Here is a 487,587-nt window from a genome sequence, read left to right on the forward strand (position 1 = left end):
TTATTAATGTTTATATACAAGACTTTTTTTTCCTTTTAAAGTGATTTATTTATTTATTTTATTTTTGGCTGCGTTGGGTCTTCGTTTCTGCATGCGGGCTTTCTCTAGTAGCGAGCGGGGGCTACTCTTCATTGTGGTGCGCGGGCTTCTTACTGTGGTGGCTTCTCTTGTTACGGAGCATGGGCTCTAGGCATGCAGGCTTCAGTAGTTGTGGCGCGCGGGCTCAGTAGTTGTGGCACACGGCCTTAGTTGCTCCGCGGCATGTGGGATCTTCCCGGACCAGGGCTCAAACCCCTGTCCCCTGCATTGGCAGGCGGATTCTTAACCACTGTGCCACCAGGGAAGCCCCTATACAAGACTTTTTATAGGCATATGCTTTCATATTCTTGGGTAAATACTTCAGACTTTAGTTGCTGCTATATATTATCTGTTTTTACATATTGTTGGAGTTGATTTGCCAATATTTTATTTAGAATTTTCAGGTCAATGTTTACAAGGCCAAGGGAAGTCACAATGACTATCAAAGAGGGAAGCACTTAGTTCCTTGCTGGGAGGTTGAGGCAAAACTAACCCTTTGGCTCTTCACCTTGTGTTGAAGTCATCGCAGCAGCAGTTCCTTGATCCTAAACAATGGTAAATGGAACCAGAACACATATAAGCCAGATGGAATCATCTACCACCACAGCAAGAAAGGCATGAGAAAGAATAATGGAGCATGGCAATGAGGAATAACACAGAAATTCAGAGGCCACAGTACTCCATCCTCATATCTACGTACATTTTCCCTACACTCCTTCCAGTCTTTGTTGTTTGGTCCTCTATGTACCCATATTCTTAGGCAACCAGTCCTTAAGTTGATATTCTGATAGCAGCACAGGCAGTCAGAGACTCTCCAAAGGGACACTGTACATTTGGGGGGATCAGTGGTATAATTTAAAATGTCCTTAAGAGGCAGACTGTTTTCAGTTGTAGCAGTGTAACCACTAAACCACTGTACCCAAAGGTGAATCCAGAAAGGAGCAGTCACCCTGGATCCATGGAGTTACAGCTATTGACACCTGGATCAAACGTCCTCTTCCTTAAGTGTGAAATGTTTCTGGAGTGTTATTGCTTTAAAGACTGTCAAGTTTCCAAAAAGTAAAAATTATTTATTCTGTAGCAAATAATTCCATTTGCAAGTTAAGATTTATAATTAATTTACTGGAACTTCTCTTTCCTGCATACTTTTTAAATACTCGACTGAATCTCAGGCATGTACTGAGGCAACCAATAGATTTTTAAGAAAGCAATCAAGGTTCCAAAATGCCTCATCACAAAATTAGGACTTACATAAAGATAATTGAAGTAAAAGACAAAGAACACATTGTTCTCTCGACTCATTTCAGTTCTCCCCTGACAGTGAATTTTCATTAGCTGCTTGGACGATTAAGATAAATTGATATTTTAAAGTCTGTGATTATTTGTGACAAGAGTACAATATTTGTAGGCTTTTGTTTGTGTATTTATACTGATTATCTATGAGCAACTGTGAATAAAATACCTTCTGTTTTAAAGTTGCTCATTTAGTATAGTACTTGCCAAACATCACTTAAATGAATATTTATTATATGTGGAACACAAGTGCTTTAATGACTTGCCTTTAAAATATTTAATTGAGGGGAGGAAATGAAAAATGGAGGGACTATGATGTTAGAGCACAATATAGTTTCTATGACTTTGGGGGGAAGGATCTGTTAGAGTAAGTTTTCTGAACCCTTAAAGCGTACATCTTCAAGAGCTGCCTTTTTTCTTTTAAACAATTAAATATTGACAGTATTCTTTTTAAAATAAATTTATTTATTTTTATTTTTGGCTGCATTGGGTCTTCGTTCCTGTGCACGGGCTTTCTCTGGTTGCAGCAAGTGGGGGCTGCTCTTTGTTGCCCTGTGCGGGCTTCTCATTGCGGTGGCTTCTCTTGTTGCGGAGCATGGGCTCGCTCTAGGTGCATGGGCTTCAGTAGTTGTGGCAGGTGGGCTCAGTAGTTGTGGCCCACGGGCCTAGTTGCTCTGCGGCATGTGGGATCTTCCTGGACTAGGGCTCGAACCCGTGTCCCCTGCATTGGCAGGTGGATTTTTAAACACTGTGCCACCAGGGGAACCCGATAATATTCTTTTTAAATATAATGCTTGAGGAGAGGGACAAGATAGTGGTAGGGGATTAAGAGGTACAAACTACTATGTATAAAATAAAAAAGCTAGAGGGATATATTGTACAGCACAGGGAATAGAGCCAGTATTTTATAATAACTTTAAATGGAGTCTAATCTATAAAAGTACTGAAGCACAAAGTAGTACACTTGACACTAATATAATATTATAAATCAACTGTACTTCAATCAAAAAATGTAATGCTTGATTTCCTGCCATCTTAGCAGAGCATACAGAATATAATCTACGCTTCCTATAGGTGATAACCACTCACATCAATTCAACAAGGGGTGTTCCCCTTGAGGTTTATTAAAGTTTATAGACACCAAAGAGGTCAGAGGACTGTATGGCAATTAGGGGCCATACAGTCAATGGCAAGTCTGCCTCTTCTCTCCTCCCATTTTCCTCCCTCCCATATCCATTTGCTTCCAACCTACTCATTTCATCTCAGGAAGACTGAGGGTTCATAAGGGGCACCAGATGACCTTGGTAATTCCCTCACTAGTTTCACTTTACATTCTTATACATTTTGGTTTTGAAGAGGGGCCCAAGGGGGACTCTCAATGCTTTCACGCGGGAGTCAAGTGCTTGTATTCACAGGCCTTTTTCTCTCAGTTTTGTTCCCATAGTTCTCCCAGTTCATTAAAGGTAGCAAAAGTGGGTAGCTGGAGATAGGGCACATTACTGGACTAAGGTCTGTGTACTTCACAAACTTTCAGTTCTAAGATGAATAAATTCTGGGAACCTAATGTACAGTATGGTGACATGGTGACTATAGTTAATAATACTATATTAGATACTTGAAATTTGATGAGTACGTAGATCTTAAGTGCTCTCACCACACACACACAAATGGTAACTCTGTGGGGTGATGGGTATGCTAACTAACTTGACTGTGGTAATCATTTCACAGTGTATACCAATATTAAATCATCATGTTGTACACCTTAAAAATATACAACTCTCATTTCTCAATTATACCTCAGTAAAGATGGCGGGGGGGGGGGGATGTTCTGTGTACTTCAGAGTGCAGGGAAAGCATGGTTGGCCCACTCAAAACTTGTGTTTTTTTTTATTCTTTTCTGTTTGTCTCCTGTCTTAGAAGCAGATCCTGAGACAAAGATTCAAATAAGAGTACAGTTGGCCCTCTGTATCCATGGGTTCTGCATCCCCAGATTCAGCCAACCTCGCATGGAAAATACTTCAAAAAAAATTCCAGAGTTCCCAAAAGCAAAACTTGAATCTGCTGCAGGTTGACAACTAGTTACATAGCATTTACATTGAATTAGGTATTATAAGTAGTATAAAGATGATTTAAAGTACACAGGAGGGTGTGTGTAGGTTATATGCAAATACTATGTCATTTTATATAAGGGACTTGAGCATCTGTGGATTTTGATATCTGTAGGGGTCCTGGAATCAATGCCCCATACTGAGAGAGGGCTGTCGTTTGTTTGGCAGGCGAAGGCAGGGCCATGGTGGCTTGAGACAAGGAAGCGAAGGCAGTCAAAAGAGTGTGTGTATATCGAGCGAGCTCCCACCACCCTTACCCTCCGCAGCCATCGAATACTGACTTTATAAAAACTTTATACTGTCTTTATAAAATGCTCAACTGTGGGAACAGTGAGTACAGATAAGCAGGAATTCTGTCTTATGTTGTAGTGGGAAGCTTTTTTTGGAGTATCTTTCTATAACAGAAGTTTTCAATGGCTCTTGCATTACTACACCCCTGGGAGGAAATGATGGTTAATATTTATGCTAACTTGCAGAAGAGAAAATTACTCCTGGATATATTACCGACCCTTTTGAGATGAGCCCCAACAAGGGTCCTGCTGCCCAGCGTCGCTCACTCCAATAGAACAAGATCAAGTTCAGTTCAGAAGCAAAGGAAAGTTTTATTCTTGGATCAAAGAACCGAGAGGCAGGAGCTTGCGTTCTGGAACACAGGCACTTCCCACGGGCCATGGGTGGGGCTTCTTTATAGGCTTCCCGTAGTGGGGCGGAGGGGAGAGGCCTGGCCTCTGGGGCGCAGGCGCGTTGCTCACAGCACTTCAGACTGAGGTGCCGGGTGCAGCCATCTTGAATTGAGGTTCCGCAAGCAGCTCTTCAGCACAGTGTCCACGGAGTTGAGGGGGTCGATGTGGTAGTTCTGCACTGTGAGCTGTAGTCTGACGTGTTAGGCATAAGGCTTCTGCATATGGCTCCCTAGAGGTACGTGAAACCAGACTAAGCACAAAAGAAGAGGTTAAACCTTCTCACCTAGATTCCATCTTATTTTTTCCGGGGAAAAATAAATGGTTTCTGCTTGTGACAGATATTCAGATATTTTTGTTTCCTAGCCTCCAATTCCAAATAAGTTTGTGAAAGTTGGCAAGTAGGTAAATATGTATATTCTTTTATAATTTTAATTCCTATGTGCAACTTTATTTCCAGGGCTAGGGAATTAGGGTCTGAGGTGATTCCCAAGCATGAAAAGCACTTGTTGATGTGCAGTATTTACGCTATACAGTAACTCAAATGGCGCTTGCAGTTCCTTTGTGAATTCGTCAGAAAACCATGCGGTATCAGCTAATGTCTGGCCTTGGAAACCTCAAAGTTCATTTGGGGATGGTGAGTCTTAGAGCAAATCCCTGGTCTCTCCTGATCACTAGCACCTCCCCCTCCCACCGAGGAATGATCTCAGCTGTAGATGTCTTACCTTAAAAGCGGCACTTAATTGTACAATAAAAACAAATGATTTAGAGAGTGCCAGTGGGCCGGGACCTCTTGGTGTGGAAGAGCAGAGCTGGGTGTGCACTGCTGTGTCACATACTCTCGGGAGTAGCCGGGTTTGTAAAGAATAAGGAGGGTAGCACGATAATTGGGACAAATCATCTGTTCTGAAAACCTTTTGTTTTCAGGACTCCTTACACTCTTAAATATTATTGAAGAACCCGGAGACCTTTCGTTTATGTGGGTTACATCTGTTTATATTTACCATTTGAGAAATTAAATAGGAAAAACCTAAGTATTGGGAAGCTTACAAGCTCATAGTGGAGGATATGTTTCCAATATTTTAATTTATTTTAAAGATTAGAGTTTGTAGTGACTGGAATGTGAAGTAATAATGTCCACCAATACCCAAATCTGAATAACCATACTTTGTCGGTGTTTTTTCAAGATAATGTGGAATCCCTTGAAAAAAGTGTGTAGTTCACTTTGCAACTTAAATACTCACACAAGCTGTTTTTCTCAATCCAACCATTGTACTTTGGTATATAACAGAAGTGCCTTATGAATAGTTTCCATTTTATAACATGGAATATTAAAAAGAAGCATACTCCAGACTTCAGAACTAACAATTTTTTAGTGCTTTTTCAAGGACATTCTTAAGTGAAAATGGCTTTTTTTTTTCTTTTCTAAACTGTGAGCGCATGGCAATGAATTATACAACTGCTAGAATAGTTTGGTGCCACTGCCTTGATTGGTGTTAAGGTGACAGAAGTTTTACCCACATTGCTTTTGCACCATCAGTGCAAATGTCAATACATTGAAAAAGGCAAATATCATCTTAGGATTATTATGAAAGTAGTTTTGACCTTGTAGATTCCCTTGAAAGGATTTGGGAATCTCCAACAGCTGGCAGACTATACTCTGAGGACCACTGATTTAAGAAATGCTATCTTGTGAAAAAAGACATATTGAATACCTGTCACTGCCAGGCACTTCTGTGTGCATGGGACATGTTGGTGGACAAAACAAGGAGCTCTGCCTTCATGGAGGTTATATTCTAGCAGGAGTGGTGACCGACAATAAGACAATAAATATAATTAACAGGTATATTAGGAGACGCATCAGGAGGTGATAAGCGCTGTGGAAAAATAAAAAGTAGAGCGAGGTAAGGGTGACTGGGAGTGCTGGTAAGTGACAAGGAGCAGGTTAAAATTTTAGGCGTCATGGAAAAGATATGTGAGCAGAGGCTTATAGGAGGTGAGGGAGTTAGCCATGTGGCTACCTGGTGGTGGAGCGTTTCAGTCAAGGGAACAGCTGTATAATGACGAAGTGGGAGTATGCCTGGCATGGTGCAAAAAGCACAAGGATGCTGTGAGGAGGGAGTGGAGGGATTGAATGTTAAAGGTCTAAGATATGTGGTCAGAAAGGTCTAAGATATGTGGTCAGAAAAGGAAAGGAGGATGCAGATTTTGTAGAAATGGAAGCTACTGGAGGTTTTTTTGTTTTGTTTTTTTTTTTGTGGTATGCGGGCCTCTCACTGTTGTGGCCTCTTCCATTGCGGAGCACAGGCTCCAGACGCGCAGGCTCAGCGGCCATGGCTCACGGGCCCAACCGCTCCACGGCATGTGGGATCTTCCCGGACCGGGGCACGAACCCGCGTCCCCTGCATCGGCAGGTAGACTCCCAACCACTGCGCCACCAGGGAAGCCCTACTGGAGGGTTTTTAGCAGAAGAGTGACCTAATCTCTCTTATGCTTTCCCTGATGGTCCAGTGGCTAAGAGTCCGCTCTCCCAATGCAGGGGGCCTGGGTTCAATACCTGGTCAGGGAACTGGATCCCACATGCCACAACTAAGAGTTCACAGGCTGCAACTAAAGATCCTGCATGCCGCAACTAAGACCCAGTGCAGCCAAATAAATAAATAAATATTAAATAAAAGGTTACTTTTGTTGCCATGTTGAGGATAGACTGTACAGGACAAGGTAAGAAAACAGAGATTAATTAAGAGACATATGTAGTAATCCAGATGAGATAATAGTGGGTCGGGCCAGAGTTGTAGATGTGGAACTGGTGAGGGAGAATCAGTAGAACTTCCTAATGGTTTTGATGTGAGTAGGCAAACAGTTCTTTTTTTTTTTTTTTTTTTTTTTTTTTTTTTTGCGATATGCGGGCCTCTCACTGTTGTGGCCTCTCCTGTTGTGGAGCACAGGCTCCGGACGCGCAGGCTCAGCGGCCATGGCTCACGGGCCCAGCCGCTCCACGGCATGTGGGATCCTCCCGGACCGGGGCACGAACCCGTGTCTCCTGCATCAGCAGGCAGATTCTCAACCACTGCGCCACCAGGGAAGCCCGGCAAACAGTTCTTAAACATAACAAAAAGCATGACCTATGAAAGAAAAAAAATTAATATATTGGACTTCGTCAAAATTAAAAATATTTGCTCTTTGAAAGATACCGTTAAGAGAATGAAAATAAAGTCATAGCATGGAAAAAATTACTTGTAAATCACATACCCCACAAAAGATTTCTATCCAGAATATATTTTTAAAAATCTTTAAACTCAACAGGAAGAAAACAATCCAACTTGAAAATGAGAAAGGGATTTGAACAAATACTTTGACAAAGGATGGCAAATAAGCATGTGAAAAGATGCTTAACATCTTTAGCCATTAGGCAAACGCAGACTAAAGCCACAAAGAGAGGATGGAAGGAAGAAAAATTCCAGTAGCAAGTAGAAAGAGAGTAGGTCTGGGTGAGCACAGGCCAGTGGTGTGCTGCTTACACATAAGCAAATTTTCTGGCTTTTCCTGGTGAAGGACTTCCTGTGTTTCAATTAGAAATAATGAAAAAGGAAGTAGGCATAACCCAAAGAACTTAACCCTTTCCAATATTTTGAAATACAAATACACACACATACACATATATACAATTTTACATTTTGTATTTGAGTGTGTGTGTATACACATACATACATAACATAAAGCTTCCACTACAAAGGGCAGAACATTGGGACAATAAAAAATATTAATGTAAAGAACAGGTTTATGACATGTACCTTTGCTTTTGCTACAACGTAGTTGGGGAGAACAGAGATAAATGATTGATTTTTCCAGAATGTATTTAAACAACAGAATGTTTTGATTTCCTCTGGAAGAAAAACCTGCCCTGTGTTCTACCTGTTCTTTGAAAAATGCCTAAGGCAGGGCAACTAGTTCTTGGGTAACTGATCAGCAGTGCAGTCTTTCTCAAGATCACAGGTTGCCGTTTACTTTTTAAGCTGCAGTTTTGTGCTCTTATTTTTTTCCTCTCCATCTGATTCATTCTGAGTCATGGGGAGCATACTCTCATTGTGATGGGGTGCACTGCAGGGAGAGCTGCCTTGCTTGTTCTGTACCATTAAATGTTTGCTTGAGTCTTCCTATCAGAAATAGTATGGAGGGTCACAACACAGGGGAAAAAAATGGGAGTGTGAGTATTCTGCCTGGGAAGACTCAGATTAGTAGAAATGGGATTAATGAAGAGAGTTTTCTGTTGTTTTCCAAGGAAGAAAATAATGAACTAATGTGCTTGATGGCAGCTAAATCCCTCTGTGTGTCATGATTTTCAAGCAACCAAATAGCCCTTAACAATGGCATTCTCTCCTGATGAAAGATTCCATTCAAGCATGCCAGGCTCCCAGGCAGGGGGAATGGGTTGAGGGAGGGATCACCTTAGTGGCAGAACAGCATTACCAAATGTCAGATCTCCTAAGTCATTAGCCTTGCCCATATACATTTACTTATAATCCGTCAGTGGGGAATTGAAGGATGTCATCCCAGTCACACTGAAAAGACATGATTTTCCAGGATATGGGAGGCTTCTGTTCATTAAGCTGAAGCTGAGCATAGCTTGAAGAATTTAATCTGAACAAAACAAAATGGCCCTGAACTCAGTGGGAGTTACTTCCAAGGATATAGGACAAGGGCAGTAAATCTTAAGGATGTTAAATCTGGAATAGAATGGAAGTGTGGTACATTTCTCTCCTTTCCTCCTTTCTGTGCTTAATACCATTATGTCAAATGTTAAGTATGATACATTTAGAAGATGGAGACAGTGAATCAAAAATCACTCTTTGACCTCTCTTTTGCCTCTAAACATTAAAATACAGTTGATTTGCTATAACAGTAATAATTCCATTCACAATAGACAAGAACAATAACACCAGTAAAATGATAGAAAAATGCAGTTTGTTGCATTAGTGGCAAGCAATTGGAACAAAATGTATTAGTTTAGAAACCATTCTGTGTGTAATTATGTGTGTGCTGTGTATTAAGAAAAAATACACAAAATGGTAGGATGTGAGAGATAAAATATCTTTTCATTGGCATGATCCTTTTACTTGAGAATAATCCATTCTATAATCGTAAGCTATAAAAAAGCATATTTGCCCCCGAAACTGTGTAGCTTGCAGTAAGATCCATTTTCAGCACTTCTGAATTCAGCTCACATAGCCTTCTTGTAGGCTGTAAGGAGGTTCAAGCTGTTCTAAAACAGTCATCACAATCCATTACACTTTGTTCCCTGTAGCTTTTGTTCCCAGTTGCATGTGATACTGTTGATCGTGAAAGAAAATTTAAAATATATGCTGACTTTACATATGGAAGGATTATAGTTTTGCTTGTTCAAAGCATTCTTGAACATACCTTCTAGAATCTAGTATGAAAATCCAGGGCAAAGGTAACATTTCAAAAGAGGATATATCAAATTAATATTCCCTTTTTGTTAAAAGAATTATCTTAGGAGAAATGTACTTTTTGAGACTGTGAGTTTGTTTAAATGTGGGAAACAGAAGCCAGCAATTTAAGCCTTAAAGGTTTACTGCAAATACCTGTATCACTGAAGCAAAAGCATTTTGCCTCAGTACACATTGAAGAAAATTTATCTTTAATTGGAGATTGTATTGGTTTTTAATTAATAATAAAAGGCAACATATGTAATATTTTAGACTATGTTTGGAATATGTGTTCTCTTTTTGGATGTTGCAGATTATAGAGAAAGATCTTTGAGAGGTAACACATATTTGAAGAGAAGACACGTATTTTTATACTAGTTTATCCCCTCAAACGCTACGGAAAACTGAATATTTTCTCCCAGGAACCTACTCCTGCTCCTTATGATGATTATTGCTTCATGTCTTCCAGTCATTCAGTCTTCTTTGAGATATTTCATGCTTTCTTTCTCTGTATAATCAGTTGCCAAGTCCTACCAAGCCTTTTCTTTCTTTCTTTCTTTTTTTTTTTTTTTTTTTTTTGGTGTGGTACGCGGGCCTCTCACTGTTGTGGCCTCTCCCGTTGCGGAGCACAGGCTCCGGACGCGCAGGCTCAGCGGCCATGGCTCACGGGCCCAGCCGCTCCGCGGCACATGGGATCCTCCCGGACCAGGACACGAACCCGTGTCCCCTGCATCGGCAGGTGGACTCTCAACCGCTGCGCCACCAGGGAAGCCCTCTTTCTTTTTTTAAAAAATTGAAGTATAGTTGATTTACAATGTTGTGTTAGTTTCAGGTGTACAGCAAAGTGATTCAGTTTTATACACACACACACTCACACACACTCTTTTTCAGATTCTTTTCCATTATAGTTTATTACAAGATATTGAATATAGTTCCAAAGTCTTCTCTTTTAAAACTACTCTCCTCCATAGAATCACAGATTTTTATGTCCTAGAAGGAAGCTCCTATAGTCCAGTTTTTTCAAAACTTCTAGAGTAACAGAACCCTTTCTCTGAATGATACCTAGAAGCTCCCAAATTGCTACTATTACTACTACTACTACTATTACTGCTGCTGCTGTTGCTGAGTCTGATTTGGTTGAAACAAGGGTAGACAGGAGGGTCACAGACTTCTATCTGTTTGGTCCATTTTTGTTGGCTTGTTGTCACCTTCAAAGATGCTTTATTTAATCCCAAGGGATCCTGGGAGTGGAGGAAACCAAGGTCCAGAGATAAGTGTCTTGTCCAAGATCATTAAGACAGTGCAGAGCTGGTACTAGAAGTCAAGTTAAAGTTTAGTGCCCTTCAGGTCCATCACCTGTACCATCACTATCACCACCTGAGACCTGGCTTATTGCAATACATTCTTAGCTGTCTCTGATCTCCCCTCTCCTATATCCTCATTTACAGAACATACGGTATTTTGTGTTCTTTGTGTCTCTCCTCTGTACAACAGGCTTCTATGGCTCTCCATTTCCTATAAAATCAAGCCCCAGTCTTTACGGGTTCATTTCAGGTTCTTCATAATCCAAACGTTTTCTTACATTGTTCCCCAATCCAAAGCCACTGTACCAGCCTGTTTGCTTTTTTCACTGATCCTTGAATCACCTCCAAGTCTTTCCTTATATTTTCCCCTCTACCTGGAATGCTGACTTTCCATTGAACCTGTCCTTCAAAACTCAGATCAAGATCCTTGAAGCCTATTCTAACTATGCAGGTTCCCTTTTGTCTTTTTGAGGACCATATGCATTCTGTACCACTTTTTGGCTTTTAGATTTCACATGGGTAAGAATATGTATTGTCTTATCGGTAAAAACATAAGTTCTGCTAGGACATGGACCATGGCTTATTTTGTATGCAGTAGTGACGTGGTGCTGTGTGAAAACCAACTGTGTTTTGTGAGTGAGTTATATTGGACTGAGGTGATGAAAAATTCTCCCTGCTCTTGGTCACCACACAAGAATCCACTGCAGCATTTTCCATGTAGCAGATGATGGGTATTCCATCCATTTCATCTATTTTCCTTTCCCACCATAAAAAATTCGATCTAAGAAGATTTTCTTTTCTTTAATAAAATTTTTCTTCTTAATAATTAGTTTTTATTTTAATAACTATATTTTATCCTACTTTATTTTGTCTTCTTCCTTTCTTTCTTCCCTCTTTCCTTCCTTCCTTCCTCCCTTCCTTGGTCCCTTCTTTTCTCCCTTCCTTCCTCCCTTCCTTCCTTCCTTTCTTCTTCCCTTTCTTCCTCCCTTCCTTCCTCTCTTCCTTCCTCCCTTTCTTGCTTCCTTCCTTCATTTCTTCCTTCCTTCCTTCCTTCCTTCCTCCCTCCCTCCCTCCTTTCCTTCCTTCCTTCCTTCCTTCCTTCCTTCCTTCCTTCCTTCCTTCCTTCCTTCCTTCCTTCCTTCCTTTCTTTCCTTTCTATTCTTTCTCTCTTTTATTTTGAGCCGTGTGGATTAAAGGCTCTTGGTGCTCCAGCCAGGCATCAGAGCTGTGTCTCTGAGGTGGGAGAACCAACCTCAGGACACTGGTCCACAAGAGACCTCCCAGCTGCATGCAATATCAAACAGCGAAAATCTCCCAGAGACCTCCATCTCAACACCAAGACCCAGCTTCACTCAAGGACCAGCAACATACAGTGCTGGACACCCTATGCCCAACAAATAGCAAGATAGGACTACAGCCCCATCCATTAGCAGGCTGCATAAAATTATAATAAGACTACCAACATCCCAAAACACACCACTAGACGTGGACTTGCCCACCAGAAAGACAAGATCCAGCCTCATCCACCAGAACATAGGCAGGAAACCTACTCAACCCCAACCAGGAAACCTACTCAACCCACTGAACCGACCTTAGCCACTGGGGACAGTCACCAAAAACAACGGGAACTACAAACCTACAGCCTACAAAAAGGAGACCCCAAACACAGTAAGTTAAGCAAAATGAGAAGACAGAAAAAAACACAGCAGATGAAGGAGCAAGATAAAAACACACCAGACCTAACAAATGAAGAGGAAATAGGCAGTCTACCTGAAAAAGAATTCAGAATAATGATAGTAAAGATGATCCAAAATCTTGGAAATAGAATAGACAAATTGCAAGGAACATTTAACAAGGACCTAGAAGAAATAAAGAGGAAGCAAACAACGATGAGCAACACAATAAATGAAATTGAAAATACTCTAGATGGGATCAATAGCAGAATAACTGAGGCAGAAGAACGGATAAGTGACCTGGAAGATAAAATAGTGGAAATAACTACTGCAGAGCAGAATAAAGCAAAAAGAATGAAAAGAACTGAGGACAGTCTCAGAGACCTCTGGGACAACATTAAACGCACCAACATTTGAATTATAAGAAGATTTTCTATTTGATCTTTTCTGTAACTATGCCATCAGCCTAATCATTAAAAAATTCTAATTGAATGTAAACATATGTCGATAATAATACTAATGTAAATGTTTTATTATAAATACCTATTTCTATAACTTTTCAATAAATGTCTTTATACTTGTGTAGTACAATAAATGTAACTCCTTTTCAAAAATTAATGAGTCACACCAAAAGCCATATTTGCTCCTAGAGGAGAGTCTGTCCACGCTTCTCTAATATCCAGATGGCAAACTCAGGCAGGACTCCACGTTTTATCTACCTGTACATCTACAATTAAAATTCAGAAGGCAGGGTTATTTGAAATGAAAAATGGAGTCAGAATTCTGATTGGTTATTGGTTTAACAATGAGGAATAACTTTGCTAATTTGGTTATAGGATGAGTATTTTTTTTTTTTTTTTTTTTTTTTTTTTTTGCGGTATGCGGGCCTCTCACTGTTGTGGCCTCTCCCGTTGCGGAGCACAGGCTCCGGACGCGCAGGCCCAGCGGCCATGGCTCACGGGCTCAGTTGCTCCGCGGCATGTGGGATCTTCCCGGACCAGGGCACGAACCCGTGTCTCCTGCATCGGCAGGCGGATTCTCAACCACTGCGCCACCAGGGAAGCCCAGGATGAGTATTTTTGATACACCTTTGTTAATACCTTTTTTTTTTTTTTTTTTTGCGGTACATGGGCCTCTCACTGTTGTGGCCTTTCCTGTTGCGGAGCACAGGCTCCGGACACGCAGGCTCCGCGGCCATGGCTCACGGGCCTAGCCGCTCCACGGCATATGGGATCTTCCCAGACCGGGGCACGAACCCATGTCCCCTGCATCGGCAAGCAGATTCTCAACCACTGCGCCACCAGGGAAGCCCATGCCTTTTAAAAAAATATGCAAGCTGAAGATTTAACCCAATTTGTTGAAAACATGTTAACGATATTGAATATAATTAACAATATCTTAGTTTTCTCAACTTGTTCTGGGTATATTAGGCTAAGACGATGCCACTAAATGAAAGATTAAGAGGTATAGTTAATAATTATTTGATCAGTCTTGGAAAATATTTTTATCTTTATTTCTTTTGCGGTACGTGGACCTCTCTCTCACTGTTGTGGCCTCTCCCATTGCAGAGCACAGGCTCAGCGGCCATGGCTCACGGGCTTAGCCGCTCTGTGGCATGTGGGATCCTCCCAGACCGGGGCACGAACCTGCGTCCCCTGCATCAGCAGGCAGACTCTCAACCACTGCGCCACCAGGGAAGCCCCTGGAAAAGATTTTTGATATATTTCCTAGAAATTGAGAAACTGATGTCACTAATGATGGGTAACAAATCTCTTCACAATTCAGGATGATTTTCATTTTTTTGCATTCAACAAAATTGAGGAATGTCTAATTGAGTTGTCAGCTGGAGGATCACAGAAATAAATATTTGAAGATGTGTCACTGTGTGGTTTTGGAATATAAAGTGGAAGAAACTCAAAGAGATGAGTGATATTTCTATAGCAAATTTTGCTCCAATTCCATCTATTTATATATGTTAACAAATATTCTCAGAGCTCACAAAAAACACTTTAGAAATGATGCTGAACCCAGTCTCATTGTAGCTATAAGTAATATTCATCCACCAAAATATGAAATGAAATAAAAAATCCTCATCTACCCCATTAATGAATTTCCAAATTCTTTCTTTTATGTTTAAAATTTATATTTATATTGCTTTTGTTAAACTATATATTAATAATAATTTTAATAATGACTCAATCTAGAAGGAAAAAATTTATGTGGAAAGGTGAAATGGCATCAGTGAGAGATTTTCAAGAATAAAAATATTTTACGTGAAGATATTCTGTGGGGAAACTAGAATGGAAACACAAGTTCAAGGAGAAAAAAGAATGATATAAAATTTCTAAGTGTTGAAGATCAGCTTGTTCACATAAATATATATATTTCAATGGATGGTATTGGGTATTAATAGCTTTGGTATTTATATATTATTTTGATATATTAATTATTCCATTATTTTAAAATGTCAATTTTATAGCATACCAAAAATCAAATCCTTTGCAACCATGTAAATTTAAAATGAAATAATTTAAATGTAAATTAATACTGTGTGAGTGGGTACATAGTTTTTCATAATTATTTTAGAGGGATACATATGTAAATCTTAGACACTCCTCTGGCCAAGAGGCACTGAATGTCATAGCCTCTGCCTGTCTCTCTAGTCTTATCAGATGCTTCCCTTTTATTTGCTCTCTACTTCCAAGGCACATTGGTCCTTTTTTAGTTCTCTGAATTCTTCTAGTTGCTTCCTGCCTAAGGATTTTTCCTCCTTCCTTATCTGCTCAATGGCACCACTCTGCCCCAAAAGCTAACTTAACCACCCTTAGCCAGATGATGTCCACTCATCCTTCTGAACAAAACTTCAGTGTTAGGTCTTAGGGGAGCCTTCTCTAAGCCATTTACCAAAGGTAGGTTTCTCTAGACTCCTCCCTAACCCTGTAACACCTTGATCTTTTCCTGCATATCTCTTAGCTCAATTAGGACTTAAAAAGTTGATCATATATATATTTTTTACTGTGAGTTCCATAAGGGCAGGTACCAAGTCTGTCTTGCTCACTGCTGTATCCCAAGAGAATCCAGCACAGAGATGGTGTTAAAGATGGTGAAAAGAAATGATTCATGGCCTTTATTAAAGATAGTAAGGCAAACTTTATTCAGTTCCACTGTGATAAGTATAGGGACCACTTTGATAGAATTTTGCAGTGGAGAGAAAGATTGGGTTCAACTCCAAACACAGCATGGGCAAGTGGGAATTTAGGATGGAGGTCAGTGGGTGAAAAATTACTAAGGAAAATATCAGGAGTAAGATAGAATTCTGGCTAAATCTGTATAACAGAAGTCTTATTGAAAATAGGCCAGGGTGATCAGATATCACCTGGCAGTTGGTAGAGGATAAGGAACCTGATCAGATATCTTGGCTAAAATGACTTAGAGTTCTTGTTAAAACTGGATTTTATAAAGAGTACACAGATGGGCCTAGGAGAAGGGTTCAGGAGGCTGACTAAAGTTTGGTCAAGCAAAGACTCTTTGTCAGTGAGTGCATAGAAGTGACTCAATATTTGTTGAATGGATCAATGAACAATACAGCTTATTCCTTTTCTTTTAATTAAAAAATTTTATTGAAGTATAGCTGATTTACAATGTTGTATTAGTTTCAGCAAAGTGAATCTGTTATACAAATACATATATCCACTCTTTTAGATTCTTTTCCCATATAGGCCATTACAGAGTATTGAGTAGAGTTCCCTGTGCTATACAGTAGGTCCTTATTAGTTATCTATTTTATATATAGTAGTGTGTATGAGTACAGATTACTCTTAATATCCGTATGTGGTCACAGATACTTGTAGAGTATTATTATTCATTTAAGGAAGAAGGACTTTATTCATGAAAGATCTCAAGAAAACTTTATAAATAGTTACATGGATCCAATAAGATTATGTACAAAAAAAAAGACTTTGAAGGAGTTAAAATAATTATTCAGATGTTGGTCATTTCATGTAAACTCTCTGAATCACTTTGAATTCTCTGAGAAGCAGTCACCAAGATTGGTTCAGATTGTGGGAGATTTTTTGAGGAAAATGTATGTGAAAGATAAAGGAGAGAGAGTGGGAGTAGGTGGGGAGAGCTTCAGACTGTGATGTTGTTAAGACACTTTTGAAGGAGAGGAATTTGACAGGAAGAGTTTCAGACTGCAGTACAGTTCTAAGAATGTGTCAGCCAGATCAATAAAGAGTTCTTTAGCCTAAGTCATCTGTCAGAGGAGTTTCGCATCCTACAAGATGGACCTGCACTAGTACCCCTTCCATGCAGAGCCAAGACTTGGGGAAGTCTAGGGGAAGGAAAGCATGGCCTTGGTGTAGACATGGTGATGGATCTCAAGATCCATTCTGCTCCTGCCAGCAGGAGAGCTGAGTGGTGCATTCACATGGCATTCACACCCAGAAATCTAGAAGTGTATCATCTGTCCAACCATTTTCTAATTTATCTATACACAGTGCTTGGGGCAGAGCTTATATTTTCTGATTTTTACTTTGCAATTAATGAGGTATATTTTCCTCCATGAATTTGACTGAGTTCATTCAATAATGCCACCAAGCTTCCTGGCCTAACTTCTGTTTGCCATCAGCTTATTGAATATTCCAGACAATATGGATCTCACTTCTTCATGACCATCACCAGTCCATTTACCACTTGGAACTGACAGGTTGGTACTTAGTTATTCCAGTGCTGGGTTAAAGGACAATAAAAAAACAAATGAAGAATAAGGATAGGACTTTAGCAAACAGTCCTCGTTGTTGTTAAAGTTCTCTGGCATAACCACTTCCAAAATATTGTAACAAATAGGAATTCAAAGGGACAGAAATTCAGAAATATTTAATCATAAAAGCACCTCCAATTCCAATGGCTGATCACCATTACCTGTCAGTGAGTTCTACTTTAGAGAAGTGCAAAGACCCGGGGATGATATCTTAGCACTTGTAATGGCTGTAGAAGACCAGTTCCTGTCTTCTCCTTGGGGTTTCATCTGTCCTCAGCAGTTTTAACTGAACCATTATTTCCATTTGCCTCTACAGGAATTTTGTTAATGGCTCTGCTACTATCCCTGTAAAGTCACCCTTGGAGGAACAGTTTCTAGTATGGTCACCATGGTGATGCCACATGGATCAGTTTGCACTCTCTCTCTTAGATGACCCAGACTTCACAGACCTTGATTTTAGGCTAGCCCTGTACTCTCTTTAGGAGATTTGTAATTATGAGTCAGTCCCATAGAACACTAATATTATACAGAGGTTTAATATTAAAATAGTATTGAGGGGTAAAAAACTTTCAAATTTGCTCCCTCTCTTATTATCTGTCATTCCCTCCCCAGGGTAGCCTGGTTTTGTGAGGCTGTATAATTGCATGATGGTTTTGCTGGGTGTTCCTTTATTTTCTTCTTCTATCCTGATTCTTTACACTAGACTACTTGGAGGCCTTTTTGAAGTAGAGTATAGATTAGGAAATGCAAAGAATATACATTTTTTTTCATGTATAGTGACCACCTGTTTTCATTATCAAAGTAATAAAAGAGTCTCTGGTCAAGATAGGATCAGAAACCTCTCTAGATCTCTCTTTGTCTCATGGATTGCCATGGTGATAGGAGGGAGGTAGAACTGGGAAAGGACTGAAACTTATTGTAATATTTGAAGCTCATAAAATCCATGTGAACATTTATTTCTGACTTGGACATTGACTGATCCCTATTATAATAGTGAAGGATACCATCTGTTTAAAAAATTCTCTTAGCATCCTCCCAGGACTTTAGAGATTGTGGCTTTTGGAGAATAGGTTCTTGAATTTATAAAACTGTTTAGTTTTACCCATACAACATTTGGCATGAAGAAGGAAAACTATAATATCCTGTGGTTGTTTGAAGGTACCTAGCATATCCTCCCTGGTGGAGATGTGTAATACATATGAATTAAAGCAAACAGTCTAACTTTATTCAAACCCAGTGTATTTCAAACCTTTTTGAATATAAAACCTTATTTTTATTTACTCATTTAGATATTTATTATTAATATCTAACAAAAAGTGTGTCCTGTTGAATACAGTATGGAAAAGCCATGGTAATGGTTACTAGTAATGAAATGTAGAGCAGTGAGAATTGGATATCAGAACCCAATAAATGGCCTTTCGAGTTCTTGCATATGTACCCAATCCTAGTTGTGCATCAGGATCATCTGGTGGGGTTTGTAAAAAATGTCCATTTCAGATCTCATCCCTAATCTAAGAAATCTGAATCCAGAGGATATGGCCTTGGGATCTGTACTTTAAAAATGCTTCCTGGTGATTCTTATAAGCCAGCCCAGTACTGTTCTATGGACCAGCATTTACAAACCATTAAATTACAGACTTTGGGCTCAGTTGTTCCAATAAAGATTTTGTTGGCTCTGTGAAAATCAAGTTAAATAATCCATGTAGGTAGTGTCATATAATATATACCTAAACTGAATATAGCCCACCTGTAGATTAGAGCCAAAATTCTGGTGTCCAAAGTAGGCAAAACCCAGTAATTTTTCTTCTTCCAGAATTCTGCTTTAACAAAGTTAATATTTCTGCATGTGTTACCTTTTATTTTGAACTAAAATGTTATTTAAGGAACTGAATGAAGGGTAGATGAAGACAGGATAGCATACAGAATAATTTTATAAATCCTTAGTTCAGTATGGAAGGATTTCATCTAGGGAAGTACAGACTAAACTGCCCTTTTAGTATTTTGGTAGAAACAACACTTATTGTACATGGAGTGACATTTCAGTGCAGAGAAAGCTGGCAACCTTTATTGGGGAATCTACTCCTGAGCATCTTCCTCAGACACCTGCACCATTCTTATAGCTTAGCTTGACTGTTTAGGTGATGAGTGGTGATGGTTCTGATAAGGTAACTGTCTGTAGATTCCTTAAACTCAGCTAAGAAATTATGGTTCCTATGGTCAGAAACAACTGTGTCTAATAATGGTGATGTTGTCCATAATTACTCAGAGCAGTGATGGTTACAGTAAAGTAGGTAGGATTGGGACTTTAAGAAAACCTCTAAACATCTAGATTGTTTCTGCAAAATAAACTCATTTCATCATTGAGATTTCTTAGTCTAGCTCAGTGGAGGAGAATGCACATTTCATAGGCTATTCAAAATAATTTCACATGTGATTTTTTCCTGGTGACCTTTTACATGTGAGAATTAATTCCAAGGCAACAAGCCTAGATCTCATCTAACCCAAAGACTGTTAGATGAGAATTTTGCCTGTGAAGCAGAAATTGTCAGGCAGGAAAGGAATGTGATACTTTAAGGCAGTGCTTCTGAAACTTTAACGTACATATGAATCACCTGGGATCTTGTTAAAATGCAGATTCTGGTTGAGAAGGGCAGGGATGGGGCCTGAGATTTCTTGCTTTTCTTACAAGCTTCTGAGTGATGCTGATGTGTAATGGACCACCCTGAGGTTCTAAGGTATTTGGAAACTTTCCTCTTGGGACATATCTGGAAACATAAGGAGAATAGTGTATTTATTATACTTTACCCAGAAGCATACTGGACATACTATTTGGAAGTGCAGCTGAATAGTTACACACTATTTACAAATAAGTTTTCTTTATGTTTCTTGCCTTTGCAACACTTACAGGTGCCAGCTGAACAAAGCTGGTGCAGTGTGAGTGGCTGCCAGTGGACAGTGACAAAAACAAGACTTACTGAAACAAACAAGGGTTTCTTATAAATAATTTGGAAACGATTTTGGAATCCATTTCTTGGTAATGGAAATAGTACCTTTCAGATGCTATTAAGTGATTGATTTATATGTGGGAAGGCCTCAGTTGGTAGCTCTGGAAATACTTAATGATGCTATGCCACTGTCTATGAAGTTGAGAGGATATCCTATAGAAAATGAAAATCCCAGAGGAAGGAAGCCCATGCTGTCTCTGCACAGTCACCATCATCTAATACAAGGTTTGTGCTGGAGAACTGTGGTGATACAACCAGTTACAACTGTAATGGGCCCTCGAGGATAGATTAGAGACAAAACAGGAATCCACAAAACAGCTCCAGTATATGTTTGGACAAGCATCCAACCAGTCAACCTTTCTGTGTTTTTTTCAGTCATAAGACTTCCTCTTTTTCTGTGATCCACTTGTCAAGTACATTTTGCCTTCACATGAGACAGGACATGTGATAGTCCAAAACTCAATCACATTCTTCCCAGCTGTAAACTGACTGCAGAGATTACTAAAAACACCATGGAATTGAACTTAAAATAGTAATTTTGCTTTTTTTGTTTGGTGCCACATTAGGAGACAGAAAGATTTTGAGGGCTGTCAGATTGGTAATACTTGGTATGAACTGGTGATAATAAATTGATAATAATTAATTTATCATGTGTAGAGACAGGGTAGATACAGGAATTGTATTTGTATTGAGTTATTTTACTGAGTTAGTTTTGTTGTTATTGATTATACAAAAGAAATTAGTGCTGTGTCATACACATTCCACATTGTTTTCAGTTTGCCTTTTTCTTTTGATTTTGTTTAGTGTCTTTATCCACACGTACATTTTGAAATTTGTGTTGCCTTCATACCACCAAATTCACCCATTTTAAGTGTAAAACTCAATAACTTTTAGTAAATTCAGAGTTATACAATCATCACCATAATCTGATTTTAGAATATTTCCATCACCTCCAAACAATCCTTGTGCCATTTGCAGTTATTACAATTTTTGATCTATCTGAAATTTATTTGGGTGGAAGAAGTGGGTTAGGAATCCAGCTTTATTTTTTTTCCAAATGGCTAGCCTGTTACCCCAACATTTCTGCCTCACGGAGTTGAAATGCCACCTTTTATCCTAAACTAAATTTTTGTATATACTTATGTTTAGGTCTGTATTCTAATCTGTTCCATTAGCTGATGTTTATTGATCTGAGATGATCATATTTTATAAGTTAGTGGCAAATTATGATGTTTTAATTGTGGAGGTGCTAGATTTCAATTAGTATCTTCTTTTTCAGATTTCCCCAAATATCTTGTATGTCTATGTTTAGGTCATTTGGTCAAATGCTTCCTCCATGCCTTCATAGCTGCAGGTGATGCAGCTTTTAAAGTTCCTTTTTGATGCCTCTGGTTGTAAGATGACTGCCTCTACTACAATATCACCTCTGAATCCCAGGTGGAAGTAAGAGAAAAGGCAAAAGATGTTAGCTGACTGGTCTCCCTTTACAGATCATTCTGGGAGCTCCACCCAGTGACCTGTGCTTTCATTTCATTGGCCAGAACTCTGTCGTATAAATACTCTGGTTTCAAGAAGGCTAGGAAATGTAGTTTATCAGCTGGGCACATTACCACCCCATTAAAAACCAGTATACTGTTGGTAAGGAAGGAGATTAGATATCAGTAGACACTGAGCAGTGTATGCCACTTTCCTGTTCTCAGACATTTTTGCAATGATGGGACCAGAAATGTCTTGTTTTCCTCTTGTTCAGTATATCAGTGTACATTCACACTCTTCAATTCACATCACCATACATTTTAGTAGGGACCAATTTATATGCAAATATGTGAGCTGAAGCATATGACTGCTCCCAATAAGAATTATAGTATCTATTGTCTTTTGGTGTGAGCGGTCATTGGGGAACACTAAACTTTTCTTTCTTTTTCACATTTTACCCAGAGATATTTGTGGCATGTGTCTGTTATTCTATTTAATGCACAGGAGTTGGAGATTGTCAATTTGATAGAAATGAGAATGGGGCAAAGGAAATGGGAAAAATAAGGGAAATTTATCAGGGATACACATCAGCATTTAAATGTTAAATGGCACTGGTTAGCAACTTGCTGCCCAATGCTTTGACCATAAGATAGGTTGAAAAAGATAGTGAATGTATAAATGATGTTAAAATAGAAATGAACTTCACTTTCCTAGAGAGAGTCTTCACAGAAACTTTTGGAGGTGAGGGGAAGCCAAAGCTGTTGGAGAGGATGCCGCGGTATTCTAGAAAAGGGGAAGCAGGGTGCCTTTTCAGGAAAGTTGAGCTAAAAATAGAGCCCTGGTATTCAACAGTGGCCTGGGCGCTTCAAATGCTGGGGTCCGTGCCATTGTTGTTTTTTTAGAAAAGACTTATTTTGAGTTAATTTTAGACTTACAGATGAGTTGCAAAAGAGTACAGAGAGTTCGCATATACTTTTTTTAAAAAAAATTATTTATTTATTTATTTATTTATTTTTGACTGCATTGGGTCTTCGTAACTGTGCGCGGGCTTTCTCTAGTTGTGGCGAGCGGGGGCTACTCTTCATTGCGGTGTGCGGGCTTCTCATTGTGGTGGCCTCTCTTGTGGAGCACAGGCTCTAGGTGCACGGGCTTCAGTAGTTGTGGCACGTGGGCTCAGTAGTTGTGGCTCGAGGCTCTAGAGCACATGCTCAGTAGTTGTGGTGCAAGGGCTTAGTTGCTCTGCGGCATGTGGAATCTTCCCGGACCAGGGATTGAACCCGTGTCCCCTCCACGGGGAGGAGGATTCTTAAACACTGCACCACCAGGGAAGCCAGAGAGTTCGCATATACTTTTCACTCTACCTCCCCTTATGTTAAAATATTTTTTAAATTAATTTTTATTGGAGTATAGTTGCTTTACAATATTGTGTTAGCTTCTACTGCACAGCAAAATGAATCAGCCATACATGTACATATATCCCCTCCATTTAGGACACTACAGTGCATTAAGTAGAGTTCCCTGTGCTATATAGTATGTTCACATCAGTTGTCTATTTTGTACATAGTATCAATAGTGTATATGTGTCAATCCCAATCTCCCAGTTCCTCCCACCCCACAACTTTCCCCTTGTTATCCACACATTTGTTCTCTACCTCTGTGTCTCTATTTCTGCTTGGCAAATAAGGTCATCTATACCATTTTTCTAGATTCCACATATGTGCATTAATATACGATATTTGTTTTTCTCTTTCTGACTTCTCTCTGTATGACACTCTCTAGGTCCATCCACGTCTCTACAAATGACCCAATTTCGTTCCTTTTTATGGCTGGTTTCCCCTGTCTTTGCTGGACCCCTAAGCGTGGATGGGTCCCGCTGAGTGTAGGAACTCCTCCCCTCCCCAGCCACCCCTCAAGGTCCTGGTCCCAGAGGTCCGGCCTTTACTTTTGCTCCGCCTTCCCTCCCTTCAACTCCCTCAGGACCGAAGCAGCTGGAGGGGACCTGCGTGGGTAGAGGATCAGGCCCGGGATCTCAGCAGGTTCCTGGGGGCCCAGGTAGGCAGGGGAAACCTGGCCATGCTCCCTTCTTATCTTTTGCCCTCCCAATGGTCCCCCAATTTTCCCCCTTTGGGCATGGGATCCCTTCCCCTCCCCTAGCTGGTCCTCAGGAACACCAGTCCCGTCCCGCTTCCACTTCTCCTCCCCCTTCACTCCCCCCATGCCCCATGTCCTACCCAGTTGCTGGGGGTTTCTCCCATCCCCTTAGGTGTCCGCGGTCCCCCGACGGTGCCTGGTAGGTGCCCTAGTTGTGAGGAGACGTGAATTCCGCATCCTCCTAGTACACCATCTTGACTCCACCGTCTCACTGATAGGGTTTTGATATGAGTCTTTAAGCAATTGATTTATTATGGTCTCTGTGCAGTCAAACCTCTCTGCTCATGATAATCTGTATTTGCAGCCACTTCCCTGTGCTAGCATCACCGCCTCAGCTCCACCTCAGATCATCAGGCATTAGACTCTCATAAGGAGCGCGCAGCCTAGATCCCTCACATGTGCAGTTCACAGTAGTGTGCGCGATCCTATGAGAATCTAATGCTGCCACTGATCTGATAGGAGGCGGAGCTCAGGCAGTAAAGCAAGCTATGGGGAGTGGCTGTAAATACAGATGAAGCTGCGCTTGCTTGCCCACTGCTCACCTCCTGCTGTGTGTCATGGTTCCTAACAGGCCACAGACTGATACCGATCCATGTCCCAGAGGTTGGGGACCCCTGATGTAAAGGACCGATTCTGGAAATCTGAGTTAGTGACATTATATTTATGGTTTACTCCAGATTTGTTGTAATGCCCATTATAGCTGGCTGCTATAATGGGTAGCCCGTGTCTGAATCCAATTCTGGGAATATTCAAATCCTAACAATCTGATCAGAATTATACTCAACAAAATAGGATGGAATAAGACAGAAACATACTGGAATCTATCTGTGAAGACTCCAGGAAGTGAGGAGTCACTGAAGAAAAATTTGCTTAGTGTTTATCCAGCAGTGCTGAAGACCTGAAAGGTATCATACTCTGAATGTTTGTGACTGGGCCCTCCATGTTTGTGGTACCTCTAGTTTTCTCCATAACAGGAACAGTGGGTTAATATGAGGTGAGGGAGAGTGTGTTGATCTCTTCAGTTCAAATGAATGGCTTCATTTTCAAGCTCATTAAGCACACTTCCCCTCTGTCATGAGTCTTCTTTAGGTCAATAAAGGAAAAAACCTACACTGAAGTGTAACAGCACTATGGTTATTGATTCATTGTCTAGCAACTAAAGCTGATTTTACTTATTTGTGGGTGAGATTCAAATTGACTAACAGTGAAGAAAAACATCTATTAGTTTTCTCACCATCCAAAGCATGCTCCACAACAACAAAATAATTGCATTAGGCTTATTCTTGCTCTTCTCTTAGGGATTTAACAGGCTAAATAATTGATCAATTTGTATTCTAATTCATGATTTAGAATAGCAGTGGAGCTTCTGACTATGGAAAGGAAGATACTGATTTATGACTTGGGAAAAAAATGGTCAAAATGTGCATGTGCCATCAACATGTATAACAAATGAATCATTGAGATCCTGACTAGGAATTGGCATGTATTTAATTGCATGTGGAATAGAAGAAGTCTTTGAAGATGACTAGAAGGACAACAATGAGAAGGAAGAGGCTGAAGTGTCACCATTTAGGATTGATTCTACTGAATGATTCTAGATGAAGCACTTCACCTTTTTGTTATCTTGGTGTTTTCATCCAAAAACTGAATATTTAAAGATTGTCTCTGATTTTCTGAGTAAGGATTTCGTGACAGGACTGAATTTGAAATGATCCAAGGACTTAGTCCAAGGACAATGGGCTCAGATGGCTTGGAAATATACAAAACTTTTAACAGTGGAGGTATAATAGGGGACCTTTATTTTCTGTAGTTCCCAAAATTCTGCTGTGAATAGGTATTGATATTATAATTAGGAAAAATTAATGAATGTAATTTAGCCAATATAAATGGACTTAAGCCTCATTGGTTGTATTCCCAACTGAACTTAACTGGATCCCCAAATACCATAGTCACTCCAACACCACACAATGTGATGGAAAGCATGAAGGAGCAGAAGGTGAGATGGCGAATCATTCATCTTAATCAATTATAGTTAAAACATTCTACTTTTGCAAATTTTACAAATTTGCTGGAAGAACACGTGTAAGATTCCTTCCCTGGGAACATACCCTGAGAAGAAGTTTAGCATGCAGTGTGTTTATTAGCAAGTGCCCTTGGGGTCAATACCTATGGATGAAAATGGAATGAGGCAGGATTGGGCAGAAAGAGAAGTGGAGTTGCCTCTGCTGACTTCATGAAAACCTCTGGAGATAGAATGACCTTTCCAAGTTGCCCAGTTTTTCATTTTTTAGAGAGGTAAAATAATCATATGGTAGAAAATTCAAAATATTCAGAAAGAGTATCCAGAGGAAATTCATTCTCCTATCTTTGAACTTCAGGCCCCAGGAAACTTCTCCAGAGTTAACCTGTTACCAGTTCTGTATATGTACTTCCAGAGATATTCTAACCATATAAAATCACATACATATTTCTCTTTCTTTTTTCTCCCTTTTATACAAATGGCAGCATACTATACACAAGAGCAAGTGGGTCCACTACATTACAGAAAGAGGACAATATGGAGCCCAGAGGTGGATATGTGACATTCTTTGCTTTTTCTGGGCCCTAAAGACTCAGTCTCAGATGACTATCCCCCTGTCCTGATACCCTTCCTTTTTCCTTTCCTATCCTCTCCTTTTTCCTACGGGCCCAGCTTTATTTTGCTAGTGTGGTGAAGGCTGGGGAAGTCATGATTCCTGGCTGTGGTAGGCTGAACAATGGCCCCTAAAGATATGTAGAGCTTAATCCCTGGAACCTTATAGGGCAAAAAGGATTTTGCAGATGTGATTAAGTTAAGGATGTTTAGATGGCGGAGATTATCCTGGATTGTCTGGTGGCCCTAAATGTAATCACAAGTATTCTTATAAGAGGGAGGCAGGGAGAGATTTGAGTCCAGAAGAAGGCAATGTGAAGACTGAAGCAAGACACTACTCTGCTGGCTTTGAACATGAAGGAAGGGGCCATGAGCCAAGGAATGCAGCTCTTGAGGCTAGAAAAGGCAAGGACACGTGTCCTTCCTTAGATCCTCTAGAGGCAGAGCAGCCCTGCGACACCTTGATATAAGGCCAGTGAAATTGATTCCAGACTTCTGACCTCCAGAACTGTTAGCTCTAAGAGAATGAACATGTGTTGCTTTGAGTGCCAATTTGTGGTGATTTGTTACAGCCACAGGAAGTGAATCCACTGGTCATATCCTGAACAGGCAGCAGTCAGCTCTTGGAGCCAGCAGCTTCCTCAAATCCTTCATCACAACAGGAGCACCCAAAACACAAGCAAACTTTCTTCTTGTTAATAAGGATTAATTTTCATGGCTTAACAGCTTCACTAGAAAGATTTCCATCTTCCTAAGAAGGAATGAGACGGAGGGGCCTGAAAACTCCACCCTGCCCATAGGTGAGCTGGACGCCCATCATTCCATGCCTCTTCTATACATCAGTGTTGGTCCTGGTCCAGTTTCTGTGAGCCAGGTAAGGGTAATGTGCCATTACCATCTAGTCTGCTCTCCTTGGCAATATGGCAACACGGAGAGGCTGTCAGTTCTGGAATTACACTCTTCTTTAGCAGACCCTCTTAGGACAGACTTGCTGTCAAATAATTTTTGTGCTTCTCTGTTCTTATGAGACATAAATCTATCTTAGTATCCTTCCCCACTAAACTGGGACTGGTTCTCTGAATGCCTCTCAATACAGAGTTCTCAATGGCTACTGACAAATGAAGGACATTGCTCAAGAGGTTTTCAACCCCAGTCATAAGGGCATGCTGGGCCTGAGAACAGTCATGACAACTCCAGACTGACCATATTTCTCCCACCAGACAGAGGAGAAATGACCTGATTAGATTTATAAATGTTTCTTTCCTTTTAAAAAATATTCCTTCAAAACCTCTTATACGAATCATGAGTAGCATCCCTGGAAAAACTTCTCAATTATGAGGAAACTCAAACTGTGAGGACTCATTAAGTGTGTTAATTGTTCTGACCTCATCAGAGGAAGAGGTGTCATAGAAATTAAAGGATTTCTAGCTATTTTTATTTTAAAGTTGCAAACAGGTTCTTTAACATTTATTCTCTCTGTTGGTTGGTTTTTGCATAGTGGCTACCAAATATTATTGTGTCACTCTGTATTCAGCACCCTTCCTCTCAACTTTGGGTCACATCTGATCCAATTTTGTTTCCACCTAAGGTACCCAGTGTTCTGCCTATGCCTCTGGATGGTCTCAAGCTCAGCAGTGCATCTCCTCATTCAGTTGTCTCACTATCTCCATTGGTGTTCAAGGTAATGGACATTCATTACTTCATTACTTCTGCTAGATCCCTAGGAGCCCAGTGAACAAGTCCGTTGGATCTTTGGTTGCCCTTAGCCATGGTCCTCCTCTTGGTGGAGTTGAACTTGGCAAAAGTAGGTTTGGTTCATTAGTAGAGATGACCCAATTTATGAGCCAAGCCTTTAGTACATGGGCTAACTGAGAAGGGAAAGTTTTCATGTCTGAGTGAATTCAAGGGTAGCAGAGCTGGCTTAATTGAATCTCTTATCTGTCCTTACATTTTCTTGCAATTCTTTTGTTCATAAGTAGTTTAGACATAAGTGTCTTTTGCAATGAGCTATGAGATGGAAATTTGCAATGAGAGAGAGCATGCTTTATACATTTGGAACTGGTTCACTGCAAGTGGTACACTCCTAGAGGTCAACAAATGTGTTCATTTTGTTGGACAACTTTTCCCAGGGCCCACTATTTGCACCCTCATAGCCACTTTTCTAGAAAGCTGTTTAGAGTAAACCTGAAAACTGTAGTCATAAGATAATTAGACCTGTCTGCAGAAAGGAGAAGCTGACATCCCAGTTTTATTAAGAAAGATTTCTTGACAGGTTGACTGCTACTGTTGAGTGTTTAATGTATGAGTATTAGGAAAAAATCATTTAGGAGCTTAGGGAATTTCAGCATGGAATGCAGACCGGGACAAGAGAATCTAAATGTATTACAAATGTTTTAAACAATCTCACCCAAGTGGGTAAAGGGAGATGTGCAGACCTAAGTCACTCTGGAAATGAGAGGGGACGGTAAGACTAAGGGCAAAAGGAACTGTATATGAGTGCTTACTCTAGTTGATGAAGTTGTTTCTCATGAGGGTTCAGGTTAACAATTCTAATACTACTGTACCTGTATACTAGAATTGAATAATTATCTTCCTTGTAGAAGAATTCCAAATAATTTATGTAAGTACTTTGCTTAAAGAAGAGGGAGCATAACTCCCTACTCCTTAAGTGTGGGCTGTGCATAGTAACTTCCTTCCAAAGAGTACAGTATGGAAAGTGGTGGGAGAAAAGAGTAACTTAAGTGGAGAAACCTGACAAACAGTACTTCAGCCAGGTGATCAAGGTCAACGTCAGTCGTCATGAATCATGTTGACAGAATGTACCCTTGATATGATGTGATGAGAATGATACTTCACCTCTGTGATCTTTCTCCCCAAAAGTCTGTCCATGAGAAAAGTATCAGACAAATAAAGGGGCATCCTACAATATGCCTGATCAGTACACCTCAAAACTGTCAAGATCATCAAAGAGAAGAAAAGTCTGAGAAACTGTCATGGCCAAGAGGGCCTAAAGAGACAAGCCAGCTAAAGTAATATGGTATGCTGGATGGGATCCTGGAACAGAAAAAGGATATTAGGTAAAAAGTAAGGAAATCTGAATAAACTATGGATGTTAGTTAATAATGTATCAATATTTATTCATTAATTATAACAAATACATCATACTAATGTAGCGTTAGTAATAGGGGAAACTAGGTGGACAGGTATATGGGGACTCCTGGTACTATCTTAATTTTTCTGTAACTCTGAAACTGTTCTAAATATAAAGTTTATATAAAAAATTAGTTATCTAGCAAATTCTAATTTGAAATGTAATGTATTCAGTTAAATTAGAGTTAGGGAGTTTGGAAACAAGTAGTAGGGCTACTTTACTATCATGAACTATTAGTAAATAATTTAATACTGCTTCCACCCTGGAAATTGAATATTGTATGTATTTAAAATGGTATTTTGGGGGCCAGGTAAATGGATATTGTGTCAGCCCATTCTTTTGCAACTTATAGGTTTAGTCTAGTTTGAAACAGTCAAAATAGAATCCTATGAAGACTCATGTGTTTTTCCTGCTAGTCTGTGAAGCCCAAACAGAAGCCTTAGAAAGATTTCACTTGCACTAACTTTGTTTAGAACTAACACTTGGCTTCCATAGGTGTGCTTCTCATCAGCATCACCACATATACATTTCACAATTCTAATCAAAGGTGGTGAGGGTTATCAATTCTTATACTGCTGTCTCATAACTCCCACTGTAGAGACTTTCTCTACTTTAAAATAACAGAACATCATTAAACTGGTATTTTTTAATATGCTAAACACTATATATTTATAAGGTAATGTGTGTGGGGGCAAGAAACTTTCCTCTGCCCTTTTAGATTCTTCTGGCTGGTCTAAGAATTAAGTTGACATAGGACAGATGAACAAGAGAAAACCAAACGAAAGTTTAGGAACATGTATGTATGGAAGAGACCTGGGAGAACTGAGTAACTCACCAAAATGGCCAAAGCCCGCACCTTAAATACCGTCTTCAGCTAAAGACAAAAGAGGATGTTGGGGGTCGTCGTGGTTTGGGACTTCAGAGGGGAGGAAGGCAATTCACATGGAGATAGAAAAGCAAATGTTTGGTAAACAAATGTTTGCTGGGCCATACAGAGACAATGGGACACGAGTGGACTCTAATCTCTAGGCCCTGCCTAGAGTTTCATCTACCACACCTAGCCCAGGGATACTATGCAGATTTCACTGGTGTTAGCTCTGCTCTGGAAACAGGCCCCTCATCTAAATTCTCAGGAGCGAGGTAACAAGGAAAACTTCCTGAGTCTTCTGTTTGTTAAAAATAATAAGCCTAAATTAATCCTCATGCAAAGAGACACATTTTGGGATGGCAAATTTTGTTCCCCTACAGTAACCAGGTTATAGGGGAGCTTTGTGAGCGTCTGTCACTAAACTGATGCACTGAATCCACTCTAAAAATCTCAGCCTTTCTGGTCTTTCCTATATGTCTTGACTATAGCATCTCTCAACCAAGACAACGCTATTGTTCATAAATTGGTCCTTTGTGAAAAATATGATGACTATATTGTCAGCAACTGCCAGCCATAGTTCCCTGATCTGGAATTCAGGGCAGACAATCATCCCATGGGTAGGAAGATTCTAACTGGAAATGTTGAGTTCAGGGTATAGGGATCTATTTGGTGATAGAAAAGTAGGACTCTTAGGATGTCATATAAAATGGCAGAGAACACCAGCTCTTCACCGGCAAATGTGAAAATACTGGAGATGAGACAGCAGCCCATTCAGGCAATTTCTTAAGTGATAACCCATTATAAAATTGTGAATGTTCAGTTCAAATGGGAGTTGTCCAGTTGCACCTTTTACTAGTTTACCAAAGCTGATATTTATAATGGCTCAACAAAAAGTCATGACCAGTCAGACTGCCATAACATGGGCAGTGGGGCAAATAAAACTCATCCCTTACCTCCCATAGTGAGGAGGGAAATCAAGTAATAGAGACAATTTGGGCATGGCAAAATTTATCTTCAGGTAATGTAACATGCTTTGTCATGTAACCCAGCGCAGGAAGGAGAAAATATTCTCATCATAATAAGGCTGTGATATTTTTTAGTGTAAAATAACATCAAATTTATGCTATGAATTTATCATGTGAGTTGGAGGGTGAAAATTAATTCTTATGGTGACTAAGTGTGTTTAACGTTTAGAACCTTTAAGAGAGAATGCGCTACATAGACCCCAGAGTAGAGGAGCCCCTCCATTTCTCACTCTACCTCCCCCAGCCCAGAGCCAGCAGAACCCACCCTTCCCCTCTGCTGAGCAGCGGGCACAGTAGACACCCTCTGGCATGAAACATTTGGGGTTATGGAATCTGCAAGACTTGGAGGGAAAGGATGGAGACTGAGATGACTGTTTTCGTGGGACTTCATGGTAGAACCCAGGGGAGAAGCTGGGCAGTGACTGGAGCAGGGCTAGCAGACGAAGAAAGGGTTAAAGGACAGGGGCTGTGGGAAAATTAGGAAAGAGAGAGGGGGAGAGCTAGGAAAGAAGCAAACACTCAGGCACCCTCCCAACACCCGCCCTTTCCCTATCCCAGCCCCTTAGTGAGGTTTTTTTCCCTGATGCGGGAGTGAGGAGTTACAGGTGGGGGTCCTCAGTTCCCACTCTTCCACACCTCTGCTGTCAATAGGCAGCCACTGTAACATCCCTTTGTGGGTCACTAGATAGCAGGTGTTGTCTCCTCCTTTGGGCGCCAAGCCAGTGAGGGAAGGAGGAGGTCCCTGACATCACCCTCCCCGAGGATAACTCAAGGCAGATTCATGGAGCTGCTTCTAACAGAAATGCCACCCACAACGTTCATGCAGCCATACAGATAGGGCAGTGAAGCAGCCATCTTGACCTATGGTTTTGGTTCAGCTCTTTTGACACGGGAGACACTTTGTTGATACCATTCTGATGCAGCTGTCTGGAAGCATAGCGTCAAAGTCGCTGAGTCAAAGTGTAAAAATTTTACCTTTTATTACATAGTAATGTACACAGCAGGCACCTCACACCCTGACCTTTAGCTGCGGCCAAATTCGAAAATGGGGAATGGGTTGAGGTGGGGAGACAGTGTATTTCCTGAGATAAATGGTGAGCCTTTGATTCCATCCTTGTGCCATTATTGTCTCCTCATTGTCTCTTCCAGAGAAGCCATAGTACTAAAGCTGTCATGGAGTATGGCTGTGACAGCTTCCCTCAGAATGCTCCATGCAGTAGATTATGTGCATGATAAAAATAGGGAGCTACAGAGAGGCCGCATAACTGGTTATTTGGTGCAGAACTGAGTGGGCATCAGAGTTGCTAAGCTGTAGCCGGGAGGACAGTGAGAGTCGGGCACAGCTCAACCTCTGGGCCCAGCTTCAGGTATTACACCTCAGGTTTCCTCATAGTCAAATGCAGTATAAAAAGCATGACTTAACTTACAGGGATAATGGGTCTCATGTTGTGCCATTATGATTCTTCAATCAGGTGCTTTTTTTTTTTTTAAAACCAGATGTAGTTATGCTTCGCTTGGAAGTAACATATATCAATCCTACACAAGATAATTTGAGGACATCACAGTATGGTCCATGACAGAATTAATATAAGTAGTGACTCTTTCCAATTTTTGCTGGCCTTAGATTTTAGAGCATGTTGTTGCCACTGCCACCACCTAAATTTCACCACTGCCCCATTTCTTGTATCCCTAGTTTCACATCCACACTTTTAGTTTCTGTATCTGATTCCTTTCCCCTAGGTTAAACGCTCTAGGCGATGTGCCTCCCACCAAGACCCATTAGGAAGGGGATAATGTTTGGCTGCCAAAAGGACTTGACTACAATCCATGCTATTGGCTGCCCCATATTAAAGCACATTTTACTTCCCATGTTTACTTCTGATAAGAAGAAGGAAAGAAAGGAAATAACTCCCTCCTTACATAATGCAACTCTTTCTTCAGACACCTGAAAGCATACTTGTGCCTTCCCAAAGGTAGGCCAAATCTGCTCAGTTACCAGTACGTTTCCAAATCCAAATCCATCTAGCTCTGCTGCAGCTCTGCATCAGTGTTCTGCAGTTTATATCCTATAACGCCCAATTACCCACCATCAACATGTTGTATAAAATAGTGAGTTCCATTGCCTTTCCTCCCTTGTAAATGCAGTTCCTTGACCAGAAGCAACATTTTATGGGACAGCATAATGGTGAATAAGACCATGGATGGTTTCGCTGGCAAAGCATAGCAGGCAGGGATGGCAAATCCAGATCTGAAATAAGTGTCAGTTATAGTGATTTTAAATTGCTACTCCTTTCATGAAGGAGAGGATCCAATGTAATCCTTCTGTGATCAGATGAGCCATGAGCTCTTTGGGGATACTGGTATCATTTTTCATCTTTTTGCAATTCCACCCAAGGTTTAAATTCCCTTGAGAGAGAGGGTGTCTGATTTACCTAGACTGGATTCTATGCCCAACCACTGGTCAGGGGTGGAGCTTTAAGGGGAATTACGATTGACAGGAACAAAAAGTATGGTTAACAAATAAAAGGATGGGGATGCTGGGCAGACAAAAAGAACAAAACTACATTCTACCACTTTGAGGCTCAATTCCCTCCCCTCCACATCACACATGGATTTTCAGGCAGAATTTTAAATGTCTTATCCTAATATTAAAAAAATGCCTTGTGTACGATCGAGAACAAATTAGTTATTGTATTGAGCTTCAAGTTCAGGCTTTCTGGGTGAAGTTCATCCCTCTTCTAGTTCCGTTGTGATTCTGCCTTGACATTCTAAAGCCTCAAACTTGACTCTTTTTTTATCACTTAATTTGTGTAGGAGAGTCATCTATATTGATACATGTGGCTCTACTTCATTCCTTTTCACTACTATATGAATATGTTATGATTTACCCACTTTTCTGTTAAGGGACATTTGAATTTTTCTATTTTTGGCAATTATAAATAATATAGTGGTAAACATTCTTGTGTGTGTATCTTGGTTGACATGTGCAAGAGCTTCTCTAGGGAACATCCTAGGAGAGGAATAGCTGAGTCAGAGTATGGTGCATTTCTAACATTTTCTATTGTTCAGTTGCTTTCCACTTTATATTCCCATCAACTGTATGAGAATTTTATTTCCTGACCTCCTCAACAACACTCGTTGTTATCGGATATTAACAATTTGCTTATCTGATGGGTGTGATGGTATTACATTATAGTTCTTATTTTCCTCTTGCTGGTGTCAAACTTAGATGGCAGGTATTATTATTAATGCCATTTTATAGATGGGGAATCTAAGACTTAGAAAATAATTTGTCCAAGGCCTCGCAGTTAGTAGGGGACAGGAAGTTGGGAATGATCCTGGAGAATCTAACTCCAATATATAACATTTTAGCTAACACTTTACTCTTGGGCCAGAATGTGTTATTCTAATGCAGAAACAATGGAAGAAATTGCATTTTTCTCTTCATTCTGTACTCTTGCAGTAGTCTGCCCTCTGTTCAAACTTCTTTGCATTCGTCTTTTTTATCCTTTGTTTCCTTTCTTCCATCTTTTCTCTTCCTTCTCTCCCTTAGCCCCTTTCTCCCTCCCTCTCTTTTTCCTTCTATCCCTATATTTTAAATATATTTTAAAAATTACTTAATTAATTTAGTATTTCTTTTTGGCTATGTTGGGTCTTCACTGCTGCATGCAGGTTTTCTCTAGTTGCAGTGCGTGGGGGCTGCTTTTCCTTGCGGTGCGTGGGCTTCTCATCGCAGTGGCTTCTCTTTGTTGCAGAGCACGGGCCCTATTCACATGGGCTTCAGTAGTTGTGGCACGTGGGCTTAGTAGTTGTGGCTTCAGGGCTTTAGAGCACAGGCTCAGTAGTTGTGGCACACGGGCTTAGTTGCTCCGTGACATGTGGGGTCTTCCTGGATTAGGGCTCAAACCCGTGTCCCCTGCATTGGCAGGTAGATTCTTAACCACTGCACCACCAGGGCAGTCCTATCCTTATATTTTAAAAAGTGATCTTAGCTGGGTTATCCTGCACAGGTCTTCATAGATTTGAGAAAATGAAGTGAATAGGCATAATAAAATCTTGGGAGATTAACTGATTTTTCTTTACATTGTATGTGAAGAAATGACAAACCCACACATATCAAGGTTGAAGTGGAAAGAAACAAGGCTGAATCATTTGCGTGTGTATAATGTGGAAATGACTGTTAGCAAAAACTCTCTCTGGAGCAGCTGCCTCTGATACACATCACTTGTCTCCCGTAATTAGAACAAAATTTAAGCTTCCTTAGGAACTGAAATTATGCAGCAAATTTATAATTAACAATAAAATGTTGAATGGAGAGCTGCCCCACCATTAATTCCTACACTAATTTCTCTTTTTAATTTCTTTGGCAAGTTCTGTTCTTAGCTAAAAAAGAATTATCACCTAAGCAGGTAATGTGAGGAATATGACTGTAAAACAAAATACAAGCTCAGGATGTTCTAAACCTTGTAGTTGCAAGAACAATGAAGTAAATTGGACTCAGTCACCAAAGCACCAAGTTCAGCAGATTTGTAGGCCTCAGGGTTTGTTAGAAAGAAGATACAAGAAGTTGAATCAATATTTTTATACAGAACATTATAATTTTTCATATTGCTTTTTTTTCTTGCATAAAGAGGAAGTCTTTAAGTGCGCACATAGCCTCTCTGCATCCTGAGGATGTTTTTGCATATGAAGCTTTTTGATTTATGTGGTTGATACCATCATATTGCAGAAGATCCTTGACAGCAGGGCCAATGGCTTGTGCATTTGTGACTCTCACAGATATTAGCACCTTGTCTGGCACAAATGGGTGCACAATATATGATTACTGAATTAAGTTAAACTGAACTCAATAAAGTAACAAACATCCTGCTTTCTAATTCTGATCATGTCTATGAAGAACTGCCCCAGAGCACATGATGAACTGTTAAGATGACAGCAAATCTCTTCATCTCCATAGCCCCAAACTCTGGAATACAACTCTGTAAACAGAAAAATTAAAGTATCCTGGGTGGGATATTGGGAGTGAGATTGTGGTATAGGTTAGCAGATAACCAATAAGAGCAATTCCACTTCTTGAGGTGCACCTGAAAAAGTGAAAATAATCTACCTTGGGTAGGTAGATTCAATCTTGTATGATTTTTTTTTTCCTTACATTAAGACTTACAGGAAGTTTGAGGTGGGAGTGGAGGGTGAGTTGAAAAGAATATTTTAAAGTTAATTTGGAAGAAAAACATGCAGGAATTCACAAAATCTGAAAGAGTAGTAAGGAGTAAAAACTTCTCATACGAGGTATTAAAACATATTACAAACTATAGTTATTAAAACACAATGGCACTGGGGCAGGAACAAATCAACTTGTGTATCTGTTCACCTTTTGGTGGACATTTGGATCTTTCACAGTTTTTTGCTATTATGAAGTGTCTATGAACATTTTTGTAGAATTCTTTTAATTCACTCTGATAATCTCTGCCTTTTAATTAGAACATCCAAATTATTTATATTTAGTGTGACTATTGTTACGGCTGGATTTAAAACTACTATTTTGTCACCTATTTTTTTAATCTCCTCTGTTCTTTGTTCCCCTTTCCCCTCTTTCTAGGGGTTAATTGAGTATTTTATAATATTTCATTTGTTTCCACTATTGACTTATTAGCTATCCTTTTAGCTAATAAGTTTGTTTATTAGCTTGTTTGCTTTTAGAGGTTGTTTTCTAGTTTAGAATGTGCATCCTTTGCTAATAACCTTCTACCGGGGGGTGGTGGGGTTTGTTGCTCTTTCCCCAGTGACTTCCACAGAAAAATAGGGTTCAGGGGGGCTTTGTGCCTTTCCCACTCTACTGAGGGAAGCCCTCTCCTGTCTCTCACCCTGCCTAACCTTTCTCTTGAGCCCCTTTTGGAGTTCTCTGTAGAACTGCAGGTGAATATGAACTCCACTTGTGTCTGAAGCTCCCAGGTGTTCTATGATATCACACTAGTCCACACTGGCCTTTAGCAAGTTGTTAAGAATTTTAGCTGAATTCTTCTTGCCCACTTCTATGGTGTCCAGTGTCTCTGTCTCCCATACTCTGCCACAAGTAAGCCAATACTTCCACCTCCTTGGAGGCTCCTGTCTTTCTTTGGCTTTCAATCTGCTTCACTGGCCTTTGATCTCAGCTCTCTGATGGGTTAAAGAAAAGTTGTGAATTAGCAATTAATCCATCTTTTTTTGTACTTGGGATGGAAATGATACCTTTTCAGCTACATGCTAGGCAGAAACAAAATTCTCACAATAGAGGAGTTTTAATGCAGGAATTAGTAAGGGAAAAGCTGAGAAGCCAAACAGGGGTTGATGAGCAAATCAAAATTTGCAACATCAGGAAGCTGAGGCTGGGAGATGAAGGGAAGAGGTGCTGTTTAGGCCGGTAGCTAGAGTAAATAAGCAGAATCTGGAACCATTGAGGGGGCTTGTCTGGTGGGAGCTGGAGCCTTGAGGGAAACACAGACACTGCTTGAAATGCTACTTATGACATAGAAGGAGAACAAAGTACTCTGTCTTTTCTTTTCCTCTTGCCATTCAGTTTTCTGACAGTACCACCCATTGACCAAACCAGCTGTTTTTATCTGACATGGCAGCATGGAGAATGTAGCTTGCAGAGACCAAATACCTACCTTATTAGACAGAACAGAGTCAATGAAGGATGAAATATACCCTCCTCCATACTAAGCTTCCTCTATCTTATTAGCAAATGTAGTTATAACACAATTTTTGTCTAACTAAATAATGAGTGTTACACTATTATGAATATGTATGTACATGTCCACAACTGAGCCAAGTTATGTGTTATGATTACCTTCCCATTAAAATAAAAAAAATTGTAGTTAAATACACATAGCATAAAATTTACCATCTCAACTACTTCTAAGTGCACATTTCAGTACTGTTAAGTATATTCAAATTGTTGTGTAACCATTCTCTAGAACTGTTTCATACCTGAAAATTCCCCGTTTTCCCCTCCCCCCCAGCCCCTGGCATCCACCATTTTACTTTCTGTTTCTGTGAGTTTGACTACTCTAGATACCTCATGTGAGGGGAATTACACAGCATTTGTTTCAGTATAATGTCTTCAAGGTTCATCCATGTTGTAACATGTGTCAGAATTTCCTTCCTTTTTAAGACTGAGTAATATTGTATGTATATAACATATTTTGTTTCTCCACCCATTCCTCACTATTTATTTGGGTTACTTCCACTTTTAGCTATAGGGAATAATGCCACTATGAACATGGGTGTATAAATATCTCTTTGAGACCCTGCTTTCAATTCTTTTAAATATATATCCAGAAGTGAAATTGCAGGTTCATATGGTATTTCTATTTTTAGTTTTTTGAGGAACCATTATACTGTTTTCCATAATGGCTGCACTATTTTACATTCTCACAAACAGTGCATAAGCGTTCTAATTTCTCCACATCCTTGCCTTGTTACTTTCTGTTGTTGTTGTTTTTTATAAAGCAGCCATCCTAATGGATGTGAGGTGATATCTCATTGTGGTTTTGATTTTCATTTCCCTAATGATCAGTAATGTTGAGCATCTTTTTATAAGCTTGTTGGCTATTTTAACATCTTCTCTGGAGAAATTCAAGTCCTTTGCCCATTTTTTAATCAGGTTATTTGTTTTTTGTTGTTGAGTTGTAGAAGTTCTTTGTATATTCTCCATATTAATACCTTATCAGGTATATGATTTGCAAATATTTTCTCCCATTCTATAGGTTGCCTTTTCACTTTGTTGATTGTGTCCTTTGACATACAGAAGTTTTTGATTTTGATATAGTCCAATGATCTATTTTTATTTTTATTGCTTATGCTTTTGATATCATTCCCCCCAAATCCTTACCAAGTCCAATGTCATGAAACCTTTCCCCTATATTTCCTTCTAAGAATTTTGTAGATTTAGGTCTTACACTTAGGTCTTTGATCCATTTTGAGTTTATTTTTGCCATGTGGTTTAAGGGTCTAAATCCATTCTTTTGCATGTGGGTATCCAGTTTTTCCAGTACAATTTGTTGAAAAGACTGTCCTTTCTCCATTGAATGGTCTTGGTACACTTGTCAAAAATTATTTGCCCATATATGTGAGGGTTTATTTCTGAGATCTCTATTCTGTTCCACTGAGCTATATGTCTATCTCTCTTTTTTTTAATTAAAAATTTTTTTAAATTTATTTTTGTCTGCGTTGGGTCTTCATTGCTGCACACGGGCTTTCTCTAGTTGTGGCGAGTGGGGGCTACTCTTCATTGAGATGTGGGCTTCTCATTGCAGTGGCTTCTTTCTCTTGTTGCAGAGCACAGGCTCTAGGCACGTGGGCTTCAGTAGTTGCAGCATGCGGGCTCTGGAGCAGACGGGCTTCAGTAGTTGCAGTGCATGGGCTCAGTAGTTGCGGCACATGGGCTCAGTAGTTGTGGCTCGTGGACTCCAGAGCGCAGGCTCAGTAGTTGTTGTGCACAGGCTTAGTTGCCCCATGGCATGTGGGATCTTCTTGGACCAGAGATTGAATCCATGTCCCCTGCATTGGCAGGTGGATTCTTAACAACTGTGCCACCAGGGAAGTCCCTATATGTCTATCTTTATGCCAATACCATACTGTTTTGATTACTGTGGCTTTGTAATAAGTTTTGAAATCTAGAAGTGTGAGACTTAGATGCCTTGAGAGTCTATATAAATTTTAGGACAGATTTTTTTTTTTAATTTCTGCAAAAACCACCTTTGGAATTTTGATTTAGATTGCATTAAATCTGTAGATTGCTTTGGATAGTACTGACATTTTAACAACATTACTTTTTCCATAAGTCACCCCATCCCTGCACTCAGTTTTGATTGACCTTTCCCAAGCCAGAGAGATCTTCTGATCTCTGGTCTTTTGACCTTTTCCATGCCCTGTCTGAATGGGCTGGTGGAGTACTCTGGGCACTGGGCTTCTACCTACTTATAAAGATTTTCAACCAATCCTCTTGCTTTCAGCCCAACCTAAACTGTTGTACTCAGTGATATCTGGTTTATCCAATTCTTGAAAATTCCCAAGCTTCAGTAATTTATCAAGTTTTTGACACATAATTAGGTTACTTCTTATTGGGTTTTCCATTACAGATTCAAGCTTATTTTTTCTCTGGTCTATTAGGCTACTTTTCATTTATTGTTCTTCAGTTTCCAGATTGTGTTGACATCTCTCATATGCTGTAATTATTTCCTTATTTTTTTCCCTGTGGACTTACAGTTTTTTGTTGTTGTTGTTGTTGTTGTTGTTGTTGTTGTTTTGCAGTATGCGGGCCTCTCACTGTTGTGGCCTCTCCCGTTGCGGAGCACAGGCTCCGGACGCGCAGTCTCAGTGGCCATGGCTCACGGGCCCAGCCACTCTGCGGCATGTGGGATCTTCCCGGACAGGGGCATGAACCCATGTCCCCTGCATCGGCAGGCAGACTCTCAACCACTGTGCCACCAGGGAAGCCCAGACTTATAGTTTTAAATACCTTTTCCTTTCATTTCAGTGGGATTTCAGAGGAAACAAGGAAAAATCAATTATATTCTACCCACCATGTTTACTCATAAATTTATGTATTACATTTTAAATTATGAAAAAGCCTTAAAATAAGAAGTGGTTATATTGATAGAATTATAATTAGGCAAATTAGTTTGCTGACTAATTCAACTTAAAAATAAGATATTTTGGGGCTTCCCTGGTGGTGCAGTGGTTGAGAGTCTGCCTGCTGATGCAGGGGACATGGGTTCGTGCCCTAGTCTGAGAAGATCTCACATGCTGTGGAGCGGCTAGGCCTGTGAGCCATGGCTGCTGAGCCTGCGCGTCTGGAGCCTATGCTCCACAACAGGAGAGGCCACAACAGTGAGAGTCCCATGCACTGAAAAAAAAAAAAAAATGTGTTATTAATAGTAAGGTGATGAGGAAAAATGGAAATAGTGAGTTGCTTAAGTTATTAGATATTTAATTTTTCTCTTCATTTGACTAATTTTTTTAATAGAAAATAAAGAGGAAAAACATGCCTTAAGAGATTATAATATCTAATAGTCAAACAACTTGAAATACTAAGAAAATGCAGAATACAAATTTGTAGATACTGCTTGATCACAAATATGTAAGTCTAGAATTTCAGGATTAAAAGATGGTTCTTTATTTTCCCTCTGTACTCAAATAAAAATTGTTATTATAAATATTATTTACTTTTTCTTCGTTGTATTCAGAGTGCTTTGGTGTTTGCCATTAGTCAGTTTGAGTCCATAAAAGGGTAAGAAATAACATCTGGATGGGAGCAGAGCCAAAGGAGACCAGACTAGAGAGAAAGGTTACATGTCGTTGAAGATGCTGAACTCTGATAGTCAAGCAGCTTTTAAAGCAGTCCTTGATATTTTTTTTCTGGATGCTATAACTGGTCATGACTTTGGATTGCCTTCCTCTTATCAGAAGACCAGCATATTTGTGATTGTAAACATGTTAGACCATGTTGGGAATGGGTATCTTAGGAACTATATATGTGGAATGAGATATTTTCTCTCCCTTAGTTTTCTGTGTTCTCCAAATTTTGTATAAAGACTATCTTATAGCTGCCAGTTGAAGAGAAGTTCAAGAGATTTCCAACAGATGGGATCAACAGGATGCAGAGGACATAGGGTATACAGAAGAGGAAGGATCCTAGGTACCAGATGGGAAAGGGGTGTAGTGCTCTGAATAGGCCAATGTAGCTCTTTCCAAGGGAGACATCCCTGCCACTATTCCCTAACAAAAGAGCAGTGGTAGGTACACCTATGATCCCACCAACCTTGGGCATAGCTCATTAGAAGAAGAATTAATTAGCTTTGGCCCAGAACTAAACTGTGGTGGTTTAACAGACAATAGCAAATTCTTTAAAACTCCTTTCTTTGAAAGGTGAGGTCTGTGTCCCCTCTCCTTGAGTCTAAGCTGACCTTAATGACCAGTTAACCAACAGAGTATGGTAGAAATGACACTATGTGACTTATGAAGCTAGGTCAAAAGAGGCCATATATCTTTCACCTGGTTCACTGGAACAGTCACACTGGACTATTACACACCATCTAAGAATTTACATACCATGAAAGAATTTCATCACCCTGAGTCTGCCATTTTGCGATGAAGCCCAAACCACCCATATGGAGAGACGACACAGTGAGCCCCTGAAACCTCAGAACAAAGAGAGGTACCTGGCCAGCCACCAGCTGCTTCAGCACCGATGGTCTTCTAGTTCCAGCCTTTACCTTATTACAGCAGGGTGTCATGGGACACCCTGAGCCACAACTCCCCAGCTGAGTGCTTCTTAAATTCTTGACCCCCAGAAACAGGAAAGAAAAGAAAAGAACTGTGGTTGTTTTAAGTCACTAAAGTGTATTGTTAACTGATACAGCTATAGATAATTTACTTACAGTACCAAAATATTTTCCAGTTATTTATTGGTACATAACAAACTACTCCAAAATTTAGTGATACAAAGCATACACTTTATTATGCTCATAGATACTGTCAATCAAGAATTCAGGCAGGGCACAGTAAGTATGGTTTGTCACTGCTCCATGATATCTGATGCATCAGCTGGAAAGACTCAAAAGCCTCGTATCATGTGGAAGCAGTTTACTCACACGTGTGTGATGGTTGATGCTGTTTGTTGGCTGGAACCTCAGCTGCAGCACCTACCTGGCTCCTCCGTGTGGCCTGGGGCTTTCTCACAGCATGGTGGCTGGATTCCAAGAGCAACCTACTAGTTTCTTAAGGTCTGGTCCTGGAAACCTGCACAGTGTCACTTCTATTGTGTCACACAGCTTAGATTCAAGGGGAGAAGACACACGCCCTCATCTCTGGATGGGAGGAGTGTCTGAGAATTTTGGATACATTTAAATTTCATCACACAACCCATAGGCTAGGTAGTGGTCTATAACATGGTCTGGCTCAAAAAGATAAAGTGGGTTAATTATTTTCTCTTTTTCAAAAATTTAAATTAAGTAATGCATTGGAATAATCTAGTTAGAAGTGGGAGGTAGAGATGGATGAAAACCATGACATACAAGGCCATGGGTAAACCAAGGTTATGAAGAAGCAGAAACTATGAGAAAGCAGAACATCTGTTGAGTAGAGATACAATGAAGAGAGAAGGAGAAATGAAGTGAAAGAAAATTCATGTAGCCCTGGGGAGGGGCCATAGAAGAGAGGGGAGTCTCTGGAATGGCCCCCCTGTCTGGCAGTTCCTGTTCAGTTCCAGGTCATTTGTTGCTTCTGACATTGGACTTTTCTTTCTTACCCAGTTTTCTAGGTCACAGTTAATAATAATGTCCTACATGGCAATAAGCTGTGCTGAAATGAATGAGGCTGGGAAACAAGTTTCTTCTTTCCTCAGAGTTTTTACTGATGTTATGGTGAGAGGCACCATTAGAGAGAAATAACTGTGAAGTGGTGCTGCTGAGTAGTGAGAAAGAGCCACTCTTCTCCGTATGTCCACCTGAACTTGACCATTATAGGCTGAGAAGAGGAGTGGGAAGCGAACATGAGAAAATAACACCTTATTTCTGAAGATGGATTGTTTTAGAATGCATTTTGCTTTTGTTTTTTGCGGTACGCGGGCCTCTCACTGTTGTGGCCTCTCCCGCTGCGGAGCACAGGCTCCGGACGCGCAGGCTCAGAGGCCATGGCTCACGGGCCCAGCCGCTCTGCAGCATGTGGGATCTTCTCGGACTGGGGCACGAACCCGTGTCCCCTCCATCGGCAGGCGGACTCTCAACCACTGCGCCACCAGGGAAGCCCTTAGAATGCATTTTGAAATGGCAATGAATAACCAGTAGAGATCTGGTTTTATCCAACCACAGGGATTATTTTTGTAAATAAGGAATGGAAAAAAAACTTCAAAACACATTTGTTCAATAGGTTTTCCCTGAAATTTGAGAACATTTGCATTATCTGATATATATTGGTCACATGATTACTTAATTCAGTGGCATACACTTTTTAAAAAATTTATCTTATTCAAGTATAGTTGATTTACAATGTTGTGTTAATTTCTTCTGTACAGCAAAGTGATTCAGTTATACATTATATATACATTCCTTTTCATAATGCTTTATCACAGGGTATTGAATATAGTTCCCTGTGCTATGAAGTAGGACCTTGTTGTTTATCCATTCTATATATGATAGTTTGCACCTGCTAATCCCAAACTCCCAGAACATCCCTCCCCTCTCTCCATCCCCCTTGGCAGCCACAAGTCTGTTCTCTGTCTCTGAGTCTGTTTGTAGATAAATTCATTTGTGTAATATTTTAGATTCCACATATAAGTAATATTATATATTTGTTTTTCTTTTTCTGACTTGCTTCACTTAGTATGACAATCTCTACATCCATCCATGTTGCTGCAAATGGCATTATTTCATTTTTTTTTACGTCTGAGTAGTATTCCATTGTATATATATAACACATCTTTTTTATCCATTCATCTGTCGATGGATATTTAGGTTGTTTCCATATCTTGGTTATTGTGAATAGTGCCGCTATGAACATAGGGGTGCATGTATCTTTTTGCATTATAAGTCTTGTCTGGATATATGGGTGGCATACACTTTTCAAAGAAATATTTTGTTACCCAAGAAACTAGATGTTTTCCCAGTACTCTTAAATGGGGTGTTTGGAGTTCACCTACTTCTATATATTGAGCTTCTTATCTAAAGGGATAGTTAGGCACAATGATTATATTAAATAACTATAAGTATTAAATGTTAGTGTGTCATGGTGAAAATATGTAAAAAGCCCAGGACTTTTTCAAAGAATGACCTTTGTCAGCAGGTACAAACCTCCCCTGACCTGACTTCCCATTATGTCTTTCCTGTCATGGCAAGAGCAGCTCGAAACAGCAACTTTATTAGCAGAATTTTAAGTGAGTCTTTGGTCGAAGAGGTCTGTACGAAAAAGACATATATTAGTTTTATTCATATGAATAGTTAGGCAGTCACTAAGATAACACTATTGGAACAGCATTGGCTCCAACAATATCATCTTCTTATTAGAGAGAATAAAGAATTCTGAGTTGTGAATAATACTAATATATGTTGTACGATATGAAGTCAGGTTAGGGGAGGGTTGTACCTACTGACAAGGGTCATTCTTCGAAAAACTCCTGGGCTTTTTACACATTTTCACCATGACACACTAACATTTAATACTTATTGTAGTTATTTAACCTAATCATTGTGCCAAAGATATAATTGATCTTTCTCCTGTAGGGGGAACATAGAGTAACAATGCTCTAATTTTGTATGTCTCTGTTCTATAATGACAGGCTGTCATTTTCTATCATTTACCAGAGGTGATGAACAATGTGTGTAGGATGAATGTAGTTGCTTAGTAACCACCTTTTAAAACTTTCTTAAGTGTAATTGCCTCTCTGCCAGGGAAATATTGATCCAGCTAATTTGCCCTGAACCACTCTCTAAGCAGCTGAACATATTAAACACCCCAGTGCTTTTAATTTCAAATTATTTGCCTTTTTAAATCTAAGGTAAGCCACCTTTGTTATGACCATTATTTGTCTTTGAACAAAGACTTCCAAATGATTATTTGTACATTGCCATTTCCTCCGCTGTTTTTCTGTATATCTTTTCATACTGCTTTTTTTAACAGTCGAGGGTAGAGACTTGTGAAGAACCATGAGGGCTTCCCTGGTGGCGCAGTGGTTGAGAGTCCGCCTGCTGATGCAGGGGACGCGGGTTCGTGCCCCGGTCCGGGAGGATCCCACGTGCCACGAGCGGCTGGGCCCGTGAGCCATGGCCGCTGAGCCTGCGCGTCCGGAGCCTGTGCTCCGCGACGGGAGAGGCCACAACAGTGAGAGGCCCGCCTAGCACAAAAAAAAAAAAAAAAAAAAGAACCATGAAAATCTTCAGTTGCATTCTGAATAATTCTTAATGCTTTCAAACGCCACCAATCTCTGTGTATCAAAACGTGCACCATATGAATGCTTTCTTTGCTTCTGTCCCTGATCCCACTTCCTGTGGTTAATTGAACACCTGTATTGCTATTGAAGAAAATGTAGAGTCTAAGCGGACACCTAGAGCATAACTTCAGTTTTTATAGTTGTGTCTGCCCATGCACACTGACTTGAAAGGAGAAAATGGTCCAAAGCTAGAATTCTGTTAAATATGTATTGTTAGTATTGCAGGATAATATTTCAAATCATTAATTGCTGCACTATTTCAAGTCCACATTGTATAATTGCCCAGTTTTTCCCATGTGGCAGGAAAAACTCAATGTAGGAATAATTCACAGCTGAGGACAAAGCCGACTTATTCTTTGATTCTAAGTTTGGGGTGATTGTGAGATAGAAGAGACCAGAAATGGATTTGAGGAACTGAAAGAACATGTTTCTATTTCTGCCTGCTAATCCCCAGACTTAATAAATGACATCCAAGCTAGAGACTAGGAGAGATTTAGAGAGAGGACAAAGGAAATTAGAATCAGTATAGTGACCCCACACCCAAGTGTATGTCTCCACCCTCTCAAATCTTCCTTACGTTTCAAGATCCCAGAGAGGAAAGTCCCAGGTGAAATTTGGAACAACTGCAAGCCTCCAGAGAAATCCCTTGGTCTATGTTGTCTCAGCAAAATGGCAGAATGGTATAGATGGAAAAGAGTGGGACAGAGATACTCCCCTCTCCTCAAAAAACACACCACTTTTCTCATGTATCCTGAGATCCAGTTATTCCTGGAGCCCCAGCATGGGGACACAGAAGTTAGCTATGAGTGAGAGCTGATAAACCACATGCCAGGAGGTCACCTTACAGGGTTGAGAAGGTCTTCACCGAAAGAATGCTGTTTGTGCTTTCAGCCAGGGACAAGATAGATTGCAGAACTGACCCCAGAGGGCTGGCAGCACCAGAGAGCAAAGAGGGAGCTGGTGGTCAAGAGCTCTGAGCTCTGCCTGAGGAAGCACTAAACACCTTAAACCAAGAGGACAGACAAGTTACACCCCCAGGGGACACCAGCAGAGACAGGATCTCAGAGAGGTGACATTTAGCCTACCAGTGCCATAATGCTCCCACCTGGACTCAGATAGTATCCCAGAGAGAAGGATGGAGGAAGACAGAACATTTAGTTCACTAAGGTTTAACCTGGTAAGTGATTTGATTACAAGTTGGAATTGATCGAGTGAAAGATCACTGCTGGACCAAGAAAATCCAGGAACTACTTGTTTTAAGTTGCCTCTCCATATACAGACTGGCAAAACAGATTTAATTGTTGTACAAATAAAGTGAACATGTTTGCACCCTGTTAATTTGTACCTATGTGGCTCAGCCTGCTTTTGTGTTGAGATGGCATGGGTTGAGGGGATGAAGGTGAAGGGGCGGAGGAGTGTATTGAAGTTTCTATCCCATATGGGATAGTTTGCTGATATGATGGAGAGTAGACAAGCTGAAACAGGCAACCAGTTTTCTGTTTGGGAACAAATTATTTGATTCTACTGAATCTGATTTTTCTCATCTGTAGGAAATAGGAAATGTTCAACTTCATAAGGTTTTTGTGAGGTTATGAGATGAAATATACTACACTTTTGGCACATCGTGTCTGGAATATAGTCACGGTATCGTATTCTTGACCTCCAATGTGCCCCTTTGCCCCCACCCCACCCTTGCTCCCTCCCACCCCAAACCATGAAAGAAGGCTCCATGTAGGTAGAGCTTCTTCTTTATTCACATTCATATCCATAGTGTCTGGCACAAAGTAGGTGCCCAAAAAATAGCTGTTGAATGAATAAATTGGGAAGGAGCTCTGGAGAGATAGATGGGAGTATTAAAGCAGGTTCTACCCATAGGGTAAGTCCCAAATGAAAGGAAAAAGCTTAGACTTCAGTGAGGTAAATGGAAGAACAGCTGTTTGTGAATGAGTCTCAGGAGAGCAGATTTTGATCACAGGGAGGGAAACAGAAAACAATCATAGTCATAGGCACCCGTATGTTGACAATAGAAAGGGAATAGATAGCCATGGTCCACATTGGTGAAAAAATCCTGAGCTATAAAATCATAGCTTTATAGACCACTGTTGTTTTTTCCACAAGTATGTGCATGTTTACGGGGAAGTGCGTGTGTGTGTGTGTCTCTACTGTGTGTTTCTGAGTGTCTATAAAATACTTGGATTAGATTTTTCAATCTGACCTTCTTGTTTTGGATCTCTATATCTATCTACTTATCTTTCTATCCATCTATCATATGCAAAATGAGTTTTTCTGTATGAAAAATGTAAACAATAGAATTTAACTACATCACAAGGTCAGTACTAATGCTTTAAGAATTTTTTTTTTTACTTCTAATGCTTTAAATAGCTTTAAAAGCTTGTAAAGATGAAGAAAATTTTTAAAGATTTTCATTTGACATTTCAAGACCACTGTAGGTTTTTAGACTATAATTAGCCCTTAGACCTGGCTCATTTATAAAATGGGTAACAGAATTGACCTTGGAATAAGAGCAAAATCATAAAGGATAATGGGATTAGGACATAGTAAACCTTCTTTCTTTTCCTTTTGTAAAAATTAAAAAAAAATCCTTTAAAATCTGTAGTTTTCATTATTTTATTATAACTGCTAGGAATGATGGGTAATAGTTTTCTGAAGGAATAAAATTTTATATTTTTAATATTTAAAGAGATTTAATATCCTTGACAAAGTAAGTGATGCTCTTTAATTCTGTTTTTCTTGAAAATCCTCCTCATTTGATTTCCATATTCTTTGCCACTAATATTAAGGAATGCCCTCTGTACAAAGTGGTCTGCCCTCATGTTATGGCATTCTCATCAAGCTATGAGTAAAGGCTCTTTTATTTATGAGAAAAGGAAAAGGTTCTTATGTTTTTTTGAAAATAGCTATTTGAGTATGTCATCATTGAATAATGTAGAACAAACGTTTCATGCTTCCCATAAAGATCTTTCTCTGAGACCAGTAGCAGGAAAGAGTTGTTTAGGAGAAGCTAATAGAATCCAGCTGAGTGGGAAGGAGTTGGTCTAGTGATTCTCGAACTTTAGCGTTGTAAGAATCGCCTGAAGAATTTGTTAAACTGCAAATCTCTGGGCCTTGTACCCAGAGCTTTTGATTTAATGGATAGTGTAGTTGATTGAATGGTGGCCTCCAAAGAGATATATTCACATTCTATCCCATAGAATCTATGAATATTACCTTATTTAGTCACCCTGGATTATGGGGGTGGGCCCTAAATCTAATAATAAGTGTCTTTATAAGAGATAGCACAGAAGAGGAAAAGACACACATGGGAGACAGCCATGTGAAGGCAGAGATTGGAGATTTGTAGCCACAAGCCAAGGAATACCTGGAGCCACTAGAAGCTGGAAGAGGCAAAGAATGATTCTTCCCTAGAACTTGGAAGGACGTATAATCCTGCTGATGCCTCAATTTCCAACTTCTGGCCCCTAGAACTGTAAGAGAATACATTTTAAAATTTTATTTATTATTTTTTTTTTGCCGTACGCGGGCCTCTCACTGCTGTGGCCTCTCCCGTTGTGGAGCACAGGCTCTGGACGCACAGGCTCAGCAGCCATGGCTCACGGGCCCAGCCGCTCCGCGGCACTTGGGATCTTCCCGGACCAGGGCACGAACCCGTGTTCCCTGCATCGGCAGGCGGATTCTCAATCACTCTGCCACCAGGGAAGCTCGAGAATACATTTTTGTTGTTTTATTGTAAATTGTTACAGCAGCCCTAGGATACTAATACAGGTGCAGATCAAGAACCTGCATTTCCTACAGGCTGATGCTCTGGTAAGTGGACTATGATTTGAATAGCACTGATTTAGTAGATGCTGCAAGTGTAGGTGAAAAATAAATCCAATCCAGGTATTCCATGAAATAGTTGAACGCCATAAATTTATTTATTTATTTATTATTTATTTATTTTTATTAAAAAGTTAAAAAAAATTTTTGGCTTCCTTGGGTCTTCGTTGCTGCACACAGGCTTTCTGTAGTTGCGGCGAGCAGGGGCTACTCTTGATTGCGGTGCATGGGCTTCTCACTGCGGTGGCTTCTCTTGTTGCGGAGCATGGGCTCTAGGCGCGTGGGCTTCAGTATTTGCAGCATACGGGCTCAGTAGTTGCAGCGTGTGGGCTCTAGAGTGCAGGCTCAATAGTTGTGGCACATGGGCTTAGATGCTCCGTGGCATGTGGGATCTTCCCGGGCCAGGGCTCGAACCCGTGTCCCCTGCATTGGCAGGCGGATTCTTAAACACCACCCCACCAGGGAAGTCCGGAATTCTATAAATTTAGATCATCAAACTGTTTAGGATAGCTGAAGATGAGCAAGAATGAAACTAAGAAGTTAGCTTGAATTACTTTCTCTCCTTTTTGATAGTTCTTGCTGCCGTAAGTGTTCTATGCTCACAGGAGCCGGTTAACTCCCGGGTATCCTCTGGCCTCAGTTTAAACTTCATTTCCTGGATGGGACCTTCCAGATTAGGTTAGCCTTTGCTGTAACACTCCAATAACTCTCTGTACTTCTTTGTGGCATTCATTACCATAGTAATGATTGTCTAATATCTGACTTTCTGGAACATTGTAAATGTTAAAAGGACAGAAGCCACAAAATTCTTATGCATGGCTGTACCCAGTTCTTAACACAGAGTCTGATACACAGTAGGTATTCAAAAAATTTAACAATGAATGGAAGTGGAGCCCTGCCCTAACTAAGGTAGAATTAGTTTCAGAGATCACTACTCTGAGTAGAATGTTTGCTGTTTCCCTATTGACTGCAGATCTTTATTAAGCAGATTTAATAGATAAAATCAGATGTTAGAAGTCGACCAGCAAATGATTATTAAGTACTTCTTTCTGTGCAGAATGATTTACTGAATTAGACTCTGAATCAAAAGATATGTTTTATTAATATATTCAAGAACTGTCCACTCCAATGATTGGTGTGATTGTGTTTTCACCTTTGAGGCAAGTTGATTTTCTGTCAATTTGTGTTATACATATACAGAAAAAGATGACACTTTCTGGAAAGTATTCATTTTAATAACCACAAAATACTTATGTTTTTATTAGGCTTTTAAAGATGGGCTTTGAAACTGCAGCTTCTTTTTTTTATAATCAATAATATGAAATTAACTTCTTGAGTGGACCATTAATTTTCATATCTGAGAAAATGACCAATCTGTTACTATGACTACCTAACACTGGTAAGAATTTAATTGTGAAATCCCAGGCTATCACACAGATTGCTATTCAGTTTTGGTCAGGTCACTAGCTCCAGTTCTAGCTATGCAAGGTGACCCAGGAAATTTCAGCAGAAATTATTACCTAACAGTAGCTCATTATTCCTCTGTGGAATATCTTTTTTCTTAACATTTCAAAGTTTACTTTTTTTCAGCTTTATTGAGGTATAATTGATGAATGAAATTGGCATATATTTAAATTATACAATGTGATGATTTGATATATGTATACAATGTGAAAGGATGCTTCAGTGGGATATCTTAAAAGGTTTTTACCAACCAGATAATACTTTTATATATTAGCTACTAGTTGAAGTATATTCTGCTAGTAAGTGTAGTTTTGAATTAAAAACTTTGAGTCCAAGTTTTATTTATCTGAATCAAAAAGACCATATTCTTCTCATAAGGCCACATATAAAAATCAAATAACTGGTGTAGACAGTTCCACTTCAGGCTAGGTTGTGAAAGTGCCATATTGTGGTTTATAAGAAATGTAAATTTGGTCTTAGCCCATGGTTTCTGGCTCACGTATCCCAAAACTCTGGAATTTTCTGAGTGATAAGAGCAATTGGAGCATCTTTTGTCATAACGTATGTCTCTTGTCCTCAGTTTCTGAAATCACTTCAGAGCCATAAAGGTGAAATGGGGTCTTGTTAATCTAACAAGCCCCTTTCCACCAAAACTGTGTTTATGTTAACGAGGTGACTTTTGGACCAACACCTAAGATTGGGGGCTGGTTGCCAGGGCAGCCAACCATGGGATTAGAGGGCTGGAACTTTCAGTTGTCCCCCTGCCTCACCTCCTGGGAGGGGATAGAGGCTGGCGATTGGGTTCAATTACCAGTGACCAATGATGTAATCAATCATACCTATGTAATGCGGCCTCCATAAAAATTTTAAAGGATGGGTTTGGAGAACTTCCAGTGTGTCAAACACGTGGAGATGCGGGGAGATCGGTGCACTGGAAGAGGGTGTAGAAACTCCATGCCCTTTGCCCATACCTTGCTCTATGAAACCCTTCCATTTGGCTATTCCTGAGTTATATCATTTTATAATAGACTGGTAGTCCATTAAGTAAAATGTTTTTCTGAGGTCTGTGAACCACTTTAGCAAATTAACTGACCCCATGGAGGGGTCATTGGAACTTCCAATCAATAGCCAGTTAGGCAGAAGCCCAGGGAACAAACTTGACTTGCGATTGGCGTCTGAGATTCTGGGCAGTCATGTGGGAATAAGCCCTTAACCTGTGGAATTTGATGCTACCTCTGGGACACGGTGTCACAACTGAGTTGAATTGTAGGATACCAGCTAGTGTTGGAGAAATTTGGGGATGTGTGAATTAAAAACCCACACACACTGAGATTGGGTGCTCAGAACCTTTAGGAATGGCATGGGAAACTTTTTCTTGTATTACCTTTCCTTGTAGTGTTTTTTGTAATACTACAAAAAAATCTGGGCAACATAAAACTCATACTTATCTATGGGACTTTTGAAGTGTGTTGGATGTAAGGAAGCCTTTACATACTGATTACCAGTGCTCTAAATCCTTCATGTTTGTTCTTTTTCAAAATTACTTTGGCTATTCTATGTCTTTTGCATTTTCACATAATTTTAGAGTCAGCTTGTCAATTTTTATTAAAAGAAATCCTGCTAGAATTTTAAATGGAATTGCATTGAATTTATAGGTAAATTTTGGGAGATTTGATATCTTAACAATATTGTTTTCCAAACCATGAACACAGTATATCTCTTCATTTCTTTAGTTCTTTAATTTCTCTCAGCAGTATTTTATAGTTTTCCATTTATTGATCTTGCAGATATTTTGTTACATGTATTCCTAAGTACCTTATGGGTTTTTTTCCTATTGTAAATGGCTTTGGATACTTAAATTTCAATTTCCAGTTTAATTGCTGGCTAAGATAAATATAATTACTTTTTATATATTGACCTTGTATCCTGAGATCTTGCTTAATTAACAAATACTCCTACTAGCTTTTGTTGTAGATTCCTAAGAATTTTCTATGCACACAATCATGTCATCTGTGAGTAAAGACAATTTTACACTTTCTTTTCTAGTATGTGTGCCTTTTACTCTTCTTCTTGCTTTGTTGCACTGGCTGGGACCTCTAGTACAATGATGAGTAGGATCAGTGAAAAAGACTTGTCTTCTTTGAACTTTTAAGAGAAATGTATTTAATCTTTCACCATTACATGTGGTATTAGCCGTAATTGGAAAATGGTCTATTTTTGTAATGAAGTCATCTTGCTATTTAATAACTGTAAAGTAGCAAATTGTATAAGCTCCAAGATCCATTTAGTCTACTACACAATTTTTTCTATAGTCAATAATGTTTGTACACACGTCAAATGTACTGATTCCTTTTTCTTTTCAGAAGAAGTCTAATATTGGATGAATTGTCATGAATCTGAAATCGTCTATGTTTGTTTAAGGTGAAATAGCAATTTCTTGACTGAATACACATGACTAGCGATATGAGATTCACTTTTGTTGTGTCACTGAACTTCTTATTTATCACTTGAATGATACTCAGATTAAAGAGTTAGAATCCTGATATCTATCAGTCTGTGTCTCTTGCATCTTCATACAAGAGGGCACTTACTTTCTAGGAATTTATCTGTTGCCATCAGCAGAAAAACCAACAACTCTTTGGAATACCACTGGGCATCAGTTCTGAAGAGCCAGGTCTGAATCGTCTTTATTTACTTGTATTTCTCATTGAACTTGTGTGCATTTTGCACCACCTATATCATAAATAAGTTCCTGTTACTTGAGGCACTATTATCATTTTTCTGTTCATGACACCTGAAAGAACCTAATTAATACATCTAAAATTAGAATCAAGAATACATTATTAATTTCAGACTCCTTCCTCTGCTTGACCTGGAAAATAGCACACTTTACGTTCTCCTGCCCTCCTTCCTCTGCCCCAACCATCCCTGCAATACCCTGAACAACCAATGTGAATTTAACATGAGTCTATAGACCTATCTTGCTAGGGGGAGAACTGAAATATATTAATACATTAAAATATCCGTTTTAGTGGGGGAGCAGCTCGCGTTTAGAGAGAAACTATGTAAGCATGATGCCATTTGCCTAGGCTCTAGATGGATGGCCAAACAACTTTGGGAAACACATGGTTAGTGTGGAGAATTTTGTAATGACAAACATATACATACAGGTCAGGAAATAGCTGAATGTCCTTTGGTCTTATAAAAACCAAGGTTGTTATTTGGCAAGTTGTAAAATAAGGGAAATAAGTATTCTGCAAATAAAGAAACCAGGACATTTTTCAGGTAGGTTTAACTGGCTGGACATCACGAGGAAAAAGGTCTTGCTGTGGCAAGTTGTTGTCTTTGGGTGTTTTCAGGAAGAGTGCAGCCCCAGCAAGCACTGCTGGAGAAGAGGAACTGTGGTTGAAGCAACCTGTCCTCATCCTTTCTCTGCCCTTTTTTAGAGGACTGACCATCCCAACATGAAAGGCATCTTTCTCCATCTCTCTGCTTCTTGTGTTGCACAATGATATCACAGTCTCTGAGTAAATGCAGAAAGAGAACGCGTAATGATATCAGGGGTGGGATGGGGAACAAAACTGATTCTTGTGATCAGAACAAAATTTCCACTCTTTTTTTTCCAAAAATTGAGATATAATTGACATATAACATTGTATTAGTTTCAGATATACAACATAATGATTTGATATATGTATATACTGCAATATGAATTAGTTGACATCCATCACCACACACGGTTACATTTCTTTTTTGAGTGTGATGAGAACTTTTAAGATTTATTCTCTTAGCAACTTTTAATTATGTAGTAAAATGTTAATAACCATAGTCACCGTGCTGTATATTACATCCCCAGGACTTAACTTATCTTACAACTGGAAGTGTGTGTCTTTTCACCACCTTCGCCTACTTTGCCCACTCCCTATCTTGTGCTTTTGGCAACCACTAATCTGTTCTCTGTATCTATGAATTTCATCTTTCTTACTTTTTCTTTCTTTCTTTCTTTCTTTTTCTTTCTTTCTTTCTTTCTTCCTTCCTTCCTTCCTTCCTTCCTTCCTTCCTTCCTTCCTTCCTTCCTTCCTTCCTTCCTTCCTTCCTTCCTTTCTTCCTTTCTTTCTTTCCATGTATAAGTGAGATCATATGATATTTGTCTTTTTATGTCCATTTTTATTTTACTTAGCATAACGTCCTCAAGGTCCATTCAAGTTGTTGAAAATGGCAGGAGTTCCTTCTTTTCTATGGCTGAATAATATTCATATATACTCCACATTTTCTTTATCCATTCATTCGTTGATGGACACTTAAGTTGTTTCCATGTCTTGGCTATTGTAAATAATGCTGCAGTGTACATAGGCATACAGATATCTTTTCATTTCCCTCAGATAAATATCCAGAAGTGGAATTGCTGGATCAGAATGTTCACTCTTTCTGATGATGGCACAATGCAATGCTTGGCTCCAGGAACTATGGAAGAGGGGGCTTATACAAACACTGTTAATGTGAACTCAAACGTCATCTGTCAGCTGGTGTGATTCCAAAATATTTAGTATTTCAGTCCTTGATCTGGAAAGACTGAGACCTTTCTCAACTTTTTAGGGCCTGAGAGAGTATTGCCAGGGTGTGCTGGTGAATGTTTAACCACCTGGTCTCTGAACAAAGAAAAAACTCCAATTTATAGTGTTCACCCATTTCTGTGATGTAGATACTCCCACCATGGCTGATTTCAAGCTACCAATGTGATGTTACTGAACTTGAGGTTGGGTAGAGTTGCATGGTAGAATAACATTAAGTAGCATTTCCACCGCAGAGACAACAATCTTTTTTAAAAAATTTATTTTATTGAAGTATAATTGATTTACAGTGTTGTGTTAATTCTGCTGTACAGCAAAGTGATTCAGTTATACATATATGCATTCTTTTTCATATTCTTTTCCATTACGGTTTATCACAGGATATTGAATATAGTTCCCTGTGCTATACAGTAGGAACTTGTTTGTCCATTCTATATACAATATTGATAGTTTGCATCTGCTAATCCCAAACTCCCAATCCATCCCTCCCCTACCCCCCTGCCCTTGGCAACCACAAGTCTGTTCTCTGTGTTTGTGAGTCTGTTTCTCTTTCACAGGTAAGTTTATTTATGTCGTATTTTAGATTCCACATATAAGTGATATCATATGATATTTGTCTTTCTGACTTACTTCACTTAGTATGATAATTTCTGTCCATCCATGTTGCTGCAAATGACATTATTTCATTTTTTATGGCTGAGTATTATTTCATTTATATATGTACCACATCATCTTTATCCATTCATCTGTTGATGGACATTTAGGTTGTTTCTATGCCTTGGCTATTGTAAATAGTGCTTCAATGAACATTGGGATGCGTGTATCTTTTCAAATTATAGTTTTGCCCAGATATATGCCCAGGAGTGGGATTGCTGGTTCACATGGCAATTCTATTTTTAGTTTTTTGAGGAACCTCCATACTGTTTTCCATAGTGGCTGCACCAATTTACATTTCCACCAACAGTGTAGGAGAGTTTCCTTTTCTCCACACCCTCTCCAGCATTTGTTATTTGTAGACTTTTGGATGATGCCATTCTGACCAGTGTGAGGTGATACCTCATTGTAGTTTTGACTTGCATTTCTCTAATAATTAGCAGTGTTAAGCATCTTTTCCTGTGCCTGTTGGCCATCTGTATGTCTTCTTTGGAGAAATGTCTATTTAGGTCTTCTGCCCATTTTTTAATTGGGTTGTTTGCTTTTTTGTTATTCAGTTGTATGAGCTGTTTGTATAATTTGGCGATTAATCCTTTGTCAGTTGCTTTGTTAGCAAATATTTTCTCCCATTCTGTAGGTTATCTTTTCATTTTTTAAATTGTTTCCTTTGCTGTACAAAAGCTTGTAAGTTTGATTAGGTCCCATTTGTATTTTTTTCCTTCTATTTCTATTGCCTTGGGAGACTGACCTAAGAAAACATTGGTATGATTTATGTCAGAGAATGTTTTGCCTATGTTCTCTTCCAGGAGTTTTATGGTGTCATGTCTTATATTTAAATCTTTAAGCCATTTTGAAAACAGATATAATCTTAAGGGCATAGAGAACAGAAAACTGTAAAATTAGAAAGTTATGTGTTTTGAGTATTGATTGCCTTTACTTCTAATATTGGAAATGTAGAGGTAAATGTCTTATTATTTGCGAGTAATGTGATTATGTAGAACATTTAAGAGGTTTTGGGGCCATTTTCCCTCACTTGTGGCTTTTTCACTTGTCTCTTTTACCTTCAGCTGCTCTGGATCAGAAGGGTTTTTATGCATTGTCAGGGCTTCACATTTTGTGGTTTTGCTCAGCTATTTGGTTCTGACTCACCTGGTGACATTAATGCCTGAGATATTTTTAAAGACGCACATTCTGATAGTGAAATTATAGCTCATTTACCAAACAAGATTTTGTGCCCAAATATCATTCTGAGTAGATTGAATGTCACTTCTTCCTTTACTTTTCCAGAATCCTAAATTATGTTTTTCTGTTGATTTATTCTGCTGATTCAATTTGCTTACTAAAGAATCTTTAAAATGTTTCAAGCTTTCAACTTTCAATATATGGCAAATATAAATTCGGACATATTCAACTGTCTGCCCATTACATAAAGAAAGCAGTATATAATTAGTTCTAAGCAATGTAACTTTGATTTTACGATCATTTGAATTATTGTAGAATGATTTCAGTGTAATATTCTGTACATCCTATTTGCAGTTTCTTATTTTACAAACGACATGAGAAGCAATATAAAAAACACATTCTGTTTAATAATTCATGGTTATGATTTATCAGATAATGAGAGAAAATAAAGGACAAAAGGATCATTTTTCTAGAAAAATTGATTCTCATATTCTCTGTTTTGTTTAGAAATAATACAAAACTGAGTTTTTTAATGACCTCTATGGTTTTCCAAACCACTGCTTGTTCAGTGCCATTCATTTATTCATTTATTTACCAAATAGTACCTACTGTGTATCTGCTCTGATCTCCTGCAGAGAAAGCTGACACAGCCGAGGGTAAGATACCAGGCTGGATAGTTAGAATGAAGTTCCCCACACAGATGGAACTTGCCAGCCAAGGCAGATCAGTTGCATTGACTTTCCCTGGCTGGCAAACTGGGACCTTGAAAATAAGGATGAGGGTGTCTGGGTGTTTGTCCCTAGGGAATTTGGCTCTGTGTTCTCCTCTGAAGTCTCCATCCACACGTTGGAGTCCCGCCCAGCATGGCGGCAAGTGGTTTCCTTAAGGGCCCACCCACCTTCTCTGCTGGCTGCCAGGCTGATAACAGGGGTTCAGTCCCAGCACAACCCAGCTGAGGGTGTGCTGGGTCTGTTAAGGGGGTAAGAAATCACACTCTGAAGGATCAGCGAGAATTAGCTAGCATGTACCATCAGGGCCCAGGGAAGTCCCCCCTAGGAGTGATGAGGTTGGAGCCAATTCATAAAACACTTGAATATGAAACTCTTTAGGGACTGAATTTTTTCCTCTGCCATTCGTGAAGAGAGTATTTAAAAATAAAACCAAGAGAGTAATATGAACACATTTGTTCTCTGAAGTGAGCACTTTGACTACTGTATGTGAGGTGGGTAAGAGAGGGGGCAAGACTGGAGAGAGGGAGTCTCCATGTCAAACAGTACTGGGACCAGACCTAAAAAACGTAGCTGCTGGCTTCAGGAAGTACTTGCTCCTGGAAGAGAAGATGGTGAACTAACTGAAACAGTTTGCTCACCAAGATTCACTTAAAAATCTCTTCACTCTGCCACCGATAAAGAGCTGTTATGTTGTGAGTTGAGAGTCACGATGCTAAGGGTTGAGAACGGAATTGGAAGTGAGGACGAAGAGTCCCAGGGCTGGGTGGTGGCGACGTCAAAGGGAAGGCAGACTGGGAGTTAAGACACCATCTTTCTGCTCCAGAGGACTGGCCCACCATGCTTGTTTCCCACTACTACTCCACGGCCATGACTGTTGACAGCACTCTCCTGAAAAGTCTACTCTGGTTCCTGGTGTGAACTGCAAGGCACAGGCTTTGCTTGAAAGATTCCTATCACAATTCTGAGTTTTCCTTCTTAATTTACCCGAAACAATATTTTATTAAGACAGTTAAACCTAAAAAAGAACAGCCAAGCAAGCAAGTACTTGTTTTCTTGCAAGTTTTAATTAGAAAGAAATGCCAAACACATTTGGGTATGTTTCTTCTCAGTCCTTCACACTTCTTTAACAATTTTGTACTTGGATTACTTTAATAATGTTTCTTTTTAATTCAGTCTGAATTCTATCAAAAATCATATTTGTGTATTTTCAGTACCTGGTGGTAGTAACCTGTTGTCTCAGCCAGAGGAAATATGTTTTACTGGCTTAGGATGAAGAAATGAATTAAATTTCAATCTTTAGCAAGTTCAGTAAGTTAGAAAAGTCTGTGCAGTTCCCACTACACTCTTTATCTGAGTTTTTCTGCATTATTTCTCTCAATCAAGAAGAGAAAGAAGGGGAAAAAAATAACAGCTTGTGAAGATCACCATATTAAGAGTCTAAAAATTTTGTGGCTAGTTTCCTTAAGTAAAAAAAGTAATTTTCCCTTATATTCTTAAAGAAAATTTTTGTGGCTTTGTCTCCATCCCCTTCAGCAGTGTCTAATAGCACTTTCCTAAGGGTAGGTTAGAAAGGAACTGAGGGATCCCTGGAAAGTAATAGAGCACAGACAAGAAGTCTCCCACTTCCCCAGAGTTCCACTTACACACCTATAAAATAGTCAAATAGAAATATTAGAAACGGATAGTGGAAAATATAAAAGCATGGCCCAATTTGCCAGGAAGTTTGTCAGTTGTAGGACAGATGAGACTGAAGTGAAGGGTGGACTAATGTGAATCAAGGCTCTCCACTTGGGTCCTGGGAGGTCGAGGAACATAGTTCTCAGCAGAACTTCCTCTCCTTCCCTTATTTGGGAGGATTTGTGGTGTGGTGGCATGGGGTGACAAGGTGAGGGCCTGTGCCCCTGGGACATGCCACACTTAGTGGAGCCGGGAATGATTTTGTTCCTGGCTTACCCTAAACACAGACATCTGTCCCAGACAAAGAGTTTCATCTGGCTCCTCATGAGGACAAACATGCCAAACAAGGAATCGGGGCATTGCTGCAGCTAATTCCTGGCTGCTCAATAAACACAGAAGCTCAGTGCCAGCCTGAGGACTGTTCTTCCTACTGTGACTGCCTCTGCCTTTAGCTCTGGCTTAGTGACCCAGGCGGTTCAGTTTTTATACTCTGAATGGAAAATTACATTAAATCCCAACCTTTCACTTCCCTTTTTATCTGGGTCTGAAAGATCTGGACAAAGATCCAAGCAATCTTTGACAGAATCCATCTCACGTCCCAGAACTGAACAAGTACAGATACCTCTTTAAGGGTGAGCAAACAGGAAGAATCCATCAGACATATGAAAAGATACTGCTCTTTAAAAAGAGGGGGCTGTGCTATAGAACCAGGGCAAATGTCTTCTTATGACCTGCAGTTACTGTTCAAAATAGAGGGGAAAAGTTCAAGTTTTAAATTTGTGATCTTAACATGATAGAGAAGAGGTTGTTGAGTCTACAAAAATAAACAAGGTGGTCATGAAGAACAATCTGGAGTCAGAAAAAAGAGCATAGAAGAAACACAATTGATGGTAATATTTAAAGCCTAAATGAAGATCAGATTTGCAGGATTTATTCCGAGGAATGAAGAGAAGAAAACAATGTGGAAAAAATTTAAAAGATAAGTAATGAAGGACTGAGCCAGGAGATCTAATATGCATGTAATAGAAATCTCAGAAAAAGAGAACAGAGTAGATGTAGGAAATGAAATAATCAGGAAATAGATTTACAAACTTTCTGGAGCTGAACAAATATTAAACATTAATTGTTTTCAGATTAAGAGGTCAACAAGTTCTGGTAAAAGTAAATAAGATCAACACCTAGACATATCCTGGCAAATACTTTGACTTTCAAAGATTAAAAAAAATGTATACATAATCAAGTGTTTAAAAAAGTTATCCACCAGGAAGGAGAAACACCAGGGTTTCTCTACTATCAAAAGCCTGAAGATAAAGGAGTAATTGTTACAGACTTGTGAGGGAGAAAGATTGTGACACAAAAATTTTACTACATAGGCATTGAGAGAGGAATTTTAAAATAAAGTGTTACATTTTAAGAAGATGGAAAAGTCACATGTGCATAAATATTGTTAGCAAGTTCTAGTAAACATCTAGAGAACAGTTACTTTGCTTCTACTCATCTTGTAGAGCACAGAACAGATGGAAATCTTTTCCATTTATTTAAACAAGTTTAGCATGAGCCTAATGTCAAAATCTGGTGGATATAACAGAAGAAATGACAGAATAGCTTCATATAAATGCAGATTTTTAAATGTGAGGAAAAAATAAGTAAATTGATTCAACAGCATAATATGAAAATAATATGCCAAGATTAGGTGGGGTTTATTTCAGAATTGAAAGGATGGTTTAATATTAGGAAATCTACTGATGCAACATGCCATAAGAGGCCAAAGGAAAAAGGTATATGATCATCCAGATAGATGTAAAAAAGGCATTTAATATAATTCAACTCCAGTTTCTGGTTTTAAAATGTTTTTGATGAAAGGAGAAATGGAAAGAAGCTTTTTTCTTTTTTTTAAAATAAAAACTCCAAATCTGTCATGCTTGATTCTGAAACAATAATGGGATTGCAATTAATGAGAAGAACAAGACAAGAACTCCCGATATTACCACTGTTGTTTTGGGGAAGTTTTTTTTATAATTATATGAGAAAAAGAATTAAGAAGTATAAATACTTCTTAAAACAGACATAAAACTTTTTATTTGCAAATGACAAGACTGCTTACCTGGAAAACCCCAAAAAGTAAGGGAAAAACTACTTACAGTTGCCAGTTAAAAAATAAATATAAAAATAAGATTGTTTTGTTATATGCTGGCAAGAACCAATTAGAAATTACAAAGGGAAAATCTCATTGATGATAGAACAAAAACACCAAATAATTTGGAAAAATCTTAACAAGAATTGTGTAGGGCCAATATAACATTTACTAAATTTATTAGACAAGATGAAAAAGATCTGAATAAATAAAGAGACATCATGTTTAGTATTGGGAAGAATAAAAATTATGAAGATATACATTCTTCCCAAATTAATTATACCTTCTTGAAATTAGTTCCAATTAAAACCCAAATTTGATTATTTTTACACCCAAACAAAATTGTTCTAAAGTTCCCCTGGAAGAGTATTTTTCGGAAAAACAATATAATGGGGGGAGAAAACCCAGATATCAAAATATAATTTTAAAATAGAATAATTAAAACAGTAAGACACTGGAACGAGAAGGTATAGACAGATTCAAAGAAGAGAATTGGCAAACTAGAAAAATACCCTAGTAAATGGAAGAATATAGTATTTGATACAATATTTTAGAGAAATAAAGCTCACAGATTTCCAGTAACTGGCTATATAAAAAGAAAAAATGATCATGTTAGATTCCTACTTCATAACTTACCATGAAATAAATTCCAGATAGTTAAAATACTTAAAAATGAAAAATAAAGTCATTAAGGAGATTAGAAAGACATAGATGAATATACAATACCACTCTAGGCAAGACCTTTTAGTACCAAAGTCAGAAACCAGAGGAAAATATTAGACTTTAGCTACCTAAAAATTATCTGTTTATCAAAGTCATTATGTACAAAACATGAAAACAAAATATATCATAATCTGTGAAACAAAGATTATAAAATTGGTCTAGAGTAGGTTCCAATAATATTTGTTGAATACACGAATCAATAAGTGAAAATGTAAAGCACTCTTAGGAAACAATGAGAAAGACACTAAAGTCCCAGTGGAAACGAGGACATAGGGCATGAATAGCAATTTCACGAAAAACATAAGTGCTCAACATACATATAAAAAATTCAATTGCATTAGTATAAAATAAATCTAATTAAAATGTCACCATCTTTAAACTAAATTGGCCAATATTAGAAATAATCATAATACTTTAATCCCACAGATTCACATGTTCTCATACCTCAGATAATAATGTTAAGTGACATACTCTTTCTGGACATCAATTTGGGAATATCAAAAGTCTCAAAATATTTGTGTTTATATTCTTAGAAATAGCCATTTCACTTTTGGAATTTTATCCTAAGGAAAAAATCAGACAATCACAAAGGAATTATTTATGATGACATTTACTGCAGCACATTTTAAATTGGAAAAAAAATAAAATAAACAAATTAAATCTCTAATAAACATTTAAAAACGGTTTTAAAATTTTTATTTATTTTTTAACATCTTTATTGGAGTATAATTGCTTTACAGTGTTGTGTTAGTTTCTGCTGTATAACAAAGTAAATCAGCGATATGCATACATATAGTCCCATATCTCCTCCCTCTTGCGTCTCCCTCCTACCCTCCTTATCCCACCCCTCTAGGTGGTCGCAAAGCACCGAGCTGATCTCCCTGTGTTATGCAGCTGCTTCCCACTAGCTATCTATTTTACGTTTGGTAGTGTATATATGTCCATGCCACTCTCTCACTTTGTCACAGCTTACTCTTCCCCCTCTCCATATCCTCAAGTCCATTCTCCAGTAGGTCTGCATCTTTATTCTCGTCTTGCCCCTAGGTTCTTCATGACCTTTTTTTTTTTTTTTTTTAGATTCCATATATATGTGTTAGCATACAGTATTTGTTTTTCTCTTTCTGACTTACTTCACTCTGTATGACAGTCCCTAGATCCATCCACCTCACTCCAAATAACTCAGTTTCACTCCTTCTTATGGCTGAGTAATATTCCATTGTATATATGTGCCACATCTTCTTTATCCATTAATCTGTCGTTGGACACTTCAGTTGCTTCCATGTCCTGGCTACTGTAAATAGTGCTGCATAAAATGTTTTTGAAGAATATTTGATAAAGTGAGAAAACACTCACAATCTAGATTTGGGTAGGTTGGCAAGTTGACAATGCTCTGTATTGCTGATACTAATAACAATATCTAACTTCTGTTGAGTGTTTGCTATATGCCAAGCATCATGCTCAGTATTTTACATGGAACATCTGCCTATCCTTCAGTGGGGGTAAGTTCTAGGCTTATACCCATTTCACAAAGGAGGAAGCTGAAGTCTAGAAATTTGAGGTTAGAGGTCTGTCTCTTTTTGAGACTCTACTTAACCACTATACTATAAACTTCCATTAATTTCTTTAAACACATCTATAGGATACAGAGAAAGACTGATAAAACATCCTTTAAAATGTCACTAATGGCAGGAAGAGTTGGTAATTTTTATTCTTTCTTTTTTATACTTTTATTATTTCTCCCAATTAATATGCATTGGTATTATTTCTGAGGGAAAGCTGCAACAATTTTTTTTTTTTTTAATTATTTAGTTTTTATTTATTTATTTTTGGCTGCTTTGGGTCTCCGTTGCTGCGCGTGGGCTCTCTCCAGTTGCGGCGAGCGGGGGCCACTCTTGGTTGCGGTGCAGGGGCTTCTCAATGCGGTGGCTTCTCTTGTTGCGGAGCACGGGCCCCAGGCGCGCGGGCCCCAGTAGCTGCAGCACAGGGGCCCAGCAGCTCCGCAGCATGTGGGATCTTCCCAGACCAGGGCCTGAACCCGGACCAGGGCTCGAACCCGTGTCCCGTGCACTGGCAGGCGGACTCCCAACCACTGCGCCACCAGGGAAGCCCTGCAACAATTTTTAAAGCCCCCAAATTAACTGAGCTCGAGGCCTAAACCACCTCTTCCCCTTCCCCAGCACCCACCATTTACACAAGTTCTTATACCTACTTTATTTACATTTTCCTCAGTGAGAATTCATGTCCATAAAGGTGGTCTTGACATAATATAGGATAATAAATCATTAACGAGCTATTACACGTAAACATAAACCCTACACTGGCTATACCCTGTACTGGAGTGCTTGAATGAGTGGAGCCAGAGTGCTGGGTTCAAAACCTCACTTGAACATATCATTTATTTCACCTTGGGAAACCAACTAATCTGAGGAAATTAACAATTTCCTCAGGAAAATGAAGAGGAAAATGGTAACTTCCTCCTTTTTGCAGTGGAGATTAAATGACTTAATATTGGGTTGACCAAAACGTTTGTTCGGGTTTTTCTGTAACATTTTATGGAAAAACCCAAACGAATGTTTTGGCCAGCCCAATATATGTGAAGCATAGTGACTGGCCCATGGTAAGTACTACGCAGTTTTAACTATTATTTTTATTGGCATACTTATGAAATCTTGAAAGTACATAATATTATTTTAGAAAGGTTTTCAACAAACTGAATTCTTTCAGGTATATTTGGTTATATATATGGTTTATCTTGTTAACAGAGCTAACATGGTTAGCATTGTTGGAACATTCTATTCAATGGCATTTTCACAATGGTATTATTTACCAGTCACTTTGATCGTTGAAGAAGATGCAAGAAAAGGCAAATTATGATTAATAAGGAAATTAATAAAGACTGGGGCTCAACAAGAGTTTGGGTTCTGTTAAACTTGGAAAGATTGACTCCAGTCTTGGGGGGTTTTCTTGGGGAGGGCAAACAAAAATTTCACCATGAATTAATCATGCTCCACAGGTGTGAGCACAAGTTTAGAAACACCAAAAGGGCTCATGTGAATGGACTATCTGATTGGCTTTGCAGTAGCACTAATAAATGCTTGACTTTTGCTAATGTGGTAATTTTGGAATGATAAGTGGTACCTGCCGACAATGTCATTTTGCTTGATTGCACAGTAATTGCTTTTATGTCATTGGTCTCAAACTGTGCATAATGAGAGACTATTTTAACTCTAATAATAATACACTTTGTTTTTACATGGCTAAATAATATCCTACAGAAGCAACATCCTTATGTTATAGAATAATGGCTCAATATATCCATTCAAGGAATATCTGCCTTTTCTGACTGTTCATAGACAGGGTTGATGGACTTGGTTATTCTTATTTTACAATGTAAAACTGGGTTGAGGTATGCTTGCTGAGTATGTTGCAAACGTATGTCAATGATGAATTTAAAACATATTGTATAGAACTCAATAACAACATACTCATTCTGGTGTGCCAACAGTATTGGATCTTCACAAAACAATTAGTGACAATAATAAAAACCTTTGTGACATTTAAGATGCTAAATAATACTTGAAATTCAAGGCAACAAAAACAAGTAAACAATAGAATAAAGGCTATTTTGAGTAACTTTTGACTCAACATGTGAAAGTTTTACAGGGCTTGTTTATCCTAGAGATGTGACACATACAAGAAATTTAGTGCCCATTATTCCAAAATGTGGCTCTTTGTGCCAAAACAAATTATACGGATTACCAAGTAAATACTCCCCCTAATCATCCTATCACCCCTCCCCCCCAACCCTAATTAGAGTCTAGGGATGCCTAATGTTTTACACTGATGGGGGATTCCTCAATTTCTCTGTATCAAGTTACTCAACTCTAAAATAATATTCACCTCAACTTTTGTAACATTTACTATGTGCCAAACACTATTTGGATGCTTTATATTCATTAACTCATTTAATCCTCATAAGAACCCTACAAAATAGGTAAATTATTGTCCTCATTTTAAATATGAGGAAACGGAGGCAGAAAGTGGGTACATGACTTGTTGAGGTCAAAGGGCTAATAAGCAGCAGAGCCAGGGAGTCTGGCTCTCTAAAGATGGGGCTAAGGATACTCTCATCACAGAATTGTTCAGAGAATTAAATAAGATATCCTTTCAAAAGCTCCTAGGACCCCATAGGGTTTGTCCTAATGCTACCCATATTTCTGCTCTATGATTTTTCTGTACTTCTTGTGCAGTGCAGGGCCTGATCATTTATTTCCTTTTAGTTCTCTTGCCCTGTGTCCCACCACTGACCATGAGGGACTTTGATGTAAAGCACCAATTCTTGGGAGCCATTTCTCTCCAGACATGGTACCCAGTTATGTTTCTTCAGGTATCAAACATTGTAGTAGTCATCATAGTAATTACAAGGACAACGCAATAATAATAATGGTAAGCAACAGTGCCAAGAGAGGTTTGCCTCCCTGCTAAACCATTCCAAATAAACATGCATTATGAATACTCTTACTACACAAGCACAGCTTAAGATCCCACCCCACCAAACTCCCTTCTTTTCCAATTAAATTGCCCCCTCTAAGCCTTACGATGATATAGAAATGCTTTTAATGTAGGGATTCCAACTACTGATATTGGTGTTACTACTGCTGCTCCTAATGCTCATGGCACTTGACATTTTTCTGGAGGAGTTGCCAGGCATTCTTCCAAGTATTTTACATGTATTTCTTCATTTCACCCTTACAATAGTCCTATGAGGCAGGTACTATTATTTCCTGCTTATTACCCTCTTCTCTCTCTTCCCACCTCCTCTGGAATCACAGTGCTCTAAGCTGCAGAGTCAGAGCTCAGGCAAGGGCCTGCCAGACTCCAGGCATGGCTCTCAGGCACAGTTTCCCCCACAGCCATATCAAGTGTCCTTGGCACAGTGCCCGTGGGCATCTCCGGGGGGTGAGTATTCTCTGCTCCGTGACCAAAGCAGGTGTGAGGGCGGCCGCAGGAGTGGTTGGTGGACAAACAGTGGTGTAACTCCCAGTCTTGCTTCTGGTTGGAATTAGATAGTACAGGATACAAATCCTGACTCAGCGCCCTGGGCTGCAGAATTTCTCTTGTTTATGGCAAGGCACTCTCAATAGAGGCTTTGATTTTACAAGCTGTATTTATAATAATTTTTGCTTAGTGGCAAAGAAAGCTGAATTTCATATTTGGATAACTGACAATCTGTGACAACTGTTTGTTTCATTGCTGGTCTAAGAAAAGTTGAAACAAATGTGACTTGGCTTTTTTTTTCCTTCCTGAGAGTTTGGCTACCAGGGAGGAAAGGTAGCCAAAGTTAGCCATCTGAAGTAAAGGGCCAGGTTAAATGAGCTTGTAGAGTCCTTTCTGGCCTATGGCTCTAGGGATTAGTGACAACTTTTTTGGAGACTTTGCTAAATCACGAGAGAAAGTAATTCTCCTTTTCTATGTGTATTTCCCTGCCTTGGCCCCTATCATCACTGTTCTTACACTCCTACTTTTTTTAAGCAACAAGTCAGGTAGGCAGCACCACTGATCTATGTTCATTTAAATGTCAGTGTGTACTGTGTCCTCTGCTCATCGCACCTGAGCCTTCCTTAGGCGACACTTCTGCGGACCCTCTCCCTGGCCTTCTGCAGCAATGCTTGTCAAACTGGTGTTTGGGTCCTCAAGTTCTATACGGTTCTTTAAACTTGCTATTTTTATTTTTATGAAAACGTAAAACCTTTTTTAAACCAGATAAAAGTGAAAACCTCTTTTTTGCAAAGGTAATTCATGATTAAGAGACATTTTCATAAGACTTGAGGTTCATAAATCAGTGTTCCTCAAATCTGAATTCCTAGAACTATTTTTTAACACCTTTATTAGAGTATAATTGCTTTACAGTGGTGTGTTAGTTTCTGCTTTATAACAAAGTGAATCAGTTATACATATACATATGTTGCCATATCTCTTCCCTCTTGCGTCTCCCTCCCTCCCACCCTCCCCATCCCACCCCTCTAGGTGGTCACAAACCACCTAGCTGATCTCACTGTGCTATGTGGCTGCTTCCCACTAGCTATCTATTTTACGTTTGGTAGTGTACATATGTCCATGCCACTCTCTCACTTTGTCACAGCTTACCCTTCCCTCTCCCCATATCCTCAGGTCCATTCTCTGGTAGATCTGTGTCTTTATTCCCATCTTAACCCTAGGTTCTTCATGACCTTTTTTCTTTCCCCTCAGATTCTATATATATGTGTTGGCATACTGTATTTGTTTTTCTCTTTCTGACTTACTTCACTCGGTATGACAGACTCTAGGTCCATGTACCTCACTACAAATAACTCAATTTCGTTTCTTTTTATGCCAGAGTAATATCCCATTGTTTATATGTGCCACATCTTCTTTATCCATTCATATTATGATGGACACTTAGATTGCTTCCATGTCCTGGCTATTGTAAATAGAGCTGCAATGAACATTTTGGTACATGACTCTTTTTGAATTATGGTTTTCTCAGGGTATATGCCCAGTAGTGGGATTGCTGGGTCATATGGTAGTTCTATTTTTAGTTTTTTAAGGAACCTCCATACTGTTCTCCATAGTGGCTGCATCAATTTACATTCCCACCAACAGTGCAAGAGTGTTCCCTTTTCTCCACACCCTCTCCAGCATTTATTATTTCTAGATTTTTTGATGATGGCCATTCTGACCAGTGTGAGATGATATCTCATTGTAGTTTTGATTTGCATTTCTCTAATGATTAATGATGTTGAGCATTCTTTCATGTGCTTGTTGGCAATCTGTATATCTTCTTTGGAGAAATGTCTATTTACGTCTTCTGCCCATTTTTGGATTGGGTTGTTTGTTTTTTTTGTTATTGAGCTGCATGAGCTGCTGGTAAATTTTGGAGATTAATCCTTTGTCAGTTGCTTCATTTGCAAATATTTTCTCCCAGTCCAAGGGTTGTCTTTTCATCTTGTTTATGGTTTCCATTGCTGTGCAAAAGCTTTTAAGTTTCATTAGGTCCCATTTGTTTATTTTTGTTTTTATTTCCATTTCTCTAGGAGGTGGGTCAAAAAAGATCTTGCTGTGATTTATGTCATAGAGTGTTCTGCCTATGTTTTCCTCTAAGAGTTTGATAGTGTCTGGCCTTACATTTAGGTCTTTAATCCATTTTGTATGGTGTTAGGGAATGTTCTAATTTCATACTTTTACATGTACCTGTCCAGTTTGCCCCTCACCACTTATTGAAGAGGCTGTCTTTTCTCCACTGTATATTCTTGCCTCCTTTATCAAAGATAAGTTGACCATATGTGCGTGAGTTTACCTATGGGCTTTCTACTCTGTTCCATTGATCTATATTTCTGTTTTTGTGCCAGTACCATACTGTCTTGATTACTTTAGCTTTGTAGTATAGTCTGAAGTCAGGGAGCCTGATTCTTCCAGCTTCATTTTTCATTCTCAGGATTGCTTTGGCTATTTGGGGTCTTTTGTGTTTCCATACAAATTGTGAATTTTTTTGTTCTAGTTATGTGAAAAATGCCAGTGGTAGTTTGATAGGGGTTGCATTGATTTTGTAGATTGCTTTGGGTAGTAGAGTCATTTTCACAATGTTGATTCTTCCAATCCAAGAACATGGTATATCTCTCCATCTCTTTGTATCATCTTTAATTTCTTTCATCTGTGTCTTATAATTTTCTGTATACAGGTCTTTTGTCTCCTTAGGTAGGTTTATTCCTAGATATTTTATTCTTTTTGTTGCAATGGTAAATGGGAGTGTTTTCTTAATTTCACTCTCAGATTTTTCATCATTAATGTATAGAAGTGCAAGAGATTTCTGTGCATTAATTTTGTATCCTGCTACTTTACCAAATTCATTGATTACCTCTAGTAGTTTTCTAGTAGTTTTCTGGTAGCATCTTTAGGGTTCTCTATGTATAGTATCATGTTATCTGCAAACAATGACACCTTTACTTCTTCTTTTCTGATTTGGATTCCTTTTATTTCTTTTTCTTCTCTGATTGCTGTGGCTAAAACTTCCAAAACTATGTTGAATAACAGTGGTGAGAGTGGGCAACCTTGTCTTGTTCCTGATCTTAGTGGAAATGGTTTCAGTTTTTCACTATTGAGGACGATGTTGGCTGTGGGTTTGTCATATATGGCCTCTGTTATGTTGAGGAATGTTCCCTCTATGCCTACTTTCTGCAGGGTTTTTATCATAAATGGGTGTTGAATTTTGTCAAAAGCTTTCTCTGCATCGGTGAGATGATCATATGGTTTTTCTCTTTCAATTTGTTAATATGGTGTATCACGATTGATTTGCGTATATTGAAGAATCCTTGCATTCCTGGAATAAACCCCACTTCATCATGGTGTATGATCCTTTTAATGTGCTGTTGGATTCTGTTTGCTAGTATTTTGTTGAGGATTTTTGCATCTATATTAATCAGTGATATTGGCCTGTAGTTTTCCTTCTTTGTGACATCTTTGTCTGGTTTTGGTACCAGGGTGATGGTAGCTTCATAGAATGAGTTTGGGAGTGTTCCTCCCTCTGTTATCTTATGGAAGAGTTTGAGAAGGATAGGTGTTAGCTCTTCTCTAAATGTTTGATAGAATTTGCCTGTGAAGCCATCTGGTCCTGGGCTTTTGTTTGTTGGGAGATTTTTAATCACAGTTTCAATTTCAGTGCTTGTGATTGGTCTGTTCATATTTTCTATTTCTTCCTGGTTCAGTCTCGGAAGGTTGTGCATTTCTAAGAATTTGTCTGTTTCTTCCGAGTTGTCCATTTTATTGGCATATAGTTGCTTGTAGTAATCTCTCATGATCCTTTGTATTTCTGCAGTGTCAGTTGTTACTTCTCCTTTTTCATTTCTAATTCTATTGATTTGAGTCTTCTCCCTTTTTTTCTTGATGAGTCTGGGTAATGGTTTATCAGTTTTGTTTACCTTCTCAAAGAACCAGCTTTTAGTTTATTGATCTTTGCTATCGTTTCCTTCATTTCTTTTTTATTTATTTCTGATCTGATCTTTATGATTTCTTTCCTTCTGCTAACTTTGGGGTTTTTTTGTTCTTCTTTCTCTGATTGCTTTATGTGCAAGGTTAGGTTGTTTATTTGAGATGTTTCCTGTTTCTTAAGTAGGATTGTATTGCTATAAACTTCCCTCTTAAAACTTGTTTTGCTGTATCTCATAGGTTTTGGGTCATCGTGTCTCCATTGTCATTTGTTTCTAGGTGTTTTTTGATTTCCCCTTTGATTTCTTCAGTGATCACTTGGTTATTAAGTAGTGTATTGTTTAGCCTCCATGTACTCCAGCTTTCTTTTGATTTCCATTTGCATGGAATATCTTATTCCTTCCTCTCACTTTCAGTCTGTATGTGTCCCTAGGTCTGAAGTGGGTCTCTTGTAGACAGCATATATACGGGTCTTGTTTTTGTATCCATTCAGCCAGTGTGTGTCTTTTGGTGGGAGCATTTAATCCATTTACATTTAGGGTAATTCTCGATATGTATGTTCCTATTCCCATTTTCTTAAATGTTTTGGGTTTGTTATTGTAGGTGTTTTCCTTCTCTTGTGTTTCTTGCCTAGAGAAGTTCCTTTAGCGTTTGTTGTAAAGCTAGTTTGGTGGTGCTGAACTCTGTCAGCTTTTGCTTGTCTATAAAGGTTTTAATTTCTCCATCAAATCTGAATGAGATCCTTGCTGGGTAGAGTAATCTTGGTTGTAGGTTTTTCTCCTTCATCACTTTAAATATGTCCTGGCACTCCCTTCTGGCTTGCAGAGTTTCTGCTGAAAGATCAGCTGTTAACCTTATGGAGATTCCCTTGTGTGTTATTTGTTGTTTTTTCCTTGCTGCTTTTAATATGTTTTCTTTATATTTAATTTTTGATAGTTTGATTAATATGTGTCTTGGCATGTTTATCCTTGGATTTATCCTGTATGGGACACTCTGTGCTTCCAGGACTTGATTAACTATTTCCCTTACTAGGGAAGTTTTCAACTATAATCTCTTCAAATATTTTCTCAGTTCCTTTCTTTTTCTCTTCTTCTTCTGGGAGCCCTATAATTTGAATGTTGGTGTGTTTAATGTTGTCCCAGAGGTCTCTGAGACTGTCCTCAGTTCTTTTCATTCTTTTTTCTTTCTTCTGCTCTGCAGTAGTTATTTCCACTATTTTATCTTCCAGGTCACTTCCCCGTTCTTCTGCCTCAGTTATTCTGCTATTGATCCCATTAGAGTATTTTTAATTTCATTTATTGTGTTGTTCATCCTTGCTTGTTTCCTCTTTAGTTCTTCTAGGTCCTTGTTAAATGATTCTTGCATTTTCTCTATTCTATTTCCAAGATTTTGGATCATCTTTACTATCATTATTGTTAATTTTTCATCAGGTAGACTGCCTATTTCCTCTTCGTTTGTTAGGTCTGGTGTGTTTTTACCTTGCTCCTTCATCTGCTGTGTGTTTTTCTGTCTTCTCATTTTGCTTATTTTACTGTGTTTGGGGTCTCCTTTCCACAGGCTGCAGGTTCTTAGTTCCCATTGTTTTTGGTGTCTGTCCCCAGTGGCTAAGGTTGGTTCAGTGGGTTGTGTAGGCTTCCTGGTGGAGGGGACTAGTGCCTGTGTTCTGGTGGATGAGGCTGGATCTTGTCTTCTGATGGGCAGATCCACGTCTGGTGGTGTGTTTTGGGGTGTCTGTGGCCTTATTATGATTTTAGGCAGCCTCTACGCTAATGGATGGGGCTGTGTTCGTGTCTTGCTAGTTGTTTGGCATAGGGTGTCCATCACTGTAGGTTGCTGGTCGTTGAGTGAAGCTGGGTCTTGGTGTTGAGATGGAGATCTCTGGGAGATTTTTGCCATTTGGTATTACATGGAGCTGGGAAGTCTCTTGTGGACCAGTGTCCTGAAGTTGGCTCTTGCACCTCAGAGGCACAGCCCTGATGCCTGGCTGGAGCACCACGAGCCTTTCATCCACACGGCTCAGAATAAAAGGGAGAAAAAATAGAAAGAAAGAGAGAAAGAGAGAGAGAGAAAGGAAGGAAGAAATAAAGAAAGAAAGAAAGAAAGAAAGAAAGAAAGAAAGAAAGAAAGAAAGAAAGAAAGAAAGAAAGAAGATAAAATAAAATAAAGTAAGATAAAATAAAGTTATTCAAATAAAAAATAATTATTAAGAAAAAAAAATTTTTAAGTAAATAAAAAACAAAAAAATGGAAGGACAGAACCCTAGGACAAATGGTGAAAGCAAAGCTATACATACAAAATCTCACACAGAAGCATACACAACACCCTCACAAAAAGAGAAAAAGGGGAAAAAATAATCTATCTTGCTCCCCAAGTCCATCTCCTCAATTTGGGATGATTCGTTGTCTATTCAGGTATTCCACAGATTCAGGGTACATCAAGTTTTTTGTGGAGATTTAATCCGCTGCTTCTGAGGCTGCTGGGAGGGATTTCCCTTTCTCTTCTTTGTTCGCACAGCTCCCGGGGTTCAGCTTTGGATTTGGCCCCGCCTCTGCATGTAGGTTGCCTGAGGGTGTCTGTTCTTCACTCAGACAGGATGGGGTTAAAGGAGCTGCTGATTCGGGGGCTCTGGCTCACTCAGGCCGGGGGGAGGGAGGGGCATTGATGCAGGGCGAGCCTGCGGTGGCAGAGGCCGACGTGATGTTGCACCAGCCTGAGGCGCGCCGTGTATTCTCCCGGGGAAGTTGTCCCTGGATCTCAGGACCCTGGCGGTGGCGGGCTGCACAGGCTCCTGGGAGGGGAGGTGTGGAGAGTGACCTGTGCTCGCACACAGGCTTCTTGGTGGTGGCAGCAGCAGCCTTAGCGTCTCATGCCCGTCTCGGGGGTCCACACTGATAGCCGCGGCTCGCGCCTGTCTCTGGAGCTCCTTTAAGCGGTGCTCTTAATCTCCTCTCCTCGCGCACCAGGAAACAAAGAGGGAGGTCCAGACATTTTCCCTGGACTCCCTCCTGGCTAGCCGTGGCGCACTAACCCCTTCAGGCTGTGTTCATGCAGCCAACCCCAGACCTCTCCCTTGGATCCGACCCTGAAGCCCGAGCCTCAGCTCCCAGCCCCCGCCTGCCCTGGCGGGTGAGCAGACAAGTCTCTCGGGCTGGTGAGTGCTGGTCGGCACCGATCCTATGTGTGGGAATCTCTCTGCTTTGCCCTCCGCCCCACTGTTGCTGCGCTCTCCTCAGTGGCTCCAATGCTCCCCCTCTCTGCCACCCACAGTCTCCGCCCGCGAAGGGGCTTCAAGTTTGTGGAAACCTTTCCTCCTTCACGGCTCCCTCTCACTGGTGCAGGTCCCGTCCCTATTCTTTTGTCTGTTTTTTCTTTTTTCTTTTGCCCTACCCAGGTACATTGGGAGTTTCTTGCCTTTTGGGAGGTCTGAGGTCTTCTGCCAGCATTCGGTGGGTGTTCTGTAGGAGCAGTTCCACATGTAGATGTATTTCTGATGTATCTGTGCGGAGGAAGGTGATCTCTGCATCTTACTCTTCCGCCATCTTCTCCTCTCTCTCCTAGAACTCTTGCAGTCCACAACATATTCTCAGAGGACAGATGGAGCTTGGCATATTTGCATTTCGTGTCTGAGAACTGCTCTGAGGTCTACCCTTTGCAGAGGAGCTTCCCATTGCACCAACAACGTGCTCTGCTGTGTGGTCTCTATGCTCATTCCATCCCTTTCCTTGTATCCCCTTTCCTTTGCAACCCCCCCGTCCCTGCCTTCTCCACTTACGTCAATCATCTTCTGAATCCTTTTTTATTCCCTGTGTCCTTGTCTCTTCCTTCCTTCCTTTCTTCCTTCCTTTCTTTCCTTTCTTTCTTTCTTTCCTTTTTTTTTCCAGTATTTATTAATTTATTTGGCTGCACCAGGTCTTATTTGTGGCATACTGGTTCTTTAGTTGTGGCATGCGAGATCTGGTTCCCTGACCAGGGATTGAACCCGGTCCCCCTGCTTTGGGAGCATGGAGTCTTAACTGCTGGACCACCAGGGAAGTCTCTCCATGTCACTTTCTGAGCCTACCTTTCTCTACTGTTTGACATTTGCCCTCTGCCCCTGGCAATTCCGTTTCTGTTTCTGGCTTTAAGGTTATTATCTGGCAGGAAATGGAAGAGCAGAGAAAGTCAGACTGAGCTAGCAAGCAGTCTGAGTAGTACAACATATTTAAAGAAATATGATTTTCTTTGATAACACTATACTGAAGAGGGAGAGAATAGAGCTCTATAAGTTAGTGAATCTTAACAAGAAAAAAGAAGGATTTAAAATGAGTAGATCTTTGCTCAAAGATGAAAATTATTGCTGAAGATCTTCTTTCTACAGGGGGCCAGCACTTCTACAGCTATACTATTTATTTATATAGTAAATTGTTTTTAAAACATTTAAATATGTGGGTTATCTTATCATAAGCTTCTGCTTCTAAGATTTCTAAGGTTTTAACTCTTCAAAGTTTATTTCATTTCCTATACATCTTCCAGTTAAGATAGAGCTTCCAAGTCTGCTCTAGGAATCTTTAGGTCTGCACCCCACCACCTCCAGCAAACTCACAGCAAGTACTACACATTGGTCCCCTCTGAGAGGTATAGAGCAAGGAAGGCCCTGAGTCTTGTCTTTATTTGTATCATATAGTTGAGTGTTATTATTTCCTAGTTTATATAATATTTAGTTGTTTCCTCTTTATAAGCCATGAATACGTATGTGTTCTGAACCTGAAATTATTTTGAATCTTTGGTAGGTTGTAGGTGTTTAATGAATAGTTTTTGCCTTGAAATCTCCCCAAGGCTAGATCACAAACCTTAGAGATCATAAGACATGAATAGATGATGGCATCCCAAGCCTTCCTATTAAACATGATAGAATGAGCACATTAGTTCTTCTCAACTCCCTCCCCTATTAAAATGAGTCAAAGGATAAATAAAAGTGAAAAACCACAAAGACATTGAGAATGGAAGAAAGGATAGCAGCAGATGAGTGATAAAAACAAAATTTTGGAATATAGAAAGCAAATAGATAAATGTAAAAACAAGTTAGCCTGCCAGAGAGAGCTGAAACTTACATGCCTGTAGAGGAGAAATCAGTGAGGAGAAAGTAATTTTTGCATCACAGAACCCTAGAAAGGTTCAGGAATTTGAGACATTGGATATTCCTGAAGGTGAGATTACAGGGCAGAACCCCAAACAGAAAACTAGTTGAAAGCCTTTAGAAGAGTCAGCTAGATTTCCAGGTTCCTTCTTCCAGACCATTCAGCTAATCAGCAAGCACACTCAGCCAGTGCAACCCATAGCAGAAGACTGGATGTTCACTCTCTTAGAGGTATTGAGCCATATGAGGTCAGGTCTCAGGGATACCAGACACAGATGGGTACAGTGGTGTGGCACTGTGTTAAAAATAGGGTGAGGGGATTAAATGAAAATCCATAAGCTGAAGGATGAGATCCATCCCCAATCTCTTCTTCTTGGCTCTGAGAATGCTGATGCTCAGAGCCGTAGGAGAGGTAGGAGATTAGAGGAGTTCCATTTGGGGAAACTTGCCAGCTTAAAAACAAAACAAAAATTACCTACAGATACTGATATTTGAGAGTGCCTCCTAAGAAAAGCTAGGACCCACCTCAGTCAACAATATTGAAACCTTCCTGTTGACAGGTCTGGCTCATTCATATAAAGCTTCCAACTGGGATTTTAATTCTCACTATTAATCATAATGGACAGTGTAGGATCATCTAACATTTGAAGATACCCTCTAACATGAAATACAAAGCCAAAACTAACACACCAGGAAAAAACGCAGTGTAAATGTAGGAGGAACTATCCAAAACCTACAACTGATGATCACTCTAGAAAGATTAAAGGTAACGATTCATGAAATAATAACAAGATACTATTTTTTTAAAAAAAGAATGAGTATTGTCAGACAACAAGAAAAAAACTCTTGGAACTTAAAAAATATGGACAAAGATTTAAACTTCAAGAGGGGGATTAGAAGATAAAGATGGCATTTATTGAAAGACCAAAGGATACAAAAGACAGAAAATACAAAATAGTCAAGAGGAGATAAGAAAATTCAAGGATCTGTTCAGGAGGTAGATGTTCAATTAATAGAATTTCAGAACCAGAGAACAGAGAATAAGAAATGGATCCACTGACCAAGGTGAATTTCTTGGAACTGAAAAACATATTTCCAGATTGAAAGGGCCCACTAAGTATATGAAGATACTTTTCAGTTAGAAGAGAGATGTTAAATTCTCCCAGATATATAAAACAGATTGCATACAAAAGATTAAGATAGGTATCACATTTCTTAAAAGAAACTCTGGAGGCTTGAAATTAATGAATAATTTCTTCAAATTTAATACCCACACAAACTGTTATTTAAGCATAAGGAGAGAAAAAAAAAGCCATGTTCATACCTCCAGGGTCTACAGATTTTTATCTCCTATGCACCATTTCAGGCAAATACTGGAGGATAGTTGCCTACCAAAATGAGGGAGAGAAGTAGAGAAAATTTTCCTTGATAATACACCTAGGAATCCAGGGATAGCAGTGGCACACCTGGTCTAGAGAGCAACCTGCCCAGGCTGGAAAGGAACATTACAGGAAGAATACCTTCAGGAAAATTGGACTCGTAGATTATTGGACAGCTTTGATCATATGGAAAATTGAATTGGGAGACATTTTATGGAGCTATTTGAAGACAGTGAAAGTACTTGGAGATTTAAACCAAATGGGAAAAAAAAGGTAATTAATTCCAGGAAAGAAGTAAATTAGGAAGGAAATATTATCATAGTATATTCTTGACTCCTTGGTAAACAATATTAATCATAAAAATGGAAAAATTGAATATGGGTTTAACTAAAAAATACTTAGAGGGTGGTGGAGAGAAAATGTGTGTATATGACAATTGATATGAGTTAATTCCTTGACTTCTGTAGGTAGGCAACAAATTCTATTTAAGAGAAACAGACAAAAATGACATGATCAGTATTTTGTTTTTAAATTATTAATATGAAGGTAAATACCAGAGGAATTGGCTATGGTAATTGAAAGTTGTTGCCTTTTGGAAACAGGAAATAGTAGTGATGGGGATTGGGTAGGGGACTACTTGTTTTCCATTATGAGTTTGGTTCCATTTGATTTTTATTTGATATTTTTAAAATTAATTAATTAATTTTTGGCTGCACTGGGTCTTCATTGCTGCACACTGTCTTTCTGTAGTTGTGGCGAGCAGGAGCTACTCTTCGTTGCAGTGTGTGACCTTCTCATTGTGGTGGCTTCTCTTGTTGCGGAGCATGGGCTCTAGGTGCACAGTCTTCAGTAGTTGTGGCACATGGGCTCAGTAGTTGTGGCTTGTGCGCTGTAGAGCTTAGGCTCAGTAGTTGTGGTGCACAGGCTTAGTTGCTCCACGACATGTGGGATCTTCCCGGACCAGGGCTCAAACCCATGTCCCCTGCATTGGCAGGCATGTTCTTAACCACTGCGCTACCAGGGAAGTCCCCCATTTGATTTTTTAAATTATATACATATTTAATTGACAAAAGTAAACAATTAAAAAGAAAAAACTCTATAATAACCCTCAAATATATAATTGAAAATAAAAAAACACTACTCTGAAAATTAAGAGACAACATTTACATGAATGCTGAAATTACAGTAGCTTCACAAGTGTGTGTGCATGTGTGTGTCACACAGGCTGGGTTTCCCATGTTGGGCGACAACTGTCCCTGGTCACCTCCCATTTCTGCACATCTTCTATCAGTTTTTGTTCTGAACTATCTATTCCAGAATGTTTAAACAACCCGATTAAAAAATGAGCAGAAGAACTGAATAGACACTTTTCCAAAGAAAAAATGCAGTTGGCCAACAGGCACGTGAAAATATGCTCAACATCACTAATCATCAGGGAAATGAAAATCAGAACCACAGTGAGATATCATCTCACACCTTTCAGAATGGCTATCATCAAAAAGAATGCAAATACAAATGTTGGCAAAGATGGTGGCGAAAGGGGAACACTTGTACACTATTGGTGGGAATGTAAATTGGTGCAGCCACTGTGGAAAACAGTATGGAGGTTTATCAAAAAACTGAAAATAGAACTACCATATGATCCAGTATTTTCACTCTCGGATATATATCCGAAAAAACCAAAAATACTAATTTGAAAAGATACATGCACACCAATGTTCATAGCAGCATTATTTACAATTGCCAAGGTACTGAAGCAAACTAAGTGTTCATCAACAGCTGAATGGATAAAGAAGATGTGGTATTTATATACAATGGAACAGTACATATCCAAAGATTGTATAAAAATTAAAAAAAAATTTTTAAAGGATGTTTATGTGACAAACAGATTTAGAAACTAGAGAGACTACCTGTCTCCAGGACAGAAGGCATATTTGTTTCCTAACCAGTAGAATAAATATAATGTCTCCCTCCAGGGCAAAGGGTAAGCAGATTTGCTAGTTGCCCCATTTAAAAGATAGAGTTTTCCTAAGCTCAGGGTTGTTTGGCTGTGACGCAAACCTACTCTGTGTTCTGTATCACCCCGTGGGATTTCGGGAGCAAGGAAAATCAATTTAAATACGAAGTTCATGCTGCCTACTGTGCCATGGGTAACAACATTCTTTGTCCTTGACCCAGGAGTCTCATGTGTTCTGCCAGAATCTATGAGCCTGTGGCAGATTAACTTGTTAGCTTGCAGGTAGAGTAAAAGTCTCAGACCCTTACGTTTTTGATATAGAGAAGCAGACTGGGAGGAGATTTGCATGCACAAAATCAATGGGAGATGCTCTTGAGAGCAATACCATTGTGGGAACACAGGAAAGCGGGCTGGGCTGAGGGAAAAGTTAAGCTGTTGAACTGCAGTGTGGCCACAAGCTTCAGTCAATTCCACGGGCAGTTCTGAAGCCTGGATGACCTTTCAGTGTTATCCTCAGTTGGAGAGAGAGGCTTGGGCCTGGAAGCTGTTTGCATGGACAAATCTTTATATTTGGGTTGCTCCAAGGAAGGGGGCTTGGCCTTGGGTATAAGTCAGCACTAGTTACCTGAGGGCAAGTCCAGGAGATGGACTCGGCTAAGAGTTCTCAGCTGCCATAACTCCCATGAGCTAATGGAATGGATACAGGCAGGATAGCTTGGAGTTTCCTTTGCTTCATCTCTCTCCTTTCTAAGGAAGTTTCCAGACATCAGACTCTGCCTCCTTTTACCAAGGGATGTCTCCTGTGTGCATTTCCACTCCCTTCCCCATCTCCAACTTCACACAGATTCCTAAGTGACACACTGCCTTCCCCTCTGAGCCACCAGAGAAGGCTAGAGACCTCTTCAGCTTCTCTTTTCCTGACCTTGCCTGGGGCAGCTCCTTCACTGTACATTTGAGTAGAAAGATTCTTCCAGAACTTGAGTTTTGACTGAGCTAATTTTTTCTCATCTTCATCCTTCCATCCAGACTGCTAAAATTTCTCTGTTGCTTGTGAAGATCCTGAAGCCATTCTGGCTTTAAGCAGTATTTGCCAAACACATTCTCTGGTCTAGGGGTTGTGCCAGACGCTTAGGATCTAATAGATGGAGGTGCTCTTCTTGTTTGCTCAGTAACCATTCAACTCAGAGCTCAATTCAATCAGCAGACACTTACAGAATTCCTACGTTGTGCCTGGGTCTCTTTCAGACTCTGGGATAGTATAAGTTAGAATGCTCATAGTTGCAAGAAACAAAGACCCGACTCAGGTAGCTTTTAAAAAATGAGGCCTGAGGAATGGAGTCAAGATGGCAGTGTGGGAAGATGCTGAGTTAGCATTTCCTCACAACTAGGGTGCCTGCCAGCCACTGTTGGGGGGACCTTGATGCCCAAGGAGACAGGAGGAACCCCCAAGTGAACCAGTAGGACGTGGGGGGACTGAGGGGGAAGGAGAAGTGGAGGCCAGACAGGATTGGCACCTCTGAGGCCAGGGAGATCAGGAGAAGCAGGTGGGAGGGAATTTCTGGGAGGAATGGGAGAGGTGTGGAGGGCATTTGCCCCGCCCACTCAGGCCCAGGGAGCCTGCTGAGCTCCCAGGCCTGTCCCCTGCCCTCCAAAGCCCCTTCCAGGCCACGTGGGTCCTTGGGGGCATAGGAGGGTGGCCGTGGAGATCAGGAGAGCCATCTTGGAGGAGCCGGAGAGGAGCGGAGGCTTCCTGGGAACTTGAGCTTGAGTGCCCAGGAACCCAGCTGGGCTCCCAGGTGAGGTCCACTGCCCTCTGAGACCAGGGATGGGGGGCACACCTGGGCCCCTTCTGTTCCTTGAGCCTAAGCCCCACCCCCCACAGCCTCCAGGGCCTTTTCCAGCCCTGTGGGTCCTGAGCATAGGTCACACCCCACACACAAACCTTCCCCTTGCTCAGGTCCCACCCTCCACAGCCAAGGACTTCTCCTCCTTTTTATCTTTCTTTTTCTTTTCCCTCCTCCTCTTTTTTACTGTTGTGGTACTGATGTACCTTCTGGTTGTTGATTCATCTATATTTTTATTTCTGTATTCTTTCTAACATATCTGTTAGTTTCATAGTCTAATTTTATTTTTTACTTTGTTATCGTTCTCTCTTTTTTTTTTTTTTTGCCACCCCATGTGGCTTGCAGGATCTTGGTTCATGAGCTAGGGGTAGGGCTTAAGCTCCTGTAGTGGGAACTCTGTGTTGGAACCACTGGAATAACAGAAAACCTCAGACCCCAGGGAATATTCATTGGAGTGAGGTCTCACATAAGTCCTCAACTCAGCACCAAGACCCAACTCTACCCAACAGCCTACAAACTCCAGTGTTGGAAGCCTCAGTCCAAACAACCAGTAAGAGAGGAAAACAATCCCACTCATAAAAAAATAAAAATTAGATGGCAAAAAAATATGTCACAGATGAAGGAGCAAGGTAAAAACCTACAAGACCAAATAAATGAAGAAGAAATAGGCAACCTACCCGAATTCAGTAAGGATAGTAAAGATGTAAAGAATTCAGAGTAATGATAGCAAAGATGATCCAGAATATCAAAAATAGAATGGAAGAACGGATTGAGAAAATACAAGAAATGTTTAACAAAGATCTAGAAGAACTAAAGAACAAACAAACAGGGATGAACAACACAATAATTGAAATGAAAAATACAATACAAGGAATCAATAATAGAATGAGGCAGGAGAACCAATAAGTGAGCTAGAAGACAGAATGGTGGAAATACCTGCCGAGCAGCAGAACAAAGAATGAAAAGAATTGAATACAATCTCAGAGACTACTGAGAGAACACTAAATGCACCAACATTTGATTCATAAGGGTCCCAGAGAAGAAGAGAAAAAGAAAGTGTCTGAGAAAATATTTGAAGAGATTATAGTCAAAAACTTCCCTAAGATGGGAAAGGAAATTGTCACCCAAGCCCAGGAAGCACAGAGAGTCCCATACAGAATAAACCCTAGGAAAAAAACACCAAGACACATATTAATCACACTAACAAAAATTAAATTCAAAGAAAAAATATTAAAAGCAGCAAGGGAAAAACAAAAAATAACATACAAAGGAATCCACATAAGGTTAGCAGATGATTTTTCAGCAGAAACTCTGCAGGTCAGAAGGAAGTGGCAGGATATACTTAAAGTAATGAAAGAGAAAACCTACAACCAAGATTACTCTACCCAGCAAGGATCTCATTCAGATTCGATAGAAAACTCAAAAGCTTTACAGAGAAGCAAAAGCTAAGAGAATTCAGCACCACCAAACCAGCTTTAAAGCAAATGTTAAAGACGTTTCTCTAGGTGGGAAACACAAGAGAAGAAAACGACCCACAAAAACAAACCCAAAACAATTAAGAAAATAGTAATATGAACATACATATTGATAATAACCTCAAATATAAATGGATTAAATGCTCCAACCAAAAGACACAGACTAGCTGAATGGATACAAAAACAAGACCCGTATATATGCTGTCTACAAGAGACCTGCTTCAAACCTAGGGACACATACAGACTGAAAGCAAATGGATGGGAAAAGATATTCCATGCAAATGGAAATCGAAATAGAGCTGGAGTAGCAATACTCATACCAGATAAAATAGACTTTAAAACAAAGACTGTTACAAGAGGCAAAGAAGGACACTACATAATGATCACGGGATCAATCCAAGAAGAAGATAGAACACTTATAAATGTTTATGCACCCAACATAGGAGCATCTCAATACATAAGGCAAATGCTACCAACCATGAAAAGAGAAACTGAAAGTAACACAATGATAGTAGGGGACTTTAACACCCCACTTATACCAATGGACAGATCATGCAAACAAAAAACAAATAAGGAAACCCAAGCTTTAAATGACACAATAGACCAGATAGATTTAATTGATATTTATAGAACATTCCACCTGAACGTGGCAGAATACACTTTTTTCTCAAGTGCACACAGAACATTCTCCAGGGTAGATCACATCTTGGGTCACAAATCAAGCCTCAGAAAATTTAAGAAATTTGAAATCATATCAAGCATCTTTTCTGACCACAATGCTATGAGAGTAGAAATCAATTACAGGAAAAAAACTGTAAAAAACACAAATAAATGGAGTCTAAACAGTGTGCCACTAAATAACCGAGAGATCACTGGAGAAATCAAAGAAGAAATAAAAAAATACATAGAAATAAATGACAATGAAAACACAATGACCCAAAACCTATGGGATGCAGCAAAAGCAGTTCTGAGAGGGAAGTTTATAGCAATTCAATCTCACCTCAAGAAACAAGAAAAATCTCAAATAAACAATCTAACCCTACACTTAACACAACTAGAGAAAGAAGAACAAAGAAAACCCTAAGTCAATAGAAGGAAAGAAATCATAAAGATCAGAACAGAAATAAATGAAATAGAATCAAAGAAAACAACAGCAAAGATCAATAAAAGTAAAAGTTGGTTCTTTGAGAAGATAAATAAAATTGATAAACCCTTAGCCAGACTCATCAAGAAAAAAAGGGAGAGGACACAAATCAATAAAATTAGAAATGACTACGGGGAAATCACAACTGACACAGCAGAAGTACAAAGGACTATAAGAGACTACTACAAGCAACTATATGCCAATAAAATGGGCAACCACGAAAAAATGGACAAATTCTTAGAAAGGTACAATTTTCCAAGATTGAACCAGGAAGAATTAGAAAATATAAACAGACCTATCACAAGTAATGAAATTGAAACTGTAATTAAAAATCTGCCAAAAAACAGATGTCCAGGACCAGATGGCTTCACAAGGCAAATTCTATCAAACATTTAGAGAAGAGCTAATGAAATTAGACCACTACCTAACACCATATACAAAAGTAAACTCAAAATGGATTAAAGACTTAAATGTAAGACCAGACACTGTAAAACTCTTAGAGGAAAACTGGAAAAACAGTCTTTGACATAAACCACAGCAAGATCTTTTTGACCCACCTCCTAGAGTATCGGAAATAATAACAAAAATAAAGAAATAGGATTTAATTAAACTTATAAGCTTTTGAACAGCAAAGGAAACCATAAACAAGACAAAAAGACAACCCTCAGAATGGGAGAAAATATTTGCTAACGAAGCAACTGACAAAGGATTAATCGCCAAAATATACAAACAGCTCATGGAGGTCAATATCAAAAAGACAAACAACCTAATCCAAAAATGGGTGGAAGACCTAAATAGACATTACACCAAAGAAGACATACAGATGGCCAAGGGGCACAGGGAAAGATCCTCAACATCACTAATTATTAGAGAAATGCAAGTCAAAACTACAATGAGGTATCCCCTCACACAGGTCAGAATGGTCATCATCAAAAAATCTACAAACAATGAATGCTAGAGAGGGTGTGGAGAAAAGGGTACCCTTTTGCACTGTTGGTGGGAATGTAAATTGATACAGCCCCTATGGAAAACAGTATGGAGGTTCCTTAAAAAACTAAAAATAGAACTACGGTATGACCCAGCAATCCCACTACTGGGTATATACCCTGAGAAAACCATAATTCAAAAAGAGTCATGTACCCCAGTGTTCACTGCTGCACTATTTACAATATCCAGGACATGGAAACAACTTAAATGTCCATCAATATTTGAATGGATAAGGAAGATGTGGCACATATATACAATGGAATATTACTCAGCCATTAAAAGAAATGAAATTGGGTCATTTGTAGAGATGTGGATGGGCCTAGAGTCTGTCATACAGAGTGAAGTAATCCAGAAAGAGAAAAACAAATATCATATATTAACACTTATAAGTGGAATCTAGAGAAATGGTATAGATGAACCTATTTGTAGGACAGGAATAGAGATGTAGACGTAGAGAATGGACATGTGGACACAGAGGGGGAAAGGGAGGGTGGCACAAATTGGGTGATTAGGTTTCACATAAATACAGTACCATGTGTAAAATAGATAGCTAATGGGAACCTGCTGTAGAGCACAGGGCAGCTCAGCTCATTGCTCTGTGACAACCTGGATGGTTGGAAGGGAGGTCTAAGAGAGAGGAGATATAGGTATACATACAGCTGATTCACTTCATTTTACAGCAGAGTAACACAACATTATAAAGCAATTTTACTCCAATTTTTTTTAAAAAGGAATTTAACAGAGTGATAATTCTCACTAAGATGTACGGTTTTTCAAGTAACAAAGAGTTATTCATCATAGCCAGACCACAAATAGTACTTTAAGTGATGGATTTACTAAAACTGGTTCTCACATCATAGACTTCATCTCTGTGTCTGTGTCTGCCTAAGGGAGGATGATAGATGGGAGCCATGTTCTTCCAGGATCCAGTCCCAGAAGTGATGGCTCAAACTTGGGAGGGGGGGCTTCCCTGGTGGCACAGTGGTTGAGAATCTGCCTGCCGATGCAGGGGACACGGGTTCGTGCCCCGGTTCAAGAAGATCCCACATGCCGTGGAGCAGCTAGGCCCGTGAGCCATGGCCACTGAGCCTGCGTGTCCAGAGCCTGTGCTCCACAACAGGAGAGGCCATAACAGTGAGAGGCCTGCGTACTGCAAAAAAAAAAAAAAAAAAAAACTTGGGAGGGGGATAGGAAGTCAAGTCATTAAATTGTGCAGTGATATTGATCACTTGTTAGGGTTTGGGCTCCATTTTCCTACTCACATGTGCAAAGGACAACTTTGCTCTTGACATTCTGGGCAGAGGGCAGTCCATCCTCTCAAAGTTCTAATCAATTGGCACAAAGAGGGTGAGAAGTCACAGGACACCCAGGGCTGCTGGGGTATTTCATTGGTCTAAGCCTACCCACGGCCTCTCTTTTTCAGGACTGCAGCCTCTGGGATCCCTGATGCCAAGTAATCCACATCAGAAGTATCTCAAGGGCCCCCAGAGAGTGAGCTGGTACTCAACTTACCTTCCAAAGGCCTGTTTTGAGCAAACAAAATACCCTAGCCAAAAGAAATCATGTTTTTATAGGCAACAATTTAATCACCTGAATTAGAAGAAGAAAAAAAAAAACAGTTCATCTCTCCCTAACCTTCTGAAACTACACCAAACTATACAAAAACTATCAAAATCCATCCCTAAGATGTGAAGAGCACAGATTTGGTTTTGAGCTGTAATGTGCAATTCATACTTTCAACATCCATGTGTGTTTATGCAAACCTCTTTAATCATTCGCCCCAGATTTTATTCATGAGTGTGTGTAACACTATGCTAATTGATGACTTTTTTTCTTTGAATAAAAGAGGAATGCAAGTAGAAACCTGAGCTGTAAACAAAAATTTAAATCTCAAAACATAATTCTAAAGATGAAGTTGATAATTCTGCCTACCTTGGTGGCTTCAACTCTCACAATTCCCCTTAACATCCAGTCAACTGCACCAGTTGCCACAGGTCCAAAATCCTTGTTCTCCTTGGTGACTTCTCTGGGCTCTCCAGCAAGAATGTCTCTCTTCCTCTGTCTTATTTACTTCCAGAGTCTTTCTTCTGTGCTTTTCACATGGCAGATGTGAAGCAAATTTGTTGAAACAAATCTCAGTGTTAGGGCTTCCCTGGTGGTGCAGTGGTTAAGAATCCACCTGCCAATGCAGGGGACACGGGTTCGAGCCCTGGTCCAGGAAGATCCCACATGCCATGGAGCAACTAAGCCCATGTGCCACAACTACCGAGCCTGCACTCTAGAGCCCGTGCTCCACAACAAGAGGAGCCACCACAATGAGAACCCCGCGCACCACAATGAAGATCCAATGCAGCCAGAAATAAATAAATAAAACAAATTTAAAAAAAAATCTCAGTGTTAGAAGTTAGTCAAATCCACAGAAGCTAGAAAAAATTTTACAGACCTCATGATGGCACATTTGCATCATGAGAGCAGACAACTCAATATCTTAATCCCAAATCTAGAGTTTGAATAACAGACTTAGATGGTTAAACCTCTGCATTCTTTCCCAGTGCATTTCAAGACCCATCCTCATTGTGCCCTCTCCCCTTCCCATCACCATAATAGCACATGTTTCGTAATGAACAGGGAGTATAGTAACAGGAGAAAGAAGAGGAATAAGCCCAACTTTTTCCCATAGTAAAGAGAAGTGACTTCTCGGGGGCCTCCCTGATGATCTTGTGGATTCTTAATTAACACCAACAAATTGGCAATTGAAAGTCTCCATAGATCATTGTGTTTCTGATTTCTTGGCCCAAAGGCTACTACTCAGAAGCTTAAGCCTCTTATTCAATATCCAGGCTATAATACATATATCAGTTGGAGTTTTCAGCCTCTTGAGAGCTGGGTAAAATTGCCTCATCTCATGCAGTTTCTGGCCTTCAGGACTACAACACTTCTCCAAGGCAATTAGATCTGGAAATCCCTGTTGTGTTTTCTCCACTTCTCAGGAGTCTTTTCCTCACCTGACAGCTCAACATACTCAATCATCTTAGACAAATCAGTTCATCTGTGGTTTTTCATTTAAAAAGCCTATATATTTTTACCCAAAACATTCTTTTTTTTTTTTTTTTTTTTTTTTTTTGTGGAGCACAGGCTCTGGACGCGCAGGCTCAGCGGCCATGGCTTACAGGCCCAGCCGCTCCGCGGCACGTGGGATCTTCCTGGACCGAGACACGAACCTGTGTCCCCTGCATCGGCAGGTGGACTCTCAACCACTGCACCACCAGGGAAGCCCAAAAACATCCTTAATTTGTTTAATATCTGAGATTCCTAGGAAGTTCACATTGTGGATGGTACAAGAATGTATTCTGAAAACCTCTGTTAGCCATTCCTACTCTCCAAAGTTTTTACTCTCACCTTACCTCTAAGGGTTCATCTTTTGTACCTTCTCTTCTCAGAGACCAGGGCTTTATCCTTCCATCCTTCTCTTCTTTATCACCTCTTCTGTCATGAAAATGACAAATAAGTCCTCACCCCCTTTATGTGGGTCTGCCCTCTTTCCTCACTTTCTGTCACCAGCTGACACCTATATCTTTGGTCTCTAACTTTCTACCCCAAGTGCCTATCCAGGTATTTTTCCAAATATAATCCTCTCCCTAAGAAAAATGATCTTGCCAGACATATTAAGCAAGTACAAGTTTTTTCCTAACTTGTTTCAAGAGAAAAGAAAATAATTATACATCTGACTGTCTAACTCTACCTAAATCACATAAGGAGCCCACAATATGTCCCAGAATAAAAATAGATGTCAGCTGTCAACTAGAAATCAACATATTGAAGAGTAATAAAAACATTATTTGGATGGAATAAAGGAAAGAGGGACTACATTGCTGGGTGGATTGAAAATAGTCACCGTCTATAGAACTTTCCCCTGTAAGATCTCATCTACTCAGGACAGCTCACCACAATTCCACCTGAGCAGCCTCTTTTATAAATCTTCCCATCAAGCAGTTCAGTTAATAAGGCAGTGACTGACAACATAAACCATAGTAAGACCCAAACCGGGGATATAGGAAGATACATAATACCAGAAGAGAAATAGATCCCATGAAGTAAGGATTGGCATTTTAGTGCAAGGCCAAAATCAAGTCTGAAGAATAAAAGAGGTCAAATGTTATAAAAGGCAGGTAAACGAGTTTTAACTTGGGAATGGAGGCCAGAGTTTAAGAATCTGGAAAGCACATCAAGCAGTAAGAAACAGGTGATCGAATTTTGTTATGGCGGTCAGGGTTTATCAGACCCTAAGCTATTTTTAATGGACCAGCATGCTCAAGTCATTCTGCGTCTGTGGCTTATCAAAGGTCCCTCCTGGCCCCAGACAGATCTCTGCAACACAAAATGGGTGGTGCCATCTCACAGCCTAGACACAGTCCTAATAAAGATGAAAAGGGAGAAGGAAATTTATTCTACAATTCAATTCTGTCAGTCAGTGGCACATTTCTTTCCCAAGTCACAAAGACATTTACATAGTCTGACATTGCAAGGCAGATATCTCAAAAATAAACTTCTGGAATGAAAGAAAATGGATTTTAAATTGCTGAGGTAACATTTCTATTTCATGCCATCTGTTATAACTCAAGTTTCCCCAAATAGATTATTCACCAGAACGGATACAAAAAAAAACAAAAGGAGGTCAAAATTATGTCATAGGAAACAAAGAAATTAAAAAATGATGATAAATAATCATTATTTAAAATAATTTTTAAAGTACTGAATCAATTTTTTTAACTTTAAATGTAGTTAGAGATTATTGATTATGCTTCAGTGTTCTTGGATGCACCAAAATGATGATATATTAAACCTTTTCCTGAAATAAACCTAGAACATGAGTGCACATTCTATGTATTTTACAAATCTCCTAGCACTAGTACTGAAGTGGGAGCATTTGTCTTAAGAATGTTCTACTCTGCAGAGTCCCTTTGAAATCTGAGATGGTAGATAAAGGCAGCTGGTCAAGGATTAGGAGTCCTGGACATTTTACTGCAAGCACAGGTAAACCCAGTGTTTGGATCTGATCAATAACCAATGTTATTGGACTAACACCACATTAGTCCTCTATATTAATCTCACTTTGAATGGATGAGCAAGAAGCAACAAGTATATTCGAGGCCTTCTTAAAGTACTGAATTCCAGAGGCTGGGGAGATAAACTGAGAAGATACAGGGTCCTGCCCCATCTGTGAAGATTTTAGGGGTCCAGTGGTCTCGGAACTGCCAGTATATCCCCTCTAAAGTGAAGGACAAATTACTACCTCTTGCACTTCCCACCACTAAGGAGGAAGCACCATGCCTGGTAGGCCTAGGGTGACTAGCTGTCTCAGATTGTCCAGTTCTGGGGCATTTTCTGGGGTGCAGGACTCCTAATGCTAAAACTGAACAGTCCCAGGCAAACTTGGATGGTTAGTCAACCTAGTAGGCCTCTTATATATTATTTAATAGATAATTATTGGAGTATTGCTTCATAATACTGTTAGTTTCTGTTGTACAACAAAGTAAAACAGCCATATGCATACATATCCCCTCCCTCTTGAGCCTCCCTCCCATCCTCCCTATCCCACCCCTCTAGGCCATCACAAAGCAGCGAGCTGATCTCCCTGTGCTATGCTGCAGCTTCCCACTAGCTATTTTACATTCAGTAGTGTATACATGTAGATGCTACTCCCACTTCACCCCATCTTCCCCCTCGCACCCTGTGTTCTCAAGTCCATTCTTTATGTCTATATCTTTATTCCTGCCCTGCAACTAGGTTCATCAGTACCATTTTTTTTTTTTTTAGATTCCACATATATGCATTAGCATATGATATTTGTTTTTCTCTTTCTGACTTACTTCACTCTGTATGACAGACTCTAGGTCCATCCACATCTTTACAAATAACTCAATTTCTTTTCTTTTTATGGCTCAGTAATATTCCATTGTATATGTGTACCACATCTTCTTTAGCCATTCATCTGTTGATGGACACTTAGGTTGCTTCCATGTCCTAGCTATTGTAAACAGTGCTGCAGTGAACATTTTGGTACATGTCTCTTTTTGAATTATGGTTTCTCAGGGTATATGCCCAGGAGTGGGAGTGCTGGGTCGTATGGTAGTTCTATTTTTAGTTTTTTAAGGCACCTCCATACTGTTTTCCATAGTGGTTGTATCAATTTACATTTCCACCAACAGTGCTGGACGGTTCCCTTTTCACCACACCCTTTCCAGCATTTATTGTTTCTAGATTTTTTTATAATGGCCATTCTGAACAGTGTGAGGTGATATCTCATTGTAGTTCTGAACTGCATTTCTCTAATAATTAGTGATGTTGAGCATCTTTTCCTGCACCTCTTGGCCATCTGTATGTCTTCTTTGGTGAAATGTCTATTTAGATCTTCCACCCATTTTTGGATTCGGTTGTTTGTCTTGTTGATATTGAGCTCCATGAGCTGTTTTTATATTTTGGCAATTAATCCTTTGGTCTGTTGCTTCATTAGCAAATATTTTCTCCCATCTGAGGGTTGTCTTTTTGTTTTATTTATGGTTCCCTTTGCTGTGCAAAAGCTTTTAATTAAGTCCTATTTGTTTATTTTTGTTTTTATTTCCATTTCTCTAGGAGATGGATCAAAAAGATCTTGCTGTGGTATATGTCAAAGAGTGTTCTCCCTATGTTTTTCTCTAAGAGTTTTATAGTGTCTGGTCTTACATTTAAGTCTTTAATCCATTTGGAGTTCATTTTTGTGTATGGTGTTAGGCAGTGTTCTAATTTCACTTTTACATGTAGCTGTCCAGTTTTCCCAGCACCACTTATTGAAGAGGCTGTCTTTTTGCCATTGTATGTTCTTGCCTCCTTTGTCGTAAATTAGGTGACCGTATGTGTGTGACTTTTTCTCTGGGCATTCGATCCTATACCATTGATCTATATTTCTGTTTTTGTGCTAGTACCATACTGTCTTGATTACTATAGCTTTGTGGTATAGTTTGAAGTCAGGGAGCCTGATTCCTCCAGCTCCATTTTTCTTTCTCAAGATTGCTTTGGCTATTTAGGGTCTTTTGTGTTTCCATACGAATTGTAAAATTTTTTGTTTCAATTCTATGAAGAATACCATTGGTAGTTTGATAGGGATTACATTGAATCTGTAAATTGCTTTGGGTAGTATAGTCATTTTCACGTTTTTTCTTCCAACCCAGGAACATGGTATATTTCTCAATCTGTTTATGTCACCTTTGTTTTCTTTCATCAGTGTTTTATAGTTTTCTGAGTACAAGTCTTTCAACTCCTTAGGCAGGTTTATTCCTAGGTGTTTTATTCTTTTTGTTGCAATGGTAAATGGGAATGTTTCCTTAATTTCTCTTTCTGATTTTTCATTGTTGGTGTATAGGAATGCTGGAGATTTCTGTGCATTAAATTTGTATACTGCAACCTTACCAAATACTAGAATTGATTAATTCTAGTAGTTTTCTCATGGCTTCTTTAGGATTTTCTATGTATAGTATCATGTCATCTGCAAACAGTGACAGTTTCATTTCTTCTTTTACAATTTGTATTTCTTTTTCTTCTCTGATTGCCATGGCTAGGACTTCCAAAACTATGTTGAATAAGAGTGGTGAGAGTGGACATCCTTGTCTTGTTCCTGATCTTAGTGGAAATGCTTTCAGTTTTTCACCATTGAGTATGCTTGCTGTTGGTTTGTCATATATGGCCTTTATTATGTTGAGGTAGGGTCACTCTATGCCCATTTTCTGGAGAATTGTTATCATAAATGGGTGATGAATTTTGTCAAAAGCTTTTTCTGCATCTACTGAGATGTTCATATGGTTTTTATTCCTTAATTTGTTAATTTGATATATCACATTGACTGATTTGAGTATATTGAAGAATCCTTGCATCCCTGGGATAAATCCCACTGGATCATGGTGTATGATGCTTTTAATCTGCTGTTGGATTCTGTTTGCTAGTAGTTTGTTCAGGATTTTTGCATCTATGTTCATCAGTGATATTGGTCTATAATTTTCTTTTTTTGTGATATCTTTTTCTGGTTTTTGTATCAGGGTGATGGTGGCTTTGTAGAATGAATTTGGGAGTGTTTCTCCCTCTGGAATTTTTGGGAAGAGTTTGAGAGGGATTGGTGTTAGCGCTTCTCAAAAGGTTTGATAGAATTTGCCTGTGAAGCCACCTGGTCCTGGACATCTGTTTTTTGGAAGATTTTTGATTACAGTTTCAATTTCATTACTTGTGATAGGTCTGTTTATATTTTCTAATTCTTCCTGGTTCAATCTTGGAAAATTGTACCTTTCTAAGAATTTGTCCATTTATTTGTGGTTGCCCATTTTATTGGCATATAGTTGCTTGTAGTAGTCTCTTATAGTCCTTTGTACTTCTGCTGTGTCAGTTGTGATTTCCCCGTAGTCATTTCTAATTTTATTGATTTGTGTCCTCTCCCTTTTTTTCTTGATGAGTCTGGCTAAGGGTTTATCAATTTTATTTATCTTCTCAAAGAACCAACTTTTACTTTTATTGATCTTTGCTGTTGTTTTCTTTGATTCTATTTCATTTATTTCTGTTCTGATCTTTATGATTTCTTTCCTTCTATTGACTTTGGGTTTTCTTTGTTCTTCTTTCTCTAGTTGTGTTAAGTGTAGGGTTAGATTGTTTATTTGAGATTTTTCTTGTTTCTTGAGGTGAGATTGAATTGCTATAAACTTCCCTCTCAGAACTGCTTTTGCTGCATCCCATAGGTTTTGGGTCATTGTGTTTTCATTGTCATTTATTTCTATGTATTTTTTAATTTCTTCTTTGATTTCTTCAGTGATCTCTCGGTTATTTAGTGGCACACTGTTTAGACTCCATTTATTTGTGTTTTTTACAGTTTTTTTCCTGTAATTGATTTCTACTCTCATAGCATTGTGGTCAGAAAAGATGCTTGATATGATTTCAAATTTCTTAAATTTTCTGAGGCTTGATTTGTGACCCAAGTTGTGATCTACCCTGGAGAATGTTCTGTGTGCACTTGAGAAAAAAGTGTATTCTGCCACGTTCAGGTGGAATGTCCTATAAATATCAATTATATCTATCTGGTCTATTGTGTCATTTAAAGCTTGGGTTTCCTTATTTATTTTTTGTTTGCATGATCTGTCCATTGGTATAAGTGGGGTGTTAAAGTCCCCTACTATCATTGTGTTACTTTCAGTTTCTCTTTTCATGGTTGGTAGCATTTGCCTTATGTATTGAGATGCTCCTATGTTGGGTGCATCAACATTTATAAGTGTTCTATCTTCTTCTTGGATTGATCCCGTGATCATTATGTAGTGTCCTTCTTTGCCTCTTGTAACAGTCTTTATTTTAAAGTCTATTTTATCTGGTATGAGTATTGCTGCTCCAGCTCTATTTCGATTTCCATTTGCATGGAATATCTTTTCCCATCCATTTGCTTTCAGTCTGTACGTGTCCCTAGGTTTGAAGCAGGTCTCTTGTAGACAGCATATATACGGGTCTTGTTTTTGTATCCATTCAGCTAGTCTGTGTCTTTTGGTTGGAGCATTTAATCCATTTATATTTGAGGTTATTATCAATATGTATGTTCATATTACTATTTTCTTAATTGTTTTGGGTTTGTTTTTGTGGGTCGTTTTCTTCTCTTGTGTTTCCCACCTAGAGAAACGTCTTTAACATTTGTTTTAAAGCTGGTTTGGTGGTGCTGAATTCTCTTAGCTTTTGCTTCTCTGTAAAGCTTTTGAGTTTTCTATCGAATCTGAATGAGATCCTTGCTGGGTAGAGTAATCTTGGTTGTAGGTTTTCTCTTTCATTACTTTAAGTATATCCTGCCACTTCCTTCTGACCTGCAGAGTTTCTGCTGAAAAATCATCTGCTAACCTTATGTGGATTCCTTTGTATGTTATTTTTTGTTTTTCCCTTGCTGCTTTTAATATTTTTTCTTTGAATTTAATTTTTGTTAGTGTGATTAATATGTGTCTTGGTGTTTTTTTCCTAGGGTTTATTCTGTATGGGACTCTCTGTGCTTCCTGGGCTTGGGTGACAATTTCCTTTCCCATCTTAGGGAAGTTTTTGACTATAATCTCTTCAAATATTTTCTCAGACCCTTTCTTTTTCTCTTCTTCTCTGGGACCCTTATGAATCAAATGTTGGTGCATTTAGTGTTCTCTCAGTAGTCTCTGAGATTGTATTCAATTCTTTTCATTCTTTGTTCTGCTGCTCGGCAGGTATTTCCACCATTCTGTCTTCTAGCTCACTTATTGGTTCTCCTGCCTCATTCTGTTATTGATTCCTTGTATTGTATTTTTCATTTCAATTATTGTGTTGTTCATCCCTGTTTGTTTGTTCTTTAGTTCTTCTAGATCTTTGTTAAACATTTCTTGTATTTTCTCAATCCGTTCTTCCATTCTATTTTTGATATTCTGGATCATCTTTGCTATCATTACTCTGAATTCTTTACATCTTTACTATCCTTACTGAATTCAGGTAGGTTGCCTATTTCTTCTTCATTTATTTGGTCTTGTAGGTTTTTACCTTGCTCCTTCATCTGTGTCACATTTTTTTGTCATCTCATTTTAAAAATTTTTTGATTGATGGGTTTGTGTTCACATATTACTGTTTGTTTGGCCTGACACTTCCACCACTGGAGTTGGTAGGCTGCTGGGTAGAGCTGGTTCTTGGTGCTGAGATGAGGACCTGTGGGAGACCTCCCTCTGATGAATATTCCCTGGTGTCTGAGGTTCTCTGTTAGTCTAGTGGTTCAGACTTGGAGCTCCCACTGCAGGAGCTCAGGCCTGAGCCCCAGCTCGTGAACCAAGATCCAGCCAGTCATGCAGGGTGACAAAAAAAGAAAAAAAGAAAAAAAAGAAGCAGAACAATAACGAAGAGTAAAAAATGAAATTAGATTTGAAAACTAACAGATATGTTAGAAAGAATAAAAAAATAAAAATATAGATGAAACAACAACCAGAATGTAAAACAGAACCACAATAGTAAAAAAGAGGAGAAAAAAAAAAGCCGGAAAAGGCTTTGGCTCTGGGGGGCGGGGCTTAGGCAGGGGCTGGGTTTAGGTGGTGGGTGGGGCCTATGCTTAGGACCCACAGAGCTGGAAAAGGCCCTGGGGGGGTGGGGCTTAGGCTCAACACAGCAAGAGAGACCCAGGGACCCAACACAGCTTCCACCCAGGCTTTGGATGGTGGAGGACCAAATCCAGGACCCCAGCAGGCTCACTGGGCCTGAGTGGGTGAGTAGGCACGTTCCCCCCGATCCTCTGATCCTGGAGGGCCCCTCTCCATTGGCCTCTCTCCTTCTTCCCCACTCCCTCCCTCCTATGCCCCTAGGACCCCTGTAGCTGGATGGGGCCTCAGAGGGTGGGGGACCTGACCTGGGGGCCCAGCAGTCTTGGTTAGGGGAAATGCCTACTGTGCCTCCCTGATCCTCTGGTCCTGGAGGGTCCCTCCCCTACCATCCACCTCTCCTCTTCCCCCCTTCTCCCTCTCTCCCATGTCCCTAGGACCCACAAGGCTGGAGGGGGCCCTGGAAAACAGAGGACCCAGCCTGGGAGCTGAGCAGGCTTCCTCGAGCCTGATTGGGCAGGGGTAATGCTAGGCACACTCCCCTCGATCCTCCAAGCCCCCCTGGTCACTTGGGGGTTCCTCCTGTCTCCTTGAGTGTCGAGGTTCCCCACCAGTGTCCAGCTGGTGCCCTAGTTGTGGGGAGATGTGAACTCCACATCCTCCCACACCGCCATCTTGACTCCTCCCCCTCTGTTAAATTCTTGAGCTGACTAGACCCTGATAGTAAATGGAGAGGACATAGAGTTCACTTTTGCAAATGAAAATCAAATCCTATTTCTTACTGGAAAGCAAGGATGAGTGTAGATAATCCCAACACTTCAAATGATTATCAATGATAACTGGAGGTAAGCATGACCCTACTTCAAAATGTGTCCTTGGAGTGATGCTTCTAGCTCCAATTTAGGTTTTAGTCCTGTAATATGATATTACAACCATTAACCTTTCCAATTTAGGATTTGGCCATGAAACAAAGCAAAGTTGTCTTCTGTTTTCTCCTGTGCTTCCACCCAGGAGCCACTGGTAGTGATCACAGGGGAACAAAGGCCCTTGATAAGTAATAACTCTCAAATGGCAAGCTTTTGTCTGCTATTGCTCTTCTGGAGTCCTTGTCCTTATCCTCTGGGACAAATCATCTAGTAGGCAGTTTGATTAATGCATGAATTTAGAAATGCATACCCATGTTGCAAAATAAACTGGAAAAAGAAATAGCAACTCCTTTGGTTGGCTGTGGTGTTATATTGCTTTGGATAGAACTGCAAATGGAAACTCAGATGATACTTAGAACAATATAACCAGCATTTAGATCCACATACTGAGGCTGCAGGTGAAATTTAAGATAGAGTAAGAAAGAGAGGCATAGTGGTCTGCAGACAGGCAATGTAGCTTGTCTCTAGTTTCCCAGATGATGCTGTAAAGTGGTTTTCTAACTCACTCTATGGAGCTCAGAGTTCTCCATTTCAGAGCATCCTTGAAAAAAGGTGACTTTCATGCCTGCCTGCTCTATTTATTTTCTTAAAAATGCTGTGAAAGCTGTAGGGCTTTCTAACATAAAGTATTGCTACACCTTCTGTAGTGGATTGAATAGTGTCCCCCACAAATTCACATCCACCTGGCACATCAGAATGTGGCTTGATTTGGAATTAGTGTCTTTGCAGATGTAATTAGTTAAGATGAGGTCACCTAGGTTAGAGTGGGCCTGAAATCCAATGACTGATGTTCTTATAAGAAGAGACGGCATCATATACACAGATGCACAGAGAAGAAGGCCATGCGATGCAGAGATTGGAGTGATGCAGCTATAAGTCCAGGAATGCCGAGGGTTGCTGGCATCCACCAGCAGCTAGGAAAGAGGCATGGAACAGATTCTCCCTTAGAGCTTCCAGAAAGAAGCAATCCTGCTGACACCTTGATTTCAGATTTCTGGCCTCTAGAACTGTGAGAGAAGAAATTTCCACTGATTTTTTTTTTTTTTTTTTTTTTTTTTTTTTTTTTTTTTTTTTTTTTTCGGTACATGGGCCTCTCACTGTTGTGGCCTCTCCCATCACGGAGCACAGGCTCCGGACGCTCAGGTGCAGCGGCCATGGCTCATGGGCCCAGCCACTCCGCGGCATGCGTGATCTTCCTAGACTGGGTTCCGAACCCTGCATCGGCAGGCGGGTTCTCAACTGCTGTGCTGCCAGGGAAGCCTTCCACTGTTTTAAGCCACCCAGTTTGTGGTAATTTGTGAAGGAAGCCCTAGGAAACTAACACACACACTATCCTTCAACCACTTTTGGGTGATAGCTACTTTGTGTCCCACACTGTACTAAAATGATATGAAGAATACAAAAGTTGTAAAAGATGCCCGAATGGATAGCAGACACTTTTTGTGTTTGTTTGTTTTTGGCTGATCATGAGCCTGTTTTAACCAGCTCACCTGTGGTTGGAATAGGCAAATGTGACTCTGCAAGAGATACTGGGGTCATACTTGGCTTCAGAAAGGATCGTCCTATGTGTCAGGAGTCTGCTTTAGTTGCAGATAACCTAAAACTCATACCCAAATGAGATTTAGATGTCATTAGGTTTCTCCCCATCTCTCAGCTTTCTTACTGTTTTTCTGTTGGCCTCTCATTCTGCAGATGGCTTCTGCATGGAAGCTTCCTTCCAGGGAGCACCAGGGGACACAGATACAGGCAAAACCGGTTTATTTTTTTCACAGGCACATCTTACAGCAGTGGTTCTTAACTGGGGTTAATTTTGCACTCCCCAAGGGATTTTTGGCAATATCTGAAAAAGTTTTTTGTTGTCTGAACTGGGGCTTGTTACTGGAATCTATCAGGAATGCTGATATACATCCTAGAATGCATAGGGCAGACAATCATCTTGTCCAGAAAGTGAATAGGACTGATATTGAAAAATCTACCTTAGAGCATCTTTCCTGAAAGTGCTGGTGGAGAAGTTTCAGGGGGATTCTGATTGGCCCAGTTTGGGTCATGTGCCCAAGCTTGAACCAATTGAAATGGCCATCATTACAACCCATAGGGTCACATGGTTAACCCCATCTATGCCACATGAAAGAGGAGTAGTGCCCAAAGGGAAGAATGCTTGGGGGGAAATGCATGCTCATTAAGGAGACAAGTGGAGGAGCTCTGACTCTTTTGGCTGTGAAATATTACTTAAAAGAAACAAGGTGATCTTGATCAGGGCGCATCTCCAAAGCAGCACACCAGTGCTCGATTATTCCTTTAGCAAATGCTCACAGAAATTCTGGCCTGTGCCAGGCTCTGTGCCAGGTACAGTATGCAGCGGCCAAGGTGATGAGCTTCACTGCCAGGTTGTTACACTATGGTGACACTTACAGGTTAATGGAGGAGAGGGATATAAGCAAACACACATATAAAACTGAGACAAGTGCTAAGAAGGAAAAAGAGCCCTGGGAGAGAGTGTAATAGGAATGGCTTATCTTGGGTAAATGGGACACTTGTCATCTGGCATATGTGAGAGCAGAGGTGACATAACTATGGGTTTGTGCAGAAATGTCAGTGAGTGGTTGCTGGTGAGGACCAAGGTTGGCCTTAACTGAGATAGATCCTCTTTAGACCATCATGTATTTGGAAAGGCAGGTAGATGGTTAATTTTTGTTTCTTTAGTCTGATTCTGTGTAGCCTGGTAAGAAAAGAGATGAAGCAAAATAGCTAAATTGTTCTAATGTAATAGAGGCTTAAAGGAAGACAGACTATTAAACATGCCCCAAAAGTACCGCCATGAGCTTCTGATGAGGTCTCTGAGCCCTGTCCCTGCCCAGACAGCTTTGCCCTTGCTCCTTCTCATCTCCTGGTAGTTGCATTCCTAGGAAAGGGGGATTTAACTGTGCGGTGCTTTTGGCCTTGACCAGAGAATGCCCATGTTAGTTGGGCATGAGTCAGAAAGGGGGTATGACTTTTCTTTTATAACAGCTTTCTGAAATATACCATGCAATCCACCCATGTAAAGTATCCAATTCAGTAGCTTTTAGTGTATTCACAGATTATATGTAGCCATGACCACAGTTGATTTGAGAAAATTTTCATCACCTCGGGAAGACTACCCATTAGCACTCACACCCCATTCCCCTCTTTCTCCAGCCCTAGGCAACCTCTAATCTACTTTCCATTATCTATGGATTTGCCTGTTGTGGACTTTTCATACAGATGGAATCATACAATATGTGGCCTTCTGGTTTGGAGTCTTTCACTTAGCATGTTTTCAAAGTTGATTCATGTTGTAGCAGGTATCAGTACTTTATTCCTTTTAAAAAAAATAAATTTATTTATTTTATTTTTGGCTGTGTTGGGTCTTCGTTGCTGTGAGCGGGCTTTCTCTAGTTGCAGAGAGTGGGCTTCTCATTGCAGTGGCTTCTCTTGTTGTGGAGCACAGGCTCTAGGCACGTGGACTTCAGTAGTTGTGGCACGTGGACTCAGTAGTTGTGGCTCACAAGCTCTAGAGCGCAGGTTCAGTAGTTGTAGCACATGGGCTTTGTTGCTCTGCAGCATGTGGGATCTTCCCAGACCAGGGTTTGAACCCGTGTCCCCTGCATTGTCAGGTGGATTCTTAACCACTGTGCCACAAGGGAAGCCCACTTAATTCCTTTTTATAGTAGAATAATATTCCATGTATGGATGTTCCACATTTTATTTATCCATTTATCAGTTGGCAGACATTTGGGGTGCTTCCAGCAATAATTTGTATGAATTACTTTCATGTGCCAGATGAGCAAGGGAAAAGGTGAATCCCAATCTGCCCCTTGGTTTGGGTACCTGTGAGCCACTCACCCAACCAGTGACCTGGGGCTTGTTAGTGCATTTCAATCCCAGCAATTTCCCTTCCTCTCCTTCCATGGACCTCTGGATTTGGTTATGCCAACCACTCAGCCTTTCCACAATTCCATCAGTCCCTGTTTTGCCTGCTCCTCCAACTCTGTGGCTTTATCATTGCTGGTGGTTTTTGTTCCACCAGTCTGTGACAATCCTTCTTCAAGTGCTAGATAACTTCTCTAGCAGTACAGAAATTTTCAGTATCATCTCATATAATAAATGCCTATGAAGTTGCCTCATTTTGTACTTAGAACCCCCTTTGACATTCACTGTCATTCAACGTTAGTGGTTCCTATAGGCATCATGCTTTTTGATTGTAGGAAGGTAGATGTTACTATTCTCACTTGCAGAGATGCTGAGACTCAGAAGCTAGAGGCAGCAGCACTGGCTCCAGAATCAGGCTTGCTGACCAAGCCTCTATTCCTCTTTCCTAAGGGCCCACACTGATTTCCACAGTGCAGTGCTAACCATGGCAAGATGTGGCCAAATAGGTCTGCTAATGACAGCCTGTCCTCATGTGTCAAGGTCCTGAATTCTCTTCCTGCTACCTTGGTAAGACATTAAGTACTGCCCTTCTTTTGTGGAGGCAGCAGAGGCATCGGTGCTCGTGCTTGCCCTTTCTCTGGTACCACAGATGCTGTTATAATGTCACTTAGTCTAAACGGGGGAGGTGAATGGATCTGCACCATATCAGTGACTAGCTAATTGCACTTGCTGAGTGCATGGTCTTATTTCTGTTGCTGCACTGTGGGAGTGCGAGGACTAGAAAATGGTAAGTTTGTGGGAGAGAGACACCAGCAAGAGGGAGACAACAAGTGGGCTAAAGGCAGAGGAAGAGGGATTATTCTTGAAGGCATTTTGTTTTTTTAACATTACTGCTGAGTGGTAAAATTGTTTCTGTTTCCAATCTCTTTCCATTAAGACACTGTTGGAATACCAGGAGAGCATACATAACAATAAATACATGTATTGACCTTTAGTTTTAGCCTGTTTTTCCCTCTAAGCCCAAGCTACTGTTAAGTTTGTTCTAGGATTTTCTCAATGGTTTCTTGTCCATGAATAGTTGTGAGTTGTTCTTATGAGGGAAAGTTAAGTTGGGAATGACCAATGCCACCATCTTGGTGATGTCACTCTCCTAAATATGTAAACTAATTAATTTATCTCTTATCTCTTTCATTTATCCTTCTCAACTTCCCAAAATAACAGGTGGTAAAATTATACCTATTTCCATGGAACCCTCTTACATTGTTGGTGGGAATATAAATGGATACAACCACTATGGAGAACAATATGGAGGTTCCTTAAAAAACTAAAAATAGAACTACCATACGACCCAGCAATCCCACTACTGGGCATATACCCTGAGAAAACCATATTTCAAAAAGAGACATGTACCACAATGTTCACTGCAGCACTATTTACAATAGCCAGGACATGGAACCAACCTAAGTGTCAATTGACAGATGAATGGATAAAGAAGATGTGGCACATATATACAATGGAATATTACTCAGCCATAAAAAGAAATAAAACTGAGTTATTTGTACTGAGGTGGATGGACCTAGAGTCTGTCATACAGAGTGAAGTAAGTCAGAAAGAGAAAAATAAATGCCATATGCTAACACATATATATGGAATCTAAAAAAAAAATGGCTCTGATGAACCTAGGGGCAGGACAGGAATAAGACATAGATGTAGAGAATGGACTTGAGGACACAGGGTGGAGGGAAGGAGAAGCTGGGATGAAGTGAGAGAGAAGCACTGACATATATACACTATCAAATGTAAAATAGATAGCTAGTGGGAAGCAGCCGCATAGCACAGGAAGATCAGCTCGGTGCTTTGTGACCATGTAGAGGGATGGGATAAGAAGGGTGGGAGGGAGACACAAGAGGGAGGAGATATGGGGATATATGTATACATATAGCTGATTTACTTTGTTATATAGCAGAAACTAGCACAACATTGTAAAGCAATTAAAGATGTAAAAAAATAAAAGAGCACTAGGATTCTCCACAATACTCTAAGCATTTGATTGAGTCTTAATGAAAATGAATAAGGATTTATATCTAGATGAATAAAATATCTAAATATGAAATAAAAAATTAAAGTCAGTACCTTCCAAATACTTACTTGATTAAAAAAAATTATACCTATTTCCCCATCCCCCTCACAAATGACATAAAATCACAAAGAATTATACCACTTCCCCCTCCCCACCGAATGCCACAGAGCCTAGATGATCCTTCCGCAGACACAAGAATTGCCCCTGTTTGATCTAAGTGTGTCCTGCCCAGGAAACTCCAGAGCTGTAGGATTATGCCCTACTGTTCATTGCTGCATTCCTGATGATGACTATCATAGAGCAGGCACTCCATAAATATTAGTGGAATGAGTGAACCAATGTACATAGAAGGCTCAACAAATATTTGATTGATTCCAACTTATCTCATGTTTAAAGTAGTTTCATCTCCTTTTTTAAAAAACATAAATTTATTTATTTATTTTTAGCTTCTTTGGGTCTTTGTTGCTGCACTTGGGCTTCCTCTAGTTGCTAAGAGCAGTGGCTACTCTTCGTTGCAGTGCGCAGGTTTCTCATTGCAGTGGCTTCTCTTGTTGCAGAGCATGGGCTCTAGGTGCACGGGGTTCAGTAGTTGTGGCTCGTGGGCTGTAGAGCGCAGGCTCAGTAGTTGTGGCACATGGGCTTAGTTGTTCTGTGGCATGTGGGATCTTCCCAGACCAGGGCTCAAACCCATGTCCCCTGCATTGGCAGGTGGATTCTTAACCACTGCACCAACAGGGAAGTCCTCATCTCCTTTTTGAATAGAAAAAAGAACATATCCCTTGGCTATGAAAAATGTCAAAAAAAAAATAAAGATACACCTGGAGCAAGTGTGTGGGATATGATCAACTGGGACCTTATTTTTGTTTTTAATCTCACATCACTTCTTTAGACTTTATTCAATGGAGGGCCCTGGATGAAAACTCTGCAAGGCCCCATTATTTTTCTTCCCACCCTTAAGTAACAGTCAACCAAGTAGAAGAGAAGAAACAAACTGAAACAGGGGAACATTTTAAAGTTTTCCACAGAAAATATTTGCAGAATTATTTCAGAATAAAGCCAAAGTAACGTACCTTAGCTTAATAGGTTTTAGACTACATTTTGAGATTACATTGCCCAACAGGAAGATCAAGCCAGGTGGGCTGGAGTAACTCTGAATTGACCAAATTCTCTTTTTCTCATATGGCAGGAGAGTACATTTGATTTGGGATATAGTGGAAACCATGAAGGCAAGAGTCTAAGAATGGCCCTGATCCATTTTAGGTCAATCTGAACCAGGCCCTGATTCATTCCTGGTAAATGCAAACCAGGTTTTCTGTGAAGCAGTCTAGACCACAGGAATGGACCAGTGGGAGAGAAAGACATCAGATGCTTGGACCCAACCTAGTAATTTAGTCCAGTAGGGTTCCCCAAATGGTAGTGTCTTAAGGTACAGAGTGAAAGCGGGTTTGGTCTGTGTTGAAGTCCCCAGTATCTAATCCAGTGAGTAGGATATAAATCAAGAGTCTCCAGAAATTGACCATACTTGAAATCAGGTAGGTAACAGTATCATGCTTCTGGATAATTCATTGCATTTGGAGGAAAAGATCCAACCTATGCTGGATGGTATAAATTAGAGCAAGATAAATCTCAGGGTCCCAGGCAAATGAGCTCATAAAAGACTTAAGTCTAGGTGCTGGAGAGTGGGGAGATAATTAGAAAGACGTGGAAAGATTAGGGGTTAGGCAGACATGGGAGTAGTTTTGGGGTAGGGAGGCTGTAGTTCTGAAAACTTGTGAGTGCCTGAGTTCTCTACATGTACATTGTATGTAGATGGCAAGACTGGTTCCGGACCCCATCTTCTGATAGGAATGATCCCACTAAACTGTCTGGGGACTTCCTCGGCTCCAGGATTGCAGGTTGGATGTGTTGAAAAGTAGTTGGAGGACACCAGGACTGGTGAACCATCCTTGCCTTGTGTTTCAGGAACAGAGCTCTTAGAAATACCGTTGCTAACGTGAACATTTCCACACAAAAAAAGTGAGAGATTCTGGATTCTTCTCAAAAAGCTAGAGTATTTGAACAGGACTCTTGTAGGTTACATACCACCGAGATATACAGCACAGAAGAAATCTTCATACTGTTGTGATAAGTCATCTTTTGTTCTGATGAGGTGAGTCTTGGTGGGCTCCTGGATAGCTTTAGGATGGGTGCTGGTCACCAGAAAGACTAAGCCTTCATTAGAAGCTTGGAATGTTCAGCCCTATCCCCCATCCTCTAGGGAGGGGAGAGGGGTGGAAGATTTAGTTAATAATTATTGGTCATGCCTGTGTGATGGAGCCTCCATAAAACCCCCTAAACTACAGGGTTTGGAGAACTTTCAGGTTGATGAACACATGGAGGTATTGGGAAGATGGTGTGCCTGGAGAAGCCATGGAAGCTCTGTGCCCCTTCCCTGTACCTTGCCCTATACATCTCTTCCATCTGGCTCTTTCTGAGTTATATCTTTTGTAATAAACTAGTAATAGTAAGTAAAGTGTTTTCTGAGTTATATGACCCATTCTAGCAAATTGCTGAACCAGAGGGAACTTTCAATTTATAACCAGCCAGTCAGAAGTGTGGGAGGCCCAGACTTGCAATTGGCATCTGAAGTGGGGGGCAGTCTTATGGGACTGAGCTCTTAATCTGTGGTGTCTGCACTAACTCCAAGTGGTTAGTACTACATGAATTACATTATACAACACTCAGTTGATGTCTGCATAAAATTGGAGAATTGCTTGGTTTGAAAACCCCCTATGTTTGGTATCAGAAGTGTTGTAACTAGAGAAACAGGTTTTTCTTTAACCTCTCAATGAAACTATTTGCACTTTAATCCTTGTCTCAACATCTGCTTAAGATAAAGATTAAAATAGATTTTTAAAAAAATAGCAGACTCTTTTTTAAGAAGTCCAGGACAATACCTCACTCCTCCCTACCACACAAAATTGTTAATAAACAAAGATAGAGAATTCAGCCACAAGAAGGTAGCATGAGTATCTGACAGGTGTGCATAGCATTTTTGTCTGTCTGTATATAACCTCTCAAATGCTGAAGTTAGGTATAGAGCCATATCTAGAATGAAATATACCTAAAATGCTATTAAAAGAGGAACAAGAAGAGAAATAACATTAAAGGAGTATTTACCACAGAGCTGGCACCAAATAAGGCACTTTCTATGTATAATAATCTCACTTAAACCTCACAACCTGAGAAGTAGATATTGCCTTATTTTTTGGCTGAAGACGTTATTACACTGTGAGGCCAAAGAAGGTAGAGATTGTATCTTACTTGCCACTGTATCCAGGTCTTAGCAGACAGCCTGGCACATAGTTAAACTGGAAAAAAAATATTTGTTTAATGAATGAACAAGTGACATTTTAAGTGACTTATGCAGGTCACAGAGCCAGTTATTTGTAGAGCTGGGATTATACCATTATCATGCTACTCAAGGAACAGTAACCTACCATTTGTCCCAAACAACACTCCAACACTTTGATAAATGCAGTAAGCCCAAGCAAATTTCTTCTCCATGTCTCTAGAAGAAATAAAAGCTGGGGCTTTACACTCTTTTTCCTGTGTATTAAGTACAGTGGCATATTTATTGTCATTTCAATGACAAACAATTTTCTGTGACTTTTTGATTAAGTAAATGTTACATCTTGGTGAAAGATGGATGCTCTAAGGAAAAAAAAGCTGAGTTGGAGAAATAAGAGGAAGAACTCGATCATCACAGAGATTTCTGGTGCACAGCAGCCCTTGGTACCATTTTGTGTGTGAGGCACTGTAGGCTGCTCATTCCGAGTGTCTCTTCGTGACTCCTCATCTGCCACTCAGACTGTTGCAATTAATCAAAACTAAAAAGACTATCTCTTGAATGATGGAATTTGAGGTGCTCATGGTGAATGACAGGAGTTATAGATGCTCCAAGAGAAACCAGAGGTCAGAGAACAAGAGAGAAGAGGATTACCCTAGAGAGTGAATACTGCAGGAAAAGGACAAACACAATTCCCAAGTCCAACAGAACTAACACAAGTTTGTAACTGGAAGCCAGATGTACTTTGCTATAAACACGTTCCAGTTCACGAAGTAGTGGGCGTAAGAAGTAAATGGTGAGATCTGATATTCACTGCATAATGAGCTTACATTGACTCTTTGATGCCAGGGATATCAAATATGCCAGCAGAATCCATGATTTCCTGATTTGGCAATTTTCTCTCTCTCATATCCAGATGGGATCCCACCAACTCCAAAGCTTTGTTGAATGGAACTGTAAGTGAGAATATAAACTTGTGAGCCCAAGGCTTATCATGGAATACCCTTTTTTGGGGTTGGTTCATTCTTTTTGCTCAACATGAAATAACAGTACCAGTTACTGGTTGGATTACATGATGACTCAGATTGTCTGAGGGCAAAGCAGGTTGATGAGGGGAAACATACTTTCTGCAATAAGAGTTGGTCTTCCAGTGCTCCACCATCTGTGATTCAGATGCTCTCTGTTCCTGCTCTGTACAGTGTTTCTCTACCTTCTGCTTCTGTTTACTTCTTTGCATCTTCTGCTTTGTGATGGGAACCAAAACCATCCACAGAATTGATTGTCTTCATCAGAATAATTTTACTAGTCCAGGAGACTCTCCCCAGGAAGATAAAAGTTGCAAATAACTTCGTAGTTTGTTCCACTAATTTCCTGGAAGATCCATTAACTCTTCAATAGAATACATCAAAAACTAGTTTATTCCCAAGACTCTTTGAACCCTTCCCCTCAAAATCCTTACCTAGCCATGTGCACCAATCCTAAATTATTATGTCATAACCCTGCCCTTATCCTAATTAAGCCCCTCCCACTCATGAAAAGAACCAGACTTCAAAATTTCATTCAATATCCTGATTTTGCCATTTACTCTTTGAGATGCTACCAAGACTCTGTTGAGGTAGTATTCTCTCTCAGTAGGTAAACAATACACTTGGCTTTGTCTTATCAACAGGTTGTTTTGGTGATATTTTGGGAAGCCAGTATTTGACAGTGGCACTTATATACTGCATTCTCTGTGTCTTTCTCCTTCAACTTTCTTTACTCCATTCCAAACTCTATATTTTAAACTCCAAACTCTGTAAGTGCAAGAGTTTGATAAGTTTGATTAACTTCTGTCATCCCTGTTGGACAAAACTGAAGTACCAGGCCTCTTATGGGCTGATTGTCAGTTCAGGGATTTATTGTCAGGTCCCTCTCCTGGTCCAAAACATATAGTCAGGTGGTAGAGATACGTGGCACAAGACATAGCCATACAAGTTTAATGAATTAGCTATAACCACTTTCTTAAGAAAAAAAGTCTCTGGATAGCATTTCTTTAGAATGGGGCTGAGGGCATAGCAGATATCCTGAGAGTAGACTCAGGTAGAGCTATAAAGGAGAAGAACATTGTCTAGGAGATGAGAACAAGGATGTGGTACTAACATCATGGTTTAAAGACTAGACCCACTTTTATCTGTTAACAGCAGAAGACATAATCAGCAAAGAACAGAGGGTGTCAGATGTTTGGGGCTCCCCCGGCTTTTTGTTTCAGAGGCTCATGTATCGATCAAGCCTTTGCCACAGATTGCTGTGAGCATTCAATAAGATAATATGCAGGAGGTTATTCTTTAAACCTGTAATGTGTAAAATGGTACCAGGTGCCATTTTACATGTAAGAGATTTTTACATGTGCTCACAGCAACTCCCCGTGGGCACTGAGGCCAGACCTCTGTTCCACCAGCCTCATCACAGATGCACTCAAGCTGTCTTTGGGGCCCAGGAAAGAATGCCTCCATCTCCTTTGTCATACTCTGTAAATGGGTATCAAGGTGGTGTTGTCTGGGCCCTAGTAAGTCAGAATGTAGAGAAATTACTTTTACAGTTCCTATTCACAGCATTCCCCCATCCCCTCACAGGGCTGAGATAGCAAGTCCAGTACACCGTGTACACAGCGCACAGAACCACTCCTTCCCTCCAGCAGCAGAGGGCTTGCTCAGGAGCTCAGTCTCATCATGGGCACTCCTCCAGCAGAGTTCCCTCCTGAAGGCTTCCCAAACTTCAACAAATAGGGTGCCAGAGGGCAGCCCCTGAAGTTCAACAGATAATCCTTAGATAGACCTGAGTCACCCATGGACTCAAGGGTTCAAACTCTGCTTGTATTTCAGTGACTAGCACTGGTTGTCAGTATCATTGGGGTGGAGAGGGAGAGTTCCTCATTATTTGCAATATTATTTACATTTAAAAATATATATTAATTTTATGAACAGGGAAGATTTTTTTTTTAACACAAAGAACATAGACTACAAGAATAAGCCATTTGAGAAGGTTATAGTTTTTTCAAATAGGATGATTTATCATCCCCTGTGGTGGTGAAATGTGACCCTTCAGATGAACTGGATGACCTAACCTTAGGTTTCTATGAACCACTTGGGTTTCTTTTATTCTTTTCTTTCTTTGACTCATATCTAAGCCAGAGACAGTAAGACTCTTGTACAAATTATTGAATGCTGAAATTATTGCAACACTGACATCGGGGCTTCTTTGTGTTTCAGGTTGAAATGACTTCCATTTAGGTCCCATTTAACTGTGATTGATAGAAAAAAGCAATACTCACTTTAATCAAAGTTGTATGTAATTTAGGAAGAGAATTACAGGCCAGGGTAGCTTGACACAGATATAAATTATCCTCACTGAGCTTATCCAAATTTACTTCTGCTCCAAGGCTTGCAGCTGTATAATGGAAGTTTCTTTCAGAGTTATTTTAGTTCACTTCAATAAAAAAATTACCAAGTATAACAAAACATTCTTGGAAAGACAGAAGGAATTCTTGGCATTTCAGTTGACATTAAAAGAACTAATGAGGGGCTTCCCTGGTGGCGCAGTGGTTGAGAGTCCGTCTGCCGATGCAGTGGATATGGGTTCGTGCCCCGGTCCGGAAAGATCCCACATGCCGCGGAGCGGCTGGGCCCGTGAGCCATGGCCGCTGAGCCTGCGCGTCCGGAGCCTGTGCTCCGCAGCGGGAGAGGCCACAACAGTGAGAGGGCCCCCTAGAACAAAAAAAAAAAAAAAAAAAAAAAGAACTAATGAGCTTTGCTACTGATAAATTTTGCAATCATTGGCTTCAAAGAATGATAATAATTCATAAACACATACATCTTTTCCATTTTTGTTTTTCCTTTTTGTGTCAGAGTTTTCCTGACACTAAAAAGGAGTATAGTACTGAATATACTGAAGAGGCTGGCTCTACTTTTTACCTGCATATTCTGTGTATCTGGTGGCTCTGAATCCAAGTCACTTGAATAATATTGGAGACCAAATGTTCCTGATGAACATATATTGTATATAGCCAGATATTGCCAACAAATAGGGGGGAAAGGGCTGACGTGGGCCAGAGCAGTATATATAAGCTGCATTTCTGCCAGGCTGAGTGTGCCAATTGCTACAAAGGGCCAAAATCCTTTGGTAAGCAATCCTCACAGTTGAAGAATAGGGTACAACATCTTAATATGTTAACCATTAAAAAAAATTCCTCTTAGTGGTTCCTTTTAATCCCTATAGCTCCCCCCACATCCCCACACCTGTTTACAGTAGACCAGAAGCATCAATTTCTTCTGGGAAGGCGTGTCATAGGAGAGAAAAGAAAAAAGAGGAATCAATTCTCAGGTTTGAGGTTCAAAATTGACTCAAGTCAGTTTGAAGGAAAAGTTTTGATTTCAAAATCCTGAGTTTTGAATATCAAAACTAAGATCCTGAAAGACTCAGTGCAAAAAAGTCTTGCCATTAAAACAGTTAGAAAGATTGCATGTGGATGTCAGAGCTTGTTTTTCTTTTTTTGGGTAGTCAATTTATTTTTTATATCATATTGGTCAATTAATTGATCTATATTACACATTAAATTCCTCCCATATTAATTCCATTTTCTCACATCTGGTAATTATATCTCTAGAGAGAAGCAACTGAACTTTTTCTCATGGAAAATCTTCACAAATTGTCACGTCTAAACTTTTTTCTCTCTTTAGTGAACAGTTCCTTCAACATGTATCACACAGCCCAACTTCTGTTTGCTACATTATTTAGGTTCTTTTTCGTTGAATCATCACTATTTTCTTCACTTCCTTTGAAAACATGACAACCGGAACCAGATGCTACTATTAAGCATGCCATTTCCATATAGCTTAGGTCCCATTTATGTAAGAATTCAGTAAAAATAAAAAAAGATTTTTTTCTACATTGAATGTTCCCATCTTAATGTGACTGAGGGCTATTTGAACACTTCTAGCCCATTGCACCTGCTTTCCTACTATGTAGGATTCTCTATTAGCATACCTGGGACACAGATTAAAAAGACAGTATTGATAGAATTAATGGAAGACATTGTTCTTCAAATTTTTAAGGGCTATTTTTAAAATAAAACTTCAAAAAATTTTAATGAAATGCCCTGAGAAACTTATTTTAAAAATCACTAAATATTAAGTATTTTAAAAGCATATTAATAAACAAGTTGTAAAAATATAGCTAATAATAAAACAAACTTTTCTATTTATAACCCCAGTTTAATAAACAAACAGGCTGTTATCCTTAATTTTGAAGCATTTTTTATACCCATTTATCAATTAACCAAAATGATCTTCCTTTATTCAGATGATTAAGCTATGTGAAGAAATGGTATTACTCATAAATATTGTAATTCTTTGAGTGGCATTTCAGGATTGACATTAGAAATATTTAATTTCTTCAAAACACTGCCATTGCAGCTTTTCCAAATTGCTACTTCTTCATAGTATAATTCATTCACTCTGCTATTATAAATTTAGTTAAATCTGTTATCATATTTTAATTTATTTGCTATGCAATTAGAAGGATTTTAAATTGGCAGATTAATATTATTTACTTAGAATATTATTACTATAATTACTATTTGTAATGTAGAGCTTGTTTTTCCTGTTGGAGAGGAGCTATATATCCTACAGATTGGGGGAGCAGTTGGAGGACAAGACAGTTTGATACCATTGAGTCTTTCTGAGAAAGGATCTTGTGCTTTGACTCCCAAGTGGAGCTGAGCCCAGGGTAGAAGATCAGAGGCATGTGCATGTTCTAAACTACATATAGATTTGGGTTTCTGACAACAGGTTGGATCTGTGCTTTGCTTTCTAAACCAAGCCAGGACATGTATGAGGCATCTAGAGAAGCCCTAGCATCCAACATGATGTGGGAGCAATAGAGTAGAAATGGATGCATGAGGCATCTAGGCAGATGGTATGAGAAAGCCCATAGAGCCCCTTTTGACTATTGTGAATAATGCTGAAATGAACACAGGAGTGCAGGTATCTCTTCCACGTAATGAGTTTGTTTCCTTTGGATATCTACCCAGATCCAAAAGTGGAATTGCTGGATCACATGGTAGTTCTATTTTTAATTTTTTGAGGAACCATACTGTTTTCCATAGTGGCTTTACCAGTGTACCACCAAGAGTGAACAAGGGTTCCCTTTTCTCTACATCCTCACCAATACTTGTTATTTCTTGCCTCTTTGATAATAGCCATTCTAACAGGGGTGAGATATCTCATGGTGGTTTTGATATAAATTTCCCTCATGATTAGTGATGTTGAGCACCTATTAGCCATTTGCATGTCTTCTTTGGGAAAATGTCTATTGAGCTTCTTTGCCCACTTTTTAATTGGGGTACTTGGTTGTTGGTTTGTTTTGCTACTGAGTTATATAAATTCTTTATATATTTTGGATGTTAACTCCTTATTGGATATATGGTTTGCAAATATTTTCTCCCAATCTGTATGTTGTCTTTTAATTTTTTTGATTGTTTCTTTTGCTGTGCAAAAGGTTTTTAGTTTAATAGAGTCCCAATTTTTTTTTTTTTTGGGTTGCTTGTGCTTTTGGTGTTATATCCAAAAAATCATTGCCAAGACCAGTGTCAAGGAGCAGTTTTCCCTTTTTTTTTTTTAGGATTTTTACAGTTTCAGATCTTACATTTAAGTCCCAAATCCATTTTGAGTTAATTTTTTTGTAAGTGGTGTAAGATAAAGGCCTAGTTTCATTCTTTTGCATGTGTCTATCCAGTTTGTCCAACACCATTTACTGAGGAAACTGTCCTTTTCCCATTGTGTGTTCTTGGTGTCCTTGTCAATGATTAGTTGACCATATATGTGTGGGTTTCTTTCTGGGCTCTCAGTTCTGTTCCGTTGGTCTGTGTGTCTGTTTATATGCCAGTACTGTACTAGTTTTGATTACTATAGCTTTGTAATATAGTTTGAAATTGAGGCGTGTAAAGCCTCCAGATTTGTTTTTCTTCCTCAAGATTATTTTGGCTATTAGGGGGTCTTTTGTGGTTCCATATGAATTTTAGGATAGTTTTTTCTATTTCTGTGAAAAATGCCATTGGAATTTTTAATAGAGATTGCATTGTATCTGTAGATTGCTTTGGATAGTATGGACATTTCAACAATATTAATTCTTCCAATCCATGAACATGGGATACCTTTCCATTTATTTTATCTTCCTTAATTTCTTTCATCACTGTCTTATAGTTTTCAGTGTACAGGTCTTCACATTCTTGGCTAAAATTATTCCTAAGCATTTTATTCTTTTTGACATAACTGTATAGGATTGTTTTCCTAATTTCTCTTTCCAATAGTTGATTTTTAGTGTATAAAAATGCAACTGATTTTTGTATATCAATTTTGTATCCTCCAACTTTAGTGAATTCATTTATTTGTTCTGAAAGTTTTTTGGTGGAGTCTCTAGAGTTTTCTATATATAATGTCATCTATAGACAGAGACAATTGTATTTCTTCCTTCCTGATTTGGATGCTTTTTATTTCTTTTTCTTGCCTAATTTATCTGGCTAGGACTTCCAGTATTATGTTGAATATTGGACATCCACTATCAAGAAGGCCTACTCTTGCCACTCTCATTGTCTTTTCATTTTGCTGATGGTTTCCTTTGTTGTTAAAGCACATACCATTTATACCCAATTTTTTGAGAATTTTTATCATGAAAAGATGTTCAATTTTGTCAAATGATTTTTCTGTATATGTTGAGATAATCATATGATTTTTATCCTTTATTCTGTTAATGTGGTGTATCACATTGGTTTGCATATGTTGAGCCATCTAGCATCCCAGGAATAACTCCTTCTTGATCATGGCATATGATCCTTTTAATGTGCGTTTGAATTCAGTTTGCTAATATTTTGTTGAGGATTTTTTACATCTATGTTCTTCAGCAATTTTCTTTTTTTGTAGTCTTCTTGTGTAGCTTTGGTATCAGCGTAATGCTGGCCTCATAAAATGAGTTTGGAAGTGTTCCTTCCTCTTCAATTTTTTGAAAGAGTTACAGAAAGATTAGTATTAATTTTTCTTTAAATGTTTGGTAGAATTTACCAGGGAAGCCACTGGGTCCTGGGCTTTTCTTTATTGGGAGGTTTTTGATGCTTGATTCAGTATACTTACTTATTATTGGTCTGTTCAGATTTTCTTTTTCTTTATGATTCAGTCTTGCTAGGTTGAATGTTTCTAGAAATTTACCCATTTCTTCTAGGTTATCCAATTTGTTTATATATAATTGTTCATAGTAGTCTTTCATGAACATTTGTATTTCTGTAGTATCAGTTGTAATGTCTCCTCTTTCATTTCTAATTTTATTTATGTGAGTCTTCTCTTTTTTTCCTGGTTAGTCTAGCTAAAATTTTATCAATTTTATCTTTTCAAAAAACCAGCTTTCACTTGTATTGATCTTTTCTATTGTGTTTCTAGTCTCTATTTTATTTATTTTCATGCTGATTTTTATAATTTCCTTCCTTCTACTAACTTTTGGCTTAGTTTGTTCTTCTTTTTATAATTTCTTGAGGTGTAAAGTTAGATTGAGATCTTTTTTTTCCTTAGTGTAGGCTCTTATCACTATGAACTTTCCCCTTAGAACAGCTTTTGCTACATCCCCTAAGTTTTGGTATGCTGTGTTTCCATTTTCATTTGTCTCAGGATATTTTTATCTTTCTTTTGATCCATTTGGTTATTCAGGAGCATTTGTTTAATCTCCATTTGTTTAATATTTGTGAATTTTCCAGTTTTCCTCCTGTTTTGATTTATAGTTTTACAACACTGTTATCAGAAAATATGCTAAATATGATTTCAGTCTTCTTAAATTTGTTGAGAATTGTTTTGTGGCCTAGCATGTGAGCTATCCTGGAGAGTGTTCCATGAATGCTTGAGAAGAATGTGTATTCTGTTGCTTTCAGATGGAATACTCTGTATGTATTTGTTAAGTCTATCTGTTCTAATATGTATTTCAAGTCCAATATTTTGTTATTGATTTTCTGTCTGGATGAGTTATCCATTGTTGACAGTGGGGTATTGAATTCCCCTACTGTTACTGAATTGCTGTCTGTTTCTCCCTTCAGATCTAATATATTTAGGTGCTCCAACATTGGGTGCATAAATATTTACAATTATTATATCCTCTTAAAGAATTGACCCCTTTATCATTATATAATGAGACTCTTTGTCTCTTGTTACGGTTTTTGACATAAAGTCTATTTTGTCTGAAATAAGTATAACTACCTCTGTTCTCTTTTGGTTTCTATTTGCATGGCATATCTTTTTTCCATCCCTTAACTTTAAGCCTGTGTGTTTCCTTAATGCTGAAATAAGTCTCTTGTAGGCAGCATACAGTTGGGTCTTGTTTTTCTTACCCATCGAGTCACTCTATACCTTTTAATTGATGAATTTAATTTATTTACATTTAAAGTAAGTATTGATAGCAAAGGATTTATTAATGACATCTTATTGTTTTCTGGCTGTTTTGTAATTCCTTTGTTCCTTTGTTCCTTTCTCACAGTCTTCCTTTGTGAATTAATGATTTTCTGTAATAGTATGCTTTGACTACCTTATCTTTATCTTTAGTCTGTCTACTGTAGGTGTTTTCTTTGTGGTTACCATGAGGCTTACATAAAACATCCTATAGTTATAACAGTCTATTTTAATCTGATAACAACTTAACATCAATCTTATATAAAAATTCTACCCATTTACTCCACTCCATTTTATGTTTTTGTCACAATTTACATCTTTTTATATTGCGTCCATTCACCAATTATTATAGCTATAGTTATTTTTAATATATTCGTCCTTTAACCTTTATACTAGAGTTAAGTGGTAAATATACCACCATATTACAGTATTAGAATATTCTGAATTTAACTATATAGTTACCTTTACCAGTGTTTTTTATATTTTCATGTGTTTTCATATTACTTGTTACTGTTCTTTCATTTCACTTTGAAGAACTCCTTTCAGCATTTGTTGTAAGGCAGGTCTAGTTATGGTGAACTCCGTCAGCTTTTGTCTGGGAGAAGTCTTTATCTCGCCTTCATTTCCAAAGGAGAGCCTTGCTGGTTAAAGTATTCTTGGTTGGAGTTTTTTCTTTCAAAACTCTGAATATATCATCCCACTATCTCCTGGCCTGTAAGATTTCTGCAGAGAAATTGAAAGGTTCACTGACATCCCTTGCCCTGTCTGAGCCTTCCTACCCCCAGCCTGTCCCTTTACACTGGTCCTTTCTCTGGGGGTATGCTACTGGCCTTCTCTGCACTGCTCACACTCTAGAGTCAGCAGCCTTGAGCCCTCTGTCTTCAGGTACCCAGGCCAGGCCCCCTCCATAGGAGAACCAGGGAATGTGTGCCTAAGGTCAGGTGGGGAAGCAGGGGCACCTGCTTGGGAGAATACTATCTGGCCTTTGTGGCTTCCAGGAATAGGACTATCATGAATGTGGAAAGAGGATTAATTTGCAGTTAGGGAAAATATGTCATGTTACATTATATGGATGCAAAACTCTAAAACAGAAAGAAAAACTAGATCTGGTTCTGTAAGGGTAATGTTAATTATAAAAATTTATGAGAACTTATCATTTATGGCTAATTACCACATACACCAACATTTATGTATGTAGGTAATTTGTGTCCAATTAATTTTGTTGTAAGTTTTATTGGGTTGCACCATTACACAAATAATAATGATAATAAGTTAGTGTTTGCTGAGCTCCTTCTAAGTGCAGGTACTATGCTAATCACTTTATATAAATTATTTTATTTAGTCTCATACTTTGCTCTCAGTCTTTGGTTACTTACTGAGCATGGTCTATCTTTTATATTTTAAGAGAAACAAACTACTTTTTTTGAACGAAAGAAATATTTATTTTTTGTTTGTATTTTTATATTTTGTAAAATATTGGCTGGATCCTAAAGCTCTGGAAGTCCTGAGTACAGACTAGTTGTGTGTGTTTCGTATTTATCAGAACTTTTACTGTCAAAATTCTATCTGTCATACCAACAAAAATAGATTTTTATGGAAATTTCCCCAAATTCTTCTTAGCCTCTAGGAGAAAGCAGTGGAAAAAAAGCTTGATGAGAGCTGGTTCATAAGCATTCTCTCTTCCCTTCTTTGTCCCCCCCATCCTTCCCCTCTCCTCTACTCCCCTCCCTTCTACTCCCTTCTATTCTCCTCCACTTCCCCTCTCCTCTCCTCTCCTCTCCTCTCCTCTCCTCTCCATCCACTCCTTTATCCTCTCCTCCCCTCCACTCTGTCTCTCTCCCCTCTCCCTGCTAAGTCTGGCAACACCCATTAAAATAGTCTCAGTTGCAATGTGGAGACATTTGGGAAGGGGACCATCTGTAAATGCAAACAGAAATATTTCATGCTTCCTCACATTATTCTGGAAAAGGACAAAAGTTTCCAAATTTATGTTTTACAATATCCTAGAAGGACACATATTTCTCTGTAGACATCCAGCTGTGGTGCACTGGGAATTTAAGATTGAATTCAGTTGAGGCTCACCGGTTCTCTTAACAAAAGGAATTGTACAAAAGGTCTCTATGACATGCTATTTCCTTCATGGGTCAGCAGTTGGTTCTGCAGTGTGTGTGACGGCTTGAACACCACACAGAATTCTCTGGAAAGTTTGTAATCCAGGAGACTGCATTTCCGAATGCAGTTTCTGTTCACTGACCTTTATGAAAAAGAAAGGCACTACAAATTTGGTATGAAAGTTGGAAATTCATGGGTGTGAGCACTCTTCTAATGACACATTTGAAGCTTGAGGGTGCTTTCAGGAAAAATTTTAAATGTGAATAGATCTACATTCAAGAGAAAGACACATTTGAGAATAGTATGTTAAATAATTTATGGACTGTTTATATTGATTTGACAATCAATTTCTTTTGGTGAGGAGTCAACAGTAAGCAAACCCTTTTTGTCATGTCCTGAGAGAGAGAATCCTCATTTTAGGAATAACTGGCTAACTCCCCTCTGCAGCATTTCTTCCATCTCTAATCATCTGAAGGGCAGTGGTATAGTGGAAAATGTACAGGGTAAGAAAGCTGGATCATAGTTTATGTTCTGTCACAAATCTCCTATGTGGTCATAAGTCAATCAACTGCTCTGAGGCTCAATCTTCTCATCTGTAAAATAGAATAGTTGAATCATATGTTTTTTAACAGTCCCTTCCAGCTCTAAAATGCTATGGTTCAAAGTGGTCATGATTGAAAGTGCCCGACAACTGCATGTAATGTAGTTGCATGGGCAAATCTTTGTTCCAAAACCAATGCTGCCTTTTCCACAGATGCTGCTCTGCTCCCTTGTTTGAGGACCAGATCATTGCTGGCCCATTATGTTAATGTCATATCGAGGCTGAGGCTACATTCAACCTGATTTGTTGTTGAACGAAAGCAAGTTCAAAGCTGTGTCCCCAAACAATCAAATTCTCTTTGCAATACTCTGCAAAAACTGCTTAGATAAATCAAATTTATGTTTTGAAGAATATTGGGTTCTTTTGCATAACCTTTGATTTTGCACATATACTCCCATAATGTGTCAGTGGACTTCATATTGGATAGAAGAATTTAATTCTATCATCTTTTCTAAGTTTGAATGTGGCTTTCCAGGTTTGTTTTTTTTTTTTTACGTTTTCCAAGGTAAATTGAAGTAAATCTTCGAGTGCTAACTTTCCTTTTTCCTTTAACACAGCATTGTTACTTATCACCTCCTTTCCCCAGGGCAGTGCTTATATCAGTCCCTCACCAGGTGACTTCTTGAAAGAATCCCTAGCTCCAGAGCTCCAGGCCTCTGAGAAATCAGGCTCCATCTGGGCATTCTTGGTACTGCCCCGCCTCACTTATATAAGCCTTCATCAATTCCGTTCTTCCATACAACTCAAATCTCTTCACTTCTCTCCATCTCCACTTCTCCCACCCTAATCCTATAGCCTTCATCATCTCTTGCCTAGACCACCGCCTCCTGGCTGGTCTCTCTGCTGCCAAGCTTACCCCCTCTGATCCATTCTCTACGCAGTAGCCATATTGGTCATGTGTATTGAGCTGTGTCATCCACTTCTCTTCTATCTTTGGTGGCTTCCTATTGCATAGAAATAAAATCCCAACTTCCAAGACAATGGCTATGGGAAACACTGTGGTGTCCTGCCCAGATCCCCCTTTAAAAAAGGATCTGTTGCTCTGGCTACTGAGAATGCTGTTGGTGGATACCTTCAGCTATCAGTCCCTTCAGTGGAAGGGAGCTGCCTTGCCTAAGGTCCTGCCCTTCCCAGGGTGGCCCACATCCAATAACAGGTTAATGCAGTGGCATAAATGCTTGGCCATCTTGGCCTGAAAGACAGTTATAGCTCCACATGAGATTGGCTGTAGCTGTCATTTGGGCCTGAACCTCAGCTCACTTCTTGCTCTGCCCATCTTTCTTACTTCCTTCCCCTTTTCCACATGTGTTGATCTAGAGGGAACTCTTTAATAAATATCCTGCAAACTAAACTCCATCTCAGAACCCAACTTGCGACAGTGGCCTATAATGCCCTGTTTTATCTGGTCCTTGCCTACTTCTCCAACTTCATCTTCTGCCACTGGTGCCCTGGCACACCACACTCCAGTCTACTTTCAGTTATTGGGTTGTTTGTTCCTACCTGAGGATCTCTGCACCTGATATTTCCTCTTCATCAAAGCTCTTCTTCCAACACTAATTTTTGTTTATCTGTTCTCAACCTAAATGTCACTTCCTCAGAGAAGCCTCCCCTAGGCCTACCTCCACCATTATCATTAACCTAACAATATAAATTAGGTATTTCTTTTTATTCTTCCTCATCATATTCTGTTCTTTTCCTCCATAAAACTGTTCACAGTTTGTGATTATATATTTACTTGTCTGTTCACCAGTTTATACCCACTGTATCCTTGACATTTATGCCAGTGCTTGGCCCTTAGTAAATGTTCAACAAATAATGGCTGAATGAATGAATGGCCTGGAGAATGTTTAAGGGAAGGCCTGACAATCTCTAGCCCATGGCCACTTATCCTTGAGATCACTATTCAGGGAGCTAGACTGGGTAGGGCTACCATGGGGCAGGACCAAAACCACCACAGCTAGTTGCTCAGCTGAATGTTTTTTTGTGTGTGTGTGTGTGTGATATGCGGGCCTCTCACTGTTGTGGCCTCTCCCGTTGCGAAGCACAGGCTCTGGACGCGCAGGCTCAGCGGCCATGGCTCACGGGCCCAGCCGCTCTGCGGCATGTGGGATCTTCCCGGACCAGGGCACGAACCCGTGTCCCCTGCATCGGCAGGCAGATTCTCAACCACTGCGCCACCAGGGAAGCCCTAGCTGAATGTTTTGATATGGTTAAATACATTGTGCATCTAGTGCGGAACCATCCAGGTTCCAGGCCAACTGCTGCCATGCTTGCCTCCTCTTACTTTCCTGCCTCATTCACTTCCTTTCTTCTACAGAAGTCTGCTCCAGTTTCCTGTCTATGATCCCTTTACGCTTCACGTTCTCATCTTGCCTACCTAGGTTTGCTCATACCCCTGTATCCACCTTCAGTAGAGCCACCTCATTCCCCTATACCTTCAGAGCCTTTGGGAGACTCTCTCACCTTAGGAGGAGAATTAGAATTAGATAAAATCTTAAAACTTCATTTTGTGTTTGTTCTTTGGATTATGAGTTTAAAACAACAAAAAGTGAACTTTTTCACTTCCAGATTGGTAAAAATTTTACCCGTTATTTTCATCAAAAATTGATAATATTTAGTGTCTGGTATTGATTAGATGTGGGAGAAATATGTTCTCTTATATGGTGGAATAGGAGGGAAACACCTCTGAAAGTTGACTCAGGAATTCTGTTTCTTGGAATCTACCCTCCAGAAATACTCAACCATGTGCACAGTAATTGATGTATAAATCATTGCAGCATAATTTTAAATACTGTAAGACTAGAAACAACTATCGATAAGGAAAGGGTAATAATCATGGTTATAATTAAGTATATAATTATTAATACTATAGTTGCCATAGAGCTGTTAAAAACCATCAGGAAGATGTGTTTTTTTTTTTCTTTTTCCTTTTTTTTTGCGGTATGCGGGCCTCTCACTGTTGTGGCCTCTCCCGTTGCGGAGCACAGGCTCCGGACGCGCAGGCTCAGCGGCCATGGCTCACCGGCCCAGTCACTCTGCGGCACGCGGGATCCTCCCGGACTGGGGCATGAACCCGTGTCCCCTGCATTGGCAGGTGGACTCTCAACCACAACCACTGTGCCACCAGGGAAGCCCTATCAGGAGATCTTAATTGACAGACAAATATATCTAAGATATATTAATGATTGCAAAAGCAAGTTATGAAAGAATGAATAAAGTATTATCTTGCTTATATTAAGGAATAGATGACATTTATATACATAGGGGCATATGAAGTATCTGAAAGGTTGTTGTTAGTGTTTATCTCTGGAGAGTGCATGGGGAGGGCCAGTCTTTGGTGGGGAAGTATAGGAATTTTCACATTCACAGTCTCTCTATACATTTCTGGATCATTTAGTTTTTTTACATTGACTATCCCTACATGAAATACCTTTGTAACTTTATAACAGAAATGAAAAATTATTAGTGTGAATCCACAAATGTTTTGGTTAGATTAAAATTATAGATTTCTATTAAACACTGAGCTCTATGTATGGTGCATGTGGCATTTGAATTATGCTACATTACTGGGATATTATTGCAATGTGACCTTAGGGTATTGCAATAATACCCTAAGGAACAGAAACTCATTTTTAAAAATGTATAGAATTAACCCCTTAATTGTACATTAAATTGTAGGAAAAAATGTAGAAGAATCTTAGGAAACTCATACAATCCAGCCTCTAGGGATCAGGGAAGTTCCAAAGCTTCTCTTTCCAGAGCCCCAGGGTCTCTTACATCTGCTTCTCTTCGCATATCTGTACAATTCCCCTCTGCAGACTGACCTCCTCTGCTTTTTGTTTTTTTGTTTGTTGGTTTTGAATCATCCTCGGGTCTATGATTTTACAGGCCCATCACCATTTTGGGCAGAGGCAATTCTGGGAAACACTTTGAATAAAGATTTTGATTCTGTCTGTTTACTCTAATATTTGATTTTTGATTTTTGAAATTAATTTCTATTAGTATTTTAAAATTTATCCACATATAGTGACTGTTTTTGGTTCAGCTCCTGCTACTGAAGTACAGCCAAGCTTTACATAGAAAGGCCTATCTTGTCAGAAGTTTGTGGACAGTTATATAAGGGGTGGGACCAGGCAAAGTGAAAAGGTGCATTACAGTGGCAAAGCCTGAGCTCATATGGCTAAAGACAGACTTCATACGTTATAAGCAGAGAGGAGCTTGCTGATATTGAGATTCTGAGCTAGTGTCTAATGATTATTCACTCTTCATTTTGCTTTACCTTTACTAATTTCCAAGGACATAAGTTGGCTTACACATCTATTGATCCTAATTGGAACATAGTCTTTAAGGCTATCACACTAGGACAGGGGTTTATGACAGGAATTAATTGGTAGTTTAGCAGTGTGTCAAATGTTTGTTACCCTAGCAATTATACTCCTCAGTACAGGCAGTCCTTGCCTTGCACAGTAATGTGGGAGAGAAACATGACCATGTAACCTGAGACCATGGAAAACGATCTTAATAATCAATGAGGAAATGATCATTCTTCTATGATCTTTCAAAAACTTTGTCAAAATGTTAAGTCTCTTCCTGTCACATTTGTATAGGGAAATAAAAAAGAGTAAAACTAATATGTATTTAGTACACTGTAAATTATTACATTAGAAACATTGAGAATTAAAGCATTTTGTTTCTTTGTAAAAAAAGTTATCAAAGGTAGTTTGAAGAATAATTGCCTTCTTCTGTCATATTACATACGATATGGAATGACATCTTTTCTATGCCTTAGTGATTGTCACACTCCTTCCTAAGTTTGGATTAGCTCCCAACATTTCATTTTTGTTATTTCAATGTTGTGAAGTATCTCTGAGAGTTCATTTAAAGTAAAGCTCTTTGCTGGTGTCACTTCCTCTGGGACATCTTCATCCTTTTCATCATAATCATTTTTCTTCATGTATGTTGATGAGTTCACCTTTGCCAGGTTCTTCCGGTTGCATATCTAGTGTCTCAGATGATGACAGTGTCAATATTCCCATGATCAGCTACTTCTTCTATAACTCCATTTATGTTTGATTCAAATTTCAGCTCTAGCGTTATTTTTTGCTTATTTTTTGCACTTTCTTCTTCATTGGCCAATTCCCTTTTTCAATTATCCATTTTTATAAAATGCCATGTGGGTTTATCACTGGGAAACAAGTAGGCAACACAGCGATAGGCTTTGCTATGAGTGAACTGAATAACAGATGTGTAGACTTCTTTCAAAGTCCATGATTGATCTCTGATCATGATGTCCATCTTATTTTTTACATACTGATTTGTGAACTGAAGGGTTAGTAGTGAAGTCTATAATTTCTGCAATTGCTCACAGTTAATGTATAGCGTTAACTGAAATTCAAGTTGTCTTATTGGGGGACTGATGTTATTTAACTAAACTGTGGCAACGGAAATGTGTGCATATTGGTACTGTGCAAGCTGGGAACTGCAAAAGCAAGTTATGTATGTGCTTGACAGAAATGCATACATGTATTGATCAAAAGACATGCATAAGAATGTTTGTAGAGGAGAAGAGTGGCCAAGATGGGGGAGTAGGAAGACCCTGAGCTCACCTCCTCCCACGGGCACACCAAAATTACTACTATATACAGAGCAGCTATTAATGAGAAAGACTGGATGACTAGCAGGAAAGATCTTTTGCAACTAAAGATATAAAGGAGGAAACACAACAAGATGGGTAGGAGGGGTGGAGACGCAGTAGAGTCAAGATCCATACCTTGGGTAGGTGACCCAAAACAGGAGGATAATTACAATTGCAGAGGTTTTCCCCAAGGAGCGAGGGCTCTGAGACCCACATGGGGTTCTCCAGCCTGAGGGTCCTGCACCAGGAAGGTGAGGCCTCAGAACATTGGCTTTGAAGGCCAGTGGAGCTTAGTTTGGGGAGAGCCAGAGAGCTGTAAGAAATAGAACCTCCACTTTTAAAGGGTGCACACAAAATCTCAGCTGCTTCAAGACCCAGGACAGAAGCAGTAATTTGAAAGGAGCCTGGGTCAGACCCACCTGCTGATTTTGGAGAGCCTCCCAGAGAGGCAGGAGGCAAGTGGAGCTTACCCTGGGAACAGAGACACTGGTGGTAGCCATTTGGGGGAGCTTGTTCTACCATAAGGACATTGGTACTGGCAAGCACCATTTTGGAATCCTTCCTCTAGCTTATTAGCGCCAGGACCTGGCCCTGTCCACTAGAGGACCCAAGACCCAACCCCACCCACCAGTAGGCAGGCATCAGCCCTGGACCCCATAGGTCCTGGGCTGACACACCAACTCTGGGACCCCGAGGTCCTGTAACCAGAGACCCTGGGACCTGGCTCTGCCTACCGTCAGGTGACATCAGCCTGAAGACCACCGCAGCCCTACAGCCTGTCATATCAGGACACCACCCACCCACCAACAGACCAGCACCAGCCCCAGAACCCCCTGGGCCTTGACCCCACCCACCAACAAGCCTACACCAGCTCTGGAATACCTTGGGCACCGCATCTAGCCCTCCCAGGATCTGTACCATCCAGCAGCAGGCCAATACAAGTTTGGGGACATACCAGACCCTACAGCCAGCCATGTAAGGAACTGGCCCTACCCACCAGCAGGCCGCCACTAGATCTGCAATATCTTTGTATGGTGACATAACTCGACTGGGTGGCTTAAACAAAAGACATTTATTCCTCACAGTTCTGGAAACTGTGAAGTTCAAGATCAAGGTGCCTGCCAGTTCAGTTCCCAATGACGGTCCTCTTCCTGCCATATAGACAGCTGCCTTCTTGCTGTATTCTCACATGGTAGAGAGAGGGCTCGGTTTCCTCCTATTTTTATACCAGCAATTCCATCATGAGGACCCCATTCTCATGACCTCACCCAACCCAAGTTACCTCCCCAAGTCCCCATCTCCAAATACTGTCATATTAGAGGCAGAGCTTCAACATATGGATCTGGCGGGGACACAATTCAGTCCATTCTGGACATTATCTGTTAACTTCCAATGGGGGAAAAATGAAGATTTCATATTTTCTCAACCTCACAACATAGTCACCCTTCCTATCCCCCATCTTCCCATATAATTGTACAATGATTTTAGTAGGTCAGATGAAACAAGAACCCAGAAGTATCACACTATTTTAAATGCAGTTGACTCCCAAATCTATCCCTCCCAAGCCTGACCTCTGTCCTGCCCTAGAAATCACACACAGCCTGTACCATGTCTGTTCAGGTCTCTGTGCCTTCACTCAGTTGGCCCTCCTACCTGGAAGGTCTTTCCTCCTCTCCTTCACCTGCCTTCCTTTGTCTGTTAGTTCAAGTCTGAATTCAGCCCTGTCTCTTCCAGCAAACCTTCCCTTGCCCCTACCTTACGTCCCGCTAAGGTCTCTTCACTGGGAACTGAACTTTAGTCCTATAATTATCATTCCGTGTTGAAATTATATGTTCAAGAATGTCTCTACCTCAAGACTGTAAGCTCCCTAAACAGAGAAACCTTGCTTTTTCACCTGTCTGATTCCTAGTACCAGTACTATGCTTAGAACATAATAGGCATTCTATAAATGTGTATTTAACAAGCACCATTGAAGTAATATTTGGCACTTTCATTCACCTGTGCCTTCAGGTTTTGTTTTTCTTAGTATCTGATACCTTTGCTTTGACGGTACTAAAATTGTTTCCTACCAGTTAATGGTCCCCTTGGTTCACAACAAAATTTGCAGGCCATGCACAATTTGCAGAGACTCTAATATCTCGAAGACAAGAGCCTCAGTCACACTTGATTTACTTCTTAATGGGTATGTTTCTTACTTCAAAGTGTGACTGACCTCCTGCCTATTAGAGTCGCCTTGTACCAAATCATTAAAAGAGAGTTATAGGAAAGGGCAAATAATCCTTGTAGTAGTTACAGCACTATTTCATGATGAGAAAACAAGAACAGAAGGTTTAATGACTAAATGGATTTAAATTGCAAGAGATTCTTAATCTTTTGTTACTTTATAATTGAAGTGTATAACCCTTAGGTCACAAGAGGGTTTTTTTTTGTTTTTGTTTTTTTTTGCGGTACGCGGGCCTGTCACTGTTGTGGCCTCTCCTGTTGCGGAGCACAAGCTCCGGACGCGCAGGCTTAGCGGCCATGGCTCACGGGCCCAGCCGCTCCGCGGCACGTGGGATCCTCCCGGACCGGGACACGAACCCGTGTCCCCTGCATCGGCAGGCGGACTCTCAACCACTGCGCCACCAGGGAAGCCCCACAAGAGTATTTTTTTAATGTAATTTTGTGTTTGTTTTATTAGTTCTGTAAGACCTGCAACTGTTTTTTCTTTTTTTGTGGCTGGTTGTAATCTTTCTCTTTCTCCCTCCCTCTTTCCCTCCCTCCTTCCCTCCCTCCCTTCCTCTCTCCCTTCCTTCCCTCATAGACTTTTATTTTTTAGGGCAGTTTTAGGTTCACAGCAAAACTGAGGGGAAGATGCAGAGGTTATCCATGTACATACCGCTTGCCCTGCACGTGCATAGCCTCCCTCATTATCAGCATCCCCCACCAGAGTGATATATTTGTTACAACTGATGAACCTACATGCATTTTTCCATTGTTCATTTAAAAGGAGAGGAATGTGATCTCCCCCTTTCCTTTCCTCTACCCACAAAGTAGAATTTAGATGTGATGGCCAGAGCAGGAGCAGCCACATTAGATCATGAGATAGAAGCTGTGTGCTGAGAATGGCCAAGCCATGAGACAGAAAGAACTGGGGTCTCCAGCACCATGGAGTAGCAATATTAGCCTAGGTTGCCTACCTCAGTCAGTTATGTGACTGAGAAAAAGAAATGTCTAACTTGTTTAAGCTATTGTTTTTTGCCCTTTTCTATAGCTGGATTTCAACCTGTATCCTAACTGGTACATAAATTCCCACCATTCACAATTTATTTCTAGGGACTAAAGCATAATATCATCTAGATTTCCCTCTTAAAACTCAACTCTTCTGGGAGAGGAGACATTAAAGTATTCTGGTCAGTAACTTCTTAATATGAGTTAGGTTATTGAATTGCTTTTATTCATTCTCTATTTTCAGGTTTCTGGATTAAAGGAAGATTCTCTTATTAAGGCTGGCACTGTGTTATTCAAATTAAGAAATCTGACTTGGAATAGAGACCTGGTTGCCTCTGCACAGGGCTGAGTCTGGAAGTGTCCATTAGTACAGCTCCAGAATTATCTACATGAGCAAGATCACATTCTAATGTGAAAACTAACAAAGAATAAACCCCTCAGGAACAGGATTTAGCTGACAATTCATGGAGGAGTAGATGAAGAAGTCTAGAGTTTGTGATACTGCTTGAGAGATAAATATAAATTAAATACTTCTCAATTGGCAACTGGCTTTTAAGTGGGTACAACTGTTGATGGATATTATTTTAACATGACTTTTCTCCTGAATGGCAAAAATATTTTGTTCCCAGTAGAGTGGCTATGGAACTTAAAATAATGCTTCCAGGAGGACAGATCCTTTCTGGCTTTTCTGCATTCATTCCTCCTCCCCCTCCCCCTTCCTTTTCTTCAGGATGTAATATTCTATCATCTTTCAGCTCATTCATTTTCTTGTTCCTCTACCCCTACTATTTTCCATTTTTGATTTTTACATCCTGTCTGCTCAACACTACAAAAGATTTATAATCTACAAACTTCCAAATCACAAAGCAGTGTTTCTCAAAGTGAATTACTCCATCTGTAACTGCTATGCTAAATTCTGAAATGTGGGCAACAAGGAGATAGATGGTTGACCTTGAATAAAACACTTCACCTCTCTTGACTTCAGTTTTATTGTCCTAAAATATGGAAATGGGTGTTCTCTAAATAGTTTTTTTCCCCAAGACCACATCCATGGCCTCCTTTTTTTTGTTAAAGACTCATTTGGAGGTGCCAGTATTCATTTTGATATGTGTTAAATGACTCCTCTATCCCCCTCTTTATCCCCCTCACCCTTCTCTACTTGCTTTAGCAAGAGAACTTTTTATTGCTGCCAAAGGGGTCTGTGAAGATGGGAGAATTAACTTTTTGGGGCAGAAGTGTATCAATGTTTTTATTCATTTTTTAAAAAGGTGCAGGACATGAATTGTTACAAAAAAGAAAACAAAAAGAAAAAAAACAAGAGAACTAATTCATATAGTTGGCTAAGAACTTGAAAACTGCTTACCTACTTTAATGTTTTTTGCCCATCCACTTTTGTGGCTTTTTGAGTGTGGTATAGCTTAATTCATGTTGTCTTTTGACAACATGCAAATATCCTGGGAAGTTAGTATTCAATAATCAAGTTGTTACTAATGTCTTCATTGATATATGTGTGTCAGCAGGCCAACTAAATTGCTCCCTGTTGCTTGGATAAAGAGATGTTTGTTACTGAAATTCCCATGCTGGCCAAGATGGGGTATGTAGACAATGGCCTGTCCCACTGGATACAACTAAAACTCTGGACAGCATAGAAAAGGTAGTTACTTGAGGACTCTGAAAAGTAAACAGTACAAGAAACAGGGACTGAAGTCAAAACTTGATTAACAAACTGTAGCAAGAAAGAGTTTCATGGTTTTGGGGTCTTTTGGGGTTTTTCTTTCTCTCTCTTTTGACTCCTGGCTTTGAACTGGGGGCAGGCTGACATGAGCAACTGGGCAGCAAGTGTCGACAGGAAACCTGGGAGAAATCATCTCTTTCTATCCAGAGGATCAGGAAAAGGGACCCCTGCTTTCCAGAAAGTATGGAGGAGATTTCTTTTTTTCCCATTTTTTACATTTTTTCTCTTCTATTCCTGACTCAGGGCCTGCCTTAGTCATGGCACTGCACTGCCACCACTGCGATGAAGTCACCTTTACCCCAGGAGAAGACTGAGTTCTGGGAAAAAGGAATTGGAAAAGGGGGCCCCTGTGGTCCAAAGAGTGTGAGGAAATCCCCTTATTTTTCTTTCTTGTTTCCCTATTTCCTTTATTCTGAAGGCAGCACCAGTTATGTGGAACTGTAAAAAAGCACAGGAGGCTAGCACTCCATCTTTCTGGCCAGAGGAACTGGGAAAAACAAGTCACTATGAACCAAAGTGTGGTTGAAACACCAGAGAGAAAAGACTGGAGATGAGGATCCCTTAATTAGATGCACAAACTAATATTAGGTCCAGGCTTACCTCAAAGTTGGGCACATGTAGACCACACCCAAAGAAACAGAGCAAAGACTTCCAGAAATAAACTGCCATGTGAAATATTGACCAGATCTAACATCTGGGTCTTTACCAGCCAGATCCAAACAGCCTACTGAAAGCTTTAAAAATGAACCGATATTGGAACCACAGAAGGCAAGATAGACTTTATGGTTCAAAACAAACCAGGTTGATTGTCTGCTAAAAAAATTACATTCTCCAGAGGATTTTTTCTTGCAGTCTCACTGAGATATAATTGACATACAGCACTATATAAGTTTAAGCTGTAAGGCATAATGATTTGACTTACATACATATGAAATGATTTTCACAATAAGTTTAGTGAACATCCATCATCTCATATAGATACAATATGAAAGAAATAGAAAAAAATTTTCTTTGTGATTAGAACTGTTAGGATTTACTCTCAACACCTTTCATATATAACATACAGCAGTGATAATTATATTTATCGTGTTGTACATTATATCCCTGGCACTTATGTATCTAACTGGGAATTTGTACCTTTTGACTGCCTTCATCCAATTCCCCCTCCCCTGCCCCCGCACCCCACCTCTGGTACCCATAGATGTGATCTCTTTCTCTATGGATTTGTTTGTTTTTTGAAGTATAATTGACCTACAATACTAGGTTAGTTTCTGGTGCATAGTATCATGAGTCAATATTTCTATACATTTCCAAATGTTTACCACCGTAAGGCTGGTTATCATCTGTCACCATAAAAAGATATTACATAATTATTGACTATATTCCCTAGACTGTATGTTTCATACCCATGACTCGTCTATTTTGCAGCTGGAAGTTTGTACCTCTTAATCTCCCTCACCTATTTCTCTCATCCCCTTACTCTTCTCCCCTCTGGCAATCACCTGTTTGTTCTCTGTATCTATGAGTCTGTTTCTGTTTTGTTGTTTTTGATCATTAATTTGATTTAAGTATAAGTTAAATCATACAGTATTTGCCTTTCTGTGACTGACTTATTTCACTTAGCATAATATGCTCTAAGTCCATCCATGCTATCACAAATGGCAAGATTTCATTCTTTTTTATGACTGAGTAATATTCCTCTGTGTGTGTGTGTGTGTGTGTGTGTGTGTGTGTGCGCGCCACATCTTCTCCATCCATTTATCTATTGGTGAGCACTTAGGCTGCTTCCATGTATTGGCTATTGTAGATGATTCTGCAATGAACATAGGGGTTCATATATCTTTTCTAATTAGTGTTTTTATTTTCTTTGTATAAATACCCAGGAGTGGAATTGCTGGGTCATATGGTAGTTCCATTTTCATTTTTTTGAAGAACCTCCATACTGTTTTCCATAGTGACTGTTCCAATTTACATTCCCACCAACAGTGTAGGAGGGTTCCCTTTTCTCCACATCTTCACCAGCATTTGTTATTTGTTGTCTTTTTGATAATTGCCATTCTGACTGGTATAAGGGTGGTATCTTATTGTGGTTTTGATTTTCTTTTCCCTGATGATTAGTGATGTTGAGGATCTTTTCATATGCCTGTTGGCCAGCTGTATGTCTTCTTTGGAAAAGTGTTTATTCAGATTTTATGCCCATTTTTTAATTGCCCCCAGAAGATTTTTAGTAGGACCCAATGTCTCACAACATAATATTCAAAATGCTCACTCTAGGATCAAAAATTACCCAATATACAAAGAATAAAAAGTACTATTAATATGCAAACAAAACTAAAAACAGCCCAGAAAACCCCAGGAAACAATGATCAACAGAATCAACATTAAGATGACTCAAATGTTGGAATTATCAGAAGAATTAAAGGAGATATAATAACAATGCTCCATGAAGTGATGGTGGGAACTCTTAAAATGAGTGGGAAGATAGTTCTCAGTAGAGAAGTAGAAATTATAAAAAAGAAACAAACATAAATTTTAGAACTAGAAAATATTATATCTGAATACCTGAACAAGGCTATCAATAAACTTGACATAATTGATATTTATAGAATATTTCAGGCAACAACCACAAAATACACATATTTAATAATATACAGTATTCACTAACATAGTTCATATCTTGGACCATAGAACAAACCTTAAAAAAATTAAAGAATTGAAATCTACAAAATATGTTCTCTAGCCATAATGAAATTATATAAGAAATCAATAACTGAAGGCTATCTGGAAAATCATCAGATATTTGGAAATTAAACAACAGACTTCTAAATAATGAATAGGTCAAAAAAGATGTCACAGAGAAAATTAGATTATATTTTGAGTAAAGTGAAAAGGAAAACAGAACATATCACAATACATGAGAGGCAAGTATGGCAGTACTTAGGGTGAAATTTATAGCATTAAACCTTTGCGTTAGAAAAAGGAAAGACCTTATAATAAGTCAAGCTTCCACATTAAGAAACTAGAAAAAAAAAAAGAAATCCAAAGCAAGCAGCAAAATGGAAATTAACAGGAGAAATTTTAAAAATGCAGACAATAATATCAATGAAACTAAAAGCTAATTCTTTGTAAAGATTTTTTTAAATTAATAAACCTCCACATCAATTGAGAGAGAGAATACATATTACCAAATCAGGAATGAAAGAGGAGGTATCACTATAGATCTACAGATATTATAATAAAAGAATAAGGTGTGAGGTAGAGGTTAATGTTTTCGGGTTTTTGCTTATGGATAACCTATTATTCCAGCACTTTTGTTAGACCATCCTTGGGCTTACCTGGTGGTGCAGTGGTTAAGAATCCGCCTCCCACTGCAGGGGACACAGGTTCGAGCCCTGGTCTGGGAAGATCCCACATGCCGTGGAGCAACTAAGCCGGTGCACCACAACTACTGAGCCTGTGCTCTAGAGCCCGTGAGCTACAACTCCTGAAGCCCATGCGCATAGAGCCCATGCTCCACAACAAGAGAAGCCACCGCAATGAGAAGCCCATGCACCACAATGAAGAGTAGCCCCTGCTCACCGCAACTAGAGAGAGCCTGCGTGCAGCAACGAAGACCCAACACAGCCAAAAATAAATATAAATAAATAAATAAATTTATATTAAAAAAAGAAAGACTATACTTTTTCCGTTGAATTGCTTTGCATCTTTGTCAAAAATTAATTGACTATATTTATGTGTGTTAATTTCTGAACTCACTAGTTTCTAGTTGAAATCAGGTTTTATGAGTCTTTCAATTTTGTTCTCCTTTTTTGAAAAATTTTAAGCTATTAATGTTCCTTTTCATTACCAGGAATAACAATGAAATATTACATAGTAATAAAAACAAGTGAACCATTGATACACTTGACAAAATCGATGAATTTCAAATTTACTATCCTAAGTGAAACAGGATAGACTCAAAAGGTTACATATTTTATATAACATTTTGGAAAAGCAAAACTGTAGCAACAGAGATCAGATCAGTAACTGCCAGGGAAACGGTTTGACTATAAACGGACAGCATGCAGTTTGGGGGTTAGTGGGACTGTTCTGTGTCTTAATTGTGGTCATAGATACATGACTCTATATCCATTCATGAGAACAGAAAGAACTGAATCATAAAATGAGTGAAATTTACTGTATTTCAAATAAAAATTAAATTTTTTAATATTTTTTATTACTAATCTTTTATCTTTGCATATCTTGCTCAAGACTGAAAGATCCAAGTATGAGAATCTGATTGGCTGAGTCTGGTTGGTGACCACGCCTTAACTTCCAGGGGTTGGAAGAGGTGGTCTTGGGTTGCTGTTGGCTTCTTTTGGACTCCCACAAAGTTTCATACAATTGGGAACTCTCTCCAAATAGGAAGAATTTGGAGGTGCCAGTGGGAATAAAGATAAATGCGCATTGGGACACCTTAATCAATACAGAGCATGCGAATCAGGAGTTGTGTCCTGATGCAACTTAGTCCCTCTGGGAATGGTGCTGAGGAAGAGAGAAGGCCCCAATTTTGTCTTTGGACTGAACATTCACTCCAGATTCCTCTTTATCTCACTTTGGCTTTCTCTTTCTGCAGTCTCATTTCAGAACCCACAACCTATAGTCTGCTTTCTCCATCCCTGCCCTTGGAAAATCCCACCCCTTTCCACACTAGGGAGGCCATCATAGTCCTAAGACTCTCCTCATATCTTAAAAAGTCTGGTGCCTTAGACTCTGAATGCTAAAAGATTTCTTCTCCCCCAGCTTTGCTGGATACAAGGGTGGGAGGGGAAGGTGAGGACATGTGATTCAGCTGTAGAGTACAAAGCAGATAGTGAGTGTCCTAGTCCTACCAGTGGCAGCTACAGCTCATTTTCTCCTGAGTTACCCAAGGGCAAATTGTACCTGACTACAGTAAATATAAACATCCTTTCTCAAAAGAAAGGTATAACCTCTTATTAACTTTTCTTTTAACCTTTTTCTTATAAAATAATCACCCCGGGCATGATTGAGCTAAGTAACATTTGTCTCCTCCTTGATCTTGCTTTTTTTAAAAGGGGCTCCAAATTATGTTCTTTATGTTTTCCAAGTTTTTATCAAGAGTGAGAGGTATTATTCCACCCCATAAAATAACAGCTATAACTGAGCTCTGGGGCACCTTTGATGTGTTTACATGCATTATGAATATCTAAGAGGGACTATAACAGGCTGCATTTCTTAAATTTATTCCATTACAGAACTTACGCTTATCCCTCTAGTGTTTCATGGTACATACTTCAAAAATAAGCATAATTGAACTGAATTGAATGAGGGGATGGTATGAAGAGAACACATCTGAGAAATAGGCAATCAGCAATGAGTTTAATAAATTACCAACACTCACATATGTTATGGTTTTCAAAAAACCCCACATGGAGGGGAAGAATTAGAAAGTTATTTCCCATTTTGATAAATTATAAAATGATAAATATTACTAATTTTACTAACATTAATAAATATTACTAAATATTAAATCACTAAATATTACTTCAGTAATATGACTAATTTAACAAACCTGAGAATTTTTTACATTCAAAAGAATACTCCCTCTTTTGAAATAGTCCCTTTCAATGGCTAAATACTTAGTCTGATGATACTACAATTGGTCAAGATATATTTGGAATTTACGATTGGACTATCCTTCATACACATATTGCTTCGAGAATCCTTAGAGATGGCAAAATGCCTTTTGAGGGTGGATTTTATTTTTTAAAACTGCCAAACATCACTCAGAGTCAAGCCAGATATAAATGGATGAATAAACTGAGAAACATTTTACTCTTAAATGTGAGTTGGGTCTATAAGATTGAATTTCCTGATGGCCTTGAGAGACATTCCAAAGAAGGAATTCAAAAATATATTTGAACAATGGCAATATCCCTGGAATAATAATGTTTCTTCCATGGTGTCTGCCTTCATTTAGATACATAAGCTTTGCTGTTGAAGTCTCTATGTTACAGCCACATGTTCAAAATTGAATGAATAATTCTAATTATCTTAAAAATTAGGGAAAATGGTAAAGAGGTGAAATTTAATTCCCCTATGCCAACACTCAGCACCCAGCCTCTCTCTCTATCCCTTTTTATTCTTGGTTATAGATTTGTATACAAAAATGCCATAGGATATTAAAACGATCTTGATTATTATAAGCTGGGTTTGAGCTAGTTCTGTTCAGATAGTCTAGATGGTAGGGAGAAAGGGGTAAGTATTCCTGTATATGAGGGTAGAAAAAATGTTTGCCTCTAAGATCTATTTTAGACTCAGAAGTTAATACACCAAATTGACCTGGCCTGATGCCTGATGTTTACTGTTTTCCCATTGGGTGCAAACACATCTGTGAGTTTTTGGTGATGAGCCAGCTGACTGTACTCATTCTAGTTGATTAAAATGCTCTCAGTAGAGATTCTATTCAGAATTGATCACTCTGTGTTTGCCTGCTAGGAAATGGGAACTGTCAGTGCTTCTTAAGCGGAATGAAAAAATTATTCCATTTTAGCAAGGCTCTCTCATCCAAGGCTTCCAAATTTTTCAAGGTTGGAGAGCCTTTCTGAACTGTATCCCGTGCCAAGGAACCCTAACCTGTGCTTCATGGGGTTGTTTTAGCTAAACAAGGAAGTAACAAGGGAGATTCCAATTAAATACACTGTCTCAATCTGGGGATTTACCTGATCTTCTAGAGATGCTTCACACAGAGAAAAAAAAATTATATATATCTCCATCAAGGAGAGGGCAGTGATTTGTTATCACTGAAAAAAGACACTCATTCTGGTTATGGATATGGATTTGCCTTCCCCGATCACCATATTTCTGTCAACAGACTATATATAGAAAGCCTTATACACCATTATGGTAACCCACATAAAACTTCTTTTCACCAAGGAACTCATTTTATAGCAAAGGAAGTAAGGTCATGGAAAAAGCTAATTGTTATCTCCCCTGCTTCACCCACAAGCAAGGAAATCTTTTCAAGTGATTGATGAGCAGTAGTAAAAATAATAAGAAATCATACTCATGTAACCCAAAGAACTCATAAGTCTTTATTATAACCTAAGGGGTTCAGTAAGTACAGCCAGTGAAAATGGAATAAAGATTGATAAAACCAACTTGCTTTTAGTGAAACTGAAGGACAGAAAATTGAAATAACCCTGACTAACATAATTCATCTGACATTGTTGAATTTGAATCTCTTCACTTCCTCTGATTTCCAGGACACTGTTCTCCCACATTTTTTTTTTTCTTTCCCATTGGATCTCATATCAATACCAACCAGAGGCCATCTAGCACAAAAGAGACTGATCAGTGAGATAGAGAGGAAGGCTTGTCCAGTGGAAGTCAGCCAGCTATGCTGTCCAGTCACTCCAGTGTTTGCACACTCAGGCCAATGAATTTAGAAGCCATGAGAGATGGCTTCTATCCGTGAGCCCAGCAGCATGGGATCACCAAAGATGCTCTGGCAATTGCCACTGCTGAATGGCTGACCTGTAAACAGCAGAGACAGATGCTGAGTCCTTGATATGGTACCACACACATGCAGGTTTATTACATCAGACCCCTGCCACCGTGGAGGGAACAACAATTCATTCTTCCTAGAGTCAGTGCACATTCTGGATGTGAGTTTGCCTCCCTTGTCCCATAATTCCTCAGCCAGTCCAGTCACATGGAGTGTCTGATTTCTCATGGAAGCCTATTAACAGTGCTATGAACCAGGGACCCATGTAAGGGTGAAAGAGGTCCAACAATGGACTTATAGTCACAGTATCCTCTGGTCCTACCTTATATTATCCAAAAGTTTTCTGCATAATAGCGATTACATGGTACTGTGTTTTCAGTAGGTAGAATACATGGGTTTGGGAAATGAGGTTAAAGTAGAAGTGGACCCTCTCACCATTACTCTCAGTGGCCCACTTGGGAAGTTTGTGATTCCCATACCTGCAACTTTAGGCTCTGTGAGATCAGAAATCCTGACTCTCAGGAGAGGAACACATTTCCTAAGAGACACAGAAAGTGTTTCACTAAATCTAGAGTTACAGGAGATTCACTGGGACACCTCTTGGTACTTCTATGTCCGCAAATGGGTGATTGCAGCAACCATAGCCTGGAGTGGGCACAAGGGCTTAGACCTCTCATGGATGAAAGTGTGTGTAATCCCCATGAGTAAGCAACCTAGACCAGCAGAAGTGCTGGTCAAGAATGAGTTGAGTCTAGAAGGGTGGGAAGGAAGGAGATGACATATCACTTGCAGCCTTAGGACTAACTACAGCAGTGTGGATTGTATCTTGTCTTACTACCTCTCCTGTCGTTAAAAGTCCTTCTTTTGAGAAATTATGACCAGCTACCACTTTGAAGAATCAGTAATAGGACAGAGGGAACTTAACATAGGGTACAAGGGAACTGAGTGATGAAAGAGATGTGCTATTCCAGACACTGGCAGTGCCTCAGACTCACCATCCCCATGGGCTACAGCTGGCTGCCAATCCCAGTCTGCACCTCTGTGCCTAATGACTTTTTCTGAAACACCAAAAACCAGTTTGCCCTCGTGCACACCAGGCCTTAAATGCAGAGGAATTCACACTCCCAGGAGAAGCCCTCACTCAAGACTGACAATAATTGGTGCAGAGAACCCCAGCTCCCTCACCCCTCAAGGGGATAATTCTGAGGTGGGTGCTTTACACCATTTCCCAGCTACCTACAGTGGTAACACACCCCTCTTTGGCTGCCTTCCCTTCCCTGCCTCACTTCCCTACTGCCCTACAAAACTAAGGTGCCATCTAATCAGTCACTTACGGTAAAACAAGAGATTGGTCAAGGAGCCGGTGGGAAGCATTATCTCACACCCTAGACTCTGAGTCCAGAATCAGTATTCTTGAACATAGCCTTGCCTCCCTGTTCACTCTCCACCATTAATTGAAAACTGTCAATGTATAGTCTGCATAACTTGTAAATTACTCATGGATACCCTTGCAAATAGAGAGAAGTACTGAAAATATCTAGATAGTACCTTAAAACCCCCTTTTTAAAAAACCACCAGTGACTTTCTGAATTCAGGCTATAACCAGTGTAACCATTACACAGAACAAGAGTCATTTGATGGAGCATAATCATAAAGCAATTTTATTTGCCTGATCAAAACCACTTGGTGAACTGGTTCCTTCTCTCTCGGACACCATTTCTGGTAGACCTAGAGTTTTTTCTAGTTATACGTAGATACTAAGAGTCTTCCAATTAGCCTTGGTCACACATACACATACATATACAAAAACCAGTTTCATTTCAGGAATTAAAAAATCCACTCGTGTAATAATTAAAACTCGAAACTCAACGTGAAGTTAAAGCTCCCTTTCTCCCATAGTTTGGGCCTGCAGTTAGAAAGGCAGCTGAGATTACCTGCCCCCAGTTTCTGCACTAGAGTTTTTCAAGGAAGGCGGGGGCAGGGAAGGATGTCTTTAGTGGAACTGTCATGACCTGAAATGGCACCCCCTGGGTTTGGTGGGTGTCGAAGCTGACTCTCAATGGGCCAGGTAGATCTTCAAAACTGTCTCTTTCTCTTGCAGTGCATTTGTGGATTCTTTGGAGACACCTCATAGCTGGTAAGTTTTCATCTGAAGTTCTATAAATGTGAGGGAACTGATTTCTCTCCAAACTAGCAAACCCCTACCTCTCACCCCCAGACATCTGTATCTGCTGGTATTCTTCCTGTTTTCTTCTACTGAGGTAAACTTGCCTCTGGCAGGAACTCCTCTTGGGTACATACTCTTCAGGCAGCTTCCAGCTGGACCACATCTGTTCCCAGAACACATTCTTGCATCTGTTGCCCTGACAAACTCTGGAGGGCAGACCCCTTTCAACTTGGCCACTCATCCTCACCCTTCAGGTGAGGAGATTCCAGTCACTGCCTCTGGCCTTGGAGGTTTCTCTGGTATAGATTTCCACTGGCCTCCTAGGCTCAGGGGATGTGTATCAGGTTCCCTATGGTTCTCCTTGAAGCATCTCTCATTATGCTTGAAGTGAGGGGGTGGGCCCTTACCCTCTCCCATTTTACGGTGGGGTGTTCACAGCATACCCACACTTCTCTCCAAGGAAATCCTCTCCCTGACCTCTTCACCCTTAACTCTTTGATACTCTTGAAGTGCACATTGGGATAAGAGTTTCAAAACACTTCCTTTTATAGGTGACTTGGTGGTTCCCTTTGGCAAACGAGGACCAATTTCTGTCTACTCTTTTGTCCCCCTACCTTTTCATCCCTCACACCAAAACTGTGACAGAGTCTTTCATTAACATCAGTTTTTATTTATTCATGCATATATTATTTTACCATTTATTTATTAAACACCTGCTCTTTGCACCATGGTGACTGCTAGTGACACAAGGATAAAGAAGACAGGTTTTCTAATAACAAATGCTGGAGAGGGTGTGGAGAAAAGGAAACCCTCCTACACTGTTGCTGGGAATGTAAATTGGTGCAGCCACTATGAAAAACAGTATGGAGGTTCCTCAGAAAACTGAAAATAGAATTACCATATGATCCAGCAATCCTACTCCTGGGCATATAGCTGGACAAAACTATAATTCAAAAAGATACATGCACCCCTATGTTTACAGCAGCACTATTCACAATAGCCAAAACATGGAAACAACCTAAATGTCCACCAACAGATGAATGGATAAAGAAGATGTGGCACACATATACAATGGAATACTACTCAGCCATCAAAAAGAATGAAATAACACCATTTGCAGCAACATGGATGCAACTCCAGATTATCACACTAAGTGAAGTAAGTCAGAAAGAGAAAAACAAATACCATGTGATATCAATTATATGTGAATCTAAAATATGGCACAAATGAACCTATCTACAAAACAGAAACAGACTCATAGACATAGAGAACAGACTTGTGGTTGCCATTGGGGGGGTAGGGAGAGGGAGGGATTGGGAGTTTGGGGTTGGTAGATGCAAACTATTACATTTAGAATGAATAAACAACAAGGTCCTAATGTACAGCACAGGGAACTATATTCAATATCCTGTGATAAACCATCATGGGAAAGAATATTAAAAAAGAATGTCTCTATGTGTATAACTGAGTCACTTTGCTGTACAGCAGAGATTGCCACAACATTGTAAATCTACTTGACTTCAATTTAAAAAAAAGAAGAAGACAGGGTTTCTGCCTTAAGTCCAGATATGAACAAATTATGCCTTGGAGACAGACTAATAAAGGACCTCTTTTCTAATTTTCTGCTATTTGGCTGGGTAGAGGCTGTCCTTAGAGGAGACCTGCTCTCTTTACCTGCCACCTGCAGAGAACAGCCCTTTTTGGAACTTCTGTCCTTTGTTCTATGTTCCTTCTAAGGAAATCCCAAATACAATCTGAAGGGAATCAATTGCCTCCACACTTACCCTGTTTAACATCTCATGGGGTGTTAAGTAGTTAGAACTAATAATCCCTGTCTACTTAATGCAGTAATTTTTGCCTCTCTTCATCTTTGGGGGGGGAGCATGGAAATGGTACTTTTAAAATGCTCCCCAAGTGATTCTAAAATGGAGCTAGGGCTGAAGCTTATCAATGAAACATACACACACACAACATCCTTAAAATCATACTGCTATTCAAAGATTTAGCTTCTATGATCATTGGGAGAAATGTCAATTAAATAAATCCACAGAGATGACATAATATACACTTCAGACAACATTACTTCATTGTTACCTGGTGGGGTCCATTGTCCCCATCCTCATTCTTTATCTATCTTATGTCAGTCCAAAGATAGAAATACCTGATTTTGCAAACATCGTTCTCTCCAGTAGAGGGAAAAAGAAATATAAGACCAGTTCTATTCACAAAGAAATGAGAAATTGCACTAAAAATCAATACTCTTTTAAAGACTTGAAGCATCATTACTGCTTCCTCAGACAAAATTAGCAGTAATGCTTGTACATCTCAATTGTATTGCACAGTGAATTTGCTGAAAAGACTATATAGTGAAAAATGATATTCAAGCTTAAGAGTGGCTTCATGCGATTATAAAATCTTCCTGTCAGTATGACCCACCCCCCCAACTTCTAATTCTTCCTGATGCTATTTTTATATGACCTTGAAAGTCAATCAAATATCAACAAACACAGAATCATGAGTATATTCTATAATAACCATGTTAATTAAGTCAAGTGCCAGACACTGTCTATTGCTCTGCTCTTTTATGACTTTTTACAACCTGTTTCTAATATTTATAGCTTTGTTGTTTATTGTATTCATGTTTATAGGTACCTCATTTATCCATTCCCAAACATTTCCAGAGTGTTCATATTAGATACAAGGATGAAAGGACAGGGCCCTTCCCTCCCTTGCGCTCTGACACCACTTTGCACTCACCTCGATCACAGCCGCACCCACTGGGCTGTCCTAGTGGATTGATTTGACTCCTAGGGACTCTGTCTTGTGCCTCTTTGAAGGCCCTCCCTTAATATTTGTGGGCTGGGGCAAGAATACAAATGGAAGCCCATACACCATACATCTACATATAAATATTTTAAAGTTATATATTAAGCTAGCACACCTCTAAATAAAATATGCTGTCTCTTCTTACCTTGTAAATATACCTTCATAACTGTAAAACTGAAAAATACACGTAAAGCCATGGTTTCTATATGACTGAAAGATAGCAGATATCAAAGATGACTTGGTTTAATTATTTTTAGCACATGTCTAGGTGGTTTAATTATTTTTTTATGTCAGTGGGCTGGTGCTATTTGGATGAGTAATAAAGACATACATAATTCATAAATTATTATGTATAGTCCATTAAAATTTTTCTTGCCTTCATTTTAGCAAATTCACTGATTTCCTTGTTGTAATCAAGATTTTTAGATTATTTGTATTCTCTTGAAAGAAATGGTGTAAAAGAATAAAAACTGAAGGTAAATGTATAAAATGAAAGCATAATTAGAATGTTTTTAGAAAATGTAAATTAAGATAAATACGAAATAGAAACAAGTTACTGTATATGTTTCAAAAATATTATTTTATTTAAAATTACAAAATATAATTAATAAATATCAAAATTTTAAGTAAAATTATTTTTAAAACCTGAAATTTAATCTGTTTTGAAATTTTAGTTACATAACATTAAATTATTTTAAATGAACCATTTGCATTTTTAGTTTTCAAGAGCCATCTAGTTAACAATGTAAAGAATTAGTATACATTTCCATACATATTACATTTAGTTCTATATAAGTGCAAACTTGAGGTAATATAAGTTGTTTAATACTATGAGATGCTTCTTGAGTACTATATGCAACTGTTGTAATTATTGTGCTAATTAGCGAGACAGGAGAGTGAAGCCATTGGCCTAGTTCTTTTGTTGTCAGGCTCTCAGTAAAGTCCCCATCTTGTTTTCATCCCCCTTCTCATTCTTAACCTTCATACCTGCTGAATCCATGGCTGGAGCCTCTCTGGGCATCCTCTTCCATCAAAGCCCCTTCCAGAATATTCTTGGGTAAGGCTTTCTCCACCACGTTCTACCGATCAACACACTTCCTCCACTTTCTATCTTTCAGAAATTTGTTGAAATCTCTAATCCATTCATGGCTCCCATCTTAGTCCCTTTACTGCTATGCATTTGTTCTTTTTAAAAATTCTTTTGCTCTCATTTTAATGGAGTTTTGGCATGGGGAAGGAGGCTAATAAATATGTGTATTCAGTAGTCATCATGAAGTTTCTGTTTGTTTTGCAATAGTAAAAGCAATTTTTATAAACTAATTAAAAGAAAAAAGATGATTGGAAGATGATTTACAAATCTTTGGCTATGAAATTAGAACACTCCCTAACACCATACACAAAAATAAACTCAAAATGGGTTAAAGACCTAAAGGTAAGGCCAGACACCATCAAACTCTTAGAGGAAAACATAGGCAGAACACTCTATGACATAAATCACAGCAAGATCCTTTTTGATCCATCTCCTAGAGAAATGGAAATAAAAACAAAAATAAACAAATGGGACCTAATGAAACTTAAAAGCTTTTGCACAGCAAAGGAAACCATAACAAGATGGAAAGACAACCCTCAGAATGGGAGAAAATATTTGCTAATGAAGCAAATGACAAAGGATTAATCTCCAAAATATATAAACACCTCATGCAGCTCAATATTAAAAAAACAAACAACCCAATCCAAAAATGGGCAGAAGTCCTAAATAGACATTTCTCCAAAGAAGACATACAGATGGCCAAGAAGCACATGAAAAGCTGCTCAACATCACTAATTATTAGAGAAATGCAAATCGAAACTACAATGAGGTATCACCTCACACCAGTTAGAATGGGCTTCATCAGAAAATCTACAAACAACAAATGCTGGAGAGGGTGTGGAGAGAAGGGAACCCTCTTGCACTGTTGGTGGGAATGTAAACTGATACAGCCACTATGGAGAACAGTATGGAGGTTCCTTAAAAAACTAAAAATAGAATTACCATATGATCCAGCAATCCCACTACTGGGCATATACCCAGAGATAACCAGAGTTCCAAAAGACACATGCACCCCAATGTTCATTGCAGCACTATTTACAATAGCCAGGTCATGGAAGCAACCTAACTGCCCATTGACAGATGAATGGATAAAGAAGATGTGGTACATATATACTATGGAATATTACTCAGCCATAAAAAGGAATGGAATGGGGTTGAGACGTGGATGGATCTAGAGACTGTCATACAGAGTGAAGTAAGTCAGGAAGAGAAAAACAAATATCGTATATTAATGCATATATGTGGAACCTTGAAAAATTGTACAGATGAACCGGTTTACAGGGCAGAAATTGAGACACAAACGTAGAGAACAAACATATGGACACCAAGGGGGGAAAGCTGCGGGGGGTGGTGGTGGTGGTGTGATGAATTGGGCGATTGGTATTGACATGTATATGCTCATGTGTATAAAACTTATTGATAAGAAGAACCTGTTGTATAAAAAAAAATAAAATAAAATTTAAAAATTAAAAAAAAATCTTTGGCTTCCCAATGAAACCCATAATTATGATAATATATTCACTGGTGCAGCCCAGTAAGATCTATAAAAACTCTCCATTTTAATATTTAAGATGACAGTATTAGAGGGACATGTGCACAGGGCTGTCTTTATGTACAGATCATGAATCTGCAGACACATTCACTTGTTCCTGCTTATGATTAGGGACACACTCACCATGAGAGCAAGAGTTAAGAAGAAGGGCACCATCAGTGACAATAATAGGTGCTCACTGCCCACCTGAAGATCAAACCAATCAGCTCAGTCTCAGAGACACTAGACTCTCACAAACTGAACACATTAATTATAGTGCTTGGTCAGAGGATTATGGAGTAAGAAAGTAGAGCAGATTGATTCCTCTCCTCCTGCGAGGAATTTAAAAAAAAATTTTGTTGTGGTAAATACATATAACAAAATTTCTATCTTAACCATTTTTTTTTTAAAGTGATCTTCAATCCTTTTTTTTAAAAAATTGTTTATTTATTTATTTTTGCTGTGTTGGGTCTTCGTTTCTTTGCGAGGGCTTTCTCTAGTTGTGGCATGCGGGGGCCACTCTTCATCGCGGTGCGCGGGCCTCTCACTATCGCGGCCTCTCTTGTTACGGAGCACAAGCTCCAGATGCGCAGGCTCAGTAATTGTGGCTCACGGGCTTAGTTGCTCCGCGGCATGTGGGATCTTCCCAGACCAGGGCTCGAACCCTTGTCCCCTGCATTAGCAGGCAGATTCTCAACCACTGCGCCACCAGGGAAGCCCGATATCTTAACCATTTTTAAGTGTACAGTTCAGTGGTGTTAAGTACATTCATATTGTTATGCAGCCATTACTACCATCCATATCTAGAACTGTTTTCATCTTTCAAAAACTGAAATTCTATACCCATTAAACAATAACTCCCCATTTCTCCACTCCTCAGCCCCTGGCAAGCACCATTCAACTTTCTGTCTTTATGATGTTTACTCTAAGTACCATATATAAATGGAATCATATAGTGTTTGTCCTTTTGGGATTGGCTTCTTTTACTTAGCATAATGTCCTCAAGTTTTATCCATGTTGTAGTATATGTCAGAATTTCCTTCCCTTTTAAGGCTGAATAATATTCCATTGTATATATATATATATATACCACATTTTGTTTATCCTTTCATCCACTGATAGGCACTTGGGTTGCTTCAATGTTTTAGCTATTGTGAATATTGCTGCTTTGAACATGGTGTAGAAATATCCAAGAGATCTTGCTTTCAGTTCTTTTGAGTACATACCCAGAAGTAGAATTGCTGGATCATAGAGTAATTCTGTTTTTAACTTTTCGAGGAACCACTATACTGTTTTCCTTGGCAGCTGTACCATTTTACATTCTGAACAACAGTGCACAAGTGTTCTAATTTCTCCACATCCTTACCAATATGTAATTTTCTGTTTTGTTTTGTTTGATAGTAGCTATCCTAATGGATGTGAGTTGGTCCTCCTGGTATAATTTTACACATTTATTCTAGACTGAGTCTTTGAATTCTATCAATTAGTCTGTCGTTGCTAGAGATACAGGAAGAGCAAGTACTAGAGCTTCGTCAAATGCTGGAAGGTTATCTTCAATTTTCCAGAGAAATAAGAAAAATCAATTACCTAGCATAGCTGTACTTGACTGTCAAAAATACTCACACATAAAGGCAAAAGATTAACATTCCCATATTAAATCTTTCCAGATCATCAGCTTCATGGAGCATTTAAAAAATAAAATAAAAAGCTAAAATTGTCACTGTGTTGAGATTCTGAACACAATGTACAGCTAAGGAAGAAAAGACCCTGTTATAATTGCACTCTATATGGCTTCCAGAGGCCAAGTATCTTCTACATTATTGATTACCCACCTTCAATACAAGTTGTGAAGGAAAGTATAGCAAAGAAGGAAACTTTTCTGGTCTATAAGTAACCAAACTAACTGCTGGGAGTTTTCTACAATCCAGTTCTAAGTGCCTTCTAGGTTAGTTATGACTGAGACTTATGCTTAGCCTTTGTTTTGAATAGCTCATTAAATCTAATACATTCACCTAAGATGAGAGAGAAACAAGTAAACTAAGGTTTTGTGTGAGGAATCACACTTTCAGCAGTCAAAAAGTGAAGATGGCCATTCTGTTTTGCTCCCATACTACATTATATGGTGGGAAAAAACACAACAGTCCAAAGACCCAGGTTTAGACCCTGGGCTTTGGTTAGTACTAATTACCTGACTTTCTGCAAGTATCTGAAACTCTTTAGGAAATATATGTATATATTCTGCAATTAAAATGATTATGGAGGATCAAATGAATAAGGCATATATACTATGATTAATTTATAAAAATTTATTCTTTTTGATGAACCTCTTAGTACTCAAATGACCAAAAGGTCATGTTTCTGCAAATAAACCCATTCTTTGATGCTCTTTTCCTTAAATGATAGAATATTCTTTCATTCAGAAATTACTAATGGAGCTCTAGCTATGTGTGGGGAATTATTCTAGGTGCTTGAGATACATAGTAAAGAAAGATTTCTACCCCGTTGGGACATACAGTCTAGCAGGGGGAGATGGACAATAAGCAACAGATATAATAAGTAAATGAAGTACCTAGCGTGTTATAAGTGCCAGGGAGAACATTTTTTAAAGTCAGGGTAAGAAGGGTCAGGAGGAAGGGATTGGAGACAGGGTGGTTAAAAGTTTATATCAGGTGGCAGAGTAGGCATTATTGAAATGAGAGTTGATTACGGTCTTGAAGGAGGTGATTGAGTTAGCCCTGGGATTCTCTGGAGGAGGAACATCTGTGAAGAGAGAACTGCTGGTACAAAGGCAGGAACTTTTATGTTTTACAGCTGAGGAAGGTGAGACCCAGGGAGTTAAGTACACTTGGCCAGGGTCACACAGCTAATAAGCATCAGAACCGGGATACAAAGACAGTTTGTCTGGCTTCAGCATGGGTGTTCTAACCTCTTCACCATGCTGCCTTGTGGGCTTATGATAAATATTAGTTGAATGAATGAATGATGTATACTAACTAGAAATGACCTCTACTGGAGGTTTAGAAAATGTGGGAGGATAGGGGAGGGGAGTAATCAATAATGAGGCCAGGTAATCTTTTAAATTTTTAATCTGATTACCATGGAAAAGGGGCCTCATGAGAGTTGTTGTTTCACATTTGTATGCCTAGAGGCAAATTCTTTCAATATTTAGGATTTGTCTCTGATTATATAAACTATATTACCCCCTTTATCTTTGAAAAAGCTTTGGAAGACAAAAAAATCCCTATTTTAAAGACATAATGTGAATATCGTAAACCATTCTATACGCATTCTAATTATCTCTTTCCCTAATCAAAAACATGTACCACACCCCTTCATGGAAGATAAAGGCTACTATTCTTTTTGTCTGTGCTTTGCTTCTTGTTCCCTATGCTAATTTCCCATTCATAGTTAAATATATTTCTCACTTTTTTCTCTTTCATGTTTCTTTTATGCTTTCTGTGTCTTACTTTTCTTCAAATAATTAAGCTTCATGAAGGTCTGGATTTCCTACCTCAGCAAACTCTGCAGTTAAAGTGCTTGATCTACCTCTGGCAGCACTGACTTAAAGGGAAAGAGAAGTAATGGGGTAACACCATTACTGCTCCCTGAAATGTTGCCTTATTACTATACGTCTTATTTCCCTTCACCCTCCTACTCCCCATGAGAGTGCCTAGGATACACACAGACCTGAAATGACAGGGAGGATGAAGGGGGCAACAGGCTGTTTCGAGGGGTAATGAAACTGAAAATAGTGAAACCAAGGGGAATTTGCTGTTTATAACCAAAACATGAAAACAACATAGAAAACATATAAAAAGTGATGTTTAACTTCAAGTCCATGTTGTGAATGATTCTTCAGCCTTCTTTAAATAATCAGCCGGACTCTTGCACCTCTTTATTGTCTAGAAATTTATATACTAAGGTTGAATATTTACATTTCCAGGGCTTGGTGTAAAACTAGTTAGTGAGTTACTTCCCTTGGGACTTACAGTAAGTGCTGAATTGACTCTTCAGGAAATAAACCCAAAGGTTTAAAAAAGGTCATAGAAAAATAGACTCCCTTGTCCGTAAAAATCATATTAGATTATCACATTGATGAGATTTTATAGAGCACACATTTTTTTGAAAGCTGAGAATAGGCAAATGAGGCACATAATAAAACAGCTATGATCTCTATCTTGAAGGAGTTTGCAACCTGATGTGGATACAGCTTCAATCCCTCCACTCTGCAGTATTTTGGGCATACAATCTATATTTTTTGAATGAATGAGTGAGTGAACATACCACTACTAGGTAGAGAAAAGGGTATGTCAGTGTCAAGGTCAGATAATATTTTTTATTTTCTAAGTGGAAACATGTAAATATGTCTCCACCAGAGACAATGTCCCCCACCCCTTTTCTGTGCCTGGATACACAGGAAGAGTCTGTTGTGGTTAAACTGGGGCCATGTGACTAATTCTTGCAAAGGGAGTGTGAACAAAAGTAATGTGTGGCTTCCAGTCCCAAGTAGGTAAGAGTAGGGAGTCCACTCTATGCTCTTCTCTTCTCCTGCCAAGACAACCTTGGGAGCCACATGTTCCAGATGGCGTAGCCAGGGGATAGAGAAGACACAGGCTGGAGAGGGACCGATGCCACATCAGTCCATGACATGAGCAAGAAATAGGTGTTTGTTGGAGTAGGCCACTGAGGTTATTTGTTTGTGGGTTTTGCATCATATAGCATTAATTATTCAGATTAATACACATTCCAAGTGCATATGAAGGGAAGAGATGGGTGAGAACTGCATTTAGAGAGTATAAGCAATCCACCAGAAAAGGCTTTCTGAGAAGGTGATACAGAAATGTGTTTTCCAGGAGGGTCAGCCTATGGATTGAAAGAGGGAAGAAGGGTGATTGGTACATACACATTTTGAATGAGATACATGATAAATACTTTGTCCAGTTGATTTGGTTTACATTTAGCCTTAGATGAGTATTATAAAAGACTACTGGAACAGCTCTGCAAAACAGGAAGTTGTTCTCAGTCTTTAAAACTGGAGGCACTGAATCTGCACTCAAGTGCTTGTTGAGAGAATGAACATGTTTAATTTGAATGAATGATACGTGGTATCTAGTATATAGTATGAGCTCTCAAAATATTTGGGGATGGTCAATAGACTGACTTTAGTTCATATGAAATCAAGAACATTTATGAAAGATGCCAAACAGAATCTCTAGAAAGATTAATTCTCTCTTATTTGCACTATTTCTTTAAGAGAGAATTTTTTGGGGGAAGATGGAACTACAATATTATTAAAGAGATTGAGAACGATGGACAAAAAATAAGTTATGGCTGAAAATTTAATATTAATATCCAAAAAAGAAGATCAATTTACAAATTCACTCTTTGCATTGTATTATAACTATTATTATTAATTTTAAGAAGTTTTGCATTCATTGAAACAATAATGATCATGAGTTAACAATAAAGTTTTAAAATTTCTACATAGGGACTTCCCTGGCAGTCCAGTGGTTAGGACTCCACACCTTCATGGCCGAGGGCCTGGTTCAATCCCTGGTTGGGAAACTAAGATTCCCTCAAGCCACATGGTGGGGCCAATATAAATCAATCAATTAATTAATTAATTAAAATTTAAAAAAAATTTAATAAAATTTCTACATATATGTTTTAATTTTCCACACCCTAAATTTCATGGCAAAAACCCAACTTCAGTCAATAATTTTATTTGCTAATATTTTAAATTGAAACATAGAGTCTGATTTAACAAATGATTTTCTTTCAGAGTAAACCACAATTTTTAATTTTCTAAAAGACATAGTTTTATTATTTTCAAGCACAAGATACTCAAACTAGACCAAATAAGTGATTCATTTTAAGTTTTACTAGGTACAAGTCCTTGAAGACATTGACATTTTAAATACTTTAGATAAGCTATCATTAATACATCTATGTAGATTTAAATGAGCTTTGTAGGAGTGTGTTCTCAAACTACTATCCTAGTCTACTTCAGGTACGGACAATTCAATACCTATTGGTAGATTCTACCAAAATTATTTGGCAACACCCTTAGAAAATCTTTCAAAAGACTTCACATGGAATCAATAGGGCACTAATCAGATTGTCACCTACACACATCTCCATTTTCAAATTAATCTGACCAACCTGAACCTACATAAAACCTCTCCCCCAGAAAAGTTTAAGTTAATATGAGATTGTTCCCAGTGAAGAATAAGAACCTTAAAAGAAAGATTGGGTGATTGCATAGACACTGAAGAAAAAGGATAAACATGTTGCATTTGTGGCTCAGAAGAGATCCTTGGGATAGAGGGAGCCAGCAAGAAGAAAGACCCTTAGGGTAGGATTCAGAAAAGTAAACTTTTATGACATCTGGTCTATACTGGCATCTGTTACTGGGTTGCCCCAGGCCTATTTCACATGGTTTTAGTCAACCGTAGCATTGTAGCAAAGTACTATAAACATTCCATCCTACAAACTTATGTGCATGTTTAACTTGAATGGCCTGTGTTTTTTAAAATAAGGTGTTTTGAACAAAGACAAATTATAGCTTAGTTCAGAGTGTCCAAGTTTATGACTTCTTTCTTGCTGGAGACATGGATAAGAATGAAGAATTCCAGAAAAATTGCATGAGATCCATGCCCAAGCCCACCACCTCCTCTCAGTGGCAAATCTCAACCTAGGTATGAGCAAATGCCTTCCATAAACTCTCATGGCTGGTTGCAGATCTTCCAGATGAGTGGAGAAAATATATATGGCAAAAAATTCTTTTTCTATGTGTCGAAAAAGTTTAAAAATCAGTCTTCTATATGCTATTTGGGCCTGGCACACATGGTATAGTACTCTGTCTGGATTTCTTAAAATTTCAAATCCAGGCAATATAAATAATGAGATTTTATTATGTTAATTGGGTAGTGATATTAATATGTTAAGTTTCCCAACTACAGATCCCAATCAATACTTCGCTTTTGTGTCTAGGTAAATTTTGAATTGTGTCATCCAGATTCACTGTTTTTTTTTTTTTTTTTTGTGGTACCCGGGCCTCTCACTGCCGTGGCCTCTCCCCTTGCAGAGCACAGGCTCCAGACGCACAGGCTCAGCAGCCATGGCCCACGGGCCCAGCCGCTCCACGGCACGTGGGATCCTCCCGGACCAGAGCATGAACCTGTGTCCCCTGCATCGGCAGGCGGACTCTCAACCACTGAGCCACCAGGGAAGCCCCAGATTCACTTTTGCACCCTATATAGTGTAAGTATATTTTGCTTAGTGGGACGCCAACTTGAAAAACTCAGATTTTATATAATATAAAAAGTAATAAATTATTATATACATAGGTGAATTTAGCTTATAAAAGGAAGCACAGCTCTTGTTGAGGAGGTGTGATACCACTCCCACTATTCCAACATTCTCTCATTGTTCCTGAAATCACTTTAAAATGTCCCCAAGAGAGTGGAGAGACAGACCTCTAAGCATGGATGGGGAGTCACTGTCATTCGGGGTCAAATGAGAAGCATGGTTATTCCATTTGATGACAATGTCAGATAATGGCTTCAGCCAAGGATAAATCTCTGAAGAAAAAATGAAAGTATCTTGAAAGAATCTAACTTGCTTTACTGACATTTCCCTTAATAAGCTACTCTTCAGGACTATATCAGTCCAATATCACCATCATCACCAATGACATCATCATCATCATGGCTCTCATTCAGTGTTTACTTTGTGCCAGACACTATAGAAACACTCCTCCTAACCCTATACCTGTCTATCTACCTGTCTGTTTATCTATCTACCTATCTATCTCATCTATAGCATAACTCTAAAACTATACAACATGCTTCTCAAAACCCTACGAAGCAAGTACTATCATTACTGCCATTTTATAGATGAAAAAAAAGGGTTTCTAAGAAACTTGCCCAAATCACACAACAGAAAGCAACAGAGGCAGGAATCCAGGCCATAATATCCCTAGAGCTCCTGCTTTTAACCACCTGCTGACTCGTGTGAACTGATAGGATGCCCACTGACATTCCATTACTTCCAACAGCTGCACCTCAGTACAGCACAAAGCATGCAGCACCTCACCCTAAGGTGGTGCTGCTAAAAAGCCAAATCAAGAAAACAACAGCACTCCTACAGTTCTGCTGGTTGGTGATTTTCAAATACAGATACAGGGGGCTTGCTGGAACATAAATATTCAGGAAATATCACAGGAGTACACCTGATAAAACACTATTTGTGTGCATTTTGATGGTTTGGAATGTCAATTTGATGTCTGCCTAAAATTGAAAGAAATGGTGAACTCGTGAATTCATCAGCTGAACTTGGATATAAATGACCTCATCTAATATGTAAAAATCCTGGTTGCATGTCTATAGGCACATTTTATTTCCAATTCATGTAGGAATTTATTTAAAACTTATAGGATGCCTGAGACATTTCCTGTGTCTAGTATTGAGGATGATAATGTTGTGCACTGAATGTGAATCTCTTAAGCATTCTCAGGCTCCATTATAGCAGGACAGACTCTTCGTAGAGGGATTAGCATCCTGAGACCTCTCCCTCTAGTTCTAAGAACTGGCAATAGAAAGGACATTCTGGCTTCCAGGAGGAAAGCCTGTTTTAATTATGCTTTATATGCAGAGCCTTGGGATGCACGCATCACAAACACTGTAAAATAGAGATTTTAGATCGGTGAGGCTCTAGGAAAAGCCTCAGAGCACATTTGTCTCTACACAGTGACTCAATAAACTCAGAAGAGCAGTGAGGCTCAGGCAGCATCAATCTCTCTATCCCTTACAGCCCTGTATTAAACTGTCTTGTGTAATAGACAAAGAGAGGAGGGGAGAAGCTTATATCATGCTTTCCTGTTCCAAAAGAAAAGGGTTTTACGTCAGTAACTGTAATCCCAAGTCGTTCACTTTAAATCAACACTGCAGAAGAGCTAGGATACAAATGTACTTACTGAAACAGTGCAGGAATAATAGTGCAATGGCTCATTTGAAGAGCACATTTGAAAGGCAGGTATAGTTTAACTGAGAATTGTATACAAAGAGAAAAATAGAATTGATATATTTGTTTAATATTGACTTGTTTAAAAAGTGGATCAATGTCAAGTTGCTCTTTCACTGTTGTGGCCTCTCCCGTTGCGGAGCACAGGCTCCGGACTCGCAGGCTCAGCGGCCATGGCTCACGGGCCCAGCCGCTCGGTGGCATGTGGGATCTTCCCGGACCGGGGCACGAACCCGTGTCCCCTGCATCGGCAGGCGGATTCTCAACCACTGCGCCACCAGGAAAGACCCCAAGTTGCTCTTTACTTCCTCTCTCTAATACCATTTTTTTCCTTTAAATAGATGTTTTCAGGTTTTCTCTCTCTCTCTTGAAGGAGTGGGGATAATCACAAAATAAGAAATATGAAGACCATTTACTGAGTACAGTAAAAGACCTATACAGTCACCATACCTGTGGGTTCTGCATCTGTGGATTCAACCAACAGCGAATAGAAAATGTTCTGAAAAAAAAAAAAAAAAATTCCAAAAAGTCCCAAAGAGCAAAGCTTCAATTGCCACTTGCTGGCAGCTATTTACATGGGATTTATTAGGTATCATAAGTAATCTAGAGTTGATTTTAAAGTAAATGGGAGAAAAAAAAAAAGTAAATGGGAGGATGTGTGTAGGTTATATGCAAATACTATGCCGTTTTATATAAGGGACTTGATCATCCATGAATCTTGGTATCCGTGGGAAGTCCTGGAACCAGTCCTCTGTGGATACAGAGGGACAACTGTAGTTGTTTCTTGCCTGAGAGCTGTCAAGAGAAAAAATGGATTTAAACTCTTCATTAGTTGCTGTTAATTCATAATTTTCTCTGTAATTAAATTGGAATGAACTGTGCAGAGAGGATGCAGCCTGCATAACAATAACAGGCTTTCAGACAGATTTCAATCTCAGTGGTTACATTCTCTCTTCCTAGGGTCTTCCAAAGAGCTCACACAACAAAAACATCATGACCAATTGGACAATACCATGCTTTTCTTTTTAACTTAAAATTCACTTCCAGATTATGTTCCATGGGCATTTCTTAATATTTGAGATAAAGTCCAGAAAGTTATCGAAGGAAAAAAATCTGTTAATATAGTATATCAGGAACTTAAGAAAAAATTATATGAACAATCGATACCCAGAAAGTATTTGACAAAAATCCCACGTCTCCAATTAATTTGAAATGGTACCTCTCTTCTAAAACAGCAGCTATCTCACACTCAGTGGGAAAGCACTAGAAGCATTTCCATAAATTTCATCCTAAAATCTAGGATGCTTGCCAGAAGTCATCATTGGTTAACATAAGCATAGCAGTTCTGGACAAAGCAATGAAAATGGAACAGCAATGATAGGAATGGGCATTGAAATGTAGAAGAATATTATTTATAGTCTAAAGATATTTTGCATAAATAAAAAATAGAAATTATTTATCAAACCCAAGAAAATCTACCAAAAAATTATTGGACGCTCTGGCAAATGTATTCTGTTCCTGTCACAGAACAGCCTCCACATTGCCCTCAGCAGACTGAAGGGGAGCCTCACTCAGAAAACAGAGCCATTGGAAGTGAACACTCTCATCAGCACGTCCACCAACATACACATCACCTCCATCCCTGTTAGGATGGGTGGTGTGGGGTTCTGGCTTTTACCCATGGCCAGCCCCTTCACTTGTGCCCTGGTTCTTATCCTTCTCACCTAGTTAAGGACAACACTCTTGCACTTACCCCCTCTCTCAAACATTATCAGATTTGCCCTCTACACTGGATCATTCCCACTAGCATCCAAACACTCTTCAATATCTTTCATCTTAAAAAGCTATACCTTAGCCTGGCATCACCCTCCAGCTACTGCCCTATTGCTTAGCTCCCTTTCCCCCTTTTTCCTGCAAAACTGCTTTTAAAAGTTCTCCTTACCTTTCACACTTCTTTTTAAAAATATATAAAAATTTATTTATTTATTTATTTTTGGCTGCGTTGGGTCTTCATTGCTGTGCGCAGGCTTTCTCTAGTTGTGGCGAACGGGGGCTACTCTTCGTTGCAGTGCGCGGGCTTCAGTAGTTGTGACGCACGGGCTTAGTTACTCCATGGCATGTGGGATGTTCCCGGACCAGGGCTCGAACCCGTGTCCCCTGCATTGGCAGGTGGATTCTCAATCACTGCACCACCAAGGGAGTCCTCACCTTTCATGCTTCTTGACTTCCCATTCTTTCTCGAACTCATGCCTATCCAGGTTTTGCCTCTTCTGCTTCACCAAAAGAGCTCTTGCCGAGGTCATCACTAATGACCCCCACATTGCTGTGAGGCAAGAGTCAGTTCTCAGTTTTATTCTTACTCTGTCAACAGCATCTGACTCAGCTGAGTCAGCATCTGACTCCCTCCTCTTGACATTATTTCTTCACTTTGCTATGTGACACTATTTCTCTTGGTTCTTCTCCTACCTCATTACCTGTACATTGTAGCTCTTCTTTGCTGGATATTCCTCACCTGCCTATTTTTTAATTATTGTAGTGTCTCGGGGCTCAGTTCTATAACCTCTTTTCTACCTACACTCCCTACCTAGGCAATGTCAAATAGTCCCATGGATTCAACATGCTGATTGAAGTTCCACAAGGCTGATTGCTCTCAAACTTACTATATTCCATCAATTCTAAGACAATTTTTTTCCACATTTTATTGTATCTGAAATTGGGCTGTGTCTTACAGTTGATGCCATTGTATAATTTTTGTCTTCTAGGCAGGGGCCATGAAGTAATTGCTCTTGCCAGAGAGCTTGGTCATATTTATTTATATTATCAATAATCCAGTTGCTCATAAGTCTAAAGATAAAGAAGAGATACGGGCTTCCCTGGTGGCACAGTGGTTGAGAGTCCACCTGCCGATGCAGGGGGCACGGGTTCGTGCCCTGGTCCGGGAAGATCCCACATGCCGCGGAGCGGCTGGGCCCGTGAGCCATGGCCACTGGCCCTGCGCGTCTGGAGCCTGTGCTCCACAACGGGAGAGGCCACAACAGTGAGACGCCCACGTACCACACACAAAAAAGAAGAGACACATCTAATCTGATGCAGATCACAAAATCATGGGCTTTGAGCCAGATGCCATGCTTGGATAAGATTTTGAGAGGTCTTTATAGGTGATGAGTATGTTTTGCATATAGGAAAGACTGTGAACAGTGGTGTCTGGAGAGCAGACTGTGGTAGATTAGTTGATTAATAGCCTCTAATGGCTTCCCTGTATCCATGCCCTGTGCCTTATTACTGTATAGTTCCCTGCCTGCCTCTGAGCTTGGCCTCATGACTTGCTTTGGTCAACAGAATGTTAGAAAATATGATCCAAGCAGAGGGTTGAAAAGCACTTGTGCTTCCTGCTTTCCTTCTTGCATGATTGGCTTGTTCATTCTTGTTCTCTACCCAAGCCATAGGAACATCCCTGCATTAGTCTGAAGTAGGGATATATAGGAGCCAGCAGAGGAGAGCTAAAATGCCTAGTTGTCCCAGCCATCTCAGCCAGCATAGCTACCCTAGCTGAGGTTGTTTTAAATCAGCCAACAGCCATGTGAGAGAAACAAGCCAAGATGAGAAGCATGTCTGGCTGAGCCCCTCCTAAATTGTCCACCCACCTAGAACTAAATAAATGCAAAATGGCTGGGTTCAAATATTTTAAGGGAAACCACATGAACAATGGAATAGACATACTGCTTTTAGTTGCAGAGGCAGAATTAGGATTAGTGGATATAGGTTACAGAAAAGTAGATTTAAGTTCCAGCTGAGGGAAAATCATCTAATTGGTTAAAGGAGAGGGGATCGATGGGAACGTCATTTCTTAAAGGGCCTACTATATGCCAGTCATGATGCTAGGTGCTTTACCTCACTTATCAAATTATCAAATATAAATCTTGCAGCAAGCCTATGAGGTTATTACCATGCCCATTTTACAGATGAAGAAATTAAAAATCAGAGAGGTAGTAATTTACTAGTATATCAGTCAGGGTTCCACCAGAAGTAGAGAGAATGCGGTACAATATAGAGATAGAGGTACAGAGAGAGAAAGAAGAGAGAGAGAGAGAGAGAGAGAGAGAGAGAGTAGGGGACATGGGTTCGAGCCCTGGTCCAGGAATATCCCACATGCTGCGGAGCAGCTGGGTCCGTGCGCCACAGCTGCTGAGCCTGCAAGCCACAACTACTGAGCCCACGTCCCACAACTACGGAAGCCCATGTGCCTAGAACCCGTGCTCCGCAACAAGAGAAGCCACCGCAATGAGAAGCCCGCACACCACAACGAAGAGTAGCCCCCACTTGCTGCAACTAGGGAAAGCCTGCATGAGCAATGAAGACCCAACGCAGCCAAAAATAAATAAAATAAATTTATTTTTAAAAAAATAAGAAAGAGAGAGAGATCTAGGAAAGAATTGGTTTATGTGATTGTGATGACTCACTAGGCAAATCTGAAATCAATAGGGCAGGCTATTAAAGTTTTGAGGAAGGGCAGGCTAGAACTCTCGGGCTTGAACTGAAGTTGCAGTCCACAGGTGGAATTTCTTCTTCAGGGAAGCCTTAGTGCCACTCTAGGTTTTTAAGATGTTTGAATCAGGCCCACCCAAATTATCTAGGATAATCTTCCTTTCTTAAAGTAAACTCATTGTAGACTTTAATCACATCTACAAAATACCTTAGCAACACCTAGATTAGTGTTTAACTGACTAAGGAGGGACTGTCGTCTAGCCAAGATGACACACAGAAGTGACCGTCACACTCAACTGTGATACCATCTTTAAGTGGCAGAACAGACTTTTTAACCGAGGTCAACCTAACTACAAAGCCAGTGCCCTCTTCAGGACATCATCTCATCCAATACTCTAATAAGGGCCTGCATCTTAAAATGGGGTCCTCACGATTACTAACAATATGCAAATATAATCTGCTTAAACATGTGTCAGAGATGGGGAAAGATGTTCTTGCTCTGGGTGCAGGTTAGACTAGAGAGATTTTCAGCACTGAAATTCAACAGTCCTTTGGTTCAATAATACTAAGATTTGTTATACAGCAGAAACTAACACAACATTGTAAAGCAATTATACTCCAATAAAGATGTTAAAAAAAACCACTAAGATTTGCTTAGCAGGGACCCTTAGGGAGCCCACATTAGAAGACAGAGATAGATTTGTAAAGGGCAATATGTGAAATAGGTGCTTAATAAGGCCGTTTAAACACAGTTTTTTGTTAGGTTTGGAAAAGTTATCTTTGTGATATTATTTAAAATACAAATCTGAAGAATCTCAGAAAAAAAGGGCTTATTAAGTAAATGAAAACTTAAGTCTGTCCTGTTTGTTTCTATAGTTATCACTCTTTTGAATTGATTCCAAATTAGTGAAGTTTTACAATAGATAAAATTTATAGAAATAACTCAATATTTTATTTACTGAAGTCAGTTGTGATATGCTTAATAACGACCTAACAAAGATATTAAGCTCCTAATTCCTGGAACCTGTGAATGTTACCTTGTACGGCAAAGGGACTTGGTAGTAAGCTAAGGATCTTGAGATGGGAGAGTCCCCTGGATTACCCAGGTGGGGTCAATGAAATCACGACAGTCCTTATAAGAGGGCCCCAGGAGAAGTCAGAGCCAGAGTAGAAGGTGGTATGAAGATGGTAGCAGGGTTGGAGAGGTGTGCTTTGAAGATAGAGGAAGCGGTCACAAGGAATACAGGTGGCCTTTAGAAGCCGAAAAATCCAAGATTGTCCCTTCATTACCTTCAGGAATCAGACCTTAACATCTGCCCTGTGAAACCCAGTTTGGACTTCTGACCTCCAGAACTGTAAGGGAGTAATTTACGTTGTTTTAAGTCACTAAGTTCGTGGTAATTTGTTGCAGCATTGATGGGAAACTAACATATCAGTAGAGAAAGTGTTTGCTAGTTAGTTATTCTAGGCTTGATGATAGTTATAAGACAGTCCTCTAAAGGCAGATACTTTGGGTTGGTTGATACAACTTTCATCCATAAACTATTTCTCTCTAGCTGGATATGGCCTTTGTTGGGAGACAGTTCTCCATGGGGCTCTTGCATTTCTTCACATCTTGTGTCAGGGTTTGTTCTGGACTGTCATTCCAAGGATGTTTGTGTGGTGAAGAGCCTTGGCAGGCAGAGATAGTGTCTTGCTCTGAGGCAGAGGGTAGGATAATAAAGTAGTTTTCATCTGGGGTATAGGTTGGGCATATTGGCCAGCAACCCTCTTAAAAGACAGGGGCTTACTAAACTCAGCTCTTCTCATTTGTGACACAAACCCACTGTGTTCTCAGTGTCAACCTGGACCTGCCTCTATGTTGCCCTTGTGGGACTTAGGGTCGGGGCAAGGGGAGTCATTGCAAACATGAAGCTCACGCTGCCTGCTGTGCTGTAAGTGATAAAGTCCTTCGTCTCTGGTCTGGGAACCCCGTACCTTCTACCAGCATCCATGAAATTGTGGCAGGCCAATTTGTTAGCTTGCAAGTAAGGTAAAATCTGAGTCTTCCCAGTTCTTGATGGCTTCCAGCTGAGGGTAACCATGTACCATAGCTTTGGCTTGTGAGATATAAACACAAGTCTGCTGAGGATGCATCTAAAGATACTTTCTTGATTATTCCATCAATCTCCCCCTTCCTTCTACCTGTAACTCAGACATGACACCTGGAGGTGGACTATCTTGCAACCGTGAGGCCAAAAGCCAAAACATTAAAGAGGATAGAGCAGAAAGTTAGAGTCTAGATGATTGATGACATCTTTGAGCAGGAAAACCAACCCTGGATCATCTACCTCCAGATTTCTTAGGTGAGAAAATGAAACTCCTATTTGTTTACTATAATGTTGACATTCTGTTACTTGCAGCTGTATTCATTTTCTTTCTCAAAATAAAAATAATTAAGTGATGCAAGTAATATATTTTTGAAAAATTCAAACAATATTGAAAAGCATAAAACCAAAGTAATCACTACTGCAACCCATCACCAGTGACTACAACCAATTCTGTATTGGTAAGGCTGCTTTATTAGCACACTCAGAATGGGTTGGTTGTAGGGCTAATGTGCTTGTGTTAGAATTTTAGCTCCATCACTTATTAGCTGTGACCTCAGGCAAGTTAGTAATAGTTCATGCATCAGATTTCTGATCTGTAAAATGAGTATAACAAGCACCTACATTTTGAGGATTATATTAGATAAAATACATAAAATAGAAGAATTCTCTACACAGTCAGCATGCACAAAATGTGGTATTTTCATCCTTCCAGACTTATCTGTGAGCTCACGTGCATGTATATGTGCACATATGTGAGTGCACACACACATATTTATACCAAGATGGAACTTTACCATACATGCTGTATTGTCATAACACTATTTTGGGGACATATTTCATATTTCCATGCCAAAAAATGTAAATCAAGATGTGACTTTTAGTGATTGTCTGATATTTCAATATATACATGTATTTTAATTTGTTTTACCATTCCCTATTGATGAGCAGTTAGATTTTCTTAAAGCATCCCCCTATTCTAAATAATGCTGTGTTGAACATCTTCATATAGCATTCTGCACATTTTTTAGTATTTCCTTGGAATATAAGTTCTCAGGAGCTTGCTGATTTGGAGAGACAGCTGAGCTGTCAAGTGTTAGAGTCAATTAAAGCAACAATAAGCCAAAATTAAAGCTACAATCAAGGCTTTACTCTCTGCAATAGTAGAGCTGGAGAGAACGCCAACTCTCCATCTTTAATTTTCCCCGTGGAGCTGCACCCTGGTAGAAGGTCAGGTGGATCAGTGCAGACTTGGGGATTGTCTTGCTGTTCAGGGAGCGCTGAACAAAAGACACCGGCAGTTTTATAGACTCTGGGATTGTGGGGAGCAGGAGAGGGAAGGGGCAGGAGTGGAAGAGTACTGGGTCCCGAGCCAGAGTGGGGACGGTGTCCTCCAGCTTTCCCCTTCTCCCCCAATAAGGAGGCCTCTGCAGGGGCACCTGAAGACCTCACCCCAGGCCTTAGAAACCCAGGAATGAAGGAATTGGGCTTGGAATGGAAATATGTGAAGAGTGTGAGCAGAAAGCAGGATCTGGGTCCTTGAGTGCATCCGCCTTCAGACTGTGATGCGTGGCTGTGCCCCAAGTCTGGTGTGAGGAGGGCAGCCTCCTGGTGAGGCCTGCCAGGTAAAGCTTTTGTAATTGCCAGTGGTCAGGCCTGAAAAACCACACTGAGGGTTTTATCCAGGAGCCCAGCTCCTCATAAATGCTGGGTCAAAAAAGTACCCACCTTTTAAAGGCTTTTACACATAATATTATTCAGAAATGTGACAACTTTGTATGGCTACCATAGCATCAGCAACCTTGGGAATTGGTAGTTGAACATGGTTTCTCATTGCTTCCATTTCTATTTACTGGTTACCAGGGAAATGGAACTGCTTTCCATCACTTTAAGTGGGGCAATTATTGCATAGCCCACCTCTTTTCTTTTGATTTGAAATGCCAGCTTTATCAGATAATTTGCTTATTCTGGTATTAGTTCCTTATCATTTTAATTACTATACCTTTAGACTTTAATATATGATAGGACAAGACATTTCCCATTATCCTTTTTTGCAAGTTTTTCTTGCCTCTTCTCATGCATTTATCTTTCCAGATGAACTTTAAAATTGTTTAATCAAGCCTCTCTTCCCCCTAAAATTCCCCTGGGATTTCAACTGTGTTTGCATTTTATTACTAGAGGAATTTGTGAAGAAGCAAATGACATCTTTAGAATACTAAAGATCCCCTATCCAGATCATTGTCTAATTAGTATAGGCTAGTTTTCAGTGAGATAGGGGTGTAAATAACTTGCTTAGTTGAGGAAGAACAAGAAGACTCTTAACATAGTTTTTCCATTTTGCCCAAGCAAGACAAGCCCTTTTATACCAGGACCATAAAAACCATATAAAATATGACATATATATACACTTAAGTTACATAGGTAGTCCTCACTTTACGTTGTTTTCATACTACCATGGTTTAGTTAACAGCATCAGTCCCTAAGAATACAGTTCAAATTTTAGTTACTGTAGTATACTAAGTATGATAATTGCATAAAGCACAAATTTTACTGCTGGTTCTTCAGTCTACAAATAACTATGTGCATAACAGATCCATACATTGGTCAGTGACCAATTCTGTCTCAGTGTTTGTCAGTGCTTTGTCACTGCATATCTGTTATTCAGTTTAACCACAGGTAGCAAAGTGTAGTTGTGTTAAACTGATTTCCCAGTGATAAACCTGTGTGATGTTTTACAAAAATGGATAATCGAAAGAGGATATTAGGTAATAAAGATGAATCTGCAGCAAAAAACAAGAAGTGATAATGCTGAAAGTGAAATTCAAATTGAATGTAAGTAGTTCATAGAAGCAGTAGTGACTGTGGGAATGTTGACATTGCTCCTCTTCAAGAGGCTCTAGATCTGTAGCCGGAGGAACAAATAAAAATTGACATGAATTTAAAAAGTGGTAGTGACAAAAAGGATGAACGTGTCTCAGGAAGTGACAGGGGCCAAAAACTTCACATTAAAGGAACGCTTGGAGACATCTAACTGCATTGAAAATGCAAAGGATAAAACGTTGGAAGCTGATCCACACTTTAAAAGGAGTATGATGATTTGCCAAGGCAATGGAAAGATGCTTGCTCCTATCATATGTTATACAAGAAGGCAATTACTCTCGAGAAAGAGTGTTTTTGAGATATATAGAGAAATGAAATAAAGCAGTTTCATCCTCAGTGTTTCTAATGTTCCAGATTATAGTGTACTAAATTCTATTTCTTTATACATTTATTACCAACAGCAAGAGTTTTTAATGCTTGGACAATGGTAAATTTAAAAACTCCAGCTTTTCCCTTCTGTGTTGGGTCTCTATACAGAAGGGAAAACTGGGTTTTCCCTACTGTGAGTTTCCTCCCTGTGTCTCTTTAACTAGTCATACAAACATTACCCTTCTGGTCACCAAATGTGTGGAGGTTTTGGCCCCATACCAAGCAATTCTCTGGGACACTGGCTGGGTGTCCTACAATTCAACTTTCTGACACTATCTACTTGGAGATAGTGTCATATCCCACGGGTAAAGTGTTCAGTCCCACAAGACTGCTTCCCCCCACCTCCCCAGCTCCACACACACACACACACATACACACATACACACTTCAGAGGGCCATCACAAGCCCATGTTATCACCTGTGCTCCTGACCAACTGGCTATAGATTCCAGTGACCTCCTCCTTGGGTTCAATTAATTTGCTAAAACAGCTCACAGAACTGAGGGAAACATTTACGTTTACCGGTTTATTAAAGGATATGATAAAGGATATAGCTGAACAGCCAAAAGAAGAGATACAAAGGGCGAGGCCTGGAAGCGTCCCGAGCACAGGAGCTTCTGTCCCTGTGGAGTTGGGGTGTATCCCCCTCCCAGTATGGATGTGTTCATTAACCTAGAAGCTCTCCAAACCATACTACTCAGATATTACAGTGGCTTCCTCAGGCAGGCATGATCAATTATTAATTCTCTTCTAGCTTCTCTCTCCTTTCTGGAGGATGGAGACAGGGCTTCTAATCATGGTTTGGTCTTTCTGGTGACCAACCCCCATCCAGGAGCCCACCCAGAGTCACTGCAATAGAACAAAAGATGCTCCTGGTGTTCTTATCACTTAGGAAGTTAAAAGGATTTCAGGAGTTCTGTGCCAGGAACCGGGGACAGAGACCAATATATATGTTCTATTATATCTCAGACAATTTGTAAAGCTTACAGAGCAACTGTAATATTTTTTCCATTGATAAGATCATTTTGTGTGGTTTCAGCTCATACAGTCACTTTCTGTGATGATGCACTATCACACAAAGTGAGCACAGCTTGTACTAAGGAAAAAAAGAAGGCAGGGTGAGCAAGAATGATAAGCTAAGTGCAAATCCCATAGCTCAGAGCAGGTAGCAGGAAAAGAAAAAAATTCACCTCGGTAAGAAAGTGTCCATGAGACCACCACTGGCCTAGAGGATAAATGTGCTACAACTGAGTTATGCGGGTACACTGACACTCAAAGAGATCCTTCCCAAAACAAAATCACTATGTCAAATAGATAGCTGCACCCCCATGTTCACTGCAGCATTATTTACAATAGCCAAGACATAGAAACAACCTAAGTGTTCATCAGTAGATGAATGGGTAAAGAAAATGTGGTGTGTGCATGTATATGTATATATGTGTAAACACAATGGAATACTATTCAGCCATAAAAAAGAAGAAAATCTTGCCATTTGTGACAATATGGGTGGACCTTGAGGGCATTATGCTAAATGAAATGTCAGACACAGAAAGACAAATACTGTATGATCTCACTTATATGTGAAATAAAGCAACAACAACAACAAAAAACCCAAAACCTCCTGAACTAACTCCTAAGTAGAGAAAACAGAATGTGCTGACCAGAGGTGAGGGTTAGGGGTTAGGGTAATTGGATGAAGGTGGTCAAAAGGTACAAACTTCCAATTATAAGATAAATAACTACTAAGGATATAATGTAGAACATGATGACTAAACCTTAACATTACTGGATGGTATATTTGAAAGTTGCAATGAGAGTGAATCCTAAGAGTTCTCATCACAAGGAAAACATTTTTTATTTTGGTAATCATTTCACAATATTTGTAAGTCAAGTCATTATACTGTACACCTTAAACTTATACTCTTTTATCAATGACATCTCAATAAAGCTGCAAGAAAATAAGGAAGTTTCTTCCCCATAGTCATTTTATTTCAATATAATGTGTATCTCTGAAGCTTTTGCTTATAAGAGTAGAAGGAATTTCTGGCCGTGGTTGCCTGAGTGTGCCTCCTTGCTCCCTTTCCTTCTGGAGATGAGATTGTCTAGGTCAAGAATGTCTACTGTCTTAGTTTCTGCATCAGGGAGGGTGAGAGTTCTTACTCCAGTTCTTTGTGTGATGTCATCCTGGCCACTTAATCTTCCAGTGCAGTGACACAGTGAAACTCTTTCTGCCTAATGGGTTCGGGCACATCTTTCCTGGGCTTATAGCCAGAATTGAATCGATGTCCTGGTTTAGTAGGAGAAGGAAAGCACAAAGACTTTTCAAGCCAAGGAAGAAACGAGAAAAAAAAAGAAATACAGTTTCTGTCAATGGCTCGAAGTGAGGATTTTTCCTTAAAATCCCAATGATGCTCTACAATGCTGTGAAAGTGATTTATAAGGTCAGCAAGGACTGGCTGTGCTTAACAGGGTCATTGGATTTTAATGCCTCACTTGGGACCACTGCTATTTTTGGCCCAGTAAAGGAGTCTGCAGTGGTACATGTGAGCAAATTAAAAAACGTAAATCATGTCTATAATGTGATTAGTTTAGGGGGAGAGAGTCCTGAGAAGAAAGCCAGACAGACAGTGAGATGTGAGATGTAATCTTAGACAGAATGGGTAACGTTCTCCGGGGAGAAAGGTACACAACAGGCAGAGCCAGACGTATTTATAGATGTTCTGCCTACAGCTCTGAGGTGTAATTTGAGAAACTCAAAGACTTGTCTCATTGGATATGTGTCCTTGGTAAGTTCATGTACTTCCTGCCTTTATCTGGGCCTCTTAAGAGTCTTTCTGGATCTGCCTTGGATAAGCAGTGTGACCTTGAACTAGTTCCTTATCTTTTCCAGCCTTTGCTTCCTCACCTGTAAAGTGAGAGGATTGAAGGAGGTCTCTAAAATGTTCAACTGCTTTGTGGCTCTCTACGGTTCTTCATGAGAAATGCTTTTAATTGAAGGAGCATCTGGTATCAATAAATTATTTTTAAAAATTGAATTAAAAACCCAACTTTGTTCCAGAAAGGATTTAAGGTGACTTGCCATCACTTTATTTATTTGGCTTGCTGCACCATGGCTACCACCTACCACTAAACTGAGGCACGGTCTGGGACTTCAGAGGTTTTCAAGAGTGTTTTATATTGTTTCATAGATTGATTGGCAGCACAGATTAGCACATGATTAAGATTTTTCTATAGAAATAAACTATATTAAAGGTAAAACATCATTCATATAATAGGTAGAAATGATATCAGATAATTTAAAACAAAATGTGAAGAAATAAAAACACAAATAAAATAACTACCTTTGTACTCATTGTAAGAACTGTCAATCACTGCCTCTCTACCCTTTATTTTCATCTCAGATGTAGGTAAAGAAAAAAAAAAAAGAAAAATCTTTGACTCACTATAAATCTTTTCTTAGAAGCAAAGTCAGTTGGTTATATTATAGCTCCTGTCTGGCTCAAACTCTTATAGGGTTTAAGAAAATTTGACCTTAAAACTCATGCAGGACTTCCATCTTCTCATAGAAAAATGACAGGACTTCTAAGTTTTCACACTCTTCCAAAAAGCATGTATATCAATAAGGAAAATAAGTAAAATCTATAGTTCAAGCCTACAACATAACTAGGAGAGAGGAAATAGTACCACTCTCTTCCTTTTTTTATGTAGTAGAGAATTGAAAACAGCAAGGCCACCTTGTGAGCTATGCCACAGTGGAGAGTCGGGCGGACACTAACAGTGGAGGAATGATGGTAAAATCTCCCCCCATAAAAAGATGCCCCCAGGGGCTTCCATGGTGGTGCAGTGATTGAGAATCCGCCTGCTGATGCAGGGGACACAGGTTCGTGCCCCGGTCCGGGAAGATTCCACATGCCACGGAGTGGCTGGGCCCGTCAGCCATGGCCACTGAGCCTGTGCGTCCGGAGCCTGTGCTCCGCAATGGGAGAGGCCACAAGAGTGAGAGGCCCGCGTACCACACACACACACACACACACACACACAAAATGATGCCCCCGCCCGCCCCATGAGTGGAGAAATACTGAGAATACTACACCTATGGCGTCATCTTTCATGTGATGATTTTTCATCATATGCCCCCTCAAGGCACGAAATGAAAGGTACTCAGCCTCAGCTGCGTGTCATCCTTGCCATAAACATCTGACCTCAGCTGAATTCCAGAAAAGAGAAGAGTCCAGAATGTGCGATATTCTGTAGGACAGCTGACCTGGACTCTAGAGAGGATTCAATATCATGAAGAACCAAGTGGGAAGTGGAGATTTGGTTTCAAATTGGGGGCAATAATGAGACATAATAACCAAATACTATGCGTGAATCTTGACTGGACCCTGGATGCCTGCTCGGCTACAAGGTTGCTGCCAGCCACGGTGGGTCCTCAAAGTGCAGCAACAATCGAGGAGAGGGGGTAGGGAACTGAAAGCACCAAGGTATGGGATCAGAAGGGCACAAACAACTGATGGTTGCAAGGCAAATTTAATAGGAAAGCATAGCGATATATATACCCCTAAAGCAGGGACTTTGCATAGACATTGTAAAGCAGGGACTTTGCATAGTCATTGTAAAGCAGGAACTTTGCATAGACATTGTAAAGCAGGGACTTTGCATAGACATTGTAAAGCAGGGACTTTGCATAGATATTGTAAAGCAGGGACTTTGCATAGACATTTTTCTATAGAACTGGGCTTTCGTCTTGGCTAGTCGCCATTATATCTGCATCAGCGGGTTTATTGCTTGTTCCACAAAGGCACCAACTTCCCCTCCAGTGTTGCTTTTCCTAGCTTTAGGGAGCAACCAGGGACTCGCAGTAACTGAGCAGGTCTCTGGAGCGATCTGGCCAAAGGCCATCTCCTTTTTTACGTTCATACCATAAAGTCCAGGATGCATACCAAGGAGAGTACAATCAGGCCCTGAGGCTTATGAGGGTCTTAATGGCGCATTCCTCAGAGGGCAATGCTCACCACACAAGGTGAGGGAAATTTTAGTACAACAGTGATGTTATTGAATAAATGCTGTTTTTTTTAGGAGTGGCAATGGTGATGTGGTTGTGTAGGAGAACGCGCTTGTTCATGAGAGATGCAGATTGGAGAAGTTAGAGGTGAACTGCCGTGAAGTCTGGAATCTGTTTTCAGATGATTTGGCCAAAGGGCAGCAAGTCTACACAGTGAGAGACGGCATGGATGTGACAAGATCCTAACAACTGTTGAGTCTAGTGTGGGATATACAGTTGTATCAACCTTTCTGAGGGTTTAAATTTTTTTAGAAGAAAATTTCAGGCATCTTTCCTTAAGCCTTTGAGACCTTTAGCTGCCTACTGCAAATGTTCTGGTAACATTTCCCAGGTACCCATCCCTACATAGACTTTTTTTTTTTTTTTTTCCTACATAGACTTTTACTCTCTCCATGGCAAGCACAGAGGAGAAAGACAAAGGGAAGCTTATAACACCTGCAAATTTCTAGTTTGCATCATGCAACTGATGCCTGTCTGGTGCTTCTTTGGTGTGGTGTTTCTTAAATTGTGGCCTATGAACCACTTGTGAGCCTGAATAATACTGGCCCTGCCCCAGACCTGCTGGAACTCTGGAAGTGGGACCCGAGAATCAGAATCATAGCAAGCTGCCTGTGATTCTTTTGCACACTCAAATTGAGAAGCCTTGCTCTAGCATTTACTCCACACTTATCTCCACCAAACTCATCCCCAACAGGAATTTAGTATGAACATTAATTAGTGCTGAAAATTATTTTTAGCAGGTTACATTAGAATTTTTTTTTTTTTTTTTAGACTTTTTAAAATAAGACATTCAGAGGACAATATGACGGCATATCCAAGGAGGAAACACTGCCTGATGAGGGAGCTGTTCCACCCACTGCTATTCTACCAGATTTGTACCTTGGCCTCTGACTCAAATGCATTTAATTCCTAAAGGAATCACAGCTTCCTTTTCTCCCCTTCTCTACCCACTCTTTTTCCCCCACATGATTATTCAGAACATTGATTGTCATGTTTAAATAGAACAACAGCTTTCAGAGTGATTTCTTCACAAGAGGTTAAGATTTTATATTAACTAGGATGAGGACATATTAACATAATACCACCCACTGCAATGAGAAAAACTAGTGCCTAGAGGAAATAAGGGGAAATCCAGCTCTGATGGGGGTTGAGGAATGGACAGGCAGAAAGCATATATGGGAAGTGTGGAACTATGTGTGAGTCTGGTGGGGACCCTTGTCAGCTGGGGCCATGAGAGGGCCCAGAGTTTTGAGAGCACTAAGAGAGGAGGGGATGCCCAGGGTGGGCTAGAGGGCCATGGGAAAATAGTTTTGCATACCGAATTTTGTCAGTTAATTTTTAAAATGTCTCTTCTAGTTCAGGAATTGTTCCTGGAAGAAAGGAAACTTTTTAATACTCTATTTACAAGTAATTGGGTCCATATGGACAAACTCTTGGTTGTAGCTACTAAACTATCACCCTTAGTCATTTGCACTGGAGTTCCTCATAATGCAATGCCTCTTGAGCCTCCTGGAAGCAAGTACCACTCCCCAGTCCAGTTAGGGACACTTGGGATTGAAATCTGAATGAAGAGATCATCAATAATGTAATACCATTTCTGTTATCTCTGCTGCTTATTTGTGACAAGTAAAGAACCACTTTACTGGAGGAAGGAGAGGATGGAGTGACAGCTAGTAGACATGGGTTTTTTTTGGGGGGGGGGCATTAATGAAAATGTTCTACAGCTGATTGTGGTGATGGCCGTACAACTCTGTGAATATACTAAAAACCAGCCAGTTGTACCCTTTAAATGGGTGAATTGTATGGTATGTGAATTATATCTCAGTAAGGCTGTAATACTGCATATATTTTTTTAAATCACTGGAAACATATCTAGAGGCACAAATAACAGAGGAGGGTGAGGCCTCTTTGTGAATTATAATCTGACTCTGTGGCCAGGCATCAATAGCAAAGCATCAGAAAAGCTAAGGGCAAATTGCAGGAAATGTTGTTATCCAAGTTGGGAGGAGAATAATTATGAAACTTTTCAAGATGCATAGATAAAAATGATAAAAATAAAAGACCTGTTTCTTTTGCATCACCTACCCATTACTTCCATGTTTTTTAAATTGGTTAAGTAACCAGAGGGAACATAAAGAGGAGGTGAGAGTGTGGGCTACATTTCCGTAAAAATTTCATGTTATTATTTTTAAATATGTACCATATCTCAAGAGCTGACACTGAGATGATGTGGGTGGATTGAGATGAGTGGGATCATTCGTGTACTGCTATTATAATAATTGAATTTTCAGAAACAGAAATTCATAGACAAGCAGCCATGACTACTAGCCTGTATCCCTGCTGCCATTTAATATTTCAGGGACCTCAAAGCCCTCTGCTTTGGTTTGTTTGTGCTTGAAGGTCCTGGGGACAGTAATGTCTTTTCTTTTCACAGTGTCACCCAAAACACCTTAGGGCTTGGGGACTGGGGAAGGGGTAGAAAAACAACGAAAGGTGACTATCAAGTAGAGATACTTGCAGCCTTGTAAGCCTCAGAAAGTAGAATCAACAAACCCAGCCTGTCTGACTCCTCTTGGGGAAAAGCAGGGGCCAGCTGGGGTTTGAGGTCTGGGCATCTCGGTCAAGACATCCCGTTTCCTGGGGCCGCAGGGGCAGAACTGAGAGAACTCTGGGGTACCTTGGGGAGAAACCAAAGCAAAAGTTGGTTAGACCAGGGCTTCCCTGGTGGCACAGTGGTTGAGAGTCCACCTGCTGATGCAGGGGACACGGGTTCGTGCCCCGGTCCGGGAAGATCCCACATGCCGCAAAGCGGCTGGGCCCGTGAGCCATGGCTGCTGAGCCTGTGCGTCCGGAGCCTGTGCTCTGCAACGAGAGAGGCCACAACAGTGAGAGGCCCGCGTACCGCAAAAAAAAAAAAAAAAAAAAAAAAGTTGGGCAGACTGTTCAAGTGAGTCACCAGTCAGAAGAGGCCAGATCATGAGGGAGAATTAAAAGCACATATTCAGGAGAGAAACACCATGAGACAAGAGGATTTGAAGCAGAGGGTGGAGTTGGGATTAAGCAGAGGTGGCTTCAATGGACTTTATAGAGAGCTGCAGGCGCTTTCAGGTTGGATGAAGAGAAATAAAGATGGGAAAGGAAGTGTTAATGGCCCAAACTTCCTATTCCTTCTCAGCTCTTCCTAGGACCAAATCAAAGAATCATGGAATCTAGTGGTTCCACCAGCCAGGCAATCAGCAAAACCTCCAAGGATAATGATGTTTAAGGACCCCTGGGATGGTAGCCAGATCATTGCTAAACCACCCTCACTACCAAAAAGTTCTTCCTTCCTTCAAAGGCACAGTAGCTGTCAGTGAAACCTGTTTCTGACCTTGGCCACCAACTGGCTGGGCTATATCAACACACAGCGGGCAAATGGCAGGAAGACAAGCTCTATAAGTGTCAGTCTCCTCATTTCTAAAGTGGGCAAAAAACCAGGGCTGCCTCATAGGGTTACTGTGAGGATTAAGTAAGATGAGATGCATAAAGCATGCAGATTAGTCCTGGCACATGGTTTACGTAGCTTTCAGCATCAGAATCCGTATTTGTGTTAGTATTTGTGTTGCTTTTAGTCATACTGAGGCCCCTATCCTGAGGTTTGTGCTAATCAAAAAAGGCTCCTATCTGGCAGTTAATGGTGTCCCTAGATTTCTCGATAACATTGGCGACCAAGAAAATGTGGTTATTGGCCTGTCGAGTGTTCATTGTGTGATCAGCCCTCTGGTGTGGTGTCCTGAAGGCTAGTTCCCTGGAAGCTGAAAGGTGAGGGTGTAAAGAAGAGAACGAGAAGCATTTAGGATGTAACAGTAGCAACAGCTAACATTCATGGAGCAGTGGCTGTAGACCAGATGAACAGGACTGAAATGTGAACTGTGGTGAACAAGGCTGCCAGAATGAAAGGTAAGGGAGCAGCACACGGACCATTGGGGATAACACCTTAGAATCCCATTTTACACATTAGGAAACAAGCTCAGAAAATGAAGTGACTTTCTCAGGTCACCCAACCAGTAAGTTTGGAAGTGGAAGTTGACTATATAACTTCCAACTCCTCTTCTGAAGATAAGAGAAACCACAGGAGCACGAAGCAGGCGTTCTGTTCTCACAGTGACACAGAGCACACCTTGTCAGAGGGCTGAGGAGGATGACCCAAATCCCAAAAGGTTAGCGACCTACCAGCAAGTTCCTTCACTTCCCTTATAATCCTCTATAGACCTACAGGTTTGCCCATTCCGATTGCTAAACCCTTCTGGAAGCCATTTATGTTTTCAGTTTCTACTGGCCTCTATAGTAACAGCGTCCTTAAGTTTCCCATAAGCCCGTAGGTTTTTAAATAGTCCCAAGGCTTCTCTGAGGTGACTTGTGGCTGATATAAGCTCAGAAGAGAAGACCAAGTAGGTGCCATTTCCAACCTCTCTTTCAGAGTTGTTCCACGTTTTTCTGTTTTACACTTTAGGGTTCCACATAAGAAGATACCTTTTAGGAGGAAAAAAGGTATGTTGCTAAAAATATAAATGTTTGAAAACCAAAGCCTTAAATCATTGTTGGTAATACCTGTTTTTTTTTTGTGTGTTTTTTTTTTTTGTCTCAAAACAAATTGCTCAAATATGCCCTATCCTTGTTTCTTGCATTCTAAGATTTCACGAATAATTATCTGTTTCTGTTCTACATACCCTTCATGGGTTTTTTGGGATTTGTAGAATAATTCCTATGTTAGGCATATGTTGATTTTCTCTGACCAATATGCTTTCCTTTGGAGAACCTCCCTGTAATAATTCCATGTACTTTTAGGGGAGCTCATTACCCAGCCTTGGCTGATCAAGCATCCCATCCCACGGGCAAACTGATTCGTCCAAAAATGGACATGTGGCTGAAGCAGAAAAAATTTGAGCCCTTTCCCAGATCAATAGTCACAGCATTAGCTTATGAATGAAACCATGCAGGCATGAGCAAAGCAGAGAATGGAGGAAAAATCAGAGTCTGGATGACATTGTTTGAGTCCCTGGATCCAGCTGGACTTCAAAACATTTCCATATCTGGACTTTTCCGTTTAAATGAGCCAAGACTTCATCTCTTCCTGGATGCCTTCCAAGATTAATCCCATTGATCTTGACTGCTTTATCTGTAGTCTCCTTGGCATTTAAAGCTTTGTGCAGTACTCATTTGTCATGTTGGTGATGCAAATATGAAAACGTGTCCTTCACTTATTCCAAACATCAACCTCAACTGTTTCATCAACGGGGAAGCAAGCTCCTCATGGATGTGGCTGTTGCCTGCACATCTGTAGCTTCTTGATGAATCTTAATGATTGAGTATTTGACTTCCCCAAAGGACACTACTGTTTTTTTTCAGGGAAAATGGAATATTTTGCCTTTTTATAATAGGAAAAGTGAGTGCCAGCTTCTGAAAACTCTGCACAGTGGCCAGCCTCATGGACACGTGTTGTGACTGTGTCCTCAGCTTTGATCTTTATATCTTGCCTTCACATATGTGACATTTCCATGATCTATTTTTGTCCACTCTCTCCTTTTCCCTGCTATCAGTGGAAGATGCTATGTGAGGGACAAAATATTTCTTGTTACATAATATGGCTTCTTATACAATGGGGGCAGTTGATCATGTTGTTTTGAAATTGTTCTGCTTTTTCACATGTGGGAACATCTCTGATGATATCATTCACTGTCACAACTCTTCAGTGGCAGAAAATGGGTGCAGAAAATAAGGCTTAATCCTTTAACCTGGCTTTGGGGTTATGATCTGACCTCAATCTGCCTTCCCAGCTTCCATCTCTTAACTGCTTCTTCAGTGGTATTGGGAGTCAGGGTCACTTTCCTAGGGAGGGGCCAGACCAGCACCTCAGGCCTGATGCTATAGTTTGACAAAGAGCTCCTTTACGCACGCCGCCCCACAGAGAGTCACTGGTACACATTCCAGCCAGACTCTCACTGTTGCTCCTCCAATATTGTCCAGTTTCCATGCCTTCCATCATTCTTGTTGTTATGTTTGGAGCTTCCCCTGAATTGTTACCCATCCAAATCCCTCCCTTTCTTACAATACCATCTCTTCCTTGAAGCATCTCTTGAACTTCTTCATCATCATCATCATCATCAACATGCCATTTACCAGGTGTGTGTATATATACTCACTTAAATTCTCACAATAACACCACAAGGTACATGCTATTATGATCCCCATTTCACAAATGAGAAAATCAAGGCAGAGCAAGGTTAAATAATTTTCCCCAGGCTATACAGTCTGTGGGTGGCAGAGAAAGGACTTGAATTTAAGCTGTTTGGCTCCAGAGTCTGTGTTCTGATTTCCCATCATGTATTACTTGAACTTCTCATGGTTCCTCTCACACTCTCTTTTATGTCTTCATTATTTGTATGTAGATATACAAACCTCATAGTCTGTAAGTTGCTTGAGGGCAGGGTGTAGTGAAGTGTGCATACAATTTGAAAGACAGAATAGGCTTGAACAAATTACTAAAATTTTCTAAGACTCAGTTTCATTTGTAAAAATGTAACTCACTGTGTACCTGTGAGGAGGAATAAATAAAGTAGGAGGAAAGTTCTCAGTTTGGTCTCTGGTACACAGTAGGTACTCAGTAAGCATTAGCTCCCTTCCCCTTTATGTTTATATCATGGGAAACCTTAGCAGAGTTCTTTCCACCTTATTATAGTACTTTAATGGAGTAAATTGGCAAAATTAAAAGGAAGCTTGGAATATTTCCCCTTGTATTCATTTATTTAGTAAATATTTATTGAGCATCTACTGTGTTTAAGACGCTCTATAAGATGCTATAGATCTGAGAGTGACCAAGACAGTCTCAGCCCCCATAGAGTTTTCATTAGAGGAATTCTTAAAAGTCCTTCTCCAATTTTGTCTCCAAGTTAATGAGAGGTCTCCCATCTCATGTGATTTATGGAAATTAGCTGTAATAGTTCAAAGCATATGTATTAAGAACAGTAATCTTTTTGCTTTCCTTATGTGTTGCTGATAAGGAGATTCTGTTAAGACTCGACTGCTGTTCCTGGGAACATGGGAACAGGGAATCTGCCTTGATCAAGGCTGGTAAAGAAACCTAAGGAAAACAATTAGAAATTGGAAAAATATGAGTAAACACATGATGGGACATATAATATATATAATTGTTATATAAGACATATGTAACACATATAATATATTGAAAGACCTTTTACAACCTTTTACAATACAATAAAGAAAACTGATAACCTAATAGAAAAATGTACCAAAAAATTCAAGTGGCTAATACATACATGAAAATAAATCAAACATCACCCATAATTAAAGAAATGCAAGCTCACAAAACAAAACAAATAAGAAACCTAACATGTGCCACAAAAAAAGCTATTCTTTTCATTTGCTTCATTCCATGATGGTTCAGGGAAGCTTCTAGATTTTTTTCTAGATTCTGGCAGGGTCACAAGCTGTGTGAATTGTTCCCACAGAAATGATGAAGGGAAAACTCCTTTCTTGCTCACATTCCTTACAGAATAACTGAATGGCTTCATTTACCATCCCTCCCCCTTTTTTAAAAACACACTGAGGTCTGAACTGAACTGTCCCCTTAGGGTGAAGTCAAAGGCACCAAACATTTCTGAGGGTGAACCCTTCCTTGTCTGTCTCAGTAGGGAAACCAGTGGAACTCAAATGGGCTGCATCCTCTATTGCTGGTGTAGAACATGAATTTGTGCTGAGCTGGCCTGTTGGCTCAGAGACTATTCAAGGGGAGACAGAAGCCTGTGAGGGTAAAAAGTTTAACCTATCTACAGAGCCAAATGGATTCTAGGAATAACACACATAACTGTGAATTGGAGACCATTCCTTTTCTCAACTAGTCTGATGATTCAGAATTCCAGAATTCCAAACTTTGGCATCACCCTGGACTCTTCTCTATCACACTCCATCTCCACACTATAGGAAATCTTGCTGGCTCTACCATCAAAACATGTCCAGAATCCAACGCCCCCTCACCCCCTCCACAGTTCTTACACAGGTCCAAATTATTGTAGGAGCCACTTGAGTTATTGTAGGAGCCTCCTGTGAGACTTCCAGCTCCCGTCTTTGTCCCCGTGCAGGCTGAGGGGGATCAGAATATGCCACCCCAAAACAGGCCACTTTGGCACAAGGATTAATGTTAAGCTGCAGGCATGTAGATTCAACAGATGCAGAAAGAAGCCTTCCTGGAGTTTCCATTGCCTCACTAAAAACAGAAACTCCTGAGATGTGAGGATTGTCCTAAACCCCCTCTTCTGGGGAAGTTTTATGGCCATGAAGAAGACGGGAAGTTGGCACCCAGATGGACCTGCACAAACAAACCTTGCTACGATAGCCCTCATCTTCCATTCATTTCCACCATACACAGGTTTCCCCCACTGTTGCAAAGTAGAGCGTTCCTATGAAGAAATGGTATAAAGGAAAGAAGCATCTTAGGATACATCTTGCTAATGGACACACAAAATAAATCAAGATGAAGCACAGATGCTCACAGACACGCTCAAAACTGGCAGCTTGATACTGAGTGTAGGTCCAGGGAAAGGAGCTTGGTGGTACCACTCTCACTGCCTGGGGTGCCCACTGCCTCCGTAACAGCTCCTATAAAACAAACACTGAACACTATTTACACTTTCACCTTTTTTTTGCAAAGGTGAAAATCCTCTTCGGACATCTTTTGGTCAATGAAAACAGGTACGAATGCAGGTCTTTCATAAAATCAAAGTGGTGTACAGAGAACTTTTGAAAAGTGGGATACCTGTATTACCTTCCCACAGTTTGCAGCTCCTGGAAGAGTAAACACCCTTTGTCTTGTCATGTCTCCATAATTTATTCCTCTTTGTTAAGCATGGTATATAAGCTCTCAGGACTATTCACTTCTTTGAGTCCTCTTTTCTAGGAACCACCTCCCGCCTCAGTGTCATGTAAAAATTAACATCAAATAAAATTTGCATGCTTTTCTCCTGTTAATGTCTTTTGTCAGTATAATTTGCAGGGCCCAAGCCACTGAACCAAAAGAGGGTACAGGAAAAAATTTTTTTCCTCCCCTACATAGGCCATTGTGATCCTTTTAAAAATTAATTCAGATCATGCCACTCCTCTTATCAAAACTTTGCAATAACTCCCCATCTCAGAGTGGAAGCCAACATCCTTCGGGTGGTCCCCACGCCACAGAGGATCTGGCTTCCATGACCTACCTGACCTCACTGTTACAACCCCTTGCTCACCCCTTTAGCCACACTGGACTCTGTGTTGTTCTCCAAACAGGCCTTTCCATGGAAGCTGCCCTCTGCTTGGAATGTTCTTCCCCCAGAGAGCTCCATGGTGCACTACCTCAGCTCCTTCAAGTGTCTTTCCTCAGATGTCACCCACCCAGTGATGCCCACCCTGTCCATCCTACTAAAATTGCATCCCTCTCCCTGGCACTCCCAACACCCTTCCCTGCTTTTTCTATTAGGACTGATCACCTTCTAATACAATATCAAATTTATATATTTGGCTTATGTCTGTCTTCTCCCATTAGACTATAAACTCTACCAAAGCAGAGATTTTAGTTTGGTTTGGTTTTCACTGCTGTATCTTCAGTACCTAGAACAGCGCCTGTTATATAATAGGAGTTCAATACATACTTGCTGAATGAATAGTTGTTTCCTCAGAAGGGACTCAGTTGTGGTATGTAAAGTGAGCCAGCCTCAGGCCCTCTCTCTGCAAGCTCTTTTCAGGGTACAGAGAAGTTCATAATCACTGGGAGAAGCCCAGCTGTGGGCTCAATCACACCTTCATGTTGGCTTCTCAGAGTGGATGTTCACCCACTGTAATTATTCAGGGAAAAGATGGCTGAATTACGATATTGATTGTAATGTGCAGCAATTTCCTTAGAACTTAGTTAATGTGAGTGTCCAACAGGATGGATCTTATAAAATGTCAGTCTTCATTCTTATGGGAGTTTATAGAAGAACAGCTTTCAGGTAGAAAGAAAAATGACCTCCAAAATTCTCTTAAGAAATTCTCGAGCAGTTTGAAGATGGCTTCCTCCAAGCAGGACGGGCCAGCTACAGCATCTAGGAAAAGTGAATTTCGTAGCCAGAAGCCGAAGCCGGAGAACCAAGATGAATCAGAACTCCTCACTGTTCCTGACGGTTGGAAGGAGCCAGCTTTTTCCAAAGAGGACAATCCCAGAGGACTCTTGGAGGAGAGTAGTTTTGCAACTTTGTTTCCAAAATATAGAGAGGCTTACTTGAAAGAGTTCTGGCCATTGGTACAGAAAGCCTTGAGTGAACATCATGTTAATGCAACCCTGGACCTGATCGAGGGCAGCATGACTGTCTGTACAACAAAGAAGACATTTGATCCATATATCATCATTAGGGCCAGAGACCTAATAAAACTGTTAGCAAGGAGTGTTTCATTTGAACAGGCAGTACGAATTCTTCAGGATGATGTTGCATGTGACATCATTAAAATAGGTTCTTTAGTAAGAAATAAAGAAAGATTTGTAAAAAGAAGACAACGGCTAATTGGTCCCAAAGGATCTACATTTGAAGGCATTGGAACTCTTAACAAACTGTTACATTATGGTACAGGGAAACACGGTTTTAGCCATTGGACCTTTTAGTGGCTTAAAAGAGGTTCGAAAAGTAGTGCTAGACACTATGAAGAATATTCATCCAATTTATAACATTAAAACCTTAATGATTTAACGAGAGTTGGCAAAAGATTCTGAGTTAAGATCACAGAGTTGGGAAAAATTTTTGCCACAGTTCAAGCACAAAAATGTGAATAAACGCAAGGAACCAAAGAAGAAAACTGTTAAGAAGGAGTATACACCATTCCCACCACCACAGCCAGAAAATCAGATTGATAAAGAATTGGCTACTGGTGAATACTTTCTGAAGGCAAGTCAAAAGAAGAGACAGAAAATGGAAGCAATAAAGGCTAAACAAGCAGAAGCTCTTAGTAGGAGACAAGAGGAAAGAAACAAAGCGTTTATTCCACCTAAAGAAAAACCAGTTGTGAAACCTAAGGAAGCTTCTACTGAAACTAAAATTGTTGTGGCTGCCATCAAGGAAACGGTTAAGAAAGCAAAGAGTAAGAAACTTGGAGCTCTTACAGCTGAAGAAGTTAAGCTTAAAATGGAAGCAGATGAAAAGACAAAGAAGAAAAAAAAAGTAACATACAAAAAACAAAAACAAAAAACCCTGAGCTAGAATTTATTAAGCTATCTCCTTTTGTAAAGGATTTTGAGATACTAGGGCATTAGTTGCCTTATCCGTGAGAAGTAATACCCTGATCACTTTTTTCTGAGTTTGTTTTGTTCTTTATATAAAAACAGCAATTCTTTATAAATTATTGTATTCTCCATGTTTTTTGAAAAAATTTATACTAGAAGGTAGTATATATGTGTTTATATGCGTTGCACCTAATCTATTCCAGGCAGGTTTTGTCTAGGCATGGTTTTAGGGGTAGTTCTTAAGGTTGTTTATATAAAGATTTTTGCAATGTGGCTACTGTAATTATCCATCAAATCCAATGTCTGAGGCCATTGGTTAGTCTTTAAATATAATCTTGTCCCAGCATTTGGTTTTGAGGAAAATAGATTTTTCAGTGCTCTAATGGCAACAAGTAAACATTTAGGTTTATCCCTTTTTGTAATCTCATTTTACATTTTGTTCCAAGATTAATCCATAATCCAAAAGTGCAAGGCCTTTTAAATTAATTCCCTTAATTACTATTCCAATATGAGTCTGAGGAAGTAGTAAACCAGAAAGACATCAAATTTGCAAGAGAACAGGGAAAACCAGATATTTAGAGTTGAAGCAGCATGCAACAGGTTATATAGAAATGTTTTTACTGATGAGGGCCAGGACCCACCTAAATCTAGCTCACTGATTTTACATATTTAGACGCTAAGGCATACAGGGGATAGGTTACTCACTGAAAGTCACAGCTGTGGCAGCCTGAAAACAAAGCTTCTTCATAAAAAGTGGAAAGTAAAGATGAGTTTATCTTATAATGTTAGGATATTGAACCATTTCTTCTTTTGAGTAAGGGTTTGCTGCAAATTAGAAATACACCCAATTTTTAAAAATTTTTAAAAGCCATGTATGAATGAGGCTTTTTCCCCCCTGGGTTGTATTAGTTCAGAAGAACTAAATGAGGGTATTTGTGCTTGACCAAACTAATAATTATAACACTCAGTATTAGGATTGGTGGAGTAACAATGAGGAAAAGAGATGTGTATCTGTTACGTGGAAATATTGGCCAGTCTGGAAACACAGCAGAGTAGTAACCTGTGAAACAAACATAAAATATCCTCTTAAATGTTATTCCTCATAATTCAGTAACATAGCTCAGATCTTATACAATTTAAGGTTTATATACATATGTGTCACTTTGTCTCGTTGTGGGTTAGCTATAAAATCAGAAGAAAGAAAAAAATTAAAAGAATGGATACTGGTGAAGCTTTTGTTTTCTTTTCTTTTTTTTTTTTTGTGGTACGCGGGCCTCTCATTGTTGTGGCCTCTCCCGTTTCGGAGCACAGGCTCCGGACGCGCAGGCTCAGCGGCCATGGCTCACGGGCCCAGCCGCTCCGCGGCATGTGGGATCTTCCCGGACCGGGGCACGAACCCGTGTCGCCTGCATCGGCAGGCGGACTCTCAACCACTGCGCCACCAAGTAAGCCCTGTTTTGTTTTCTTTTTAAAAGCCATGTCTCTTAATTATAACCATTGACTGTTGCAATCAACTTGTTTATATAACCTTTATATTTAAACTTTTTATATACCACTACTATAAATGGAAAATCATTTTACATAACGTAACTGGCAGATAAAATAAATGCAATTAAAATAAAACAGAATTAAAAAGAAAAAAAAAGAAATTCTCCACCTCCTCCCACTTTTGATCTTAACCCTTTAATGTTCAGTCAACTTTTGAGAAAAAAATAGGAAATTAAATCAAAATGAGAGACTTGTTTTAGTTATTTTGATGACATTAAAACTGTTTGGACTCAACACCAAAACTGGGTTAAAACTGAGAAACTTCATTTTCAGTATATTTTCTTTGGCATCATATAGATTTTTACGTGACCAGAGGGAGAAAAGAGTCTGGGTAGTATTTCTCAAGTCTGCAAGAGTCCAGGATAGGAGTTGGAAATGTCTCTTTTTGCTCAATTAGTAGCCAGATTATGAAACTAAACTTAGGAAGAAGAGGGCAGTTCTAAAGAGAATTGCCCAATTTAGTCTAGATTGCTAACCTCATGAAGCATATTTTACCGATGCTATCATTAAAACCTTTTATTATGCCTGACTTTAAAGCAAAGTAGAAACACATTCCCAGCCTAAAGAGCAGAGCTGCCTGTTTTCAAAGAATCAGCTCTTGAAGGCAGTTAACAAGGAACCATCCTTTCACACCCACCAAGATGGCAGCCTGTGTGGGTGGATGATACATTGTTAGTTGATAGCTTGTGCTTAGATAAAATAACTGTTTCTTAAGAGGAAAAAGAAAACAGAAAGATACTGGCAAAGAAATCCAGGGGTTCTATCTATATACACCAAAACTTGTACTTCCCACAGCTGCCTTGACACGGCATGGCTAGAATTTGAGGAACTAGATCCCCTCCCACTCCAAAGAAAATAGAGAAAAAAGGAAGTAGCCATTCTGACATTACCTGGTAAGATCTCTAAGATTCTGAGGCTCTGGCAGCTTCTACATGTTTTACCTTGTGTTTTAAACTATGTTAGTAATAATAAGAGAAATAACAGCCATAATCTATATATTACTTGCTAAGGGCTAGGCACCAAGATAACCATCTAACAATCTCATTTAGCTCTCAAAATAACTAATAGATAGTGCTCCCATTCTAGAGATGAGAGAACTAAGGTTTAGAGAAGTTAAACTATTTGCCTGAGGTTATATAGAACTTGGCTTAAGCTCAGATCTATTTAACTCTGAAAGCCATGCTTTTAAACATCATGCTATAATGCCTAACACATTGCTTCTCAACCTTTCCAGATCCAACCCCTCCATAGCAAACATTTCACATGTTCCTTTATTATTCTAAAATCAAATTCATAGATATTACTATTGACTACCTTATAATTTTGAAAAACTCTCAATATTCTGAGTATAATAAAAAGGCGAGAGAAAAGGAAAGTATTTTATAATAACATGTATTCATATATCTAAATAAGCAAGCATGACTGCATAAAAAAAATACAGTAATGTCAGGTGCTTGCAGCTATGCGGAGAATCATTATGAATGCAAATATCATTAGCAGTGTTGCCAGGGGTAACATGAATTTCTAAAATAGAAAACAATTTTTGATAAGGCTCAGCAAAACAAAGTGCAACCTCCCCTCCATTTATACAATAATTACGTTCTTGGAAAATTTAATAAAAATGAAAGTCCACACCCCCTGTATTTTTTTCTGTTTATATGTAAAGCATATTTTAGTCATCTAGGCTCAGATGATGATAAACATGAATGCTAGCTAGGTAGGACTTCTGAATGTCTAGAGATGCAGAACTCTTGCCTACTAAATGCCAGTAGGACCTCCTAAATATTTTAATAGACAAAAACCAAAAACAAAACTCCACAAAACATACAACCAGAAATTTTCAAAACACTCCCTAAGTGGTGGTACCACCTTCTTTATGAACTATTGGCAAAGTTCAGACCAGTTTGAAGAGTTCAGACTACTTAACAAAGACAAAAAATTTCTGCCATCCAGGGCCCTCTAAAGATACACCATAGGGTTTCTTGAATCACTCTTCAGCTCTGAATATTCCATCTTTCCTCCCATCCATAAAGATGAGGCAGACCAAGTAGGCACACCCACATTCGCCTAAGACTGAGGATGGACACCCATTGAACACTCCCCCACCCCAGACACACACATACACAATTGCCCTTTATCAGCTTAGATGGTTCTAGCTCCTTGATTACCTAACTAAAGGTATATTCACCCCAAAGCAAGCTACCAGGTAATTACATAGACTCCAGAGTCACTGATTGTCTCAGTGTTTACATTTACTCCAGACCATCTGATTGGTGTAGAGGTTCACTTTTTTAAAAGCCTAAATGAAGTAATGAGTAAATGAAAGATTTACCTATAAACTGAATGTAGTTAGAGCCTGGTCAAAACACGACTTCCACTCCTATTCTTCTTTGCTCTTGGACACCCTAGAAGACAGTTATTGCTCTCCAAGCATTCCATGTGTTTCACGATCATTTTTCAGCTGCTCTTTTAGTTAAAGTGTGGGCAGTGTGACTAATTTTGCCTAAGGTTGGAAGCAGAAGTGATGTATGTTTCTTTTAGCAGAGTCCTTAACAATGGGTATGAATTCTTCATCCTCTCTTGCTCTGCCGCAGCAGATAAGGAAGCTAAATTTTCTAGGCGGTTCAGCTACAAGTTGGGGGAGCCTCCATCCCTGAGTGACTCTGTGGAGCAGAGTCCTGACCATACTGCACATACAGCAGGAACAAAATGTGAAGCTGAACAAAACTAGAGCCCTAGAAATTTGGGACTTTTTATTTAACTGCCTCTCCTAATCTAGCTTAGCCTGCCTGATACATGTACTTTGTTAATAATTAGAATGAGTAAGAAGGAGATAGTATCCTGGACCTTCTCTTCCCTACTGCACCTTGGTGCCCACTGTACCTTGCCTATCCTCAGTATAGTCTATGTTTTGAGGCACAATCTATGGAGAAACATTACAATTGCCAGTTAAGTCTGATTCTTAGAAATAATATTAACGAAATATGTTTTATATTTATGGACTAATTCTTTTCTTAGTTTTATAAAGCCTTTTCATTTATATCATTTATTTTTGGCTTGTGATGAAGGAGGCATGTAGAATACAATTTTTAAGAGGTAAGCTATTATTAGTGTATAATAGACTGTCTTGAGAAATTCCCCAATAAGATTTTATGACAGGTTAAAGTAATTTACCTTGTGGCAAAATTATTCAAATCTTTTTTACTCAAAATCTTTTCAAGGATTTTAATAATCACTTTTACAGACAAACTAGAGAATATACCCTAAAATTATGTATATAATTATTACTATATTAAATCTTATTTTTATTTCCTTTAGGAGGTTGTTTCTTTTCTGATATGTAAAACAGCATGACCCAATGGAAAGAACGTGAGCTTTGGAGTCTGTATTACATAGATTTTAGGAAGTAAAGGCATTAATTTCCTTATATACCCAAGAAGTCCATGGGTTCTCTGGGTTCAGGGCTGTCCAGATTTAGACACTTAAAAGATTATCATTAAGACCAGTCTCTCTCCATCTCTCTTCTCTGCTTTTCACTGTGTTGGCCCCATTCTTAGCAGGCTCTCTCCTTTTGGTAGCAAGAGGTGGCCAGCCATTATAGGTGCATGCCTTCAAAATCCCAGTGTAGCAGGAAAGAGAGAAAAGCCCCTCTCTTCTGTGTTCTCCAGAAAAAAGCCATGTACTTCTCTCTGATAGGCTTTGGTTATGTCACATGACACTTCTGGCCCCTGTGCCCCAGAGGACACAATGACCTGATCAACCATGCCTGGGTCCCACACCAATTCCAGGTTGGCAGACTCAACCTGGCCAAACCACAAGAATGGGGAAGAACGCTGGGCAAGGAAAACCAACCTGCTTCCACTACAGATTCAGACACATTTGAATTTGAAAGCTCTCAGTATCTTACTATTTCCCTGACCTTGTATAAATTATGTATCCCTTCTGAACCTGAGGTTTTTCATCTGTAAAATAGTGTAAATGGTAAATAATGTCAGCCATCCAGGGTTCTTGTGATGATGTAATGTGTAAAACAACATAAAGCACCTTATTCAATGTGGACTGCAGAAGGTACTCGATAAATGGCAGCCTGAACCCAGTCCACTTGGTATTGAATAACTACATGAAACTGCACAGTTACAATGGCCATTGTAGAAAACCTTTGCGGCATGGCTTGCTTTCTTCCCCACTCCATTCGTAGAGAGAATCTCCTTGCCTGGTTCAGTTAGTGAAGGTGATGAGCGTCATTAGCATTAGTAAAATGCACACCTGCGTTAGCTGCATCAAAACAGCTGTGTTTATTATCATAATTCACCAACATTTTCATAGTAATTTCTCACTCATTATTGAGAGGTGGAGAGTTACAGTTCATTGGATTATAAATATACACCCTATAATTTCATCATGAGAAAATGAACTTGACATTAGCCCTGTGCAGCACTCATTGCCTTTCTTTCCTTGGCTCCACTGAAGGCTCTATGAGCCTCTGACTTTACCTTCAGTATTTTTGTTTTTTCTACTGAGTATGTCCTCTGAGACCTAACCAGAACTTGCCATTCCACTGGTCCTGATACTTTACGAATACGAATGAGTTAATAATGTTTGTAAAGTATTGATAGTTTCCATCACTGAGTTTTTAGAAATAGGACTTTAACTGGCATTTCCTCTTTAATCTTCATAGTGTAGACTAGTGTTTCTTTCAGAACTTCATATTTAGCCAGTACAAAAACCGTTTAACATCCAACAACAGCTCCTCACTTTAGGAATTTATTTCCATATTATCCTGCTGGGATGGATAAGAGGATAAGGGGAAGGCTAACTTCTACCTCCCTCAGATTCTCTTGCAGCTAAGCTTCTGGATGTGATTTAGGTGCCAATCAGATGCACTCATGCAAGATTTGGGAAGTTGCAATGATGGGGAAGCCATACTGATTTTGCTGCTTCTGCTGAAAAGCACAGTTTGTAGAGCTTGTAATCCCAGTATCCAGTCACAAATTTTGTGGGTTTTGGGAGGTGGGGCAAGAGGCATCCATATTGCTCATATGTATGGTCATGATGTGGCAGCCACGTGCTTTTAGATCGCCAGCTGTTTGTGGCAGTGGCAGCATTGTTCTGGAGCTTGTGGCTTTCTGATTGTAGAGGAGTTAGCAGATCTCTGAGTGACCCAATTCTATCATGTGAATTTAGGATTGTCCCTGAAAACTCATCCAAGAGGCTCACTCTTCAGCTGTCCCAACGATTCTGAAGCCGTTGAATAGATTCTATTAATTCCCTCTGGCTTAAACTGGTGACAGTGGATACATTCTCTGCAACTTAACTCTCAGTTACATTAAAAATTTGTCTTCAGCTCTTTAGTTCCTTCGTGTATCAAATTGTAACTAGAGACAGTAATTGCTATATCTCTCTACTAAAGAGTATGAAAAATTTCTCAAATAATTCTGATCACAGAGCCAATGGTTCCCTTCTAATTTCAAAAGGTCTGATCTCTGTAGACTTCTTAATAATAATATGAATGTAAAGGCATTTTTTAAAGGAAAACGTAATAGAAAAATTAGTATGTTTTTGAAAAGTTTTTGTGGAATGGTATGAATTAAAACAGTGATGTGTGTAAGATATTGTTAAGATACTTGTATTTTTATTTATTTATTTATTTTTATTTTTTTTATTTTTTATTTTTATTTTTTTTTGCGGTACGCGGGCTTCTCACTGTTGTGGCCTCTCCCATTGCAGAGCACAGGCTCCGGAGGCGCAGGCTCAATGGCCATGGCTCACAGGCCCAGCCGCTCCGCGGCATGTGGGATCTTCCCGGACCGGGGCACGAACCCGCGTCCCCTGCTGCATCGGCAGGTGGACTCTCAACCACTGCGCCACCAGGGAAGCCCAAGATACTTGTATTTTTAAATCCAAATTCCACAACACGTAAATCATAGAGAATGAATCTTCCATTTTTCAGGCCAATAGTTGACTTTCAAATAATGTGTCAATGATAATAGGATACACAGTAAAATCGGCTATTTTAATGATTTAATTAAGTGTGCCAAAGGTCAGAGGAGGAATTTCAGGGAAGGGTGTTAAAGAAGGATGTTGATATGTCTCTTTTTGTAAGAACTCTTGAGTGTTAATTCAAAGAAGAAATCCCATTTATACATCAACCCTAAGAGGTTTAAAAACTGATAATTAGGGCTTCCCTGGTGGCGCAGTGGTTGAGAGTCTGCCTGCCGATGCAGGGGACACGGGTTCTTGCCCCGGTCCGGGAAGATCCCACATGCCGCGGAGCGGCTGGGTCCGTGAGCCATGGCCGCTGAGCCTGCGCGTCTGGAGCCTGTGCTCCGCAACCCGAGAGGCCACAACAGTGAGAGGCCCGCGTACTGCAAAAAAAAAAAAAAAAAAAAATCAACTGATAACTGGTGCCCTAAAGACTGGATTAACCTTCACAAATAAACTGGAGAGACAAAACTACTGCCATTCTTTGTGCAGTGCTGTGTAAATAGAAAACTCAATGTGAAATAGGAAAAGGTTGAGGATTCTGGAGGCTCTTATGGATTTCCAATCTGTAGCAGGGATCCTTTAGACATCAGGAGATGCCACTTAATTATACTCTCACCTACTCCTGGGAGATTTGTCCCAATTTCCTTGAGGAAAAGGGGACTAATAAAAAGAGAGAAAAGCAACTAGCATTAGGGAATCTAATCAATAGCTGGATCACTGTTTCAACTGTGGAACAAGAGGAAGACAGAGAAGCAGAAATGAGGTTCTGGAAGTCAAGAAGAAAGTTTCCAGGAGGCAGCATCAAGTTATCCTCTATTTCAGAGAGGCCATTGAATGTAACAATTTGCTGACCATTGGGTGATCTGAGAAGAATTTTGATAGACATGTGAGGGCGGAAGCTATATTACAATGGGTTGAGAAGTAAATGGAGTGTGAGAAATGGAAAAAAGAAGAATATGCCCTACTTTCAAGATAATGATAATAAAATAAAGAATGATGGGGCTGTAGCTGAAGCACTGTGTTGAGTAAATCTGTGTATGTTCCTTCAGGGAAAAAAGTCAGTATGGAAAGAGATCGTAGACATACAAGGGCCATGAGGAAAAAATTACTCCTGCAACAGTATTATTCACATCTTTACTGAACCTTCAATGTCAAGTTTTGCTGTTACCTGCCTCACATTCCTACCACTGTAATGTATCTGGGCCTTATTATATAGGTTGGGCTAATTGAGTAAGAAAACCCAAGAACCTGTGAGAGAAAAATTAAAGAGGGAGGATAGAAGAAAAGAAGAAGGCCATACAAATGGGGGAAATGAAGAGAATATTGGTAAAGAGGGGAGAGTAAGGAAGAAAATTTAAAATACAGTATAGTAGGAGGGGAAGAGAAAGGGATTTGAAGAAATGTTGCCATAGATAATAAATTGGATGTCCTTGCAAATTCTTTGCATACAAGTAAATAGTGGAATTACACTACGTTTTTAGTGATAGATGGTAGAATATAAGGATGCATGAGCCATTTCATTGAACCAAGTCTCTGATAGTGTTCCAGTTTTACAAGGCAACGTAACAACCTACAACTTGGTGGCGTAAAACAATCAAGAGCCTACGAAGGTTTTGTGGGAATCGTATTGCCCAAAAACTATGAACTCAGAATAAAAATCCTTTGACTATTACAGTTTTAAAACAACCTTTGGGTCTCTAAGCTTGCACTAGCTGCAAGTGAGCTGTATGGCTTTCTAGAAGGGCACAGCCCTTGGTGCCTATTTCATATGTGGCCATGGGGGATGATACATAAGGAAGAACTTCCTAAAGGGAAGATCCTAGGGCCATGAAGAATAGTGGGCAGGGAGTTCCTTCTAGAATGTAGAATCTGGGTCATATCAAGGGAATCCCCCTACCCAAGTCACACGATACCTCACAAATGTCTGTAGGATTTCATCATTGCTGTGGACGAGAGACCATTACATGTTTTCCATTCTTCACTTTTCTGGATGGGAATTACAGTTATTCTGTTCCTGCTTAATCACTATATCTTGGGGATGGAAGCATGGAGTGGCAGAAAATCTGTCTTTTTGGTTCAAAAAGATCATTAGATGGCACATACAGATCGGATGGTGAGGGCAGTTTGTCACTTGGAGACCCTGGACTTAGCACTAGGATCAGTGACTGTGAATGGCACTTTGTCTCCCTTGTGGAGGAACTGAATGTGTTCTCCTTGTGGGAGAACCCGAAGGGTGGAGTGTGGCTGTGAACCAAGCCCATTTTCTCTCTTCCTCCTCCTAGGCTTTGGGCTAGACTGTATTTCCCAGCATGCCTTGCATTTAGGTGTGACCAAGTGACAGCTTTCCAGTGGAGTGTGAGTGGAAGTACTAGGTGTCTCTTCTGGGCCAAAATGGGTTAAGAAAGCAGGTGTGCTTTTTCCACTCTCTTTTCACATTGCCTGCTGAATGAAGGAGATTCTGAGATCCTAGAAGAGGCCAAGCCACAGGATAAAAGGAACCTGTGTCTCTAAATGACCATATTGAAGGCAACCACTAACCAGTAACACTAACATTGGACTAGAAAGTGAGCAAGAAATAAAATTTTATCGTGTCAGGCCACTAAAATTTGAGGATTTATTTGTTCAGCAGTTAACATTAATCTAATTAATACAATGAGTGTGGTGGATACATGAAGAAATCATTAGTCTACTCCAGTGATTGGCTTGGTTTTTCACCTGATGGTCTGAGGCCATTGATTAGGTATCTGGCCAAAAAGGGCATAAGACAGCAGTATTTTTTAATAAGATTAATATGAATATTAATTAGGATTCTTTGTCTGCAAGCTTTATTTACCCCAATGAACAACAATGCAACTTATGTTAAATTGTTAAATTTTTAAATTCATATATTTACCATGAATACTCAATGACTTGATTTGTTCTATTTTATGAAACATGAATATGTGACTTTTATGAGTTTAAAGTAACATTTCCAAGCACAGAAAGAAGAAAATATTTGATCATAACAAATGAATGTTCATTCTAGAAACAAATTGCATTTTGTTATTAGTAGCATCATGTTTCTATTCAATTACCACGATACAGATTGATTTTGATCAATCCTGTTAGTTGCCTTCATGGCAACTCTCATGCCCCATCTTTGGCCTATTTCACATTTATCTCACTATCCCTAGCACCTATTTGGGAAACTGAACTTAATTTGAAAAATATGAAATTACAAATGATGCAGGGCAGGTCTAAAGATACTTTAGTTATTTATTTGTCCTAGTAATAAAAGTTTTGTTGTGTTCCTGGAAAACCATCTCATAATTGAAAGGACATTTTTGCTGATGAGTCATTTGAAACTTAGAGGAGTTTCATTTCATCCCATTAATCCCTTGGAAGTTTTTAGTTTCATAACTTAATATTCAGAAGTTCATGGCTACTGAATCACAATGAAAGCTTTTAACTGGCCTTTCATTGTATTAAGATCTTGTAAGTGAATGAAAGTTATTTGATCTTGCTCTCAAAAATAAACATCATTAAAATCACTGAAATTATTAAAACCACATTGTGTCTCCTTAAACCTTTCTTGGATCATTTCTAGTTCTCATTCTTCAAGGCAGGCATTAACAATCCCATTGAGCAGAACCCAGAGCCAAGATTAAAATGATTTACTCCATACCATTTTGTAGCTGTGGCCAGGCTAGGCTGAGAGACTGCAGCTCATTAAGACAGCTCTCCTCTGTCTCCCACTCTCTCCCTGGTACCTAATACCTAACAGCTGCTTTAATTCACCAGTGTCATTTAGTGCACTGAAAGATGATTTGCTGTTCTCAGCATTCCTGGTGCATCAACAGACGCCCTCTTGGCCTTAAAATATCAAAGTACCTTCCCAAGTATCTGACCTGTCGTGAGTGACAGGTACTAGAACAGAACAGTAAATATTTCAGCATCACAAGGCCCAGCCTCTGACCCACACTGCTCTATATTTTGTTTCACCCATGCTGTCTCACATATTACAACAAATTGAGTTAGCATTGCAGAGTGTTTTCACCATATCACCTGCTAGAACTATCACATAACAATTCCTCTCTCTCTCTTTTACACCAGCTAAAATATAATCCTCTGAGGAGAAACTTCATCTTCTCTCAGAAGGCTAAGTCCTGAAGTAATTGGTCATTGCAGGACTGTTGTTACTGACTGAATGCTTGTGTCCCTCCCAAGTTCATATGCTGAAGCCCTGACCCCTAATTTGATTGCATTGTAGGTGGGACCTTTGAGTGTTAATTGGGTTTGGATGAGGTCATGGGAGTAGAGCGCTATGATGCTTGGGTGCTGTTACAAGGGTATGAAAGGACCAGAGCTCGCTCTCTCTGCTGTGTGAGGACATAACGAGATTCTGTCCAATGACCTCTATAAACGCTGTTCCTGGCTTTCAGGCTACTATATTTCCCCCCAAACATTACTTTGCTGCCAAAATAAAGTAATTGAGTGAGCCGCCATGGCAGGAGATACTTTGTAAGAACTTAAGTAGAAGTCAGGTCCCTCTTTTCTGAAGGACAGTTTTGGAGGGTGAAATTCAAAAGCTTTTGAAATGTTCGGATCTATGGTGTTTGATCCAAGAAATCTGGACTATGGCCAGGAAATACAAAACTTTAAAAGCAATCCCATATGACTCCGATTCAACCATCCCCAAACAGCAAAATAGGAGCCCATGTGTGTTTGTGTGTGTGAGGGGAGGGTGGTATTTCTTCCTGTACCACTCCTTTCCGTCCTTCCCGAGGTAAGCAGCGTTACCAGTTCGGTAAAAATACGTACATATTTTATACCACGCTCATTCAAATGTGTGTGTGTGTGTGTGTGTGTGTGTTTGTGTGTGTTTGGAGTGGTTTCCTAGTATTTTTTGAAAATAGAATATTATAAATTACTCTGTAACTTTTTAACTTAATATTTTCTCAGGGGCTTACCTTCAGCTTATATATATACACACATGTATAAAAATTTCTCAATCTTGGCATTATTGATATTTTGGGCCAGATAATTCTTTATTTCTGGGTGGCTGTCCTGTGCATTGTAAGATGTTTAGTGATATCTGTGGCCTCTACCCATTAGATGCCAGTAGCGCTTAGCCCCCAGTTGTGACAATCAAAAATATCTCCAGATACTGCCCAATGTCCCCTGGGGAGCAAAATCACTCCCAGTTGAGAACCATTGACATAGAATAATTTATTCAACCATTTCTCTGTTGATGGAGATTCAGGTTATTTTCTTTTCTTTCCCCTCCCACTCTGCAATAAAAATGTTCATACATGTATCTTTATACAACATTGCTTCTGTTTCTATAGGGTAGATTGGCGCAAACGAGATTGCTAGGGAAGTAGATTAGCGTTGTGGAATTACTCTCCTAAGAGCTCGTATGAATCTACATTCCCACCACAGTGTGGGAAGGTGTCCCTCCACTCTCTCCAGCACCAGACAGTAACTATCCTCTTTTTTTTTTCTTTCCTATTTGCTAGTCAGGTGCATAAAAACATGGTGTCCCAATGTTGCTTTGATTTTTAATTTTTCTGACCATTTGTGAGCATGTTGTCACTTATTTATTGGGCATTTACTTTTCATGTTCCATGAAACCTCTCATGTCTTTTGACTATTTTTATGGGTTATCTGTGTTTTTTATTTTCACCGATTTGTAGATGCTCCTTGTTAGGGATATTAACCCTTTTCTGTAACTATTGCAAATGGTTTGATTGGTGGGGGGGGTGTTTTGCAGTCAATCCTTTATCTTTTGGATTTGTTTTTTAATGCTATAATTTTTTTTCCACTTTTATAAGTTCAAGCTTGTGGGAAAGCCTTTCCTTTTTTTTTTTTTTTTTGCGGTACGCAGGCCTCTCACTGTTGTGGCCTCTCCTGTTGCGGAGCACAGGCTCCGGACTCGCAGGCTCAGCGGCCGTGGCTCACGGGCCTAGCTGCTCGGCTGCATGTGGGATCTTCCCAGACCGGGGCACGAACCCGTGTCCCCTGCATCGGCAGGCAGACTCTCAACCACTGCGCCACCAGGGAAGCCCAAGCCTTTCCTTTTTAATATAAGGAAAGTAAAAGGTGGAAGTGACTTGCTCAAGTTTGCACCTTCAGTTAAAGGTAGAGAAGAGACAGGACACAGCTCCTCGCCCAGGGCTTTCCCCTAACCCATCACCGCCTTCAGGCAGCTGTTCTTCCTTCATCCCTCCACACTCCATCTGTGCATGTTTACCATTAGTAGAATCAATTTGAAAATGCAGGAAAGCAAAGTACACTAAAATAGCATAACACAGAAACAGCCCACGTGTCTTGAGCACATAATTTTTCTACATTGCTTTTTTTTTTTTAATGTAGTCCAAACACCTAAGTAGTACTTGGGGAAAGATTTCTATCCCCCTGGCACATAGACAGGGTACCAGAGATAGAGCAGATGGCTGTGGGGCATTCCTGGCTGGGAATAACGCCAGGAAACATTCAGCAAGGAAGTGCATAGATAGTCTGATCAAGACAGCCAGGAGACTAATATGTTCAGATGGCATAATGCCTTTTCACAAACTGCTGGGCTGTTTATCCATGGCAGAAGGAAGCAGGGCTTTTAGAAGCTCTGCCTAACACCTTAAGCATCATATCACATTGGAAATCCCTTCCCTGTAAGAGAATGGTTGTATTAGGAAAACATTCCCTGAAATATCACATCCGGTGAACTTCTGAGTTTTTGAAAAAAAAAAAAATCCAAGTCTTTATTCTCCGTATTGAGACACTGGGCCTATTAATTTCTACATGCATGATTTGCAACATTGTTTAATACCTACTTGCCACTGGATACCCAGAGAAATGAAGTATGGTGACCAAGAGTTTGCATGTTTAATAACACATTGAGAAAAATGGAAGTCAAATGGCCTATATGTGCCGTATCACTCCATTAGGCTTCTGTGTGGCTTTGGGGAAGCCAGTCAAAGCATTAATGCTTGTTCATGCCTGACCATTCCAAATGTGTTGATGCAAAATGAATAACGAACACTGGGAAACTTTAGCTTAGATGAAAAGTGCTTCTCAGAAGTTTGTCTGCATGACTAAGGCAGTAATTTTCAACCAGGATGGTTGGAGGTGGGTGGAGAAGAAATTTTAATACTACACATCTCACTCAGGATTCTGATATATCCTTTTGTAAGGTATCCCATCCATTTCCACCCAAAGTGAAAATTAGGTAGGCCAAATACAATTGGAAATGATAATGTACCTCAGGTGAGTTGGGCATGAAAAAGCCGAGAACTATTGATCTAAAAATTCAAAACTATTTCTTCAAGTGCTATTAAAAGGAAGCTGTAGGTGGTACTGTGCTAGGTGCAATGAAGTGTACAAAATAAGATTTTTTTCCATTTACATTTTTTCAACCTCCAGCCAATGAACAGTACTATTCACCATAAAATAATTATTGAGGATATATTAGGTAGGAGATTGCATGCTGAAAATTCTAAGATATGATCCCTGCCTTCTGGGAGTCTTACAGTCTAGTTGAGGGACTTAGGCAAGTACACAAAGAGTAAAGAGACAAAACAAGCTCTGCCACTGTGCCCTTCCACTGGAAATACATAGAAATACTGGCTCAAATATAACAAAGAAAATATTTTAAAGACAGCTGAATCCAAAAACGATAGAAATCTCTGGTGGAAAAGTGAAGAAAAACCTCAAAGCTATAGCAGTGAACAGTTGCCTTGGAGACCTGGAGTTGGATGTGGACAATTGCCCTGACAGCTGGGTCTGTGGTTGAGGATAGGGCTTTAACAAATACATGGGCACCAAAGAGTTGACTTGAGCCTGCTCAAGGTATGAAACTGGACCCAAGGCCATTTGCAGAAAGCTGGGCCTCTGGATAGTGTCCCCTCAATGATAAGGAGTAGTTCATATTCCTATCAATGCAGATGAAAGATCAAGAAGTATGCCTTTTTCTAGGGCGTTTAGAGGGAAAAAGCATCCTGTGAGACATCAAAACATCAGTTCTGTACCTCTAAAAAACAAATAAAACCTAGTTCTAGATAGGCAGAACTCTGTAGGCCTCAGCAGAATCAAACCTTACTATATCTGTGTCAGCAAGTATTCTTGAACTTTGTTCAGGGATCCAGTTAAGTTACTTAGAACAGTTTGATCCTTTTGCATCTTGTTTTAAGATGTGTTAGGTGGGATTGGTCCAGTGCTCACCTAGGGTTAATTATTCTTTGTTACTGAGGCAAGCTCCCCTATATGCTCTACCCAGTGTCCCACTACTCATGAGGCTTTCCATTCTGGCCGGTGGAAAGAGGCATTGTTTCATATCCTGTGTGAGCTTCAGGTACTGTTACCTCTAATCCTCTCAGGTGGTTCTTTCCGCCCCCCCCCCAGCCTCCAGGTGGTTCTTTCCCCCACCACAAACCCTCCCCTTGTTTTCTCATATGCATGTGATGATCAGTACTCATCTAAATCCTTGAGGGGATTCCTGGGCAGATTTCTATAGTTCTGTCTCTGTGGGGCATTCTCCTCTCTGGTACTCTGTCCTGCAAAATGTAGCTGCTTTGGTCTTCTTGAACTCTAAGCAATGTCTCCTCAATTCAGGAAGTCTGCTGGGTATCACCTGCATTTTCTCTCCCTTTATCACAGCTTAGAAACTCTCCAGGCTACAAGTTAGAAGCAGTCATAGGGCTCATCACATTTGTTTTTATTTTCCCCCAGATATCTGTCCTTTGTTGCCTAATGTTCAGTATCTTCAAAACTGTTTTTTTCATATACTTGGTCTGGGTGTTTTGTTGTGGTCATTGTTTCAGATGGGAAGGTAAATCCAATCCCTGTTGTAAATGCATCTTGATTGGAAGTGGAAGTTCACAGTATTTTTTTAAGGATGGTAAGTTGTTTATTAAACAATAACATCTGGACTATTGGTTAATTGAGAATGTAGAGATAATCCAAAACTAGTTTGACAATGTCTTTATTTATAAAATCGTGTAGGTAGAGTAACCATATCATGTCACTGGGGACATTTTATGGCACAGATGTTGTTCACATTGTAAAGCAAGATTTGTTTAACTCTAACATCTAATGATCACAGCCCACAGATTCATGTTCTAGCTCAACTTTTAAGTATAGATGCACATTTGTCAGACAGTAATTTGGAGGATGTGGGTATTTGCAAAGTTTCTAGGTAATTCTGGTGCTCGACCTGGTTGAATGAATCAGTACAGTGAAAATCATGGTTTCTCAACCTCAGCACTACTGACATTTTGGGGTGGACAATTTTTGTTTCTGCCAGGGAGAGAACTGTGCACTGTAGGGTTTATAGCAGCTTCCTGGCCTCTACCCACTAGATGCCACGCCCTACCCCCCTGTCATGACAAGGAAAAATGTTTCCACAAATTGCCAAATGTCCCTTGAGGGGGCAATATTGCTTTCAGCTGAAAAAACACTGGTGCAAATTAAATCTAGACCTTAACCTGCTGGAGAACATAAACTGTATTCTATTTATTTCTATATTCCCAGTACTCAGGAGAATGCACTCAATAAGTGGCAATGGAGCGAACAAGGGAATAAATGAATAGCATGAATGAATGAATTTCATCAGTCCCTGTCTTAAAGAACAGATATTCTCAGATCTCACTGTTCTTAATAACTACCCTGATCTCATTAAAATGCAGATTCTCCAACTCCACTCCCAGAGAATCATTCAATATATGTGAGGTGGGGCACAGGAATTTTTATTTTAACAAGCATCACGGTATTTCTCATCCAGAATCTGAGAAAGCTCTAAGTCTGACTACAATGTTAAAAAGCATTTATTAGAGGAAAAAACCCCACTATTTCCCTTACACCAATTACAAAGTCTCTAGCCATTTCTATCTACCCTACTCAATAAGCATATGTAGTTTCAAGGGCAGGTAAACAAATATTTGGCTCCTTCACAGGTCCAGGAAGAATTTACTTTAAAAATATTCAGCTTAACCTGCAACTCTCCATTATAATGCCTTTTACCACGTAAAAGATGTTTGCTTTGGGATAAAAATTAGAATGTCAGCTTAGAATTCAATCTGGCACCTTTTAACAAGAGGTCTGGGTAGAACCATCAACCAGGGTCTGTAATCAGAGCAGTTCTTGAAGTGGGTTCAGTCTGCATCAGTCACTTCTTTTCAGAACTTGATTGAACAGAGCCGTTCAGTTCCAGAGTCAGATTTTCATCCAGGCAACCTCAAACCCGGTTTCTATGGTGATTATTTCATAGGGTTGTAGGGACAGGAAAATCACTTCAAAGGTAAAGATTTTAATGATTACCTATTTCTTTTAAAAATTTCAGTAAATTCTGTGTAACCAAAAAATACTTTATTTCTTAACATAGGCTACTGTCAAGGGACCCTATATAGGAAAGAATGTCTATATATTTTGGTTTGGTTTAATAATTTTCCAGCAGGACAGATTGCTTTGCTCAGAGGCTTGGTTTCCTTTATTCCTGTAAAATTCCTTTTAAAAAATTTCTACCTTATTTGTCTAAGGAGTAGGAATTGTTTGCTCACACACCCAAGAACTTTTGGAGAAGAAAGGAGTTTTGGAGCACTTCACAGACTCAATGGTCACAGAGCATTCTAGAATTAATGGCTCAAGGATTCAAAGAGGTAGTTGCCATCTACAAATTATTACCTTAACAATGAAAGGGATCCATTTGTTCTAAGGATGACATATGCATTAAGAAAGGATGCATTTTTTAGTTGTTTGGTCATTTATTGTGTTTATATGTATAATCTATTGAATATAGAAATGACTCATCTTGAAATAACTTCTTACTAAGTAGGTACATATCTATAGAAGAAGACCAGCTTTTACCTAATCAAATTAAGGATGCATTCTCGATATATATATGGCTCAGAGCCATCACTTTGCACAGTTCTGGGAGGCACCCTGTGTGTGCTTGGCAGCCCTCTTCTGATTGACTCTCTTAGGGCAATTTCGTTTAGAAATATGCCTCCTTCTGGAGTGAAGACAGCCACTGGTCCTTTTGCTGGCTCCAGTATGGGGCCTTTCCATGAGTGATATTCAAAATACTTAACAATAGGCATGGTAACATAAATTAATATATGAATCCAATATTTAAAATTGTTTTTCTATTCTCTAAATCAAATAAGTGATGTAGCATACAACTGCTCACCAAGCCAAATAAATTGTGAAAATTATTCATCAAATCATTCTAATATTTTGGAAATGATTTGTTGAATTTTAAAAATTGCAGGTGTGGTCTTTTGACCTGTCTGTTTCTGGCCAAATGGTGCTCCTGTCTGAGACACCATTTGATGAACGGATTGCATCAAATTCTTCCAATAACTTCCCCATTAAATTGTCCATCTTTTGGTCCCTGCCTCCTGGGGCTCTGTTGCAGTCACTGGGTACTTTGCCTGTTCATCACAGCTAGGTGTACACTTGATGCCAGTGCTTTCCACACAATCTGGACTCAGAGAAACTCCATCGCCAACTCTGCTAATAATGGCACCCACTTCCCATGTCACCAACCCCTTTGTCTGGGCTGACACCCCAATAATGCTGGCTGGCTCTGGAGCAGCAGGCAAGCCCTGCCTTCTCCCCAACTGCCACTGTCACCTTGATCTCTCCCGTGCCTGCCAAGAGGTACTCCCAGGCCCAGTTACCTGACTGCAGTTGGACAGTATCATCAGGCGAATTGCAGTTTCAGTAGGTATGAAATTGCACTTGTCTTTCAAGATACTGAATCCTCTCCAAACATCTACTGATCAAATAGCAACTGTATTCCCAAATTGCCTACCTCATAAAAGACAGCCTGAGGTGTTAATATATTCAAGATCTCTATTATTACCTAGGTCACACTGCAACAGGAGGCCCATTTGTTAATGGTCAAAGTGTCATTCTTCAACAATCAGCTTGAATTAATGAGTTGACATTTGAAATTATATTATTAATTATATCTACTGCTTAATTCAGCTACTGTAGTGTTCCTTTTGGTAAGTATAAGAGGACTTCAATATTTTAGCAACTTACCCAGAGCCTTTCCCAACTACTAGGTTTTCAGCCTCCCAAAAGCTGACTTGCTTCCCTGAATTTCCTGATATATTATATTATATGGCCTGTATCCTCATAGCCCAGTCTGAGTAAGATAAAAGGTAGTTTAGTTTATTCGTCAGTTCATAACATCCAAAGCAAATCTAGTGAAACGGAAGTCTCTAAATATATTTCCTTTTTTTTTTTTTTTTTTTTCCAGTACGCGGGTCTCTCACTGCTGTGGCCTCTCTTGTAGAGGAGCACGGCATATGGGATCTTCCTGGACCGGGGCACAAACCCGTGTCCCCTGCATTGGCAGGCAGACTCTCAACCACTGCGCCACCAGGGAAGCCCTGCTTCTGTGGTTGAAAGTAACCTCCTAAAATCTTTCCTTTGAGATGAGATGGAATATAAATACATATTATTAAGTAATATAATTAACTTTAAATATTCAAAGAACAGGTATTTTATTATTATTGACTAACTATTACATGGAAGAAAATAATGTGACTTCTCTAGGGGTAGGGACTATATCTTATTATTTATTCCTCTTCTTGCACTGTATACAAGACCTGGTATAGTAATTGTGCAAACCAGATATTTGAATGAATGAATGAATGAATGAAAGTTTCTTTCTTAGGCTGGAAGTAGCAGGATTGAGGGTTGGGAGAAAGTGCTCCAAAGTGGAAATAGCATGGGTTTTGGAGCCAGGCAGATCTTGGCCAGAATCCCAGATCTAGCACTTACCTGTCATGTGGCTTTGAACTTGCCACTTAACTTTTATAGGCCTCAGTTTAAAAATCTGCACAATGAGGGTTATGTGATGATAATAATATTTATATTGCAGAGTTGTCATATAAATGATAAGTAAGGCACAGAAAGGTCCAGGTATGTAGTAAGTGATAACAATGAGGAAACTTTATCACATTACTGGTCACTCACATAATTCACTGAAAATATGAATCCTAAAGAGCAGTTGAAACTCTCTCAGGATACACAGGGAAAATATTCTCAATATATCCTGAACTGATGGCACAAAGGTAAGATAGGAATTAAAGTCTTTTATGTTTTGCATAATTCTTGAATAGCTTGTGAAATATCTCTGAGAAGATTAAAGCTCTCTTCAAGGCAGCTCAGACTACATCTATCACCTTCCCTTTGTATTAATGAAGAACTCTGTAACAGCTCAGAAGAATCACACAATCGAGTCAATATGCAGCTTTGCTTTGTAAATGCTCAGATAAGTACATGAGAAACTTCAATTAGGTTTCCTCTTTTCCGGGCAGCACAAGATACTATACAAAGCTTCATTTCTCAAGGGTTCTCATTTTAGTGTTTCTATAGTGATATTGGCTATTTTTTTTAACATCTTTATTGGAGTATAACTGTTTTAAAATAGTGTGTTAGTTTCTCCTTTACAACAAAGTGTATCAGGTATACATAAACATATGTTCCCATATCTCTTCCCTCTTGTGTCACCCTCTCTCCCACCCTCCCTATCCCACCCCTCTAGGTGGTCACAAAGCACAGAGCTGATCTCCCTGTGCTATGCGGCAGCTTCCCACTAGCTATCTAATTTACATTTGGTAGTGTATATATGTCCCTGCCACTCTCTCACTTCGTCACAGCTTACCCTTCCCCCTCCCCATATCCTCAAGTCCATGCTCTAGGTCTGTGTTTTATTCCCATCCTACCACTAATCTCTTCATGACATTTTTTTTCTTAGAGTCCATATATATATGTTAGCATACGGTATTTGTTTTTCTCCTTCTGACTTACTTCACTCTGTATGACAGACTCCAGGTCTATCCACCTCATTACAAATAACTCAGTTTCATTTCTTTTTATGGCTGAGTAATATTCCATTGTATATATGTGCCACATCTTCTTTATCCATTCATCTGTTGATGGACACTTAGGTTGCTTCCATGTCCTGGCTATTGTAAATAGAGCTGCAGTGAACATTTTGGTACATGACTCTTTTTGAATTGTGGTTTTCTCAGAGTATATGCCCAGTAGTAGGATTGCTGGGTCGTATGGTAGTTCTATTTTTAGTTTTTTAAGGAACCCCCATACTGTTCTCCATAGTGGCTGTATCAATTTACATTCCCACCAGCAGTGCAAGAGTGTTCCCTTTTCTCCACACCCTCTCCAGCATTTATTGTTTCTAGAGTTTTTGATGATGGCCGATATTGGCTATTTTTTTAAGCAACTGCTTTACACAGGGCTAGGCATTCAGGTCAGCAGAAGATATGGCCACACCCTGGAGAAAGAAATGGGATGGCTCTGGCCCTAAGTCTATTACCCAAGCTTGGTCAGCACGGGCTCCTGTCCTTCTTTTGCTGCCTGATTAGCCCTCAACAATGATGACAGGTTGATGCCTATGACATGACTCAGTTCCTGAACTCTTGCTGTCCCAATGCTGGAGACACAGCTCATGTCTCCTCCCTGGGAAGGCTGACCCTCCAGGAGCATGTCAGATGACCAAACTGGAAAACCAGAGGTCACTTCATTTGCATGCAGTTTATTACCTCTAGTTGGTCAAGTTTCAGGGCATGGAATAGAAAACATTGAAATCGGAAGGGATCTTAACTGGTCCAACACCTTCCTTGTATTGATAAGAAACTAAGGGGTAACTATTTATGGGGGATCATGTCAGTGATTAGAACTATAGCCAGTGCCTCTGCTAGGTCATGTGGATGTATGCCCATTCTTCTGCAGACTTTTATAACTTAAAGGAAACAGAAAAAGAGAAAACGGGTGTCAGTGTTCAACTCTTTGCTACCAAAATTCAAGCTACATGTTCTCGTTAGAGTTAGTAATAGTAATAGCATTTTTTATACAAAGGATAGTGTATTAAAATAAGTATGCATATACTTATGTTTATTTATTTATAGCAAGATGTATACATCTACGTGCTTCTAAAAAAAGGATTAACTCTTTTAACTTTAACTTTTAACAGTAAAACACATACAACATAACAGTTAAAAAATAAAGGTGAAATAAGTGAGACTAGTATCATATCGACTAAGAAACACAGGAGATAATTGATTCAGGAAACTAGAATCACATAATAACTATGACTATTAAATTTAACTCTGAGATTCTTAGCAGCCAGTGCCAAAAAGGAAAAACAGCGGTTTAAAAGTTTAATTGTTACCTCTTTCAATGCATCATTGCAGCTCTTCCAGTAAAACAAACTGTTTCCTGGCACTGAATTGTAAGAGGAATTTATTGCATGGGTTTTTCTTCAAAGGAAACTGAATAATACAACAGAAAATACCTTTGATATCATCAAGTAGAAGATACAGAAATGGTACCAAATTAAAATATTCACTTGAATAGAAGTACAATATTAAGTCCTGTAAAGACTTTTTTGAATTACATTTGTAGGCTGGTATAAGGGAGTTGGCACAAAGAAAGAAGCCCTGGGGAGAAAGAATGATGTGATTGGGAGGTAACATTTTAAATCCTGGACGTGTCTTTCGAAGTAAATGGGCTAAATGTGAACATGTGCGCACACCAAGTGTGGAAGCCAAATTTCCCTCAGCCTCTGGAAAGCTGATGGTGTAGGAGTGGTGTGGTGAGAAAAGCTGAGCCCTCATTCACACCTCTGTAACCTTGTAATGCCAGCGACCTTGAAGGTTGCAGGGATTCTGAACGCTACTCTTTTGGTCCTGTTTCCAAACTGAGAAACTAGGGATACAGCACAGTTAAAAATCATTGCTTCAGGAAGCAGGTAAGTTGTGACAGCATAGCTTTCCAAAATAAGCAACTTTCTACTCGTCTTAAGGAGCATGGTCAAGAACTGCCACCGTCAAGCCTGGGGAACTGGAGTATGGCGTGCTATTGGGCAGAGTGACCTGTGAGCGGAGCCAGCGGGGAGGAGCAGAGGGGAGATAGCATGTCTACTAAACAGCTCCTTTAACTTTGTGCCAGGATTCACAGGCCCATTCCTCTGGGGCTTGGGTGAGAAGACAAATAGAGTCCTATATTCTGTATATCCCCAAATGCAAAGTTATAGATAAAGTAACCAAAGATGGATAAAATATACTCCATCTTCATAAATATACCTTCAGACTATCAGACCAGGTTCTGGAAAGTCAGGTTCAATTTTAGAACCTCAAGTTCTGTGAGTTTTGCCCAAGTCCCTAGTCAGACCCCCTTCTCTTCCTACCTCCAGCTTTATCCTTCCTTGCAAAGGGTTCATTCACATGTGTGTGGACATCCTAGTCTGCATGTTCAAGCTCCTTTTATGCCTCCTTAGCCAGCTAAACAAACTGTAGCTTCCTGGGTCACCCCTCAGTCCAAATGGTGCACAGAGCACTGGTAGAATTCACCCTGGGGAAGAAAAGAAGGACCCAGATAAGAGGATTGTGGAAACCCTGAAAGCAAGCTCAAGATATCTAGGCAGTTGATCTGGCTGTCTGGTGGGGATCTTGTCCTACCTCATTGTTCTATACAAGGTCTTCCTAAAGCTGCACCATTAGTCGAAGGAAACAACACTCACAGATAGAGGGTCTAGGGTCCTCCCCTATGGGAATTCCTCTCAAACCTATTGTAGAAGACTTCCCCTGCTCTGCCTTTGCAGCCAGGGCAGCTCCTCTGGCTACCTCTACCATCTCCCTCAGCCCAGGTTTCCACAGGCTCCAGCGTCCCACCTTGTGACCCTGGAGTGATGAGCCATGCCTTGTGTGGAGTGCAGCCCACCTACTCACAGCTGCACCTGGTTCTGGCCATGGTGCTGCTCATGTGGTTGGTTACTCTGGATGTAATGACCATCTTGGCTACAAGGCAGTCCCTTGGGTCTGCCTCATTCAGGTGCCTCTTCTTAATAACACCTGAAAGATTTCTTTCTCTTGGGACTTTATGACAACAAATAAGTCCGTTGAGAGGATGGGGTTTCAAAGAGACCTGGGTTAGAAGCCCAGATCTGCCACTTACTAGCTTTGTAAACTTTGGCAAGTTACTCAAACTCCCTAAGCTTCAATTTCCTCATCTGAAAAATGAAGAAGATATACTCACCCTGTAGGCTTAGTATAAGAATTAGATGAACCAGTGTTTGTAAAATACTTAGCCAAGTACGTGGCATGTGGTAAGCATTTCATAAAAGTCAAAGTTCTTACTACAAAAGTACTTCTAGGGCACCATTTCCTCCAAAATCTATACAGTTTCCTTCTAAGTCTGGCTTCTCCGTTTATCATTCAGGGCCTTTGGAAGTTGTCTCCATCCCTATCTCTTGTCTGTCCCTGATGTGACTTTCCTGTTTCTGCCAAGTAAATTTCCATACATCCTCAAAAGTGACTCACACTTTCCGGCCTCATGGCTCTGATACTGTCATTACAGCTACAGTATGTTCAGCCTCTGAACAGCTTTTGGCATTGGACCGCCTCTCTCCAATTCCAGGTTTCAATTTGTGTCAAAACCTAGCTTAGTATTAACCTCTTCCAAAGAACCAGTGCCACTCTCCTTTACCACACGTGGAGGATTGTGTTTCCAACAATAGCTGTGGTTGACCTCTCTGATCCAACATCCTTTCTTGCAGAAGGGTTTTCCTACCCTTGAAACTGGGCAGACTCTGACTGCTTTGAACAATAAGATGAAGTCAGATATAGTTTCCAGTATTTCTGCCTTAGGAAGACTGGAAGTGTCCATATTTAGCCATAGAATGCTCACCTTGTTAGAAACCAGATCACCTTGAGATGGCCATGTGATAAGGAAGCCCAAGCTAGCTACGTGGAAATCCCATTTGGAGAGACAGAGATGCGTGTCGAACCCCAGCTGTTACCCATCTTGGAGGTAAGCAGTTTTCATGATGGTCCCCAGTCATGCCCAGCTCCTGGTATTCATACTCTTGTGTAGTCTTTTTGAACTAGGATTGGTCTGCATAACCTTCTGAGAATAAGACATAAGAGACTGCAGCTCTTATCTTTCTCTCCCATCACTTGCTCTAGAGAAATTCAGCTGTCATGGAACTTAGGTAAGTTGACATAAGGCACTCACAGGTAGCAAGTAGTGAAACCCAAGTTCAAGTTCAGGCTACAGGATTTCAAAGCCCAGGTGATTAGCCACTATACCTTCTACTTCTCCTAGAATTTATGAGAGCTCAAAATATACTTATTGCTGGGACTTCCCTGGTGGTCCAGTGGGTAAGACTCCATGCTCCCAATGCAGGGGGCCTGGGTTCGACCCCTGGTTGGGGAACTAGATCCCACTTTCATGCCACAACTAAGAGTCTGCATGCCACAGCCTAAGATCCCACATGCTGCAACTAAGACCCGGTGCAGCCAAAATAAATACTTAAATAAATATTTTTAAAAATATACTTATTGCTTACTAACAATCCCCAAACGCCACACCACTCCTGTACATGAGCCAATGCATGTTTCATTATCTAAGTGAAACTGCATTAGATTTATTACACCGCAAATCTTCATTTAGTGTAAGCCAAAAAACACAGACTATAGTCACTTTAATTATTTATTTTTATTGTTTCCAGTGCTTTGTCCAAACATTTTGTTTCATTTCTTTATATATACATGCAGGCTATTCTTTCTTCTATAGTATAAAATTTTTTTTAAAGTAGAAAAAAAGTTTCATTTAATAACACCAGCCAGTTCTCTCTTTTGGCACTGATTTCTTTCCTCTTCTCTCATATTTCTATACTGATATGTATTGAGAGGCTTAACTGCAATCTTAAGCCAAACAACACATACGTTCATCCACTGTGCCCCAGGGTGCTACTTTTGGTCTAATGTATTAACACTCTTTTATGCTGCTAATGCCAAGGTTTTGTTGCTCTCAACTTCATTGTTTAAATCTATTTTATGTTGCTTTTACGTATGAGTGTTAATAGCAAGGTAACTTGCTGTTGACTTCTTAATAGCCTCCTGTTTACAAGGCACTGGCCATGCTCTGTGGGACCTAAAAGAAGCTGCATTGAGGAGGCTTCCTGCCCTCAAAAAGCTTCAAGCTAGTGATGTTGATAAATCTGGCAGGCTTTCTTGGTGGGACAGCAGGAGGGGTGAGAAGGGATTCATTCTTTCATATCCCAAATATTTTTGGAGCACCTACAAAGTTGCACGCACTGTTCTAGGCATTTGGAACTCATCTGTGAAAAAAACAAATAAGTGTATAGAGCTTACGCTCTAGTGGGGAGTGACAGATACTAACTAATAAACCTAATATATGAGAGTTATATTAGAAGGTGATGCACGTTACCTGAAAAAAACAGCAGGGTGAGGGAGAATCATATGTCTTCTTTTGATTGCTTCTCTATTCCAGGTGTGTTATAGGTGCTCCTAATCATCAAAATAACCCAATCCTGTAACTGGAAAAATAAGAAAATTTGGGCTCAGAGAAATTAAGCAACTTTGATCTTTATAATTTGAAGGCCGCATGCCTCTATAGCCATGTTATCTCAGTTTAGAAAAGCTAAAATAAAGATACAAACAAAGTTCATTAGAAGGAAATGAGAAAACAGTGAATTCTGAAGGGACTTTGTGGAATTCTAAAGGGGCTTTGTGGAAGGCTTCAGGGAGGAGGTGGCATTTGTTTTGGGTCTTAAAAAATAAGCAGAGAGGCTTTGGAAGCCCAGGTGCAAGCTGGCCACTGAGGCCGAGGGAGACGTTTCTGAAGGGAAAGCCACGCCAACAAAGTACCAATGTATGGTGGATTAGAAATTTAAAAGAGAAAGCCAGGAGAGAGAGGAACCTCAAGATGGCAGAGGAGTAAGACATGGAGATCATCTTTCTCCCCCAAATACATCAAAACTACATCTACATGTGGAACAATTCCTACAGAACACCTACTGAATGCTGGCAGAAGACCTCAGACTTCCCAAAAGACAAGAAACTCCCCACGTACCTGGGTAGGAGAAAAGAGAAAAGAAAAAACAGAGACAAAAGAATAGAGACGGGACCTGCACCTCGGGGAGGGAGCTGTGAAGGAGGAAACGTTTCCACACACTAGGAAGCCCCTTCACTGGTAGAGAGGGTGTGAGCTGCGGCTATCAGCGGGGACACCAGAAACAGGCATGAGACACTAAGCCTGATGCTGCAGCCACCAAGAAGTCTGTATGCAAGCATAGGTCACTATCCACACCTCCCCTCCCAGGAGCCTGTGCAGCCCACCACTGCTAGGGTCCCGAGATCCAGGGACAACCTCTCCGGGAGAATGCACAGCACGCCGCAGGCTGTTGCAACATCACGCCGGCCTCTGCCACCGCGGGCTCGCCCCGCATTCCGTACCCCTCCCTCCCCCGAGCCTGAGTGAGCCAGAGCCCCCGAATCAGCTGCCCCTTTAACCCTGTCCTGTCTGAGCAAAGAACAGATGCCCTCAGGCGACTACACGCAAAGGCAGGTCCAAATCCAAAGCTGAACCCCGGGAGCTGTGAGAAAAAAGAAGAGAAAGGGAGATCTCTCCCAACGGCCTCAGGAGCAGCAGATTAAATCTCCACAATCAACTTGATGTACCCTGCATCTGTGGAATACCTGAAGAGACAACGAATCATCCCAAAATTGAGGCGGTAGACTTTGGGAGCAACTGTAGACTTGGGGTTTTCTGTATGCGACTGACTAGTTTCTGATTTTATGTTTACCTTCGTATAGTTTCTAGCACTTGTTATCATTGGTGGATTTGTTTATTGGCTTGGTTGCTCTCTTCTTTTTTTTTATTACTTTTAAAATTCTTTTATTTTAATAATTTTTTTTAATTTTAATAACTTTATTTTATTTTATCTCTTCTTTCTTTTTTTTCTCACTATTCTTCTGAGCCATGTGGCTGACAGGGTCTTGGTGCTCTGGTTGGGTGTCAGGCCTGAGGCTCTGAGGTGGGAGAGCCGAGTTCAGGACACTGGTCTACCAGATACCTTCTGGCCCCAGAGGTATCTTACCCACTGGGGGCAGACACCAAAAACAATGGGAACTATGAACTTGCAACCTGTGAAAAGGAGACCCCAAATATAGTAAGTTAAGCAAAATGAGAAGACAGAGAAATACACAGCAGATGAAGAAGCAAAGTAAAAACCCACCAGACCAAACAAATGAAGAGGAAATAGGCAGTCCTTGAAAAAGAATTCAGAGTAATGAAAGCAAAGATGATCCAAGATCTTGGAAATTGAATGGATAAAATACAAGAAACATTTAACAAGGACCTAGAAGAACTAAAGAGCAAGCAAACAATGATGAACAACACAATAAATGAAATTTAAAATTCTCTAGAAGGAATCAATAGCAGAATAACTGAGGCAGAAGAACGGATAAGTGACCTGGAAGATAAAATAGTGGAAATAATTACTGCAGAGCAGAATAAAGAAAAAGGAAGGAAAAGAATTGAGAACAGTCTCAGAGACATCTGGGACAACATTAAACACACCAACATTTGAATCATAGGGGTCCCACAAGAAAAGAAAAAGAAAGGGACTGAGAAAATATTTGGAGAGATTATAGTTGAAAACTTCCCTAATATGAGAAAGGAAATAGTCAACCAAGTCCAGGAAGCAAAGAGAGTCCCATAAAGGATAAATCCAAGGAGAAACACTCCAAGACACATATTAATCAAACTATCAAAAATTAAATACAAAGAAAAAGTATTAAAAGCAGCAAGGGAAAAGTAACAAATAACATACAAGGGAATCCCCATAAGGTTAACTGCTGATCGTTCAGCAGAAACCCTGCAAGCCAGAAGGGAGTGGCAGGACATATTTAAAGTGATAAAGGAGAAAAACCTACAACCAAGATTACTCTACCCAGCAACGATCTCACTGAGATTCAACAGAGAAATTAAAACCTTTACAGACAAGCAAAAGCTAAGAGAATTCAGCACTGGCAAATCAGCTTTACAACAAATGCTAAAGGAACTTCTCTAGGCAGGAAACACAAGAGAAGGAAAAGACTGACAATAAAAAACCCAAAACAATTAAGAAAATGGTAATAGGAACATACATACCTATAATTACCTTAAATGTAAATGGATAAAATCCTCCAACCAAAAGACATAGACTGGCTGAATGGATACAAAAATAGGACCCATATATAGGCTGGCTACAGGGTACCCACTTCAGACCTAGGGACACATAAGGACTGAAAGTGAGGGGATGGAAAAAGATAATCCATGCAAATGGAAATCAAAAGAAAGCTGGAGTAGCAATTCTCATATCAGACAAAATAAACTTTAAAATAAAGACTATTACAAGAGACAAAGAAGGACACTACATAATGATCAAGGGATCAATCCAAGAAGAAGATATAACAATTGTAAATATTTATGCACCCAACATAGGAGCACCTCAATACATAAGGCAAATGCTAACAGCCATAAAAGGGGAAATCAACAGTAACACAATCATAGTAGGGGACTTTAACAGCCCACTTTCACCAATGGACAGATCACCCAAACACAAAATAAATAAGGAAACACAAGCTTTAAATGACACATTAAACAAGATGGACTTAATTGATATTTATAGGACATTCCATCCAAAAACAACAGAATACACTTTCTTCTCAGGTGCTCATGGAACATTCTCCAGGAGAGATTACATCCTGGGTCACAAATCAAGCATTGGTAAATTTAAGAAAATTGAAATCATATCAAGTATCTTTTCTGACCACACTATGAGACTTGATATTAATTACAGGAAAAACTCTGTAAAAAAATACAGACACATGGAGGCTAAACAATGCACGACTAAAATACCAAGAGGTCACTGAAGAAATCAAAGAGGAAATCAAAAAATACCTAGAAACAAATGACAATGAAAACACGATGACCCAAAACCTATGGGATGCAGCAAAAGCAGTTCTAAGAGGGAGGCTTATAGCAATACAATCCTACCTCAAGAAACAAGAAAATCTCAAACAAACAACCTAACCTTACACCTAAAGCAATTAGAAAAATTAGAGCAATTAGAAAGCAATTAGAAAACCCAAAAGTTAGCAGAAGGAAAGAAATCATAAAGATCAGATCAGAAATAATTGAAAAAGAAATGAAGGAAATGATGGCAAAGATCAATAAAACTAAAAGCTGTTTCTTTGAGAAGATAAATGAAATTGAAAAACCATTAGCCAGACTCATCAAGAAAAAAAGGGAGAAGACTCAAATCAACAGAATTAGAAATGAAAAAGGAGAAGTAACAACTGACATTGCAGAAATACAAAGGATCATGAGAGACTACTACAAGCAACTCTACGCCAATAAAATGGAAAACCTGGAAGAAATGGACAAATTCTTAGAAAAGCACAACCTTCCAAGACTGAACCAGGAAGAAATAGAAAATATAAACAGACCAATCACAAGCACTGAAAATGAAACTGTGTTTAAAAATCTTCCAACAAACAAAAGCCCAGGACCAGATGGATTCACTGGTGAATTCTATCAAACATTTGGTGAAGAGGTAACACCGATCCTTCTCAAACTCTTCCAAAATATAGCAGAGGGAGGAACACTCCCAAACTAATTCTACAAGGCCACCATCACCCTGATACTAAAACCAAAACAAGATGTCACAGAAAAGAAAACTACAAGCCAATATCACTGATGAACATAGATGCAAAAATCCTCAACAAAATACTAGCAAACAGAATCCAACAGCACATTAAAAAGATCATGCACCATGATCAAGTGGGATTTATTCCAGGAATGCAATGATTCTTCAATATATGCAGATCAATCAATGTGATACACCATAGTAACATATTGAAGGAGAAAAAACATATGATCATCTTAATAGATGCAGAAGAAGGTTTTGACAAAATTGAACACCCATATATGAAAAAAAACCTCCAGAAAGTAGGCATAGAGGGATCTTTCCTAAGATAATAATGGCCATATATGACAAACCCACAGCCAACATTGTTCTCAATGGTGAAAAACTGAAACCATTTCCTCTAAGATCAGGAACAAGACAAGGTTGCCCACTCTCACCACTCTTATTCAACATAGTTTTGGAAGTTTTACCCACAGCAATTAGAGAAGAAAAAGAATTAAAAGAATCAAAATTGGAAAAGAAGTAAAACTGTCACTGTTTGCAGATGACATGATACTATACATAGAGAATCCTAAAGATGCTACCAGAAAACTACTAGAGCTAATCAATGAACTTGGTAAAGTAGCAGGATACAAAATTAATGTACAGAAATCTCTTGCATTCCTATACACTAATGATGAGAAATCGAAAGAGAAATTAAGGAAACACCCCATTTACCATTGCAACAAAAAGAATAAAATATCTAGGAATAAACCTACCTAAGTAGACAAAAGACCTGTATGCAGAAAACTATAAGACACTGATGAAAGAAATTAAAGATGATACCAACAGATGGAGAGATATACCATATTCTTGGATTGGAAGAAACAACATTGTGAAAATGACTATACTACCCAAAGCAATCTACAGATTCAATGCAATCCCTATCAAACTACCAATGGCATTTTTCACAGAACTAGAACAAAAAATTTCACAATTTGTATGGAAACACAAAAGACACCGAATAGCCAAAGCAATCTTGAGAAAGAAAAATGGAACTGGAGGAATCAGGCTTCCTGACTTCAGACTATACTACAAAGCTACAGTAATCAAGACAGTATGGTACTGGCACAAAAAGAGAAATATAGATCAATGGAACAGGATAGAAAGCCCATAGATTAACCCACACACATATGGTCACCTTATCTTTAAGAAGGGAGTCAAGAATATACAGAAGAGAATAGAGTCTCTGCAATATGTGGTGCTGGGAAAACTGGACAGCTACATGTAAAAGAATGAAATTAGAACACTCCCTAACACCATACACAAAAGTAAACTCAAAATGGATTAAATACCTAAATGTAAGGCTAAACGCTATAAAGCTCTGAGAGGAAAACAGGCAGAACACTCTGACATAAATCAGAGCAAGATCCTTTTTGATCCACCTCCTACAGAAATGGAAATAAAAACAAAAATAAATGAATGGGACCTAATGAAACTTAAAAGCTTTTGCACAGCAAAGGAAACCATAAACAAGATGAAAAGACAGCCCTCAGAATGGGAGAAAATATTTGCAAATGAAGCAACTGACAAAGGATTAATCTCCAAAATATACAAGCAGCTCATGAAACTCAATTTCAAAAAAACAAACAACCCAATCGAAAAATGGGCAGAAGACCTAAATAGACATTTCTCCAAAGAAGATATACAGATTGCCAACAAACAGATGAAAGGATGCTCAACATCACTAATCATTAGAGAAATGCCAATCAAAACTACAATGAGGTATCACCTCACACCGGTCAGAATGGCCATCATCAAAAAAATCTAGAAACAATAAATGCTGGAGAGGGTGTGGAGAAAAGGGAACCCTCTTATACTGTTGGTAGGAATGTAAATTGATACAGTCACTATGAAGAACAGTATGGAGGTTCCTTAAGAAACTAAAAATAGAACTACCATATGACCCAGCAATCCCACTACTGGGCATATACCCTGAGAAAACCATAATTCAAAACAAGTCATGTACCACAATGTTCATTGCAGCACTATTTACAATAGCCAGGACATTGAAGCAACCTAAGTGTCCATCAACAGATGAATGGATAAAGAAGATGTGGCACAGGGCTTCCCTGGTGGTGCAGTGGTTGAGAGTTCACCTGCGGATGCCAGGGACACGGGTTTGTGCCCTGGTCCAGGAAGATCCCACGTGCTGCAGAGCAGCTAGGCTTGTGAGCCATGGCCACTGAGCCTGCGCATCTGGAGCCTGTGCTCCGCAATGGGAGAGGCCACAACAGTGAGAGGCCTGCGTACCGCAGAAAACAAACAAACAAAAAAAAGAAGATGTGGCACATATATACAATGGAATATTACTCAGCCATAAAAGGAAACGAAATTGAGTTATTTGTAGTGAGGTGGATGAACCTAGAGTCTGTCATACAGAGTGAAGTAAGTCAGAAAGAGAAAAACAAATACTGTATGCTAACACATATTTATGGAATCTAAAAAAAAGGTTCTGAAGAACCTAGGGGCAGGACAGGAATAAAGATGCAGATGTAGAGAATGGACTTGAGGACACGGGGAGGGGGAAGGGTAAGCTGGGATGAAGTGAGAGTGGCATGGACATATATACACTACCAAATATAAAATAGATAGCTGGTGGGAAGCAGCCGCATAGCACAGGGAGATCAGCTCCGTGCTTTGTGACCTCCTAGAGGGGTGGGGTAGGGAGGGTGTGAGGGAGATGCAAGAGGGAGGGGATATGGGGATATATGTATATATATAGCTGATTCACTTTGTTATACAGCAGAAACCAACACACCATTGTAAAGCAATTATACTCCAACAAAGTTGTTTAGAAAAAAATGAAAGAAAGCCAGTCTTTCACCATGTGTGCTTGGGGAAGTGCTGGCTAAAAACGTCCTCCTCTGCTTCTCCAACAAGGCAAGTTTCTATTCATCCTTCAAGATTCAGTTCTCTTCATCTCCCCTGGGTGGAGGCCCTGGCAGCTTGCTTTGCCCAGTCCCTCCTTTGTATCCACGCTGACATTTATGATGGTCAGGCACGTATGAGGCTGAGTAAGTGCATCAAGGCGACCAGGCCCCTTGATAGCAGAAACAGTGCCTACTTATCTCTGTATATCCCACAGAGAAGCCAGCTTATAAATATCTGTTAAACCGAATTGAATTGGATTGAATTTGTAAGGCAGAAGTTTGAATCCTGACTTCTATTCTATTCTTGCTTTGTGACTTTTGGCAATTTACTTAATCTCTGTGCCTCACTTTCCTGTAAAATGATAATGATCATTACATAATAGAGTAACTGTGAGGATAATAAAGCCTAACAAATAGTTGATGCTCAAAAAAAATCAGCTGAAAAGAGGAGGGGAGAGGATGATCATTGAGGGAACTCTGAGTACATGATTCTATATCTATTTCAAAACATTGACCATTCAGCTCAAGTCCACATGATTGTAGGAAGGTTTGCTATTTAGAATATAAAGCCATAAAAGGTTTGTCTACTGAGTAACTTAGTTTCTAAAAGTCTATGTGCCCTCTGTAGCACAGAGCATTCAAATAAAATGCAAAGAACATAAAGCAGTGCTCTCATAATAAGGAATGGAGCTGCCTAGTCAGCGTTTTTAAAATAAAAAAGCCTGTGGCTTTGAGCCAGAAAGACCTCCCCTGAAGAGGGGGTGGCCTGGACCCAAGCCTCCCCTCCCCACTGTGCTCTAAGATAGCCTCTGGGCAGCATAACTCCTCAGATCTTAGGGAAGATCTGAATGTGATCACCCTTGTTCATTCATTTTATGTGGCAGAGCTCGGCTGGTGACTTTTCCCATTACGGAAATTGGGGCTGTATTTTTTCCAAGACTATATTTATGGTAATGCCTTGGCTCTCTCCCAATCCATCTTCTGAACTGAGAGCTTATATGCATTCCACTGAAAAATGTAGATTTGTTTTTTTCCATTTTCTGACCTATGTTCTTCTTAAGCCTGATGGACTTTTATCTAATGTTTCTAATTACGGCTTTCTTTTTGTGTACTTTTGATTTAAGTGTAATGTACATATAGAGAACTATAAAAATCTAGAATGTACAGAGTGATACATTTTCATAAAGTGAGCACATGTGAGTAACCAGCATCCAGATTAAGAAACAGAACGTTCCCACACCCTTGAAGTCCTCTCATGTCTCTCCTGGTCACTACCCCCAAAGGGACAGTGGTAATCCCAAGGGTAACCACAGGCTGATTTCTAATAATTGTGATGTGTTTTACCTGATTTGACCATTGTATAAGTATAAATGTAATCATATAGTATGTACTCTTTCTTGTTGGGCTTCTTTTGCTCAACATTACATCTGTGCAATGAATCCATGCAGTTGCCGGTGGTTGTACCTTGTGCATTCTCAGGTTGTGCAATATTCCCTAGAGCATCCATAGAGTGATTAGACCACCTTGTATCTATTCATTCTTTTATTGATTGCATTTGGGTTATTCCAACATGGGGTGAAAGCACTTAGCTGATTGCTTTAAAAACAATTTATGAAACTTGTATGTGATTGATAACAACAATCATTATGATATTAATGGATACACTATCATTACAAGCAAAAGTCTAACTTAAAAATATTGTACTAGATATCATATATTTGTCTTTTGTGTCTGACTTACTTCACTCAGTATGACAATCTCTAGCTTCATCCATGTTGCTGCAAATGGCATTATTTTGTTCTTTTTTATGCCCGAGTAATATTCCATTGTATATATGTACCACATCTGCTTTAACCATTCTTCTGTTGATGGACACTTAGGTTCCTTCGATGTCCTGGTTATTGTAAATAGTGCTGCAATGAACACTGGGGTGCATGTATCTTTTTGAATTATGGTTTCCTCCAGGTATATGCCCAGGAGTGGGATTGCTGGGTCGTATGGTAGCTCTATTTTTAGTTTTTTGAGGAACCTCAATACAGTTCTCCATAGTGGCTGTACCAATTTACATTCCCACCAACAGTGTAGGAGGGTTCCTTTTTCTCCACACCTTCTTCAGAATTTATTGTTTGTAGATTTTTTTATGATGGCCATTCTGACCAGTGTGAGGTGATACTTCATTGTAGTTTTGATTTGCATTTCTCTAATAATCAGTGATGTTGAGCATCTTTTCATGTGCTTTTTGGAGATCTGTATGTCTTCTTTGGAGAAATGTCTATTAGGTCTTCCACCCATTTTTTGATTGGGTTATTTGTTTTTTTGATATTGAGCTTCATGAGCTGCTTGTATATTTTGGAGATTAATCCCTTGTCGGTTGCTTCATTTGATATCACTTATATGTGGAATCTAAAAAAGGGGGTACAAATGAACTTATTTATAAAACATAACTATAGTCACAGATGTAGAAAACAAACTTATGGTTACCAGAGGATAAGGGGGGAATAAATTGGGAGATTGGGAATGACATATACACACTACTATATATAAAATAGATAACTAAGAGGAACCTGCTGTATAGCACAGGGAACTCTCCTCAATACTCTGTAATGGCCTATATGGGAAAAGAATCTTAAAAAAAAAAGTGTAGATATATGTAGTATATGTATAACTGATTCACTTTGCTGTACACCTGAAACTAACACAACATTGTAAATCAACTATACTCCAAAATTTTTTTTAAAAAAATATTATACTAGAGAGTAAGCTCCTTGAAAACAACATGTATATTTTAGTCCCCAGAGACTTCCCAGAGACTGTTTCATGGTGAAGGCCGACATGCAGAGGGGTTCAGCAAACATCTGATGAATGCATAAATGAACTTTACAAATTGTCACATTTTATCTTTAGGTAAGAGAACTACCCACCAAAGAGGCCATCTTCCTATTAATGAGCTTCTGTCAATGTGGGTGTTCCATCAAGGGCTGAATGATGGTTGGCAGGGCTACTGACAAAGGAATTTTTACAGTGGGTTGGAGGCAGGGAAGACTAGATGATCCCAGTTCTAAGGTGCTAGGATTCTATTTAATATGTAGTAATTACACAAATAATATTCCTTTGGGTTGAAAGTCAATAGGAACAGGAGGAAACAAATTGTTTTATTTTTTGTTTTCTGGTTATTGGTTTAGGTGGAGTTTTGTTTTTGTTTTCTGTTTCGGGTTTTTTTTCTGCATTAAATACTTTCCCAGGAGCAGCAGAGGAAGCTGGTGTTTCAGTAAGTAGCAGCTTTCCCTGTACATTTATTTTGCTTAATTCTCATGTTTATTTTGTAACAAAGGCTTTAGTAGTTATGTCACATGGATTTAGTGGTATTATTTTTTCTACTCAAGGCAGAGCACAATTCTTAGGCAAATAGTACATCATAACCCTAAAGAGCAGAAATTCAGGAGCCAGACAGCTCAGGATGAATCCTGCCTGGTCCCATCAATTATTAACTGTCTGATTTGGGGCCATTTATCCAGCCTCTCTGTACTTTGATTTCCTTATCAGTAAACTGTGGCCAATAATGGTACCTACCTCATTGAATCATCATAGGGATTGATATATGTAAGGCACTTGAAATAATTCTTGATATATAGTAAGCACTCAATCAGTGTTTGCTCTTGTTATAAGTACCATCTCTCACATTGTAGATATTGGTTAAACGCTGCCCAGCTTATTAATTAGTATTCATTAAAATGTTTAGGGTTGAAGAGATGCCGTTAAGTGGTATTATTTATATGGTCTCAACACAGGGCAAGGACCGTGATGTTCCTTTTCTTCCATGATAGAACACATGGACCTTTGGAGATGGAGAGGTTAGAGAGGAGGAGTATACAAAACCAGAGAAAGATGTCACCGGCAAGCAGGAGAATGAATGTGCAAAAAAGTCCTGGGGATTGTCTCTAGGGGATCCCCATTGTCAGAGCTTTGGGGATCCTGACCAGAGGAGATGAGTCCGAGGCAAAAATGGAGTTCACCCAGGCCTGGAGAATGTTAAAATCTGCATAGATAAGGCAGTGTTCCTTCACTCATTTGTTCCTTAGCCAATCACCCATTGCTTTATTCCTTTTTTTTTTTTTTTCCTGTAAAGGATTGATCACTTAGTATTCCTTCACCAATTCCTGATCAAAATCATCCAGAGCATTTAAAATTCTGGCTTAAAAATATGTTTATAAGCCCCTGTTCTCATTGATGGTTTTTTATCTGTATACACTGGAATTAGAGCATCAAAAGAAAGTGATCCATAACAATTCAGAATTGTACCAAGTAATAGAGTAAAACCAAGATGAACATTAAATTTGGAAATATGTATTCTTCTTCCCGCTCATCAAATTTAGACAAGTTACTTCTTTAAGGGAAAGCCACAGGGAGGAAAGTATCTAAACTTCCTTGCTCCTTGTCTTGATTAAAAAAAAAATAATATGCAAGCTGGATCTCAAAGTATAAATACATGTGACCACATGCAAATTTAAAATGTTTGTAGTTTTTAAAATTAAAAGCACAATCAACACAAAGATAAATTAAATAATAGAAATTTACAAAAAATGTAACAAAAAAGTTATCTTTATGAAATATTCTCACATATTAAGAAAACATGTAGACTTTTACTATTGGAGTAAGAAGTTCATAGAAAATACCGTATAAGTGCTGAAATTCATAGAAAATACCATATAACATACCAAAAAAAGTTTAACTGCAGTACTAATTTAAAAATGCCAATAAAAACAATAAAATAACACTTCTCTTTATCAAAGCAGCAAGCGTTTAAATGATAATACCCAGAGCTGTTGAAGATGGAGGATGTAAAGGTGTCAATCAGAGACTAAACTGGTACAATCCTTTAGGATTTAATTTGGCAGTATGTGTCATATAGGTGATTATGCCTTTAGATCCAATAACCCCACTGTGGAAATTCACTTTAAGTGTTCAAACATCTAGTAAAGCTTAGTCAACAAAGATATCCATCACAACATTATTTAGACAGTGAAACATTTAAAATCACCCCAAATTAGCAGACTGATTATGTATTTTGTTCAACACAGTGATGAAAAATAATGTTTACATAATTTGTAATATAATGGAAAGGAGTTCTGCAATAATGTTAAGTGAGGGAAGCAGGTTATAAAATACAACATGATTGTAATTATGTAAATACCACGTTAAAAACAAAGTTTTAAAAATCTATAAATATCTGGCATCACACAAAAAGACAAATGAAATATATCAAAATAGAAACTAAACAGTTGTTTCTGAGTGGTAGGACTAGGTATAAGGTTTTCCTCCTTTCAGTTTATCTATGTTTGTGTACATTATCCAAATGATCTGTAATAAGGATGTTTACCTCTTATATTGAAAAACTTTTTGGTCATTGAAAATGTAAACGTGTAAAGAAAAGAAAATGTGAGAACTTTTTTTTTTTCTTGCTCCTCCCAACCAAGGTTTCCCTTTGTGATAGCATCTTGGCCTGCAAGATCAAGTCTTCAAGCCATTCGAGGCCGTATTAAAAACTAAAAGGAGGGCTTCCCTGGTGGCGCAGTGGTTGAGAGTCCGTCTGCCCGCGTCCGGAGCCTGTGCTCCGCAACGAGAGAGGCCACAACAGTGAGAGGCCCACATACAGCAAAAAAAAAAAAAAAACTAAAAGGAAACCCCAACCATTTTAGTGCTTGATTTTCTTGGACATTTTATTTTCTTCCAGTCAAGTCTGAGAAATTTTTAAAATTCATTTTCTAAAACATTAACTCTGATAGCAGTTATATAACTGATTAAGTACCTTTTGATTTTGAGATCACTATGCTTGAGAAAGCTTTAAGCATATTCATATTCAGGTATTGTGAGCAAGAGGTAAGATTCTCCTGTCATTTGTTATATGAGTTGCCCTCACCAAAGGCAGCCTATCACTAGGAGGTAAATGAAGATGGTACTGCAGTTTAAAAACATAAAAGGCTGGTGACGGAATTGTAAAAGGTTCTAGGCTGACTTCAGTGGAATGATGGGCTTTGTGTGTCATCAAAATCTCCTAAAGATTCTGAAGCCCCAGAGCAACGGATACCAGGAATCTGGGACCTGGGACCAGGAAGAATGCATGTCTATTGTGTTTCATCCTTGTCAGCCCATCTCACCGCCAGGGCACTAGTCCAGCTCATCATGCTGCTGACTTCTCGGACTCTTAAAGTAGCGTCCCAACCAGAGGTTCTTATTAAAACTCAATCCCTACAATTTCTCCCTTTGAAATCTTCTTTCTTCCAACAGACTCTAATTCTAAAGCAGCTACTACTTCAAAATAAAATACAAGAAATAAATTCTGGCTAGTGTAAAAATGCCTATTAACCTTTCTTGGAGAGTTTATGTTATTATAAATTAAATCATATATTATACATAATATAATACTATACTATTATAATAGTATATATTAATACTATACTGAACTATTATAATCATATGTATTAAAATATACTAATTTTAAAATTTTAGTCCCAGAAAAATAAAACATTTGAGTGGAATTTCAGACATTGTTCTTAACCAATGAGGGAGAGATTTTAGGACTTCCTACATATTCCATATCACACTCCATTGACTTATAAGGCTGGCCTAGGCTGTAGACTGTACAAGATATTTTAATTCCTAATTTTTCAGTATGGGCCAAAAAAAGTAGAACATTCAAGAATTTCAGATAACTCTTGTGGATTCTAAAATTTATAACAAGCATCTGTGCCTGAAGAAAGACGACCTTTTTTGTTTCAAGTGTCATTTGTCTTTTCAGTTCCACACTTGAGGTCATGAATATATGTCACATTGTTCAACAAAACTCCCCGATTGACACAAGCTCTGTGATACAATGCTAGTCTCTGGAACTGAAATAAGAGAAATATATTTTAGTCTGGAATGTACCAGCCATCAGATCAAATAGCAGATATTTTGATTCTGTGGTTCAGAGGTCACATTCAGTCTTCAGTCACGGACCGGGAGAAAGTTAATTGATCAATGAGTGATGCTGTGAGGTTGATCTGTTTGCATCTGTGCCGAACCAGTCAAAGACCAAGAGTGACATTTTCATTGTCCAAAATCATTTTTCAGGAAATAATTTTACAATGGCTTTGTCTTTTACAGTCTAAAAAAAATAGATTTCCATAACTAGTTCTGGTCTGGAACTATCGTTTTTGTCAAATACACAGTTTTTGTTTGTTTGTTTTGTTTTTAGGTAATTCAATTGTGCCTCTTTAATACCCATTCTCTGTTAATGTTGAGGTGTGCTTCAATGAGGAAGTTTGTGTTATGAAAAGATCACTGGATTCTGAGTCCTTACCAGCTTTGTGACTCGGGCAGGTCAAAACTTCTGAGCTTGAATTACCCATGTCCATAAAAAGAAGGTCCTACTGTCTTCCCTACAAATCTCATAGGATGTGGTGAGGATCAAATGCAATATTACCAGTTAAGATACTATAGAGATGGAAACTATTAATCATAATTAATGAGAAGAAAAAAGGTGGAAGGAATTTTTACATAAAATTAGCTTCATAGTAAACCAGAGCTGCAGTCCTTCACTCATGTATTAAATGTAATAGGTTTTAATTTTGCTTCTGCTGCTAACTAGACATGTGACCTGGGACAAGTTATTTAATCTCTGAGACTCAGTTTCCTCACCTGTAATGCATATCAGTGCCTATCACTTAGGGTTTTTGTGAGTGTCAGAGACTATAATGAAAGTAAAAGTATAGAGCAATGTGACTGGCTGAAATAACTTTTATCATTATTCTGGGTTAAGTTAAAGTCTCACTAATTGGTCTAATAGTTTTGATCAAGGTTTATGGTAATTCTGGAAAATTATGGCAAACAAAATTATTTTTCCTTGAAACAAGGTTAATGTTTATGAGTGATCTGAATTATTCATTTTGTTTCTTTTTGCTGTATCCTTTAGAGATGTACTTTATAAGGACTATTTAATGATTATATCTTTCTATTAGGGAGAATAGTTATTTTAGGTTTGGTTAAAATTTGTTCCACACAGAAGTATTGTTATGGCATATTTAATTTCTCATCTTGCTTGCATTTATTTATTGGATAAATCTATTATGAGCCAGGCATTATGTCTGGCTTAATGCCAGGAGTGCAAATGCAGACAGGAAATTAGCTATGATGAGAAGAAAGGTACTAAGGAGAGCTCTGAAACTGTCCCTTCCCCTGAACTACCTCAATTGACATGACCATGAATAACCCAGACATATCTGAGGTGAGAATTATGCCCTGTTCCAAGAGGAGCCCATTTCAGATCTTTGATCTATCCTGGGGTACACCAGATCCCCTCCATCAGTCCTGAGCTCATTGCAACACTTGGGTGATCTACTGCCAGGACAGCTACAACCTAATCATCTCCTGCCCAATCCAATCACACACCTGAAGCCAGCCCAGAACCAAACCAGGTTTATTTATTCCAACTGTCATGGCTAATTAAATTCTCATGTCTATGGAGCAACAGCTTAGAGGGAAGAGAAATAAATATTGGTAAAGACATGCTTTTAAGTGCTTATTAGAATACAGACACAGACTGTGAACTTCCTAAGAGCTGAAAGAGAATATTCCAACAAGCACTGAACATTCTATTTTTTATTATGAAATTAAATTTGAACACAATAAATTGGAAGATGATTTGAAGTTGAAATCATCTAGATGATGATTTCATCTAGATGATGAAGTCATCTAAAGATGACTAGAAGTTGAAATTTGATATTAGTTTTACAAAGCAAATCTAATCACAGTTTAAAATATAAAAAAGAGTGCTTCAAGATCACTTCAGAACACTAAGATAAGTACATGTAGATTTTAGAAAACTCTATCATAATATTCTTTTATAATACTCTACCATGACCTTATTCATGTTTGGAATGCCTTAGTATAAATGTATTCAATCATTTTCAAAATTCTGTAAGTGTTCACAAATATTCTGACTTATGATAAAGAATGGAATGTTGGGTTATGTAAGTGTTTTCTATTATTTTTGTTACCAGAACAAATAACTAAAATTATTTCCCATATTATTTTCTAATAATTTCTCAAAGCCTAGATTTGTCATCTTTACTCCAGCAAGGAACTTAGCTTGGTTCCAAGAATAGCCATGTCAGAAAGAAAGAGATGAAACACTACCCTCCCTCCACCCCAAATTGTATTCTGGGTAAGAGTTATATCTTAATGTAATAATAGACCGAGTTATATCTTAATGTAATAATAGACCTTACTTCTCCCTTTATACTCTTATCTTTGGGATAGAGAATCAATCACCATTATATTCATCAGCTAATATGTATTGAGGCCCTGCCACATGCATGATTTTATAGGGTACACAGAGGCATGGAAACCTGCCCCTAAACTTTATGCTACTATATTCATTCACTTGAAACTTTCTAAAATGGACATTGTGATATGAATATACATCAAGAGAATTGCAAAAAAGGGTCAAGTAATCTACAGAATTATATCCATGTCAAATGCAAAACAAAGACAATATTTTCTTTACAAGGAGTTGTATATATTTTGGTTCATTTTTTATACCTTCTTAGTATATGAAACCAGGAAAGAATGTTGAACTGAAATAGTTCAAATGTTCCTGAGTTGTCTTTATCCCTGAGGCAAGTAACTTAATGGCCCCTAAAATATTTATAAAACCTGCTGTCATCTTTGTCTAACAAAAACCGGGCAAGTTTTTTATTTGAAGCAATTTTTAGAGTACGAAAGAGGGGGAAGGAGGGAGGGGTTGGATCAGTGGTTATGTGAGTTTGGGTTTTATGTACCTGAAAAAAAAACACAACTCTGTAATTTTCCTGTGTTCAATTTCTATTAATGCTTTACAGTGACTTGGCAAAAATTCCTGAGAAGTATGAAAGGCTCTTTATTGAGAACCATGTCACATGCTTGTCAATTTGAAGATGAAAGTAACGAAAGTAATATTACATTTCTTACCCTGGCAGTCAGCCAAGTCATTGGAGTTGCTTTTAATTAAGCCCAAATAAGCTTTTACAGAGGTACAGAGAACAAAGCAGTGTCTCCTTTGAATTGCGTGGGCTTTTCTAACCATGAAGCAGGCATTCAAATTTACACGCTGGAAGAAAGGTGAGAGTCACATCCCACTTCTCCCAACCAGGTGAGTGCTTCCTTCACACCACATAGTTTCCTTAACTCTCTGAACACCTCTCCCAGCTCATTAGAATCACCTGCTTTACACTGGATGATAAAACTAGTCCATGCATCATCAAATGCGATTGCCTACATCTAATCAGAAAGTGACTGTCCCTCCACAGGACTCCTGTCCTTCCTGGAGCTGATGAATACTTTACCCCTATTGAATTGTCTTGCTCTGTTGCCTGTGTATTTGTGAGATTCTTTATATTTTGTGTTCCTGCCCGCCACCCTGCCGCTCCCCCCATCCCCAGGGAGAAGCTAGAAATTCTTTCCCAGCTTCCCTTGCAGCAAAGGCACAGGTATGCGTCCCAGGTTCTGCCAATCCCAGGATATCCTTATGAAAGGCTTCGATTCAGAAGAAAAGAACCTGGGAGAGCAGACACTAGGGTAGCCATTTCCAGGCAAAGGCAGTGGTGAAGGTTCTGACCATCCATCGGTGGTGGCATTATGGTATCAGTGCCCCATGTTGGTGGCCATGAAATTGTCACTGGAGCATCTTTTAGTGCGGTTGGGACATTAACTCTCAGTGTGTAGACTGTACACCTGATCCTTTGGTGATTCTCTCAGACATACTGTGAGCTACCTAATCTCCTTTAATAGATTCCTTTTCTGATTGAGTAGTCCCATACTCTTTTGTTTACAACTAAGAACTCTGAGAGATATAGGGATGGACAATTTTTTTAAATAACGAACAATTTTATTCAACACTGCAATTTTGTAACCTTGCCTCTGCCAGAGATTTGCATGTAATTCTTAAAGGATGTATTCTTTTTTTTTTTTTTTTTACTCTGAGTGTTTCTAGAACACATTTGACGAGATATAAACAATTTTTAAACAGTTATATGTGATATCCTGAGAGTGATTCAGAAAGGCAGATGTAACCCTGGATGCTTCTGAGTGTTCTTAATCAAAACATACATAAACAATAGAAAAGGAATAAAGTGAATAGTGACAAAGGAGTGAGATGATAAGGAAGGGAAATGACAGAATAGTGTGAAGAGTGTTGCAGCATAAATATGACTACATACACTCCCACTCTACGCTAGTATCAATATTTTGCATGTTGCATGATAAACTCTAACCACTGCACCATGTGGAGGGGAGATTAAAGCTAACACTAGACTTCAGGACAGGAGAGAAGAACGTGGAATAGAAATCTGAGAAAGGACTGGAAGAGAAAGCAGACCATAAATCTCAAGGTAAGGGCCTTCTTCAGAGACACCATGGAGCTCAGGCCCTGGATGTGGGAGGAGGTGGGATACTGCCTTCAACAGGGCTCCTCCCAGGGTGCAGGAGCCACCCTCGAAGTGTGACCTTAGCAAAAACAAAGCAACACAAAAAATCAACAATATGTCCATTACACCTATTGTGTAAGTAACTGTTTCTACTTGGGGTGAGTGCCCTGGCTTGGATCTCTGTTTTAGTTTTGCAAGTGGCATGTCACTTTCTCCATTATCATCCCCCAAAGCATTTACTAAACACTCCTCTCTTGGGGGGTATTTCACTAGGTCCTACTCAGAGCAAATCAGAAAGAAATTGTTCCTGCCTACAAGGAGTTTACAATTCAGATCTCAAGGAAGGCCTCATAGTTTCCCTCCTTCTGCTATAACCCCTCACAGTAGAAACCCAGTTTGTTCCTTGGCAGGAACTAGATGGAGATGGTTAGAAGGTTGAGATCAACCTTTCCCAAACCTTTCCTCCTTTAAATATCAATGTTCTGAGAACATCAGAATGCTGTATTCATGGGGCTTCTCGCGTGGTGCAGTGGTTGAGAGTCCGCCTGCCGATGCAGGGGATGCGGGTTCGTGCCCCGGTCCGGGAAGATCCCACATGCCGCGGAGCGGCTGGGCCCGTCAGCCACGGCCGCTGAGCCTGCTCGTCCAGAGCCTGTGCTCTGCAACTGGAGAGGCCACAACGGTGAGAGGCCCGCGTACCAAAAAAAAAAGCAAAAAAAAAAAAAAGCTCTATTCACTGTTAGAATTTTGTTAAAGTGATTTTAAGATCAAACACAACAAAATTCTGAGAATAATGTACTTATGAAAAATCGAAGGAACAACACGGAAAACTATCTTCACCTCTTCCTTTTCTCATAAGTATGATATCTAAAGGAAACTTTAAAAGGAAAACAAACCTTGTAATTTATTGCTGTCTTTGACATGCGAAAGGTTAGTTTTGATGTTGTTTATAGGTCTTACTTAACGTCAAACTTTAAACTTCACTAGAAAAAAAATTATCTGAATGTTTTGGTCCCTCAGAATTATTGTTTATAATATAAAAACAAGATTTTAAGGAGGAACAAAATACTGATCTGAATCTTCAGTGAGTGTAGCCTCAGCAAATGGATATATTTATGGTTTTTGAAATATAATACTATCTCTGACTTAATAAAATGCTTAGAATATATTATACGACAGTAACCTGTGACTAACAATATGAACTGGGATATACTTTTTCAAAGTAAAACGTTTAGGTGTTCTGCATCCAGGCCAGTGGACTGAATATCTGTTAGAAGACAGCAAACCAGAAATCTTAAAAATCAAAGACATGATAAAACACTTGACCCAGCTCAGAGATATGGAGATTAAAAGGCATGGAGGGGGGTAAACTAAGCACGGTCATTACATCTATTTAATAAGCTGCCTGTCTTCTATGAACTTTAAAATTTATTTTTTCTTAAAAATAAGTATTTCTTATTTTTATGACAAGTATGGAAAAATATAAAATAATGAACATTTCCTTCATGTAATTCTGTTAGACATATAGTATATGTAGTTGAGATCATACTGCATATACAATTTTATACTCAATATAATTTAAAGATTTCCCTATGTTGTTAGAAACTGTTCACTTAGTATCACTTGAATGGTTACATGATAGTTTGGAAACATTTGTATGGTGTACACAGGTACACCATAGCACGCTAAGCCAGTCTTCTATTGTAAGATATTTAGGCTGTTTACAGTTTTGCGTCATTGTAAATAATACTGCATTGAACAACTTTGCGGGTAAGGTTTTCTGTTTTTAGGGTTCCACCTTAGGTTAAAGTCTGAAAGGGGATTACTGCATCAAATAGGAGGGATGATTTTACAGCTCTTGGCATGTACTGAAAATTGTTTCCTTAAACCCTCAAATAGCAGCACCAATTTAAACCGCCATCAGAAAGGACATTTCTATAACCAGTGTTCTGTGGCTCATTTTCATATGCTCCTCTCCCTTTTAAAAAATAACCAAATTGAGGTTCACATCAAGTTGTGCTGTGAGAAAAAAAACACACACAACTTTCTTTGTACAGGTGCTGTTGAAGACATGGTCTGTCACTTACCGACCCTTTAGAAAAACATAGGGGAGAAACTGCTCTCAGATTTGATTGACAAGGAAAACTGTGTCCCTAGTAAATAACTGGTGTCTGTAATCAAATGGAGCCCTACAGTTCCCTGCGTTGCCTTCTGTATTTGGCCACCAGGGATTTCAGAGGTCAGGCTGTGGCTCATTTTCCAGTATCACAGAAGGCTTATTGTTTGACCTTATTTTGGCTTTGATTTGATTTTCTTACCTTAAAAATAATTTTTATATCATTATATTTTTAACTGCTTTAAATTCTTAACATAGGTGTGATCTAAGGTAGTTAACAAATAATTTTCATATAAAATTTTTTTATGATGAAAAATATATTGTTGCTTTAAACTGTATTTTATTCAGTAATCCTAGTGAAATTGAGTATTTGTTCATTAACCATTGGTAGGTCCTCCCTGGCGATTTCCAGTTTATTTCCTTTTCCCATTTAAGGCCTTATTTATTTTTTTAAAATGAAGTATAATTGGCTTACGATATGATATTAGTTTCAGCTGTACAACATAGAGATTCAATATTTTTATACATTACAAAATGATCACTATGATAAGTCTGGTTGCCATCTGTCACCGTACAAAGTTATTACAATATTATTATGTTACGTCTGCTGTACACTACATCCCCATGACATTTATTTTATATCTGGATTTGTACCTCTTAATCTCCCTCACCTATTGCACTCATCCCCCGCCTTCCTTATTTTTTTTCCTTAATAATTTGTATGAGTGTTTTGTGCCTTACGGCTATCAAGGCTATTGATCTTTTTCATACTTGTTGCAAGTATTTACCAATTTTCTTTCTCATGCTATTTGTGTTGTTTTTAACTTAAAAAAAATTCCCTTGTTATTTAATCAAATCTCCACAGCAGGCTCTGGAAGCACTTATTGAATTGGTAGTAGTATTATTTGTGATTTATTTAAAACACTTATATGATAGGGTCTGTTTTGGCCATTTGTTACACTTGATCGGCTTTACAAATTATTCTATGCCAGTACCAAACCGAGTCACTGTACTCAGTTATTATGTGTGGGGAATGGGTGCTCAGTATTGTTCTTTTACCAGAAATGTCTAAGCAATTCTTACCTATTTTATTTGTCTGGGTACACTTAACAATTGTTTTGATAACATTTTCCAAATTCCTTAAGGATTTTGTATTTTATTAAATCTATATATTGATTTTTGGAAGAACAGACATCTTTACAATATTCAGATTTTCCATTCAAGAATATGTGTCTCCATATATTCAATTTTTCTTTTAAGTATTTTAGTAAAACTTTGTGATTCTATTCATGTAGTTCCCACGATTTTCTTGCTAAGTTTACTCTTGAGTGTTTTATGTTTTCTGTAGCTTTTGTGAATAGGATCTTTTTCCATTTAACTTTATAATAGTTATTGCCAATATATAGAGTAACTATGGACTTTTGGATTTTTATCTATATTCATCCATTTTGCTGAAATTTTTTCTCGATGTTTATACATGTATAGTCTTAGCATCTGTATATAATGATAGTTTCCTCTTTTTTCACATGGTTACATCTCAAATCTTCAGTCCATATTTTTATTCCATGAACAGTGCTTGTAAAACCAAGATAAATAATGATGATAATGGGCTTCTTTATTTTATTCATGATTTTAACAGGAAGGCCCCCAGTATTTCCCCAATAATAATATGGCTGTCAGTTTGATATAAATATATTTTTGAGGACGTATTTCTCTATACTTAGGTTACTAATGAGTCAAGAGTGAGTGTGAAACTTCAAGGATTAACATTTCAACATATATTGAGATACAATCATAGGATTTTCTTATGTGACCATATGATTATCATTAACGCATTTCTCAATACTGGACTGTACTTTCATCTTGGTAAAACCTATGATGTCATGGCTTGCTTCCCCTCTTTTTTTTCATTGTGCCAAACTCAGTTTGCTGGCAATTTATTTAGGAATTTCGTGTCTATATTCATGATTGAGATTGGTCTGTCGTTTTTGCTCTTTTTGTATTATTGCTGTGAAGTTTTTTATATCACAGTTTCCTAGTTTCATAATTAATTGGATAGCTTCCAATTTTTTCCCCTCAAAATAGTTAACATAATAGCAATTATCTGACCTAAAAAGGTTGAAAAAATAATTTTGTCTATATTCTTATTTATTTAAATCCTGAAACACTCCAAGAACTGGGGAGTTTTTCCAAAACCTGTATAAGAGGATAAAGTATAACTAGGACAAAATAAACCATTTGTATAGGAGGATCATAACTTTTACTAATACTAAAAATTGAAAGAAAGTTTCCCTTGTGATTATTTAAAGGCTGTGCTGACTGACCTAGTGACTAAAGCCCTCACCATCATTCCCTCCCAAGCCCTGCCACACTAATGAGAGCGTTTCTTATAATACCCTAGTATGTAGGCTGATGGCATATCATCAAAGTACACTTAATAAAATTGGAAAACTACAATGAAAAGTAAAGTACACACACAAAAAAGGAAAACCATCACAGGTATGTAGCTTTCCCAGATGGTCTGACATAATACAAGAATAACATTCAACATATCAAATGGATGCATTGCTGGTCTTCAGGCCCTTCCTAAAAAAACGTTCTTTCTGTTACAATTGAGTTCTTGATAAGAAGTGAGCAGTTATAGTCACTTTCTGCCAAGAATCTGGGGTACGGATTTTCTATATCGTCACCACATGCTTTGAGACTCAACCAAGGAGGGAAGGGGCTGCCGTCTTCTTACAGGTCATGTGTCTGACTTGATGGCTGCTCCATGTGTGTGGGCAGCTCCCCTCATCCTCGTGCTTGGCTGGGGCTGCAGAACAGCCCTTGCCTTGGGTCTCCCCACCTTGCACTCTCTACTTTCCAGTCAAGCTCCCACACCCCTGAGTGCCACTCAGCTGCCCTAACGTGGAGATCTCTTGTTTTGTCTTACACAGAACCCCCTCCTCTCTGTTCCTCTGGGAACCACATCACACTTTCCTTTTCCCAAATGGCTCTGTGAATCCCAGTGGGCATGTGCCTCATGCGCCCATTCAGACTCTCCTGAGAATCCCAGGCTAGTCACAAGAAGCTAAAGGCAGAGGCAACTGGAACATTTCAAAGACAGCCCTAAAAGAGGCTTCTCAGAGTTCAGCAATCTTGTGGCTCCTGTCTTTCCAACACCTGGCTCTTCAGTTCTTCCTGGGATTCTGACTGACTCATTTTTCTTCCAATCTGGTACTTTTTTTTTTTTCTTCCCAAGTTGCTTAGCTTCATTTTCTATGGTTTGCAGACCCCATGCTGTCACAGGCCTCATGCCTGGATTTGAGCTCTGTGCAGCCCCTTTGGAGCACTGTCTCAGTTGTACTGTCTGCTGGCTTGTCACTTTGGCTGCATTCCCGGGAGCTCTCAGATCACCCTCCATGCTCTGCAGCCTGGAATCTAGTCCTGCCTCACATCCAAGACCAGCCCAGGCTCCCAGAGCCTCAGCCCACACCCAGGATGCTAAGCTTCTCTCATCCTGGCAGAGAAGACCAGGCATAGTGCCCTGAGTTTCTGGGAGACTTCACCAACCTGAACTCTTATCAGATCTCTGCTGCCCGCCTGCCCATGTTCTAAGCAGAGTTATGCCGACTTGCTGCCCTTGCTCTAAGGATTCTCAACAAGTGCCCTGTTTGTGCATAGGTGTTTCCAGATAAAAGGAAGAGGAGGTTCCCTCACCTCCCACCGTGGAGACAACTGTGCCTTTGATCTCATGCCTAGGCCTTGTTCTACCAGGCAAGTGTCTACTATCCCCAAGGCCAAGGCCCTCTGTAAGGATACAGATAGCAAGTTGTGACAGTGGCACTTCAGTCTCCTCTTCTTTCCTGATGAGAATGATGATGTCATTTACAAGTAAGAATACAAACACCTGCCTTCTCCAGGATTCTGTCTTATAGCACAATCACCTCTAAGACCACTGACCATTCCCATTGATCACTAAGCTCTTTGTCCCAGGGTGTCTGGATCTTGTCTTCTTCTGGAAAGGTGACTCATGGAAGGTGACCTTGGAAATTGTATTTTACCAAGATGAGATTTTTGGCCTGTGTGTTAAGTTGCAGCCATCTTCTGGTACCTTATGAAAACTGTGTTTTATGACCTCTTGGTCTTAACCTGCCTGGTTCATACGCCAGGGAAGTCTCTTTGCTGAGCATTCTGAGAACCAGTGTTCTGGAATATCCTCTACCCACTGTACCATGTCTGTATTGCCTCTGGGATAACCTAAAGAAACGTATTTTTGAGATCTCTTCAATGGAAATCCTGGGCCAACTTCTGCTCTTCCAAGGGGTGCCTGAGCCTACGTCCCTAGAAAGCCTTCAGAAATGGGCTATCTCTTTTGGAAACAGGAATTTCACAGCATTAAGGTGACATCTGAGGTAGAGTCAGAGGGAAAAGATGGAGCCACCATACTTTTAAGGCACCCGCTAGTAACCTGACTCTGCCTTTCATGGGATGAATGAAAGGGGGTGGAAAGAAGCTTCTTCCTCAGCAATTCAATGGAAGTGCCCTGTAGCCCCAAACACTGAACTTTTTGTAAACTGTTGCTTAGTCCTAATGCCAAAATGAGACTTCCCTACTCCCTCCCTTGGAATTGACAATAGCCTGGGATCAGCTTGATTTTACTTTGCATCAGTTGTGAAGGTGGGAAGCTACCTTCCTGGGATTTGCAGAGAACCCCTGGCAAGTGTGTAGGAAACTTCACCTGATCCCTCACATCCTGTTATTAAAGAACCTATAGTTTTGGGCTGCCATCAAATACAGAAATGAGTCCAAGTTGTATCATGGGAGATCTAATGTCCACATAGGATGCATTTTTATGCAGGAAATGCTTAATATGACACCCAGAAAACTCTTCTTCAGACTGGGAGTGGAGCAAAAAGATAGTTCGTTCTTAAAATATTTTTATCAGCAGGGAATGGATTTAGTCTAAGTGTAGAGAAAGAGAAAACATGAATTAGACCAACTATTAATGCCAAAATTTTCCATTAACATTCATGGTGTTGCTATCTCTTAAAATAAAAAGCCATTTGTGGCCCAAAGCTGGTCAGCACCCATACCTATGGGTCATGCTAAAAACAGAAGTGAATCTAACTTCCTGAAAGCATGCTACATACATTTTAAATAGCTAGATCATATGGGGGGAAATCAGCATGTCTATTATTAAAAAGGAAAACCCAAGTGTTAGAACACTAATTTGGAGCAGAAGATTATGCAAGACAAATTCTGAACATGAAAATGATAATTCTCCCTGGAGCAGGAAAATAATTTAATAGAGTTCACTGTATTAACAAACCTGTGGTTGAATATTAAAAAGGAAAATCCAGCCAGTGATAATATGGAAGACCCAAAGGGAATATTCATATTAGAGCTATAAATCGTTCGGATACAGATAATCCAGAGCACTTGATATAGAGTTTAGAGCAGTAACAGAAGTCACTGAAAGAAAAAGAGAAGGAATATATTTAGAGAGATTCCTCTTGCTACAAAGTGGGCATCTGTGTTTTTTTATTCTAAATTAAAACACACATTAAAACTGTAGGCATGCTAGAGGTTTCTCAGGGTATAGTAGCGTTGTTACTCCTCCAAAGAAGGCACTGCAGAATTTGAAGCTGTCAGTGTTGCATGTGCAAAGACCCTTGATAAGTCTCATTTTGGAAAGAGAAGTTCAAGAAGGAATGTAGAAAGTTAATTAATTGTTTGAACAATTATTCAAAATAGCACCTCTCATACAGAAGACATTATGTTGGGGAAGTTTGTGGGCTTTCAAAAGGGGCTAGAGGAAATGAGGCAGAATTACTGAGAAGCAAGCTGGTCAGTGATGCGGGCCATCCATGCAGTTGAACCTAAGAGCTATCAGAGTGTGGAGCTGATTATGGCTGGCTTTGCATAGCAGGTTGTCTTAGTGTGGGGTTAGGCTGTGAGTACGTGTAGTTTAGTGAAGAGGTGATCCTGTGAAGTACACTGAGCAGGCGGGGAGATGAGACAAGGAAGGCAGGAAAGTCAATAAATTGTTGGTTACCACTATGGGCACCTGGGCGCTATCCCACTATATGGCACAGTCCTCAGAATTGTCCCTCCATGGGGCAAGAACACCAAGTACCCATCTACTCCCACCCCTCGTTGGTTGAGGGTTCACAGGCCCATTGTGCAGCACCGGGGTGGCTGAAGTCACAGACTGGCTGAGTCATCCTGGCCCCTTGGTCATTCGGTGCTTGCTCTGTGCCGTAGGCGCTCTGGTGGGAATTGACATGAGACACATACGGGTAGGCTGAGGCATTTACAGTTCATTTGAAGGCACTGTGCAGTCATTGAGAGCTGTCTGGAGCAGCTGCCTACTCAAAGCAGTGCTTCTCCGGGCTGTCTCCGAACCAAAACTGGGACCCCTACAATGCTATGTGTTGTGGCTCCTGATTTCTCTGCCCCTATTCAGGTATTGGGGGCTCTTCGTCCTGGGACTGAGACCTCAGGAACACAGCCTCCCCACTGTGTCTTACCAGTAGTCACAGGCACTGAGGCTAGACATTTTCTGAGTGACAAATCTACTTTATTCTAGATGTGCAGATACCTATGGGAACAAACTGCATGGAGGGGGACACTTATGGGCCCATGGAGTATACCCAGGGTTTAGCCCTGAGCAGCTTACAGTTTCCTTTATCTCTTTCCTCAACGAGGAAGGTTTCCAGACATCAAATTCTGCCTCTTTTTACCAAGGGATGTCTCCTGTGGGCATTTCCAGCCCCTTCCCCATCTCTACCGTCACACAGACTCCTAAGTGACGCGCTGCCTTCCCCTCTGCACCACCAGAGGAGGTAGAGATCTCTTCAGCTTCTCTTTTCCTGACCCTGCCTGGGGCAGCGCCTTCCCTGGCAATCTGAGCAGAAGGTCCTTCCAGAACTTGAGTTTTCACTGAGCTAATGTTTTTCATTTTCAGGCTTCCATCTGGACTCCTAAAGTTTCCATTTCGCTTGTTAAGAAACTGAAGCCATTAAGGCTTTAAGCAAATGTTTGCCAAACAGAACCTATGATCTAGGGACCAACAGATGGAGACGTCCTTCTTGTTTTCTCAATAGAAATGAACTTGACACACAGCTAAATTTAAATCAGCAGACATTTGTGGAGAATCTTCCATGTGCCAGATACTCTTTTAGAGTTGGGAATAGTGTAAGCGTAAGAAAGCTTTCAGTTTCTAGGAAGACTTTCACTTGAAGTTGCTTAAAAAAAAAAAAAATTATTTATTTATTTATGGCTGTGTTGGGTCTTCGTTTCTGTGCGAGGGCTTTCTCCAGTTGTGGCAAGCGAGGGCCAGTCTTCATCGCGGTTGTGCGGGCCTCTCACTATCGCAGCCTCTCTTGTTGCGGAGCACAGGCTCCAGACGCGCAGGCTCAGTAGTTGTGGCTCATGGGCCCAGTTGCTCCGCGGCATGTGGGATCTTTCCAGCCCAGGGCTCAAACCCGTGTCCCCTGCATTGGCAGGCAGATTCTCAACCACTGCACCACCAGGGAAGCTCTGAAGTTGCTTTTTAAATATAAGGAAATTCACTACTACACAACAGAGGTAGGGCTGTTCCAGGTGTGGTACGGGGCTCTGGCTCCACTTCTCTGAAATTCACTTGGTTCTTATATCCGTCATGTGTTTTGTCATTAGACTACCTCCCCTGCATGACTACAGGACATTTGCAGAAGTTCTATATGTCACATTTAGGCATGATAATGTCTAAAAAGAGAAATGAGACTTTTGTTCTTCATTCATATTTTCAGAAGCAAGGAAACCATTCCCGAAAGCTCTCTAGAAGTGTGTTCCCTTCACATATTATTGGCCAGAATTGTGTAACGTGTCTATGCCCCAAACCAATCACTGGAAAGGGGAATGGGATTATATGACTGGTTTGGACCAATCAAGATGTACTGAGGCCAACCCCTAAAGCATGTGGCCATGTGAAAAATGGTGGTTGGTGGCTCACTGCAGGGGTCAGGGGTCAGAGTAGGCATCTCTCTCTCTCTGGCAGCAGGAGGAAGATGGTGGTGGAGCCGTCTGGGAGAAAACATGTGGGCTGCTGCTGCCATGGAATTTTAGTACCAATAATGGCAGAATGGACTGGATGCATTCTCCTGAGGCCCAACAAGCTTCAGATCTACATTTGAATGAATGCAACCTTGAAAGAAATGACTGGTAAAAGAAGTCTACCCAGAACCTAGAAGGAGGGGCATATACTTCAATTTTGTAATTGTTTTTACAGATCTTAAAAGACCTGGCCATCAAGTAAAAAAGATTGATAGTGTCATGTCTAGCAGAAAGGGAACTTTCTGCTAGATTCATGCTAGATTCATGAAGCTGCAGTCACAGAAGTTCAAAATAGGAGGTTATTTGGATATAGCAAAAACTCTTCCAAATCAGGCACCACCTCCTTCAGGGCACATGAGACTATATAACATTTTATTTACTATTTCTTGAATTTATTTTTCAGTCAGTCATGATTAATATAATAATTATTATATTATATTATTAATGTAATAGTCATAATAATGACTACTACCATTAAGGCTTTAAACTCTAAACAAATTATAGATTTGGTTGTGTGATGGTATGAATTTTAATAGAATTCCAAGCTCTTCTGTAAAATACAAAGAAAAGTACTTAGTAGTCTGTGTAAAACTGTGTTGTTAAATGTATGTGTGCAGTTAAAAAACTGGTGGATCCCTGAATAAAATCAGGGTTCTTTAAGGAGGGATTAAGATGTGTATGTGTGTGTGGAAGTTGGATTGGATGTTGGTAAGGCAATCAGCAGAGTTGGATAGAAGGTTGATTTGGTGACTTTTCAAATAGGATTGGTCATTCCTTATAGTTTCCTATTGCTTACAAATATTTTTAAGCTTGTCTTTTATTTTTCTTCAAGTAAAATAAGAATCGTGACCGATAATTCCAACATTTGAAGTCTTTTTTTAAGGAAAGACTGAAGTTTCTTCTGTTACATCTGCTGACTCTCCTTCATGGTGCTATCCTTCCTTGTGTGTTCAGTTGTGTGCTTCTGATTTCCATTAAAAATGTATTTGAGGGAATTTTTTTGAAGGCTAGGGAGAAGGAGAGCTCCTCCAAAAAGTATGTGCATTTCCTTTTGCCAGTGCCCTGGGAATTCACAGTTTAAAGAAAATTTGGAAATTTTTTACTTTCAAGTAAAACATTCTAAAGCACAGAGCCCCCTCATCAAAGCTTGCTCAGGACTAAGAGTACTACTGGTTGGAATGAACATCTTTGTGTATATTAAATTTGCACGGATTAAGGCAGGATTAGAGTTTAGGCAGTGACCTTAAGCTAGGAGTTAAATTGTCAGGAAAGGTGCAGAGTCACCTGGAGGTCTGAACATGAAATCAACATTTGAAACTAGTGGGTGATATAGCACAGGGAACTATATTCAATATCTTGTAATAACCTGTAATAGAAAAGAATCTGAAAAAGAACATATATACATGTACATGAATCACTTTGCTGCACACCTGAAACTAACACAACATTGAAAATTAACTATACTTCAATTTTAAAAAAAGTAATGGGTGAAATAACCTGTTGGGGTGAGATTTAAAGCTGTAGGTTTTAGTGAGAAGGGATGAAGAATGTTCTGGAAGCAGCAATGAGGAACAAGAAAGACATCACCTTCCTACCTCCTGACAGTGATATAAGAACTGGAGAAGGAAAAAACAGCCACCACTTGAGAGGGCTGCAGGGGAGCAGCCTCCTGGGGGGAGAACGAGGCTTCCATGAGAGCCGGAAGTGAAGGGAACATTCAGAGAAGAGGCTGAGGATAAAGGACATTTTGCTAATGGTGGATTGTGCATTCCATAAGGCCTAGTCAAGGGTTTCAGAAATTGGGTAGGGAGGAAAGGACAAAATACAGGATGTGCTGAGCCTTATGAGCATTATTATGTAGGGGAGAGAAGTGCACTTGGAATTCTGGGGCTGCTTGTGACAGGCTTTAAGGGCTTAATGAGATTAATATTAGGTTCAAGACAGAGTGTTGGGAAAGCTCTGAGTATTGGGGGGTGAGAAGGGTGGGTATCTATGCCTCACTCTTGATTCCTGAGGATGAAAGTAAGGAGAACTGGAAAGGTGTGGCCATGCCGAAGGGTGTGAGGCTCTCTCTAGACCCTAGTTCTGGAAGCTAGGCGTTACTCTGAGCTTGCAGGGGCATCATATAGAACTAGCGCTCCATAGCACAGCCTTTGGAAAACCTCGCTCTGGTTACTAAAAGGGGAAAGGGGACTAATATTTATTCTTTGGCCACTATGTGCTAGGCACTGTGCTTCTTGAATATGGTATCAAATTTAATCACCATGGCTTCTGTACTTAGTATGAATTATCTGTATTGAGCCCATTTTGTAGATGTGAGGACAGATCTTTGATGCTCCTTAGGTATCTTTATTAGCTTGCTTTCTAGCATCACAAGCATGCACTACCCAGAGGAATAAAATTCCTGATTTGTAGGTGTGTAGTGACTTTAGAACACTGGGATTTTGTGGGGACAAGGCACATGTCCCCTTTACCCGTTATCAGCTCCTGCAAGGCAAGTGTTTTAAGGAGAGAGACATGTCCTTATAATGGAGGTATGAAGAAGACTGTTCTGAGTGCCTGATCCAATAGGCCTGGGGCCAAGGGGTGCACCAGGTGAGACCCAATAAGGAGGACGGCCCTGGAGGGCAAGCCAAGGAGCCTCTGCACACCATCACTGTGAGCGAATGTGTGCTGTGCTCCAGAGACACAACATGAAAATACCTTCCTCCAACACAACCTGGTCTTAAATTGGCCATTTTCTGCAAACACACAATCAGGAATTTTCCTGTAGGAGCTATTATCTTCAAGTTCATCAATACATGAAAACTCAGCAGCAAGAAAATTTATACACTCCTTTAAGTATCTTCCATGGACAGTACAGGGGAATGATTTAAAGGAGAGAGAGCATAACACAGAGCCTGTTGATCATTTTTAAGATTCGTTTCATAGTTTTCTGAACTATCACTGGAGAAATAATCCATTATACTGTGACATTTAGGGGGAAGTTCTCAAGAGGGTATCCACTTGGGAACCCAATGAATTACCAGCACATTTTGCAGTTGAGACCTCGGAATTTTATATATATATATATATATATATATATATATATATATATACACACACACACACACACATATATATATATAATATGTAGGCGATCTGGGAAGATTTATGATTTTTAAAAATTAAAAAATTTTATTTTCAATGCTGGATTTATAGGCATTCCCATGAGGCATATTTTCCTTCTCATGGTAATGACAATAATTTTAGCCTACATAATTGAATAATTTGTTAACGTAGAAGGATCTATGGTATACAAATGAGTATGATCTTCAGGTTGCCTGACCACTTTTCAGCAGCACACATGGTTGCAACCTGCAAAGTCTTTTTTTTTAACATCTTTATTGGAGTATAATTGCTTTACAATGGTGTGTTACTTTCTGCTTTATAACAAAGTGAATCAGCTATACATATACATATATCCCCATATCTCCTCCTTCTTACATGTCGCTCCCACCCTCCCTATCCTACCCCTCTAGGTGGACACAAAGCACCGAGCTGATCTCCCTATGCTATGCGGCTGCTTCCCACTAGCTATCTATTTTACATTTGGTAGTGTATGTCCATGCCACTCTCTTCGTCCTAGTTTACCCTTCCCACCACCCGTGTCCTCAAGTCCATTCTGTACATCCGTGTCTTTATTCCTGTCCTGCCCCTAGGTTCTTCAGAACCTTTTTTTTTTTAGATTCCATATGTATGTGTTAGCATACGGTATTTGTTCTCTTTCTGACTTACTTCACTCTGTATGACAGTCTCTAGGTCCTCACTACAAATAACTCAATTTTGTTTCTTTTAATGGCTGAGTAATATTCCATTGTATATATGTGCCACATCTTCTTTATCCATTCATCTGTTGATGGACACTTAGGTTGCTTCCATGTCCTGGCTACTGTAAATAAAGCTGTGATGAACATTTTGGTACACGGCTCTTTTTGAACTGTGGTTTTCTCAGGGTATATGCCCAGTAGCAAACTGCAAAGTCTTTAACCAAAACAAGACCCAGGCAGGCTTTCAAAGAGCAGTGCAGCAAGTGTAGGTTCCATGGGACATGGGTATCATAATTTAAATTCTAGAGTGCCCAAAAAGTAGAGAAGGGAAAGTTACAGGCCAAGGGTTGTATTTTCTTCCTTCCATAATATCAGGCATAGTGGTACAAACCAAGCCGGAAAGCTCACATTGCAACACTGCTCCGGGTGAACCGCCTCATTCCCACTACCCTCTCTGGGCAGCAGGCTGCCCAAGGTGCCAGATACCTCCTTCTCCCCGCACATGTACATGTAATATTTATATTTATATCCACACGTCCATCCATTCAATCATCCAGGCATATTTACACGAACACACTGGGAGATAGAGAGAGAGAGAGAGAGAGAGAGAGAGAGAGAGAGAGAGAGAGAGAGAGAGAGAGAGAGAGAGAGTGTGTGTGTGTGTGTGTGGTTTCCACCCACAGCAGCCTGCATAGGCGCTTGCGCTTTGTCTCGCTTCGGGGCGTCCGTCATCCGAGCAGCGATTGCGGGGAAGGCACCTGCCTGTGCGGCCGTTTCCCACCCCGCTTGGGTTCCGCGTGAGAGCGGAGCTGGCTGGGTCGGGGACTAGGGGAGGCCCCCTTCCCGCAGCGTCTAGGTGGCAGCGCGGGAGGTGGTGCCGAGGGGGCTGTGAGCGTGGGAAGGAGGAAGGGGCTGCGGCGCCAGGCCCGCGGGGGGGGTAACGCCCTCTCTTGCCGCTGCGAGGTGGCCACGCCAGCCTTGGGTGTGGCCTCGTCGAGGCACGTTTCCCCCGAGCCGCCGAACCCAGACGCTCTGAAATGGGGGAAGCTCCAGCTGGGGTCTCCAGCACTGCGAGGGGCGAAATGTTCCTAAAAATACAAAATTCCCTTGGCTATTTAAAAAGAAAAATTTATTAGGTAGTTTCCCCCCAGAAGGCCATTTCAAATGTCTGCTTGGGAGTCCGGCTATCTGGCCCTACCTGGCATTGGGGTGACGCGAGGCGCCAGGCAAAGTTTCCACCTGTCTGCTCCTGCTGCACCCCAAGCCTTGCCTCGACTTGTCTGTCAGCGTGGGGGTCGGGAGGGGGAATAGGCAACCTTGCCCAGCCTGGGGGCTCCCAGGAAGCCGAGTCAAAGTTAACAGGTCAGTCCCAGGCCCAGAAATAGGAGGCAAATCCTTTTTCCCCTCGCACTAGCCGGGTCCTGCACTCAGAATTCCTTGTCCCACCGGACAGACTCGGGGCGCCGCCCGCGGGTGCGCAATGCATAGTCACACCCAGTGACTAATTAAGAACTGGGGCCCTTTCCATCATTCTGCTGCGAACTCGGAGCCCTGACTTCTCCAAAAGTACCAGCGACTTGGGGGTTACCCACCCCCATCCCGCGCAGCTGCAGCGCCTCGCACCCCGACTTCCCGGGGCGCGTCAGCCCACCCGCAGCAAATCGTGCGTAGCTCACGCCTCCCACGCGCGCAGCTCACGCCCCCACGCGCGCAGTGACTCCCTCCCTGCGCGCCGCTAGTACTCGCGCCACGCCGTCTCCGGGCACTGCAGCACCGCGGGGGAGGAGGCGGCGGCGGAGGAGGAGGTCCGCAGAGTGCGAGCCCCGAGCCACTTTCTCGCCCCTCCTCTCGCCGCTGACCCGCTCGGAGGAGTCACCACTCCGTGCGCTGCAGGAGAGAGCGACAGACGGAGGCGGCCCCGAGGAGCGAGCCCGAGCGGCGGCCGCCGCTGAAGCGCTGACACCATCCTGGTCAGGGGGGGGTCCCCGGCGACTGGAGTGGTGAGTGAGGGACCCCGGCAGCGTTGGCGGGTTTTCCCAACTCTACAGTATTTCCTTTCCGGACCCGCTGGCCGGGCGCTGCAGCCTGGGGAACTTTTCGTAGCCTTTTAGAAGAGCAACACCTGCCCCCGGGGAAGGGGTTGCAGGTGCCAGGTGCTGCCCGGCCGGGTGCCTTTGCTGGAGCAGGACCGAGGAAGTCTGGGGTAAAACAGATGGAGTGACCCCCGGTTGCCCGGGGTAGGTCAGGGGATGCGGGCGCACTTTATCCCAGAACCCCGGAGGAGGCAGGTAGGCAGCCGCGGGGATGTGGGGGCCACATTCGCCTGCTGTAGGGACCTCCAGCATCCTTTGCTTGCGTGGTTCGACAAGCAGGGGGAGGCTGATTTAAAACAAGCAGCTCCTAAACCCTGGCCGGCTACCCGACCTGTATCCCCACCCAGCCTTGGGCTCAACTTTTAGCCGGGAATCCCTTTGCAGACGTGCTGGTGGCGGGAGGGCAAAGGCAGCCGCAGTAGGCTCTGCGGGAGCCTGAAAGAAACATCGGGGATTTAAAAACTATTCCACATAAATCCCCGAAGCCCCTGCCTAGCGTCTACGAGAGCACAAGCGAGGGATGGAGAGCAGGGAAACCCGCGGGGCCGTTTGTGAGTGTCTGCGCTTGCCTGCACTACGCCTTCATTCAGTAAAAACCTATTGACCGCCTACTGTGGCCAGGTGGAGCGAAATAGACTCACTGGCGTGAGGCTCAGCGGGGAGAGGGGCCATCACCCGTAAACAAACTAACTACCCAAGTAATTTCAGGTGGTGAGGAGGGCTGTGGAGGTGATAACCCAACCCAGCTGACCCTTTCTCCTGGCGGGCTCTTTCCCCTCCTGGGTTCTAGAACTGGGAAGACTTTTCTCTCAAGTGCCTAGGGGACCGCCCCGGGCTGGGCCCACTTGGACTGCGGAATATGGTGACGAACTTGGCAGGGGGCAGCAGGCACCTCGCCGCAGATGCAGAACTCAGAGCCTTAGTGTGGGCGTGCAGGGACCTTAAGCTCCCGGAGCGCGGAGGCGGAGAGGGAGGGCTGAGTCCCAGGGACTGGAGGTGCTGCCTGGAAGGCTGGAGTCGAGGTCGGGGGGGGGGAGGTGGGAGCGTGGGGGTGGGGTAGGGGAGGGCGTTAGAGTCACTGGCTACGCGTGCGAGTGATGCAAATGCAGACCCGGGGGCGGGGGATGGGGAGGCGCCGGAGTCTCGGTCTGGGAACGCGCGCGTGTGCGTCAAAGGCTCTCGGGTGATGGATGGCCTGCAGCGCACCCGGCACGGACTGCAGCGACCTGGCGAGGCGTTGGGGTGGGGCCGGGGGAGGGGGCAGGGCGGGACCCGGCAGACTGCTGCGGGGGCGGGCGGCAGCGGCGCCGCGCGGCTACCGAAGCCCCGCCGGGCCGGGGCTGCGGGCGGGCAGGAGGCTCCGCAGTGCGCCGCAGTGCCTGGAAGGCGCCGCAGCGGCCGGGCGCTCCCCAGGGGACCGAAAAGATGGGGCGTCTTTCAAGGCGCCACCACGGGGATTCCCTCATGGACTCCTCTCTCCTTGGACCTCCTCCCTTCATTCTTAGCTGATTGACAGCGCGAGAAAGGAAGTTGTTTCAGTTTAATTCTGATCCTTAATCCTGGAGGAGGATTTGGCATTAATCTCTTTGACATCCACTCATTTTCAGTGGCACGTTCCGAAAGGCCTCGTGCTCGCAGCAGGTTTTCATGTGAAAGCTTCGATGTTGAGGTTCTTCAGATATCATGAGGCTAATCCATTCCTTCACCATTGTTCAGGAGTTTTGTCAGGAGGCCTGGCCTCTAAGTGGAGCTGAGAAAGGCTTACAAAACGATGTGTCGCATTCCTCCTTTATAACCTAAAAATATGTTAAAAACAGTACTACAAATGCATTCCGTGGTAGAGAATAAAAAGCCCAATCCATGTTTCATTTTATGTATTAACAAAAATGAAGGACCCTACTTTCTGGAAACCTAATGCCAGAGGTTTTTCTACTGGTTTTCCTGAATGAGCCCAAATCTGTCGTACGTGTGGCAAAGGGAACGAAGGGGGATAGTGGGGTGGAGTTAAGGGAGGAAGGAGGAAAAGCAGTTATTAAAGAGCTCACAGACAACGATCCTGGTCTCATTTTCCCAAGTATTATGTTATGTCACCTTATGTTATAGGCAAATGACTTACCCTCTTGGGTTCATCCTCTCTGTTTGAGAAATGTGAAAAATAGCTGAGACTAGCTCTTATTAAAAAGCTGTTTTGGGGACAAAAGTGTCTCAGAGTTTTGGACTACAAATTCTCTATGAATGGAAAATATTATGAAACAAAGTCCCTTTAAGGGGAAAGAAAACCCTTATCTTTTAAAAAATTCTGGAGGCTTCCTTGGGCACTGTTCCTTTAATGAAACTTGGCCTTCAATGTCAGCAAATGCAGACAATAGACTTTTCCTAGCAGTCTACTATAAAATCAAATGCCATTAGCTACTGGCTGTCTGTAGAAGGGGGGTGGGGGAGAAGTTCTGGATTACATCTGAATGTTTTTGGTGATGTGGTAGAGAAATCAAATTTATTTTTCATGACCCAGTGACATTTAAAAGTAGTTTCTCTGGTGTGAGCAGCAGACTAGCCGACAAGCTTTTAGGTAAATATCCTACTCATTTTTTTTGTGTGTGTGTGTGGTACGCGGGCCTCTCAGTGTTGTGGCCTCTCCCGTTGCGGAGCACAGGCTCTGTACGCACAGGCTCAGCGGCCATGGCTCACGGGCCCAGCCACTCCACGGCATGTGGGATCTTCCCGGACCGGGGCACCAACTCGTGTCTCCTGCATTGGCAGGCAGATTCTCAACCACTGCGCCACCAGGGAAGCTCCCTACTCATTATTAATGCTGTCATATTCTGTAAGTGTGAAAAGTCCCTCAGAGAACAGGATGCAGTTTCCACCCTCAAGGCGATTACCGCAAAAGGCATCAAAATCTGCAGTATATTACGTGACCACCAGTACCAGATAATCCATTTCCTATAATTAGGGATATTAGCTCTTCTTCTGAGGGAAAGTTGTTGATGACATATTTCATGAATGAAAACATCTGATATGTCAAAATGCCTTCCTAACGAGATCACTATGTTGTTATTCATGTTACTCATGGGTAATGGTAGATTTCTGTGAAGAGTAAAAGTTAAAATGTCCTTTTTATTCTATGCGGCTGCATCAGAGGAAGATCTATGATTCACCAGTGCTTCTTGGCTCTATGTTGCTGAGGTTTCTGTCTGAGCCATGGTTTACAACATGTATATCATTGCTCGTTTAACACAAACTCGTCATTTAGATGAAGTCTGTGTGTAAACCTAGGAGAGGCAGCTCCTCACCCCCAGCCCGCTCATGCAGTTTTGATTCAACATTGCTAAATTATTTTTGGTTTTGCTTTTTAAATTCCAGCTCTATAGAGCAGCCATTGCAAAATGTTGCAGTGGATAGAATTCGAAGCTTCTTTCTTTTTGACACAGCTGAAATAACAATGGAGGATGAAGTTACTGTTTTAATTCTGGCTGAAAAGATGTTGTAAGAGGGTATAAAGACACCATTTAGTTTTATCACAAACACCCCTTGTAATTAGGAAGGGTCAGTAGCAGTTGCATATCATGATGGCTTCCCTTATTGGGACGAAGTGAACAAAATGAAATGGATGGAGGGGGTGAATTGGATGGTCTGGTCCTTTCTGGTGCTAATATTCTTTTCCTCTGTGAAATATAGAAATATATGATGAGTTATAGTTTAAATTTGAACTTTTCTTATAAATAGAATATAAGAAATATTTTTGATTAACTCATACTGAAATTTTACATGGGGCTATGGGCTTTGTTTTTGTAGCGTAGTCTGTTAGATTTTGTATTATGCCATGAGGGGTATGAGTTAAAACGTTTTTAAAAGACCAAATTTGAAAAATAATAATCTCAGCTTGACGTAAAGTGGATATTCAGATCAATTTAACGTGACAACATTTTAAATGTTTTCTCTTGACTACCTAATGCACACCATTTTATCTATATAAAAGATATATGCTATATCTTTTCCTGTGAACCGTATGTAATACAAATGATTAAGACCAGACACTGAGAACTATAGTCATGGGTTTTAGTCTTCTTATGGCACTTGGGCCCTCTTACAGTTCAAGAGCACAATGAGATTTATGACAAGTTCGACTAAGTGCTTTCTCCTGTCATTTGCCACTGTTTGAAAATCTTATGAACTAGAATCCTAGAATAGCCTAATAGATCAGGGCTCTCAAATAGTCATGTGTATCATACTTTCCAGGGGAGCTTGTTCAAATGGAGGTTTCTGAGCCCCATCCTAGACATTCTAAATGAGTGGTTTCATGGATGGGCCCAGAGTATGCTGTTTATCAGGCTCTGCCACGTGGGTTGGATGCTGTCGTTTGGGGACCACAGTTGTAGGAACACTTGAACTAGTACTGGGCAGTGCAGCAAGGACCCAGAATGCATGGGCTTTCTAAGCTATGTTGTTCTCTTTGATATTTATGGGCTATCTACTTGAAGCTCTCAGAGGAATCACATTCTAGCTGGCAAGGAGGATTCAAGATGGCTAACTTCTTTGGTAAGTCAGAGGCAGAGTGAGTGAGGTAGGTGTTTGGGAAGGAGTCTGTGGAGACAGATGGACATAGGCAGAGCGGACATTATATGTAACCGGTAAATCCAGTGGCATAAAGACTGAAAACCTTAGCCTTCAAAGCCTTCAGGGCTCTAGGTGGTCTGGCCCCAGCTCACTTCCGTAACCTCATATTACATAACCCCCAAACCTCTCCCATCCTAGCAACTTCAAGCATCAGTCTTCTCCTCCCATGGCAACCTTATCACCTACTCCAACGTGCCTTTGTCACATTAATGCTTTATGTTATTCAGATTTTAGTCCAGTCTTCTCTTTCTGGGGAAGCCTCCCAAACCTCTTTTGTGAGGTTAAAATTCCCTCTCCCAACACAGTGTACTTTTCCTTATATATAAGGTTGTCAGAGAAAAAGAGGATGTTCAGTTAAATTTGAATTCATTTTTAACATAAATGTCTCAAATATTGCATGAGACATATTTATATTAAAACATTATTTACTGTTTATATGAAGTTTAAATTTATCTGGGCATCCTGTATTTTGATTTGCTAAATCTGGCAACTCTGTTTATAAAGCTCATTAACTTAACCATTTCCCTTTTTAAAAAAAATGACATTCTTTCATTAATATCTATCTCTCCTGACTAAACCGTTAAGCTCCAGGAGGCCAAGGACAGGATTAGGGAGAGGTGGCTGTTTTGTTTTGCTGTTTTCTCCCCAGTGTCTCAAGAGCTCAGTAAATGCTTTCAGATGAATTAATGAGCTGTTTGAGAAAAATGGTGTGACCATAGACACGTTTCTTAACCTCTCAGAGCCTTAATTTCTCCAGCTGTGAAAAGGTGATTTTTGTATCTACTTTTTAGGATTGTGTGTGAAAGTTAAATAGGGAAAATATACATAAAGCGCCTAGCATGTTGCTTTGTAGGCACTGTGCATTAAAAGGTGCCTTTTCTCTTCTCCTAATGTTTGTCTTGTAAAATGAAAGGATTCCATTTTAATGTATGAAATCCGACTTCCTTTTTATTATAATGTTTCTGGAATATTTACCAAATGCACAGTACTCTGGAGATTCAGCTATGCAGTTATAGCAGTGCACCCATCGGTGGAATGGTGACTCCTGAGGCTGGCTTCATGGGCCTGTGGCATGTGCAGTCACACAGGGTCACACACTTGGAAGGGCCTTTTGTTTGATTTGTGCTCTGCCTTCACCTTTTGAAATTTCTTGAACAAGGTGCCCCATTTTCCTTTTGCATTGGACCTTGCCAGTTATGTTGTGGATCCTGGTAACCTATGCACATTTACATTTAGCACATGCATCGGGAGCATTATATTTCATCCTTATAATGACCCTGGCACCTCTCATTACTCAGAGAACTTGTGATTTTCCCCAGGTACATGGCTTACAATTGACTGAACCAATGTCCTTTGCACCGTCTTCACCTGATTACGACCACCCCGTGTGTCCACACTTTTGACTGAGCATCAGGAACTTTGGAAGAACTAGCCTTAGGTCTCCTATTCTTAGGTCACCTCTGTGGGCCTTCCCTCCCCATAGCTGCTCCTGGGATTGCTGAAACAGGATCTTGAAGTTCCAGGTCTGCCTTTGTAGGAAAATCAGGACCACCAGCAATTGTTTTAGATACTATCTCCTCCAATATTCAGGTTTTTAAATCTGCAGGTTCACCCAAGATAAATAGTGATCTTGGAAGGTTGAAATTTTACTAAGAGAAATATCCGAGATGTTTGTTCTTTGCTCTAAATTACTCAGATGAGTCACATAGCACTGGAGCCTCTGCAGGAGGGAACAGCCATGCATTTTGGCAATGGGTAGAGAAGGTGACCCACTTTGTCATTTCAAGCTCTGACTAGCCTGTTTTAGAATATACTCATCTTAATATTACTTTTTAATAGTTCTAAGCATGCCATTTTTTTCTTTATGCCATTTTTGTGCTTATGTGTGTTTGTAGTTAAGAAATGACTCCAGTGATTCCACGGGGCCATTCTCAAGTTTGCCCTCATACTATTATTATTTTTCACACGTGACAGCATGTCCCCAGTTCTTGCACATTAAACACAGTATGAACTGCATTTAACACACAATTTAAGTATAAAGATTATTATTTTTTGAAGTATCCAATTAAATCTTCAGCCTGGGTTTCCTATTGACCACATCAGTGTAGAGGTAGAATTATAGCCTCTACGGTCATTTCTCCAGTTCTATTCCTCCCCAGTTGTGGATTCCCAGCCTTCTTTAAAGTTTTCTCACTGTTTCTTTGAGTCCTCAGGGGTCACTCCTGCAGTCCTTGTCCCTAGTTCCAGGTAGCAATATCACTACAGTGCTACCAAACCTGCTTTCCTTTGCCCAGGACGTCCTGGCTCCAGTACCATAGAATCTGCTGATGCCACCATGTGCTCTTAATGTCCCGGGGGAGCTTAGAGAATGTGTGAATGCTTGGGGGCTGGTGAAAGGACACTTCAAGTGACACAGTGTCCTGTATTGACATTTACTTGTCCCTGCTGATGCTGGCCCATTGTCCTAGGATTATAAATAGTGAGTCTGAAATTGCCTTTCGCTTGGGATGAGCCCTGTCCTGGGAGACGTCTTAGTCCCTCCCTTTTAGACATACTAAGAAGTATCAGGATATTCAGATAAATCATCAGAATTTTGTAAGGATGTTCATGGCATCATTATTTGCAATAGTGAAAAATTAGAAACAACCTAAATGCTCATCAGAGGATGATTACATCAGTTACGGTGCATTTCAATAATGAAATATTACACAGCCATTGAAACGAATGAGGTGAACCTATACGTACTGGAACTATTTTGAAGATACGTTATTATTTAAAAATATAGCAGTTTATTAACCAGAATAGTTATTATGTCTCTATTAAAAAATTAAGGTACGTTAAAAAGTCTGGAAGGATGAAGAGCAAACTATTTGGGGAAAAGGCTGGAGAGGACCTGACACTTTTACTTGATACATTTCTCAATCATTTGAGTTTTCAACAGTAAGCACTTATTACTTTTATAATGAAGGCATCAGTAAAGGTGGTGAAAGTTAATTTCAATATGTCCCTGTGATGCTATTTCTCAAATGTATTTAATAAATATAAATATGTCTCAATTAATGTTTAAGTGGTAGAAAGCAATGCCAGGTTTTCCTGTGGATACTTTTCTAGTCCATAATATCAGTAAGGGAATCAAAGTTGTGAGAACATAAATTAGTTATGTTCCATAAAACTATTTTCATTTTGAATGAAAAAAGGCAGATACCTATCAACGTTTGATACAGTGGCCCTTGAGAATGACTGCTCATTGCTGACCTAGGTTGTTAAAGCTGAGGACCCCCCTCTTTCCGCCACCCCTGTTCTCAGTAAGTCTTACGTGTCCAATAGCTGTCATAAGCCTATATTAATACGCTGCATGTTTTGCTTTGAGGGACATTATTTATTCTACTGTGACTGTGTATTTGATGGGATTGGAGATTGGCAGTTTTTTATCTTCTCTTCTCGTGGACCTGGAATGTCCTCCCTCCTACCATCTCTCCTCCTCCCCTTCCCAACATCTGCACATTGGTCCATGGAAAAGGCTCCTACCCATCCTCCAAGCCTCAGCGTAAAACTCACTTTTCATGACCCTCCGTGGCAGAGTTCGGGTCCCTTTCTCCGACGCTCCCAGTCCCCTTGCAGCCACACTGAAGGAGTGCTTCTCACACTGTGTTATTGTGGCCTCTCTACAGGAGCTTTCCTGAGTCCCTTGGCTCAGGAGTCCCTAGACTCTGAGTCCCTTGAACTTCAAGGGAAGAGGCCAAGTCATTGGGATCTTTGTAACCCCTGGCGCCAGACACATAGAGGCTAAAAACCTTTTAAATTATTTAAAAATCTTTTTTATGGCAGTGTAATACACAGAGAGAAAAGTGCGCATATTAAAAGCAGATAGCTGAATTGATCTTGATAAACTGAGCGCATCTCTTTAACCAGCACCCAGATCATGAAAGAGTTTATTCCCAGTACCCCAGAAGCCCCTTGCATGTCCCTTCCAGTCATAACCCCTTCTGCTATCCTGACTTCACTCCTCTGGAGGCGCCTAACACAGCTCTCCCTGTCCTGCCCAGATGCCCATTTTTTTTTTTTTTTTTTTTTTTTGTGGTATGCGGGCCTCTCACTGTTGTGGCCTCTCCCGTTGCGGAGCACAGGCTCCGGACGCGCAGGCTCAGCGGCCATGGCTCACGGGCCCAGCCGCTCCGCGGCATGTGGGATCCTCCCGGACCAGGGCACGAACCCGTATCTCCTGCATCGGCAGGCGGACTCTCAACCACTGCGCCACCAGGGAAGCCCCCAGATGCCCATTTTATTCATGCCCATCGTCTGGGAAACTGCTTGCCAGAGCCTTACCCCTGCCAGTGGACATGAGCATGTCATGGCTGTGCTGTCTCCAGATGCCCAAACTCCCACTTCACAACATGCCAGAGTCAGAGAAAATGGTCTCTAATTTGTTCCACACTCCTAGCTACAGGGCAGCTCTGCCTGTGACCCACGTCTAAGTCCCTCATGGGCAGTTCTGTCATTTGATCTCCACTTTCATCAGATTGGCTAAGGTTCCTTCTGTTTCTAACTTGCTGAAATTTCATATGAATGTGTACAGAATTTAATGCTTTTAGGCCTCTGATTAATTACAAAATCATTTCTTTTTAATAGATAAAGACTCCAGGTTTCTATTTCTTCTTGTGTCAGTTTTGGTAAGCTGCATTAAAAAAAAAATTATTAATTTTATCCAGATTGTCAAATTTATTGCAGTTACTTATAATCACTGCTTTGTTTTTATTTTGTGAACTCTGTGATTCTTGTATCTAATTGTATTTTCTTCATTGCTTTGACTAGTTAGAAGCTTAGTCAATTTTTTTGTGTAGATTCTAGAAACTTTATGGAGTCATGTGGTGTTATATGAAGATCTTAAAAAGTGTATATGAATTATTTGAAATGCATCTCTATGTCATTTGAACCTGTAATCATTGCCTGTGGTTATATGTAATTTTTAAGACTCATTATTTTTTCTATTTATCATTGAATAACAACCCTAAAAATTCAGAACATTAGTAAGTAGAGTGACAGATATATTTAATTACTTTTAAAAATGTCTAAATGTTAGAAGCTAGGTTGGTAGAAGATACCAGTTCCTTTGAAGGCAAAAATGTTGACAAAAATCAAATACCCATGGGCCTTCTGTGGGCCTACTGGTTATTTAATGCTATTCGTGTTTATAATCTGAAAAGGTAAATGAACCACGATTTGAATTTTGATGACAGGGGTTTTATTTTGCGACAACCATGGGACTTAATCAATCCTCATTTCATCTCTGCCTGCCTTTACGTGAATCTGTCAGGCTGTGGCAGACTTTGCCTATTCTGTCCTTCAAGGTGATTGTAGGAGAGTGAGCTCCTGAGATACCTGTTGATGTGGTTCGTGTAGGACTCTCCCAATACGCAGTGACTCATACAGCTAGTGACTCAGCATTGTGTGTTTATATAGCACCAGTTAACTTCTACCTTTTCCCTAGATCCCACCCAGTCCTTCTTTTTCCCAGTGTCCACCTATTCCCTGTCCAACATCATGAATTTCTCATTGACTTTTCTATTTCTCCTTTAACCATACTTGCCCCTACTGTCTGTGCTGGGTGGGCGGGTATTTGCCAGACATTTATTACTATGTCATGCTGCCTTCCCGCCACTCGAAAAGTTAGTAACTGAAAGCAATAATCATTTCTTTTCACCCATGCATCTGTAGATTGGCTTGGGGCTGGCTGATCTAGGTTGAGCTTTGCTGGGTTTTCTCTAAGTTGCAGATTAGGTTCAGGTTTTTAATCCTCCTTGGAACAATTGGCTATCCAGTTCATATTTTTTTGCATGGAGATGGCAGAAGTACGAGAAAGGTGAGTGGAAACGTGTGATGCCTCTTAAGGTAGGCTCTGAACTGGTACCTTGTCCCTTCAGCCCACATTCCATTGACCAAAGACAGAATACATAGGACAGTTACACATAACAAAGCACTGGCTCACATACTGCACAACTTTCCAGTGTCTTAATAGATACCCATTTAGGTGAAAATTTTGTCTCTAGTACTTTAAGCTGAGACCTTTTTTCTGTTTTATATACAAACACAAGTATTTTTATATAGTTTTTATATACAGGAGTCAAACTACTTATAAATTAAGGGAAGATTTTATTTTGTTTTATTTAAAATCTTACCAAGAGTTGTTCATCATTTCCAGGCATCACATCACCAGTAGTAACAAAACACTAGTTATGATATTTAAGTTGCTAATAAGCTTACCTATATTTGTCTACATTGGTAGTTTTTGCATTCATGGTGATTCTACCTTTAGAAGCAAGCATCTCTTGGGACTTCCCTGGTGGTCCAGTGGGTAAGATTCCATACTCCCAATGCAGGGGGCCCTGGTTCGATCTCTGGTGGGGGAAATAGATCCTGCATGCATGCCACAACTAAAGATCCTGCATGCTGCAACTAAGATCTGGCACAGCCAATAAATAAATAAATAAATAAATAAATATTAAAAAATAAAAATAAAAGAAGCAAGCATCTCTTGTCTTCATTTTATATTCTAAAGTTGTTACACTGGGACATTTACTTTTTTTTTTTTTTTTTTTTTTTTTTTTGCGTTACGCGGGCCTCTCACTGTTGTGGCCTCTCCCGTTGTGGAGCACAGGCTCCGGACATGCAGGCTCAGCGGCCGTGGCTCATGGGCCCAGCCGCTCCGTGGCATGTGGGATCTTCCCGGACCGGGGCACGAACCCATGTCCCCTGCATCGGCAGACGGACTCTCAACCACTGCGCCACCAGGGAAGCCCTACATATTTTTAAACATTATTATTGGTTTGATTTCTCCTTATTACTGTTAGGATATTATATATGTATTTTAAATTTATGTGTGCAGATAGGTTATTTCATCTGAAAATTATTTAATAAGGCATTGCAAAATATATGGTGTTAGTAGGTGCTGTTGGATTGCTCTAAATTCTCTATATTAGCATTATGTGTAATAAGCCAATTTATATTCGGGGGTGGGAAGGGGCAGGCTGTAACACAGGGAGGGCTCTTCCATTTTAGCACTGTGCCTGAAGGGAACATGCGCCTTCTGTGACGGTTGTCACATGACTCTCTAGCAGTGTTTGTGAAGGGCGGTGAATCTGAGCTGGACCTGCCTACAGAAATGGTGTGTCCATAGAGAATAGACAAGCCTTTATCATAGTTCTGCTTCTGAATTCAGGCAGTCTGGGGATTTGGACTGTGAAGGCACCAAGTTTTTACTGTGCCGCTCTAATCTTGATCAGTGATGGGTAAGACCGGGGGAGGCTTAGAGGAGAGAAGAAACAGACAGATGTGTTCCGAGATGGCTGTCCCCACAACCGTGGGGGATGCCCAGTAGGAATCTGGTGGTTTCTTTCTAACCCTGTTTTAAAAATACTGTTATTGTCTGAGGCCACTGCCAGACAATGGATCCTGTGGGAGTCCCCTGCCAGAGTCTTCTGTGTGTGAGAGTGGGAGCCTCTGAATTGCTTCCAGAAGAGACTGACAAGAGAGGGAGTGAAAACTTGGTGACCTGTTTTGGTCCGTAGGTCAGAGGTATGAATATTTTCCGATCAACTGAAATTGATGTAAGGGTAATTCAGAAGGACTAAATCAGAAGACGTGGAAAAAGCGACACAGGACTGGATGATATATGCCGCTCTGCCTACCTTTTACTCTAGAGTTGGAATGTTGATAAGGGCATCATACTCTATCTATGGTGAGCAGAGGACGTGTTGTTGGAGCGGAGCTCACCTCATTTACTGATAAATACATTACAGCTAATTGTTTTCCCAAGCATTCATTACTGCGAACCTGAGTATGTAATGATCGTGTCTGCCTTTTGGAATGCAGATGTGTGTGCACAAGGTTTGATTACATTCAAAGGCAGTAAGTTAAAAAAAAAAAAAATCCAAACCTGTAAAGGTTAACATACACTTCCCAGCAAATCTGAGGAGAAAACCAATGATTAATATAATTGAATGTGAGACCCAGGAACACAGGCCATCTTATACTTGCAGCTTTATTTAACATCAGGAGGATGATGTGATTCTTCTTAAGGGCTGCTACCAATGTATCCTACTAGCCATGGAAGATTTGGAGGCATTTGAGCTCCACCTAAATTGCACACTGATATGGCTTGAGCCAAGATTAAAAAGATGTTTTGGGACAAATAATTAATTCATTTACTCCCAACTTCTTGGCATTATACACTCCCTTATTATTACCGTATTACACAGTGCTGTGTTGATGACCAACCACATCAGACATTTGGTGTAGCATCGTATTCCATTTAATACAGCTCCTAAATAAGATGGAGAATAATGGTTCATGCTATGTCCGATTGCTGGCTTAGAATTTCTTTTCACTTAGTGGATGGTTTTGGAACTGGATACTGCATAATTTAAAAAATCAGACAGTGAACTATCTTTGCCTAAGATTAAAGTGGATCTGAGCTCTTGGGGCTCCCAGAGGTGCTTTTGAGGTTACTTCTGCACCTCCTGCTGGCCGTGTTAGCTGGTATATGTGTGTCTCCTGGGGGAGTGTGTGTGTGTGTGTGTGTGTGTGTCCATTTCCTCTTGCCCAGTGGTGATGGGTTGTGACATCTTCACTCAGGAAACCATGACAATGTTAAGTGCCTTCTCAGGGTCTTCTGATCACATTGTGCTTTTCTGCTTGGAGGGGTTTCCTCCTTCTCATGAAAGGTGTCGAATTGCTGATTTTCAGCCTGGCTGACAGATGACAACACAAAATGCTCTTTCATAACAGTTTTCACCATCTCTTTGTCATTTCTCAATGGCAGCATTGGGAATCAGGATGTCCAGTTTCTTAATGTGACAGCTTGTCATGCGAGCCACTGCATTCGTCCTTAGCCTGAAGGCTATTTGGGTTTATATTCAAAAGAGTTCAGCTTACCTTCTAGTAATAGTGAGAGGGATTTATGATGATCTTTTCTGATCATGTGAGATTTTCACTCAAGCTGAATTTTTCATTCAAAATTTCAAACTTAATTCTGAGAACCAGGGTGTATTTGTGTGTGTATGTTCCTTAGCTTAACAGATTTCTCATGTCTTCGAAGAGATAAAATTGGGAGTTGGTGATCAGATATGAATTCTGACTCTTAGTTGAAGTTTTAAAATGTGCTAGAAGTCTCAAAATGTACAGCTCTTTCAGCAGATTGGCCATAATATTTTATTTGTAAAATGCTCAGTGAATATTTATAATGTCTACTATAAAATCATCAAATGTTTATTAGCCTTGTTAAATATTAGGATAATAAGAAAAGGAGGTGCTTTAGATAAATCATGGCATTTATTATTTAGTCCTGATTTTAGAAAAGCTGCCTTTTACCTCAACTGGAGGTCAAGCTTGGATATTTATTACCTTAAAAGCTACAATATGCTAAATGAAATAAATGCAGGTTCACAGTATGTACTGGAAACTAGCATCAAAACTACGTTTAATTCAATTTAGCCCGTTATTGCCCTTACAGCATACTCTTTCTTATGAGATTCTAAAAGGTACTGGAGTTTACCTGGAGGTAAGAAAACAGATAAGTTATTTAATAACAGTCTTTAAGTATTTAAAAGGTTAAATGGGGCTTCCCTGGTGGCGCAGTGGTTGAGGGTCCGCCTGCCGATGCAGGGGACACAGGTTCATGCCCCGGTCCGGGAAGATCCCACATGCTGCGGAGCGGCTGGGCCCGTGAGCCATGGCCGCTGAGCCTGCGCGTCCGCAGCCTGTGCTCCGCAACGGGAGAGGCCACGACAGTGAGAGGCCCGCGTACCGGAAGAAAAAAAAAAAAAAAAAAAAGGTTAAATGCACAAAAGTTGGTGCCTACCTTTTCTTAACAGGAAACAGGAGAAAATAGACTTGAGTAGAAAATTGAATGAAATAGAAATTTCAATTCAATTTCAGTCAACAAATCGATCATCTCCCTTGTGCGGGGGAGATGCTATGCTCATTAGGAAAAACGAGATGTGATGTCAAACATACAGACCTTGGAGAGATGGTTCTGACAAGTTACATAGACGTCCTGTAAAACAAACAGTGGGAGTCCAGTGAAAGCAGTCCTAAACTCCATGGTGGTTTTAAGGCAGCAGAAGGATATTTGCCTAAGGCAGGGTTTCTCAGTCTCAGCACTATTGATATTTGGGCCAAATAATTCTCTTTTGTGAGTGACTGAGCTGTGCATTTTAGGGTGGATGCTGCATTTTAGCAGCATCCCCGGCTTCTACCCACTAGATGCCAGTAGTAGTTTCCTCTCCAGTTGTCAAAACCAAAAACATCTCCAAACATTGCCAGACATCTCAGGGTAGGAGTAGAGGGTGTTGGAAATCACCCTTGTTGAGAACTATGGACTTAAGGAGAAAAGAAAACCTTCAGAAGCCATCGTTTTTGAGATGAATCTTGAAGGACAGGTGGGATTTTATCAGGCAGAGAGGGGGACGCAAGGTGTTTGAGGTAGAGGTGGCGCATACTGGGGGCAGGTGGGGAGTGGCAAGTGATCCTGTGGATCTGGGAGAGAGGCTTGTGAGGACCAGAATGTCAGCAGCGGTGGGAGATTGAGCTGCAAGGGTGAGTAGGACTCCTTGAAGGTCAGAGGCAGCGGCTTGGGCTCAGTTTGAGCAGGGAATTATGGTTATTAGAACTATACATTTAGAAAGGTGAATTTGAAATCAGGTGTGCCATGGCTTAGAGTAGGAAGAGGCTTGAGGTAGAGATGCCAGTTAGGAGTGGTCAATTTCAGTTACTTCATATAGATGAGCGCCCGTTCTTCACTCATTCTGTGAGTTAGCCTGCAGGTATTTATTGCACCTGTACTAAGTGCTAGGCCCTGATCCAGCTCCTGGAGGTAGAACAGAGAACAAAAGCAGAATAAAAGTCCCTGTTCTCTAGGAACTTACATCCCAGAGTTGGAGAAGACAGACAATAAGCAAAAATGAAACTGTCAAAATAATCTTACAATGCTGTCTAAACTCTATGAAGACATGAAACAGTTGATGTGATCATCAGTGATTGGAAAGTCTGCTAATATTAGTGATTAAAAACTTATTATTACAAGGAACTAAGACATGCTAACAATTTTGTTGCAAAGAAATTGCATTTACACCATCGTTTACTAGAAAGTTCATCCCTAGGTGGCTAAAAATAGAGGTAAAATAGAATGTATTTTGTCCCTGTTGACATATGAAAGTATCTGTTATGAAGAATATTTCTTTGTAAAGTTAATCCTTGGAAAGGGATTTTACTTGCACGGCCACTGGAACATTGGACAATTCCTTTTAAAACAATGGACAGATTACAAGGGAAGAAGAAAGAAAGAAGGCTACTAACATTTGCTGGGTTCCTAGCACATGCCAGCCATGCTTCTAGACATTTGTTTTTTAGTTTTTATCATGTCCTAAGTCCCGGGCGCCATTATGTCTCACTTGGAATAATGCAGCAGCTTGCTAACAGGCCCTTAACATTTGCTGAGTTCCCAGCACACGCCAGCCAGGCAGTTGTTATTTAGTTTTTATCATACCTTGAATCCGGCCACCATCATCTCTCCCTTGGAATAATGCAATAGCTTCCTAACAGGTCCTTTGGCCTTCAGTTTTGTCCCTTTTCAATTCCTTATTCAGAATGACCTTTGTAAAACACAAAAAGACCGTGTCCATTTCATATTAAAAGTCTCCAGTGGCTCCCCGTGGCCTTGAGTTCAATTAGCAATTTCTTACTAGGGCCACAGTGAACTACCTTAGGTCCTGGTGGCCCCATGCTCTCCCTCTCCCTCCTCTGAGCCTTTCACCTGTCTGGAGGCTCTCGCCTTCACCCTTCACCCCACAGCTCACCCAGCTAACTCTCACGCATCCTTCAAAACTCACCTAAACGTAGCTTACTTAGGGAAGTGTTAACCTGATCTTCCCAGGTCCAGTTTAGACACCCTTTCAACATGCAGCCGAACCACCTTCTCCTTATCCAGTGACAACACTTGCTGCTGTTTGTGAATGCTCATTTCCTTGCCTTGATTCTTGAAGGTTTATCCTTGTGGACCTAGCAGGTGACCCAGGGCCTGGCACAATCAAGGAATATTTGTGGAATGAATCAGTAGAGGGTAGTGCATTTTAGAAATGAACAGGCGGAAGCTCAGACAGCATATGTTACTTGCTCAAGGTCACAGAACTGTAAATAATGGATTCATACCTGTGGGACTTCAGAATTCAGGTTCTCTGCATATACCAGGGGAGTCTGTGTATTCTGTGGAGCTCTGTAAGAGCATTATAGAGACTCTTTGGCTTAGACGGTTTACTTGTAGCCTTGCTGAGAGGTGTTCAATAAATGTTCATTATTAATCAAATGGGAAACAAGACCCTGACTTTAAGCAGTCTCTTTCATCGATGTGCTTCTGTGATTATCACCAGCCTAGGGCTGCCAAGGCTTGAGGCCTCTGTGTTCATAGCCAATGGAGGCTTAGCATTTGGAAGAGCTAGATTTTGTTTTTCATTTGTTTGACTCAATATTCTGTTAGACTTTTATGCAAGCGATTTTTGTTACAGCACCTGGTATGCTTCATTCCCTGTCCCTTCCAATTCTGTTATAATGTCAGTCTGCAAAACCATATGAGGATGTGCGAGGAAGGGGTGGAGTATGTAAAAACGCATAGTTGAAACCACAAAAATAATTCACTGTGTTGTCTAATGGATTTGTAAAATTACAGCACCTTTGATTCATTATCTACCATTCTTTGTTTAGTCCTCATGCCTATTTATAGTCACTGAAACACAAAGTAGAGAGGAATTTTGTGGTATTATTCACCTGCATCTAAGCTCGTTCATTATTTCATGACTTTAGTAAACAGCAGCATGTTTTTCTCAGGCATGTAGAAATTTAGAGGACAATTACAAAACAAAATGTTTCAAATAGTATAATGCTGAAATTCCTTTTGAATTTTAATGCCCCTCTGGTATGTATCTTAAATGGGTGTGTAATGATTGTAGCAAAGAAACCTAAAGTTCTTTTCCTTCAAATCTGGGCTAATCTCTAGAGTTCTTGCCATAACCACTTCTGCCAGCCTAGATGGGTTTACATGTCTGCCTGTGACTTATAAGCTTCTTCACTGGGTAGGTGTACACTCTTCTAGCAATATGCTAACTACTATAGTAAGTTGGATTAATAGACTAATAATAATAGCAAATATTTATTATTGTCTGGGTGCTCTTTGTTATGGCACCTATTTTCATACACAATCTCTTTTAACCCTCACAGTTCTATGAGATTGGTACAACTAAATTCTAATGTGTTTTCTGGTGATTTCTACTAAACATTTGAGGAAGAAATAATGCCAATGCTGCATAAGCTCTTCCAGAATATAGCAAAGGTGGATACACTTCCCAAGTCATTTTATGAGGCCGACATTCCCCTCCTACTAAAACTAGACAAAGACATTACCAAAAAAAGAAGCTTCAAAAAAAAAAAAAGAAAAACAAGAAGCTTCAGACCAGTATCTTTCATGAACATAGACAAAAATATCTCCAACAAAATACTAGCAAATTGAATCCAGAAAGCTATGAAAAGAATAATATATCATATGACCATGTTTATTCTGGTAACACAATGCTGTTTCAACGTTCGAAAATCAGTCAATGTAAATTATCATATCAACAGTCTAATAGATGCAGAAAAAGTATTGGACAAAATTTAGCATCCATTTATGATATTTTAAAAAACTCTCAGCAGACTCCGAATAAAAGGGAACTTCCTTATAAAAGACATCTACAAAAACTTACACTTAAGATAATCCTTAATGATGGAAGGTTGAGTGATTTTCCATTAACACTGGGAACTAGACAAGGATGTCTGCTTTAACCACTCCTAGTCAAAATTATATTAGAAGCCATAGCCAGTTCAAAAAGTAAGACAAAGAAATAAAAAGCATGTTACAGGAAAGGAAGAAATAGAACTGCCTGTTAACAGGTGATATAGTTATCTACATGGAAACTACCAGAGAATCCACACGAAAAGCTACTAGAACTAATATACAAAAGTCAGTCATATCGTTAAGTATGAGCAATAAATGGTTGGAAGTTCAAATTTAAGAAAACAGTACCATTTATAATAGCACACAAAAAGAAATACTTAGTTATAAATCTAGCAAAATATGTTCAATATCTTTATGCTGAAAACTACAAAGCACTGATGAATGAAATCAAAGATCTAAATGGAAAGCTATACTGTGTTCATGGATTGGAACACTCAATATAATAAAGCTATCCATTTCCCTCAAACTAATCTATAGATTCAATGCATCCCAATCAAAATTCCAGGTAGATTTTTTTTAAAATATATGAATCAACAAGGTGACTCTAAAATGTATGTGGAAAGACAAAGGAACTAGAATAGCCAAAACAACTTTGAAAAAGAACAAAGTTAGAGGATTCATATTGCCTGACTTCAAGACTTACTCTAAAGCTATAGAAATCAACAAAGTGTTGATTTGTCATATAGACATATAGAAGAGTGGCAGAAGAATAAAGAGTCTAGAAATAGATCCATACACATATGATCAATTAATATTTGTAAGAGGTACAGAGGCAATTCAGTGGAGAAAGAATAGTCTTAACAAATGTATGCAAATCTTTGGACATTTATGTGCAAAAAAAAACCCCCAAGCCCTTGATCCATACCTTACAGTATGAACAAAAGTTAATTACAAGTGGATCATATAAGTAATTGTAAATCATAAAATTATGAATATTCTCTGAAACTTCTCATAAGAGAAAATGCTTGTGATTTGGGGTTAGGAACATATTTCTTCAATACGAAATCAAATGTGTTGTCTATTTAAAAACTTGATACATTTGATTTTATCAAAATTAAGAACTGTTCAGACACTATCAAGAAAATGAAGAGAAGCCATAGGCTGGGTGAAAATATTTGAAAAACTTTTATCCAATAAGGGACTTGTATGCATAATATATAAATAACTCTCAAAACTTAGAAATTAGAGAACAATCCATTAAAAATAAATGGGCAAGTCCATTCTCTATGCGTCTTTATTCCTGCTAGTGGGAAGCAGCCACATAGCACAGGGATATCAGCTCGGTGCTTTGTGTCCACCTAGAGGGGTGGGATAAGGAGGGTGGGAGGGAGACTCAAGAGGGAGGAGATATGGGGATATACGTATATGTATAGCTGATTCACGTTATTATACAGCAGAAACTAACACACCATCATAAAGCAATTATACTCCAATGAAGATGTTAAAAATAAATAAATAAATGGGCAAGATATTTCAACAGACACTTCACCAAAGAAGAGTTGTGGATGGCAAATGAGCACAGGGAAAGATGTTCAATGTCATTTCTCATTAAGGAAATGCAAATTATAACTACACATGTGCCTGTTGTCCATTTCACATACACAGATGGGAACTTATTATAACATATTTTCATTCATGGGAGATTAGAACAGGTATGGATCAAGGTTCATACCTACTAGAATGACTATAAAAGACAAACTGACAATACTTAGTGCTGACAAAGATGCAGAACACTTGGGACTCATAACATTGCTGGTGGAAATGCAATAGGTACTTTGGAAAAATGTTTGGCAGTTTTTAATAAAATTTAGCATCTCTATACAATCCATTGGTCCCCATCCTTCACATTTATCCAAGTGAAATAAAAACTTATGTTCACACAAAAAACTGTATGTGAATGTTTATATGGGCTTTCTTCATATCTTCAAGAGTTGGAAACAACACAGATGTCTTTCAGGTGGTGAGTGGATAAACAAATTGTGGTTCATCTGTACAATGGAATACTACTCATTAATAAAAAAGAAAAGGAGCAAACTACTGATAAATGCAAAAAAGATGAATCTCAAATGCATTATGCAAAGTGGAAGCAGCCAGATACAGAAGCTCCATACTGTGTGATTATATGACATTCTGGAAATGGGCAAAAATGGTTGCCAGGGGCTGAAGTTAGGGGAAAGGTTGACTACAGATGGGCTTGGGATATTTGTGGTAGAACTGTTCTAGATCTTGATCATGATGTGTGGTGTGTTTGTCAAAACTCGCAGAACTCTTATATACTCAAAAGGGTGAATTTTATTGTATACAAATTATATCTTAACAAAAGATTTTAAAACAATTTAATGTGTCTCCTCTCCAAGTTGTTCTTCCACATAATCTAGATTTGTTTCTGTCTTGGTGTCCCTGCCCTTGGCACCTCCTATCCTGGTCTTCAGTAATTGACTTCCTTCCTGGTGCCCCCCTACCCCACTGCCCTCTGGATGGACTCTAGTTCCTGCTAATTGACCCAGGCTCCACCAAGCACTGTCCTCCTCTGATCAGTTGGGCAGAATTGACTTCCCCAGAGCTAATTCCTAGCAAACCCATGTTTTCATCTCATTACACTCTGCCCCGCAGCCAGTGAATGGCAGTTTCTTACTCCTTATCTGCCTATCTAGAAGAGGATAGAGTCTTTCCACCATTTTTCCTTGGCATTTGTTTGCTTCCACAGGCTCACCCAAGCCACTGAATGATGGTGTGTCCAGTTTTCTTGCTCTTTATCTAGGTTTTTAGTGTACACAGTGTACCTGTTGTCCCTTTAGCACATACAAGGAGGGATATTTATTGAATGGTGTTTTCATCCATGGGAGACTAAAGCTGAGATTCTCCTAATAGTTCTGATAGTTCCAAATCATGCCCTTTCTGCAACACCATAAACATATATTAAGCGTAAAATAAATAAATGTACCTATTCTTTTTCAAATTCTTTTCCCATTTAGGTTGTTACATAATATTGAGCAGAATTCCCTGTGCTATACAGTAGGTCCTTGATACACGTATGTGTATGACTGAATCACTTTGCTGTACACCTGAAACTAACACAACATTGTTAATCAGCTATACTCCAATGTAAAATAGAAAGTTAAATAAAATAAAATAAATAAAAAACAGATGAAAATCAAACAGAAATTGAGCTGAATGTGTTAAAAGTAGTAAGTGTGTAGAGAAAAAATTTTTATTTAGGTCTGTGTGACTACAAAATGCATGCTTCTGTTGTTATACTGCTAAATAAAAAGATTTGAGATTTAAAAATAATAATAAAATAAAATAAATAAATGTAGGTTTGTCCTAAGTCAGACCTTATACCAGATTCTAGTAAAGATAAGCCATACTAAATACTAGTGACATAAGAAAAAATTAATAAAAGGTTAAAAGGAGAAGATTACTACCACCACTTTTTGTTTGCCTTTGAAATGGAAAATGGTCGACTTGCTGTTTTAACAGTGGACTGTCTCTTTCCCACTTATTAGTGTTAAACAGGAGCAGAATTTAGTGACTAGAGAGGCCCAGGTATCATGTATTCTTATAATTAAACCTTTTGGGGAGGTTGTAATGGATGCGTTTTGTAGCAGATTTTAATTAGGGCAACCATATAATTTATTGTCCAAATGAGAACTTTTTTAGTTTAAAAGGTGGTGGTGGGGTACTATTAATAATTTATTCTAGGATACCAGGTGTAAACTAGGACTGTCCCAGGAAACTGGGATATATGGTGACCTGAATTACATGACACAGATAGTCTATACAGATATTCAATAATTATTCATATTCACTTTTAACATGGTTAAGTAAAAGTGTCTATATAAAGCAGTTCATCCATTTTTATTTATGAATTGCACATTGCACACTACAGTGGGCATACTTATCTACAATTCCTGATCTGTACCTGTAATTCTTTTCTTTTTGTACTCAAGGAGCTATATCAGGATACAAATTAATGTGAATATTGATCCGTTAGGGCAGTGCTTCTCACATTTTACCATGCATATGAAACATCTGAAGATCTTGTTAAAATGCAGATTCTGCTTCACTAGGTCTGGGTGGGACCTGAGCTTCTGCATTGCTAACAAGTTCCCAGGTAGTGCCAATACTGCTGGTCCACAGACCAGGCTTTGAGAAACCCTTAGAAGTCCCTGGCCAGCTTGGGAACTTGGATTGTTGGTGACACAAAGCACCTGATTGCTAGACACTCAAGTATTGAGACCCTAACATGGAGATCTGTAGATTCATAGTAATTAAATGTTTTAGTCCAATAAAAATAGTGGGAAAAAATTCACTCTACGTTTCTTGACTCTGCGATCTGTGCAGCCACAGGCAGATAAAACTATTCATTGCCTTTCTTTATTGTAAGAAAGCTTGAAAAAAATAGGTGTATTCTGCACAAAAAAGAAAATGGATTATTGCAAGCAGTCTCTGTTAAAGTAATTTTACAGAAAATGTTTTCCTACTTCAGATATTAAATAAGAATACAACCTCTTTTATAACCTTACATTGAAGGTTAATAACTATCACCAAATAGAAATGGTTACTTAACACACACACACCCGCAAAGAGAATATAGCAGAATTCCTTTTTTTCCTTTCTTTAGATGATGTTCAGGTTTTACCAAATTCAGTGATTTTCTTTTGTGATATTAATCAGCAAGCAACATACTATTCCAAATAAAGATATTTAAGTAATACCCATGGTTACTGTTTCTATATATGTTCTAATGGAATTCTACTTAGATGAATTTCCCCACACCTTCTGCATTTAGCGGAAGCTCTTCTGGATGGTTTTGAACTTGAGATGTATCACAAATGTAAAAAATGAAATTTCTGGACACGCAGAAATAATACAAAGAAGTCAGCACTCTGTATTTCCTCATAGAGCTAAATTAGATTGATGGCCTGTCCTACATTGATTTATTATGTGCATTTTTCATATTGTTATCACCGTTCATCAGTTTTAGACACATGAAGATATACACCAAGTGCTTTCTGGTTCTGTTTTACTATCTATTTTAGACAACTGGTTAATTTCTAAGAAAGAAGAGAATATCGTCAATGTTAAATAAACAACAAGTAACAGTGATAGGCATTTTCTTTCGGATTTGACTTTCAGTGTTTTAGTTTCCTGTTAGCTTATACATTTTTTGAGTACTGTCATTTTTCTATGAAAAATGAAAAAACAGTGGTAATTTAGATATTGAAGTAGAATTCTCAGCTAATTTCCACTATCAAAATTCATGGTAATCAGATAATAACAATGATAACCATACATGCTAGATTTAGTAGTTAGGTAATACAAGTCAAAAGCAGAGAGCTTTTTTTGACATCCTTGATGCTAGCTTTCTCATTAACAGATGGAGAAAATGGACCAAAGCTGTTGAAACACTTGTCCAAAGCTATGTAAGTAGTTAATTATAAAGTTGGTCTTGGAATCCAGGCTTCTTCATTCACAGTTGAATGCTGGTTTTATATTGTCTTTTCTTTGTTTTTATTTTGTATTGTGTGTTTTTAAATAATCAGGAAATTAGCATGATTTATGAATTTTACTTTAAGGAAGAATGGAAAATATTTCCCACCTCAAGTCAATGAGGTATCAAGGATGCATGTAGGCCTCTAAAATGTATACTGAGTTTGCTCTAGATTTACCAAAACAATTTCTCTCTACTACTTTTACTTGCTTCTGTCACCCTCTGAAGAGACAGACTAAGAAAACATAAGCACCTGCTTTCAATCATCCATGGACTTTGTACTGAAATTACAGAAGTGGAGGAAAGAGGAAGGGAACTGAATTTTCATTTTATTCTAAGCTTGTTGCCTGATTTTCCTTGGTAGCCTCTCTGTGTAGTCTGTGGTTGGCCTTAGGAATATGTTCATTTCCAAGGTGACTTTAACTCCTTTGCAATCACCAAAATAAAATTCAGCAGAGGGAGAGACAGGGTTTCTGGTGGCTGTGGGTAGCACTGAGAGCATTTGGTAGATGAACACGTGTATGATGGCTGTTAACTTCTAACATCAGTCAGAATCAGCTGAGCCCTTTTGGAAAGGAGCTGGCCAAAGTGCTGAAATGCCTGGCCAGTCCAACAAAAAGTCCTAGAACTGCACTTTCTGAACTTATATGATCATGGAACAATTGAAGCTAAATCCAGTGGGCAATTATCAATTCTAATTTTTCTTTACCTGTCAGCAACTTTTGACACAGTTGACCATTCCCTCTTTGTGCCAGTTGTTAAGATATTGCCTCTCAGCCCCAAACCTACCTTTCTATGATTATGTTTGAGATGCTGGAGGTGAAACTGCAAAGTAGATTTCTGAGATGACTCCTTGTTAGGCTCTGCAATAGGGGATGCCAGAGGGAGCCTGGGAGGCTACAGGAGAAAAACGGACTTGCTCCTTCTTATTTGCTTCCCGTGGCTTTCCTGTCTGCGTGTGCTTCTTGTGAGTGTCATGGCTTAGAAAATCCTCTTCACCCCAAAGGTGACAGTGCCTTCCTGTTGTTGCATATGATTCCAGTTTGCCATTTTTCCAGCACTTGAAGAACCTGCCTGTACTGGATTGACTACTATCCCTTCAAAATTCATGTCTCCCAAGAACCTCAGAATGTGACCTGTTTGGAAATAGTTTTTGCAGATGTAATTAGTTAAGATGAGGTTATACTGCATTAGAGTGGGCCCTAAGCCTGATGACTAGTGTCCTTATCAGAAGGCCATGTGAAGACTGAGGCAGAGATTGGAGTGATGTGCCTTCAAGCTAAGGAACTGCAAGGATTGCTGGCAACCACCAGAAGTTAGGAGAGGCATGGAACAGATTTCCCCTCAGAGCCTTCAGGGGGACCATGGCCCTGCTGACACCTTGATTTAAGGTTTCAAGCCTCCAGACTGTGAGAGGATAAATTTCTGTTGTCTTAAGCCACCAGGTTTGTATAACAACAAACAATTTGTATGACAATTTGTATGACAGCCCTGGAAAACTAATACACCACCTCTTCGTAGCCCTCTCAATGACATAAGCACCAGATGGCTGACAGCCTCTTTTAGAAAAGCGTTCCCAGACTCATGGGGCCCCTCTTTTGAGCTCAGTAAAACCAGCACCAGCTGAGCAGCCCCTGCTTCTCAGGGGACTGAACTCAGCTCTGTGGGACCCTTCCTTTAAGCTTATTTAATAATTTAAACCTCATTCTTTGTTCCCCCAGCCCTAGAGGTGGTAGTTTTTTTCTTGCAGTTTCTACCTTCGTGATACCTTAGAGTTCTCTTTTCACTCTCTTTGTTACCTGGTTAGCAATTTTATACTTATAATTATTTACATTAAACTCAGTTCATTCTCCTGGCTGGATCCTGGCTGATACACATGACCCTGATACTCTCATCATTCATTTCCTATAAAATTACACCCTCCTGGACCTCCTCCTGCCACGTAGCTTACTCCTCAATCCACTCTGCTGGTTATCCTCTTCTTTCCAACCTCATAACTTTCCAATGGTCCAAGGTACAATTCTTCCCTCTCTTCTCCTGTCTTTCCCACCTACACTCACTCTCTTGGTGGTCTCATCCATTCTTGTGGCTTTAAAACCCACCTAAATGCTGTTGACTCCCCAATGTATATAACTTGGATCCAGACCAATGTCCCTGAACTTCAACTACGTACTCAGCATCTTTGTTGGATGTCTAATCCATACATTAAATTTAGTTTGTCCAAAAACTGAATTCTTGATCCCTTCTCCCCACCCGCCACCAAAATCTGCTGCTCCTGCAGCCTATCCCATCTCAGATTATGGGAAATCCATCCTTCGCCTTGCTCTTTTTCCTCTCATACTACACACCAGGAAGTCTCTACTTTCAAATTATATCCAGAATCTGACATTTCTTAATATCTCTGCTGCTGCCACCCCAACCCCTGTCTGAACCACCTGAATTACTGAGGTAGCTTCCCACGTGGTCTCTACTTCTACTCTTGTCCTGTAGAGCCCATTCTTAGCATAGAAGCCAGAGAAATCTCTTAAAAGGAAGTCAGGGACTTCCCTGGTGGTCCAGTGGTAAAGAATCCGCCTTCCAATGCAGGGGACGCGGGTTCGATCCCTGGTCAGGGAGCTAAGATCCCACATGCCATGGGGCAACTAAGCCTGTGAACTGCAGCTACTGAGCACGCACGCCCTGGAGCCAGCGTGCCATAACTAGGGAGAGAAAACCCACATGCCAATGAGAGAGAAGCTCACTCACCACAACTAGAGAGAGACCCGCACGCCGCAACGAAAGATCCCACATGCCTCAAGGAAGATCCCAAGTGCCACAACTAGACCCGAAGAAGCCAAAAAAAAAAGGAGGGAGGGAGGGAGGAAGGAAGGAAGGAAGATCATTTCCCTTCTCTGTCAAATTCCTGCAGTGGTACTCATCAAACTCAGAGTAAAAGCCAAAGTCTTTGCAAATGGCCGCAAGGCGTTACATTATCTGACCCTTTGTTATCTTTCTGAGTTCATCCCCCACTCTTCTAACACTGTTGTAAGCACACTGGCCTCCTTGCTGTTCCTCTAATACACCAAGCATTATCCTGACTTAGGGATTTCATTCTGTCTTCTCTTCCCTGAACATTCTTTCTCTGTATAACTTCTTGGGTGACTCTCACCTCCCTTAATTCATTGCCCAGATCTCATCTCAGTGAGGCCTACCCTGAGTTTCCTAATTATTACTAATTACTATTACTAATTATTATTCCTAATTATTACTACAACCTTCCCCCTCCCCACTCTCAATTCCCCTTAGCTCTTTATTTTTTCATATGATAGATTAGCTTCTAATAAACCACGTGATTTATATTCTTATGTTTATTGTGTTTCTCCCCATGCTAGCATGAAAACCCCCCACGGCAGGGACCTTGCTTTTCATTGTTGCATCCTGAGTGCCTAGAACAGTGCCTGACATGTAGGAGAAGGGCAGTGAATATCTGCTGAATGTTAAAAGAATGAATGTATTCCCAGATCACCAATAGAAGCTCAAGAAGTGTGATACACACTGGGTTAAAGTAGACCACAAAAATGAGAACACACAAAAATTAAACACTGCCAGAAATGACCAAATAATCCAATGGAAAAATAAACACTTCCAATATTAAGCTTCTTAAGAAAATCAATAAGTCATCCAAACATGACATCAGTAACAAGTTTTGAAGTATTCTAATTCAAAAGCAACAGAGTGTTGCAAGATGTGAGGATTATAAAGTTTTTGCTTAACCCCAACAATGAGACCTTGTTCCTTTTGTGAATTCTAGATGTGTAATTTATAATAACACCTATTAGTATTTCTCTGACATACTGAACACATTTAGAAAATGCTGCTGTAGAATAATGAACTGGCACAAGAGTCAGATTTTGTGTATACACATTTAGATATAACATGCAAATAGTACCTTATAGCTTTCAGATGATTTTTAATTGCACCTTCATTTGGGACTATGTTTGGCAGTTAAGAATTGATTACATAAGATATATGAGGAGTACTTGAAGACCCATACAGGAAAAATTTTCTCAAAAGAATTACTTTTTTTATAGTGCTTTTTAAGATCAGCCATTTAAAAGTAATGTTTAATTCTTGAATTCAGTAAAATATCTACAGATCCTTTTAAACTTTACATTACACCTAAGCATGCAAAAAACCACATCTCAAGAAAAGTTCACTCACATTTAGTCTACACAACACAGTAGGCAAATGTTGAAGATATTTGTTTTACAGGATTCTTTTTCAGAAGTGTTTACACTGAGCATAGGGAACATTTTTAAGGGCCACTGATCCATGATTGGCAGAGGCTGGGGCTCAACAACAAATCATGTGATGTGAGAGCAACTTAAGAATTTTAAAAAGTATTTAGAAGGCATTTAAAAAAATACTTGCTTTTTAAGAAGTAATAACAAAGACATATAATTAAACAGTAATATGAAAATACTAAAGTAACTTCTGTTCTATAATGTGGTCAGTTACAAGGGAGTGATGTCTCCCATGTAGGGATAAAGGAGGACATAAAGAGAGGGACGGAGAAAAAAACATTTGCAAGAGTCACATTGAGGGGCAATGATAGGAAAAAGGGAGCAGAGCGTCTCCAGTTGAGACGTGGGGCTTATCCTAGAGGAGAGCCATGGGCTACGTTGGCAGAACTTGCTCTAAAGAAGTGTTTTAATATATATGTGTTTTTCTAAGCACAGGTGTTGTTGAAATTCTATACTTCACTGTATTAGAGGGGAAAATATCTTTCTGTTCTAGAAAAACTATATATTTGTATGCTATAGAGGGAAACATTTCTTTTCATTGGGTAACCTTAAAATCATTGAACCTTTTAGGACATAAGAAACCATATTTTGTTTTTAGGCTGAAGCCTTAATTATCTTCTCCTTGACCTAGGGATCAAAGGGAAATAAAATGTGAGTTCACTACTCCCATCATAAAGCAAATAGAGACAACTTGTTAATTTGTTTGATTGTGCTGAAAAAAAAAATGATCTGGTGTCTGGCATTGTGTAGACAAAGAAGAGGTTGTCTGACTAATGTGCTATGTGCTTATGTTGTTTTCCTGTTATTTTCACCATTGTCCTTTTGACTGTATCTCAAGGTCCCCCAGCCAGTAACTGGCAAACTAGTGATGTAAGTGCAAACTGTCTGACTTTCTTTTCTTTTTGATTGTCTTTGTGAGTTTATGATTATGGAACCAGCCTTTTTGCTGTTAGCCCCTTGGAGAGGGAAACTCAAAAGAAGACTGTGTTCAAGAACTAGTTTTCAAGTCTTAATTGCTTGCTGTCTTATTGCATATGACTTTAAGATACATGAAGGTTGCAGTGAAGGAATGAAAGAAAGGACAAAAGGAAAGTGATAGGAATGTTTCATATGTGTTCATAAACATTCTATTTTTCTTCTTTCTGTTCTAATATCAGAGGAGATGTAAAGGGCTGACCTCTGAGGTTATAAGAATTGTGCCATTTAGTATGTCAGATGGACCGTATATCTCTGAGACTTGAAGTATCTGCCAACCTCATTTAGGAGATCAGAGAGGGATCATATGTCATAATTCTTAAGTATGGTCAAATATGGGTTCATTTCATTTACAGTCAGTTTTCAAACAGTTTTATGGGTTGAATTGCATCTCCCCCAAAGATATGTTACAATCCAAAGCCCCAGTACCTGTGAATGTGACCTTATTTGGAAATGGAGTCTTTACAGAGGTAATCAAGTTAAGATTAGGTCGTCAGAGTGGACCCTAACAGGACTATTGTCCTTATAAGAAGAGGGAAGTTTGGACACAGACACAGGGACAGAGCAGAGATTGGAGTGATGCAGCTGCAAGCCAAGGATTGCTGGCCACCATGAGAAACTAGCAAGAGGCAAGGAGTGATTTTCTCCTACAGATTTTAGAGGAAGCATGGCCCTGATGACAGGTTGATTTCAGATGTTCAGTCTCCAGAACTGGGAGATAATCAATTTCTGTTGTTTTAGGCCACCCAGCTCGTGGTACTTTGTTCTGGCAGCCCTAGGGAACTAATAACTTCTGAACTTGTTTATTCGTTTTACTGTTTTTTTGGTGGAGTCCCTAGAATTGTCTATATCTCAGATGTATTGTATTAAGAAACCAACACAGTGGTTTGTGCCCAGAAAAGATATTTCAAGGCACAATGACTTAAGTCAGCTCCGATTTTCCACAGAAACAGAATAACAATTAGGGGTTGCATGTTGTTACCAACCGTTCTTCAGAGAAATGACCTCCCGCAGTATTTTTCATCAACTAACAAATGTAAGTGGTGTCTCCCTACTAAATAGTGAAGTGTTTTCTAGCGTGCATGTCACAAAGGCCCCCTCTGCTTGAAACCAAGGGCGCGGAGGGAGTATCACTTGTGGGCGTGCTCTGCGACTGCAGGGTGTGGGGCATGAATATCCTTGGCAGTGCAGCATCAGCAGGAAAGCACTTGGTGGAATTGCTTTCCTTGCCTGTAAAGTTAGTAGGCAGGGTGCTGTCTCAGGCAAAGGCATGTTCCTGGTGGAACTATTGATCTAATTCGGCAGACCCTCAGGGTTTGTGGAATTAACATTTGGGACTGGACAGTCAAGAGCCGTCCCACGGGCCTCTGACTTGTGGTCACTTGTGCCGGAGGGTCACAGGGCTGTGAGGCTGGTGTGCCGGAGTGAGCTGTGGGGCGCGAGCCAGCCTAGCTGTCCACCAGCCCCGGCGTCGCCCTGGAGCTCCGTTGATCTCAGGTTGCCTCCTTCTGTGCATTTTAGAGAGAAATTGGAAACTGAATTCGGGAAACCAGGATGGGATGAAACACATCAGAAAGCACGCAGAGTTTGCCTACTTGCCATAAAGGTGCTAAGATTGTGAGTGTTTGAAGTTCAGCGTGACTTTGCAGCTGAAAGAGAACAGGATTCAGAGCCCAAAGCTTATTAACCTTGGCTTCATTGGAACTGGCCCTTTGTGACTCTAGGCCAGTCCCAATACATCCTTCAACCTCTGTAGAATGCACTCTAAGTATAAACGAGGATCCAATGAGATAACATATGTTAAATTACTTTATAAATGTTAATGTGCTATACGGATGACACACCAAAATGCGTCTTCCTGGGCTTCCCTGGTGGCGCAGTGGTTGAGAGTCTGCCTGCCGATGCAGGGGACACGGTTCGTGCCCCGGCCCGGGAAGATCCCACATGCCGCAGAGCGGCTGGGCCCGTGAGCCATGGCCGCTGAGCCTGCGCGTCCGTAGCCTGTGCTCCACGATGGGAGAGGCCACAACACTGAGAGGCCCACATACCGCGAAAAAAAAAAACCAAAATGCATCTTCCCGAAGGCAAGGGCTGGGAGTCGAATTTGCCTGTATTGCAGTTTCTGTGTTATGCACCAAGTGAGGAAACTTTGGTGGAGGGGGGAGGTGGCGAAGGGAGCAGATGAGCCTGATTGATTCTGCTTATATTTAGAGAACCTTTTAGGATCTATAAAATCATTAGGACCCAAAGCTCTCACTTAAGTAAAAAATTCAATTTAGAACAGATGAAACCATTTCCAGCCAGGGGAAAAGTAATCTACTTCCTACGTTTGCTTGTTTGTTTCCTTTCAGACATGTTGGGCAGGTCCTCAGAGCCCAGATGTCCCAAATACTCTGTTAAAGCGCAAGTCGATTGTTACTTTCAAGACAGGTCTTTAAAAGTCTGGTTCACACACCTACTGACATTGCTTTAAAATACAATCCACTATAAGGTAGAGTGCACAATCAGCCCATAGCCCTTCCTGCCTTCTAACAGGTGAGTGGAACGACCCTTCCTTCCTCCTCCTGTCCTGGCTCTTTGTGCGTACAGCATGCCCTGGATTCCAGCTAGTTGTAATGGGGTTGGAGTCCCAGCGGAGGGTGACTTCAGAGGGAAGAGGCTACATACACTCCCTCCTCCCTGGTCTCCCACCTCAGCTGTCTCTCAGCACCGTTCTCCCACCCCTCAGCTTCTGCATGCCGTGGGCACTCACAAATATGTGCTAGATTAACGTTACCATGGCCCAGGAGTTATTTCTTTAATGGTCCTTTGAATGATATTTTCCTTCGCTGACTCTCTATTTAATATAGACCTGTCTTAAAGAATCTAGACCTGTCTTTCTTAAAAGAATCACATACGATTTCCTTATGACTAGAGCAAAGGTGATGATTAAATGCTGAAGACTTAAAATCACTACCTGTGAATTATGGGAGAGAGGTTGAGAGAGGGTAAAGTAAGGCAATTTCCAGAAAGGAAATGTATTTTGTCCCTCTCCCTCCCCCCTGAAAATTCCCAGCAGTGTAGCTCCATTTGGAGAGTGGCCTGTGGGACTGTTATAATTAGATTCCATTGCTGCTGATGGAGAGTGGAAGTCAAAGGCAGGCATCTTTCCGCAGACCACATGGGCCATGTCAGAAGCAGCGTAGTGAGAGCATCAAACTAATTTGTTTTCCCAAGATTAGACCAAGAAACACCGAAATTAATTTGCTTTCTTGGGATACTGCTGAGAAGCAGGGGTGTTCATCCTGCCTCTGTACTGTGGGAATTGCATTTGAGAGCAAGAGAAGGCCTCTGTCTTTCTCGAGGGAGCCTTCTCCTTGTTGGCAACACCAGAAAAAAATGTTTTCTCCCCAGGTGCGTCTCATCCCTGATGAGGGTGCCCCAACCCTAGTCCTGAGAATGCTTCTTCTGTAAGCATTTTGGGTGGCAGGGTCAGGTAAGTTTAGGTGATATCGTTCTTTCCCCTTCTTGGAGGGAATATGCACGTGGCGCGTGGCAGCCTACAAAAGGCTCTGAGAAGGCTTGTGAAAACAACAACAACAAAATTCAATTTTCCTTAATTTAGTATTCCATTCAGTGATTTGTTTAACAAATAATTTTAGAATGTGCCAGGCATTCTTCTAGGTGCTGGGAATTTAGCCAGAACAAAACAGAAAAAGTTCCTTTTCTCATGGAGTTTATAGTTTTGGAGGAGAGTCAGACAATAAGCAAATAAATAATACATTGTCAGATGGTGATAGATGATAAGACAAACAGCATAAAGGGTCAGAGCATGATAATGTAGGGGCACTGTCTTAGAGAGTGCTCCCACATTATCATGTGTGTACAGCTCTGTGTGGAGGTGGACATTTGAGATGAGACAGGAAGGATGAGAGAGAGGTCAGCAGTTATTGTGGTGGGGGGCAGGGTAGTATTCCAAGCTGAAAGACTAGCAAGTGCAAAGGCCCTGAGACAGAGGAGTGCCTGGCCTGTTGGAGTAGGCTGGGTGGAGTGGAGGGGGTGCAGTGGAAGATGAGACCACAGAGGAGGTGGGCCAGGCCATGTAGGGATAAAGGGATTGGGAAGGAAGCCCCTGGAGGGTTCTTGGCATGGGAGTGATATTTATGTCATACCTTTGGAAAGGATTTCTCTGGCTGCTCTGTGGAGAAGAGCCTCTAAATGGCAAAGGCAGAACCAGGAATACTGGTGAGGAGGCCATAGTGTCCAGGAGAGATGGGATATTGGCTGGGACCAGGTGATGGACAGTGGAGATGGTAGGAAAGTGACGGGTGTTTCCCCATCTTACTTGTCCATAAAATCTCTTTTTGAGGAATACTTTTTAATATCTCTTAGAATGCATTTTGGAAAACGTGTTATATATAAACAGATGTCGATCATATGTTTCTGTCAGTCATGAAAGTATGTTTATACCTTCCTCCCTGTGCTAATTTGTAGTGGATAACAACGTCGGAGAGGTGAGACACCAAAAAGCTAATGGAATAAACTGAACATTTGAATTTTAGCAAGTATGGTCAAGGTTGAGTTTGACTATTGGCCGCAGAGGTGTGATAGTCAGAGAAGGCATTGGAAATCCATTTTTGTTTGTACTTTTGTTTGTTCTTTTTGTTTGTTTGCTTGTTGCTTTTACTGTTGTTCGTTACTTTTGTTTGCACACTTGCACCTGTGTGTTCTGCACACAGGTGCAAGTATGCAAAAGGCTCTCATTACATGTTTGTGGTTTTTTTATTTCAATGTATACTGAATTCCTCCTATGGCCTTTGATAACTAAGTCCTTGGTCTGTGAATGCTTTACTCGTCCACCTTTCACCTGGTCAACTCAGTTTAGACCCTGCTCTATTCCATAATATCATGATGCCATGTGCCAGCACATAGGTCTTATCACATTACAAGCCAATCATCTGTTTAGTTGTCAGCTGTTCCACTAAATGGAAAATTCCTTGGTGGTGAGGAGCTGTGCCTTTAATTTCTGTATGCAGAAACTAGGGAGAGTCTAGACCCTTCTACCGAGTAGGAGAGAAATAGCTATTAGCTGGAGTGAGTGAGTGAGTGTCCAGGATTGCCTTGGGCACCAAGAATAGGAGATGAACTGAAACATAGACTCTTTCTTTAAAGACCTAGTAGTATGATGGGTGGATGGATGAATTCTGATTTCCCTTGTGACTATAGATTTGGGCCCATGTCAATTCTCATACTTTGGTGGAATATTCAGTAGCCCACTTGGGAGGATTAAATCAAGAAGCCGCTCCTGTCCTCCAGTATCTAACTTATCCAACCAATTACTGAGCTTGAAATTCCACAATTTACATATTTCCTTGAACTAAGGAATTTAAAGAGAAATACCTCTGGGAAGGGAGTAGTGCTTTCGGGACTCCTTAGCCATTTATTGATATGTTTTGTGTGAATTAGTTGAGCAGCTTTTCCCCTATGACCGTAAAGGAGCAGGTTTTGTTGGAAAAGAGATGAGGGCACCCATTCTCTAGGGGCTGCCTTGAGCATGCAGCAGTATCTTGTACTAAGAGGCAAAACGTGGAACCCTGAGTCAACCCTGAGTCCAGTCCTCTTGCTTCATGAATCACGCCGTGGGGACTTGTGCACCAAGACACCTGGTCGCAAAGCTGCGCCCACATTGAGCCACAGAGCGCTGGTGGCAGTAAGGAAGTCTCTGGTGCCTCCATTGTGGAGGCCACAAGCCAAGGGAACAATGAGGAGTGCATCCCGAGAGGATAATGCTCTGGGGGTTTTATTACGTGCTCGGAGGGAGATGCTGAAGTAAACAAAGGCTGCCGCTTTTGTAGCCACATCCTAGGAACCTTGCAAAATGAAATATTTACTAAGTAAAACATGGGCAAAGCAGAAAGAGCAAACTCATCATTTCTAGGCATTAAGGGGAGAACAGTGCAAGCCTCTGTGTGTGTGTGTGTGTGTGTGTGTGTGTGTGTGTGTGTGTGTGTGTGTGTTTTCCCTTCTCCTGTTGACATCCAAGGGAGTTAACTCAGGTCCAGGAGAAAGTGGTTTTGCTGTTATCAATGTAACGTGAATGAGACAGACTTGCTTTAGAACTCTGCAAGTGCGCTAATCACATTGCCTGACTCACTCAAAAAAGACAAGCAAACAGTCATTCTTCTTGGAGCTTTTCTTGAGGCTAAACCTCAGTGTGTATCTCAGCAACAGCCATAAATACCCAGGGTGAGTCTTTTTTGAAAGAGCCGTTGCTCCCTGGTGACTCCCCATCCTGTGCTCCTGGATAGAAAAGAGCACAGCCAACCTACGTTTTACGGTCATTTTCCCTTTCAAAACATGAAATTGCCAGCATTATTCCTGCTGGACGATGACTTATATTTATAAATGATATTCTTTTATTCTTCTTTAATTTCAAGTAACCTAGCAATTACTGAGTAGGTGCCATGTGCCAAGTGTTGCCTTTTGATGTTATTTTATTTAATCCTCCCCACAGCACTTTTATTTCCCATTTTACAGATAATGCAATTGAGGATTAAAGACTACAGATAACATGCTTAATGTCACAAAAGTAGTAAGTGGCAAAAGCAGTATTAGAACCCAGATGTGTGTGGACTCAGAAACAAGATCACTGTTTATGTCTAATCATTTAGGTCATTCTAATTTGCCTAGGACACCCGTTTGCTCCAGAGATGTTGTGGAGTTTCTGTATAATTTTAGGAATGACCAAGTGTTCATTCCACTGAGATGGTGTATGGGTTACATGACTCTTAGTTTTCCATCTTTGGGTCTAAGTAATTGCCTGACACCAGTATTTGACTGGCTCTATAGCCAACTTTTAAACATGTAAGATAATGACTATCTAATTTATAAATTGCCTTGGTCTGTTTCTTTTTCTTCTAATTCTAGTGATGGGCAAGCAGAGGAAACTGAAACTAGTCTCATTTTGTAATAGCTCTGATGAGAGATTGAGTGAATGTGGAGAAGGGTAAATGATCACAGGTCTTTATTAAGCACCTACCAGGTACATCTAAAACTTGGGTTTTTCTCTTTGATGGCTCTGTCTGTACTGAGGAACTTTGCTTCCAGCTATCCTCCTCCTTCCTCAGACCTGTCTTTAAAGACATCTAATAAATGTTGCCTTTATTTTGAAGTTGTCCTATTCATGATCAGATGATTGTAGTCAGAATAAAGATCACAACAGATGTGAAAGAGCAGGGCTAATGAGACACAGTAAAAGAAGAGAGGCATTTCCTGTGTTTAATAAAACCAACAGGGTTTTATTAAGCTACATTCGTCTAGATCCCCTACTTTTAACTCATCCCACTTAGAGTAAAACCCAAGACCCCTACTGTGGCCTCAAAGCCTTGGTGATCTGTCCCCAGCCACTTCCCTTGTCATCCAGACTCTGCTTCTTGCCGGTCCCCACCTGAGGCTTTGCTCTTGCTGTTCTGTGTCTGGAAGGCTCTGAGCCCCTGGCGAGCAGTATGGCTTATGCTCTGGCTTTCATCAGCCTTCTATTCAAATTCCTCTGCTCAGAGGCTCCCACCTGGGCCACTCCTCCTAGAATAGCAGCCTCTCCTGTGCTCTCTAAGCCTGCTCCATCCCATGGGAAGCTACAAGCCAGGCCTGGCTATTTAAATGTAAATTTTTGCCCTCGTGCTATTGGACAGTGCAGATACAGACCATCTCCATCATCACAGAGAGTTCTACAAGACAGTGCTTCTCTAACCCCTTACCCTGCTTTATTTTTATTTGTAGCACTCACTACTACATGCAATTATGTATTTATTTGCTTTGTTATCTGTCTTATCACTAGAAAGTAACTTCCACACAGTCAGGGACTTTGTGAGTTTTGTTCTATCTGTTATTTTCAGCTCCTGAAGAGTGCCTGGCATAAAATTGGTGCCTAATAAATACTTGTTGAATGAACGATTCGCTCTTTGGGGGGTTCTCTTTTCATCTCAGGGGAGATGAGCAGAACTGTTGAGAGAAGTCGCTCTTCTGCTTTTCCCAGTCCAGGAGAGCCTTTGTGTTAACCTATGTGCTTCCAGGAAGGAGTTCAGTTCCTGGCTTTGTTTCTCTTTGAGTCTCCCTCGCATGATTCGTAAGTCCCAGTGAAGAAAGCAGAGCTAACCACACTCACTCTGAGTGCTTTTACCACAATCACAGATGCTTCCCTTCAAGTATGATGGCCTCTGTGTCGTGCCAGGGAAATCTTCTGCCAGAATGTCTGTGGTCCTTTAATGGAAGAGAATGTCTTGCTATTATATAATAAGAGAGGAATGGTGTATGACACTGTTGTAACTGATTATGCTTAATAATACAGATAGTTTTGCAGCTCCTTAGGCATCTGGTTTCCCCGAGGGATGACAGGATCCTGGTAGCTACTTGGGGACAGATATCCAGGGGCACTGCACCCTTTTCGGGCTCCACTACAGACACCTGAGTCTGCTTGCCCGTTCCCCTGCAAAGTTGCTGCTTATAACACTTGATGGGAGAAGGGCCCAGGACTACAGGAGGGTCCAGAGATGAAGGCTGAGTTAGGACTGTCAACATGGTTCAGAGCTTTCTCTTTGTGAATTTTGCCCAAGCAAGTCTGACCCAACACCTGTAGCTCACCTGCTCTATTCCACCATCGAAATGCAGTAGATTTGCTCCCCGGTGAGGCTGGTACTTTACTGGAGGAGAGAGCACATTTCCTGGCCCACCAAATGGATCTGACAGACACTAAAGTTTGTGGCCAGATCTATATCATAGTTCTGAGAAACCAATAAACAGATATACAAATGAATTTTAAAAGGTTTATGTATGTATGCATATTGTTCATTAAATAACTGGCACAATGAGAAGAAAACACCTAAATTTCACTGAGTTACATAAAAGACTTGAATATTTTAAGACTTTTAAAAATTGAAGTATAGTTTATTTACAGTGTTGTGTTAGTTTCAGGTATACAGCGTAGTGATTCAGTTATTTTTTTCTGATGGTATTCCATTATAGATTACTATAAGACACTGAATATAATTCCCTGTGTTACATAGTAAATCCTTGTTGCTTACCGATTTTATGTATAGTAGTTTGTATCTGCTAATCCCATACTCCTAATTTGCCCCTTCCTCCCAAGACTTTTAATTCTCTTGAAATTAATTTACAAACTTAGTACAATTCCAGTTAAAATTATTCTAATGAAAATTTTCTTGGAAAATGTCTAAGCAATTATAAAGTTCATTTGGAAGAGGAAGTAGATGAGATGCAAATAAATATTTGCAAAGGATAAATATTTGCAAATAAATATTTGCAAAGTGTCATGAGGGGTGTGTTTACTGATAGATATTAAACTTATAACAAAATGTTAAAAATTAAAGCCAGATGGTATGAGGGCAACAAAAGATAAGCCTATCAATGGAGCAGAATTCAAAACTGAAGAGATATTAATACATATAGCAGTTTTGTTTCTCATAAAAGAGGCATTTTAATAAATATTTCTGAGATTGGTTATTCATTTTAAAAGCCTCTTTCTCACACAATCTAACAAAAATAAATTCCAGAACCAGACATTATACAATGAAACTAAAATGAATTAGAACAAATATAGATGAATATTTTGGAAGTTCAGGAGGGCCTTAATAAACTAGTATAAGGCAGAAAACATGAAGTAAGAGCCTTTTAAATAGACCCTATTAAAATAGTTTAATAAAACTAATACAACATTGTAAAGCAACTATACTCCAATAAAAATTAATTTTAAAAAATAGTTTAATAGTTTTGCATGGCAAAAACACCAGAGACAAGGCCATCTGATAAATGTATTTACAACATATATAACAAAAGACTTTAGATCCTTACTATACAAAGAGCTCTTAAAATTCAATAAGAAAAAGACCTAGTATTAATTTCCTGTGGCTGCTTAACAGATTACCACACAAGGTGGCTTAAAACACAAATGTATTCTCTCACAGTTCAAGATGTTGCAGGGCTGCACTCTCTGCAAAGAGGAGAAGCCTTCCCTGCCTCTTTCAGTTTCTGGTGGCTCCCGGCATTTCTTGGCTTGTGACTGCATAACTCTAATCTCTGACTCCATCTTCATATGGCCTTCTCCTCTGTCTGTGTCTTCTCTCTTCTATCTCTTATAAGGACACTTGCCCGTAGAGTTAGGGCCCAGCCAGATAATCCAGGATGATCTCATCTCTAGATCCTCAACTTAAATATACCTTTTGCTTAAATAAGGTCACATGCATAGGTTCTGGGACATGGACATATCTTTCTGGGGGCCACCATTAAATTCACTATAAACTTCAGTATTAAAATGGTCAAAGGATAAAAGATTTCACAAGGACAGAGATGTTTAATTTCACTAGTAATAAAATGCAACTTAAAATGATAAAACACCATTTTCTCTAATTTGGCAGAAATCATAGAAATAAGGACTCTCCTACATGCTTCTGGAAGTTATAAATGGCCACAACCTTTCTGAAGGACGAGGTGATCTTGTATATAAAAATCATCAGAGGGTCCAGAGGCAATCTTAAGTGGAGTCTCAGGGGCCATAGGGAGTGCGAAGACTCCTCTAGGCTTCCAAATAGCCCGTTGGAAAGGTGATGCGGGGAGCCGGAAGGCCCCTTGCAGCTGCCCCAGGTGGGCACTTCCAAGGCCGCCTACTGAGGTGGTACATGCATAGTGCCGTGCTCACTCCCACACACACTCCTGCAGCCGTGGCCCTTTAACCTCTTCAAAGTAGGCAAGGTGGACATGCGACCCGGGGCTTTCCAGTCAAAGTGGAAAACATTCCACTGGTTCTGACAGTGCTTCTTTGACAGTATTTCCAACGGGGGTCTAAGAGAGGTCCCACAGCCTGGGGGCTGCACCTCTGGGAAGGATGGCTCCATCTTCACCATGCCACTAAGAGGCCCCGTGGCTGGAAGCTTCCAGGGGACGCTGTCAGAGTTGCTGTTCTCCTGACCACACTGAGGTTGTTCTGTTTCCGCCTTAGGGTGCCTCTCATCCTCAGGTGTGTCTTTGTCATTTTCCAAAGAATAATTTCAAGCAAGTGGCTGCATCTTTAATGAGGAAGAGCAGAGTGCAGAATCTATTGCAAACAAGGAGATGGAAGAAACAAAACAGTGTATCTTTGTCATCTTTAATCCTGAGGCTGAAAATTGAGAACTGGTTGTGGATTTTGCATGGGGACCCAGGTACAGTCCCAGCTGAGACATCTACCTACCTGTCCAGCACAAGAGTACTTTGAATAAGAAGCACAAATGCCGTATGGCTGACAGGGTCTTGGTGCTCTGGCAGGGTGTCAAGCCAGAGCCTCTGAGGTGGGAGAGCCAAGTTCAGGACGTTGGTCCACCAGAGACCTCCCAGCCCCACGTAATATCAATCGGTGAGAGCTCTCCCAGAGATCTCCATCTCAACACTAAGACCCAGCTCCACTCAATGACCAGCAAGCTACAGTGCTGAACACCCTATGCCAAACAACTAGCAAGATAGGAATACAACCCCACCCATTAGCAGAGAGGCTGCCTAAAATCATAATAAGGTCACAGACACCCCCAAAACACACCACAGCCATAAAAGGGGAAACCAACAGTAACACAATCATAGTAGGGGACTTTAACACCCCACTTGCACCAATGGACAGATCATCCAAAATGTAAGTAAATAAGGAAACAAGCTTTAAATGATACATTAAACAAATGAACTTAATTGATATTTATAGGACAGTCCATCCAAAAAGAACAGAATACACTTTCTTCTCAAGTGCTCATGGAACTTTCTCCAGGATAGATCATATCTTGGGTCACAAATCAAGCCTTGGTAAATTTAAGAAAATTGAAGTCTTATCAAGTATCTTTTCCAACCACAACGCTATGGACTAGATATCAATTACAGGAAAAAATCTGTAAAGAATACACATGGAGGCTAAACAATACACTACTTAATAACCAAGAGATCACCAAAGAAATCAAAGAGGAAATCAAAAAATACCTAGAAACAAATGACATTGAAAACACAATGATCCATAAGCTATGGGATGCAGCAAAAGCAGTTCCGAGAGGGAAGTTTATAGCAATACAATCCTACAAGAAACAGGAAAAATCTCAAATAAACAACCTAATCTTACACGTAAAGCAATTAGAGAAAGAAGAACAAAAATCCCCCAAAGTTAGCAGAAGGAAAGAAATCATAAAGATCAGATCAGAAATAAATTAAGCACTGAAGCACTGAAATTCAGACTGTGATTAAAAATCTTCCAACAAACAAAAGCCCAGGACCAGATGGCTTCACAGGCGAATTCTATTAAACATTTAAAGAAGGGATAACACCTATCCTTCTCAAACTCTTCCAAAATATAGCAGAGGGAGGAACACTCCCAAACTCATTCTATGAGGCCACCATCACCCTGATGCCAAAACCAGACAAAGACGTCAAAAAGAAAGAAAACTACAGGCCAATATCACTGATGAACATACATGCAAAAATCCTCAACAAAATACTAGCAAACAGAATCCAATAGCACATTAAAGGATCATACACCATGATCAAGTGGGGTTTATCCCAGGAATGCAAGGATTCCTCACTATACACAAATCAATCAATGTGATGCACCATATTAACAAATTGAAGGATAAAAACCATATGATCGTCTCAATAGATGCAGAAAAAGCTTTTGACAAAATTCAACACCAATTTATGATAAAAACCCTCCACAAAGTAGGCATAGAGGAAACTTAACTCAATATAATAAAGGCCATATATCTCACAAACCCACAACCAACATTATTCTCAGTGGTGAAAAACTGAAACCATTTCCTCTAAGATCAGAACAAGACAAGGATGTCCACTCTCACCACTATTATTCAACGTAGTTTTGGGAGTTTTAGCCACAGCAATCAGAGTAGAAAAAGAAATAAATAATCCAAATCGAAAAAGAAGAAGTAAAGCTGTCACTGTTTGCAGATGACGTGATACTATACATAGAGAATCCTAAAGATGCTACCAGAAAACTACTAGAGCTATTCAATGAATTTGGTAAAGTTGCAGGATACAAAATTAAAGCACAGAAATCTCTGGCATTCCTATACAACAATGATGAAAAATCTGAAAGAGAAATTAAGGAAACACTCCCATTTACCATTGCAACAAAAAGAATAAAATACCTAGGAATAAACCTACCTAAGGAGACAAAAGACTTGTATGCAGAACACTATAAGACACTGATGAAAGAAATTAAAGATGATACCAACAGATGGAGAGATATACCATGTTCTTGGATTGGAAGAATCAAACACTGTGAAAATGACTATACTACCCAAAGCAATCTACAGATTCAATGCAATCCCTATCAAACTACCACTGACATTTTTCACAGAAGTAGAACAAATAAATTTCACAATTTGTATGGAAACACAAAAGACACCGAATAGCCAAAGCAATCTTGAGAAAGAAAAACGGAGCTGGAGGAATCAGGCTCCCTGACTTCAGACTATACTACAAAGCTACAGTAATCAAAACAGTATGGTACTGGCACAAAAACAGAGATAAACCCATGAACACATGGTCACCTTATTTTTGATAAAGGAGGCAAGGATATACAATGGAGAAATGACAGCCTCTTCTATAAGTGGTGCTGGGAAAACTGGACAGCTACATGTAAAAGAATGAAATTAGAACACTCCCTAACACCATGCACAAAAGTAAACTCCAAATGGGTTAAAGACCTAAATGTAAGGCCAGACACTGTAAAACTCTTAGAGGAAAACATAGGCAGAACACTCTTTGACACAAATCACATCAAGATCCTTTTTGACCCACCTCCTAGAGAAATGGAAATAAAAACAAAAATAAATGAATGGGACCTAATGAAACTTAAAAGCTTTTGCACAGCAAAGGAAACCATAAACAAGATGAAAAGACAACCCTCAGAATGGGAGAAAATATTTGCAAATGAAGCAACTGACAAAGGATTAATCTCTAAAATTTACAAGCAGCTCATGTAGCTCAGTATCAAAAAAACAAACAATCCACTAGAAAAATGGGCAGAACTAAATAGCCATTTCTCCAAAGAAGATATACAGATTGTCAACAAACACATGAAAGGGTGCTCAACATCACTAATCATTAGAGAAATGCAAATCAAAACTACAATAAGGTATCACCTCACACCAGTCAGAATGGCCATCATCAAAAAAATCTATAAACAATAAATGCTGGAGAGGGTGTGGAGAAAAGGAAACCCTCTTGCACTGTTGGTGGGAATGTAAATTGATACAGCCATTATGGAGAACAGTAGGGAGGTTCCTTAAAAAACTAAAAATAGAACTACCATATGATCCAGCGACCCCACTAGTGGTCATATACCCTGAGAAAACCATAATTCAAAAAGAGTCATGTACCACAGTGTTCAAATCAGCTCTATTTACAATGGCCAGGTCATGGAATCAACCTAAGTGTCCATCGACAGATGAATGGATGAAGAAGATGTGGCACATATATACAATGGAATATTACTCAGCCATAAAAAGAAACGAAATTGAGTTATTTGTAGTGAGGTGGATGGAACTAGAGTCTGTCATACTGAGTGAAGTAAGTCAGAAAGAGAAAAACAAATACCTTTGCTAACACATATATATGGAATCTAAAAAAAAAAAAAAGGTAATGAAGAACCTAGCGGCAAGATGGGAATAAAGACACAGATCTACTAGAAAATGGACTTGAGGATATGGAGAGGGGGAAGGTTAAGCTGAGACCAAGTGAGAAAGTGGCATGGACATATATACACTACCAAATGTAAAATAGATAGCTAGTGGGAAGCAGCCGCATAGCACAGGGAGATCAGCTCGGTGGTTTGTGACCACCTAGAGGGGTGGGATAGGGAGGGTGGGAGGGAGGGAGACGCAAGAGGGAAGGGATATGGGGACATATGTATATGTGTAACTGATTCACTTCGTTATAAAGCAGAAACTGACACACCACTGTAAAGCAATTATACTCCAATAAGGATGTTAAAAAAAAAATCGTCAAATATAGGTCCTCTCTTTGACCTCAGTAAAATCTACTATGAGGATGCATATTGCCACATTATTAATAATGCTGAAATAAAACCTAAATGCCCAATGATAGGAGATAGGATAAATGAATTATGATATACCATAAATTTAAAATGGTAGAAGAGTATTTAAAAGCATGAGAAAATTTTCAATATAAAATGTATGATTAAAGCCAGTTATAAAAGCACCAACCTCTGGGTCAAGATGGTGGATTAAGCACGTGCTAAATGCTATTCCATATACATGGATGACATATCAAAATATTTTTTAGATAATAAATAGCTTACTTCAAAGGAAAGAAAAGGAAATCCTCAGGTGCCTGAAATTGAAAGGGAGGACAGAGCAGTATGGGGGAGCTGACACTGTGCCTTCCAAGTTATGACCATGATGTGGTCAGCAGGCAAGCTGGACACCAGGAGCATGCTATCCATCCCCACCTGAAAGGACAGTCCACAACTCCCCCATAGGGCTGGGAAAATATCACCCACCTGAGCTGGAAACCCTTTCCATATCTCTGCAAATATGGAAATTTAGAGCTGAGCTACTGATAGAAAAACTAATTCAGACCTTTGTGAACCCTATGGGACTCTAGCACGGCAAACTCAAAACCCTATAGGAAAAAAGCAAACTCTAAAGGGAAGCCTTCACGTCTCCAGGTCCAAACAGGAGAGCATTCCTATAGAACTGTAGTTCTGAATTTGATTTGGCCTCAGGACTCTTTTTTCACTCCCAGAAATTATTAAGGACCAAAGAGCTTTCATTTTTGTTGGTTGTATCTATTGATATTTAATATATTAAGAAAGTAAAGCTGAGAAACTTTTAAAACACAAGGAACTATAAGTACACAATCCATTAACCATCAGAGCAATAATGTCACCACACATCATGTTGCCTCTGGAAAATTCCACTATACACTCATGAAAAAAATGAGAGTGAGAAAGTTAAATAATATCTTTCTATTGTCAAGAAAATTGTTTTGACCTCACAGTTTCCTTAAATGGTCTTGGGGGTTTCCTGGGGATCCCAGATTGAAATTTGAGAACCACTTCTATAGAAGATAGGCTCACAGCCAAGAATTACTAAACATGTAATGAAGTCCTATACTATTTGAGATAGTCTACTAACCCAATGAATGGGAAAATTCATACCCAAAGAGTTAGAGATGATAGAGTAGTCTGAGAAGGGCTTCAAATCCAAATGTACAGTAAGCTTTAAATAATCATAAGCTCAAGCATCTGCATGGCCTAAAGTTTGGAAGTAGTGATATCTGGGTGGTAAAAATACATATGGTTTTATTCTTTGTGATTTTTCTGAATTTTCCAATTATTTCTTAAGCATGTTTTAGTTTTGCAGTCAGAAAGAATATTGTTATACTAAATTGAATTCAGGTACTTTCTCAAGAGAATATTGCTTACTTTGACTCACTTGAGAATATTCTTTCTAACAAGAGGTCTAGGGCCTTCAGAAAAGTTCATATATGTAAGCAGGTTTGGCCTTTAGATTTCACTGCTCTGGAATTTGTAGAGATTTAGACAACTGTTGAGGCCAGTTTATCCTGGTTTAGGAGAGCTGTTCCTCATAGAGCAAATTCATTGGGTCAAAATTGCATAAAAAGAATATTAACATACTTAAAATTTCCTGGCTCTTTGAATGACTTATTACTTTAAAAATATGCAGATATGCTAAATACTCTTTTTTTTGTAGCCAGTCTGTTTAAAAATCATAAGGATTACTTTTTTCTTTAGTGACTCTTTTTTTTGATTTTTATTTATTTTTAGGTTGGGTCTGCATTGCTATGTGTGGGTTTTCTCTAGTTGCAGCGAGTGGGGGCCACTCTTCATTGCGGCGCGCAGGCTTCTCATTGCAGTGGCTTCTCATGTTGCGGAGCATGGGCTCCAGGTGCGCGAGGATTATTTTTTGAAAGCTTAATTTTAGTTTTTGATAGACTTGAAAGAAATACTGTATTTCATTTTAGAAATGTTATTTTAATGTGGACTTTCTCCCTTTCATCCTGCTTCCCTCTATTAATTCTAATCACTGAGTTTTATGGTATTTTATAACAGAGACATTAGAGTTTTAAAGGATCTCGGTATTTATCTTAACACAGTATTTTCCATAGTGTATAATGAAGACTGCTTATTGGTGTCATGTTGAGGGTGGGGACATTGTATTATTAGGAAGGTTTGGGAAATGGTTGGGTAAGACATTTACACAAGGTTCTTTATAAGAATCTTTGCACTGTGGCTCTCCTAGAGAAGGATATATGAAGTATGAGATAGAAACTTCCCAATTGATTTGACCATAGAACTTTTCCCTCAGAGCACCTAGGAGAACCACGTGGTGCAGATTGCACTTTGGGGAAATGCTGATGCAGGCAACTCCCTTGTGGAGAAAGAGGGTAATTAGAGAGTTGGCCTCCTTATGATGCTGTGTCCTCATTCAATAACATTGTTTTATGGTGTTTTATTTTACTAGGTTACTATTTTTGGGGAGCTGACACTCCCATAGGGAATGCATAACTGTAAAGGAAGATATGATTGAATGTCAGGAGGTAACACACTATGCTTAACTGGGAAGATGTGATAGGTTGAGCAGAAATGAAGCGAGAGGTGGCCTTTGAACTGCCCCTTGAAGAATTGGAAATTACATATATTTACACATAAATTCAGAGGTTTTGAGGACAAGAGGCATCCTTAAATGACTAAAGTCTGCTGTCAAAGATTTGCACAGGCTGGGATGATGGGTCAGCATCTATTCCTTCATCTCAAAGTGTCTCCTCTTTCCCCAAATCTTTTCAAAATGCTGTCTCACTGCAGATAGGGGGTTATGCATTTTAATGCTGGTCACCTTCAAATATCATTACTATTTCACAAGGCTAGGCTATATAAAGTAGCAATGGGGATGTTTGGTTTTTTTTTTTAGCCTGAGAAATCTAATGTATTAATTTACTGGTTCTTTACACTGATTTGAGAATTAGACGGCTGTTTAATATCATCTCCGTATGTAGACCATGGTGCAGAGAAAAGTGAAGAATCTACAGAACTTGCATATGCTGTTGATGAAGCAAGTGGAGCATAGGTCTGTCTTAGGTCTACACTGACTTCAGTCTGTGATGTGGAGCAATCATAGAAGGAAAGGGAGCCCGTCAACATCACGCTGTTGAAGACATGTTAGCCGACTGCTGGCGTCAGCACTGAGGTTCCAGCAGCGATTCGCACCTCCACGGAATGTGACTTCAGCTCCATGGGGCTCCCCAAGCCCCTCCTGGACTAGGCACAGCTCCTGGGGTATGGGGGTGAGGGAGGGCGTCGAGGCCCAGCTTCCTCAGCCCGCACCCCGCCACTGCTGCCGCCCCCAGCGCTGCCTGGAGCCGGTCTCTGGGTGCAGGGGCCGGAGTGGGGCAATGTGGATGTTTTCACATGGCACTTAGAGTTTCTGCAAGGCCATGTCCATCTTCTGATCTTTCTGCTGGCTCCAGGCCACCAAAGTCCAGAGCTCAGCATGCTGATCTTTTTTGTGCACAGTTAATATAAAGGCCAGAGGTTTCAAACCTGTGCTGAATAAGCCTTTAACAACCATTTCTTGCCAGAATAAACATATTCATAATCTAGATGGTGTATTGCACCAAATCTCCTGGACTATGTTCTTTTTTAAAAAAATTATTTTTTATTGAAGTATAGTTGCTTTACAGTGTTGTGTTAGTTTCTGCCATACAGCAAAGTGAATCAGCTACATGTGTACATATATCCCCTCTTTCTTGGATTTCCTTCCCATTTAGATCACCACACAGCACTGAGTAGAGTTCCCTGTGCTATACAGCAGGTTCTCCTCAGTTATCTATTTTATACATAGTAGTGTATATATGTCAATCCCAATCTCCCAATCCATCCCATCCCCCTGCCCCCCTTGGCATCCATACATTTGTTCTCTATGTTTGTGTCTCTATTTCTACTTTGCAAATGAGTTCATCTGTATCATTTTTCTAGATTCCACATTGAGTGATATTATACAATATTTGTTTTTCTCTTTCGTTTTCTCTTTCTGACTTACTTCACTCTGTATGACAGTCTCTAGGTCCATCCACATCTCTGCAAATGGCACAATTTCGTTCCTTTTTATGGCTGAGCAATATTCCATTGTATATATGTACCACATCTTCTTTATCCATTCATCTGTTGATGGACATTTAGGTTGCTTCCATGTCCTGACTATTGTAAATAGTGCTGCAATGAACATTGGGGTGCATATGTCTCTTTGAATTATGGTTTTCTCTGGGAATATGTCCAGGAGTGGGGTTGCTGGGTCACATGGTAGTTCTATTTTTAGTTTTCTAAGGAACCTCCATACTGTTCTCCGTAGTGGCTGTACCAGTTTACATTCCTACCAACAGTGCAAGAGGGTTCCCTTTTCTCCACACCCTCTCCAGCATTTATCGTTTGTAGATTTTTTGATGATGACCATTCTGACCGGTATGAGGTGATACCTTATTGTAGTTTTGATTTGCATTTCTCTAATGATTAGTGATGTTGAGCATCTTTTTATGTGTTTGTTGGCCATCTGTATGTCTTCTTTAGAGAAATGTCTATTTAGGTCTTCTGCCCATTTTTTGCTTGGGTTGTTCATTTTTTTTGATGAACTGTATGAGCTGTTTGTATATTTTGGAAATTAATCCCTTGTCAGTTGCTTCATTTGCAAATATTGTCTCCCATTCTGAGGGTTGTCCTCTTGTCTTATGGTTTCCTTTGCTGTGCAAAGGCTTTTAAATTTAATTAGGTCCCTTTCGTTTTTATTTTCATTACTCTATGACAGGGATTCTCAACCCCCAGGCCATGCACCAGTACCGGTCCGTGGCCTGTTAGGAACCGGGCCACACAGCAGGAGGTGAGCGGCGGGTGACTGAGCGCAGCTTCATCTGTATTTACAGCCGCTCCACATCACTTGCATTACCACCTGAGCTCTGCCTCCTGTCAGATCAGCAGTGGCATTAGATTCTCATAGGAGTGTGAACCCTACTGTGAACTGTGCATGCGAGGGATCTAGGCTGCGTGTTTCTTATGAGAATCTAATGCCTGATGATCTGAGGTGGAGCTGAGGCAGTGATGCCAGAGCTGGGGAGTGGCTGCAGATACAGATTATCATGAGCAGAGAGGTTTGACCGCACAGAGACCATAATAAATCAATTGCTTGCAGACTCATATCAAAACCCTATCAATGAGTGGCAAGTGACAATTAAGCTGCATCTGGTGGCAGGCTTTATAGTGGCAAGTGAGTTGATGTACTTCAACTGTACAGCTGCATCTGGTGGTAGGCTTTAAGTCAGAATCCGACACTTATTTTAGTCTACACGTGGCCCACTCATTATTTTATTTACCACTTCTGTCCATGCCTCTTTCCCGCACTGCACACTTGTCTCAGTCACAGTTTCGGTGTGACTAGCCAAAATGAGTAAAAAACAAACATCAGTGGAGAGCTTCTTTGAAAAGGGGGAAAGACCCAATGATGAGACAGCAGAAGACTCTAAGACTGCCAACAAAAAGAAAGCTGCATTTAAAAGAAGATACCAAGAGTCCTACTTAAATTACGGGTTCACTGCAACAGGTGATTCACATTCTCCAAGCTCGCTTTGTATAATATGTGGTGACCAGCTATGCAACGAAACCATGAGAACTTCAAAACTGCTTTGCCACATGGAGACCAAGCACCCTGCATTAAGAGAAGCCTTTGGAGTTTTTCAAAAGAAAAAAATGTGAACATGAAGAACAGATGCAATTATTGAAGGCCACTAATTCATCAAATGTGTCTGCACTGAGAGCATCATTCTTAGTGGCTAACCTCATTGCTGAAGCTAAGAAGCGACTTACTATTGGTGAAGAGTTGATCCTGCCTGCTGCTAAGGACATTTGTCGTGAACTTTTAGGAGAGGCTGAAGTTCAGAAGGTGGCATGTGTCCCTCTTTCAGTTAGCACCATAACTAGATGAATTGCTGAAATAGCAGAGGATACTGAGGCACAGTTGTTATAGAGGATTAATGAGTCCCCGTGGTATGCAATCCAGGTTGACGAGTCTACCGCTGCTGACAATAAGGCAAAAATGCTTGTTTTTGTGTGATATGTTTTCAGGTTGATGTACATGAGGATATGTTATGTGCAATTTTGTTGCCAGCCAATACCACAGCTGCGGAACTATTCAAGTCTTTGAATGATTACATATCAGGAAAACTGAATTGGTCATTTTATGTTGGTATATGCACCGCCGGAGCGGCTGCCATGACTGGACAGCTTTCTCCTTTCACTACTCAGGTCAAAGAGGTCGCTTCTGAATGTGAGTCTATGCACTGTGTCATCCATAGAGAAATGCTGGCTAGCCAGAAAATGTCACCTGAACTTAACAACGTTTGCAGGATGTGATTAAAATTATCAACCACATTAAAGTACGTGCCCTTAACTCACGTCTGTTTGCGCTGCTCTGTGAGGAGATGGACGCAGAGCACGAACGTCTTCTCTTATACACAGAAGTGAGATGGCTTTCTAAAGGTAGATCTCTGGCCAGAGTTTTTGAGTTATGAGAGCCACTCCAGAGATTTCTTTTAGAAGAACAGTCACCACTGGCAGCACATTTCAGTGACACAGAATGGGTCACAAAACTTGCTTACTTGTGTGACATATTCAACCTGCTCAGCGAACTCAGTCTGTCACTTCGGGGGAGAACGACAACTGTGTTCAAGTCGGCAGATAAAGTGGCTGCGTTCAAAGCCAAACTGGAATTATGGGGGCGACGAGGGAACGTTGGGATTTTTGACATGTTTCAAACATTAGCAGAAATTTTGAAAGAGACTGAGCCCCGGACTTCTTTCTCCCAGCTGGTGTATGATCACTTATCTCAGCTTTCAGAAGAGTTTGAGCATTACTTCCCAACCACAAAAGACCCCCAAACTGGGAAGGAATGGATCCGCGACCCATTTGTGAATAAGCCAGGTGAATCGACTTTGTCCGAGCTTGAAGAGGATCAACTGCTTGAGATCGCAAATGATGGTGGCCTTAAAAGTATGCTTGAGACAACTTGAAATCTCCATATGTTCTGGATTTAAGTCAAGGTGGAATATCCTGAGATTGCCACAAAAGGACTGAAAAGCCTGCTTCCATTTCCAGCATCCTATCTTTGTGAGGCAGAGCTTTCTGCAGTGACAGCAACCAAAACGAGATCATGGAGGAGGCTGGACATAAGCAACACACTTCGGGTGTCACTGTCTCCCATCCCCCCAGGTGGGACCATCTAGTTGCAGGAAAACAAGCTCAGGGCTCCCACTGATTCTGCATTACGGTGAGTTGTATAATTATTTCATCATATATTACAATGTAATGATAATAGAAATAAAGTGCACGATAAATGTAATGGGCTTGAATCACCCCGAAACCATCCCCTGCTCCCTAGTCTGTGGAAAAATTGTCTTCCACGAAATGGGTCCCTGGTGCCAAAAAGGTTGGGGACCACCAAAAACAAAAAAACACTCTAAGAGCTCCTACCATATATTACTGTTGTGAGATAATACAGTATATGGTTGATGTAATAATTGGTGAACTGTTATTAAAATAAGCGATTCTTCCAGCATCCAGAAGATTCTAGAAAGTTTTGGGGAGGAAGAGTTTTCCAAATCTTTTGATGATTGTCGTGATGAGGGGTAAAGCAGAAGGAAAGACCGGAGGTTTGGGCACAGTGAGGGGAAACCAGAGAACATGTGTGTGCATGCGTGGGGATTGTCCATGATGGGAACATGTGTAGGATGGTTTTGAAATAAGAGGTGGTGTTAGTGGATACTTGCTGTTTGGCATGAACCATCAAAGGGAAAAAAAGAAAAGCTAAAACTCTGTCTTGCCAGAATACCTCTCATTTATTTTTATGACATGTCATTTGTGCAAAATGATTGTCACACACAAGAGTGTGCATATCATTAACTATATCAATAAGCTTTGCTGTAAATATTACTCAGTTGTTACAGCTGCTCCTATAAATATAGGTTTTTTTTTTTTTTTTTTTTTTTTTGTGGTATGCGGGCCTCTCACTGTTGTGGCCTCTCCCGTCGCGGAGCACAGGCTCTGGACGCGCAGGCTCAGCGGCCGTGGCTCACAGGCCCAGCTGCTCGGCGGCATGTGGGATCTTCCCGGACCGGGGCACGAACCCGTGTCCCCTGCATCAGCAGGCGGATTCTCAACCACTGCGCCACCAGGGAAGCCCTAAATATAGGTTTTAATCAGCTGTGGGTCCTCCCACTTAGCATGATTAGCTGGCATCTAAACAAGTATTTATTAAATGCTAATTATGGGAGATACTGTTAATGCTCTGACCAGATACCATGTGTCTTTGCTTCCATCAGCCAGCACCTATATCTTTTCAGAGGACCACCCTTGTGCTTCTGGAACTGCTTTGCCTTTTGAGTCAGAGAGTTGGAAGTGCCTATGTTCCATCCTCGCCTGGGGCGGGGAAGGGGTACGGATGGCATGTAGTCAACAGTGGGCAGGTGTGGGGAGCAGGAAAGCCCAGCACCTTTGCCTTGAGTGGGAATAACTCAGGCATAACTTCCATTCCTGACTTGCTCTGCAGAATCAGTCTGAAGCTTGCCCCACAGCATACTGCCTAAAATTGCAGTCCTATGTTGATCGTCTCCCATCCTTGCCTGCACCCCCAATGGCTTCGCCCACTCCCTTAACAGTTCTTCTGTAATAAACGATTCACACCTGACTCCTCTTCAGAGGCTCTGCTTCTGGGGAACCCAAATTAAAAGTACTTAACATACATTGACTTCTGTCCTGAGCACAGTAAAAACACCAACTCATCTAACCCTCAGCACACTGTAAAGTATATCGTTTTCCTTGTTTCGTGGAGAAGCACACTGATGAGAATAAAGAAGGGGCAGCATGTGCTTCCCTGGAGGTTAGAGCTTCATTCCTGCCCTCCTGGCTCAGGACATCTTATTTAACATGACTCTCTTATCTTCTGAAGTATAGCCAACATCTTGGGCTAGTTTATCTGAACAAACAAGACCATATTTTGGAATTACTATCCATATAAAGCCCATCACTGATGAAAGATATCACGGTCATTCTTGTTTCAGAACCTATATCACGATTTAGCCAAGAGGCTATAAAACCACTTGTGTATAGCAAAGACAACTTACCAGAATGAACAGTAATGACTAGGAAGAATGCTACTGTATTTATTAAGACCTCAAGGACCACACTGTGTGAAGCAGATGGGGAGAAGGGCAAGCCTGTGGGGTCAGACCATTGAGCTTGAGTGCCAGCATCACCTCTGACAAGCTTTGTGACCTTGGGCTAGTTATTTAATCTCAATAAGCCTTAATTTTCTCACCTGTAAAATGGACACTATAATATCTATTTTGTAGGATTGAGTAAGAATTAAATAAAAGAATAAAAGAATGTAGATACAGTAAGTCCCCTACATATGAACGAGTTCCGTTCTGAGAGCGCCTTCGTAAATCCTGTTTGTTCGTAAGTCCAACAAAGTTAGCCTAGGTACCCAACTAACACAATCAGATAGTACTGTACTGTAATAGGTTTACTTTTCACACAAATAATACATAAAAAACAAACACAGGGCTTCCCTGGTGGCGCAGTGGTTGAGGGTCCGCCTGCCGATGCGGGGGACGCGGGTTCGTGACCCTGTCTGGGAGGATCCCGCATGCCGCGGAGCGGCTGGGCCCGTGAGCCGTGGCCGCTGAGCCTGTGCATCCGGAGCCTTTGCTCCTCAATGGGAGAGGCCACAGCGGTGGGAGGCCCGCGTACCACACACACACACACACACACACACACACACACACACACACACACACACACATACACACACACACACACACACACACACACAAATACAGAAAACATTTTTAATCTTATAATACAGTACTTTGAAAAGTTTAGTACAGGACAGCACGTGGCACACAGGGGCTGGCACTGAGTGAACAGGCAAGAAGAGTTACTGACTGGAGGAGGGCGAGGAGGTGAGAGATGGAGCCGAAGGATCGTCAGCAATAGGAGACGGAAGGCAAGCTGCAATTTCACTCACGCCTGACGTTGATGTACAGGTTCTGGTTCCTTGCTGGATTCAATTCTATCCACCCACTTGAAAAAATGATCCAGTGATGTCTGGGTAGTAGCTCTTTTTTTCTCATCACAGAGGACATGGTAGCACTGGATTGCATTCTGAATGGCTGCTGCAACCTTCGTGTACTGTTCTACGTTCGGGTTCTGTGCCTCCAAAACTAACAGCACCTCCTCAAATAAAGAAATCCCTTTGCCATTTCCTACATCATGAATCTCTTTGGTTCTTCAGTTACTTCGTCTTTCTCTTGTCTCTCTTCGTCCTTTCTCTGGGCCTCTAATTCCACAGCAAGTTCAGTGAAGTCGTCCTCTTGCAGATCTAGCTCCAGCTTCTCCCTGAGGGTCACTAAGTTGCTGAAGACCTCTTCGGACTCCTCATTCACCTTCTCAAATTCACGGAAATCGTGAACAACCTGTGGGCAGAGGTTCTTCCAAACCCCATGGTGACGGCTGTAACCTCACGTCAAGCAAAGTCAGTGTCTTTTATGGCCTGGTAAATGTTATAGTCCTTCCAAAATTGTCTCAAGGTTGTTGCTGATTCATCACTCTCCTTTACTTCCTGATGAAACGCGTGACGTAAATAATATTTCTTAAAAGTCGCTATAACTCCCTGGTCCATAAGTTGGATGGGCGCCGTAGTATTTGATGGCAGATGCACTACTTTGACCTTGGGATGAAAATCGTCCATAAATCGGGGGTGGCCCAGAGTATTGTCGAGCAGCAAAAGAATATTGAATGGGATGTCCTTCTCCAAGCAATATTTCTCTACCTCCAGGATAAAGTGGTGGAAAAACCAGTCCTGGAAAATGGCCTATGTAACCCAGGCTTTGGGGTTACTCTCCCACACAAACACAAGGAAGAGTGTTTGGCTCTCTTGGCTATGTTTTTAAGGGCTGTTGGGTTTCTGAATGATAAACTAAGAGAGGCTTCAGCTTCATATCGCCGGAAGCATTGCCACCAACCAACAGGGTTAGCCTATCCTTTGCTGCTTTATAGCCTGGCATCAACTTTTTCTCCTTACTGATGTAACTTTGGTCTGGCATCCTCTTCCAGTACAGCCCTGTCTCATCCACATTAAAAACTGGCTCAGGGCTTCCCTGGTGGCGCAGTGGTTGAGAGTCCGCCTGCCGATGCAGGAGACGCGGGTTCGTGCCCTGGTCCGGGAAGATCCCACATGCCGCGGAGCAACTAAGCCCGTGAGCCATGGCCGCTGAGCCTGTGCGTCCGGAGCCTGTGCTCCGCAACGGGAGAGGCCACAACAGTGAGAGGCCCGCATACCGCAAAAAAAAAAAAAAAAAAAAAACTGGCTCAGGTAAATACATGCCTTCATCAATAATTTCTCAAAGCATTTCAGGAAATTCACGGGCTGCTACCGTATCTGCACTTGCTGCCTCACCACTTACTTGTACATTGTGAAGGTTGGCTGTAGCCTTGAACACATAAAACCAGCCATGGATGGCATGAAAAGACATGCCCTCTGATTCTTCACTGTGTTTCTTCTTCAAGTCTTCATAATGGCTTTTAGCTTTCTCTTGAATCAACATTAAGCTGAGCGGGACTCGACACTGATGCTGATCCTGCATCCACACACTGAGAAGTTTCTCCATCACTTTTCCATGCTTCTTCAATATTATTGTCGACATCATTGACACAGCAGACTTCACGTTTCCATGATCTTGTCCTTGTTCTTTAGAATAATGCCAATGGTTGAACAGTTCATGTTATAAGAACAAGCGACGTCTAGCATCTTTTCACCTCACTCCACTCAATTATTTTCACTTTTGTTTCCATTGTTATCGCTTGGCGCTTCTTAGCAGTACCAGCTACATCTCCGCTGCTTTAACCCTTGCCTCTGAACATCCTTGGCTTGATATAAAGATACTGTACTACTCTACTCTATACAGTACTGTATAGTAAAGTACACAAAAGCACAGCCACTTGTAGAGGATGCACGCACGTGACAGTGTATGCCAGACACACGAAATAACTTACGTGATTGGACGTGTAAACACACGTTCGCATCTTTTGACAGTTTGCAACTTGAAGGTTCCTCTGTAGGGCACTTACTGTAAAATTCTTATCACAATTCTTGGCATAGAGTAAGCACTAAATCAACCGTTTTTCATAAAAACGGTGCCTGGCACATATATGTGGTGTAACTGAGTGATTCATCCTGAAATGGAGGTATGTTGTTTGCAGACATTGATGATGTGATAAGCAGCTGCTCATCAACGTCTCTTAGGCCACCCCTGGTGTGCAGGCCACACCTGAGAACCGCTGCTTTAAGGCAGGCCTGGCCTTCCAGCACAGATCCCAGGCTGCCATCTTCCTGGTGACCTTTGGAATGAGCCCAGCTTTTTGCATTTTTCCATTTACCAGAAAGAGTAATACTCATAGATAACTCTCCCCCTGAGTAATCTGCCCACTGGCCAAACATCTTGCACATTTTCCAGGTATAGGTGGTAGAAACTTATTTTCCGGTTTAACATTTTATTTTGGGGCCATTGCAGATTCACATGAAGTCCTAAGAAATAGCACAGAGAGACCCCCTGATCCTGCCCTTCCCCGAGTCTTCCTCCAATGGCGACATCTACAAACATCTAGATTTAAACCGAAGTTTTGAATAAGTATTCCTAATTGCCCATTTTAATGCAAAAGCACTGAAAAATCTGCTTTACTTTAGTGAGACTACAAACTATAAGACCTAATCTCTTCCATCAAGGATCTAAAAATCAACTGGAGCCTCGATTTTTGGCTGAGGAATCCAGAGTCCCAAAGAGAACTTACATACACACCGGCTTTGTTTTAACCTCAGAGTCAAAAACAGTTTTACAAGAAGTGTTTTTTTCTCTTTTTCAAAACCAAAATGTTTAATTGTAAAATTTTTTAAAATGTCTTTTCATTACTCATGTGATTAGATTCCTTAGGGAGTTAGAATTATCCATTTTCTAATCACACTCATGACTTTCAGGACACCATGGCTGTTTTCTGTCATCGACGTGGCTCCCATACCAGGACCTTTTGGTGGGTGAGAGCCCCTTAAGGCCTGTGATGAGAATATTTGTGCCTGGGAACAAAAGCAGGAAAGCCAAATACAGTCAATTTCTTTACTGTTTATTAGAAAAAACAATTGAGGAAGCTTCCCATTACTAACCAGCATGCTGTTTGTAGATGGCATGTTACAGGGGTCAGGCTCTGCTTTCACACTCACCAGTCTTTTCCTTTAATGGTGTTTTTGCTGCCGTGGTGCCCAGGAAGCAGCTGATGTGTCGTGTCTGATTTAATCGTCCATTTGTGAATGGTAGACCAGTTGGCTCTATTTGTTGTGTGAAATCTTTTAATGTTGCCTTTCATTTTTAAAGTAGGAGACATCTTTCCATCGCCAACATCATCTATTGTCATCCTCCCTTCTCTCTTTTCCTGCCTCCCCCTTGCCTTTCTGAGTGCTCCATCCTCAACCTCGTTTCTCACTGCCTTCCCATCTTACTCTCCATATGGATCCTCCCATCTCTCCCTTCCCCTGTCTCTCAGCTCTCCAAAATAGAAAGAAAAGGGAGAACAAACAGGAACATCATTAAGACATTTGGCAAAAAAGCCTTGTAATCATATGTTTATTTTCATTTCATTTTGTCTTCTTCTAAAACACAGGCCTGAGCAGAGCCATGCTTCCGTTTTGCCTACTGGCCATTTGCAGGTATCCAGTGGTAATGATGCCCAATCCATTTACAAACAAACATCTTTTTTTCTTTATTGCTGGGTGTGTCTGTCACATCTGGAAGAGCAGTTTAAATGTACATTTGTAATAGCCGCTTACCAAGTATTTTACACTGGATGCAAAAGAACAAAGTAGAAATGGCCATTATATGACTCAGTATTTGGAATACTGCTACAGCACAAGGCTTGGGGAATTAATGATGGGGGAGAATGATTTTTTTCACCTTCATATCATTTCTGTACAATGTGGCCCTGATATTGGCTGACTTGGGCTACCAGAGCAGACAGCTCAGTGGACAGGTGAAAGAAGTCAGCCTGATTGAGCCAAGACCTAAGGGGCTGTCCATGAGAAAGGAAACCAAGTGATGGGTCCTGGGAGGCTGCTGACTCTGGTATCCAAGGCAGCAGCTAACTGCAGTCAGATAAGGTGGCAGGGAGTGTGTGTGTGTGTGTTGGGGGGGTGGGTGTCTAGAGATGAAGAACGTAGGGACAAAGCCTGGGGTTCTTACAGGGTGCGTTGGCTTCCCTGTCCCTGCTGGCGTGGGGGTGACTTCTGAAAGGGCACATCCCCACTGGACAAGTCACATGTTCTAATTCAGTGATTATCAAAAATGTCTGTCAAATCATTTGATGAACCCTTCCAATTTCCTACAGATATGACTGCCATACTAGGGGGAAATACTCATTGTCAGTTTTGGGTGCCATGTGAGTCTCTGTTATTTACTGGAAGGAGATACAATGAAGGTAGAAAGGAAATGCATTTTATAAATATTTATAGGCATAACTCAGAGATATTGCTGCTTCAGTTCCAGACCACCATGGTAAAGTGAATATTGCAATAAAGCAAGTCACACAAATTTTTTTGGTTTCCCAGTGCTGTAAAAGTTATGTTTATACTGTACTGTAGTTGGTTAAGTGTGCAATAGCATTATATCTAAAAAATAACAGATAAGACCTTAATTAGAAGATACTTTATTGCTAAAAAGCGCTAAACAGCACTTAAGCCTTCAGCAAGTCATAGTAATAATATCAAAGATCACTGATCACAGATCACATGAGAAATAAGGAAAAAGTTTGAAATATTACAAGAATTTCCAAAATGTGACAGAGAGAAAAAGTGAGCAAATATTGTTACAAAAATGGCGCTAATAGATTTGCTTGACCCTCGGTTGCCACAAACCTTCAACGTGTTGAAAATACAGTATCTGCAAAGTGCAATAAAGCAAAGCACAGTAAAATGAGATGTGCCCATATATGATTTGATACATTGTATATAGGGATGCTTATTTTTTGTTTGTTTGTTTGTTTGTTTTTTCATTGTGAGGAAATGAGGTCAGACAGGATTCTTTTACTATTCTGGGTTTGCCTTTGCAGCGTATGTATGTATCTGTGAGCAATATTACTTGTCTCACTCAGGGTCTGTCTTTCTAGCACTTCTGAAATAAGTTGGATGTACTTGTAAAGGTGTAAGATATTCCATTGTATTTTCAGGGGAATGCTTGTGCATTCTATGCAAACTTACCCAGGAGACAGAGTTCCTTAAAAACAATAATAATAATAGTAAAACCACTAAATACTCCAAGATGTGATCTCACTTGAGCAGAGAACCAGCAAACTGAGTGCTCAAAAGAAAGGAAAAGTGAATTCTGTGTCTTAGTCTGTGGGGCCAGTGAAAAGAGACCAAGAATTAGATGGTGAAAAAGATACGGAAAAAAATTAAAAACATCTTCTGTGCTTTTTCTTCTCTTGCAGTTCTATTTTGAACCCAAAGTGGATGATGCTGTCAGGACTGAACCACTGACCAGAGTCTGTGAAAAATTCCCATCTTCTCATTGGCCATCAGTGGAGGTAAGATGGAAGACTCCTATAAGGATAGGACTTCACTGATGAAGGGTGCCAAGGACATTGCCAGAGAGGTGAAGAAACAGACTGTAAAGAAGGTGAATCAAGCAGTGGACCGGGCCCAGGATGAATACACCCAGAGGTCCTACAGTCGGTTCCAAGATGAGGAAGAGGATGATGACTATTACCCACCGGGAGAAACCTATAATGGGGAGGCCAATGATGATGAAGGCTCCAGTGAAGCAACTGAGGGTCACGATGAAGATGATGAAATCTACGAGGGGGAGTATCAGGGCATCCCCAACATGAACCAAGGGAAAGACAGCATTGTGGCAGTGGGGCAGCCCAAGGGCGAGGAGTACAAGGACCGCCGGGTGCTGGAATCAGAGAGGAGAGCCGACGAGGAAGAACTAGCCCAGCAGTATGAGCTGATAATCCAAGAGTGTGGTCACGGCCGCTTTCAGTGGGCCCTTTTCTTCGTCCTGGGCATGGCCCTGATGGCGGATGGCGTGGAGGTGTTTGTCGTGGGCTTTGTTTTGCCCAGCGCTGAGACAGACCTGTGCATACCAGACTCGGGATCCGGATGGCTAGGTGAGTGCATCATGTCAGAGAGACACATTCTGAAACTGCTTTGTTGAGGACAGTTAACAAATAGAATAAATACTTTTCATATGGAGCCCTGCATTTTTTCCAACATTTGAAAAATTTTAAACATGCAAAGGAATCAAAAGAATGGTACAGTGATGCCCATATATATCCACCACCCAGATTCTCTAGTTAAGATTTACTGTATTTTCTTTATCACCTACCCATCTATCTATCTATCTATCCATCAATCCCACTTTTATTTTTATGCATTTTGAAGTAAGTTAGAGCAATACACTTTAACTTACACTATTACAAATGTTGCATTAGTTTCTCCTTTATTAACTTCCAAAGCCATTATATGAAACTTATCTGACACTTTTCTAAATACAGAGGTTAATTCTACAAAACTCTAATATGATATCAAATTTCAAATTTATCTATAACATTATAGTTTAAATAATTTCGGGACTCTGACAATTTTTATTTTTTCTATAATCTATGTGTATGTTTGCTTATTGGTATTTTTCAGTTACCCTTATTTATAGAATTGTTTCTAGATGACTTTTTCCTTTTCCAAGTTTGCACGTTTTTGCCTACACTGGAAAAACTTCCTTTCCTCATAGGACTTAAAAATCGATTTTGAATCATATTAATATTTAAATTATATGTGTTAAAATAATATGACCTCTCTATAAAATATCTAGAGAGCAGGTTTGATTTTTGTTTTAAAGTTACCATGCACTCAAGGTTCATATTGTTACACAGTTGTAGTTAACATTCCCACTTGCCTATGGGAGTGAAAATAAGAAGGCCAAGAAACATGCACACTGCAGACTATCCCCAAAGCTTAAGGTCCACATCAAACACTTGGTACATTAAGTCATGAGGCCTTTCAAACCCCTTTTGCTCAGCTCACCTCAGAGAACATGTTTACGTGCATATTAAACCTGTATGTGTTTCAGAGTCTGTGAAAGAAAGAAAGAATACTTGGTGTCTCTGTTTCCAAGGGACTTTTTAAAACTAAAGTTTGAAAAACCAAAGCATACAAATCTTTTTGTAGTTTAGTAACTCTATTAAGTAAAGTTATAATTATTGATGCTGAGAATTTTTCTGTGTAAAAAAAGTTAAATGTCATCTACTCACCTGCTCTATGATAACATAAGAGAGAGAATCATGCATGAGACAAGGATTTACATCTTGTTTCTCTTATATGATCCACTCCTAGCATTTGTTTCTTTTTTTATTTTTAAATATTCATTATAAATTTTATTTTAAAAAAACTTTTATTGAAATATAGTTGATTTACAATGTGTTAGTTGCAAGTATACAGCAAAATGATTGTTATACATATATATCTTTTTTAGATTCTTTTCCATTATAGGTTATTTCAAAATATAGAGTATAGTTCCCTGTGCTATACATTAGGTCCTTGTTGTATATCTATTTTATATATAGTAGTGTGTATATTTTAGCTCCTAATTTATCCCTTCCCCCCCTTTCTCCTTTGGTGACAGTAAGTTTGTTTGCTATGTCTGTGAGTCTGTGAGTTTCTGTTTTGTAAATAAGTTCATCTGTATTAATTTTTTAGATTCCACATATAAGTGATATCCTGTGATACATGTCTTTCTCTGTCTGACTTAGGCATTTGTTTCTTTAATTTCGTACCTGGCAGAGATGGATCTGTAGAAGCCAGGAGGGGTGAAGGGGAGGGAGTGGGGACGTATATTGCATGGCTTTTGCTGGTAGATTTATTTGTGTGTTCAACTACAAAATGCAAATCATGGTTCAGAGGAGGGTCCTTAGTTATTTGTCAGATTGATCATTTCAGCATATCTATTTCATACATAGCACTGTATTTTGTTTTTTCCTTTGGTGAGCAAGTCTACCCACTGTAAGCCTCGGGGTCAAAATATTTATCACGATTTTGCTAATGGAACATGTCAGCAGAATGTTTTAAGAAGACAGTTAGAAATACATCTACACAAATATTCAATACTTGCAGGCTTAAATTTAGAGTAGCAAACTTTTCATGTTATGATCCTAGCTTTTATATTAGAAGCATTTCAGAAAAATCTAAGCTGAGCTTACCCTTTATCTTCTCTGTGCTGAATGGAAGTGCAGTATCACATGTGGGGCTCCTGTCAGTCTGTCCCATAAACCCATAAACTCTGATGGTGCTACACGCCCCCAGGTGGCATGCACAAGTGTAGATAATGCTGGGGAACAATAGGAGTGCAGATATTTTCATCTCTTTGTAAATGTTGCCTGCTTTAGTGAATTAAAAGTGTGTCCCCAGCAATGTGTGGTTTCACTCCATGTTGTGAGTCCTCCACAGAAGCATTTTTTTTTCTTTTTTAACATCTTTATTGTAGTATAATTGCTTTACAATCATGTGTTAGTTTCTGCTCTATAACAAAGTGAATCAGGTACACACATACATGTCCCCATATCTCCTCCCTCTTGCGTCTCCCTCCCACCCTCTAGGTGGTCACAAACCACCTAGCTGATCTCAAGTCCATTCTTTACGTCTGCGTCTTTATTCCTGTCCTGCCCCTAGGTTCTTCAGAACCATTTTTTTTTAAACTCACTACAAATAACTCAATTTTGTTTCTTTTATTTATTTATTTATTTATTTTATTTTTGGCTGTGTTGGGTCTTTGTTTCTGTGCAAGGGCTTTCTCTAGTTGCAGCAAGCGGGGGCCACTCTTCATCGCGGTGCGCAGGCCTCTCTTGTTGCAGAGCGTAGGCTCCAGACACGCACGCTCAGTAATTGTAGCTCGTGGGCCTAGTTGCTCCACAGCATGTGGGATCTTCCCAAACCAGGGCTCGAACCTGTGTCCCCTGCATTGGCAGGCAGATTCTCAACCACTGCACCACCAGGGAAGCTCCCTCAATTTTGTTTCTTTTTATCACTGAGTAATATTCCACTGTATATATGTGCCACATCTTCTTTAGCCATTCATCTGTTGATGGACACTTAGGTTGCTTTCATGTCCTGGCTATTGTAAAGAGTGCTGTAGTGAACACTGTGGTACATAATTCTTTTTGAATTATGGTTTTCTCAGGGTATATGCCCAGTAGTGGGACTGCTGGGTCCTGTGGTAGCTCTATTTTTAGTTTTTTAAGGAACCTCCATACTGTTCTCCATAGTGGCTGTATCCATTTACATTCCCACCAACAGTGCAAGAGGGTTCCCTTTTCTCCACACCCTCTCCAGTGATTATTGTTTGTAGATTTTTTGATGATGGCCATTCTGACTGGTGTGAGATGATATCTCATTGTAGTTTTGATTTGCATTTCTCTAATGATTAGTGATGTTGAGCATCCTTTCATGTGTTTGTTGGCAATCTGTATATCTTCTTTGAAGAAATGTCTGTTTAGGTCTTCTGCCCATTTTTTATCCAACAATCTTAAGCAACTGAAACTGAACTTGATCGGCACACACAGGTTTTTCTATGGAATACTGTGTGTGTGCATGCATGTGCGTGTGTGTCCTGCATCCTGGACAACATTCCTTACTTAAAGTGAGCAAGTTTCAGAATTCCCTGGCGGTCTAGTAGTTAGGACTCCACGCTCTCAGTGCTGAGCTTCGGCCCCTGGTCGGGGAACTGAATTCAGGAAGAACTGGGGAGGGTCTCCATGAATGCCCACCGTGCCGGGTCCCAAGGAGTCAGACAGGGTATTTACAAAGGAAAATACTCCACTCATGATTCCAAAGCCCAAGCCAGAAACATAAGCCAGCAATTGCATAGCGGGTGCTTTCTCACCTGGGTTTATACTCTTCAAACCCTCACTGGATTTTTTAAAAAGTTTATAATATGCAAACCGGAACATTTCTTGGATAAGGACTGAGATTAACACTCCAAAGATCAGCAGATCTCTCTGTCTTGGTTCATCTTTGTTATCAGTAAGGGTTGCTGCCATGAACCAAATGAAGGAAGAAAGCAGCAGAGACACCAGCCAGAAGAAAGCTCCGATGATGAGGAAGATGATGCGCAACGGCTCGGTGGCGATGGTGAAGATGTAGAGGGCGAGCGCAGGCCCGAAGGCAACGAAGGCGCAGCCGAAGAACACGGCCGCCGTCATGGCGACCGCAGAAGCCGGCGCGGGGGCCTAGCGCAGACGCGGGGGCGCAGATCCCACAGAAGCATTTTAATGGTCTCCTAACGGTGCCTTCCAGACTCGCATTTCAATTAATTTGCCGTTGTAATTTCACTTATAATTGCATTCTAATGGAGTCTTTTTTAGACAAGCATGTAAATTGTTTTGCCATTTTCATTTCATCGGATAATAGCTTTGTAATATAATTACCACACTAAGTCATAGCAATGGGATCAAAATGCAAGAGAGGAAGATGCATGACCCATGTTTGGTAGCCTTGGGAGGAGATAAATTTGCAAAATAATTTCTCATTTGCCACTAAACATTGTGTCATTTCCCTCAAGGAAAGCTAGGAATGAAAAATGCTAACCAATTTATGTTTTAATTTTTGGGGAAATAGCTCCTCTCTTTGTGTTTGCTAGAAGATTGACTTCCAGGTAGTCAAGGGCATACCTTGTGTGCGTGTGTCTGTGCATATGGTCTGTGTGTGTATGTAACATTGTTAATCGGGCTGGGAAGAGGTTAGAGCAAATATTTAATTAATTATCTAATGAGCTGTCCTTTGGGGGAATAAGTACCATCCCTTTAAGATAATCCACTTTCTATTGCCAAAGTCTGTTTATTGAGAATTTATTATGTGCAAAGCACAACGTTACCACAGGGGATAATAGGACAAAAAACAAAAACAAAAGAGGGTTTGTGTATCCAAGGAAGTCATAGTCTAGCATGGAGAAACGACAGATGTCTGCACACCACCAGGACAAGGAAGCAAGTATCAATAACCAGAAGAGAAGTATAAATAAGAGACTTCGGTCTGGGAGACCACGTAAGGGGTACAGACCTGACTAAGGCAGTGGAAGGAAGGTATGGATTGGAGAGCTGGTCCAGGGGTAGAGTCAGCAAGGATCTGGTCATTGGTTAGTTTGGAAGGGGGAGGAGGAGGGCAGTTTATGAAAGGAAGGCAATTCATCAAGTTAGGTAATGCAGAGTATAGGTTTTAGCATGAGGGAGAAAGAAGAAAGTTTAATTTTAGACTTATCACTTTGAGATCTGGGTGGGGGGAGCAACCAAAGAGGAGCACCCCATGGGCCACTGCCCATTTGGGCTAAGGTGCCGAGAATTTTTAGAGCCATCTCATTTAAGATGAAACTGCCCACGACCTTAACCAGGGAGAGGGCGGTTTCCTGCCAAATACTACTTGTGGGTGTGGTGGTGAGGAAAAAGTCATCAAGGAGGCTGAAAAGCAGCATCCAGGAGAGAGAGGAGGTCCGGAAGGTGCTGGAAGAAGGAAGGGATGTGCAACTCTTAGATGCCGCCCAGTCGTGTGGTAAAGATTGAAACAGGCTCCTCAGGCCTGGCATTTTAAGAAGGTTTTGGCTGCTACTAATGGTTCTTCCAACAAACACAGTGTGCCAGGCTAGGAAGCTTTTTTAAGGGAAGAGTCTGTGTATCGGGTGAAGTGACAGTACATCCTCCAGATTCCCAGCCCCGTCACAGGTCGCACAGGCATCAAGCATTCTCCCCTCACAGTGCTGTGCCTCACAGCTGATGCTCTGTGAGTGAGCCCTCTCTGACCACACCTTAGTTCCTGTCTAAGAGTAGTTGAGCGGGGCAGGTTGGGTTCTAAGGAAAGCCCCAGGCAGGAAGGATGTGTGGCGGTATCAGCCTCAAGGCATGACCAGCCTTAGCGGCGTCCCAGCTCTCGCCCATCGGAGCACAGCAAGCACCTCACTGGCTGCTCTTTCCTTGCACTCTTCCTTCAGAGCGGGCTGTTTCCTCCTAAGACCCACCTAGTGAAGCAGGGAGCCTAATCATCATTGGTCTACCTGCTTTCTGGATGGGGATCAGAAAGCTTAGTCATTTTTAGGAATTAAAACATTATCATGGGGACTTCCCTGGTGGTGCAGTGGTTAAGAATCCACCTGCCAATGCAGGGGACATGGGTTCGAGCCCTGGTCCAGAAGATCCCACATGCCGCGGAGCAACTAACCCCGGGCTCCACAACTACTGAGCCTGCGCTCTAGAGCCCATGAGCCACAACTACTGAAGCCTGCGTGCCACAGCTACTGAAACCCGTATGCCTAGAGCCCGTGCTCAACAATAAGAGAAGCCACTGAAATAAGAAGCCCGCACACCGCAACGAAGAGTTGCCCCTGCTCGCCGCAACTAGAGAATGTCCACGCGCAGCAACGAAGACCCAACACAGACAACAATCAAATAAATAAATAAATATTTATTTATTTATTAAAAAAAAAACGTTATCATGGCCAAGTGTTGACTAGTACAAAATAGATGGAATATAATATATTCTAAACCAAAGCATAGTGGGAACTAAGCCTGAACTAAGTGATAAGTAAACATCATCTAAATGTTTCTTCTATCATTTATCAACTATAAGGCCTAATTTCCACATGGCCTGGTGATTTTCAGGATGAGTTTTGGTAGTGTAGTTGGGACAAAGCCAGATTACTATAGGATTAAAAAGTGAAAGGAGTTAAGCAAAATGGAAATAGCAAGTCCATTTCATTCAGTAAGTATTAGTTGAGCACCAACTGTGAGCCAGATACCTGACAAGGTACATCAGGAGATATTCTGATGAGTATATTGTGATCTGTGTCATCCAGGAACTTGTTTTTCCTGTGGGATAAGTACCTTGTGAAGAGATCAATGTAAGCACATTATGTTATTTCCATGACAGAGCTATTGAGCACAATGCTCTAGAATCACAGAGGAATTCCTTTGGGAAGTGGTTAAAAAATTATTCTAGGGAATGATGTTTAAATAGCGTTTTGAGGAATGAATAAGAGTTTACCAGGCAGAAAAGAGGGAGAATGGCATTCCAGGAAGATGTTAAAGTTGTCAAAGGATCTGAACTTTGTGGGGAATTGTGAGGAGTTCGCCATGACAGGCAGATCTTGTTGGGGCAGACAAGGTCAAGTTGTGGGGCAAATTGTGAAAGACCTTAATACCAAGACAAGGGGTTTGGGTTTTATTCTGTAGTATGCAAGATGACATCGTCAGACCTGTGGTTTAGAGAACCACCTCTGGCAGCAGTGTGGGAAGTGAATTAGATGGGAAAGAGTCTTATAAAGTCAAATGGACGTGAAATCTAAGTCTCTGCTACTTCCTTTACGTGTGATGATTTGCAAGTAATTGACATTTCTCTGTGCCTCACATCTGTACACCGGGAATAAGAATACTCAATTAGATTGGGAGGATCAAATGGGAGAATGTGTGTATAGTTTTTAGCAAAGTACCTAATATGCAGAAAACCCTAATAAATGATAGTTGCTATAATAACTGTTAGAGGCATGAAAAGTCAGTTAGCAGGCTAACAAGAAAGCGCAGGCAAAAAAATAGACTCTTGAACTAAATCAGTTAACAGGGTAAGAATTGGGAAATGTTTCTAAAAGAGACATGGCAAGGTTTGGTGAATGAGAAAGATGGTAAGTAGGGAATTGAGGATGACATCCAAGGGTTTGGGCTTGAGAGGCTGGGTGGCTGTTGGTATGGGCAACTGAGATTGAAGACAGAGAAGGCAGAGCACGTGGGGATACTGATGAAGTCCATTTGGAGGGTGTTGCTCTGATGGGTAGGAGAGTAGTCAGGACCAGAGGATAGATGAGGGAGTCTGAAGAGGGAGGCGAACCATGGAGAACACAGCTAAACAGAAGGCGGAAAATGGCCAAAGGAAGGTACCTGTCAGTTTAGCAAGGTGTTGGAGAATCTTTTGGCCCCCAAATATCTGATAGCCAGAAATAAATTCACCTGCATGGGGACACTTTTAAATTTGATGTATATGTTCATTTAGACACTTTGGTTCTGTGTAGCCCTCTTTGGAGATAGATGGGAGTAGGGGAGGGGGTGGTGATGAGACCTGCATCACCAGAGCAGACTCAGATTCATCTCCTACTTATGCAGTTTATGTGCATAAAGGATTCCATAGCCAAACAGCAACAACACAATTTTTAAAGGTATCTTCTGGAATATCAGTGACTTCAGCTGCCACACTGGTATTACAATAGGTTCAGTGTTTGATAAAGCAGTATTTATGGAGTGGTCATTATGTATGGGGCATGGCCCAAGGACCTGTAAGGAAACTGAGATGAATAAGGTTTGGTTCCTGTTATCAGGGGAAATCATGGTATCTTCCAGGTGTTAGTGCCTTAGTGATGTAGGCAAACCCTGTTGTCTTAAAGATGAGGGTAGGAGACCTAGGGAGTTTGGGTGACTTGCCTAGTCCGTGGCTAGGTATTGGCTGAGACAGACTACAGAACACACACATATAGAACAACTCCAAATCCCATGCTCCTTTCCAGTTCTCTAATATTTTTATTTAAAATCCTCCTGATTGGGTTTACTCCTGGAAGAATACAAGGTTCTCAATTATTGGCAAGACTGTGTCACTCTGGTATCTCAAGCAATGACCTAGAAATTCACTTTTTGTTTCTGGACTCCAATAGTATAATCACCTGATGAACTTACACATCTTTCTCCCTTTTCTAAAACCCTAATAGAAGATACCACCTGGGGGCTTCCCTGGTGGTGCAGTGGTTGAGAATCCGCCTGCCGATGCAGGAGACACGGGTTCGTGCCCTGGTCCGGGAAGATCCCACATGCCGCGGAGCAACTAAGCCCGTGAGCCATGGCCGCTAGGCCTGCGCGTCCGGAGCCTGTGCTCCGCAACGGGAGAGGCCACAACAGTGAGAGGCCCGCATACCGCAAAAAAAAAAAAAAAAAAAAAAAAAAAGCAAAAAAAAAAGAAGATACCACCTGTTTTTTGTATTTATAGGAAGCACATAATGGCAGCAGTCACAAATGAGAGATTTGATTGCCTTGGAGAATTAACCTATACCATCAGCCCATAGTGCAAAGTCATCTTAAAGAGGCAGAGTAGCAGAAGTTAAAAAGAAGGAATATAAGCCCCTTGGGACCAGGGGTTTTTGTCTGTGTTACTCACTATTGTATTCTTCCTGCCCAGATCAGTGCCTGGTACATGGTAGGATCTCAACAAATATTTGTTGAATGAATGAATGACAGTCTCTGAGATCATTAACACTTTAAGACCCCATTGAAGGTTTAGACATATCTAAATTAAACTGTGTTATTTTGAATGGGAATTCATCAGTCATGGAGGAACACCAAAGGGAAAGTCATAGATACAGATGTTGGCAATGCCCTTCTAAATGCTGCTTGGGGTTGGGGTCCACTGACCAAAGGATTTAACCTGTCTGGTTTGAGGGCTACATGTATTCCTATCATAGTGAAGGCTACATTAGGCAGTGTTGGCCTAGAGTTCGTGAAGGTATGAATCCTGTAGCTAGACCTCTTGTTCTAACTCTATGCTCCAAAGTCACATGAAGACTTCAAGTTTAGCTCTCTAGAATTTGCCCATCAGGAATGTGCTTCCCAAAGGATGCCAGTCTTCTTGGCAATTCTGTGGTTTTTTTGTTTTTTAAATTAACTGGGCTTTTTCCATCAGTCTATGGTGAGGTTGACTACTGGGAGTCTGCTTCTGAGAGATGGATCTCTCCTTGGTGTGCTGACATGTCTGGTTTCTGAACATGTAGAACCAAGGTCCAGACCGGGATTGGGAGGAAGTAGCTGTCACCCTGGGAGGCCTACTTGGGTCATCACCTGGGTTTCCCAGAGAAATATCCCATCTGCAGTACATACTAGTTTTCCTTTAAAACATCTACAATAATGGCTAGATTTGATTGGCATATTGGGCAAAAGCAGAGCTAGACCAAGAACATTTAAAGCATTAAGAAAAGTATATTTGTATGTATGGAATTTTACTTGACCTTTCTTTTTTCATTTTTGGAAGCTCTTGAAAGTTTTTAAAATATTTCTAAATCTAGAATAAATACAGATTTTTGTGAGTGTATGATATATTTCTGGCTAGGAACAGAGCAGTGATTTTCACTTTACTCAATATTTTGCTATCAATCATTTCAAGTCAGACTCTTTGGCATTCCTGTATCCCCCATTGACAACTGTAGTGTTCATTCAACAGAAATTTATTGGAAAAAGAATTAAAATTAAAATTAAAGAAGACTCAATAATTTATTGCCATTATATTCCTGGGTCTTATTTCCTTGGGTCTTTTACATCACCTACTATGTGACAAGCACTGTTTTAAACTCTAGAGATACAATAGTAAATAAAACAGAAAAAAAAGACCTCTGGTAAGCCTTAAGCATGTCTTTTAAACTCTTTTTATACTTTTTACTTGGATGGTGTGGAATTCCTTAGAACATACAGAATTCTCTCTCTCTCTCTCTCTTTAATTTTCACTTACCACTTATAGAAAGGGTAGTTTCCTTGAAGGCTGGGCTGGATGGATATGACTTGAACTCAAACCTAATTTCTTTCTCCATCCCTCCATATGGTCCCTTATTCCTTTAGCTATTAACAAAACAAGAACTAGTTTGCTGGCATTTCTAGCTGCTTTATATCTAGATGTCTGTATTTGTGGGGGAAAAAAAGCTTCACGTCTCTGAGATCCCCTTTTTAAAGTCCCATTGACTGTTGTTTACCACTAGACTGCCAGCAGAGTGTAGTGACTTCCTCCCTGTGTACTTAGCATCTTTCCAGGTGTGTATCACCCCTGCCCAGTGCTGCCAGGGGACCAGTATATCCAAGCTGATAACAAAGAGTGATGCAGTTTTTCCTCTTTTAGCTTTATTCTAAGATTTTAATCATTTGGCATCTAGGTGTGCTCTTAAAACCTGTAGCTTTGTAGCCTAAAAGTGTACGCTGCAGGTTTCGGGATCCGCAGCTCTACAGCCTGCCCAATCCCATTGTTCTCTACGTCTGCCTCTGTATCTTGGAGGGAGGTTTGATCTCTGTTGTGAGTGTGCCCTCTGGCTCTGTTTAGCCTCTTGCTGTCATAGTGATCCTAATTGGAATTAAAAACTTATTATTGACTCATAGAGAGCATCCTGTCCACCAAAACTAACAAAATCTTATTTGGATTTATTATTGCCAAATGGGAAAAGAAGACTCAATAATTCATTGCCATTATACTCCTGGGTCTTATTCCATTGGGTCTTTCACATGCTCCTGGGAAAAGAGAGGTTTCTGACATCCGAATGGAGTTGGAGTAAGTAACCTGAAAAGATTTCTCCATCCAAGGAGTCTACAGGAGAGGAGTGAACAGAAACTCCGTGTTGCATTCCTGAAACTTGCCAATAAGTACGTTCTGGGACTGTGAAAGCGTGATAGTACATGCCCTCTGTCACCCGGATGGTTCCTGGGGGATTTCCCACAATACAGCTTTGAACCTGAAGGCTGATTCTTGCATCCTGAATCCCTGTATCGCTATGTCCTAGATTATTCCTGGGTGAGGATTCTGATCCACTGGGAGTACTGGCTTTACATATCCTAATTCAGTCTGGCACTCACAGTGAAGGCACTGGAAAACTTGGTGATGTGTCATCGGATTAGGGAATCTGTTAATTGTGGACTTTGGTTTAAATAAGGCAATCAGAATTGTGAATCATCCAATAACTGGATGAAGCCAAATACAAATAATACAGACTTGTAGGTTTGAATTCTAAACACCAAGATGCAACTGCACCTTTTCATGGGAAATCTAATGTCTCAATATTCTCACATAACAAGGGCTTTTATAGGACTTAAGTTTTCTGCAGAATGCTTCAGAGAGTAGGAAACGATTTGATTACTTTCATCTTGAAGCATTAGTCTGATGAATTGCTGATGTACGTATTCCCAACCCAAGTATTTGCAAACTGACGTTCTTACCTTACCCTTTAGAATTTCTTATTGGTCTTTAAGGTTGTGAGAGGAATAGTAAAAGAGGTCCTTGGGTATAGTTCTTACCTTCAATTTCAAAACTAAGGTCTGTAATCAAATACAAAATGATCGGCAAATAATGACTTCTTCCAATTAAAAATGTTAAATGGAAGGAATTTGCTTAAAAATCAAATGTAATGCTCCTTAAATTATTTTCATATCTCTCTGTTAAAGATGGTGAAGATGATAAATTTTATGAATATTTTACCACAATGAAAAAAATGCAGTCTTCTTGTGCATATTAGGAATGAGCAAATATTTCTCAATATTGGAATGTGCTTATTTCTACCATTAAATTTATTTTTTTACTCTCAAGACAGAGTCTGGGAAAAGAGGAGCTGACAGCTGAGAACACTGTTGCAAATCCTAATGAAAGTACTTTCCATAGGCAGCTTACTTCGTGGGGCTGCCATATACAGTTGTGCAGGTTGTGACCTGCACAAAGACACCAGACTGGTGACGAAGGGGCTGGAATCCAGCCCTCCTCTACTCACCAAGCCACTCACCCAGGCTGGGGCTGTTTCCACCTGCCTGGAGGAAGGGTTGACTTTCTAATTCTTCTACTCCAAAGAGGTTCCTTTTGTCATTCGTCCACCCAGATGAGCACCTTTTCCCAGTCACACAGAGGTGCCTTTTGCGCCTGGAGGCTCTGTTACTGGGGATCGACATTGGGTAGTGAGGAACCTCAGGAGATACAAAGGAGAAGGGAGATAAGAAACCATGGTCTTACCTCTCCAAGAACTTAGGGCAGATTCAGAATATTCAAAAGAGTGAAAAGGATCAAGGGGAAAGTATAAGTAAAGTGCAAATATAGGGACTTCCCTGGTGTCACAGTGGTTAAGAATTAGCCTGCCAATGCAGGGGCAATGGGTTTGAGCCCTGGTCTGGGAAGATCCCACATGCCACGGAGCAACTAAGTCTGTGCGCCACAACTACTGAGCCTGCGCTCTAGAGCCCGTGAGCCACAACTACTGAGCCCACATGCTGCAAGCATGAAGCCCACACGCCTAGAGCCCCTGCTCCGCAACAAGAGAAGCCACCGCAATGAGAAGCCCGCGCACCATAACGAAGAGTAGACCCGCTCGTGGCAACTAGAGAAAACCTGTGTGCAACAACAAAAACCCAACGTAGTCAAAAATAAATAAGTAAGTAAATAAGTAAATGAATGAATGAATAAAAAAGAGAGAAGCCACTGCAATGAGAAGCCCACGCACTGCAGTGAAGAACAGCCCCTGCTCCCCACAACTAGAGAAAGCCCGCAAGCAGCAACGAAGATCCAACACAGCCAAAAGAATAAATAAATAAATAAGTTTATTTTAAAAAATAAAAAATAAAGTGCAAATATAACTCTATAAACGTTCACATAAGCAGTTACAGTTGTTGGATTTTAAGCTCACTCAGATTAGTAGGAGGTTTATTTTAGCACATCACGTGTCAAACTGTCAAACTAGCTTAAAATATTTGGGAAATGTTGAGAAACGAGAGACTGCCTTTTAATGCCTCAGAACGATAGAATTGGAGAGAATGGACCTAGAATGGACTTAGGGCTATGAAAAATGCTTCAATCAGGGGGCTTCAGTCCCGCTCCTAACCAGGGAGTATGTGTGTATTGGTGGCCCAGAAGTTGCTGAGGTTTATTTTTTTGGAAAAAAAACAAACAGGAAACGACATTTACAACTTCCATCAATCATAGGTTTCATTGTCTTAAGGTTCCTATTTCAGTCATTCCAAAATCTGACACCAGGAAGTTTCTCTCAAAGGAATGGGGTGGAAACCCCTTCAACAGTGTGATCGAGTCCCTTCCACCTGGGGCTTGTGTTTGACTCAGCAGGACTGGGAGGTGCTTGGCTTCTGTAGAGTCACCAGCCTGCCCTCTGTGTTGAGCTGAGAGAGAGAGCATAGCCTCCTCTTTGCATCCTTTGGAGACAGGCTGGTGCTCCAGAGACTCTGGGTGGCGATCTCCAAAGCTCTGAGTCCCCGAGCCCCAGGACATGGGGGCTGGGGGCGGGGGGCTGGGGGGGTGAATTTCCAGATCTCATCTGATCTTGATCATAGCTAGGTTTTCCTTCTAACACTAACCTGTGTTTCTGGCATCTCAAGGGCAAGGAGCAGAGCAAAAATTAGGGGAGTGGGCATATCAAAGACGTGCCTGCCCTTCAGCCCCCAAAGGAGGGTCCTTGGGTGGAGGACAGGATGGGGTTCCCTTGGGCATTGGGGAATCGAGCATGTGACGGGCTTCATGCTTTGCCCACTTTGTCTGCCTGTCTCAGGTTTGCGTTCACGCAGTCTCCTCTGGTAACTTTGCACCATTGTCCTCAATAACTGACATCAATATAATTACCATTAAAAAAAAAGAGAGAAGGCTCTGCTTTAGGAAAGTAGACGCTGCTAGTTATGCCGCTGATGAGGGAGTTCTTACCCACATGTAAGAGCCCCCCACCCTGCACTCTGACCAGGCTGGGGCTTGGCAGAGTGGTCAGCGCCCATCTGTACCATCACATCGGCCCAGCCACATGGTAGAAAGGGAGGGAAGGAGAGCAGCTTCTCTCCTGAGGCCCAGGGAAGCGCTAACAGAGAGCAGGACTGAGCCTCACCACCGGCACTTTTGCAGGGCATCTCCACAGCACCCTCAGTTAGTGCCTGGGAGAGGAGTTCTGTTTAGGTACCTAGCATAGGCTCAAGCTCGCAGAGGGGAAGTTAAAGGGGCTGCTTAGCATTCAGTGTACACTTGGTGAAGTTGGGAAGATGTGAAAGTTGGAATTGCTCTGCCTCGTGTGGGACCTTAATAAGGTGCTTTGAAGTTAAGTGCAGGAGCACAGCTCTCTTCTAAAAGACAAAGATTTGTTGCTGTTTTTCGGAGAAACAGGCATTTGGGGAATATTTCTGTAGCGTTTGAATTACCAAAGATCAATACACAAAATAAATTCTGTTCCCAAATTAAATTATGTTTCTTTCGGTATTTAAATTTAGGTATTTACGATGTCCAAAGGGAAAAGAAAAAGTAGTTTTAAGTAAAATCATTACCAAGACTATCTTAGGCCTTGGGAGGGATTTGTTTGAACCAAAGTGAGAATAAAATCTGTGTGCCCCCTTTTCTGCGAAAATGCTGACACCATGTGACATAACGGCACAGTTAATATGAACATAACATGCCCATCAGAGAGAGGAGAGAACCAATGGTGAGAGGTCAAGTTTAAGCTCCCAAGCAAGATTTTAGCACGGGGTCCTTTTACCCTTCCCAACGACTACATAAAACCAAACCTACCCAAGGGAGCTCTCCTCCCCTCCTGGGAGATGTGGTACCATTGTCAGAAGGGGGAGAGCAGGACGTGGGGCATACTTGGGAGAGGATTGGGGAGGGTGCTTTCACCTCTGGATTCAAGAATCCCATTTACCTCTGTGGCCTTCTGTTTGAACCTTCCTCCCAGCACTCGGGGACCATCCTTGGCTTCTGTAGGCTCATTCAGGTTGGTGTAGCAAACATACTTCTACCACACGAAGAAATCTTCTCCTAGGGATTCAAGTGGACCATGAGAACATGTTGTGTTACACTCTCTGTGAAAAGCAAGGCTACTGTCGCTCCAGCCCGATGCTTCCTGACAGTGATTGAACTAATGTGTAAAGAAGATTGTGACTGCCTGGGGGGGTGGGATAGGGAGGGTAGAAGGGAGGGAGACTCAAGAGGGAGGAGATATGGGAGCATATGTGTGTGTATCACTGAGTCGCTTTGTTGTGGAGCAGGGGCTGACACACCATTGTGGGGCAATTGTGCTCCAATGAAGATGTTAAAAAAAAAAACAAAAAAGAAGATTCTACCTTAAGGTGGAGTCAGCATCTCCCCCTTGTTAAGTTAAAGAGGGAAATGGATGGACGGGAGGAAGCTGCGTGGTGGTTAGTGACATCAAAAATTGGAAGGAAGGATGATAAAGAAATTGGATAATAAGAAAAAATAAAATAAGAAAACCAAGTAAAAAGTAAGCCAAAAAAGAAATTTTAAAAAGAAAAAAATTAAGTTCTGATACATGCTAGGTTCATGGATGAACCTTGAAAACATGCTAGGTGAAATAAGCCAGTCACAGAAGGACAAAAGATTGTGTGATTCCACTTATATATGATTTATCTAGAATCGGCAAATTCATAGAGACAGGAAGTAGATTGGAATTACCAGGCGCTACAAGGAGAGGAGAATGGGGAGATAATGGTTAATGGTTATAGAGTTTCTGTTTGGAGTGATGAAAGAGTTTGGAAATAGGTGGTGGTGATGGCTGCATGGCATGGTGAATGTAATTAATGCCACCGAGGTGTACACTTAAACATAGTTAAAATGGCAAATTATATGTTATATAAATTTTAACACAATACAAAAAGGGAAAAAAAGAAAACAGGAGGAAGGAAATCATTTGGAGGTGTGCGCAGTCATCCTCAGAGATAGATGGAGTTCACGTTTCTCCTGTGTTTGAGGAGATGCTGGAACTGGCCGTGAGTCCTATACAGATAAAAATGCAATAGCAGGGACTTCCCTGGCGGTCCAGTGGCTAAGACTTCGCCTTCCAATGCAGGGAGTGCCGGTTGGATCCCTGGTGGGGGAGCTAAGATCCCACATGCCTTGCAGCCGAAAAACATAAAAAAGAAGCAATATTGTAACAAATTCAATAAAGGCTTTTTAAAAAATGCAATAACAGAACAGCTTTTCCTGCCATGTTTCTTCCAGCTTCACAGGAATCAGGGCCTGATGGGCCCCCCATTCTTTATCAGTAGCAGCTGTGCCCTGTAGCTTTTTTCCTGAGGGATTCCTGAGTAATTCTGGCATGGAGTTGGCTGTAATGGCCTCTCATGTAAGAATATTCTGGACTGCTGAATTTCTGTTGAGCCTCCTGGTAAATACTTAAGAATGTAGGGAGGGATTTAGGGTGGATCAACTAGGCTACTTAAAAATCAGAGGGGAAACAAAACCTAAAACATTCGGGAGGCAATTTTTAGTTCACCTGTAGTCAGATAAATAATCATTAGATTAAAAAGTGTCGCTTCACTTATGTAACATTTTTGAGAAGTGAGGTGTTTATTTTTGGTAAATAAAATAGCTTACCTCTTCTGGACATTTCAAATACCTGGTACAAAGCTTACCTCTTCAAAAATCAAAGCGCTTCGTGTTTAAGCCTGTTTTTTTAAATGCTTCCTGATGATTCAGGATGTTCATTTTTATTCTTTATACTCTGTTTCTTCTTTACCCCTTTCTGTTACCCTGTCACTGTTGCTATTTTAGCTGTCTTTAATTCATCTCCTGATGTTTCTGTGCTGTGGATTAGGAAGCTAAATAGAGAGGCTTATTAAGAATTATGTGTTAGTTGGCCATAAAAAAGAATGAAGTAATGCAGCAGTATGGATGGACCTGGAGAGTATCATATTAAGTGAAGTAAGTCAGAGAGAGAAAGACAAATATAATATGATATCACTCATATGTGGAATCTAAAAAAAAGATACAAATTAACTTATTTACAAAACTGAAATAGACTCACAGACATGGAAAACAAATTTATGGATACCAAAGGTGTTAGGGTGGCCAGGGGGAGAGATAAATTAGGAGTTTGGGATTAACAGATACAAACTACTATATATAAAATAGGTAAATGACAAGGACCAACTATATAGCACAGGGAACTATATTCAATATCTTGTAATAACCTATAATGGAAAAAATCTGGAAAAGAATATATATATATATATATATGTATAACTGAATCACTTTGCTATACACTTGAAACTAACACAACATTGTAAATTAACTATACTTCAATTTAAAAAAAGAGTTATGGGAAATAAGAGCAAATAGACTGTGATTAGGAGAATTGATTGATTTTACAACTGAGCTTTGCACCAGGTATTTGGAATGTCCAGAAACCAAATTCTGGGTTCTGGCAGAGTAGGCATTGGAAGGACATTGGAAATTTGGCTTTTGTTGTGTTACAAGATATCTTTTCTGTCCAATTGCAAATAGCTCTCTGTAAATAAGGCTAGGGCTCAGCTGTGCACCAGCTATTCCTTCAAAAAGAAGAGTCAAGTAGCTGGTTTAAATTATTTTTATGCATCGGGGCAGGGTATAAATAAATAATTTAAGAGTTTAGAATTAATACAAAATAAATTTAAGATTTTGGAATTTTAACTTCTTTATTCTTCATGACATGATGACTAGCTATGACTATAATCCTCTGGTCTCTCTTCCTAAAGGGTCTTTGGGATGGAGATTCTTATCCCTGCAGCCCACTTGCCTTGTCTTCTGATCATTCCTAGGAGTAGGGGGTGGAGGGCTTGGGTCACATCATGTCCCTGCTCAAAAATGTTAAGTACAGATTGATTTAAACTCCTTAGAATGGCATTCAAGCTCTCCACAGTCTGGGCCTAATCTATTTTTCCAGTCGTATCTACCACCAACTCCTGCCCCAGATATTCCGAAGTCAAGTGTAGTTAGGGTTGCCAGATAAAATACTGAATGGCCAGTTAAATTTGAATTTGAGATAAATAAAAAAGAAATCATATTTTAATATAAGTATGTCTCATGCAATATTTGGTATATACTTATGTTTATAAATTATTTGTTTACCTGAAATTCAGATTTAACTGGGCATGATGTGGCTTTATCTGCTAAATCTGGCAACCCTACTTGTAGTGGTGATGACAGGAGGGCTTAGAGTTTGCTCTTTGCCTTCTGTGTGTTAGGCCTCATCTACGTCACATTAATTTCATTATCTTATTTAACCAAAATTATATCTGATCCCAGACTTTCTGAATCAGTGCTGTGGGATGACCCTTGGAAACTGTATATGTTGTATAAGCACCACAAGTAATTCTTACTCAAAGGGAAGTTTCAGAAGCACTGTGATCTTGACCAGTGCTTCTGAGACATAAAAGTGCAGACAAGTCACCTGAGGAGACAGGTGTTGCTAGAGCAGACCTGGAGTGGGGTCTGAAATCCTTTTATGCTAACAAGCTCCCAGGTGATGCTGGCACTGCTAGTTTCAAACCCCTCAATGAGCAGCGCTGTCTTAGGCCCCCCAGCCAAGAAGCAGCAGCATCCCTAACAGTTATGATAGAAAGGTTCTAAATGATATTATGATTTAAAACAATGGAAGGGGTACATGTAAATGGGACTGATTTCCTTATTCATTAATGTACAGTAACATCCATAGACAAGGGAGCATTATGTGCCATTTTTGAGGGAGGATTTTTTTTTTTTTTCCCAAAGACTAAATGTTTTATCGAAAGCTGAGCGAGGCACAGTTGTTTTTTCCTCCACAGAAATGGGTATTTGGCTTCTTTAGGCTGGTCTTTCTCCTACACAGTGGGGGGCATCACAGTCCCTAACCACATTTACAGCTCTGCATCCCAGAATGGACCCCAGATGTGCAGGGCACAGTGTGACTCTGCTTTGTAGAAATAGTTTCTCGGTGCCAGAGTCATGGTGATAAAACTATAATGTGACTGCAGGGTTTTTTTCCCCTCCTAGCTACATGAAATTTAATGGCTTTTCTGAGAGTAGCTTAGTTGCCTCAGCAGAATCTAGTTAAGTCAGAAATATTAAAAATACTACTGTGTCAGAAGAACTGATTGAAAGCTAAAAGAGTTAGCCAAACTGCTAACAGGGACAAAAGGAAATCCTGCTGTGGGAATCAACTCATCCATAAACATATACACCGGAATAGAGGCAGATTATATATGTGAGGTGGTTGGCTTCTCAGAGCCCTGTATCTATTTATTTAATTATCTATTTATTATCCCAATTAATAGAGTAGAGGTGTTTTTGTGGAATGCCACCTTTCAAAACTTAGCAGTTCTCACCCAGAAAGAAGACTAGCAGGGACTTATCCATTCATCCATCAGATTCTCACTGAGTCTAAAGACACCACACTGTGCTCTGCATCATGGCAAATACAAAGCTCAACCAGACAAAACCCAGGGCACAAGACACTTGTCACCAAAATGATATGGGAACCAGAGGACTGAGAGATGAATTCTGTTTGAGGGAGGCGTGGATTGGAAAAAGTCTTCAGACGATTGTGGTATTGGAGCCAGGCTTGGAATTGTGGGTAGAATTTGGGCTTGCAGAGATGCAGGTGTAGAAAGGCTGTTTCTGGGAGAGAGGATAGGCTGAGCAAAGGCACAAAGGCAAGGAGATCTTAGACTGAGTATTGGGAGTCAAATGTTGTTCAGTTTTGTTGAAGTGGAACATACACAGAGGCGAGCACTTGGAAAGGTGGCTGGGGACTACCTGTTCATGAAGAGGTTTCTGGGAGTTTCTTCTGGTGCAGGTGGGGAGCAGAGAAGTGATCTGGTGCGAACTCTCCCTTAGGAGACTGGGCGTTTGGACTGGATTGGAGAGGACCGAGGTGAGGAGCGGCTAAGATGCATTTGAACTGTCCACACAGTAGGTGTCAAGGGCCTGACTGTGGGTGATGGCAGACAGACTAGAGGGGAGAGGGTGTTTCCCAGAGAATTCCGGAACCTTCACAACCGACTAACCATGGGAGCAGGGACGAAGAGCGTATCGTATGGTACTGGGGCTTCATTGCCAGGTGTTGTGTTTGGGGCAGTGCCTTAAACAGAAATTGGAGCGCTGGGATTGGTGGGGAGGTGAGTGGGAGGAAGGAAAACTAGTTTAGTTACTTGTACTATAAGCACAAGAACTGAGTGTCTCGTTCATAGACTACCCTTAGCACACAGCGCAGGGCCTGGAGGTAAATGGTACCCAGTGAATTTCTGTTGAGTTTGAGAAGCCAACCAAGTTGCTCAGGAGAAACTGGCCAGGAAGGCATTTGGAAGTGGGTTCTGAGGCTTGATGGGGAAACTAGCCCTAGAGATGGGCATTGAAGACATCTTTGAACAGACATGCAGAGCACACAGGAGACAAGCGAGTTTTGGAGGGGATAGCATGAGGAGGAGGGGGGCTAACACAGAATGCTTTTGTGCATTTTTTGTGAACGCTTAGGAGGGGAGAGGAGGAAAGTCATAAAATAAATGGTTTGAATGATAGGAAAAGTCTCTTGCCTAGAGGCCGAGGGCAGAAGAGGTGGTCATAACTGACTGAGAAAAGGACTTTGGCCGTGGCAGTGAGAAAACTGTTCTGGAGAGTGGAAAGGACAGACATCAGAGTAACTGCTAAATGGAGTTTTAATGTATATTTTTAAAGGGAAGGAAACAAATCAGTGTTAAAAAAAATTGGTCATAAGGTACTATGGTATATTTGTTTTGGATAATACTGCTCATAACATAATTACACCGTAGACTGGAGCAGCTGAAAAACTATTACTCATCTTCTGCAAAGGAATAGTTGCAGATTTGTAGCTGTTATCTCGTACTTCTGTGTCAGCACATGCTAATAATCACATCTGGAATATCTGTAGGAGATAAACTGGCAAACCAGAAGCAGACTGGGTTACCTGCTGCTATCTCATTTTGTTTATTTTTCCAAATTGAAAACTGTGTCAGTTACTGGTACCTCTGGATTTAAGAGTAAAATGAACTTTGCCATAATGGCCCCATTTAAGCAGTCAAATAGCAATGATAAAATGGTACAGAATTGCTCAGGGCAGGTGTGCAGAGGGGGGAAAGCAGCTACCAGTTGACCACTCCCTAGGGCTGAACTGACTCAGTCAGAGGATCCTCTAAGACCACACACCACAAATTTACCCACTAGGTTCCTGCTAGATCAGTAAAGAAGCTTCCTGTCCCCTTCCCCCCTCCCCTCATTGGGCACACTATATTTATAATGTAGGGACCTAGGCAGAGATGCAGTTAGTAGTCATGTGATGGTGGCCCCTGCAGATTCCTACTGCACATCCTATGGTGTATGGGTTCACAGATCGTATTTTCTCAGAGTCACAAGGCAATGTATTGTTCCCCCAGAGATGCAGTTTTCCCCCCTTAGAGAGACATAAATTCTATAGTTGTGACATGGAAGCTCATCCCGGCTGGACCACTGCGAAGCCCAGGAAAGGCCAGGGGGTTGCCAGGTTCTCCTCAGGGTGGGGAAGGTACTTCCTCTGACCCCTCTGGGGCCTCCTGAGATGCTCCTCTTTGGTAGAGGACCCCAGCACTTCCCCCAGCTTGGAGTCTGAGAGGAATTCCTGTGCAAGGCCTTTTTCCCTAAGCTTCCTCTCGGCACATGGATTGACTCCTATGTGCCAGGTTCCAGACCAGGTGCTGGAGCTGCAAAGACGTGGTCCTTGCTTTTGGACACTTACAGGCTAGAGCGGGAGGCAGACATATTGGTTACAGATGCTCTAGCAGGAAGATTCAACGGAAGGAACAGTTAGCACTCTGAAGGGTAGGACTAGAAAGATTTAATAGAAACAACCCTAGACTTTGCTGATAATTTCCAGACACGTGTCTTCAAATGTCTGGTTTTATATTTCCGTAAGGATGTGAAGGAAGAAGCACAAGATGAACAAAGCCTTCGAGGTAGAGCTGGATTTGAATCCTACAACTGACATTTAGGAGTTTTGTGACTTTGGGCATGTTTCTTAAACTCTCTGAGCTTCAGTTTACTAATCTGGAAAGAGAAAGTAAATAGTATCTTTATCTTGCAGATTGTTTTCTTTTTTCTTTTTAACTGTGATCATCACTTTTCCAGAGCTTCTCATCCTCTGTTCCTGATCTGGCAGTGTCAGTAGGCAGACAAGAATAAGTGGGGTGAAGGTTTTCACACTGTTTTAGTGACTTGCTAGTAGTCATGGACTTCTTAAAGCTAACCTTAGGTGCCCTGAAATGTTTCTTCTGTCCTTGTACCAGTCAAGTGCATATAGCTTACAGCCAGTTGTTAGTACAAAATGTCACCTTAGAGAGTTGCTGTGAGAATTAGAGACAATGTATGAAAAGCACCTGGTACTGGAAATTCACCTCCCCATCACTGACAAACTCTGCCTTAGCAAATTTTATTTTATTTTATTTTATTTTTTGTGGTACGCGGGCCTCTCACTGTTGTGGCCTCTCCTGTTACAGAGCACAGGCTCTGGACGCACAGGCTCAGCGTCCATGGCTCATGGGCCCAGCCGCTCCGCGGCATGTGGGATCTTCCCAGACCGGGGCACGAACCCGTATTCCCTGCACTGGCAGGAGGATTCTCAACCACTGCGCCACCAGGGAAGCCCCATGCCTTAGCAAATTTTTAAGTATGCCATACAATATCATTTACTATATGCACCATGCTGTGTAGTAGATCTCTAGGACTTATCCATCTTGCATAATTGAAACTATGTACCCTTTGATTAACACATCCCCAATTCCCTTCACCCCAGCTGCTCTTAACCACTAATCTACTCTCTGCTTCTATGAGTTTGAGTATTTTACTCCTGATATAAGTGGAATCATGTAGTATTTGTTCTTCTGTGTCTGGCTTATTTCACTTAGCATAATGTCTTTCAAGTTCATCCATGTTAAAGCAAATGGCAGGCTTTTCTTCCTCTTTAAGGCTGTATAATATTCCATTGTACTTGTATACCACATTTTAAAAATTCATTCACCTGTCAGTGGACATTTAGGTTGTTTCCTCTTTTATTGTAAACAATGCTGCAATGAACATGGGCATGCAGATATCTCTTAGAGATACTGATTTTGGTTCTTTGGGGTATATACCCAGAGGTGGGATTGCTGGATCATATGGTAGTTCTATTTTTAATTTTTTGAGGAAATTCCATTATGTTTTCCATTATGGCTGTAGGGTTTCCTTTTCTTCACATTCTCACTAGCGTTTGTTATCTTTTGTTTTTTTGATACTAGCCATCCTACCAGATGTGAGGTGATAATCTCATTATGGTTTTGATTTGCCTTGCCCTGATGATTAATGATGTTAAGCATCTTTTCATGTACCTGTTGGCCATTTGTATGTCTTTATGGAGAAATGTCTACTCAAGTCTTTTACCCATTTTTAATCATTTGAGGGATGCTCTTGAGGTGTAGGAGTTCCTTATATAATTTGGATATTGACCCTTTATCAGATATATAATTTGCAAATATTTGACAAGGAGAAAATCTTGAAAGCAACAAATGAAAAATGACTCACCACTTATAAGGGAGCAATCACTAAGGAAATAATTCAAAAAATGTAGTGGGAAGTCATTAAAGAAATTTAAATGTTTTATTAGAATATATTAACTTAATGCAAAAGAAAGTAATGAAGGTGAAATATAGGGGAGAAAAGACATAGAAAACAAAAAGCGAAGTAGCAAATGTAAATTTAGCTATATCTATGACATTAAATATTTATGAATTAAACAATACAATCAAAAGGCAAAGATTGTCAGACTCAATAAAAAGACAAGATCCAGATTGATAGCTGACTTCTTATTGGAAACAATGGAGGCCATAGACAGTAGAACAACATTATCAAAGCACATAAATGGAAAAAACAAAACAAAAAAACCCGCTGCTAATCAAAAATCTTATATCCAGCAAAGCTATCTTTCAAAAATGAAAGGAAAATAATGGTAGTCCTAGATAAACGAAAACAGAGAGAGGATTTGTTGATAACAGAGCTGTCTTACAAGGAATAGTAAATGAAATTCTTCAGGCTGAAAGCAACTGACCTCACTCAGTAATTTCAATCAACGTGAGAAAAACAAAGAGCACTGGTAAAAGTAATTACAAAAGATAGTGTGAATGCATATATCTTTTCTTTCTTCTCTAACTTATTTAAAAAGCAATTGTATAAAACTATATATATGTAATATAATGTCAGGCCTATAATTTATAGAAATGTAACATATTTGCAGATAGCACAAAGGACATGCATGGAACAAAGCTGTATTGGACTATGAAAATGATCATGGATAGAATCTCAGTTTCATAACAAAAAAATTTCTTTACAAAACAAATTCTTCTTCACAGAAACAAAATTCTTTAAATGTTTGGTAGAATTCAACAGTGAAGCCATCTGGGCCCGGATTCTTCATTGTGGGTAGTTTTTTGCTTTACTAATTCAATATCTTTATTTCTTATAGATCTACTCATGTTACCTGTTTTTTCTTGAGTCAGTTTTGGTAATTTGTCCTAGAATTAGCTTTAGATTTACACCAACTTAATTCCAGTGAGATATAGAAATGTTACTCCTATATATAGCTCTATTCCCTTCCCCCATTTTGTGATGTTATTATGTATATTACATGTATAACAAACCCAACATTTTTATAATTGTTACATTTTAGAATTTTATACTGGAGCTTCTAGCTAAGGCAGTTGAATTAGAAAAAGAAATAAAAGCCATCCAGATTGGAAAAGCAGTAAAACTATTCACAAATTACATGATCTCATATGTAGAAAATCTTAAGGACTCTACTAAAATGCTATTAAAACTATTAAGCAAATTCAGCAAGTATATTAGTTCCCTAGGGCTACTGTAGCAAAGTACCACAGACTGAGTGGCTTAAAACCATAGAAATATATTTTCTCATAGTTATGGAGGCTAGAAGTCCAAAATCAAGGTGTTGGCAGTTCCTCTGAGATACCAAGTAGAATCCTTCCTCGCCTCTTCTAGTTTCTGGTGCTTGTTGGCAATCCTTGATGTTCCTTAGTTTGTAAATGCATCACTTCAATCTCTGACTCAGTCAACACATGGCCATCTTCATCCTGTATGACTCTCTCCTCTTCTTATAATGACACAAGTCATATTGAATCAAGGACCTACCAGTATGACCTCATATTTACTAAGTACATCTGCAATGACCCTATTTCTAATTAAACTCACATTCTGAGGTACTAGAGGTTTGAAATTCAACATATCTTTTTAGGCGGACACAATTCAACCTATAGCAGCAAGGTTTCAGGATTAATATACTAAAATTAATTTTATTTCTAGATGCTAGCTATAGCAATCTGAAAATGATATTCAGAAAACAATTCTGTTTATATAATTGCACCAAAAGAAAAGAATACTTAGGAAGAAATTAAACCAACAAGTGTAAAACTTACACCCTGAAAACCAAAAACAAAAACAAAAAAACAAGAAAGAAGACCTAAATAAATGGAAAAAAAATCCCATGTTCATGGATTGGAAGACAATAAAAGATAGTAATACTCCCCTAATTGATCTACAGAATCCACAAACTCACTATCAAAATCCCAGTGGGCTTCCCTATAGAAATTCATACACCAATTCTAAAGTTCATACGGAATTTCAAGGGACCCAGAATATCCAAGCAATCTTGAAAAGAACAACAAATTAATGAATGAACTATTATTTAAAATCTAGGAGGACTTACACTTTCCAATTTTAAAACTTACTACAAAGCAATGGTGCTCAAGCTTGTATGGTACTGGCACAAGGTTAAATGTACATATCAGTAAAATAGAATTCAGAGTCTGCAAATAAGCATATATTTACGGTTAACTGATTTTCAACAAGGGTGCCAAGACCATCCAATATGGAAAGAATAGTCTTTTCAACAAATGGTGCTGGGACAACAGGATAGCTGCATGGAAAAGAATGATGTGACCCTTACCTCATGCCATATACAAGGATAAAACCAAAATGGATCAAAGACTTTAATGTAAGAGGTAAACTATAGAACTCTTACAAAAACATGAAACCTTCTTGACCCTTGCATTGACAAAGAATTCTTAGATTTGGCACCAAAACAAGCAGTAAAAGAAAAAAAAATTAGATTTATCAAAATTTAAAAGTCTGTGTTTCAGAGCACACCAACACAAAAGTGAAAAGACAACCCATAAATTGGGATGAAGTATTTTCAAATCATTTATCTGATAAGAGACATATCCTGAATATATAAAGAACTCTAGAGATTGATCAAGATGGTGGAGTAGAAGGATGTGGAACTCACCAACCCCCACAAACATATCTAATATATCAATACATCTACGTGTTGAAAAATTCTCACTAAAAATTAACTGGAAACTAGCAGAAAGACTCTTATACAACCAAGGCTGTAAGAAAGATCCACATGTAATTGGGTAGGAAGGGAAGAAAAACGATCAGGTTGGGACCTGTGCCCCTGAGAGAGGACTCAGAGTTAAAGGGAGATTACACAGGCAGAGACCCACCCTGGGGAGTGAGCGGTTTGAACCAGAGTTTGGGCACCCTAGTCCTGGATTACTACACAGGGTAGGCAAATCCTCATGGCTTGTTGGAGGCCCATGGTGACTAACAGCAGGGCTGTGGAAAGCCTGGACTTCACTGATGAGGAGGACATGCATGCTGACTTGTCCCCAAGGGCAGAGAGGGTGGTTAGAAGACTGATCCAGTGGCTGTCAGGTTTCCCGTGACCACTTTGGTGTGCATCCCAGCCTGAGCTGAGCAAACAATCCAGCCTCACTACTCCATGCTGCAGTGCAGCACTGGATCTAGGCCTGCCACAACCAGGGAGAAGCTTAGCCATGGGACGCAAAGGTGACTTGGTCCTGGGTGGCAATGGCATGTGGGTGGGGTGGCAGGGGCCATTGTTGACACTCAAACAGAACCTCAAAATCAGGCTAGAACTCTGACATGGCCAGTCCACCACAGCTCATGACCCAGTATACACTGAGAGTATACGTGGGCCCTGCCTGCCCTGCAATGCAGCTCCACAACAGGGCAGGGGTGGCAGAGGCTGTGAGGGTCAAAGAGCACTTGGACTGAGGATGTATTTGAACAGAATGAGGGTAACAGTTGCTCGTACCTGTACATGCAGCATATTGGATACAACTTGGACCTCTTTTTGTGGCCAACATGAGCAGAGAGCTTGCATGGCACCCCCCTTGCTTCAGCATTCCTTCCTCTCTAGGGCAAGGGTCCCAGTGATAGGAGAAGGGAAAGCACACACTTAAAGGGAACAAAGCCAGCTTTGCCCAATCCTCAGGGCTTCTGCTCCAGCAACTTGGAATCAGACCCTTCCCCTGATAGAGAAGTGATGGCCACTGTGCAGAGAAGACCTGCCTCATACCCGGTGCCAGCTCTAGGCTCTCTGTCTCCAGCCCCACCCACTACCAAGGTGATAGCTGCCAGCACACCTTGATGAAAGATGTGACTTGAGTCCACGTCAAATCCAGCTTTCCTACCAAAGGCATTGGCACAGGCCATCCGTATAGGGATGCTCCCATATAAGGGAGCATCCCATATAAGGATGCCCTTTAAGGATGCAGTAGGTAACTATTTCACCTAAATTCATAGAGGCAGAGAAAGTTGAAATGAAAAGGCAGAGGAACTGGTCTCAATTGAAAGAGCAATTGAAAATCCCTGAAGAAATAATGAAACAGAAACAAACAACTTACCAGTTAAAGAATTCAAAGAATTAGTAATAGGACTATTAACTGAATTAGGGAAAATAGTAGATAAACACTGAGAATTTTAACAAGGAAGTAGAAAATATAAAGAAGACCCAATCAGAAACAAAGAATTCAATAACTGAAATAAAAAACGGACTAGAAAAAATGAATAGCAGACTAAGTGATACAGAAGAATCCATGAGTGATCTGGAAGATAGAATAATGGAAATCATTCAATCCGAATGGAAAAAAAAATTTTTTTAATGAGAACAATTTCAGAGATGTCTGGGAGAACCAACATTCACATTACAGGGGTCCCAGAAGGATAAGAGGGAGAGAAGGGGATTGAAAATGTATTTAAAGAAATTATGGCTGAAAAGTTCCCAAAACTAAAGAAGGAAACAGATATCCAGGTACAGGAAGCACAGAAGGACACAAACAAGATGAACTCAAACACACCCACACCAAGACATGTCATAATTAAAATGGTAAAAGTTAAAGAGAGAATTCTAAAGGCAGCAAGAGAAGAACAAAGTCATATACAAGGGAATCCTCAAAAGGCTATCAGCTGATATTTCTGCAGAAATTTTGCATGTCAGAAGGGAGCGGCATGAAATATTTAAAGTGCTGAAAGGGAAAAACCTGCAACTTAGAATACTCTACCTAGCAAGATGATCATTTAGAGAATCGAAGAAGCAATAAAGAACTTCTCAGACAACAAAAACTAAAAGAGTTAATCAATACTAAACCACCCGAAAAGAAATGTTAAAGGGTCTTCTCTAAGTGGAAAAGATGTAAGAATCTATAGAAAAGGGAAAAATCCCATTAGGAAATGCAAATACTTAGTAAGGGCTGAGGACCAACCACATAAATAAGCTGGTAAAATAATTAAAAGATAAAAAATTGTAAAAGCAACTATAACTACAATACACAGTTAAGTGATAAACATGAAGATATAAAATGTGACATCATAAACGTAAAATGTGGGGGAGGAGAGTAAAAAATATAGCTCTTTTAGAATGTGTTTGTTCTTAAATGACAACCATTTAAAAACAAGAAGATATAGTTATCGGTCAACATATATGAATCACCCCATGGTAACCACAAATCAAAAACCTCCAGTAGATAAACAAAAACTAAAAAGAAGGGAACACAATCATACTACTAAAGAAAATCATCAAGCCATACGGGAAGAAACAAAAAGGAAATGAACAGGACTAGGAACCAAGATGATGGAGTAGAAGAATGTGCTCTCACTCCCTCTTGTGAGAACACCAGAATCACAACTAACTGCTGGACAATCATTGACAGAAAAACACTGGAACTCACCAAAAAAGATACCCCAAAGACAAAGGAGAAGCCACAGTGAGACAGTAGGAGGGGCGCAGTCACAGTAAAATCAAATCCCATAACTGCTGGGTGGGTGACTCACAGACTGGAGAACACTTATACCACAGAAGTCCACCCACTGGAATGAAGGTTCTGAGCCCCACGTCAGGCTTCCCAACCTGGGGGTCTGGCAACGGGAGGAGGAATTCCCAGAGAATCAGACTTTGAAGGCTAGCAGGATTTGATTGCAGGACTTCGACAGGACTGGGGGAAACAGAGACTCCACTCTTGGAGGGCACACACAAAATAATGTGCGCATTGGGACCCAGGGGAAGGAGCAGTGACTCCATAGGAGACTGAACCAGACCTACCTGCTAGTGTTGGAGAGTCTCCTGCAGAGGCGGGGGGGTGGCTGTGGTTCACCGTGGGGACAAAGACACTGGCAGCAGAAGTTCTGGGAAGTACTCCTTGGCGTGAGCTCTCCCAGAGTCTGTCATTAGCCCCACCAAAGAGCCCAGGTAGGCTCCAGTGTTGGGTCACCTCAGGCCAAACAACCAACAGGAAGGGAACCCAGCCCCAACCATCAGCAGTCAAGCGGATTAAAGTTTTACTGAGCTCGGCCCACCAGAGCAACAGTCAGTTCAACCCACCACCATTCCCTCCCATAAGGAAACTTACACAAGCCTCTTAGGTAGCCTCATCCACCAGAGGGCAGACAGCAGAAGCAAGAAGGACTACAATCCTGCAACCTGTGGAAGGAAACCACATTCACAGAAAGATAGACAAAATGAAAAGGCAGAGGGCTATGTACCAGATGAAGGAACAAGATAAAACCCCAGAAAAACAACTAAATGAAATGGAAATAGGCAACCTTCCAAAAAAGAATTCAGAATAATGATAGTGAAGATGATCCAGGGCCTCCGAAAAAGACTGGAGGCAAAGATGGAGAAGATGCAAGAAATGTTTAACAAAGACCTAGAAGAATTAAAGAACAAACAAACAGAGATGAACAATACAATAACTGAAATGAAAACTACGCTAGGAGGAATCAATAGCAGAATAACTGAGGCAGAAGAACAGATAACTGACCTGGAAGAGAGAATGGTGGAAATCACTGCTGTGGAACAGAATTTTTAAAAAACAATGAAAAGAAATGAAGACAGCCTAAGAGACCTCTGGGACAACATTAAATGCAACAACATTCACGTTATAGGGGCCCCAGAAGGAGAAGAGAGAGAGAAAGGATCCAAGAAAATATTTGAAGAGATTATAGTGGAAAACTTCCCTAACATGGGAAAGGAAATAGCCACCCAAGTCCAGGAAGTGCAGCAATTCCCATACAGGATAAACCCAAGGAGAAACATGCCGAGATATATAGTAATCAAATTGGCAAAAATTAAAGACAAAGAAAAATTATTGAAAGCGGCAAGGGAAAAATGACAAATAACATACAAGGGAACTCCCATAAGGTTAATAGCTGATTTCTCAGCAGAACTTCTACAAGCCAGGAGGGAGTGGCATGATGTACTTAAAGTGATGAAAGGGAAGAACCTACAACCAAGATTACTCTACCTAGAAAGGAGCTCATTCAGATTCGATGGAGAAATCAAAAGCTTTACAGACAAGCAAAAGTGAATAGAATTCAGCACCACCAAACCAGCTCTACAACAAATGCTAAGGGAACTTCTCTAAGTGGGAAACACAAGAGAAGAAAAGGACCTACAAAAACAAACCCAAAACAATTAAGAAAATGGTCATAGGAACATACATATCAATAATTACCTTAAATGTGAATGGACTAAATGCTCCAACCAAAAGACACAGGCTTGCTGAATGGATATAAAAACAAGACCCATCTATATGCTGTCTACAAGAGACCAACTTCAGACCTAGGGACACATACAGACTGAAAGTGAGGGGATGGAAAAAGATATTCCATGCAAATGGAAATCAAAAGAGAGCTGGAGTAGCAATACTCATATCCGATAAAATAGACATTAAAATAAAGAATGTTACAAGAGACAAGGAAGGACACTACATAATGATCAAGGGATCAATCCAAGAAGAAGATATAACAATTATAAATATATATGCACCCAACGTAGGAGCACGTCAATAAATAAGGCAACTGCTAACAGCTATAAAAGAGAAAATTGACAGTAACACAATAAAAGTGGGGGACTTTAACACCTCATTTACACCAATGGACAAATCATCCAAAATGAAAATAAATAAGGAAACACAAGCTTTAAATGACACCATAGACCAGATAGATTTAATTTATATTTATAGGACATTCTATCCAAAAAACAGCAGGTTACACTTTCTTCTCAAGTGCACGCAGAACATTCTCCAGGATACATCACATCTTGGGTCACAAATCAAGCCTCAGTAAATTTAAGAAAATTGAAATCATATCAAGAGTCTTTTCTGACCACAACGCTATGAGATTAGAAATGAATTACAGGGAAAAAAACATAAAAAACACAAACACATGGAGCCTAAACAATACGTTACTAAATAACCAAGAGATCACTGAAGAAATCAAAGAGGAAATCAAAAAATACCTGGAGACAAATGACAATGAAAACACGACGATCCAAAACCTATGGGATGCAGCAAAAGCAGTTCTAAGAGGGAAGTTTATAGCTATACAAGCCTACCTCAGGAAACAAGAAAAATCTCAAATAAACAATCTAACCTTACACCTAAAGGAACTAGAGAAAGAAGAACAAACAAACAAAACCCAAAGTTAGCAGAAGGACAGAAATCATAAAGATCAGAGCAGAAATAAATGAAATAGAAACAAAGAAAACAATACAAAATCTCAAACAACCTAACCTACCATCTAAAGGAAGTATAGAAAAGAAGAACAAAGCCCAAAGCCAGCAGAAGGAAGGAGAAAATAAACATCAGACAGGAAATAAATAAAATAGAGACTAATAAAACAATAGAAAAGATCAATAAAACTAAAAGATGGTTTTTTGAAAAGGTAAATGTAATTGATAAACCTCTGGCCAGGCTCACCAAAAAGAAAAAAGAGGACCCAAACAAAATAAGAAATGAAAGAGGAGAAATAACCAGTACCACAGAGGTACAAAAATATCATAAGAGAATACTACAAATAGTTATATGCCAACAAATTGGACAACCTAGAAGAAATGGACAAATTTCTAGAGATATACACTCTGCCAAGACTAAATCAATAAGAAACACAATTGGAACAGACCAGTCACTAGCAGTGAAATTGAATTTGTAATTTAAAAAACTCCCAGCAAACAAAAGTCCAGGACTGGACAACTTCACAGAGGAATTCTACCAAACATATAAAGAAGAGTTAATACCTATCCTTCACAAACTATTCCAAAAAATTGAAGAGGACAGAACACTCCCAAATTCATTCTGTGAAGCCACCATTACCTTGATGCCAAAACCAGACAAAGACACTAAAAAAAGAGAAAATTATAAGCCAATATCTTTGGTGAGTATAAATGCAGAAATCCTCAACAAAATATTAACAAACCAAATCCAACAATATATAAAAAGGATCAGATACCATGATCAAATGGGATTTATTTCAGAGATGCAAGGATGGTATTCACAAATCAACCAATGTGATAACCATGTTAGCAAAAGGAAGGATAAAAATCACATGATAATCTCAATATATGCAGAAAAAGCATTTGGCAAAATTCAGTATCCATACATGATAAAAACTCTCATCGAATTTGGTAAAGAGGGAATATGTCTCAGCGTAAATAAGGGCTATTTATGAAAAACCCACAGTTGACATTATACTCAATGGTAAAAAGCTCAAACCCTTTCCTCTAAAATCAGAAACAAGACAAGGATGCCCACTCTTGCCACTTCTATTTAACATAGTATTGGAAGTCCTAGCTACAGCAATCAAACAAGAAAAAAAAAGCATCCAAATTGGAAGGGAATAGGCAAAACTATCACTATTTGCAGATGACATGATACTATATATAGAAAACCCTGAAGTCCCCACCCAAAAACTACTAGAACTAATAAATGAATTCAGCTAAGTATCTGGATATAGGATTAATATTCAGAAATCTGTTGCTTTTCTATACACTAATAATGCACTATCAGAAAGAGAAAGCAAAATACAATTCTGTTTAAAATTGCATCAAAAAAAATAGTAAAATACCTAGTAATAAACTTAACCAAGGAGATGAAAGACCTATACTCTGAAAACTATAAAACACTGGTAAAGGAAATTGAAGGTGATACAAAGAAATGGAAAGATACCCTGTGCTCTTGAATTGGAAGAATTAATATTGTTAAACTGGCCATACTATCCAAAGCACTCTACAGATTTAATGCAATCCCTATCAAAATACCCATGACATTTTTCACAGAACTAGAACACATAATCCTAAAATTTATGTGGAACCACAGAAGATCCCAAATTGCCAAAGCAATCGAGAAAAAAGAGCAAAGCTAGAGGTATCACCTTCACTGGCTTCAGACTATTCTACAAAGTTACAGTATCAAAACATCATGGTACTGGCACAAAAACAGACATACAGATCAATGGAACAGAATAGAGAGCCCATAAATAAACTCATACACTTACGGTCAATCTATAACAAAGTAGGCAAGAATGTACAATGGAGTAAAGAGAATCTCTTCAACAAGTGGTGGTGCAAAAACCAGACAGCTACATGTAAAATAATGAGAATTGAGCATTTCCTCATACCATATATAAAAATAAACTCAAAAAGTATTAAAGACCTAAACGTAAGACCTGAAACCATGAAACTCCTAGAAGAGAACATGAGCAGAACCCTCTTTGACATAAATTGTAGCAACATTTTCCTGGATCTGTTTCCTAAGTCAAAAGAAATAAAGGCAAAAATAAACAAATGGGACTTAATTAAACTTAAAAGCTTTTGCACAGCAAAGGAAACCATCCAAAAAAAGAAAGAAAAACAGGACTTCCCTGGTGGCACAGTGGTTATGAATCTGCCTGCCAATGCAGGGGACACGGGTTCGATCCCTCATCTGGGAAGTTCCCACATGCTGCGGAACAACTAAGCCCATGTGCTGCAACTACTGAGCCTGTGCTCTAGAGCTCGTGAGCCATAACTACTGACCCCGTGTGCCTAGAGCCCGTGCTCTGCAACAAGAGAAGCCACCGCAATGAGAAGCCTGCACACCACAATGAATAGTAGCCCCGCTTGCTGCAACTAGAGAAAGGCTGCATGCAGCAATGAAGACCCAAAGCAGCCATAAATCAATCAATCAATCAATCAATCAATCAATCTGTGACTCTGTTTAAAAAAAATAAAATAAAAAATAAAAGACAACTTACTGAATGGAAGAAAATAATTACAAATGATATGACTGACAAGGGATTAATTTCCAATATATATAAGCAGCTTATACAACTCATTATCAAGAAAACAACCCAGTCAAAAAATGGGCAGAAGACCTTAACAGACATTTTTGCAAGAAAACATATGGATGGCTAACAGGCACATAAAAAGATACTCAACATCACTAATTATTAGGTAAATGCAAATGAAAACAACAATAAGATAATCACTTCACACCTGTCAGAATGGTTATCATCAAAATGTCTACAAATAACAAATGTTGGCAACAATATGGAGAAGAGAGAAGCCTCATACACTGTTGTTGGGAATGTAAATTGGTGCAGCCACTGTGGAAAAGAGTATGCAGATTCCTCAAAAAGCTAAAAATAGAGCTACCACATGACCCAGCAATTTGACTCCTGGGTATACATCTGGAAAAAATGAAAAGACTAATTCAAAAAGATAGATGTACCCCAGTGTTCATTAGCAGCATTATTTAAAATAGCCAAGATATGAAAGCAACCCAAGTGTCCATCAACAGACCAATGGATAAATAAGATTTGGTGTATGTATATACAATGGAACATTAGCCACAACAAAGAATGAAATATTGCGATTTGCAGCAATGTGGATGAACATAGAGAACATTTATGCTTATTGAAATAAAATAGACAGTGAAAGACAAATACTGTATAATGTCACTTATATGTGGAACCTAAAAAATGAAACATGAATGTATATAGCAAAATAGAAACAGACTCACAGATATAGAAATCAAACTAGTGGTTACCAGTGGGGAGGGCCAAGAAAGGGGTAGGGGATTAAGAGGTATTAAAAAAAGGGGATGTATTGTGTAGTACAGGGAATTATAGTCATTATTTTGTAGTAACTTAGTAGAGTATAATGTATAAAAATACTGAATCACTATGCTGTACACCTGAAACTAATATAGTATTATAAATCAATTATACTTCAATTAAAAAATTAAAGAACCCTAACAACTCTATAATAAAATGACAACCCAATTTAAAAATGGGCAAAAGATTCAAATAGACATTTCTCCAAAGATTTCTAAATGGCCAAAATGCACTTGAAAAGATGCTTAACATCATTGTCATAAGGAAATGCAAATCAAAACCAGATGAGATACAATTTCTTGCCTACTAGGATGGCTAGAATAAAACAATTAGATAATAAGTGTTGACAAGGATTTAGAAAAATTGGAACCCTTATACATTGCTAGTGGGAATGTAAAATGGTGCAGCCACTTTGACAAAAGTCTGGCAGTTCTTTACATGGTTAATCACAGAGTTATCATGTGACCCAGCAATTCTACTTCTAGTTATACATCGAAGAAAAATGTAAATCAAAGTCCATACAAAAACTTGTACGTGAATGCTTATAGCAACGTTATTGATAATAGCTAAAAGGTGGAAACAACCCAGATGTCTATAAACTGATGAATGGATAAATAAAATTTGGTTTATGCATATAATGGAAAATTACTTGGCCATTTTTATGAAGTACTGAAAAATGCTAAACCTGGATGAACCTGGAAGATATTATGCTAAATGAAACAAGTCAGTTGCAGAAAACTGTATATTATACCATTCCATGTATATGAAATATATAGGATAGTCATATCTATAGAGACAGAAAGTAAATTATTTGCTGCTTAGGGATGAGGGGGATGAGAGGATGAGGGGGTCGGCAATAGCTAAAGAGTACGGGATTTCTTTTTGAGGCGATGAAATTCTAAGGTTGACTGTGTTGATGATTGCATGTATCTGTGAATAAGATAAAAACCAATGAATTTTATACTTTAAATGGGAGAATTGAATAATATATGAATTATATCTCAATAAAGCTGTTTTTAAAAAAGAATAGACATGTAAGGTTGCTTGGGAAATTGACTGGCATGCTTTGTAAAGTTAGACCAAGTGTATTGATACATATATTCCTCGTGTGCAGTGTCATTTTAATGACTGTAAAATCTGGGACAGAAACAAGAAAGTAGTGGGATTTTATCTGGTTCTCTGATTTTAAATTAAACCTATTACTTAGTTCTGTTTGCTGTAGCCTACATTTTCATGTCACTGATCACTTTACTTGGGCTATTTATAGTCTTTAGACTGATGCTCTTGGATAAGTTTGGCTTAGAAAAGAAGAAAAAGAGCTGTATTCAGAGTAATAAGCCCTGCGTCAGTAGGTTAATAAGATTATAGCAACACCAAAGATATAAAGTCTCATTGACAAGGTGATGTGAGAAAGTACAGTCAGAGAGCAATATTCTTGAGGCCATGCTAGCTCTTTTGCCCTCATACACCTTTTTTCCCCCTGAAATGTTCAATGAATGCTTCCAAGTAAATGGCTGTATGTTTTATTATTGTTCTTATTTTTATATAGTGATATTAGAGATACTATACTATAATGACTTAGTAATTGTCATTTAGCTCCCATGGTAAAATAAATGTTCTATAGAGCACAGAAAAGGCAGGTAGTGTTTCAAAAGGACCTTTCAGCTGAAAATCAGAGCCCAGGGTTTCTTCAGAATAGGGTCACTTGTTAGCTTTGTCCAGACTTATATGTAGAATGAGAGGATTATACCAGAGGTTTCCCAACAGTCTTATCAGCAACAGCCCTCTATGATGCTGAGATTCTATGAAAGATGAACCATCTCTTTGTGTGTTCACCAGAAGAAAGTTGGTAAAAATACTGCATACACATCACATGGCATCCTATCAGATAATTAGACAGCAGTGACATTTCTGGAAATGTACTGGCTTCCATGGATTGAGCCATACGAGTGTTTCATAGGACATGAAATACAACTTGCTTGATCCTGTCTTTTCACTTTGGATGTCTGTATTCCCTCTACCTCTTTACCAGTCTGCAGTCCTGAGAGCAGTGTTTCCCAAACTGGATCCTATGAGGCCTTAAATTCTTTACCGTCAGACTTCTCAGAGTCTTTAATATGCAAAAATTGAGACAATCAATACAACATTTCCAAAGTGATTTGATTGTGAAACCCTTTGTTTCATAGAACACCGTATTAATACATCACTGAATAGAGTTCAGAGGAATCCAGTGTGGAGGCCTCTCTTCCTGGGACGCCTCTGAACCAGCATCAAAATTCCGTGCCTTCAGGAAACGTTCCTTAGTTGCTCTGTATTTATTCATCCTGGGGTCACCACTGCCTGGCACTTAGTTGTTAATCAAGAAGTGTTTCTGGAATTAGTGATTGAATGAACAAATGAACATGGTGGACTATATCCAACTGTTCTCTCTTCTAATCAATATTTATGCAGGTATTGCATATTATAAATGAGCTCTGCTTGTTAATGATTTTTCCTATGAGTTTCGGGTGTGAGGTGTGAAGGGTGCTGTCACCCACCTGGGTTATAACCTTCTTTAATGGTACCATGTACTTTATTAGTGTTGTTGGCCTAGCCCTGCCCCAGCTCTTTGCTGGCTCTTCATTAGCTCCTTGCCCAGCTTCTCAAGCAGATCTCCTTCTCCTCTTCCTTTTCTCACAGAGATCAAACACTGAGCCATTTGAACCTCAGCCTTTCCTCCCTGTCCTAAGAAGGAGGAATGAACTGTCATATAATCATTTTTATTTTCTGGAAACTCACACTCAATGCATATGGAATGAGCCTCTGCAAATGCAAAGCAAAATGGCTCTGGAGCCCTTGAGTCAGGTACGGTAGGGCACTCTGTTGCTGGAGAGCTTCCTGACTGGCACACGCCTCTCCCAAAGTCATTGTCAATAGGTTTGCCGTAAGTACTTTTCCTCTACTGTCTTCTGAGAATTGGGAAGATATGTTCACCCATATTTGCCTTTGTCTCATCGGACAAGGATGGGATTGTATGTGCCTTAACTCAGTTGCCAAGTTAAACGATCCAGCCCTCTCCTCTCTTAAAGTCATTGAAGCACTCAAGTCACATGTGAATAATTATAAGGTGCCACGTGTCCTTTAAGCACTCTAATCTTATCTAGAAGTATTAAGGGTTATTTTACTGGCTTCTTTGATACCTTTCTGGAACTCATGTATTGTTAAAGAATTATCCTGTTCTTTTCCCAGATAATCTGAAGATCATTTTCCATACAACAGTCATGTTGTGATACTATAATTTATAAGAAATACCTATTTGGTCTTTGTTCCATTCCAGGCACTGAGCTGCTTTTTATTAAACATCTTTATTGGAGTATAATTGCTTTACAATGGTGTGTTAGTTTCCACTGTATAACAAAGTGAATCAGCTATATGTATACATATATCCAGATATCTCCTCCCTCTTGCGTCTCCCTCCCACCCTTCCTATCCCACCCCTCTAGGTGGTCACAAAGCACCAAGCTGATCTCCCTGTGCTATGCGGCTGCTTCCTACTAGCTATCTATTTTACATTCGGTAGTGTATATATGTAAATGCTGCTCTCTCACTTCATCCCAGCTTATCCTTCCCCCTCCCCATGTCCTCAAGTCCATTCTCTACGTCTGCGTCTTTATTCCTGTCCTGCCCCTAGGTTCTTCAGAACCATTTTTTTTTTAGATTCCATATATATGTTTCAGCATACAGTATTTGTTTTTCTCTTTCTGACTTACTTCACTCTGTATGACAGACTCTAGGTCCATCCACCTCACTACAAATAACTCAATTTCGTTTCTTTTATGGCTGAGTAACATTCCATTGTATATATGTGCCACATCTTCTTTATCCATTCGAATGTCTGTCGATGGACACTTAGGTTGCTTCCATGTCCTGGCTATTGTAAATAGTGCTGCAGTGAACATTGTGGTACATGACTCTTTTTGAATTATGGTTTTCTCAGGGTATATGCCCAGTAGTGGGATTGCTGGGTCATATGGTAGTTCTATTTTTAGTTTTTTAAGGATCCTCCTTCTAGAAAGCCACTAGGTCCCCTCAGGATAGGGGCTGGAGACTAGAGAACATACATGTGAACACAGGGCAGGAAGAGGAGGGTGGGATGAATTGGGAGATTAGGATTGACATATATACACTACCATGTGTAAAATAGATAGCTAGTGGGAACCTGATATAAAGCACAGGAAGCTCAGCTCTGTGCTCTGCAATGACCTAGATGGGTGGGATGGGGGAGTGGGAGGGAGGTCCAAGAGGGAGGGGATATATGTATACATAGAGCTGATTCACTTCATTGTACAGCAGAAACTAACACAGCATTGAAAATCAACTGTACTTCAATTTTAAAAATTAATTAATTAAAAAAATTAAAAAGATGGTGGCTGGTTGTCAGGGGACCCAGCCAGGTGAATAGAGGGTTGGAATTTTCAGTCCACCCTCCCAACCCCTCGCCCCAACCTCCTTGGTGAAGGGAGAGGGGCTAAAGGTTGAGTTCACTCACCAATGCCCAATGACTTAGTCAATCACACCTATGTCATGAAGCCTCCATAAACACCCAAAAGGACAAGGTTTGGAAAGCTTCTGGGTTGGTGAAAGATAGAATTTGGAGAGGGTGGCACTCTCAGAGAGCATGGAAGCTCCGAGCCCCCTTCCCATGCCTTGCCCTATTCATCTCTTCCATCTGGCTGTTCCTGAGTTATTTCCTTTTGTAATAAACTGGTAATCTAGTCAGTAAAATGTATCTCTGAGTTCTGTGAGCCACTCTAGCACATTAATCGAACCCTCAGAAGGGGTTGTGGGACCCTCCATAACCAGTTGGTCAGAAGCACAGGTAACAGTCTGGACTCGTGATGGGGTCTGAAGTAGGGGGAGGGGGCCAGTCATGTAGGACTATGGGATTTGATGCTCTCTCCAGGTAGACAGTGTCAGAATTGTTCATTGCTTGGTGGTGTTGGAAAAAACACACATAGAACACGTATGTTAGGGATTGCTATTCATGTCAGGAAGTCATTACAATCTGCATTGTAGAACAAGAACTATATGGTGGAAAATAATTGCTGAAAGAAAAGCCAACCAGATTTGAGTAATGTGAAACTTTTGGTGAGTGTCACCTTGACTTTATGTGCCCACCGTTTTTCTGCCAACTAAAGACAAATAATTGGTTAAATCATGTGACTTAACCAGTTTTGTTTTGTTTTTTTAAAATACCAAGGCTTTTCAACTTGACACTAAATTCCATATGATATTTTCATTAGCAACGCCACACAACTGAGTTACGATTTCAACGTTCTGCTTGTTGTTTTTTGTCCTTTTTTTGGAATGTGCTATTGCTGGGGATAGAACTCATGACTTGTGTTGTATATATGTTTTTTAAATAATTTAAGACTTGTAAGAAGTTTCAAAATAGTACAAAGGGTTCCTGTTTACCCTTCACCCAGCTTCCCTCAAGGATAATATCTTACAAAGCCTTCATATATTGTCATACCAGGAAATTGACATCAGTATGATACTATTAACTCAAATATAGACCTTATTTGGATTTCACCAGTTTTTTGGGTTTTTCTTTTTTTAACATCTCTCTTTTTTGGGGGTGGGGGGGGAGAATTGGCACTAGTTCTAAGAGATTTTATCACATGTATGGATTTCTATAACCTCAACACACAGTCAGGGTCCAAAACTGTTCCATCACCACAAAGAAATCACCTCACGTTACTCCTTTATGTCCTTTATAGCCACACCATCTCCCTAACCCTAATCCCTGGCAACCACTGATCTGTTCTCCATCTCTGTAATTTTGTCATTTTGAGAATGTTATAGAAAGGGAATCATACAGTATGCAACTTTTTGAGACTTTTTTTCCCCCTCAGCATCACGCCCTGGCCATCCATCAGTAGTTTCATGTTTTAATCATTTGTTCCTATTTTTGCTGAATAGTATGAGTAGCATCTGTTGAGCTGGAGGTTTTATGTTTGTTTGTTTGTTGTTAGGTTAAGACCAAATTCAAAAAGACCAAGTCAGTAGCTGAGTAGATTCAGAAACTGGGAGCAAATAAGTTGAGCCCGAGAGGAGGGAGAAAAGCAGCAGGGCAGACTGGGGTAGAAAGCAGAATGGAATCCAGATCCAGAAGTCAAAGGATCTGGTCTGGCCAAGCCCAGACCAGGAGAGTGAGAGCTGCTGCAGAGATGTGCCAGGAATCAAATTCACAGTCTAGAACTAGGTGTGGCCAGAAAGAAGGATTTAGGGGGACTGGGCCAGGGGTGAGGGGAGGTGGGAAATAAATACCTAATGGCTCCTCCACCTGTCCCTGGCTAACCCCAGGGCCTCAAGCCCGCTGTTCTTCCTGAGTCTCCTGCTGTTTTCACCCTTCGGTATCTTGGGTTCATATCATGCCCAGAATAGAAATGAAGATAAGGGGTAGGGATGTGAATACCCTCATGGGTAAGGTTTTAGGCATTTTTTGAAAGTAAAGGAAATTTTTGTCATTTGACCTAGCACATGACACAGCAGCATTCCACATCCCTGCAGTGTGGAATCTGAGGTGATTTGGCTCAAATTCCAAAGCCTTTTAAAGACAGGGAAGAGGGAAGAAGTAGAAACTGGAGTTTTAATTCCAAGTGTATAATTAGAATCAACAAACCCGTATTTGAGCAGTTAGCCCAGATCCAATTATAAAGTGATAGAAGGAATAGGACTTGTGACAAATTAAAATAAAGGGCACCTTTGTAGGAGTCATCATTTGATATTATGGTAAATAAATCCTGCAGATACCTATGAGCTGAGGTCTCACCGTTAGAACAGCTGCACCTATTAAATGCTGCCTCAAAAAATGTTTCATTGATTATTTTCCCCTCGCTTTCAAGTTCAGGAACGTAGCAGTGTGTGGGCCCCCATTTATGCTCCTTCCAGAAAACAGCAGAGATTATTTGGATTTACGTTGACTAACAACAGAGCCCTTGTTGTTCAACAAACCTCATTTTCTTCAACACCACTGGCCAAGCTTTCTACAGCAGAGCTCTTTGCCCATTTAAATAGAGTCCAGTGTTGAGGGGTCAAGTTTGCCAGTTAAAAGGCTATTCTAAGAGGGGATGCTTGGGCATGGGGTTCCATGACACAGAAGCTCTCTCTACTTGATATACATGATGCAAAATTAGAACATTGGAAGGAAGTCAAGCCACGTGAATTTTATTTGAACGAGCTGTACATCACCATCATGCCCCACCCTTAGCCAACCCTACATAATTATATGTGACATCTTCTGCAGAACTTAAGACATTTTCACATTTGACCGTGCTACTGAAAAGAACAGACTGGACTGACAATGAACAATGGTAATACTGACTTGATAGGCACCTGATATTATTATATGAACCTACATCTTCAGACACTGGCAAATTCACTTTACGGAATTCTAGTCCTGATTGTGTTGCCATACTAACTCTAGGACCATAGCAGGTTTTAGCCGTATGTTTTTCATTTGTAAAATAAGTAGTTTGACTCAATATCTCATGTCCATTCTACCTCTATATCCTCCTAGGCTTTGTGTCTTGATGTGCCTTGAATGTGACTGATTAGTGTGAAGGGAAAAGCCCTAAATTGCTATCACTCTCAGAGTTGAGTGCATGCATTCATATTATTTCTGTGAGGTAGAGGAAGACAGCGTTAGCTTGTCTTTATAAATGGGGAAACGAAGAATAATAATAGTGGCAAACACCTATATAGGTTTTACTATGCGTCAGAAGTAGTTCTGAGCAATTTACAAGATTTAACTCATTTTATCTTGTTAATAAGCCCGTAAGGAGTGTACTGTTATTATCCCTATTTTACAAGCAATGAAACTGATGCCCAGAGAGGTTAATTAGCCTGTCCAAGGTCACATGGCTAATAAATGTCAGTGTCGGGCTAGAAGGCATGCAGTTTTCCTCTTCTGAGTGTCTGGTGGTGAAGAGTCTTTAGGCCTGGGAATTGGAATCAGAATCTTTACAACTGAGTTATTCCTAGGCTTAAAAAAAAAAAAATCCCAATCTAGAGGATGCACTTCACACCACTTTTGGGTCCTAAAATGACAGAGGAAAAATAGGAAGTCAGTGTGGGACAGAGAAAACTACTTTTACTTTTGAGGCAGAATATACGGACTCTACCTTCATGGTATATCCAGACACATGATATCTGTACATCTATTATATAACCTTTAATTGCTTTTTCCTTGCAGTGAAAAGTAATCATTTTATAAGTCCTCGTTAGGACATATTGGTTAAAGGGTCCCTGAATTTCCTGCATAAATGCTCCAAACACCCCTGGGCCTCTTAGCTCTGCATGTGAATCATGGACTTCTAGGTAGAATCAAAATCCATGGGTTCAGAATTAACTAGTCCCAGGTCTGACTGTGCTTTGCTGGAGGGTTCCTGCCAGTGCAGCCCTTGCTGGCTCCCCCTGACCTCCAGGACTCTGCACCTTGTGGCCCAATCTGACACCCGCTGCTTTAGCTGACACGTCCTTGCTCACCTGACTACAGCAGTTGCCAGACCCCCTCCTGGCTCCCAGAACTACTCTCCGTGGGTCCCGTTCTCACCTCGGGTCCAGGTCAGCAAAAATGAGTAAAACTACTTTAATCACACTGGCCAAAAACAAAAGCAGGCAGGCAAAAAAGCAGAAAGTGTAGAGGATTTCATAAAATTTTAGAAATGTTCATGTGTCCCAGATCCATAAAGAGTAATTAAGTGAAAAGGTATTCCTAAATTTCTCATCTCCTTTTGGAGATGGTGTCATGAAGGCTAATGGAGCTCTCTGACCGATGCCCGGTACCCGTCCCCAGGTCGGCCCTAGAAGGGGGCTGTTTCTCTCCACGCTGTATTTCTTTAGCCATCTTGCTCTCCCAACCACTCCCTTGCCTTCCTGGTGTCCTGAGGTGAATATATCTTCCCTCCCTTGTCAGCTCTCACCTCTCTCTCCTAAATTACATTCTATTAATAAGTGTGTACTCTAAAGTTCAGAGAACAATGTTTCTCAACAAATTTTCTCATAAAATAAAGAACAATCTCTTTTGAAGAGATTAGTGGTAGGACGGGAATAAAACACAGACTTACTCGAGCATGGACTTGAGGATATGGGGAGGGGGAAGGGTGGGCTGAGACGAAGTGAGAGAGTGGCAGGGACATATACACACTATCAAATGTAAATTAGATAGGTAGTGGGAAGCTGCAGCATAGCACAGGGAGATCACCTCTGTGCTTTGTGACCACCTAGAGGGGTGGGATAGGGAGGGTGGGAGAGAGGGTGATGCAAGAGGGAAGAGATATGGGAACATATGTATATGTATAACTGATTCAGTTTGTTGTAAAGGAAAAACTAGCACACTATTGTAAAACAATTATACTCCAATAAAGATGTTATAAAAAAAAATAATAATAATAAATAAATAAATAAATACAAAAAAAATAAAAATAAAGAACAATCTCCCTTTTCTGAAAATATGTAGGCTCTGGGGGTTTTAGTAGTTCTGAAAAGATGTTCCAGGGCAGCTCCAGTGACAAATTTAACCCTGAAGAGAAAATCTGCTCTGCTCCTTTGTTGCTGAGCCTACCCCAAAGACATCATTGCTTAATTAGTTCTTCTGGTGTAACATAAATCTTGAGAAACTCGTTTGATGCTACTGTCGCTGTGGTAAGTACTCTTGCAAGCTTCCCCCTATTTTTCACTATTAATTAATGAACTGTTATTTAAGGTATTGCTGACTTAACGGGGTTTCCATGTCAGGAAGTTCTACTAACAGTGTGATAGTAAAACATAACAAAATAGAAGCATAGAATGCATTTTATTGGACAAGATGGATGAGAACGAACAGTTGTCCCATCAAATCCTTTAAGGGAGAATTCTGAATGTATGTTAAAACTGAATTAACGTGGGAACATTGGCTGGTTAGTAGGTGGTGAGGTTCGGCTAGTGGTTCCATTTAGAAGCATTCCGTTCCCCAGAATTGCTGTCGCAATATGATGGTTGTCATTCCAATTTACTGGTGTAATAAGATTGGCCCAGATCTCTGTGACTAGTGCGCTGTACTTAGCATCTAAACATGATGTAATTTTCAGAGGAACCTTCTGAGTTGTTGGCTGAAAACTGTGTCAGGGTGGTGACAAACTAGGAATTAGGGGCATTACGAAAGCTTAAGTCGATGTACTTTATCCCAGGCTGGTCAGTTAGGGTTTTGTTTCTAAAGCTGAGAGAACTGCTGGATCAAAGAAGATAGAACAAAACTGATAAGTCCCTCAGTAGCACCAGGGGAATCCATCACCTGTATCAAACCGTTACCTGATGAGCCAAGGTTTGTGCAAATCCTGTGTCAACTGAAGTTTGGCGATAGTAATGTTCTTAATCGGTTCCTTTACATGGAACCACTTACCAAAGCTACCAGACACTGCTGATGCTGCTTGGAAACCTGTCCTAACAACAATAGCACATGGAGTTTGAGGGGCTTGAGAAAGGTGGTACAAGGTGAATCAGCTTGCCAGGTAGCAAAATAATTTGGCTGGCTACAAAAACTAGGCTGGTAGAATAGTGGTGTCGGTTTGTGGGGAAATATTGTGGTTGGTAGGACAGAAGTGGTTTCCCAAGAGAATCTGAGATGTCCTCTGGAGGGCTGGATGGCAGCTGTTAGAAATCAACTGCACCAATCAAAAAATCTACAAACAATAAATGCTGGAAAGAGTGTGGAGAAAAGGGAAACCTCGTACACTGTTGGTGGGAATGTAAATTGGTACAGCCACTATGGAGAACAGTATGGAAGTTCCTTGAAAGACTAAAAGTAGAGCTACCATATGACCTAGCAATTCCACTTCTGGGCATATATCTGGAGAAAACCTTAATTCGAGAGGATCCATGCATCCTGATGTTCATTTCAACACTATTTACAATAGCCAGGACATGAAAGCAACCTAAATGTCCATTGACAGAGGAATGGATAAAGAAGATGTGGTACATATATACAATGGAATATTACTCAGCCATAGAAAGGAAAGAAATAGTGCCATTTGCAGAGACATGGACGGACCTAGAGACTGTTGTACGGAGTGAAGTAGGTCAGAAAGAGAAGAAAAAATATTGTATAATTTCACTTATATGTAGAAACTGGAAAATGGTACAGCTGAACTTATTTGCAAAGCAGAAACAGAGTGACAAAAGTAGAGAACAAACTTATGGATACCAAGGGGGGAATGGAGGGTGAGATGAATTGGGAGATTGGGACTGACATATATACACTACTATGGATAAAATATATAACTAATGAGAACCTACTGTATAGCACAGGGAACTCTACTCAGTGCTCGGTGGTGACCTAAATGGGAAGGAAATCTAAAAAGGATATATGTATACATGTAACTGATTCACTTTGCTGTACAGCAGAAACTAGCACAACATTGTAAAGCAACTATACTCCAATAAAAATTAATAAAAAAAGAAGGAAAGAAAGAAATCAGCTGCACCAGCAGCATGCTGGTCAAAAAACCCTTCTCCACGAAAATGTTGATATGACAGTGAGCCATTATCTCAACCCCATCTTTTGAACTCTGCCTGCCTCTGGTGTTTATGTTGGGGATGGGAGGTAATAATGACAGAGCAAGATAATCTCATAATGCACTTGTTCCATCAGGCCTGCCTTTTGTAGCTCTGATGGACTAAGAAAGAGAAGAGAGAGAGACCCTGAATCCTGTTTGCCATACTGCCACCCCCATCCTCCACCTCTATAGGTCCCCAAGTACAGAGGATGCTGTAGACCAGGGGTCAGCAAACGTTTTCTATGAAGGACCAGATAGTAAATATGCCAGGCTCTTGGGGCCACCTATGGTTTCTGTTACATATTCTTCTTTATTATAATCCTTTTGCAATGTAAAAAAAAGCATTCTTAGCTCACCATTCTTTGCTATACAAAAACATAGTTTGTCCACCCCTGCTGTAGACCTCTACAGCACAAGAGTGCTGTACACTCTTGGTTACTAGCAAAAAATAAGTCACCAAATGTGGATGTGATCTCCTTCCCTGATGAGCTGGGCTGCTCTTTGTTTAGCATCACACCAAGGCTAGAGGCAGGCTGTAGCTACCTTCTCCATTCTTTCCTGGTCAGCACACATGCTCATACCCTGGTGATTGCTATTGCTGGGAGTATGAGAGTCCTTTGTGTCAGAGCCAGGACCCTTGTGTCTTCTACTTGCATCCATGAAACCACTAGGCTAATTTATTAGCTTCCAAGTAAGGTAAAAATCTCACAGTTCTTGAGAGAAGCTGGAAGGAGGGAGAGAGTAGGGAAAGGGGACGTGGGGGCAGGAGATGATACAAGATAAAACATTACAGGGAAGAGAGATGATCCAAATGAAGAGATCATTTTCCATCCTGACTACATCGCCTTGTTTTTAAGTCTCCAAAGTTTCCATTTTGTCCTTCACAGAATCAGAGCTCTTCCCTGCTGGGTGCAATGAGGGAGAGTCTTTGGCTCCTCCTAGAGGCTAGAGTTTGCCAAGGACAGTTAGGTATCTAAAACATAAATTGTAATCTCCTATTGCCCTTTGTTATAAAGCAAAAGGAAATCTGACCATGACTAGATTTTACTCACATGCCCCAGGGATTAGGTATAATTCAAGTAAAAGGAGAATTTATCCTGTAAAGTAGGAGGGGATATATATATATGTATGTATGTATGCATATATATATGTATGTATGCATATATATATACATACATATGAAAAATTGACACCAAATATAATTGTGAATGTTTAGACATTAGTGACAGTCATAATTGTTGAAGTGCAGAGAAAAAGTTGGATCTAACACAGAAGAGTTAAATAGTGTTAAAAATTTCCCCCCCACATTCTAGGAAACTGCTTGTGGTGTGACCGAGTCCAAACGCATTCTGCTCGCCACACAACAGGCCAGTAAAACAGGAGATGAGGTGCTGGGACAATGAATAACGCCTTTATTCAGAAAGCCCAGTGTCTGCAAAGATGGTGGACTAATGTCCTAGAGAACCATCTTACTCAAGTCAGAATTCAGGCTTCTTTTATACTGAAAAGGGGAGGGGGTGTGGTTAGTTGCTGCAGACTTCTTGGTGTTGGAATCCTTTGTTCTTGCAGCTGTCCACATAGTTCAGGTCACCATGTTCCTCTAAACCTCCAGCAAGATGAATGTTATACTCTGTTCTGCAACTTTTTATCTCTATATGAATGGAAAAGTGTTATACCCTTAAAGGTCAGCCCCTTGAGAATGGGCTATCCTGTATGTTTCAGGCTAAAGGAAACATTCTTACCTGGAAGGGAAAGCAATAGAATACAAAGGTTAAAGTAAAAGAAACAGATCTACTATGGAGTCAGATTTGTTCTTCCCTATTACAGTGGGACTTGATTTGCTGATGGGATACTCTTTTTTTTTTTTTTTTTTTTTTTTTTTTGCGGTATGCGGGCCTCTCACTGTTGTGGCCTCTCCCGTTGCGGAGCACAGGCTCCGGACGCGCAGGCTCAGCGGCCATGGCTCACGGGCCCAGTTGCTCCGCGGCATGTGGGACCCTCCCGGACCGGGGCACGAACCCGTGTCTCCTGCATCGGCAGGCGGATTCTCAATCACCGCACCACCAGGGAAGCCCCTGATGGGATACTCTTAACACTAATCCTGAGTGTGCCAAACTTTAGAAAAATGATCTATAATTGTATTTTATATTGCTAAACAATTAAGACTTAAGATCTAAAATATACATAATGTATTATTTCAAAAAGCTGAAATTGGAACTTTTAAAATGAAAACTAACCATACAACCAGATGTTTAATGAGTCATTCTCTTTGGGAAACTCAGCGTGCGGGCCACTAAGAGAGACAGAGTTAGAATCAGTAATAAAGGCAATAGTCAAACACTGTAAGGTTTGTCCAACAGCACCCCTGCAACGTTTGTCAGCATGTCTCTCTTGGGATGGGGCGGATCGCAGTTGGGCAGGTGACGAAGTTGTCCTAAGTTCTGAATGAGCATGAATGTAGCGCAAAGCCCTCAGATCCCAACATGCAACACTGCTCTGCTTATCTGCACACACAGCTGTGAGGCTCTAGCCTGGCCCCAAGAAGCAGCTTGTTATTTGTGACAACTCTGTGTGCACGGTGCCTTCTTCCCCTACACCCACCCCCAGTGAGTCAAAGTTTAACACATTTAGTCTCATCTGTGCTGTGAGATTTAAGTGATCACTGATTTCACGCATTGCAGGGTCTCAAGATAGGAAGATGGGAGGGACCTGGAGGGTCTCAGTTTGGGGGAGGGCGGTCATGCAGAGAAAACCTGGGTAGTGAATTTGCTACCCAGTTTCCCAAGGAGAGCTGTGGTTCTCTTCCATCCTGCCTCTGAGCTTTATCAATCAGCCACAGTGCGGTGGACATGCTCCAGAGGCCATGGAATTTATATCCTCGTGCTCTTCCCTCTAGGAGCTAATGAATATACTTTCCTTGGGGAGAAAGTGCTCTCTACCTGTTTCCCCTCCTTGTAGTCATGATCAAGACTCCCATCTTAGAACCAAATCACCCACGACCACCACCACCCATAAAACACCCTCTTCTTCATTTCTGCTCCCCATTTACTTAATTCCTCTCCTTCCCCTACTTTTAAAACCCACTCATCAAAACAAAATGAAACAAACCCCCCCAAAAAAATCCTTCCTGGAATTTTCTAGAAAAAGACTTGAAGGCAGAGGGAGAACTTTCTAGCTTGTTTCTGCCCCTCCCCCCCACACACTGTTTTTAGGGCTGGAATTAAGGGAGGAAAGGAGAATGCCTTAATGGATGTGCTCACTATGTTCTTCCTTTGAAATGATTTGCAGTAATAAAAGCATTATTAACAAACCATTCTGATCTTCCTCAAACTGAAAGTGGAGAAATAGTTATGATTCTTAATACTGTATTCCTTATAATCTGAGTATCTCAGTGAATGAAATGTTTTTAGAAGTGTTTTAGGGAATATGCTATCACAGATACATGTTATTGTGTAACAAACTACCCCAAAACTTAGTGGCTTTAAACAAAACCTATTTTATTATACCTCACATTTTTGTGGGTTAGGAATTTGGACCGGGCTTGGCTGGGTGATGCTTCTGTTCTTCGTGGTGCCATCAGCGGTCACTCAGTAGTGTTTGGCTGGCAGATGGACTGTTCTCGAAGGTCCAAGATGGCTGCCATCTTGGCAGGGCTCAGCTGGGACTGTGGAGGGTCGTACCTACTTGTGACCTCTCTAGCATGGCATTCTCAGGGGAGTCAGACTTAGATGGTTGCTCAGGGATCCAAGAGCAAGTGTTCTAACGAGCAAGGTCTATACGACCTTTTATGACCCAATATTAGAAGTCACACAGCATCACTTCTGTCATACTCTGTTGGTCAAGTGGTTACCCAGAATCAAGGAGAGGCAACATAGACTTCACCTCCTGATGGGAGGAATGTTGAGGAGTTTGCAGCCACCTTGTATAATCACATGCACAAAGGAGACAGCTCTATTCTGTTCCATGTTAGAAATTCGTTTTGTGACCCACGGCTTAGTAAATTAATTTTCTTCTGTTAGCTGTTTTTCAGAGTGCGTTATGTCCAAAATATTGTTCTCACCATTTGGAGTTTTATACTAGTGGCTCCCAGTCTTTTAGATTTTAAAGTCCAGTTTTAAAAAATCAGGTGGACTGACATAGGGAAACCAACTTTTTATTTTGCTAGGGAAGGTCATTTAAAATAATAATAATAATTGCAACAACACACACTACTCATTATACTCACTATCACTTCATAAAACAAAAGGCATGTTCACATCAAAATAACAGGAAGGACATATGCTTAATAAATGACCTTCAAGTTGAATAAATTTATCTTTATGAGAAAAACATACTATTTTCCTTATTTTTCTCATTTCACTATAGGCTGGTGGAAACTATCTCATGAAGTCTGTTCTCTAGATGTGCATTTGGGAATCATTCTTCTAGACAAAATTCTCAAGTGTGCCATTCATCACATTTTCTTAGGACATTCAAGGTCTTATGGTTAGAATTTCAGATTTACATTAGTTCCATCAATTGCACAGCTGTATCTGAGAGGTACTAGGGTTTGAGTTAAACTGCCAAGGTTAAATTCAAATGAAATTAGCTAGGTTTTTCTGATTATTTAAAATGTGTCTAGAACAATATAGTCTCATGGAGTTTCAGAATAAGATGCTGTAAGATTTGTTACCTATCAGAGATCAAATTGCAAATTAGTTCTAGAGGTAAGACTGATGCACATGCAATACTGACAAAAGAATACAATTCAGAATGTGGGTGAGAATATGTTGAAGTTACTCATGAAAACTAAAGTAGTTTGGGGTGTTCTCACAAAGAATGTGGAGGCAAAGTTCAAGGTACAGGATTTGGATGAAAGGCAAGAGAAAGATACTTCAGGTAAAGTTAAGTGGATAAGGGTTCAAAGATATGACTATGACTATGATGTGTTTAGGATATTGAGGGATTGGGGGGGTAGGTCGATTTTTAACATGCCTTGCCTTAGAGGAGAAAATAAAATGAATTCAACATTCTTTGGGGGTTTTTTTCTTGTTTTTGAGACATAATATAATAATTGGGGCTTCCCTGGTGGCGCGGTGGTTGAGAGTCCGCCTGCCGATGTAGGGGACACGGGTTCGTGCCCCGGTCTGGGAGGATCCCGCATGCCACGGAGTGGCTGGGCCCGTGGGCCATGGCCGCTGAGCCTGCGCGTCCGGAGCCTGTGCCCCGCAACGGGAGAGGCCACAACAGTGAGAGGCCCGCGTACCGCAAAAAAAAAAAAAAAAAAAAAAAAAAATATATATATATATATATATAATAATTGACTAAAATTCCTACTTTTTTCTTACTCTCAAAGTGATCACATTTTTTCCTTCCTAATCTGAGAAGCAGATGGCTCACTGCTCATGCTAAACCCAAATCATTTATAATCATAACAAGAATAATCAGCCACTAAATAACAGCTTCAGTACTATGGATCAACACCTGACTATCTGGGTGACCTTCCCTGAAACACCCAAGTGTACTTCTGACAGTTTGGGTTGAGGAACCTTTGTGTGATGTTTCATCTAATGACCAAATAAATCTCAAGTGTCAAAAAGTGCTGCCCTGAATTCACCTCTGTTTTGCCAGCAGTAATGGACTAGGACCAATGTCCATTGGTCCAAGGCCAATCCTGATATTTATTCACTCATCTTCCTGGACTGACAGCTTAGGTACTTGCCTATTTGAGGAAACAAAAGGTCATGTCGGAGCATCAGAAATTGACTACTGAATTTTCTCTTTAGATCGTTATTGGAGTCGATTACGATATAGTCTGGTTTTTATTTGGGTATCTGCCACCTAAACTTAAACCAACAGCAGCAAAGAAAATGTACACATAATTTCCCAAGAGAGAGTCTTAGAGGACTTGTGTGATAATTTTCATCAATATTGACGAAGCACAGTGTGATCTTTGAGTCCATTTTCAGACCTATTTTCCTGTCGTACACAGTCACGTCCCCAGAGTCTAGAAATGGCCTGAGATAAGCTACAGGAGTTCTTCTCTTGCAGGCCTTTCTGTTGCTTAAAATATCAAAAGATGTAACGTGGACATCGTTGAAAAATTATTTTCTTGTCCTGTTCCTCTAAAATACCAGTTGCTTTTGGATTTTTATGCTTTATTTGTTCACTGTGCTGATATATGAGACATCTCAAAAAAATCCTTTTATTGCTTGCAGTTATGCTTAAACTTGAGATTAATAAATTTCTCATAAGCCTGGTTTTCATGGATTTTCTGGAAATAAGACACATGATAAGTACTCTTCTTCCTAAATGGCCCACTCTTTTGGTAACAGAAGCCCTTTGCTATTCTCTGTTATGTTTGTGGCTCTGGTTTCAGGGCAATGGTGTCCATATTAGCGTGCTTGATGTTTTTCTTCTGTCACTTTTCACTGCTGTCTCGTGCTGGTGTGTTCGTTCTAGTTTTTCTCCCAGCCCAGCAACGTTGTGCCCCTTTGCTCCTGTGATCGGCACTTGTCCTAGCTTCTCCCGCTGCCTCTGTGTCCTCACTGCTTCCCTGCTTTAGTCTCCTGTCCCCTGCTTTCATCATTACTGCTGCTCGGAGATTGCCCCTTCAGAGACCACTGGTGACCTCTTCCAAGACAAGCCCAAGGCTTTTCTAAGTTCCCGACACGGCTACCGGCAAACTTTTGCTCAAAGCAGGGGTCTGCCCACTATAGCCCACAGGCTGATTCTGGCCCTCTGCCTGTTTTTGTCATTAGTTTTATCAGAACACGGCCCTGCCCGTTTACTTATATGTTATCTGTGGCTGCTTTGGTGCTGTAACATCGGAGTTAAGTAGTTGAAATGAAGCAAGTGGCATTAATACCCAACTTGGGAACCAACCCGTCCGTGGCTCCCCTTGTCTGTGTTATTAATTAAAATTGGGATTGACATATATACACTAATATGTATAAAATAGATAACTAATAAGAAGCTGCTGTATAAAAAAAAATAAAATTCAAAATAATTGTTTTGGCGTGTTATTTAAGGATTTTCTCTATCCAGCTTAATTGTACTTCTCCACACGTCCAACCCAGCCACTTTAACTAGGCTGCTTACCCTACTCACCTTCCAACCTGCTGGTGCTATTTCCCACTGCAGACCTTCCCCAGCACTGTTGTACATGTCTGAGTGTAAGCAAACGTGCCATTCTGCTCATCTCCTTATTCATATTCTTCTTAGGTTTTTTTTGAGGCTCAACTCAAGCCCTGCTTCCTTCATGAACTATCTCCTGATAATCAGCTATATTGATCATCGCTTCATGGATTTGCATCTACTCCCCTATTCTGCCCTGTTACACATGACACTGTGAGGGTTACTGATGTGAACTTCTTCCTCGCATGTTTAAGACATTGGCCCTGTCACGGCTGCCCCCCTCTTGGACGCCTTCTCTTTATTAATTTTATCGTGACCTGTCCCAGCCCGACCCCTCAGCGTCAGTTCCCACTCTTCCTTGCCTCTCCCCTTAGTTTACAAGAAGTGTGGGCCCTGACTACTAACAGTACTTCGAACCTCGCCCCTCTTCCCCAAGTCTACCACGCCCCAGCCTTAGATCAGGCTGCGTTCATTCCTTCCCCGAGCTACTTCTCAGTGATATTTCAACAGCTTGTTTCTTTCTAGGGCGGGGACCAGGGTGAGGAGAGTGAGGTGCCTAGAGCACAAATTTAAGGAAGCACTCATTCTCAGGGTTGTGCAAATGCAGAGTTAGCACTTGAGAGCGAGTGCTTCCTTAAATTTTGTGCTCAGGGCACCTCAGCACTTGATTGCCTCACCCTGGTTTGGGCCTTCCCCTCCCCTCCCCTCTCCTCTCTCTTTCCCCGGTGCAGTTTATCCTCCACAGTGCTGCTGAAATGATCTTTTCAGGTGTGGTTGATGTCCAGTATGTTTTTGAGTTTCCCAGAGGATAAAGGCCACCTCTTTGGGTGGACTTCAACGTGTCTTCTGGCCTCATCTCTCGCCACACTCTCCTCTGCACATGGATTCTGCAGTCCATCCATCCTGAACCACCTAGAGTCCCCTTAGTGTGCTGTGCTTTGACACACCTTCAGAACTTTGAACTTAATCTTCTTCCCTCCCCTGGAATTTTCCCCTCTTACTCGGAGAATTCTTTTTCATTGTTCAAAACTCAGCATGATCCACCATTACCTTCTATGGGGAGCTTTCCAGATTCCCTGGAATTAATTAAGTCTCTCCTTCCTTTTCCCCCTTAAGCATAATGTACTCACCTTAATTATAGCATGTGTTTCATTTAATGGTAATTAATTTTTTGCATGTTTTTAATCTCCCAGGAAACCAAAGGTTCAGAGCCCAGGGCTTCATATTAGAATAGTTTGGAGAGTTTTTTAAAAGTACAGTTGCCTAAGCCCTACCCCAGAACCAGAATCTCTGGGTATGGCCCAGGCATGAGTGTTCTTTTCCCTCAAGCTCCCAGATAGTCTGATGTGCAGCCATGGTCTGAAACCACCACCCATGGCTGTGAGCTGCTGAGAGGGGGGGCCTTGTCCCTTCCCTGTTTGTGGACCTCTCCTCCCTCCCCTTTCCTCATACCATTCGAGACTCCTGGCTTTCCACAGGAGCTCAACTAAGAGCTGTGGAATGAATGATCACCTGCTTCATTGGTTGGCTCAGTGATGGGTTATTGAAGAAAGGGCTCAGTTAATTACCTCTCTCCCTTAGCACAGGCCTGGGAGTGGCGGAAGTCTGCGGAGACAGGGATCCCACTGGTGTGGAACTGATGTGTGATATCCATGGCACACCACAAAGTGACTTGCTGTAATGCTCTTAATTCCCAAGACTTGTTTCTTTATTGCTTTGCAAACGAAGGGGGCTGTAATTGCCCTTTTAGGGGACTGCAGAGCCATACATGAGAAAATATTTTTTATGCAAAAATATTTAAATATCTCTTTCCCTATCCAGTGAGCATGCTGTATACTGGCCATTTGAGGAAAGATTTTAGAAAATAGATTGGGCTTTCTTTTCAAGACTGTCCTTCTGCATTTGGCTCATGAATTCAGTGGATGTGTCCTTGGGCCTTTGTAGGCTGTTTGGTGCCCAGGTGGACTTAAACAACAAGTGGTAATTATCTTTGATATGGCATTACCTGCCTACACAAGCAGCTACAACAGTCTCTGCCTGGACCGACAGACTTAAATGTCAGACTTTCCAAATGTAAAGTCAGAGATGTGCTGTAGACTGTGCCTGATATTTATAGTTCCTTCTGGCAAAGGTGAGCTGACTTTTGTTGCAAACGTTCTCTATTGCAAATTAGAGTTTTGGTTTTTTTCTCTTGTCCATGTGCCTTTGATATTAGTACTTTCTTTACTTTTATTTTGATTTTCAGAAAGTCCACAGATGCATTTGAACACACAATGGCCCTTACCTGTGGCTAGTAAAAATAGTAGTAATTGGAAAAACTCAGGGGTTGGTTTTAGGAGAAGCGTATTGTATTGATTATTTACTTAAATAGTTTCAAGTTGCAAAAGAATAAGTCTTTTTTTTTTTTTTTTTTTTTGCGGTAAGCGGGCCTCTCTCTGTTGTGGCCTCTCCCATTGCGGAGCACAGGCTCCGGACGCGCAGGCTCAGCGGCCATGGCTCACGGGCCCAGCCGCTCCGTGGCATGTGGGATCTTCCCGGACCGGGGCACGAACCCGTGTCCCCTGCATCGGCAGGCGGATTCTCAACCACTGCGCCACCAGGGAAGCCCAGAATAAGTCTTTAAGATTTAAAAAATTAGATTACACTTCCAGAGCTGTTTCAGGTGGCTTCTATTCAGAACTTGAGATGAGGGAGGCCAAAATCTGTCATTTTACTTCTACACTACTCCAGAGCCCCTCCCCTTTTTCCGGTTGCCTGTTTTCCATCACCATTTTGTTCTTCCCTTTTCTCTCTTTCCCTCACACCAATAGTTATATTAGTTGTTGTTTCTTTATTGAACAACTGTGTTTCAGACAGTGCTTAGTGCTTTAACCCATTTAATCCCTCAAAGACCCGGTGAGAGGGGCTTCCCTGGTGGCGCAGTGGTTGAGAGTCCGCCTGCCGATGCAGGGGACATGGGTTGTTGCCCCGGTCCGGGAAGATCCCACATGCCGCGGAGCGGCTGGGCCCGTGAGCTATGGCCACTGAGCCTGCGCATCCGGAGCCTGTGCTCCACAATGGGAGAGGCCACAACGGTGAGAGGCTCGTGTACCGCAAAAAAAAAAAAAAAAAAAGACCCTCTGAGAGGATATTCCTATTAACCCCATTATACAGAGGAGAAAATTGAGGCATAAAGAAATAAAGCAACTTACCCAGGATCAAACAACTAGTAAATGGTAAAGCAAAAATTCATATCTAGTCCGTGTGTTTCAAGAGCCTGGGCTCTTAACTATTTGCTGCTTGATGCAAAGTTCAGAGTGGTCAACAGTAGTGGAATGAAGATGAATGATACTGCATTTGGTTAAAAAACAACAACAAAAAAGTTTTTCTGCTTCCCCCGTCTCAACCCCTATTTCTTTAATAATGGGTCCACTTCTCAGCACATTCAATGGAAGAATCCGATAGAATAAATACTGAACTTGAGATTTTATGTTATCATTTCTAATTCAAGTACATAATTTGAAAACAGTAAGAAAGAGAAATAGCAAGTTGTAGATAATGAGGAAGATGCTGCAGCCTTCTTTGAACTGAGTGGGTGCAAGGACAGGTGGGGAGGCACAGTGGTCCCTGGATTCAGCCTCTTACAAGCTGCAGTAGGATCTGGCCAGGGGACGGCCACACTCATAGCTCACCATTTTGGGGGTCCAGGAGCAGAGACCGTAGGGCAGCAGCTATGAAAGCTGCTGAAAGCTGTGAAAGCTTCCACATCAGTGGGTGGGTGGGGAGGATCCAAAAGAGGCCAGCAAGGGAGATAGGTCCCCCTCCTCCCCCAGACAGACAGAAGAGAGAGGCTGGCTCAGTTTTATGGGGCTGACCATCACCTACCATTTGACACAGGAAGCTGAAAGACTAGCCTGACAGCTCACACCTAGTTCTAGGGAGACTAGAACTAGTCCTGGTTATCTTGGCCCTCATTCCAGGGATTTTTCCGGTACACAGTGGGGAAAAAAAGGAATCTTTGAGGAAATGGAGGAAAGGAAGATTGTGGGTGCTTCAGCTGATCTTAAGGAGATGCTGTTTTAGTGTTGCCTTTAGTGATAAGATACACCACTTGGTGGGTAATTGTTGACTCTTCCAGTGGCTATGCAAACCTGATTTCTTTAAGCACAAAGCATGTCTTCAGGGGTCCTCTGAGGCAAGGTAGACACCCCATTATGTAATTAAATCCAGACTGGCAATTGGTCAATAAATGGAAAAGTTGGTAAAAGCAGGAAACCATGCAACGTAAGTGTAGGGACTTAAGCACTGTGTTTTAACATATGGGCTTGTTGTATTCATTCGACCCTCTTCTAGTGCAGGAGCAAAGACGCCCTTTGAATAGGGAGCTTCAAAGCTGAAGTACCCCATTGTCTTTCCCGAATCTCCATAGCCAACATGTGGCTTTGATTTTCAGTTTTAATTTCTTTAATATGCCACCATCTAAGCACAGAATCTTTGATCTTTATGATTTTTCTTGGTCTTCTAGAGTTGGGTTGCTCACATTTATTTAATAAATTTTATTTAATGTAATTTATTTAATATAATTTAATAAATGTTATTTACTATTTATTTACTATTTATTTAGTATACAGATGTTTAAGACATTTATTTAATAAGTGTATTAAGTATATACTTTTGTAACTCATCTTCCCCAAGTCTTTCTTTTTTTTTTTTTTAAATAAATTTATTTATTTATTTTTGGCTGCATTGGGTCTTCGTTGCTGAGCGTGGGCTTTCTGTAGTTGGGGCGAGTGGGGGCTAATCTTTATTGTGGTGCACAGGCTTCTCATTGCGGTGGCTTCTCTTGTTGCAGAGCACGGGCTCTAGGAAACGCGACCTTCAGTAGTTGTGGCATGTGGGCTCAGTAGTTGTGGCTCACGGGCTCTAGAGTGCAGGCTCAGTAGTTGTGGTGCACAGGCTTAGTTGCTCCATAGCATGTGAGATCTTCCTGGACCAGGGTTCAAACCCATGTCCCCTGCATTGGAAGGCAGATTCTTAACCACTGCGCCACAGGGAAGTCCCACCCAAGTCTTTCTTAAGTCCGTTTTCATAGGAGTAGCTCCCATTCCTTTCACACTCGTATCTCATTATTTATGTGACTGATGTTTAATTGGATACATAACTAATAAGAGCAGAACTCACATAAGCAGGTTGGATATAAGCCCAGTAAGCCTAAAGCACTTATTGGAAGCAGAGGGAAGATGGTAAATAATTCTCAGTGTGTTTGTGGGAGTGTTGGTTAATCCATTGAGTTGGTTAAGTAAGAATTGGCTAAGTAGGTTTCTACTATGGGTATAACACAAGCTGATGGTAGAAAACCCTATCTTTGGGACAATAAATGCACCTGCCTCTTGTGTAATATCTAAAAAATAATGATCATGATTTAGGAAATAAAGCATTTTTTCTCAATCCTGTGAATATGATAGATGATATTATATTATTCTTTTCAACAGCCATCTCCAGAACTGTCATTGTTATTCTTAAAGATTTATTTTTGACTTAAAATTTTATTTTAACCTAAGAAAATCCCCTTATAAAAGGTGAGTGTGAGCATTGCCACATGGAGATTATTTAACATTGAATTCAGAACACTATCACGGAATGTTTTTTTATTGAAAATCAATCTGTAAATAAATGGTGGGATGAATTATAGGATAATGCATTAGCCACAGATAACTGAAGTGCTTAAAACAATTTTTTAAAAAAACTATTGGCTAAAATTATTATGAGAAAAAACACTCTATTCTATTTGTTAAAATTGTTCTGTTTAGTTTAAATGTGGTTTAAAATCCTACAGGGAAAAGATGTGTGCCCCCTTAGGGATTGTCAGAAAGAATCAAAAGCAGCTTAGCAAGGAGACAGAAATGGAAATGTGATATTTGTCAGGGGAAATAAGGGTACGATTAAATAAAATGGAATCAGCTCCCATGTTAGAAAATCCCTTAATGGGGAAGTGATGCTCGAGGCCTCTTTCTGTCTTCTGAGGAACCTGGACCGAGAGGCTGGCTGGCCAAGGGTGTCCTGAGCCCCAGCTGTGGTAGGAAGAGAGTGAGTTTCAGGTCACATTTATTTCTCAGGCCAAGCTCAACTTCCTGACAGCCCAGCTGAATTAAAGTCTTCATTAGATTCATGAAAGGATCTGAGAATCGCAGCCTGGCCTCTCTCTGCACTGGAGGTCTGCCTCTAGCTGGTGTAAGGAAAGCAGGTCCTAGGAGAAGCACAGAGTTTCTGCTTGCCTTTAGGAGATCTCCAGCTCATGTAGGGAGACCTTGCTTGTTCTGTGTCTTTGGAATTAAATATTCTGTAGCCTGCATCTCCCCCCGCCTCAAATATGTATTAGACAAATACAAACTTTAAGTAAAAAAAAAAAGGGGGGGGGGTGGTTAGAGCACGCCAGCCTAAAAAGTGCTTTCAAATTCTAAAATGCACACAGATCACTTGGGAACCTTGTTCAAATGCAGATTCTGAGTCTGTAGGTCCAGGGTGGAGCCTTAGAGTCTGCATTTCTAGCAAGTTCTCCCCAGGATGCCAGTGCTGCTGGTGCAGGGGTCATACTCTGAGGAACGAGGATCTAGAAGACCTGATTTCAAGTACTGGCTTCTCTCAACCTCAGTTTTCCCCCCTGTAAAATAAGGGACTTTGGACTAAAATCTTTTAAAATTCTGACCATCAGCAGCATCATGAAGAGACGAGAACAGAGAAGGCTTGGTCCATGTTTTTTTTTTGGTTTTTTTTTTGTGGTACGCGGGCCTCCCACCTCCGTGGCCCCTCCCGCCGCGGAGCACAGGCTCCGGACGCGCAGGCTCAGCGCGCGGGTGCAGCCGCTCCGCGGCATGTGGGATCCTCCCGGACCGGGGCACGAACTCACGTCCCCTGCATCGGCAGGCGGACTCCCAACCAGTGCGCCACCAGGGAAGCCCCTGGTCCATGTTAAGAGCTTATCCCTGCTCTCAGTTTTCAAGGACTCCCTATCACAACATGGTGAAGACAAAATGGAAACATGAAAAAAAAAAGGGGGGCAGGGATCCAGAGTGTTTCCACTTTTATTCACATCGTGACTTTGCCAACATTCAATGGTTTGGTTTTAATCAGATTACATGATGAAAAAATGAATTTTCTCATTCAGCTGTTTGTCTCAAATAAGCTATTCGGTAGGCTTAATTCTCTCCATCGCATGCCCAGTGGAAGAGTCTAATTACCAGTAGTAATCCCATGTAGGCACAAAAGGTTATTATGTTTGGATCTGAAACGTATTTTTAGCCAGAGTTGAAGTGAGATACAGCTTGATACTATTTTTTTTCTAAACCTGTCAGTTGTGGAGGAATTTAACACTACTTTGAAATGTTTCTTACCCTTCAGAATTCTCTCAGATGTTCCCTTCTCAGCAAAGCCTCTTCAGAGGCCACAGTCAGAATTAGCAGCCACCTCCCAGGCCTCTGCTGCCAGTTACGCCTCCATTGGAGCACACGCTTCACAGCTGGGCTCATTCTCTTATGGGCCTGTGTCTCCCTCCCTGAATTATGAGCTCCTTAAGCCGTCCTGATGGAGCAGAAAGGGAGTTCAGGGACTTGGAGCCCAGGTTCCTGAGTGCACTGTTCTGTCTTGATCGTGTGTCCCCAGGAGGCCATGGAAGGTTCTGCCCTGCTCTCTATTGGCCCTGTTCAGTGGGGCTGTGGGACGTGTCGTGTGAAATAATGGGCTTGAAACTGTTTCGCTTCTCTCCTGGCTTAGAGTAGGCATCAGACGAAGGGTTGCTAACTTTTCCCTTCCCTAAGGTCAGGGATCATGACTTATAAACCCCTGTATTTCTAGCACTTCAGGGAAAGTCATGCGTAGCGGGTGCTCAATAAATTCTTTAAAATTAAATTTAATAGACTTGCTTTTTAGGGAGATTGGGTGTATTTATTTTAGGCATGGAAATAATAACGATGGGAGAAATAACTGTTTGGTTTTCCCCTATTTGCTGATGGTGAACGCTTTTCTGAAACATATGAAATGTATTTTGAAGAAGTAATTAAAATTCTGATGGAGATTTATTTCTGGTTTGCTTAGTTTAGAAATCCTAAACACAAGAAAAGGTAAACACTACATAGGAAAAGAGAAACTGTATTTAACAGGCAATTCCTGTAGGGTATCCAATTTTATATATGTATAAGCTTTCTGGAAGAATTAGAAAAAATTTTGACAGTAGTTACCTTTAGGGAGAAGTTCAGGGTGGGGGAGAAGACTTTCATTTTCATTTTATACATTTCTATGTGGCTTGAATTATTGGCTATGTAGGCATATTGGGGAGATATATATATATATATATATATATATATATATATATATATACACATACACACACACACATATGGGGGAATTGAATGATGGGCCATTTTTATTTTACTCTTTTATATATTAAAACTCTTCATAAGTATTATCTTTAAATTTTATTTTCTTTTTTTTTTTTTTTTTTTTTTTTTTTTGCGATTCGCGGGCCTCTCACTGTTGTGGCCTCTCCCGCTGCGGAGCACAGGCTCCGCGGCCATGGCTCACGGGCCCAGCCGCTCCGCGGCACGTGGGATCTTCCCGGACCGGGGCACGAACCCGTGTCCCCTGCATCGGCAGGCGGACTCTCAACCACTGCGCCACCAGGGAAGCCCTAAATTTTATTTTCAAGTGGCTTAAGTACAAGGTGCTAATAATAAATGAGGGTTTTCTGCCCCTTGTCAAGTCACTAAGCCATCTCCAACACAGGAGTCAAGGGCAAGCTCAGCTCTCTCAGCGTTTACTACCTCTGAGGTTTAAGAAGCTCCCAGGGTGGGGCTGTGTCCTCATGCTACTGCTGGGTGAGGGAAAGGTGGCATCCAGTTATGAGCCCTTAAAGCGCTGGAATCATCACTTCGTAAAGCTCTGATCTGGCTTAGCAATGACACGGCTGCAGGTGACTGCCCAGAAGAAGGCGATGACAGGATATGGAGACCTGGCCAGCAGCAGCATCACCCCTCCTGCACCAGAAAAGCCAGGGAGTTATAGTACTTCCTTTGGAACATAGCACAGGAGCCTATTCTTTCTAGCAAGCGACTGGATTTTCATTTCTGCTCTGGCACCACTCAGCTGTTTGCAGCATCAACTCCCTTACCTCCCCGACCAAGAGTCGGGAACGTGTCCATCTGGAATATCTGAGAATGAGTAGCACATCCCTTGCCACGTGCTCAGGGGGGGCGAAGCAGCATTCCCCCCTAGCTCCCGTCTATCCTTTTCTGCTACCCCAGGCTTAACTCTTAATTCTGTGAGGGTGGTACCCAGGGAGAAGGCACCTCAGAGACATTTGAGGTACTGCTTTCAGGTTTAGATGTTACTGCCACATAGGAGCCTGGACAAACTGGGATGTTTTCACAGGAGGGCAGCCAGGATGGCTAAAGGAGTGATAAGCACATTGTACAAAGAGCTGCTGTCGGACTGGGATGGTAGTTGCCACTCACTTTTCTGTGGTCAAATCATTAATTTCCCTGTACCTCAGCTTCCCTACCAGTGAACCGTGCTCCCAGAGTATTAACCTCAAAGGGTGGTCGTGATGTTAATTCATGCAAACGTGTAGAACTGGCAAAGGTTCCCCAAGTGCTAGGGAGCATTTTTTGTTCCTGGGGCTGGAGCTACAAGGAAGATTCCCAAGTCTTTTTTTTTTTTTTTTTTTTTTTCGGTATGCGGGCCTCTCACTGTTGTGGCCTCTCCCGTTGCAGAGCACAGGCTCCGGACGTGCAGGCTCAGCGGCCATGGCGCACGGGCTTAGTTGCTCCGCGGCATGTGGGATCTTCCCGGACCAGGGCACGAACCCGTGTCTCCTGCATCGGCAGGCGGATTCTCAACCACTGCGCCACCAGGGAAGCCCGATTCCCAAGTCTTTTGACGACAGAAGCCACGGGCCACTCCTCCTGATGGATGGAGCTCACTTTCTGATTTGTAGGCATTTTTAAAGACAGACATTATCATAAAGCAGCTTAGCTACTGATTATTCTTCTGAGAGGCATGAGTGGCAAACTCAAGCCTCTTAGGCTATAAATAAGAGATATGCTGCATATGCATTTCCCTGGGTGAATCTGTCTGCTTCGGGGAGTCCTTTGCCTTGTGCTGATACATTCTTTTTTTTTTTTTTTTGCGATATGCGGGCCTCTCACTGCTGTGGCCTCTCCTGTTGCAGAGCACAGGCTCTGGACGCGTAGGCTCAGCGGCCACGGCTCACGGGCCCAGCCGCTCCGCTGCATGTGGGATCTTCCCAGACTGGGGCACGAACCCGTGTCCCCTGCATCGGCAGGTGGACTCTCAACCACTGCGCCACCAGGGAAGCCCCTGATACATTCTTTAAATTGTCTTCTGGACATGCATTGGGCCTCATGGTATGAGTAATCTCTTTATTGAGAAGGATGATCTGTGCACGGTCAGCGCCATAGTACAGAGAAAAATATGCCACCCCCAGCCAGGCAAAGGATGACCACCCACCTCTTTGCAGTACCCCCGTCTAAATTAAAAACAGCTTCTGTTTTGTCTTATTGTATAATTGCCCCAACATTCGCCATTCACTGTAGTTGTCTGTACTCGGCTATCTGCAAAGCAGCATCTGCAGACTTTGCCAAATGTTCTCCTTCTGGGTCTCATATTAATTCATGAACTCTGTTAAGCAAACGATTTCTGGTGAATGTTTAAGTAGAATATTTCCCTAACTAATCTAAAGCAATAATTAAAGCACCGTTTTTTAGCTTGTGACTCAGATGCTGCTGAGTATCTTGAACATGCCTTTGAGAAGGGACTAGTCAAATGGTGCTTTGGTGAAGCAAAGGAAAAAGTAGAAATGGATAAAATATGGCAGCTTTTATCTTTATTTATTTTTTTGTGATATGCGGGCCTCTCACTGTTGTGGCCTCTCCCGTTGCGGAGCACAGGCTCTGGACGCGCAGGCTCAGCGGCCATGGCTCACGGGCCCAGCCGCTCCGCGGCACGTGGGATCCTCCCGGACCGGGGCACGAACCCGCGTCCCCTGCATCGGCAGGCGGACTCTCAACCGCTGCGCCACCAGGGAAGCCCCCGGCAGCTTTTTTAAAGCCAAACTTTCATTTATTAATGATACCATTTCCCCTAGACATTGCACACCCTTTTAGAAACCTCCCGGAAGTAACATTTGCCACACCTTATATTATTTCATCCTGCAGAAGATTCTGGACAGAGTTTATGAGGGCTTGGTTTTTTAGAAGAAGCAAGTGAATTAGAAAATTCAACTGTATACTCAGTGATGCCAAGAGGGACACTGAGGGGGGATCCGCTTTGACCCGGGAGCCCTTGACTCAGTCTCCAATCTTGGCCGTGTTGCGACGCTAAGCTGGGCATTCGGACCAAAGGTGACACAGCCATGAGTCAAACTGCAGGATTGTTCTGTGTGGAGACTCCTCCTTATGCTTGCCCACTGGGTACCCGTCCCCACAAGGCTGGTGAGAATGTGACTGTTTCGTCTTTTGCCCTTGCCACTGGCCGTGGCAGCCAAAGGTAGCCCACAGAGCTTGCTTTTCCAACTTGAAAGCTGATCTGTGTGTCCCGAAGGATCGGTTATTAAAGGAATTTTTTTTCCCATGTAAAATTCTGGAATGTATCTTGTCCCTTGTTCACTTGCTGTTACATGTGTCGCTTACTCCCAGTCTCTGATGTGTTTCTTTGTTTTCTGTGTGTTGCAGGCAGCATAGTGTACCTCGGGATGATGGTGGGGGCATTCTTCTGGGGAGGACTGGCAGACAAAGTGGGAAGGAAGCAGTCTCTTCTGATTTGCATGTCTATCAACGGATTCTTTGCCTTCCTTTCTTCATTTGTCCAAGGTTATGGCTTCTTTCTCTTCTGTCGCTTACTTTCTGGATTCGGGTAAGGTTTTTCTTCTTCATATTTTATAGTAATGTGTTTATTCTACATAAAAACATAATGTGCATGCTTTCTAGAGGTCCTCACTACCAAGAAATTATCCCTTAATGCATCTCCTTTCCCATCTTTGTGTCAGCCTTAGGAGCCCATAATGCTGGTTCTTAGAAATATAATTATCAACCTTTAAATCCAGAAGAGAAGGGAACACACATCTTTGTTCCCCTGGCTGATTCTTTTAGTGTTTTATGTCTAGGAAATGGGTATTGTTTTCAAAGGAATGCTGTTTCGATGGCAGTGAGCATTCATAAATGTATTCTTTTTTCTGAAAATTTAATTTAAGCAAGAAATAGCTCTGGCCTTATATGTTATGAATTAAAGGTTCAAACCATTCAAGTATCCTTTTAAATCCAGCATGAGCATGTCTCAAGTAAATGTAGTTTTATTGATCTATGTTAACAGCATATTTAACTAGGTAGAAAGCCTGCTTCTTGAGATGCAGTAGGTTCTTTTTGTAAGTTCCTGACTTTTGTTTAATTAACAGGAGTTGTGCTATTGCCAAGTGCAATGGCATAGTATAGTTAATTATGTAGTTATTTTCGTTAAAGAACTCGAAGCATTTATTACCAGACTAAGTGAATCCACAGCTTAGGAAAACCCAGTAGCTCAATTAGGAGATCCAAGAAACTCTGCTTTGATAAGAAAAAAATAGTGAAAATATAAAATTTCTGATTCATGTCTGAGTACTTTGTTTTCATTAGAGACTTTCTTTCTGAGAGGTCTAGCATAAGATGAATCTATAGGAATAATATAAAATGAAATAAAAATGCATGAAGAAAGGGCAGGAGGCAGTGCTTGGTTATGAATTTGAGAAGCAGATCAGTTATGGTGGTTGATGATGGCGGTACCCACACAGCAAAGCACAGTTTTGCCCAAAGAGAAGATCAGAAAACTGCAACCCATCTCTCCTAATTACATATAGTAGTACTTTAAATCAGAGCTAAGATTAGTAGGAATATAAGGCATCAAAGGGAAAGACTGTGTAAGTGGGTTATTTCACGAGTACAGAGATTTACCCATGCAGACCAATGGGTCACTTTTATAATTCACTCAAAACATTGTTACTTTTTTATATCATTTTCTGCTACAAGATTTGTGCACATATTGAGATTGGAGGATTATCCACAGATTTTTCTGATGTTCTTTTTTGTCTTCTTATAGCCTCTCCTGTGCTACATTCTACACACAGTGGGCACTTTGCAAATACGTGACTAAGTTGCACAAATTTCAGGCGATTTCCTTAGAGTGAGGACACTCCAGTAAACCAAGAGAGTTGGAAAGTTTGGGAAAGAGTGATAATATATTTTCCTTGGAGAAAAATGATCAGAATCAATCATTTGCTTTGTATTGATGGGGAAAGAGGGCCTTTCCTTAACAGAGGGGACCTTTGGTGCGCAGGGCTCTGTGTGAGACTGGCTACATACGTCATCCTTGGGGAGGTATTTGGATCATGGATTCAAGGAGCTGCCCCACATCTAATGCTGACTGAATTGAGATACCTGAGGAAGAACAGGTGTTATTTGGGGCTACTTGTTTTCAGCCCTTCTCAGGGTCCATAGCATAAGACATTCTTGCTACCAGGAAAGCTTCCTTTTGCTTTCTTTTACTTACATACTACCACTAGCCTGTCAGGAGAAGACTAATAGCCTAAGTTCTGAACTTTCCAGTCCTTTCCATTCACAATCTTATCCAGGAAATGTCGATGATATCCACAGACTCAAAAGTACCCAACTGTGGTCAAATTATTATGGCAATTTTAGTTGCCAGTCTGGATGATGACATGGTCAACCCAGTTGACTGCAGAGAAAAGGAACACTCTGGTGGCTGCAAAATACTCCAGACTAAGGGACTGTCCAGAAGCCAGATCAAGGGCAGTACAGAGACAGAGACTGCTTGAGTATATTCATGACATCATCCTCTTCTCTATTGCAGACAAATCATTCTTCAGCCAGCAGCTCAGGGCTGCAGACCTCTAAATAAGATAATTTACCTGGCAAAGCACAGACTGTGTATTGCTAACTCAGTTAGGCTCTGTAAATTGTGCTACCAGAGGCTAATGCACTGTGTGCCTTTGCAAAGTTGGCACAGGATTGGGAGTCCAGAAACCCAAGTCCACCCTATCCCTGCCCTTTACTGTGAGACCTTGGGAAAGTCCCTCTGGCTCTCCAACCTGCTTCATCTTTTGGAAAAGAGAGATAATGGTACTTCACATCCTACCTTGGAGTATGAAGATCAAGTGAGATAATGTGTTCAAGTACAGGGTAGGGAAGGAAATGCGGGATAATGTCTAGAAACACCCCCCCCACCCCCACCCCGTTTGGCATTCCTGCTCTTTCTTTGTTCTTCCTCCCATTCATTCAGCTAAGCTGTCCTGTGCTCCTGGCCACAGAGTGACAGCACAGGGAGAGGGGAAAAGAGGCCTCTTTCTGACTTTGCAATTTCAAGTCTCGCCCACGAGGGAAACAGAAAAGACTAATCACGGGCAAAGACTTGGGAGGAAACAGGCGAGTAAAATGGAGCATCCCTGCTTTCCAGAATAGATGGAGATTCCCTAGGCTGGGGGTGGGACTGAGGGGAGTGATGTGAGCTTACTCACCAAAACACCCAGAACCTTGTGGGATCCAGCAGCTGAGGAGACCTGAGAAATGCAGTTGTTAAGGGAAATGAAGAAAGCCATCTCTCTTCCTTGGCTGAGTTTCTGGGTCTTGTTACCTACTCGTAACATGTGGAGTGCTACCCTGATGACAGAGGGGTTTTCTCAGCAGCTAAGGTTCATCTGGACACCCTGTCTGTGAATCTCAGGGAAGTCTCAGCTGAGTCTCTATTTTCTCCAATTCTATTCAAATTCAACTCAAAAAAAAAAAAAAACAGTTTCACACCTGCTCTACCCCTGAAACCACCGGGGACCTTTCACGGATATAGATGAGACCTGGCCCCCAGATGCTTCCCATCTAGTTGTAGAGGGAAGACACACAGACAGCCCTCCCATTCGCCACCTGCTAAGAACTCATCAGTGCCCTAAGAGAGGCAACAGCAAGGGGCGTGGGAGACTCACAGAAGAAGGAGAAAACAATGACAAAATTGTGAATGAAAAACCGTTTTCCACTTGAAGGTTCTTCTTGCTTTTAAAGGCCTGGAGTGTTTAAACCCTCCTTACACCCATTACTTACGCACTGAGTACATAAGCAGCTGAAGTTTGACACAGTCGCTTTTTATTTAAACATTCTTAATTAAAACTCAAGCCAAAGAATTAAGACTTTGATCCTGGAGACCTTAAATAAGAGATCTTAACATAGGTACACTACCAAATGTAAAATCGATAGCTAGTGGGAAGCCACCGCATAGCACAGGGAGATCAGCTCCCTGCTTTGTGACCACCTAGAGGGGTGGGATAGGGAGGGTGGGAGGGAGACACAAGAGGGAGGAGATATGGGGATATATGTATACATATAGCTGATTCACCTTCTTATACAGCAGAAGCTAACACACCATTGTAAAGCAATTATACTCCAATAAAGAAGTTTAAAAAAAAAAGCATTATATGGAAAAAATCAAACTTTCCCACAAAAATAAATAAATAAATAAGAGATCTTGTTATTTCTGTTTACTAGGCAGCTCCCTCCATCCACATCTGATCTGGTTTTGAATTGAGGAAAACTAGATGACCAAGGAAATAAGTTTTTAGAATGTCAGGAATTTTTCTGTCATGAGCCTCTGGTGCTCAGACCCTGCACCGCTCCACACATTTCCCAGGAGTGTCAATCTTGCCATCCTTTCTGCTTCGTAGGATCTTCTCCCTGAGCCCTCAGCACTCACGACCTCAGACAGGCCATCCTGAGACCACCCCTCCCGGTCACTCTCACCACAGTGCCTTGGTAGGTCTTCTTGGTAGCACTGATTGATGCCCCAAAACATTTGCTTCTTGTGTGTTTATTTCTTTCCTCCACCAGCATGTGGATTCCAAGAGGGCAGAGATTGACAAGGTAGGTCTGTCTGCTCTTTGCTGCTTAATTGCTCAAGGCAAGGTGGGCGAGGTTACTGTAAAGGACACCAGTCAGGACAGCAGTGGAATAATCTGACCGGCACAGACCTATGGCCATGGTGTTCCTAGAAATGAAATAGATAGGAAATTTACTAAAGTCTTACTTGATCTATATAAGGGGAAGAGTTCTAGATCAAGTGACCAGAAGTTTAATTTGCATCATAAAAACAGAGAGGCATGGCCCCTCAGTCAATGCCCAGACTTGAGCCCATTTACAGACCCAGAACCCCTTGAATGAAGGGGAGACTGGGTCTCCTGGTGGAAGGACCCTGGTACATTGCTGAAAGTTTATACTGCTTATCTTTTTCCCAGCCTTCCCCAAAAGGACCTATAGCCTTTTACCAGGGCAACTGCCTGAGGAAAAAGGAAATCCTCAGACTTTTCAGGGCTTACTAGGCACTGGCTCTGAACTGACATTAATTCCAGGAGACTCAAAATGTCACTGTGGTCCACTAGTCAGGGTAGGGACTTACGGATGTCAGGTTATCAATGGAGTCTGAGCTCAGGTCCATCGCACAGTGGGTCCAGTAGGGACCGCAAGATGGTTATTTCCCAGTTCCAGAATGCATACTTGGAAGAGACAAAGCAACTGGCAGAATCTCCACGTTGGTATAGTGCCTGTCCACCAGTTCCACACACTGGGCATTTCAGAGGAGAAAGAGAATTTCTGGGTCACAGTCCAAACCCTTCATTTTATAGATTAAGGTTCAGTGATGGAACCAGGAATGACACAGCCAGGACTTAAGTTGCAATGAAGTCCTTTGAACTAGCCACTCTGTAAACAAGTAAACTGTGCATTCTGAATCCAAAGTTAAAACACCTTTGTGTTGATTTTTTGCAAATGCCACAGGCTTCCCCTTGCTCTATCTTATCTTGTTGCTGAGGCATCATTAGTAGCACTCTGTTATATTCCTGTTCTGCATATAAAGGAGCCTGGAAGGACCTCTTGTTTTAACCTGAGGTCTACCTGGGTTTGTGATAGATGTGCTTTCGTTTTAATTCACCACACTAAGTCATGAGTATATTTTCTTAGAAACATAAATATGTCCAGCTGACATATTCTGTGTGACTTTAAATATTTATTCAGCACAAAGAATGATTTTCCTGCCGGGGACAGCAGTTTTTCGTGGGAACGAGGAGTAGGGCATCACCAATTATTTATCTGTCTCTCACTTTCCTAAGTGAATCTCACACCAGGGAACAGACATTTCCCTCTCCTCTTTTGTTACAGAAAATTAGAAAGATGAGAAATGGAGTTGACACCATTGATTCATTTTCATTTGCCCAGAATTAAATTATTTGCTTCCAGTCACTGTTAATTATGGGAATGATAATGCTTCAGATGCCAGGCAATGTCAGAGTTAGGAGTGTCTCACTGAAGGCCTGGCACTGCTAAGAATAAAGGTCAGGAGAAAAATACACCAGCAACAGAAATTAAAATGAAATGTCAGTGTCTGTGTATGGTAGGAGAATGAACAGTCATTTCTTCTCCCTCTGCAAACGGAGCCTCATAAATGCATAATTCGTAGCTGCTTGCAATATCTATCCATTAACCAATACCCATCCATTATTATAAAATTATAATAACCAGAATACCTTGACTTTGTAGAGATGATCACCACTAACTGGAATTCTTCAAAGTGTTTTATATGTAGAAGCTCATTTATTTCCACAACATTTTTTAAATAATTAGGTATGCAAAAATATGCTGCCTTTTTAAAATTAGAATGACTTTCATATGTTCAATAAACCCCCAGGTCTTCTGAGTTTTAGTCTAATTCTAAACTATAAGGTTTTACTTCCTCATCGTATGGGGAAAATGCAGACCCATTTAAAATTTTTTAACTTTTAAAATGTGTTTTATCAAACACCTGTATAGTACTTGCCCTATGAGATGCTGTGTTACACATTTTGTAAATATTGACTCCTTTAAACCTCACGGTGACGCTATGAGGAAGATACTTTTTATTCCATCCATTTTATAGATGAAGAAGTTGAGGCACAGAGAGGTTAAGTAACTGCCCAAGGTCACACAGTAAGTGGTATAGTCATATCATACCCAGGCAGTCTATCTCCACGCTTATAACCACCAGGCTGTGCTGTCTCAGATTCAATGAGAAATGACTATGATTTCCTAACACACTATGTCTGATACTTGATAGACACTAAATAAACATTTTGAGCAGATCAGTTCAAGAAGGTTTCTGACCCAAAGAATCGGAATGGAAAGACCTTTTTCAATATAGAAGATGAGGCAACAAACTAAATTATCTTTAATCCAAAAATAATCACAAACCCAAATTGTAAACAGTGGGTCACAGTAGGCCTGTGTTGTCAAACAGGCCATACGTAGCCACCGAGCACTTGAAATGTGACCAAATTTAGATGTGCTGTAAGTACAAAATACATAGCACTGGATTTCAAAGACTTAATACATACAAAAGAATGAACTGGGAGATTGGGATTGACATATATACACTACTGATACTATGTATAAAGTAGATAACAATGAGAACCTACTGTATAGCACAGGGAACTCTACTCAGTGATCTCTGGTGACCTAAATGGGAAGGAAATCCAAAACAGAGGGGATTTATGTATACATACTGCTGATTCACTTTGCTGTACAGTAGAAACTAACACAATATTGTAAAGCAACTATATTTCAATAAAAAAATTTTTTTAATTACATAAAGAATGTAAAATATCTCATTAATTTTTATATTGATTACATGTTAAAATGATAATAGTTGGATACATTGGGTTAAATGAATATATATTAAAAGTAACTAGGGCTTCCCTGGTGGCGCAGTGGTTGAGAGTCCGCCTGCCGATGCGGGAGACACGGGTTCGTGCCCTGGTCCGGGAGGATCCCACATGCCGCGGAGCAACTAAGCCCGTGAGCCATGGCCGCTGGGCCTGTGCGTCCGGAGCCTGTGCCCCGCAACGGGAGAGACCACAACAGTGAGAGGCCCGCATACCGCAAAAAAAAAAAAAAAAAAAGTAACTATACCTGATTTTTTGCTTTAATTTCTTTTCTAGAAAATTAAAAATTTTATATGTGCCTCACATGGTATTTCTGTTGAAAGGCACTGTCTTGGACAATGCCTTTTACGAGAATTTCCAACAACAGTTGACCTTTTGGACACACTTTATTTCCCATTACACCCTATGGCAAAAGAACTGTTGATCCCAAGAGAGAAAGAAGTAACAGAGGAAAAGATCTCCCAGACTCATAATTTATAATTGTGAAAATTAGCCTCATGCACTTTTTAGAATTGAGTCTGTGAGCTCCTTGAGGGTGGGAATGTGTGTTCTTCATGCCTGTACCTCCAGCAACAGGTGATGTGCTTGGCCCAGAATTTGGCTGGGTGAGGGGCTGCATAGGGGGATGATGGATGGATGGGTAAATGGCAGGTGGGTGGGAGGGTGAAAGGAGGAATGAATGACTAAGATATATACCGCAAGTGGCTGGAAAAGTCTGCATGGGTTTTTTTTGTGTTTTTTTTTTTAAATTTATTTATTTGGTTTTTTTGCGGTACGCGGGCCTCTCACTGCTGTGGCCCCTCCCGTTGCGGAGCACAGGCTCCGGACGCGCAGGCTCAGCGGCCATGGCTCACGGGCCCAGCCGCTCCGCGGCATGTGGGATCCTCCCAGACCAAGGCACGAACCCGTGTCCCCGGCATCGGCAGGCGGACTCTCAACCACTGCGCCACCAGGGAAGCCCAGTCTGCATGTTTTTTGACATCATTTCTCACAGATCATTATAATGTTTATCACCATCTTTATTCATGACACCACTTAGGTGCTATGGGAATGCATGCTTCCAGCTCTCTCAGTAGGGGGTTAATTTTTTTTCAAGACAGCATTAGGATACTGATCTCTGAATACACTTCTCCCAGTGGTACCAGGTCTGTTGCTGTGGATATGCAGACCTATATACATTTGGGAAGCTTAGGGCACCACCCTGATTGCAAACAAGGGCTAGAGGAGTTGAAGTTATGTTTTTTTAGAAGCACAACTTTTACATGTTTACATCTCAATATTCTTAAAATAGTCAGGTTTAAACTGTGGCTTTGGAGATGGGAGGACTAAAGCTTCCCTAACCACCCATCCTTTATGACTGGGCATAGGGGATTCCCATTCCTTATTTGATGATTGGTTCCATTACCAGGAAATGTTCTCCTGTTTCTATCTTTTTTTTTTTTTGGCTGTGTTGGGTCTTTTTGCTGCGTGCAGGCTTTTTCTAGTTCCAGCGAGCGGGGACTACTCTTCATTGTGGTGCGTGGGCTTCTCGTTGCGGTGGCTTCTCTTTGTTGCGGAGCACAGGCCCTAGAACGCACGGGCTTCAGTAGTTGTGGCTCACGGGCTCTAGAGCGCAGGCTCAGTAGTTGTGGCACACGGGCTTAGTTGCTCTGCAGCATGTGGGATCTTCCCTGGCCAGGGATCGAACCCGTGTCCCCTGCATTGGCAGGTGGATTCTTAACCAGTGCACCACCAGGGAAGTCCCTCCTGCTTCTATCTTGATTACTCATAATAAACGTATGCCTTCTTATCAATACAGCAGTCTCATTTTGTGTGCTGACCCAGCCCATTCAGAGATGTTAGATCTGTGTTCTTTCATCTAAGCCTCTGTGCAGCCTCCTCTGTGATAGTCTATTTACTTCCATGAAAAGGAAGTCACTGAAAAGTTCATCTTTGAGGCTGTTTTTGCTTCTGGGTCCAATTGAAAACATAATGGGGACTTCCCTGGTGGTCTAGTGGTTAAGCCTCCGCGCATCCACCGCAGGGGGCATGGGTTTGATCCCTGGTCATGGATCTAAGATCCTGAATGCTGCACGGCGCAGCCAAAAAAAAGAAAACATAATGAATTGGTTCTAAATTGCTGTCCAACTTGCCTGGCAGTTCAGTGTCTTCCTTCCTTTTTTTTTTGATTCTGAGTAAGGATTAAAAGGATATTTTTCATGCGACTTATTTGCAACTGTGATTCCCGGCATAGACTACACCATTCACTAGTCTTTTTATAAACCCGTAATACTTATCGTAATAAGGCCACCAGAGTCAGCTCTAATTATCTGTATGGAACACATGACTTTACAATGGTTATTCAACTTCCTCCTTAATTATGTTCTCATATAATACCGCATTTCCCAGTGGAAGGGGAAGACTGAGGGTTGACAGTCATATGGTGAAATAAGTTAGAATGAAATTACTCTTCATTATATGCTCAGCTGAAGAATTAAAGCAGAACAGAATTACTCGGTAGAATTCCTGCTCAGGACAAGAAGTCATCATTCTATCATTTCTCCCCTGAACGTCATATTTCGAGCCATTTTAAGTACAATTAGCCTTTTTGTCTACAACCTCCTTCTTTCACTGCAGAAACCTAACCCCCTCGCCCTCTTCACCTCAATAGCCAGCATACATCAGTATCACAAGGTACAGGGACAAACATAGTCCACCCCTGAATTGTCACCGGGCCTGGAGTGACGCCAGGTGTGGCTGTGAAATTTGCAGGCCTAGGACAGTCAGGCTTCCCAGTTTTTCAAGGAGGTTTGTGGAGACAGTAATGCTTGGCCTTCTCCTTCATCCTGCTATGCTAAACCCATTCAACTTAAGTGTCTTGTGTTCCCAACAGAGGAGAAATTTTGTCTGTAAAGCTGATACACCCTTTGCCATATACAGTATCTCATTTGTGAATTTGTCTTAAATTATTGAGGAAAATAAATATGTTTCATGATATCTACTTGATGCATACTATGGAGTATTGCAGACCTTTTGAGGGATATATTGTGTGTTCCTGCACATGCATGCACACACACATGCCGTGGGGTGAGGGTGTGGTCCCAGTTTATTCTAGTGATGTGTTCTATGCAGATTTTTTACTTTCTTTATATTTCTATAATTAAAGTTGTAAAAACCTAAAATTAATAGCACTTAGGGAATAACTCCAGCTCAAATTCCAAATATCAACATTCTGTTTCATTCGTGTCAATTCCATTATTTTGAATCTGACTAATCTTCCACCTATAACAGTGTGCATTTCAATTATTATTCCCTTTGTGCCTCCTATTACCATGGATAATTAAGATTTGACCCTTTATGACAGCTAATAAAATAGACTTAATATCCAATTGTGAGAAAAATTCTTTATAAACCACCCTGATCTGATTGCTTCATTTATGTAAATATTCCATCAGAAATGAACTTGAACAAATTTCAACAGCAGCTAACTGATCATTATATAAGGAACAACAAGAAAGCTCTCCATGTTAACTGAATTTAGACATGTGTTACCCATCAAGCAATGTAAAAGATAACAATTTTATGACTTATATTCTGGCTTTTTAATATAAAATATCATATTTTCCATATTATATCCCCATTGCAAGCATTTCTCAACCTCAGCGCTATTAATATCTGGGGCTGGATAATTCTTTGTTGTGAGGGACTGCCTTGTATACTGTAGGATCTTTAGCAGCATGCGTGGCCTCTACCCACTATAGGCCAGTGGCAACTTCTGAGTTGTAACAACTAAAAATATCTCCAGACATTGTCAGATGTCTGCTAGGACAGGGGAGCAAAATCAGCACTATTTAACAACCACTGATATGTGGGAATTTGAAAACTGCCATTGTAATATTTTTCTCTCTTCAGGTATTCTCAGAAATTGTATCTTAGTACAATAAAACAAATAAGGAAATGTAACAGCCCCTCACACAAAATATTGAGGTAGAGTAGTAGAGGGAAACCTTGATTATATAAGATTTGGTGGTGAAGGGTGGCAACTAAGACATAGAGTAATTCAAGAACTCTGTGGGGGCTCTGCTGCCATCAGAACTGTCATTCCAGCTTCCCCAACTTCTCAGGTCATATTGGCCCAGGACATAAGATGTATGTTTCCACTCACTGGAGATGTTTAGGTCGTCAGAGCAGATTACGTCTCCCCTACATCACCGGAGAGTCTTTGGGAAATTCAGTTCTTCTGAGTAAGCATTTAGTGCATGCTCAGTGGGCCAGGGAAGGGATTCAAAGATGAACACCATATAGTTCTCAACTTCTAAGAGCCTCCCGTCTAGTGTAAACAACGTGTAAGCACTCTGATGGGGTATGAAATACTAGTAATAGTTAATATTACAACATGCTGTAATGTTTTTTCTCTGCTTGAAGGACGTCACAGTAAGATGAGGAGTAATGTTTTCCCCAAAATAGATGATCAGCCCACAGTGAGAAATGTGAATGCTTGGATTGTTTTTTAGGTCCCTGAGTCTGAAGGACTTTGCAAGGGAATTAAGCAGACTCCCTCCCTCGTTCCTTCAGACTCATTTAGCCCTTGATTTTAGAGTTAGTTCCTTGTGGTCTGCTTTACAGACATTGAGACATCCATGCAAAAAAATCCAAAAAACAAAACAAACAAAAAAACACCTTAAAAAAGAGGCATTGAATCAAAACCAGCAGGATTGTTTAAAAGCCCTAAAGTTGGCGTTCTTTCATGCAACAGTGATTTGTTTAAAACTAACAGGCAAGTCTCCCACTTGCCTTTTTAGCTGCCCTCTTGTACATTCATCTTGGTTCAGAACGGCCTGGCATATCCTGACACACAGTTGTGCCTTTATGAAATGTAAGTTATAGCTCTTACATACAGAATGTCCAGAATCCTGATGAAACATTAATTAGGATGTGAAAAATCAGTAAACACTGAGAAGTGAAGGCACAGATTAGGAAACTGAGACTTTATGATGCAGAGAAACAGATTCTTCACATCCAATGACAAAAGGAGTAGCATTAAATAATTTATGACACATTTTATTTCCCATTAAAATTGTGTGTGCTGTGATGGAACCATTTCAAATCTGTCCAAAACTTCGTTGAATTTTTAAATTCAGCTAGCTGTCCAAGCATGGTGTGAGGTCCTCAAGAAGCCATGCAGAGAACTGTGTGAGTCTATGTGGTGTGGTTTATAGCCAGCTGTGACTGTTCATCACAGCATCTCTTTCTTCTTTGGGGGTCTGGTTGATGGACTTGGTCCTGGCTGGCTACCCCTGGTGTGATGGCACATGTGCTCTTGCCATGTGTGTTGCCATGTGTGCTGCATCTGAAGTCATGTGGACTCATACAGGGATTTTAGGTAGAATTGTCACATTCATAGCCCAGAGGAACAAATACAGATGCTTTAAGGTAATGATTTTTAAACTCTCTGAGGACTTCCCTGGTGGCACAGTGGTTAAGAATCCGCCTGCCAATGCAGGGGACACGGGTTCAATCCCTGGTCCGGGAAGATCCCACATGCCGCAGAGCAAATGGGCCCGTGTGCCACAACTACTGAGCCTGTGCTCTAGAGCCCGTGAGCCACAACTACTGAGCCTGAGTGCCACATCTACTGAAGCCAGCGTGCCTAGAGCCCGTGCTCCACAAGAGAAGCCACTGCAATGAGAAGCCCGCTCACTGCAACGAAGAGTAGCCCCTGCTCGCCTCGACCAGAGAAAAGTCCGCGTGCAGCAACAAAGACTCAATGCAGCCAAAAATAAATAAATAAATGAATTTATTTTTTAAAATAAAAAATAAATAAATAACTGCTTTATTTAGAAAAAAATAAACTCTTTGAACAGCCGCTCTCACTAAGAAACACATTGTGACTCATTATACATTTATATATATAAGTATATATAGTTATATATTAAATATATATGTATACTCACATACATATACAAATATATATTATATGCTATAAATATATTTATTACAGACACAAAATTTAATGAAATGATGCTTATCCTTATTACTTGAGTGTCACTAAAATATTTTGTCTCTATTTCAATTTTTAAAATGCTGTTTACATTTACTAAATTCCATAGCCTACAGATTGAAAATCACTATTCTAGGTGGTCTGCCCATATCCAGCAGTAGATAACTACCACGTTACTATAAGCAGGGGCAGACTTATGAAATGATGCCATACTTTGACCTACTAGTTGATGCAGAGTGGCATTATGAATGCTGCCGTTCATTTGGTACATCTAGTTTGCTGCAGAGATGGCCTTTTCTTAATCACATTTGCTAAGGTCACTGCCAGTACTTCTTTATCATATCAAAGGCTCTAAGGAAATCAGTTATTGCTAAATGAATAAATACATGTTTTACACCTTGACATCAAATTTACATGAAATGTCAATAACAGTTTTCCTTACAGAATTCTGAACATAAAGGAATCAATACATATTTTAAAAACTGTATCACTAGATGTTGTCTTTACAACTTGCTTATATTGTTGCACATTTTATAAAAAAAGTTTAAGAATTCACATATTGTTTGGAATGATAGTAATTTTTTCCCATACTACCTTACTTTCTTAGGCAATAGCTCTTAAAATTCGGGGGTTAAAATCAGTTTGAAATTCTGATGAGATCTATATGGCTCATCTCCCCAGAATGAACAAAACTTTTATTCCATAGACCCTCATTTGAGAACCCTTAACCTGGATAGAGGTCACTGTTCATATCCTCTATCCAGAGATCAGTCAGCATCTCTTATAATCACCTGGACTGGAAGGAAGTATTGTACTCTTGGTATCTAAACCAGTAGCTCGTACTCGTTCAGCAATATCTGCTGGATTGGGACCAGAGCCAGTCTAGGAAACAACCCTGTTGGTCCTGTGTTTGCTGACACATCAGCCAGATTGGGCTCCAGGACCAATCCTGTGGGGTAGTAAGTATGAGTTGCAGACAGCCCTCTCGAGGTGTTTGAAGCTGTTTCCAAAGTCTCCAGGTAATGGACAGGACATAATCATAGTATCTCTTTTTCTAATGTGTTAATTAAAATAGTCCCTAGATTATACAAAATATTGTGGGCTTTTTTTTTTTGATAAATATCATGTCGAACATTCAACAAGGAACAGAAAGTCCATGGAGAACTTAAGCTAAGTTCTGTAAAGCACAGAGGTGGGGCACCACTGCCACCTTTTGGTAACATAGCTTAATTGCAGGTTCAAGATTAAAGTTACTAAATGGTAGAAAATATACCTTCCTTGATATGCTGGGATAGAAAGAGAGCATGTGTTGTTAGAGCTCGCTTTGGCTCTGCCCTTTGTACTTCACATTGGCTGTACAGGCTCTGATTTCACGTATCCTCTGTACCTCTTGGCAGGATTGGAGGAGCCATTCCCACCGTGTTCTCCTACTTTGCTGAAGTGCTGGCCCGAGAGAAGCGGGGTGAGCATCTGAGCTGGCTCTGCATGTTCTGGATGATCGGTGGCATCTACGCCTCTGCCATGGCCTGGGCTATCATCCCCCACTACGGTAAGAGGCTGGCCTTGCACCAGCCGGGCAGTCATCTTGTTTTATTTCAGCTTCCATTCCCATCCCTTTCCTCTCTCGTAACTGCTGATTTGAGAACAACACTGTCATCATCATCTTTCTCCCTCTTGTAATGTCTAGGATTCCCACCCCCCTTATATAGAGATCTGTGTAAGGTAAGACTGTGCCAGTGATCATTTAGGAATACCTTTTCATTTTGCTATTTTTAATGCCACTGCTTTCAGTTGTTTCCTTTGTGCTATCAACTCTGGGTTCCCCACGTAAGTGGAGCTGAAAGGATGCATAGATCATAATCAGCATATAAGGCAACATGACTTACAATTGTTCTGGGGACTGTCATGCACAGGAGGCACCCACACGTGCCTTTATTCGTCTCCTCTGGGCTTAGTCCAAGGCTCAGCCCATGTCAGCCTCGCCTCTTCTGGCAGCTCAGAACCAGGATGGGAGCAGGAAGAAACCCATCTTGTCAAGGACCATCAATTTGCAGAAATTAAGAGGTGACTCTACCACCCTTGCTCCACAGGCCCCCTCCCCAGTTGCTCCTAAGCACTTAACCAGTCCTGCCTCCTCAGAATACTTGAAGGTTTCATGTTTCTGATTAGTACTTGCCCTCTCAGAAGGCACAAGCTCCCAGTTGCTTCACCCACAAACAATGAAATGCTGGGAGAGGTTAACAGAATCTAGGAATTGAATTCAATATGTAAGGAAAGGGGAGGGGACGTGTTCTGGTTATATTTGTGCACGTATGAGTGTGTGTATGTGTATGAAAACAGGCTGAAGTTGGCAAACTATGAGTACTATGTAAAAACCACTATGACTTCAAGAACTCATTCTTTGTTCTATCTAAAATCTAATCAATCTAAAAAATTAGATTTCAAAAATTCACTCCTTGCTCATTTTCTGGTTTTCTACTTTTTTTTTTTCTTTTCTTTTTAAGAGCAAAGAAGCTTTTTATTACAAAGCATAGTTCTGTTAGGGAAAAACCTTAAGTGAATATAACTCATTGCTAAAATCAAAGACAAGACAGACTTCAGTGTTCAGATGCATTGTGATTTGTTTTTCATACTGAGCTATAAAATTCACGGTGTCACACTCTTTTCTTTTAATAAACCCCAAAAGTTATATGCAAACCAAAATTGTATTTAACGACAACAAAAAATACACAAGACATAAGAAACTGGTTACGGGGCCTGAAGAGAACTTTTCTTTGCCAAACATTTGAGTGTGATGGGTTTCTCATTTTTAGACTCTTTGGTCACTTCTGGGCCAGAGATGCCCTCATACAGGCAGTTACCCATATCCACCATGAGGCTTGTCCTCTGCCACCATCTGAGGAATTAAAGGAGATTCTCCTCCTTCTGGGACCTGAAGACCTCAGTCACCCTAAGAACCTTCCCCTGTATGGCGGTGTCTAATGCCCACCCCACTCAGCTAGCTGTTCAAAATGGAAGAGTCACTTAGCTACCACGTAAGGAATTGCTCCTTAGGAACTGTGTATCAGGAGACAAAGGGGAGATGCAGGGTCTGGGCAGAGTCCAGCTGTACCCAGCATCGCCCCCAGAGCCACCGCTAGTCCATACGCAGTGTTTGTGTAAATGGAAATAAGGTGCCAGGTGCAGATCGTCACAATTACAGCCCCACTGGCCATCTCTGCCAGGTACTTGCACAGAGCACAGCCTGGGAGCTGGATTCCTTCTAAGGCCAGAATGTTCTGTGTCTCAGCCTCTGGTGACAGCACAGCTTCTTGGCTCGTGGCTTTATTGCTGCCCCCTTCCTGGTCCTCCCTTCCCATCACATCTCAGAATTTCTCCTGCTGGCCTCCCTAAACTCATAACTCAGGTTGGCCTTTGCAGTCTGCCTGTTTCCACCAGGCCTGGACACGATTGCTTTTGTTTTTTATTTTGTTTCCTCACTCAGTATTCAGCTCCCCAGACTCCCGCCTTTCGCACATCCCTGCCCTTGAACTGTGACGAGCCTTGTGGAGGGCTCCAGGTCTGTCTCTGGCCTTGCAAACTGTCAGTGGCCGACCCACAAAAGATTCGCATGATCCCCGCCTTTATTTTTCCCAAGCACACATAAGATATTCTTATTTCAGCAAAAAGGGCCACCTAAACCATATATAGCCAGAAAGAGGGAGATGGTGAATCATAAACGACGCTTGAAAAGTTACAGAGACAGTCGCAGTACAACAGAATTAAATGTATCTGAGGCTGACATTCATTTCTATATTGAAGGAACCAATAATGACCTGGTTAAGAAATCAGTAACAGAAAATTAAAACCGTATGCCCATGCTTTACTGGAGGCTTTCCATGGCCAGAATGTGGCCAAAAAACAAACAAAAACAAAAACAAAATAACCAGCAAATTACTGCTGTCAATCCTGTCTGTGTATTAGAATCAACAGGGGATATTTTTTAAATACGCTTGCTGAGTTCATTTTATACTCTTGCAACTTGAAGAGTTTTAATTTTTTCAAAATAAAAGAGTTTAATATTAAAAATCCTGTGCTGAGGCTTCTGGGGGATGATGATGTTCTGTATCTGGATGGGGATGGGGTGGGTTTCAAGAGTATTTATTCATAAAAATTCATTAAGCTGGGTGCTCAATATTTGTGCATGTCACTATATGGAGGTTACACTTTTTCATAAGCACTTTTTAACAGAGGGTTACCGCTTCCCGCACCCCCCTGAAAATACCCATGCTTGGGTCCTACCGTAGATCAAATGAGTCAGATTCTCTGGGCTGGGGACTCAGCACCTTTCCTTTTAAAGCCCCCAGGTGGTTCTCACGTGCAGCCCAGTCTGAGATTGTCAGCTCTGTACCTCTCCCAGTGGGTGATGCCTAAAGCCCCTGGGACTTTGTCATGTATATACAGGGCAGCTCTGAATGGGAGCAAAGAGTGAGCCTGACTTGCGTGGTTGACTTGTTCAGTTGGTGTTTGAGTCTTAATACTGTTGCTTTCATCCAGGCTAAAGAGCTTTTCCATTCATCCAGTTCAGAATCACACTTTAAAAGTAACTGTAACATCTAGATATCTCTTCTCTCCAATGACACATCTTTTTACTCTACTTAAAAAAGACAAAGGGTTAAAAGTCCATGCACCTTCCCTATTACCTCTGAAAAAATAAGAAGCTTTCTATTTTCCCTCTGAAATTCTGCAGGGTATAAATGATGCCACAGCCCACAGAAATAACAAGAGAGCATGCAGGTCCTCGCCTCTCTGTCTTTCATTCAGGAGACCTCTGAGCACCACCCCTGTACAGTGTATTGAATTTTCACCCAGCAGGGAAGGAATTCAGGGCACAGTAAAGCAACTCAGAGTCAGGTACTGGCCCTTCTCACACCGGTAATAAGATTTGCTCTGGAGGGAAGGAATCAGTAGTTGGCATCCACATGGCAAAGATGTCAAGGGATAGATGATGCATGTAGTCATGGGGAAAGCAGGTGCTCTTGTGTTTCTGGACGTCACCTTTCCGCATTTGTGGCTGAGCAGTTAGTGCATAAAGCCTGAGCATATGCCGTGAGACCAGAATTCTGGCTCCAGACAAGCTTCTGATGCAAAGCAGACCTTGAGCTGATCACTAAGGATGTTGAAAGGAAACCTGGAGGGATTCTTAGGAAGTTAGACACAACTTTCAGAAAGGGTGTTCGGACCCCTTCTGCAGGGGCTGGCTAGTTAAGACTTGGGCTGTGCCAGAAGTTCCTGATGGACCTCGGATTCACCTGGCCTGCACCCAACCAAGTTTCTGTACCAGCATCAGATGACGATGCGTTTTACCTTCCCATCACTGCTCTTGGGGCTGCAAACTTCCCTGGAGTCAGATGGATGCCAGCACCTGAAGGTCCGCACTCTGACAAGACGTTAGGGGGCAGAATACGGATGTCATCCCACCAGGCACCTTTCCTGTCCACCACCTCCCTGTGACCAGCTCCTTCTAGCCAGCAGCCTCTGGACCCTTTCTCCCCCTGTGGCAAAGAGCAGTCCCCATAAAGTAAGGGAGGGGGAGAGAAGAACCCACCCAGAAGTAAACACCTTGGCCTCAAAGCTCAGGGGCCTGTAGCAGCTGAGAGCAGGTGTTAGAACGTGTGGTTCCTCTTGACCCACACCCATTCTCAAGCCAACGACTTCTGACCCACAGCGGGGACCGGCTTCTGGTTCACAAAAGAACAAGCATTGTGTCAGGGAACAGATGGCACAGGTGCAAAGGTTGCCCTGCAGCCTTTCTCCCCTCCCCCACGTCCCCTATGAATCAGGACACCTCAGCATTGAATGGAAGCCCCAGTGCCTTAAGGGGAAAGTGGGACAGGGAGCTGAATCCCAGGCCCTTTCCTTCCTTGGCTGAGAGCTTTCATTGATTCCCAGGCTTTGGAGTTGCTGCCAGGTTGCTGTGCTGTCTGCTCCATTAAACCCTCTGTCGTCATTTTCTTTCTTTCTTTCCTTTTTTTTAAAAACATCTTTATTGAGTATAATTGCTTTACAGTGGTGTGTTAGTTTCTGCTTACATTCACTTGCACATCAGATGAGGTACTGTCCCCTGCGAGGTGTGTGACAGTGCCCAGCAAGGACATTCAGTTAGCTAAGTGGGAAGGCTCTCAGCACGAAATGCCTCAGCTCTTAAAGCCCACAGCACCCGGGCTAGAGCAGCCCCACTGCCTCCATCACCTACCCCTTGCTGCAGACCTCCAGGGCCAAGCTGGGGATGCCCATAGAGCCTGAGCCCAGCCCAGCCCTCCCCCTCCAGCTATGTGATGTCTGGGCTTAAAAACACACAGAGTCCCAAGGCTGTCTGAATTATCAAGATGTCTTCTACTTCCTTTAGTTACAAGAGGTGTGAACTAATACATTGCTTCTCCCTAATGGTGAAACTGGAATGAAGGGAGGAGGGGATGGTCGAGTAGCTGTCTGGTTGAGGAAAGAAACAGGGAAGGCTGTGTACATTTTGTTCGCAAGAAGGAAGGCACAGTGGCCAAGGGCAAGAGACAACAGTGATAGCTGATTTTGAGTCTCAGCCCTGCTGCTTCTGGGCGTGTGAGCTTTGTCAAGCTTTTCAGTACCCCCAGCCCCATTTCCTAAGTCAGCATTTTGAGATTGAGTGTAATGATCACGTAAGAGCACCTAGTTCATAACTAATGTTCAAAAATGGTAGCTGTTGGGCTTCCCTGGTGGCGCAGTGGTTGAGAGTCCGCCTGCTGATGCAGGGGACACGGGTTCGTGCCCCGGTCCGGGAGGATCCCACATGCCGCGGAGCGGCTGGGCCCGTGAGCCATGGCTGCTGAGCCTGCACGTCCGGAGCCTGTGCTCCGCGATGGGAGAGGCCACAACAGTGAGAGGCCCGCGTACCGGGAAAAAAAATAAATGGTAGCTGTTATTGCTAACAGGTTCATATCCTACACAGGATACCCAGACTCTTGTCAGCACAGCCCAGTGTGAGCTCAGAGCTATGGGGAAAGAGGGAGAATGAGCTAAAATGCGTAAAATGTGTAAAGTTTACCTAGAGGGTGAGAAGATCAGAGGAAGCACACAGAAGAAAAAATAAGAAAAAATGTAAGATAATGAGAGAGAATCAAGGAAAAAACAATACTGTAACATCTTGACTACCTGCAACCCAATGAATCAGAATCTTCCATTCACTTATTTGTTGGATGAATTAATACTCAAAAGGGAACATCCTATATAAAGACTCATTTTAAAGGCCATGGTGCCACTCCCTGGGTAAAAAGAACAAGCAAGAGCCTGATGGCCCTCACCTGCTGGCACACATGAGCAGGACATGGACATCCTGGTTACATGGACATCCCCAGAGCCAAGCTGTGTCTCAGCTGCAAGGAGTCCTACGCTCTGGACACAGGTAGTCCGCATGGGCTTAGATATGACAGGCCCTGGTTCCAAGCCATCTCTGCCATTCTCTAGCTTTGTCACCTTTAGGGCAATTACTTAGGCTCTCTGACTCTCAGTTTCCTCATCTACAAAATGGGCATAACACCCATTACAGGGTTGCTGTACTAAAGGACTATATACCAAAAAAAAGTGGTTACTTAGCACAGTGCCAGACACAAGTAGTTCATTAAGTGTAGTTTTTTCTTTCCCCAGATGGGGCTGAAGTTGAGGTGAGGGAGGAAGAAAGAACTGGAATATTAAAAAGGTTTTACTCCCCTTTTCCTAACTATGTTTTCTTAACTGTTCACTTATCATTTGAAGGTTGTGGAGATAGATAAAATGGGGAAAGGCACAGGAACGGAACTCGTAAGGCATGCCACAGTATTCTGCGCCCACTCCAGGATGGCAGGGGAGGGATAAATGAGAGCTGGGATTCCACGCACCAGCCCAGCCGGGACAGGCAGGCAGCAGGTGACCCCAAGCCCTGCTTCCCAGCTTTGCCATACTTCACTGAATGCCACAGCCCTTAAGATTTTATGCTCATGTGTCTGAGTAAGACACTGAAAAGGGAATCAATTCGGTACATCAACATACACCAATATGATTTCTTAATTTGTCCATTTTAGGATCAATCCAATCTTTCATTTTAACAAAATGACCCTTGGACTCAGATTTCCTACACTCTATGACTGCCATGCAGTCATAAAATACATCAGCACCCCCCCCCCAAAAAAAAACTCCAATAATGATAGTCTTTAAGGGCTTAAGAAATGAATGTGAGATCAAAAAGGCATTATCACAATTTAAGTGTATGGCCATTTCTTCTGTATGTTTCCTTGTTCATAGTACCCAGAACAGAAGCAAGTATTTCAGAAGTCTCACATTCTTAAACATAGCCACCAGCCAGCTCTCCCACCCGAGCCCTCCTGTCTCTCTCCTCACCCTATACATCACCTGGGGAAAACGTGTTTATCAGCTAGGGTGCAAATAGCCCCTCTACCCACAACAAAACCATCCACTGCTACAGACCCAAAAGATGTCTCTACTTCCTTGAGGGATGGAGAGTTCTGCACAGTTTGGGGAAGTGCTTTTCAACTCTCACTCTGACCTTTGTTGTTAGTATAGTGAACTTAGAGGAGCTGCCTCTTCTGCTGTGCATCAATCCAATCACTATGGAGCTCAGGTCATAACTCTTCCATTCAAGCTCCCCAGAAATGGAGGGGATGTCAGTCATTTGTTGAGACCCTTCTATGTCCCAGGCATTGTACCAGGCGCATTATTTTTGTCAACTTTAATAATAAAATAGCCAGTTATCTTACCAGCAAAATTCAGTTATAGCCAGAGGAATTGCAATTTGGGAAACATAAGCTATGGCAGACCATAGGCAAATCCAGAGATCAAAGGAGGGGAGCTTGCTTTTATAGAGAAAAGAGGGGAGTTGGGAGGGGCTGTTCCAAAGGAAAGTTCATTGGAAGAAAGCAAGAGTTCAGGGTGGTGACCGCTTCCCATTGGCTGGGCTGTGGTGTTTCTCATTGGCTGGGCTGTTGCTGGGCAAGGAAAATCTTCCTTCTGGGTAGTAGACTTCTTCCTGTTTGGGGGTACAAGGTACTCTTCTTTCTGCAGGGCATGCAAATAGAGTTGAACACATGCAAATGATGGGGAGTGATGATGTGTGAGAGCTCCCTCTACTGGCCTTCCTGACTCTAATTTTAGTTGAGGTTTTTCTTACTGATTTTCACATCTTATACACATGATCTTAAAATGGAGAAATGGGCTTTAAAAATATGGCAGTTTTCTTGCTTGTGTATTCATGTTAAGAGCTAGACTCCTATGCTGCTAACACTGCTAGGTGACACTGCAGAGCTGGGATCTATAATCCATCCCTCAGGTAGTCAGGTGGAGCCTACAGACTTCCTTTCAGAATAATGTTTTTAAATGCAGAAAATGAAATAAATAGGATTATAAATGAAACCAGTTGTTTCAAAATACAGTTATCAAAATGTATTAGCGGGCTTCCCTGGTGGCGCAGTGGTTGAGAGTCCGCCTGCCGATGCAGGGGATGCGGGTTCGTGCCCCGGTCCAGGAAGATCCCACATGCCGCGGAGCGGCTGGGCCCGTGAGCCATGGCCGCTGAGCCTGTGCATCGGGAGCCTGTGCTCTGCGACGGGAGAGGCCACAACAGTGAGAGGCCCGCGTACCGCAAAAAAAAAAAAAAAAAAAAAAAAAAAAAAATTATTTTAAAAATTAATGGCAATACCAAATGCCAGTGAGGATGCAGAAAATGCATGTCTCATGCATTGCTGGTGGGAACTCAAAATAGTGCCACCACTCTGGAAAATAATTTGGGGGTTTCTTTAAAAAAACTAGACACACCTAACGTACAACCCACAATTGCACTCCTGAGCATTTATCCAAGAGAAATGAAAATGTATATCCTCACCAAAACTTGTACATGTTTATTCAGAACACTTTTATTTGTAATAGCCCAAAAGTGGAAACAACCAAAATGTCTACAATACCATAGAATTCTACTCAGCAATAAAAGGAAATGAGCAATTGATACAACAGCTTGTAGAGACCTCAAGGGCATTTTGTGAGTGAAAAAGCCAATCTCAAAAGATATAAAACATTCTGGAAATGACAAAGATAGAGATGGAGAACAGATTAATGGTTGGCAAGGGGTAGGGGTGGTGAGGAGAAAGGAAGCAGGCATGACTACAGTGGAGCAGCCCCCAGAGATCTTTGTGTTGATGGAATCGTGTCTTGATTGCAGGTGGTTACATAAATCCACACATGTTATAAAATGATGAAGAATACATTGTACCACAGTCAGTTTCCTGCCTTGGGTATTGTACTACAGTTATGTAAGATCTAATCATTTCCAAGCACTGAGAGAAACTAAGTGAAGGGTACATGGGATCTCTCTGTACTATCTTTCCAGCTTTCTGTGGCTGTATTTCAACATAAAAAGTAGAAAACAAAATTAGTACTACTTTTTGAAGGGCCTTTTCACATATATCATCTTATTTATTCTAATAATCTTGGGAACAAAAGCGACAGTAAGTGTCATTCCCATTTTTGGAATGGAGAGCCTGCTGCGTAGAAAGTTTGTCATTTCCCAAAGTGACACAGAAAATGGAAGATAAGCGATTAGAACCAGTCTTCTGATTCTCATTTCTTCAAAATGTTCTCCAGACATGCCAAAGCTAAGAAACGTCCTCAAAGAACAACATATAGAGGGTTATTTGGAATCATTTTTAAGGTCTCTATAGTGTGTGTATATGGCCCACATGGCAACCATCCATTCCCTCATCTATCCGGGCGATGCTGTCACAGCCCCTTGCCAAGCATTCTAAGCACTAAGCCTCCTTCATTTGCCATAAGAAAAACCAGTCACACCCAGAATTCTGTTATTTTTAAAACTATCCTACTGAAAATGTTATGAGACAGAAGAGGTTTTTACATCACGCACCTTTTATCCCACAACTTCATAAAGTCTCACTTGACATTTGTGTTTCCTACAAAGGCTACACTGCGTCTTCTCTCTCCCTCTCCCCACACAGCGTGTAATTTCACTGACTTCTGTCTCCTTACTCCAGAAATCCAACTGCATTGCCCACCCCACTCTCCTTTCTTAGGCACAGAAATTCAGCTCTGCCCAGCTTCTAACTCCAAACTTAGATACTCCACCTGTATTACTCTGCTTGGGCTGCCATAACAAAATACCTACAGAAATGTATTTTCTCACAGTTCTGAAGGCTGGGAAGTCCAAGATCAAGGTGCTGGTCAGTAGTTTCTGGTTGAGGGATCTCTTCCTGGCTGTCTTTTTTCTGTGTCCACATATGGAAGAGAGAGAGATCTCTGTCTTCCTCTCCTTGTATCCAATTAGGGCCCTACCCTTATAACCTCATTTAACCTTAATTAATTCCTAAAGAAATTATCCCATCTCCAGATACAGTCACATTGTGAGGTGGGGTTTTAACATATGAATTTTGTGGAGACACAGGTCGGTCCATAGCAGCACCCACTGAAAGGGCCTTCCAGCAAAGAAGGGGCCTTCCAGCCACCAAAAGCACCCCCCTGCTTTAAAGGCATTGGGGATTATTCATTTTTTTCCAACGTTTTTCTTGTTAGATACCTACTATCAAACCTAACTCTGAAACACTTATCTTTTTTCTCTCTAAAACAAGGTCTGAATGATAGCCTTATGGTTCCTTAAGAGCTCCCCAACTCAACTCTCTGCACATCTCTATATTCTGAACTAGACAAAGTGTGTGTGTGTGTGTGTGTGTGTGTGTGTGTGTGTGTGTGTGTGTGTGTGTGTGTGTGTGTCTTTGAAAAGAACTGTCCTGAAAATACCACTGCTGGGCTGAATTCATCATTAACCTAATTAGGTCTCTTATCCAAGGCTTACAATTAGCACCATTACCAAGTCTTGGTAACAACTAACTACTGTGCTTCCAAACTAACTGTCACCTGGGGGGGACATAAAAATTGTCATCATCTTCTAAAATGTTCCATGTTTGAGCATATGATCATTCCCCTCATTTCCATCAATAATATTGAACTGCCTTAGAGGGCAAGAGATATTTACAGTTTTGTGGAAAGGTAGAGAAGGCTTCCCTGATATCTTAGGGTACCAGTTACAGAATCTGGACTTCATTTTTCTGCCATATGCATATCAGGGTCCCCAGAAGGAGGAATAAATACTCCATTCACTTGTCCAGATTGTTAAGGTGAAAGGACGTAGAGCTGCCATCTGTTTTCTTTTTTTTTTCTTTTCTTTTTTTTTTTGGCTGTGTTAGATCTTTGTTGCTGCACATGGGCTTTCTCTAGTTGCAGCGAGCCAAGGCTACTCTTCACTGTGGTATGCAGGCTTCTCATTGTGGTAGCTTCTCTTGTTGAGGAGCATGGGCTCTAGGCACACAGGCTTCAGTAGTTGTGGCACGCGGGCTCAGTAGTTGTGGCTCGCAGGCTCAGTAGTTGTAGCACACGGGCTTAGTTGCTCCTCAGCATGTGGGATCTTCCCGAACAGGGGTTTGAGCCCTTGTCCCCTGCATTGGCAGGCGGATTCTTTTTTTTTTTTTTGTGGTACGCGGGCCTCTCACTGTTGTGGCCTCTCCCATTGCGGAGCATAGCCTCCGGATGCGCAGGCTCAGCAGCCATGGCTCACGGGCCCAGCCGCTCCGCGGCATGTGGGATCTTCCCGGACCGGGGCACGAACCCGTGTCCCCTGCATCGGCAGGCAGACTCTCAACCACTGCGTCACCAGGGAAGCCCTGACCATCTGTTTTCTACAAGCACAGTGTTCTGTCATTTGTAAGGAGTAAGCCAAACTTTGATTTTTACATAACCTACCAGCAGAGACATTGGAGCTGAATGACCTGGAAGTTTCTATTCTCTTATGGGCTGATTTAGCATTTATATTTTATGCAGCTGTCTCTCTGTCAAAATCGAGCTTAGATTTGCTCTGAGTTGCTTTTAGAAGGTCTCAAGGCAAGCCCAGTTAAAGATGCAGGTGTGGTATCTTAGAAAATATCGCCATTCAGCACAACTGGACCCCACCGTGAGAGTACCTATGTAACTAATTCCTGAAGGTACACAATTAATGCCTAGAAGAGCTCGTTAGAAGAATAGATTATTAAATAGGACAGAGTTTGAGGTTGAAGGCATGATAGGGAAATCTTAGTAATTCCTACAGGGATTCTTCTCAAGTTTGGAAGGTGCTTCTTCTTTAGGAAGTGTCTAATCTTTTATGTAATGTTGGAGCCTGTTTCCACTTGAGGACAGATTAAATTGCATTTTCCACTTATTCCTCACTCTTATCATGTTCACTCCCCAATGAGCTCTTCAGCTGTGCTGCCCATCACACTGTGGAATGTACAGGACACAAAGCAGCCCTGAGGCTTACAGAGGACACTTGCAGAGAGGCTGGAAAACTGGACATGAGAACTGTGTGATGGGGACACGGCAGTGGTCAGGCTCTAAATCTGGCAAAATTAAAGGAGGCAAGATACGGCAAAAGAAAATAGTGTGGGCTAGAGCAGAGTGGGATGGTTACTGTAGATCCTAACCAAATGAACTGTCCTAACTAGAAAACGTTCTTGTTGGTTGTTTAACTCAGTAGTAGTGGAAGAGATGAGCTATTTCCACCATTTGTATATTCCCTTGCCTAGTCTTCTCAACAATTCAAAGCGTATCTGAATGAGATGATTGGCAAGGGTTAGGAAATCAGTTGAGGGTCATGGAACCAATATAATTTTTTCTATGTTTAAGTTATCCCTCAAAGAAATGTATCCTGGGGCCTTTCCCCCATCACCGCTAAACAAACTGAGATTTAGCCTTTATTTAAATTGCTCGATGAGATATTACACTGCACTTTGGGAGTGGCAAATATTTTTGTGCATCTACTCTGTGCCTGGCCCCATGCTGGAAGCCAGAGATTCTTCTAGGAGTGTGGAGAAACATCTGTTCTTGGGTAACAGTGAAAAATCCTGAATCCAAGCTTTGCTTCTCCCCTGTTTCGGCCTGTGTTCACAGTACCTCTTTCTCAAATACTGTAATGGATTTGAGAGTACATCGTTTCTGGGACCACTTTGAATTCCACTGTGTTCTTCAACATACAAATGGTGTTACAAATTAGATGGAGGGAGCACATCAGCCTGACGGGTTAGGGGGAGGGTTGGGGAGGAGTGGGGCTAGAAGTGAAGATGAGGTATTAAGGGTCAGAAGAGTCTTGATTTCATTTGACTTGACAGTTTAAGACTGAGATGGCCAACATAAATATCTTAGTGACCAAGGTGATGTAAATAGGTGAAGCTGGCAAGAAAGAGGACTGAAGCAAGTGACAGAGTCCGTGCCCTTTCTAGAGGGTTGGCAGCTACTCAGCTGCAGCAGGTTTAGCCATGCAGCTATTGAAGCCTGGTGTGGCCAGATCTGATTTACCAGAAAGCAGAACTCTGGATATTTATTTGAAGTCTCTCCAATTTTCAATCTACCAATTTTAAAATGTATCCTTATAGAGATATACATATGTGGTCAGTAGAATGATGGTCCCAAAGACCATCTTAACTCCCAGAACCTGTGAATATGTGAGGTTACAGGGCGGAAGAGGAATTAAGGTTGCAGATGGAATTAAGCTTGCTAATCAGCTGATCTTAAAATAGAGAGATTACCATGGATTATCCAGTGGGCTCAATCTAATCACAAGGGTCCCTAAAAGCAGAAGATGGAGTAGGAAGAGAGAAGCAGAGAAGTGGTAGCATGGGCAAGACTTGACTTGGTGGTGTTGGCTTTAAGGATAGGGGGACGGGTCTCTGAGCCAAGGAATGTGAGCAGCCTTGAGAGGCTAGAAAAAATAAGGAAATATATTCTCCTCTGGAGTCTCTATAAGGAATGCAGCTCTGCTGACGCCTTGCTTTTAGTGCAGTGAGGTCCATTTTGGACTTTGGACCTCCAGGACTGAAGATAATAAATTTTTGCCATTTTTTAAGCTCCTAAGTGTGCAATAATTTGTTACAGAGCAAAAGGAAACAAATAAAACTAGAATAAAATACATCAATTTAAGTGATGAGATTTGGCAAAAGGATACAATTCTGTAACCACCACCTCAATCAAGATAAAGAATACTTCCATCACCAAAAAGTTACCTCATGCCCCTTTGCAGTCAAGTCCCTCCCACCATGCCTGGCACCTGGTAAGCAAAGACATCTTTTCTGTCTTTTGTAAAATTTCATATAAATTGAATACTTCATAGAGTATGTAATTTTTGCATCTGGACCCTGCTTTAGCATAATGCCTTTGAGATGCGTCCATGTAGTTGGGTGTTTGAGGGGTTCATTCCGTCCTGTTGTTGAGTAGCATCCATTATGGATGGACCACAGTTAATCCAATCACCAATTGATGGACCTTTTTGACTGTTTACAGTTAGGCTGTTAAGAATAACATTGCTGTGAACATCTGAGTACAAATCCTTGTGTGAATGAAGTTTCATTTCTCTTGGGTGAATTCCTAGGAGAGGGATTGCTGGATTGTTTGATAAATGTGTGTAATTTGATGAGAAAGTTAAAATATTTTCCGAAGTGATTCTATCATAATCACCTAATTTTTTCTGAAAGTTTTCACAACACCACATGGACCAAACAACACACATTTGTGCCAGATTTGGCCTGAGGAACTGCTGGGTTTAAGCCAAAGAGAGCCAAGCTTACCTGGAGGGGAGAAGACAGGTAATTACCGTGTGCTGATGCAGAAGACAGCGGGTCTCTGAGAGTCTGAGTGGGAGGAAGATTTTCACAATTAAGAGAAAGGCAGGTGGGATTCCTGGTCCTCAGGTACCTGCAGGGCAGCTGTGCCCTTAAGCCAAAGGGAATGGACCTGGGCCCCTGGAGGAAGAGTCCCAGTGACCAAAGAGAGTGAGAGCTTAGTTTTGCTTAGAGGTTGGAAGTGAGCTAGTGATTGCCAGAAGGGCAGGGCCTTAGCATGGCCTGGTGAGGAAGAAAACAGGCTCCCAGGGACCTTCTGAGGGAAGAGTGAGTTGCAGAATATCTGATTGTAGGCACCATCATCACACAGGAGAATTATCTTCTGTGGTTTATAAAGACTTTCAGAGACATCATCTCATTGTTGCTGAACCAAACTTGGGTCTGCTTGCCCATGGTGCCGTAAAGGCAGTCTGCTGACACAGGGTTGTGGTAAAGTGCAGCAATTATTGCAAGGCCAAGCAAGAAGCATGGGCAGCTGGGGTTCAAAAGACCTAAACATCCCAATAGCTTTCAGGGAAAGGTTTTTAAAGGCTGAGGGAGAGGGTTGTGGGGTGCGTGATCAGCTGTTGGACATTTCTTCTGATCGGTTGGAGGTGCGGTAATCAGGAGTCAATATCATCAACCTCCTGGTTCCAGCTGGTCTGGGGTCTGCGTGCTTGCGGTCAACATACAGTTAACGTCTTCCACCTGGTGGAGATTTCATTATCTGCAAAACAGCTCAAGGACATGGCTCAGAATACTATCTATGGCCCTTGAGGAGGAACTAAAAGTCCTTGACTTTGTTTAATGGCTCAACTATATTATTATTTTGTCTTGCTTGACTGTTTTCATTTTCCTTTGTTTCTCCTTTTTCTCAATTCTCTGATTAAATTTGTTCTTTGGAACTCAGTGGAAGCTTAAAAGGTTAAAGTTGTCCTACAAACAAGAAACAGGCAGATAACATGGTAGGGGAGGGTAGTCTTTCTCAGGAAGTCCCCACAGGGTCCTGCTTGGTTATAATCCCCTTTCTTCTTTGATATTCCTCAATCTTGAGGAGGAACAGGTTCAGGACAAGAAAGGGGATAAAGTTTTGGAGAGGTTAAATCATGCACTTGGCAAAGGGACTCAGTTTTCGAGGGACTCTGTTTCATCATGACACAAATGAAGTCAAACTGTGTGACAACCTGTTCTGTGCAGGGGCTGGCCAGGCAGAGGATACTAGGGTAAACAAGTGGCCGGGCTCACTTCTCCTGTAACCATCCCCCTTATGCTTGGATGGTTTGTGACCGAGGATGCCTTGGGCCAGTGGTGACATTTCTTTCTTGTAGTGGACAGAGGGTAGAGTTCCGTGAGAGAGAGAAAAAGGAAAGAAAGACTGTGGAAGTGGGTATCCACCCCTTTCTGATCCAAAGGTGGTACCAGTGGAACCAACTAGGAGGAGCCATTAACCCAGGCCCTTGCTGGGGCATCCATCCCCTATGCCCTTCTTGTGCCTGGTGCACACCTCTGCCTTCTACTGGGGCTAGAGTTTTTAGAATTTTCCTCATGGCTTCAATTAAAAAAGGTTTCTTTAGTATTCTAAGCAATTTCTGGACTTTGAGGCCAGAGATCAAAACTTAGTCATGTTTTACATGCATCCCAATGTTCATAGCAGCACTATTGACAATAGCCAAGACATGGAAGCAACCCAAATGCCCATCAACAGATGATAGGCTTAAGATGTGGTGTGTGTGTGTGTGTGTATACACACACAGCGAAATATTACTCAACTATAAAAAGGAAGAATGAAATACTGCCATTTGTAGCAACATGGATGGACCTAGAGAATATTATGCTTAGTGAAACAAGTCAGACAAAGACAAATACTGTATGATATCACTTACATGTGGAAACTTAAAAGATAATACAAATGAATGTATATGCAAAATAGAAACAGACAGATATAGAAAATATGTGGTTACCAAAGGGGAGAGGGAAGTAGGGGTACAAATTAGGGGTATGGGGTAAACAGATATAAACTACTATATATAAAATAGATAAGCAACAAGGATATACTGTATAACGCAGGGAATTATACCCACTATCATGTAATAACCTATTGAATATAATGGAAAATAATCTATAAAAATACTGAATCGTTATGCTGTGCACCTGAAACTAAGACAATATTGTAAATCATTTTTAAAAAGTCATCTTGGGGCTTCCCTGGTGGCGCAGTGGTTGAGAGTCCGCCTGCCGATGCAGGGGACACGGGTTCGTGCCCCGGTCCGGGAAGATCCCACATGCCGCGGAGCGGCTGGGCCCGTGAGCCATGGCCGCTGAGCCTGTGCGTCCGGAGCCTGTGCTCCGCAACGGGAGAGGCCACGACAGTGAGAGGCCCGCGTAACGCAAAAAAAAAAAAAAAAAAAAAAAAAAAAGTCATCTTGATAGCCTCCATGGTACCAATCACAGTGCCTGACCCAGATTAGCCCATAATGAGTGTTTTGATGAATTGAGGCACAGAGCCATGTAATAAATGCCCTGGTCAGCAATGTTAGACCCTCAACAAGTCTGATCCAAGACAATTACTCCCAGTTCTCATTAGTCTCATTAAACAAACTTGTGCTGTGAGGTTATTTTCTTCCTTTGTGAATCACCATTTTTAGGAATGGGTTGCCATCTTGGTGACAGTTGTGGCTGATGGGCTTTGAAGTGAAGCTTGTTCCATCACGTTTCATGTAGCTCAGACCTCTGCGGGAGCTATTCTTCAGAACTGCAGAATTGCAAGTTGCCCCAGGTTTTGTCCTTGCTAAGCTGTTGCTTCACTACTGTAACTGAAAGTGGTTCTCAAGCTTCTGGGTTGTTGTCGTTTCCCTATCTCCCTCTCTCTCTCTCTCTCTGCTGTTTTTGGCCTGTGACTCACATTCTGATTCTAAAGCATCTTCAGTGGCCTTTGCAGGCTGCTCGAGGGATCCAGGCTGTTGCACTTATTAGGTGCTGAGCAGGCAGGGAGACTTTCTTGCTGCTGAGAATCAATTCCAGCCAAATCAGATCCACTTGGGGGTCTCTCCAAGAAGAGCTTGCCCACATGGTAATGGTTTGAAGAGCACTGAAACGTCTGATGGAAGAGGGACAGGGCTGCGGTGATGTGCAGTCTGTGGCTCACAGCAGACGAACCTCACAGTGGAGAGACTTCAGAAATCAAAGTTGATTGTCATGCTGAGGAGGCCCGTCTTGTGCTGCACTCAGGACTTGGCAGAGTGGGGAGGGTGGAGAAATGCAGAATGTTAAGGCAGGAAAACTGACATTTTGCCCTCCACACATCCGTGGTTTTGTGTTTGCAGCTGAGGTCACCCTGCCAGGGGGAATGGGAGGAACTGAGAGGCGGGAGGTGGGGGGGAGATGGGAAATGCCCCCCACTCACCTCCTCAAAAGAAGATTTGGTGTAAGTCTCTTTACTAACATTTAATCAACCTTTATTTCATGCTATATGCTGGTCTGAGACGTGAACATGTGTTAATCCTTTAATTTTTACAACTATCCCACAAAGAGACACTGTTGTGTACATTTTACAGGTGAGGAAACTGAGACCCAGAGAAGTTAAGTGACTTGCCCAGAGTCACCCAGCTAGTAAAGCAGAAGAGCAGTAATTCAGAACCAGGCAGCATGCCTCCACACCCACACTCTTGGTGGCCTCAATTAATGGGTTCCCATTCTACGGGGCTGACACCCAAGAAGCCGCAAGTATCCACTGGCTCATGTCCAGCTTTCCATCAAAAACTCTCCAAATTCAGCGGCAGGTCCCTTCCTCGTCCTCCTTCCAGGATGGAGCTTCCAAATGGCCTAGCCAGGAAAGCAGGGAAATTTCTAGAACGGACATTTGTATAAATTGGCAGAAAATAGGAACCCCATTGATACCTGCCCTCCCCACCCCCACCCCTTACGTCTGCCAGCCTGAGGAACCCCATCCTGGTAGGAAAAGGCAGTTTGGCCGCTCAGAGCTCTCCCCATCCCATCTGACTTGGCAGTGCCATTTGCTTCAGATCCTGGGACTCTCCTCTGGACAGATGAGGTTTGCTTCCAGCTTTCAAGTTCCTTTTTTTCTTCCTTCAAGCTGGACAGTTAGAAATGGATAGAAAGATAGTAAAATAGACAAAGACCAACTGCTCCTTCCAGGCAGTCAGACTGGCTCTTGACTTCTTATTTCCATTTGGGCTTGGGATGCAAATCCTCCAGGGGAGTTAGTTATCAAGGAGCCAGGCCAACTGACCCTCCCGCCTTTAAGACTCTCCACGTTCACACTCATCTGCATGCAAATACCTTCTTTTTTGGTTCTGAGACTTTGAGTTCTAAATCTAATGTGTGGTTAGCCCCTACCCTTTCCTGTTTAGAGAGGGCAAGATGGTGCCCAGCAGAGGAGAGAGGATATGTGTTCAGTAGTGATGCATGTGGGTAGTGCCCTTATCCCATGAGGGTCAAATGACAGAAGGCAAAGCCCTCCCTCCTCGTCGAAGCCATGCTGTGGCTGAGGCCTTGATGACTAAAACCTGAAAGGGAGGAGGAGGAGGTCTGGGGTGGCAGAGCCTTGAACTGAGATTTTTCTGAAGTATGTAGGCAAGTGTACACTGGTGTAGTCATTCTAAAGAACATTCAGATGATGCTTGTCCGAATGTGTAAATATATACACTCTGACCTAGTATACTCCATCCCTGGTATATACCCAGAGAAATTCAGGTATCAGTAAGGGGTCATGTGTAAGACTGTTCATAGTGACGTTGTTTGTGAAAAGAGGTAGTTGGAGCAATCTCTATCCATCACTAGGGGAATAGGTACACAGAAGGTAGTGGAATACTTTACATCGATTAGAAACAGTAATAGCAACATGATAGATCATCAAACAATGCTGAGTGAAGAGAGTAAGACAAAATGAGGACTCTAGTATGTTGCCATTATGTAAGTGACAAGACACGCTATTTTTTTAAACAAATTTATTTATTTATTTTTGGCTGCGTTGGGCCTTTGTTGCGGCACACGGGCTTTCTCTAGTTGCGGTGAACTGGGGCTACTCTTCGTTTCGGTGCACGGGCTCCTCATTGCGGTGACTTCTGTTTGTTGCCAAGCACAGGCTCTAGGCGCGCGGGCTTCAGTCATTGTGGCTCGCGGGCTCTAGAGCGCTGGCTCATTAGTTGTGGCGCACGGGCTTAGTTGCTCCACAGCACGTGGGATCTTCCCGGACCAGGGCTCAAACTTGTTTCCCCTGCATTGGTAGGCCGATTCTTAACCACTGCGCCACCAGGGAAGTCCCCACACTTTTTATTTTTCAACGGTTTTAGTCAAATTTGAATCCACAATTAAAACACACTGGCTGTGGGGGTGTTGGTGGAATACCAATTGATGGGAAATGTTGATAAAAGGGAGGAAATAAAGATGCACATTATTTGCATGATGCTGTTGATAGTGTGTTGGTGGGAGGGTAATTAATTACGTCCTCTACACGTAAAGTGGAAAAAGAAAAGAAAATGTCAAAATTTTCATTGGAGTTCATTTTAATGATTTACTAAATATTTTCTGAGCGTAAGATCGATGAGGAGCAGAGATCAAGTAGCACAGAGAGTCCTAGACTAAGAATCAGCTGCCATCTTTCCTTATTTATACCCCCATGCCCTTGAGTTCTCCAAGCCTCAGACCCTGACACACATGCACTAGAAAATGTTTACTATCCCCCTAATTCCAACATAACATTATGAGATCCTTTGGCAAGTAATTTGTAAAGCCTGAGGGATGGATTAAGAGCTCTCAGAATGAATTTTTTCTAATGCAGGAATCTGCAGGATTAATTAGCACCTGTGACTATAGTATAGTCAGAGTCATTGCCAAGGTTCATCTGGTCTTCAGAGTCACAGTTGTTGCTGTGTTGGCACTGCTGCAGCTCAAGGCTGATTTTATTTCTTCCGGTCTTGAAGTCTGTTCGTGAAATAACTTTCATGTCAGAACAAGGAAGCTGCATTAATTCACAACAGGAGGCACAAGCTCTATTAGGAATGTTCTGTATGTATAAGTCTTTTAAACAAATGCTGTTTTATTTCTTTCAAGTGTTGGCATTGTTAGAAGCCAGGTGTAAATGGGCATATCAGTTTGATTTGTGTGACTGTGACGCGTTATTCAATAAATATTTAAATTTAATGGAGCCAGTAATTTAGAAGCACCTACTATATTTTTCTAGAACTGCTTCGCCACAGTGATTTCATATTTGCCTTTTTTGCCTCCAACAAAATTAAATGTAGGTAGCAAAAATTCACACTAAACACTACAGTCCCTATTATACTAGTCTATGCATGTTTCTGAAGAAAATTATGATTCAAATTCTAAAGCACAATTCCAAATAACATACCCATTTTATCAAACTCAGTATAGCATTTTCAGGGTTTGCCTGCAACGGTCTTGTATGAAAGGTACAGCAGATTTTCAGAGGAAAGTTATTTGGGTTTTTTACCTCAAAAAGGATCAAATGCTTTATGCCCATGGTACTGTGATTTCGAAATTGGAGGTGTCCAAAGAAATGACGTTCTATTCTGACATATTGTTTGGCTTCCTCAATAAAGCAGTGGTTTGAGCAGCAAATAACCACCAGATTTCAGGCTTCCATTGTCATTGGTTGCCTGCAGTATCGCTGCAACTGTCCTTAAAAAAACACACACACACAAGCGTCCTGGCATCTGTAGGAGCATTATAAATCATACTTTCATTGTAGGGAAAAGGTTATTGATTTGCTCATTTTTTCCCTTCTACCTCTGGTGCAGACTTCAGTGGGAAATTGAAGCTTCCTTCACACAGTATATTATAGCCAATCAAAAGGGCGACCTGTGCTTACCTGGTTTATAATGAAAGGTGATATGGGTGAGTGATTTCACACTGCTCATCCTGCAGTGATTGTAATCAAGAGTTAAAAGCTGGAGCAACTGCACATGCTGGCCAGACGTCATCAGAATTATTTACTGTGTTTTCTAAGACTGGGGCATTTCAGCAGTTGAGATGGAAGAACTAATGTTAGGTGAATTGCAATGCACTCATATTTCATTTTACTTTTAAAGCCAGCTAATCATTTTCTTGTGGTTATTAATTTGGCCTTTCAGGATCAAGTCACCTAAGTGCAATTTGATTTAAAGTGGTATTTTTCCACAAAAGGGTCAGAATACAGACAAAACAGAGGGAGAATTATCCATGGAGAAAAGGGGCAAAAAAAAAAGGAAATTAAAAAATGGCGACGAGACATTTGACAGTATCTTAAAAGGCACAAGGAAGTCAAGGAATAAATGGATATTTTTAGTAAAATACAAAACTGCCATGAAGTGTCTTGACAGGGTAAACAAGGCTTCATTAGATTTTTTCCTATTAAGTTATGGATTTTTCTAAGACATGGTATACATTAGTGGTAAAAGGAAACACAGCTGTTATCACGGTGCTAAGAGAGAACATTTCTAAGTTGGGACAATTGTAGTATGGTGCTAAATATATCTATGGAGGGAAAGACTGAAATTACAAAGAAAAATAAAAATCCAATCAATATAGACTTTTAAATGCAAACAGTACTACAATGTGACCATTTGCAATATGACAAACTCAGGATACAGGATCTTGTCGTTGGGGTGTTTTGCGAATGCTTACATTGACAGTCTCAGGACATCAATTTCACACAGAATTTGCTTAGTGCAAAAGACAAGTTAAGATGAAAAAAATATATATAAACATAATAAAACGTCTGTTGACCCATTTTCAGATCCAGGAAAAAAATCATGATTTTACATATCCACGTTTGTTTCTTTTCTGTTTAGCTCACAGATACATTGAGTATATTTCATTAATTGTGTATCCTACAGATGAGCATGATGCCTCTTGCATCTAAATTGACTGAAGTGGGGAAGAAACAGTTGGTGACAGCTGTCTCCCCACCCCATCCTATATGAAATTAAAGGGTTTGTGTACTTTAGAACACTGAATGATCTCAACCTAGAAACTGCACACTGCAGAGTTCAGTGGTGAGACCCATGTTTTCTTACAGAACCAAATCCCTTGCCTCTGCTGATCCATTTTCCTGTAGGATGAAGTGAGATCATTTTTTTTGTGTGTCAGATGTCCCACTCACCATGTCAGAAGCATGCCCAAAGACTTTTAATATTACTCCTTAATTACAGTTGGCTCTCGGTATCCACATCCTCAGATTCAACCAAGGTCAAATCAAAAATGTTTGGGGGCAAAAATCCAGAAAGTCCCAAAATGCAAAACTTGAATTTGCCACATACCAGCAACTATTTACGTAGCATTTACATTGCATTGGGTATTATAAGTAATCTGGAGATGATTTAAAGTATATGGGGGGCTTCCCTGGTGGCGCAGTGGTTGAGAATCCGCCTGCCGATGCAGGGGTCACGGGTTCGTGCCCCGGTCCGGGAAGATCCCACATGCCACGGAGCAACTAAGCCCGTGAGCCATGGCCGCTGAGCCTGTGCGTCCGGAGCCTGTGCTCCGCAACGGGAGAGGCCACAACAGTGAGAGGCCCGCATACCGCAAAAAAAAAAAAAAAAAAAAAAAAAAAAAAAAAGTATATGGGAAGGTGTTTTTAAGTTATATGCAAATACTGCACCATTTATGTAAAGGACTTGAACATCCGTGGATGTTGATACCCTCAGGTGATCCTGGAACCAATCCCCTAAGGTTACCAAGGGATGACTGTATCAAACTAAACAGGCTTTCTGGCACAATGGATAGCATGTGACAGTTACTTCTGAGCTTCAGAATAGGTTTATTAGTTAAATTTTTAAAATCAAAGTAGCATTTGTCCATAGTCCTACAAAGCGGGCACCGCTTAAGATGGCAACCCTACCCCCAAAAAAACAAAAATAATTTCTCTGTCCTGCCCTTCCACCTTCCATTCTTTTTCCTCAAGGGCAGCTTTTTCAACTGTTAGAGTTATTTCCTCTGTTTGCCTAGTTTTTTCTAAATTATGTAAATGTGTTGTTTTCCCTCGCTGTGTCTGTTACATATTATTTGCTGACTAGCATGGAAATGGAGAGTTAGTGTTCTTAGACTCCCATCCACCCCGAATTCTCTTTCTACACTCTCAATAAAGTTAATTTATAATGTTTGGTTAAATCAGTAATCAGAATTTACATCAATCTGATTCCTGCTGAGCCAAATAGTGTTTGGAGTATGATTTCTTAACATAACTTTTGCCTTTCCTGGGGTTAATAACCACATTATATTTTCATTTGCCTGGCTTTGTATATGTTTCATGAAGTCTTTCCACATCTATAGCCTCTCAATATAGTTTTCAACATAATGAAATGTATTAGATGATGTCATTACCAGTACTTTTTACTGAAAAATTTTCTCTTTTGCAGTCCTTGGTCATTCTGTTTCTTGGGTCTCCTGCATACTTGTCATCCTGGGACTTCGCTGCTTTCCTGAGTTGATTCCAGTTCCCAGGACCCATAGACCTTTTGACCTTCACCGGTTTTTTTGGTCCTTATACCATACACTAGATTGATAGTATGGCTGGGTGTAGAATTCTAGGTCAAAAATCATTTTGCCTCAGAATGTTTGAGGATATTGCTCCACTATCATCTAGCATGCAGTATTGATAAATCTGATGCCTTTCTGAACCCCTTCGCTTTATCTATGACCTGTATTTTCTCTCTGCGAGTTCTCTTTATCCATGGTATCATGATCATAATATGCCTTCATGTTTCTCTTTTTTCTCTTTTTCTCACTTTCCTGAGACTTATTAGCCCATTTCAATTTGAAGGCTTACTTCCTTCATTCCTGGGGAATTCCCTCATAATTTTTCTTTTCAATGGTTACCTCCCACCACTTTTTGTGTTCTCAGTTTCTGGAATGTCTGTCTGTTAGGTATTGAATTACCTGGATTAATTCTCTAATATTTTGATCTCCTCTTTCCTGCTGCCCATGTGTTTATCTTTTTGCTCTACTGTCTAGGAGCTTTATCTTCCAACCAGTCTATTGGGTTTTCATTTCTTCTCTTACTATTTTTTTTTTTTTTTTTTTTTTTGCGATACGTGGGCCTCTCACCGTTGTGGCCTCTCCCGCTGCGGAGCACAGGCTCCGGATGCGCAGGCCCAGCGGCCATGGCTCACGGGCCCAGCCGCTCCGCGGCATGTGGGATCCTCCCGGACCGGGGCACGAACCCGTGTCTCCTGCATCGGCAGGCGGACTCCCAACCACTGCGCCACCAGGGAAGCCCTTACTATTTTTTTTTTAATTGCTAAGATCTATGTGTGTGTTCTTTGCCTTTTCATGCCACTGTTTCTTGTTTCACGGCTGTATTATGTTCTTTTACAGCTCTGAGAATGGGGGGTTGGGGAGGTAGTGAACAATGTTTGTTTGTTTGTTTTGTTTTGTTTCCGGCATTGCCTGTTCTTCTGAGCTTCTTTTTTCTGCTGTTTTGATTTCTTTCATGTTGAACACTTTCCTTAGGTACCTGGAGATCTTCAGCTGTCTATTCATATTTAAGAGTGAAGCACCAGAAATCTGACAGAGAATCTTGTGACTAAGAAGTTTGGTCATTTTACATTTATATGTTACTCCTCTGGGGTGCTTGTTGACTAGGGGTGGAGAGTGGGGCCGGCTCAGCGTAGCATGTTCTGGCAATCGGTAGTCTCTTTCATGAAGAGACCCCCACCCCACCCCTGGCCAGTGTCAGAATCGGTTTCTTTTTCTTTAAGACTCTTCATTTTCTGCAGAGATGTTGTGGTAGCTCCAACACAGCAGGAAAGTGTGGCATGTGTGGTGAAGAATATGCTGCTGCTTCTCTGCCAGCCAAAGACTGCTTTCCCAGATACCCTACCCCACGCTGAGCAATTAAGTTAAGCAGCTCTTGTGTGAATTCTGCCTGAAGTAGATGTGTTTTTGCTTCCTGGTCCCCTGACATCAGTGCAGTGTGGACAGTACAGTACACATTGCTAGTCTTCCAACTCAAGCTCCCACCAAGGCTCTCTGTGACTTTTGGCCTCAGAGCTCTCTCCAAAGACCCCTCAGCCCCGCACAGATTCAGCCCCAGCGTGCAAGGAAGTTAACTTTTAGGGGCCAACTCTCAACTAATAGCTAACAGGAGGTGGTGAAAAAATGCCTTAGCCTCACATCTTATGGAGGAACCATCCTGCGACACATTCTACATGGTTCCTTAGAGCGTCCTCTGTGGGACTGAGCTCCTGTTGCTTCTAGTAGTAATGGACTCTTTATTTTCCCTCCTTCCTTCTCTCACTCCGCCTGTGCCTTCACACCTTTGTTCTGGGCTCACCTCCCAAATAAACTACCTGCATTCAAGTCCTGGTCTCAGGCATTTTTCAAGGGAAACCAAACTATGACACTGCCTCTAAATGTAGGATTTTGTGAAGTTCCAAGTACCTCAGAGAAATAACATGTAAAATGATGACATTTTTTTAAGTTATATTAATCCTAGTTGTGGCCGTACAAGTAGATGCCAGATGTCTCCACTGCTTTTTAAAAATACAGACTCCCAGACCCCATGCCAGTTTGTACTTTTAATAAAGGAACCCTGACGATTCCGATGTAGGTGGTCCACAGACCACACTTTAAGAACACTGGTCTTGTGGCTTCAAGTTGAACACACTTCATTTTACTGATGAAGAAACAAAAGGCGCTGAGGTCATGCAGATAGTGGGTGCAGAGCTGGAATTCAAACCCAGATGTGACCGACTTGAAGCCACACTCCACACCAACCGTCTGCATGACCTTGGGCATTTTGTTCTTCATCAAGAAAATGACAATGGTGGCACCTACTCATTGCGTTGTTACTAGAATTATACAAGATGACACACATAAAGTCCTTTGCTACAGATGGAGGCACCATTGCAAGTGCTCAATAAGTGGTAGCAACGTATGTGTATAGGTGTAATATGTTTGCAGTATAGAAATGCACTGAATCGAGAAAGTGCATGTTTTCTGTAGCCAGGATTAGTCTGTCAGCCACCTGCAGTCTTCCAGTGAAGGATTCCACAAGGGCTCTCTTGTGTCAGTTCTACAGTCAACAGATACTTACTTGAAGGGATTTTATTACTTGATGTAGCTGAAAGACTTCCCTCTCAGGCTTCTTTGGCTGAGCCCAAGACAAGCACTAGAAGAAAAGAGACAGTCCTGTGTGAGTATATTGTGGGCTCACTGTAATGCTGTTGACTATAAAGCGTGACTTTTTTTTTTTTTTTTTGCGGTACGCGGGCCTCTCACCGTTGTGGCCCCTCCCTTGCGGAGCACAGGCTCCGGACGCATGGCCTCAGCGGCCAAGGCTCACAGGCCCAGCCACTCCGCGGCATGTGGGATCTTCCCAGACCGGGGCATGAACCCGTGTCCCCTGCATCAGCAGGCGGACTCTCAACCACTGTGCCACCAGGGAAGCCCCAGCGTGACTTTTTTTTAAAGATGGATTTTTTACAGATGATTGTTTTAAATTTGTAGTAAGGTACACAGCAGGGGTCCAGATTTCTCTCATTCTTGTCCCCTGCTGTACATACCCTGGGATGTTCAATAAACTGCTGTTGACTAACACCAAAGGCTCCAAAGTGAACTTTCTGATTCCCCTTGGTGTCCTCCAGTTTGTTCTCAACCAGGCAACCGGAGTGATCCTAAAAATATAGGTTGGTCCAACCATTTCCTAGTGTCTGGCTGCTGTGTCTTCCCATCCCACTGGGAAGTACAGTTCAAGTCTTTGCCTTGGCCTCCATGGCCCTACCTGATGGGGTCCCTGGCTTACCTCACATCCTACTGCTTTCTCTCACTCGTAGTGCTCCAGCCTCACTGTCCTTGCTCTGTGCCAAGCACGATTCTCTCTCAATGTATCTGCACATACAGTCTTCTTTTCTGGAATGTTCTTCCCTGAGATAGGGACTGACTTCTCACCACATTCCAGTCTTGACTGTTTGGAGTGGGCCATTCCTGACCCCCTGACCTAAAGCAGCAAACCCATTCCCAGGCCATGCCTCTGTCCCCTTACACTGACTTATAATATACATTCATCTTGGCATCTCTAGTTAGAATGAAACTCCATGGCAGCAAGTACCCTGTCTCATGCTGCTGAGTCCCCCTGGGCCTAAAACAGTACTGGCATGATAGGCTCTCCAAAAATATTTGTGGAATGACTGTCACATGAAGTATCTGTTGATGGGGACTTACCCATGTGTAGAATGTCTTACTCATCTGACAAATATTTATACACAAAACATAGTGCCAATGTGAAAGGTAAGTGAGACCCTGTCCCTACTTCCAAACAGTCAAGGACTAGCACAGCTCTGTCCAGTAGAACTGTACTGTGAGCCACATATGGAATCTTAAATTTTCTAGTAGCCACATTAAAAAGTAAAAAACATACAATTCATTTTAATTCATTAAAATTTATTTGGCCTAATCGCCAAAACTATGATTTCAACATGTAACTAATTTACAAAAATGAGATCTTTTACATTCTTTTTTGGTACTAAGTCTCCAGATCCGGGATGTAGTTTACATATACAGCAAATCTCAATTTGGATGCAAGTTTTCATTGGAAATGCTTGCTTTGTATTTCGATTTCATGAAGTTTACAGTTGACATAGTAGATTCACACCCAAGTTGTTCCAAACATACTTAAGTTTTCTAATAATCGAGCATGAGTTTTAATTTTAATGAATTTGAATGTAAAAACTCCTCCTTCAATTCCTCGGTCACACACGACATTTCAAGGGCTTGATTGCTACATGTGGTTAGTGGCCGCCATATTGGACAGTGTATGTCTAGAGGGATAGGTAAGGCACATAGACATGGGAAGTGAACACACTCATGAAGAGTTCATGTAAAGAAGAGACCCAAGGTCTAAACACTGCCTTTGCATGCATCCTTTTCCTGACAAGAATTTGTATCTTTCTTTAGGACTCAACTTTTACATCAATTTTTCCAGGAAGCCTTCCCTGGTACCCCCACATTAGATTAGATCCCCTCAACTGAGAGCTCTCAGAGCACCCTGTATGTCCTCCATCTTCAGTCTGTTGTGCTGTGTTCTAACTGCTATCTATGTATTTATATTTGCATTTCCCACTAGTTTGTAAATGCCATGTAGTCAGGAAGCTCTCATTGTGGATTCTCCAGCGTCTGGCCCTCAATGTGTATTTGTGGAACAAATAAATTAATTATGAATGAATTAACTGAATGGCCAAACCTTGGTGGAACAGGACCATTCTGTTATAGCACAGCAGCCAGGGTGTGAACAGGGAACCAGGATGGTGCGGTGACTAGGCAGTGACTGAAGAGTTTGGTTCCTGCAAGATGCTGAGTCACCTGTGTTGAATGCTTCCAGGGAATCAAAGAGATGAGAGCTAAGAAAAACTATCAGGGTTAGTAACCAGGAGACCATTTTTATGGGCATCTACAGAGACATTCAGACAAATCTAAGCTCAACACTTTTTTTCATAAATTCACTGAGATCCCCACGTTAAGAGTAGTAGATACTTTAAGCGTTGTGAGTAGATTGGATTCTAGGGCCATAGCCCAGTCTTAAGGGTTGGATCAGCTGTGATCCTTCCAGTTACTGCAGTCTCCACTAAAGACAGCTGTTAAATCTATATGCTAATTGTAACTGTGAACGATTCATAGCTGGCTTAGGGTATTGTGTGATTTATGGGCATCTGATCTAAGGATACTTAAAGGATGGAATTATTGGAGCTCAGAAGAGAGGTGTGATTAATCAAAGAAGACAATTTACTGAAAGGCTCACTAAAACAGTGCAGTAAAAACAAAAAAAGGACTCTAGTTCCATCCACTAGGTAAGGTGGAGGTGGGGGGAGAGCGGGGCGTTAGGTGTGTGTTTAAGATAAAGTGTACACACAAAACATAAAAGGATGTTTTCCAGCTTATAGAGATTGTGGTTGGGGAATTTTCAAGGGCATATATTTATCTTTTAAGTTTGCTTACACCCTGACCAGCACCAACAGCAAATGTCAAGTTCCTAACTCCACGACTGCATCTCAAGAGCTCCTGGGCATTTGGGGAATAACTGCAAGAAAAAACCCAAACAATTCCTTTTATTTATATTTAAGACTCCAGTGTGAACCTAAGCCTTTCTATTTCCTTGAGTATATCTTCACTTTTTTCACACTATAAGGCCTCTGGTTTTCTTTACCAAAATTACTGGCAGTAGGAAACCAGGAGGCAAGTCAAAATTTCCCAGTATTGATCTAAAGAAAAATCACCATCAATAATGTATTTGTCTTAAATAATTGTTGATTTGTGCCATGAGAGTTAAGTGAGACGTGTTCCTCCTACCCAGGGGACTATCTTATTTATTGTTGAATACCTCACTCTGACAGGCACCTAAGACATATTTTTTTGCAGTTGCTACCGACAGTCAAAACAACTGGTCAAGTTCAGTCCTTTCAGGAGAAAAATCTATCTGACTCGTTGATAAACAGGCATCTTCTGGGTGCATGCTCCAAGAATCCTAAACAGCAACACACACACACACACACACACACACACACACACACACACACACACACACACACCTACCCCTTTCTTCTGCACCTTACCTGCAGTTGTGGGAGGGTGGAAAGACTCCCAGACTGCAGAAGGGACACTTTTCTTGGAAAATCAGGACAGAAGGGAAGTGGGGCAAGGAGTGCTTTGAAGTACTTGGTATAGACCCAGCTTAGTCTCAACTAAGCAAGACATAGTGGTGCTGCTTCCTGCCCTCCCCACAGACACTAAAGCTCAGCATCCCCTTCCCCACCCCAAAATACACACACACGAATGCAAATGCACACTTGTATTTTTCACCCTAGCACCACCTACTTGTGCTGCAAACTAGAGCCTGAGTTGGTGAAATACACACAGAATTAGGACCCATGGATGGATGGTAAGGCTGGAGGCTACAAAGAGAGTCAAGAGGCATCCTTACTTTTCCTTTGCAATTACCTAGCAAAGAAATGATTAGAAAGGATTCATTTGCTGAGAGGTATCAACATCAGTCATATTTGCAGAATGGAAATTGAAGAACCAGACCTTAAAACTCAGAAGCTCAGAATCTTTTAAGCACCATTGTCCTTGTTCCCTTATTGGCAAGACAGAGGCCAGTGATGCTGACACACCTTGAAAGGGGATTCTCTAATAATCAGAGTGCCGAGTGACCTAAGAAGATGCTAAAGAAAAGAGGAAATAACGAGGTCAGAACAACAATGTGTATCTTACGTTGCACCTGCCATGTGCAAGGGATGTGACCTTAAAATTTTGCAGGTAAACACTGTAATGGAGTCATGTTTTCCCATGGCATATGGTGCGATTATTTGTATGTTCATAATTCACTCACCATGTTCACTCCTTATCGATAGGTAATTCTCACTCAAAACCACCTTTCCTTTCCACATCTAGAGATAGAAGTGGATACTGTGAATTGTGGAAGAGCAATAGAAAAAAATAACTTTTTCTGAGTACAGCTCATTTTCTCCTACGAGGTGATTGTTTATTATCTGTGTGCTCATTTCAAATTCTGCTGGTGATACCTGTTCCTTCCTCCAGTTACTGCATGCTGGCACACAGAAGGTGACAGAAAACGTTGCTACATACCACGGGGAGGACAGTAACAACATCTGGGAACTAGGTTGATTCTAACCATCTATCGAGAAGTAGTCAATCTGTACACTTGAATTTGGAATTTAAGTCAGAATTTTTAAAAACTGCGGACCAAAAATAGTTTTTTTCTTTGTGTATTAAAACTGAAAACAGTTAAACCACCCAAAGTCCTCACAATGCTGTTGTCATTAGCTTCTAAGATTCAATTTGAAAATCAAAGACTACATGCATGTTAGTGCTTTATAAATAAGTAGCTAGTAAAGCATGAAATTCAAGGCAATTCTCAGCCACTCCCTCCCCACTTGGTGAGGCTTTGTTGTTGTTGTTGTTGTGGTACGCGGGCCTCTCACTGTTGTGGCCTCTCCCGTTGCGGAGCACAGGCTCCGGACTCGCAGGCTCAGCGGCCATGGCTCACGGGCCTAGCCACTCCTCGGCATGTGGGATCTTCCCGGACCGGGGCACGAACCCGTGTCCCCTGCATCGGCAGGCGGACTCGCAACCACTGCGCCACCAGGGAAGCCCTGGTGAGGCTTTTGATGACAGTGATGATTACGTGCCTGGGAGAAGAGAAGCAAGGCCAGATTGAAGGTGGAAAATTAATTGCCCAAAACCTGAAGAGTTCTTGGTTCAGAACTACTGATGGCAAAGTTATATGCACGTCCTATCTGCCTTCAAAATGCTGCAGAGCTGGTAATATTCTTAAGGAAAGAACACATCTTTGTGTGCTTTGGCCTTCCACACTCATGTTATCAAATGATCCTTTACAGTCATTCAAATGCATAGCATACATGTATGTAAGGCAGTTGTATTTGTTTTCTAGGGCTGCCACAACAAAACACCACAGACTGGGCACCTTGCATAACAGAAATTTATTTTTTCACAATTCTGGAAGCTGAAAGTCCTTTGAGTTCAAGGTGTTGGCAGGTCTGGTTTCTTCTGAGGTGTTCCTCCTTGACTTGGCTGCCTTCTTGCTGTGTCCTCCATCTGTCTGTGGTGTCTGTGTCTGAATCTCCTTTTCTTCTAAGGACACCAGTCATATTGGATTGGGGCCCACCCTAACGACCCCATTTTAACTTAATCACACTTTAAAGGCCCTTTCTCCAAATACAGTCACGTTCTGGCATACTGGGGGTTAGGGCTTTAAGCTATGAATCTGGGGGGAGATACAATAAAGCCCATAAGAGCAGCCACCTTTCCAGCTCAGTGCCCTGCACATAATAAGTGTTTGGTAAATAACTGTTGAATGACCAAATGAAGAGGTATTCACCAGAAGCTCTTTGCTGAAAGAGCAGTTAGTAGAGCAAAAGTGTGGTGATCCTGTGGAAGCAACTGGGCCACTCAGAGAACATATCAATCTGTTTTTTATTTTTTTTTTATAAATTTATTTATTTATTTATTTATGGCTGTATTGGGTCTCCGTTGCTACGCGCAGGCTTTCTCCAGTTGCGGTGAGAGGGGGCTACTCTTTGTTGCGGTGTGCAGGCTTCTCATTGCGGTGGCTTCTCTCGTGGTGGAGCACGGGCTCTAGGTGCGCGGGCTTCAGTAGTTGTGGCATGCGGTCTCAGTAGTTGTGGCTTGCGGGCTCTAGAGCACAGTCTCATTAGTTGTGGCACACGGGCTTAGTTGCTCCGCGGCATGTGGGATCTTCCTGGACCAGGGCTCGAACCTGTGTCCCCTGCATTGGCAGGCAGATTCTTAACCACTGCGCCACCAGGGAAGCCCCAATCTGTTTTTTAAAAAAACAGTTATATCACTATGAAACCTGAATAAAAATAAAATTCTAGATCAACTCTACAGACACATGGAGATAGGACTTGGATGGTCCTTCTCTGAAGGACACAAATGAAATCACACATGCAGGGGATCTGTAAGTTCTCTTCTACTGTATATCATGATGCAAAGCTGATGGAGCAGTTAACAGCTCTTCCGAGTTTATAAGATCGTTAGATTGGAAGCACCAGTATATTTTGTTTACTCTAGAGTTCAGTGTTATTTTTTTAACGCGCTCACACAAACAGGAACTATCTTATGCCAGATGCAAAGCATTTATTAATTTTACATTGCCCTCATATTCACAAAGTTTAAAAAAAAAAAACCAAACCAAAAGCACCGTGAGAAGTAAACTGGAGAGATGCAGGATGCAGTCCCATTATCCATTACATATTCAACATTGGCTCTGAAAAAGAGTGTACCCTTGTAATTTAAAGCCAATTGGAGGAGCATTTTAATATGAGGCTTTTGAATAATCATATTAATACCAGCAGCTAATTTTTATTAGATTAGTAAGATGACTAATTTTATAGCTTTACAAAATACACTGGAAATATATTTATTGGTTTTTAAGATGTGCATCTGTCCAGATTTCTCTCTAACACAGCAGGGCCAGAACACCAGTGCCTCACTCTGCTGTTTTGAAATGACGGAGGGTGGATTTGTCACTGACTGCACACAGCTGTGCTTCTGTGTGGTATCAGCAGCAGCACTGAGCCAGACCCGATCGAAGCCTCTGCAGAACCACGGGGTATATAAATCTCCCGAGTCTCAGTTCAGTCAGCCAGACAGCAGCTCAATTCTGTGCCGCAGTCCTCGTAATGAGATTTTTTCCAACGGTATCGACTTAATGTTAACCCTCAGTGGGCTGCTGTGGCCTCTGCTACACAATTGGAACATTCTATTCTGGACACTTGGTTTTGTAGGGTGATCTTTCAGTTCTCGTCCAAACTCACTTCCTCCAAAAAAGCAGAAATTGGGTATGAAAATAAAATGGTTGGTGACTGTAAATCTTCTCTCTGTCCCCGTATTTCAAAGGTTACCTCCTTGGTAAAGAAATGTCAACAGATGCCCAATCTTTTTCTTTTTTTTAATTGAAGTATAGTTGATTTACAATGTTGTGTTACGTTCAGGTGTATAGCACAGTGATTCAGATATATCTGTGTCTATGTCTTTTCCTTTTCAGATTCTTTTCCCTTATAGGTTATTACAAAAAAATTTAATATAGTTCCTTGTGCTATACAGTAGCTCCTTGTTGGTTATCTGTTTTATATATTGTAGTGTGTATGTGTCAATCCCAAACTCCTAATTGATAACTCCCCCAATTCCCCCCACTATTCCCTTTGTAACCATAAGTTTGCTTTCTATGTCTGTGGGTCTGTTTCTGTTTTGTAAGTAAGTTCATTTATATCTTTTTTTTTGGGGGGGGGGGATTCCACATATGAGTGATATCATATGATATTTGTCTTTCTCTGTCTGACTTACTTCACCTAGTATGATAATCTCCAGGTTCATCCATGTTGCTGCAAATGACATGGTTTCATTATTTTTTATGGCTGAGTAATATTCCATATGTACCACATCTTCTTTATCCATTCAACAAATGCCCGATCTTTGCCTCACTCTCTACTCTGTTATTTTGGCTGTTTTTTTTTGTTTTGTTTTTGTGTGTTTCAGCTCTTGCTTTTCTTCAAATTTGACCAAGAAAAGTCCAAACCTAGGCTAAAAATAAAATGCCTAACATGCTATTATTTATGATAGCATAAAAATTTATTATTTTTGTTTCTTACATATGTTGTTAACCAAAAACTTTATATTTTTAAAAAGCCAAATTAAAGTCATCCTATCAGAGGCTCTGACTGAAAGCTTGCTTCTTGAGGACACTGACTTAGTATTGTGGCTGCCATTTAACTTTATTTCCTTTGTACTAAATAAGCATCCTGTGGAAACAGCAACCAGACCCCATTAACATCCAGTATTTCTAAACCACTCCTTTCCACTTGCTTTCTAAATGCATTCAATAGATTGTACTGGGGGAAAGGAGCTGTATGTCCACTTTGGAAGAACAGCAAAGGCCAAAAGGACTTCTTGTCTTGCCCATAAGAGGAGCAGCCATTATCCTGTGTATCATAAGAGCTCTTAAGTTACACTCTGAAAACTACTGAGTAGACCCCGCACCCGCTTCCCTGAGGTCCTCTTGTTTACCCTGACCAACTGCAGACCAACTGCAGCATATGTACCATCTGTAAAATGAAAGAGCACTTCCCACCTCTGGGGAATTCAGTGGCACGTTGATACAGAACTAATTCACTTTAAATGCTTCCTCCTGTATTCTGATGCCACCCTTTATTCTGGGAAATTGAGTCAGGTCCCCACATTGAAAGCATCCTAAACAGCACCATTCTCAGACTTTGGCATGTAACAGGGTCACTTGGAGGGCTTGTTAAAATGCAGGATGCTGGGTCCCAGCCCCAGAGATTCTGATTCCGTAGGTCTGAGTGGAGCCAGAGAATGTGCGTCTCGATCTAGTTCCCAGGTGATGCTCAGGCTGGTGGTTCAGAGACCACACTTGAGAACCAGTGCTCCCCAGTGGTAGAACTAGCCACACACCCGTTCATTATTTTATCGTTAGAGGTTCAGGAGACCAGTGTTTTGAATTTATTAACAAGGTTTCCTTCTTCCAGGGATTGGCGTCACATGTATACATGATCCCTGGTCTTAGTTGTTACACTTGGGTCATCAGTATCAAAAATAGTAATGAAAATAACGGTACCTAACATTGACATGACAGTACCTAACAGTTTACAAAGCATTTTTACTTCCATTACCTCATTCAAGCCTCTAGATACCCCGAAGGGTTTTGTTTGTTTGTTTGTTTTATCGTTAGGGAAAACTGAGGTTCAGGAAGAGTGAGTGCCTTGCTTAAGGGCGCTGTGGTAGTAGAATTAGGACAGTTCCCAGGCTAACTTCAGAGCTGTTGGGTCTTCATGTTAGGGTAAGCAAACTCACTGTCCAAGGAGGAGATATGCTGATAGTTTTCAGAAGCTCTACTTCCATAAGCAGTCTTTCCTTAAGTTGATCTACCTGAGAACACACCCTTCTCCTGCTCTACAAGAGACAGGCCGTGCTCACTAGCGTCCCCAGCTGGTAACCTCTACATTCTGAATTAGGGGCTATTCAAAATGTTGGTGTACGAGATGAGAAAGTAAGAGACTCTAATGAGCAAGTACTGATTTTATTTTTTTGCTGTTCTTACCATGAGGATTTTGTCTTTGTGAAATGAATGTTAGTTACTATCACTGTGATATTGAGATTTATAATGAGAAATATATATATTTGGTCTTTGACCCCTTCCCAGGCACAGAGTTCTTAAAACCCTTGGAATTTCTTAAGAGAGTGATAAAGTTGTCTTTTGTTGTATTAACAAGGTGACTGGACAGCATCTAGGGATGGGCGAGGCCAACCTTAGGATTGGAACTTTCCGTCCTGCCCCCTCCCTCTTGGGGAGGGGAGAGGAGCTGGGGATTCAGTTTCATCACTAGTGGCCAATGACTTACTCATGCCTATGTAATGAAGCTCCCATAAAGACTCAAAGAAGTTGGGGTTTGGAGAGCTTTGGGTTGGTGAACACATGGAGATTTCGGGACAGTGACATGCTGGGAGAGAGCACAGAACCTGAGCCCTTCCCCGCATACCCTGCCCTATGCATCTCTTCCGTCTAGCAGTTGCTGAGTTCTATCTTTTATGATAAACTGGTAATCTGGTGAGTAGAATGTTTCCCTGGGCTCTGTGAGCCACTCTAGTAAATTATTCGAACCTAAGGAGGGAGTCCTCCAATCTATAGCCAGTTGGCCAGAAGCACAGGTGACAACTTGGGCCAGGAGTTGGCCTCTGAGGATTGCAAGGGGGTGGGGTGGGGGTGCTGGGAGGGGGTGGAGGGCAGTCTTGTGGGACTGAGCCCTTAACCTGTGGAATCTGATGTTATCTCCAAGCCGATAGTGTCAGAATTGAGTTAAATTGTAAAGCACACAGATGGTATCTGAGAATTGCTTGGATATGTGAGGAAACACCCCTCCCCCCGTTGGAATTGATATCAGAATCCTTAATCACCAAGTCAAAATCTTTAAGCTTTACCTGCAGGCATAATTTAATTTAGAAATTGTCCCAAGTATTAGAAGAAAAAAAAAAACTTTCTTCCAATGTAAAATGAAAAACTACAGCAGACTATTCTCATTTTTTTTTTAAAATCTGAATGGCTTTCTCCATCAGACGTGGAAATGTAATGCACCTACAATTCTAGCCAGCCAGTTTGGCAAAATAACAGCATTAGTACCTCACCCCTTTTTCTTTCATGCCTGAGAGAGTTGTTGGAAGCAGGTCCTGAAAACCCAGTTGGAGTGAGACATTAACACAAGCATTACTCCAACCTCTGTATTTAGCTTTACAATGATCTCACTCTGTCAGTCCTTATGAACTGCCTGTTTTCTATGGAAATTTTGGGGTACGTAAGGTGTTAAATAACAAAAATTCAACCAAGTGAATTTGAAGATCTAATTGGCTTTATTAAATGATTCCTGAGTCAGGCAGCATCCCATCTAGCCTGTAGGAAGGAGCTTCACTGAGCTGCAAAAAAGGGAAGATTTATATAGAGGAAAGGGAGCAGGAAAGGGAAATTTCCAGCAGAGAGTGGATACTTTCAGGCTTAGGTCACCCTCTTTTGGGGGATGGAAGGGGTCTTTAGGCATTACCTCGCTAGTGCTGACCAGGAAATTCCAGGCTGACCAGTTTAGATTATATTCCTGGGGAAGTTTGAAACTGCTATTAGGTTAGATATTAGTTCGGTTTGGTGATGTGGACTTAGCATAGGTGACTCCATTTTAGTCCTGTTGTCTCCTTTTTAACAAAGGCAATGTCTGATGCATATGTGCTCGAATATTCCATGTGAAATACACAGGTTGCCCCCAACATATTGTGAACCAAGGTTGTGTACTTCAAAACTCTTTGTGAGTGAAACTTCTCCTTTTCCCAAGACTTACTAAATCTTCTCATGGCTTAAGTAAATGCTAATAATTGTACTCAATCCAAAATGTTAATGATGTTTATCTCTGGATGATGAAACTTGGGGTGATTTGCTTTCTTTTACATTGTATTCTATATTGCTTGAATTTGCCACATAAGCATGTATTGTTTTTATAACTAGGAAACAACAAAATGCTATTTGAGGGTAAAGTAAAGTGATCAAAAGAATCCTTTTGAATCAAGTCTACCCTCTTCCAGGTCATACCAGACAAATGAGACTCTCAGAGTTGATTTTTATATCTTTTAGAACGATCCGCTGCCCAACCGCACCCCTCCGCCCAGTGGATTTTAGTTTGTCTACAATTTTTAGTACTCACTGTCAGGAAGTTCTCTGCTAACCAAAGATTTCGAGCTTTTCCCTATCCCATGGAAAAAGGAAAAACAGCTGTTCAATAGTAAGGCTATTATTAAGTTCTGTCATTCTCGTTACTAATTTCTAATACATCAAGGTGACCGAAGATTTTTTTTCATACAAGAAAGCTTTTTTCCTGCTAGGAATTGTCAGAACCATAATGCTTTAACTCTTAAGATATGTTTCTAGCTCAATAGTTTCTGTTTAGTCTCCGTTTTCCCAGACAAGGATTCATGAACGTTCTCTGGTTATAATTATATGAAGCGGTTTGAATATCAGACCAGTGAGATTGAAGAGCATCTTCTCACGTCATCCATTTCTCCCATGTCCCTGTCCTCCTCTGCCCCAGCATGTCCATCGTGTTTCTTTCCCTTGGCCCTGATTTTAGAGTCCTTTTCTCATACTGCCCCTCACAGACTCACCCTTCTTTCTTTATTGTGACCCCAGAGTTGCCCTCAGGCCCCACTGTCCCAGCTTGGGTCTGTATCCAAGTAAGAAGGCATTTCTTTGCTCCATCAGACTCTGCCTGCCCACATCTCAGACTGTGGGTTGGTTTCAAATAACTTTCCATCTGCTGCACCATGCCTGTGCCCATTAAAGCGAAACCCCCTTGCCTGTTGAAATCTATATGAGCTGTCACACCCGGACACCCCCAGCTCATCCTCGAGATTCTGCTATGCCCTGGTCCACTAGAGGATGGACTGCCTCACTTCAGCCCCTCGTAGATACGAAGTACACTGTCAAGATTGTTTTTCCTGATCCCTTTTTATTTATTTACTTTTTTAAAGATTTTTTTTTTTGATGTGGACCATTTTTAAAGTCTTTATTGAATTCGTTACAATATTGCTTCTCTTTTATGTTTTGGTTTTTTGGCCGCGAGGCATGTGGGATCTTAGCTCCCCAACCAGGGATCGAACCTGCACCCCCTGCATTGGAAGGCGAAGTTAACCACTGGACCACCAGGGAAGTCCCGTGGTCCCTTTTTATAAACTCAAAACCTAACAAAGAGGTGGCAGGTGGGTTGCAGAATATGTGCTAGAGTCTTTTTATGAAATGGTGGGCAAGGATTTCCACTTCATTTTATTTTTATTTTGAATTTTATTTTATTTTATTTTTTTATACAGCAGGTTCTTATTAGTTATCCATTTTATACATATTAGTGTATACATGTCAATCCCAATCTCCCAATTCATCCCACCATGACCCCCGCCACTTTGCCCCCTTGGTGTCCATACATTTGTTCTCTACATTTGTGTCTCTATTTCTGCCCTGCAAACCAGTTCATCTGTACCATTTTTCTAGTTTCCACATATATGTGTTAATATATGATATTTGTTTTTCTCTTTCTGACTTACTTCACTCTGTATGACAGTCTCTAGATCCATCCATGTCTCTACAAATGACCCAATTTTATTCCTTTTTATGGCTGAGTAATATTCCATTGTATATTTGTACCATATCTTCTTTATCCATTCTTCTGTCGATAGGCATTTAGGTTGCTTCCATGACCTGGCTATTGTAAATAGTGCTGCAATGAACATTAGGGTGCATGTGTCTTTTTGAATTATGGTTTTCTCTGGGTATATGCCCAGTAATGGGATTGCTGGGTCATATGATAATTCTATTTTTAGTTATTTAAGGAACCTCCATACTGTACTCCATAGTGGCTGTATCAATTTACATTCCCACCAACAGTGCAAGAGGGTTCCCTTTCCTCCACACCCTCTCCAGCATTTGTTGTTTGTAGATTTTCTGATGATGCCCATTCTAACTGGTATGAGGTGATAACCTCATTGTAGTTTTGATTTGCATTTCTCTAATAATTAGTGATGTTGAGCAGCTTTTCATGTGCTTCTTGGCCATCTGTATGTCTTCTTTGTAGAAATGTCTATTTAGGTCTTCTGCCCATTTTTGGATTGAGTTGTTTGTTTTTTTAATATTGAGCTGCATGAGGTGTTTATATATTTTGGAGATGAATCCTTTGTCTGTTGATTCATTTGCAAATATTTTCTCCCATTCTGAGGGTTGTCTTTTCGTCTTGCTTGTAGTTTCCTTTGCTTTGCAAAAACTTTTAAGTTTCCTTAAGTCCTATTTGTTCATTTTTCTTTTTATTTCCATTACTCTAGGAGGTGGATCAAAAAAGACCTTGCTGTGATTTATGTCAAAGAGTGTTCTTCCTATGTTTTCCTCTAAGAGTTTTATAGTGTCCAGTCTTACATTTAGGTCTCTAATCCATTTTGAGTTTATTTTTGTGTGTGGTGTTAGGGGGTATTCTAATTTCATTCTTTTACATGTAGCTGTCTAGTTTTCTCAGCACCACTTATTGAAGAGACTGTCTTTTCTCCATTGTATATCCTTACCTCCTTTATCAAAGATTAGTTGACAATAGGTGTGTGGGTTTACCTCTGGGCTTTCTACACTGTTCCATTGATCTATATTTCTGTTTTTATGCCAGTACCATATTGTCTTGATTACTGTAGATTTGTAGTATAGTCTGAAGTCAGGGAGTCTGATTCCTCCAGCTCCATTTTTTTCCCTCAAGACTGCTTTGGCTATTTGGGGTCTTTTGTGTCTCCATACAAATTTTAAGATTTTTTTTGTTCTAGTTCTGTAAAAAAATGCCATTGGTAATTTGATAGGGATTGCACTAAATCTGTAGATTGCTTTGGGTAGTATAGTCATTTTCACAATATTGATTCTTCTAATCCAAGAACATGGTATATATCTCCGTCTGTTTGTATCATCTTTAATATCTTTCATCAGTGTCTTATAGTTTTCAGCATACGGAACTTTTGTCTCCCTAGGTAGGTTTATTCCTAGGTATTTTATTCTTTTTGTTGCAATGGTAAATGGGAGTGTTTCCTTAATTTCTCTTTCAGATTTTTCATTCATTAGTGTATAGGAATGCAAGAGATTTCTGTGCATTAATTTTGTATCCTGCAACCTTACCAAATTCATTGATTAGCTCTGGTAGTTTTCTGGTGGCATCTTTAGGATTCTCTATGTATAGTATCATGTCATCTGCAAACAGTGACAGTTTTACTTCTTCTTTTCCAATTTGTATTCCTTTTATTTCTTTTTCTTCTCTGATTGCCATGGCTAGGACTTCAAACTAAGTTGAATAATAGTGGCAAAAGTGAACATCCTTGTCTTGTTCCTGATCTTAGAGGAAATGCTTTCAGTTTTTCACCATTGAGAATGATGTTTTCTGTGGGTTTGTCGTATATGACCTTTATTATGTTGAGGTAGGTTCCCTCTGTGACCACTTTCTGGAGAGTTTTTATCATAAATGGGTGTTGCATTTTGTCAAAAGCTTTTTCTGCACCTACTGAGATGATCGTATGGTTTTTATTCTTCAGTTTGTTAATATGGTGTATCACATTGATTGATTTACATATATTGAAGAATCCTTGCATCCCTGGGATAAATCCCATTTCATCATGGTGTATAATCCTTTTAATGTTGGATTCTATGTGCTAGTATTTTGTTGAGGATTTTTGCATCTATATTCATCAGTGACATTGGTCTGTAATTTTCTTTTTTCGTAGTATCTTTGTCTGGTTTTGGTATCAGGGTGATAGTGACCTCATAGAATGAGTTTGGGAGTGTTTCTTTCTCTGAAATTTTTTGGAAGCATTTGAGAAGGATGGGTGTTAGCTCTTCTCAAAATGTTTGATAGAATTCACCTGTGAAGCCATCTGGTCCTGGACTTTTGTTTGTTGGAAGATTTTTAATCACAGTTTCAATTTCATTACTTGTGATTGGTCTGTTCATATTTTCTATTTCTTCCTGGTTCAGTCTTAGAAGGTGAAACTCTTTTAAGAATTTGTCCATTTCTTCCAGGTTGTCCATTTTGTTGGCATAGAGTTGCTTGTAGTAGTCTCTTAGGATGCTTTGTATTTCTGTGGTGTCAGTTGTAACTTCTCCTTTTTCATTCTAATTTTATTCATTTGAGTCCTCTCCCTCTTTTTCTTGATGACTCTGACTAAAGGTTTAGCAATTTTGTTTATCTTCTCAAAGAACCAGCTTTTAGTTTCTTTGATCTTTGCTATTGTTTTCTTTGTTTCTATTTCATTTATATCTGCTGTGATCTTTATGATTTCCTTCCTTCTGCTAACTTTGGGTTTTGTTTGTTCTTCTTTCTCTAGTTCCTTTAGGTATAAGGTTAGATTGTTTATTTGAGATTTTTCTTGTTTCTTGAAATAGGCTTGTATTGCTATAAACTTCCCTCTTAGAACTGCTTTTGCTGCATCCCATAGGTTTTGGATTGTCGTGTTTTCGTTGTCATTTGTCTCTAGGTATTTTTTGGCTTCTTCAATGATCTCTTGATTATTTAGTAACGTATTGTTTAACCTCCATGTGTTTGTGTTTTTTACATTTTTTTCCCTGTAATTGATTTCTAATCTCATAGCGTTGTGGTCAGAAAAGATGCTTGATATGATTTCAATTTTCTTAGGTTTACTGAGGCTTGATTTGTGACCCAAGATGTGATCTATCCTGGAGAATGTTCCATGTGCACTTGAGAAGAAAGTGTAATCTGCTGTTTTTGGATGGAATGTCCTATAAATATCAATTAAATCTATCTGGTCTATGGTGTCATTTAAAGCTTGAGTTTCCTTATTAATTTTCTGTTTGGAAGATCTGTCCATTGGTGTAAGTGAGGTGTTAAAGTCCCTCACTATTATTGTGTTTACTGTCGATTTCCTCTTTTATAGCTGTTAGCATTTGCCTTATGTATTGAGGTGCTCCTACGTTGGGTGCATAAATATTTACTACTGTTATATCTTCTTCTTGGATTGATCCCTTGATCATTATGTAGTGTCCTTCCTTGTCTCTTGTAACATTCTTTATTTTAATGTCTATTTTATCTGATATGAGTATTGCTACTCCAGCTTTCTTTTGATTTCCATTTGCATGGAATATCTTTTTCCAGCCCCTCACTTTCAGTCTGTATGTGTCCCTAGGTCTGAAGTGGGTCTCTTGTAGACAGCATATAGGTGGGTCTTGTTTTTGTATCCACTCAGTGAGCCTGTGTCTTTTGGTTGGAGCATTTAATCCATTCACGTTTAAGGTAATTATCAATATGTTTGTTCCTATTACCATTTTCTTAATTGTTATGGGCTTGTTGTTGTAGGTCCTTTTCTTCTCTTGTATTTCCCACTTAGAGAAGTTCCTTTAGCATTTGTTGCAGAGTTGGTTTGGTGATGCTGAATTCTCTTAGGTTTTGTTTGTCTGTAAAGCTTTTGATTTCTCCATCAAATCTGAATGTGATCTTTGCCGGGTAGAGTAATCTCGGTTGTAGATTCTTCCTTTTCCTCATTTTAAATATATCATGCCACTCCCTTCTGGCTTGTAGAGTTTCTGCTGAGAAATCAGTTGTTAACCTTAAGAGAGTTCCCTTGTATATTATTTGTCATTTTTCCCTTGTTGCTTTCAGTAATTTTTCTTTGTCTTTAATTTTTGTCAGTTTGATTATTATGTGTCTTGATATGTTTCTCCTTGGGTTTATCCTGCCTGGAACTCTCTGTGCTTCCTGGACTTGGGTGGCTATTTCCTTTCCCATGTTAGGGAAGTTTTCAACTATAATTTCTTCAAATATTTTCTCGGGTCCTTTCTCTCTCTCTTCTCCTTCTGGGACCACTATAATGCGAATGTTGTTGCATTTAATGTTGTCCCAGAGGTCTCTTCGGCTGTCTTCATTTCTTTTCATTCTTTTTTTTTTAAAATAAATTTATTTGTTATTTTTTTGGCTGCATTGGGTCTTCATTTCTGCGCACAGGCTTTCTCTAGTTGCAGCGAGCGGGGCTACTCTCCGTTGCAGTGCACCGGCTCCTCATTGCAGTGGCTTCTCTTGTTGTGGAGCACAGGCTCTAGACATTGAGACTTCAGTAGTCGCATCACACAGGCTCAGTAGTTGTGGCTTGTGGGCTCTAGAGCACAGCCTCAGTAGTTGTGACGTACAGGTTTAGTTGCTCCGTGGCATGTGGGATCTTCCTGGACCAGGGCTCCAACCCGTGTTCTCTGCATTGGCAGGCAGATTCTTAACCACTGTGCCACCAGGGAAGTCCTCTTTTCATTTTTTTTTCTTTATTCTGTTCCACTGCAGTGAATTCCACCATTCAGTCTTCCAGGTCACTTATCCGTTCTTCTGCCTCAGTTATTCTGCTATTGATTCCTCCTAGTGTAGTTTACATTTCAGTTATTGTATTGTTTATCTCTGTTTGTTTGTTCTTTAATTCTTCTAGTTCTTTGTTAAACATTTCTTGCATCTTCTCAATCTTTCCCTCCATTCTTTTTCTGAGGTCCTGGATCATCTTCCCTCTCATTATTCTGAATTCTTTTTCTGGAAGGTTGCCTATCTCCACTTCATTTAGTTGTTTTTCTACAGTTTTATCTTGTTCCTTCATCTGGTACGTAACCCTCTGCCTTTTCATCTTGTCTATCTTTCTGTGAATGTGGTTTTTGTTCCACAGGCTGCAGGATTGTAGTTCTTCTTGCTTCTGCTGTCTGCCCTCTGGTGGTTGAGGCTATCTAAGAGGCTTGTGTAAGTTTCCTGATGGGAGATTCTGGTGGTGGGTAGAGCTGACTGTTGCTTTGGTAGGCAGAGCTCAGTAAAACTTTAAACTGCTTGTCTGCTGATGGGTGGGGCTGGGTTCCCTCCCTGTTGGTTGTTTGGCCTGAGGTGACCCAACACTGGAGCCTACCTGGGCTCTTTGGTGGGGCTAATGGTGGACTCTGGGAGGGCGCACGCCAAGGAGTACTTCCCAGAACTTCTTCTTCCAGTGTCCTTGTCCGCATGGTGAGCCACAGCGAACCCCCGCCTCTGAAGGAGGCCCCCCCCAACCCCAGCAGGTGGGTCTGATTCAGTCTCCCCTGGGGTCACTGCTCCTTCCCCTGGGTCCCGATGCACACACTACTTTGTGTGTGCCCTCCAAGAGTGGAGTTTCTGTTTCCCCCAGTCCAGTCGAAGTCCTGCAGTCAAATCCCACTAGCCTTCAAAGTCTGATTCTCTGGGAATTCCTCCTCCCGTTGCCAGACCCCCAGGTTGGGAAGCCTGATGTGGGACTCAGAACCTTCACTCCAGTGGGTGGACTTCTGTGGTATAAGTGTTCTCCAATTTATGAGTCACCCACCCAGCAGTTATGGGATTTGATTTTATTGTGATTGCGCCCCTCCTACCATCTCATTGTGGCTTCTCCTTGTCTTTGGATGTGGGGTATCTTTTTTGTTGAGTTCCAGTGTCTTTCTGTCGATGATTGTTCAGCAGTTAGTTGTGATTCCAGTGCTCTTGCAAGAGGGAGTGAGAGCATGTCCTTCTCCGCCATCTTGAACCAGTCTGTCTGGATTTTCACTTTAAACAGTACTGATCTCCAACCCTTAAGGGCTCCACCTTATATTCTAACCCTCACTGAGGCTGCTTTGTGCTTCGGCTGCCTGTGGCTGGGTCTCTGGCCCTCAGAGCTGGAGGGCACTCTGCCTTTCCAATCTATGTATTTATCCCCCCAGGGCAGGTACCCTGCCACCTCTAATTGAAGAGTGCAGCAGTTGACTTAGAATGCATGTGAATGAGAACCCTGCAGGAAAGTAAAAGCACAACAACTTTCGTTGGCTTAGCTTTTAGGACAGGCACAAGTCTGACTTGATTCCAGCTTCCCCTCAGACTTGCAGGTAAAGGTCAGCAGGAAAAAGCCTTTTAAAAGCACCTCATCTCTGTATCCTGTGAACCCAGGGTGCCCCCCAGTGTTGGTTAGGGTTAATCACAGTCTACCATTTCTTAAAACACCCTAGAATGGACGAGGGGTGCATTTTAGCTTTGTGATTTGTCCCTGTCCTGATTTAATGTCAAAAACTTTTCAGTCCTGGGCTTCCCTGGTGGAACAGTGGTTGAGAGTCTGCCTGACGATGCAGGGGACACGGGTTCGTTCCCTGATCCGGGAAGATCCCACATGCCGCGGAGCGGCTGGGCCCGTGAGCCATGGCCACTGAGCCTGCGTGTCTGGAGCCTGTGCTCCGCAACGGGAGAGGCCCAACTTTTCAGTCCTTTGTCACCTCTGGAAACTCAGTCCATCAGAGAGCTCATGAGGTATTTTTAAACTCTGTTTGGTTTGCCTTTGTGCAAACTGGACTCTGATGGAAGGAGAGTATTTCCATGGAAACTCATTTCCCAGCCAGAATACCACCCACTTCCAAATCTTTTTTTTGATCTGCCTCCCCTTTAAAATGTCACTACGTTCATCTTTTCAAGACCTTCATGAAACTAACAAACACGGGCCAGTTCACGTCTTCACCTTGCCCTCAGAAGACAAAGGCATTTAGAAAACAGACTTGACCAGCAAATTCCTCCTTGTTACTAAGCTTGTCAGTCTCTAAAATTGCACTTGAACTTCTTCAACCTGCCTCCTACCAAATGAAAATGACTGCTAGACTTCTGAAAACCTTTTTTTAAATCTTCCTTAATCTAACTGTATCAAAGCACACCTCCAGTTTGTTTATCCAGACGGGTTGTCAGACTTCACACCGACCTCCAGGCATCCGTGGTATTTAGAAACCTCCACAAGTGTTCTATGGCTACGAAACTTAGAACCACTTAGTTAAGCAAAGAAATTACTTGCTTTCCCTACTTATCTATTAATCTCATTAATTAGCATGTAATGTTATTCAATAATCTCACAATTATTGCTGCCTCTGGGGCTAAATGTTCTTTCGAGCTCGCGCGCGCGTGCATGTGTGTGTGTGTGTGTGTGTGTGTGTGTCAGGAGTTTGGCTAGGAGATACGGTAGAAGGTGAAGTCCTCATTGAGGTTACAAAAGTCAGAACTATCTCTTCTGTAGTTTGAATCCTAAGAAACAGTAACTCTGGACTGTGTGGTGGTTCACTGCAGGCTGTAGTTTGTATGTGATGCATCTAGATGGCTGCTAGAGACCATTCTGGGCCGCAAGGCATGGTCACGATCAGAAGGGCAACCACCTCAGGAAATCTCCCTTTGGCGAGGAGGAATGGCCTGCGTTTCCTTAGTCCCCAGGTTAGGAGCTCCCTCTTCAGGAGTTACCTTTGTCAGGGAGAGCTTGGCCAAGAGAGTGGAAGGAGCTTCAGTATGGAACCCGAGCCCTGCCTGGCCTTTTTTGTTTGTTTGTTTTTGGTTTTGGTTTTGGTTTTGGTTTTTTTTGTGCCTGGCCTTTGATCACCTCCGCTGTTTAAAGCAAAAGGAATGTTGTCTGTTCAGACACAACCAGTTGACATAGTGCTAAGCCCAAAGCAATACAGTTTGTATGCTTCCAAATCAGATTAGTTTATAAAGTATTTAGTCCTATGCCTGGAGCTTTGGTATATTACTGATAATGTAATCTTGCTCCTGTTGTCATCTGACCACTCTTTGTTAAATTGAGGTTGTAATTTGCATACAAAAAGATTCCTCTTAAGTGTTCCGTTCTACGGATTTTGACAATTGTATACATCCATGTAACCCCCACCCAAATCAAGAAAAATAGGATATTATACCCATTTTCAGTCATTCCCTCCACTCCCCACCCCAAAGTCGACCACTGTTCTGATTTCTATAGCCAAAGATTAGTTCTGCCCATTCCTGAATTTCACAGAAATAAAGTATAGAACTTTCTGGCTTCTTTAACTCAGCATAATGTTTTAAAAATTCACTGATAAATTCATAACGTTGCATGTATCAGTAGTTCATTCCTTTTATTGTAAAATAGTATCCCTTTATATAGATTCACATAATGTGTTCCTCCGTTCTCCCATTGATGGACATTTGAGTTGCCTGCAGTTTTATGTCGGGCTTTTTTGGGGGAAGGAGAGGGGTTAATTTTAATTTTCCTAAAGGCTGCTTTCTGACCATTTTATTTTTTTTAAATAAATTTATTTGTTTTATTTATTTATTTTTGGCTGTGCTGGGTCTTCGTTGCTACGCGGGGGCTACTTTTTGTTGTGGTGTGTGGGCTTCTCATTACGGTGGCTTCTCTTATTGTGCAGCACAGGCTCCTACACACGCGGGCTTCAGTGGTTGTGGCTCGTGGGCTCTAGAGCACAGGCTCAGTAGTTGTGGTGCACGGGCCCAGTTGCTCTGCAGCAGATAGGATCTTCCCGGACCAGGGCTCGAACCCGTGTCCCCTGCATTGGCAGGCGGATTCTTAACCACTGTGCCACCAGGGAAGGCCCCTCTGACCATTTTTATACAAGTCTTTTGAGCAGCTTCAGCTCTGCTTATATTTTCATTTCTCTTCGATAAATACCCAGGAGTAGGATTTCTGGATCACAGGGTAGATGTGTGTTTAATTTTTTAAGAAACTGCCAGGGGTCTTCCCTGGTGGCCGCGGAGCAGCTGGGCCCGTGAGCCATGTCCGCTGAGCCTGCGCGTCCGGAGCCTGTGCTCTGCAACGGGAGAGGCCACAACAGTGCAAGGCCCGCGTACCGCAAAAAAAAAAAAAAAAAAGAAACTGCCAGTTCTCTAAAGTTGTACCATTTTACACTCTCACCAGTAATGTCTGAGAGTTGCAGTTGCCCCACGTCCTTGCCAGCCCTAGGTGGGCATGGAATGGTATCTCACTGTGGTTTTAATTTGCATGACCCTGAAGACCAATGATGTTGAATAATGGTAATTCAGTGCTAAGGCTGATTTTTTTTTTAATCTTCAGTTTTTAAATCTATAAAGGGGGTTGTAGCCATGTCCCACTGGAGCCTAAGCTGAGTATGTTATCTGAGCATATCTGAAAGGCTGGTCATTGCGTGCCCATAGGGACTCTGACTGCTTAGGGGAGGAGGAGCCACCTGGGATACAAGGAGCTCAAGATAGGAAAAAGGGAATCTTGATACTATATTCGGCAGGTAGACAAAAGGGGAATCACTAATGGGCAAGTTCAAAAAAGAATGGGGAGAGTGGAAAGGTTGAGGCTGCAGTAAAGCATTTCATTGTTGAGGTGGATTTACTGAGCCATCCTCCAGGATGCTGGAAAATTAAGCAGCGGGGTTTGAGGAGATCAGGCAGGAGGGAGGAAAAGGTGAGTCATTATGGATGGTGGCTGTGAGTACTGAGAGAAGGTAATGAACTTTGGTGATGGTGATATCATGGGGCTGGATGAGGCATGGGAACAGAGAGGTGGACTCCAGGACGCAGGAGCTGAGACGACCCAAAGAGAATACATGTTTCCCAGAGTTCTGAGTGAAGGTCTTTGGAACCCAGTGTGGGCCCCTCCCGCTGAATGGCCACGGCTCTACTAGAGTGACCTTGTCGAGACAGGTGTTTAAAGCCAGTTGCTTTTACTAATGGCACTGATTCCCCATTCCTGAGGATTAGCAGGGAATTTTAAGAGCAAACTTTCCCACACTATGAAACAAGAACACAAATGCTATAGAAAGTAGATGGTTATTACCTTTTTTGGTAATAAGCATTTATAAGCTGCAGGTGTTATAAAAAAGCATTTGATGGAGAATGCTGCCCTCTACCAAAACCACAGGGGGAAAAAACATTCCTTTGTTCTTCTTATTGTGTACCACCTTTACTTGTTCTTAGGGTGTGTTTAAAAGCATATGAGGGCTTCCCTGGTGGCGCAGTGGTTGAGAAACCGCTTGCCGATGCAGGGGACACGGGTTCGTGCCCCGGTCCGGGAAGATCCCACATGCCGTGGAGCGGCTGGGCCCGTGAGCCATGGCCACTGAGCCTGCGCGTCCGGAGCCTGTGCTCCACAGCACGAGAGGCCACAACAGTGAGAGGCCCGCGTACCACAAAAAAAAAAAAAAAAAAAGCATATGAGGAGGGCTTCCCTGGTGGCGCAGTGGTTGGGAATCTGCCTGCCAATGCAGGGGACATGGGTTCGAGCTCTGGTCCAGGAAGATCCCACATGCTGCAGAGCAACTAAGACCATGCACCACAACTACTGAGCCTGCGCTCCAGTGCCCTCGAGCCACAACTACTGGGCCCACGTGCCTAGAGCCTGTGCTCCGCAACAAGAGCAGGCACTGCAATGAGGAGCCCGCCCAGCACAACGAAGAGGAGCAACGAAGACCCAACGCAGCCAAAAATAATAAATAAATAAAATAAATAAATTTATTTTTTTAATAAAAGTATATGAGGAGAAAAAATTGGCAACCCCTGTAGATCAATTTCACAGCAAAAAAAATCCAAAGAGCTTAAAACTTAATAACAAAAACTAACATAAAAATAAAATGCGTTCGTACAGGAATGAAATCTAAAGTCTTCTGAAGTCTGTTTCCAAACCTCTGTCTGAAAACAAGTTTTAAAATATCCTTATTATCTCTATCAATTTTGAGTACTTCTGCCACAGATGGGCACAGTGACTAGTTTACAGCAGGATCTCATCCTGGGCACTGTTGACATTTGGGCTGGATAATTCTTTGGGGGTGGAAGGAGCTATCCTGTGCATTATAAAATATTTAGCAGCATCCCTGGCCTCTGCCCACTAGATGCCAGTAGTAACCCTCCTCCCCCAAGCTCATGGTAATCAAACAACGTCTCCAGACATTGCCAGATGTCTCCTAAGATATGATTACCATATTTAGCAAATAAAAATACAACTGGTATGCCTAGTTAAATGTGAATTTTATAGACCCACAGACATAGAAAACAAACTTATGGTTACCAAGGGGGAAAGGGATAAATTAGGAGGTTGGGATTAACTTATACATCCTACTATATATAAAGTAGATAACCAATGAGGACCTACTGTATAGCACAAGGAACTATACTCAATATTTTGTAATAACCTATAAGGGAAAAGAATCTGAAAAAGAATAGATATATATTTATGTATAACTGAATCACTGTGCTGTACACCTGAAACTAACACAACATTGTAAATCAACTATACTTGAATTTTTAAAAAGTGAAGGTCAAATAAACAGCAAATAATTTTTAGTGTAAGTATGTCCCAAATAGTGCATGGGACATACTTATTTTTTTCTTTTTAATTTATTTATTTTTGCCTGAGTTGGGTCTTCCTTGCTGCCTGAGTGCTTTCTCTAGTTGCGGTGAGTGAGGGCTACTCTTCATCGTGGTGCACAGGCTTCTCATTGCAGTGGCTTCTCTTATTGCGGCGCATGGACTCCAGGCACACGGGCTTCAGTAGTTGTGGCTCGCAGGCTCTAGAGCACAGCCTCAGTAGTTGTGGCGCCCGGGGCCTAGTTGCTCCGCGGCATGTGGGATCTTCCCAGACCAGGGCTGGAACCCGTGTCCCCTGCATTGGCAGGCGGATTCTGTGCTACCAGGGAAGTCTGCATGGGACATACTTATACTAAAAATTATTTAGATCAAGTATGACTGGTGATCTGATTTTATGTGGCCACCCTGCGGTGGGGGATTGGGGTGGCAGGGAAAGCAGAATCGTTGATTCATTAAACAAGACGATGTGCGTGAGGTACCTGGCACATGGTGAGTGTACTATAAATATTCTGGGAATCTGCTGCAGGCCTTGAATGCACTTCATCTGTATCCCTCCTGGAGACTGCAGTTGGAAGCTCAAAACTTCCTGTCCTTTACCACAACTGCAATCAGAGTGAGGTGTGCCATCATGAGGAGAAAGGGAGCCCGCGTGTGAATCTGTAAGCTCTGGTACTAGCATTCCAGTTAAAGCTGGTTTTATAGCTGCTCTGCTGGGGCAGCAGTCTGCCTGTGCTCTGGTGCTCTGTCACCGTGGGGTCCCTGAATTATTACATCATTTCTCTTAAGTAGCAGCCAGAAAAGGTGACGTTGAGTGAAAAACTGCTGAGCTTGTCCCAGACTCAGTCACTCTGGGTTTGATTTTTCTGGCGCCGCAGCCCTAGAAAACCATTCTCTGGGATGCACCAGGACCAATCATTTCCACAGTCGGTAGCAGTGAGGACCTTCTTTCTGTACCAAGATTAATGACCCAGATGACCCAGCCTTTCCAGAGAGCAAAGGTGAAATGTAACTCTGGGTAGATGCCTGACATTTTGAAACAAAGGGAAAGGGGGTGGGGGGAGGGGGAGGAGAAATAGCATTTGTATGTCTCACGCAGGGTCATAAATCAGGGATGGGCAAGAGTGAACTGGGTTTCTGCCAACAATTGAACTGATTTGGGTTCCTGTCTTTTATCTTCAAACAATCTGTATGAAACATGCTTTAAAGACATAAGAAGTGCCCCTTTGAGTTACATATTAGTATATGAACTCTTGAGAGTTTTACTTTTCCAAAAGGAAGTCCAGTTCGTGTGGGGGAAGTCTTAAGTCTGTCCATGAGAAAGTACATTCGTTGCTCTAGAGGGAAGCCAAGCTATAACATTAGAAACTGGGGGAAATGAAGAAGTATTGGCAAATTGTACAAACTTTCAGTTGTAAGTTGAATAAGTTCCAGGGATCTAATATGACTATAGTTCTATGTGTGTCATAGTGGCAATAGATAAATAATTCTGTATTGTATACTTGAAATTTGTGGAGTAGATCTTAAATGTGGGTTGATGTATATGTATATTAACTTGATTATGATAATCATTTCACAAGCTATATATATATATCAAATCATAACATTGTACACCTTAAACGTGTACATTTTAAAATTGTCCATCATACCTCAATAAAGCTTGAAAAAACAAAAATTGTAAAGACTTCCTTGGTGGTCCAGTGGTTAAGATTCCACACTTCCACTGCCGGGGGCGTGGGTTTCATCCCTGGCTGGGGAACTAAGATCCCACATGCCATGTGGTGAGACCAAGAAATAAAAAAATTTTTTTTAAATTGTAAAGCAGTTCCAACATATTTCAAAATACCACCATGCATGATCTCCTACCACAAGGAATTTCAGCTAGAAATCAGTTACCAAAACAAAACTCCATATATTTGGAAATTAGGAAATATAATGATATGTTTCCAAAAAGTCACTTTTGAAGGTGTTAGGCAAATACTCTGATTTTTAAAGGAATCCAAGAACAGGTTATTTATTGATTAACTAAATAAGCATTTGTTGAGTGACTACTCTTTGCCACGTTTTGTACTAAAGATGAATAAGACATGGCCCCTGCCCTCCAGGAAGAGACTTGCTGATGAATGATCACTCTCTGCTGTGGCTTTTCTCTATGTCAGGCACCATGCTAAGGGCTGTGGGAATTCACAGGATCCCAAGATAGCTCAGTGGGGGAAGTGAATACTTTTTAATGTGTCTGGAAGAATTTACAGAGGATGTTCGTCTCTACTTGGTTAATAGAAGACTGAAGCTTAGGAGTTCTCCAAACTGACGAGGATGGGGAAGGGTAAAGATGCAAAGATGTTGCACAGCAGGTAGCAAAGATTGGAAGGAGGGATTTCTGAGGAATGAGGCTGGAGAGATGGGCAGGAGCCAAGTCTTGGAGGGCCCTGTGGCCACACTAAAGAATCTGAACTTTATCCTGAAGGGCCAGTGGAGAACCACTAAAAGGTTTCAAGCTAGTAAGTGAGTTTGTGATTCCATTTTTCTTATGGAAAAATCTCTTGAAGGTACATGGAAGATAGATTAGACTAGGCAGTTTGGAAGCTGGTTGGAAGCTCTGTTAAAGAGAGGTGGTATTCAAATAACAAATGCTGGCGAGGGTGTGAAGAGAACTGTACACTGTTGGTGGGAATGTAGATTGGTGTAGCCACTGTGGAAACCAGTACTTCCCTGGTGGTGCAGTGGATAAGGCTCCACACTCCCAATGCAGGACACCCAGGTTCGACCCCTGATCAGGGAACTAGATCCCACATGCATACTGCAACTGAGAGTTCGCATGCCACAGCTAAGGAGCCTGCCTGCCGCAACTAACGAGCCCATGTGCTGCAACTAAGGAGCTGGCGAGCCACAAGTAAGGAGCCCACTGGCTACAACTAAGACCCAGTGCAAACAAATGAATAAATAAATACTAAAAAAAAAAAAAAAAAAGAAGGAAAACTGAAAATAGAACCACCATATGACCCAGCAATTCCACTCTTGGGTATGTATCTGAAGAAAAAAACAACTACTTCAAAAAGGTACATGAGGGAACGGCTGTTGGCCTGCGGTGGGTTCAAGGTCCCTGGCTGGTCAGGGGCTCCCGTGCTCTGCTTCTCCCCACTGAGCTGTTGCCTGGTGCAGGGGAAGCCATGGCGCTCCGGATCACCAGGGTGAGCTGCTAGGGACGGTGAACAAACGCGGCTCTCCTGGCTCGCTGTGTCTCCTCTCCCTATCTCACCTGCTGGAGTTCCCCTGGCAGGAGTGGACTGGGACAGATTTGGGGGGAGGATGGTGGTCGGTGGGCCCCTAAAATGGCGGGAGAGTTTGGGGTGCAGACGGATGGAGAGAGGAAGAACATGAAAATTAATGCTGAAAATAAGGCGAAGGTCAGTACGGCAGGAACAAAGCACATGCCTGTGACCACTGTTGCAACCTCTAAGCCCGGGCTGAGGCCAAGAACAGCTCTTGGAGACATCGACAACAAAATCACTGAACAGCCACAGGCCAAATTGCCCCTGAAAAAGGAAGCAAAAACTTTAGGTGCTGGAAAAGTTACTGCTAAAAAACTGCCAAAACCTCTGGAAAAGGCTCCTGTTCCTGTGCCGGAGCCCCAGACAGAGCTGGATCTGGAGCCAGAGCCAGAACCTGAGCCTGTTAAAGAAGAGAAACTTCCCCCTGAGCCTATTTTGGTTGATACTCCCGCTCCAAGCCCCATGGAAACATCTGGCTGTGCCCCTGCAGAAGAGTATCTGTGCCAGGCTTTCTCTGATGTAATTCTTACAGTGAATGATGTGGATGCAGAAGACGGAGCAGATCCAAACCTTTGTAGTAAATATGTAATAAAAGATATCTATGCTTATCTGAGACAACTTGAGGAAGAGGAAGCAGTCAGACCAAAATACCTATTGGGTCATGAAGTCACTGGAAACATGAAAGCCATCCTAACTGGCTAGTGCAGGTTCAAATGAAATTCAGTTACTCCAGGATACCATGTACATGACTGTTTCCAGTATTGATCAGTTCATGCAGGATAGTTGTGTGCCCAAGAAGATGCTGCAGCTGGTTGGTATCACTGCCAGGTTTATTCCAAGCAAATATGAGGAAATTTACCCTCAAGAAATTGGTGACTTTGCCTTTGTGATTGACAACACTTACACTAAGTACCAAATCAGACAGATGGAAATGAAGATGCTAAGAGCTTTAAATTTTAGTCTGGGTCACCCTCTACCCCTGCATTTCCTTCGGAGAGCATCTAAGATTGGAGAGATTGATGCTGAGCTACAAACTTTGGCCAAATATCTGTTGGAACTATGTTGGACTACAGTATAGTGCACTTTCCTCCTTCTCAGGTTGCAGTGGGAGCTTTTTGCTTAGCACTGAAAATTGATAATGGTGAATGGACACCAACTCTACAGCATTACCTGTCATACACTGTCAACAATCCCTTCTTGTTGTTATGCAACACCTGGCTAAGAATATAGTCGTGGTGAATCGTGGGCTTACAAAGCACATGACTATCAAGAACAAGTATGCCGGGCTTCCCTGGTGACGCAGTGGTTGAGAGTCTGCCTGCCGATGCAGGGGACACGGGTTCGTGCCCCGGTCCAGGAAGATCCCTCATGCCGTGGAGCGGCTGGGCCCGTGAGCCATGGCCGCTGAGCCTGCGCGTCCGGAGCCTGTGCTCTGCAACGGGAGAGGCCGCAAGAGTGAGAGGCCGGCGTACCGCAAAAAAAAAAAAAAAAAAAAAAAGAACAAGTATGCCACATCTAAGCATGCTGTGACAAAGGATTAACTTGTGAACTTTGGAATACTATAATATCTGCAAATAAAATTGACACCATGTGCTATCTGTACATACTAAAAAAAAAAAAAGGTACATGCACCCCAATGTACATAGTATCATTATTTACAATAGCCAAGATATGGAAGCAACCTAAGTGTTCATCAACAGATGAATCGATGTAGAAGATGTGGTATATGTACACAGTGGAGTACTACGGAGCCATAAGAAAAGAATGAAATTTTGCCATTTGCAGCAATGGATTTGGAGGGTATTATGCTTAGTGAAATAGGTCAGAGGAAGGCAAGTACTACATTATAATCAATTATATGTTGAATCTAAAAAATGAAACAAACTAGTGAATATAACAAAATAGAAACAGACTCACAGATATAGAGAACAAACTAACGGTTACCAGTGGGGAGAGGGAAGGGTGGAGGGGCAAGATAGGGGAAGCAAATTAAGAGATACAAACCACTATGTCTAAGATAAATAAGCTACAGGGATATGTTTTATAGCACAGGACAGGGACTATAGCCAATATTTTATAATAACTATAAATGGAGTATAGCCTTTAAAAATTGTGAATCACTGTGTTGTATACCTGAAGCATATAATATTGTACATCAGCTATTCCTAATAAAATTAACACACGTTGTTTGCAGAAGAAAAACAGGAGATATTAAAATCACTTAACCACAGGGCATTTCCCTGTCAGAGAAGAAAGCCAAAGCACTGGAACCAGGTCCTGAGGCCCCTGCTGGGTCAAGCAGACCCCGCTGTTGCTGGACCATGGAGAGATCTAGGGCTCAGGACTCAGGGCAGTATCCACGACACAGATACTTCAGTATTGCAGAAGTGGGCACAGCCCTACAGATCCATGCCCGCTGCACATCAGCCCTGTTAGCGTGAGCTGGACGAGAGATGAGGGCCTGGCCTAAAGCAGAGGTGGAAAGAAAGGAACAGGTTTGGGAGAAATACAGAAAATAGCACCATATTTCTCAGTGATTGACTAGACACAGGGAGGGAAGAGAGTAGAGGCTGGCTTCTACATTCCTGGTCTGGAAGGCTGTGAGGAAGGAAGGTTGAGCATCTCCACCCGGGCTGGGGCCTTTCATGAAGCATCCAGTGACCACAAACATCAGGATCTTGAGATGATCAGAAAGCTGTTCTCTGGGTGGGGTTAAATTGGATATAAGTGAGCAATATCCGGCTATAGGGCTAATGGAGTGGACCTCTCCAGACTTATACTTCCATCCACTGTGCCTGGAAGCAGAGTGTGATGTCCCCTTCCTTGAGCTTCCAGGTCATTGTGATCGCATGCATTTCCTAGCCTGTTAGAATGGAATTTTTTTGACATAAATGACAAAACTCTAAGGGCCATTTTGGGCCTGAATCATGAGCTAAACAGCTGTTTTGCTTGTCAAGCGTTAAACGATTTGTTCTGGATCAGAGGCTACAAGGTAAGAAATGGGGCTAGAAAAGCAGGAGCAAGTAGAGAGGTCAACAGTTAGTGGAGTTGTATGAGTGTGACCTTTGGCACCAGCAACAAAGAACACTCAGGCTGACCTCTGTTGTCATAACACGGGAAATACTACAGCCCCTTCCTCATCCCTACCCTGGGGAGAAAAACTTTCTTCTAAGAGTGGATTCCATGAGCATTTCTGTGCTCTGTCATTAAAAATCTGCTGGAAATGAAGAGAGAGCTTTTATTGATCATGAGCAAAATCTTGCTGACACCATGTGCAAAGAACAAAGAGAACTCTTCGTCTGGAATAGAATAGGGATCATGAAGTTGTATGGAGCACTGTTTAGAAAAATAATAGTTTTTTAAGGACAGCTGATTTGAAAGCAGATTGACTGATTTGCTAATATGGAGAATAAGTATCATTTTGCTACAAGTTCTCTACCAACCTTTGGGCACTTGTGTCAGTACAAATTGTGGTTTAGAAGTTTGTTTTGTTCTGTTCAATTTTGAAAGTGTTCCATTTCTTACCATGGATCTATACTCAAAAGAGGTTTTCCTGTGGCTTCATCTGGTCCAGACACAAGATCTTAGAATCAGAGAGAACCTGAGCCCCAGAAAGGGCTTTAGAGTCTATTAGTCCAACTTTCTACCTGATGTAAGAATTCCCAATATTTATTTTTGTTTGCTTTTCAGTTTCCTAAAATGATGCCTGTTCACAAAATGAACATAGTTGATTTATTATTATTCGTCCATGGACATCAGCTTATGTAAGACTTTATATATTAATATAAGTCTGCAAAACATATACAGTTCCTTTTAAATAAATATTGTGTAAAACAGAGAAGGAAAGTTAATGCGTGCCTATATGTGCTATAAGATCATAAATATGAATATATTCAGTGTGTATTTACAGAGTAATGAGCTGCCTTTATATGCATTTATAAGCTTCATTTGTATATGGTCAAAATTTGACTATCCTATAAGCTATTGTGGTATATATTTATAGAAAAATTTTTGATAAAATTTCAATTGACCTACATTATTCTTTTTATTATTATTATTTATTTTTGGCTGCGTTGGGTCTTCGTTGCTGTGCGCGGGCTTTCTCTAGTTGCGGCGAGCGGGGGCTACTCTTCACTGTGGTGCTCAGGTTTCTCATTGTGGTGGCTTCTCTTGTTGGGAAGCATGGGCTATAGGCGCGTGGGCTTCAGTAATTATGGCACATGGGTTCAGTAGTTGTGGCTCACGGGCTCTAGAGCTCAGGCTCAGTAGTTGTGGCGCACGGGCTTAGTTGCTCCGCGGCATGTGGGATCTTCCCGGACCAGGGCTCGAGCCTGTGTCCCCTTCATTGGCAGACGGATTCTTAACCACTGTGCCACCAGGGAAGTCCTTGACCTACATTATCATAGTACTAGTACCATATTATTGTCTGTCTACAAAAGAAAATTCCAAAGGACCTTTGTTTAAAACAGACACACATACACATCTCTCTCTCTCTCTCTCTCTCTCTCTCTCTCTCTCTCTCTCTCTCTCTCTCTCTCTCTCTCTCTCTCTCTCTCTCTCTCTCACATACACACACACACACACTTTATGCTGTCAGCTTTTTTCAAACCCCTGGACTCATTTCTGTCAGTGAAGCTTGGGAAGCACCATGCTTGAATGAGTCTTACATGCTTTTACCAGTAACTCTTTCTGGAAAGGTCCTATCATTCTTTCTTTTCATATTTGGAGCACTCACAGCAGATATACCCTGAAAAATAAGCCCATAAATTTCTACGTTTCAAAAGCCACCAGGCAGTATGCTTCTTCAAAAGTGTGGTTAGGATCACAAGTCAGAATCAGGAACCAGAAGCATAATGTGACTTCCTCCTGCTGTGGACTGCTGGCTCTGTGCATTCCAAATGGTAGGACCAGAGCTTGGAAACAGAAATAGAGAAATCAGCAAGAAAGGTCAGCTTGCTGCCTAGGCCTGCTCTTAGAGACAAATGCCTACGACAGTTAGTTGCACTCTCTCCCTGGGGTGTGTAATTCCAGTTGAATTGGCTCTCACTTCTTGAATGCATGATTTTGTGCTGCAGACAGATCCCCACGAACTCTGTGTGTGTGATTTCTTTGTGTATCACTGCTGGCAATAGCGCTTGTGCCATTACCGCTCAAGATTCAACTGGCCTTGGTCTGAGAATCCAAAATCAGACTATGACTAGAGATACAGGTTTAAAGATGAAAGATTTGTGAATATCATTTTCTTTCCCACCCAGAGACACCGAGGCACTTCCTCACTGCTTTCAATAAATGAGCCCTGTAGTGTCAATGTTTAGATTCGTCAGAGTCAGAATTAACAACAACGTTAGTTTAGTTCTGAAAATTGTATGGATGCTAAATACTGTCACAGTTTCCTTATCTCCTCTCTTTCCCCATCAGACCTTACATTTCAGAAAAATCAAAGGTTTGCAACTCTTTGAAAAGGTTTTTTTCCCCCTCTGAGTAAAAAGTAATACAAGGTGATACAAAACTCAAAAATTAAATAATGCCAAAGTGAAAGGCCCCTAATAGCTCCCACCCCCTACCTTGAATAACCATGTAAAATAGTTGAGTATCTTTTCCTCCCACTTGTTTTCTAGATATAATGATATAGTTTATGTGTATATAAAAATGAAAGCACTACTATTTACATTGGTTTGAAAAGAGTATTTTTTTCTCGCTGGGCATGTAACTTGGACAGTTTCCTCAGAAGAATCTACCTCACTTTTTTGCCAATGGTTATACTATTCTCTTCACCCTTGCTTCCCCCCCCTTTTTCTAACAAATGAGAAGAAGGTGAAAAATGTCTGCTGATACCGGCCACAAGGACTGTCCAGCTGCACCTGGTTGAATCTTATGAAGCCACAGATAATACTAGATGTGTGACAACCTGAGTTTCTAGCTGAGGATTAATGTTTCATGCGGATTAGATAGTATTTGTATTTTAAACCAGTGACAGGTTGAGGGGATGACATTTTATTTCTATAGGAATAAAAGCAGAAATTCATCTGATCATTGTTCCCTTCCTAAGCTTGTTGGCCACTTGAGAAAATGTATTTGGAGCCACTTTTCCAAAGAGAATTTTAGTTGCCTGTGTGCCTTGTGAGTGAAGACCATTGACACATAAATATAGGTGATTTATGTTTTAGCTATTGAAAACTGATCTCACCTATAGTATTTATTTTTTATTAATATTAATTAATAATACTAATGTTTTAGGACATTTGTGTCTTGTACCTAAAATATGCCTTCTTACCAAAGAACCGGGTCATTGAAAATATCACATAACTAGCAATCAAATATAGATCAATAGAGTAGGTGCCAATTCACCAGTACTTCAGGGACAGAGCCCAGAAAAGAATATGAAAGCCAGCATTCTTCTCCGTGCGTCCCACACTTCTGCCTTGGCACCTTGAAAGATTTCAGACACTCAGGCAGCTGGGGAGGCATCTGGTTTCTGCATTCAGAGCACATCAGCTTGAGCCTGGTAAATGGCCTTGATTATCATGCAAGACACGTAACACTCTTATTAGTGCCACGCTGATTAGCGCTGCACAGTCACCGCTTTCTGTAATACCCTAATTGAGGTCCTTCCTTGCCTGGAATGTACATTATGTTTAGATAAATCCCTGAGTATGATATTTTAATGGGTATTTTAAACAAAGTCCAAAGGACAATTAGAACCACTGTCTATGCAAGAATCTTTTTTTTTTTTTTAAAGACAAAAAAGGCGTGGTGCCAACATGAAGAAGAGAATCCATTTTACTAAGTGCGGGTGAATATCCTAAAGCAGCAACCGCTTTTCCAGTTGCATGTGGCTTGTATCACATTCTAGTCCTTCACTCCATGCTCATGTCTCCCCACTTCCTGACGTTTGTGGTTTGGGCTTTGTGTCACTCTCAAATGCAAATGTAACTCATCTTGAAATGGAGCTGGGGAGGAGGGGTCCTGAGAATTCACCGCCCGCTGAGTAGTTATGGCAGTCATTGTTTCACTCTGTCATTCTTATCATTCATTTTTAATCTAGGTAATGGTATTTTAGTTTTAAAAAGCATCTGCAGGGTCATTTCTTAAGACCCTCACTGTGTCTACCCCTCATTCAGGCCACAGGATATCATCCGTCAGTCTCTCTCCGTAACACCCCTCCCATCCCAGGGCATATCGTAAAAGGGGAGTAGGGTTGAGCTCCTTTTCTAGGACTCCCTCCTACTTCTAGGGCTCTCCTTTCTCTCTTCAAGTCAAATAGCTGTAATATAGTAGGAGAGAGTTGGGGACCGGGCATGGCACAGTCAGTCCGGGCTGGTCTCTTCTGCTTCTTTAGTACTGATTTGAAGTGTATCTCAAACTTGGATGTTAGAAATTTACGAATTTGCTCTCTTTGTTTTCATGGGCCAGAATCAGACAAGAAATTTATCAAGGGCTCTTAAGAGAAGACTCCTTGGGTTAGGTACCTCCAACCCTTCTGTACTCCCTCTACACTTCCTTTAGAACCTGTTCTAGCATGAGTCATACTATTTATCATGTCTGTTAACACATCTGCCTCTTCTTCTGTACTTTAACTCCTTGAGGGCGGGAAATAAGTGTTAGCCTCTACATCTCAGCACTGTGACTGGCACAGAGAGGCACTCAATAAAAGTATGAATGAATGAACAGAAAGTAAATTAAGGTATCACTAGGCGTTAGGGAAGTACAAATTAAAACCATGGTGAGATACCACTACACACCTATAGAAGGCCAAAATTTAACCAAAAAAAAAAAAAGAACTGACAAAAAGGTGGTGGGAAGTGTGTGAAGAAGCTGGGACTCTCATATACTAGTGGTAGGGGGGCAAAATGGCACAGCCACTGTGGAAAATTGTTTGCAGTTTCTTATAAAGCTAAACATATACTTATTAAATGACTCAATTTACCCAGTCCTAGGTATTTACCCAAGAGAAAGGGAAAACTTTGGGATACACAAAAACCTGTCTGAAGTGTTTATAACAGCGTTATTTATAATCCCCGAAAAATGAATTCCAGCTGTCCTTCAGCTGATGAGTGGGCAAACAAATGAAATAGCCACACAATGAAATGCTACTCAGCAATGAAAAGGAGCAAACTATTAAAATGTGCAGCAGTCTGCATGAATGCATTATGCGAAGTGTGAGAAGCCAGATTTTCAAAGCTGCGTACAATATAAATCCATTTATAAGACATTGTGGAGAAGGCAAAACTATAGGGACAGAGAACAGACCAGTGATCGCCAGGGGTTAGGCATAGAGGAGGGGTTGACTCCGAAGGGGCAGCAGGAAGGAATGTTTCGGGGTGATGGGACAGTCTGTATCCTGATTATGATGGTGGTTACATGACTCTGTATATTTATCAAAATCATAGAACAATGTAACGTAAAAAGTAATAAAAAATTTTGCTGTATACAAATTGCAAATTTAATTTGAAAAAGTAAATCAAAGTTGTTTTGCTGTTTAGTGTGGATTCAGAAAAAATGTCAAACCAAAAGTAGCCTGCAGCGATTCTGTACATGTTCATGTACACATGTAAACGCAAAAGGGTATGCCTGTGTGTGTGCGCGTGTGTGTGTGTGTGCACGTGTGCATTTAACAAACATTTAAAGAACACTTCCTATAGACCAGGATTTGCTATAGGCACTGGGGTTATATTGATGAGTAACAAAAGCAGAATTCCTGCTTTCATGGTGTGGAAAGGGATAGACAGTAAAAAAGTAAACAAATCAAAAAAAAAAAAGTAGGGCTTCCCTGGTGGCGCAGTGGTTGGGAGTCCGCCTGCCGATGCAGGGGGTGCGGGTTCGTGCCCCGGTCCGGGAGGATCCCACATGCCGCGGAGCGGCTGGGCCCGTGAGCCATGGCCGCTGGGCCTGCGCGTCCGGAGCCTGCGCTCCGCGATGGGAGAGGCCACAACAGTGAGAGGCCCGCGTACCACAAAAAAAAAAAAAAAAAAAAAAAAAAAAAAGTAAACAAATCAATGAATTCACAGCTTTAGATAGCAGTAAGTGCTGTGGAGACAATAAAGCAGGTCTTGATGATAAGAGTGGGATTGGGTGTTTGGGCCTCTCTGAAGAGATGACCTTAAACTGAGACCTGGAAAGTATAAAGGAGGCATGCATGTATGCAAATACTCAGGCAGAGCAGTCCAGGCAGGGAAGACGTCAAACGCAAAGACCCCGAGGGGACTCCTTTGAGGACAAGAAATACTGAAAAATCCTCACTTCAAAACTCATAGGGCTTCCCTGGTGGCGCAGTGGTTGAGAGTCCGCCTGCCGATGCAGGGGAGGTGGGTTCGTGCCCCGGTCGGGGAAGATCCCATATGCCGCGGAGCAGCTGGGCCCGTGAGCCATGGCCGCTGAGCCTGTGCTCCGCAACGGGAGAGGCCACAAAAGTGAGAGGCCCGCGTACCGCAAAAAAAAAAAAAAAAAAAAAAAAAAAAAACCTCATAGAAAGGCTGGCTGACATACAACCACCATCCTTTCAATGCATGGCTGGGCTTCCTAGGAAATAAGGCAAAGCCCCTAAAATGGAATTAAGCTTTGTGTATTCAGAGAACTTGAAGCAGGTCGGTGGGATGGACCCAGTGAAGGAGGCTACCAGCAGTAGATGAGCTCAGATACATAGGTAGGGATCAGTTTGTCGGCTCCAGCACTTTTAAAAAAGAATTCCTGGGCTTCCCTGGTGGCGCAGTGGTTGAGAATCCGCCTGCCGATGCAGGGGACACGAGTTCGTGCCCCGGTCCGGGAAGATCCCACATGCCGCGGAGCGACTGGGCCCGTGAGCCATGGCCACTGAGCCTGCGCGTCCGGAGCCTGTGCTCCGCAACGGGAGAGGCCACGACAGTGAGAGGCCCGCGTACCACAAAAAAAAAAAAAAAAAAAAAAAAAAAGAATTCCTTTATATGAAGCTCTTAGATCAAATGTGAAGTGAACAAGTTATGTTTTCTTAGTTCCATCATATGATTTCCTCTGTGTTTTGGATATTTGAGACGTTGGAACTTCTGCTACATAAAACATTGAGAGTAGACATCCCCTCCTAAAGTTTATGTTGTAGTTAATTTAGCAGTCCACATAGTCCTCAGGTATTAAATTCCCAGAAAATGCTTATGAATCTAAGATTGATGTAACATGTTTATATGATGTAGGTGTTTATATGATTTATCAACAAAGTCTGTGTTTGAGTAAGCATAGACATGCGGACATGTGTGGTATAAGATTCTGCCTCAAATCCCAGTGGAAAAGATTCTGGTGCATAACTTCAGCTGCGTTGCCTTGAGGAACTCATGTCACCTCCAGAATCTCACTTGGTTCCTGTGCAAACAATGAATAATTATACTACTCTCCCAGGGATGGAATGTAGACTATCTGACTTTTGCTCACAGCAGCCTTCTAAATACCAAGCATTGCAAAAATTAGAATTTTGCCTCACATAATTAATCTATGCTTCCATAAATCTCTTCTCTGTTTTCAATTAGATTTGATATGCTTCATTCTTTCTCCTTTAGAGTCATGGTGGAATTTTGCTTTCAACCATTTTACATTCATTCAAATATTCTTTTAGTTTTCTTTTAGTTCTTAAGAGATTTCCATTGGTATCCCATTTGCTTGTTTTCATTATATTATAATAAAAAACTGTTTAGAAATTTAAAATTCTCTTGATCTAGTGTATGGCATGTGCGTGTGGAAGGGTTGGCAAATGCCAGTTCTTAATCATTGCACTGGTCAGCATGCTGGCAGGAAACCAGTGACACCCTCAGAAGGGGTTGCTGAAAAGAGCTACATGAGAATAGTTAAGAGAAACCAGTACAGAATAATAAAGTACCTCGGAGCTAGTAGCAGAAGGGCATCCTGTACCCACTTATGTCTCAGAAGGCAAGGAGAGATAGGGATTGCCAGAACCTGACAAGAGCTGTGGTTTCACGAGAAGCTTCCAGGGGATGAGCACACCCACTGTCAAACCTCCGCACAGCCAGGAGGAGGGGAGAAGGGGGAAGCAAGGGGAATAAATATCCTGCTGCCACCCTCTGTTCTCCTGCCAGAGCTTCCTTTATTCAAACGCAACTGGAAGCTGGTGGGCAAGGGGGCCAGTTGGTATGGTCCATAGAGGGCCATTTCCTGGCACACAGCAGAGACAAGAGTGCAGGGTGATCTGCAGGAGCAGACAGAAGATATCCAGCCCAGGGGTCTGTTGGAAAAAGCACTGTCCCAAATTCATTTCCCTTGGCCTTTGGAGTTTGGTTGTTCAGAAACACACCGCATCCGTAGGTGCAGACCCCTTTGATTCCAAGCATTTTTCTTCCCAGCATGGCTGCTGGCCGTCTTCAAGCTGAACTGGTCCCTGTGGCTAATGCCCATATCAGCTCATTCTTCTGGGGCTGGTAAGATTTGACTATGAATCAATTTGAGGTATGGACACTCACAGTGACGTGGGGACCTCGCTGTCCCAGCAGGCAGTCTGGAGAGGGCTCTCCTCACCCCTCCTGTCTTCCTTTTCCAGGTTGGAGCTTCAACATGGGGTCCGCCTATGAGTTTCATAGTTGGCGTGTGTTCATCATCGTCTGCGCCCTCCCCTGTGTCTCCTCAGTGGTCGCCCTGACGTTCATGCCTGAAAGCCCACGGTTCTTGTTGGAGGTAACGCTCATCATTACAAATACTCAAAGAAACCGCATACAGTGGAACGAGTCCCTTCTAATTCTAGGAAAGTACGTTTGCCTCTTCGGTGGTACATTTTCCTTCCTACTATGGAACCACGGAGGGTTTGGTTTCATGGGGTCGTGCTTTCGACAACCAACATGGGAAAAAGCTGCCTCGTGGCCAGAAAGCACTAATGTTCCTCCTCAAGCAAGTCATTTCCCTCAACGAAGAGAATGTGGCTTCTTGTTTTATAAATGAACCTTACTATCCAAAGGTGCTATGTCTAGTTGAGCTGCTAATGCACTCAAGGATATCCAAGTAGCCTGTGTGTTCCAGTGGGACGAACCTAAATGCATTTGCACTGTTACACCCAATTGGATCTGACAGTACCACATGGTTATTGGAAAATCAGGGAGTATGTGTGTTTCACCTCCTGGCCCTTCACTGTCTACTCATATTTCTTAGGTTGGAAAACATGATGAAGCCTGGATGATTCTGAAGTTAATTCATGACACAAACATGAGAGCACGGGGTCAGCCTGAGAAAGTCTTCACGGTGAGTACTGCTTCTCAGTGAATCTTCCACACCAGAGGTCGAGAAACCTTTTCCGAAAAGGCCTGGTTGTAAATTGTTCTCTCACTGCACCAGCCGCTTGTCTTTCATACTTGCCATTTTACCTATGCCTGCCGCGCTGCTGTTGTATGTGCTGTTCCCTCTGCATGGAATGTTCTTCCATCCTCTAGTTACAAAATTTATTCTCAACTGGAAAACTAGTCTAAACTAATGAAAATTGGATGCATGGAGTTTTTTGGAAAGAACAATGTTTTTTTTTTCCCCAGCACCTCCACCAAAATAAAAAAGAACAGTGGTTTTTAAATCCTTTGATATATGCAGCATAGACAAAAAATGTTTTGTCTAAAATAGGGTTAAAGGGGATATAAGCAAGATCTTCAGTGTCTTATAAATAATATCAATTATAGTTCTTAAAATAAGTAAAATAGTTCCTGATTAAACAGTCCCCTGAAATCTTATTTATTCATTTCATTTTTTAATAGGAAATGGATTTTTCAGAGTGTGAAGATAGACTTCAGTCTAGCCTCTGTTCAAATTATCACGGATTCTCAATTAATAAAAATTTTTTCTGCAGTGTAATGGAGAAATGAAGATCAATAATGGATGTCCTCCACTGAGGCCCTGGAGCCTTTGAGTAGGCCCTTCTTTTGAGTAGATTAACAATAAAGGAAGAATTTTTTTTTTTTTTTTTGGCCGAATCCCACGGCATGTGGGATCTTAGTTCCCTGACCAGGGATCAAACCCGCACACCCTGCAGTGGAAGTGTGGAGTCTTAACCATTGGACCACAAGGGAAGTCCAAGAAATTTTTTTTAAATAAATTTATTTATTTATTTATTTAAAATAGATTTATTTTATTGATTTATTTTTTTGGCTGCATTGGGTCTTTGTTGCTGTGCATGGGCTTTCTCTAGTTGTGGTGAGGGGGGTACTCTTTGTTGTGGTGTGTGGGCTTCTCATTGCGGTGGCTTCTTTTGTTGCGGAGCACGGGCTCTAGGCATGCAGGCTTCAGTAGTTGTGGTTTGTGGGCCCTAGAGCGCAGGCTCAGTAGTTGTGGCTCACGGGCTTAGTTGCTCTGCAGCATGTGGGATCTTCCCGGACCAGGGCTCGAACCCATGTCCCCTGCATTAGCAGGCGGATTCTTAACCACTGTGTCACCAGGGAAGCCCCAAGAATATTTTTAAATTAAAGGATCATAAGGCAAGAAGAATCTTGAGATGTTATTTAGATACTCAGTGTCCCTAACCCTTCTCAGCTAGATGAGGATAAACCCTTTATGCAAGACTTCTGAGAAGGTGTCTCTGTAGGGCCTCGTTGCCCTGCTAACCTGCTTTTTCTTCCAGAAGGTCCGAGTTACCAAGTTCACTCATGGTCATCCATGTTAATATTACTGTATAAAGGTTAAGTGGGAAAAAGGTGGGAACACTCTAAAAGAATGGGTAATCTCGAAGTCATTTATATGTAACTTTCAAAGTCATTACATGATTCCACCATGACACATTTGTCTTTTTCCTTGTTATATCTATTGATACAATACAGTGAATTCACATGCCTTCCTTCTCTCCTTTTTAAGCTTTTCTTCCTATGTGCCTACTTTAAATATTGTTTTTCAGGGCTTTATTTGCAGCTAACTTCCCTTTTAACCCTACACACCCTCCTTAGCTTATCTCAGCTACTTCCTAGATCTCTCTCTCCTAATTGACAAATCTCCTGAGCTCCAGACGTGCATGCTGAAGGGCTTTGTGGCCATACTCCTATGTACCATAGGCCCTTCAAATTCTGAATTTCTAAATCTGAACTTCTCACCTTAAGAGTTTCCAAACCTCTTCCTTGTCCAAAATTCTATCAGCAAGTACCACCAGCACCACCCAAACCAGAACCTTGAAAACTATCCTGTTTCTTTCTTTCCTTTATCTCCAGTATGTCCAAGAAATAACTGTGTCCTATTATCTGCCATCCTAAATATCTCTCACTGTTGTCTCTTACCTTTCTACCCTTCCTGCCACTGATTTGGTTCAGCCCTCCTTACTCACTGCCCTCTGTCCTTGCACTGTTCTTCAGGAATAGCAACTGCTATGTAGTTTCCAATACACTCTTTTCTCTCACACCTCTGGACATTTGCACATGATATTCCTCCCACTTGGAATGCCCTTCAAGTAGTTGACACACATGGCAAATGACATACTTTTCCATAAGCTCCAACTCAAATTCCACAGTTCATGAAGGCTTTTCTCTCACTCTCAGGTCAACTTGGGTGTTCTGTACAATATGTCTCTCCCATATGATATAGATTTCCATTAGAGTACTTTCTAATTTGTATAGTAATTGCTTGGACGGTGTGGTGTTTTATGTTTGCACCTCCAGGGTCTAGTGCCAGGCCTGGCTCCCCATGGGTGCCAATGAAAGAATGCACAAACATTGATGAGTGGAGAAGAAGCCTCCCAAAAGTAATATCTCAAGTCAGAATGGCTATCATCAAAAAGAATACAAATAACAAATGTTGGCGAGGATGTGGAGAAAAGGGAACCCTCGTACACTGCTGGTAGGAATGTAAATTGGTGTAGCCTATGTAGAAAACAGTATGGAGTTACCTCAAAAAATTAAAAATAGAACTACCATATGATCCAGCAATTCCACTACTGGGTATATATCAAAAAAAACAAACAAACACACTAATTTGAAAAGATACATACACCCCAGTGTTTATAGCCGCATTATTTACAATTGCCAAGGTATGGAAGAAACCTAAGTGTCCATCAACAAATGAATGGATGAAGAAGATGTGGTATGTATATCTAATGGAATATTACTCAGCCATAAAAAAGAATGAAATTTTGCCATTTGCAGCAACATGGATGGACTTGGAGGGCCTTATGCTAAGTGAAATAAGTCAGAGAAAGACAAATACTGTATGATATCACTTATATGTGGAATCTAAAAAATACAACAGGCTAATGAGTATAACAAAACAGAAACAGACTCACAGCTACAGAGAACAAACTTGTGGTTACCAGTGGGGAGAGTTAAAGGAGGAGGGGCAGTATAGGGGTAGGAGAAAGAAAGGGGTTATTATAGGATTATATGAAATCACTTGTGTGAAACTTTTGAAAATTGTAAAGCACTATAGAATTTAATGAATCTTTCATTCAATACAAAAAAAAAGAAGAAGAAGAATACCCCTGTGATTTAAAAAAGGAAATTCTGGAATATCTCAAAATAATGCCTACATGGATGATTTGGAGCTGACTCTGTTTGGAATCCCAGACATTAACTCAGACATTATTGTCATTAAATATGGACATCTTTGTTTACATAGCCATGAAGAGGCTACTGCCCACCTGGTGTAATTTGAAAGATACCGAGGGTCCCCAAATTACCCCTGTCAAAAGCCAGTCTTGGCACCTGGAGTCTCATGATAGAAGTGCTCCTTTGGATGTTGGCAGACTCTCCAGAAAGGTCTGTTCAGGAGTTATCCCTGGCAGGGGTAATGTGTGCACATTCCTGTGTCCTCTCTCAGCTGTATCAAAAGCAGGTAGATGTTGACTAACAGGGTTAGATGGGACAGGTCCACAAAGGGACCATGCTTTTTTTTTTTCTCTCTCTCTCTCTCTCTTTTCAGGCTTCATTCTCTGTGTTGGAAGCATTGCTTCTCCTGACTCTTCGTTCTTTTCCTTAGCAAAAGGAGGCTAGTTTAAGTCATGGATACAGCTTCAGGCTGATCCTCCATCATTTCTTGCCCTTCTAACCTTGAAGAGTCCGTGTTGAGGCTTGTAATTGAAGCTCATTCACTGGACCTCACCTCATGGTCACCTGCGGGTACTTGCTGACCAGGCATTGTCAGGGGCTGTGGGAGAAGGAAGCAAGGGTCACAGGGATGCTGTGAATGGAAGTTTGATGGGAAAGCTTTAAGAACTATGTTTAGGGGCCAAATTCATCAAATAGGTAGATTCCAAAGAAAAGTGTTTTCAGTTATTTTAGTCTAAGCAAAGTAATTCTTAATCCAGAAGTGAATCTATCTGGATGTTTAATCTGCTAATGTATGCCTTTTTAAAAAAAAAATTATTTTATTGAAGTACAGTTGATTTACAATCTTGTGTTCATTTCTATGGTACAGCAAAGTGATTCAGTTATACATGTATATTCATTCTTTTTCACATTCTTTTCCATTACAGTTTATCACAGGATATTGAATATAGTTCCCTGTGCTATACAGTAGGAGCTTGTTGTTTATCCATTCTCTATATAACAGTTTGCTTCTACTAATCCCCAAATCCCAATCCATCCCTCCCCAACCCCCTAATGTGTGCCTTTTTACTAGTGATTCAGAGAAGGGTATTTTGTTTTCATATTATTCCATTACTACTTACTCTTCCCCCTCTTTCTCATGGTATTCCCTCCCATTTGTTCTTTTTTTTCCCCATTCATTCTTTATGCAGTTCTTTTGAGTCTGTGTACTTACACCAGTGGTCTCATATATGTATGGATACCTGCTTGTGTATCAAATACCTGCTTCCTTTTTGTTGGAGTCAGCTTTCACTCCTTTAAATACAAATTGTAAGCCGAAACTCCGCCAACTTCAGAGAAGAGAACTCAACACTTTGCCCTCTGTTGCTCCTTACAGGTAAACCGAATCAAAACCCCAAGACAAATAGATGAGCTGATCGAAATCGAGAGTGACACAGGAACATGGTACAGGAGGTGTTTTGTTCGGATCCGCACAGAACTGCATGGAGTAAGTAACAAGCCCATCCTGACTTGCTGGCCAACTTGGTACTTGAGGTTAGTCAGAAACAGGATTGACTGAATGTGTCCCATGAATGGGGTTCTTCCCCCTTCTTCCCAGGACACCCGATTCCTAGAGTAGGTCCAGGTAATAGGATCCCCTTGGGATTAGTGGGGTTACCAAGACATTCCCTCTTTGGGGAGGGAAGGTATTAGGCAAGGAGTCCTGGCAGTGATGGGGTACACTGATGTCTTGAGTTACTTTGTCCATTGGAAGCTGATAAATAAAAATTCCAGAAACCAAAAATTTGGTTTCCTATAGCCTTTAGCTTTTACACTGTAAGTTCAGATGAATCCAACCCAAAGAAAACTCAACATTTTTTATAATTTGTTGGAGGGGGTTGGGAAATGCGGTTGACTAGGTAACTGCCTAAGAAAACTAACTCTCTAATGTTTCACAGATTTGGTTGACTTTTATGAGCTGTTTCACCTACCCAGTCAGGGACAATACCATAAAGCTTACGATTGTTTGGTTCACGCTGTCCTTTGGGTAAGTGATACCTAAATTCTTGGTGAGTGAAATCTTTAAATTTCCACACTGTAACTCCCAACCACACTGCTTTTTTTCTTATACTGTGTGATGATGTTAACATCTACGAAAGAATTTTTTTTTTCATTTTCCATTTGCTGGCAATTACAGTTTTTATTACCCAGTCATTTAATTTATGCTGTCATAAAGTGGGGGTGGCAAAACCAACAGTGTCTGGAAAGTTCGATAAGCCCGTGAATGGTTTGCCCCCATGATTTCTCCACCCTCCTCTCCTCACTGGCGCAGCCCCAGCCCACCGGCCTCTTTGCTCTTCCTCAAATGTGTCAGAACTTTCTTGAACATGTTCCATCTCGGGCCTTAGTCCTGCCCCCAGACATGGCCTGTCTCATTTCCTCTCCTCCTTTGAGTCTTTCCTGGTGTGTCACCTTCTCAATGATACCTCCTGAAGCACCTTTTTAAAAACCGCAGCCCCTCAGTACTCCCGGTCCCCTTCTCAGCTTTATTATTCCCCATCATGCCTTCTATCATCTTCTAATAGACAAAAAGCTTTTCCATTCTTTAAAGAATAAAGAAAGCTCTGTCTTCCTCCTCTGGAAGCTCTGTGAGAACAGGGATTTTAAACTGTTTTGCTCATGTATATATGGCCCTGGCACATAATAAGTGCTCAATAAATAAAGCCACCATATATGTGTTCTAAGAAAAGAGGAGGTAGGGAGAACATTTCAGAATTTTAGTTGCAAATAGTTGACGTACTCACTTTAGAATATGTGTGTACAACTCAATTTTTGCCTAATTTATTGTTTTTTAAAAGCAGGTAGATAATACCCTATACTTTCAGGTCAATAGGCTCTGGTAGAGCCCAATATTTATGCTGCAAGTTCCATGTCTTAACATCCCTAAATGAAAACCAGTGAGTGATCGCAGATGACCAGCGTTTCCCAGTGCTGTGAGTTGTAGTAAAGGGAGAGACCAGGAAGGTAGGGGTTGTTCTGCTGTGTGACTTGAGGACACTACCAAGTTTTAGTTCCTTATTTCTAAATTGACAGGGTTGACTTAGAACATGTAAAGTAACTCCCACTCAGGTTCTAAAAAAACCATTGATCTTATGAAGGAAGAGAGGGCTGAAAATTAACGAGTATTAAATGCCTACTATGGGGCTTCCCTCGTGGTGCAGTGGTTAAGAATCCGTCTGCCAATGCAGGGGACACAGGTTCGAGCCCTGGTCCAGGAAGATCCCACATGCCGCGGAGCAACTAAGCCCGTGTGCCACAACTACTGAGCCTGCGCTCTAGAGCCCGTGCGCCACAACTACTGCGCCCACACGCCACAACTACTGAGCCCGCACACTTAGAGCCCATGCTCTGCAACAAGAGAAACCACTGCAATGAGAAGCACACGCACCACAACGAAGAGTAGCCCCTGCTCGACTCAACTAGAGACAGCCCGCGCAGCAACAAAGACCCAACACAGCCAAAAATAAATAAATAAAATAAATAAATTTATTTTTTAAAAAAATCTTTGTCTTTTGAGCACTCACTATGTGCTAGGTACTTGGCATTCCATTTAATCCAAGCAACTGCCCAGGAAGGTGGGTGCTATCATCAGTCCGATATTAGAGATGGAGGGATCACTGAGGCTTTTATAACTTGCCCAAGATCACACAGCTGGTTAAGTGGCAAGGCCAGGATTCAAACCTAGCATGTCTACCTGCAAAAGTTCTGCTCGTGACCACTTCTTTCCCTGTGTAGCTCAGTGTAACTAGGGATAAGCTAGAGCAGTGCTTCTCAAACTTGAGTGTGCATCAGAAGAGTTACAGAAAGGACTCCATCCCACAGTTTCTGATTCAGCAGGTCTGGATGAGGCCTGAGAGTCTGCATTTCTAACAAGTTCTCGGGTGATGTTGATGCTGGCCCAGGGAACTGAGCCTTGGGTGGGAACCACCAGTTTAGAGCAGCATTGTCCAGTAAAAATACAATGTCAGCCACGTGTGTCATTTTAAATGTTCTGGCAGCCACATTTAAAGAAAAAGAAAAGCAAAAGGAAACAGGTGAAACAAATTTTAATAACATTTTATTTCACTCATTTTGTCCAAAATATTATCATTCTGACATTTAATCAATATGAAATGATTAGCAACTTAATTTTACATTTTTTTCCATGAATATTCAGATCTGTGGTTCCATACTCATGGCACATCTCATTCAGACTGGCCACATTTAACAGCTCATTAGCCGCATGTGGTTAGTGGCTGCTCTTATGAAGGTCACAGCAGTATGACTGAGCTGTAAGCTGTTAGAATAACACACTAGAGGCAAGAGGCAGAAAGTGGGCAGTAACCTGGCTTTTCCAATGAATAACTTAAATGGCCTTTTTCCCAGCCTTGAACTTCTTTGAGCGTGGACTCTGCCCCCAGGCTAGCAGTACCATAGTAGTGTAGGAACCAAGAAAGATTGTCCATTAATAAAGAGGTCATTCTTTAAGGGCCCTCATAGTCTGGGGACCCCAGGAGTTTGTAGCTCCAGACTAGGAGATGGGGTTCCTCAGTGCAGCCTAGAGGGATGAGAAAAACATCAGGGCCAGGATGCCATGTGCTGGTGTACGATGGGGTTCTTATGTATGTTTCTTCCCAAAGGAAGGGTTCAGGAATTACAGACCTGGGGTTCTCCAGGGAAACCCAGGCCATCCCTCTAGCATGATTTTTGCAGACTTGTGATGAGGAGGGGCCAGTGAGATTACTGTTTGATGGTTCATAACGCTGCAGGGGGCGGGTCCTAATCAGCAGTGCTTCTCCAGAAACCACTACCTCTCTGAAAATGACAGGGAGATGGTCATGGCCGCTAGGATGTCGGCACCTTTACAAACTCACATTTCTTTGTCTTTGCAGGTACTACGGATTATCCATTTGGTTCCCTGATGTCATTAAACATCTGCAGTCGAATGTGTTGAAAGATGTAGATGACCCGACAGGAAAATTTTCAAATTTAACTACTAACTTTACAACGGCAAATAAGATTGTTACTGGACTGGAATGGGACAACGGCAGGTCCAGGAACTTTTACATAATTTCACTTCCTACCTGGTCTCAAAAATGTATTTCTTATTAGCCTTCACGGCACTAAAATATGAATAGTTTTTTTTAGTTTGTACATGTAGTCATTTTCAGACTGAATTTAAATACTTCCAAATGGCCTTTAAAGAAAAGGTACATGTATATCAATTATCAGTTGTAACTACTTCTGAAACTGAGCTGCTTCATATTTATAAAGAAATGGAATTGACTGGTGTGAAAAGAAAATTCAGAGAGGCCTTGGAAAGCAAGCAAAATAAGTTATGGAAGAGAAGAGTGAAGATTATGAGAAAATAAGATAGGTTATAGCATTATTTAACTCAGAGAGGAAATCTGACCTGTAATCTCATGGCTGTTTTCTATCTCTGGAAAAGGGGACCACTTTTCAGATTTCCTTCTTTCTCCACTATGCTGAATGAAATATTGGGGTTAAGTTGTATCAGGAAAAGTTTCAATTAGAGAATAGGAATGATTCCCCAAAGTTAAGAGCTTTGAAAATATGGAATAAGTTAGCAAAGGACATTTTTGAGTATGGAGTCTGAAATGCCTCTTGATGAGGAGAGAGAAGTGACTCCAAAGGTGGTTGTGGTTTATTTTTTCAGAGGGAAAGGGGTAGACAGGGTCCTCATTTCTACCCATTATTTGTTATCTGAGCAAATAATTGCCGGTTTGAGTTCCTGTTGGTTTACATCATTCTTAGGAAATTCTCCCAGTTTCAAAATTAAAGTAAAACTCTAAAAAAAATAAATGATCAAAGTTTCCCTGGGCAAAAACTAGTTTGGAAAGATGAAAAATAATCCTGTGGGATGCTTATGATTTGTGTAATGAAAAGGAGAGTTACCAACCCAGAGATAATTGTTTGAATCAGCAATTCAGTGAGGGGCCTAATCCATATAGGATGACCTTCACTCTCCCACATAAAATACTGATTTGAATCTGTACTTGCTTCTCCGCAGAAACCTTAGAGTCAAGTGCTCTATAATTCTGGCATAAAAATTGACTTAATTACTTAGAAGTTATTGTTAGTCTGTTAGAAATTTCTAATATGTTTGTGCCTCTGACAGTCATATTTTTAATAAAAAGTTCTAAGCTGGATATTCAGTCATCACGGAGAAATTTTTTACTTTGACAATGTAATGATTAATAATTTTAATAGTATTAAAATCCTTCTAAAACATACATTTATTTTAGAAGGCGATAGAAATTTTTTTTTTTTTTTGTCTTTCAGGGAAATTTGAAATACCACTAGCTAGCTAACTCATTTTTATTTTATTTTATTTTATTATTTTTGTGTGTGTGTGGTATGCAGGCCTCTCACTGTTGTGGCCTCTCCCGTTGCGGAGCACAGGCTCCGGACGCGCAGGCTCAGAGGCCATGGCTCACGGGCCCAGCCGCTCCGCGCCATGTGGGATCTTCCCGGACCAGGGCACGAACCCCTGTCCCCTGCATCGGCAGGTGGACTCTCAACCACTGCGCCACCAGGGAAGCGCCTAACTCATTTTTAAAAAATAGTTTTCCGGGGCTTCCCTGGTGGCGTGGTGGTTGAGAATCCGCCTGCCAATGCAGGGGACACGGGTTCGTGCCCCGGTCTGGGAAGATCCCACATGCCGCAGAGCGGCTGGGCCCATGAGCCATGGCCACTGAGCCTGTGCATCCGGAGCCTGTGCTCTGGAAGGGGAGAGGCCACAATAGTGAGAGGCCTACGTACCACAAAAAAAAAAGAAAAAAAATAGTTTTCCGGGTCTTCCCTGGCGGCGCACTGGTTGCGAGTCCGCCTACCGATGCAGGGGACACAGGTTCGTGCCCTGATCCGGGAAGATCCCACATGGCGCGGAGCGGCTGGGCCCGCGAGCCATGGCCTCTGAGCCTGCGCGTCCGGAGCCTGTGCTCCGCAACGGGAGAGGCCACAACAGTGAGACGCCCGCGTACCGCCCCCCCCAAAAAAAGAAAAAAATAGTTTTCCTATTCAACATTCTAAAATGGCGGCTCTTTATATACTGATAAGGAATGACCTCCGAAGTAGACTCCGAGGAGAATGAAGCAAGGTGTAGAATAGTGTCCTGTTTGCTAGCACCCTGTATATAGAATGCTCCCGGAAGAGCATACGAGAAACTGACACTAGTGGTTATCCCTGGGAAAAAGAACTAGGTGGCTTGAGGATGGGAGACAAAAGACTTACTTTTTCCTTTTTCAACATTTTGAATTTTGCACCATGTGTACTCTGTGCATATAGTATCCATTAAAAAAAATTGTTTCCCCTTTCTAAATTCAGTTTCACTTCAGAAAATTCATGATCTCCTTAAAATGTGCCATTATTTACCCTCCTTTAGTAGATAGATTTATGGCTTAGATGGTTTTACTCTGGACTCCTAGAGTAAGGGTTGAAATAAGATTGTTTTTTGAGGAAGTTGGTCTCATAGGCTCTTAGTGCATTTTGAGCGGACAAATGCAGTCGGACATTAGGGTGAGGATGATTTTCAGAGTACTCGATTGTGAATTGCTTTTAAGTCAGCTCACTTGCCTAGGAGGATCAGTTCCTTTCTGCTCTCATAAGAGTGGTATTTGGTGTAATAACTTCTTCCCCAGGTGAATAAGCATTTCCTCTCGGTGACTGGCTAAGCATACATTCATAGTCTCTTAATAAATTGCCGAGACACACTGATGAATATGTATCCATGTCTCCCAAGAGTTCTTATCAACACAATATCTGAGCCATAGAATCTTCTAAGATGTTAGGATCACTGTGACTATTATCATCTCCCCCTTCCCCTTTACATCACCCAAAAATGGATCTGAGCAAGTTTCATCATTCTACGCATTTCCAAAAATAAGCAGGGCTATGGTCATTCTACTTGGTACCTCTTAGCGATGAGAAAAACAATATTCTTGGAAATGACTGTAAGCTATGAGTTTCTTGACCCCCAAGACAATCATTCCTCACATAAATGATTCTCCCATCCTCTCTTCAAGATAATTGGAAGTCCCTACACTAGAATGAAGAAGCTTTGGGTTTTCAGCTTGGGAAATAGACTTTCATTAAAAGTGAGCATGGAAGCACATCCTCAAGTTAGAGCTATTAACCCCAAATAGAGAATTTTCAAATAAAGGCATGTGTGAAGGAACAAGAGGATAGGATTGAAAAATAAAGAATCAATAGCTACAGGTAATCTCCAAACTCAATACCTTCAACTGTATACCCCACAAAAACTTTTACCAAAATTGCCAAAAGCTAAATGAAGTTATTTTGAATGCCATCTCTTCTTCTGGTAGAAAATAATATTGGTGAGCAATGAGATAGCCAAAGGACAGGCCACATGAGGAAAAAGGGGAAAAGCTAGGAGCTTAGAAATCCAGAAGCCAATGTCCTTTATAATTAAGAGAGTCCATAGTGGGACCTCACATCTCTAAATCTGTTTGGCTTAGCTTTCAACTCTGATAGACACAATCATCAATATGAATCTTTTTGTGTGTTGGGCAGGTTCGAAGGGATCAGGCTCAAATCCATAACTTTCAAAGATTCGGTTTTTAAGTCCTGCACCTTTGAGGATGTGACTTCAGTCAACACCTACTTCAAGAACTGCATGTTTATTGATACTGTTTTTAACAACACAGGTAGGTGTGCCACTTAACCCTGCCTGGGGCCTCTTCACAGGCCCTAGTTCTTGGCAGAAATGTGATACTCATTTGGTGATAGGCATGGGCATAGGCTTAAGGGGGAAGTGAAGGTTGAAGTACAAATGAACAGACTCCCTCCATCAGGTTGGATCAAAGTTGAGCTTGTATTGACTGTCTTTGTCACAGTTAATGCAGATGGAGCTTGCTGAGTTCAAAGTTGGAAATACAAAATCCTTTGGTGAATAATTTTTAAAGCAAAGAATTAACCTGTGGTTTATTTGTTTTGATAACACCTGAAAAATCTGGTGTTAGCTTAAGTGAGCATGCCTGAACTACAGATCTACAGAGATGGATGAAACATGCTCAATCAGATAGTCTTTTAGTCCAGTCCATTTAATGGAGCCTGGGAAACTCCCCAAGGAAAAAGAGGAAGGGCACCAAACATTGATAGAACACCTACTATGTGCTGGTTCCTCCCTCAGGTTATTAGACACTCATTATCTTGTTTAATTTTCACAGTAGCTGAGGCTTAGAACAATGCAGTAATTTGGCCACAGTTGTAGAACTAGTAACAGCTGCCATTTGAGCCCAGGCTCATTGATTGCAAAGCCCAGGCCTTGCCACTGACACACATTGGTCCGTCTGTCCCATGAGTCCAGAATAAGAGCCCGACACTGGCGGGAGGATCAGCTCCACCCTGTTGCCAGTCCTGCCTTCTTGGTGATCAGACAGGAGCCAGCTCTGCCTAGCTCCAAGTGAGAGTGGAGTCAGGGGTCTCGGGGTTTGTTTGGACAGTGCTCTCACTGTCTTCCAGCCCATTCAACCTCAGAAGACCAACTTTTTATGCACATCTTGTTCAGCGAGGACAACAACCGTTTTGATTCTCACTGCCTATTAGCAGAGCCCAGCATCATCTGCAAGCCCTTTTGGCTAGATCCAAGTTGAAGAAAAAAAAAAAAAAAAAAAATCAGCAGCAAATGCTGGTGACCTTCCAATGAGGCTGACTCAGGTTCCTCAGTGGGTTCCAACACTTGAGTCTTCTCTTATAAATTCAGCCTCAAGGACCCAACGAAAGTCCTGTTCCTTCTCACTGCCTCAGTGCCCTATAAAATGGCAGTAGTAAGGCCGATTCATACACATTTTGAAACAAATCATATTTGTAATTGTAGTATGGAAGCTTTAGTACTCTAATGATAGTCCTTATGTAACATGATAATTAGAACAAAGTAACATCATAAAGGAGTAAGCAATCATGTAATTAGCAATGACCAACCATAAGAGAACAGAGGATAACTGGACTCTTTAGTTTATTCCTTTATTCAACAGAAGTATTCCTTCCTTCAGCTACTTCATAATGGGGGGTCCTAGACTAGATCCTGTGCTTTGGCCAGGCCCTGAAGCCCTCAAGGAGCTTACAATACCATGATTTTTTTTCTGAATTCTCGGCAGGCTTTTGGTGCGCAGCTCTCATGCACCAAAATCAGTTGTCGTTCTTTGTGTCCACAGATTTTGAGCCATATAAATTCATTAACTGCGAATTTCAAAACTGCACATTTTTGCACAACAAGACAGGATGCCACATTACCTTTGAAGATGACTATGGTGCCTACTGGGTTTATTTTGTCAACTTCCTGGGGACATTGGCAGTGTTGCCAGGAAACATCGTGTCTGCTCTCCTAATGGACAGAATCGGGCGCTTAACGATGCTAGGTATGTGCTTGGTTTCGTGTAAAATACAAGAGCTGCCCTTGCAATCTAGAGGGAGCCTGTCTCCTGCTATACTCCCTACCCCCCTAGGATTTGCATCCCACAGAGATGAGGAGAAATCCCTTAGGACCTTTCATTAGGACTAAATTTTAGTAAAATATGTCTAATTACATCTCATTTGAACAGCTTCTGTGAGTTAACAGACTGAAAAACTAATTATGTGTGACTAATGTCTATTTTTCTACTTACATAGCTGAGTGATTGATGATGTGTATTTCATGCTTGCTGTGTTCAGAAGGTAGTTAGAGAGGCAAACCTTATATACAAGTAAACACACTTGTACCTGAGCTATATGAACCCAGGATGTAGCTTCCCCTTGGGATTCAGTTTTGCTGTGAGATCGCAAAGACCCGAGGGTCCTTGCTCTACTAAGATGACAGGAAACGTCCCAGCCGTGTCTGCTTCGTTGGCAGGTGGCTCTATGGTGCTTTCGGGGATCAGCTGTTTCTTCCTTTGGTTTGGCACCAGCGAATCCATGATGATAGGCATGCTGTGTCTGTACAATGGGTTGACCATCTCGGCCTGGAACTCTCTTGATGTGGTCACTGTGGAACTGTACCCTACAGATCGGAGGTATGTTGAAATGGGCCTCCAGCAAGAGGTTCTCTGAGCCCCACAGGACCACTGAAAAGTCAGAGAAAAACAAGCCAAACTGTCATTTCCCCCAAAAAGCGAAAATCCAAAAAAAAAAATTCTGGCTTATGAAGTTGTAGGCTCTACTCATATCTTTCATTTGTTGTTTATTTTTTAATGAGGCAAAACATTATTTCTTACTCATTGACTATTACACTTAGTATCATAAAAATGTTATTACTTTGAAAACAGTTTGTAGATTAGTTTCTCAATTTGAAAGCATTCCTGGGGATACATGATGATTGCTGAGAAGGGGCAATCATAAGTTAAATGCTAAATAATTACAATGGAAATTGTTCCCAATTTTTATAGCTAGACTATATTTACAGCTAGATATTTTTATAGCAATGTATACATGTATTATGTAGTTAAATATATAGTCAATATTAGTATTAAATATATATACTAAATATTATAATTATATTTAACTATCACATGGTATGGGAAAATCAGGTTTACCTAGGAACTATGAAGGCTTTTCAGTATACGTATGGATACTTATATTTAATTTGTTAGACAAGGTAAGGCATTGAAGTTCTTTTTTTACCTGACGTTTTTTGAGGTATAGTTGAAGTACAATATTATATATGTTTCAAATGTACAACATAGTGATTTACAATTTTTAAAGGTTATACTCCATTTATAGTTATCATAAGATGTTGGCTATATTCCATGTGTTATACAATATGTCCTTGTAGCTTATTTATTTTATACATCTACTCATCTCTTTAAAAAGAAAATGTAGGGGAATATAGTTGCTAGCCAGAGTCACTAGGGCAATGAAACCAGTGAAGGAATTTAATTGTGTCCATGACTTAGCTTGCTGGCTAACAGTATGAGGAAGCAGTAATGAAACAGGGAGAGCCTCTCCGGGGACTTCCCTGGTGGCACAGTGGCTAAGAATCAGCCTGCCAATGCAGGGGACATGAGTTCGAGCTCTGGTCTGGGAAGATCCCACATGCCGTGGAACAGCTAAGCCCGTGCGCCACAGCTATTGAGCCTGCGCTCTACAGCCCGCGTGCCACAACTACTGAGCCTGTGTGCCACAACTACTGAAGCCCACACGCCTAGAGCCCGTGCCCCACAACAAGAGAAGCCACCACAATGAGAACACCACAATGCAACAAAGAGTAGCCCCCGCTTGCCGCAACTAGAGAAAGCCCAAGCACAGCAACAAAAACCCAACACAGCCAAAAATAAATAAATAAAATAAATAAATTTAAAATAAAATAAAATAATGTATGTAAAACAATACATGTTTTTAATAATAATAATAATAATAATAATGCTTAAAAAAAAAAAGAGCCTCTCTGAGCCCCTTATCAGTCCTGAGAGGGTTCTTACCTTACATTTGCAAGTGTCTACATGAACTCTGCATTAAGGCACCACAAAGAGGTCTCTGGAACATATCTCTTGACCTTCCTGGTCTGTTGAAGGAAAGCCCAACACACTTCCAATGACCAAAAAAATATAGCTATTGGAAGAAAATTATGCATCTGTTCCCAAAATGGAGACACAGAGACTTTGCACCTCATATCATAAAAAGGGCTAGAAGGTAGGGCTTTGGGGTGGAGCTTCAGCAGCTGACTCATGAAAAGAATAGAAACCCTGTTTTGCTATTTGACATGAGTAAAGACAAATGGCCTTTGCCTTCTTTCATTTCGTGTACACTCCATCACCATGGAGGCCCTCTTTGGTAGAGGATGGAGTCAGCATTCTCTGGGCTTTGAGATGGAGGAGGGTTTTTTCTAGGACAATGCAGAGACATTTGGGATTATCAATTTTCAACTGATCCTGAGTCCTCCTTTTGTTTATTGGCCCCAATGGGTACCTTCTCTGCATACCCAGACTCTCTAACTTATATTTCTTCTTCATGAACATCTATTACTGAGCTTACAGGAACCCTATAGGTACTCCAGTATCCATCTCCCTGCTGAGTATCTGGAACTCTTATGGATGTCTGCTTATCAGACATCCATAATTAGTAACCTCCTGTTGATGACTTATGCTCTGAAAGGAACCATACAACCCTTGGCTGGCATCTCCTCCCTTCTTTCAACAAACATTAGTTCTCTTCTGTGGGCAAACTCCTGGGATGGGTGTCACGGGACTAGGATGCTGCCAAAACAAGATTAAGACTGCAGCTTGCTTGCCTTCTCATCCTGCAAACTGGGCCCAGATGTGGACTAAACTAGACGTTTAAAAAAGCCCCTCGGGCTTCCCTGGTGGTGCAGTGGTTGAGAGTCCTCCTGCCGATGCAGGGGATACGGGTTCGTGCCCCGGTCTGGGAAGATCCCACATGCCATGGAGCGGCTGGGCCCGTGAGCCGTGGCCGCCGAGCCTGCGCGTCCGGAGCCTGTGCTCCGCAACGGGAGAGGCCACAGCAGTGAGAGGCCCGCGTACCGCAAAAAAAAAAGCCCCTCAATGTTAAAGCAAGTCTATGTCATAGCCTGTAACCTTTTTATTTTACATTGTAAAAGCTTGATAGTATTTGAGATGAATCAGCTGCTTATCCCTCTGCCACAGGAATGGAAAAATGAGTATTGTCCTGTGGCAAAAACCTGGCTTAAAAACAAAATGCCACAAATCAGGTGGGTCTGTCCATGAGAAACATGGACCTGCTGTGTTTCTGTTGTCGGAAAGGTTAAACATCAAGCAAGATAAAGACAGAAATTGCCCTGTGTATTAGCTCAGATCCTCTGACAAGCAGAGGACAAGATGGGATTAAACATGCACAGATTTTTGTTAGAGGAAATGTGGGTTATGAGAGAAAACGGGGAGGGGAGGTATAGTCTGGCTGCAGTGCAAGCCTGAGCCCCATGGAGGAGCAAGGAAGCAAGGCCAGTTGGGTAGAAGTGTCCTAGACCACCAGCAAGCAGTCTCAGGAAGGTTTGGCAGGGCTGTGACAAAGTCAGTTTCAGAGGAGTCCCACCTGTCCCAGGCACCAGCCTGCCGTAGTATTTCTCTTACGTTCAGTTTGCTGCTGCTGGCGCAGCAAAACATGGGGATGTGTTTCAGAACATGGCAGCTGAGCCAGGACTCAGAAATTGGCAAGGCCTCACTTTAGCCACACTGTTGCTAGCAGATGTTCTCCAGCACTCGAGCTGATGTTACCAGATAACGTACAGGAAGTCACTTCCTTAAGTGATGGAGAGATAACTTACCTGCCAGAGCTGCATCACTAGGGCCATGATGAATTAATTAGCTAGCACCACCTACTCTGTTTCAGGCTAAAGCCTTCTGTTTAATCTCTGCTGCTTTCCTCTGGGTCACATAGGAGGGCTCCCGTGATCTCTGGCTCAGCCAGCTGTTAGAGGAAAACCCCAACTGTTTTTGTGTGTAGGTACCCTACGGCCTCTTCTCCCCGTGGAAGCAGAATAGAATACATCCTGACAAGAATGTTGGTTATAGGGTGTGATTTTTTCATACTAGAACTTTAGCACTGCCAACTCCTTGCCCAGTTTCTAGAATCTGTCCTTAATGATCACTTACTAGGACACTCTGATTCCAGGCCCCAAACGAAAAAGTAGCCTCTTGAGCTATTCCACAGCCAACTCCTATCAAAATCCCAGTGAAAATGATTATATTGGGGGGACATAACTCACCATATAATCGAAATGCTATGGAAGTTATAACACTTGAAAGCCACATTTGTCAACCACAGTACGGACTTGACCTTTAATGTTATACTCTTGGCTGCATTTACTGTGAAAGCACAAGTGAGGACAGGACATTTCCCATCATAGTGCACCTTTCCTCTCTGTAGAGCCCACCACCTGATCTGCAGCGAGTTCCAGGACCTGCTCTGGGGAGCTGCTTTGTCTCTTCACTTCATGTGATAAAAATTAGTAATTCCTCACATTTGCTTCCCTGCTGTGAGGTCCAGAGGCAGAGTGCCTATGTCCGTGTTACATCTCCATGGTCCAGGTATTTGCTTTACTCCTCCTCATCCTGGTTTGCACTCTTGCATTCCTATTTTATTAATTTTGTCTTTTATAAGCTACCCTAAATCGTTTCATAAAGAGGCAGGAAAATTTGAAATTAAAATTGTATGTACTGGGGGCTTCCCTGGTGGCGCAGTGGTTGGGAGTCCACCTGCCGATGCAGGGGACGCAGGTTCATGCCCCGGTCCGGGAGGATCCCACGTGCCGCGGAGTGGCTGGGCCCGTGAGCCGTGGCCGCTGAGCCTGCGCGTCCGGAGCCTGCGCATCCGGAGCCTGCGCTCCGCAGCGGGAGAGGCCACAACAGTGAGAGGCCCGCATACTACAAAAAAAAAAAAAAAAAAAAAATTGTATGTACTTATTGAGCAGCACTTTTCTGTGCCTGAAAAATGAAGCAGAACAGCCACTGCTAACAGTTTTTGTAAGGAAAACCTCGGGGTTTTTTTCCTCCACACTCAATTCTTGACTTTTGGCCACCAAATATGGAGGGTTTTTTTCCCATACCAAGCAATTCTCTGATTCCCAGTAGACACCAACTGGAAAAATTTCTCTCAGTTCTGACACGATCTACCTGGAGACAGCATCAGATCGCACAAGAGTGCCCCCCTTCAGACACCAAACACAAGTCAGGTTATCACCTATACATCTGACCAACCAGCTATACATTGGAGTTCTCTCTACCCCCTCTTTGGGTTTGATCACTTGCCAGAATGCCTCACAGAACTCAGGGAAACATTTCCTTGTGTTTACCGATTTAATGTAAGAGGTTACAACTCAGGAACAGCCAGACAGAAGAGATGCACACATAGGGCAAGGTAATGGGAGAAGGAGCACAGAGCTTTGTGCCGCATCCAGGTATGCCACCCTCCTGGTACTTCTGTGCATTCACCAACCTGGAAGTTCATCAAATCTTGTTGTTCGAAAGTTTTTATAGAGCTTAATCTCCAGCCCTGTTCCCCCCATTCCCCGTGCCAACCTCTAATCGCTTGCTCTTTCTGGTAATGATGCCAAAACTCGGCCTCTGTGCACCAGTGCCAAGTTGAATCTCAGAGACAGAGTTTTGGGTGAAGTAGCAAAGAATAGCTTTATTTCTTTGCCAGGCAAAGGGGGGCACAGTGGGCTCGTGCGCTCAAAACTGTGTGTCCCAACCCGGGAGGATCTGGTGAGTTTCATAGCAATGGTTCAAGGGTGGGGTTGCTGATAAAGATCAGGGCCTGCATTCCTTTAATCTGGCCTAAGGTGGTCTCCTGATGAGATTCTGGGGTTCTCAAGGTTATCAAACTGTGACCTCCACTCTGGAATGAAGAATGCTTCATCAAATAGTTTCACATCTTCCATTTGTTGGGGGTTTTAGTTGTGCAGAAGAGCTCAAAGATATTGTTATAGGTATCCCTTGAGGTGGAACCATGATCCTATCCCAAGGCTGCACTATTGTTTCTTGGCCGCTCCTCCCTAGTCTCAGCATCCCCTCCCTTCCCTGACTAGCTACTGTTTGAACCTGCCCTTTGGGACTTAAGGAGGCCTCATGGAGGCTGGAGTCTATTCCCTACAAACAAGGAAAGGCTTCCATCCCGGAAGCCCCACAGGGTCCTGCTTAGTTTCATTTACAGATCACCACAACAGATATAATAGTAATGGAACATTTGAAATATTGTGAGAATTACCAAAATGTGACGAAGAGACAGGGATGAGCAAATGCTGTTGCGAAAATGTTGCTGATAGACGTGCTAGACCCAGGGTTGCCACAAATGGTCAATTTGTAAAAAACACAATATCTTCCAAGTATAATAAAAATAAAGTGCAATAACATGAGGTATGCCTGCACATAGGGTGAGGTCCAGAAGATTCCCAAGTACAGGAGCCTATGTCATCCTGGAGTTGGGGGTACACCACCCTGCTGGCATGTGGATGCATTCACCAATCTGGAAGCTCTCCAGATTTATGGAGGTTTCATTATGTAGACATGATTGATTAAATCATTGGCCACTGCTGACTGAACTCAATCTCCTGCTGACTGAACTCAATCTCCAGCCTCTCTCCCCTCCCTGAGATGAGGGTGGGATAGGCTGAAAGTTCCAACCCTCTAATCACATGGTTAGTTTTTCTGGAGACCAGCACCCATCTAGAAACCATCTAGGAGCCCCTCAAATTCAAGAAGTTGAATGAATCCCAAACATGATAAGCCAAAGAAATCCACACCAAACAAAAAAACCTTGAAAGCAGCCAGAGGCAACACTTCACCTATAGGGAAAAACAGTTAGATTGCTAGATTTCCCCCCTCTAAAAATGTTGCACCTGTTTTTAGAATTGCAATGGTGATATGTAATTTTCTTTTATTATGCAGAAAAGCCAAGATTTTAAAGACTGATGAAAACTCAGTGTTAACTGGAGTGGGTGAGTGTGAAATTACTGCTCAGAGACTGTTGTGGGAATTCTAAAAACAGGTGCACATTTTTAGAGGGGGGAATCTAGCAATCTGTTTTTCCCTATAGGTGAAGTGTTGCTTCTGGCTGCTTTCAAGACTTTTCTTTGTCTTGGTGTGGATTTCTTCAGGTTATCACATTTGGGATTCACTCAGCTTCTTTAATCTGTAGGTTTGTATCTCTTGCCAAACTTGTGAGCCATTATTTCAAATTTCAACCATTATTTATTTGAATACTTTTTCTTCTCCTGCTTGGACTCCAATGATATAAGTATTAGATCTTTTGTTAGAGTCCCACAGGTCCCTGATGCTCTGTTAACTTTTTTTTTTTTAGTCTATGTTCTCTTTGTTTTTCAGATTGGATGGTATCTATTGTTCTGTCTTCAATTTACTGATTCTTTTCACTCTCTCCTTCATTCTGCTGTTGAGCCCAGTCACTAAGCTTTTTATTTTGATTATTGTATTTTTCAGTTCTAAAATTTCAATTTGGTTCTTCTTTATGTCTTTTATTTCTTTGCTGAGGCTTTCTGTTTTTTCTATTTTTTCATGATGTGTTCTGTATTTCTGTGTGTTCAAGAGTTTCAAGTGTGTTCATAATTGCTCATTGAAGCATTATTTATTATAATGACAGCTTTAAAAGCTTTATCAGATAATGTTAACATCTCTGTCATGTCAATGTTGGCATCTCAGTTTTTTTTCTCATTCTGTTTGAGCTCTTCCTGGTTATTTGGATGATAAGTGATATTCAGTTGAAAGCAGTCATTTTCGTATTATGTTCTGAGACTTCTGATCTTATTTAAGCCTTTGGTTTTGGTTGGCATTCTCAGACATCTCTCTGCAGGGGGAAGGGGGTGCACTGCCCCATTCTTGCCAGGTGGAGATAGATGTCCAGGTTACCACTCAGCCTCCATTGACAGCCAAGAAAGGATGTCCTCACTCCTGCTGCATAGCGGTGGGAGTCCAGGCTCCCCTCAAGATAACCAATACCATGGAGGGGAAGCAGGGACAAACTCATTACTGGCCAGCAGGGATGAAAATCCCAGGTTCCTACTTAGCCTTCCCTGACACCACCCCAATGGTGCTGTTGAGGCCCCTCATTACAGGTTCACGAGGATGGAAGTCTAGGTTCTCCACTCGGCCTTTGCTGGTGTGGCTGGCAGTTGGGTTACACTTTTTTCCGGTATTTGGTTGGAGAAGCAAGGTTGTTGTCTAAATGTTTTCTGTCTTGCTAGGCTGCCTCAATCCTGGTCCTTTGGGTAGAGAGAGCAGGCTCTGGTTGGGGTGTTATTGAAGTCTGTACCTGTTGGTATATCCTTTTGCCAGCTTTGTCAGTTCCAAGTCTCAGAAGATGAGGCAAAAAGAAAATTCAGGAAGTCACCATTCCCCAGGTCCCCAGCTGCTTTGCCTTTTTTCTTTATCTTCCAGAGTCTTCTTAGGTTTGTTTTATAACGTCCAGGACTTTTAGCTGTATTTAGTAGGAAGAATAAGAAAAGTATGTCTACTCCATCTCAATATGACTTTTAATATTGTTCATTTATTTACGCAACAACTTTTTTTGGAGTGCCTGTGATACAACCATGAATAAGCCATTCATGGCTTAGGCACAACATAAGCCATGAGCCACAACTACTGAGCCTGTGTATCTGGAGCTTGTGCTCCACAACAAGAGAGGCCACAACAGTGAGAGGCCCACGCACCGCAATGAAGAGTGGCCCCTTCTCGCCGCAACTAGAGAAAGCCCTCGCTCAGAAACGAAGACCCAACACAGCCAAAAATAATTAAATTAATTTTTTTTTTTTAAAAAAAGGGACTTCCATGGTGGCACAGTGGTTAAGAATCCACCTGCCACGGGGCTTCCCTGGTGGCGCAGTGGTTGAGAATCCGCCTGCCGATGCAGGAGACACGGGTTCGTACCCTGGTCCGGGAGGATCCCACATGCCGCGGAGCAACTAAGCCCGTGAGCCATGGCCGCTGAGCCTGTGCGTCCGGAGCCTGTGCTCCGCAACGGGAGAGGTCACAACAGTGAGAGGCCCGCATACCGCAAAAAAAAAAAAAAAAAAAAAAAAAAAAAAAAAAAAAAGAATCCACCTGCCAATGCAGGGGACGTGGGTTTGAGCCTGGTCCGGGAAGATCCCACATGCCACAGAGCAATTAAGCCCGTGCACCACAACTGCTGAGCCTGCACTCTGGAGCCTGTGAGCTGCAGCTGCTGAAGCCCACACACCTAGAGCCCGTGCTCCGTAACAAGAGAAGCCACTGCAACTAGAAGCCCGCGCTTCTAGTTAGGAACATCAGGCACAACATAGTGTGGTCAGGGTTATTGTGGGGAAAGGACATGGTGTTCTGAAAGCAGAAGAAAGGGGTCCTTAGAAGGAGTGATATCTGAGCTGAGACTTGAAGGAACATATATAATCATTCTGTTTTTCACTTTCAATGAAGTATTCAGTAAATTACATGAGATATGTAACACTTTATTATGAAATAGGTTTTGTGTTAGATGATTTTGTTCAACTGCAGGCTAATGTATGTGTTCTGAGCACATTTAAGGGATGCTAGGCTAGGCTATGACGTTCGGTAGGGGTATTAAATGCATTTCTGACTTACGATACATTCAACTTATGATGGGTTTGGAGGGATGGAACTCATAGTAAGTCAAGGAAGATCTCTACAGGCAGCACATGCTCTGGTTCATTTTGGTTCTGAGTTCTAGCCTGCATGTCCTTCTGCATCCAGGCAGTGACTTCCTGCTGGGAGCTCCCCGGCTCACACTTCCTATCTCCATATGGCCCAGAACCATACTTACCCCTCCTCCATGGAGCTCAGGGCAAGGAGCTCCCACCTTGTAAGTGATGAAACCGAGGCTGTCCCCACTGGCCACCAACTCTGCACAGAATCCTTCAGCCCAGCAGGCCTGTCTCATGTGGATTCTTCCAGCAACCTGCTCCTGCCTTTCTCTGGCCACTGGCCTCCTTCTCCCCCCTCCCACCCCTTACACATGCCCAGTTTCAGATATGACCTCAGAAAGGATGTGAAAATAAACCCCTGATTGTTCCCACCTGCTGTTCCCTGCTCATCCTGGGCAGCTGCTGCTGTCACCCAGTGCTCTGGGTTGGTCCTCTTCCTTGATGAGCTAAAATTAAAACATCTGCCCAGAATTAACCAACCTAAGCCCCTCCCCTTAGGACTGTGTGTGTTTAGACAGAGAAGTTCCCCATTCCTTCTGGGAGCTCAGACCTGAAGTTCTTTAATCCTGGATCTCTTACCAGCCAGCTGTGTGACCTCAGGAAGACCACTCAGCATAACTGTGCCTCAGTTGTTTGAGATAGAAAATGAGGAGATTCTACATCTGTGCCCATGAAGATAAAGACCTCACTTATTGTTTAAAGATTTTGAGATGAAGGAATCTTTGATTCAGTCATCTTATCTAACCATCCTACACTCCATTCATTTCCCTTTGCCCTGCTTCCTTTTTTTTAGAGCCCGTATCATTATATATGTTTATATTTTATGTGACCTGAGTCACTTTGGCCATTCAGCAAATGTCAGATCATTTTTGTCTCTGGCAATTAAAAGTGGAAAGTGGGGGAGGGGGCAGTATATGGTTATGGCATAACCATATTTGCTGCCATATGGTTATGGCAGCAAATCCTACCAAATGTGCAAATGGGCACAAAAACAGTCCTACAGCCTGTTCTTGACTCCAGGGAAGTCCATCTCTCTGCCCTTGCCTGAAAGGGCCATGGACATCATGACATGCTGACAGCAGGACCACCAGACTTGGGGCTGGTCAGGCAGCAGAGTATGCCTGTAAGTGTCAGAGTCCAGGACCAGTGGGCTCTAGAGTCTGGAATCTGGACCAAGGGTACCATTTCACCAGGTTGCGGGGCTTGGAGGATGCTTGCCCATCCATCGTGCTAAGGGCAGAACATTCCAGTCAACTGCATATCAAGCACTCATATCACCAATGAAAACTGATCTCCATGTTCATTAACAAACCTTCTCATGTAGATTTCCAAAATGATAGTTAAAGCCCTAAGTAATCACCTCTGGCCTGTTAATTCATGATTAACACGTTTTAAATTCTATGGGTATAGAGACAACTTCTCTTTATACTGATGTACTTTTAAAGCAAATTACCTCCCAGACCATATGATGATAGGATGTTAGGGTGTACATTTGTTTACTGCCTGTCCCCCACTAGAATGTGAGCTCCTTGAGAGCAGGACTTTGTTTTCCTTATTCACTACCAGGACTCCAGGTGAATGAATGATAGATGAAAAGATAGAAAGATGGAAAAAAAGTTGCTTTTTACAGTCCGGCGGGTTATGGGTGATAGTCTTCCTCCCTGTGTGGGGTCTGGCTCCCTACTCCCCAAGGTAAGCTAGCTGGACCGGTTGTGAGTGAGGGAGCATTCCTGTTCAGTTCTCCCCGGCTGCCCTTCTGTATCCCTCTTCCACTTTGTCCATCCACGGCCTGTGCCCTCCAGAGCCTGCAACTGTCAGCTCCCCCTTCCCCATAGAGCACTGCCTGTTGGAAACATCTTCTTCCTCTCCTCCTCCTTCTCCATCAGCAATGTGGAGGAAACCTGAATTCAGGTATGGACGCTACCAGAAAACAGCTGGGTAACTTGAGATTAGTCCTTGAACCTTTCTGGAGCTTGGTGTTCTCCTCTGAGAAATGAATGGGTGAGTCAGGCACAGTGCTGAGTATTCAGATTATCTCATTTACCCTTATTTAATCCTCTCTCCAACCCTACAAGGGTAAGTAGTTTTATTCCATTTTCGGGTGAGGAAAAGGAGTCACAGAGGGGGGAATGTAACTTGCCCTGGATCCCTTAGCATCAAACCCAGATGTAATGACGCTTCCGTGCGGCTCCCAGCACGGGCATACCTAGTCTGTGACAGATAGAACCATCCCAGTAGGTCTGGGGTGGCCTCTGGGAATCAGTTTCTAAGAAGCTCACACAGTGTTTGGGATATACAGCCGTGTCCATCAATCATGGCCTTAGACGAACTCCAGGTTGACTCCCAGGGCTCACTTTCATTCTGTCATCATTTACCCTGGCCCAGGGACTCACTTCCTAGCGAGGTTTATCAGATAAGTGGTAAGACACAAAGGCTTCCATTTTAACCCGAATGTATTTGCATTTCAAGAGAAACAAGCAATAGGATGACCCTTGATGGTTGTGGGGAGGGAGGGAGATGGAAGCCCACTTTGGGCCCAGGGATTCCTGTGGGCTCAAAACTGCAGGTAAGTCCTCCACTTGTTTGAGAGTAAGAAAAGCCCTGCTTGCAGGATGCCATCTTCCCAAATTAAGGAGGACACACACAGACCACATACCTATACTCACTGCTTAGATGAGACAAATTTTCTCTTCCTTTGAAGATCAGAAAGCAATTGAATTCAGTCTGTACTGATTTCAGAATGTGAAACTAGGGATTTTTCCTCCACAAAAGCAAGATAATAGTCTGGCATCAATAAATAAACATGGACCAACTAATGTCCACTAAAATGCTCGTTACATTTGGGATTAGCAGATATAAACTACTATATATAAAATAGATAGACAACAAGGTCCTACTGTGTAGCACAGGGAGCTGTACTCAATATACTGTAATCAACCATAATGGAAAAGAATCTGAAAAACAGGCTTTGCTTGTGGCACAGTGGTTAAGAATCCACTTGCCAATTCAGGGGACACGGGTTCGATCCCTGGTCCGGGAAGTTCGCACATGCCACGGAGCAACTAAGCCCATGCACCACAATTACTGAGCCCTGCAATGAGAAGCCCGTGCACCACAATGAAGATCCAATGCAGCCATAAATAAATAAATAAGTAAATAAGAATATGAAAAAGAATATGTACATATATGTATAACTGAATCACTTCGCTGTATACCAGAAACTAACACAACATTGTAAGTCAACTATACTTCAGTTTTCTTAAAAAATACCGACTATTTATCGTATATTAACGCATATATGTGGAACCTAGAAAAATGGTACAGATGAACCGGTTTGCAGGGCAGAAATTGAGACACAGATCTAGAGAACAAACATATGGACACCAAGGGAGGAGAGTGGAGGGGGCGAGGGGGTGGGATGAACTGGGAGACTGGGATTGACATATATACACTAATATGTATAAAATAGATAGCTAATAAGAACCTGCTGTATGAAAAAATAAAATACAAAAAAAAAGATATAAAGATTTGAATAGTAAAATTAACAATGTTGATTTTAAAAACTACCCATTACAGAAATATACTTCCAATGTATTTTGAAGATATCAGAAAATTCCTTAGTTCATTTCACAAGTATCCTGTTCATCCCTGTGCCAGCCCTGAAGCAAGTTGTGATGAGTGACTGTAAAAGGCTACCCAGCCCCACCCCAGAGATGTGGCCAGGATCTAAATAAGGCTAAACCCTGACAGGAGAGCCTTGTGGTTGGTATAAGCCATCCCTTAGGAGGGGAGCAGGAAAGAGGTCTGGTCCAGCAGGGAGAGTTTTCACGGCTGCCCAGAGTCCAACCAAGTGTTGGAAGAAAAGGAAATGAGCCAGGTTAGGTGAGAAACCGCCTCTAGTGAAAATGAGCTGTGTGAAGTTGAGTAAATAAGACAGCAGGCCCAGGGAGGGGAAAGAAAAGAGGTTGGGTGAAGCCTTTGGAGTGATTTCCTCTCCTGTGGGCCTCGGTGTGCCTGGTTGCCCTCAGTCTCCCCACACCATATTGTGAACATTTTCCCTTGGCTGTGTTGTACTGTGTGATATTCCCTAATGAACACATCCATACAAAGGAGGTCCTATATATGAAGGTGTTCATGGCAATCTCATTTATGTTCCTCCAAATTTAGAAAGCTCTAATTATCCAATGGTATGGTGACAGAAATAATAGTTACATGCTAAATCATTTCGTTTTAAACAAAACGCAAACAAACAGCTTTGGGAATGATTGGGGGGGGAAAGCAGAAAGCAAAGTTGTAGAAATCCTGTGATTTGCAAAAATATAGATATGATTGGAAGCACACTAAAGGAAATTCAGAACTGAAAACCATTTGTTGGAGGGCTGGAGCAGATGTTTTGCTTTTGTAATTTCGTTTCGTATATAACAGTAAATTGAGATCAATTCAAAAGTGTAGGTATTTCTGGGAGAATTGCAGAGTGTGCTCAGCCCTGGATACCCCTTAGACTCACACAGGGCTTCTAAAAAATACCAATACCTCGACTCCCAGTAGAGCAGTAAAGTCAGAATTTCTGGGAGCATGGCCCTAGGCATTGGTATGACCACATCACTGTGTTTTAAAAGCTCCACAAGTGATGTGTTGCGCATGGCTGCGTGAGGCTGTGGTTACACATGTCTGCACCCTAGTTCAACCAGGTTGCTATTCTAACCCCAAGTTGAGAACAGCTGCAGGAGGAAATGGGAAACTTGTGTGGGGACTGGAGGGAGGCAGGTCATTTGGCACTCAAGAAGGTTTTGGAGAAGATGTCTAAGGTACACCTGAGTGGGGTACCACGGAGATACTTTAGAGAGATGTGAGGGTATTTTGAGGGCCAGAGAACGCCTTTGTCCACATTCCATCCTCACCTTCAAGCTCTTCCTATTCCTTCAAGACCAATTCTATTCTCATCCATCCCCTCTGAGAAACCTTTCTTCAACTGTCCCCACCCCCAGCGGGAGATCACTTCACATCCTCTATGCCCCCGTAGTAGCCTGTGGGTATCTTTATAAATGCACTTAGCATATTGTGTTATCATGATCTCTCTGCACCTATCTTAGTGTAAAAGGAGACTTCATCTTATTAATTTTGGAGTCCCTGGTGCCTAGTGCAGTGTTAGGCACATAATAGATGCTTAATGAATGATTGTTAATAAATAAATAAATGCACAGGAGAATGTGTATTAGAACTATATTAAGAACCGATTTGCTTATTGACAAATATTCAAGGGGTTTCTAGTGCTCTCAGCATTGTAGTCCAATTGCTCAGATGGATTCAGTGTTAAAATAGCTTTTTTAGATTAATCTGGGAAGCTAGCCATCATTTGACTTATTGTTTCTATGAGAAAAATTAAATTCATTCTGTGTTTTAAATAGCCGACTCCCAGATGAATCTTTAGATCACATGTATTTCTGATTTTAGGACTGCCTGTACTTTCCAAAATGTCCCATGCTAAAGTAACTTCTGCCAATGACTTAACTGAGTTGTCTGGAAAAAGTTCATTTCCAGAGCTTAGACTAGACCAAAAGAATGCTCACACTTTACTCTTTAACAGGTAAATTCCATGAGCTGAGTCTGGATCTACACTCTACACAATTTCAGGCCTTTTCAAAATGTAACATTTAATTTTTTTTTCCTAATTTCATCAGTCGATGGGGCAGATATTTCAGCTAGTGTTTAGAACAACGGCTAACACCAGCATGGTATGTACCATGTGCCAGGTGTTGTCTAAGTGCTGTCATTATTCAGTGACCCTTTCGTGTTCCCAGGAGCCTCAAAAAACCTAGGACTGACCCTGCATTGAAGTCAGAAAAACCAAATAAGAAAGAGGCTGCATGTGAAGGCAAAGCTATCCTCACTATCCAGAATGGAGTCTCCCTTTCCTGGCCACCAATTTTTTTTTTTAATTTTTATTTATTTATTTAATTTTTGGCTGCATTGGGTCTTCGTTGCTGTACGTGGGCTTTCTGTAGTTGCAATGAGCGGGGGCTACTCTTCCTTGCAGTGCACGGGCTTCTCATTGCAGTGGCTTCTCTTGTTGCGGAGCAGGGGCTCTAGGCACACGGGCTTCAGTAGTTGTGGCACGTGGGCCCAGTACTTGTGGCTCACGGGCTCTAGAGCACAGGCTCAGTAGTTGGGGCGCGCGGGCTTAGTTGCTCTGCGGCATGTGGGATCTTCCCGGCCCAGGGCTCGAACCCATGTCCCCTGCATTAGCAGGTGGATTCTTAACCACTGCCCTACCAGGGAAGCCCTCCTGGCCACAAGTTAAGGTATAAAACGATATAAACGCACTAGAACCCACTGCATTGTGAAGGCCCTGGAGAAGAAGCCACAGTGAAGCTGTGGTATGCTCTGGTGGCCCCATCCCCCATCAGCTGAGCCTAAGCACTGCAGCAAGCCAGCTGCCTGCACCAGCATCAGGGAGTTAATGGTGCAGGGAGAAGGATCACCTTAATGGAGTGGGGAACAGGGCTGCTGCAGTCACAGGGTACTGTTGGGAAAAGAATTTCCCTTTAAAAGATTTCAATAAATAGATTCAGCAAGAATTGGAAACAAAGGATTCTGGCTGGAGAAGTAGGGGAACAAGGGATGGAACTTGTAAAAAGACAACAGATTATCGCATTCTTCCTCTTGGGTGCTTGTTGGTTAAGAGGAGACACAGAACATCTTTGGTCTGGAAAAAAAATGCAGTAGCTTTTCCTACTGCTGGGAAGTCAGTAAATCCAGTCGGGCTCTGAGTTCTCTACCCTCCAAGGCCTTGATGAGCACAGAGTGACTTGTGCTTAGGATGTCTGCAGAAATTCATGACCTTCCTTTAAATAAGAACAAGGGAATAAATGAACTAAAAGCTTGTTTACTGATAAACAGATAACCCCAAGGGAGAACCACTTCGAGAATAATTTTTCTAATACAACTGTGTCTCCTGTGTGTAGAAAATCACACCCTCCAGCTTCAACTATTTGAAGAAATAATTTACTTATCCAAGCAAAGGACAGTCATGTTTTCTGGAATGCCCACACTAATTTAAGGAGGCTATGTGCTTTGTAGCCACACCGGATTATTATCTGAAGAACTGCCTCTGCTTGATAAATGAAAACGGAGATTCTTAAGAAATTAGAATTTGCTCGTATTTTTTAGTGGCTTCAGACACCAGATGTTCCTGATGCATCTCTCTTAGTGCTGCTTGGAGATCTCGAAGTCGTGTATTCCTCTGTTATAGTTTCGGTAATGAAAGGAGATAACTGCCTGTATTTTATACCCTGTTCTGAGTTGTACCAGAGGTTTATAGCTTGGCAAAATATGGTTATTTAACCCAGATGTGAATTCCTCATGGCTCATTCTGAAGTTTTGTCATCAAGAGACTTCATACAGAACGTTTCCCTTTCGCTTATCAGCAACATACACGCTAGCCATTTTCCCCAGAACAATACAGCTTATCTCACTACCATAAGATGCATTGGGTAATTTATGACTTTAGAATCTAGAAACTAAAATGTAGTTTTAAAAAAGTGAAAGAAGCCAATCTGAAAAGGCTACATACTATGTAATTTGAATTATATGACATTCTGGAAAAGGTGAAACTATGGAGATAGTAAAAGGATCTGTGGTTGCCAGGATTTTTAGGGCCATGAAACTGTTATTCTGTATGATGCTATAATGGTGGATGCATGTCATTATACATTTGTCAAAGCCCATAGAATACACAACACAGTGAACCCTAACGTAAACTATGGACTTTAGTTCACAGTAATATATTAATATTGGCTCGTCAATTGTAGCAAATGTACCATACTAAGATGTTAATAATAGGGGTGGAAGGTGAGGGGCTATATGGAAATTCTCTCTTCTTTTCACTCAATTTTTTGGAGCCAAAAACTGCTCAAAAAAAATCTTTTAATTAAAAAAAAAAAAATAGTTTGGCCTTCTGGCGTCTCCATGGAGGTGGGGGAGGGGTAGATGATGATGTCATTCTGCTTAAGTCTTCTATGTTACCCAGTGTGTAACCTCAAGCAATTTCATTTGAAAATAATTATCAGTACATTAAATCTCCTTATCTTTCTGGTGATTGTTGCTATTACTAGTCTCTTTCTTTAAAAACAAGCCAAAAAGAAGAGGAAAATACAAAATGACCTTACCCTCTTCTCAAGAAGTTCCTGTTTTTCTCCATCAGAGATTCTGTTACACCCCTTCCAAGATCCAAACAGTTGGCAACTTTGCAACACTGCAGAGGCCACTTACTTGACTTTCTAGGTGTCTTGGCCAAAAAAGAAAGGCAGTGCTTGTGCCGTTTCTTAGGTCTGTTCTCACCAGCAAAATCAATGGCTCGGTTCCTACAGCACAGGAGGGGTGCTTATTCCTTTCTTATGGTATGGGAAGGGGAATGGCTGGATAATACCCACTGTAAATATCTACCCATTGTAGAAAATATCACTAGGAATAGCATACGTCTTCGTGAAGAGTAGTTGTTCTGACTGGCCAAAGGAAAACCTACACTAAACAAATTTACAAATCAATCAAAGAAAGATGTGTACTAAAGTACTGCATTTTATGGTATATAAAATGCATTTCCCTCTGGAGGGGGATAAAGGTATCCAACAGTTAACTCTGCATTCGATGTGCCTTTATTACACACATATACCCAGTGATGGACAAAAAACAGGGAGCCGGCATAAAGGCAGAGAAAATTCATATTATCTCATGATGTCAGCAGTATTGGTACTCCTATGAACAAAATTAAATTTCTTGCCTAGAAAACCACAGTAAAATTACATTCAACACCCATAAAGATAGTAAAATTTTTCTTTTCCAAAGAATGTCTTAAGAAATGGGATATGTCTTATTTATATACCACCTGCACATATTATATGTCAGCAGAGTTAAACAAGATCTTCTATGGGCCTATAATCTGATTTCCTCTGTAATACAGTCTTGGGCTTGATTTCCCACCTAGGACTCTGGTGAGGGTGTAAGAAATGTGTCACTAGCTCACTGGTGGCCACCCAGCTCAGGGTTCAGTTTCTGCCTGCTACCAAAAACATTTGGGACAAGAGTATGATAGTTCACTTCCGTGGTACCAGAACGATGCAAGTACAACCCAGTCATCCCTGATTTTCTCTGAAAGTTCCATGTACTTTAAGGATTCAAAACCTCACACACAAATTAAGCTAAGAGAAAACAGGGAGTAAAAAGTAAAATTTAAAGAAATACATCGTCATACATTTTAATTTAGTGTCACTTTTCTGACTCCCTGAAATGTCCTTTCTCTTTCTCTTTACAATAAACTCATGGGCAAAATAAGAATCAATGGAGGTGGCAAGAAAATCAACAGAGGGCTGAAGGAACAATACCAACAGCTGGGGTTCTCTACTTGCAAATGTACTGACAAATATTTGATTACTTGCTCTAAGGACATACAAAACAGTCTACTTGAAGATCTTTGAAAATTATCCTAGAAGACATTTGTGTCTAAAGTTGGACTCTTGGAAGACACTTTCTCAACCTTGTCCATATCTCTGTCCTTTGCAGGGCAACAGGCTTTGGCTTCTTGAATGCACTGTGCAAAGCAGCGGCCGTCCTCGGAAACTTAATATTCGGCTCCCTGGTCAGCATCACCAAAGCAATCCCCATCCTGCTGGCATCCACCGTGCTCGTGTGTGGAGGACTGGTGGGGTTGCGCCTGCCTGACACACGAACCCAGGTCCTGATGTAATGGAAAAAAAGCCATCCATCCTGTGTTTCTTTCTGCTGCCCCGTGTCAACTCTCCCGACTGACTCAAGGCTCCAGCTTTTTCAGATATAGAAAAGCGGTCAGATACCAAAACACTAACTCTTGCTGCGACTAAAATTTAGATGCGTACCATCTCGCCCCTTAAATGTGATTTTTCAGTTTGTTTTTTTTCATGCATCGTTGTCTTTCCTAACTGTGATGCTACTGCCTCCCAGAAATCAGTGGAAGGATTTTTTAAATGTGCTGGTCAGCTGGGCCTTCCTGAGATTCTGCTCACTGAAGGTTCAGAAACTAAGAAGAGGACTGGGCTTCTATAAGAAATAGATCCTACTCCTAATTCAACATTCACGGGAAAGATAAGTTGGCATATTATCGCATTTGTGCTGAGGAGAAGGATTCTTTTTTTTTTTTTTTCAAACAGTGATATTTCCTGTTTACTTAGAAAAGGACACCCAGCAATTCTTGCTGTTACAGCAGGGCCTTTCAAAAAAAAAAAAAAATCACGTGACACCAAACAGAGCTGGGTGGGGCTCTTTCAGGCTTGACAGTTAACTTGACTGTCTCTGCTGACAAGAAAAATAGGGGCTCTGCAAAGATCTCTGAGCTGCATGAGCAAGACTTCTGCAAGAAAGCCCCTGGTGAAACTTCTGAAAAGCACGAGGAAAAGGACCTGTAATTATGTCTGTGACTGCGGCATGTGGTTCAGAATATTAGAATGTCAGACCTCAGGGGGGTCGTGGACCGACATTCATCCCCACCCGCCACCCCACCCCCAGCTGCCATTGACCTTGCCAGGTAGCAGATTCAAGGGGAAAAAGCCACTTTCTAACTGGGTCTGCCCGCCTGACTCTGCCTTTCACCCAAACTCTCTCGTCTAGAGATTGTCAGTCATCTGAGTGGTTGTAAATTGAAAATGAGGAAGAAAGTCACACCTAAATCCGTTTGTAAATGCCAAATGATACCTCGAGGGGACCGGTTTCCTGAGGGAAGGTCCGCCTGGGGAGTTGACATTGGACCTCCTACTAGCAATGCGCCTGGCTTGGCTAGGCCGGTGCACTGGTCGGTGTGTTCCTGGCTGCTGCCTCTGTGTGAAATCACAGCCTGCTGTGCTCCAAGGGGCCCTCAGGCAGACAAGGGCAGCATCTCCTGGTGGGTCTGGCTGCTCATGTTACCTCTGGAGTCTGCCTGGGCCTGAAGAGAGAGGTCAGCAGGACATTCCCACGGCTGTCAGCTCTGTGACCTTCTCACCCCTGGGGCTGCCCCTCCTCCACGCTGGTCCTTTTTACTCATCTTTGAAATCTGAAGCCTCCAGGTAGACTTGCAGTGATGGCCAGGAATAAATCCCATATTAAAACAATAGTCCTTTTTTAAACTCTCTGTGTCTCGTTAGAGGGTTATCCGTATTACTTATTGTAGGCGTTTCCAACAGGCCCCGGCCCCGGGGCCTCCAGGAAGGGAGAGACTTTGTTTCCAATAGTCATTACATCCAAAGATGTCTTAACCCCACAGACCACTCTGCCTCTCTCTCCCCTTCCTCCTGATCCTCCGAGAGCTACAGACAGCAGAGTTCAGGCTCTGTGAAAAGCTTCTTTCATGAACAGAAGCCATTAATCGACTCTCCCTTGAAGTAATTCAGGCCTGTACAGGGGGGCAGCCTGGTGTCGGGGGCTGGCAGGATGAGGGTGTTTCCCTGGGGATGCGGGCTCAGGGCCGGAGCATCAGGAAAACTCAAACCCGAAACTGCAAAGGTGGCAGGAAGAAGGAAAATCAATAAAGACTAGACGAGACCGATTAGAACAATATCAACAAAGCAGGAAAGAAACAGGACTTTTATTCACCTCTGCATCCTGGAATATTATTGGAAAACGAAGATGACAGTCAGACAGCCCACGAACATATTCTGTATGCTCTTCCATTCGTACTCATTTCCTCACCTACCTACCCCTTGATTTATCTTCTTAAAAAAGACATATTCGGGGACCTGAGCAGGTTTTTTAGTTGAATGTAGCATGTGTGGTAATAACTGCAAAAGTAGTGTGTGTCTCCGCCAACCCATTCAAAAAATGAAGAGAAATGTGCATGGGTGTTGCTGTCTGTAGATCTTCCACAGCCGTTAACTTTGCTTACTGGACTGTCTTTACTTCTAGAAATGTCTCAAATGTCTGTTGTAGTTCTAAATGCATCAAATATCCAGAGCACGGTTTACGTAGTATTTTATCTGAACCCTGGGTTAGGTCAGAATGGGATAAAGCAGCAGAACTGCACTTGATGAGAACTGCCATCACGCATCCCCTTCACAATGACCTTTCTTGACCTTCTTGTCACTTAATCCCAACCTCCCAGGTGGCCCAAGAGGGATCTCTTCTAATCTCCTGGACAGTCTGTGGTCACAAACCTTCTTGGTCACCACCTTTTCCACTTTTCCTGCAGTTTCCCTGCCTCCTTCATGTCGTCCCCATCACTTTCCATGAGAGAGCTCAAGTTCTCCCCAAAGTATGTGGTGTGGCCTGTCCAGCTTGTTCAGGGGTCAGCAGGATTAAGATAGAGCCATGCAATTAAACAGAAACTCCCAGTTCTATCAGTGCAGCAGGCCGTTGGCACAAGGACGTGCAACCAGCAACTCATTTCACCGGCAGTAGAAAGACAGTGAGAGTGTGTGCACAAAGGAAAGCCTAGGAAACCCTCCCACTGGCTCCTATATTTCTAACTCCTTTTCTATCTTAAATTTCCTAATAGCTCTTTGAATCAATCCAGAATGCTCCCGAATCCTGTTACTATCACTGGTCCTCTCAGTAGGAAAAAATCCAGCTGCTCCAAACTGAAAGTCCTATACATTACACACCCAGTAACAGGTCTTACCCTCCTCTCATCTAATCTCGCTGCCTTGGAAGCCAAACCCAGCGGCTAGTGGTCATCTTACACCCAGAAGACTGATGCTAGGAGATAAGATAGATGGGGTCCTCGCCCAAATTCCCCCACTAACCAATAATGAGACCCAGATCTTGCTGAGGAGAATGTAGGTCATTGAACATCTCTGGTCCTCAGTTTTCCCATCTGTGGCTTGGGACTAGTTTGCTACTGGGACTAGTCTAAGATTCTAGAGGATCGTCATGAAAGTAGTTTCATCTTACTATCTTCTTCTTATGCTAAGCTCTTCTTCACAAGCACCAAATAGGTTGAGTTTAGAAACTGAAAAAATTAGGAAATAGGTAAACGTGCAAGAGCTCAGGAAGTTGTTTGGGAAGCCCCTGCAGGATAGGCGAGAGTGTGGTTCCCGTGTTGTTTGTGCTGCCAGCTTCTTAGGATCCTGAGTGTTATCTCCATTCACTGCTGGTTTGACAGTTCCCAGTGCCTGCCAAGGAAAGGTCCCCACCCTGTAGGGATGCAAACAGGTAGAAGACTCTCTGATCACAGTCCTGTCACAAAGGCTGCATCCCATAGCTCTCCTGACTGTACTCCATTTTATTCTTGAAGCATGGCCTTATGCAGACCTAGGCCTTCAGAAGCAGAGTTTTAAAGTGATTTCACCTGAGTTGGCAAATGCACCTTCACTTATAAATCTCACCAAGCCTAAGCTCATGTTTGCACCAAACTGCGTAGCTGCTTTTCTGAGATATTTGTCTTGAGATATCAAGAGAGAGGTGGGAAAAGACATGTAGTGACCAAAGGGAGAGTCCAAGATGTTGAGAAGCTTCCAATGAAGAGATTAGGGCAGAAATGAGATTTTCTCAGCCCTGGGATCATTTCAAAAGCATTCCATGGGAATAGCTTCTGATTTCCTCTGCCAATCAAAACAGAATATGATATTCTCCATTTTTTTCTGCTTACTAGCAAAATGGCCTCTACCTATTTCTTCAGTAATGCACTTCACCTGTTCATGCATTAAAGGCTCTGAAGCCGGAAATGTCTGAATTTGGCCTTCACCTGGTATCACGGAAAGACAGTCGCTTGATTGTTAAGGGCGTGTTGGCTGTATGTTTGGTTTTCCATGAACCCCCATATCATGTTGAACTCAGTCAAGGTACAAGCCTACAGAAACAACAGTCAGGTTGCCACAATGAAAAGAAACCTACACAGTAGGGCACTCTGAAATGGACTACACATTTCTTACAGTTTATGTTTCTGCCAAGCAAAGTGTGTTTTGAGTAAAGCTTCTCTCCCAATCTGTGGTGTAGACAGAATTGTAAGTGTCTTCTAGATGTGTTGCGTGCCCCTTCACTGTTTCAGGTGTGGAGTGACAGTTCTCCATGTGATGTTCTTTTGCTCTAAATATTGACCATTCCTCCTATCAATGGTGTCTCACCAACCAGGCACAGCCATTGCCAGGGCTGACTTCGGTCTTGCTCAACCAAGACCTTGATCCAGTTTAGTAATCTCAGGATTTTGAGTGACAAGGATACAGTTCATGGGCCATAGTTTCAGGCTACCAGCACTGGGTGGAGGAAAGAGCTGGGCAGAATATCCCCTGATCTCTTGTCATCTCATGTCATCTCATCAATAAATATTTATTGAATAACTTGCATGTGCTAGGTTGAGGCCCTGTGCTGTGTGTAGGTAGTTAACCCTTTGCAGGAC

The 487,587-nt window shown here is 40.9% G+C and overlaps 1 protein-coding gene and 3 pseudogenes across 1 annotated transcript; 3 read left to right on the plus strand and 1 right to left on the minus strand.

Moving 5' to 3' along the window:
- Positions 1 to 179,631: 179,631 nt before the first annotated feature.
- On the plus strand, positions 179,632 to 180,871 carry LOC131754896 (KRR1 small subunit processome component homolog pseudogene; annotated as a pseudogene).
- Positions 180,872 to 241,819: 60,948 nt separating this feature from the next.
- SV2C (synaptic vesicle glycoprotein 2C) lies at positions 241,820 to 485,566 on the plus strand. The gene is made up of 13 exons (XM_059061385.2): positions 241,820 to 242,236; positions 302,146 to 302,826; positions 368,931 to 369,111; positions 383,351 to 383,502; positions 449,143 to 449,276; positions 449,745 to 449,834; positions 454,473 to 454,583; positions 455,035 to 455,123; positions 458,008 to 458,166; positions 461,669 to 461,802; positions 463,312 to 463,515; positions 463,986 to 464,145; positions 482,811 to 485,566. The coding sequence occupies exons 2-13, from the start codon at positions 302,247 to 302,249 to the stop codon at positions 482,992 to 482,994; spliced, it is 2,178 nt and encodes a 725-aa protein (XP_058917368.1). The 5' UTR covers positions 241,820 to 242,236; positions 302,146 to 302,246; the 3' UTR covers positions 482,995 to 485,566.
- Positions 306,299 to 306,956, minus strand: LOC131754762 (gamma-secretase subunit APH-1B pseudogene; annotated as a pseudogene).
- LOC131754764 (G2/mitotic-specific cyclin-B1-like) lies at positions 437,526 to 438,925 on the plus strand (annotated as a pseudogene).
- Positions 485,567 to 487,587: the final 2,021 nt, after the last annotated feature.

This window comes from Kogia breviceps, chromosome 4 (genome assembly GCF_026419965.1).
Source record: "Kogia breviceps isolate mKogBre1 chromosome 4, mKogBre1 haplotype 1, whole genome shotgun sequence".
In the NCBI taxonomy this organism is placed as follows: domain Eukaryota; kingdom Metazoa; phylum Chordata; class Mammalia; order Artiodactyla; family Physeteridae; genus Kogia; species Kogia breviceps.

What these genes read in the sequence shown, in the direction of transcription:
- SV2C (XM_059061385.2), top strand. Translation starts at nt 302,247, where the DNA reads ATGGAAGACTCCTATAAGGATAGGACTTCACTGATGAAGGGTGCCAAG. An exon ending in CGCTTACTTTCTGGATTCGG is followed by an intron (nt 369,112 to 383,350) that starts GTAAGGTTTTTC and finishes ACCTCTTGGCAG; the next exon opens with GATTGGAGGAGCCATTCCCA. An exon ending in GGCTATCATCCCCCACTACG is followed by an intron (nt 383,503 to 449,142) that starts GTAAGAGGCTGG and finishes TTCCTTTTCCAG; the next exon opens with GTTGGAGCTTCAACATGGGG.